The sequence below is a fragment of the Meles meles genome, chromosome 9 (genome assembly GCF_922984935.1).
Source record: "Meles meles chromosome 9, mMelMel3.1 paternal haplotype, whole genome shotgun sequence".
In the NCBI taxonomy this organism is placed as follows: Eukaryota; Metazoa; Chordata; class Mammalia; order Carnivora; family Mustelidae; genus Meles; species Meles meles.
This window is the reverse complement of record NC_060074.1, coordinates 1374896-1944099: the sequence shown is the minus strand read 5'-3', so window position 1 is coordinate 1944099 and position 569204 is coordinate 1374896. Positions and strand designations below refer to the sequence as shown.

General features: G+C 40.1%; 2 protein-coding genes and 1 pseudogene across 12 annotated transcripts; 2 read left to right on the top strand and 1 right to left on the bottom strand.

The window, feature by feature from the left end:
* Window positions 1-10155: 10155 nt before the first annotated feature.
* Window positions 10156-10256, top strand: LOC123951252 (annotated as a pseudogene).
* Window positions 10257-264325: 254069 nt separating this feature from the next.
* GULP1 (GULP PTB domain containing engulfment adaptor 1) lies at window positions 264326-524825 on the bottom strand. 11 transcript variants are annotated; one of them, XM_046018774.1, is made up of 15 exons: window positions 524626-524825; window positions 453074-453225; window positions 443409-443537; window positions 365056-365127; window positions 359008-359069; window positions 319087-319158; window positions 312452-312550; window positions 308042-308179; window positions 289713-289829; window positions 288942-289034; window positions 277642-277866; window positions 275896-276034; window positions 272284-272378; window positions 270518-270528; window positions 264326-266275 (listed from the first exon to the last, which is right to left on the bottom strand). In XM_046018774.1, the coding sequence occupies exons 4-15, from the start codon at window positions 365081-365083 to the stop codon at window positions 266254-266256; spliced, it is 1101 nt and encodes a 366-aa protein (XP_045874730.1). In that variant the 5' UTR covers window positions 365084-365127; window positions 443409-443537; window positions 453074-453225; window positions 524626-524825; the 3' UTR covers window positions 264326-266253. The 11 variants fall into 11 exon arrangements, with proteins under 11 accessions (XP_045874730.1, XP_045874725.1, XP_045874729.1 ...); XM_046018769.1 differs by lacking the exon at window positions 270518-270528; XM_046018773.1 differs by lacking the exon at window positions 270518-270528 and having other exon boundaries at window positions 288957-289034.
* Window positions 522995-526929, top strand: LOC123950890 (collagen alpha-1(I) chain-like). Its single transcript, XM_046019359.1, has 5 exons — window positions 522995-523767; window positions 523857-524269; window positions 524356-525050; window positions 525235-526019; window positions 526110-526929. The coding sequence occupies exons 1-5, from the start codon at window positions 522995-522997 to the stop codon at window positions 526927-526929; spliced, it is 3486 nt and encodes a 1161-aa protein (XP_045875315.1).
* Window positions 526930-569204: the final 42275 nt, after the last annotated feature.

The window sequence follows — 569204 nt, the reverse complement described above, 5'->3', positions numbered from 1 at the left end:
ATATTTATATTTACAGCTTTTTGTCACCAAATAAAACTATTGTAATTGAGTTGAGAACACTGGAAAAGGCAGAAGTCAAATTATTAATATATAAATGTTGAATTTTCTTCAAGTTCAAATGTTGTACCGGCTTGATTTGTAAATCACAGTGTCACAGTAGTTTGAAAAGATAAACACAGTAGGAAAACTTAAGGGGAGAATTAAATAGGAGACATAAGGAAGAGAGAGTAGCAATTTCTTGAGTATACCCTCTTATGGAACTTGACATTTAAAAGCTTGTAACATTCTACCTATTTTTAGATATAAATTAAGATAAATGGTAACTCAAAAACTGAAAGAACATGTGAACGAATGTCATAATTGTAATTCCATTGGCTACCATACAGGCACTATAGAGAAAGTAAGTGAAATAACAAACGAATCAAAGTAACTTATGAACACAGCATTTATATACCCTTAATCTTGAGCAGAGCAACACGTGAAGAGTCACAGACAAATCCCGAGGTGTTTGTAATAGGTTTGTTGATGTAATAGGTTTGTTGATGGTTTGTTGATGGTAGGTAAAACATTCTGAAACTATTTTAGATGCTTTAAATAGTTGAATAAATGGGTAAATGTTCTAATGTTGGGAACCAAAGGTTTCACTATGGAAAAACAATAGATACTGAGTGGGGAAAAGCCAATATAAGCCCAATAGGGATAGCTCAGAATTTGATGTACTAGTGTGAACTTGTGTTTTCTTAAATATGCTTATTAGTGTGCATGTGTGTGCATGTTTATGTATACACGTGCATACGTATGTGGATATCTATAGCTCAGATAAGTATATGTATATGTGTGTTTGTATATGCATGTTTTTCTTAGTTCTGTCCAAGGAAAGATCAAGAAGAAATGAAACTCCAGTAGCAACGAACCCACCTAATGCAACAACTTCTTCTCTGTTACCACTCTTCCTAAGACGAACAAAGGCACCTTCAAGAATCTGATAACAGGGCTGGGCATGTTAACAGCCTGGACACAACGGCTGGTCGTAACGGCCCTCATGCTTCCTGTTATGCCAGAAAATAAGGAACTATGAAAAAAAGAGTGACAGGAGCTTGTCATAAGGATACAATTGCTAGTTTGAAGGGGCACCTACTGGCCAAATCTGCGACAATTTTAGCGCCAAATTAATTATACACCTTAATGAATTATAATCCACTGAATGAATGGGAATTTTTGAGTCCTTATTGATAATAAATGGAGAAATGAATAATTAAAGAAAGGAGATATCTTCCTTATAGTAAATACAGATGACTAACTGATCAATGTGAAGGAAATTTTAAAGTTAGGAAATAATCATTTGATAAACAGTATGATCTACTTAGAATTAGGCAAAAAAAACTAATGTATGACAAATTCAGAAAGAATTTTTTATTAGTAGTAGGACATTTTCATTGTCTTACAGTGTCTCCCCACAGACTAATTATTAATTTCATGGGAGGAAAAACTCACAATTTTACAGTGAGGATTTCAGCACTATTCTAATGAGGTGATCAAAACTGACATCACCTGGGGCACCTGCGTAGCTCAGTGGGTTAAGCTGCTGCCTTCGGCTCAGGTCATGATCTCAGAGTCCTGGGATCAAGCCCCGCATCGGGCTCTTTGCTTGGCAGGGAGCCTGCTTCTCTCTCTCTCTCTCTCTCTCTCTGCCTACTTGTTGTGATCTTTCTCTGTCAAATAAATAAACAAAATCTTTAAAAAAAATTGACATCACCATTGAAGGACAGATGGATAAGATATGTTTCCAGATGTGATAACTTAGAAAGATACAGCACAGCTCTTCAGTTAGTATTCTAGCTGAGACTACATAACAGCTACCTACTCATGAGAAAACATTAGATAAACATAAGAGAGAACATGTGACTTAAAAGTGGGTCTTTATTCTTCAAAACATCAATGTCATAAAAGATAAAGAAAGACTTTTGGAGATATTCAAGATCAAAGGCAACTAAGGAGAGGTGGCAGATAGCACAATACCTGGCCTTAGACTGGATACTCTAATAGAGGGGGAAATAGTGGAAAAGACATTATTAGAACAACTGGACTATTGGAGCAATTGGAACTATTTTATGCTAAAATAGATATAAGTATTAAATCAATGTAAACTATAGAGTAGGTAATTGTACTGTGACTACATAAAAGAACATCTTTATTTTTCATACTCAGGGACAAAGGGCTAAGTAATTTATTCTTACACAGTTATGTGTATATATAAATTTACCCCTAAGATCTGCAAGAAGGCAAGAATATTCCACTCTCACCACTTCTATTCATCATGGTATGAGAGGCTCGAGATAGGTCAGTAAGGCAAGAAAAATAAATGAAAGCCATCCAGATTGGAAAATAAAAAAGTGGACTATTAAGTGAAGTTAACACGTTACAGAACAGCAGGTGAACATACCAAAATTAATTTTATTATATATACTAGCAACATAAAATTGGGAATTTAAATTTAAAGAAATAAAATTTATAATAGCATTAAAAGATAAGATACTTAACAAATCTGAAAAATATATACAAGCCCTATACGCTGAAAATTTTAAAACTCTGATGAAAGATTGCAAAGGAAGTTTAAATAAATGGAAAGATATACTTCATTTATGAAATGGAACACAAAAAAAAGGTTAAGATGTGAAATTGGACTATAAATTTTATGCAGTCTCGGTCAAAATCCTAGGAAGATTTTTTTTTTTTTTTGTAGAAATTGTCAAGCTCACTCTAAGGTTCATATAGAAATACAAATCACCCAAGGGGCACCTGGGTGGCTCATTCAGTTAAGTGACAAATTTTTGGTTTTCACTCAGTGATCTCAGGGTCATGATGTCAGGGCCATGAGATTGAGCCCCAAGTCAGGTTCCATGCCTAGCATGGAGTCTTCTTGAGATCCTCTCTCTTTCTCTGCTCCTCCTCCCACTTGTACATGCATGTGTGCTGTTTCTTTCTCTCTGAAATAAATAAATAAATCTTTAAAAAAAAAAGAAGAAATATAAATCCCCCAGAATAGACAAAAACAACTTGAAAATGAAGAATAAAGTTGGATGATTAATATTATCTCACTTTAAGACTTGTAAATTACAGTAGTCAATATGGTGTTATCATAGCATAAGGATAAACAAATTGACAGGACATAATAGAAATTACAGAAGTAGACATATATATATATATATATATATATATATATATATATATATAGTCAACTGATACTGAAAAAAGATGCAAAGTCAATTTCATGGAGAAAAAAGTAGAATTCTTACACTGTGCTAGAATAATTGAGTATCCATTTATTTTTTAAAAATCTTGATGAAGGAAGTATGTGCCATAGAAGCAGAGAGCAGGAAATGAAGCCAATCTGAGTCTTGAAGGAAATGGACACAAATAAAGGGGTGATAAATTATAGTATATGTGCTGCCGAAGCAAGCACTAAAGGGGTGATAAATTAGAAATCATGTTTTATTCTTCTTTGGTTTCTGAATTCTTTTAGATAAATTTCTACTTTCTTTGAGAAGTCTATATGTATCTACATATTAACCCATAATCTCTGCCCGATCAAAGGTAAAGATGTACTTTACTTTTTGAAAGCAACTGTATTGAGGTGTATTGATACACAAAGCACTGTCTGTATTCAAAGTACACAATTTGGGCAAAGATAGTGGAGGAGGAGGGGACCCTATTTCAACTGGTCCCCTGAATTGAGCTGGATATCTACCAGACCACTCTGAACACCCACAAAATCAGCCTGAGATGTAAGAATATATGTCTGGATCACTACAAACAGAAAATCTCTGGCAATTGGTTTTGAGGTATGAAGTGGGAAGCCGTGATTCTGTGGGCAGATACCAGAAGATAAACAGGAGGGGGATGGAGCCTCAGAGATCCCGTGCTACCAGAGTGCAAAAGTCTCCCACACTGGGGACCAGGCACAGACTTGCAGACTGGTAGTGGTGGGGAAAGGACATTAGGGCAGCCCCAGACTGAAACCTGGAGCTGCAGGGGCAGGCATACAACCAGGAGCAGCTGGCGGTTTTAGGCACAAAAAGCAGAGACATGCCTGGACCTGGAAGTGAGGGCTGGGGGTGCTGCTGTGGGCACACAACCTAGGATGTTGCGTTCTTTAGCAGCACAGACAAAAATGGAGTCAGCGAGGCCTGGCAGGCTTTCTGGAGAGCAGACTGTGATCTCTGTTCTGAGACAGAGGTTTGGATATGGTCACTTCTGCTCTGACTCTCAGAAGAGAAGCGGAAAGCTGTCTGAGAACAAAAGCCCCCCCAAACCAGTTTTCACTGAGCCCATCCCCCCCCCAACTAAAGGGTCAGCACAACTCTGCCCAAATAGGGTTGCCTGAGTACAGTGCAGCAGACCCTTCCCCAGAAGAAAGGCTGGAAGAACAAGAGGTCAACAAGTCTAAGGTCCCTATAAAACAGGTGCATCTTGCCTGGGTTGTGGTCAATAATTCGGAATCTGTACATTCCCTCATCTACCCCTCAACAGAATGATTAAAACGAGGAACCCCTACCATAGGAAAGATTTAGAGACTGTGACCTCTGCCACAAAACTAATGATATGGATACAAGCAAGATGTTGGAAATAGACTTCAAGGTAAGTTTTGAGGACAATAGCTAAGATGGAGAAAACCATTAATGGCAACATAGATTCTCTAAGGACAGAAATGAGAGCTGATCTAGGAGAACTTAAAAATGCTATCCATGAGATCCAATCTAATCTAGATACTCTCACAGCCAGAGTAAACAAGGCAAAAGAATGAATTAGTGATCTAAAAGACAAACTGATAGAAAAGAAGGAACAGGAGGAGGCCTGGAACAAACAGCTTAAAATCCAAGAAAACAGAATTAGAAAAATAAATGACAGGACATCTGGGTGGCTCAGTCGGTTAGGCTACTGTCTTTGGCGCAGGTCGTGATCCCAGGGTCCTGGAATTGAGTTCCACATTGGGCCCCTTGCTCCAGCAGGGAGTCTGCTTCTCTGTCTGCCTCTGCCTGTCACTCTGTTTGCTTATGCTCTCTCTTTCTGACAAATAAATAAATAAAATCTTGAAAAGAAAGAAACGATGCCATGAAACGTTCCAATGTCAGAATTATTGGAATCTCTGAGGGAGTGGAGAGAGAGAACTAGAAGATATATTTAAGCAAATTGTAGCTGAGAACTTCCCTAATCTGAGGAAAGAAGCAAGCATTCTTGTCCTAGAGGCAGAGAGGACCCCTCCCAAGATCAAGGAGAACAGACCAATGCTCCAGCGTGTAATAGTAAAACTCGCAAATCTTAGAACCAAGAAAACTATCTTAAGGCAGTTCCGGAGAAGAGATTCCTTAGGTACAGAGGGAGGAACATCAGAATAATGTCAGAACTATCTACAGAGACCTGACAAGCCAGAAAGAGCTGGCAAGACATATTCAGTGTATGAAATGAGAAGAACATGCAGCCAAGGATACTTTATCTGGCAAGGCTGTCATTTAGAATGGATGGGGAGATGAAGAGATTCCAGGACTGGCAGAAATTGAAAGAATATGTGACCACTAAGCCAGTACTGCAAGAAATATTAAGGGGTTTTATAAAAGAGGAAAGACCCCAAGAGTGATATAGAACCAAAATTTACAGAGACAATCTATAGAAACAAAGACTTCACAGGCAACATGATGACAATAAAATCATATCTTTCAATAATCACTCTCAAAATGGATGGCCTAAATGCTTCCATAAAATGGCACAGGGTTGCAGATTGGATAAAAAGACAGGACCATCCATATGCTGTCTACAAGAGACTCATTTTGAACCTAAAGATACATCCAGACTGAAAGTGAAGGGATGGAGAACTATCTTTCAGGCCTTAAAAGAAAGCTGGGGTAGCGATTGTCATATTAGATAAATTAGATTTTAAGCTAAAAACTGTAGTTAGAGCTAAAGAAGGACACTATATCATTCTTAAAGGGTCTATCCAACAATAAGATCTAACAATTGTAAGTATCTATGCCCCCAACATTTGGAGCAGCCAACTGCATAAGCCAACTGATAACCAAAATAAGGAGACATATTTTTAATAATGCGTTAATAGTAAAAGACTTCAACACTCCACTTTCAGCAATAGACAGATCATCTAAGCAGAAAATCAACAAAGAAACAAGAGTTTTGAATAACACACTTGATCAAATGGGCCTCATAGATTTATACAGAATATTCCACCCTCAAACAAATAATTCTTCTTGGGTGCACATGGAACTTTCTCCAGAATAGACCACATACTAGGTCACAAATCAGGTCTCAATGGATACCAAAAGATTGAGATTATTCCCTGCATATTCTCAGACCACAGTGCTTTGAAACTGGAACTCAATCACAAGAAAAAGAAATTCAAATAGTTGGAAGCTAAAGACCATCCTGCTCAAGAATATCTGGGTCAACCAGAAGAAGAAAGAACTTAAAGATGTTAAAGAAAAACTTAAAAAATAACTTAAAGGAGAACTTAAACAATTCATGGAAATCAATAAGAATGAAAACACATTTGTCCAAAGCCTATGGAGTATGGCAAAGGCAGTCCTAAGGGGAAAATACATAGCCATCCAAGGCCACTCAAAAAGAAAGAAAGAAAGAAAGAAAGAAAGAAAGAAAGAAAGAAAGAAAGATCCAAACTGGAGAATCAACAGCAAATTAAGCCTAACCCATGCATGAGAAGGGACATAATTAAGATTAGAGCAGAGATCAATAAATTAGAAACCAGAAATACAGTTGAACACATCAATAAAACTAGAAGCTGGTTCTTTAAGAGAATTAAAAAGATCAAAAAACAAATGGCAAGACTTAACTAAAAGAAAAGAGAAAGGACCCAAATTAGTAAAATTATGAATAAAAGTGGATAAATCACGAGAAACACCAAGGAAATAGAAACAATGATCAGAAATTATTATCAACAACTATATGCTAATAAGTTAAGCAAACTGGAGGAAATGGATGCATTTCTGGAAACCCATAAACTACTGAGTGTAAAACAGGAAGAAATTGATAACCTGAGTAGACCAATAACCAGTAACAAGATTGAAGCAGTGATCAAAAGCCTCCCAAAAAACAAGAGTCCTGGACCTGATGGATTCCCTGGGGAATTCTACCAAATATTCAAAGAATAAATAATACCTATTTTACTGAAGTTGTTTAAAGAATTAGAAGGAAAGCTTCCCAATTCATTCTATTAGGCCAGCATTACCTTGATCCCCAAACCAGGCAAAGAACCCATCAAAAAGGAGAATTTCAGACCAATATCCCTGATGAATGTGGATGCCAAAATTCTCAACAAGATCCTAGCTAATAGGATCCAACAGTACATTAAAAAGATTATCCACCATGACCAAATGGGATTTATCCCTGGAATGCAAGGGTGGCTTGACATTTGTAAATCAATGTGATAGAACACATTAGTAAGAGGAGAGGGGAAGAACCATTTGGTCCTCTCAATTGATGCAGAAAAGGCATTTGACAAAATACAGCATCCTTTCCTGATTAAAACTCTTCAGAATACAGGGATAGAGGGGACATTCCTCAGTTTAATAAAATCCATCTCAATGGGGGAAAAGATGAGAGCATTTCCCTTACGGTCAGGAACATGAAAAGGATGCCCACTCTTGCCACTATTGTTTAACATAGTACTAGAAGTCTTAGCAACAACAATCAGAAAACAAAAAGAAATAAAATGTATTCAGATTGGCAAAGAAGAAGTTAAACTCTCTCTCTTTGCAGATGACATGATACCTTATGTGGAAGACCCAAAAAGTCTCTACCTCCAAATTGCTAGAACTTATACAGCAATTCAGTAAGGTGGCAGGATACAAAATCAATGTACAGTAATCAGTTTCTTTCTTATATGCTAAGAATGTAGCTGTAGAAAGAGAAATAGAGAATCAATTGCATTTACAACAGCACCAAAAATTATAAGATAACTTGGAATAAACCTACCCAAAGAGTAAAAGATCTATACTCTAGGAACTACAGAACACTCATGAAAGAAACTTAAGAAGACACAAAAAGATGGAAAAACATTCCATGCTCATAGACCGGAAGAATAAACATTGTTAAAATGCCTATGCTGCCCAGAGCAATCTATACTTTCAATGCCATCCCAATCAAAATAGCAATGACATTTTTCAAATTGCTGGAACAATCAATCCTAAAATTTGTATGGAACCAGAAAAGACCCCGAATTGCAAGGAAATGTTGAAGAAAAACAAAGCTGGGGTATCAGGTTGCCTGATTTCAAGCTATATTACAAAGCTGTGATCACCAAGACAGCATGGTACTGGCACAAAAGTGGACACATAGACCAATGGAACAAAATAGAGAGCCCAGATATGGACCTTCAACTCTATCATCAACTAATCTTTGATAAAGCAGGAAAAAATATCCAATAGAAAAAAGACAATCTCTTCAATAAATGATGCTGGGGAAATTGGCCAGCTATGTGTAGAAGAATGAAACTCGGCCATTCTCTTACACCATAGACAAAGATAAACTCAAAATGGATGAAAGAACTCAATGTGAGACAGAAATCCATCAAAATCCTAGAGGAGAACATAGGCAGTAACCTCTTTAACATCAGCCACAGCAACTTCTTTCAAGAGATGCCTCCAAAGGCAAGGGAAACGAAAGTGAAAATGAATTTTTGGGACTTCATTAAGATAAAAAACCTTCTGCACAGCAAAGGAAGCAGTCAACAAAACAAAGGGGCAACCCACGGAATGGGAGAAGGTATTTGCAAATGACACTATAGACAAAGGGCTGATATCCAATATCCATAAAGAACTCAAATTCAACACCCAAAAAACAATCAAGTCAAAAAACAGGCAGAAGACATGAACAGACACTTCTCAAAAGAAGACATATAAATGGCTAACAGACAAATGAAAAAGTGTTCATCATCATTAGCCATCAGGGAAATTCAAATCAAAATTATAGTGAGATACAACCTTACACCAGTTAGAATGGAAAAAACTGACAAGGCAAGAAACAACAAATATTGGAGAGGCTGTGCAGAAAGGGGAACTCCCTTACAGTGCTGGTGGGAATGCAAGTTGTTACCACCACTTTGGAAAATAGTGTGGAGGCTTCTCAAAAAATTAAAGTAGAGCTATCCTATGACCCAGCAATTGCACTACTGGGTATTTACCCCAAAGATACAGATGTAAAGAAAAGAAGGGCCATATGCACCCCAATGTTTATAGCAGCAATGTCCACCATGGCCAAAGTGTGGAAAGAACCAAGATGTCCTTCAATGGATGAATGGGTAAAAAAGATGTGGTCCATATACACAATGGAGTATTATGCCTCCATCAGAAAGGATGAATACCCAACTTTTGCATCAACACGGACAGGACTGGAAGAGATTATGCTGAGTGAAATAAGTCAAGCAAAGAAAGTCAATTATCATATGGTTTCATTTATTTATGGATCAAAAGGAATAGCATAGAGGGCATTAGGAGAAGGAAAGGAAAAATGAAGCAGGGGGGGAATTGGAGGGGGAGTTGACCCATGAGAGACTATGAACTCCGAGAAACAAACTGAGCGTTTTAGAGGGGAGGGTATTGGGGGGATAGTGAGCCTCATGATAGGAATTAAGGAGGGCACGTGTTGCGTGGAGCACTGGCTGTTATATGCAAACAATGAATCATAGAACATTCCATTACAAACTAATCATGTACTGTACGGTGACTAACATAACATAATAAAAAAGAAATCTTGATTCATACTTTTCTCCATGTACAAAAATAAACTTGAGATAGTTCATAGACCTAAATGAAACACCAAAACCCATAAAACTACTAGAAGAAAATATGAGAGAAAATCTTTTTGAATTTGTGTTCAGTTTTTATAGATATAATGCCAAAATCACAATATATAATATATTGAAGAAATAATGATGAACATCATCAAAGTTAAGCAATTTGGCTCTTTGAACAGCATCATTAAAGAAATGAAAAGAGAAACCAAGCATGGGAAGAAACTATTTGTAAACCACACATCTAGTGGAGGACTTGTATTCAGAATACATAGAGAACTCTCAAAACTGAATAATGAAACAATGAACAACCAAACTAAAAAAAAAAAAAAAGAGTATTTGCTTTGGTAGGGCATATACTAAAATTGGAACAATACCAAGTAGATTAGCGTGGTTCCTGTAGAAGGATGACACACAAATTTGTGAAGCATTCCACATTAAAAACAAACAAACAAAAGGTTTGAATAGATACTTTATCAAAGAATGTGTGTGTATGTGTGTGTGTGTGTGGTAAGAAGTACATGAAAAAAATGGGATCATTAGCCACTGGAGAAATATAAATTAGAACAATCAGGTAACACTGCACAACTTTTAGTAAGTCTAAAATTAGAATGTTGATGAGGTGTTAAAATGTTGATGAGGATGTACAACAACTGAAACCTCTTACATTACTGGCACAAATGCAAAATGATACAACTGCTTTGAAAACCAGTTTTCGCTTCCTTAGGAAGTTCATATACGTCCACCACATGCCCCAGTCATTCTAGTCCCAGCCATTCACGCATACAAAGAAAGCATAAGCCTATACTTGTTCGGGAATGTTATTTGCAATAACTGGAAACTGGAAATGATCCCCATCTCCAGCAACAGGCCAACGGATAACTAATTGTAGAATCTGATGTACGATGGAATACTACTCAGTTATAAAAAGCAATGAACTGTGGAGTCAGTCACCAATCTTGATACATATGAAAATAATTATGCTGAATGAAAGAAACCAAACTTAAAAAAAAAGTATGGGGGCACCTGCGTGGCTTAGTGGGTTAAGCCTCTGCCTTCGGCTCAGGTCATGATCCCAGAGTCCTGGGATCAAGCCCTGCATTGGGCTCTCTGCTCAGCAGGGAGCCTGCTTCCTTCTCTCTCTCTCTCTCTCTCTGCCTGCCGCTCTGCGTACTTGTGATCTCTCTCTGTCAAATAAAAAAATAAGATCTTTAAAAAGAAAGGTATGTAATATGTGATTCTACTTCTATGAAATTCTATAAAATGAGAATTCATCTGTAATGACAGAAAGCACATAAATGGTTTTCTGGGATGATGGGATGTGTTAAGTATATGCATCACCTTTTGATATAAACATAAACACACAACTGCTTATACATTAGATGTGCTGTTCCAGTTTCAAAAATAAAGAACGTTGCATGCAATTAACTAATTAAAGTCCTCTCCTAATGCATATAAGAAAATATTTCAATAAGACAAATTTTTAAAGAAGAGAACTATAGATTTGAAAGATTCCTTACAAATCAGTCATTATTAAAGAATTACTTCCTTGAAACTATTGCTGAGATAAACATCATTTTTAAAATATGGAAATTTCATAACTTTTTATAAAAAGTTTTTAATTAATTTGTATGCTTGAGTATATTCCTAGCAAGTAACTCATTTAAGGAAAATGAATTTTTTTCAAAATTTTTTCTCCAAAGAAAGAAAATGTTACATATAATGAGAATATGGCCTTAGGAAAAGAGGCAGATGGTTTTAATTGCTGAGAAAGTTCATGGAAATATATTATTAACCACATGTTTCATATAAAAAAAATCATGTCCTTCAGATGCTCAATTCCTCAAACGTGTAAAGAATAGCTAGGTAGCAAAACAAACTCACCAAAGATGTGATAGTCCAATTCCTAGGACCTGTGAATAAGTTAAATTCCAGTGCAAAAGAAATTAAAGAAGCAGATGGAATTCACGTGACTAATCAGTGGGCTTTAAAATAGAGTGATTATCCCGGATCACCTGCATGGGCCCAAGGTAATCACAAGGTTTCTTAAATGCAGAAAAACAAGGCAGAAGGATTATTGTCAGAGTAATACAATGTGAAAAACATTCAACCAGCCATCGCTGACTTTGAAAATGAAAGGAAGCCACAAACAAGTCATGGGCAGCCTCTAGAAGCTAGAAAGGGCAAAGAAAGTCTCCTCCAGAGCCTCCAGAAAAGAATACAGCCCTGCCAACAGCCTGATTTTAGCTTGTAAAGACTCATTTTGGACTCCTGATCACCAGAATTGTGAGATAATAAATGTGTGCTGTTTTAAGCCACCGGGGGTGTAGCATTTTGTTATAGCAGCAGTAGATAACTAATACAACCGGTATAAAAGACAATGTCTCTGCGTCCCAGGAAATTACTATCCCAGGATTTACGTCACACGGACGAATGTATGGAAAGACAGTTTTCCTCAAGTTGCCTCATAAACTCAATATTCTCTGTGGTATCTGTTGAGATTAAACTTGTTTCCTCAAATTAAAATTTATGAGCTAAGAAAAAGAGGGGACAACAGTGAAAAGTAATCAATATTACTTCAAAAATCCTTTAATTTGTTAAACAGGAGATTTATACCTTGTCTCTTCTTTAATAGTTTTGATGGACTTGTCAACAGGTGCTCTAGTGAAGGTAGAAAGAAGTCTTGGATTTTAATGAAAATAAATCTTGCTGTCACCTCCCAAATGGGCAGAGATCTGCTGCTATGGCAAGTGCGATTTGTTTAGAACTTCCGCACATGATCCCTTGCCAAATATAACATCATTATTATTTTTATTCTTACGACTACCACTACTTTACCACTAATATTTTAATGCCTCAATTACCTATAGATAGCTGTAACTGTTTCCTTTGTAGATTTTGTATATCAAAATAAAGAGTGCCATTCAAATTTACAAAATTCTCTCATTATTTTATTAAAAACGATGTGGTTTATTTTGGCACAGTGTATAATATTTTTGAAACACTCTAAAAAAAAACCCGCAGCAAGAGAAAGAAAACTATACAAGGCGTACCCCACCCACTCATCATCACCACCAAAGACTGAGTTTTTAACTGACACTCTGAATGGAAATATATTAACTTCTCATTCTTTTATCCAGAAGTCATGTCTAACACTGCCAATGTGTAATACGTGTTCTGACCACCCTATTCTTGACCTCATATGGCACCTGTCCTCAAATGAAATGGAAGCATTTATACAGGAACTAGAAATGGTGTGTGTCATTAGGATATGACAGCCGAAGAGGGTTTTTTTGAAAAATATTGTTTATTCCAAAAAAGCATGCCCTTCACTATTGTAGAATTGTCCCTTGATGTTTTTCCACTAAAAAATGTACCAACCACTAAAAAGAAAGGGTAGTTATATACTATGATAGAGGTGCTAAATATCGCTACAGTGGCCATCATAGTATGGCAATATGTAAATGTATCAAATTAACATGTTGTGCACCTCAAATTATATAATGTTACATAGAGTATACATATTCAATAATTCTTTTATGTAAAAGATAGGACAAGTTTATATTGTCTCAATACTCATTGAACAGTTTATATATGGATCAATATTTACACATGAGTCCAAGGAAATCAACCATTTACCAATTCCTCAGGAGACTTGAGCCTCAAACAATGACTTTCCTAATGAAATATAGCTGAAAAATTTGGAATTTACTTTGTATGTAGAAAACCAGTTGGTCTAGGCAAACTAGACCTGGTGATTAACTTTTATTACACTTTTTTGTTTTTTAAAGATTTTATTTATTTATTCATTTTCAGAGAGAGCAAACAAGTAGGGGGAGCAGCAGGCAGAAGGAGCAGGAGGGTCCCCACTGAGCAGGGAGCCCAGTATGGGACCCAGTTCAGGACCTTGGGATCATGACCTGAGGCTTAGGCAGATCCTTAACCAACTGAGCCACCCAGATATCCCTAATTTTTATTCCACTTTTTCAAGGAGGTTGAGATGCAAGAACATTTACGTGTTTTCTCTTGATTTGATAATTATGGCTAGTGTTTGAAGCCTCTCATTACCATTCTCTTATCCTTTATTATCATATCTACTTGGTAGAAATATCAGTGTAACAAGATTTTAACGAGTTTGGTTAAACTTTCTCATTCTATTCTGACCAACATAACCATATTGAATTACAAATATAAAGTCACATTTAGTACCTTCTACATGTTGTAGACTCTAAGAGCTATAATAAAGAATTTTAAGATAAAATTAGATTGGAGAAAAGCAGACACTGTATAACTATAGTAATGTATATGAGAATAAATTAAATGCAATTATCCAAAAAGTTAAAAAAAAAAAAAGGTGTGGTATCAGAGGTTGATGTCTATGTTGAAAAGAAATAATATATAATATCAAATATCGACCACTTTCTCTACATTAATCAGTTTCTTCCCTGATATCTTCCCAAGATATTCATATATCTTGAACATACTGAAATTCATTCAATTTTTTTTCTTTTCTAGCTCTCATTTCGTTTTAGTGCTAGCTAGCTTCATATCTTTAAGTCTTCTGTAAGTAAAGGGGAAGACTAAAAGAAAGAGTTAACTTTAATTGGGGGATATTTCTGAAAGACTTGCAACCAATGGAAGATAATTCAGTTCAAAGTTAGAAAGGAAAATATAATAATCAAGTAACTGGCCGCCGTCCACAGGAAAAGATTGTTCATGAGCCGGCAGAACTGGAACACTTAAGAGAGGTGGAAGCTGCGGGTGGAAAGTCACTGCCTACATTAAATAAAGTGGGTTTTGGCATTGCTTTCAACTTGATGTCGAATTCTCTGTCTGAGCACTTTTGTCTTCCCAGACAGTCAGTCTCACTGAGGGCAGCAGCGTGGCAGTTGGGGCAGGGACACCAGTTGCAGCAATGTCCTTTGGCCTTGCCAGCTCCCTGGAGGGGATTGTTAGAGCCCAGCTGAGTCTCCTCACAGTCACGGAAAAAAGACCTCAGTCAATGGTCTGATCCTGGGAACATAGTCCTGAGAAAATCAAAATGGCTTCCACACTCACAGACTTGTTTTTTCACGTGTATTTTGTGTTAGGACACTTTATAGCTCTATAAATTCATACTCTTTTGTCATATTTATCAAAATCAATATGTTCTCCACTTAATGTTGAAAAAATACTGTTAACAAATGGGTATTTGTTGATTTCTTTAGTCACTGGAAATTAGTGTGTTAAACACTGAATTTCTTAAAACCAAAGGGAACTGGAAAATTTAGGCCTTATCTAGGTGTTAAACAAGTCCCGAGAAAATGGTTTACTGGATAATAATTACTAGCATCTTGGGAAATAGGAGAACTAGGACACAGTTCATAAAACATCTGCCTTTATTTCCTTTAACATTTAGTGAAAATTGTAAGTATGACGGGTAGGACACCTGCTGCTTATAATATATGAGATCCTGCATTATTACCATTTAGTTACATGTGTTTTCACTAACTAGAGCACCTGAACTTCCCTATTATCGTGAATCTTCAGACCAATGAACTTCTCTGATTTTAATTTTCAAGTTCTAAAATGGAATTTATTGTGATTCTTGTATGATAATAAATAAGACATCTTAAAAAGGGGATTTAAAAGAGCCTTAAATGAACACATCATCACATGTATTTTCCTGATATCATATCAAATTGTTGCATTTTACCTTAAAATTACTTTTTAAAGGCATAATAAGGGGAAAAAATAAAAAATGAATAGAAAAAAGGGAAAAAGGGGAGGAGAGAGAAGAGGGAAATTATGACTGAATACTGCTTCTAGTGTAGACATGTACAAACCTGTTCATTATTTTTCACATCCCATATCATTTTCTCCAAGCTTTCCAACCCAAATAATGGAGATAATTTGCACTAAACTCCAAATAGCACCACGTTTACATATTCTCGAAAACTATCATGCTCTGAGTTGTGTACAATTATGTATTTAGAGGTTGGGGTTGGTGAGTGGAGATTAAGGTTCTCTGGAGACTGAGTAGCCACAGAAAAAGGAAGTAGAAGGTTCAAAAAACAAACTTCACAAGGTTGTCTTTATCTAGTCTTTATTTGAATTTGTAATCTTATTCTTTTCATATGTTTATTATGACTACTGCATTTTACAAGGCTATAGAAACTTGACTAAAATTATGACATTTTTTCCTAAGAATTTCTTGCAGAACCTGAACTTTTTTATTCATCTACAGAGTTGTTGAGTTTTAGTACGTCCAAGTGTCAAGTGCTATTACGTAATTTACCTTGTGCAATAATCAGGATAGGTTACCTTGTGCTGCAAAACAAAGAATCCCCACATCTTAGTGGCATAAAGTAACAGAGATCTATTCTTCTTCATGGTAAATGTATAATCAGGTTGGAAAGGGCAATGTGCTCATTTAACGTTGCTCAGGAGACCACCTTGAGTGAAGCTCTGTTGCCATCTAAACATGGTTTGGTAGGATCGAAGAACTTAAAGTGCTTCTACTTGGTGCGACCCTTCACATTCATTCACATTTCATTGGCCAAAACAAGGACTATGGCTATGTACGACTTAGAGAATGAATGTTCCTGGAAGGCGAGGAGAATCAGAAATCTCTGGGAGCAATGTTAATATCCATCACAGTCTGCTTTTCTGATTATCAAGCACTCTATTCCCTCTCCTTCCCACACATAGAACACACCCATCACCACCTAAAAGTGACAACGTAAAAGTCCATTCCGGTCATGGTGTGGAATTTAGGATCCAGGATCTCTGAGGAATGTGCATTGGTTTATTCATCAGGTCTTAATGTGGCTTTCCTTGATCTGGAGAATAGGGAGCAAAATCGGGGAAAATGTGCTGCCTTCCCAACCAGATAGACACACAATATGCAATGGTGGGAAAGGAAAACAATAAACACTCCCATTGAAAAAGAGGAAGAAAGGGGAACTTTCTATAAACTCTGGTTCACAGCAATTCTAAAATTCCAATGGGAAGATATTATGAGGTTCCCTACCCTGGGGGTATGGAATGTTCCTTGGTTGTGCTTTGATTGTATCCACTGGGAGGAACTCCTCTGTTTTTCAAGTCACTAGCTACAGCCTCTGGGCATATTCCTTTTCCAATATATTTCTTGGCCACATCTTAAGTGGTCACTGGGGAATATGTACTTGCTTTCTTAAGTCATTTTCTGCCTATATAAGGTGGAGAGCCCAGATATCATTTAAAGTCTGGAAGAGGAAAAGAACAGACTCCTCGGATACTCAATGAGATTCTGATCTATGTGCTTTTAGTTGGCTCCTTGGACTAGTAACCAGATCAAACCTATTTTTTTGAGATATACTTCCCAGAACTGCTACATTTCCCTGTTTTATCTTCCACATTCTCTCTATCTCTCTCTCTCCTTGGTGTCAGGTACTTTGGTACCGTAGGATCTAATAAGAATGAATTCTTTTCCTAGTTGAAAGGACTTAAAAGTTTTCACCCCTAATTTACTCCCTTGTCCAAGTGTAATTTAATCAGTTGAAATGTTTTAGTAGATTTTGGTTCCACAAAGTATTTCTCAGTGAAAGATAAGACTTTCATTGTTTGGGAAGAAAAAGTAATGTCTGGGCTCATTCTATTTCCTTTCCCCTCTGCTTTGGAAACTGGCTAGTTCTTTCCAGAGTTCAGTTGTTTCTTGCCAAACTATCCAGTGGTTACCAAAACACATAACCAACATTTTGCTTTCCAACGTATTCCTTTAGAGCTACAAGTGCATTGGGAACATGATCTGCCTGTCATGTTATTACAGGCCTTAGCAAATGTTTCACGGAGCTGTAAAGCACAAACCTCTATCTTCTCAGTTTCCAGTATGATGCCCTACCACCAGCTATTAGATCCCAATGAAACGCATGTTTTGGATTTTTATTAGGGAATCGGCATGCTTTAGGCACAATTTCCATATTCATTAAGACAGTTGATTGGTAACAAAAACCCCCAAACTTCAAATGTTTAAAGTAGCAAAGACACAAGGCAGTTGCTTTCCTATTTATTAGCTATTAACAATTAGAATGTGAATTTTTTTGGAGCTATGAAAAAATTATTCTAAAATTTATATGGAAAGGTAAAGGGCCTAGAATAGCAAACATAATTATGAAAAACAGAATAAAGTCTGAGGATTCTCAATATTACATTTCAAGATTTATTATAAAACTACTGGAATCAAAACAGTCTGGTATGAGAAAAAAATGGAACCCAGATTAATGATACAGAATAGAGAGCCAAAAAGTAGACCCACACGGATACAGTTAATTCATTTTTGACAAAAATACAAAGGTAATTCCACGAAGATAAGATAGTCTTTTTAATAAATGGTGTTGAAATAATTAGATTTCCTTATGTAAAAACATGAACTCACACACAGATTTCACATCTTAACACCAAATCAATTCAAAATGGACCAAAGATAAATGTAAAGTGCAAAGCTACAAAACTTCTAGGAGAAAATTAGGAGGAAATCGGTCTGCATGGCATTGTGTTTGGTTATGACCTTTCAGACACAACAGCAAAAGTACCACCCATGAAAGGAAAACAAATGCACGTCATTAACACTAAGAACTTTCGCTCTGTGAGAGACACTAAGAGAACGAACAGACAAGCCACAGACTGGAGAAAATATTTGCAATTCACATATTTGATAAAAGACTTGCATACATATACAAAACAACATAAGTTTACTTTGTCCTGATGCTACCTGTAGTTGCGGATCAGTAGGGGTTTTGCTTGTCATGGTTACCCCGGGGACTCAAACTGAAAGAAGCTCTGTTATCATTTTTTTTTCTTTTTCTTTTTAAATTTTTTTAAAATTACTTTTCAGTGTACTAGAATTCATTGTTTATGCACCACACCCAGTGCTCCATGCAATACGTGCCCTCCTTAATACCCACCACCAGGCTGGCCCAACTTCCCACCCTGTGCCCCTTCAAAACCCTCAGTGTTTCCCAGAGTCCACAGTCTCTCATGGTTCGTCTCTCCCTCCGATTTCCCCCAACGCCCTTCTCTCCATCTCCCCATGTCCTCCATGTTATTCCTTATGCTCCACGAGTAATGAAACCATATGATACTTGACTCTCTCTGCTTGACTTATTTCACTCAGCATAATCTCTTCCAGTCCCGTCCATGTTGCTACAAAAGTTGGGTATTTATCCTTTCTGATGGAGGCATAATATTCCATCGTGTATATGGACCACATCTTCCTTATCCATTCGTCCGTCGAAGGGCATCTTGGTTCTTTCCACAGTTTGGCGACCGTGGCCATTGCTGCTATGAACATTGGGGTCATTTAGGGTTACCTTTATCAGCTGAAGAGATGATGGAGAATTGGGCAACTATCACCTGTTCTCGCTAGTAATTGACATAGCACCTCCGATTACCTTCCATGAGCTAAATAAAATAGTAAGACCTAAGTTGTGCTCTCAGGAGAAAATTTCTGGTATAAAAAAACTGAAAATTTTATTGAACACTAGTAAATATTCCACATCAGGTTACTCACATATGCCCAGACAGACGAGAGACCGTTTAGATGATATTAAACATTGCATATTTAGATCAAACTCCCCACCCTGACAAAAATGGTCATGTTGCAATAAAAATTGTGGCATATTAAAAAAAATTGCATATATAAAATTAGGGATTTCGTGGTATAGAAACCTAGTTACTTCCCATCCTTATGGGAGATTGAAAGGCAAAAGCATTAAAATATTCAATTTTTGTTTTAAGTGTTGGATTGTAGTTTAATTATTAGGTATCCATCTTAGAAAATTGTGAGATTTTTGAGAAAACAGAGAAAAGATAAGATAAATATGTCTTTTAAAAGTGCCTGTATACAGCCAAGATCATTAGAAACAAAATAACTTTAGAGGAATGTTTAATAGATTTATGTAAATCCTGGTGGCATCTTCTAAAGTTGCTGAATTCTTTCCTTGAGTTAGATCTCAAAAGTAAACTTTAAAACAATGAAAACATGAGAAAGCCACATGAAGGGTTCAAGTCAAAGGAAAACCGTCACATTCAGCTGGAGCTGTAGAAGTGTTTATGTTGAAAGGACACCCATTTGAGAAATGCAAATGAATTATTCAAATTTTACTCACTTCCATAGATATTTTAACATTAAAAAAAAAAACTTACTATCACAACCAACTATCATTTCAATAGGTCAAACCTCTAAGATTTTATGTAAGCTTTAGTGGTCTTACATCTTTGGGATTTTTCCACCCTTCAGTTAAATTCAGTATAGAAGTTTAATAATTAATTAATTCCAGTTAATTAATTAATTAATTTCAATCAATTAAATTTTAAAACTTTTCTTTCAGCGAAGAGTGTAAACCTATCATTGGAATAAGAAAAAAAGAGAGAGAGAGAGAGAAAGAAAGAAGGAAATGAAAGCTCAATGAATATTAGTAGCTACGCATAAATTCGGCGGGAAAAATCACTAATTGTTAATCAGTTTGACATTTCTTCTTCTACTTCAGTACATAAGAATCATAGGCAAACACCACATAAAGTGCTGTTTTGGTTTTGTTGTTGTTATTGCTTTTTACAATGATCAGCTTTTAAATTTTGTTTTCCTAGTTAGTACTATCACAAATTGTTGGCCTAAAAAGAACAAACCGACAAGAAGTTTCTATAGATCTCCGTTTTAAAAAACAGATCAAAGTAACCCCAGCTAAATTCTGAAAGAATATTCAAGTTTGTGGTCTCAGTGATGAATTGTGGGAAGTCGGAATAAATGGCAGCTCAGCGTCATAAACTATATGCTCTTTGAAATAAATGGCAAAATGAATATTACCTGAAATACCTCAGGGTTTTTAAAGGCTCACAAGCAAATTTATCCACAAAGAAATTGTTGTGAACGGAAATGAATTGTTAAAATAAATGAATATTCTTTTAGTTCACCAAGTTTGAGTTTGGCTCAATCCACATTTGATGGTTGCCATTTCCATCACACAAAGTGATGACGCGCAGTGACCTAAGCCCCGTCTCACAAACACACATGCCTGTGCTTTTCTGCACACCATCACCAATTTTCTAGACTCGCACAAAAGCAAAGAAAGCACATACTAGAAATCTAGGTAGGGTGGTAAATAGATATTAGCATTTTTACTTTCAAATTCTTCTTTTAGCTACCGGAACTTGGGCAAGTTGTTGAACCGCTTTTGCCTTAGATCCTTTAACTGTAAAATGAAGAAAACAATAGAATCTACGTCAAAGGATTTTTGTGAGAATTACATGAGTTCAAATGTATAAAGAACAAAACCTGGCATACAGTTAAGTAGAAGTTGGGTGTGTTAGTCACTATTATCAAGTGCATTTGTCTGGTATTCATGAAATTGCGATGACCAGTTTCTTTTACGTCTTTCTATCCAGATTCCTTCAAACTGACCACTTAACCTGGTACAAGTCAACTTCTAAAACACTTCTGAATGCTTTTCTCCAGGCCTTGCAATGATCTCAGATGGTATCATTCATTTTCATCATCGTCGTCCTTTTACTCCACCTATTATCCCCTCCGGCTGTGCGTTTCTCAACTCCTCTGCAGATATGCAGGAATTACTGGTCACCCAAAGGCAAGATCAATTGTACAGGTTGTTGTCAGCCATTTTAGAAAGAGACGATATCCCCCTTTTGAGTTTTTATGATATTTAATATGTTTTTAAAAATTTGGAACTGTAAAGCATCTGTCATTGTTGGCTAACCAGCACCAGAATGGCCATCTTTACGTAAGCTATGTCAAAATCAAAATTCGTGTCTATGGACAGATAGTTTTTGAAGGATTAAAGGGCACAATTTAATAGCTTAATTCTCCACTTAGTTCTGATTATCTGATGGTTTCAAATGAACTTTGCCTTTGTCTCTTTCTCATTTACTCGTATAGCTGTTTCGTTATAGTATAGCTATAGTAATGTACAACAACTTTTTTTTTTTGAGTAAAATATTCTATGGGAAGACCAGTTGCAATGTTATTTCTCAATTGCAAAGATTGTTCTTTTGTACTTAGGCCTCCTGCCGATTAAGGATGGTTTCCTCTTGTCTCAATAAGAAGAGATAAGGGAAAATTTCACCTTTTTAGTTTTCGAGTCAGAAAAAGAGAAAGAAGGTTAGGAGGCTTCTACTAGAGCTGATGATGATTGGGCAAAGTCTGGTCTGGGGGGTTGCTACGTCTCCTGCCTGCGCGGGCAGTCATGTTAGAGAATTTGTGACCTCCTCCTTCTCTTGCTTCAGCAGTCCAGTGGCTGCATCCTTAGGCTGGTTTCTGGCCTTAAACATGAAATGGTGGGATAAAGTGAGCTCATTCAATCAGATTCCTCCGTGCAAAATCTGAATCAGATGCATGAAAATAATTTACCAATTAGGGAAAAGGTCAGAACTTGAAAAATTACAATACGTAGTGAATATAGCAAATATACAGCACTTATATACATCAAACCAAAATTATGAGAAATGAAAGATTTCTTGTGAGAAATACCTTAAGAGAAAAGCCCCGTGGCTCCTGAGAGGAGAAGATGAGTGCTGAGACCTCCTGAGTGTGTACCGCTGCTCTGTCCTCGTTGCAGTCCTTCCCAGTCACCTCTAACAGCTTCAGGAAGTTTATTAATGTATTTTTATTTTTTTTAACTGCAACATATACAAATTTTATATAATGGCCAATATGTCTAGGTAGAAGCAATAGTATTATGAAGTCTGTTAATTTTCATTATCTGGAGGAAATGAGGACTAAGAACTACTTTCCTAATGATGAATTATTTGGCACTGAAATGCATCAGAAAAGGACTTTCTGGAATGGCTTAGAAATGAAACACTTTATCATTTGGTAGGATAAGTTATATTTATGTCTGCCAGAAGAAAATCTGAATAAATGCTATACCAAAGCCCTCCCATGAAAAATCGATTTGATTTATTTTTGAATGATTGTATTCTATGTGTCTGCGTCTATAACTATTAACTGTACATAAAGAAAATCGAGGCCAAGGTGGTATATATTAATTTTCTATTTCTTTCTTTTTTTTTAAGATTTTATTTATTTAATCATGAGGGGTGGAGGCAGAAAGAGCAGCGGGATCCCTGCAGAGCAGGGAGTCCGATGCTGGACTCGATCCCAGGACCCTGGGATCATGACCTGAGCCTAAGATGGATGCTTAACCGACTGAGCCACTCAAGGCCTTATTTTTCTATTTCTGTGTAACAATGACCACAAATGTAATGACTTAGAACAGTGTCCAATCATTGGTTCAGTTTTACTGGAAGGATAGAAGTCTGGTATGGTGTACCTGTATTCTCTGCTGTATTCTCACAAGGCTGAGATCAAGACATTGTGTGGTTGAGTTCTCCTCTGCAAGCTCAAAGAAGGTATTGCTTCCAAGTTTGTTCTCTGGTTCCTTGAAGATGCAGGCCTGAGGTCTTCATTCCTTGCGAGCTATCAGCAGACAGCTGCTCTCAGCTCTTGGAGACCACCAGTACATTCTGTGCCAAGTGCCCTCTTCTGTCTTCAAGCCAGCAATGGTATGTGAGGTCTTTCTTGTGTTTTGAATTTCTGAGTTCCTCTTCTGTAACAAGACCCAGAAAACTCAGCTTTTAAAGGATTATAGTGATTAGAATAGTCACTGAATAATCTGTCTATTTTAGATTTAATTGTGTTATATAACATAATTGAATCATGGGAGTAATATCTACTTTGTTCACAGTTCCAAAAATTAGGACAAGATACTTTGGGAGCCATCTTAGAATTCTGTCTACCACAGTGATTTTTTTTTTATACAGATGTTTAGGTACAGATAGACTTGTTAACACCTATAATATAAATTAGAATATTAAAATGTGTTTTCTACAGTTTTTTAAGTTGCTCAATATTAAATATTACTAGATCAAGAGAAATGAAATATAATTTAGCCAATATAGTGTACGTAAAGAAATAAAATACAAGTGGAAAGAAATCAGGTCTGTGGTAGTCATTTCTGGCAATTTAATCAAAGCCACAGAGAAAATATTTCAGTGCTTACTAATGATTTTGAAAAGCACAGTAAGACATGTAATTATTTCATCAAACATTTGCTGAGGGAACGATTGGTGACCTATACAATAGTCAGTGAAGAGAAAGACTATTAGCTGAAATCTGTACTAAATAGACAGAAAAAAATTAAAAGTGACAACCTGGTCAGTTTGAACACCATGTAGTGTGTGGGACTAAGGAGGTTACACGGAGACTGAAGAAGAGAGTACGAGGAAGTCTCTCCATGTCCCTTCACGGCTGAGGACACTGATTCAGAGAGACTGTGACTTGCCCAAGAAGATACGGATTTTGTTTTGCTTAATCTGAGATGTGATCTGGGTGGGATCTTCTCCAAACAAACAAGCAAGCGAACCAACCGACCAACCCCAGATGATTCCACAGCACGGCCACAGTGCAGGACCTCTGCGACCCAGCAGCGGTTTGAGGTGAGGGGTTGGCAGCGAGAATCTCAGTTACGGATAATGTGATTCTGGCATCTTTCTTCTGTACTTTGCGAGCTCTTTCCTTAATTAATCAGAACATTAAATAGCGAATTGGTGCACTTTGTTCCTATGGTTACAAACATTTTTAAAGTGCCTCCTTTAAGGCCAGATACTTTCTAAATGCCGGTAATAGAAGTGCAAGTAATCCACAGTCCCTGTCCTTAAGCAAACTCCTGTGGTGGCTGGGTCAGAGGAAGAGGCACTCATGTCACTGACAATTGTCAGGCACGGGAGGAGGGTTAAGACGAGGCCGATTTGCCCACTGGTATCATCCACCCACGGCAGCCGTGCGTAAAACACTGCTGTCTCCATGCGGATACGGTCTGTCTGGATGAAGATATTTTGTGATGAAGAGATAAAGGAAACAGTCTGTGCAAGAAGACAGTTGGTTTTCCAAATTCACTGAAATAACACGGATGAGGAACAGACATCCTGATTCCTCACGGCGCTGGAAGTGTGTGTAGTTCTGCGTGAGTCAGCTGGAACGGAAGCGCAGTCAGTGCAGCAGGAAAATACTTCTGCAGACCTGGGAGCACGCCCTGTCCATTCATGATCCGTCAGCAGCCCCAGTCGGTCTCTCCAGCAACACACCGCTGCACATTCCTGCCAACCGGTGGGTGCGACCTAGAAGGTGTATAAATAGTTATGAGGAACAGATGACAACATTCGCTTTTCTAAATGACTTAGAGGAGTTTAAAATAGGAAGTCTCTGCTACTGAAAGGAATTGAAAAACCAATTTCTCTCCGAAACATAATATCTATTTTATGTTTTTTTTTCTTTTTAAAATATTGTATTTATTTATTTAACAGAGAGAGAAATCACAAGTAGGTAGAGAGGGGGGAAGCAGGCTCCCCATTGAACAGAGAGCCTGATGCCAGGCTCGATCCCAGGACCCTGAGATCATGACCTGAGTCAAAGGCACAAGCTTAAACCACTGAGTCACCCAGGCACCCCTACTTTATGCTTTATTTTAGATACATATGAAATAAATATTTAAAAATACTTGAAAAAAAATGACAAAGCAACTATCAATAAATCAAATATTTATTTTGTCTATTTGGGGTATATGCTATGAAATAACTAACATGAACCTCAAATATTATTTGGGTATAATAATAATCATAATACAAGCTCAATGAATAAAGGTAAAAAATAAATCTCTAGGGACACCTGGGTGGCTCAGTTGGTTAAGCAGCTGCCTTCAGCTCAGGTCATGATCTCAGGGCCCTGGGTTCAAGTCCTACATCGGGCTCCTTGCTCACAGGGAGCCTGCTTCTCTCTCTGCCTCTGCCTGCCACTCTGTCTGCTTGTGCTCTCTCTCTCTCTCTCTCTCTGAGAAATAAATAAAATCTTTAAAAAAAATAAATAAATCTCTATATGATTGGATTTACCAAAAGTGAGATTAATATTAGAGAGAGAACTAAATTAAGCTCTCTGAGGTTAGAATTCTTTTTCACTCTTAGAAACTTCTTTTTTTACAAGTGTCATTTTTTCTTTTTATTGAGCTATAATTAAATGACAGATGACATCATATAAATTTCAGGGGTACAACACCTTGCTTTGATGCATCTATATTGCAGTATGACGGCCCCCGTAGCATTCGCGAACACCTCTGTGGTGCCACAAAATTATTGTTTCTTTTCTTAAAATGATATTATTTATTTGTTTATTTTCAAGAAACAGCATGAACAAGGGAACAGGCAGAGGGAGAAGGAGAGAAACTCAGGCAGATTTAAGCCTGACTCAGGGCTTGATTTCATGATCCTGAGATCATGACCTGAGCCAGATCAAGAGTCAGACACTTGACTGACTGAGCCACACAGGTCCCCCAATTATTATTTCTTCTAGTGGTAGGAACAAGTAAGGTCTGGTCTCTTAGCAAGTTTAATATGCGGCGTTATTCACAAAAGCCCAGATAATGGGAACTACCTAGCGTCGGTCAGTGGATGAATGTATAAAGATGTGGTGTGTATACATACGTACAACAGATTACTACTCAGCCATGAGATAAAAAGGAAATCCTACCATTTACAACAGCGTAGTCGGACCTTGAGAACATTATGCTCAGTGAGATAAGTCAGACAGAGAAATAAAAATACTACATGATGTATCATATTTGGAAATGAACTCCGAACAACAGCGAGTAGAATGGTGGTTACCGGGAACTGAGAAAGGGGACTGAGAGATGTTCACGATACGTTCTTGGAACTAGTAGATAGACAAGTCCTGGGATCTAATTCACAGGAACTATCTTAGCTACCAGGGCAGTATCTGGCGGACTTATTGGTTGAATGACTGAAGGGAAGGCTTTAGTTTGTAAGCTAAATGTGCATTTGTCATTTTCTCCTTTGAAAGCATTCTTAGCATTTCTTCCCATGAAGAAACTTTATAGCTTTTTTAAAAAAAGATAGTGTCATACATTTTGATTTGATGACACGAGCAGTAAAGCGGCACATAATTTATTCTATCACAGGCCATGTCCAGCTGAGAATTTTATGATCAACCATCTTAGAGTCAACGAACACCTAAAAACATTTTAAAATAAAAATATAAAATTAGGGGTGCCTGGGTGGCTCAGTGGGTTTGGCTCAGGTCATGATCTCAGGGTCCTGGGATCGAGCCCTGCATTGGGCTCTCTGCTCAGTGGGAAGCCTGCTTCCTCCTCTCTCTGCCTGCCTCTCTGTCTGCTTGTGATCTCTGTCTGTCAAATAAATAAATAAAATCTTTAAAAAATATATAAAATTAATTTTGCTATTTTGTGTGATAATTAAAATCACATTTATACCTTAATAGATATACAGATACATTGAATTTATACATTGATTTCCAAAGAATTGACCATGGTAGTATACTGAGTACAGAGCCTTGAAGATAAAGATTCTTTATCAGTGACCTGTAATTTTTTTCAGGGCTTGCAAATAGCTGAAAGGTGGCAGTTACTACCATAAATTATATAAACCACTGAAAACGATGCGTCTCCTTTTTTTCAGTGTGTCCCCAACATGGTGGCTGGTAAATCACGGACAGTGTTCAAGTCTTACCAACCGAAATTAAAATCAGATACTTTCGCAAAGGCACAGTCAAGCATTGCCCAGTTCCTCCTCTCTAGTCACATTAAGTCAAACATAAAGTACTATCACTTTTGAGCTTAGTAGTATTAAGATGTCAAAAATACCTCTTCCTAAATTTAGAAAAGAGCACTCTCAATCTAAATTTCACAGTGGGATATGGGGAAGGCCCAGCCCCCTGAAATATTTTATCATTATATATTATGATAAAAAATACATATACATATATACATATTATATATGTGTGTATGTATGTATATTGTATATACATGTGTATATTGTATATACATATGTGTGTGTAGATACATGCCAACTGTATGTTTCAAGTCATAGATACATAAGAGCCAGAAAATAGGGAAGTACAATACAAAGTTCTGTATCACTCTTGTTCTGTGGCTAACCAATCATTCAGAAACATTACTAAGAGGCACATGGGTAAGAAAATCAGCATTTCGTGAGTCAGTTTTACTTGATATGATGTGTCCATGGAGATTAAAGGTATAAAATTTTTAAAAAGATATTTAATTATTACTTTAAATAAAATTAATTTTCATCTTTCCAGAATTGGTTAATTTGGTTTTTCATACCATGAAAATGGTTTAAGCATCAGTATGATGTGACAGGTCCTGCGCTAGGCTCTCGGTGTGTAATTGTGACAAAATCGTCCTGGTGCCCACTGTCACAGAGTGGGAGTGTTACACAAATTGCTGTTTGGTGCAGAGCAATGCCTAGTGCGACAAAGCAGTACTGACAAATTGTGTTATCAGAGTCCGTAACAGGGATCCTTGACTGGTCTGCGGCGTTTGGGAATTATTCCCTGAGAAAATGAAATTTGACCAGAATGACAGGTATTCTTCAAAGTTGGAGAAATAACAGAGTCTTATAGGCTGAGAGGAGAGTTTTAGCAAAAGCTCCGTGATGACAGAGAGCAAGACATTTTGAGGGAGTAAGAAAATGTCGGTGGAGCTGGAACGAAAAGCAAGGGTAGATGGCGTGAGGCAGAGTCAGAACTGCAGGGAGGGACGAAACCATGGACGGCATCGCAAGGCATATGAAGGTATATATTTTTATTCTCAGTAGGCTGCAAAGCCATTAAGAATTTCTAAGCAAGGAAGAAAATGGTCATGAAATTTTAGCTTTCAAAGTATTACTTTTATGGCATTAGGAAGATAGGACTGGATTGGAGTAAGAATGGACATAAAGAGACCAATCATTAGGCAATTAAACAATCAAGCCTTGGGAAAATGGAGGCCAATATTAAAGTTGTGAGAGATGGTATGCAGAAAAGTATACACATTTGAGAAGTATGTAGGAATTGAAGTCTAAAGAATTAGGGCACCTGGGTGGCTCAGTGGGTTATGCCCCTGCCTTCGGCTCGGGTCATGATCTCAGGGTCCTGAGATCGAGGCCCACATCGGGCTCCCTGCTCAGCGGGGAGCCTGCTTCCCTCTCTCTCTCTCTGCCTGCCTCTCTGCCTATTTGTTTTCTCTCTGTGTCAAATAAATCGATAAAATCTTTAAAAGAAAAGAATTAATTAATATAGGAGTAAGTAAAATATTATTTTAAGTTTCTAGTTTGTACTAGAATTTATGCTAATTTAAACTAGAATATGGGTGATCATTTTGTTGAGATATGAAACACTGGATGAAAACCATGTAGATATTTTTGTGAAGAGGGATTTGCTGTGTTCTTTCATTTGTGTGGCTTTGTTTTGGTGGGGGAGAAAGCAGGAATTTGACTTTGGGCATGTTAACTTGGAGGTGCAGCTGAGATACCCGAGTGGAACTCTATAGTTCTATGTACCAGTTCCATATACAGGTTTAGAGCTCAGAGAAACTGGGGCACCTGGGGGCTCAGTGGGTTACGTGTCTGCCTTTGACTTGGGTCATGATCCCGGGGTCCTGGGATGGAGCCCTGCGTTGGGCTCTCTGCTCAGTGGGGAGCCTGCTTCTCCCTCTCCCTCTGCTCCTCCTCCTCTTTGTGTTCTCTCTCTCTGCTAAATAAATAAAACCTTAAAAAAAAAAGAAGTAGTACTCAGAGAGATTATCTGGAGGCTAAAGTGTAAATGTGGAATACAGTCACGTCTGGTCCCCAGTTGGCCAGACCCGTGACTGGCGCGTCGCATTAGATGACTAGAAGGAGAAGGATGCTCACACTGGAACCTGGAAGGACGCGGCCGTGTGGCTGGGGGCTGGTTGCCGAGCAGAGCCAGGAATAGAGCCAAGAGGTTGTTACTCCGTGAAGGAAAGGGAATGTTTGGAGAAGGAAGAGCCGACCAAACTGTTGAAAACAGCTGAGCCATTCTACTGGCGATGATTTCTGTTGAGGTTTAGTCTTATACAAAATCAGGTCACTAACTGATAAGTTAGGGGAAGACTTCTGAGTGGTGAATTTAGCAATGTAGCCATGGTGGGTGGTGAGATTTTTTTGTTTCTATTTTTGTTTTTTGTCGATGTTACTTTGGGACTTTAAAATGTTGATTTGAGGGATCCCTGTAAGAGGTGCCGTATGCGAGTATATGGGAACAGGCATGTGTGTGCCCTGGAATCTTGCTACGGATTCTGTGTTCTCTGTACTTTTCCGTTTCCTTTCCTGAGGAGAGAGCTGGGCCTTGGCAAACCCTTGCTTCAGGAGGTTGATTCTGCCTTCCAGAATCCTTTTTCCTGTGGTGTGTGCTCCTTGAGAGGATTATTTTATAAGGTAGGAAGCGCTCCCATGCTATCCTCCAATAGAGCATATGATCCCTTGATTTTGCAGTTGATGAATCTATAATAAGCTTATTTAACATTGGACCTTGAACTACACTTTGGATCAATCCAACATTCAGAACCTGATCATGATCTATATGTGATTATTGTCCTTGGACATTAACAGTGCAAATGTAGATTAATTTTATAGATAATACATGAAATTTTTGTTTCTATTCCCTATTACATACTTGCATAACTAGACTTCTTCATGACGGGCAATAATCTTGGAACTGTGTTTAATATTTATTTCCTCAGCAGTCTGCAGTTTCACTGTGGGCCAACATGTCCTAGTGAGCACAGTATTCACGGCGATTTGCACAGTGTCTGGAAAATAGCAAACCTCAATCTATATTTATTGAATGAATGAGTGGATAGATAGATGTATTTCCTATTTAAAACACTTTTCCCAATTCTCTGAAGAGTTAAGATATTTTCCAAATAAGTAGCTTCTGTTATTTTTAATTGAATTCTTTTTAAAAATTTTTATTTATTTATTTGACAGAGAGAGAGAGATCACAAGTAGGCAGAGAGACAGGCAGAGAGAGAGGGAGAACAGGCTCACTGCTGAGCAGAGAGCCCGATGCGGGGCTCGATCCCAGGACCCTGAGATCATGACCTGAGCCGAAGGCAGCGGCTTAACCCACTGAGCCCCAGGCGCCCCTGTTTTTAACTGAATTCTTATTCTTTTATTTATTCATTCATTTATTGTTTATTTAAAACCTGGTTTGTGCCAGGGGTAGTGCCGGGAGCCACTTTCACCGTCCGCAGCATAATACATATCCTCATCATACTTAGAAACCTACTGCATTGCCTGCCAAAGGAAAGTTCTGGACACGGAGGATGTTTGGCTGTGCAAACAGTGGCCTTCCTCCTTTCCATGTGTCCTAGAAAGAAATTCAGAGAAGGAAATGGCATAGCGATTCAACTGCAAATATGTTTTAGAGATTATATGTAGGGGAGCTACACTGGCCATGGCGCAGTTAAAAAGAGGGAGTCCTGGGAAAGGTTGGACAAGAACACATGCTTGGACCAGACAGCCGCGTTATGCAGAAGACAGATGGCTGGAAAGGTACCCAGACAGGAGATTCACTCACTAGTGGCTGCTGTTATTTGAGCAGTAATAGTCAAGGACTATGTTATTCCGTGGGATATTTATATCATGCCGGCTATTCATGGACACAGTTGGACTTTTCCTGGCCTTTTCAGGAGAAAGGCCACCCCGATGTGCTCACACACATGTATACGTGTTTTGCTGCTCTTAGCTGTTAGCTCCCAGAATAGGTAAATCAGAGGCCCTTGTAGGGTTTTATATATCTTCTCACATTTTAGCCTTTAAAAATTTCTACGCAGCAATTTGTAATAGTTCTGCATAAAGATGAGAAAATTGAAACTCAGAGGTTCTAATTCGCGTCAGTCACACAGCTGCTAAATCAGGAGGTCGGGATTTATTCCCGGTCGCTGGTCACTGGTAGTCAAAATTTCACATTTATCCTGTTATGCACACTGGTCAGATAGGCACATACTGTACCCGTCCTAGTCCTTAAAGAAAACTAGTGTATAACAACGTGAGTCCATCAGTATCTAAGATTCACTGCCTGAGCAGACCTATTTCAGGAATGCAAGGTGCTTCAGCATCAGCAAACCCACATACGCTCATTCATTCACGAAGGGACGCATATGCCACCATATCACCCCTTGCTCACGGAGGAGAACATTAAAGCTAGAAAGAAACCAGACTTTGCTTCCTGTTTTGAGGTTAACAAACTGGAGAGAAAGAAAAAACACTTGAGGGCTTGATACACGGGACAGATATATTTCAGAAAAGCTTCCCTAAGACACACGGACACGGTGGGGAAGAGCCTGAGGGGACTGGGGCAGCAGGGAACAGCCACGGTCATGCGGCAGCGGCAAGAGTACTAACAAGAGTGATTGCAGGCTTTGTCTTAGGAGTTGCCAGTTTCTACTGGGTACTGGCTTGGGCAGTTTTGAGGTTATGTTGAACCTATGAGGTGGTTCTCAGTCATATTAATGTTTGGATGTGCAACTGTGTCTAGGAAATTGTCAGAGTTAAGGATGTGCTCACAGTTCCGTGATGTGATCCTAAATGTTTAACCATCAGCTCTGTTGAAAAATAAATGTACGCATATATATTCACACAAACGTATTTAGTTAGAGGCAAATTCACGTATGTACGTGACATTATTATAATTTTTACCTATGTAAAAGATGTGTCACACACAATTTACAAATAATAAACTATAAAATACTCTGTTGTGTATTCCCCATGGCAAATTATGTCTCACAGAAACTCTCTTAGATTTTTGTTGAACTCTGTATCTGTCGCCAATCTATCATTGACGCCGATGGATAAATGTAATTCTGACATCAATGCTGTTTTACATTTTCATTTACATGAATGAATAAGAAAATGAGATAAAAAAGACACATCAGAAATTCACTCGTTGGCCAATGCCTCCATCAACGCTTCTACTGAATCTCATACTACCTTTTGAATACTGGAAGAGATTCTTTAGTTGTTTCTGTTCTATTCAAGATATAAAAGCTCCATGAATGACATACTTTTAAGTTTGATCTGGATTATTAACATGTCCTCGGTCATTTCCTTAAGTCTACCCAATCAACAGAACAGTAAATCAAACCCCAGTTCATGGATGGCATTGTCGATTTCCGTAGTCTAAATGCTCCCACCAACAGCCGGTGGAACCTGGTGTGAGCCAGTGTCAGCAATAATGGGGGAGAAAAGTTCATCCTGGCCTATTCACATGTTACTCTGATTTCAAGTAACATGCAGGGGCTTTTTGAATTTTAAAATTTTTGATATGCTCTCAAATTTGCAAGAATAGTACAAAGACCTCCCACACATCCCTCAGCAATTGTTTGATGTTTCTGCCAATTTGCTTTAATATTTCTGCCTGAATCCATCTCCTTCCTCCTTCTCTCTCTTTCTCTCTTTTCTTGATCAATCTTACAATTACTTATCAACTTCATTAATCTTTTCAAGGAACCAGACTTTGACTTTGTTAATTTTGTCTTTTTCCTCACACTGTATTACTGATGTTTGCCATTATTTTCTTTGTTCTATTTAATTTAAGTCTAAGTGGCACTTCTTTTCCAGCCTCTTAAGGGAAAAAGTTGAGAATAGATTTTAGACAATTCTTCTTTAATATAAACACCTAAAGCTACAAATTTCCCCTTATCACAAACTTAAATTTATGCAAAAATTGTTCCGGTGTATTTTCATTATCATTCTCTTTGAGATATTTTCTAATTTTCTTGCAATTTGTTTTGAGCTGTGAGTTACCGAGTAGTGTGTCAAACTTCAAAGTAATTGGGGTCCTAGAGACCTCATAGTTACTCATTTCTAGTTCAATCCTCTATTGCTTTTTCAGCTATGAACTGTTTACATTATTTTTTTACAGTTTAATTTATTTATTTTTCAGCATAACAGTATTCATTGTTTTTGCACAACACCCAGTGCTCCATGAAAAACGTGCCCTCCCTATTACCCACCACCTGTTCCCCCAACCTCCCACCCCTGACCCTTCAAAACCCTCAGGTTGTGTTTCAGAGTCCATAGTCTCTTATGGTTCGCCTCCCCTTCCAATTTTTTTTTATAAACATATAATGTATTTTTATCCCCAGGGGTACAGGTCTGTGAATCGCCAGGTTTACACACTTCACAGCACTCACGATAGCACATACCCTCCCCAATGTCCATAACCCCCTCCCCCTCTCCCAACCCCACCTCCCCCCAGCAACCCCCAGTTTGTTTTGTGAGATGAAGAGTCATTTATGGTTTGTCTCCCTCCCAATCCCATCTTGTTTCATTTAATCTTCTCCTATCCCCCAACACCCCATGTTGCATCTCCATGTCCTCATATCAGGGAGATCATATGATAGTTGTCTTTCTCCGATTGACTTATTTCACTAAGCATGATACCCTCTAGTTCCATCCACGTCATTGCAAATGGCAAGATTTCATTTCTTTTGATGGCTTCATAGTATTCCATTGTGTATATATACCACATCTTCTTTATCCATTCATCTGTTGATGGACAGCTAGGTTCTTTCCATAGTTTGGCTATTGTACACATTGCTGCTATAAACATTCGGGTGCACGTGCCCCTTTGGATCACTATGTTTGTATCTTTAGGGTAAATACCCAGTAGTGCAATTGCTGGGTCATAGGGTAGTTCTATTTTCAACTTTTTGAGGAACCTCCATGCTGTTTTCCAGAGTGGTTGCACCAGCCTGCATTCCCACCAACAGTGAAGGAGGGTTTCCCTTTCTCCACATCCTCGCCAGCATCTGTCATTTCCTGATTTGTTAATTTTAGCCATTCTGACTGGTGTGAGGTGATATCTCATTGTGGTTTTGATTTGTATTTCCCTGATGCCGAGTGATGTAGAGCACTTTTTCATGTGTCTGTTGGCCATCTGGATGTCTTCTTTGCAGAAATGTCTGTTCATGTCCTCTGCCCATTTCTTGATTGGATTGTTTGTTCTTTGGGTGTTGACTTTGCTAAGTTCCTTATAGATTTTGGATACTAGCCCTTTATCTGATGTGTCGTTTGCAAATATCTTCTCCCATTCTGTCAGTTGTCTTTTGGTTTTGTTAACTGTTTCCTTTGCTGTGCAAAAGCTTTTGATCTTGATGAAATCCCAATAGTTCATTTTTGCCCTTGCTTCCCTTGCCTTTGCCGTTGTTCCTAGGAAGATGTTGCTGCGGCTGAGTTCGAAGAGGTTGCTGCCTGCGTTCTCCTCAAGGATTTTGATGGATTCCTTTCTCACATTGAGGTCCTTCATCCATTTGGAGTCTATTTTCATGTTTGGTGTAAGGAAGTGGTCCAATTTCATTTTTCTGCATGTGGCTGTCCAATTTTCCCAGCACCATTTATTGAAGAGGCTGTCTTTTTTCCATTGGACATTCTTTCCTGCTTTGTCGAAGATGAGTTGACCATAGAGTTGAGGGTCTATTTCTGGGCTCTCTATTCTGTTCCACTGATCTATGTGTCTGTTTTTGTGCCAGTACCATGCTGTCTTGATGATGACAGCTTTGTAATAGAGCCTGAAGTCCGGAATTGTGATGCCACCAACTTTGGCTTTTTTTTTCAATATTCCTTTGGCTATTCGAGGTCTTTTCTGGTTCCATATAAATTTGAGGATTATTTGTTCCATTTCTTTGAAAAAAATGGATGGTATTCTGATAGGGATTGCATTAAATGTGTAGATTGCTTTAGGTAGCATAGACATTTTCACAATATTTATTCTTCCAATCCAGGAGCATGGAACATTTTTCCATTTCTTTGTGTCTTCCTGAATTTCGTTCATGAGTACTTTATAATTTTGTGTGTATAGATTCTTAGCCTCTTTGGTTAGGTTTATTCCTAGGTATCTTATAGTTTTGGGTGCAATTGTAAATGGGATTGACTCCTTAATTTCTCTTTCTTCTGTCTTGTTGTTGGTGTACAGAAATGCAACTGATTTCTGTGCATTGATTTTATATCCTGACACTTTACTGAATTCCTGTACCAGTTCTAGCAGTTTTGGAGTGGAGTCTTTTGGGTTTTCCACATATAGTATCATATCATCTGCGAAGAGTGATAGTTTGACTTCTTCTTTGCCAATTTGGATGCCTTTAATTTCTTTTTGTTGTCTGATTGCTGAGGCTAGGACTTCTAGTACTCTGTTGAATAGCAGTGGTGATACTGGACATCCTTGCCGTGTTCCTGACCTTAGCGGAAAAGCTTTCAGTTTTTCTCCATTGAGAATGATATTTGCGGTGGGTTTTTCATAGATGGCTTTGATAATATTGAGGTATGTGCCTTCTATCCCTACACTTTGAAGAGTTTTGATCAGGAAGGGATGCTGTACTTTGTCAAATGATTTTTCAGCATCTAAGGAGAGTATCATATGGTTCTTGTTCTTTCTTTTATTAATGTGTTCTATCACATTGATTGATTTGCGGATGTTGAACCAACCCTGCAGCCCTGGAATAAATCCCACTTGATCGTGGTGAATAATCCTTTTAATGTACTGTTGAATCCTATTGGCTAGTATTTTGGCGAGAATTTTTGCATCTGTGTTCATCAAGGATATTGGTCTGTAGTTCTCTTTTTTGGTGGGATCCTTGTCTGGTTTTGGGATCAAGGTGATGCTGGCCTCATAAAATGAGTTTGGAAGTTTTCCTTCCATTTCTAGAATAGGAATTAGTTCTTCTTTAAATGTTTGGTAGAATTCCCCTGGGAAGCCATCTGGCCCTGGACTTTTGTTTGTTTGGAGATTTTTGATGACTGTTTCAATCTTCTTACTGGTTATGGGCCTGTTCAGGTTTTCTATTTCTACCTGGTTCAGTTGTGGTAGTTATATGTCTCTAGGAATGCATCCATTTCTTCCAGATTGTCAAATTTGTTGGCGTAGAGTTGCTCATAGTATGTTCTTATAATTGTCTGTATTTCTTTGGTGTTGGTTGTGATCTCTCCTCTTTCATTCATGATTTTATTTATTTGGGTCCTTTCTCTTTTCTTTTTGATGAGTCTGGCCAGGGGTTTATCAATCTTATTGATTCTTTCAAAGAACCAGCTCCTAGTTTCATTGATTTTTTCTATTGTTTTTTTTTGGTTTCTATTTCATTGATTTCTGCTCTGATATTTATGATTTCTCTTCTCCTGCTGGGTTTAGGGTTTCTTTCTTGTTCTTTCTGCAGCTCCTTTAGGTGTAGGGTTAGGTTGTGTACTTGAGACCTTTCTTGTTTCTTGAGAAAGGCTTGTACCGCTATATATTTTCCTCTCAGGACTGCCTTTGCTGTGTCCCACAAATTTTGAACCATTTTGTTTTCATTATCATTTGTTTCCATGAATTTTTTCAGTTCTTCTTTAATTTCCTGGTTGACCCATTCATTCTTTAGAAGGATGCTGTTTAGTCTCCATGTATTTGGGTTCTTTCCAAAATTCCTCTTGTGATTGAGTTCTAGCTTCAGAGCATTATGGTCTGAAAATATGCAGGGAATGATCCTAATCTTTTGATACCGGTTGAGACCTGATTTGTGACCCAGGATGTGATCTATTCTGGAGAATGTTCCATGTGCACTAGAGAAGAATGTGTATTCTGTTGCTTTGGGATGAAATGTTCTGAATATATCTGTGATGTCCATCTGGTCCAGTGTGTCATTTAAGGCCTTTATTTCCTTGTTGATCTTTTGCTTGGATGATCTGTCCATTTCAGTGAGGGGATTGTTAAAGTCCCCTACTATTATTGTATTTTTATTGATGTGTTTCTTTGATTTTGTTATTAATTTGTTTATAGAGTTGGCTGCTCCCACGTTAGGGGCATAGATATTTAAAATTGTTAGATCTTCTTGTTGGACAGACCCTTTGAGTAGGATATAGTGTCCTTCCTCATCTCTTATTATAGTCTTTAGCTTAAAATCTAATTGATCTGATATAAGGATTGCCACCCCATCTTTCTCTGATGCCCACTAGCATGGTAAATTTTTTTCCACCCCCTCACTTTAAATCTGTAGGTATCTTCGCGTCTAAAATGAGTTTCTTGTAGGCAACATAATGATGGGTTTTGTTTTTTTATCCATTCTGATACCCTGTGTCTTTTGATTGGGGCATTTAGCCCATTAACATTCAGGGTAACTATTGAGAGATATGAATTTAGTGCCATTATTAGCCTGTAAGGTGACTGTTACTGTATATTGTCTCTGTCCCTTTCTGATCTACTACTTTTAGGCTCTCTCTTTGCTTAGAGGACCCCTTTCAATATTTCCTGTAGAGCTGGTTTGGTGTTTGCAAATTCTTTCAGTTTTTGTTTGTCCTGGAAGCTTTTGATCTCTCCTTCTATTTTCAATGATAGCCTAGCTGGATAGAGTATTCTTGGCTGCATGTTTTTCTCATTTAGTGCTCTGAATATATCATGCCAGCTCTTTCTGGCCTGCCAGGTCTCTGTGGATAAGTCTGCTGCCAATCTAATATTTTTACCATTGTATGTTATAGACTTCTTTTCCCGGGCTGCTTTCAGGATTTTCTCTTTGTCACTGAGACTTGTAAATTTTACTATTAGGTGACGGGGTGTGGACCTATTCTTGTTGACTTTGAGGGGGGTTCTCTGCATCTCCTGGATTTTGATGCTTGTTCCCTTTGCCATATTAGGGAAATTCTCTCCAATGATTCTCTCCAATAGACCTTCTGCTCCCCTCTCTGTTTCTTCTTCTTCTGGAATCCCAATTATTCTAATCTTGTTTCGTCTTATGGTGTCACTTATCTCTTGATTTCTCCCCTCATGGTCCAATAGCTGTTTGTCCCTCTTTTGCTCGGCTTCTTTATTCTCTGTCATTTGGTCTTCTAGATCACTAATTCTTTCTTCTGCCTCATTGATCCTAGCAGTGAGAGCCTCCATTTTTGATTGCACCTCAGTAATAGCTTTTTTGATTTCTACTTGGTTAGATTTTAGTTCTTTAATTTCTCCAGAAAGGGCTTTTATATCTCCAGAGAGGGTTTCTTTAATATCTTCCATGCCTTTTTCGAGCCCGGCTAGAACGTTCAGAATTGTCATTCTGAACTTTTGATCTGACATATTACCAATGTCAGTGTTGATTAGGTCCCTAGCCTTCGGTACTGTCTCTTGTTCTTTTGTTTGTGGTGATTTTTTCTGCCTTGTCATTTTGTCCAGATAAGAGGATATGAAGGATCAAATAAAATACTAAAAGGGTGGCAAAGACCCCAGAAAAATGTGCTGTAACCAAATCAGAAGAGACCCCAAATTGTGGCGGGGAGAAAGGGGATAAAAAGAGGTTCAGAAAAAAAAAGAAAAAAATTTAAAAAATAAAACAAATAAAGAAAAAATATAAAAAAGAAAGAAAAAATATATATATTTAGATAAACTAGTCAAAAAACGTTAAAAAAGAAAAGGGTAAATGTTTTTAAAAATTTAGCAGAAGAAGAAAAAAGAAAAAAAGAAAAAAATTTAAATAAGAAAAAAAAAATTGAATTAGCCGCAAGACTAAAGAATCATGGGGAGAAAGCCATGAGTTCCGTGCTTTGCTTTCTCCTCCTCTGGAATTGCGCTGCTGTTTTAGGAATTGAACCTGCTTTCCTTGATAGATGAACTTCGTCCTGGCTGGATATTTTGTTGATCTTCTGGGGGAGGGGCCTGTTGTAGTGACTCTCAAGTGTCTTTGCCTGAAGCGGGATTGCACCGCCCTTACCGGCGGCCGGACTAAGTAATCGGCTCGGGTTCACTTTTGGGAGCTTCTGTTCCTTGAACGCTTTCCGTAGAGTTCCGGAGGACGGGAATGAAAATGGCGGCCTCCCAGTCTCGGGCCCGGAGGAGCCGAGAGCCTGGGGCCCCACTCCTCAATGCGCCCCCAGAGGACAGCACCCAATCACTCCCATATCCCCAGCCTCTAGCCGCGCTCTGAGCTCACCCAGCCCGCGACCAGTTCAAGGTAACCCCGAGCTGAGAGTTCAGTCCTCGGCTCTGTCTCTGCAGCCGGCTTCTCCGTTCTAATACCTGCGAGCTCTGTGACACTCCGACACCCCCGATGCTTCTGTGACCCTGCGGGACCTGGGGCCACGCTGACCCCGTGTGGGCTTCACCCCGGTTTAGCCTCTGGAGCAATGTCCCTCAGTGGAACAGACTTTTAAAAGTCCTTATTTTGTGCTCCGTTGCTCCGCCGCTTGCCAGGAGCCGGCCCCTCCCCCACGGTCTATCTTCCCGTCATTTTAGATTCAGTTCTCCGCCAGTCCTACCTTTCAGAAAGTGGTTGATTTTCTGTTTCTAGAGTTGCTGTTCTTCTTCTCTTCGATCTCCCACTGGATTTGTAGGTGTTTGCAATGTTTAGATAAGCTATCGAGCTGATCTCCTGCTACCTGATGTAGTCTCAGCCTGCTACTTCTCTGCCATCTTGACTCCTCCTCCTGTTTACATTATTTTTAGTGGTTGTGCTAAGGATTGAGATATGCATTCTTTTAGAATTAATATTGTGCTTTATATAAGTGTAATAGCTTTGTGATAGCAAAGTTGCTTTCATCTGGTCACTGACATTGTCCTATATATTCCAGCTACTTCCTCACAGTCGAAACCTTACCACAGTGCTGCTGCATTCATTCAATCACATGCCTTCCAAGGAAGTTGTGATAAAATAGCCTTTTGTATTCTCTTATATGTATATTCTTTCTTGTGGAACAAAGGACTTATCTGGTTTCAATTCCCCTTAACCAAAAGAATTTTTTTAGCTTTTCTTTTATTGCAGATCTACTAGAAATACGTTTTTCCATTTAAATCTGAAAGCTCTTTATTTTCCTTTTGTATCTAAAGGATGTCTTTACTGGATACGTTACTGGTGGTCATGGATATTTCTGTTATTACTGTTGTTTGTTTCAGAATTTAAGGATACGATTCCATGGGGATAAAACTTAAGTTTTATTTTGTTTGTTAAAAAGAAGCCAACTTTTACTCACTGGTTTTTCCCTGAATATAATGTGTAATTTTTGTCTAGCTACTTTAAAATTTTTCTTTTCATTTTTGGTTTACCATCAGTTTGGTTATGATGGGCCTCAGTGTGGTTTTCTTTTGTATTTCTGTGGCATGTGGTTCATAGAGTTTCGTGGATTTGTGCGTTTGTGGGTGTTTGTATTTTACTGTGTTTGGTAATGTTTTGGCCATAGCTCTTCATTATCCATATATGTATCATCTATATCTAAATGCTGTCATAGAAGGGTAAGCCATATCGACATCTCGAGATAAAGCATTCCAGACAGAAGGGAGATCCATCCAAAAGGCCCTACGATGACGCATGTCTGCCATGTTTGTGGGATATGGAGGAAGCGTGGACAACCGAGCTGTGTGCAAAGGGGGAACGCAGTAGGAGAAGTTAAAGAACCCACATCATTAGGATTTTTCAGTCTTTTGAACAGAACTTTGGCTCATAAAATTTAGGTGGAGAACCACTGAGAGGGCTAGAATAGAGGAGTAATACTGCTTTCGTAAAGGTATGACTCTGGCTTTGATACTGAGAACGTATTCCGGTCGTGGGGGAGAGAGGAAATGGAAGCAGAAGCTACTTCAGTACCGCAGGTGAGATACACAGTAGAGTGCAGTGCTGAAGCCGGTGAGCAGCAAGGAGACTCGAGACGTTGTGAGGTGAGGCCCATCGGGCTTCTGGACAGTTTGAATCTACAGAGTAAGGCAAAGAAAGAAATCATAAATAATTTTAAAGTTCTTCTTCTTAAAACCCAAAGGAGAGCTTTGTTTTAGTTCAGAAAGCATAGACTTCAGGAGGATCAGTTTTGGGTAGGAGGAGGTCAAGAGCAGATTTTTGGACTTAACTTTGAGATAGACGTCTGTCAGATCGCTAAGACAACGGGGTATCAGGTAGATACTTGCACACACCACACATGTGCTGCAGAGGCCAGGGAGAGGTCTGGGTTGGAAACATCCATGTGAAAGACCTCCACTTATCAGTTTATATCCATGATTGGATAAACATCACCAAAGTAGTAAGTTTAAGCAGAGAAAAAGAATAGAAGCAAGAGCGGAGAGCAGGGCTGAGAACCAAAGTCAGTAAGAACCCGGTAAAATAATCTGAGGTTGGCAGTGAGGTAGGAAGTCAAGTGAAGAAAATATATTAAGGAGGACAGTGTGATTGGCTTTACTTGAGGCTCCGGATCAGCGATTTAAGGTGAGGGCTGTGAGCGTACAACTGGGTATGGCAAGGTAAAGGTCAGTACCAATCTTTTTTTTTTTTTTTAAGATTTTATTTATTTATTTGACAGACAGAGACCTCAAGTAGGCAGAGAGGCAGACAGAGAGAGAGGAGGAAGCAGGCTCCCCGCGGAGCAGAGAGCCTGATGTGGGGCTCGATCCCAGGACCCTGGGATCATGACCTGAGCCGAAGGCAGAGGCTTAACCCCACTGAGCCACCCAGGCGCCCCGGTCAGTACCAATCTTGATACAGCCAGCTCTGGTGGAGAAGCAGGAGTGAAAGCTTGATTGCAGTGACATTCAGAGTATAGTGGGGGGGGGGGGGGGGTTGAGTAACTTTTTTGACAGGTTGCTGTGAAGGACAGTAGATGAATGGATCTGTTGCTGGCAGGTCATAAAAAGGTTATTTTAGAAATTTAAAGTTTATTATGGTTAATTTTGCATCAGTTCGACGGGTCATGAAGTGCCCAGAGATCTGGCTAACTCTTATTGTGGGTGTGTCTATAAGGGGGTTTCTCCAGAAGATTAACATTGCCTTTAGTAGACTGAATAAAACAGATTGCCTTCACCAATGTGGGCAGACCTCATCCTATATATCGAAGGCTCAAATAGACCAAAAAAGCTAAGCAAGGGAGCATGTGATTTCTCTTCCTGTCTGTGAACTGGAACGTTGGTTTTATCCTGCCTTTGGATTCCGAATGGAATTTACATCATTGGGAGTACCATCTTGGTACTTGCCAATTACCAATCTTGGGACTTCGTGGCCTCCATAACTGCATACATCAATTCCTTGTAATACATTGATAGATACAGATATATAGATGGTACAGATACAGGTATCCTATCAGCTCTACTCCTCTGGAGAACCCAGACTAATATAAAGTGGGAGAAACTGTAGCGTGCTTGCCTGCTGATTGGAATGATACAGGAAAGAGAGGGAGAAAATTTGTGGGATTATGAGTTGTACTAGGAGAAAAGGAGTGAGATTTATTGTACAAATGAAGAGATTGGAAAGATTCATCTATAATGACAGTGACAAGGCACAGTGTATGGAAATAGATGATGGTAAATAGATTTGGATGTGGAATTTAAATAGATTTCATCTGCTTTCTTTTATTTTCTCAGTGTAGTAGGAAGCAATGGAACTAACAGTGAATATGGTAAGCAGGTGGTGTGAGGAGAATGAATGTGTAAAGTAGTCATTTGGAGGAGTGGGAGAGCAAGTGTACCACACGAATATATTAGGTTTGCTGCTGAAATAAATACATGCAAAAAACAATAAAATGGGGGGATAGCATTAGTCTAAAATTCTTTCCAATAGAGTATATCTGTCTTGTGCTTTGGCCCTTTCCTTGTCTTCTTTTCAACAGTATACTTTGGTACCTCTTTCCCCAAGTTAATAACCATCATGTGCCTAATACCACATATTCCTCACTTTGTCTCACAAGACTTTGCCTTTATTTTAATTTCTTTTCTATATATTTTTTATTTTTTTATTAACATATAATGCATTACTAGCCCCAGGGGTACAGATCTGTGAATCGCCAGGTTTACACACTTCACAGCACTCACCATAGCACACACCCTCCCCAATGTCCAGAACCCCACCACCCTCTCCCTCCCCCATCCCCCCAGCAACCCTCAGTTTGTTTTGTGAGATTAAGAGTCTTTCATAGTTTATCTCCCTCCCGATCCCATCTTGTTTCATTTATTCTTTTCCTACCCCCCAACCCCCGCCACATTGCCTCTCGACTTCCTCATATCAGGGAGAGCATATGATAACTGTCTTTCTCTGATTGACTTATTTCGCTCAGCATAATACCCTCTAGTTCCATCCATGTCGTCGCAAATGGCAAGATTTCATTTCTTTTGATGGCTGCATAGTATTCCATTGTGTATATATACCACATCTTCTTTATCCATTCATCTGTTGATGGACATCTAGGTTCTTTCCATAGTTTGGCTATTGTGGACATTGCTGCTATAAACATTCGGGTGCACGTGCCCCTTCAGATCACTACGTTTGTATCTACAAACCTTTGCTGTAAGATTGTTATAATTTTATCTCCTTGTACCACTATCCAATTTACTCCAAGTCTTTCCCAGTGTCCACCGCAGGTGACAGATCAACTCACACTGACTGAGCGATAAAGAAATTTGTTAGTTCATATCATGGGCCAGCTATGAATAAGTTTTCAGAATTAGTTGACCTAGAAATTAAATGATATAATCATGGGTCTAATTTATTTTGGTCTCTCCTTGCTGTTGTCCATTCTTCTAGCTTCATCTAAGTCAATATTTCTCAGCTAGAAGAGATTTTACCCCCAAGGGGACACTTGACTATATCTAGAACAGTTTTGATTTCCACAACAGGAAGTTTTCTACTAATACTTAGGTTGGAGAGGCCAGGGCTGCTGCTAAAAATCCTACGGTATGTCATAATAATGAATAATCTGGTCAGAGTAACCCTGCTATTTCATCGAATAATTGTTTCCATAGCAATAAGGGGTATATATCTCTTTATTCTTATCCAGTAGGGGAAAAAGAAAGGAAACTTTTTTCTGTCACTTGTTTTTGAGAGTGAAGAAACTTGAATAATTTCTCTCACATCCCATCAGACCAAGTTGATTAAGGGATTTTTTAAGCCAATCACTGGCAAAGGGGATGAGATAATCATGAGTGTGTTACAAAAATCAGGGTTCAAACTTGGTCACAAAACACAAAACAACTTGTGGGGCTAGGTGAACTAGATGTTGGAGAATCAATCACAGTCATTATTAACAGTTATATTTATAATTAATCTATACCATAAATACATGGATAAATATGGTCTTAAGGAGATAAAAGGTGATTCTGTTTATATGAATATTACTAGATATTCAATTCTCTATTTTTTTTAAGTATCTAAGAGCTGCTAAGTGGGCAAGACAGCCAAGAGATGAGAGAGTATTCTTCTCTCTATAAACCTAGTCAGTACTCTCAGGTTTGGGAAAGTGGATACATCACTTTAAGATAAAAAAGGTTAAGATGAAAAATAAAAATACTACAGAAGAACAAATTCCAGATGTCTTATGAAATCATTTTCCAGATACATGAAGTGTTGCTTACCAATGGGACTGCAGAAAACATTAAATTAGCAGTTGCCTGGCAACTAAAAAACCAACAGCAGGACCAACTCATGAAAAGTGTAAGGAGTCAGACCATTGTTTTTCTCTCTTTCTTTTAAAATCTTGGTGTTACAGTTGACTTAGTTTATTTAAACAGTTAAAAATAATATCCACATTAGTTAGAATTTTCCAGAGAAACAGAAGCAATAGATTATGAGAGGAGATTTACTAAGGAATTAGTTCATACAATTACAGAGGCTGAGAAGTCCCACCATCTATCCCTTGCAAGGCAGGAACCTAGGATAGTTAGTGGTATAATTGAGTCTGAGTACAAAGGTCTGAGAACCAGGGGAGCCAATAATGTATATCCCAGTCTGAGGACAGGAGAAGATGGAATGAAATGACTCACCTTCAGCAGGAAGGCAGAAAAATAGGGCTAAATTCCTCCTATATCTGCCTTTTGTTCTATCCAGACCCTCAATGGATTAAAGGATGCGCAACAACATTGGAGAGGATAATCTACTTTATTTGGCCCACTGACTGAAATACTAATCTCATCCAGAAACAGTCATAGACACACCCAGAAATAATGCTTTATCTGCACACCTTGTAGCCCACTCAAGCGGGAGCATAAAATTAACCATCACAAGTTCACCCCTCGTCAACTTGGCACCCACATGGATAATGCATATCTTTAAACTTATCTCAAATAAAGACAATAACAAGATCATAATTCCACTTAACATGATAAACCATGCCGCATACAACCCAAAACACAGTAACTCTCCCCCGAGAGGAAATAAAGTCCCTGAGAAGTGTTAACTCTTCTTGATATACTGTAACTTAAATACTATGTGGTAAAATTAGCAATACTTCAGTAGTATGGTATACAATCAATATACCTTGTGTTACATGATAAGGGAATTAGAGAGGGATGAAAACATGCATGCACATACACAAAAGTATTCATAACGAAACAAGAAAATACTCATGACAAATAGTGTCCTCATTTTTGTAACTGGTCACATGATCATAGGTGTCATTTAGCCAATTTATTCCATTACCCATTCCATATTCCCTTTGCTTTCAGCAAGCACCAAGGCTGGTCATGGTTCTTTACCTGGTTGGGTGACCTAAATCCTCATTCCTAAGAGGTCTGAGTTATTAATATTTCTCCCTAGATTGGGTTGATGCATTTTTTTATTGACCTTAGTTGCAGGACGTGTTAATACTAAGAGACACTTGAAGGACTCTCCTATATTCCAGACATATGCTTTCGTACCTCCTCTGTGGAATAGTCATCCAATCTCCCCTTGACAGTCAAAAGCAATCACTCCAGGCAACACTGTAACTCTTTTCTTTGCCTGTCCATTCAGAGGAGCCCAGAATGTGTGCGTGTAGGTCTCAGTTTCCAGCTCACTGGTTCATTGCTGTGTTCCATGGTGGAAGCGTCCCTCACTCTGAAACTAACGTCATTAAGCAGCAAGGCATAAAGTCATGAGAACAGGAAACAAAATTTTGCTAATGGGGGGTGCCTGGGTGGCTCAGCGGATTAAAGCCTCTGCCTTCAGCTCAGGTCATGATCCCAGGGTCCTGGGATCGAGTGCCGCATCAGGCTCTCTGCTTGGCTGGGAGCCTGCTTCCTCCTCTCTCTCTCTCTGCCTGCCTCTCTGCCTACTTGTAATCTCTATCTGTCAAATAAATAAATCTTAAACCCTTTCTTCTCTTTAAAAAAAAATTTGCTAATGGGTCACTAAAGGTAATAGTGAAGGATGCCACTGTCATTTTCACCCCTTGATTCCTGGACGCATGAATCCTGGTACTGGAGAACCAGCACCATTTATTGGACACTGATTGAAGGCATGTACAGCCTTCTGGAGAACCTTTCACCAGCTCTACAAGGTATTTCCATTTTACTGGTGCTGTGACCAAGTCTTCAAAAACCCATTCCACAATTCTGTCAAGCCAGCTGCTGCAGGATGATTAAAAACAGAGTAAAACCACTGAATTCCATGAGCATGGGGTGGTTGCAACATTTCTTCTGCTGTGAAGTGCCTTCCTGATTAAAAGCAATGCTGTGTGGAGTACCATGATGGTGGATACGCGGTTCTATAAATCCATTGGTGGTAGTTTTGGCAGAAGCATTGAAACGGGGAAAACAAATCTGTTTAATCATATCCTTTAAAGCTAGGACTTCAGACCTGTGGCATACTTATCAGAAGGCAGTCCAGAGCAGATGGAATCTGTGCATGTTTGTGTTCAACCCCATGTGCACGTCTCAAGTCAACCCAGGCATCAAGAGACTTGGCTTTTAGTCACTTTGTCATTTGCCAGCTGATTAGTGAAGCAGCAAGTCTCTGAACCATTCTTGGCCCATTTACCTCTGTTGTAAATGAGAGGATTAGCCTGACAATTTCTAATGACTCTGCTTTAACATTGTCACAGCCTGTGAACAAACCATTTACCTGCTTGTGTGTTGCTGAAGGCTTCTGAAAAAAGATTACTGCAAAGTTTTTAAATCCAGAAGAATTAAATTCAACTTAATTCAAAGAAGGCACCTGGATACTTTATCCCTCTTGTAGTGCTACCAATTAAAGTTCATCCAATTCAACAAACATTTTTGTGCAAAGATACTTGGTATAATAGGCACTAGGAAAATCATAATTATGTGACATAGACAGGCATAGCTTCAATTCTAATCATGTTATATTTTGTACACTTATTTGGCATTTCACAGTAGCTCTGGGGGAGGATATAAATGTAACATAGGCAGAGCATAATTTTACTACAGAAAGGATCAGAGCTATATATTTTAACCTGTTTGGATAAAATTTTCCAGCACAAAACTACACTATTATTAAAATGTTCAACATCATCATTAGTGCTCTATATTTTTATTTTCCATTAAATATTTTTTCAAGGACTATTAGCACTATTTTTTTATATCTTGAGGCATTAAGGCATGTTGATTAAGAACATGAATTTAGGTTATGGGTCTGAGTCCTGGCTTTGCTACTTGGTAGCAGTAATCTTGGGTGGGATATATAAAACTTCTGTATCTCATTTCCTTATGCACACAATCTGGATAAAAATACACCCGCTTTTGGGGGATGTTGTGAGAATTAAATGGATTATTCTATTTGGACTGTTGAGAACAATGGTAAGAGCTCAGGAACATTAACTATTATTATTTCCATCTTTTCTTCCCCTTATTTTGTAGAGAAAGGCAGTGGAGACATAGAATGCATCAACCTACTTGACTCTAAGCTAATTTTGTTGGATATACTAATTTTATCTAGAAATTTTTATAATATGTATATTATAATATATATCAGATATACATAAAAATGCTTTATATTGAGACTGATAAATGATTCTGCTCAGTGATGGATCATCGTATGCTGATGTGAGCACCTGTTTCCCTATGAAGGCCAAAACTTTTAATTATCTTATTTGTGTAAAAACTTGGCTCTTTGAAAGCAGAAAGGAATTTTCCGGAGATGCTGTGATTTACTTCACATCAGAGCAGGAAGGAGAACATGTAAACTATGATTTAATGATGCTCTTTGCAGCTGGGCAGCCTGACGTAGAGGGGGAATGAGGGACTTGTTGACTATCTAGAAGGGCAAGCAGGCCGTGGTGTAGGGAAAGAAAGGGGTAGCAGGTGTAAAAGGTGGATGGGAGCATTCTGGGAAGACCACAGCCAGAAGGGTGTTTTTTTTTGGGGGGGGGGGTGAGTGGTATTGAGATGAAGCGTGGTGAGCAGTTATTTCCAAATTCACACTTGCTGTTGAGACATGGCAGTACCAGAAAGTGCTGATGTGGGCATTTGGGGAAATTGTTTAGAAATAATTCATTTTGTTTAGACCCAGACACAGGATCAGAGCTGGAAGGGACCTAGAAATTCTGTCTCCAAAATCATCCAAAACAGATGATGATTGTCTATGCTAATTATAAAGCCTCCAAGGGAGACTTTCCACCATCTAATGAAACTTCAAATTATAAGCAACAGCCATCATCAACATATGTACATTTCAGTAGTTATTAAGGCAAATATGAAAACAATGGTATTTAAATTAACATTTGCGTCACACTAGACAGTCCTAGCATATCCTACTTTCTCCTGCTGAAATTTATTTCAGTCATCAATTTAAAATGAGAAGGATTTTCATTGCTTTGTTTTGAATTAGAGAATGTAGGAGGTTTGTGCCTGCCTCATTTGCCCTGCTGGCTTTGAAGTCCTGACTTTTGTTTTCAAAAAGCTCAATTTTAGTATTAGGCTCCTGGGCCAATTGCATCTGTCATTCTCTAGCCATGATAATTGTTAAGGGATGGAAAACCATAATGAAGTTAAGATGTTGCCTTGTCTTTCGCCTTGAATTATTCTCTTACACGATTTTGCAGAGGAGGTAGAGATGGAAAGAATAAATAACAAGTCAAAGGGCCAAATCAAAAAATCAACAAAGAAGAATCGGAACAAGGATATGCTGAAGTGTGTTTGAGGGAAGTTTTGTCCATGGAAATTTGGAGATCGTTTCTATAAAATTATTGTCACATTCAAATAACTTGTTTAGAAACTGAGCCATTCTTTTCTCTAGTGAAATTTATTGCTACCTTTGCTATGAAACTTAAGACTAAAACCTGGCCTTCTGGCTAATTTCCGCGTTTACTCTTCCCAAAATCCCTATGCATAGACTACAAAGATAGGTGGGCTATTGTATTACAGTTCACGAGAAGCCTTGAGAAGCAAGGAGAGCTCAGTCGCAAGGATATAAAAACACAGTGAAGTTCCTTTTCCTAGTGGTTAAAAACTGAGTAAGAGGCATGGTGGTTTCTCTTAGGAATACCCCTAATTTGCATTCCTATTCCCATTATTCTAATTTCTTCATCTGAAATGGGTTTCTTGCCACTGTACAGTTAACCCTTCACCTTGTTTTTCAGTCTGGACTGGCCAACCGGGTATATACTTGCTTCTCTACTCCACCCATAGATCCTGTTGAATGGCTCCAAAAATATAAAACATGAGTCTCTGAGAACACTGTAAACAAGAGAGGATTCCTCTAGCAAGCTAGAGATTTTACAAACTTTCGGAAATCTGAACTTGGAAGGGGTTATACTAATAGATAAAGCAGATGGGTGAAAATAAGTCACAGTTTGGAACAGATGCAGGAGTAAGAAGCTGCAGATGAGGGAGAAGCTCTTCCTAGCTGAGCTCCAGAGAAATTCTGAGCTTAGAGCTGGCAGACAAAAAAGAGCAGGGTTTCATAGAGTTGCCAAAATCCACATGGTCTAAGTTGGCTCCATATCTTCGGGGGCTGTTTTGGAGCAGCGTTCTAGGACATTTGTTCACAGATGGAAATGCAAGATTTACCTTCCAGACAGAGTAAGTGAGAGATTTGGGGATGGCTCAGTCATAGTCTGTGTAATAAGGTGAAGGAAGTAAGGAAGAACCTGAAAGGGCGCCATATGACCTCGATAGCATAAGAAGAGACAGTGCCTGTAAGAGTATATTGGGAAAAAGTCTACTTCCAGAGCAGCATTTACTTTACTTTGGCATTTGTGGAGTTCTTGAACTAAGCCTAGTTCTACTCCCAGGTAGGAACCATCAAGAGAAGCCTGATTTTTCAACAGGATCCATCAACTTACTTGAGGATCTCAGCCAGCCATTCCTGTTAAGGTTGACAGATACACAGTACTGAAAAGGAAAAGCCTATAAGAGTTTATGCTGAGTCAGTTTGAATTCTGTTTCATTAAACAAGGACTCTTAGACCTCTGAGGAATACTTAGCCTGCAGAAGAAAGATCGAGATGGGCAATCAGAAAACAAGATTCCAGATAGGGAAATAATGCAAGAAATAGCAGAGAATTAAAAAATTTAAGTATGTGTCCTTAGAAATATTCGAGGGACTATATCATTCATAAACCACAAACAAGATACTAGGGAATTAGGAGTAATCACAGGCCAAGAAAAACTCTTAAAATTTTTAAAAATACGCAGAAAACATTAAAATACCATCGATCTAATTAAAAAAAAAAAGACAGGAAATTGGAAACGAAGTAAAGCAAAATGATCAGACCTCAGCAGAAAGAGAAAAGAGATGGAAAGAGTTTATAGATATGGAAGGTGCAGAGAAACCGTACTCTAGTACATACGGCAGAAGGCACAGGTAGAGGGAGGGAGTGAAGAGAGGATAATCAAACAAACAACTGGTCAGAACCACAAGGAGAAGGGATATTTGAGCAAGAAGATGAGAGAATCCTGCCGGTGACTGTGGGATAAGGCATTCCAGGCAGAGAGGGCTGTCTCTGAGAAGACCCAAAAGTAAGAAAACGCCTGGCTTATTTGAGAACAGCAAGGAAGTTACTGCAAGTAGAGTTAAGTAACCAGCAGTGAGGGTAATTGGCCATGAGGTAAGAGAAGTAACGGGGCCAGAGTTTGTTGATCTTTTTTTACTCTTGCCAACTCCCCCTAAGGTGAATAGGGAGCAACTGGATGGTTAAAAAAAAAAAAAATGACATAATCTGACCTACTTTTTACAAGAATGACATTGGCTGTTCTTCTTGATTAAAGGACATTGTGAATAACTTTTTTATTTTCCACAAAGACTACGTGGGTTACACTCTGAGTTCTTGATGATTTGAAGCTTTCTATTGCTTGTATTGTATGAGTAATAACATCTTGTTTCCTAAACTTTTCACTTGAAAACTTACTAGATAAGCTAGTGTCTCCCAGCATTTACTGTGGTAGAGGAGAAAAATGAGATGATTCTCATTGTGTGTGTATGTAGACAACATTTTTTGTCTTTCATTTTTTCCATCTTTTTATAGCAGCCTCTGTTATTAGTAACCTTTGGACCTCCATAATTTCCCCAGTGAGAGCTAAGGAGTCACCATCTACCATTAACTTCATATGTGAACCCACATCACTCATAGTACTACCACATTGATTCGGCTCTTTAAAAAAAAAAGATGTTATTTGAGAGATCAAGAGAAGGAGTAGGAGCAGAAGCAGGAGAAGAGGGACAAGCAGACTCCGCAGTGAGCGGGGAGCCAGACAGGACACTGTGCTGCAGCTCAGGACCCCAAGATCATGACCCGAACCAAAGTCAGACACGTAATCAACTGAGCCAACCACACAGGCACCCCTTGATTTGACTCCTACCATGTGTAACTGTCTTACTTAATCCTCACAACAACCCAGTGAAGCAGCCACTGTTATTATCTCCATTTTACAGGTGAGGCAAGGGAAGCATAGAGAAACCCGCGTCTCCTTACAGCTCTCGACACAACGCACTGTGTGTTCGACACCATCCCCTTCTGGTGGGGTCTCCCTGAGCCTGGCACGTGTTGAATCTTGCATGTGTGAAACTTGTTCCACGGGGGAGGGGTTGTTCCAGAAGGACGGAAGCCAGCCTGACTGTGGGGAAAGCATGATCACTGTGGGGAAAGGAATGTTAAGAATGCCAGGGGCTTTCTTAGCATCAGCCCAGCTCCCTGGAGACCTGGAGAACACAGCAGCCCTCTGCTTGGGGGGGCGGGCATTGAGGCAGGGACAAAGACAGAGTGAACCCTTTTGATCTCTACATTCCAGCCTTTATTTAGCTCAGAACAGTTTTGTTTCTTAAAAATACCTGAATACGTTTCCATAAGACTATCTGATGTTATTTCCTGAAACGTATCTTATCCAAGACATGTTTGGTTGTGCGTGGTAATGGTTTAAGTACATATTGGATCAGGGGGATGGCTACTGTGGTAGACAGTCCTGACTGCCCACACCCACTCCAACCTTACTTTTCTGCTAACTGAAATCAAGTCTGTGTAAGCGGTGGACTGCGAAGTCTTGATCTCCAGGAAACAAGGCAGTCTGCCAAAACTGAGTTTACACCAGTCACATAACTTTATTCTCATTTGATAGAAACTCATTTTTCTAAACTTCTTGCAGATGGCAGTGACCGAATGATTAGAGGGAAATTCTCCTGAAGGAGGTTATTCTGGAAAAAAAAACAATTCCCTGACGAAAGAGACAAACAGCACTCCTCTTACATGAAACTCCTCTTTCCTTTTCTTCCGACTCTGAAGATGAACATGATAATGTCTTGAGCTATGGTAAGAACCTATCAGTCAGGAGACAAATAGGAAATACAACGGCAGAGAAGAAAGTGAGAAGGCGTCTGGATCCTTGATGACGTTCCTGAGCTGCTGGACCAATACTGAGAGAATCTTTGTTAAGTAAAAACCATTTTTATGGTTAAACAGTCAAGCGTTCTGTTATCTATAGTCAAAGATTTCCTAACCAACATAACCATTTAGAGAATTTGATGAGAATATTCTCAGAGAATGTAAGATATTTTGAACAAAAAAAAACACCAATTTCCTTATTAATAGGTATATTTTAGACACTCCGTTTTTAACTATTAGATACACAGACCATATAAAACAATAAACATGGAAATCTATCTATTTATTACGTTTGGACCACTATGCTTTTGAATTTGTCATTAATGACAGAAGTCAACTTTGGACACCCCCCTCAAAGGGTTGCTTCTTGTTGCTTGTGTTTGTTATAGATAATTACATAGCAGCGTCCACTGGAAAATCTAATTCCAGTTGGATTTGGAGCAATAGTTATAGGGTGATTCATCTTGCATATTTGATTCTGGAATATGCTTTTTCTATTGAAAATTTTTTTTCTATTTAATTATTTAAGTGAATTTAGATGCTTTTAGAATCTTTGTCATGGGTTGTGGCAATATTTTAAACCTCCCCATACGTAGAAGGCACATAGACATCAGATTGGTTATTAGTCAAAATCAAATGTAAATGTTTAGCTTCTTTGTTGGAGCTGGGGCCCAATGTCACACACATGGAGAGGGAACTATGTGCCACCAACACACGCACAGAACACTGCCAGAGATGGGTGAAATGATAAACTCAGGGTGATCACATCTCTCAGCCGGGTGTCATGCTTGTTATAGAAAGTAAGGTAATATGCAAAAGCTTTAAGAACCATAAAGAAATTCTTTAAACATATGTTCTTCAGGGTTGGCTAAGTCCTTTCAAGACTACTCTCCCTGCTTCTAATTCTACAACTTAAGAGGGGGAAAATGAGAAAAATTTCAGGGGTCATCCACAAGACTATTAATGAACTGGAAATAAAAGTGATGAGTAAAGCCTAAAGGATCTTTACTGTTTAGTCTTGATGAAACACTAAGAGATGAGCCTGACCTCGAGTACATGAAAGAGGAGTACACACAGGAAAGGAGCCAGCTGTTCTCCTTCCCTGGGGGCTGGAAGGGCAAAAATGGGCTTCCTTTGTGTTTATCTTGGGGACCTAGGCCTAGGCAAAATGTAATGTTTGCATAACTTGGGGATAATGTGCCACTCCTCTTTTCAAAAGGCTATTCTAGGATGTTTTGACCTTCGAAGAGAGCTTTCAACTCTATTTCATGATTCTAAAAGAGAACCAAGTTATGTTTAAATAAGATAAAAGAATAAGTCTGAGGGGAAAAAAGTTATCAGAATGTCAACAATAAAACACAGCCTCGGATTAGTCATTACTCTTTGTTCCTCTTTGAAAAATTTTATAAATCTAAAAGTAAAAAATAATGTTTGGTGGGAGGAGATCAGTTTAAAGATGAATAAGGTTTGCAGGTACTTACACATTATAAAATTACACCATCTCAAATATCCTATTACTAATATATGAGCTTAAGATGCTAAGACTAAATTGGAGATTTAACTATTGGCATACCTTCCCCTCCCCACTGAATGCGGATGAGAGCCTATCACTCACATATCTTAGAAACCTCTTCGAGGCAGTTCTGTCTGGCGTGGTGTTGGTCACATTCTAGGTAGGAAGCTACTCTCAGGTCACCTCACCCAGATGGGACAAAATCTTCACTGACGCATGTTTTGACAACTCATTTCTTTCACTTATCAAATGCTTCTGACGTGGCCGTTCCAGCCACCCCGCCCAGCTCCCCACAGGTTGGCTTAGATGTTTCTATCCTTGTCAAAAAGCTTTCATGGTCTAGCTGCAGTTGAGATTCAGGGCTGGGTCTAACATAACTTGATTTGTCAAACAGTCAAAGCTGGACAGAAAAAAAAAGTCATGCTCACAGGAATTCTGGCAGATTTATTTTCAGTTCTAGCCAAAAAACAGTCTTTCTCACATAATTTCAGTGTGTCCAGTTCAACCCAGGTCAGAAACCAGAAATATAAAACATTCACCAATGTTTCTGGACTTCCAGAAATCAGCCAGTGCTTGGGTGGCTGAGAATGTATTTACTTAAGCATGATCCTACTTTGAAACCATTCACCCTGCCTGCCTGTTAGGGACTGTGGAAAGTAGAGTGCCCACAGAGAATGACTCTAATGCAGTAATGCAAGTTCTTTTGTTTTCTATATATTTCCATGTCTTGTTTTGTTATCTGGAGAATTCCATTATATCATTAGACTTGAACTTCATATCTTACCAATTATTAGTCAAAAAAATTAATATTTAATTTCTCGATTCAATAAGCATATTGGAGAGAAAGGAGTATACATATGGTTTGAACAACAATGAAGAACTTTTTTCGTGGTGCTATATGTTTGACTCCAGAAATAATGAATACACAGTAAAAGATGTTGCAAAAGTTGTGCTTTTAATTGGTATCTAGTGCTTACCTGTCTTGTCAGATTTGGGCAATATTTATATAGACTAAACATTCAAAAATTCTTACCAAAAAATGTAGTGGTTTTTCCTCTCTCCACCAATGTATACAATGAATGACAATGAGCTCTGTTCTAAATACATAGCCAAACCCAGATTATAATATGAAGCCCAGAGAATGTGAAGCTCTCTATGTCAGAGTTTCTGAGAGTCTCTCCTGTCTCAGATACACCTTTTCCAGTCTCCCTCATGTTTGTGTAAGTTCCCTCTTTCCAATCAAGAACGGTAGTTTTTACTAATTATGTACTATGTGTGGAGTAGCGTATTCACACTCACACAAGCCGCTTGCTATAACTTTCCTCAAATGTTCAAGTAACAGAAACCCCTCGTCTAGTTTGAGTATAAAATGGAATTTATTGGACGTGTACTTAGACCTTTTACAGAAATTGAGCAAAAGTTGTATTGGGAGAGGGGGAGCGGGCTATGGACATTGGGGAGGGGAGGCGAACCATAAGAGACTATGGACTCTGAAAAACAACCTGAGGGTTTTGAAGGGTCAGGGGTGGGAGGCTGGGGCAACCTGAGGGTTTTGAAGGGTCAGGGGTGGGAGGTTGGGGGAACAGGTGGTGGGTAATGGGGAGGGCACGTTTTGCATGGAGCACTGGGTGTTGTGCAAAAAGAATGAATACTGTTACACTGAAAAAATAAATAAAATGGAAAAAAAAAGAATGTTAAAACTAGGGGACTTGTGTATATTTTACCAGAAGTCTAAAAAAAAAAAAAAAAAGAAAATACATTGAGGCATTTTACCGAATTTGAGCAAGAGTGGAATAGCCAGGAGGAAAGCCAGGGAGTATGGGGACGTGGGAGCCACGTGTTGCTACAGCGACGGAACAGGAAGGGTCGAGGGACACAAGCGGCCGTGATGCCTGCAAGGAGACGTGACAGTTTAAATGACATTCCTCCTAATGTTCCACCATCATTGTGACTCAGAGGCTGTTTTCTCTGACTCTTAGTTCAAAATCTTGAACAAAAGTATCTGGTCGATACTGGCTCAACAGACATGGAAGGAGTATGACCGTGGTACTCGCTTTAATTTACGACATGTGTGAACTTTACTCTTGTGTCATGAAGTAGATGTTTGACGTTAAAGAAGGAACAAGAACTTAGCAAGGTGTGATGTCAGCAAAAGTGGCAATGTTCAGCAGAGACCCACCTACTAAGAATTACAAAATGTTTATTATTTAAATTAATATCTCATTAGTTTTGATGCTGCACCCATGAGAAGGAAAACGAATCAGTTTATGGGGTCCTTTATTGTTAGTTGGGAGATTGGAAGTGGTAAGGAGAGGTGAGAATTATTAAGTTAATTCATTGGTTTAATAACACTGTGAAATCACTGGGCTAAGAAAATTACTTTCATTTTCTATTAAATTTCTGTATCATGTATGTGCTTTATAGAGATAGCATTATTTAAAGGTGGAAACACACTGAGTACATAGTGAAAGGTAACATCTCTGTTGAAAAATAACAAGGATTTGAAATTCCTTTTTTTCTTCCTTCTCTGCCTCTTCCTATATTTCCTCTTTTAAAAATAACTCTTTATAACTTATAAAGGAAATAAAACATTTTTAGCTAGGCTTTTGAGTTAAAGGAAACTCAACTATTATATAGAATATGCTACATACAGCAATCATTTAGTAAATATCCACTCATTCTCAAACATTTTTCTTGTAGCAACGAACTCTACAGCCCATGTAATATTTGGTAGAGAAAATGTGGAGAATATCTACTAGTACAGCTTTTTGTTGTTGCTGTTTGTTTGTTTGTTTACTAGTTAAAATGACTTATTGCTTTGTAAAGAACTCATATTTGCTTTTTAATATGCAAACATTGAAAATAATTTTCTTCTTTTTATTTTTATTTTTATTTTTTGACATCACAAGGCATTTTATTTTTTTAATTTAATTTTATTTTTTTCAGTGTTCCAAGATTCATTGTTTATGCACCACACCCAGTGCTCCCGCAGTATGTGCCCTCCTGAATACCCTCCAACAGGCCTTCCCAAACTCCCACCCCCTCTTTTGTTTCTGAGAGTCCACAGTCTCATAGTTCATGGTTTGTCTTCCCCTCTAATTTTCCCCAACGCAGTTCTCCTCTCTTTCCTATCAAAATCTTAGAGAGGAACATAGGAGAACTGCTTCAACATAGGCCACAGCTACTTCTTTCAAGACATGTCTCCCCAAGGCAAAGGAAACAAAAGCAAACATAATTGTCTTCTTACTTAAAAATTATTGGGGCACCTGGGTGGCTCGGTGAGTTAAGCCTCTGCCTTCAGCTCAGGTCATGGTCTCAGGGTCCTGGGATAGAGCCCAGGATCGGGCTCTCTGCTCAGCAGGGAGCCTGCTTCCTTCTCTCTCTCTGCCTGCCTTTCTGCCTCCTTGTGATCTCTCTGTCAAATAAATAAATAAAATCTTTAAAAAAAATTATTTGTCATGTGTGGATGAATTGAAGAATGGTTTCAAGTCTGTTTTAAGTATTAGTATCACTAGTCTTCTCCTTTACAAAACATTAGGTTTTCCTTTACTGGACAGATTAATTCTGAAATAAACCAATGTAGAAGAAAATCAGCCATGTCTGCATTAATTTACAATTATAAAAACAAATTTCATAGATTCTCAAGTATCTCAGAAATTTTAGTATGTACCACATTTTCTTTAAATAGTAATGTTAGTGACTTACAATTAATCGAGAAATGTTTTGTGATAATAATGACTAACAAAATGATATACATTAGCAAATTTAGTATTTTGAATTTTTTTTAAAGATTTTATTTATTTATTTGACAGACATAGATCGCAAGGCAGAGGCTTTAACCTGTTGAGCCATCCAGGTGCCCAAAATATGGGTTTTTCATTTAGATAAGCTTTCCATTTGATCAGTTTCACCAGACCGTTGATACTAAAAGTTGACCTTTCAGGAAGAATGAAGTTTAAAATACAAGGCTGTGTGTATTTTTTACTCAATTTTTAAACCTTTGATCTAAATTAAATCTACCCAGATTAAACCACCATCAACAAACGGGTGGGTTTTAAGGGGAAGAAGAAGTTCATCAAGTTCATTTGCTCTCACTCTTGAGCCCAGTTTGTGCTGGTAAGTGGACACACGTGCATAGATTTGCTGCTATTTACCTCGATAGGACGGAAGGACCGCTGGAGGAGCAGTCAGAGCAATGCATTTCTAGGGCCATCACGAACCGGCTGGGTAACTCCAAGTAAAGAGCAAAACCTCCCTTTTAATGTCAAAGTTCTTTGAAAGCACTAAAAATATAATAGCACAATTAATAGGTCATTGAGAGGGCAGTCCAAATTTTTCCACAAATCCAAGTATTTTCCAGAGTTAATTAACAAGTATATACTGCGCTACAGACTTACAGGACATGACCTTGCCTCAGGTAGTTCTTCATCTTCCAGAGACAACGCTGAGACAAGCAGCGGTCTAGGATGGATACTGTGTAAGGTCATTTGCAGTTTATATTTTCTTTGATGATTCAAGACCAACCTGGGTGCTTCGCCTGCGGGCACATTAGGACTTCAGAATCAGGAACATTAGCAGAAGGGCACAGTGCACACAGAGTTAATTGAAGGAAAATGAGCTAATGAACTCTAGGGAGGCAACCATATTGCAGTATAAAACGTTTTCTTGGCTTCCAAAGTAAGAATTGATTTACTATTGCAATAAATGAAGTAATATAAAAACAGACAGCCAATATCAGTCAAAACCTGCTCGCACACTGATGAACATGACTTGTTTTTTTAAAAAGCCATTGATGGGGGTGCCTAGATGGCTGAGTCTTTAAAGCAGCTGACTCTTGGTTTGGCTCATGTTGTGATCTCAGGGTTGGGAGATGGGCTCTGCATGGGGCTCTGCACTCAGCCGGGAATCCGCTGGAGATCCTCTTCTTCTTCCTCTGCCCCTCCTCCACTTGCATGATCTCTCTCTCTCAAGTAAATAAATCATTAAAAAATAAAAAATAATTTTTAATGTCAAAAGCCATTTATGTGGGCAATTAAGTACCACCACTACAAAATAAATGCATATGGAGATGTTTAAATTTAACAAGTAAATTTTAGGAACAAATTGCAATCTTTATTAAGAATGATTGGGATTTTTAGATAACTTGAAAACAGTCAGAAGTCCCGGTTGGTCTGTCATATTAAAAGTCTCGGTGGTCGCTGTGACTCTTGCTGTGGGTTACGCCCAGTATCACACTGTCAGTTACTCATGAAGCATCAAGATCAGGCTCAGATCAGTTAGGTCACTCAGAGGGGACCTGAGGAAGCTCTGAAGCCCATGCACTTGGCACAACATGAGACCTGAGCAAAGAAGGGGGGTAAGGCTGTGAGGAGCAGAGAAGGGAAAGGAAATAAAGTCTCTGATGATTCAACTGGAATTACTTGAATCCTTAGGGATTACCAACAAAAAGTCCTTTAGTCTTACTCAAATTAGATGGTTTTTGAATTCAGACATATGGGTATTAAATTAGAACAATGATGAAATCAGGTAGTATTGATACTAAACTTGCCCACTGCCTTTCCTCACCCCCAGCTCTTCTAAGGAAAAACAAAATAATGCTCTGGAGTTGAAAAACAACTCTTTATTGCACTGTACCAGTATGGCAAAATGGCTACGAAATTTTTATGTACTGAAGTACATATAAATACATTCTTCCTTTTTTTTACCTGAAGAAATAAGTTGAGTTTTATCATGTAAGATGTCAACAATATAATTGCTTTGCAACATTATAAATTCTTGGGGTGCCTGGGTGGCTCCGTGTGTTGAGCCTCTGCCTTCCGCTCAGGTCATGTTCCCAGGGTCCTGGGATTGAGTTCCGCATCGGGGTCTCTGTTCAGTGGGGAGCCTGCTTCCTCCTCTCTCTCTGTCTGCCTGTGATCTCTGTCTGTCAAATTAATAAATAAAATCTTAAAAAATATACTTTCAGTAAAGAAAATGTTAAATATTATCTCATTAATGAATTAAGAGTTAGAAAATATAGCCTCAACTAATATGCATTTGCCTAGGGCAACACAATCTTATTACTTGCTTATGCTTGTGGAAGCAATGCCTAGCAAACTCAGTTTTAGGCCTATTATCTCTTTTAGATAACGTTCTGTGTTGAGCAACAAGAATGCTTTCACTGCCTTTTTCCAGGAAATCTTTCCTCATTGAATTTAAGAGCAGGAACAAGGTTTAAAACCTTGTTTTAAGGTTTTAAAAGTTCATAACTTTATTTTCTCAAACAAGGAAGAACAGATGAGAATTACTTGTAATCAGAGAATCTTCGGGATGTGAGTGACACGGTTACAAAAGTTGCTTTTGCTTTTCTAGCCAACTTAGCAGTTGCTTGCATTCCCGTGTTTCTCTGTCTGAAAGGGAGGCTGCGTATGCTAGGCTCTCGGCTCTTCCAGCAGCCCTCACAAATATTTTCCTTTGCTGCAAACTAAACCCTTGACTCAGTGTCTCACCCAGTAGACATTATTCATTTTAAAACAACACAGCTGTAATTCATATTTTGTGTCTGATACCTTTCTCCATGAGTTAGATTACAAAAATAAGCCAAAATATAGGGAGAAGTACGTTTAATAAATTTCACTGAAAGAGAATCTGTCAATGCAATTAACTTTCAAATACCACGTAGGGGTATTTCTATTGTTAGTAGGAATTTTTTTTTAAGATACTGGTGACTCGATTAATTTTTCATCTTTATACATTTTATAAGATGTATAAACAATTAAATCAATGGATTGATTTTTCATCTATTTTCTTCACTACTCAGAAGCAAATGGTGAAGTGTCATGTCTGGAGATATGGAATTTGATGAAATAGTTTATGAAGCTGATAACATCATCGAAGAGGGGTCAACATGCAGAATGACATTTTGTCCGTGAGAGGGGTGCAATGTGTGGGCATACAACGTATCTGGTTATAGATGAGGCAAAGTGGAGTCAATGGGAAACATTTGGCATCCAGAGAGTAGGTTGAAATAGTCAGTACCAAAGAGGTTCAGAAAATGGCCGATAAAACACTGCAACAAAGATTTGTGTAGAAAACAACATGTAGAGATCAACATCTGCATCAACATGTTCTTTCCTAAACAAACATGACATTAGCCACAAAGTTTGAAGTAGAGACAGAATTTCAGCCATGAAACAGATTTGGAAAAGTAAGACCTTGAGACTATGCTGGAAAAATTTCCAGACTTTCTAGACATGATCTCTTACACAAAAAGGGGGGGAAAATGCCTACCAAGTTGAAGCCCAAGCTGAGGGTTTGTTCCCGATTCCATAAAGTCAAAAGATGATAGTCAGACTAAGAGCAATGCTGACTTGATGCTATTCTAGATTTTGCAAATGTACTTTAATTTGGGACAGGATTGATTCCAGCACAGACATGTAAGATAGTGGAAAGAACAGATGGAAGGAAAGGAAATTAAACAGAAAAACATAGCAGTATAATGAAAAGGCCTGGAAAAACTGTGAGACACTTCCTGTTTCTGATCACAATGGAATAGGTTGCTCAAATCATTCATCCTGCTGAAAGCAATTTAACACTTACATAAAAGATTTTTAAAAAATCTCTTTAAAACATTAAGAAAATGACGAGACGTTCAACAATTATCAATGGCAAAATAAAAGGAATGTTAGAAATCAAGCCCACAAACAAGCATAGTTAGTACTTTAGCATTTGTTGACCTAGAAAATTGTTAATTTCCTTTGATGAAGAAGACTGAATTTAAGGCTGAAGGTGTACATAAGAGTCTAACAGGAGACGGTCGCGTTATCTCAGACTCCGGATGAATATAAACAAGAGGAGAACTAGTTCTTGGCATGGAATTATAATCCAGGTGTCTATCCCTTCAGTGTTCCAAGGAATTTAAAACTGGCACGGTTGAAGGTGGACATGGACAGGTGGAATCCACAGTCATCTGTCAGAAAAGAACATAAATCTTGCCACAAAAGGAGAAACTTCCCATAAATTGAAATTCTAAAAACATACTTAGTCATAAAAGAGACTTGGTCACAAAGGAAATGACTGTAAACTAAAAGAAATAAGAGAAAAATAAGTACTTTGGGGGATGAGATTATTAGATGCAGACTAAGAAGTCATTATCCTATCAAGTAAAAATTGATAAATACAATTGATAAATACATTTTTATAAATATCAAATATAATTGATAAATACAACTGATAAATACAGAATACAAGACTGAAGATAACTACATTATTAAAACAGGAATCCGTTAGAGTGCCATACCATGATTGAAAAAGAATCATATTGAAATTATAGGGAAAAACCTCCATAGGTATTTTTAAAAGCAAGTTAAACAGTTATAGAGGGAACTGAAGATCTGTAATATAGGTTAGCAAAGCTATCTGAACATCACGGAATGATCAAAATATGGAAATTTTTATATGTGACTAAAAGAGAGTAAGCTGCAAAAGGGTTTAGCATATGTTTAATTGGAAGATAGAAAGAGAGACAGAGGCAAAAAGAAAAAAGAGAGAGAGAGATAAAACTTGGAATTTTTCAAAACTTGATGAACGATATTGCATTACCTAGAAACGTGCATCAATAATAGTGTAACAAGCGACCCCCACGTGTCAGTGGCCTATAGTAAAACAAATTTACTTTTGTTGTGCACAAGTCCTCAAATTGGTTGGGCATCGAGTTCGATATTGTTCTATATAACTCTCATTTGGGGACTAGCAGCTAATCTGAACATGCTTTCCTCATGGAGGTTGCCAACAGAATAAGAAGGACAAATGGAAACACGAGGTATTGGTAAAGCCTTGGCTAGGTACTGACGCACGCTCATCCCTCATACATTCACTGATCAAAGGAAATTATATGGAAATGCTCATTATCAGTGATACGTGGACATATATTCTGCTATTGTAAACCAAGGTATATTCAAGCAGGGAAGAAAGAATTGTGAGTATATAATAAAATATGTCACAGACACACATCCAGTGTTTCAGGAAGTTTAACCTCAGAAAAATGAATGAATGAATGAATATATAAACAAAGATCAAAGAAAAGGGGGAATTTAAGTGTAACTAGAGAAGACATATTCTCTCCAAAATAGTGGAAATTAGACAGTTGTCTTTTCAACACTTTTAGCAACAGCAACAATAATAATTTTTTTTAAATAAAGGTGGACTAAAAGTGTTCAAGTTAAAAGACAAAGATTGGGGGTGCCTGGGTGGCTCAGTGGGTTGGGCCTCTGCCTTCAGCTCAGCTCATGGTCCCCGGGTCCTGGGATCGAGCCCCACATCAGGCTCTCTGTTCTGCGGGGAGCCTGCTTCCCCCTCTCTCTGCCTGCCTCTCTGCCTGCTTGTGACCTCTCTCCCTCTGTCAAATAAATAAATAAAATATATATTTAAAAAAAGGCAAAGATCGTCAGACTAGATGAAAAACAATCTAATTATAAACTAGTTAAAGAGGTACATTTTTAACAAAGCACAAAGATAAATTGAAATTTGGAAGACAAAAAAGTGTATTTAAAAAGCGCTAGGTAAAAGCAATCTGTGTAACTTGACAACTCCCTTCTCAAGAAAATTTGTCCTAAATGGTGATGAACACATTAACCAGCCATGTGAAAATATCTTTCACGTACTACCTTCTTTCTTACTTCTGTGTCCTCTCCTTCCTTGGAACAAATATTCTGTGTGTTCAATAATTATCTGTGATTTTCAAAAAATGCAGTACCATTAAATGCTCATTTCGTGGTTATAAAAAGTCTTCTTTTCCTTGACCCATGAAGGCAAAATTATCCCATTTTGTAATTGGAAAAGTGTATCATCATTCTCAAGCATCTCTACTGTGTAATAGCTATTGCCACTAGAATATAACAATATATTGTGTGTCTTTACAGATTCAGACACACTTGAGTGCTTCTCACGACCCATTACCAATTGATATACTTTATTACATTTCATTTGTCTTTCTAATTGTGACAAGCCTAGAATACAAGAAACTCTCATATGCCAAATCATCTCTTCACCTACATAGACAAATTATTTTTACTAAAAACATTTCAGACACTAATCCTAGATTTTAGGTACATGTTAGCAAGTCTAAATATTAATGAAAAACAGAGATGAGGAGATTAGATTGGATTGCATGAGCTGAAATGTTTACACTCTTAGAAGTTGGAGGGACATTGTTTTTTTTTTAGATTTTATTCATCCTTGTTCTTGATTGTTTAAAAACATAAAATTGGACATATAAAAGGTGATGAAGTTTGAAAAGTTCCTCTGTGATTGTAATCAGAAAAGAAATGGACATGGAAGCAAGATACTTGAGTTCCAACCCTGATTCGGCCACTTATTGTTATGTGACCTTCGATAAGTCACTTTACTACTTGGAATCCTGGGCTTTTCACTGACCAAAAAGAAAAAGAAAAAAGAAAAAAAAGACTGAGCCAACTGCGCCACCCAGGTGCCCCAACATTTGTGTATTTTAAATAAAAATAAATGTTAATGGTATTACCCTTCAGTTCCTTTTGCCTATTTTTTTATTTATCATCTATCTATCTATCTATCTATCTATTTATTTTATCTGGAGATTTTATTTTTAAGTAATCTCTACACCAACATGGGGTTTGAATTCACAACCCTGAGATCAAAAGCCACATGTTCTCCTGACTGAGACAGCCAGGTGCCCTCCCCCTTCCCTTAATTTAAATGTCTTCTCCTATGCTTTGAATCTGTTTCAAATGGCCTAATATCTGTGTGCTTCAACTGTGAGCTCATAGCTCTACGCTCCATCTATATTCACTTTTACTAAGAATACCCATACACCAGACTTCCTTCCTCTTTTTTCACATACTATGTTTTCCAAGTTTATCTAGAACCAATTACCATATACCTAATAGTCATTATATACTAAATTACCAATATCTACCAACCTAATCTCTCTTGTGAAGAGTCTTTTGACAATGGGGTTCTCGGGTGGCCAGTTGTTAAGTGTCTTCCTTCAGCTCAGGTCATGATCCCAGAGTCCTGGGATCAACCCCTGCATTGGGCTCACTGCTCAGCGGGAAGCCTGCTTCACCCTCTCCCACTCCCTCTGCTTGGGTTCCCTCTCTAAATCTGTCTCTCTCTGTCAAATAAGTAAGTAAAATCTTTAAAAAAAACAAACAAAAACAGAGAGAGGTAGAGTCTTTTGACAAAAGTCATCAATCATTAATCAAAGACTTTTAGATGCATAGTAATCAATAATTATGTGTGTGCTTGAGGACAGAAAGTTCTGGGATAATGAAGAGATGTGAGCTCATTTTTTTACCCAACTTGTCTCTCTTCAATTTTGAAAAAAAAAAATCTTTTGAGGGATGAGAAATGAAAACAAATGATGCATAATTTTTGGTTGAAAAATTTCTCACTTTATACTATTTGTGCAGAAAAAAAAACCATACAATTTCCTTTTTTCCTAAAACTGATTTTACCTCTCTTATCACCTCATCCACTAAGTAGTTGCAGGGTGAGGGGTAGAGGAATTTAGATGCAGATAAATTTAGCTAAAAATTTAGAATACATGATAATTTGAAGAGTCTCTTTAGATCGAATTCCATTATTTAGTGTAGTAACTCAGAACTTTTTGATTCCTCCCCCGAGATGTGAGGGAGAGGCATTTATAGCCTTGGGGTGAGAGGAGAAAAGAGCCCTCTGGCTTTATGCCAGAGATTGGGTGTATGCTGGGGCTCTTTCGTGAAATATGAATGACCTGACTCGTCCAAGGTCCCTCTGTCGGTGGTTCACTTGTAGCCTGTTGACTCTTGGTTGTTAAGACCTGGGGTTTCCTTCTTTCCTGGCTTGCCTTCTCTTGGACTCCTGCTAGTGCTGTTCGCTCTCTGAGTCTGCCTCAGTCCCCAGTGTTCTCTGGTTTCTGAATCGCTCACTTCGCCACAGCATGCCAGAACTTATGACAGATAAGCTGGTTCTAAATCTGGCACCCACAATTTTTATAAAGTGAGTCCTAGATTCTTTCCTGGATTGACTACACCATGCCTCCCTCAGAGACATACTGGCAACAACTCTTTGTTGGCAGATGAATTGTTTCTCCAAAAACCTCACTTCTTTGGCATGCTCCTCAATTTACCTAACGCATTCATCACATTCCAGGCGAATTTCAGAGAGGGGAGACTTGAATCTGTGTATCTCACTCACCAGCTATCCCTCCCCCCTCGTTTGTTCTGCCATAGCTCCTCGGTGGGAAGCGTTTGGTTATTCTCCATGGATTTCCCTGATGCCTGAGTTGACGTCTCCTCTTCCAACTTCCCTGAAACTGAAATACGAGTTGAGGTAAGGTGAGAGAAAAACTTTTAATAAAGTAATCTAAGTTTGGGATCATTTTAAAAATACTGCTCTTGTTACATAAAGAAAAAAATATAAAAGGCACTTTGGTGAAAACTAGCCAATATCCTTCTTGCCCCTCTTCTCTGACATTACTCTTTCCTATTCTCCTATGGCCACGCCTCAGACTTTTAGGGGGTAGTTTTCTACTAGTCCATGAATGTTGGTGTTCCTTGTGTTTGTCATTAGCCACCTTCATATTTTCAGTCCTTAATCTTTCCCTAGATGATCTCAACCACTTCCACGGCTTCAAATAGCACATGTTGAATTCTGGTTCCCTGAGAAGAAAGGTATGCTTTAATTTCCTATTTTGTTAATAAAGTTACTAGCTATTGATGGGCTGTCAGTAAATAATTGTAAGTGAAATGACTGCATGTTCCACCATAGCTAAAAAATCCTTGAATGGAAACTAAATGCAAACAAAGTGAAACCTACACATATATTCAGTGGTTAGAGAGAAATTTTTTTTGACAACATAGAAAATTTCCATATGATAACAGGAGTTTTAGATGAAAAACTGAACTTCTCTTTATGGAATTTTGAACTTGACTCATTGTCCTTCAATTTGTAAAACTCAGTGATCCCTAGTCACACAAAGATAGATCACACATTGTTTCAAGTCATTTGGGAAAAATGAATCCAGTCCTTCCACATTTTACCATCTTACCTGAAGAAAGAATAGCAAGCAGCCAAATGCTAAAAAAGTTCTCATTTTTTTCACTTTCAGAGCTTCTTAAAGCTCAGAAATATTTAGATATTGAATTTAAACGAGCAAAATAAAATAACCACCTCCACCCAGCAATGATGTAGCACTAAAAATAAGCAAATTACAGAAGATATTTTCAAGATAATTGTTAACTGGGTGTCAGAAACTCTTTCACAGGAAGTGGGTATGTTGGGATCTACTTCTTAGACACTACTTCCTGTGCTTGGATAAGAGAATGAATTGATTAGCTATTGATTTAAGAAACCTAAAGTTAAAATACCTTAATTTCAAAGAAATGTCTTTAAACGTAGGTAGATATCATGTTCTCCTTTTCCTTGGTAACCAAATAGAACATTATTATCCAATTAGTTTAAAGATTGAAAGTTAATGGAATCTTACCCCTATTCATGAATATTAATGTTTTTAAATAACTTAGGTTGTTAATTTTCTTAACCATGAAATAAAAGTTAAAAATTTTCAATTACATTTTCTCAGCACAGAAAAAAGTCTGTATGTAGGCTAATAGTTGTGATTTAAATATTGATATATTAGTTCCTATTTTAGCTTTAACCCTCATCAATGCACAATGTGATTATGGTTATACTATGTATATACAAAGAATAAACAGCCAAGAAAAATGATTCAAATAAAATGTTTAAAATATTTGTGTATCTTCGTTTATGATTTCAATATTTTTTTCAAAGAAAACATCTGATAATAAAAGAAGATGTTTATTAAAGATATAGAAAGTATCCTTATAATAAAAGGAATACTTCCCACACTTTTAAGTGTTGGATTTGAAGCATGGTCCCAAATTGCTCTGATGACTTCCATTCAACAGTTCCTTGGTATAATTTCAAAAACTATGAATAGTGAATTAACACACATCCAATCATAAGAAAAACACAGATCATGTAAAGGAGACCATTTTCTTAGAGACTGACTTTTTTACTGATTGATTTTTCTTTGTCAGCAAAACAGCATTAAATTAGTATTCATATTCAGAGACTCAGTAGACAAATTTTACACCATTTTAAATGAAATCTATGTGGATCGCAATTCTTATATGAATCATTGGTTGGTGTTTATTAAATAACCTACAATAATTGATTTAATGCATCAGAACATTTAGTTGATAGGAAAACCTCCATAATATATTTCCAAAATTTTTTATTGTGTTTTCTTCAGACAAAGTCAACTCCATAAGGCTGTGACTCCTTTTGAAGAAAGTATATAGGTTCTAATTGGGGCTCTGCCAGTTTCTCTTACATACTGCCATAGTAACACTACATGTATTTTAAAGATTTTGTTTATTTTTATTTATTTGACAGAGAGAGATCACAAGAGGCAGAGAAGCAGGCAGAGAGAGTGAGAGGGAAGCAGGCTCCCTGCTGAGCAGAGAGCCCGATGCGGGACTCGATCCCAGGACCCTGAGATCATGACCTGAGCCGAAGGCAGCGGCTTAAACCACTGAGCCACCCAGGCGCCCTGTATTTTAAATTTTTATTATGAAAATGGAGCAAAGAAACCTTGTAAAATTGAATTTTGGTTTACTTGAAGTTAACTTGCAGATTCCTAATGTTGCAAAGATACTTTGAGTTCTTTGTGTGTTGGTGTTTGTGTGGGAGTGGAAGAGAATAATAAAATGATTAAAGATGGACATCTCTAGCTTTCTCCATTTTAGAAAACAGTATAGTCTATGTGTTTTTAGCTGCATATAACAAAAAGTTTTCTTTTTTCACTTGAATTGAGCATTTGTTTGTTTATCTTTTCTCAAGCAGCTTCTACAAACACAGAACTGCAGTGACCTAACATATTACAGAACCAGTCTTTGTTTATTTCCCCCTATTTGACCACCCACAAGTTGAGTCAGAGATATACTTTACATTTGCCTATAACCAAAACCACATGGAGGAAATACACTTCCGTGGGCCTCTTTAAAATCATGAAATTAAGCTCTTCTTGGATTCTGTCTCCAGCAAACAACAGATGATCTTCTGCTTGTGAATACATCTAAGTTATTAAGCACAATCCATGGAATGTTTTAGCTGATCTAGAAAATGGCAGCCCCAGAAAATGGCAGCCCCAGGAGACAGTCACAGATCTTAGAGCTGAAGATAGTCACCAGAGATAAATTAAAATCAAGCACTACTTGCTGGTGAGGAACTAAGACTCAGAAATGTTGAGCCAGTTGTTAACATAAGAACTGAAATGAGACTTGGTGAGTTAGTTTTTCAGTTACAGCTCATTCCAACAAACCGCCACATGTTACTGAACATATCACTAAACATTTAACCCAGGAAGGGATCCATTTGTTGAATTATACTTCTTCCCACTCCACGTCCTTAGTTGAATGTGTCAAGTAATATTTTATAATGGTCTTTTTTGTCTCTGGTTACCATTTTTGGTATAAAGGCTATTCTGTTCCATGCATGTATAGCTACCCTCTGCTCTTTTAGTTTATATTTGCACAGAGTATCTTTTTTAATCCCTTCATGTTGAGCTCATGTGTGTCCTTTGAGTCTTTCAGAGCCAGCATATATTTGATTTTTTTTTAAGATTTTATTTATTTATTTGACAGACAGAAAGAGATCCCAAGTAGACAGAGAGGCAGGCAGAGAGAGAGAGAGAAGCAGGCTACCTGTGGAGCAGAGAGCCCGATGTGGGACTCGATCCCAGGACCCTGAGATCATGACCTGAGCCAAAGGCAGAGGCTTAACCCACTGAGTCACCCAGGCATCCCTGATTTTTGTGTTTTTTTAAATTCATTGGTGCATGGGGGCGCCTGGGTGGCTCAGTGGTTTAGGCCACTGCCTTCGGCTCAGGTCATGATCTCAGGGTCCTGGGATCGAGTCCTGCATCGGGCTCTCTGCTTGGCAGGGAGCCTGCTTCCCTCTCACTCTCTCTGCTTGCCTCTCTGCCTACTTGTGATCTCTCTCTGTCAAATAAATAAATAAAATCTTTAAAAAAAATAAATAAATTAATTGGTGCACTCTATCTTTTGATATGTTCTTGAGGATTTAATCCATTTACATTTAGAGTAGTTATTGATAGGTAAGAACTTACTACTGCCATCTGGTTCATTGTTTTTTGTCTGTTTTTGTATCTCCCTTGTTCCTTTCTTCCTCTCTTGCTTCCTTTCTTTGTGGGTTGATCATTTTCTGTATTGGTATTTTTTATGGATACATTTTAAAGGTAATCTACCCTTTTACTCCTCTCCTTTTATGTTTTTGATGTTACAATTTACATCTTTTTATATTGTGTATTCATTAACAAATTATCGTGAACTGTGGCTCTTTTAAATAGCCATAGTTTTCTTTTAACCTTTATACTAGAGTTAAGTGTCTAACATCATCATATTACAGTGTTATTCTAAGTCTGACTATATACTTACTTTTAGCAGTGTGTTGTATATTTTCACATGCTTCATGTTACTAATTAAGATACTTTTGTTTTAGCTTGAAGACCCCTTTCAGCATTTCTTATAAGGTAGCTCTACTGGCAATATTCCTCAGCTTTTGTTTCTTAGGGAAAGTCTTTATCTTGTCTTCATTTCTGAAGGACAACTTTTCAGGGTAAAATATTCTTGGTTGGCAGCATCTTTCTTTCAGCACTTTGACTACATAATCCCATTCTTTTCTAGCCTTCAAGGTCTCAGCTTAGAAATTTACTAATAGATGGGATGCCTGGGTGGCTCAGTGGGTTGAAGCCTCTGCCTTCGGCTCAGGTCATGATCCCAGGGTTCTGGGATTGAGCCCTGCATCAGGCTCTCTGCTCTGTGGACAGCCTGCTTCCTCCTCTCTCTCTCTGCCTGCCTCTCTGCCTACTTGTGATCTCTGTCTGTCAAATAAATGAATAAAGTCTTAAAAAAAAAAAGAAATTTACTAATAGCCATAGGGGTCCCCTTGTATAAAAGAGTTTTTAAAAAATTTTCTTTGTCTTTGATTTTAGACAGTTTTAATATATGTCTCAGAGAAGATTGTTTTAGACTGAAATTTGGGAGGTACCTATTAGCTTCATAAATTTGAATGTACAAATATCTCCCCAGATTTGGGAAGTTCTCACCCACCATTTTTAAAAATAATTTCTCTACCCTTTTCTCCTTCTCTTTTCCTTTAGGGATTCCAGTAAAGCATGCCTAGGTCTTTTCATGTGTCTGTAAGTCCCATAATATTTTTTTTACACTTTTTTGTTCTTTTTCTTCTTCTTTGTTTCTCTCCCCATGATTGGGTAATTTCAGTTGATTTATTTTTGAGTTCATTGAGTCTCTTCTCCTTCACCAAGTCTGTCATTGACATTTTCTATTGAATTCTTTATTTCAATCATTGTACTCTTCAGCTCCAAAATTTGTTTGGTTCCTTCTATTTGTTGAACTTCCCATTTTTTTCTGGTATTGTTTTGTTGGTATTATTAAATTGTTTATCTGTATTCTCTTATAGGTATCTGAGCATCTATAGAACAATTATTTTGAATTCTTTGCTGGACAGTTCCTGGATTTACATTTCTTTGGTACCAGTTATGAGAGGTTTACTATATTCTTTTCATAGAATCATATTTCTCTGATTCTTTGTGATCCCTGTAGCCTTGTGTAGGTGTCTGCATATTTGAAGAAGTCATTTATAGACTTCATGCAATGGTTTTAGTAAATGAAGACTTTCAGTGGGTGATGGCATCCTGAAGTGTGCTGTGACCCTGGGTCTAGTGATGCTGAGCACCAAGAGCAAAAAGGTGCAGTGGTACCAGGTCCAAGGGAGCGTGATGTCTCTTTAGCTCAGGCCAACGTGGTCCCTGTGAGTGCTATGAGGAGTCCGCAGTGTCCCTCTAGGCCATTGGTGCTTTAGTGGCCCCTCCAGATCCAGTGGCTAGGGCCCAGGGGAGGCAGTGATGGTGCTGTAGCCAGTGGGGTGCACAGAGTTGACCGCAGAGGCCAGCTGCAGGTGCTTGTGCAGCAGGAGCCAGTGGTAGACAGGCACGTAATGGCGCAGCCAGAGTAGGCTGCAAGGGCTGGGGCCAACTGAGGTCTTACTGGAAGCTACAGGGGTTCTTGCTTCTGGTGTACAGGACTTTGTTGGATTTCTTCAGAGCTGAGGGCACGCAGGATCCAGCTGAAGGTGCTGAGCCCAGCATGCACAAGTGTGTGTCAGTTGTAGGAGTGTAAGCAGGCAGCTTCCACTCACAGTCATAGAGGCCTTCTGGGGCAGTTCCAGGCTCCAGTGGGGGCGGGTGGAGGGAAGAAGGGTGGGGACAGTGATCATCAGTGCATGCAAGTGTCTACAGGGCAAAAACTGGTAAAATGTGCAGAAGGCCTGCAGCGGCTCTTCTGACTACCCCTTTCTTTGGTGGCAAAAGATGCTGGGGTTTTTGCAGAGCAAGTTATCGGGAACGGTGATCACAACTGCTCCTGGCTGCTGTCGGTAACCCCACTTTCCTTCTCATTCCTCACTGTCTCTATAGGTCTCAGATTTGCTGGTCTGGGTAGGGTGAAACTGAGCAGGACCTCTGTGCAGGGCCCTCAAAGGCTGACACACTGATTGCTCACCCCACCCTTTTCTTCCTGGGAAAGGGAACTCTGTCTAGCTGGGGAACTCCCTCATGGTTCTGGCCAAGCTGGCTGGTCAAAAGGGATGATGCAGGCAAAATGAACTTGCCTTTCTTCTCTTTTTGTGTGGTTATTCTCGGGGTTTTTTTTTCAATGTGTTGCTTCTTAAAGGGACTCCAGAGCTCTCCCAGAGCTGCTTTTGTTGGTGGGCACTTGTCTGATGATTGGTCTTTGTGAGGAGGCAGAGGCTGAGGTCTCTTATGCCACCATTTTGGTGAGATCACGTTACACTCGCAGATCACCTCACACCCACCGATCACCTCACACCCGTACTGTTTGGATAGCACTAAGTCCTGTCTTAACTGGTACAAAGTAAGTTTAAATCAGAGTCAAAAGACATTTATCTTGAAAGCCAAGATGGTCCCTTGTTGTCTGAGGCTCTTGCAGACGAGGCCGCTCTCCTTTCTCCAAGTCCAGTGCGTATCTTGTGCCTTTACGTCCCTGTTCATCCAGCCTAACGTCCAGGAGGCACAGTTTGCTGCTGATGAGCGGAAACTCCGGGGCCTGTCACCGCGTTGTCTCGCCGGTCTGTTGGGCAGTGCTGCTGTGTGCAAACCCTTCGTCCTCTGCGGCTGCTCCCACGTAGCTAAAAACTGCGTAAAAGTTCGCGGAACAGAGCAGCCTGACTCTATGACAAGTTCACCATCCAGCCTTCCCGGGCACTGCCAGACAGTCCGGCCGCATCTCCCACTTCCCCCGCTCAGCACTGCCCCCCCCAGCCTTTCTGTTGTCCCCAAAGCCACCCCGTCCCCCCGTCGCCGACCGGCTTCGGTCCGGTTCAGAGGGAAGGAGAGTGATAAACGCGCGTCTGACGTTCCTGTGTGCGGGAACCGGTCTCTAAACTTCGCCCATTTTGAGTAACCGAACAAGTACGAGGACTGGGGAAACCGGTATTGGTCTCATCACGGTTCCACAGAAGGGAAACTGGGGCGAAGGACGCTCGTCACTTGCCCGTAGTCACACAGCGGGCACGTGGCCCGGTTCTCGCTCCAACTGGGGCTCCGTCCCGGACCAGCGTCCACGGCCCCGTCTAGACCGACCTACCAACCGCCCAGTCTCCAGCGAAGAAGCCGCCGGTCTTGCTGGGGCCCGTGCGTCCCCACACCTGCTGGGTCTCGGCTCTTCCTCCACGCCGCCGCCCGGGATTGGCCTTGGTGTGTGGGTTCACCGCCTTCTCCCCCTTCTTCGCACCTGCCCGCCCGCGCACACCGTCTCCGGGGGGTGAGTGCTCGTCCCTTCGTCCCCTCACCTGCGCTTGCCGGGTCAGCACGGCCCGCCCGCCCCGCTCACCGGGTTGCAGACTGCTCGGCGCCCCGACTCGGACTGGCCGGCCGGAGTCGGACCAGCATCCCACCCGCTCGTCCACCGCGTCTCTGCTCCGAAACACTCCCCCTGGGTTGGGCGGGGAACGTTTTCTCCTGCTCTCCTCCTTCCCCTGTTCCTGTGTGCGTTCCTTCCTCTGCCCTTCCCTCCTGGCTGAACACGATTTATTTCTAGGCTCGGGGTTGTTTAACTTTCCCCTCCCCACCTGTGAATCTCCTGCTTACCGATGGCTTTAATTATTACCTTAATCAGGTGATTCATAAATGTCCGTTTCCACCTCAGATCTCTTGGATTGAGACCCACTGCATGGACCAGAAGCGTTGACTCTCGCTTTGTCTCGGCTCTATTCTGGGTACATAGACTAGTACCCAGCACACATTAGTTAAATAAATATTTGTTTCACTAAACAAACAAACAAACAAAAACAAAACTGTATAAACTTGGACCTCTTTTAGGATTTCCCAGTGGTGTAAAGCACCGCGGTTCCTCCAGCTGAACAGCAAGAGTTATTGGCGTACCATTTCCTTCACCTTCCAGAGTGACCGTTGGGTGGGTCTGCTAAGGCTGCGGTAACACAGCTCAGACTATGTAGCTTCAGCAACATATTTTCTCACAGTTCTGGAGGCTAAACGTCCGACAACAAGATCGAGATGTCTGTAGGTTTGTTTTGTCCTGAGACGATTCTTCTTGGCTTGAAGTACTCTTCATCCAGCTACTGGACAAATGAACACATGTGTCTGTGTGTTCAAATTTCCTCTTCTTATAAGGACACCAGAGTGCACGGGGCCCACAGTAGTCGCTTCATGTTAACTTAATCACTCCTTTTAAAGGGCCTATCTCTGAATGCAATCGTGTTCTGAGGTGCTGGGTAAGGGCTCCAACACAGGAATTTTGGTAGGGACACAATTCAGCCCATAATAATACATCGCCAAATTCATTCGATTTGTTTTCCCGAAATAAATACTTCTTGAATACTCACACATCTCCATCCCTTCATAATCCAAGATACCACTGTCTCTTACTCACTATGATCTCCACCATCTGAGATGGCTCCCAAGGACCTCTGTCTCTGGGTAGGTACGTGCGCATATATTCTCTGACCCTTGAACTGGGCTGAATCTACTGACCAGACAGAAGTGGGATGGAATGTCTCTGCTGAGGTCAGGTTACACAATAACTTGGGCTTCCATCTTGTTCCTGTTCTCTGACTCTCTCGCTTGCCTGTGCTGATAAGAGCCAGATTCTGTACTGTGAGTTGGCCTGCACGGGCAGGGAGCGAGGGAAGACAGCTGGTTTAGAGCCCGCTGAGACCCTTATTGAAGATCCTATGAGGAACTGAGTTCCACCATCAACTACGTGAGTGGGCTTGGAAGTGGATCACCCTTCAGTGGAGCCTTGAGACAACTGTAGCTCTGGATACCTTGTTTGCCACATATAAGAGATCTAGAGGCACAAAACCCAAGTTTTTGTGCCTTCGGGCATGGAATCTGTGAGATAATAGGAGTTTATTATTTTAAGTCATGTTTGAGCAGCATTTGGTGCACAGCCATAAATAATGATATATCCAGTAACCATAGTAGCTTGTCTACCTATATCTGGTGTGGCTTCCTTCAGATCACTTCTTCCCATGTGATAGGGTGATCTTTTCATAACATAAATCAACTCATTGATACTCTTCAAAAGCTTCCCGTTCTTGTCAGCTAACTTGTTAACATGGTAAACGAAGAGAAGCACAGTCTGGCTCCCCTCCAGATCCCCTTCTCGTTTCACACTCCGCTCTGCTCTCTGCCCAACCATAAAGAAATTCTTTCAGTCTCTTTATATGCACTGGGTTGGATCCCACTACAGGCCATTTATATATGCAATTTCCTCAGCCTAACATGTTTGTCCATCTTTTGGTCACATAGTTAACTCCTACTTGTCCTTCATATTTCAGTGCAAAACCTATTTTCCACAAGGAGGCTAGATCAAATCTCTTTTTAAGTAGCATTTCCCAGAAAACATTGTCACATGTAATTCCATGATTCGTGCTTCGCCTTCCACGAGTGCAAGCTGCATGAGAGCAAGGGCCATGTCTACTTTTCTTTAACAATGTATCTATCATGCCTGGTCCAGGGTCTAGGACATAGAAGGTAAAGAGTAAAACATGTTAAACAAACAAAGAAATAAAATGTCAAATACCATTTGTTATCCCTTTTGCTTTTGTTTCTTCAGGCAACAGTTTTGCTTCTTGGAACTCTACAAGTTCAAAGTTACATGGTGCTACCGCCTCCTACGACTAGACGATTCTGCCAAGTATTTATGAGACCAAGTTATCTTTTTATAAGGCCTGTTAAGGGAAAGACTATGTAAAACCTTTCTTAATTTCTGATACACTGTAACCCTCTGGATTCATGGCAAAATCATAATGGATTGAAAGGATATGGTTTGGCATCTGATACGGAATTTGTTTGGCTCAAAACGTTTATCCGAAAAATTAATGTAGTTACGACTTCTTTACTTGAAAATAGCACCTCTTATTTTTAGCAAATCTGGATTGCGCAGCTGGGTAACAGATGTATATGTGTCATACCCTCATAGGGAAAGAATAGCACGTTGGCTGTGTGATCAGATTATTCTGAGCGGAAAGATTTTCACATGTCAGCATCATGCGTTCCCTCTGGATATTACGGCAAGCCAGCACTGCCTCTGTGTCACATTTCGTGTGTGCAACTCATGCGATGTCTTTTAACTAGACGGGGCATTGATTTGGTAATCTAATGACCCAGGATCTAGCGTTTCACTCAATAGATATTCACACACTGATGGGCTGGTACGAGGGTACGGTGCAGACTGAGATAAACTGGATAGTACATGACTACTTTAAAGGGAGGCAGAAACTGTTTTTATCTCACTCATTGTTGGGTGAATGTTGCTAGTGGGGTAAATGTTCTCTTAGAGAAATCAGAAATTCTAGATCTTATGTGAAATATCCTAATTTTAAAATAATCTTTTAAAACATTACAAAATCGTTCAAATAAATCTGTGGGTTTTATATGAGATAATATCCCCTTTTAGCTTTTTGGTATAGTGATAATATTGTATTGGGAAATCCATGGATTTTTAACAGAAACAGAGCAGAATTTGAATTCTGGTGCAGACAGTTCCTTTTTTGGTTGGACAGTTCCTTTAGCCCTTTTGAAATTCTGTGTCCTAATTATTTAAATGTTTTTAATGTGTGCAATATAAACACAAAATCAATGAGTGGCAGTTTCATTACCAAGCTCACTGTAACTATTCTAAACCTTCTCCCATTTCCTGCCTCCAATGTTTAATTATTTGCATGCAAGCTTCCTCCAATAACCCTAAAACAAAGTGACTACACAACCATAATTGTTCGTTTTGTCCTATGCATCCAGCCAAACATATTTTACATTGTGATAATGGCAAATAAGTTTAAGTTGAAAACTAACACAGATTCTCCACACAATGCATCTAGAAGATGATATCCTGGAGAAGATCATTTGCAAGTACTTCAGTTATTTTTATAGGGGAATGGTGACCAAATGTGCTTTATCCTCATTAAGGAATAATCCAGAGGAATGGATAAGCTGTGGCTCAAACAAATAAGATGTATGAGGAAGATCATCTTTTGAATCATTAAAGTATTGGTGTAATTATTGGTAGTATTAGAATTGATGGTTCCAAGCAATTCAAAATCAAAACCCAAACTTCTGTAGGAAGCCAGCTTGGCCATTTCATCCTCAAGTTCAACGAGGACATTCACAGGACCACTCAGTAAAATAAATCTTTCTGTAAACTAGATTCAAGCTTCTGATGTTTTATTCAAACGTCAACCAGCTCTTCAGAAGTTCCAAAATAGTTAAATAGTAGACAGAACAATCTGATTTACATATAAAATTTTTAATAATTTTTTATAAACATATAATGTATTATTAGCCGCAGGGGTACAGGTCTGTGAATTGCCAGTTGTACACACTTCACAGCACTCACCATAGCACATACCCTCCCCAATGCCCATTACATATGTAAATATTAATTGGGAACTAGATACAAACTGTCAGTTCAGATAATATATTGATTGGCCAGGCTTACGCCATGACACTTAAAGTGTCTGGTCACCTCGTCCAAAATGCAGTTCTCCCAGATGTTTGGTGTCATGAAGACAAAGCATCTGACTGGATAAATATTTTTATTAAATTGAATTAAAGTTTGACATTGCACAGACACATCCTAAAGGAATCATGTTGTCTGTAAAAAGTAAATCGCAAACTCAACAACCCCAGTGAAGAATTCTTGAACTAGAGTAAATTTTAGGACCTTTCTAGTAATCCCTTTGCTTTACACATGAGGGAATTGAGACCTAGAAAGATTAATGATATTCATAGAGGAGGATAGAGGATTAATGACAAAAAATTGTTCTCTCCGAAAGGAGTTGACTAAAGATATTGAAACATGGGGAAAAATAGAGGAGAGCAAAATGAATGAGTTGAAGGAGGGAGGAAAGTGAGGAGGAAAATGCAGAAACAATTATATAGAGTAAAGGGGATGATAAAGAGACAGGTTACCTGAAGTCATTCATTATGCTAGAGTCTCCAGCTCTACCGTAAGATGACTTGAATGCATCTTCTTTGTCAAAATACAGAACTATAATCAGGCAAACAGAGGCACTGAAATCCCAAGAGAGAATTTTTCTTAACTCACAGGTTAAGCAAGTACAATATTTCTTTAAGGTCATTAGAAACAACCAAACTGCATTTGCCATGTTAAAATGTAGACGTTTCAACTCAGGAAAAAATTCTTTTATTCATCCAGACATTTTTCCTACTTGGTGTCAAGCAAACTATTTGACAGAATTTCAGATCAAAGTGAACAGTGTTATAAAATCAGAATCTCATAGTTAGTGATTTTAAAAGGAAACCTTGTAGTCAGAATGCTTCAGTTGGAATCTTGGCTCAACACCTTCGGCAAATGGTTTAGACATTCTCTGGTTTTGTTGTTGTTGTTGTTGATTTTTTTTAATGGGACTAATAAGAGGACCCGCATCAGACTGTTGTGAGGAATGACTGAGATAGCTCGTGTAAAGAATTTGGGACCTTACCTAGCAGCACGCAGTGTTAGCTATTTGCTTCGTTATTTTTTTTAAGATTTTATTTATTTATTTATTTATTTGAGAGAAAGAGAGCGAGCAAGTAGCGGGAGAGAGCTGTAAAGGAACAAACACACTCCGAGCCAAGCACAGACCCCAAAGCAGAGCTGGAACTCAAGACCCTCGCTCAGATTATGGCCTGGGCAAAAATCAAGAGTCAACCACTTAACCAACTGAACCACTCAGACACACCTAATTGCTGTTATTATTATTATAAATTTTATGTAAGGACAAAGAACTAACAAATATAATATACCATTAGACCAAAATTTAAAGATGTATAACTCATATCTCCAAATTAATATACTGAGAACATAATTAACACACAATAATATTTAGACATACAGAAAAGGTTTATTATCTTTATTTGACCTATAATAACTATGGTCTTCCTTATGGTCTGCACACTTTTTGGTAGACAAGAGGCAAACAAAACTGACTTTCTAATTTTTAGTCCCATTGGCAAACTCAGTCCCAGTTGTTTTAAATAGTTTCCTTCATACTTCTATCCCCAACACAGCTCTTCTTTAAGCTAGAATTTGTCATGGGGACAAGAGACTTATGGCATGATGAGGCAGCGTCCTCAGATCTGCAGTGTCCTCTGGTTCTTCTAGTTTCTAAATGACACTGGGCTGTGTGACATTTACATGACCAAGGGACAATCTGGAGTAAATTGTATTTTGGTCTCTTTGCTTGAGACACAAAGACCTTCCTGATTCTGCTGCTCTACTGCAGAATTTGTCAGGCTGGGCTGTAACACTCCCTTGACTTCTTTCCCGTGATATACTTCATGCCCCCTGTCCACCTTGCTGAAGGCTTCCTCTGGCAATCTGCCTTCTAGGGAGTCCGCTGCCTCCTGCTCCCATCAACTCCATTCCGGAAGACTAACTACCATGGACTTTCCCATCCAACCACACACACCCCACCACCATGTTTGTCTTGACTGGCTGTCCAGTTGCACAGGAAGCAATGTTACTCCAGAGTCCTTTGCATGGAACACAGCAAAAGCATTCTTTCCTCAGTTTCCTCTAATTCATCTTGATATTTCTAAACACCCATCAATCCTGGGGTCAGCTCCAGAGAGGGTGAGATGAAATGTGACCTTTGCTTCTGCTTTCTCTGTTCCTGTCCTCATTCTTACCTCATGATTCCTTGGAGCAGGAATTTCTTTACCTGTATGAGCCTTCCTTGTGCACAGATCTGATTTCTTCAACCAAACTGTACACTTGAGATTCCAGAGTGAGGCGTAAGGCAGAAGGAGCATAGATGGAGAAGGAATGGAGAAAATCCTTTCTCTGTCAATGATGTTTTGCTGCAAAATTACTACTTTGAGGGGCGCCTGGGTGGCTCAGTGGTTTAAGCTGCTGCCTTCAGCTCAGGTCATGATCTCAGAGTCCTGGGATCGAGTCCCACATCGGGCTCTCTGCTCAGCAGGGAGCCTGTTTCCCTCTCACTCTCGCTGTCTGCCTCTCTGCCTACTTATGATCTCTCTCTGTCAAATAAATAAATAAAATCTTTAAAAAAAATTACTACTTTGAATATAAAAACATAGTAATACTATCTCTGCATTCTTGCTCTAAAAATCTTAAACATTTCAAAGGATAAGATCAGGTACACAAAAGTGAGAAGAGAAAGAAACATTAATGTCTCGCTATATTATCCCCTGCATTGAAAAGCTCACAAGTGCAAGTATGTCAGTTTACCAATGCCCAAGTGTGACGCAGCAGCTCAGTCATTTCTAAGAACGTAGAATTCTGGAAAACAACTGCCTCCGTTTAGGGGCAGTTCCTTTTCCAAGAGGAATCCTATTCTTTGTACCTGTGAAAACCAAGTGTCTGTATATAGCGATGCTCCCCTTGAGGCCAGATGCACTGAGAGTGCAATTTTTTAATTTCCAGGAAAAAACTAGTATGAATTATGTATAATCATTTATTGTATATTTTTTAATGGCATGAAAAGCAAAAGGGGAAAAAAAATCTCATTCAGTTAAGACTCCGTGAAAAAACTGGCTTGCAGTTTTTTAACTACCCCCCATGTAGTTAAGCTTCATGAATTTATGCTAGTTGAATGAACGGTTAGGCCATGACTTTGCGCTATATGGTGTTTCTTTACATAACAGAGTGCTTTATGAGAGACTTGCCAAGTGTATGATCAAATATACTTCGTGTAAAATGATTTATCATGGACTCAATTTTTAAATGAAAAATATAAAAACAGTGTTTTAGATCATGAGTTTATTTAGCATGAATACATATCAATATGAGTCACCCATAAGCATGTAGCATGCAAAAGGGTAAATGCAATGGCTTGTACAAAGCTTATATTAGATAGTCTGATATTATTTAAGTGGAATTTTAGATTCCTGGAACTTTCTTACATTATCTAACCCTGCTCTTATGTGTTTAATTTTTGTCAGAATGAGCTGATAAACTTTACGCACAGATACAGTTCAGTCCTGAGTACAAGGCTCTGAAGCATCCTTGAGGTTAAGTGGAACCGAGAGGCAATTATTCAGCACCAGACCTCTCGTCATCCTGTTATGCTGCTCTGATGCGTACATAGCCCCGTGCCAATCCCTGTCATTAATGTGACTAATTTAACAGGTGTGTAGAGGAACTCCACTGAACACAGAGTTACAAAGGATTAGTTGAAACAGGTAACTTTATTCATACACGCAAAGTCACCACAAGTGACATGTTTGTGGTTAATAATTTCTATCTTAGATCTCTGGTGCAAGCCTACGCTGTTTAGTACAGTTGGGGGTCCATACTGGGAGCAAATAAGTCAGTCATTGTGAGATTAAGACAGATCAGGTGAGACAATAGCACTTAAGGCTGGGAGAGGGCTCTATAGTAGGAACAAAACGCAGATGTAGAAGGACATGCTCTCCCAGGAAAGGAGAGTGGGGGAACAAAAGTGACGTGGGCAATTGAGGGTCCAGATACGAGACCACCAGCTCTGCACTCAGAATCGGAATCCGGGAAAGGTACTTATTTTCCCTAGAAAAATAGCAAAAGGAGCACAAGGGAAGCTGTTTCTGACCCGGCACTGAAAGAGTACCTCTCCGTATCCTCCTTGCCAGGGTCAGGGGGACAGCAGAGTGTGGGCGAATTGGATGGAACACTAAGGACAGTCATGGCTGGATATAATTTCTTACTGCTGGTGAATTAGATACAGTCACTTACTGCTGGTGAATTAGATACAATCTCTTACTGCTGGTGAATTAGATACAATCTCTTACTGCTGGTGAATTAGATACAGTCACTTACTGCTGGTGAATTAGATACAGTCACTTACTGCTGGTGAATTAGATACAATCTCTTACTGCTGGATTATGGCAGGGGACAGCGCATTTTTTTTCCACGTACTTGGAGGCTCTGACATGTGCCAGTATCTTCAGGTCACCTACCTCCGGTCTATTGCTGGGGAAGAGGCTGGTGTAATACTTGCTCTCATTCTATGCTGCCCTTTCTGATCTGCCCCACCTCAAGTCTCTCCTTTCTCTGCTGGTACCACCGGGATGTCCCCTAAACCATCAGCTCAAAGGTGTTTGCAGAACCCGGCAGTTTGGAGGTAATGAAAGGACAACGCTGCAAAATAACGTTGGAGTCCCCAAACCTACCTGGTTCTGAGTGCTTGGACAGAGCAGGTTACTTCCCGTGACCTCAGTGACTTTCTTGTGAGAGGAGAGACTCAGCGGTGCCCAGTTTTCTCTATCACGGACCCTCCATCTGGTTATCCGCCACATAATCATTTCTGTTTAAAAGGTCCACGAGAGGAGACCACAATAGAAACACCTACGATGGCCCCAGGCTTGACAGAGTCAACGTTAAAAAGAATTTTGCCTGTAAAAGCAAGGTTTAAAAAAAAATGCTAGCCTTATCCTGATGTTTATGAACTAGATTTGAGCAATCAGTGAACTGATTTAAAGGTTTAAAGAAAAATTGCAAATAAAGAGGCTATTAAATGGTTTTGTCATCAAAAATCACAGTCCATAATTCAGAGTTCTCTATGAGAAAAATAGTGTCACTTTAAAATGTCAGAAATATTTCATTTAGAAGTACAGCAAAAAGCAGTGCTGAAAATTACAAAATATTCAGTGCCCGGCTGAAAGGCACATGATGATTTTTCTGGTACATCTCCATATGGCCTACTGACCTAAGGAGAGAATCATGCCTCCACTTAAAAAAAATTTAGAAAACAACAGAATTTCTGTTCCATGCAAGGTCTACCAAGTCCTTTCTCTCTAAAAAGAGTCTTTTTCACTACTTCCAGATACACCCTTTGCCATTTTCTATCCTGAGGTTTGCCCACTCAAAGGCCCAGCGTGGTCAGAGGAGCAGCCAGCGGCGGTCAGCAGGCCGGGTGCAGATCATGTTGGAAAGTGGACACATGCCCTTGATAAAGGAAAGAGACTGTTTACCTCCAACCAGCTGTCACGTAGCAGAAACTGGCTGATTGCTCATAAGCCATTTCCTTTGCCTCCTGAGCACAGAGCTAACATATATTTTCCAGGCTTTATTGCCATCACGGGAAGTGTATGGCTGACTTCTGGCTCACGGATCACACATGAGATGGACAAACACCACATCTCGACATGGACCATGAAACCCACCCACGCGTGATGCTCTACTCTCTTTCTGCTGCTGAAAAGAGAGAACCCCGAAGATTGAGAGGAGGGAGAACCCTAACGTAAAACCAGTTCATGTCTTTAACATATCACTTGGCAGGGAGCCACCCAGAAAAAGCACCGGATCAGGAACACCTTTGTGGAGTCATTGCTTTGGGAATGAGTAAATATTTACCGCGCTAAGCTCGGGGACACTTGCATCATTTGCTGCGGAATTCAGCTGGACCCAAGGAAGTTCCCCTGCCGGGCTGGGGAACTTGCCCCGAGTTTCCACCGCAGTGTCTCAGGGCCAACCAGGACCCTGCAGGGTTGTGTGAAATCTCCCCATTATTAAATATTGACAAATAACACAAACCTTTTAAAAACACTTCTCTGAGTAAGCAGGCATGTTATAAACTAGGCCTGCTCTCCCGCTGTAGGGTGAGGCCTCCATGAGTTATCCAGGATCGCTCACCGCTTCCTGAACATTCCAGCAGTTCTCTGATTCACACCCGCCGTCACACTGTCCTTCAGCCCGCAACGCCCTTGCTCGTCTCCTTCTTCGGGGAGGACGTGCTCGATCCTTCAGTCCATTTGAGCAGAAAAGGCTTTATTGGGTACAGACATTGAATTTATTTGTCATAATATTAAATTTACTTGGTCTGTAAACTAAAGAGTCATGTACATAGGAAGCAAGAAACAACAGAGGAACAAATTCTCAGCAAGAAGAGATGTTTATACCTGAGGGGGTGTGTGAACCATAGAAAGACACGACGGAGGTTGATCAGGGAAGTTAGTGTTGAGGATAGTGTATCAACTCTCTTCCTATGCAAAATTGCTCAAAATTCAGTCCTTACTGCACAAAACATATCTGCTGCTTTTTTTTTTTTTTTTTAGATTTTATTTCTTATTTATTTGACAGAGAGAGAGCACATGCAGGGGGAGTGGCAGGCAGAGGGAGAGGGAGAAGCAGACTCCACACTGAGCAAGGAGTCCAATGCAGGGCTGGATCCCAGGACCCTGGGATCGTGACCTGTGCCAAAGGCTGTTGCTTAACCCACTGAGTCACCCAGGCGCCCCATATCTGCTGTTTTTTTAGGACTTATTTTTACAGTAGTTTTATGTTCATAGCAAAATGGGGAGGAAGACACAGGGATTTCCCGGACTCTCCTTGTCTGACACGTCCACGGCCCCCACTACTGGCATCCCACAGAGCCCTCCGTCTTTCTTAACTGAGGGGTAACAGGCACCCGCAGGCCACAGTTTACCTTGGTCTTGTACGTGCTATGGGTTTGGACAAATGCATAGCGATTCCGTCATTATAACGTACAGAGTATTTTCGCTGCACAAAAAAGTCTCTGCTCCAGTCATGTAACTTCTGTGAGTCAGGATTCCCTCACGCACCGAACAAATGACTCCTTGAAAGTGGGACCTCTGGGGTCTTCCAAGCTGAAAAGTTCTGATTTCATGGCTGGTGCTGAAACAAGCGCGTCATTCACTAGATATCGATGGATACTGCTGCGGCAGCCTTTTCCGAAGAATCGTCGTGTGTTGAGCTCAAGGGAGACGATCACGTTCTTCATTCGGTTGGCCCCTTGAAGAGGCCATCAGAAGTCACTCCAGAGGTGTACGGTTTTGGGAAAGACGCTAGGTGGGTTTAATAAGGGTATGAAAACTATATCTTACCTCATTTAAAATATACACAAAACTGTTAAAAGCCTGCATTTAATCACGATCTTTCTCACAACATTAAAATCTGTCTGTTCTACATGACAAAGATATTTCAGGGCTTAGAGAACTCAGTCGATTAGGAAATCCTCAACTGGCCATATGTGTGCTATTAAGCATTTTCATTTGGCTCTTCTCTGCTATTAGCATTCCAAAGGTCGTGCTGACTGGTTGTGGATACCATATGTTTGGCGTCAGTCCTTAAAGTCCTGCCACGGGTTCATTTCCACAGCACAAGCACAGTGGTGAAGGGAACCAAGAGAGTAACAGACATGTCAAATCGAGGCCCAAGCCCCGCAGCTTTAAATCAAGGAAGCGTAGAGACTGGGACGATTACGATTACTTGCCGGTTCACATTTGTTGAGTGTCCATCCTGTGCTCGAAGCCAACCTTCCAAACCGTGTCCAAGTCAAATAACGATGACACTTGGAATGAGCAAACTGCGCTTGTGGTGTTTCATTTGTTTAGAAAAAAATTAAGCCAAAGTTTTAATTTTACGTCGAATTGAAAGTTGGCAAGATAATCCTTGGGACCTTTAAGCCTCTCATGTCACGTGTTTATGGAAGCGGGCGTGTCGGGATACACTTTGGGGGTATAGAGCCAGCAGTTAAGTTCTTCACTGCGAAATCAAGAGAATCGGGTTTTAGTCTGTTTCCACTAAAGCAAAGGAACGTTGTCCTCAAAATGGCTTAGTGTCATAAAATAGCTCAAAGGATTTGCTGTCTTTGCTGTCCTTGTCTTTGGCTTTTATTTTTTTTTTTAATTTAATTTATGGTCCTGCCCTCACATGGGTGAGCAAGTAGGCTCGCCGCGAGGGAAGCCTGCCCCGGGATAAACGAGTCATCAGAACGATGAGACGTCCTCTAGGTGCAGGACAGGACCTACAAGAAGCATGGTTGCACCTGAAATGCTAAAATAGAGAATTTAAACAATCTTCCATCTTTTTATATTTTCAGCCACTTAATGGCAGCCTCTACGAGCGGGAGGCAAGGCCACAGTTCCCCGCTTCTGCACTCACAGACGGGAACGGGGACCCCCACTGCCTGGTGGCTGGGCGGGAGGGTCGCCCCGGACAGCACCGTGTTCTAGGACTAGAGTTTCAGATGAACCGACGTGCGGCAGGTGGCCCGCGAGCATCAGAAGTACGAAACCAGACACTCTCCGCACGGCCTCTGAGTCTGCAACGACTTCGAAAAGACAAGAGAATTAATACATCACGAACTTTTGTGGCCCGAGGCGGAGCTCAGAGAGCGGACATCCCCACCTCCCTTGCTTCTGGACTTGGTCGAGCGGTGGCCATTCATGTTCCTACGGGGGTCCAGGTTCCATCAGGATTACATGTTTCAGGTTCACCAGGAATTAGGTGCCAGACATGTTGTTTTCTTCGATTCTTTACTCATATGAAAATATTTTTAGTTACTTGCTAAGTCCCAGGCACTCTATTAGACAAAGGAGATTCCGGTGTTCAAGATGGTGATGATACCTGCCTTCTTGGAGCTTAAAGTCCAGAAATAGACAATTTACATGTCAACAGACAATGATACCACTTGGTATTTATTAAGAAAAACGTAATTTGAGGTGAAATTATCGTATTAGAAGCTATACATATTACTGGAGAGCCTAGGTAACGAGACCTAGGATTTGTGTGGCAAGTTTCCCTAAAAAAGGGACATTTATTTCACTTAAGGTCTGAAAGGTGAATAGGAATCAGCCAGAGGAGGAGTGGGGTAGGGGAGAGTGAGCGAGCCTGGCTAAGCACGGACTCTGGGACGAGGGGAAGTTACTTTCTCAGACTCATATCTAAACAAAGAATTCTGGACGCCAAACTACTATTTAGAAAAAAATGCATTTTGGAAATCCTTACCACTTTTAGTAACATGGACATAAACAAAGGGAAGATATTATCATTAGAAAATATTAAACTTGGAATAAATATATACATACAAAATAGTTTGAGAATTATAAAATGAAATTATGAATCATACCATAAAGCTCTCAGGAGCCAAATAAAACTACTCATATGAGCAACCTGACAGATTTTTGTTTCTCCACCGGTAAACAGTGCAAACTAATGGAAATTGAAGCTAATTTAGAAATGTTGCTGCTGAGACCCACGTGGAGAATTGAGAGCACTTCTCGGAGGTCCCGGCTGCAGCACCGTTAAGCCGGTCCTCTGTTGGCTGCGTAGGTCATCACTCCCTCTCGAGCAGGAGAGAGGAAATCGCGCCCAACGTGTTACTGGTGGTGTTCCGGGCAACCTTCCACACCCTCCTTGCCCCTTATTGCCAACGTTCCGAACAAACGCAGTTTTCAGCACTTTTCTCGGGCACGCAGTTGGGAGTCACCTGCTGAGAGCGCTGAGAATGTAATGCAGCCGAAAAGGAAATGTAGCAAAATAGAGTGCGTAGTGTGTAAATAATGGAGAGAGGAGAACAGTGTATTTTACTCCACGACATAGATCTTCCGGACCAATGCAGGAAATCCTTCCGCAGAATGACTGCACCAAAGTGTCCTGGCCCACGAAGCAGCGCGTGGTTCAGGGTGCCCTGCCGTCCTGCAGGCCCAGACCAGGGGGCAACCCCAGTCTCCCCGAAACTGTGGATCCCTGCTTCTCTGACGGTGCCACCGACCACCGGTCAGAGAGATCTGAGGGCACATCAAGAGAGTGTCGAGGACGTCAAAAGGTCAGTGTGACCCAGGGCACATGAGTCAGCCACGGTGAGGCTCCAGGAGGCTTCCCATCAGCTTGCTTCATCCATGTGTCTCCAAGCCCACGGTTGGAGCCATGAAGCGCAGCCGTGTGTTTGCCTTCTGGAAACCTCCAGGCTTTGGCATTTCGAAGCCAGCAAAGAAGGGTGGGGAGCACCGCCACGGTCTGGAAACGGGAGAGCCCGAAGAGCAGCGCTGACTAGGAAGGGAGCCAGGTTGTAAGGTCATGGGGAGAAAGAGCTGGAAGGGACTTAGAAGCAATGGAACGAGAGCCAGTCCTGCTCAGCAGATGGCCTTGGGTGCCCCCGGTAGCAGACAGCAGGAGAGGGCCCTCGGGTAGTCGGATACACTGAAACACAGAGATCGCCAGCGATGCCAAGGTCACAGGGTAAGCCTCCCCCTGCCTTTTTTCCTTTTTTTTCCCCTCTTTACTTCTACAACTACCCCAAACAGGAGATTGGGTCGCTTTCACAAGCCACTTCCACCCGGATCGGGCAGATGCTTTCCTTAGCTTCTAAAGTTTTAAGTATTCTCTACAGATTACAGTATTGGATCGATTCCAGAAGTTTCCAGGTCCAACAAAAAATACATTCAGTCTAAGTCAAGTGACTGATCCCGCACAGGGACATTGCCTTAGAAGTGCAGTCCCAGTAAGTTTGTAAAAACAGTAGCAGTAATAATACGCCTCACATTTACGTGTGCACTTTCTCAGGGCCGCTCCTTTTCCTCAGCTGCTCACCACCGCCCATGAGGGACGTGGGACAGAAGTTATTGCCCACATTTACGCAGGAGGAAACTGAGACCCACAGAGACTGATGAGCCCGAAGAAGTGCTGAGGGGTAATGCCGGGGCTGGGAGCCACGCTTCCCAATTCTGAGTTTGTGCACATTTCCATTACTCACCTGCCTCCTTCTCTGTCTTACAGGAGTCATCCAGGCTTATTTTTAATTTGAAAGGAAAAGGGGAAGATAAACATTTGAGAAATGGCTTTAACATCCCACGGAGAAAAAAAAAATAAACGCAGAAGCTAGAGAGGACCATCATATAAGGAAGTCGTGCTTGGCTCACCAACAGGTAAATTATGTCAGCTTAGGGCTGATTGAAACGGCGGAGACCTGGCGCACACTGACACAGTCAGTCCTTCAGCATACAGTTTGCAGCCTGAACGAATGCATCTTCTGCCCAAAATTGCTGTATTCATTCTGGTGCCCCAAAACTACATTGTGTGAAGCATTTCTTACAGTCAGACATCCACATCCCTTAATCATAGATCACAGCTCCCTCTTCTCATTTTAGCTTCAAAATATAACGTATAAGACAGATGTTTTTCAGATTATTTTTATTAACTTTTTTTTCTAGAGGAATAAAATATCTTGATAAATTAATCCATTCAACGCATATAAATATTAATTCCTTTTACTATTTCAAAGAGAACTCCGCAGTTAATAGTTAACGAAAAATAAGACAAAATAATTTGAGAAGACTGGATTACTCTGTCCCCAAAATAATGAAAGATACTCTTGTTAGAATTCATATTTTGGGAGCACCTGAGTGGCTCGGTCCCTTAAGCAGCTGACTGCTGATTTTGGCTCAGGTCCTAATCTCCGGGTCCTGGGACTGAGTCCTGTGTCGGGCACTGAGCTCGGCAGGGAGTCTGCTTCAGGATTTTCTCTCTCCCTCTTCCCCCTGCCCCACTTTCTTTCTCTCTAAAATAAATAAATAAACCTTTAAAAAAAGAATTCACAATTTGAATTAGAACTCAAGTTATTATTTATTAATGAAAGAATGCAATTTTTGTGTGAATACCTAAAAAAATCCTTTAATTAACATAAATTAGAACAGTTGCCTCTGTAATAGTTACCCATCAAAGAATCACTACATTTATTAAATTGTAATTTGACTTCTATACTTTCTTATTGCTTCGTGGACAAAAAAGAATGTCATCTCAGGGATAAAGAAGAATCAGGCTCTATTTGTGCATTAAGGTGAGGATCACTTGTGAGAGGAAACTTAAATCAGTTAAGCCAGCAACGTGAGGGTTCAGGCCCTGAGCTTACAATCAGCCGCGGAATCCAAGAACAGGAATCCCAGCTTCCTCCTCTGACACAGAGTGGAACATCAATAACCCTGAAAAGAAACTGAAAACCTAAAAAGAATTTTACAGAAAGATATTTTTCTAATACTGTAGAGGACACAGAGTGGTCATTCATTATTGAAACAGGAAACTTCCTCTATCACACACAGGAAATGACATCACTTCTTGGAATGTAAGTAGAACTTGGCAAAACGAACAACTGATTTTTTTCCTACTACAAACTAGGAGACGGTAAAGCAGCTCTTCAAGTATTTTAAGACCACATGAATGTCTTAGATGCAGAGAATAAGAGTACTTGGGTGGGAGGGAGCCCGAAGTCCTTGAACAGTAAGACCGTATTCTACACCATGAAATTCGGTACTTTATCTTCAATTCTTGTAATTAAGCTTTTTATTGAGATGAAGGATGACATGGAAAACATCTAAAATCAAAGTGTAGAGGTTGGTGAGTGGTCGCGAAAAGAAGGCATCCATGTGACCACCAACAACGTCTAGGAACAGACCATCACCAGCGTCTCGGAAATACCCTTTGAGCATCGCCCCTCGTCACTTCTTGCCCACGGGCAACTACTCTTCTGCCTTCTAACACCAGAAACTACAGTTGCCTTTTCTGAACTTTATAGGAAAGGAATCACACCCTTTGGATTATTTTGAGGTTGAGTCTCCTGTTCCGATTTTTGTGAGATTCGTTCACTTTGTTGCGTACTGAGTGTTTCTTCATTTTCAACGCTAGTTGTGTCCATTGCATTACGGCGCCATTTCTCAGTTAAGCTTTTACTGCTGAGGAGTATTTAGAGCATGTCCCTGTTTGGGCTGGTAAGAATAATTCTGTGGGGATTCTTGTACTTAAAACAATTTTTTGGTACATTACTGCTTGGCATATGCCTCAAGGAGGATGTCTTGGGTCATATCATATGCACATGGCCAGATAGGGTCAGTTTTCCAAAGTTATTTTACTGGTTTATACGCTCATCAGCATGCTCAACAGTGGGCTCCCACCTTCACCGCCTAGAATTGTCATTTTAAAAGTTTTACCTTTTAATTTGCATTTCCGTGGTAACTTTGTTGAGCAATTTATCACGTATTTATCAGCTGCTTGGAAATCCTTCCTTGGGAACTAATTACGGGTTTGAGGCTTCCCCACCACCTTTATAAAATTCAAATTGACTTGACTTTCTTTCTTTTTTAAGTGAGAGAGAGAGCGAACGGGCATGCTCGTGCATAGGGGTGTGGGCAGAGGGAGAGAATCTCAAACAGGATCCGCACCCAGCACTGAGCCTGAGGGGGGGCTCAACCCCAGGAGCCTGAGATCATGACCTGAGCTGAACGAAAGAGTGGGTCACTTAGCCGACTGAGCCACCAGGCACTGCTTCTTATTTTCTTATGAACATTCTTTAATTTCTCTTGTGACTCCTTTGACCCATGTTTTTTTTTTAAAGTATGCTGTTCAATTTCCAAATATTTAGGCCTTTTTCAACTATTTTTTTGTTATTGATTTCTAGTTTAATTCAGTTGTGGTCAGAGAACATTATTTGTATGAATTCTCGTCTTTTAAATGTGTTAAGGTGTGTTTTATATGAGCAGGTGTCCTATGGGAGCTTGAGAAGAGCATTACTCTGCTATTGCTGGGGGGAGGGTTGTCTAAATGTGTTGGAGAAGCCTATACACGGTGAGGTGTGAGTGAGTGGAACATTCTATACGCTCCCTAAATCCTCATTCTTTTTGTGGGTTTGTGTCTCAGTGCTGTGACTTTCACAAACTCTTTCTCCAGTGATGGATTTTTTTCCTTTCTATTCCTTACTCCCTTCTCTGGTTGTAGGATTCTCAATCTATTTCCTAGAAGCACTGATACCTGTGACTACGCTCTGTTCTCTCACAGAAACTAGAGAAGAGTCATAGACTAGGAGGAATTCCCTTCCCCCAGCTAGGATGAGGCTGAGAAAGGCACTTTTCTCAAGGGAAAAGTACCTTTTGTTGTAGAGAAGGCTCTGAAAGTATTTCATTATGATTCCTTTCCCCTCTCTTCCAGAACCAGGAGGGGACTTTCCTCAGATGCTCACAGTGAGAACTTGGTGGACTTCCTGGAGGAGCATGTATGGAAGAGTGGGGGCACGCAGGATTCTCTTGCTCTCACGCTAGACAACTCACCTCCAGCAACTCGCCACATTTATCATTTAAGCGCTCTTTCCTTCTGGCTCCTGGGGCTTCTACTCCAGGTAATCAAATCTTGACCTAGACCTTCTGGGTTTACCTCTCTCTCCGGATTGTGAGGTGATGGTTTTTCCTAAAGCCTTGGTTCTCTGATGAGTCCAGGAAAAGTTGTTGATCACCAGATTGTCCAGCTTTTTCTTTTAAGGGTAAGAGTGATCATTTCAAGTTCTTTACATGTGCATCTGGGCATTCTTTATATATTCTAATGTGTTTTCTTTGTATATTTTGTACATTAAAATTTTTTTTTCACTGTGGCTATGCTTTTGATTTTTTAAATAGTGTTCAGGATGAAAAGAAGCTTCTGATTTTAATGTCACACAATTAAGCTTTGTTAGCAGTATTTTTGTGCCTTATTCTACTGCTAAAAGTTACGAACATATTCTTGCATGATTTCATCTCTAGCCTATATTGTTTGACTTTCCATATAAAGGTCTACAATGCCCCTGTGCATGAGATAAGGTCAAGGTTGATTTTTTGATTGGCTGTGTAGTTGACTTGCCACCTTCATGGAAAACCACAATGCTGTTCCAACTGCTCTAATCCTAAATCACATGCCCTTTTAATTGTATATCTGTTTCTGAACTCTGTTTTCTGTTATGTTGGTTTGTCTGTGTCTATCACATAAAGCCAAACTCCTCATGTTATAAGGGTAGTTAACTACTTAACTATTTCAGAATGTCTTGATATTCAGTAAGATAAGTCCCCCAATTTTGCAAATTTGTTCTTCTCCTTTAAGTTTGTCTAGACCAAGAGCTGGCCAAGTTTTTCTATAAAGGGACAGAAAATAAATATTTCTCAAGCTGTGGGCCACAAAGTATCTGTCGTAACTAGTCAACTCTGTTGTTGTAACTCAAAAGCAACTAGAGACAGTATGTAAAAGGCCAGTTGTGGCTGTGTTCCAATAACAATTTATTTACAAAACATGTAAATTTGGCCACAGGCTAGAGTCTATACAACGCTGGCCAAGATTCTTTTTAATCCTTTTGGAATTTTAAATGTGATTTAAATAAAACCATAAGTAAATTTAAGAAGACATCACATCTTTACATTATTGAGTATTCTAATCCATTGATATGGGGTAGTTCTCGATATTTCAGTCTTCTTTAATTTGTCTCAAAAATATTTGTGGTTTACTGTGTAAAAATTTTGCACATCTTTTTTCTTTAATTTTTGCTATTTGAATAGTTATAAATTATTTTCTATAACTATAGATGATTATATGATTTTCCTTTAAATCACTGAATTATAATGATAATCAAAAATTAAATCAGTGTTTTATTTCTATAATAAAACCCATCTATATCCCTGTATTTTGTTTGCTTTTATTTGGTTAGATTTTTTTAATGTTTGACCTTAATTTTCTGCTCTTGGAATGCCTCTGTAAAATTTGATGTCAAGATTATGATGGTGTTATAAAAAAGGCTGAGAAACATTTGTGATTACATATATTTTGGGAGAATGCTATTTTTTTTCTTCAGCTTTAAGAAAGAATTTACCAGTGGGGTTTGGAAATTTCTTTGGGGGAAGATTTTTTAAATTATAGATTCAATTTGTCTAATAATTATAAAGCTATCCAAATTTTGTTTCTTTTTATAACTTTTTTTCTCTTTCTAGAAATCTATACCATCTAAACCGTCATTGTCCAATATGGGAGTAACTAGCTGTTTAAATTTAAATTAATTAAATGAATGTATTTTAAAAATTTTTTTCTTTAGTTATGCTAGTCACATTTCAAGTACTCATTGGCCACAGGTAGCCAGTGACTACTATACTGAAGAATGCAGATTATAAAAAATTTATTCATTGCAGATGTTTCTATTGGATGGCACTAATCTAAATGTTTGAATTCCAACATAAATTGGGAAAAAAATTCCATTTTTTTTAGATTTATTTATTTATTTGAGAGAGAGAGAGACAGAGACAGAGCATGAGCAGGGGGAGAGACAGAGGGAGAGACAGAGGGAGAAGAAGAGAGAGAGAATCTCCTGAAATCCTGTATTTTTACATCATGTTAAGACTAGATCTTAAAGGGTGCATGGGGGTCTCGATCAGTTAAGTGTCTGACTTCAGCTCAGGTCGGGGTCTCAGGATTCTGGACTGAGCCCCTCACAGAGCACCTGGAGCAGCAGGAGTCTGCTTGTCCCTCTGTCCCTCCCCCTGCTTGTGTCTGTGCAAGCACGTTCTCTCTCTCTAGTAAATAAGTAAAATATTTATTTTAGAAAGACTACATTTTAATTCAAAATGTAACTCTAATTATGGGAATTTCATATATAATTTTGTTAGTAAAGAGATGATTTTAGCATAATAATAGCTAACCATTGTAGGAGGAGGAAATGTGATTATTTTTGATTGTTAAATAAATACACTCCTCAGACCTAGTCACTGGTTGATATATTTGTTTACATATGCGTCTTACAAACATACTTCAAGTGAGTGATAATAATAAAGTTTTGCTTATATTCTTTTTTCCTTTTTTTTAAGATTTACTTATTTATTTTAAAGCAAGGGAGAGGGAGAGAGAGAGAGACAGGGAGAGGGAATCCCAAACAGACTCCATGTAGAGTGTGAAGCCTGACTCGGGGCTCTGTCGCACAACCACGAATCATGACCTGAGCAGGAACCAAGAGGTAGACACGTAAGCAACCCCAAATCTTGTTTGTATTCTTATTAAAACCAGACTGAATTTAATCAGATTTTATTACATCATAGTTATTGATAATTCCAGGAATAAACACTAGACATTTCATTAAAATTATGTGTTTTGGGTGCCTGGGTGGCTCAGTGGGTTGAGTCTCTGCCTTTGGCTTGCGTGATGATCTCAGGGTCCTGGGATCAAGCCCCTCATCAGACTCTCTGCTCAACAGGGAGCCTGCTTCCCCCTCTCTCTCTGCTTGCCTCTCTGCCTACTTGTGATCTCTCTCTGTCAAATAAATAAACAAAATTTTTTAAAAAATACATGCTTTGTTTTGCTCTCTAAACTAGTTATAGAGTTTGGACTTTTATATTCTAGAGGGGAGTGTTTGTTCAGTCCTAAGAGATTCTACAATCTGAGTTACCGCAGATTTTCCCATGCTTGATCCTTGTCGCCCCCTGACTTAGGAAATAATTTCCGAGATATTACCATTCAGCGTTAGGGTTTTCCATAGCTTTAGCTCTTCTAGATCCTCATGTGATGCCCCAAATACTTGATACTTTATAATATTCAGAGATAAAGTCAAGTCACTCTGTGTAATTTTTAATGCCATTGTGAGACTTTCATTGAAAGACTTGTACAGATGGGATTTCCATCACCACCTGACTTTATTGATTTCTCAGGAAAACAAACAAGCCTCAAGGCTGATATGGTCTATGAACACTAGACTTACTGAAATGTGTTCAGTGGTACAAATGCAGAAGAAATTGATTCCATGACTGCTCCACGGAGAAGGAAAATATACTTTGGCTTTCATACAAAGCACATAGTGAACACAGCCAATCTCTTTCTTGCCACCAAATGGATCCTCTCTAGAGGTAATGACTCAGCTTGGGCAGTTCGGGAAAGCTGGAGTGCCTTACGCATAGACGTTGGCTGTCATTGTCTTGCTGATATAGATGTAAGACCTAAAAGCATTTCATTCAAGCAATCAAAAATGTCACATTCTAACTTTCTTTGTAGCTTTAACCATAAAACTCATTCTGCCAACTGATCCTTAGAGATAAAATGCCAATCACAACCAGTTTCATTTGTGTTAATGATTTATACTATGAAAATGCCCATGTTCTCAGAGAGGCAGAATGTAAGATTTATATTCTGATTGAAAATTCACTACTGTAATGCCATTTCTCTGAGTACTTTCTTGAGTTGAGTATGATATGATATGACATCAAATCATATACATGATATCTGACAAATCATACATGGCAAGTATATGATATCAAATATGTATATGATATCATGATTTCAAATCATATACATGGCAAGAAAAAAATAAATGCAAGCATCCATAATAACAGACCAAGATAAACTTATTTTGTTTGAGATTTGTTATATAAACTAAGACTGAATTTTGTCCATTCAATTTGGTCAATTCAATATATGGCCACTAGTCTTAACTTTGGGGTGGGGAAAATGATATATGTCTATTTCCTTATTACAAACACTTCAATAAATTATTATATACAATACTTTTAGAAGGGGACACTATATAGAAGAACATCTTACACAGAAATTTCAGTGTATACTTTTGTACCAGTTCTGTGTTTTAATCAATATTCCTCTACTTTTGTGTGAAAGACTTTGTTTTTAAGACTCAGAAAAATCTAGAAATACTACACCTTTTCCTTCCTTGTGTGTGCATCTTATGACCACCTGGACACTCACAACCTTCACTAATAATTTTGGCACGGAGCTCACTTACTTCCTTTTCCTTCAAGTTCCTCCAGAGTCTTGGTGACTTGGACATCCACACATCTACTGTTGTAGCTTCAGAACGTTTCTAACTCCAATATGCCTCCCCTTCAGCGACCTCATCTCATAACTGTGTGCTGGATTTTGTCATTCCTTTAAACCACTTGATTCTGAAATAGTAAAATCAACTAAAATCTTACATATATGGGGAAGCCTGGGTAGCTCAGTCAGTTAAGTGTCTGCCTTCAGCTCAGGTCATGATCCCAGGGTCCAGGATGGAGTCGTGCGTCCGCTCCCTGCTCAGCGGGGTCCTGCTTCTCCCTCTGCCTGCTGCTCCCCCTGCTTGTGCTCTCTCTCCCTCTGACAAATAAATAAGATCTTTAAAAATTTAAAAAGATAAGATGGATTTATGCCGGGATAGGATAGAAGTATGGATATATCTGAGATTAATAACATCAAATAATCATGGAATCTAGGTAGTGAGGATATGGGGGTTCATTGTACAATTCTTGTAGCCTTCCTGAATAGTTGAATATTTTTTTTTGTCACTGCAGATTGTTAACTAAAACACAAAGCAATGGACAGTGTAAAACATTCTGATTTTTTTCCTTTTTGGTGGGAGTAGGCTGGGGCAGGTGAAGGGTAGGGACGGTTGGAGACAGCCCGGAAGGAAAGATGGCTCTATCCATGCCGACTGCTTTCCCGCACTGCCAGGTGCAAAGCCCTCAACCACATCTCACTGTGTGGCTGAGAAGGCATGTCGTGGCTCTAGACAGAGTTGGTCTGACCTCCGTGGGGAGAGGATGGGAATCCAGGAGCTACCAGGGCTACGAAGAACTTGACACTATTCTGCAGTACTTGGTACAGAATAGAGTAGTCAGGCCCCATCTAGAGTGAATAGTTGAATATTTTTATAATAAAACTTCAAAAAAAAACAAAAGATGCATAGTTAAATTGCTTTTCACATTATCTTACTTTCATCCAAGTTTATTCCTTCCTTTTGTGATCTGTGTTAGACATCTTCACACTCTGTCTTTTTTATTATTATTTAAACATGTTCAAGCTTCTCCAATTTTAAAGACAATATTAAAAAGAAATTTCCCAGAGTTTGACTACTGTACATACTTCATTTTTTCACTACCAAACTTTAGGAAAGACCCGCTGCCTCTCTTTTATCCCATATCATAATGGATCTGCAGTCTGGCCTCCACATCCAGCACTCCACCTAAAGTTCTTCGAGGGAGAAGGAATCCTATTGCTAATACCAAATGGCCACTCTCCTTCCTTAATTGACCTTTTGGCATCCTTTTCATGGTTACTGCCTGTATCCCCTGCTAGTTTGTAAAACGTGTCAGTATCTGAATAAGAAGACGTGCTCACCAGGACCGGAGCAATCACTCATTCAGCTCTCCTCCAACCCCACGACTTATCCAAACCTACCCATCTCTCAAGACCATTCTTAGGTGTTAGCCCACTCACAGCATTCTCCTTGAATTTGCCATGGGAATCATTATCTTCTAAATTCATTCAATAGTACTTTTAAAATAAATAACATTTGCTGAGCAGGTACTTGGCTCTGACCCATGTGCATGGGATAGATCTGTGCACAAAAAAGTGAGGATCTTTATACTTAGAGCTTCCCAAGCAAGTAAAGACAGACAATATAGAACATTGTCTTTATCATCCATTTAAAAATTACCCAAAATACCTTTGCTTGTCTTTGTTAAAAAAGGATGTTATCATAAGCTGCCTTACATATTCTTGCAAGCACGAGTTTTAAAATATTGAATTTTAATTCTTTCATATAATTTTCTTTTACTATTTTATTCATTTCTTTTTATGATGAAATACTTTGTATATTTTGTTTCTCCATTAGATTTCATAATTATTTCATGAAAGAACCAATATCAAAAGGCGTATAATTTCTCATACATAAAGTACTACATAAATGACAGACACTGAAAACATAAATACAAATAATAGTTAAGAGAACATATTTTGTATATTTAACTGGTTGGTAATACAGTTCGTGTGCTGCAGAATAGCAGGATTGGGGAGTAGCAAGTACTAAGTGTCTTTTGTGTATATCATGCTACATTAATTTCATTTAATCTTTGCAATCATCCAATTTGCAAATGAGGATACTGAAGTTTAGTGGAATTAGATGACCTGCCCAAGGTCCCACAAACAGAAGGTGTCAGAGTAAATCTTCAAAGACTGCTTGTTTTTCTCTCTCATGGTAGCTTCCTTGATGGATTCATACATGGTTATTGTAAATAAATAGGTAAGGTTCTCCCCTTCTTTCTCTAACCTCCTTTTCAAATTTAAGAAATAGGTATACATAGCAAATAGGTACTTGTGATAATAATTTTGATAACAGTGATTTCCTATAATGGTCTTCAACAAATTATATAAAAAATGCCAGAATGTTGTCAGAGAAAAACACTGATCTCACTTGATAAGATATAGAAAGAAAGAAAGAAGTAAGAAAACTTGATATAGATATCTTAGATCTTGTTAATTAATAATTAATAACTAGTGAGTATAGTACCTACACTTTCTTGAATTTCATGTTCTGAAAGTCATTTTCAATATCACATTTGACATGATATTTTTTAATTAATACTATTTATTAAGGCTAAATAACATCAAACTCCTCATATGACTGTCTTCTTTCTAATAGTAATGTTGAAAAACTTTGTGTTCCCAAGTAGGTTCTGAGCAAATATTCCTGTAATAGCCCAGATGACAAGCAACGTTGGAAAGCCCTAGATAGCTGCCAAGTTATTTTGTGGCAGATAAATGAAGCTTAGGTCAATATTAAATATTTTAGGTAATGTAAGAAAAAAAACTAAAATAAATTTCCAGCATTTGTTTTTATAGACATGAAATAAAAATTATTTGGGTTCTTGTTGAGTTAACATTGAACAGCTGTCAAATTACACATGTTTTAATTTTTCCATGTAACACAGTCTGAATGAATGTTGAGCCTTGGAGAAAGGGGCAGAGTTTCTATCTTCCTTATTTAGAAAGGAGTTAGGAAGGTGGTTGCCTGGGTGTTCACACCAGGCCATTCAGGCACTGGGAGCAGGGCGTGGGGTTCGTGGAGTTGCATAAGGGCAGAGCTGACGTAATAATCTGGGCTCTGCTCATCCGTGGTGTCTTCAGTATTGGATCTCGCATCCAATCCTTCCTTTTTTTCTTTTTTAGTAATTTGAATCACCCCACATGTCCCCTATAAGAATACACACAGCTCACGCTCTCAACATTACTAGAAGACGCCAAATTCCACAGACCTCAAATTACGTGGAAGAGTAATGTTGTCATCTTATAGAGGAAAAGCAATAGATAAAGTCAACACGTAAAAATGTTCTTTCAGAGTAGAAAGATAAAAAATAAATAACAAAATTCCAAAAACCTCCCTCTGCCTACTGCTGCAAGTCTATGAATGCAAAACGAGGGGAAGAAAAAGAACCAAAAGGTACAGAGGGCTTAGGAGAAGAATGTACCAACATTTTCGCAGAGTAAAAAAAGTCGTCACCAAGTGCCAACATCCTGAGCGCAGTTCGAGACTTGAAAGCTTGGGGAAAGGGGCTTAAAAATGAGCAGGACCATAGGTTGCAGGTTTGGAGAAGCGTTACTTCTGGAAAATTCATGTATAAGGAGTGATGATCTCCTTTGGTGGTGTGACAATGTGGAGAAAGAGGAAATTAGTTCTCTGGGGAAAAAAGAAATGAGAAACAAAACATGCAACCTCTCGGCCCCCAAAATTACCTTTTATGGAAATTGTATAAAAAAGGGAAAAACTAACACAGGAAGCTCTTTCCAAGGCAGGAGAATCCCCCCTCCCCCCAGTAAACATGAAACAGAAGAAAACCATCCCACTACATTCACAGCCCCAAGGAGGCTTTGGGAAAGCAGAGAAAATAGCTTGACTCAGAAGCCACAGGTGCTATCCTGCGTGAGCTGTGTGCTGGCTTCCCTCCTCGGTGCTTACATGATTGCTCCGCGTGGGTGCATAGCATAATACAAAGTTAGGCCCACAAGTCCACTGCTTGTTCCTCTGTTTTTAAGTTTTATGTATTATCTATTATCATTCTACTCTGGAGGATAATTATTAAGTTTTAGACTTAGTTACTGCTTTTCCTTTGTAAGATACAACACTTAATTATAAAAGTTCCTCCTTGGGAGGTCCTCAGGAAGGATGTATGTGTACACCTGAATGCTCACGGTAGCTCCAACAAAACCTAATTCTTTGCTCTAGTTTTTAAATTCGTTGGAATGTTCTTTTTCCTCATGTTAACCTGGTCAGCCCTACTCATTCTTCGAGACCTAGGTTTGATGCCGTTTTCTCCATAAAGATTTCCTGAATCCTCCCATGAGCTAGAATTAAAAGGTCTAATTGGCAATTTTTAGCACATTGTGCATATATACATAACATATATAAAATTACGCATTATAATATATATTATGTATATAATTATGCATATGTGTAATTATGCATTACTTACTATAATCTGCCTGTTGATTCCAAACCATCTAAGATTTAATTCAGGCATCACTTTCTCCTTGAGAAAGGAGATCCTTTTCTCAGTATTCTTTCCGCTCTCCCTTCTACTGCAGCTTGAGTACGTCGGATGCCCCTTCTGGTGCTCCCACAGCAGCCGGTGCGTACCTCTGTCATCCTAAGCATTTGGCTTTCATCCCAGTAGATGATAAACTTATGGAATACGAGAGTTATTGTTCTTAATATCTCTGTTTCTGGTGCTTAGTCCATGGCCTGGAATACAGCAAGGGCTTAATAAATCTCTAATAGAAAGAATAGATATTATTGTCATATAGTTATAACTACTGTTCTTGACTCTGCAAGTAAATGGTACTTGTCTTCAAGTCTTTAATGAGTCCTCATTTATTTTAGTCCAAGAACCAAAAAAAAAGCCTATGACATACCTGCCATTTGATAGTGATTTCTTTAAAAAAAAAAAAAAAAGACTTACTTTATTTATTTATTTATTTATTTATTTGTCAGAGAGAGAGAGAGAGGGAGCGCAAGCAGGAGGAGCAGCAGGCAGAGGAAGATGCAGGCTCCCCGCTGAGCAAGCAGCCTGACACAGGACTCTATTCCAGGGCCCTGGGATGGCAATCTGAGCTGAAGGCAGATGCTTAGTTGAGGGAGCCCCCCAGGTGCCCCGCTGCTAGTGATTTCTTATATGAAATAATGCTATGATATCTTTATTGCAAGTGTTAATCCAGCCAACCCCACCTAACATTAGCTGCAGCAAAAAATAAAATAAAACAAAAAAAAATAAGGTACTCTATCTGCACCGAATTGCCATTCATTTCTTGAACAAATTAAAACTTTGCTGCTAAAATTGAAGTCATAGCCCCTTTTTCCTGCAAAAACTAGAAAACAAGTGAATATATATCACATTATTTTCCTGATACAATCTCGAGATTTCTGAAGTGAAACTCTTCAGCACAATTTAGCAATATCAAAGCCATTAAATGCTACCTCTCTAGAGTGTAGACAATGTTTTCCTTCCCCTATAATCTAGAATTTGCTGGAATTAAAAAGTAGAGAAGGTAGGCATTCTATGGCTACTGAAATCAGAGTTAACTAGTACGTTTATAGCCAGAGGGACAACTTAGCTGGACAAAGTTATACTAATGAAGTTAAAGAGACAGAAAATGTGTCATAACATTTTAATATCAGCATTTGGGTTGATTTTTCAGGATGCGGTTCTTCGGGATGTAGTTCTTTGAGTAAATGGTTGTCTGATTGCCTGTTTTTGTGGCTAGCCACAAAAATATGACTTCTTCATGTAATCATCACATTTTTCAGTGAATAATCTCTGGGAAAATAGAAATTCCACAATTGCAAGCAGTAGATTCTTAATAAACTTTCTGAATACCAGAAAAAGTACATATATATAAGGTGTGTATGCATTTATATATCTACATATTATATATGTATATCTTAAAATAAGAAATAAAATCCAGCAATTAAAAACTAGAATTTGTCTGTACATGCAGAATTAAAACTTACAAGCAATTTCCATAACCACATAAAACAAAATAATCTAGAGCAGTATTGAGAAGATATTTGTGATTATATTTTGAATGTATGGAAGCCCACTAACGATTGATAATTTGGTCATAATTAGAAGTTATTCTATATAAAATATGAAAAGAAGGGACTGTAGAGATTATTTGATATCATGGTTATTACTCAAAATGTCAGAAGATGGAGATTTTTCAAACTATGTTTGTCAAGACACTGGTCTCCTCCTTTCCAGTTCACAAGGTTTGGGATCGGGTGTGTACGTGAGTATTTCTGTTCTACACCCCTGGTTCACATCAGCTAGCTATTCAACTTCCTCCCTTTATAGTGAGAGGAATTGAGTTCTAGAGAGACTAACTACCTGGCCATCTTGGCAGTGTTAATATAAAAAAGTCGCAACAGAGCGGAGTCATTGTATTAGGATGACACTTAATTACTTTATTGAAATGTGAAAGTATGCTGGTGGCTTAACGCCCCTGAATCCTATTGACAATAACTTTCTTGAAGATGTAATTTCTGGAGAGGAGAGAGTTAGTACGCTCATTGGAATGTGTATTAAAGATGCTATAAATTTTCTAAATTTTATTATCATTTCTTCTTTTCTGTGAGTGGCAGTGTTTCTTTTCACTTTGAATAGCCAATTTATTTTGCATCTTACTGATTAGAAGAGCTACCTTAAAAAATGCGAAAACTGTTTTCATTCAGGTAAAATTCACATAATATAAAATTAACCATATTGAAGTGAATAATCGAGTGATAACTTAGTACATTTGCAAAGTGGCAAACACCACCTCTGTCCATTTCCAAAATATTTTAGTAACTTCAAAAGGGAAAGCCTGTGCCAAGGAAACAGTCGTTCCATATTTCCCCCGACCTCTACCTCTGGCAATTTCCAATCTGTATTTGTCCTGTGGATTTACCTACTTTGGATATTTCCTATAGATGAAATCATATAATGTTACCTTTGGCATCTGGTTTCTTTCAACATGGCATTTTCGAGGTATATGTATTTGGGGGCATATATCAACAGTTCATTCCTCTTTATGGATGAATAATGTCCCATTGTATGTATACACAACAGTTTGTTTACCCATTTATCCCATGATGGACATTGGACGGTTTTCACCTTCTGGCTCTTGTGAACAGTGGTGCTATAAACATGTGTGTGTGTGTGTGTGTGTGTTTGTGTACCAGTGTTCAGTTCTGGGGGTTTATATAGAAGGACCACTTTTATGGTAAATGACATAAGAATTCCTGAATGAGGGGCACCTGGGTGGCTCAATGGGTTAAAGCCTCTGCCTTCGGCTCAGGTCATGATCCCAGGGTCCTGGGATCGAGCCTGCATCAGGCTCTCTGCTCAGCAGGGAGCCTGCTTCCTCCTCTCTCTCTGCCTGCTTCTCTGCCTACTTGTAATCTCTGTCTCTCTAGTAAATAAATAAAATCTTAAAAAAAAATTCCTGAATGAGTTTTCACAGATATAAAATGAGAAATGACAGAGTAAAAGAACTACTAAAGCAAAGACTTATCCTACCTCACAAGTGTAAGTGAGTAAATACAATGATGTTTCTTGCCTCCTACCTCTGGGTGCCTTCCAGCCGTCCTCACCTTCCACCCATAGCCATCACTGGCTCACACTGTATCTCATCTACGGAAATGAATGGGGTAAAATAGTCATGATTTATGTCATCAGTCCTCGGGGGAAATTTCAAATTTCTTTCAGACATTCAAGACACAGCATCTGTGATTTTATGGGACGTGGTCTTGCTTCTTTTGGCTAGACTACTCACAAAGCCTTAGAGCACCTTGCTGAAGAAATGGAAATGTGGACGAATGCTTTTAAAATATAGTAAGGGGTTTGTGTTCTATGGTCACCATGTAACAAGGCTAAGTTTTATCTAAACGAGATATAAAACCATGGATCTCTCTTCCTTTAATGGCTTATGTGATAGAAATAATTGGAATATGGCATGGCTGACTTGTTAAAAATTATATTTTGGACTTGACTACTTTGCAGAGACAATTGAAAATACTGAATCAGGGGTGCCTGGGTGGCCCAGTGGCTTAGGCGTCTGCCTTCCTCTCAGGTAATGAGCCCCGAGTCCTGGGATAGGGACTGGCATCGGGCTTCCTGCTCAGCAGGGAGTCTGCTTCTCCCTCTGCTCTTCACCCTGCTCATGTCCTTTCTCTCCTGCTCTCTCTCAAATAAATACATCAAATCTTTTAGATAAAAAAAGAAAACAAAAATACTGAATCAACTTTGTCAGATCTAATTACCGTAATAATGATCTCTGCAGAACATTTCAATGTTCATAGAACTAATACTGCTTCATTGGTTTGGAAATCTGAACTTTGAAGGAAGCCTGACCTGGAATGTTATTATTTTTTTTTTTCATAAACAAAGCGCTATGGAAAACAAAACAAATATTTCATATTTGAATGCATTACCCCCTTTATATTAGAAGAATTTAATGGTTATGTCTGTGATCTAAGTTTTCAATTCACTTCACTCTTCTGACTTACACTCACAGACTCTCAACAGGTAAAGGATTTAATAATTATATAAAATTCATGACTTACTTCATACAAAGTCATGTTGCATAAAGCTTCTTATCTCATTCACGAAACATACTTTTCCTGAGAAGTACACGTTCATAAGTAAAACTTTCTACTTCATTACGCCCTTAGTAAGTAATTCTCTTAGATTATAGAGACAACAAATTGCCATGATTTGCATTAGGCTTCCTTTGGGAGAAAGTTGTCTGGGATTTACCATCAAAGCACTTTTCCTTTCACCTTTTGTCAGTATCACTGCTTCTGTGTAATTTCTTTGATGTGGTCTCTCTTCCAATCTGCAACTCAGCAAAATGGGTAGGGTTGACTCTTTTAAAGATAGGACCCCTGATGGTAAATGGATTGTTAAAAACAAGTACTATTAAAGTTAAAGCAAACTACATTTCTCTAAACTTAATATTTTATTTACGTTTTTCTTTAAATATATATGCTAAGTACTAACTTGCCATAAATCATAAGAATATGGCAATTATGTTGTTTATGTACTATTTTATACGTGTCTGTTGTTAGATGTATATACTTCCCATGTGTATAATACATATGTACGTAATTCGATGTACAATAGCTCAGTTGAAATATTTTCAAGTCTGAGATTATACTAGTTTCTTTTTTTTTTCCTTTCAGCATTTTCCCTTCACTATTTCAATTTTAGTCTGGATTTTATTATAGAAAAAAAGTTTCTTTTCCTGACTTTTCTAGCCCGCCCCGTGTGATTAATGGTGCTCCCTTTCGTTATGATATCATTGCAGTCTCAAATTCAGAGACATGGCGCAGGTTGTAGACTTCTGCTTTTCTAATTACGAAAAGCCAAAATACACTAGGTAGTATTTAAACACAACTAAGGGGAGCATTCCTATTAGGTCAGAGAGCAGGAAAGAGAGGCTTAAAACTGAATTTACCAGTTGGAGCTATAAAGCCTCAAGTATGCTTTGTGATTTCTGCACGTCTTAGGCCCAACTAGGTCTGACAAAGCGCCATCGGAGGACATGTTTCCTGTTGAGTCAACGTTGGATCCGGCCCCAGAAGCTCACAGTGTTGCACAGACTCTTTCCAGACTCTGCTCAGGACTAAGCCTCCTCTCACCAACGCATTCCTAGCCTGACTCCCTCGCTTAGAAAAGCTGAAGGTGTCTGGTTTGTTCAATCTGTCTGAAATTTACTACCACAAGCGAGAACCAAGTTACCTGTCACCTCGGCCTGAATCACACAGAGACATATGGTCTAAATGCTGGGAACACTCAGTTTCAGAAAAACTTTGTTTTATGTAGTTCTGCAGAAACATTTGTTAAATATGAAATGTTTCTCTGGGAAAAATGGTTTTTTCAAAATCTTGCTATAAACATTCAAGCCAAATTGGAACTTAGTCATTGGGAACCAGGGAAGGCATTTCAACATTTAGGAAAATCCTCCACAGAAAATTACAACTCCCCACAGAGTTTTGGAAAAACACATGTTAGCCCCTTACTGGCCATGGTAAGAGGATCTCAGAGTTAATTTAATATCTTTAAAGAAACTAGTTAGAAAGTGAATAAGGAGATGCTTAGTCAAGACAACCACAGTTAGTCATCAAAATATTTTCCTGCCTATGACAGATCCATGTGGCTTAAAACTGTCCACCAACAGTTATATTTCTTTATACACATGGTTTTCATGAAACCCAGCAGAAGATTTTTATAACTTTCTTCATTCATAATGATATATAAGCTAGCATTAGAGATAACCAACATAGCACTAGTGAGAATTCAGTCCTCTCTTAGAATGCCTCAAAAAAAGAAAGAAAAAAGAAAGAAAGATACACACCGTTCGCTTCTTTGTTAAACAGCAACCCAAAGGCTCATCAACATACTTTTCTCCCGTAAAGCAGAAAGAGATCAATGGTGCTGGATTTCACCGGCAAGGGCTGCTGTGCTGTCCCGCAGTGCTCAGCGAGGAGGAAACGTTGGGGTCACAGCATCTGATTTATAAGACAGGGAAGGTAGACCCCTCCCTTTCCACAGTCGAAGGCCCTGCACAGCAGAGCTGCCGGTCGCGGAACATCCTCTCATTCAGGAGGGCTTCGCTGCAGCCCGTTAGGAAACGGAGAAGCCGAGAATTTCCCCTTTACCTGGGTCAGCCCTGCTCTTCTCCGTGGAGGATTCTCCACGACCTCCTGCGCACGGGGACTCCTTCAGGGTCCGTGGCAGACAGCAGGCCCGTGACCCGGGCGCTCCGTCGGGGTCGCGTTAAGCGCACGTGCACTTCAGAATGGGGGACGCAGGGACACGGCGACATGTCAAGCAAAGTGGATGGAGGCAAAGCGGTTCAGTTTTGCCGGGTGTCTTTTAACGAAATCACCAGTTCGTACAACAGTCGTGCATTCGAGCTGCTTTGCCAGCGGGACAACAGTCCGCCAGCCCGCCCAGGTGGAAGGCCGCACCGCGGTTGCGATGCGCTGCCCTTCGTCTGGGAGCAGGTAAAGGCAAATGGGGGGGTTAGAGAGGGGGTCTTCCCTGTCGATGCCCTGTCACTTGTCTTTTCCTGTCACACTGTCTTCATTCTCAGCAACAGTCTCTTTTTCCATCCACGTGCTGGTTCTTTCTTAGGGTGGTCTGTGCCCTCGCTCTAACGGCCGTGGATGTAAGACCAGTTATTTAGAGAAATTATAGACTGTCTCGTGGATCACATTTCAATATGAATGGGAAAAATAAAAGTAAGAAGAAAGAAAGTATGCATTATGTTTGATTAAAATCACATTAATCGTTGGTCCAATTGGTTTTTGTTATCTTTTAATACACCGTAACTAAAATTTGCCTTTTGATATTCTAGAATTTATCTTTGTCTCTGCTGTATTTTTTTTCTTTTTTTTTTTTTTTGGTAGCAAATCTATAACTCTTCCATAATTAGAACATAACTTTTCAAATTATCGAAGCTGAACTATAACTGATAGAAAGCTATCTGAACCAAACTTTAAATGTCTTTGAGATTTTAGATACCTGGGAAGAGAGGATGTAAATACATGAAAACTAAGATGGAGAAAATACATCTACCAGATTTTTGGATGGCTTTTTACTTTCAATGTTAGATTCCCTTTTATGGATAATTGGGAACCCAGAGTTTGTATCTGTGCTGGATTAATATGTCTCGAGAGCTGACTAAATAAAAGGAACCAGAAAGACTCCCTCATATGATAAAAAATGAAATTAAACTGATTCAGGGGCAAAACCAGTCTAGACATTCCTTCCAACCAGATCACCAATCAGAGAAATGCAGAACCAAAGAAATCAAGTATGAGGCCATGAGAGCAAGTGGGAGAAACAGAACAGGATTTGAGTCACCTAAAAACTAACCACGATTATTATTAATACAGTATCTTATCTCAGTGGCATAAATGAGCTCTTAAGATCACAGTCAGTAAGGACATTGTGCAACATAGTCGTGCATCAGAGTTCAGTTAATTTGCACACAAACCCGTTCTGAATATATTGGACTTCGGGTGCTACCATCAGACCTTCTACCACAGCTGATCAAAGGACTAATTCTGGCCGTTATCCATGGCCTCCTGAGATATGTTCCAGTCTTTGCATAACGACTTGCCAACAAGACTTGTAAGATGGGGAATTCCCACATAACTTGAAGGGGGGGTTAGAATATTAAGAAATTTTTGAAAAGGAAAAGAAAAAAGAATGGCAGATGTCTGGTTGAGCTCATATCGTTGAAGAAAACCATCCTTGCCACCATGAGCCCGTGGAGCTAAGGCTGAAGTGAGGGAAAGGGTGGGTTCATACCCACATAGCAGTTCTTCATTTCCATTCGGTTGTTAAAAACCTCATCCATAAAAGAAATGTTTTCAAATTCTAAGCCTATTTTGAAAGATCCATACATTTTCACAAATTGCTTCTTATTCATTCTTTAATTTTGTTCCTGTCCATTCACACACATATCATTAACAACTGTCAACAAATGAACACGGATCTTACCTTCAGCTCATTTCAGGCAAAATATAAAAGATATGGCACTCAAAATTTTGCCTAAGTCATGTTTTCTGGTTCCATTATCCTCTATATCCCACCTTGGTAGGGTGTTCTACCACAAAACGGCATTTCCAACTGCTAAACGCTTACAACATGGGACCCTAAGGTAGACTGAAGCACTTCTCTCTTTAGTCAGTTGGGTGTGAGAGTTTCCCGGGGGCCATTTGGGACATTGATTTAAATGGACAGGGCAATGGACTCGAAAGAACAGGCCCATCAGGAATGAGTCACCAGCTCCTGCGGATGACGTGTGCTCGCACAGCGCACTGGACAGAGTCCCATCGGTCGGGCTTCAGTTAAGAAGCACAGCAGACTTCACGGGTAGATGAGTCAGGCACATCCTTCAGGAGCTCAAGGAGCTCGATCACCTAATAGTCTCACAGCAAGGCATTCCGGTTTTTTTGTTTCTGACGTTTAGTTTTGGAAACTTTCAAGTATATATAAAAGAAAAGATGGTATAACAAATCCCCAGATACCTCGTCTCAAGCTATTCAGTAATTATCAACATGAAGGCATGTTCACTTATCTATGCCCAAACCACTCTCACCTCTGACTAGAATTTTTTAAAAACAAGTACCAGATATGTTATCATTCTAGCCATAAATAATACCTCTAAGGGTAAGAATTACATTTTAAAAAAATATAATGTTGCCATTAGCACACCTAAAAATTAACATTAATTCTTTATATCATTTAACATTCAGTTTCAAATTTCTCCTCTACTATATACATGTATTTTAAAAGTTAGTTTGATAAAACAGAATCCAAATAAATTGTACATATTTGGATGTATATATTTTTTTCTTAATCCATAATAGCCACTCTTTCTGTTCTGTTGTCATTTATTTGTGGAAGAAACCAGACCTTTTGCCTTGTGGAATTTCTTGTTTTCTGAATTGCCCCCTGCAGTGTTTTAAAACGTGCTTTCCATCTCCTGTATTCCCCATATACTGGAAGGGACTCAAATTCAGAGATAGTCTACAAAAACAATGGACATCTCAACTACACTTTTCAAAAATGCTAATATCATAAAAGACTGAAGAGCTGTTACGGGTTAAAGAATGCTAAAGAGGGCACCTGGGTGGTTCAGTGGGTTAAGCCTCTGCCTTCAGCTCAGGTCATGATCTCAGGGTCCTGGGATCGGGCCCCGAATCGGGCTCTCTGCTCAGCAGGGAGTCTGCTTCCCCTTCTCTCTGCCTGCCTCTCTGCCTACTTGTGATCTCTCTGTCAGATAAATAAATAAAATCTTTAAAAAAAATAATACTAAAGAACATGAAAACCAGAAGCTATGCATGCTGAGAGATTTTATTGTGCTATAAATGACATTATTTGGGACAAGTGACAAAATTTGATAAGGTCCGTAAATAGTTCATACTATTATGTTATCATTATCTCCTGATTTGATCATTATAAGAGAATGTCCTTGTTTTTAGAGATAACTGAAGTATTTAGGTGTAAAATGTCATATATATAACTATTTCTCAAATTGCTCAGAAAAATACATAGACGTGTGAATAAGTCCTCATAATATTCATACATACAGTCATGTATACAGAGAGAGAAACAAGGAAGGGGAGAAGGAGGAATAAAGAGGAAGTGAAACAAATGTGGCAAAATGTCCATATTTGTGGAAACCGGATGAAAAGTTTATGGAAATTCTTTGTACTATTCTTGCAACTTCTCTGAAATTCTATCAGCTGTAACAAAATAAAAGTGAAAACACACATGAGGGATTGGGACTTGACTAAATTCATGTTCAGCAATTTGGCAAGAGCATCTTATAGGTGGTGCCTCGAGCTTCGGATGGCATCACATCAGCGAGGACATTCATCCAGCTATCCGGCTGTCTGGCTGTCCGGCTGTTAAAGTGATGTTGAGACTGGTGAGTGGGTTTAGATGATCAGCCTTGTTCTGTTGTTCAAAAGACGTGTTAGCTTTTCACCTGGTTTTAGCAGCGATTGAAAATGGTGGCCTACCTTCACTATTTCCTTAGGGCTTACAAGATATTTATATTTTAATTTCACCATTCTTTGTGCATTTCTAAGCTAGAATTCTCCTGCAAAGGGTTTTCACTTATCCACTCTTTGGATAGCTTGCAATACATTTGGTAAAGAGAATATAGATGCTTTCTTTCTCTCTCTTTAACAGTTTTCAGGAAAATGAGATGTAGCCACAATAACTTGCAAAGGCCGAGAAGGCCTTTTTAGTTTTCACGTTGAACTCCTAGAATATAATATATTTAATGTATTTGAATTCATTGTTGACATTATTTTTCTTTATATCAAATTTTTTCATATCTAGCCAGTGGGAGCTCCTTCGAATTGATTCTTATGTATTATTTTTACTACTACTACTATTACTATTATTATTATTATTTGTGTGGGTTTTTTTTTTTTAAATAATGGAAGGCCATTTACTGGTCCTGCTACCAAAAGTGGCCATGACCAGGGGAAAGGGGAGAGGAACCAGGTGGTGAAAGGCAGGGTCATCTCTGCAACATACTCCATTTACTCATAGAACTAAACAGACAAGTGCGGAGTCACTATTGTGGTTAGAAGCTGGCAGCATGGGAAAAGTGAGGGACAGGTGAGGAGTTGGGGTGTAGTTAAGCCCTCCAAACTGGGGTGCCTGGGGGGAGCTTGGTCTGCTTGAAAGCCGCTGGAGTCTTTGAGGACTCTCTTTTTCTTTCTTTTTTTTTTTTTTAAAGATTTTATTTATGTATTTGACAGATAGAAATCACAAGTAGGGAGAGAGGCAGGCAGAGAGAGAGAGAGAGAGGAGGAAGCAGACTCCAGGCCAAGCAGAGAGCCCGATGCGGGGCTCGATCCCAGGACCCTGGGATCATGACCTGAGCGAAAGGCAGAGGCTTTAACCCACTGAGCCACCCAGGCGCCCCGAGGACTCTCTTTTTCTTGATCTAGTATATTTCTTGACCTAGAACTTAAACCAGTAATTCTTCAAGGATTCTTGGTTCTTCTTACTGAGAAGAGTCTTTAGGGTTTATACTAGTTTTCTATTTTTGTGTAACAAATTACCACAAACTAGTGACTTAAAACACACACACATGCATACATATATATACACCTTATATATATTATTTATCTATAAGCTGTTTGTATATGCACAAATAATGTATTAAAATACATAACATATAAATAAAATAATAAATTGCATTTTGTTACATATATATATAATGCATATATACAAAATTTTACAGTAGGTCAGAACTCGGCATGACTTACGTGCCTCTCCCGTTCCAGGCATCACGAGGATGAACTCAGGTATCTAGCAGAGATGCTTTCTTATCTGGGGGCTTAAGGGAAGAATTTGTGTTCAAACCCACTTCGGTTGCTGGCAGAATTCGTTTTCTCCGGACCATGTGACTAAGGCCCAGCTTCTTACTCCAGTCTTAGATGCCCCTGTGTTCCCTGACACACGGCCCGCCCCACAGGTACTTCGCACCACAGCAGCTGCTTCTCCAAGGTCACAGGAGAATTTCTGTCACGAATGTCTCCTGGCATGGAGTTTCATATAATGTAGGGTAATCATGAGACTCAGATCCCGTCTTCACTGTCTGTTCTGGTGGCGAGAAGCAAGTGACAGGTTCTGCGTGCACTCCAGGTGACATTACACAAGGGCGTGATTCAGGGAGGGATCTTCTAGGATTTGTCCACAACCTGAGTATTTGTGATATCCCTGCTTCTGAGTCTGTCACTGTTTTAGGCCCTTTTAACGGACTTCGATAGGAAATCCATCATGAGTTTATTAAAGGTGGTGTCTGTTTTAGTCTGTTAGGAGTGCTATAACCAAATGACCCAAAATGAGTGGCCTATAAACAACAGGAATTTGTTTGTCACCATTCTGGACACGGAACGTCCAAGATCAGGGTGCCAGCATTGTTGGTTCTGGTGAAAATCCTCTTTCGGCTTACAAACTGCCAACTTCTCACGGTGTCTTCATGTGGTAGAAGGGACAAAGGAACTCTCTCAGATCTCTTTAATAAGGACATTAATCTCCTTCTTTACTCACTCTGCCCTCATAACCTACTCACCTCCCAAATGCCTCACCTCCTCATACCATCACACTGAGCACCGAGACTTCAACGCATGAAGGCGGGGAGGGGACGACAAACATTCAGATCATTATGGTACTTAATTATTTTGATTTTAATTACCATCTCTCTATTCTTGTTATGAAAATCTTTATCCTAAGGACTCATCATAATCTAGTGACTTGCTTTGTTATAGACAAATATGTATGTATACACACACCTACCTGAGTGGGTATGTGGTGTAAAATAATAGTCTCATTGCAAACATACTTTCAAGATAGACACATTTACTTTCATTGATTTATGTCTTAGGTCTTTTTAATTTTATAACAGCATCTCTTAAATTTTTGTGCTCTCTATGTGTCAGAACTGTGGTATTGATGTCTAACAATGCCTCTCATTGTTAAATTGGATGATTTTATCTCTGTGGAGCCATTTAATAGGATCCTCTCTCCCCAGAAGTTCTTGTAAACTGCTATCAGAGGCCTGATGATATTCAAGTACAAATTCTTAACAAGAATACTTCATGTGGAACGCTTTTCATTTCCTGTTGTTTCATACTGGAAAGCACTAACTGCCTAGATATTCCCTGTTAGTGATGCGAGGATTCCTTGGTGGTTTCAGGTGTAGTTAGCCTAACTCTTTATACAGTTTTCCATCAACTTGTCCCTAATGATTTTAGCAGCCACTGATTATTGATGTATGGATCCATCATTTCCTTTGGTGTTTTAAAATAACTTTTTAATTCTGTAATTTTTTCCTGCTTTCATTAATTATGACTGTTCTAGAATACTTTCCCCCATTAACTATTTGGTTCACCTAAAATAACAACCCAAAAAAGAAAGAATAGACACTTGAGTCTTTTCTTTTATAGATCATTATTCAAAACAATGAATTGGGGCCACAGTTGGGGCAAACTCTAGAAATGTCCAACATTCTTTAACATTAATAGATTTTTATGTATTTAATATGCTTCAATGATCTCAGTCACTATCCTAATACTAAATTGTTCCATTTGAACAGTAAGAATCTCTTCAAGTTGGCATCCATTTAATCCAGAGATGACTCCACTAATATTTGACCATTTTCTTGCATTTAGCACAGAGATATTCCAGGCTCAAATTGGCCTGAAACATTAGTTGATGTTTTCTGTCCCAGATTTGTAGTCAACATTTTGCCCAAAGAATCCTTATTTGTTCTAGTAGAAAATGGTATTCAGAGAGCACAATCTGGAAGTATCCTTTAGCATTTTTTTAGCATTAGCCTTTAGAATATATTTTAGCAGTAAGTAGGATGGGTATGGAAAATAATAAAATAAGTAGAAATATATTGTGTGTATGTCAACTGTATGGTGAAATTACTCTGAATCTCATGAAAATGTACTTTAAATATACAACTTGGGAAAGGACTTTGTATTTATTTTAGATGGTTGATACACAGATGCCCAAGGCTCCCATTTTCTAGCACATAGTAGCTCCAGCTGTGTACATTACCCAGCTGCCCTCAGAATTTTCCACTTTCCATAGTACAACACAAAGCCAGGTGTTTCCAACAGTTTCAGTGTTCATGGCTCCCCAATGAATATACAAATATTCTGCAAATGATGTGACCTAGCACAGCGCAAACACATGATGAAACAGCCAGCCGAGGAGCTGCCTATATCCTGACTCACTGCGCATTAACAACTCATTGTCTGTGTTGAGTTTGAGGAGGTCTTTATAGATCCTGGATAGCAGCCCTTTGTCTGTACTGTCATTTGTGAGTATCTTCTCCCTTTCCGGAGTTGCCTCTTTGTTTTGTTGACTGTTTCCTTTGCTCTGCAGAAGCTTTTGATCTTGATGAAGTCCCCAAAGTTCATTTTTGCTTTAGTTTCCTTTGCCTTTGGAGACAAGTCTTGAAAGAAGTTGCTGTGGCCAGTGTTGAAGAGGTTACTGCCTATGTTCTCCTCTAGGATTTTGATAGATTCCTGCCTCATGTTGAGGTCTTTTATCAATTTCAGGTTTATCTTTGTGTATGGTGTAAGAGAACAGTCGAGTTTCATGCTTCCACACATAGCTGTCCAATTTACCCAGCACCATTTATTGAAGAGACTGTCTTTTTTCCACTGTATATTTTTTCCTGCTTTGTCGAAGATTATTTGACCATAGAGTTGTGGGTCCGTATCTGGGCTCTCTATTCAGATCCATTGGTCTATGTGTCTGTTTTTGTGCCAGTACAAACTCAACACACAAAATAAATAATCGTGTCAAAAGATGGGCAGAAGACACGAACAGACACTTCTCCAAAGAAGACATACAACTGGCTAACAGACACATGAAAAAATGTTCATCACCACTAACCATCAGGGAAATTCAAATCAAAACCACATTGAGATACCACCTGACACCAGTTAGAATGGTCAAAATCAGCGAGACAGGAAACAACAAGTGTTGGAGAGGTTGTGGAGAAAGGGGAGCCCTCTTACACTGTTGGTGGGAATGCAAGTTGGTACAGCCACTTTGGGAAGCAGTGTGGAGATTTCTTAAGAAATTAAAAATAGAGCTACCTTATGACCCTGCAATTGCACTGCTGGGTATTTACCCCAAAGATACAGATGTAGTGAAAAGAAGGGCTACCTGTACCTCAATTTTCATAGCAACAATGGCCACAGTCATGAAACTGTGGAAAGAACCAAGATGCCCTTCAATGGACGAAAGGATAAGGAAGATGTGGTCCATATACACGATGGAGTATTATGCCTCCATCAGAAAGGATGAATACCCAACTTTTGTATCAACATGGATGGGACTGGAAGAGATTATGCTGAGTGAAGTAAGTCAAGCAGAGAGAGTCAATTATCATAGGGTTTCACTTATTTGTGGAACACAAGGAATAACATGGAGGACATTGGGAGATGGAGAGGAGAAGTGAGTTGGGAGAAATTGGAGGGAGAGACAACCATGAGAGACTGTGGACTCTGAGAAATAAAAGTGGTTTTGGAGGGGAGGTGGAAGTAAGGGGTTGGGTGAGCCTGGTGGTGGGTATTAAGGACGGCATGTGTGCATGGAGCACTGGGTGTGGTGCATAAACAATGAATTTTGGAACACTGAAAAAATAAAATTAAATAAAATTTTTAAAAAATTCATTGTGCCAGACATGGATGAGCACATACATGAAAAGATATTATAATTACAGAGAGACACATCATTTAAATAAAACGTGTGGGAGAAGAGCAAATATTTCTAAGTATAATTAAAAGTGGTACATGCTTTAGGCTGAAATAGTTGAAGAAAATTAGCGATGTTTTGGAAATCGCATACCAATATCTTTATTTATTCATAATTATGAGTGCACATGGGAGTGTCGCAGGATTCTATCTGTAGGTGTCAACTTTTAAATTGAAAATAGCCTAAGACCAATCACATATTATTATTAGGTAATACGTTTGTTTTTCATCCACAGCCTGCAGGAATTAAGTGTACAGTTGTCTGCAGTGAGAAGCTGATGTAGGAGAGATACCTAGGAAGCTTCCTGGTTGCCAAGAAATGGGGAAATGGCATCAGGAGCAAATATAGTTGGGTTGTTAGAAAAGATAACAGTTGTATCTCATATTTATTGATTACTTACTACATGTTGTACTAAGTGCTAAGTAATTCTTGTGTATAAACTCATTTATCACACAAAATCCCTGAGGATAGGGGTGCCTTTATTCCAGTTTTATAGATAGGAGAACTGAGTTGCAGAGACTTGAGCATTTTGCCCAGTTACCAAAGGATAGAGCCGGGATTCAAATCCAGAAAGTGATTCCAGAACTAGTATCATTAGTCATTATGCTACAACTATCTTGAAGGGCACATTTGAAAGACTGTTGAAATTGGACGGTGATATTTCTTAGATTTACAGGACACAACCTCTTTTAAGAGTTTGTTGGATAAACTTACTCCAAGGAAGAAATATGACCTAGCTGAAGTAGTGTTTGTCTTTTTCATCAAGGAACAGAGGCAATGTGTAGGAATCTCTTAGGGAAGCACAGGAAATGATTTAAAGAGTTAAAAATGATCTTTCTCAGGATCGATCTGGTAGGGAATGTCTTAACTCATTTACTCAACGTACATTTATTTAGCATCTGCTTGTGCTGGGGATGGGGGATGGGGTGGTCAGATGTTAGGCTTGTCCTCTTGGAACTTATAACCTAGTAGACTTTTCCAAAAGAAGAAATCAACTGGAGGGATGTACATTGGCCTTTTTGTTTGTTTAAGAAATGTTAATTGAGCACCTGCTATATGCCTGACATCCTTATAATTTTGTATTTATCATGCTTGACACCATTCTGAAGTCTCAATATACTCATGGTTAGCTATTGTGAAAGTAGTATTTTATTGTTATTTTTGACAACCTGTAGTTTTATTACCAATTATGTGATGAGTAATCATTTTTCACTTATCTCGAAGCAGATCAAGTAAATTTTCCCATTATTTTTTTCCCTCACTTTGATGTAAATATCTTTTCAAAGACCTTTATTTTTTCATTTATTTCATGGCAATAGTATTTTATCAAGAACTTGTAGAGCATCTAAACAGACAATATTACTTGGCTAATGTTTCTGCCATTACTAACACCCAATTAGTCCAGAAATTCTTATATTTTATTTAATAACAACATTTTACAACATTATACAGCAGAGATGTTTCAGATCTAACACAGTATACGCAATTCTGAAAACTCTTGCATTGCATAATATTAAACATTATATATAAGTAAGCTTATGAGAAAAATAGAGTTGTGCAAAACACTTAAACCTATTGAAATTTGTATCTGTATCATTAACAAAACTGGGCTTTTCTATTTAAAATACCAGTAGTTTTAAAGATGTGAAATTACTAATAAGGAAAGAAAAATTATTGTAAACATAAAGTTTTACCTTTTTAAAAAGATGATGGATAAAAGATTGTGTAAGAAGGGCTTAGCCTGCTGAGGTACGAAGAGAAGTGTAAAATATAAATAATCAGAAAGAGCTGCACAATAAACACGTCACAACCTGATCACATGATGGAACTGTGCCAAGAGAAAGACTGAGGAATGAATGGTTTTCTGGACAGCACGCTATCGCTCTGTGGTCTGGCGCATTTAGCTGCACTAGTGTGCGCTGTGTTCAGCTGTGACTCAGTGACGGCATAAATTAATGCGCTGGGAAAACCTTCATCGAGACCTACATGAACTAGTGTTATACCAAATCACCTTCACTTCCCGACAGCACATGTTCTCGTCATCTGCTGAAGCACGTGTGTGTGTGTGTGTGTGTGTGTGTGTTTAATGCACACTGGGTTTAAATGTCCATATGTACTAACCATATGGACAGATTAATGCTTAAGCTCACCCTTTCCTTTGGTGAAAATGCTGCAGATATTATATTCATTTGTCAAAAATAAACATACGTATAAGTTTCATCTATGAGGAAATAATTTCCAAATGAGTATGTTCTTATAACGAGGTGTGAGTGTGATGTTATCCTTTGGGTAGTATATGTGGGACATTTTATGTGAAAGAGAGCTAGAATGTCTCTCTAGCCAGCCAAGCCAAGAAAATCCTCCAGCATTCCCCTGCCATATAATGAACTGCCTATTCTGTATTGAATAAACTTCTGTCGAGTGGGTTAATTAAAGAAGAGAACTCATTAATTAAAAACTCTGATATTATCAGCTCCCAGTTCATTACTCCAGATAGTTTCTTTTTTGTTTGTTTGTTTTTCTTTTTTATATATATTTTATTTATTTGACAGAGAGAAATCACAGCTAGGCAGAGAGGTAGGCAGAGAGAGAGGAGGAAGCAGGCTCCCCATGGAGCAGAGAGCCCGATGTGGGGCTCGATCCCAGGACACTGGGATCATGACCCGAGCCAAACGCAGAGGCTTTAACCCACTGAGCCACCCAGGCGCCCACAGATAGTTTCTTTTTAAATGATCATGTTTAAGGTGACAGTTCAAGATTGTTTCTTATAAAACTGAGGGAATGAGATTCTTGGTGATTTTTAATCAACTTTAATAAAAATCTTATATAAACTTTTATTAAAACATCAATATAATTATGTTAATTTCTTAATGGGAGAGTATAAACTGCTTATTATTAATTTGGTGAATTTAAAACCACAATAACTAAAAAGAAATAAAAAAAAACCCACAGGAAATACCTGGTGAAAAACATTTCTTCAGAAAGTTCAGGAACACTACAGTAGTAAACCATGTGAATGGGCCAGACAAGAATTACATAGAAGGCAAGAGAGAGATGAGAGTGCCAGAATGTAACAATGTTTCCTCCTAAATTGTGAGTGACAGAGAGGAAATCAAAACAAGAAGTAGGCTAGTGGATGACTTTTTAAGATCTGTATTTTTATTTTAATTTTTTTCAAATTTACTTGACAGAGAGAGATCACAAGTAGACAGAGAGGCAGGCAGAGGCAGAGGGGGAAGCAGGCTCTCCGCTGAGCAGAGAGCCCGATACGGGGCTCAATCCCAGGACCCTGGAATCATGACCTGAGCCAAGGGCAAAGGCTTAACCCACTGAGTCATCCAGGCGCTCCTTAAGATCTTATTAACACTAAATTTTTGCTTATCTTTTGAAAGAAATTAACTGGGAATACCAGAGAAGTCTCACTTAGTACAAACAAGAGTGTTAAAAACAAAACAAAACAAAAAGAATGTAGAAATTAAGGAGAACGTGGTAAGGAAAAGCAAAATTTCTGTCTTAAAATATGGCAGGTAGATTTAAATAATGTGCTAGATTATTTTATTTTTGTCATTTTATACGATTGAAACTTATTACCAACACCTCAAAACTGAAGAAGTATGACTTTAAACATTTGTCAAATGACATAATTTAAGATATTTACCATTAAACATGTGTATGAAAACTTTACTTCCCCAGAGACACTAAAAAACTATTTAAATTATTGTAGAGAACTCTGTGGAAGATGAAACAGATGAACTTTCTCTTCTCCAATTTTAGATATCCCCATTTATTTATTGGATTCCTCTCATTTCTCCTTAACATGGACTAGAAAGAAAAATTATGCAAAGATATAATATTCTTGAATTACATTAAATCATAAATAATTAGAAGGTAGAACACATTAGGTTAACTGTTAGTCTTTTTGTAAAGACAAGAGAATAGTTCTTGTGGTCACTGAACTGGCCCCATCTCTCTATCATCTATGTATGTATGCATCCATCTATCTATTGCTAGTCCATGTGCATTAGTCAGTATCTAAGAGCATTTAGAAATAGAAATTCAGGGGGCTCTTGAGTGGCTCTGTCAGTTAAGCATCTGCCTTTGGCTCACGTCATGGTCTCAGGGTCCTGGGATCAAGTTCTATGTCACTCTCTCTGCTTGGCAGAAAGCCTGATTCTCACTTTCCCTCAGCTTCTCCTCCTACTTGTACTCTCTTGTTTACCCTCTCCTTCTTTCTCTTTTTAAAAAATAGGGGTGCCTTGGGGCACCTGGGTGGCTCAGTGGGTTAAAGCCTCTGCATTCAGCTCAGGTCGTGATCCCAGGGTCCTGGGTTGAGTCCCGCATCGGGCTCTCTGCTCAGCGGGGAGCCTGCTTCCTCCTCTCTCTCTGCCTGCCTCTCTGGCTACTTGTGATCTCTGTCAAATAAATAAATAAAATCTTTTTAAAAATAAAATAAAATAAAAAATAGAAATATAGGGGCACCTAGGTGGCTGAGTTGGTTAAGCATCCAACTCTTGGTTTTATCTCAGGTCATGATAACAGGGTTGTGACATTGAGCCCCATGTCAGGCTCTACACTCAGCAGGGAGTCTGCTTGAGAGTCTCTCTCTCTCCCTCTCCTTCTTTTTTTTTTAAATTTGTTTATTTATTTTCAGCGTAACAGTACTCATTGTTTTTGCACCACACCCAGTGCTCCATGCAATATGTGCCCTCTCTATTACCCTCCACCTGGTTCCCTAACCTCCCACCCCCCACCCCTTCAAACCCCCCCGGTTGTTTTTCAGAGTCCATAGTCTCTCATGGTTCATCTCCCCTTCTAATTTCCCACAACTCCCTTCTCTTCTCCATCTCCCCATATCCTCCATGTTCTTTGTTATGCTCCATAAATAAGTGAAACCATATGATACTTGACTCTCTCTGCTTGACTTATTTCGCTCAGCATAATCTCTTCCAGTCCCGTCCATGCTGCTACAAAAGTTGGGTTTTCATCCTTTCTGATGGAGGCATAATACTCCATCGTGTATATGGACCACATCTTCTTTATCCATTCGTCCATTGAAGGGCATCTTGGTTCTTTCCACAGTTTGGCGACCGTGGCCATTGCTGCTATAAACATTGGGGTACAGATGGCCCTTCTTTTCACTACATCTGTATCTTTGGGGTAAATACCCAGCAGTGCAATTGCAGGGTCATAGGGAAGCTCTATTTTTAATTTCTTGAGGAATCTCCACACGTTCTCCAGAGGGGCTGCACCAACTTGCATTCCCACCAACAGTGTAAGAGGGTTCCCCTTTCTCCACAACCTCTCCAACACATGTTGTTTCCTGTCTTGCTAATTTTGGCAATTAATTCGAACTGGTGTAAGGTGGTATCTCCCTGTCCTTCTGCCCCTCTCCCTGCTTGCGCGCTCTCTCTCTCTCTTTCAAATAAATAAGTAAATAAAATCTTTTTGAAAAATAGAAATATGTAACATGAATAAAATAAATGATACATATATTATACATATATTCTCATAACTACGTTGATAAGTCCAATCTAACTATCTTTTCCCATGAGAATATGTTTCAGGACAAGTAAGTTGTGCCAAGTCGTAAGTGAATGTGATATACGCGTCCAAGGTGGCTCAAAGCCTTCTGCTAAGACACAGAAAGAGTATCAATGTTGAGGTTATCCAACTGACAAGGGCAGAGGTTAAGTTTCTAAAATACTGTGATAATCTACGAACAAATGTGGCATCCTCAGCAGACATCCAGTGTGCGAGGCCAAACCCCGGCAGCTCGTCTTCTTCCTACCCTCAGAAGTACAATTCCACCTCCTACAATAGGAAAGAGTGGATCGCAGACCAACTGCATGAAGCCCTTCGGTCCAGTGCTGGAGTCAGGGAGACAGGAAGGACCATTTCACACTTTATCTTTGATCATGGCCAACATTCTCCTGCCCTCAACTTGCTCTCACTTTCCACTTCTAAATACCTCCCAAGATATTTTCTTCCAACAAGCACAGTACCATAGTTAATAGAAATTCTGCAGTAGTTGTTAAAATAATATGTCTTACCCCTCACTCCACAGGCGTCGTTATTTACTGAATTTCCGAGCCGCAGGTGCACGTGACTAGGCCGGCCGACAAGCATGAGAAGCTCACCAAGACCTGTTGAGACAGTGGGCTGGCGAAGGCACCTATTCCTTAATCCTCAATCAGCCCAGAGAAGCCTTTTCTGTTAGCACAGCCTGAAGAAGTGCTCTTTCCTCTTACGATGGTGAGACCCATCACCAGTGGTGATAGACCCATTGTAAACTTGCTTAACAACTTTACTTTTAGTTTAACTATCCAGCCAACAATTGATTTCATTTCTTTAATTATTTTTAAATTTTTTATATCCAGCTACCAATTTAATTCAACTTTCTACGCATCGTAGGCAGAGGACACAATGAGAGACAATATCATTTATACTTACTTGCACAGGGAGGGATACGTTACCCGTGGGCAGTTCTGTGAAAATTTGCCCTTTGACATCGTTCTGTATCCACCAACTAACCTTCTCAAAGCTACAGTGCAGGTATTTCTGAGTTTGTTTATCAGATCGTGGAAGAGCTCATGCAATGCCACTCTTTTTTTGCCTGCATAGAAACCTCCATATTCCTATTTTTCTCTCAAAAGAATTCCAGGATTATCACGGAGTACTTTTCCTTTATTGTTCATCCCTCTTCATTGTCACCAGACCTTCACTCCTGATATGCATACACTGTTGCTTCTTCTCAGTGAGAGTGAGGTTTCCAGAGGGAATCACTTCCTTGAAGGAACTTGCTACATATTAAAATTTATTCAAGAAAGTTTTAATAGCACAAAACAATTTGCTTTTCCTTTAAGCAGTTTTCTTGGAAAAGCTTGCATCTTGCTTTTGCAGCTCTAAGCTATATAGATCTTTTAAATGAACAAACTTTTCTCCCTTTCTTTCTTTGTCCTTGTTACGAAATGCATTCTGTGCCTATCCAGCTGTGCTGGCCATGTGTCAGTAATGTGAGTCATGGCCTGATATTCTCTGTGCATGGACAGGAACTGGCACACAAAAAAAACCAGATACTGTTCTTCGATTTTGTTTACAGCCAAACATTAGGGAAGGAAGGCAATGGTGTGATTTTCAATGAGGTATGATTTACTATTTAACTATTTTTTTCTATTTGTCAATGGCATTGATATTTTTGGTTACTGTAGAAGATCAAAGAGATAGAATTAAGACAAGCAAAGAAATAGTCTTCCAAGATATCCCTTGATTATATCTTTGCTAGGAAATCCCTTGACAATGTTAGCAAGCATTTTGTTAAAAATGTCATGAAAACAAAGCATTACTGATAAAGTGTTAAGTAAATAAGAGTTTTTTCAAAGCCATAAAATCTTGCAATAACCAACTTATTGGTAACATAACGGTGTATTTCTTGCAATGTGTTGATGGAATTACAGTATTTGAGGCCTGGGAGAATCTTAGAAGTTACTCAGTGAAGTGTTTGAGAAACAGAACTCCTAATTTTTACAGATAACACAATCCAGTTCCTGCCACCTTAAAGGATATGCTCAGATTCATACAGATAGATTTTTGTCAGGATCTAGGTAGCCACTCGACTTCATGAACGAATCACGGTGATTTCCAGTAGACCCCCCCCCCCATTGCTTCCCCATTCTCTACTCTGGTATCAACAAAGAAAACAACTCCATGGTGTAAACCTGACATTGTCTAAATAATTTTAAAAAAATGGTGAGTTGACCATGTCCTCAGCCGGCGCTGGGCCTGAAATGGGTTAAACCATATGACGGGACTCAGAAGGTTCTAATTAAAGAGCAATCGTACTGCTCACTGCCAATCAGAAAAAAGCAGATTTGCAAACATATTCTCATGCCTCATAGATGAGAAACCTTTAATGGAGCCAGTTGGCCGAAACAGTACTTTCCCCCCTCCCTCCCTAAGGAGGGGAAGGGCGAGAGAGAGTCCAAGGGCAGAAGTGAATCTGTGGATGAAGATACGCCACGTAGCTCCCAGTGGGGGGGGGTGTGGGGGTGGTTTTAGTTCATAACATTCAGAAAAGTCAAAAGACTTAAATCCTACATTCTAAAAGGTCAAAAAGTTTGAGTTATCTCTCCAATGATCTCCAAACTATAAGTCAGGCTTCTTCGGTTCACTTTTATTACTTTATTAGCTTTTTTCTTAAAAAAAAAAAAGAAAGAAAGAATGAAAAAGAGCCTGTAATTCTGCCTTTTATAATGTGACCGTGTGAAGAATGGGGGCCAGAGTTCACTATGAGGACTATGTAGTTATGAAATTAAATATTTACATGATGCATACTTTGTGTGTCAATAAGTTTAATTCAATACAGAGTTCTCCTTTGAGAACTCTGTGTCCTGCAAGTGGCAAGGACCAAAAATCCTGTTACAAGCCCAGTTTTCCTGACCCTATTATGAACAGTTAAACGTCTGTCCTTTATCTCGTGGACCCAGATGGTTAAGTATTGTATAAATATTGTTGACCGAACCGAGTAACTACCACTATTTTTGTCTCTGACTCTTTGTAGGGCCCAAATGCTAACGCCATTTACTGAAGCCTCCTTGGTAAAGAGTTCTGGAAAGTTTCAAGAACATGAAATAAAAGACAGTGATAAATTGCCTTAGAAATGCAATTTTACAAAGTTGTCATGAAAACAGTAAACCTACTGGAGCCAGGAAAATGTTGCAAAGTGCCATAAAGATCTCCATCTTAGGGAAAAAGAGACAATGAGCACTTCATCCTGCCCTCGTACCCTCCTCTGCGCACCTGCTTCCCCCCAACATGAGGGGATGTGTAAGAAACAGAAGAGGGACAGTTTTCATGGGAGAAACGGAAAGAGACAAGAAGGAGAGCTCCCCACCCTGGGAGAACGTGTGCACACTCAGGGCTGGAAGAGAGGATTCTGGAGCCCAGATCCCCTTCCAGTGACTACAGCCCTTTGCCCTGGGTGGGAGGTGTCACCTTTGGTCTGGGGCTAATCCTGGCGGGGAATGCGGGAAGTGAAGTTGGCTCATGGAGACCCAGCAGATAGGTCATTGCCAAAGACTTATTTTCAACTGTTGGCTCGAAGGCAAAAGATTAATGAGCCTGTAGATATGTTCATATATTTGTTAGCTTAGTTTAAAAAAATACAAGGACTCAAACTCTCCCTCCCATGTGAAGCTGGAGTTTCCCTTGCATCATGTTTCAGAACTTTCTCCCAGCCAGGCCTGGGGGGCCTCATCCACGTGACTCCCTTCTGTTCCAGAGGGTTTGCTCGCTACTTGCCTTTCCCGGAGAACACAGGGTTGTTATTTCTTAGAAGTATTATTTGGAGGTATACTTCTCCCGGATGGAAAGTGAGATGGAGGTTTTACAAACAGAGAAAGGCAATGTCATGTGAAAGGAGAAGGGAACAAAAAATGTCGTTTAATAAGTCTCTGAGCCCGCCCATGTGATTCCTTACATCCTACGTGGTGACAAAATTCATTTCTTGGAAAGCTCTTAAGTAGGCTTTTCCGTTATAGGACATGAAGAATCTATAGGGAAAGGTTAAGAAAATACACACATTCCCTGTGTAGTGAAGTAACTGGCATTAATTTAAGAGAGAAAGTGGATTGGTTTTGTTTGATTTGTTGTACGTGGATTTATTTCCTAAGTTGTCGGTTAGTGGGATGGGAAGCAGAGGTGAGCTGTGAGCCTCTTCCAAACTGCCCTGGAGACAGTAGAGGTCTGTGCTGAAGGAAAGGGGCAAGCGCAAAAGAGAGTTCTTTTATAAGAATGGCTGGAAAATGTAAGAAACATGATATCCCTATCATTTTAAGTTATTTTTTGTCCTGCTTTGTGATTCTCCTCCATCATCTCCAGAGCCTAATGCACACACTAGCCGTGTGTTCCTGGGACCTCACAGTGACTAATGTCCACACTTGGGACCAACTTGTGCGGGGCAGGGACAGCAGCCATCATGAGCAGGGGGCAGTGAGGCAGTAGTGACTCAAGGAAGTCAGGAGTTCAGAACGGGAGACAAGAGTGACCAAGAAAACCATCTGTGCTCTGGTCATCTTCCACAGTATGGCAGAAGGCTCTGCACCTCATATGGTTATATTAGGGGAAAGACAGAGGATTTGGAGACATTTGGATTACCTAAAAAACAAAAACAAAAACAGGTTTTTTAAATTTTAATTAAAATTTTAATTTAATTATTTAAATAAATTATTTAATTATTATTTAATTTTAAATAAATTTTAAAATTTTCAAATTAGGATGTTGAGAAAACAAAACTAGGATGTCTAAATATCTATAAATTATGTCTATAAATAACATCCTTCTGTGGCTTAAAAAGCAAATCGTTATAATCAGAGAGGATCTGGAGGATGGAGGGAAGAGAGTGACAAAAAGAGAGGATGGGCTCCTGCCCATGTGAGGTAGACTTGATACAGATGAGTTTGCTGCTGTGGAGACAAGTGAGGGCTGGTTTATGTCCGCCTCTTTCCTGGCGTGTGTTTAGTCATCTCAGGGTGAACGGTCTGGACCGTCTTCAAGAGTATAATTAAAAGAGTCCACATTTTTGAAATTCATCTCCATATCTTTCAACTGCTTGTGGATAAACATACTTGGAGATGGGGAAAGATTAGAAATATGAATGTTTGGCCTTTAAGAAAGAGCCACAATCAGCAACTAAACTCTACGAAGCTTTAGCCATTAACAACAAAGGATGAAATACTATGTTATCTCTCTAGATCTGGTTTAAATGAGTAATTATGTTAACACAATTCCATGTAATGGGTTTGAATAGGCCGCACGTTCATTGAGGGTGACCATGTATCTGTTTTCCTGGCAGCCTAGAATGCCTTGTGTCTAATGGAAATAATCTGAGGAAAAAAATCTTAATATTTGAGTTACACAGGACATTTAAAGTATTATAAAATATTCAAAAAGATTTTTGGATTACTATAAGTTAATAATCAATGCAAAAATATAGATTCTTGGGTATGTATTTACATTTAATATATTGACTAATCACAGGTTTCAATAACATACACTTTTAAGAACTATCTTTAGAAGATTAGAAAAGAGATTTTTTTTTTGCTTCTATTATTCTGCACTAAAACCTGCCATATTAAAAAAAAAAAGTTCTAAATTCTTTGGGGGACAGAATTATGGCTCTTCTGGAGCACAAGCAACATTACTATCTTTAGTAACCTCTAGGGTTCCTTAAAGGTGTCAAAGAATATTTTTACATCTGACTTTTATTCTCTGATGATCTTAATCCCAAGGGAAGTAAAGCTCCCCAAAATTAGAGTCTGAGTCATGAGGGCTCATTTTCATGTCAGCTTTTTTGGTCAGAACCTAAAGGAGAGCACATCACATCTCCTATGCAGAAATCGGTTTTGTTTTCTGTAACAGTGGATACGTGAAGGCTACACCTAGAGACGTTGTGGTAGACTAAGACTCTCTGTCTTCCTTTACTGCGGGTTAATTTCAGATTGCAGGTTTGACTGAGACAGATATTACATTGTCAGGAAAACAGAATACTTTTTGTTTTCAGGTAGAGATTCCCTGAAAAACCAGAGTTTCCCTATTTAGCTCCATTTGCTTCTATAGATAATCTTTGCATGTTCTGAGCTAGAACTGCAGTCTATGAAAACTAACATAATCACGTGAGATGTTGACTTGGGGACTGAGTTCAGAACCTTATTATGTGACACAAAGATCGAAGTATCAGTAAGATCAAATGGAAATCCTTCCTATCAGTTGCTGCGTCTCATCCACAGCAGCTAAAGCATAACTGTAATTTATATATATTTTTAATCTTTTTCTTTCTATAATATCATATATGTTATGAAAGTATATAAAATATAGATTTTTTCAAATATGTCAATGAATAGGAAAGATGAATCTTATCAGAAGATTGATCTGTGGATGTGAAGTATCATTTTGAGAAGTATGAGATATAATGGATAGAGAAAAATATTTTTAACACATCTGTTTATAGTATTATATATTTATATAACTGTAATTTAATTATATATTATGTGATTATATATTTATATAATATGCATATTTATAAACACACATACCACCAAAAGAATTTTTTTTGAGAGAGAGAGAGGGAGCACCCTTGCAAGTGCACAGATCGTGGGGCAGAGGGAGAGAGAGAATCCTAAGCAGGCTCCACAGCCAGCATGAAGCCCAACACAGAGCTCCATCGCATGACCCTGAGGACCATGACCTGAGCAGAAATCGAGAGTTGGGCACTTAAGCAACTGAACCACACAGGCACCCCATCACCAAAATAATGAAATAACTAAATAACATTTCCAACATCAGGATCTCATGATGACAAAACATAAAGCAGAATTTTGTAAGTATTCTGTTATAAATGCTTTAAGAAAGCATTTATTTGATCTTTGGTGAGTCACACTTTGTTAATCAAAGGGTTCTTTGACAGAAAATAAAATATTATCCATGATAAGATTCACAAAATACTGGAGTGCCTGGGTGGCTCAGTGAGTTAAAGCCTCTGCCTCCAACTCAGGTCATGATCTCAGGGTCCTGGGATCGAGCCCCACATCGGGCTCTCTGCTCAGTGGGGATCCTGCGTCCCCCTCTGTCTCTGCCTGCCTCTCTGCCTACTTGTGATCTCTGTCTGCCAGATAAATAAATAAAATCTTTGAAAAAAACAAAAACGAAAACAAAATACTGAGAAGTAGAAGACACATTTTCCTTTTCTGATTCACCTCAGAATGGGTCAGAATTTAGTTTGAACTGAAGTCAATATAACTTGGAGTATAAAAATTGAAGTTTTTAAACACCAAGGAATATACTAAGAACAAATTTATAATATAACCTTGTTCTGGTGGGGGTGCCTGACTGGCTCAATCAGTAAGGTATGCAACTCTTGATATCAGGGTTGTGAGTTTGAGCCTTGTGTTGGGAATGGAGATTTCTTAAAAATAAATCTTAAAAAAAAAAAAGCCCTGCTCTAGTAAATTAATTATGCAAATTTACTACGAAGGTAAGCATTAGTGTAATTTAAAGGAGAGATGGGAATGGCAGAGTGTCTGATGGGGGAAGGGAAGAAAAGAACTCCTAGAGAAGGGTTACGTAATCAAATCGAGGACTGAGTATTGCTGAATTATGTAGCCTTTCTCTGCAATACCCCAGCCATATTGTTCCTTGCCACAGTTGGAGTGGCAATAATGACATCTGGAATATTCATTTTCATTGTCTAATGGTCTAAGAATGAGGATTTTAATAGACTCTCCTTACAGTTTCCAAAGTTTGACCCCAGTTTATGCTCCAGACTAAAACTAGATGTAGGAAAACAAATATATTATGTACATACCCAGGAAATAATGAGGTGTAGTTTAACAATCATTTTACTTTCCATGAAAAAAAGTTATTTTGGATATTAACAATGTAATAAATTTGGAAGTCACTCTGGGACCGAGGCATAACGCTCCAACTTTTATGCTATATAAACCGAAAATCTTTATTGCTCGTCAAACATTTTTAGACAAGAGAGCATGTGTAGAATGAGTGGAGTTGGGTGTGGACCAAAGGGATGAAAGAATCAAGTAAAGCTCTTTGTTGCTGAATCTGTAAGAAAATAACTTAAGGTTTTATTGTTATTATTATCATCATTGTTTTTAAAGGGGATGAAAAGAGATGAGCCTCAGCTCCTGTCCCCCCTCCCCAAGAACTGTGGGTTCTAGGAATCTAGTGCCCTTCGGACTTCCTGTTCTCGTGATGCTGGCCTTGGCGGCGGCCCTGGAGTTTCTTGTGTGGCACGGTCGTCAGGCAACATGCTGTGGTCTCAGGGTCCTGACTGCCCCACGAATGCAGGAAGCAGAAAAGAATATGAGAAAAAGGAGGTAGGAAAACAAAACCCTAGAAGTCAGATAAACTAAGTTTGAATTTCTTTTCACTCATTTAGTCATGTTACAACAGGGGAAAATCAACTCATACATTTGAACTCTCTTTTATATTTTGGCTGGTAAATGAGAAAAGTCATGGAAAATGCTTCACAGAGTCTAGCACATAAAAGCACTCATCCGTTGTTGTGGAGGAAATGATAAGTAAAGTCTTTACCACTTTTTGGTACTGTAATTATTATTTAGATATTCTCTCTAATCCTTCATCCAATGAAGCGATCTCTTCCACAATTTAACTTCCAGACGGTTATCCAATCTTTTTGCTTTTTATTTTTGAAAATTTATAGCACAATTGAGTCTGTCCAACTTACACTCTAGTTTGCCCACTCTTGCTCTATAAGACACACACGCACACACGCACACACACACACGCACACACATCTTCACATGTATCCATATATATCCATATCCATGTATATCCATATATATTTTTATCCTTTATCTTAAAACACATACACATACACACATTTATTTAGCACCATGAGTGTACTTGGGAATGAGCTGGATTCTAGGGTTACAAGAAATGAGAAAGACATGACATCCACAGGGGCTTGTAGAATAGTAGCCAGAAAAAATCTGTAAGTGTTATAAACACTAAGGCAGGGTACAACAGAAGGACAGATAGGGTACGATCCCCTATATGAGGTATGTAAAATAGTCGGACTCACAGAAGCCGAAATGCAGTAGTGGTTGCCAGGGACTGGGGGTGTGGGAAGTGAGGAGTTGCTGTTCGGTGGGTGTGAAGCATCGGTCACTCTACATGAACCATATCTAGAGAGCTACACTACTGTAGAAGCCTACACTATTGTGCACTTCAAATTTGTTAAGAGAGTAAATCTTATGTTAAGTGTTCTTACCACAGAAAAATAAATACAAATAAAGTCTCATCTTAAAAAAAAAAGATAAGAATTATCATTTAACCCAAAGTAGTTCTTAAAGCACATGAGGATTAAATTGCATCTTAAAAATAATAAGGATTAATAAACTGAGGGTTGCTGGGGGTGGGGGGGTAGGGAGAGGGTGGGGGGGTTATGGACATTGGGAGGGGTATGTGCTATTGTGAGTGCTGTGAAGTGTGTAAACCTGGTGATTCACAGACCTGTACCCCTGAAGCAAATAATACATTATATGTTTATAAAAAAATAACAGTTAGGATTACTCCAAGGATACCGAATCAAGAGTAAGGATTAGAACAGGATAAGGAGGGGTGCCTGGGTGGCTCAGTGGGTTAATGCCTCTGCCTTCGGCTCTGGTCATGATCGAGGCCCCCATCGGTCTCTCTGCTCGGCGGGGAGCCTGCTTCCTCCTCTCTCTCTGCCTGTCTCTCTGCCTACTTGTGATCTCTCTCTCTGTGTCAAATAAATAAATAAAACCTTTAAAAAATTAACTAATCTGGGTGTGATGCCAAAACAATGAACACTGTTATGCTGCAAATAAACAAATAAAAAAATTAAAAAATTAACTAATCTGTCCAATTCATTGGAAAACATCAGGTTCATTAGTAAAATTTGAGTAGTGTCTAATGTGTCAGAAAAGAAGAAATTTACGACCAAAAACTCGTAAGAGCATGAGATGTAATGTGGTGCCGACCAAATTCACGCTACGATGGCCCTTCCTGCCGTCCGATCTGTTCACCATAAAACGTGTTCTAGACCTGATATATGTAGAGAACAGATCAATTAGGATTTTAAAATCCAATGACCATAGTTTTTAAGTTATATACCCATGCTCAGTAACATATTTGAAAAAAATTTGAAAGCAAAGAACGGACATCTTTACAGCTTTCCAGCATTTCACGTTGTAGAGAACTGTGAAAGGAAGTGTGTCAGTTGGACGCATGACCAGCCTGCCGCATGGTTGGTTTTCATTTGAACGAGAAGCATCTAGCGGTTCTCATTAGAAGAACAATAGAGGGAAGGTTAGAAGTTGTTGTTTTTTGGCTCGCTGCCCCATTCACACCAGTCTCATAACCACATGTGCCCATCCTCCCAGCAAAAGGAGAAGTCGGATATTGGGACCTTAAAGATCATCAGACCCAACTGGCAGACCACCTCCTGGCATGGCCGTTGGTCTTGCCCACAGAGAGACTGACAGCAGGCAGCAATGTGGGGCACCAACCATGCTTTTGAAATGACTTGATTTTTGATATCTCAAAAATTGTGAAGTAGCTTCCACGGTGGAAATCAGAACATTTTGCAATTTCTTGCAATTGTTTTATAATTTAGATTTGTTTTCTTTTTTGTTTTTAAACCAAAGCGAGAAGCCATAATCTTTTCAGTGCTTAGGGTTTCAAAAAATCTTTTTAGCTCTGTTTCTTTTCCCTGTGATGCTATTTAAGTGATTAAAAAATGACTATTTTTGATTGCCATTTAAAATCACAAAGGGGCATATCAATTCCAAAATTATTTTCAGATTCTGGTAAGACCGATGCCCAGAATCTGAACTGAATATTCTTTCTATTTTGTGATTTTATGACCACCTATGAGGAAAATGTGTTTTTGACTTACCACTACTATTTTCTTTTGTCTAATCCTGGGTGACCTAATTATGACTTAATAGAGGTGTCTTTTTTCTCTGACTTAACCCTCTATTCATTCTTGTAGGTGGATTGATTATAATGGGCAGATTAACTTCTCTTGGAAATAGCAGCGCTTACTCTCCACAGACCTCTGTAAGGCCAAATTTCCTAGATACATATTATTCTACGGAGGTGCACACCACATAAACCTCCATTTCTCTCAGTGGGTTCTGTGTTTTGGTGGTGTTGATTATTACACTAAAATCAGAATTTGGGATAAAAATATATTTTACTTGCAAATAGTGGCATCATAGAGGCAAAGCTGTTATCAGCCTAGGAAATTCATAAATAGATGTCAAAATGATGGTTACGTATGTAAATGTATTCCTAGATCAATGTGATCTCCCAAAGGTTGAGAGAGACGAATAGAACAGAACCCAAGTCATAACAACACTTACCGGCAGGGATGCAAAGATGTGCCTGCTGTTATTATAATAACTCAGCCCTCAACTTCCTGCTAATGAGGTTTAATGCACAAGAAATAACATCAGAAATAGTATTTCAACTTTAAAATATTATTAAATAGATCTTCTAAATCTGAAATGAACCCAGTGAATTTTTTTTAATACATCTTTAAAATATCCTTCCACTTTGATGCTTCTGGTTTTAAAAAAAAGTCATATGGTACTAGAAAATTTATTTGGAAATGATAACATATGGGGAACGCATATAAATAAAGATTCTTGGGAAGATTAACTTTTTGGAACACCAATATTATCTCAGAACCTCGCTGTAAAACTGTAATTTCACTTTATAGAAGAAGTATAAAACTCTTCAATATTAAAGATTAGTAACAAATACACAAACTTCATAATCTCTAGCAGCTTGAGTTCTGCTACTGTTTATAACTTATAGATATCAAGCTAAATTCTCTATATTTCCATGCAACAAACGGATTTCTATGAGGCTGGGTTAAAGAAATCAGATGTATTCTGTGAGATGTGTTCTCTTATCGGATGAGCTGCCAAAGGGTAGGAGCCAGAGATGGAAACCAGCAGTGGACACTTTCCCAGCACTGGTGAATTTAAGTTAATTTTTAAGTGCATATATAAGGGATATGCTTTCTTTTAGGAACACTTATATTGTGAATCTCACTACCATAGTTGGAATTGTTTTTCCATTTTGGTGTCAAGAGTTTTTTATCCAGAAGTAAGGAAATGAACACTTATTCTCCAGTTTAAAAACCACCCACTACTTTTTTGTTAAAGATTGTATTTATTTATTTGAGAGAGAGAGCAGGCGCTGGGGGTAGAGGCAGGGGGTAGAGTGAGGAGGAGAACCAGGCTCCACTGAGCCAACGACATGGCTCCCCTTCTCAGAACCAGGACGCCAGGTTCGTGACCCAAGCAGAAGGCAGATGCTTAACCAACTGGGCCACCAAGGTGTCCCCACCCACTACTTTTTTAAAACTTAGAAAAAAAAATTTCTGTATTCTGTATTAGGTTTCCATGTTAGATTCCCCTGTGGTCTATCTACAACTTATGCTCACAGTCACGTTAATCCTAAAAAGTAGAGTCAGACACAAATAGTTTCTGATATTTACGTACACCTCACATAAGTGAGGCTCACAGTGAACTTGTCACTTCTTTGCCTAATGATGTTCACTCCGATTTTTCCCTGGATCTGAAGAGCATGACATGGACCCAACATCAGCAGATACACACTCTTGTCAACTGTGCTTAGGGCATTTCCCATGATACACCAGAGGATAGGCCATAAAGCAGCCTCAATAAATACATTTACAAGGACTGAAATCATACAAAACAGGTTCTCTAACCATGATGGAATAAAACTAGAAATCAATAAGAGAAAGAAATTTTGGAAATTCAAATATGTGAAAAATTTTAAAAGCTCCTAAAAAAATAATAGAGCAAAGGAGAAATCAGAGAGGAAACTAGAAAATACTTTGAGATGAATGAAAATGAAGACAAAACATATTAAAACTATGGAATGGAGCTACACATTACTTAGAGGGGATTTTGTAACTCTAATAAAAAGTGGCTCAGTGGGTTGGGCCGCTGCCTTCGGCTCAGGTCATGATCTCGGGGTCCTGGGATCGAGTCCCACGTCGGGCTCTCTGCTCGGCTGGGAGCCTGCTTCCCTCTCTCTCTCTCTGCCTGCCTCTCTGTCTACTTGTGGTCTCTCTCTGTCAAATAAATAAATAAAAAATCTTTAAAAAAATATTTATTGTTTTCTATTGCTGCTTTTAACAGGTTGATGCAGACAGAGTGGATTAAGTCAACACAAATACAGTTCTGTAGGTTGGACGTCTCAGTCAGCTGAAATCAAGGTGTCAGTGAACACCTTGAATTCTCTGGAAGGAGAGAATTTCTTTTTCTTTCCTTTTCCAGCCACTGAAGAAACCACATTCCATGGCTCATGACTCCATTTCTTCAACTAATGTTTGCCTGATAGACCCTTTTAGGTTAAAAAATGGAACCGAGAGTTTATACAACAAACCACCACAACGAAAATGTCAGGCAAAACATGAAGGATAAAAACTTGAATCTATAGAGTGGAATGAAGAACTGGAAATGGTATAAATACATAAAATTAATTTTCTTTTATACTTTTAATTGCTTTATTGACTGACTAACGCAGATTGCATTATAATCAGCTCGTGGCTGAATCCTGCCTCAGCCTGAAATGCAGACAGTTTGTGTGGTGTGTTATTATCCAAAGATTAATGCTGAAAATCAAATATTTATTATTTCCTTTAACATAGACTAATGTCTGAATGAACCCAATCAATAGGTGAATTGAATGATAATTCTCACCCCCTGTCCCTCATTATCAATGTTGGATAAGTTGATTCACAATCATTAATATAAAGTTATCAATTTTCTACTCCTTATCAAAAACATTATAAGGAAAATGTTGGGTGGGGAATGGAGATATAAGAATACGTCTGTCTCCTTGAAGCATGAAATTTACCTTTCTTCAAACACAAAGATTTGCTTATTTATTTACTAAAAAATATTTGAGTATAGTTGACACAGTGTTGCATTAGTTTCAAGTGTACAACATAGTGATTCCACTTGTCTACACTCCACACTGTGCTTGCAAGTGTAGCTCCCACCTGCTGCCGCACAGCCCTGTTATGGTGTCACTGACTCTGCTCCCTGGGTTCTGCCTTTTCTACCTGTGACTTACTGACTCTGTAACTGGAAGACTGTTTCCCGCTCCCCCCATCACCCGTTTTGCCCATCCCCACCCCTGTCTCTGGCAACCATCATTTTGTTTTCCGTACTTATAGGTCTGATTTTGCTTTTAAACACAGATAGATTTGATTAAATGTTTTTAATGAAATCACAGTGATGATTTCCTTGCCCCCTAAAAAGTCCGATATGAAGTAAGGTATACTTTTGATGATGTAAGAGCCAACATTTAACAACTAAAAACCTTAATATTCAAAGTCCGCAATGCAGAAACTAATACTGCTTTCCAACAGCCGTCCGTCATTAAATTCAGGTACAGAACAGAGTTCGGTAAGCAAGGTGAAACCCCTACTCAGTCCTCTCCCCAGAATTCTGCCAATGAAGAGCGAGGGAAAGAAGGTTGAAGGCTAATAAACGTGTGTCAGCAAAATGTTCCTGGAGTTGAATGACAGGCAGAATTCTGTCCCTTCCAGGTTATGAAAGGGCTCCACGATTCTGCATCATTTGGAGGCCAGTGCATAACTCCGACATGCAACATTATTGTAACCCTCAGAAAGAATGTTCTCAAGTGATAAAAATTTAACTTGTTGAACATTTAGTTGTTTTATTTCTCAGGCAAGTTATACTGGCAAGTTCACCTACGGGACACTATATGTCCTTCTTGATCATTGTTGATAGTTTTCAACAAGAAACAAAATACAAAACATACCACAGAGTAGTATACTTTGCAAAAACACAGAACTTTCCACTATATCCTATCAAAGGGATTGTATGGGATCCCTTAAGCAGAGCATCAGTAAAGCATGGAGGAAAATTGGACGTATGCTTCTTTCTACAAAATAAGGGAAAATAAAGCATTCTTAAGTATCATTAGGATGAGAAGCTTCTCCATCCAAAAAAGAGGCAACAGACATGTTAGGGGAAAATTGGCATAGAAAATAAAATAGCAAATATAACACTGAGTAGAAAAAAAATTTAGCTAATTACGTGCTTTCATCTCTGCTTACCAGAAGGGTAGAGCCTAATTTTTAAAGAAATGGAAAAGTTTTGTGAATGCCAAGAGTATTTTTTCATGCATTCTAGTTCTTTGGCATAGAATCCGTATGCATTTATCCAGATGTTGTGGATGGGAGTGATGGGATTTAATGGCAACTGGAAGTGCATTAGAAGTACAGAACAGTAATAAAATGAAAACAGATGAATATGTTCAAAAAAATTCTATTTTATTCTTAAAGGTATTTAAGAATTTATGAGTGCCAAAACACATTGGAGATAAAGACACAAACACGAAATTGCCTTTTTCCTGAAATTCATACTTGAAATAAAGTTACGGTAGAATGAAATTTCCTAAAAACAGTTTTGATGTGACCTATTTAATGGCCTCTGAGAGATACGTTTTGGTAACATATATAGTAAAAACCCACACTTTCTGACTGAGCTGGGTGAGTTTTCCTTCTGTGCGGGGCGACCGTGAAGTGAGGAGGACGTGGCGGGAGAGAGCATGACCTCTGGGTCCTCAGACAGGGGGTGCGACTCAGCCGGATCACGCGTGGTCCAAGTGATCCCCTTGGACACTGACAAAGCGGCCGCCTCATCTCTGGAAGGGAAGAGCCCCACCTGAAAGAATTCCTGTGAGGACTAGGGTCGATCAATGCAAGTGCCTGTGGTTGTTATTACCATGTGATTCGGTGCCGTTGAGTCAGTTAGTTATGATTATACTGACCATCAGTACTGACCACTGCTTTCTTTTTACTGGGACTCCGGAGTGGCCCGTCGGTGAAGTGTCTGCCTCCTGCTCCGGTCCTGATGCTGGGGTCCCCCGATGGAGCCCTGAGCAAGGAGCCTGCGTCTCCCTCTGCCTGCCACTTCCCTGCTTCTGCTCTTTCTCTCTCTGGCAAGTAAAGAAGTAAACAAACAGATTAATTAATAAATAAAATCTTTTTAAAAAGACCTTATTTACTCATTAGAGAGTGTGAGCGAGAAAGAGAGCACGGCGGGGGCAGGGGTGGGCACAGAGGAGAAGCCGGTTCCCCACTGAGCAGAGAGCCCGACTTGGGGTTTGATCCGAGCACCTGAGGACCATGACCGGGGCAGAAGGCAGACACTTAACCAACCGATTCACCCAGGCGCAACCACTCCTGATGCCAAGTGGGCCTGTTCTCCTCGTCTAATGAATGATGTCATCTCCAATGCTGCCTTAGGCTGTGTGAACCCTGCTGGGACCCCGTGAAGCCATCGCCCCGGCTGCTGGGGAAAGGAGGGGACACGGCACTGAAATTCACTTAGCACCTATGGTACAATGATAATTGTGTGTATTTGGATTAGAAACTTAAAAAACAGGGGGACATTTTGATCCTCTTTAAAATGCTATAGGAATTAAAATTTTAAAATATTTTATAAAGAAACTTAAAGTACAAATTACCTGATTAATTTTTGGAGATTTAAATTTTATTCAGGAAATATATTTGAAGAATGATTCAGTTGAATGAACTAATAAAAATGTAATATTATTTAAATAACTTCCAAGTAATTCATGATTTAGAATGAGTATTTTCTTTTTTTTTTTTATTTCTTTTCAGCGTAACAGTGTTCATTGTTTTTGCACCACACCCAGTGCTCCATGCAGTACGTGCCCTCTCTATTACCCACCACCTGGTTCCTCAACCTCCCACCCCCCTGCCCCTTCAAGACCCTCAGGTTGTTTTTCAGAGTCCATAGTCTCTCATGGTTCATCTCCCCTTCCAGTTTCCCTCAACTCCCTTCTCCTCTCCATCTCCCCATGTCCTCTATGTTATTTGTTATGCTCCACAAATAAGTGAAAAAATATGATACTTGACTCTCTCTGCTTGACTCATTTCACTCAGCATAATCTCTTCCAGTCCCGTCCATGTTGCTACAAAAGTTGGGTATTCACCCTTTCTGATGGAGGCATAATACTCCATCGTGTATATGGACCATATCTTCCTTATCCATTCGTCTGTTGAAGGGCATCTTGATTCTTTCCACAGTTTGACGACCGTAGCCATTGCTGCTATAAACATTGAGGTACAGATGGCCCTTCTTTTCACTACATCTGTATCTTTGGGGTAAATACCCAGCAGTGCAATTGCAGAGTCATAGGGAATCTCTATTTTTAATTTCTTGAGGAATCTCCACACTGTTCTACAAAGTGGCTGCACCAACTTGCATTCCCACCAACAGTGTAAGAATGAGTATTTTATTTCTTTTGCTTGTTTATCTTTTTGTTTTATATAATATTAGTATGAGGGGAAAAAGTCATTTAAAATTATGCAAGGATCACATTAATCCTTGATATTCTTTTAACAATTATATTATTCCGAAGCCTGATGTTCAGATGAAATGCACCAGTTCTCAGGAAGTAATCATAAAAATCAAGTTACCATTTTGCTCCTCCTAGAAGTCTCAGTGATTTTCCTGGAGCAAAACTCATGGTCCGTGTTCATCATTAACTCATCCAAGCACAGTTTCAGAGTTTGCAGTGATTAACAGTTGGGATCCAGAATTTGATAATAATCCCTAGATATAAAGAGTGAGGAGCATTTGCCGATGATCCACTCTTCTCTTCGCTGAAGCAGGGAAAGGAAAAATGACCCCCAGTTAAATAAAAAGAACCAGATGGGATGTGGAGTAACTTCGCTTCTGAGGCCCAGTTCTGTCATTATCTAATTTCAAGAATGATGTGTGAAAACTATTTAGTTGAGAAATTTTTAAAAAACACTACTACTAGTAGTAAGTAAAATAAAAATGTATTCCTTCGAAGCGAAGTTATTAAAGAATAAATGAGCACATGTGATATAAATCTAACTTTTGTTAAAAGGAAGTACAGTGGTGTTGTTAGCATTTCCAAGGAATCTTATCTCCTAGTTCTCATGAATCTCCCCGGGGGGGCCCATCGTGGATTCACTTATTTTGCATAATATGACTCCCAAGTGTAACGGGAAGGAACGCGCCAAGAAGAATGTGTCTGGTGGCCAAGGGAGCAGTTCCTTAGGACTCAGCCACGAGGAACAAAAGCCTCCGTTCCACCCCATGTCAAAGACTGGAAAGAAATCTCTACTTGGCTGGGAATGTCATAGGATAGTTGCAATTAGAACAAGCAGAAACGAGAAAGAGAAAGCAGTGGGGAAGAGAAAAACAGAGACAATAAGAGAAAACATCAGTGCCAGCATAGAACAGAGATCAAGTTGCTTAGTTCAGGGCCCCGCTCTACACACAGCGGAATCTACAGCTCTACGTACACAGCACAGCATAACGATGTAAGAAAACAGTGAAACAGTATTTATTTACAGACTAGTTCCACCCAGAAAGGTTTAAACAAACAAAAAATAACGTTAAGCTAACATCGCTTATTTTTCTGTGTTTCTATACAGCCGAAGTTTTAACTTTCTCTTTCAGGGACATAACATAAACTGTTGCACTTATGGGACATAACATAAACTGTTGCACTTATGGGACATAACATAAACTGTTGCACTTATTACTGTGATTTGATTTTTACTCATTTATGAAATTTTGGTTTCTTAGAACCATTTTTAAAAACTAGATTGTTTCCCTACTGGGATGTTATTAATCCTCAAAAAGTAGGAGAAAGTAAAAAAAAAAGGTAACGTGAAGTAAGTCCTCCATAATCCCCTGCTGATTTTATCTTCACTAACTCATAATCATGAAAGTATATTTACTTCTACTTCTACTTAACCTTTAATCCTTCAATATCCTAATTTCTTTAAATATTGATTTTAATGGCAATTTAAAATATATATTGTTAAACATAAACTACGTTGCTAACGCCTATTGAATTGTTAAAAATGATTAGATCTATGCCATTTTTGTAACATTATGCATGACTGTATTTGACTTCTAAATATTATCACTAACTTAGGTAATGACATTGACTGATACGTCCGCACCTTACGTGAGCTGGTGTTAGATGCCGCCAGTGTGGAGTTTTAGAAAGTCACCTAGTTCCCCTTCCCCAGTCTTGCTTCTCTCCTTGCTTCTTTTCCATTCCTGCTGCCAGCGCCATACGTCAGTTCTGATGACTTTAAGATTATGCAGTGATCTTCATGCCTACATTTTTACCCACTTTAGCTGTTCCTGTGTGTGTCTGAAAAATGAATGGTTCTAAAGCATTTATTTGACATGTCAGTATCCCATTAAGACACTCCACTGCCTTTCCTATGTAACAAAATCCACACTTCCAATCCCAGCCTTAAAGTGTCCCACAGTCTGGCCATAGTCTAGGTGTAGCCCGGGCTGTGTTTCAGCCATACTGAACCATGAACTTCTCTAACACCACCATGACCTGTGAGTATTTGACTCCATTTTCTCCGTCTAATGTGCCTCTCCTGGCATCTGTATTTCTTTGTGCTTGGAACATTCAGCCTCAGCCATGAGCTAATTACCTTTCTCACGGAGAACGGGCATTGGTGCCACACATTTAGCTTTAATCACTCTGTCATGGTTTTGCAAATAGGTCTTATGTTTACTTGTATTTTGTAAGTGACTATGTAATAAGCACTATTTTGTGTTCTTTGCCATCCCCTCTGCCCAGCACCGTGCCTTTCTCCTAGCAGACTCATTAACTGTTGAACTAAAATCTTTGCTGAAGCATCCATGGCCTTATTTATCTCTTTCATGATTTTCAAGCCTCCATGCTCAGAAGGGAAGACTAGATGTTCTGAAATTGACACGATTTAAAAAAGTATTTGAATTGATTTTACTGAGGTATCATTGCCATGTAATATTGTTTTCAGGTGTACAACATGATGATTTGGTATTTGTATACGTAGCAAAATAGATCGGCACTGTAAGATCTGGTTTCCCACCGTCACCATATAAACTTACAAGAGAAGCAATGCACTATTGTTGACCCCCATCACCAGGCCGTGCCTCACATCCCCATGACTTATTTAATGGAGGGAAGCTTGTATCTCCTGACCCCCTTCTCCCATTTCTCCCAATCTCCCTCCCTCTGGCAAGTGCCAACCTGTTCTCTGCATCTATGAGTTTTATTTTTTGCATGTCTGTTGTTTAGATGCAACATACACGTGAAAGTGTAAGGCTTGTCTTGCTCTGACTTATCTCACCGCATCATGCCTTCAAGAACCATCCGTGCTATGGCAAACAGCAAGACTCCGCTCTTTTTACGCCCAAGTAGCATTCCACTGAGTACAAGTATCCCACACCTTCTTTATGCATTCACTCATTGAAGGACACTTCGAATGTTTCCACATTTAGCTATTGTGACTAATGCTGCAACGAACATAGGGACCCGTATATCTTTTCAAGCTAGTGTTTTGTTTTCTTTAGATAAATGCCCAAAGTGGAATTGCTGAATGACATGGCAGTTCTAGTTTTAGCTTTTTTTAAACTGACTTTTTAATTTTATTTTCTTTTCAGTGTTCCAGAATTCATTGTTTATGCACCACACCCAGTGCTCCGTGCAATCCGTGCCCTCCACAATACCCACCACCAGGCTCACCCATCCCCCACCCCCCTTCCTTCCGAAACCCTCAGTTTGTTTCTCAGAGTCCACAGTCTCTCATGCTTCGTCTCCTCCTCCGATTTCCCCCAACTCACTTTTCCTTTCCTTCTCCTAATGTCCTCCGTGTTATTCCTTACGCTCCACAAGTAAGTGAGACCATATGATAATTGACTCTTTCTGCTTGACTTATTTCACTCAGCATAATCTCCAGTCCCGTCCATGTTGATATAAAAGTTTCAGCTTTTTGAGGAAATTCTGTTTTCCAGAATGGCTGCAGCAATCGACATTGGCAGCAACAGTGCAGAAGGTTCCGTTTTCTCCACAGCCTTGACGACACTGGTTATTTCCTGTCTTTTTGACAATAACCATTCAGACTGGTGCGAGGTGAGATCTCAGGTTTGACTGGCATTTCCCTAGTGATTAGTGACGTTGAGCATGATCTTTTCTTTTTTTTTAAGATTTTATTTATTTATTTGACAGACAGAGATCACAAGCAGGCAGACAGGCAGGCAGAGAGAGAGGAGGAAGCAGGCTGCCCACGGAGCAGAGAGCCTGATGCGGGGCTCGATCCCAGGACGCTGAGATCATGACCTGAGCCGAAGGCAGAGGCTTCACCCACTGAGCCCCCAGTCGCCCCGAGCGTGGTATTTTCACGTCTTTGGCCATGAGGTCAGGATCACAGGGCGGAAGAGTGCAGGGCCCGGGTTAGCCGTGCTGACAAGGTGCAGGGAAAATGCAAAAATGGTGCCCGACAATGCCTCCATCCCTGAGAGAGTTCTGACAGTCCTCTCTGGCAGGTGCTCCAAGGTTAGTCAGTGAAACTCCTTTACATGTGGTGTAGGTGCCCTTCCGCTGCTGCTTTGGGGCTGGGTTTCCAGGTAGGTAAGTCTGAACAGTCTAGCCAGAATGAAATAGAAGACCAGGTATACTGTGAAAGGTGATCTTTGAAAAATGTTTGGTTTGATTTGCATAATTCATTAACTCACTATACATGACCTTTTATATATCCTATGAGCTACTAAAACATTTGACATTTCTTATTTGTTAAGTTTAAATAATTCAGTGAATTTTCCATCCAATGGCAATTGTTTTTATCTAAATATCATTTTATTAGAACCAGAATTTATCCTGCATGTTGCTGTTTCACCCAGTGAACATTTGCATAATGCTAAACATTTGTTGCCCATGTTTTTTGTTCACACCCTTCAATTCTTTTAGCCTTCTTCCCTCTTACTCATCAGTTGGCCAAGCTGAAAAGGTTTAGCTCTTTCGTCTGCTCGAGTAAATCAGTACCATATTTTTAACAGAACCTTCCTGTTCTTCATGCGTTCTCCTTTGCATTCTTATCAGCTTCTAGAAGACTGATGTCAGTACGCCCAGAATAGTGCTCGAGGTGGTTTTAAAACAGAAACATAGAAACAATAATTATCACAACCTTAATTACTTAAGAACAAACACTGGCTTCTAATAAGTGTTCCATTATCAAGCTATGTGATCAAGACAAACCTGTTCTCTATTACTTCACAGGATTTGGCAGAGTAAGACTTTGAACTGTGAACTGAGGAAGAGAGGACAGAACCATGAGCAGATCGTTTACAGATGTGTTCACTGGGTTTTTGCGAGTGTTTGCTGAAGTCTGCAGAAAGTAACTTGCAGTCATTCGCTGAATTTCACATGCTGCTTCATGTCAGCATGCAAAAGGCTCCATTGACATAATTAATTTAGCACGAACTCCCGCCTTGCCAGTCTAGTTTGCCATTGGAACGAGCACAGCGTATTGATCGGTATCCATCCTTGGATATCCAGCCTCTTGGTAGATCACTGAGAGTAAGCACTAGGGACACAGAATTTCATGGCAGCCGGCGTGACTTACGTGTTATTGTTGATTCAAACTCGACATGAAGGTGGCCTTCACGTTCCCTCCCAAATAAGTTCTACGTGTTTGCAAAAGAGAAAACACTGGATGCTAAAGTTGTGGAAGCTTGCTCGTGTAACATGTATGAAGCTTAACATATAAGACAATCTTGAGAAATATTCACCATACATTATGTGAAAAATATTCTCAACACAATCATGTTAAGTGTTGTTTAACAATATTTAAAAATTATTTAGAACCACAAAATATGGATTTTATTATTTATAAAGACTTTTCTAGGCTAATTAGACCGAATTAGACACAAATAAGTAAACGGTCAATTGAAAATGAATCAAAATTCACCCATGTGAGCTTCTGTGTCTTCACTGCGCAAGGCTGCCGGCTTCGCCTCCTGCTGTGAAGATCATTTTGCCAATAAAATCAGTGCTCCTGATTCTACAACAAAGACAGATCTTTTTATTTAGAATACTGTTAAATTCTTAATAATCACTTTGGGAAAGAGGTCAAAGAGAGGTCATCTTACTCCTTGTGAAACTTCATCACGCCAGTGAATTAAGAGCTTCCCACCTTTACAGCCCAGAGAACATACTACTCAAAACTGAGACACAACTTCCATTAATTGCTTTATGCAACAATCATTTATTTCAAATCTTCTTTGTACTTGGCACTAAATTAAATGCTTAGAATATAGGGGAAAATAAAAACATAAATATTCTCACACACGTGCGTGCACACACACACACACACTCCACACGCGGTTTCTGTCCTGTGAGACTCTCTATTTAGTCAGGAATATGGACGTATAAACACATTATTCTAATACACACAGGGCCTTGCACACACACTAAAGATTTTGGACCATATTTTTAAGAAATGCAAAGTTACAGAATGATTTTAGTTGGGGAGTTAAGTGATTGTATGAAACGTGGGGAAGATAGCTTTGTAGCCCTAAGGAGGATGGATTGCAGCAGGAAAAAGAAGAGGCATTACTTTAATCTTACTGTCTTTACCTCTCTCTTTCTTTCATCTCAGAAGAGAAAAAAAAGACAAAGGGGTAAAGCAGCAAGGAGAGCTTCAGGGATGGCAAACCATGTGGGAGGACCGCATCGGAGAGACAGGTAATGGGGAGGAGGAAGACATGGGCATCGAGTTCTTGCTGCGCTGCAGGTACCCATGGCCGGGTTAAGGGGACAGCAAGCAGGGCACCCCGGCCACTTGTCTATTCGGGATTGCTAAAACATGACATGAATGGGGCAAAATTGTGGCGGCTGCTAGTTAGCTAAGGTGTTTCTTTATAACTTTTAAAGTATAAATTGAAATGATTTTCTCCCAAAGAAGGCAGCATTTTGACAAGAAATTAAAACGAACTAAATAAAACCCTCTTTACAGTCATCAGTCCTGCCCTTAATACATAATGTTAACTACGCCTTTAAACAATGGCAGTTTGCTGGGACAAAAAATTATTAGTTTCCCTGTTGTACCAAATGACAAACTTGGATGGGGCGACCCTAAGTCGCCGTCAATTCCTGAACATGCACTGAGATATTTTGTCCTTTCTACAGGAATGAAGATGGGAAAGTGGAGGCCAGAGAGGAGGAAGCTGTTTGGAGAAAAGAAACATTGGCTTTAGTCTAACCATATGTAAATACAAATGCATCCAATATAACGTTTAAAAAAGCTGACAGTCTTTATATATTTTGGAAACGAACCCTTTATCAGATATGTCATTTGCAAATGTCTTCTCCCATTCCATATTTTATCTTTCAGTTTTGTTATTTTCTTCCTGTGCAGAAGCTCTTTATTTGGATGCAGTCCCAAAAGTTTATTTTTGCTTTTGTTGCCCTCGCCTCAGGAGACATGTCTAGAAAGATGTTGTTACGGCTGATGTCAGAGAAATTACTGCCTGTGCTCTCTTCTAGGATTTTTATGGTTTCAAGTCTCACATTTAGTCCTTAATCCATTTTGAGTTTATTTTTGTGTGCGATGTAAGAAAGTGGTCTCGTTCCACTGTTTTCATGTACCTGTGCAGTTCCCCAGCACCATTTGTTGAAGAGACCATCTTTTTCCCGTTGCATGTTCTTGCCTCCTTTCTCAAAGATTAATTGACCATGTAATCTTGGTTTCATTTCTGTTTCATTTCTGTTCTGTTTCATTGACCTGTGTGGAGAGTTCTCAAAGAATTGAAAATAAAACTATCACATGACCAGTAATCACACTACTGGGTATTTCCCCAAGTTATACGAGAATGCTAATTTGAAAGGATATATGCACGCTTATGTTATTGCAGCATTATTTACAGTCGTCAAATTATGGAAGCAGCCCGTGTCCATCACCAGATGAATGGATAAAGATGTGATGTGTATATATACACAATGGAATATTATTCAGCCATAAAAAAGAATGGATCTTCCCATTTGTAGCAACATGGGGGAATCTAGAGTACAATACTAACTGAAATGAGTCCATCAGAGAAAGACAAATATCATATGATTTCACTCATATGTGGAATTTAAGACAAACCACAGGGGAAAAAAGAGACAAACCAAAAGTCAGACTCTTAACCATAGAGGACAAAGAGATGGTTACCAAAGGAGAAGTGGATTGGCTGGGGGGCGGTGGATGGATGAAATAGGTGAAGTAGATTAGGAGCACACATGTTATGATGAGCACTGAGTAATAATGGAATTCTTGAATCACTATATTGCCCACCTGAAACTAATATAACACTGTATGTTAACTATACGAGAGTTAAAATTAAAAACTTAATAATAAAAGAAGACAGAAGAAGCAGCATTATAGCACAATCCTTAAGATTCTGGAGCAAAACAATGCTTTCTCTAGCAAAGAACTACTTGATTTTTTAAAAAATAAACTATGGTTAAATACAACATATTTTCCTGTTTCTCTTTAGTTTTCTAAGTTATATTTGACAACAGAAGCCAAAATTATAACATTACCTAATGGGGGTATAAATGCACATAAAGGAAATAGTTAAGATACATAAAGAGGGATGAGTAAAGGGACATAAGGTTTCTACACTGTATTCTAACTGCTAAAATGATGTAACAGTAGACTGATTTTATGTATACATAATGCAATATCCAAAGTAACCACTAAAAAGCTCTACAAAAGACATACTCAAAAACAATATGAATCAAAATACAATTCTAAAAAGTTTCAAGTAGAACATAAGAAAGCAAGGGGGAAAAAAAGAAATAATATCAGAATAAGCAGAAGACAAATAATATGGCAGGGTGCCTGGAGGTGACTCAGTTAGTTAAGCATCTGACCTTGATTTCAGCTCAGCTCATGATCTCAGACTTGGGGATTGAGCTCCATGTCAGGCTCTGTGGTCAAGATGAAGTCTGCTTGAGATTCTTTCTCCCCTTCCTTCAACTTCTTCCCCCCCCACTATCTCTCTCTCTCTCTCAAAAAATTAATAAAGAAATAAGTGAAATCTTTAATAAATAATATGGCATTATTAAACTCTTAAATATTAATTGTTGCATTAAATATAAAGTGTCTCAAAGAACCAATTAAAAGACAGAGATTAGGGGTGTCTGGATGGCTCAGTCAGTTAAGTGACTGATGATTTCAGCTCAGGTCATGATCTCAGTGTTGTGAGATCAAGCCCTCGCTTGGGTTCTACACCAGGCATGGAGCCTGCTTGAGATTATCTCTCTCCCTCTTCCTCTGCCCCTCCCCAACTCTCTCTGTCTCTCTAAAAAACAAACAAAAAAAAAAATTAAAAATGAAAGACAGTGATTGGCCAGGAAGATGAGAAGAAAATATGATCCAAATACATGCTTCTTACAAAAAACTGATTTCAAATAAAACAGTAAAATCAGGCTGAAAAAAAAAACTCTGGAAAAGGGTCTATCAGGCAGAGTATGTAGTCCTTTTCACATCCCATCACTCTGACCTCCTCTTCGGATTTTCTCATGTTCCTGAAAGCTACAGGGTTTTCTGCCCTCCCTCAGTGGTCTGAGGCTCTTATTCAATAGTGGAGATAGGCAAAAATGATCTAGATGGGGATTGTGGCTTCCCCATCATGAGCACCTTTTTCACCAACACCTGATCAAGCAGAAGGCAATCTCTCATCTCCCCACCTGATCCAAATCTTTCTCACAAGCCCTTAGAGATGGGAACGAATAAAAACCTGAGAAGAAGTACAATCTTCCCTTCTGTCTATAGCTCCAAGGATTCTATACGATTAAACTAGCCAACACTCAACAGTTAGAAATTTGTTATTTAACAGTGTTTTTAAACAGTGTTCACATCTTGTTTCTCTATAGAGACACCTACATTTCCTTAGACTTGATACTCCTTGATTTTCCTGTACCTTGGTATTTTGTTGGATCTGAGAAAATTGATGAATTGAATTGATAAATTTTCCAACTTGTCACTGTTGGGGTGGGAGCGATTGCTCTCTCATGCTTTCTACGTTTTATGACAAAAAGGAAGCCCTTCTCAATTGATTGTGAAGATAGGACTTTTAGGATTAAGTATAAGTTACACTGATAATTTATTAAATGTAACTAGTAAATTTAAAGTTTAAAATTATTTGACACATTATTAATTAACATAAATTTTCCTTATCTATAACTCTCTGAAAGTTCTTAATTTTAAAAAGGGAAAAATTAATGGTTCAGAAAATATTGAATTATTATTTTTTTATTATTATTATTTTTTTATTTGTTTATTTACAGCATAACAGTGTTCATTGTTTTGGCATCACACCCAGTGCTCCATGCAGTACGTGCCCTCCCTATTACCCACCACCTGGTTCCTCAACCTCCCACCCCCCCCTCCTGCCGCCCCTTCATAACCCTCTGGTTGTTTTTCAGAGTCCATAGTCTCTCATGGTTCATCTCCCCTTCCAGTTTCCCTCAACTCCCTCTCCTCTCCATCTCCCCATGTCCTCCGTGCTCTTTGTTATGCTCCACAAGTAAGTGAATATTATTCCCCATAGGGAAGCAGCAGGAGCAGGAGGCCCTCTGCTTGTGCGTTAGTGGTAGATCTCAGAGATCTCAGGTACATTAGTGGATCTCAGTCTGGGCTGTGAATGAGCGCAGTGCTCCCCAAAGCAGGTTCCTGGCCATATATTCATGTATATCTATTATAATTTCTCTTGTTCATGAATTATTTTAAAAATATTCCTCCTTATAAAAGTGTTAGAAAATTTATTTATATTGTTCACATATTACGATCAGCAAAATATTATTTTCTTTAAATGTAAAATTTTGTTAAAATTGCACACACATTTTTATACTTTAGCATCTGTTGTTAATTATGACCTATATCCATCCTGACATATATCCTGCACGTAAAGTGACAGAATCAATGATGGATGTTTCTGTTCCTTACTGCTTGGGCATGTCTGAATCCACTTCTTCCAACTTGGCAAAGTTTTTTTTTTTTTTTTTAGTTCCAACATTAACTATTTTTAATTCATTAGTTTGGCACACCATGATAATAAGTAATATGGAACATATTCTATACCATAAGGACTAGTCATAAAAATACAGACAGAGTACATTTCTAAAACAGTCCCTATAAACTGTAAGCCAAATGTGACTCACCTGGACAAAGATTACCCATAGAAAGCTGGCTTTTCAATTTCTTTTCACCCTCCTTTCAGTATCTTATTTTATCAGCCAGTAAGATATAAATAAAAGTATACCTATGTATTTTTTTCATTTAGCTAACATTTTCCTGAAAAAAAGTATTTACTAATATAATTTTTAATTTAGTTTCTAAACTGAAAAAAGTTTGTTCTTTAAGGAAATCCAAGAGTAAATCTTTCAATGTTTAAAATCATAATGCTTGATTTATTCTTTTTAAATTTTTAAGTTGGTATATAATAGATTCTTTTTGAATATAGTATAACAAAGTAACATGATATGAATTTTTCATCCCATTCATGTTGACTGCTGTTGCAAATCTGTAACATTTTATTATATAGGTTACAGTGAGCCAAGATTTGATAGAATTTCTTAAACATAATTTGAAGGGAACATTAAGTAAGCATTTATCTCAAAATGTTATAGATTTATGAAACTTTCTTCTTAGGAATTTAGTTAATTACAGGACATAATCTGGTAGTTCTTCAACAATTAAACATAAAATTACCAAATGATTCAGCAATTCCACTCCTAGATGTGTACCCAAGAGATGAAAACATATCCACACAAAAAAATCCTGTGCACAAATGTTTATAGTAGCATCTTTTATAAAAGTTAAAAGGTAGAAACAATACAATCACTATCAACTGAAAAGCAAAAAATATATATATACATGTATATATATATATAGTATATTCACACAATGGGATATTATTTGGCCATAAAAAAGGAACAGAATACTAATACATGATAAAACATGGGGCAACCTTGAAAATATGCTGCTAACTGAAAGAAGCCAGTAACAAAGATGAAATATTATATGATTCCATTCCTGTGAATGTCCAGAGTGGCAAAATCTGTAGTGGTCTCCTAGGGCTGGGGGATGAGAGAGTAATAGATAAGGAGTACAGGGTTACTTTTGAGTTCATTAAAATGTTCTGAAATTGACCAATACTGGTGGTAATGATTATACATATCTAATATACTAAAAACTGTTGACTTGTATGTTTTTTTTTTTTTTTTAAATCAGACAGAGATCACAAGTAGGCAGAGAGGCAGGCAGAGAGAGAGGGGGAAGCAGACTCCCTGCCGAGCAGAGAGCCCGATGATCGCAGGACCCTGAGATCATGACCTGAGCCGGAGGCAGAGGCTTAACCCACTGAGCCACGCATGCGACCCGACTTGTATCCTTTAAATGAGTCAATTCACAGCAGGTAAATTATATCTCAGTAATGCTATATTTTAAATTTTAAAAAAATGAAAAAGGGAAAGGGAAGCTGACACTAGATAGGTCAAGACTGGTTGTCATTGGATCAGAACCTTCTGACCATCCACTCCTTACATGTAGTTTTGATCACAAGATCTCAGCATGACTCCTTCACCCTTGTCTCCTGACCACTTTCCAATGCAAAAAAGAAGCAAATAATGTACAGCACCTATAACAGGAAAGCAAAACCTTACTCAGAGACCTTCATTGTTTTGCCACTGGGGCAAGAAATAAGGACATTTTTCCACATCAAATAAAATCTGCAGAAATGTATGTTAGGGAGGGATTTACAGAATGTCATAAATCCATATGAATAAGAGATATATGAATTTACAAGTCTGTCCTTTTTTACCAGAGACTAAGATTCCAAGGATTTTCTTTAAAAATCAAGATTAAGGTTATAGAAGAATAGGAGGGTGTTTTTTTTTAATAAAAGAGACTTTATTTAACAATAGAATAATAAACAATGAATACTTCATTTATAATCATAAATTTTAGCCTATTATTATCCTTGTTCACAGAGAATCTTTTTAAATTATCAAAACCCACATAGGAGCACAAAGCTAACATTTGTTTCTATATTTTTTAATAAATTCACAAAATTAATGGATTTATTAGCTTATTAATCATTGACTGAAGATATCCTATTGGGGACACCTGGGTGGCTCAGTCGGTTGATCATCTGCCTTCAACTCAGGTCCTAATCCTAGGGTCCTGATTTATAAGAATTAATTTGCTCAAAACTTTGAAGAACTTCATTTTGTGCAAAAAGGCATACCTATCTCACTTTAAAAAATACCACAAGACCTAAAAAACAAATAGTTCAGTCAAGAAATGGGCAGAAGTGGGGGTGCCTGGGTGGCTCAGTGGGTTAAGCCTCTGCCTTCGGCTCAGGTCATATCTCAGGGTCCTGGGATCGAGCCCCGCATCGGGCTCTCTGCTCAGCGGGGAGCCTGCTTCCTTCTCTCTCTCTGCCTGTCTCTCTGCCTACTTGTGATCTCTGTCTGTCAAATAAATAAAATCTAAAAAATAAATAAATAAATTTTGTTCATATACATATTTTATTGTCTCATAAGAGACGACGTGTACGACAGAGACGGGGGCTTAAGCTGTAGCCCGTGCAGGCGCAGGGTCAGGAACAGTGAGCCAACGCTGAGGGAGAGGGCTGCTGAGAGTCCGTGTCTGACTTCAGCGTCACGTTACCGGGGAGGAAACCCGCACAGCAGCAGATGATTCTGCGAAAGCATCATCCGTGTGTGTCTGTGCACGTGTCTGTGCACATGCAAGACTGTGGTTGGGGTGTTGGGAAGAGAGACCATCCACCTGGCGGCAGAGCGCGTCCGCAGGAACCAGTCCCTCCGGGAACAGTGGTGGCAGCGCGGGAGCGAAGGCCTCAGGGCAGGAAACAGCTCACTGTGGCCGCGGCCCAGCGCTCAGGCACCGAGCAAGGCGCGGGGTCGGCGGGGGCGGGAGCCGGAGGCGCGCACTGCTCCAAGCGGTTCCATCTTCACAGCTGCCAACGCAAAAGTAGCAGCGCGGGAAGCAAAACGAGTAAAACATTTAACTCACTGTTGGCTGAACTCAACAGAGCACCTGGGGGCGTTCGACACTGATAGCAAAAAAGAGAAGAAATGACACACGTCCATAAGAGAATGTCATCTAAGATAAAAGCTTCTCAGCGTCAAAAACTGTTTGTCTTCACTAAACCCCTTAAAATAAACATTTGAAAGGACACGAAGCCCCCGAAGTTAAGGCTACATAGAGCAATCAGCCAAGTTTTGTCTAACCTGCGACGAAAGTGTCGTTTGACAAAATAAAGATGCTACTTTATCTGCGGGAACGGCCCGCAGAATAGCACATCAGGAGCAGAAACACCGGTCTGGGGCGGGCTCGGGTGTGTGTCGGGGCGGGGGCGTCCCCACTCCTGCCCAGCAGAGACGCGAAGCCGAGCGGTCGGGAAGCCGCATCCTTCCTGGACTCGGGGCGGCAGAGGCCGCAGGGCCGCCCTGCCTCAGCCCGCAGAGACGGGTGCGACGGGAGTCACAGCGCATCAGAGCAGGCCTGACCCCCACCTGCCGCAGGACCCAGGGCAGGACAACCAGAAGCGGAGCGGACGGACGGCGGGAGGCCCGGTGTGGAGTCCGAGCGGCCCAAACTCCGGGGACCCCGTCGGGGACCCCCACAGGGTTGTGAGATTTACCCCCGAGGGCTTGAGCAGGTCCCCACAATAGAATCTGAGGAAAGTCGCTCCATAGTCCAGCGAAAGGAAGAGAAAAGGACAATCGGAAACACACCCTCTGCTGCACAAGGGCCGCCATCCGGGGAACGAATGAGCCAGTCCCCGAGCTGTGGGTCACCATCAGAGCGTGACTGGCCTGCAGGAAGGGCTTCCCCACCTCTAGTCCACTCTACCCAGCCTGGCCCATCTAAGGAGGAGGAAAAAGACCAAAAACCCGAGAAACTCTTGTGAAGTCCACAGCCCAGACGCAGAGGCTTCCCAGAAGTGTCACGAAATGAAATAATCAGAGGATCTGGAGCCTTTCCGCTCCCTCCACACCTCACCACCAACCACTGGGACCGCCTGGCCACAGCTCCTTTTACCCAGCGCACCATGTCCAGCTAGCAAGAGTAACTATAATGCATACCAAAAGGCAAAAACAGAACAATACAAAACAAAACACGATTTAAAGACCCAGGAGAAAGCATCAGAACCAGCCATGGCAGGGACGTTGGAATTTTCAGTCCAGAAATTTAAAACAACTTTACTACTAAGGGCTCCGACGGATACAGTAGACAACATTCAAGAATAGAGGGGCCATGTCAGCAGAAAGATGGACATTTTAAGAAAGAACCAAAAGTAAATCCTGGACATAAAAAACAAACAACAAACACTGTAATAGAAATGAAAAATGCCTTGACGGGCCTACTGACAGGCTGCCATGGCCAGGGAAAGAGCCTCTAAACCAGAGAAGATTCAATAGAATCCCTGAAAATTAAGAAGCAAAGAGAGAAAAGACTGGGGAGAAAAATAGAACAGAATATCCAAGGACTGTAAAAAAATTGCAAAAAATATAACATATATATAATGGGAATACCAAAGGAGAAGAAAGAGAGACAGAAAGGAAGAGAAGAATTATTTGAAATGATGACTGAGAATTTCCCCAAACTCATGTCAGAAACCAAACCACCGTTCCAGAGAGCACTGAGAACACCAAGCAGGATAAATAACGCGCCCCCCCGCCAAAACCCCTACATCCAGGCATAGGACTTTCAAATTACAGAAGATCAAAGATAAAGAAAAAATTCCGACAGATGCCAGAAGAAAAGCACCACACCTATAGAAGAGCAAAGATAGCAATTATATTCAGTTTCTAAGCGATCATGCAAGCAAGAGGTGAATGAGGTCAAATAATTAAAATTTGAGGGGAAAAAAAACTACCCTAGATTTCTGTAGCCTAAAAGTTATCCTCTCAAGTGAAAGAGAAATAATTTCTCAGACAAACAAAAATTGGGGAATTTATTTATTGTGAATAGATAGGTCTTATAGAAAATGTTAAAAGAACTATTTAGAGAAAAAGAAAATAATATGGGTCAGAAACTTGGATCTATATAAACTAAGGAAGAGCATCAAAGAAAGAATAAACGACAGTAAAATAAACATTTTTCTTGCTTTCACCTGACAGATAACATCTTGCTCAAAATAACACCAACAATGTACTTGATTATTTATGCTTATATGTATAGAATATATATACATATATATATATCTCCTTATATATAAATGAACTTAATTACAGAAATGAGCCACCTGCGGAAGGGAGGGTTGAAATCATCGTGTTATTATAAAGCATTCACATCACCCATGAAGAGATACCGTGTCGTTTGAAAGTGGACTTGGATCCGCTACCGGCGAATATTGCAAACCCTATGGCAGCCACTGAGAAAACTTTAAAAGGAATAAAATCAACATGCCAAGAAAAGAGAGAAAAATTGAATTATGTAAAATGTCAGTTATAACCACAAAAAGCAGAAAAAAGTTTGGAAGACAAAAGTAAGAACAGAGAACGAGAGCAACCAATAGGAAACAGTAACAAATCTGGTGGCCCGTACTCCGACGACATCAACAGTCACTTTGAAGGCTGATGGTCTAAGTGCACCGGACGGAAGACAGACACTGTCAGAGTGGATCAAAGAACATGACCCAGTTACGTCTGGTCGATAAGAAATCCACTCGAAGTAAAGACACATAGAGATATGGGCGCCTGGGTGGCTCAGTGGGTTAAAGCCTCTGCCTTCGGCTTGGGTCATGATCTCAGGGTCCTGGGATCGAGCCCCGCATCGGGCTCTCTGCTCCTCAGGGAGCCTGCTTCCCTCTCTCTCTGCCTGCCTCTCTGCCTGCTTGTGATCTCTCTCTGTCAAATAAATAAATAAAGTCTTTAAAAAAAAAGACACATAGAGATAAAACTAAATTGAGGAGGACAATTTGCCATGCGGCCACTAATTGAAAGAGAAGCCAATCTTCGTAGACAGGAATGGTCATACCGTAGGAGATGGTGTCAGACACAGGTGGGGTTAACGCGTGAAGTAAAGAGCAGGTGCACAGTAGGGTTCATCAGAGCCTCATAATCATTAGGGGAGGAGAATTACATGAGATGTGTGCCTGGTTCTGGTAAGGTCATTAATCGTTAACTCGGCTTTTATTGTTTTGATTGTTACTCCATCTTGAGCCCTTCCATGAGTCAGACCGCGGAGAACACGTAAGATTCTGCCAGGATAAGGACTTTCTCCCAACAGGGTCCGAGTCAACTGCAGGTTTCTTTACTTTGCCAGTATGTCTCGGGCTCTCCGATTCCTTAGCTTCATTCTAGAAGTTTAGAGATTTCTCTGGCTCAACCCTCCACACTCACTCCTGAATTTTGTTGGTATTTGTTCTCTGGCCGTAGGCATACCTGATTCCACAGTCCTGACCTGCGGGAACCTGTAGGCTATTGCCAATTACATTCATTCTGCCTCTCAAATGTATTGACATGTAGGAATTACATATTCCATTTTCATTATTGGAAAGAGCCTCTGAAATATGTCAGTGTTGAGGTCAGTGACGCTCTTTCATTTTGCAGGTTAGTAACCTAACCAACTTCAATAAATTCTACATTCTTTTATAGATATGACACATAACTGCAGAGAGCTTTGTAAACACCAGCCTTATTAAAATCCAGCAGCTATATTTTAGCACACACTTAAATTCCAGCGAGGGCACTGGAAATAATTAGTTTTCCTCTCCATGATGACACAATCCTCAGTCACTACATGTGCTCTGAGTAACACGTACCAGCTACGGCAACAGTTCAAATTCTTGGTACACTTCTCTCAAAGGTATAATTAGGGCCAAAATATTACTAATTCATACCACACCCTAAAACAACCAGTGGTAAATTCCTTTGTACTTTGGGGGACTAGATTTATATTTTATAATAACAATGACTGGCATCAACTAAACATACTCCATATCCACAGCATGAAGTCTGAGTTCTTGGTTGTTTTAAAGCATGTGGCCAATTATGCAAATTCCCCATTGTCCGGAAGTAAACACCTTCAAGAGAAATGTGTGGGTTTATGCAGGACAGTGAACATCACTTTCTGCTTCATCTTCTTAAAAGACTTAAGCGCCTATAGTCTTAGGGTCCCAGGAAAGAATTCTCTTGTTTCTATTTTGATGTTTTTGAAATACTATGTAAATCTTTTATCGGTGACCTGGAGTAAGGCTTGAGCTGAATGATGACCATCAGCAAGGAGCGTAAGACTCTCCACTGGCCAGCGCAGTTGTGCAACTAATAAAGAATGCAATGAGCTAAACAAAATAAATAAGTACATTTAAAAATAAGTAGCTATGCATACACACAGTCATGTCAAATCCTCAGGAAACAATCCTCATCAGGTTGCAAATTTCTCGTGGAGTGCTCTGGACAAATAGCTGGGGAAAGCGTTAGCTTCCATTCCTCTGACACCAGGTGACGTGTAGTGACTTTTATTTGCAGAACTTGCTCTTAGCAACAGATTCCAGTCATTCCTTTTATCTGGTAGGTCAAATCTTCTGTAATGGGGTATTTTTTTTTTAATATATTGTAAATGGACGAGAACTGAATTCACAAATGCTGCGCTAGAGGCCCAGTTCTGTTGTATGAATTCGAGCGTTATGTATCATTCCTGCAACTTCCATTTTACTATCTGCTGAAGAGGATGTAAATAATCTGGTTCTGACTGTTGAGAACTTGAATAAAATAGCCTATATTGAACTGCTTGTAATTTCTTAAGTGATATGAAATTGTGGTTGTATAGCATATTTCTACAATGTTCCTGCAGTTGGGGCTGTGGGTCGTAAAGCTCTCTTCATCTTTGTATATCTGGGCGTGTCTTTTCAGAATTTTTTGCTATTTCTCCATATGTTCCGATACACCTTTCAAGCTCTCATGAAGGTAGAGTGACGAAACTATATATTTAGAAAGAGCTTAATAGATGTTTCTGGTCTATGGGGATCAATAAACTCTACAGTACTCCGTGGGGGAACAAAGAAGCTCTCTTTTTTTTAAAAAGATTTTATTTATTTATTTGACAGACAGAGATCACAAGTAGGCAGAGAGGCAGGCAGAGAGAGAGGAGGAAGCAGGCTCCCCGCTGAGCAGAGAACCCAATGTGGGGCTCGATCCCAGGACTCTGGGATCATGACCGGAGCTGAAGGCAGAGGCTTTATCCCACTAAGCCACCCAGCGCCCCCAAAGAAGCTGTCTTTACTTGACCTACTGTTTTTAGGTCATAGATTGAGTATCAGATTCCAGGTGGGTGGTTCTTCTGTTGATAATATGTTTTTCATTGTTGATCTTTCTTCTCTCATCATCTCTGATGTTCTGTTTCATAAAGAATTGACTTACTGATATTTCTTTATCATCTATACCTTGCTTTGCTCTTTCTTTTTTTTTTCCTTTAAAGATTTTATTTATTTATTTGACAAACAGATAAAGAGAGCCAGAGAGCACAAGCAGGGGGAATGGGCAAGATGGCCTCCGTGAGGGTCTCCATGCAGGGCTCGAACCCAGGCCTCTTGGATCATCACCTGAGCCAAAGGCAGATGCTTAACTGACTGAGCCCCCTTTGCTCTTTGCTTTGCTCTTTCAATGACCACTTTCAGCCTGAAATTACAGGTTTTCAGTTCTGCAAACATATCTCAACCATTTTCTTTTCAAACGTTTATTTTCTGCCCTTTCCCCTACTCTTTCCTTCTGGAACACCTCTCAGATCTGTGTTGATAGAGCGAAACTCACCCCCCATCTCTGCGTCTGTTGTCATATATTTAATGTCTTTCCGTCCTGCATGGTGGCGAGATTCTGCAGGACTACTCTGCAGCCACTCCTTAGTCTTGTGGCTACTTTTCAGTGGTTGTAGACTTCATTTCCAGGACTTCCAAGGATTCGTGCATCAGTTCTTCCTGCTTCTGTAATTTGCACTCTCTATACATTGCTGTTATCCACCTTTTTAGGAATCACAAATATGGGATTGTGCCCTATATTTGTGGGTTAAGCCTCTGCCTTCGGCTCAGGTCCTGGTCTCAGCGTCCTGGGATCGAGCCCCACATGGGGCTCTCTGCTCAGCGGGGAGCCTGCTTCCTCCTCTCTCTCTGCCTGCCTCTCTGCCTACTTGTGATCTCTGTCAAATAAACAAATAAAATCTTAAAAAAAAAAAAAAGATTCTCTCTCTCCCTTTAAAAAAAAAAGAATCACAAATATATTTCTCAACAAACTGGTTTTAGGTTCTTTTATTATTATTGTATTTGGAATAAACTTTTAAAAACATGATTTTGTTTGTTTATTCACATATATTGGGATTTTGTTTCATATAATAATACTTAATAGGAGAGTTTATTTCACTTGTTCTTTGACATTATTTCCTTGCAATCTCCATCCAGATCTCACAAATGAGGACCAGTTCTTGTAATGGTAGTTCAAATACCATGTTTTGTTAAAAAGTGTCAAAATTATTATTTTAATGATTGATATTAAAGATTTGCTTTTAGGTAGCAGCCTTACTCTACTTAAAGAAAATACCTTTTGTTGTAATAGATTGTCATGACATTTTTATCAGGTTTTTCATCAGGATTAAGCTTATAAAATGATTTAGAAAGTATTCTAATTTTTCATTTTTTAACTGGGATGTTTCTATATTTTCCTTTTTTTCCCCCTCTTGTTCGGTCTAGGTAGGTGTTTAAAATTTTATTAAACTTTCCAACAATTGGACGTTCATCTTTATTATTTCTTCTTGTTATTTGCCATATTTCTATTTCTTATCTCTATAATTAACGTTCTTATCCTTACTTTAAACTTAATTTTCTGTTCTGTTTCTACCATCTCAATGTGAAGAATTTGATCCTTAACATTAGAACTCTCCTCTCTATGTATAATTTTAACACTGATATTTTCATATTATTCAGTAAGTCCATGATTATAACAACATTTCTTAAAAACCTGGAAAGTATCTTTTTGAAGGTTTGTCTTGTATTTTTTAATTTAAAATTCCAAGTGTTTTGCATAATTCATAATTCAACTTTCCTTAATACATTGTAGAATAAACATTACTACCTCAATAAATGATACAATTAATGTTATTTATATTCGGGTTATATTTCAAACATCAAATACCACGTCCAAATTCATATTCATGGCTTCATTTCTCATTATTCCTAGGGTTTAAGTCTGCAGATTATACTCACAAAATCCTAACTTTTATATAAAAAGATGTTTTAGATATCCAGATGTTACTGCTAAGTGTTTCATTGAAATATAGTAAAAACAAACCCAGAAGTGTGATAAATAATTACATTAATTCTTGAAGGATATGTTGTTCCATATATGTTTCCTTCCCATCTCCTTCCTGGCCTCAACTTCCTCGCATACCGCAGTTTCTGAACTGGAGAGCACACTGCTAGCTAAGAAGGGAAGTATTTTCTCCGAACGTAATTTAGAAGTTTAGAAGGTTTGATATGTCCTAAAATATTTCAAAGGACAGGACTCAGATGAGTTTTCGGTGTTAGACAGTTCAACACATATCAAATTAACAAGTAATAAATAATTTTTAAAATAATACTTATAATTGTTTTCCTCCCAAGACAGCAGCTTTATATTGCTCTGCTTAAATTATAGAATAGATGATTTATTGCTTCGGATTGGTATGTTTTTAGTTGATTCTTGAGCAAATTCACCGTTGTCAAGCTTAGATTATAGTTTTAAAATCAGGTTTAAGCAGTCATTATTACACAAGATGGTATTTAGCATTTACTACCCACTAGGGTTTCTGATCCACTGATGTTCTTCCGCGAATAACGGGCTACATGTTGTTAACATAATGACATTCTATTTTGTGTCATTGGCAAGAAGCCCTGTCTGACTTCAAACTTACACAGTTAGACAGAGAGCCCTTTTATTACTTACTGTAAGAGAATTCGGAAAATATTTTATAAAATTAACAACCACATTTAAAAAACAATAACTGCATTGACCATATTCTTAGAAACAAAAGAATATTTTGCAATTAGGAATATTAAGAATGTAAGTTCAAAAGGTTACCATTTTTTTAATCGTGTGCTATCCAGCTGCTTATAATTTCCATAAATTTATGTCAATCATGAAAATGAAAAATGTGTCAGAAATGTATTATGTTTTCTGGGAGGCCTCTTAAAAGATTTTTTTCCTATTACACTGTCTTATTTACCAGGAATTAGAGAAGTATAGAAAAGGAGAAAAACTGAGACACAAAAATAAACACTATATTTCATATTAACGATAAACATCTATGTCAACGTTCCACATGCATGAGATTTAGTTAATGTTTAGTGAGTGCCTACCATGACTTTTGCACGCCTAACCATGTTTATGTAGGCCACACGGTAACACTGTGTGTACTCATACCATGTGGGTGTTGAGTACTGAAGAATTTAGGTAATTTGCACAGTGTCCCCAAAGAAACGGTGAAAAAGGATCATCGCACTCAGACAGATCGGCCTGCGGAGCTCAGATCATTGACCACGTCACCTCCCAGCACTAACTACCAGCCTCTCCTATGTAGAAAAACAAGAATGTTAAGCTACGTCAAGTCAGCTTTACCAATTGGAAAAGTTAGAATCAAAACCTTTCCCATCCTTCCCCATGTGGCCCACTCCAAGCCTTCATCTCCAACACGACACATGTGAGATGTCGTAGATGTAAGCCCTTCGAGAAGCTACTTTCCCCTTTCTTTTATCTCCAGCAGCCACCACGCACAGTACCCAGCGATAAAGACATTTTTCTGAACTGAACTGTTAGATTATAAATTTTGGAAATATACTGAGATGTTCCCATGGTTGTAAAAGTGACTGGACGCTATAAGAAAATCACAACTAATTTTAAAAATTAGGAAAATTTCAGTAAATTAAAGAAAATGTGAAATCACATATATGTTAACTAAAGGAATTCCAAAGACGTACCATTCATTTTATTTATATAATCTGCTTCAGAAGCAGGGTGCAGCACACATACGGCCCGTGATTTAATTTCTGGTCTAAATATACGCAAGTGATACCCTCTTTCACTGAAAGGAAAATTAGTAAGTATTCACTGAATGATTAAAGAGGTTCAATGTGTCTTTTTCCCTAACCTGAATTTAAAATTCATGAATTTCTAATTAATGATTTCAATGAATTAAGTGAATTTAAATGATTTAAGTGAATTTAAAAACCTGTATTAAAATGTAATTTTCAAAGAGAGATACCTGTACCCTTCCTGTGGACTCATGTAAAAGCAGTCGTCTGATTTGGGATATATGGACTAATTTCTGCAGTGAATCAGAATAGAAACTGGCCAGATTTTTTGTAAGGAAACTTGACTAAAAAGTGTATATTGAAAACATGGTTACCTAGAATGTAAATTGCTTGATTTGAGAGTCTAGATCTTGAATTTCTTGGCCATTATCTGCAGCTGATATTGTTTTACACACAGAGACTGGATTGAATTATTAACTCATATCTTCAATTATATGCCCGCATTTCTGGATTGAGGTATTACTCAAAAAAATTATTCAAAAATAATGTTCCCTTAGTCCATTTAGATGGCCATGAAAACTTTATTCTGGATAATGCGGCGTATGGATAGTTTTCCTTGTGCTTTTCTTCCTACTAAAGAAGAGAAAAACATTTGAAATACATTTGCTGATTGACTTAGAGATCAACTCCGAAAAACAGGATCTAGTTTTAATCGTTCCCAAAGTAACTGTTAAAACAGCGGCAGTTACGTGTTCTTTGTTCCGTAGCTAGACTCCCTCGATTTGTGTGTCTGCATTCCAGTATGTGCTTTGTCAGTCCCACGCTTGGACCAGCAAGGATTTATTGCACGTCCGGTACGCGCTGTATACCCCACTACGGATTGTAGAGAAAGAAAAAATAAACATGACGGTGTGAGTTTATCCTCGAAACACGGGCTGGAGGAAGAGACGCATCCACGACAAACAAGGCTACCGGGACAGTGGTGGTCGACACCGTAAGAGGTCAAACAATGCCCTGTGGAGGGAAGGAAGAAGAAAACGGATCCCAGCTCTGGAGGCGGAAAACCTGCCATTGAGGAGGGGCCGTTCTCTGTACATTACAGGAGACTGGCCCTGAAATTGTCAGTAAAATCGCATGATTTCTTTTTTGAAAAATGTTTTCCTTAAGATGTTTCAAGTAACAAAAATGTTGTAAGTCTCCAGAGGAGCTTATGATGTAATGGAATTCCTCAGTGACCCCATGACGCGGTGAATAATTGTTCCCTGGTACTCTTTTCTAGAAGTCCGAATTGCCAGACACTAGAGAATGAAACCCAGGCAGACACACATACCTGTATAGTACTCAGTTTGACGTTGAGTGGTATTACTCAGGCTTTGACGAGAAACTTAAAGACTCAATTTTGAAATTAAAGAAAACTTGTAAAAATTATTATGACATTTAGTGTTTTGCATATGTATTATATTATCATAGTAACTATGAAATGAAAGTTTGCATAAAGGATGAATTACTATTATTTTTCTGAAGATTTATTCCTTTATTTACGAGAGAGACAGAGGCAGGGAGGGGCAGAGGAGAGCGAGTGACAAGCAGACTTTGCTTTGCACGCGGAGCCTGACATAGGACTCGATCTCACGACCCTGAGATCATGACCCGAACCGAAGCCAAGAGGCTGACTTTCAGCTGACTGACCCACCCCGGGGCCCTGAATGGCTATTATTATGATGTATCTTATTCTGTTATTTGCACTTATTGACAATTTCCCGTGTTCTGTTCCTACATCTTCTTCATGCCTAAGTCCCTGACACCTAAAAAAGACAAAAATTTCATTTAACGGCGCAGGTGCTCGCCGCCTTTGTCTCGTGCCAACCCCTCACAGCGTCCCAGGCCCCTTCCATCCCTCTACTTTGCCATTTGTGAGTGCTCTCCAGCTGCTTTTCGAGATGTGTGCGCCCACTCTGCCCCGCCACAGACACCATATCCCCGCGTGCACTTGAGGAAATGTTGGCTTTTGTTTCCTGTTTTCTATTTTGAGTCAGGAAGAAGTCTGGGCCAGGAGGCTGTAAGTTGCCTGTTTGAAAAGGGACGCCACAGTCCCCTAGCGGAGGGAGGACAGGAGAAGCCGGAAAGTAGAGTGGTACAAAGTGGCACCAAGGAAGGAACAAAGGACCGTGACAACAGGCAGGGTAGTTCTCCGGCCTCCGGGAGAGGAAGAAAAGTGAGGCATGAAGCTGTCTGCCGCAGGGCCCTCCCACCGCCTCCTGCTCGGGAACCCACGACCTGTCCCTTGAGTCTCAGTGCAGTGCGGCCTCCTTCGCAGGGTCCCCATTGTGCCGGGAGTGCGTCAGCACTATTTGTTCTATTTAATTTTACACGGATTTCTGTAAAAGCTAATACCTTGTGTTACTAGCAAGAAAAGTGTGATTCTCTTCCCGAGAGAATGCAGCCCTGTCCCTAGCGGAGAGCTTGCTTCCCTGTAAGTTGCTGGAGTTACAGCCTGAGATGTCCCTAAGTTGAAGGAGTATTTCTCAAGACGGAGGGCAGCCAGGCCACGTTCTCACCGTTGTTGCACGGAGCCTGCAAGTGTGGAGCCCGTGCAGAGTTGCCCGAGACCATCAAAGCTGTTAGAGGGGAGGAAGGGAGAGAGCGGAGTAAGCGGGCAAAGAAAAGTAGAGAGACAATGAGCCCGGAAATTAAGACAGAACTCTCAGATTTTAAAGAAGTGATTCCAGAGAGAGAAAAAGAAAATGGATTACATTCCAAAGGACTTCCAAAGTGGCAGCTGCTTTGGTGGCGATGGTGAAAGGGCCGGTACCTGATGGTGTGTTGGCTTCAGCCTCCAAGTGGCGGTGGGTGAGGGACCAGCTTCCACGCGGCTCTGCAGCTGCACTGGTTTCTTTACAAACCATCTCCCCCCCGAGCAGAAGCCAACCACGGTAAGTACGTGTGTTTCTCTTCTTGGTATCACGAGGAACAGGGTGCACATACTGTTTGTGCAGTCGTGGTCGGATGGAGGAAAAGGAATGGTCCAAATTGCGCATCGGCACAGAACGAGACATTGAGTCAGGCTGAGTGCTGGTTCTAACGCGGCCCTTGGATCCGCCAGTTATGACTCTAGCGCTTCTGCCCCATCCCCCACCCGGTGCAAGGGGCAGCCTGCAGCAAGTGAGCCTTCGTTTCTGTTGCTCAGGAATGGAAGGAAGGAAGGAAGGAAGGAAGGAAGGAAGGAAGGAACAAAAGACAGGAAAGAAAGAAGGAGAGTGAAAGAGAGAGGAGGAGGGAGGGAGGGAGGAAGAAGAAAAGAAAACAGAACAGAGCAGGTGTATCGTTATTGCCTTGAGCTGTACAATAGCTCACTATTTTCTTTATTCCTTCCACCAAATGTTTGTCAGCCAATACCAAATAGAAACACCAGGCATTTTCCCCGCTATGATCTGTCCCCTGGCATGTCCATGTAGGGAAATGAAAGGCATAAGTTCCTATCATGTGTGTGCATAGGGAAAGTCCGTATTCTCTAGAATAAAAAAGGGAAATAGGAAGTCTGGCCTCTGTGTGGTGACGATCATGTCGGGATCTGTAGTGTTAGTGTTTCAGACTCTGGAGCTACTATGCAGAAGGCTTTTGGTGTCCTTGTCGTTAGAAAGCTCAGAGTAACAGTTACATATTACAGTAACATTTCAAAAGTTCAAGTTCTAAATGTAGTAAGCCTTGGAGATTTTCAGTCTAAAATCACACTGACGTGTTAAAAAATGGGCATTCCGTGTCTATGTTTCAAAGGACCACTATGTTTGGATAAAACAGAGGGAAAATATTTAAATATACCAATACAGAGATATTTAAAAATGAAACAATTCTAATTCATAGGTAAGATTCATTATAATATTTACTTCAGGTGTTGGGCTCTGAGAAGCTTGTTTCCTTTTCATTTCTCAAGAGTGGACCAACCATTATTAGCCTGTCTACGGAAGGGAAGTGGAAAGACTATTGCTTAATTTTCATAGACGAGAAAAGGAGTCAGTGTGCTAGATATTAGAAAATGAGAATGAATTTTGATGTGTAGTGGTTAGACCGGTTGAAGTTATCTGTGGCATTTTATACTAGTCAGCAGGTTATCACGCTTGCATATTTGAAATACCAGAGGAATGCACTTAACCACGGAATGCAGATCAAAGAAAAATATTGTTTATACAGTAGGAGGTGAGACTGTTTCTGTAAGTGGAAAGCCTCAAGATAGCTTTCCACTAGCCTGGTGGTAGCAGATCTCTTCGATTTTAATGTTTCCGGCCAGTACACACATGCTTGGTCTCAGATTGCTCACATTTAGCTATAATTACTGATCATTACTGGAGATAACAGTTTCCTTCAGACTTACTGGCTGCTTAGTCTGTTAAAGTTCATGTTCTAACACTTAAGAAATTAAGATATTTATTAGATTTTCAGTTTTTATCAAATAATTCAAGAAGGTTCTAGCAGGCAGTTAGAATGTGATTTCTGCAAAAATGGAATTCTTAAATGATTGCCTTTTTATTCTAGTCTCTACAATCTTCACTCTTACTTATAATTTGTTCAATAATATAGATGTACATCTTCCAACAGTTGTAATTTTTTTAAATGTGATTTCCTCCAATCTGTCTGGTAGCCTGCACGTGGACGGAGAGCCCGTGAGGATCAGAAGTCCCTGAGTAAACATGATGTCTGTACCCATCAGCTCGATCTATGGCCCCAGTCGTCCCCAACACTGGGAAGTCTCCAGATAAGAAGCGTCTTTCTAGTTCCCACGGCCAGGAATTCACCCAGACAGATGGTGCAGAATCCATACACCACGGGTTTATCCCCATTTAAGCTTTGGAAAGATCGACTGCTCAAACTATGGGATCCTTGCCTCTAGTAAACCATGTTAGCTTACTCTGAACTGCTTGAAATGTTCCAGAACAGAGAACTGTTCACCTCGAGATTAGGGCATCGGTGCTGGCAACCGATGCCTGACGAGGTGTGCGCACGCTCTCCGGTATTTATTTTGTTCCAGATGGTAGTTCATTTTGTATTTCAGGTACTTTATTAAAATTTTATATTTTCCTTATCTTTTTGACCTCTGTGTCAAACACTCTGCCTGGCACATGTAGTAGGAAGAGAAATCATGATAAATAAATCAAATCGGACGAGCTTGGCATTGTTCTTTTTCGTGAAGTCCTTGGGGAAAGATAAGCTTCCTTGAAGCATGAGTGCCGGGACTTTGAAAGGTTGCAGTTGAAATAATGTTTTGAAAGAAAACATCCCGCCCTGCAGCTTGGGCCAGCGTTCTCTCCGCCAGGTGGGCCTCGCGCTCAACTTCTCTGCCCACGTGACTGAGACTCACTGGCCTTGCCTCAAAGGAAATGAAAATACCTCTCACCTGTAGGACAAGTCCCAGCACTTACTTCCCAGGACGAACTGACCTGCTGTGTAAGGAGGCAGACACGGGGAGTGCAGTCTGGATAGCGATGTTGCAGGAGAATGTCAACCTCCATTCGCAGACTCTGGCACAGGAGCCCCTGAACAGGAGTGAGCAGTGTAAGGGCTTGTGGTCCCTCGACCTCCTGTAGGAAGCAAGTCACCAAAGAACTGCCCCCCCCACCCCATAAAAGGAGTGAAAATGTAATTGTGCTTAGTACATTCACTGCAGAATTCATGCAGATAAATTGCATATATAATGCAGGAAAAATTTTACTTATCTAGACTCCCCAGTTTCCTTTATGACTTCACGAGAGTGGAAAATGGTGCAGGGCAAACAGGGCTGAAGTAAGAGCATGGATCAGTCCAGCTCCTCTCCGTCCCTCTCCCACTCTATCTCGCTCTCCCCCTCCCCCTTTCCTCGTTTTAGCTGATTTCTTTCCTTGTCACAGATGTTACTAATGATGCAGAATGGCTGGAACCAATGTGGAAAATATTTCACAAAAGAAACACTATCCTTTCAGTTTTATTGCCAGATATAATTGATTCCATACAGTCTGGCCATCAGTCTTGTTGGTTCTGTTCCTTCCAGAGCAGAAATATATACTCTTACATCGACATTGGATGTTTTCGTTCTTCTCATCAGTTAATATGACATCAAGTCTTTGGAGGAGGGGGAGAGAGAGAGAGAGATAAAGGTTTACCTACCTCTTTGGATACATAAACATTTTTTTAAAAAGATAATTTAAGTGCTTTATTTATTTTGTTTCATTTTTACATTTATTTATATCTGAAGTCATTTTACATTGACCAACCATGATTTGACCTTTAAACCATAGTTTAAAAGTATATCTTGATAATTAACAGGGCATTAAATGTTCAGATGGTCTCTTAAAGAGGTATATTTATAGGACATTTACCTCAAAGTCCCCTGGTAAGCTGTCCCTAAATATTTAACCTTTGGATTACAAAGTGTTTTACAACTGACTTGATATTTCAACAAGACCTAAGCAATTACGTCTACTCCCTGAATGTTCTCATGCAATAGGGCTTTTCCTAGTGAGTTAGACGTGTGGGAACCTTACCTAAAAGCAAATTAATCATGCTTTCTAAATGGTTAATTTGACATTTTTATAGTGATGGGTGTTTTGATCAGGTTGAAACCAAGATAGAAATAGTAAGAGATAAGTTATCTGGTATCTGGTACCATCCATGTTTGTCTACTCGCTGTTTGATGTGTGGAGCAAGGCCACTGTGCTACCTACACATAGTTGAAGGGCGACTTCAGCGATCGGACAGATTTTTTTCTTCTTTATAGTATTCTATTCTCAAATGTCGCAGGTCGCATTTGAAGAGATATTGATTGGAATTTGGAATATGATGATGTTCAAAGCTTCCCTTCCCGTCCCAAAAGTATCTTTATTTTTCTTCACATGGTTTCAAAATGCTTATTAAAAAGGAACTTGAAAACACATAGAAACATAACAGAAATGTCACATACCCAAACTAATAGGGCACATCTTCTTAAATCAACATTTTTTAGACTGTGATGTTACGATCTGCTTATCTTTCGCTATTCCTGAGAAGTCAACACAAATGATCATTTAATACAAACTGCATTTCTCTGGATGTGAGCAGCATAATTTGATCTTATTTCATCCTGCTTTCTCTCTAGCAGTGGAACACTTCAAGACGTAGATGGGAGGCCTAGCCAGCACCCCAGGACATACCTGACTTTGTCTATAAGTTAAGTACAATAAAGTAGGTGATATTGCAAACTGGTTTTAAAATAATGTTGGAATTTAGCAGAAACAAAAGGTATAAAATGTATAGTTTTATGTTTTAGAAGCACCTAGAAGATAGACGATGTTCGGAGACACTCTGTGTTTCCCACTATTAGTTAAAAGGAGACGGACATCTAGCGTATACTGAAAGGGATTATTATGGCAGCATCTTCACTTTGAATCCATTAGTGATGACTTTAAATGCAAACTAATGATAAATGCTAGTAGCGAAAAGTTAGGAGAATGCGTTAGTGATCTTCCTAGTCGTTTGTAAGACATACTACAGTGACATCTCTGTTTTTCATAACAAAGTTCAGAGTAAAGGCAGTTAAGGCACCACATGCTGAGATGATGTGAAGACAATTAACCTGTAAGACAGGAAGAAAGTCGTATCGTAAAGATAATTGTGTTTTAATTGTTTTATTTCCAAGTGGATTTACTTTCTTCCAGACAGAAGGTTGCTCTCAAAAGAGAAGAGCAATACTGTTATGTTCTCTTGTTCTCATCACCGACCCGAGGAAAGGGAAGCCTGTGTCTGTCCGCACAGGTGACACCCGGACTTGGGCTTGCACTGGGTTCCGGATGGCTTCCTCGGGAGGGCATGTGAGTGACAAAGCCGGCAGTGTCCCTGGTTCCCATCTGAAGACTGAAGGCCACTGTCAGTCGGCAGCCAGCAGCTTCCTCCAGGGCCGAGCTAAAGGCTATCATCGCCAGAAGTTTACCTTTAAACATTAAGCTGGGGAAATAGAATTAAACTTATTTTTATGTCAAAATTCATGGTGGAAGAAAACAGCGAGTTCAAGGAAATGTACTATTAAGGAAGGACCTTTCTTCCGACTCATGTAATTGAATGTTCACGTGGAGTAAAAGGGCAGAAATAAACGCTCAAATTAGTTTTGCTGGGTGGGAAAAATGTGGCATTTCTCTCAGTTTGGGTTACAGATAGATCTTTTTCCCTTAAATCTCCTTTGATGGAGACATTCACATTCTCTGTTTATGTCCAGTCTCCCCAGCCAGACAAATGACCGCTCCGGTGGCTGTCGTGTCCGCTGGCTCTGTCGTCGTTGCCCCCACGTCCGCGGTGTTCGGAGACGCTCCCCGAAGCACTAACATACACTGATGGCGCCTCGCGGGCTGTCTTGGGGACAAGGACGACTCCTCGCACCCAGAACCGCGCTCTAGTCCGTACTTCTGGAAAGGCAGTAGGACGATCCTCTCTCTTCTGCGCTGTCCTGACCGACTGCCCTCGGCGGGAAACCAGAACCTCTCGCCCCGTCGCCCCGTTAGTGACTAAACCGTGTCGCCGCTGCCACCTGCCGTTGTCTGCTGTGCGTGGGACGGTCACCGCCACCGGCATGTCGTTTCCGCTGGACCGTGTCCCCGTCGGAGCCTCTTCGTCCCCGCTGTACCCGGTCTGTCCTGTCGGCGTGTTTACCCCGCGGGGACGCCCGAGTCGTCTCCCCGTCGGAAGCGCTGCCGTCTGCGTCCCCGACGCCGGAGTCCGAGCCCCCGCGGCCACTCTGTCCTCCTCGGGTCCGCTCCTCGCGTCCGTCCGTCCTGCACAAACGCCGCATACACGACGTCGTGTACCTGCAGCGTCGCGCGCGTCGGTGCCTCCCGCAGTGTGCGTCCCGCGGGCTCCCCGGAGGAGGTGGCGACTGGCCCTCCCGGCGCTCACGGCGGCTTCTGGGCTCGGGGCCGCCCGCTCCGCCGAGTGTCTGGTTCGGGCCCGGATCTGCGGGGCCGCAGAGATGCGCAGCTGCGGGTCCACAAACGCTTCCTCGCGCTCGGCCGCCCGCGCAGACACGCGCACGACGGTGACACGCAGACACGCGCACGACGGTGACACACAGACACGCGCACGACGGTGACACGCAGACACGATGGCGACACGCAGACACGCGCACGACGGCGACACGCACGACGGTGACACACAGACACGCGCACGACGGCGACACGCAGACACGCGCATGACGGTGACACGCAGACACGCGCACGACGGTGACACGCAGACACGCGCACGACGGCGACACGCAGACACATGCGCACGACGGTGACACGCAGACACGCGCATGACGGTGACACGCAGACACGCGCACGACGGCGACACGCAGACATGCCCGCGGTGTCCTGAAGGCCCGGAGGACGGAGCCGCCCGCGTCGGCCTCGATGTTACCGGTCAGACCCGGACTCACGCGTTCGACCCCTTGTCTGACTCGAAGACCGTCACCGCGGTGAGGGCGGAGGACAGGGACATCCAGAACGCACAGGTCCCGTGTGACGATCGTGTACCTCGTGCAAGACGTGCGGGCGTCGGAGACTTTCCCACGCCCCGTCGCGCTCACGTCGTCTGCACGGGGACCACTTGCTCCGCCGACGGGGACAGCGATCACTGACACGTCACACGGCCAGTCGGACACTTGGGACGCGCGGTCCACAGGAGGCTCCGAGCGCAGAGCTCTTCCCTCGCACGTCACCCAACACACGAATGAGGTTCACAGGCGCGTTTCTGGCGTCGGACACGTGGGGCCCGTGACGACCCGACGGTCATCGGGTGATGACCCCGTCGGACACGCGGCGCCGCAGACACGGACCGGATCTCTCGGGCGGTGACCCCAAGCTCAGAGGGCGACGGCCGCGCGGCGGAGCCCTGGACGGTGACTCGCATTGGTGAGGGGCACGTGGCCCGCTCGAAGGGGACTTTGGAGCAAACCTGTGGTCAGACGCAGCCACTGCGGACACTGCAGGCCTTTCCCCTTCCCGAGCTCAGAATGGCCCAGGGCGGCCCCGAAAGCACTTGGCCTCGGCTCAGAAGTTGAGACAAATCCTCAGGGAGCCGGGAGCAGGACGACTGTCCACTCGCTGACCTCGCAACGCTGGGAAGGTTTTCCTTAGACGCTGCGACACTGGGAGCGCCCACCGACGGGACCGAGCTCGACAGCGCTTCACCGGCTCTTGCAAATGATGAACAACAGACAAAGTGTTCAGGGGAACACAGACTTTCCCAAGAAACACTGGCCATTTTAAGGGCACCTGGGGGACTCCGCGGGTTGAGCCTCTGCCTTTGGCTCAGGTCATGATCTCAGGGTCCTGGGATAGAGTCTCTCATCAAGCTCTCTGCTCGGCAGGCAGTCTGCTTCCCTCTCACTCTCTCTGCCGGCCTCTCTGCCTACTTGTGATCTCTGTCAAATAAATAAATAAATCTTTAAAAAAAAAAAAAAAGAAACATTGGCCATTTTAGATTGTAGGAAAGAAATTGATGCTGAACGGTACCAAAGGTTTACATGTTTTAAAGCCTTGTTTCTAGAAGTGTGCTCCATCAAACCGTTCCTGTGGGCTGTGCAACTTCATGAATTTCTCTTCCTGGTCGAAGAAAACAGGTCGACCCTGTGTGAGGATTACGTTCAGACCATCTTCAGAATCTGAAAAAAACATTTCCTTATGAGTCACAGAATTCTATTTTAATGCCTCGTAAGCAAGTCTGTACATGACACATGACAGTGGAAAACAGCTGCACTCGAAACTTTATAAATGAGAATTTTCTTTAGTAATTTAGCAGTTTATAGAACGTGCAAGATGGCTTAGAATTATTGTTTTCAAATATGGCCAGAATCCTGTAAAGCAAATCTAATTTCGACAACAGAACTTAAAACATAACAATACTGTGTGCCCTTCCAAAGATTCCTAAATAAAAATGATTTGGAGTGTCATATAGTTAAGTATTGGATAAATTAAATAATAGGCTTGTGACTAGACAAAATTAGGTCTAAAAATCATGTTCAAGAATTAGACCTATTTTCAGCTATTGCTGAGTTTCCAGTTCGAGTACGGTATGGAATGATTATGCATAGTCTGTTGTAGTGAAGCTGAGCAGCGTTCCTCACTTCTGTGTCCAAACCCTGCGTCTCGTATCTCCGTCATGTTCCACTTACTCACACTGGTGTCTGTATCTTCCAGAAGCTCCTCGACAATGGTTCTGTAAGACATAAATGTTTAGAGTACCCTTGTGTCTCTGGTTGTATGGACTTCGCTTTTTCACATGATCGGTCATTCAGCTAATTTTAGTTTCTAGGTTGAAAAACTTCCTCTCCCCCACGATTTAGAAGACAAAATACATTGTCTTTCAGCTCCCAATGTGTCGTTGAATATTCTATTCCGTAATCATTCACGCCTGAGACTTTTTCCATGAGACGAAGAGAATTTGGATGTCACCATAAAAACCTTCTGTTCCTCCAGAAGTATCTTGGTCCTTTGGGGGTTTCTATGATAAAATACCATAGAGTGGGTAGCTTATAAACACAGGAATTTATTTCTTACCATTCTGGAGGCTGAAGGTCTGAGCACAGTTGAGTGGGGACCCTCCTCTGGGTTTCAGACTTCTCTGTTGTATCCGCACGTGGCAGAAGGCATGGGGGAGCATTGTGGGACCTTTTTCATAAAGCACAAATCCCAATTATAAGAGCTCCCTCATCATGACCTAATTACTTCCCAAAGGCCTCACCTCCTAACACTGTGACCACAGGCACTAGGTTTTCAATGTAGGAATTTTGGAAGGACACAGAAAGGCAAACCATAGAAACAAGTTTGCAGGATCCTCTCTTTTCCCTGCTCTTCTGAAGTTGTATAATAATGTAGCTTACCTTGGACCAATTTTTAATTCATTGTGTACGGAATTACTCTGGCCTCTTCAAATTCATGTCTCTGTGACCGGAGGTACTGAATGTGTTATTCTTCTCTTCTGTTAGTCACACCCATGAACTTCTGTTTCGTTCCTCATATTGCCATGGTTGAGAGCATTTAGTTCTTGCTTTGTAGATATATCAATTTTATCTAAAAGTACAAAGATAAAATTTATATTTTTCAGACTTTTATCTAAAAGATAAAAAGGTCATTTTTAAAAAGCCATCTTCTCCTTCCATGGGCCACCAGAAGTTTATTAAATAGCTCGATCACTGTTCTGCCCCTTTACTGCTTCAGGTGAAGAGAGAGAGTAAAATGTCGACGCTCGTGGGAGGAATTCTCTTCCCAGAGCGAAGCAGCAACTGAGTTTTTTCATCACTACAAAGCCTTGTTTTGTGCCAGTGAGGAGGAAATTGCACCGGCATCTTGTCTCTCCTTCTTAAGCTGCCTCTTTCATGTCTTTTTGAGGCTTAAATTTGTCATGACGTAAAGCCCGAACAGATATGAAAACCATTCCAGTCGACGTCCCCTATATTTTAAATGGTGTCTCCCCCAGAACCAGCATTAGCGTGTCTGTAAGTCCTTGTTTTGAAGGCATAACCTCATGATGGCATTTCAGCACAAAGTTCAGGGGCGACTTTTCCAGGGACAGCCGCTAGATGCCATTTGAAATAGATGTGCAGCTTTATGACTTGTGTAAAAATGTGTGAACAGATTTGTATTTGTAACAGATTATCAGAGTTAGAAAACAATAAGGAAATCCCTTTAATAAAGCTTATGGCCTAGACTGTGGGTAGAAACTAAGGTAGACTCTTTACCATCAATCTGTTCGAATCAAGCTGGTGTATCCTTGCTAGGTTTTTACAGATATGAGACAAATTTTAAAAATAACAAGATATGGCACTTTATGATATTGGTTTAGCTATCATTTTTCTCATTAAAAATTGTATTATCATACATGAAGTAAAATATTCCCCATTTCTGTTTCTTTTTCCCTCTCTCAATGTTGTCTTGATGTATTATATATGTTTTCAACATGAAGTAAGAACAGTTTCATTTCTCAATTAAAACTGATGGCCCCTTTGTTTCGCACCTGACATAACAAACCTAGAGGAAGCCATTGAAATTTCTTCTTAACTTTTGTTCGTGTTCTGGCCGCAGGTTGCATACTGTTTTGAATCTCTCTCATGCTGGTTCTTGCCTCACAAGTATAGAATCAGAAAGTCTCTTTCAGTAGAATCTGTATTTTTTTATAAGTATATTCAAAGCATGGGGTAAAGAAGGTAACAAGACTGTAAGAAACCGGAGAGAGAGAATCTTGCCCGATAACCCTCTCAACCTTCCACATTCATTCTGCTAATAAATTTGCTCAGCACTTAAAAAGGAAAATAAATCCATTGCTCGGCCTAAATATCCTGGGATATATTTGTTACTTGATTAAATTCTAAAATTAAAATGTAGCCAAGAATTACTTAGTCATGAATCATTTAAATCCAGAAAAATACATTTTTATAAGATTTTATTTATTTATTTGTCAGAGAGAGAGAGAGAGAGCACAAACAGGCAGAGAGGTAGGCAGAGGCAGAGAGAGAAGCAGGCTCCCCACTGATCAAGGAGCCTGATGCGGGACTTGATCCCAGGATCCTGGGATCATGACCTGAGCCAAAGGAAACCACTCAACTGACTGAGCTACCCGGGTACCCCAGAAAAATACATTTGAGATCAGGAAGTAGCTACTGTGTATTTCATGAGTGATTTAAATTCTTTTTAATTACTAATTTTTGATTATCAAGTCAATACATGTTGAACATAAAATCTGATGCATGTATAAACTTGTAAAATGTGAGAATGAGAGAAATGAAAACAAGACAGGCATAATTCATTAGATTCCCATTAACATTTTGGAATAGTTACCTTAGGAATATTTGCCTAATTTTAGGACTAACTGAAGCCTTCCTTCTGGTAATTTTATAATCTGCCTTAATCCCTTAATGTTATCTCTAAATGGACATTTACTCATGTCAAGAAAAGTCTTATAGTGGTTTCATAATTCTCTATGTGGATTATGATTTATTTCATCATTCCGCTATTTTCAGACATTTAAGTTTGTCGTAGTATTTGCTGTTATGAATACCACTATTATGGGATATTTGCATAAAATAGCAGTTTACCATAGCTATTCTGATCACATTTTTATATGGACTTATTTAATCCTTATAACAACTCTGTGGGTTAGAATAATCCTTATTTTGCTGATGAGCTACTGAGGCATGGAGAGGTTAATGTCATGTGGATACTCAACTGGCAGTTAACTGGTGCTCTACCATGCCATCATGTTTCAGTATGATTACCAGAATATCTCTCTCCTTAGGATAAATTCCTAGAAGTCAAATTTTTAGAACACATTTTAGGAAAAAATATTTTTAAAAGAATTGATTACACTGAAAACATTTTTTCCTAATATTGTTCTAATATTCAAACTTCTAGGAAAGCAGTGAAGATTGTCTTTCTCACCTCAGTCTTAAAACTTGTGAATTCTCACATTACAAGAGCCCAAATTATCAGAGTGAAATGAAGACTCCCATGTAGCCTTTACAAACAGATTGTTAGAGTGATTGACACTGTCCAGAGTGTTTTCAAATAATCAGTACCGTTACTATTTACTTCCTATAGTAAAGATATAATGCACATTAATATCTCTTGTTTTCCTCACTTCCTTGATTTGTGTTCACATGGTGACAGTCACACCTCCGTGCTAAAGGAGCAACGGCTCCAGCTGGTGCCAGTCACGTATTTGAAAGGACTCACTCCTCCCTTCTCTTTCCACCACTTCCAGGTCCTTGTAGAGTCCTCGGCTCTTGACACTGGTTGTCGTGGAATTATTCTGTTTGTTTGTCTGTCTGGCGTTGAACTTGCTGAAGTATTTAGACCCTGGTATCATCCCTCTGCTGCGGTTACACTGAATGAAAATTTACCCAAGAAAAAAATCTAGTGTCGTTTTTCTTTTCTCTCAAAATTTTTGGGCATCATTTATTGGTTAGACTGTCCTGCCTTTCTGGTAGCAGAAGCTGCTCCTTTCCATCTGGATGCCAGTTAGTAGTGGCGTGACACCCTCAAGGGAATGTCTAATTCACTTGTTTATTGTTAATAAACTTTTTTTTTAAAGATTTTTTATTTATTTGTTTGACAGAGAGAGATCACAAGTAGGCAGAGAGGCAGGCAGAGAGAGAGGAGGAAGCAGGCTCCCTGCGGAGCAGAGAGCCCGATGCGGGGTTCGAACCCAGGACCCTGGGATCATGACCTGAGCCAAAGGCAGCGGCTTAATCCTCTGAGCCACCCAGGCGCCCCCACTTGTTTATTGTTTAATGTTCATTGTTCTCTGTCCATTTTTTCTGGTCAATAGCATGCTTTATAAATCTACACATTCCAGTCCTTTTGTGTCATAATTCTCTCCTCTTATACATTTGAATAGATTTTGTATTTGATGCATTCTTTTCTCTTGAAAACCACTAGTGATGTGTGGCCCAGATGTCCTCTGTTACCATAATTTTAATTTTTTATAATCTTCTTTAATTAGTTGTCATTTTCTTTTTGTTGTGAGTTTTGACTCAAATCTATCCGCATATTTCTGACATTCTTTTCATTGTGTTCTGTCTTTTTTCTTTCTATATTACCTTCAGTATGTTTAATTTACTTCCACTTCTTTCCAGTGCTTTTTTCTCAAACTTTTCATTTGCACTGGTCTATGATCTTCTGATGTCTTACAACTTGTCTCTGATTCCTTTACTCCTTTAAAAAAGATTTTTTAAAAGATCACTACGGTTCATTTTCTTGAGATTTTAAAAGAGATTTCTAATATCTTCCTATATTTTGATGGAACGACTCTTCTTGAGGTCCTTGATATTTATCTTTTTATTATGAATGCATTCCTTGATGATGGCAGTATTTATGTATAGGAACTTTACTGGTTTATTTCCAGTTAAAACTCACCTTTGAATAGGCATTGGCCGCCAGAATAACAGAGTGTAAGAGATGCAGTTGGATAAGGAACAGAGCGTGCTTATTTTCCAGAACATACTCCCTTCTATTTTCTTTGTCTCTAACCACATTCTTTATTCTAGGGACACGGCTCCCCTCGAGTTTCGTCCAAGAGACTCATGGGCCTCACAGCAATTGCTGGTCAGGCTCAGGTCCTGAGTCTTGTGGTCTGGCGCTTCTTCTCTTCCTCTATTTCATTCTCTACAGTTTCCTGGAGCGGGAAACCAAATCCTAAATAAAATAAATCACTTATCAGCTTGATTTTTCTCCCTACCCAGTCATTCGAACTGGGCTTCTTTCTGGCTCCACATAAAACCTGTGACCAACACAGAGCTGGACCAAACCCTCTACTCAAACTCTAGTCATGTGTGCCTTTGGGAAGGTGGTACTTTTGGAGAGTGTGCTCTTTGCTCAAGTTGAAAGGCAATGGATGTCAACTCTCAGCACGTTCCTCCTCAGTCCTGGCTTTACAGTTTTGGCAAGTATGCCCCATGGTTTGTGGTTGGAGGTTATGGCTGTCTTTTTATATCACTGGTGAGGTATTCCCCCACTCTCTTTTTTATTATTATTGGTTTTTGTTGTTTTCAGTAAGCTTCAAAGGAGAAGTGAAGCAAGTGAGGTTTTCTTTTTCCTCTCGCTTTTAGATGTTTTGTTCTAATGTGATGTACAAATAAGCAACCATGTTTTTCATCATGAACAGACTTTTACTCAGACTTTTCCAGAGAAAAGTAGAAGAATAAAAGTAGAAGAATAAAGAAAAGAAGACAATAACAGTATTCTGTTAGTGGTGTCCTATTGAATGAAGCTTGCTTTCATTTCTCTACTGACTTTTTTTTTTATTTCAAGTTTTTATTTCAAGTTTTTATTTAAATTCTATTAAGCTAACAAATAGGGTAACATTGGTTTCAGGGGTAGAGTTTAGTGATTCATCACTTACTTATAACACCCAGTGCTCATCAGAACAAGAGCCTCCCTTAACACCCATCACCCATCTAGCTCAAACCTTACCCACCTCCCTCCTGCAATCCTGTTTGTTCTCTCTAGTTAAGAGTCTTTCACATCAAAAAACTGGCAGAAGACATGAACAGACACTTCTCCAAAGAAGACATACAAATGGCTAACAGACACATGAAAAAATGTTCATCATCATTAGCCATCAGGGAGAGTCAAATCAAAAATACATTGAGATATCACCTGACACCAGTTAGAATGGCCAAAATTAACAAGACAGTAAACAATATGTGAGAGTATGTGGAGAAAGGGGAACCTTCTTACACTGTTGGTGGGAATGCAAGTTGGTGCAGTCACTTGGGAGAACAGTGTGGAGATTCCTGAAGAAATTAAGAATAGAGCTTCCCTATGACCCTGCAATTGCACTGCTGGGTATTTACCCCAAAGATACAGATGTAGTGAAAAGAAGGGCCAACTGTACCCCAATGTTTATTGCAGCAATGGCTACGGTCGCCAAACTGTGGAAAGAGCCAAGATGCCCTTCAACAGACGAATGGATAAGGAAGATGTGGTCCATATACACAATGGAGTATTATGCCTCCATCAGAAAGGACGAATACCCAACTTTTGTAGCAACATGGACGGGACTGGAGGAGATTATGCTGAGTGAAATAAGTCAAGCAGAGAGAGTCAATTATCATATGGTTTCACTTACTTGTGGAGCATAAGGAATAACATGGAGGACATGGGGAGATGGAAAGGAGAAGGGAGCTGGGGGGAATTGGAGGGGGAGACGAACCATGAGAGATTATGGACTCTGAGAAACAAACTGAGGGTTTTGGAGCGGGGTATGGGGGGTGGGGTGAGCCAGGTGGTGGGTATTGTGGAGGGCACGTATTGCATGGACCACAGGGTGTGGTGCATAAAAAATGAATTATAGAACACTGAAAAGAAATTTTAAAAATATATATATAATAAAAATTTTTAAAAATTAAAAAAAAAGAGTCTCTCATGCTTTGCCTCCCTCCCTTCTTTTCCCCTTCCCCTATGGTCATCTGTTTTGTTTCTAAATTCCACATGTGAGAGATCATATGGTATTTGTCTTTCTCTGACTGACTTATCTACTGACATTTTAATGTTGAATCTCCTGTTTTTATAGGTCACTTATCTTTTTCGTAATACTTTTCTGTTCTACTTTGTTCCCTGATTTTATCAATTTTAGATTTCCAGCATTTTGGATACCTCCTCTTTAATATGGATAGTGGAGCCAGCACTGACTTTCTTTCTTCCTTCCCTTCTCAATTTTCAGTATAAATACTTGTCTAGTTAATTAAGTTAATTTAGTTAATTTAATTTGGCATTTTAGATCTAGATTATCACTGGCATTTTAAAAATAATATAGAAGTATTGAAGTTTTTGACATGTTCATGTTTAAAGTATCTGCAATTATTATATTATAAATATGATATAAATATAAATTATTATAAATGGTTATAAATAATTCTTTATCTTGTTTGACTAGAGTTAGTATTATCCTTTAGTTTTTAAAATTTTACTATTTTGGGATGCCTGGGTGGCTCAGTTGGTTGAGCAGCTATTTGCCTTCGGCTCAGGTCATAATCCCAGCATTCTGGGATCAAGTCCCACATCGGGCTCCTTGCTCAGGGGGGAGCCTGCTTCTCCCTCTGACTCTGCCTGCCACTCTGTCTGCCTGTGATCCCTCTCTCCCTCTCTCTCTCTGACAAATAAAAAAATAATAATAAAATAAAATTTTACTATTTTTCCTTTGTTATATTATTTAATTTTATCATGATCCCTATTTTTTGAATTCTACATTCAAATGATTTTTTGGCTTTCTGTTGCCTTCACTTATGAAAGAAAATCTGTCAAGATAGTCACATCTTCGGTGACAACTTTGCCTACACACTGTTAAATGGTTCTCCATTCTTTTTCCTAATTTGTGTGACACAGTCTAAGTCTAGTCTCTTTGCAAGTAATCAGAGAAGTGTGTGTGTGTGCGTGTGTTGTTTTGTTTCGATACTAAAAGAACATCCTCTTTGCCCTTGCATTTCAAGAATATTTATATGTGTTGCTCCGAAGCCAGTTTCCTTTGCCATCATATTTTTGAAGTGTTTTCCCACTACTATTTATTGCAGTTTTCTGACATTTGAGGTTGAGATAGTACGAAATATGTTACTTACAAGCACTCTTTGCCATCAGATTTTGCCTTGATTCCATGTTGTCCACAGTACTTTCCTCATGCAAACTCTGCATCTCAAAAAGCATCATACTGTTGCCAGGTCAATCCTATTTCTTTTCTGTTCATTTCAACATTTAGACTCTATTTCCAGAAAGGATTTCTCAGAGTTTATGGACTTATAAGCAAATAATCTATATTTTTATTTTCACTAGCCTCCAACTAAAATACAGCACTAACTTCAATTATAAACATAGCTTTAGACACAGCAGTAATAGATAACTGTGACCTTGCCACCAGAAGTTAGAGAAATATTCCTATGATATATCAGATGTTGTACGTTTTTCAAAATAGAATTTATTCTAAACACTATTTAGAAGTTATAGTAGACAATAAACTTTATGTTAACAATTTTATTTATGGCATTAATAAAAAGCATGTTACTTTTGTATCACTCAATTTTTAAAATATATTCATAAATATATTTCAATGTAATTGGTTTCCCTTGAAATCCGAGGTATTATATTTTATTCTATGAATTTAAAATCAGTTATTCTGAAACATAGTCTATAGTTTTCTTTAGATTGCCAAAGGCATCAGTGCTGGCCCGTGTGACCCAAGGTAAGTCAGGTGAAGATCTCCTGGTATGGAGGAAGTAGACAGAAGCAGTCCGAGGTCCAAGTAGCAGAGAGTAATGTTTGTGAAGAGCTAGTCTCTAGGAAGCATCTCAGCGTAGTACTTTTTAGAATTTGGTATCTTTGCAAAATACAAAATTGGGTAGATGCTGAGTGATTTTTCTTAATTCCTACAGACTTAGTTATTCATCTTTCTGTAAGACTCCTTTGTTCTTGTGGGTTTTAGTATTTCCCATGTCTCTAATGCAATCGGGAAAAAAATGGTGGCTCCATGTCTAAAGATGTTAATAGGATACTCACCATTTGAGTTAGAAATCATGGCCATGTTTCTGAAGTAGAGAAATTTTTATAGCTTAATAATGGTGTGTTTTTGTGATGAATTAAATTTTTTTGTGTGTCTAGGAAAACACCTTTCCCACATAGAAAACAGATTCATATGTGTGACTGTTTTCTTCTGACCCTTCAGTATTTTCAGTTTTATTTTGGAGGGATTATTTTATTATGTATATACATACATATATACATACACACACAGATATGTATACATATTTACATGCATACATACATACACATGGAATATTAGTCATCAAAGAAAATGAAATCTTGTTATTTGCAATGACATGGATAGAGCTAGAGTGTATTTGCTAAGCAAAACAAATCAGAGAAAGACAAATACCATATGATTTCACTCATATGTGGAATTTAAGAAAGAAAACAGATGACCATAGCAGAAAGGGAAGGATGGAAAGACAAGGGAAGAAAACCACAACTGACTCTTAACTATAGAGACCAAACTGCGGATTGCTGGAGGGGAGGTGGGTGGGGAATTGGTGTTGGGCTAATGGGTGATGAGCGTTAAGGAGGGCACTTGTGATGAGCACGGGGAATGATATATAAGTGATGAATCACTAAATTCTACTCTTGAAGCCAATATTACACTGTATGTTAGCTAAAAAGAATTTAAATTCAAATTTGAAAAAAAATGGAATGTAGTACTCATTTTGGAATATAGTGTGAACTGAGTATCTAAAAGTACTTTTTTGTTAAATAGCCCAAATGTGGACTCCTTCCCTAAATATACATTTTCTCTGTTATTTATGGTTAATTAGATCACTCATGTTCACTGATATATTCCAAATGTTTAAGACAGTGTGGAGCATAGAAGCTCTCAAATATATTTGAATTCATTAATAATATCTTCTCTCAAAAAATGATTTTTTTATGGTTCGCCTCCCCTTCCAAATTTTTTTTTATATTTATTTTTATTTGTTTATTTACAGCATAACAGTGTTCATTGTTTTGGCATCACACCCAGTGCTCCATGCAGTACGTGCCCTCCCTATTACCCACCACCTGGTTCCTCAACCTCCCACCCCCCCCACCCCCCTGCCACCCCTTCATAACCCTCTGGTTGTTTTTCAGAGTCCATAGTCTCTCATGGTTCATCTCCCCTTCCAGTTTCCCTCAACTCCCTCTCCTCTCCATCTCCCCATGTCCTCCATGTTATTTGTTATGCTCCACAAATAAGTGAGACCATATGATACTTGACTCTCTCTGCTTGACTTATTTCACTCAGCATAATTTCTTCCAGTCCCGTCCATGTTGCTACAAAAGTTGGGTATTCGTCCTTTCTGATGGAGGCATCATACTCCATTGTGTATATGGACCACATCTTCCTTATCCATTCATCTGTTGAAGGGCATCTTGGTTCTTTCCACAGGATACACAGGATACCACATCTTCCTTATCCATTCATCCGTTGAAGGGCATCTTGGTTCTTTCCACAGTTTGGCGACCGTAGCCATTGCTGCAATAAACATTGGGGTACAAATGGCCCTTCTTTTCACTACATCTGTATCTTTGGGGTAAATACCCAGCAGTGCAATTGCAGGGTCATAGGGAAGCTCTATTCTTAATTTCTTCAGGAATCTCCACACTGTTCTCCAAAGTGGCTGCACTAACTTGCATTCCCACCAACAGTGTAAGAGGGTTCCCCTTTCTCCACATCCTCTCCAACACACGTTGTTTCCTGTCTTGCTAATTTTGGCCATTCTAACTGGTGTCAGGTGGTATCTCAATGTGGTTTTAATTTGAATCTCCCTGATGGCTAGTGATGATGAACATTTTTTCATGTGTCTGATAGCCATTTGTGTGTCTTCATTGGAGAAGTGTCTGTTCATATCTTCTGCCCATTTTTTGATATGATTATCTGTTTTGTGTGTGTTGAGTTTGAGAAGTTCTTTATAGATCCTGGATATCAACCTTTTGTCTGTACTGTCATCTGCAAATATCTTCTCCCATTCCGTGGGTTGCCTCTTTGTTTTGTTGACTGTTTCCTTTGCTGTGCAGAAGCTTTTGATCTTGATGAAGTCCCAAAAGTTCATTTTTGCTTTTGTTTCCTTGGCCTTTGGAGACATATCTTGAAAGGAGTTGCTGTGGCTGATATCGAAGAGGTTACTGCCTATGTTCTCCTCTAGGATTCTGATAGATTCCTGTCTCACGTTGAGGTCTTTTATCCATTTCGAGTTTATCTTTGTGTACGGTGTAAGAGAATGGTCGAGTTTCATTCTTCTACATATCGCTGTCCAGTTTTCCCAGCACCATTTATTGAAGAGACTGTCTTTTTTCCATTGAATATTTTTTCCTGTTTTGTCGAAGATTATTTGACCATAGAGTTGAGGGTCCATATCTGGGCTCTCCACTCTGTTCCACTGGTCTATGTGTCTGTTTTTATGCCAGTACCACGCTGTCTTGGTGATCACAGCTTTGTAGTAAAGCTTGAAATCGGGTAACGTGATGCTGCCAGTTTTGTTTTTGTTTTTCAACATTTCCTTAGCAATTCGGGGTCTCTTCTGGCTCCATACAAATTTTAGGATTATTTGCTCCAGCTCTTTGAAAAATATCGGTGGAATTTTGATCGGAATGGCATTAAAAGTATAGATTGCTCTAGGCAGTATAGACATTTTAACAATGTTTATTCTTCCAATCCAAGAGCATGGAACAGTCTTCCATCTTTTTGTGTCTTCTTCAATTTCTTTCATGAGTGTTCTGTAGTTCCTCGAGTACAGGTCCTTTACTTCTTTGGTTAGGTTTATGCCCAGGTATCTTATGGTTCTTGGTGCTATAGTAAATGGAATCGATTCTCTAATTTCCCTTTCTGTATTTTCATTGTTGGTGTATAAGAAAGCCACTGATTTCTGTACATTGACTTTGTATCCTGCCACGTTACTGAATTGCTGTATGAGTTCTAGTAGTTTGGGGGTGGAGTCTTTGGGGTTTTCCATATAAAGAATCATGTCATCTGCGAAGAGAGAGAGTTTGACTTCTTCCTTGCCAATTTGGATACCTTTTATTTCTCTTTGTTGTCTGATTGCCGTTGCTAGAACTTCTAATACTATGTTGAACAAGAGTGGTGAGAGTGGGCATCCTTGTCGTGTTCCTGATCTCAACGGGAAGGCTGCAAGCTTTTTCCCATTGAAGATGATATTTGCTGTGGGTCTTTCATAGATAGATTTTATGAAGTTCAGGAATGTTCCCTCTATCCCTATACTCTGAAGCGTTTTCATCAGGAACGGATGCTGGATTTTGTCAAATGCTTTTTCTGCATCAATTGAGAGGACCATGTAGTTCTTCTCTCTTCTCTTATTGATGTGTTCTATCACACTGATTGATTTGCGAATGTTGAACCAACCTTGCAACCCAGGGATGAATCCCACCTGGTCATGGTGGATAATCTTTTTAATGTGCTGCTGGATCCTGTTTGCTAGGATCTTGTTGAGAATCTTTGCATCCATATTCATCAGTGATATTGGTCTGAAATTCTCCTTTTTGGTAGGGTCTTTGCCTGGTTTGGGGATCAGGGTAATGCTGGCTTCATAAAAAGAGTCTGGAAGTTTTCCTTCTGCTTCAATTTTTTGGAACAGCTTCAGGAGAACATGCAACCAAGAATACTCTATCCAGCAAGACTGACATTTAAAATGGATGGAGAGATAAAGAGTTTCCAAGACCGGCAAGGCTTAAAAGACTATGCAACCACCAAGCCGACACTGCAGGAAATATTAAGGGGGGTCCTATAAGAGAGGAAAAATCCTAAGAATATCATTGAACAGAAATACAGAAACAATCTATAGACAGAAAGACTTCAAAGGCAACACGATGTCAATAAAAACCTATCTCTCAATAATCACTCTCAATGTGAATGGCCTAAATGCGCCCATAAAACGACACAGGGTTGCAGATTGGATAAAACGACAGGACCCATCCATATGTTGTCTACAAGAGACCCATTTTGAACCTAAGGATACACCCAGACTGAAAGTGAAGGGATGGAGAAGCATCTTTCATGCCAATGGGCCTCAAAAGAAGGCCGGAGTAGCGATTCTCATATCAGATAAATTAGATTTTAAACTAAAGACTGTAGTCAGAGATACAGAAGGACACTACATAATTCTTAAAGGGACTATCCGACAAGACGATCTAACAATTGTGAATATCTATGCCCCCAATCTGGGAGCACCCAATTACATAAGAAAACTATTAATCAAGATAAAGAGTCATATTGATACGAATACAATAATAGTAGGAGACCTTAATACGCCTCTCTCAGAAATAGACAGATCACCGAAGCAGAAAATTAATAAAGAAATAAGAGCATTGAATGAAACATTGGACCAGATGGACCTCATCGACGTATACAGAACATTCCACCCTAAAACAACAGAATATTCATTCTTCTCAAGTGCACATGGAACCTTCTCCAGAATAGACCACATACTGGGTCACAAAGCAGGACTCAACCGATACCAAAAGACTGACATTATTCCCTGCATATTCTCCGATCACAATGCTTTGAAACTGGAGCTCAATCACAAGGAAAAGTTCAGAAGGAACTCAAACACCTGGAAGCTAAAGACCACCTTGCTTAAGAATGCTTGGATCAACCAGGAGATCAAAGACGAACTTAAACAATTCATGGAAACCAATGAGAATGAAGACACCTCGGTCCAAAACCTATGGGATACAGCAAAGGCGGTTCTAAGGGGGAAATACATAGCCATCCAAGCCTCCCTCAAAAACATTGAAAAATCCAGAATACACCAGCTGTCTCTACACCTTAAAGAACTGGAGAATCAACAACAAATCAAACCAACTCCACATGCAAGAAGGGAAATAATCAAGATTAGAGCAGAGATCAATGAGGTAGAAACGAGAGATACAGTAGAACGTATCAATGAAACTAGAAACTGGTTTTTTGAAAGAATCAATAAGATCGATAAACCATTGGCCACACTAATCCAAAAGAAAAGAGAGAAAGCCCAAATTAATAAAATGATGAATGAAAAGGGAGAGATCACAACTAACACCAAGGAAATAGAAACAATCATCAGAAATTATTACCAACAGTTATATGCCAATAAGCTAAGCAACCTAGATGAAATGGATGCATTCCTGGAAAGCTACAAACTCCCAAAATTGAACCAGGAAGAAATTGACAACCTGAATAGACCGATATCTAGTAATGAGATTGAAGCAGTGATCAAAAACCTCCCAAAAAACAAGAGCCCAGGACCTGACGGATTCCCTGGGGAATTCTACCAAACTTTCAAAGAAGAAATAACACCAAATTTTTTTTTAAATAAACATATAATGTATTTTTATCCCCAGGGGTACAGGTCTGTGAATCGCCAGGTTTACACACTTCACAGCACTCACGATAGCACTTACCCTCCCCAATGTCCATAGCCCCCTCCCCCTCTCCCAATCCCACCTCCCCCCAGCAACCCCCAGTTTGTTTTGTGAGATTAAGAGTCATTTATGGTTTGTCTCCCTCCCAATCCCATCTTGTTTCATTTATTCTTCTCCTATCCCCCTAACCCCCCATGTTGCTTCTCCATGTCCTCATATCAGGGAGATCATATGATAGTTGTCTTTCTCCGATTGACTTATTTCACTAAGCATGATACGCTCTAGTTCCATCCACATCGTCTCAAACAACCTGAGGGTTTTGAAGGGTCAGGAGTGGGAGGTTGGGGGAACAGGTGGTGGGTAATGGGGAGGGCACGTTTTGCATGGAGCACTGGGTGTTGTGCAAAAAGAATGAATACTGTTACGCTGAAAAAATAAATAAAATGGAAAAAAAATGATTTTTTTTTTGATAGTAAAGCTACTCACTGGCAAGGATTTCCCTGGCATTTTGTGAGAATACCTGCACGAAGAGGATAGAAGGTAAAATAAAGGGGCATCTGGGTGGCTCAGTCACTTAAGTGTCTGTCTTCAGCTCAGGTCATGATCTCAGGGTTGTGGGATGGAGCCCTGCATCAGGCTCCCTGCTCAGAAGAGAGTCTGCTTCTCCTTCTCTCTCTGACCCTCCTCCCCATTTGTTCTCTCCCTATCTTAAAAAAAAAGGAATTTCACATTTGCTGTATGTCAGTTGGATTCCTCAAGAAACAGATGGCAAGACAGGTTTTAAAATTAAGTTCTGGGCACTTGAGTGGCTCAGTCAGTTAAGTGGCTGGTCATGATCCCAGGGTCCTGGGATCAAGTCTGACATCTGGCTCCCTGCTCAGAAAGGAGTCTGCTTCTCCCTCTCCTTCTGCCTCTTCCAATGCTTGTGGTTCTGCTCACTGTCAAAAGAATGTGTAAAATCTTGAAAAAAATAGTGCAAGAACTTTACTGGGGTATTTCCCTGTGAAAGGATCAGGAGTAGGTAGAAAAACTTCAGGTCATGATATGGGTCTGAAACCTGTGAAAGGAGGGGAGTGAGGAAAGAAGGTTGGGTAGGAAGAGGCTCAGACCTCCGTGCAGCTGTGAGAAAGCACTGGCCATTCAAATGAGGAACTTTAGGCTGAAGACTGCAGAAATGGCCAGACCTAGTATTCCCATCATACTCTGTCATTGTATCTCTTGCCCTGTCTGCATGCTTTCTGGGAAATGTGTGACTTCAACTTGAAATCTCAAGATCGTGAGGACATTTACTTCACAGCTAGAGACCCTCACCTAACTATATTTTTCATGACGGTTTCCATCTTGAAGGGAGATCTGAGTAGCACATCTTTATAAAGGTCTGCCACAGCTACCGCTGACAAGCCAAGAGAAAATGAAAGGGAAAGAGACTCTATGCAAAGAATCCTCCTTTCTCAGACAGTAGATGGAACAATTATGAAACAAAGGGGCTCAATAATCATTAACACTGGAGACCATTTTGATATATATGAAATCTTATTATTACGTTAAAAAATCAACTAGCCTTATTTACTTAAGTTTATTCCCAGTTTACATGGCTTCACTTCCAGATGTGGAACCAACAGAGTCCTAGAAGGGAGAAAGTTGCAATTTTACATTTGGAATACACTGATACATGTCAACCAATTTTTCATTTAAAGTAATAGTCGTTTGAAATAAAAATATAGGAAATGAATAGATAAAACTGCGTTTAGGGCCCAATTTAGTATTATGAAGAGGGACACCTTTTTTCCTAGTTAATAATAGACATAGACACATCCACACATTCAGGCACACACACAATGTTTACAGGAAAGAGAGCACAGATTCAAAAGTGTATTTGTGATATGTTTGTTTGGAAAAAGTGAGGTTTCACACAACTATTGATATATGGTTGGATTGCATTTTTAGTAGTCATAGAAGTAATTTTACCTTTCAATATTCTATTTTCTTCTCAAAATGACTATTTTACATGTTTTCATCATTAAATAATAAACACATTTTTGATCAAACCAAAGCTTTCTCATAGACATGTTGTCAATATCACTACATGGTTATTCTGTCCTTTTCTATACTTTGAATATCTCTGATATTTATTTCATATTTATTTTAAAAAATACACCATCCTCTTAATATTCATAAAAATGGAAGTGAATTTCTCAAAATAAAGGCATCTCTGTCAGAGAGAAGCTCCGGATTATTCTCTGTAGTGAATAATCTCCCCACAGGCAATCGTCAAGTCCTGACAGCTCTGTTCTCCAGATAAGAAAAAACATACTCCTTCTTTCTATGGATTCTTCCAGCTGAGCTTGTGCTGGGTTGGCATGTGTTGATTTCAAGCAAACGGATTTACGGTAAGTGATAAGGTCCAGGAATCAAGTCTCATTCTTTATGTCCTGTATCTTATCTTCCTTCTAATACGATGAGTAATAGAAGAAAACATGGTCAGTAAAGCGTGCTCTTTGAAGTTGGACAGGAATGTGGGTATGTGTCTGACTTTTGAAAACTGTGTGACCTGGTAAAATTATTTGATATTTCTTTATCTTGTTTTTCTCTTTTGTAAGATGGAGGCATAATATCTAAATTATAGGTTTTCTGTGAGGAATAAGTTACACCATAAATGTAAAATCCTTACAATACCATCTGAAAATGCTACATATGCAATAAATATTAACTGTTATTAACTTTTAAAGTGAAGGTAGTTAAGAAAATCCTGTGACTTTTTCAGTTTTTGCCTTGAGGTTTTACTCTGGTTTATAGTCAAAGCCAATCATGGCTCTCCACTCTCCTTGTCAAAAACTGGTTCAAGCTTAAGTAAATTACCATCCTCCAGGAACTGAAACTACAATCCCATTCAGACTAATAAAACGTAAATGGAAATTCACTGAGTGCTGCTAAGTACAAACGTTTTCCTTCATTTGAAAGAAAAGCATTGTTCCTCCTCTGGGTGTCCTGGTGTCTGAATGTAAGGTGTGGGGCTCTCCCAGCCATGCTCCAGCAGCCTGAAGACAGGAGCCACACATCAAAGAGAAACCCCAGAGAATCAGAGAGAAGTTGAGTTGATTCTCTAGATGAAGTCAACCCCATAGCACACCACAGCTCTGCATACTTCCAAGTGTATGATCTGACGATATTTCTATTGTAAAAAGTTGCTTTTGGCTTCAGTTCTCTGTTATTTGCCATTGTATGAGACGTACCACAGATTTTCTTCTGAAACATAAATATCCAGAATGTGTGAATGTGTGTTTACATTCGCTATGATACTTTTAGTTGCAACAAACAGAAAATAGAAAACAGGTTTGAACCAAAAATTTGTTATGTTACATCATATAACCGAACGAGTCTGTGGCTATGTTGGTAATCTGCTGGCACTCTACAGAGGCTCTCTTCTCTTGGCTCTTTCCTCCTCCATGTGTCACCTTCATCTTCACTATAGCAGCCAGGGGGTTGTGGAAATTTCAGGCTTCTTACTCACACACAATCATGTCTGAAAGAACGTGAATAACCTTTCATTAACTTTATCTTTTTTTTTTTTTTTTTTTTTTTTTTTTTTAGTGAACATGTCTTTATTTAAAATTCTAATATTTTATCTGGTTTCATTTTGTTTTTTGTTTTTTTTTTTTATTTTTTCAGCGTAACAGTATTCATTCTTTTTGCACAACACCCAGTGCTCCATGCAAAACGTGCCCTCCCCATCACCCACCACCTGTTCCCCCAACCTCCCACCCCTGACCCTTCAAAACCCTCAGGTTGTTATTCAGAGTCCATAGTCTCTTATGGTTCGCCTCCCCTCCCCAATGTCCATAGCCCGCTCCCCCTCTCCCAATCCCACCTCCCCCCAGCAACCCCCAGTTTGTTTTGTGAGATTAAGAGTCATTTATGGTTTGTCTCCCTCCCAATCCCATCTTGTTTCATTGATTCTTCTCCTATCCCCCTACCCCCCCATGTTGCTTCTCCATGTCCTCATATCAGGGAGATCATATGATAGTTGTCTTTCTCCGATTGACTTATTTCACTAAGCATAATACGCTCTAGTTCCATCCACGTCGTCGCAAATGGCAAGATTTCATTTCTTTTGATGGCTGCATAGTATTCCATTGTGTATATATACCACATCTTCTTGATCCATTCATCTGTTGATGGACATCTAGGTTCTTTCCATAGTCTGGCTATTGTAGACATTGCTGCTATAAACATTCGGGTACACGTGCCCCTTCGGATCACTATGTTTGTATCTTTAGGGTAAATACCCAGTAGTGCAATTGCTGGGTCATAGGGTAGTTCTATTTTCAACATTTTGAGGAACCTCCATGCTGTTTTCCAGAGTGGTTGGACCAGCTTGCATTACCACCAACAGTGGAGGAGGGTTCCCCTTTCTCCACATCCTCTCCAGCATCTGTCATTTCCTGACTTGTTAATTTTAGCCATTCTGACTGGTGTGAGGTGATATCTCATTGTGGTTTTGATTTGTATTTCCCTGATGCCGAGTGACGTGGAGCACTTTTTCATGTGTCTGATGGCCATCTGGATGTCTTCTTTGCAGAAATGTCTGTTCATGTCCTCTGCCCATTTCTTGATTGGATTCTTTGTTCTTTGGGTGTTGAGTTTGCTAAGTTCCTTATAGATTTTGGATACTAGCCCTTTATCTGATATGTCGTTTGCAAATATCTTCTCCCATTCTGTCAGTTGTCTTTTGGTTTTGTTAACTGTTTCCTTTGCTGTGCAAAAGCTTTTGATCTTGATGAAATCCCAATAGTTCATTTTCGCCCTTGCTTCCCTTGCCTTTGCCCTTGTTCCTAGGAAGATGTTGCTGCGGCTGAGGTCGAAGAGGTTGCTGCCTGCATTCTCCTCAAGGATTTTGATGGATTCCTTTCTCACATTGAGGTCCTTCATCCATTTGGAGTCTATTTTCGTGTGTGGTGTAAGGAAGTGGTCCAATTTCATTTTTCTGCATGTGGCTGTCCAATTTTCCCAGCACCATTTATTGAAGAGGCAGTCTTTTTTCCATTGGACATTCTTTCCTGCTTTGTCGAAGATTAGTTGACCATAGAGTTGAGGGTCGATTTCTGGGCTCTCTATTCTGTTCCACTGGTCTATGTGTCTGTTTTTGTGCCAGTACCATGCTGTCTTGATGATGACAGCTTTGTAATAGAGCTTGAAGTCCGGAATTGTGATGCCACCAACTTTGGCTTTGTTCTTCAATATTCCTTTGGCTATTCGAGGTCTTTTCTGGTTCCATATAAATTTTAGGATTATTTGTTCCATTTCTTTGAAAAAAATGGATGGTATTTTGATAGGGATTGCATTAAATGTGTAGATTGCTTTAGGTAGCATAGACATTTTCACAATATTTATTCTTCCAATCCAGGAGCATGGAACATTTTTCCATTTTTTTGTGTCTTCCTCAATTTCTTTCATGAGTACTTTATAATTTTCTGTGTATAGATTCTTAGTCTCTTTGGTTAGGTTTATTCCTAGGTATCTTATAGTTTTGGGTACAATTGTGAATGGGATTGACTCCTTAATTTCTCTTTCTTCAGTCTTGTTGTTGGTGTACAGAAATGCAACTGATTTCTGTGCATTGATTTTATATCCTGACACTTTACTGAATTCCTGTACAAGTTCTAGTAGTTTTGGAGTGGAGTCTTTTGGGTTTTCCACATATAGTATCATATCATCTGCGAAGAGTGATAGTTTGACTTCTTCTTTACCAGGCCCATAACCAGTAAGGAGATTGAAACAGTCATCAAAAATCTCCAAACAAACAAAAGCCCAGGGCCAGACGGCTTCCCAGGGGAATTCTACCAAACATTTAAAGAAGAACTCATTCCTATTCTCCTGAAACTGTTCCAAAAAATAGAAATGGAAGGAAAACTTCCAAACTCATTCTATGAGGCCAGCATCACCTTGATCCCAAAACCAGACAAGGATCCCACCAAAAAAAAGAGAACTACAGACCAATATCCTTGATGAACACAGACGCAAAAATTCTCGCCAAAATACTAGCCAATAGGATTCAACAGTACATTAAAAGGATTATTCACCACGATCAAGTGGGATTTATTCCAGGGCTGCAGGGTTGGTTCAACATCCGCAAATCAATCAATGTGATAGAACACATTAATAAAAGAAAGAACAAGAACCATATGATACTCTCAATAGATGCTGAAAAAGCATTTGACAAAGTACAGCATCCCTTCCTGATCAAAACTCTTCAAAGTGTAGGGATAGAGGGCACATACCTCAATATTATCAAAGCCATCTATGAAAAACCCACCGCAAATATCATTCTCAATGGAGAAAAACTGAAAGCTTTTCCATTAAGGTCAGGAACACGGCAGGGATGTCCATTATCACCACTGCTATTCAACATAGTATTAGAAGTCCTAGCCTCAGCAATCAGACAACAAAAAGAAATTAAAGGCATCCAAATTCATTAACTTTATCTTAATATCAAGCAAGTACCCCTCAAAGATGACCCTTTCAACTTCCCTAGGTGTTTTAATAGACCCAGATGGAAAATTAAGGGAAGTACTATATGGTGGTTAACTTAAACTTCAATGGCCAAATGCTTAGACATGGCATGGAGAATGGAGTCATCTTTTGTCCAAATCCAACCAACCAATAAGAAGATGGGATCACCAGCAATTATACTAGCGGGTATTTACCCTGAAGATACAAATGTAATAATCCGAAGGAGTATGTGCACCCAAATGTTTATGGCAGCAATGTCCACAACAGCCAAACTGTGGAAAGAACCTAGATGTCCACCACAGATGAATGGATAAAGAAGAAGTGGTATAGATAGATAGATAGATAGATAGATAGATAGATAGATAGATATAGGAATACTATGCAGCCATAAAAAACAGAAATCTTTGCCATTTGTAACAACAGGGTGGAACTACGGGGTATTATGCTATTCAAAATAAGTCAATCAGAGAAAGACAATTATAATATGATCTCACAGAGGAATTTGAGAAACAAGACAGAGGATCATAGGGGAAGGGAGGGAAAAATGAAAATGATGAAACCAGAGAGGGCAACAAACCATAAGAGACTCTTAATTGTAGGAAACAAACTGAGGGCTGCTGGAGGGGAGGGGAGTGGGAGGTACAGGGTGGCTGAGTGATGGACATTGGGGAGGGAGTGTGCTATGGTGAGTGCTGTGAATTTTGTATGACTGATGAATCACAGACCTGTACCTCTGAAGCAAATAATACATTATATGTTAATAAAAAAAAAAGTGAACTGAAAATATAAACCCCCCCAAAAAGAAGGGGTCACATTGGTTCCAAGCATAATGGATGCCCACCTAGTTGAGGGTTGGATACCCAAAGAAAATAATGTTTTAATTAGAAAGGAGAAAATAAATTGTCCATCAACAGTGTTGACTAGTGTGTTTGTTTAAATTATTGTTTTATCTATGCTTTTCTAAAAAAATCATGGAATTTTGAATATATATAGCAGAGTCCAACCAACCAAGACAGTCCTCTTGCCATAAAAATAGTAGATAATTCCTACTCTTCAACTTTTGAGACATAAAACAGAACCCTGCCTATCACCACATCTTTATAAATATCATAATGCATTCCTTCAGATAGTAGTAAAAAAAGTAATTTCTAACGCTGCTTCCTATGTGCTAATCACTCTTCTGGGTTACACATATTAACTCATTTAATCCTCACAATCATCTATTACGTAGGTGTTATTTTTATTTCCATTAACACAGATGAGTTAACTAGGGCAAAGAGAAGTTAAGTGAATTGCTGATTCGCACATTTAGGAGTAATTGAGCCAAAATTTAGACCAATGTGGTCTGGTTTCAGAGAGCAATGAAGGATCTTTTGCCATCATGTATTATGAATCTCTGTATTGCTAGGCCATAAAATTCAATCCAATCATCTTTTCCCTTCTTTCCCTGGGCTCTGCCCATCGAAGTTTTTGACTAGATCTAATACATTCCTGAATACATGTACTACATGTATTGGGCATTTGAACAGATGAAAGAGGTAAATAAAGGAGAGATTTAATTATATATCGAGTTATGATTTAATAGAGACTTGAGTTTGAATTGCAATGGATTACGATTCAGGCAAAAAACATACTTGGAGATTTCTATTGTGAAATAGTGGCATCTTATTAGCTATAGCAATACACCTGTGTCTAACAAGCGGTTGCGTATTTTTCTCTACTGGTGGGCTAAGAAAGCAAATAACCAGAGAATTTTAGATTTTTATGTTTTTCATAACCAAGAAAATCAGGAGTCATTTAAAGAGAAATTAAAAGTTAAATGAAAATTAAAATATGCTTTTGTCTTAACTAGTCTAACTTTATTATTAATTTAGCAAATGATATCCTTGCAAGTTAGGTAGGTAGCAAGGGCTTATGATTAATTTTAAGTGTCAAATGCCCTATAAATGACAATTTTCACATAAAAATATTAATGTAACGAACATTCAAAGCACTAACCACCTTAAAATCACAATGCTAATTAAGATTTGGTTACTTGATAATTACGATGAGAGGAAATGTCTCAAATATAAAATATGACAAAATATAACACATTCAAGATTTAAAAAAAAAAAGCCCAGAAAGGTGTAATACAATAGCCACATTGTCAACAAGACATGAATCTATCAAAATCTTGGCATCAAATTTCTAGGGCAGTTTGATCAGAATAATTATGATTAAAATGGCATGACAGAATGGCTTCATCATCAAAGAGTTTGGCCACTGATGTTGAGGTGGTTTTAATTATGATTTGACTCTTCTGAACCATGCACATGTAAGGAAATACTTATCACCAGATGTACAACTAGCTGCCTGATTCAGTGAAATGCATTAAATACCTACTATGCTCCAGGCATATGAGTACCCAGCACTGAAGAAAACAGAATACTGCCATAATATCACAGAAGAGAACATTTCTGAAGAAACATCAAAACATAACCCAGCAGTGGGATGGAGCCAATGACTGCTGAAACAGATCCTTGGTAGAAAAAGTATCTGGCATGTAACAACAAAAACTGGGATAATTTCCTTTGAAAAGGGATTTTGAGAAGCACATGAGTCTGAGTCAGAGCTACAGAAATAATCCATCTAAGGCAAAACCATAGCCACACATCAAAGATATTTTTACATGTCTGAACATTAGTTTTTCACCATCCCAGTTGCTCTAAGAAGTTGCATTCTTACTTCCCCTCTCTACCCTTTCAAAAACCCCTTGCTGACAACTGTTTACTCACAAGGCCCTTGATGTAAATGCAGGAATTTGATATTTAAATACCAAACCTAAAGAGAGAGATAAATACATAAATGATTCTGGGTCAACAAGAGTTAAGAAGCCATCATTTATTTACCACTATGCATCTAAATTACTGGGTTCAGGCCCTGGTGGAATTATCTATCCCAACAATGACAGAGTGACTCAGATTGTTCATGTAGCCCCATAAATTAGCATGTTTTTTTCTGGGAGAATGACTAACAGTCTTTGTTTAGCCATGTAATTGTATAGTATAAGCAAAGGGGCCAGGGAGTTTTAATATTATCATCCAAATATTGGTGGGTTGAGCTTTCCAAGCTAAAGCACAGAGATCTTCATTCATATCTCAGACTTATTTCTTCCTCAAAAAGTTTTAATTTTTCTATTCCTTTGTTAATTAGAGATTGGGAAAATCCACAAAACTTTGGGAAATGTCTTATCTGAAGATGCCAGGAATTTTTTTAAAAAGAAAATACATGAGAGTGTTCCCTCTCTTGAGTAAATGCCTCCCTATTGTGACAATTAAGAGAGAGTAACCTGTATGCTTCTTCCTTATTCCTAAAGTGAAACTTCCCCATCGATATGCCCCACACATTTGCAAGGATTTCTCAAATTCAGATTAGAGGTCTTATCCAGAGATGGCCTGCAGAGAAAGCCTCCATCATTTACCTATATGGTCAACATAGCTTTCATTAATAAATATAAGTGAATAACCCAATATCACCAAATAGTTAAGATCAGAGCATATCTTGAAAGAAGTTGCAGTGGCCAGAGCAATGGAGCACAAAATCAGAACTTTTAAAAGTCTGTTCCACTGAGGGACATGGCTCCAGAGGCTAAACCAGGGTGAAGCCCATGTGGGAACAACATGGTCTCAGGTCCCACCGGGTCACAGAAAGATTGGGAGTGTTTGACTGAGCTCACAGGTATTAGAGTGGAGAAGGCGGCTACAGAGACGGAGCCCAGAAGTGAGCTCTCAACTCGGGGTTACCTTAAAATGTGATCCGTGGCACAGTCAGACCACTGCTCTGTGAGTGGGGACCCCACAAGATCTCGGGAGAACCCCTGGAAGAGTGCAGGGATATGCGGGGTTCAGAGACCCCAGGCGGGGCTGTGTGCCAGAGTCAGAGACACTTGGTCACAGGCTGGGTGAGCTCAGAGTGTGGCCAGAGGCCAAGGAGATGGGAGTGATTGAGTGCTTTTCTCTGAGGGTGCACTGAGGAGTGGGGCCCCGAGCTCTCAGCTCCTCCGGGCCAGAGATTAGGAAGCCGACATTTTCATTCCCGTTCTCCAGAACTCTACATAAAGTATTCAGGGTACAAAAGCTCCAATAGAGAACCCAAGAGGATTACTTAGCCTGGACCCTGGTAAGGGCGGTACAATTCTGCCTCGGGCAAAGACAATTGAGAATCACTACAATAGGCCCCTCCCCCAGAAGACCAACAAGAAATCCAGCCAAGACCAAGTTCACTCACCAAGGAGAACATCAGAATTCCAGAGGATGAGAAATAAAAGGATGGAATTCATGGCTTTCTCCCCATGATTCTTTAGTCTTGCTAAGTTAATTAATTTTTTTTATTTTATTTTTTAAACTAAAATTTTTATAACTTTTACTCTTTCCCCTTTTAACATTTTTTAACTACTTTATCTTAACAATAGTTTTCATAAAAAAATCTTTTTTGAACCTTCATTATTATGGTCATATTTTATCCTTCATTGTATTTAACTTTATTTTTTGTATTAACATACAATTTTTTCTTCTAGAAAAATTTGGGATAAAACTTATTCTAATAGATCAAAATATACCTTAAATCTAACACAGGGCTTTGTTCTAGTCTCCAGGTGAGAAAATTCTCTCCACTTTTTTTTTCTTTATTCTCCCAACCAACTTATCTTATCAACTCCTTTTTTAGAAATGTTTTAAAAAAATTTTCATCTTTATAGTCATATTCCATCCCTTCATCGTGTTTACCCTTATTTTGTGTGTGTGTGTGTGTGTGTGTGTGTGTGTGCGTGTGTATGTGTGTGTATATATATATATATATATATATATATATATATCATTCTTTAAAATTCTTGGGAGGTAGTTTCTTCTAAGAGACCAAAATACTCTAAAAATTAAGTGGGTGACTCTGTTCTATTCACCAGTCTAATATACATATTTTCTTTCTTATATTATTTCTTTAGTTTTTCTTTAAAAAAATTTTTTTTCTGAACTTCTTTTTACCCCCTTTCTTACCTCCACGATTTGGGGTCTCTTTTGATTTGGTTAACACACATTTTCCTGGGGTCTTTGCCACCCTTTTAAACTTTTATTTGCTCCTTCATATATCCTTATCTGGATAAAATGGCAAGGCGAAAAACTCACTGCAAAAAAAAAAAAAAAAAGAATAAGAGGCAGTACTGAAGGCTAGGGACCTAATCAATACAGACATTAATAATATGTCAGATCTAGAGTTCAGAATGACGATTCTCAAGGTGCTAGCTGGGCTCTAAAAAAGGCATGGAAGATATTAGAGAAACCCTGTCTGGAGAAGTAAAAGCCCTTTCTGGAGAAATAAAAGAACTAAAATCTAACCAAGCTGAAATCAAAAAAAGCTATTAATGAGATACAATAAAAAATGGAGGCTCTTTCTGCTAGGACGAATGAGGCAGAAGAGAGAATTAGTGATATAGAAGACCAAATGAGAGAGACTACAGAAGCTGAGCAAAAGAGGGACAAACAACTACTGGACCATGAGGGGAGAATTCGAGAGATAAGTCATACAATAAGATGAAACATTAGAATATTTGGAATTCCAGAAGAAGAAGAAAGAGAGAGGGGAGCAGAAAGTATATTGGAGAGAATTATTGGAGAGAATTTCCCTAATATGGCAAAGGGAACAAGCATCAAAATCCAGGAGGCACAGAGAACTGCCTCAAAATCAGTAAGAATAGGTCCACACTCCATCATCTAATAGCAAAATTTACAAGTCTGAGTGACAAAGAGAAAATCTTGAAAGCAGCCCGGGACAAGAAGTCTGTAAAATACAATGGTAAAAATATTAGATTGGCAGTGGACTTATCCACAGAGACCTGGCAGGCCAGAAAGAACTGGCATGATATATTCAGAGCACTAAACAAGAAAAACATGCAGCCAAGAATACTATATCCAGCTAGGCTGTCATTGAAAATAGAAGGAGAGATAAAAAGTTTCCAGGAAAAACAAAAAGCAAAAGAATTTGCAAACACCAAACCAGCCCTACAGGAAATATTGAAAGGGGTCCTCTAAACAAACAGAGAACCTAATAGTAGTAGACCAGAAAGGAACAGAGACAATATACAGTAACAGTCACCTTACAGGCAATACAATGGCACTAAATTCATAGCTCTCAATAGTTACCCTGAATGTAAATGGGCTAAATGTCCCAATCAAAAGACATAGGGTATCAGAATGGATAAAAAAAAAAAAAAAAAGAAAACAAAGCAAAACAAAAAACATCAATATGCTGTCTACAAGAAACTCATTTTAGACCCAAAGACACCTCCAGATTTAAAGTGAGGAGGTGGAAAACAATTTACTGTGCTAATGGACACCAAAAGAAAGCTGGGGTGGCAATCCTTAGATCAATTAGATTTTTTTAAGATTTTATTTATTTATTTGACAGACAGAGATCACAAGTAGGCAGAGAGGCAGGCAGAGAGAGAGGAGGAAGCAGGCTCCCTGGTGAGCAGAGAGTCCGATGTGGGGCTCGATCCCAGGATGCTGGGATCATGACCTGCGCCAAAGGCAGAGGCTTTAACCCACTGAGCCACCCAGGCGCCCCAGATCAATTAGATTTTAAGCCAAAGATTATAATAAGAGTTGAGGAAGGACACTATATTGTACTCAAAGGAGCTGTTCAACAAGAAGATCTAACAATTTTAAATATCTATGGCACTAACACGGGTGCAGCCGACTATATAAACCAATTAATAACAAAATCAAAGAAAGACATCGACAATAAAACAATAATAACAGGCAACCTTAACACCCCCTCACTGAAATGGACAGATCATCCAAGCAGAAGATCAACAGGGAAATAAAAGCCTTAAATGACACACTGGACCAGATGCATCTCACAGATATATTTAGAATATTCCATCCCAAAGCAGTAGAATACACATTCTTCTCTAGTGCACATGGAACTTTCTCCAGAATAGATCACATCCTGGGTCACAAATCAGGTCTCAACCAGGACCAAAAGATTGGGATCATTCCCTGCTTATTTTCACACCACAATGCTCTGAAGCTAGAACTCAATCACAAGAGGAATTTTGGAAAGAACCCAAATACATGGAGACTAAACAGCATCCTTCTAAAGAATGAATGGGTCAACCAAGAAATTAAAGAAGAATTGAAAAAATTCATGGAAACAAACGATAGTGAAAACATGATGGCTGAAAATCTGTGGGACACAGCAAAGGCAGTCCTGAGAGGAAAATATATAGTGGTATAAGCCTTTCTCAAGAAACAAGAAAGGTCTCAAGTACACAACTTAACCCTACACCTAAAGGAGCTAGAGAACAACAAAGAAAGCCTAAACCCAGCTGGAGAAGAAAAATCATAAAGATCAAGGCAGAAATCAATGAAATTGAAACAAACAAACAAAAAAAATAGAACAAATCAACAAAACTAAGAGCTGGTTCTGTGAAAGAATTAATAAGATTGATAAACCCCTGGCCAGACTTAATCAAAAATAAAAGAGAAAGGACCCAAATAAATAAAATCATGAATGAAAGAGGAGAGATCACAACCAACACCAAAGAAATACAAACAATTAGAAGAACATTTTATGAACAACTATATGTGAGAAAATTTGACAATCTGGAAGAAATGGATGCATTTCTAGAGACATATAAACTACCACAACTGAACCAGGAAGAAATAGAAAACCTGAACACACCCATAACCAGTAAGGAAATTGAAGCAGTCATCAAAAATCTCTTGACAAACAAGAGCCCAGGGCCAGATGGCTTTCCATGGAGTTCTACCAAACATTTAAAGAAGAATTAATTCCTATTCTCCTGAAACTGTTCTAAAAAATAGAAATGGAAGGAAAACTTCCAAACTCATTTTATGAAGCCAGCATTACCTTGATCCCCAAACCAGACAATAATCCCATCAAAAAAGAGAATTACAGACCAATATCCTTGATGATCACATATGCGAAAATTCTTTTTTTTTTTAATTTATTTATTTTCAGCGTTACAGTGCACAGCAAAGGAAGCAGTCAACAAAACAAAAAGGCAACCCACGGAATGGGAGAAGATATTTGCAAATGACAGTACAGACAAAAGGTTGATATCCAGGATCTATAAAGAACTCCTCAAACTCAACACACACAAAACAGATAATCATATCAAAAAATGGGCAGAAGATATAAACAGACACTTCTCCAATGAAGACATACAAATGGCTATCAGACACATGAAAAAATGCTCATCATCACTAGCCATCAGGGAGATTCAGATTAAAACCACATTGAGATATCACCCTACACCAGTTAGAATGGCCAAAATTACCAAGACAGGAAACAACGTGTGTTGGAGAGGTTGTGGAGAAAGGGGAACCCTCTTACACTGTTGGTGGGAATGCAAGTTGGTGCAGCCACTCTGGAGAACAGTGTGGAGATTCCTCAAGAAATTAAGAATAGAGCTTCCCTATGACCCTGCAATTGCACTGCTGGGTATTTACCCCAAAGATACAGATGTAGTGAAAAGAAAAGCCATCTGTACCCCAATGTTTATTGCAGCAATGGCCACGGTTGCCAAACTGTGGAAAGAATCAAGATGCCCTTCAACGGATGAATGGATAAGGAAGATGTGGTCCATGGAGTATTATGCCTCCATCAGAAAGGATGAATACCCAACATTTGTAGCAACATATGCAAAAATTCTTACCAAAATACTAATGTATTTTGTACTAATACAAAATACTAGTGTAATCCTATCCAATAGGATCCACCAGTACATTTAAAGGATTATTCACCATAACCAAGTGGGTTTTATTCCAGGGCTGCGAGTTTGGTTCAACATCCACAAATCAATCAATTGGATACAATACATTAATAAAAGAAAGAACAAGAACCATATGATACTCTCAAAAGATGCTGAATCTTCTATTGATTCATCTGTTACATCATTGATGTCAAAAATCATTTGACAAAGTACAGCATCCCTTCCTGATCAAAACTCTTCAAAGTGTAGGGATAGAGGGTATGTACCTCAATATCATCAAAGCCATCTATGAAAAACCCACGGCGAATATCATTCTCAATGGAGAAAAACTGATAGCTTTTCTGCTAAGGTCAGGAACATGGCAGGGATGTCCATTATCACCACTGCTATTTGACACAGTACTAGAAGTCCTAGCCTCAACAATCAGACAACAAAAAGAAATTAAAGGCATCCAAATCGGCAAAGAAGAAATCAAACTATCACTCTTTGCCAATGATATGACACTATATGTGTAAAACCAAAGAGACTCCACTTCAAATCTGCTATAACTTATACAGGAATTCAGTGAAGTGTCAGGATATAAAATCAATGCACAGAAATCAGTTGCATTTCTTTACACCAACAATACAACAGAAGAAAGAGAAATTAAGCAGTCAATCCCATTTACAATTGCACCCAAAACCATAAATACCTAGGAATAAACCTAACCAAAGAGGCAAAGTATCTATACTCAGAAAACTATAAAGTACTCATGAAAGAAACTGAGGAAGACACAAATAAATGGAAAAATGTTCCATGTTCATGGATTGGAAGAACAAATATTGTGAAAATGTCTATGCTACCTGAAGCAATCTACACATTTAATGCAATCCCTATCAAAAATCCCATCCATTTTTTTTTCAAAGAAATGGAAGAAATACTCCTAACATTTATATGGAAAAGACCTCAAATAGCCAGAGGAATATTGAAAAAGAAAGCCAAAGTTGTTGGCATCACAATTCCAGACTTCAAGCTCTATTACAAAGCTGTCATCATCAAGACAGTATGGTACTGTCACAAAAACAGACACATAGATCAATGGAACAGAATAGAGTGCCCAGAAATAGACCCTCAACTCTATGGTCAACTAATCTTTGACAAATCAGGGAAGAATGTCCAATGGAAAACGACAGCCTCTTCAACAAATGGTGCTGGGAAAATTGGACAGCCACATGCAGAAAAATGAAATTGGACCATTTCCTTACACCACACACGAAAATAGACTCAAAATGGATGAAGGACCTCAATGTGAGAAAGGAATCCATCAAAATCCTTGAGGAGAATACAGGCAGCAACCTATTCAACCTCAGATGCAGCAACTTCTTCCTAGGAACATCACCAAAGGCAAGGGAAGCAAGGGCAAAAATGAATATTGGGGCTTTATCAAGATCAAAAGCTTTTGCACAGCAAAGGAAACAGTCAACAAAACCAAAAGACAACTGACAGAATGGGAGAAGATATTTGCAAATGACGTATCAGATAAAGGGCTAGTATCCAAAATCTATAAAGACCTTAGCAAACTCAACACCCAAAGAACAAATAATCCAATCAAGAAATGGGCAGAGGACATGAACAGAGACATTCCTGCAAAGAAGACATCCACATGGCCAACAGACACATGAAAAAGTGCTCCATATCACTCGGCATCGGGGAAATACAAATCAAAACCACAATGAGATACCATGTCACACCAGTCAGAATGGCTAAAATTAACCAGTCAGGAAAGGACAGATGCTGGCGAGGATGTGGAGAAAGAGGAACCCTCCTCCACTGTTGGTGGGAATGCAAGCTCGTGCAGCCACTCTGGAAAACAGCATGGAGGTTCCTCAAAAATTTGAAAATAGAACTACCCTATGACCCAGCAATTGCACTACTGGGCATTTACCCTAAAGATACAAACGTAGTGATCCGAAGGGGCATATGTACCGGAATGTTTATAGCAGCAATGTCTACAATAGCCAAACTATGGAAAGAACCTAGATGTCATCAACAGATGAATGGATAAAGAAGATGTGGTGTATATACACAATGGAATACTATGCAGCAATCAAAAGAAATGAAATCTTGCCATTTGCAATGACATGGATGGAACTAGAGGGTATGATGCTTAGCAAAATAAGTCAATCAGAGAAAGATAATTATCATATGATCTCCCTGATTTGAGGAAGTTGAGAGGCAATGTGGGGGGCTTGGGGGATAGGAAAAGAATAAATGAAACAAGATGGGATCGGGAGGGAGACAAACCATAAGAGACTCTTAATCTCACAAAACAAACTGAGGGTTGCTGGGGGGAGAGGGTCGGAAGAAGGAGGTAGGGTTATGGACATTGGGGAGGGTATGTGCTATGGTGAGTGCTGTGAAGTGTGTAAACCTGGCAATTCATAGACCTGTACCCTGGGGCTAATAATACATTATATGTTAATAAAAAATAAGAAACTTTTAAAAAGTGTTCTTTTTCTGTTCATAATGAACTTCAATTGAAAAATTTTAAGTAGTTGCAGTAGTTCATTCATATGCTATCTGGAATACTGAAGTGACCACTATATGATCTTTCTTTCTAAAGTGGAGAGCATAGATGGGCTGGTGGTAAAATTCATAATAGTAATTAGTTTTCTTTTTTCTTAGTATTTTTTGGTGGGAAAAAAATTTGACAGTATCCAAAGACCTACTATTGGTTTGATCCCAATGATATATTTTTTTTTATATTTTATTTATTTATTTGACAGAGAGAGAAAGTGAGCACAGGGGGAAGGGAGAGGGAGAGTGGGGAGCCTGATGAAGGGGCTCCATCCCGGGACCCTGGGATCATGACCTGAGCTGAAGACATATGCTTAACTGACTGAGCCACCCAAGCACTCCTGATGCCAATTATATTTTAATAAATAATATTGTTTTTCTAAGAGGTTTTATATATATATATTCTATGTTTTCCAGAGCATTATATGCATGGAATCTTGATTATTACATTATTTTGCTTATAAATTTATTTTTATTCAGGGGAGCCAGAGTGGCTCAGTTGATTTAGCATCTGCCTTTGGCTCAGGTCATGATGCTGGGGTCTTGGGGTCCAGCCCAGAGTCAGGCTCCCTGCTCAGCAGGGGGTCTGCTTCTCCTGCCTCTGCCTCTGTCCCTCCCCCCTGCTAATGTTCTCTCTCTCTCTCTCAAATAAGTAAACGCAAACTTCGAGAAATATTTCGTTCAATTTACCCTAATTAGTACTCAAAAAGTAAACATAAACATAGATATTTCAAAATATTTTTAATATTATCAACAATTGATAACAGTGCTTTGCTTTGCATTTTTCCTCCAATTAAGTTTTTTTTCTGTTGACATCTTAATTCCATTTTATTTTTTCAGTGTTCCAAGATTCACTGTTTATGCACCACACCCAGTGCCTCATGCAGTACGTGCCCTCCTGAATACCCACCACCAGGCTCACCCAACGCCCACCCCCCGCCCCTTCAAAACCCTCAGTTTGTTTCTCACAGTCCATAGTCTCTCATGGTTCATCTCTCCTTCCAGTTTCCTCCACTCACTTTTCCTTCCCTTCTCCTAATGTCTTCTCTGTGTTATTACTTGTGCTTCACAGCTAAGTGAAACCATGATAATTGACTTCAAAGTCAATCATCCAATTAAGTTTTTAAGAGCTCAATGACATCAGTTCACATAGAGTACGATAATATTTTGAAAATGCAGTTCTCCAAAATTAGTTATCTTTTCTATGGGCTTGCTTTTAGGCTTAAATATGAATAGCCAATTTACATTTGACAAATTCATCTTATTCAAAAATTATTTTATTCATGGCACTGCAATAATTTTTTTATTTGGTATTATCTCCTGAATTATATGTGTATTATTTCCTATTGATGTTTGCAATCTGCATGTGTTTTTTTTTTATAACATTATTTGATTTTGCTATGGTTTCTAGCCTGAAGAAATTCTGATTTTCTTAATTTCATAGTATTTGGGGATGACATTCTATAATCTAGATATTGCCTTACCAAAATCTAAATAAATTATATTATGCATAGAATGGCATAACATTTTTCTCAGAGTCTCTAATCCTTTCAACTATGAGTTCTTATCAGTTATGAGTTTTTATCTTCAGAATCAAAAATTTATAGTAAACTACTGAACATTTTCAAATTTATCTACATACCTTCTTCCTTAGAGGTAGCACCCTGGGACAGTGCAGAACTTAAACAACCATACATTAGGGCTTATTCTTTAAGTCTCAATATGGAAAGATCTTAAGGATGTATTATTAAATGATAATTAAAGCTTTAAAATTTAATGCCTCATTTCATTGTTTCAAACCAAATAAGAAAATCGTCTGGAAGGATACAGAGAAAGTATTAATTGTCAGAAAGTGATAAGAACCTGGTTCTTGGCTATTTACCCTAAAGGCCTAGAGAAAAGTGCATTTTTCTGATTCTATCCTATATACTTCTATATATAGTTTTCCAACAGCTTAAAAGCTGGTTAATCAGTGTACTAGCTACAGATAAAATGGTATACACATACAAGGATACTATCTTATTCTGAAGAGTTCACTGCCTAGAAACCTGAATGATATAAAAAGGCCCACAGGTAATTGAGAACAGCCACAATTACATGTCTGTCTGAGTTACTACAAGAATTCCTTACAACGGGGTCTTCTTCATCGTTCTTTCTATAGTACTAACGTGTGCGGGATCTCCGTAGATGTCCAGTTAATGCTGAGTGAATTACTGGATGAATTCTTAGGTCTAGTTGATAGTGCAGAAATGCTATCTGTCAGAGAGTTACTTATTAGAAATTTCAAAGCACAAAATTTCAGGAAGATTTTCATTATTTTGCCTAAAAATGCCCTGGAGCCCAAAATTAAAACTACCAGATTAAAAAGCAAGTTTTTTACCTTATATTTAATTTTTTATTTATTAAATTATTGTGACTAGTTATAAACTTCATTGTTTTTGTTGCTGATCTATAATTACGATAGTGTCCACTTTTCAACTTCAATTTCCCCCCACCCTTCACAACTACTAGTCATTATTCTATACGTGCAGTAACGTGTTCATTCAACAAGCCCTGAACTCCTTTGGAAGCAGTGTGACTTATCACGGCACCGACTGGGACCCTGAGTTTCTGGTGGAAACCCTCGCTCACCACACCTTTACGTTCTTCGCAGCTAATGAAGCCTTCATGCAGACATACTGCTTCTCATGAAACTAAAATGGGATTTTTTTTTACCAGAGACTAAGTCAGAAAGTGACTTTAGATGCCTCCACAGCAACTCAGATGGAAACCTTAAACTTGGCCTTCACCTTTTAATCATTGATTTTTCTTTCAAATCCTGAGGTCATCCTCATCTTCTAGGTCATGTCTGATGGCCAGCAGCAAATGCAGTCGGTCATCTGGATATGACCAGCTATGCAATGGCACAATCCACTACTTGGAAATAATAGGATGACTGATGAGTGATATCTTTCTCCAAGATATTCAGTAAGTGTCCCGAAATGCTGGAGCCCTTTCCACGAGGAAGAAAATGGAGTGTTGAAGACCTGCTCTGCTTTCCAAATTTCCCGTGTGTATTGCGGACAGAGCACAGCCTAAAACAGGACAAGTCTGTAAGAGTTCCTAATGTCAGATGTGTGCTGGGGTTTTTCACATATTTAATGCTAAAAAATTTGCATCTATTTCACATATATTGTGATTGCGATTTTAATCTCTACAAGTTTCGCTTTTACTGTGAGGTTTTAATTCATACCCTTCAAGAATTAACCATAAATGTGCAGGTTTAAAAATAGTCACACGTGATTGAGTTAATCCCTTGGATTTGTGACATGAAAAGAATGTGGACGAATGATGCAGTACCCATTGAAACGTCTCCAACATTTTCACCCACTTATTCCATAAAGGGCATTGCTAGCGCTGAGACACTAAACAAATCAAATACTTGAAATACTCTGCAGCCTTTTTTTCCCCCTAGAAATATATCTACCCACATATTCAACTTATTTCTAAACTGACCTTAAAAATTAAGACACGCAGAGCTAACTTAAGATTATCTGCCAAATCTGTTCTGCAATAATATGTATAAGACTTATATAAAAAATATCATTGTTATGGCATATTAAGGAAAATGTACCTGTTCTTAATTAATTATACCTATAATGATGCATAATTCTTAACACAGGCTTGACAACAAATGCTGTTAACTAATAAATAATTCCCATTAGGACACACATTAGGGTACAATGGACAATGTTTACAATGGACACTTGTGACAAGATATGTTAACTGCATTAATATCAACAATAATATTATATTAATTTAATGGTGTGAAATGTGCTGAGAAGTTTTATGAATATGGTGTGGTTAAAAACAGGATGCATACAGGATTTGGTGTCCGATGGAACCTGAAGTTAGATTGCACTAAAATGACATGCTAGTGGGATGCCTGGGTGGCTCAGTCCGTTAAGTATCTGTCTGAGGCTCCGGTTATGATCTCAGGTCCTGGGATCAAGTTCAACATGGGGCTCCTTGCTCAGAGGGGAGCCTGCTTCTCCTTCTGCCTCCCAGTCTCTCTGCTTGTGCTGTCTCTCTCTTCCCCTCGCTCCATCTCTCTCTCTCTCTGAAAAATAAATAAATAAAATCTTTTAAAAAAAATAAATGACATGTTAGAAATTTTGGACTTGATTTTAAATGCAGAGAAGCCATTAAAATATTCTAGCTTTTAAAATCATCAGAGACTTGGAAAATTTTCCTGTAGTGGGTAGATTTCAAGTTAGAAAACAATTGGCTTGACAATTACGATAGTGAAAGGACTAATTGATATTGAAGGTAGGGTTGGTGAAAAAAAATGGAAACCATTGGTTATTATGATTTTCAAAAATGTATTTTGGTTGGTAGCAAGGGAAAACCATGAATTATTATTCCCCAAGCCATCCTTTGCAGTATCTTACCATTGTTGACCAGCTAACCTGGCAGCTCACCAGAGACATAAGAAATCTTAGCCACGCTCAGCAAGGCCTGACCCAGGTCAACATAACTGGTCAGCACCACCAAAATCTGTGACCTACAGAACCTGAGCTAAAAGACTGTTGTTTTAAGTACTGTGTTTTGGGATAGTTTTCTACATTGCGCAAATTAACTGACTCTAGATTGTGTACTCGTTATCATTGCATTAAACAGATGATTTATCATTCTTATGTGATGGCAAAATTTCTGTAAAACAGGCTGAACACAAGAACAATATTCACTGAGTCTTCACTGTTCATAGAGACCATGCTTGAGTTCTGGGATGCACCAGAAATCAAGAGAATTGTGTCACCTGCCAGCAAATGTTTATGCTTGTCATGTTCATGTGATCGGTTGCTGGAATAGTCCAGTCTATAGTCAAAGATTAACCTTTTCCAGTGACAAAAACTAACGATCATACATACAAACTTCAAAAAATTTACTTAATATGGCTCTAACCGAGATGAGCTAGAATGTTGATGACATTTTAGTTTTTTTTAGGAAATAGAGATCTTTGGGCTTTACTGCTTGCTTCTAAAATGAAGAATGATGCGGTGACCCACTCTTTTCTTTGGTGTTGCTTTTTGTGAGGCAGCTCGTTTCTCCATGCAGTGTTCACTGGCCTCATTTTCTTTTTTCCTGTGAGTCTGTTGCAAGTGGGAGCTGTAGGTATGTGGGACTCGAGCTTTTTCAAGAGAGCATTGGCTGACAGCCAGTCCTTTGAAACTTAGTTCTGCTCACTATGCTGTAATAGTTTCCATTTTGCTGGAATAGTTTCCATTTTGAGTCTCAGCTTCAACATTTTGCATCTTACAACTCTTTGCTGCTGGGTTACTTAAACTTATTTAAAATTTCATTAACTTATAAATAATAACACAGATATGTTCATAATAAAGGCCCCAAATCCTTCTTACCTATATATTCTTTTAGGTTAAAAATGGAGATAACCAAATGTTGTCAGCTAATAACTAATAAGTATTTTATTAAAATGTATATGATAAAATATATTGAAAATACTCTCTTTTTCTCATTTCCCAATCACACAGGTTCTCCACCACATTAACCAGAACTGAAATTTGCTGCATACTTCCTAAACCTTAAAATCCCTGCTGTTTCTGAAATGAAGAAAATAAGAAAAAGAAAACAGAGCATCTTGTCCATGATCATGAGTATGTTCAAAGTGACTAAAATTGTTTCCATGAAAATTGTTAAATTTAATATTAAACAAAAAGATATAATTATTCCTAAGTTCTTTTAATGCTTATTATCTCATGGCATCTGTCATACACAAAATAAAAGCTTAAGAGCTTTTTTAGTTGGAGAGGAAAATCAACATAACATCAACTTATAACTAGTAAGTTATAATTATAACTATGCTTCAAATGACATTAAAATGTCAAGGGCAGAATTTATCTTTGTTATGTGAACTACAGAAATAGTAGAAAATAAATTGTAAAACCTCAATTAGCACTTTTATTTGTATTCATTCAGAATACTATTAACAGAAGTCATCCAGTGTATGAGGTGAACATTATTTTCTAAGTCATCCCCCATATGGAGTAGTGCATGAATATAACATCTGTATAATTCTGCCATTTTCTCAACTCCTCCAAACACTAAGTGTCAGGCAACCAAGACTAGTGCTCAGACCATTAGTCACAGCTGCACAGACTGGAATCAAATCACTTCAACTGCCCTGTCTATATGTCAGTCATCTTGAGAAAATAGCCAAGAAAATCACCTCAACGTAAGAATTGATGAAGTATTCATGAGTTCAAGCATTTCAATTTTATGTCTTTTCCCTCCTTCTTTACACCTTAAAAATTTTAATATCTGTATGTTTCACTTCGGTTTATCATAAACAAAAACGGTCTAGGCTCTTAAGAGATGAATTCAGTCTGTTAAATTTTCTGTGGTAAAACAGCCAAAATTATTAAGTCTCATGCCTAAAATCTGAATGTTCATGTCATGTATATTGTTTCATATTCTAAACTTTTTGATTCAACGTGTTTTGGTGTAAAGGCGGCTCAGTGGGTTAAGCTCGGACTCTTGGTTTTGGCTCAGGTTGTGATCTCGGGTTGTGGGATTGGCCCCGTGTTCGGATTTCGGCTCCACGCTCAGTGGGGAGTCTGCTTGAGGTTCTCTCTCTCCCTGTCCCTCAGCCTCCCTCCCACACACACACCCTCTCTCCCTCTCTCAAATAAATAAATATTCTTAAAAATAAATGTTTTAGTTTAAAAAAAGTTTTGGTTTTACATTCCCATCTTGTTTTTAAAATAGAAATTCTAAGACAGAGGTCCACGGCTCCTGATACAGTATCCTTAAGGTAGTTCTCCAAACCATGGCCAGAAAAAGGGGAGTCCTTTCTAGGAAGAATAAACTGAGGAAAAATATGGGGATTTGGGGTAGTCGTAGAGAGGAAGAATGCATAGAGAAGGAGCCACAAAATCTGCATAAAAATTCCCTTCTGGCTTTTGGCTAACTCCTGAGCTGTGACCAGGGACAGCTACTGGGAAGCTGAGAGCTGAGCAGAAAATTCAGAGGTTGCATGATGCCAGAAAGACCTTGGAAATTGGGCATGGCCAGAATGAAGAGACTTACCTGAACACTCTAGGCATTCAGTTGAGGCAAAAAAGGTGCATTCTTACTCTAAGAATCATGCCCTAGCAGTAGGAGACATGCCTACAGGACAGATAAGGGCAAACCTGGAACAGACCAACCCAACAAAGTCTAAAAACAAGCTTGCAAAGGGTCAAGGTCATCTACCAGAAGGTCGAGTAACTACTTGCTAGAAAAGAACTCAACAATTTTGCTATGTATAACTTTCTAAAAATGTGTGTTTTACTAGTTGGGAATAAATAATTTCAAACTTGCAATATGTGATTGGAATTTTATTTACTGTTTTAGTTAAACAAGTTTGGCTTAAAAACCTCTTTTTCCGAATTTTTGAAAATACCTCTTCAGTGGTTCCAGCTAACCCTGCCTTCAACTTTCCCTCTTCCCCCCATAAACTGTTGATTGTGCACAATGGTGTTCTCTTTGTTTTTATGTATTCCTTTATTTTTCATGGATTCTAGGATGCCTATGTTTACATTTTAACATTTATATAATGGGGATGTGTCTTAAAATCAATGGCAGGTCATTAGTTACTTGGTAGCTTTTTCTCTTTCTGGTTCTTAAAATGGCATCACTGTAGTCCTAGAGTCAATGAACTATGGTAAATATGTAGAAATGCAATTGGTTATCTGATATTACGTGCATAACACAAAAACAAAGATGAAGAAATTGTTCTAGGGGACCCTAAGAGTTACCCACTGAAGAAAATACACCTGAAGGGTGCCATAGGGGCATCTCAAACATCTAGCTTTGAGTGAGGGGCGGCCGCTGTGGACCAGCTGCTACAGTTTGGATGGTTTATTTGCCGTTTCACAGTGTGGTCTCCTGGTCAGTGAAACTGTACGGACAACAGTAGCAGACACGCCTTCGATCTGTGAGAACTAAACACGAAACCATGGAAAAGACCTGCAGTGCTGCATAGAGTCCACTCAGTGCTTAGTGACCAGTAACCGTTTTTACTAGTGTAATGTCCTTACCAGTTTCTCATATAGATTGTCAAAAAAACGTACATTTTAATCTTTCATTCCTGTAAAAGCAAAAGATGAATGAAGATAGGAAGACCACAAGAAGATCAGGCAGGAAGGCAGGCGAGAGAGAGGAAAGAGAAGGAAGCAGAACCAAGAAGCTTCGACAGGAGCCACTGGCGGACAGAAAGGCTCCACCGCTCAGTCGTGAGTGAGCGTGGCACGAACTGCGGGGACCCTGGAGCTTCTGATCTGTAAAGACGTGTGGAACCACTAGCGTCTTCCTTCCCAGTCGACAGAAGTGAGCTCCACGAGGGTACAGACAGGCCTCTGTTGTTCTCAACGGCGAGCTCATACAGAGACCAGAGCTGCATGATGAGTAAAGGTCGTGCATTGCTGAATCCCAGTGCACTTGAGGAAGGAAAAAAACTCCTCATAAAACCTCTGTGTTACATAATTTAGTAATGAAGAAATATCTCTGATATGATAATATTCCACTGGTTCAGTTTTGGCTTCTGAGCAGTTTTCTGAAAAACTATTGAAAAAATTAATATAATATCTAATGCCCAGAGAAGGTATCACAAGGACTAGCGACATAAAGACGATGCACTGATTTCAGGCCCCAGATGACACCCATAATAACCCCTTAGGGTCCTCGTTCGTCTTCTCTGTGCTCTCGAAACACTAACACTGAGAGTAAGGGGACGACGAACTTGCAGACGCAGTAACTGAGAAGAAGACAAGAGTAAGTGCCAGGGAGAAAAGAGAAAGGAAAACTACACAAGAGGAAAAAAAATACATCAAGCCCATTAATCTCCAGTGGTCAGCCAGGCGGGCCCTGGGGGAGGCACACCCAGGCTGTCCTGGGTTCACATCTGGGTCCTCCTCCGATAACTGACCCGAGGCAGGATCTGCTCTTGGACATCTTCTCGGGGTTACAAGCTGTAACCCTTTTAGAGTGCTGGGCACAACCCCTGGCATAAAGAAGACCCCGTTCAGTGATACTTTAATTATCATTACTGCGTTGTTAAACGTGGCTAAAAACACCACTTAGAAAACCATACCTCGTTATCTTCAGTGTTTATTGTTTTATAAAACAAGGCACAATGATTTTAAAAAGATTTCAGCATCCAAGATGTTTAAAAGTGATGAAAACCTTTTGAGCTTGAAGGAGTACACTCTTCGGTGACTTGGAAAGTCCTTTCATTTGGAATAACACTTCTCCAAAGACACTGGAAAAACAAGGACAGACTCAATTCCAATAATGATACGTTGCCGTGAAAGAATATCTTAGGCCTTTGTAGTTCGTATTGTACTTGAAAGTGTTTCAATTTTGCCAATTTGTGTCAACAATATGGAAAAATATGGGGAGTCGTGCCACTTCTTAAGAGCCTCAATTGTCTTTATCCCAACGCTTCACTCTGCGAACTGGGGATCTGTGATGTGGCAAATTGGCTCAGAGAAGAGTGAAACCCGACCAAGAATGCGGACATTTCTCTCCTCGGTCTTCAGAAGGAAGGCTCCGTCCCTTACGTTCTCTCCCTTGAGCCGCCCAGTGACTTTGCAGCCACTCCCCTTGGCTCCGAACAACAAGAATATGTCATAACTCCCGAAGACACAGCTGCATTCGGTTACTGGGCTCTGGACATGCTCACATCTCCAGTCAACACCTAATTAAATACTAAAATCATTAAAAGAAATGTTCAACTCTGTGTGTTTTGGAAAAAAAAAACAAAAACAAAAGTAAAATGACCCCCATACATTCTATAGGCATAAAATGAGGAATTCCGAGGAAGGGCTGATTGAAAGGGAACAGATGTGAACATCTGTATGATGACTTTCTCAGACTCCTTCCTCCTGTAAGCTCCCAGCAGTACAACCTGTTCAATATTCTTCTCCGAAATGTTGTGAAATCTTTAGTGTGTTTTGTTTAAGATCCTCATGTCGCAAAGAGTTTCGATTTTGTATTGTCCTTTATTTTAAAAGTGACTTAATGTAAATACTTTGGCGTACTCTGGAAAAAAGAAACCAAAAAAGATACCTGACTTTTTTGCCTCACACTAGGTCATTGGTAAGTAGCTCAATGACAAAGGGGTGTACCATTTCTCAGCTATATTCTTCCATAAAGTTAAACTCAGTAAGCATCAGAATACACAAATAAATATATGTTCAAGACATTTTAATCTCTGTGATGTAACCAATGACCTATATTTGTATCTACTATCATTTTTGTGTGCTCCCCATTTTAATAAAGCCTCATTTGTTATTTGCTATTTACTCTGAATTACCTATCTTTTGTGTAATCTATCACTAATCCCCTTGCTCATTTTCATGCTCTTTTTTGAAGTATTTGTTTATAAAATCGAGGACAAGTCAAAATTTGTTTCTATTAGGTTTTCTATAATTCCACACGAGGTAATCGGGCAAAAAACCAAAAAGTTTAGGAAGGAGTGTGATTATAACTATCTCATGTTGAATCAGTAGGCTGAGAGCACTGTGTAGGGTATCTTTTTCCAGGGCATCAAGCAAAATTACCTTTACGGGCTCCAGATGTGTCAAATAAAAGCATCTCCAAAGGCCGTTTGATGCTTGTTTCCTCATGTCTCAGGCAGAGCAAAATTTGACCTCGCGTTATAGAAGATCTCTTCTTTCTGAAACCGTTAAAACCGTCAGTGCAGCTGCTCATTCTTGACTCCGTTTACTGAAGAGGTTCCACGGACAGGAAATGCACTGCCAGTAAAAACCCAAAGACTCCCCACGGGCAAGGATACAGACCCTGCAGGACACGCTCCTTAGGACCTACGAGTGCCGTGGTGCGAAGTTTAAGCTATCGTTAAATGGGGGGAGGTGCGCCCACTCTTTAGTTGTTCTTCTTCCATGTAGACAGAACCCGAATTGGAAGCATCCATTTGCTTAACACTCGTAATCCAATTATAGGACTCATGTATTTGTGTTGGTCCTTCTCTCTGATAGGTAAAAGCGTGTGTGTGTATACCCACTGAAGTAAGATAAATTTTAGATCTCTCAAGAAAAGAATGTAAACTATTTGCTGTTTTCCAAATATCAAAGTTTGGAAATTCAGATTTGTCTCATACATTTTGTGGGTTTGGTTTTTTGTTTGTTTGTTGTCACGTTGAGATTGTTGTGGTTTTATTTTCTTTTTTCCCCCAGTTTTTTTGAAGTATAATTATACCTAAATCCACTGTACGAGTTTCCGATACTTAGCATAAAGGTTAGGCTTACATAGGTTGTGAAAAGATTACTACCCCTCGTACTTATTTATCTTATAACTGGAAGTTCGTATTTTTGGTCGCCTTTCTACAATTCCCCTTTCCCTACGCCCCACCTCTGGGAACCACAAATCTTACCTACTCTTCTATGACTTCGGTAGTCTGGATTTTTTGTTTGTTTGTGTTTGTTTTAAATTCTACATATAAGTGAGATCACACAGTATTGGTCTTTCTCTGGCTGACTTATTTTACTTCACATAATGCCCTCGAGGTCCATTCATGTTGTCAGAAATTTCTCATTCTGTATGGCTGAGTAATGTTTCTCACCCGTTGATCTATCTGTGGACACTTAGGTTTTTTCCACATCTTGACTGTTGTAAATAATGCTGCTGTGACTAGTGGTGTGACTATCCTTTTGATTTTTTGTTTTCTTTTCCTTTGGATATATTCTAAGTATTGCTTCTGAAAATTGCACAGCAAATTTTATTGATACATGCAAGGTCTTCTATACGTTAGTAAAATATCATGCTGTCACCCTGTGTCTAAGTCACAGCAGTAAATCCAGAATCTGACTTGGAAACAACAGTAAGGTTGACATAGGTCAACTTTAAATGAAACTTCCATTCCCTGAGAACTTCAAAACACACGAAACGCCAAGTGAGAGATTTTAGGAAAAGAAGTAGAGGGATTCCGGAATGTAAACAGTTTTGGTATTTCAAATACGCCTGTGTCTGAATTCTTCAAAGAGCAGACCTTGTACAGTCTTCAACATGTGTTACCTAGTGAACTGGATCGCATTCGCAGCAGTGGGTTTTTAGGGTTTACGCGTGGCATACTCTCTGTTTCTAGCTTTGAAGGATGTTAAGGTCCAGTTTTCTGCCATAGACTGGTACGTGGGTGTCAGGGTGTGGTGGGATGGGGGACACAAAATGTCAAAAAAAGTCAGACGGATTCAGAAAAGTCTGCTGGAGACGCAGCCCCGGGTGCGGTACCTCGATATAAGAAAACTGGGGCACGGACAGGCTTAGACTTTCACATGGGTGGAAACTCCTTTCTTTTTTTTCAAGTTTTTCATTAAATTTTAGTTAGTTACCGTGTCTGGTAAAATTGGCGAGACTCTGTGTAGAATTGGGACTATTTCTCCTTAAGTCTTTGTTAGAATTAACCCTCTTAAAACCATCTGGGCTTAAAGTTTTCTTTCTTTTGGAAGAGTTGCTTACTAGAAATTAAATTTTTTAAAAATATGATGATTCAGATCATCTCTTTGTTAACTCCAATGCATTGGTCTACTTCATCTAAGTTGTCAGAGTTATATATATACAGTTGTTTGTAGTATAATTATCCTGTTCAGTGTCTGTTGGATCAGTAATATTTTCTCCTTCATATCTTGTTAGATAATTTATGTTTTCTCTTTCATTCTTGGTCAAAAAGCTTATCTATATTAGTTTGTTTTCCTGTTCTCCTTTGCTCTTCTTATATTCTTAGCATAAACTCACTTTCAGCTGACTAATCAAAGCGCGTATGTGCCCTGGTTTTAAGCAATCTGTAAAATGATAAAAACCTATATGATAAAAAATCTATATGATAAAAATCTATGTGCCCTGATTTTAAGCAATCTGTAAAATGATAAAAATCTATAAATAACTTTGGAAGAAGAATTCTGAATGAATGAAGCACAACAAAACCAAATAACTTGCATAAAAGAAAAGAAAAATACTTTGGATCAAATGACTCTGTCTCTCCTTGTCCTCTAAGCATAAAGAAAGATTGAATGTTTCTGGAATTATTTTCTGTAATAAAACAAAGGTGACAGTTGTTTTCTCACAGAATCCTGTGATCTCCAAGTGTGTACACATAAATCTTTGAAGTGGTACTTAGGAAACATAATTCTGTTTTCCCGGGTATTAAAAAGTCTATAATATTCCAAAATATATATTTGCCTACTCTCTATTATTTTCAGTAGAATCACTTGCACTTACCTATTAAACTTAAAAAAAAATTATCGATCCTGATATCGCTTCAACTTTGACTTCTTAATTATGCAAATTTCAGGTCTTTGCCTATATTTTTAGGAGATAATCTCTTTAGAATAAAGTCAGTCTGGTTAAAACATATTTATTAAAACAAATTAAACTAACCTTGTTTGGGGAGTGCTAAATTTCTCTTGAAATATTTGAAAAAATTCAGCAAGTCACAAAAATAGAAGATAGAAATGCCTTAATTGATAAAGAAACTATGTATCTGTAGTTCAATATAGATAATGGTCCAAGTTTGGAAAACAAACATTTATCCACTTAGTCTGGTAAACGGTTACATTCTATATTGATAATTCATTCCCCATTCACATCAAGTAACAAATGCAGTTTTTTAAAACCCTGTTCCATAATACCCTCTATACGTTTATGACATCTAAAAACATTTTAATCAAGGATATATTTTGTTCCTACGGTACTGTTCCTCTCACATGAAAGTATAACTTGACATGCATGGTGTCTGCTTTTAAAACATGTCCAAATCACTATGACTTCCACAGATCATATTAAAAATAACTGGTTTCCAAATACCTGTAGTTACATATATATACACATACATAACTTCTAATCTTTGCATGTCAGCATGCATGTGAATTTAAGGAACAGCTTTAAAAATATTTAATAATTGTAAACAAAGAAAATACAAAATGAAATGACTCTTTTTTTATTTAAACAAAACAAATACAAAGTTAGGCTGCTTGTTCAATTGTCTCTGAAATGCAGTGCAAATTGTACGCCTTCACTAACATTTCCAAAAGCTAAACGGAGTTATTTTCTGAAAACAATATGCATTTAAGTCTGGCATGAAACTATTCAGCTCCTCTTTGCTCCTGACAATAAAACAAATGAGTCTTATCAAAACCACAAAATGAGTCCAGTCAGTTATTTTTTTAAAAAAGCATAATTTCTTCTGTATATGGGAAAATTGATGACTTAGCTGAGGAGAGTGTGTAGCAGGGAGGATAAGGAAACATCCAGACTGGAGTCACGCAGACCTAAGTTCCTTCCCAGCTTGTCCCACAGCAGCTCTGTCATTCAAATGTATTCATAACCCTGTCTTCCCTTCTCGAAAATGGCAATTACATATATAAAAAAGTTTAAAAGCTAAAAAATTAGCGATAGTTGAATTTAAAGCAGCATTGAAAAACTCCCCTAACATTTGCTTTTTCTGTCTTATTCATTTACTATTTCCCACCTTATTGAGATACACTTGCATATAATATTGTGTAAGATTAAGGTATACAATGTGTTGATGTGATACACTCACATACTGTGAAACAGGCAATCACCACAGTAGCATTATAGAGGTTAACACATCTATAATTTCACTTAATTACCATTCCTTATTTGTGGTAAAAAAATTTAAGATCTATTCTCTTAGCAACTTTCAAGCATATAATCCAATATTGTTAGCCATAATGACCATGCTGCCCATCAGATACCCAGAAATTATCTTATAACTGGAAGTCTATACACTTTGACCAGCATCTTCCCGTTTCCTCCAGCCCCCAGCCCTGGAAATGGTTATCCAATCCCCTGTTTCTAGGAGTTCAGCTCTCTGGACTGCTCGTACAGGGAGGTGATCTACAACATTCGTGCTTTTCTGTCTGACTCATTTCTCTCAGCTTAATGCCCTCGAGGTCCATTCATGTGGTAGCAAAAGACAGGATTTCCTTCTTTCTCATGGATAAATATATTCCTTTGCACATATACAGCAGAATCACGTTTTTATCCATGCATCCATACATGGACATTTCAGTTTTTTTCCAGTTTGGTTATTGTAAATAATGCTGCAGTGAACAAGGGAGTTCAAGGTTCCAATTTCATTTCCTTAGGAGACACACCCGGAAGTCAGATCGCTAGATCATAGGGTAGTTGTGTTGTGAATTTTTTGAGGAAACCCCATACTGTTTCCCATAGCGTTTGTACTAATGTACATTCCCACCCCGCAGGTCACAAAGGTTGCCATTTCTCCACATCTTCACACACACTTGTTATCTCTTCAGGTTTGTGGGGGGGAGGGCATTTTGTTTTGTGTTGTTTTTTGTTGTTTTGGTGAAAACCATTCTGAAAGATATAAGTTGATATCTCATTGAGTTTTGACTTGCATTTCCCAGATGGTTAATGATTTTGAGAACATTCTCATGCAGCTGTTGGCCATTTGGACATCTTTGGGAAAATGTCTATTCAGTTCATCTGCCCATTTTTTATTCTGATTGTCTTTCCTACTGAATTGTATGAGTTCTGTATATATTTTGGGTGCCACCTTTTATCAGGAATAAGGCTTTAAACATTTTCTCCCATTCCGTAGATTACCTTTTCATTTTGTCGATGGTTTCCTTTACCGTTCCGAAGCTTTAAGTTTGATGTAGTCTCACTTGTTTATTTTTGCTTTCATCACTTTTGTTGTGGTGTCAAATCCAAAAATCATCACCAAGACGTATGCCAGGGAGATTGCTGCCTATGCCTTCTTTCAGGTCTTACATTCAAGTCTTAAATTCGTTTTTGAGTTAAATTTTGTGTATGGTATAGGAGAGTGGTCCGGTTTCATTCTTTTACGTGTGGCTTTCCAGTTTTCTTTCCCAACACCATTTTTTGAAGAGACTGTCCTTTCTCCATTGTATATTCTTGCCTCCGTCATCTTAAATTAACCGACCGTACACTCATGGGTTTATTTCGGGGCTGTCTATGTTGTTTTGTTGTGTTTGTTTTTATGCCAATACCGTTTTAGTTACTATTGCTTTGTAATATAGTTTCAAATCAGGAAGCATGATGTCTCTAGCTTTGTTCTTCTTTCTCAAGATTGCTTTGACTTTCAGTGTCTTTTCTGGTTCAATACGAATTTCAGGTTTGTTTTCTGTATTTGTGTGAAAAATCTCATTGGAATTTTGATAGAGATTCCATTGACTCTACTGATGGCTTTGGGCAGGACAGACATTTTAACCATTTTAACTTTTCCAATCCATTACCTCAGGATATCTTTCCATTTATTTGCATCATTTTTAATTTCTTTCATTAAAGTCTTACAGTTTTCTGTGTACAGATCTTTCACTTCCCTGTTTAAATTTATTCTTAAGTATTTTATTATTCTTTATGCTATTGTGAATGGGATTTTTTTTCAGATATTTTGTTCGTTTGCAGAAAAACAGCTGATTTGTGTATGTTGATTTTGTGTGCTGTGGCTTTACTGAATTTGTTGCTGATTTCTAACAGTTTTTGGTAGAGTATTTGGGATTTTCTGTATAGAAAATCATACCATCTGCAAACAAAGACAGTTTTACTTCTTCCATTCCAATTTGGATGTCTTTTATTTCTTTTTTTGCTTAAGGGTTCTGACTAGGACTTCCTGTGCTATGTTGAGTAAGAGTGGTGAAAACGGGTGCCTTCTATTATACCTAATCTTAGAGGGAAAACTTTACGACTTTCACCATTCATTTTAATGTTAGCTATGGGCTTGTCATATATGGTCTTTATTGTGTTGAGGTATGTTCCTTCTATACTGAATATGTTGCAATTTTTTATCATGAAAAGATGGGCTTCATCCCATTGTTTTTTGCATTTCTTAGGATGACCATATGGTTTTTATTTTTTATTCCACTGACGTGATGTACCGCATTGATTGAGCCGCATGTACTGAACCACACTTGCATCCCTGGAATTGGCCCCCCTCAACCATGCTGCGTGGTCCTCTCGGTGTGCTATGGAGTCAGTTTCTGATACTTTGTTGAAAAGTTTTTGCATCTGTGTTCACTAGGGATATTGGCCTATATTTCTCTTCTTTCTTATTAAGTCCTCTTCTTCAAAGCCTTTATCTGGCTTTGGTATCAAATAATACTGGCCTCATAAAAAGAGTTTGGGAGTGTTCTCTTCTCTTCAAAATTTTTGAAGAGTTTGAGAAGGATTGGCCTTAATTCCTAAATGTGTAATAGAATTCACCAGGGAAACCATCTGGTTCTGGGCTTTTCTTTGTTAGGAGATTTTGATGACTGATTTAAATGCCTTACTTATTACTGGTCTGTTAAGACTTTTCTACATTGTTGTGAGCCAGTCTTGATAGGGTGTATGTTTCTAGGAATTTGTTCATTTCTTCTGGATTACCCAGTTTGTTGGCATATTGTTCACAGTAGCCACTTACAGTCCCTAGTACTTCTGTGCGAACAGTTACGTTTCCTCTTCCATTTTGGTTTTATTTGCCCGAGTTTCCTCTTTTTTTTCTTTCTTGGTCTAACTAAAGATTTGTCAGTTTTTTTATCTTTTCTAAAAAAAAAAAGTGATTTGGACCAATTGGTCCTTTAGGAGTTGATTAATTTCCACTTATTGGTGAATTTTCCAGCCTCCTTTCTAGTACCGAATTCTAGTTTCATGCCATTGTGGTCATAAAAGATACCTGGTATGGTTTTAACCTGCCGGAATTTGCTAAGACTTGTTTCGTGACCTTCACATGACCACTCCTGGAGATCACATGCATACACACTCCATGCGAACTCGATGATGAGAACTCTTGCTGCTGAGTAGAAAGCTGTGTGTGTGTGTGTTAGGTACGTTTGGTCTAAACCATAGTTCTGGTTCAGTATTTTCCTACTGTTTTTTCATCTCTTATCTAGTCCTTGTTCTCCGTCTGCCCTTGGTCTAACTGCCTGGGGCCTGCTTCCCAGCCTGCTTCCATGGACGGAGCCTTACGGGACTCCATCCTGAGAGCAGTTCTCCTCGCAGGGTCTTCAGGCCGAGCTGGAACAGGACCTCCATTTTTTTGGAGGCAGAGAGAAAAGGTTAATCAATATCATTTCCAAATCCAGGAGGGAAAAAAGAAAGAGAGAGAGAGTTCCAGAGGAGCCGAAGAATCCTCAAATATACTGTGAAATCATGGAATTGCGTTATCTCTGAAACAGCTTTACTCATTCCATCACTCGTCTCACTGTTCAGACTATAATTTATTTTAGTCTCTTTTGCACCAGAAGAAAGATGCAGGGACTCCTGTGTGGCTCAGTTGGTTATGTGTCTGCCTTTGGCTCAGTTCACGATCCCAGTGTTCTGGGATCAAGTTCCACATCGGGCTCCCTGCTCTGTGGGGAGCCTGCTTCCTCCTTTCCCTCTGCCTGCCTCTCCCCCTGCTTGCGCATTCCTGCATTCTCTCTCTCCATGTGTGTTAAATAAATAAGTAAAGTCTCCTTTAAAAAAGATGCAAAGAGAAAGAAAATATGATATTTTAACTAAATTAAGGATACTGATAGCTGAGTGAAATTTTATTTTTCCTTATCTCTGGTAGTTTGAATTATTACTTTAGCCAATGAGATGTTACTGACGTGATGTGAAAAGAGACTTAGGATGTGTTTTCTGTCCTTCATTTCTGCTTTTTCATTATGAGACCCTGCCATGGGTAGCCACGGATCCAAAGTGGAGGAGATCCAAGGCCCAATCTGCAACTTGGAGTCAAGCTCAACTGAACGGGTCATTGATAAGCTAAGCCTCCACCAATCCAGAATCATTTAAACATATTGTTGTGAGGGCGCCTGGCTGGAACATGTGACTCCTGATCTCAGGGTTTTAAGTTCAAACCCTTCACTGGGTGCAGAGATTCCATAAAAAAATAATTATAATAAAATCTTTAAAAATAAATAAATATATCATTGTATCCTGCTGAGTTGCAGTTGGTTTGTTACGTGCATGGTTCTGGCAGTATCTAAGTGACATCCAGCCCTTGGAAGGACATGAGCTGGACAAGGGGATGGGAAATGTTGGAGAAAACACACTGGAAAAAAAAAAGGGTAAGCTATAAATGGAAGTCTCCTCTATTTCACTGTCCTGCCCTAGGCTGATTCTGTGAAAAAGGGGTAGTCAGTGAGGGAACCCCCTTTAAACTTGGAGGTCAAAGATGAAAGATGACCTGTGTAGGTCCTTTTCAGCAGGGTCTAGGAAGATGTCAAGTGTCACTCAGTGATCTCCGGCAACAGCACGGTGTGATTGCTGCAGGGGGAGAGGGCAGCGCTCTATTTCCGGGCACTAAAAGAACCAAACCAACACCCTCTCCTCACAGCAATAGTACAGAAAAGCATTTAAATGTCTCCTGCTCTCCCTTTTCCCTGCAGAAGGAAGTGGTCGTCTCTGGAAAAGTGAGATTTTAGAGTCTGGATAAGGAGATGGGAACTAGATATCTCACCAGGGAATTGATAAGTATTCCTGTGGATGCCAATAAGGGATAAAAATATACCAGAGGAGACGTCTTATGTGTCAAAGGATGCCGACGTGAAACTCAAGCCGCCATAGCATTCGCCTCTCCTCCTATAGTTGAGTATTATCCTCCGGAAAAGGTCTGAACTGGAAACCTCTTGGATCACAACACACTGAATTAATCATGGGATAGAAGATGTTACCAGGCCTTTAAGGCAACCTTAGCAAATATTCCTGATACTATAATTCCTGTCTCTTAGCCTGTTTCCCGGTAGTTAGTGATCAAGACCTCTCCTGATCTTCAGTCATTTCAGGGGGAAACAAAGAGTTCTTTCCCATTTTCTGTAGGCTCTATTTCTTTAGTGCAGCATATTATATTTGGAAAAGAGCCAAAAATCTAATACTAACATCATGAGGAAGCCAGAAACTGAGACTGTGTTGTACTAAATATGATAGCTTCCCCTCCTGAAGAGGTCTTAAGAGATTCACAAACTATATTACACTTAAAAATGCCTCAGCACAGGATCACCCACGTAGCAGAGCTGGAAAAGATTAAACTATTTGAAATACACACACAGAATTCATTTTGAAACTATTTTTCAATAACATACTGTGGGCAGACAGGGACACTTTCAGAGTGGGAGACATACCCAGGCTCCTGATACATCTTGTCCTTTACACGAGGAAGCCAAGGTTCTAAGAGAGCAGGACAACTGTCAAGATGATCCAGTTAATGAGGAGAAGAGGAAAAATTCTGACTCTGAATCATTGCCCTCGGCTGTCTATTCCTGCTATAGCTTTTGTATTTGTTTCACATTTTTTAAAAAACAGCATTTTTCACTTTAAGTCATTTACAACCACGTCATAAGCACAAGAAAACATAGCATCATTCAATAACGAGGTGAGCAACATTTCAAACGACACATGCTTTCATACTTGTATTAGATATGTTTACATGCATCATTTTTTTGTTAAACTACTTATTTTCTGTCATACCAGAGTCATTTCAGACAACGGTCATTCTTCGCTGGATTACGCTTCATACTAGCCGGAACCACTCCTGTACTGTTCCCTCCGCTCTACTCTTCCTCCTTCATTCCCTTCCAAACCCTTTTGACTTCCTAAAATTAGCACGGCTTGATGCCTCAGAAGACTCTCCTTCTGCTGAAGTAGTTGAAATCACTGAGGTGACTAAACTCATGACCATCCGAAGGAATATTTTTTTAGAAATGAAGCAAACATATTAGTAATCACCAGGTGACAACAGATAGACAATTCACTCTGCAGTGAAACTCTGAATTTATGTCTACTCGTGAAATCACTGACGTGGGAAACAGGCCTCGAAGTGAGTACATTCGTTAGAAATGGTGGAGCAGTGTTTCACACACCGGTGGTTGGGTCACTAAAAGTAGAAAAATCCAAGCCTGTTTAGGAAAAGTACAGAAGCTTAGGAGGACGGAGGCAGAGGCTCTGTGTCCACGGCAAGAGAAGACAGAGCAGCAGAGCCAGTATTTGTAGTCAGACATAGAGCACCGTGAACACCAGACTGAGGAATCTGACCTTAATTTGGTAGAGAGTGAGAGTCATGAGCGCTCCAGGAAAAGATGACAAAACAAAATATGATGAACCAAAGTTTAAATAGATTTCGTCTGGTCATGACCGTCGCTGGTGGATCTTGGGATGCAGCTGGAGGCTGGAGGCGAGGGCTCAGGTAGGGTGACGCACTCGGCCGAAGACTTGACCAGCACGGACTAGAGTAACCTAAGTTGATTCTGTAGTGCAGAGCAATATGAGAAACGTCTTCCATTTCTTTTCAGATTTTCACAGTTCACCTTAATCACCAATCCTTCATAATCAAATACACCTATTACCACTTCTACCAAGTACGTTTAATCAATACTCTTTTATGACACCTTCACATTATCAAATGTTCTCTGCATAGTCTCTAAAATGCCACATCTCTCATAGACCAGTTCCTCCTTCATAAAATTTCAGAAGGTCCCCTTGTTCTAATGTCGCTCAAACACACTGCCCCTATAATAAAGATTTATTTATTATTGAGCAGCATCCATTTGCTTGAGTTTTCATAATGCTAACAGAGTTATTTTATTCATTTATTCACCATTTCAGTGCTTGAGTTGTCATTTTTAGAAACTCTGCCCAAGAAGGCCCTGTATCAGCTGGAGCACTGACAGGAAGAGATACTGCTAAAGGAGACTGACTTTTTGATGAACAAATGGGAAAACAATACCCTGAGATCTATTCAATTCATTACTCAAAACTTTATGTCTTATGGGTTATGTACATGTTAACACTGAATCACTTGGGTTATATAATCATATAAACATATATGATTATATAAACATAGGGCTGTGTTCGTGCCTGTTTTACAGTAGCTATTTGTTACAGTTGATCAGAATATCCTCATAAATATGGCAACATTGATAAATGTGATTTTCCACTGACCAACCTATTCTAACCTCTTTATTTTAAAATTTTATTTTATAACTAATTGTGCTAAATTTTGTGTAATCATTTCCCCTGAAAATATGTTTATTTCCCTACAAACCAAGATTAACTGATGCATTGACATCTCCTTGTGTGTGTTCCCAGTAGGCCACTTGATGATTTTCTTGGTGGCTTTGCTTTATTTTCTTGCACACTAAAAGTTTTCTCTTGCAAATGGCTGTCTAATGTAACAATGTAATACAGACCGTTTCTCTGTCCCACCGTTTCTCTAGCATATGAGATCTTTCAAACAGATTTATTTTTCTAAGTCGTTTGTTAAGCTGACTTACCACATAAATTTGCTGGCAACCAATTCCTTCCTTTTCTCAAACAAATAACACAGTGATAGCATTTTTATAAGTACTAGTTTTAAAAGCAATCTCATAGTATTATAAGCTCTTCAAATTTCCTAGTGATCACTCTTTCCAAAAACTCAATTACAGTCAATGAATACACACTTTGCTTCTCAACATATGTATGGTTTTCCAAATTCATTTTCCTTTGTCTCAATTTGTAATAATTTTTACAAATAATTTTAATAAACAATGAATTCTGGAACACTGAAAAGAAATAAAATAAAGTGAAAAAGAAAAAACATAATTTTTTTATTCTTTTTTTTTAAGATTTCATTTATTTATTTGACAGACAGAGATCACAAGTAGGCAGAGAGGCAGGCAGAGAGAGAGGGAGAAGCAGGCTCCCCGCCGAGCAGAGAGCCAGATGCGGGGCTCGATCCCAGGACCCTGGGATCATGACCTGAGCCAAAGGAAGAGGCTTTAACCCACTGAGCCACCCAGGCGCCCCAGAAAAAAACATAATTTTAAGAGAACTTTATTCATCTGAATAGAGCAGCGGACAGCTATTAATGCAGAACTGGATTTTCCTTGATGGGATGAACAGTTAATCCTTCTGCTACATATTTTTTATTTTCATAATAAATTATTTTAAATACATAACATAATTTTGCATGATATACTAGTATCAAAATCTAGTGATTTGCCTCCTGCCATGGAATGTTTATTTTTGTTCGTATTGAATCTTGGTTTATTCCTCCACTCCTTACAGTGTAGAGATACCTGGTATCAGATTACTGTTTGAGAAGGATAGAGCCTACTCTGGCTGGAGGCGAGGGCTCAGGTAGGGTGACGCACTCGGCCGAAGACTTGACCAGCACGGACTAGAGTAACCTAAGTTGATTCTGTTACCAGTTGCCTACCAGAGTAGGCAACAAGACCAAGCATACAGGATATTGGGTAGAAGGTGTCCTGCTCCTCTGATCAAGAGAGCATCCCTGAGATGCTGAGAGTCCCAATCCAGAGATCCTTCTCAGGAACCCACAACTTCTCCCTCTCGATGCCATAAGGACCTTTTGTATCTTTTTTGGAAAACTCAGTCAAAGATGCTAAGTATTGTTGACTGTTTCCTTTGCTGTGCAGAAGCTTTTGATCTTGATGAAGTCCCAAAAGTTCATTTTCGCTTTTGTTTCATTGCCCTTTGGAGACATATCTTGAAAGAAGTTGTTGTTGTTGATATTGAAGAGGTTACTGCCTATGTTCTCCTCTAGGATTCTGATGGATTCCTGTCTCACGTTGAGGTCTTTTATCCATTTCGAGTTTATCTTTGTGTACGGTGTAAGAGAATGGTCGAGTTTCATTCTTCTACATATTGCTGTCCAGTTTTCCCAGCACCATTTATTGAAGAGACTGTCTTTTTTCCATTGAATATTTTTTCCTCTTTTGTCGAAGATTATTTCACCATAGAGTTGAGGGTCCATATCTGGGCTCTCCACTCTGTTCCACTGGTCTATGTGTCTGTTTTTATGCCAGTACCACGCTGTCTTGGTGATCACAGCTTTGTAGTAAAGCTTGAAATCGGGTAACGTGATGCCGCCAGTTTGGTTTTTGTTTTTCAACATTTCCTTAGCAATTCGGGGTCTCTTCTGATTCCATACAAATTTTAGGATTATTTGCTCCAGCTCTTTGAAAAATACCGGTGGAATTTTGATCGGAATGGCATTAAAAGTATAGATTGCTCTAGGCAGTTTAGACATTTTAACAATGGTTATTCTTCCAATCCAAGAGCATGGAACAGTCTTCCATCTTTTTGTGTCTTCTTTGATTTCTTTCATGAGTGTTCTGTAGTTCCTCGAGTACAGGTCCTTTACCTCGTTTATTCCCAGGTATCTTACGGTTCTTGGTGCTATAGTAAATGGAATCAATTCTCTAATTTCCCTTTCTGTATTTTCATTGTTAGTGTATAAGAAAGCCACTGATTTCTGTACATTGACTTTGTATCCTGCCACATTACTGAATTGCTGTATGAGTTCTAGTAGTTTGGGGGTGGAGTCTTTGGGGTTTTCCATATAAAGAATCATGTCATCTGCGAAGAGAGAGAGTTTGACTTCTTCCTTGCCAATTTGGATATCTTTTATTTCTCTTTGTTGTCTGATTGCCGTTGCTAGAACTTCTAATATTATGTTGAACAAGAGTGGTGAGAGTGGGCATCCTTGTTGTGTTCCTGATCTCAACGGGAAGGCTGCAAGCTTTTTCCCATTGAGGATGATATTTGCTGTGGGTCTTTCATAGCTAGATTTTATGAAGTTCAGGAATGTTCTCTCTATCCCTATACTTTGAGGCATTTTCATCAGGAACGGATGCTGGATTTTGTCAAATGCTTTTTCTGCATCAATTGAGAGGACCATGTGGTTCTTCTCTCTTCTCTTATTGATGTGTTCTATCACACTGATTGATTTGCAAATGTTGAACCAACCTTGTAACCCAGGGATGAATCCCACCTGGTCATGGTGGATAATCTTTTTAATGTGCTTCTGGATCCTGTTTGCTAGGATCTTGTTGAGAATCTTTGCATCCATATTCATCAGTGATATTGGTCTGAAATTCTCCTTTTTGGTAGGGTCTTTGCCTGGTTTGGCGATCAGGGTAATGCTGGCTTCATAAAAAGAGTCTGGAAGTTTTCCTTCTGCTTCAATTTTTTGAAACAGCTTCAGGAGAATTGGTGTTATTTCTTCTTTGAATGTTTGGTAGAATTCCCCAGGGAATCTGTCAGGTCCGGGGCTCTTGTTTTTTGGGAAGTTTTTGATCACTGCTTCAATATCATTACTAGATATTGGTCTATTCAGGTTGTCAATTTCTTCCTGGTTCAATTTTGGGAGTTTATAGTTTTCCAGGAATGCATCCACTTCATCTAGATCAAAAGCTTCTGCACAGCAAAGGAAACAGTCAACAAAACAAAAAGGCAACCCATGGAATGGGAGAATATATTTGCAAATGACAGTACAGACAAAAGGTTGATATCCAGGATCTATAAAGAACTCCTCAAACTCAGCACACACAAAACAGATAATCATATCAAAAAATGGGCAGAAGATATGAACAAACACTTCTCCAATGAAGACTTACAAATGGCTAACAGACACATGAAAAAATGTTCATCATCACTAGCCATCAGGGAGATTCAAATTAAAACTACATTGAGATACCACCTGACACCAGTTAGAATGGCCAAAATTAGCAAGACAGGAAACAACGTGTGTTGGAGAGGATGTGGAGAAAGGGGAACCCTCTTACACTGTTGGTGGGAATGCAAGTTAGTGCAGCCACTTTGGAGAACAGTGTGCAGATTCCTGAAGAAATTAAAAATAGAGCTTCCCTATGACCCTGCAATTGCACTGCTGGGTATTTACTCCAAAGATACAGATGTAGTGAAAAGAAGAACAATCTGTACCCCAATGTTTATTGCAGCAATGTCCACGGTCACCATATTGTGGAAAGAACCAAGATACCCTTCAACGGATGAATGGATAAGGAAGATGTGGTCCATATACACAATGGAGTATTATGCCTTCATCAGAAAGGATGAATACCCAACTTTTGTAGCAACATGGATGGGACTGGAAGAGATTATGCTGAGCAAAATAAGTCAAGCAGAGAGAGTCAAGTATCATATGGTCTCACTTATTTGTGGAGCATAACAAAGAGCACGGAGGACATGGGGAGATGGAGAGGAGAGGGAGTTGAGGGAAACTGGAAGGGGAGATGAACCATGAGAGACTATGGACTCTGAAAAACAACCAGAGGGTTTTGAAGGGGCGGTGGGGGTGGGAGGTTGAGGAACAAGGTGGTAGGTAATAGGGAGGGCACGGACTGCATGGAGCACTGGGTGTGGTGCAAAAACAATGAACACTGTTATGCTGAAAATAAATTAAAAAAAATACTGATGGTGGGGTGCCTAGGTGGTGGTTAAGCCTCTGCCTTTGGCTCAGGTCATGATCTCAGAGACCTGGAATCAAGACCCACATCAGTCTCTCTGCTCAGCACGGAGCCTGCTCCCCCCACCCACGCCTTCCTCTCTGCCTACTTGTGATCTCTGTCTGTCAAATAGACAAATAAATTCTTTAAAAAAAAAAAGATGCTAAGTATTGATGTTCATTTTTTTTTTTGCTAAGAAAGATTTTATTTATTTTTTTTATTTAAAGTCAATTAATTAACATGTAATGTATAATTGGTTTCAGAGGTAGAGGTCAGTGATTCACCAGTCTTATATGATACCCCATGCTCGTTACATCACACGCCCTCCTTAATGTTGTACTTATGTTTCTATATCAACAAAACACATAGTTATCTTCCCATGAAGATATGAAGATTATGATAGCCCTAAAAACTCCAAAATTCGTCTCCCTTCTCAGTCACTGGCAGCTCCTTCTCCGCCACCTGTACCGTGCTGTCCCTTTGATGTCAAACTCCTGTCCCCACCCTCAAAGTCTATGATCAGCACCGATACAGCTACGTTGGCTCAGAAAATAAGACACAGAGGAGTCAAGAGCAAAGAGGAAATGAACGTTGCAGTCACTTACACGTGCTCCGGTCCGCGAGATCACGCTCGCAACAGGCTCTGCTTCAGCTTAGGGGGCAACGTTCTTCAACCTGATCTCCAAACTGTCTTCAGCTTTTGCTGAAATGGCCCACTTGAGCCCTTCTGAACCAGAAACCAGTGTTTGACCAATGTTCAAACACTAGAATGAACTGTTTTCACTGTAACATTTATCAAGGTTTGTCAGTCATTTTCTTTATTTTCTAAATGTAGTATAATGAAAATTTTTTCATATTACTATAACTGGACTATTTGAGAAATTCAGTACTAACAGCTTTATCAAAACTTAAAATCTTTAGTAATGGACTTCCTGGAAGCAATATTTTTTTGCCAAGACAGTCCAAAATTATCTCAATGAACACAGCTGCGAAACTGCAAACTGACAACTTGTACTACAACTCCCCAAGGTTAAATATCTTGAAATACATATATTAAATACATGCATATTATGTTTTCTATTTACTATATAATGCATTATATATAAATATAAATATATATATATAAAATATATATAAATCATGTACTATATATAAATATAAAACATAATATATAATATAATATATTATATATATTTGTTTGCACTGTATATATGTTTAATTTTTATTATCATGAATCCTTTCCACTTAACATATCATATCCCACAAAAGAAAAAATATACCATAAAATCTTGAATTTCCAATCAAATGAAGGCAGTACTAGTATGTACTTGGTGTATTATAACATTTATTGTTTCTATAAAATCAACTCATTAATTTCATTCTTTATAATTATCTTATTACTCGAATGAGGAAATAAAGGCTCAGAATCAAGGTTAAGTACCTTCTGAGACTACCCAACAAATAATTGTGCATAAAAGTAGGACCTCGTTTTCCTGAGTTCAGTCCTCTTTCTGCTCAAGAATCCTATGAAAAACTGGAGAACAGGTACCGGACAAGACCATGGGTTTCAGAGCACTGGACAATGTTGTTTTACAAATCCTCCCTCAAAGCATCCCTGAATGTGTCGTTCTTATATACTGCTCTGTACTCTAAGATGATGGTTAGAATGCTGAAATGAATTTGCTCTCCAATATGGCCAAAGAAAGGCAAATGGGAAGGTATTTCCACACAGTAAAGGCTAAAGGAATGAGTAATCCAGAAAATACCTTAAAATACATGTCCATGATAAATGGTAGTACGATGTTAGTGATGAAACAAGTCCCCTTGTCTAGAGCGCGACTCTACCCGAAGAGATTTGTAAAGGGTATTATGTGGCCTTTTTAGGGTCTATAATACCCCGGGACCCCAGTTTCATTCCAAATGCAGAGCACTGACAGGTAGACCCGTACAACAGACATAATTTCACGTCGTCTGTTATCTCCAAAAATAACTTCTAATTCATTGCAGAGTTATATTTGATGTTTGTACTGGAAATCCTTTTCTTTACTTTCAGATACGGGTTTACATACAGCAAGGCTTGGTTCTGCCCTAACAACAGTCTAGCAGAGTGGAAATCTCCTAGTATCAGTCCGATAACAAGTGGGTCTGCTCCTAATTAGGAGCCCCACACACGTTCCAGAACCTCTGATGCCCGTGAGTCACCTGGGGGATCTCGTTAAAGTGTGGGTTGTCGAGAAGTCAGCCTGGGTGGGGCCCAAGACTGCATTTTTCCCGAGTTTGTGTGATGCTTGCTGGTTTTCAGGCCACCCTTGCAGCAGGAACACCCCAGCAAGATCCTAACAGTAAAGAATTTGGAAGGTCATTTTCCATAAACTTCTCACAGCACCGTGAATAGAAAGTGCTTGGAAAGCTCATTGATACTGGGAATTGGGAAATGTTTGCCACGGCAGCTGCAGGCAGCTCAAGTGTGTGCTCGGCACAGCTCATACCGCACGGCTGAGGCTACAGAAATGAGTGACCCAGAGATGATCCTAAAATATGGGATGATACATGTCAGCATTAGCGCCGGTGATAAAGCACATCTTTGTCTAGAGAATAGCTCCTTCCAAAAATTCTTAAAAAAAAAAAATTAGAGTCTGTTTCATTGTATGTTTGTCAAACCCAAACCAATGCAAAAATATCCTGCTAAGTTTAATTTCAGGGGAAAAGTCTTTGCATACACTATGTTTTAATTTGTTTAGATAATAAAACCTATATACTTTAACATAGTTTTTCTTCTTATAGTCACTCAGAAACTTGAGACATCTTTAAATGCTATCATAGGTATCAATTCTGAAAGAAGTGACAAATATAATTTAAACTTATTACTTCCTTTAATTTCTATTGTTCTATATCCCTAATACTCTTATTTTGCACTATATTTAACCTTATAAGTGTCTCCAAATAGTTGTGAATGTAATCAGGAAAATAAGAAAGGAAAGAGAAGATAAGAAAACTAAAAGGGAGAGGGCATTCAGGAAGAAGGGAAGAGAACGGAGAAGAGAAGGGAGGGGGAAGGGACAGAGGGAGAGGAAGGAAGCAAGGAAGGGGAGAAGAAAAGGAGGAAGGAGGAATGGAAGGAGTCAGTTTTTGACCTTAGAAGATGAGAAACATTTTCTTTTTTTTTTTTTCCTTTTTAAGACTTTATTTATTTAATTGACAGAGAGATGGAGACAGCAAGAGAGGGAACACAAGCAGGGGGAGAGGGAGAGAGAGAAGCAAGTCTCCCGCCAAGCGGGAGATGCGGGACTCTATCCCAGGACCCTGCAATGATGACCTGAGCCGAGGGCAGACACTTTATGAATGACTGGCTACCCAGGGGCCTTCTTTTCTTTTCTTTTCATTTTGATTCGTCTCTTTTTCTTTTCCTTCCTCTTTCCTTCTTTCTCTCTTTCTCCTTCCTTCCTCCCTCCTGTTTTCCCCTCCTTCCTTCCTTTCTTCCTTCCTTCCTTCTTCTTTCTTTTGCTTATGGATGCCTCATTGCTTTAGCTCCAGGTCATGAAAAGTCTCTTTTCCCCACGGAATACTTTTTCAATGTGCGTCCAAAATCTGTCGAGCATATTAGTGTGTTTCTTTCTCGGCCCTCCTGTACCGCACTGATCTCTCCCTCTGCCAATGCCACGAGCTTTTGAACTGTCGTCAAGACTCTATTCTAAGTCTTAAAAGGAGCATTCTTGCTACTTCAGCCTTTCTTTTCAAAGCTGTTCCAGCAATTCAAGTTCCTTTGCATTTTCCAACACACTTTAGAATAATCTTGTTTATATCTATAAAAACATATTTCTGGAATTTTGCTTCATAATGCGTGAAATCTGTATCTCATTTTTGGGAGAACTGATATCTTTACTATGTTGAGTCTTCCAATCAATCAACAAAGTATGTCTCTCCATTCATGTAGATTTCCTTTGTTTTCTTTCATCAGAGGCTTCTAGTTTTCAGCATAGATGATATATATGTTTTGTTAGATTTACACCTAAGTGTTTCATTTTGGGGGCAATTGCAAGTAGTATTGGAATTTCAATCTGGATGTCTGCTTGTTAGTTGGAAGCACATAGAAATGCCATTGGCTGTTGTAAGTTTACCTTCTGTCTTGTGAATAGGCTAAACTCAAACATTGTAGGTCTGTTTTTATGCATTTTCTTCGTAGACCGTCATGCCATATGCAAACATGGTCAGCTTTATTTATTCTTTTCTGTTGTATATGGCTTGTAAAATTTTACTTCTCTTATCTTTATCATTTTCTCCTTTCTGGCTGCATTGAGTTCATTTTGCTCTTTTCTGGGTTCTTGAGGTGGGACTGAGGTACTGATCTGAGACTTTTCTTCTTTTCTGAGCTGTGTTGTTAGCGCTCTGCTGTGTCTCACAAATGGTGATGTGTGGCATTTTCGATGTGTCTTGGTATTTCTCAATGTTACTAGATTTTTCTCTAGCAAAACGATTATTTAGAAACGCAGTACTCAGTTTCTAAGTGTTTGGAGAATTTTCTCGTATCTATTACTGTTTTCTGGTTTAATCCCATTGTAGTTGGTGAACAATTTGCACAATATTAATTCTTTTAAATTTGTTGAGGATTATTTCAGGGCCATGGATGAGGTGTATGTTGGAATATCTTCTGTGGTACTGGGAAAGAATGTGTTTTCTGCTGTTGCTGGAGGGAGTATACTGTAAAAGTTGCATTGGTGTGCTGAAACTTTCTAATTTGGGGTTGTTTCAAGTGTGTTTGTTATAGTTCACTGAAGCATTTGTATAGTGGCTTTTGAGAATGTTTGTCAGATAATTTTACCATCTCTGTCATCTCAGTTGTCTTTTTCTCTAGGTTAAGATCCTCCTGGTTCTTAGTATGACAAGTGATTTTTTTTGAAAGCTAAAGTTTGGGTATGATGTTCTGAGACTCCAGACCTTGTGTTCTAGCTTCTGACATTGTTCCGGCAGGAGGAAGTGTGGTGCGTCTTGTCGCTGCATGGGAGAGTAGAAGTCTGGCTTCTCCATTCCAGCTCCGTTGACACCTGAGTCAGATGTTCCTCATTACTGCTGAGTGGAGGGGAGCTCTGGGTTCCAGTGAGGCCTTCCCTGATACCCCCTCGGCTGTAAGAGAGAAGGTTGCCCCATGATTGCTCTTCACATGGCCTCTGCTGAAACCCGTGAGGAGTGTGACCTCGTTACCCGTGGGCAGTGGTGAAAGTCCTGACTCTCCACGAGGCCTCATCTGCCACTACCTTAGGGGACGTGCTGGGAGCCCTCATGACCATTAGGTGGAGGTCAAAGTCCAGGTTCCCACATTGGTTTGTCTTCACTGACTCCGTGGTGAGATCAGGGAACCTTTATGTCCGGCGGTGACAAGCAGCCTGTCTCTCTGCTAGGCCTCGGACACCACGCCAGCAGCAGGGGTGGGGTAACGTCACCGCAGCAGGGGAAGGTGGGAGGTTCTGGCTCACATGGGGAGAGGGGAAGTTGAGGCTCCCTGTCGACATTCATTGTTTTTGAAAAAGGCCTAGCCACAGGTTTCTCTGGGATGGAGGAGGCTCTTTGGCCAAACCACACCTTTCCCCGTACTTTGGCTCTGGGTTCCTCCTGCCTGCGCGTATGTGGTTTTCCCTGGTTTCCCCGGAAAACCTCTTCAGCTTCAGCCAAGAGCCTCTTCAGCTCTGAGTCTTGGACACGTTCGTGGAAAAGAAAACCAGAGGAATTCACCACCGCATCCTTCCTTGGGTCTGAACAACCTTCTTCTTTCACCCTTTCTGAGTCTTATGTTTGCTTTACATATGTAACATCCAGAGGGTTTGGTTGTACTTAGTGAGGCAAATTTGGTAAAATATGTCTATTCTAACTTCCCAGAAGCAAACACTTTTCTCTCAGTATGGTTTTAATTTGCCTTACTCTTGTAATATTTAAGGGCCTTTTTATTTATTTTTTTTGTGAGCTTTTTCACACTTTGATAACTAGAATTTTGTTATCTTCTCGGTTCCTGTCTCTTGCCCACTTTTAGAACTGGGCTTTTGTATTTTCCTCAGCTTGTAAGGATTCATTACATATAAAGAATCTTGACCTTTTGTCTGATATATATTAAAATATTTTCTTCCAGTTTTTTATATGTTTGTTGAATTTGGTGGTTATGGGAGGCAAGCTTACTTTTAAAACTCTTATGTAGTCGATATGTTAATTTTCCACTTCACCTGGATTGTGAGTTGTATATGTTTCCTATTGCTGCTGTAACAAATGACCATGACGCAAATTTACCGTGTTAGAGTTCTCGAAGTGAGAGGTCAGACACAGATACTCTAATCTATGAGAAAAATCGAGGGGCTCACAGGACAGCATCACCTTCTGGAGTCTTCATTCTATTCCCAGCTTCTGAAGGTTGCTCATATTCGTTAGCAATGGTCCCTACCTCCATCTGCAGAGCCCGAAGGTGAGGTAAAATTCTTGTCACACTTCTTCTTCCGTTGTTATCTCTGCCTGATGTATTGGGGAAAGGTTTTCTGCTTTTAAGAATTTATGTGATTATATTGAGTTTACCCAGATAATCCTGAAAAATCTCTCCATCTCAAAGACCTCTTCCTGATCACATCTGCAAATTCCCTTTTGCCATGTGAGGTAACATATTCAAAAATTTCTGAAATTAAGGATGAACGTTCTTGGCAGCCATTCTTTGCCTAACATGTGACTCATAGCTGAAAAGCCCTTTCCTATAACCAGGTTATAGAAGAATTCACCCTTTTCCCCTCTAATTTTTGTATTAATTTCCTATTGTGACGACAAAAAATTTAGTAACTTAAAACAATACATATTTATTCTCCTACAGTTTTCGAGGTTCAACATCCAGAATGAGTGCTATTGGGCTAGTCAAGGTAATTACTAAGTTTATTCCTAAGGATTTTATTTTTTTGCATTTGCCACTTGCATGGTTATCTCCTAGAATGAAAAAAGCTTACATCAGAGGAAGTTAGTTCCAGTGACATGAATGTTTAGAAAGGACAATAATAAACCAAGATGCTTGCTTTGAAACTGAACTTTGTTTTTTAAAAATATTAGAATTTTTGTTATCAATTTGCAAATTATCCCAAGCATGTTGTAAGCAAAATTAAGAAATAAACTGGCAAATTTAAACACTTGTAAAATAAACACAAAAAAGTATTACATGTCTAGAAATTTCGACTCAATGTAAAAGAGTTTTTTTCTATGTACATACAAGATATAAATGTACATTTAATCACTTACGTTAAAAATTCATTATTACTCATTAGCTACTTTGCCCATTTAGTCTCTAAATTATTTAAATGTGTATAATTTCATTAAAAATAATCCTCCAAAATAATAGGCATGACATTTTCCCATTTTCTAAAAGCATATTATACTTGGTTATGAAAACCTTCTGTAAGAAATTCTGCTTAGAACTACAGTATTTATACAAACTCTCAGATGTCTAAATTAAGCCAGGTATTATGAATTCAAACAACAGACATATGCAAGGGGACAATTAGTTAATTAAATGCTCCCTCTGAGCTGGTATCAGTTAATGTTTCAGTATTGTCAAGGTAGAAGGATAAAAAATAATGTACTTAAAAGTTTGTTAACAATCTATAACTTAAATATTTAACCTCATGGTATGTGGGCCTCTGTTTATACCCCTGTCCTGGCTTTGCAAATAACAAATGATAAGATAAAATGAAAGTGACCTCAGACAAAATTCTGCCATACATGCATTTATTTGCAAGCAGCAAAAACAAGTCATATAATCTGCTGTATAAACACAGTGAGTTCTGAAGCTCAGACATTCCAGAAAGTGCTTGCATGAAAAGTTCCCTGGGGAATTTTTAGAATCATTTCAGGGACAGGATTTTGCTAATCTTCTAATCAGAATCAGGGCAGAATCATCTGTATGTGGCTTTAGAGAACACCAAGCAAAATTCTTAGCTTAGGGTATCACTGACCAGAGTCTTTTTCCTGCTCGTACAGGCACGGAGCTGCCTGTCTGTTCTTTCTGGCCCCACCAGATGGGTTTCCACCAAGCCTTATGAAAAAGAGAGTCCTCTCTCCAAGGCAGATTAAAAGAGACTCATGTGAAACTCCTTTCTGTGCACTCCTGCTGGTGTGTGGATTCATAATTAAGAGTTTTTAAAATGTCAACTATTCATCCTGAATTATATACTTTTTACCAAGGTATTTGCCCTCGTATCCGTTAAAACGTCTGCACATTCTGTATACTGAAACACCGTCATGGAAGCTAAATATAACGGGCCACACTGTCACCAAGGGCTCGGCTGACCTCCCCACAGTCCTCAGCAGGACCGGGGCCCGGAAGCCTGGAGCTCCGGCCTGTCTTCTCCTCCCTCGCCCCGTGCGCGGCCGGCCGGGCCTGGAGCGGTGCGCGGGAGACCGGGCCGGAGTCCGGGCTGAAGTGGCTGTTCTGCCAGCACGGGCGGCTGGTGCGTGAGACCCGCCCGCTCCGCTTGCACCTGCTCCGGGCCACTCCGACCCCGAGAGGCCCGCGCGGCTGCGGCTCCTGCCCTCTGCCCGCCGGCGGCCGGGCCGATTGCGCCGTCGAGTGTCGGGGCAGAAGCTCTTCTCTCGATGCTTTTCTCTTCTTTTTCGTTTTTTCTCTCTTTCTCTCCTTCTTGGAGTCGGATTCCGGAGAAGCCGGGCTCTCCGTGGACGCGCGTGTTTCCGGCCGCCGCGGGAAGGCCGGGCGCGTCGGGGCACCGCCGGGGTCGGTGCGCAGCGCCTTCCTCCCAGGCCCGGGGTCACCCCGAGGGCTGCGGAGAGAAGGTCGACCCCGCGCTCCGCCGCAGCGTCGACGCCACGTTTCCGCGGAGCCGGGGCGGGGCGGGGCGGGGCGGCCGAGGCGGGGCGCGTGGACGCGGCGGGAAGAGTCGGTTTTTCCCGCGGGGACCGACCCGAGACGCCGCGAAGGAGAACCTCCTGGGACCCCGCGGCGCTCGGTCCCGCGGCTGCCAGCGCCAGATGTGGCCAGCGGTGCGCAGCGGCTCAGCCGGCGTCGCTCCAGGCCGCCCCGCGGGCGCCCGAGTCCTCGCCGCTCCGACCCCACGCCCGACGCGCTCCCGCCACGACTTCGCGTGGCCGCGGGCACCTGCCGCTCGACGGCGACCCCGACCCCGACCCCGAAGCCCTGCAGCGTCGTCTGCGGCACAACCGGCGGTCCCCGAGGCCGGCGGTCCCCGAGGTTGCGGTCCCCGAGGCCGGCGGTCCCCGAGGTTGCGGTCCCCGAGGCCGGCGGTCCCCGAGGTTGCGGTCCCCGAGGCTGGAGGTCCCCGAGGTTGCGGTCCCCGAGGCCAGCGGTCCCCGAGGCCGGCGGTCCCCGAGGCTGGAGGTCCCCGAGGTTGCGGTCCCCGAGGCCGGCGGTCCCCGAAGCTGGAGGTCCCCGAGGCCGGCGGCGGAATCGCTGATCGGGAGACCGCGGGCCGCGGCGGGGTCGTGGGCTCCGGTGACCAGGACGACTCGGCGGAAACGGGGAAGGGAGACGTTTACACCCTGAACTGCACAGCGTCAGAGACGGCGAGTCCCGGCGTGGGCTCTGGGGTGTCCTCGCCGTCGCCCGTGCGCGTCGCCGGGCCTGTCCGCGTCGCCGACCGCAGAGGGAACAGGCGCGGCTGCAGGGTCGTCGTCTCCCTCCGACCCAGGCCCGCGGGCTCCCGCGCCCGGACGCTACAGGCCTCTTGGCCCCGGAGGTCCAGTGTCCAAAACGGACGTCCCTGTCCCCACGGCAAACGGCCCCGACCGTCTCGGTGACGGTCCTGCCGAGGCCGCGGGGCTGCGGGCTCCGGAGACGATCGCCCGTTGCACGTTTACACGCGGTGCGCTGAGCCGCGGTGCGCGTCTGCCTGTCGCTGTGTCCGTCCGTGCAGCTCCCGACCCGACACCACGAGACGTTTGAGCGACTCGGACCCTTCGTGCCCTCGGGACCCGGAAGGTGCTTTTCGGGTCAAGGACTCTGTCTCTGTGCTGGACCTTACGCCCGACTGCAAAGGAACATGACAAGATTCTGTGCAGGCGCCCGTGAAGGGGACGAGGGCACTGCAGGGGCAAGGAAGGCGGGTCGGGCACGTCAGCAGGAGCCGGGAAAGGAGGAAAGAGCAGCCCGTGCTCAGCTCCAGACACGGTATCGAAGAAAGCGCAGAAGTTGCAGCCAAGACAAATGTCCGATGTGGGACGGAGTAAAGGATTCCTTCAAGGGACACTGTTGTCATCCTTGGTGTTCACTGAGTTTGAGTTTCCTTTTCCCGACTGTCTAGCCTCCATCCCAGCAGGGAACACGGAGCCACGTGCTCTGGAAGTCCTCAGAGCGGATCGTCTCACCTTCACTAATGGGTCCCTAACTCCCAGTCAGTGGCTTCGCAGAAGTAACACCTGTCTGTGCCCCAAAACTTCGTTCAGACTTAATACAGATAATCCCACAAAGCCCCGTGACATCCTTATTCATCAGCTGTGTAACTAGGACGATGGTGCCTTGACGCTGGGTTTGGAGGACAGAACTGAAGAAGCTGGAGGCGATCAGTCAGACGTGATTTGGGATGTTTCCACCGCACGGGTACAACCTAGGGATGTGTCTCCCTCTCTCTGAACCTCAGCTCCACAATCTGGCAATGAAACAACATCTGTGTCCTGATCACATAATCCAAAAAGATGCTCACTTTTTAAAAACCAAATCCTTAAAAGGTCTTAAGAACTATGTTCCTAACAGGCTTCATGAAAGTTATGGACTCAGAATCACCTTCAAAATGAACCATTAAAAATAATGTGATTTATTCTCCTAAAGGTCCAGCCTTCTGTTGCACAGGAGAGCAGGGCAGGAGGAGACATAACTGAGAGGTTGGCTTGGCGCTACGTTTCAGAAGGTGCCAGAGCCAGACAGAGATTGCAGCTGAGGGTACGGAAGGCTTGAGCAAGGGGATAAATTCTGTGAAGGAGAAGAGAGCAAAGCTTCCAGACTCAGAGACAGATTCAAGTGCAACCTCAAAGTAAAATTTAGAATATAAAGGAGTCAAACTTCAAAATCATTTGTTTTATTGAGAAAAACCTGAGACACCTTATAGTTTATTTCAGAATAACAAAAGCCCACGGGGAGAGTTTTGGAACAAAGAATATAATGATTAAGAAGAGAAATCAGGGCACATGACTCTAAGTATTATTAAAATTGGGACTAACCTGGAAAATTAATATGTGGTTATAGACAATGTAGTTCTAATTTCTCTGAAGAAAAGAGACACCTGGGGGATAAATACATTCATGACATTATGACTCCATTTTAATCCAAAATCCATTCCAATTTTATGTAAGAGACTATTACTATTATTGTTAATAAGAAGATACATAATATATAAAATTGCAAAAATTTGTGCAAAGTAGCTATCTTCTTTTCCTCTAGGTTCACTTACTACTTTTAAAGTTTTTAATCATTTAGCAATTGCAAGATTTTTTTTATTTTTTTAAGTAGGCGTCCTGACTAGTGAGGAGTCCGACAAGGGCTTGAACTCACAACCCTGACTTCAAGACTTGAGCTGCTATCGAGAGTCTGACTCTTAACTGACTGAGCCACGCAGGTACCAGACAGGAATTTTTTTTTTTTAATCAAAGAGAAAAATATTTACATTTCAAATAAAAAGGAAAATTTTGCCTGATTCTTGGTTGGTCTCTAAATCGCAAGAAGCTCCTCACCAGAGTAACCCACACGGACTGCAGGTGTGAGTGATGCTTAGTAAGCAGGCAACTCCTTGCAGGGGTCCTTCGATGACTCCCTCCGTTTGTTCTGTAAAAAGAAAGAAGCTTAGTTTATCCTTTGCATTCTTAAACTCTCTTAGCAGGAGCTCTGTTATCTGGAGGAAAGATGTTACTCTTGTCCTCCCGGGAAGGAAAATTCCGACACTGACCCACGAAGAGACAGAAGTGCAACTTACAGCGCCGTCACTTCAAGCCCTTACGGTTCAAATAATTTTTAAGATACATTTCTGTTCTTTAGAGGTCTCTTTGGTTCTCTGCATCAGAAAGTTGAGTCTACTGTTCCATCATTTTTCCTTCTCTAACAAGAAATTCAAAGGTAAATGGCTCAGGACTGGAATGAGGGGGGCACCACGTCATAGGAGAGGCTCCCATAGGTTTTCTCCATTTCTTAGTGTGAGTTTTAACCTGCGCGGGCAGACCAGCCCTTGCGCATCTAGACATCCTGTCTGTATCCCAAGATGGAGAAGAGGAAAGGCAGGAAGGTTATGCGACTGACTCTTTCCCTTTATCTCAAGGAATAATATAGATTTGACCCTAACTGTCATTTAATAGGGGCAAAGGAGTATGAGGAAGTAATTTCAGTTGGGCATGTTGTTAGAACAAAAACCTTCTCAGTAAGGGGAAGAGGAGAAAATGAATAGGTGGCGAGAAATGTTTTCCGTAACACTTCTGAATATTTTAATTGCTTAGAACTTTTGTTCGACTTTGGTTTGTGCTAAAAGCTTAAGGGGCTGTCTCCTGCACTGTTAACAAAAATCCCTTCGTGTATCTGTTTATTCATCACGGAGATGCAAGAATAAAAGGCAGGGCCTGTCCCCAATCAGATGCAGCCCGATGGGCGTTCGTGAGCTTATTGGGCTGAGTGAAGACAAGACAGGAAGAATGCAGACCCATTTCTATATAAATGACGCACGAGAACCGGATACTAAGTGTTACGAGGCTTGGGGGAGAGGCTGGGCTGGAGACAAGGAGAGCACGCGGCGAGGGGAGGCTTCCCGAAGGAGCGGACCGGCGGTCGTCGTCGTCTCTTGGGAACTGAGCTGATCTCCATAATGACACGAGGACTGACCAGGAGCAGAAAGGAAGTGGAACCAGGGGCCACTCGCAGTCGCTCTTCCTTAACAGAAAATCTGGTCTCGGAAAACTGGATGTCCACTACCTGCAGTTCATTAAATCTGCTTTTTGGAATTAATCTCAACCTACTCAACTTTTTTTTTAAGATTCATTTATGTATTGGGTGGGGAGGGCTGAGGGGGAAGGAGACAAAACTCCAAGCAGAGCCGACGCTGAGGGAGGGGCGCAGGCCTCAACCTCCCCACCCTGATATCGTGACCTGAGCCAAAACCAAAGGTCCGATGCTTGACTGCCCCCGCCGCCCTGTTAGCCCATCCAGCTGTGATATCGGATAAGGACAATATAAAATAAGTCATTTGATTAAATGTGAACCTGTGGGTATTTTTTTCATTGTTTAATTTTTAATCGATTAGATTTAAAAATCAGGCTACTAAGCCGTTTGAACAAGGTCAGTGATGTGGAGATACAGGAAGGAACAAACAAAAATCATAAAAACTACAGGCCATTACTTCCAGGAAAGCAAATATTAAATTAGAGGCTGTAAGGGAAAAATCTATTTCTTAATGAAAGGCTTTTTCATTTTTATGTCAGGCAGCCTATATTCCTTTCATATCAGGCATCTGGAAAAGCAGAGACTGATTGAGGCACGAAAATCACCCGATTCACTCCAATAAAACTTAACAGTTTTATAAGAAATAGACAGTTTGCAGATATTTTACGATAGCGCTTTCTGAGGCTTATAAACCACAGACAGAGGCTTAGATCAAAGCCACAAAACATGCTGAGGTTTAGCTTGTGTGTGAGTTTATCCAGAAACAACGGAAACAGGATATCATTTCACATCAGGGAAGAAGCCAAAGTGGAAACAGCACGATTTCGGTGACAGGTTCCGTCTGTGATCATGTCACGCAAGAAAAGAGGAGAAAAAAAAAATTGTCCTGATTAAAAAAAAAACAAAAAAATAAAAACTGTACTTCTCCTTGTGAAAAATTACCATCAAATTGTGATCCACACGTTATCATTAAATCGTGATCTGTATGACCAGAGAGAAATTACCAGAAAAAGAAGACCCGCTGTTGAATATGTTTTATGCAGTAAGCTGGAGGCCTGTTTCCCTTTTCTTTTTCTTCTCAAATCTCATCTTTTGATATGAGAGTCTCAGGTTTCGCGTCAGGCCGGCAAGTGTCGGCGATGATTCAGTGTGTGAGGCTTTAGTGTCTCCAGAAAACCAAAAGGACTGTTTTGATAATCAGCACATTTTCTCTCTCCCAACCAAAAAGGCAAAATCATTTCTCTTCTTCCAATGAATGACAATTACATTATTTTGTACACTTTTGAATTTTTCATACAGATTTTCATTTTACTCTCAACAAAATTCAGTGTTCATAAAGACCAGGTCCTGTTTATTACTGACATATTCTATTTAAATCCTCTTGATGCCTTTGGTACCCAAAGCCAATTCTTCTTATTCTGCATTCTTCACACTTTCAGGGCTTTATCATCCATTCCTCTACTCACTACTCATCATCATCTTCTCTCTTGACTAAATCAGCAGAGATTCACCATCCTTCTAGTAGGAAAAAGAAAGGCATGAAGAGATTAAGTAATGTTGCCAAATTAATGTTGGAGTTAGGACCAGGGGACCGTCTCCCTAACCAGACCCAGAAAAGAACTGAGGAAAATTTGTAAACTAGTCATGTACATTCTGTCCCAGGTACAGATAGCTGATCTGGGGTCGCCTGATCGATTAAACTACCCAGAACGTCCTAGAACATTTTTTTATTGAGTTGTACAAAGAGCATCAACAGTTTCTACCCAAATCAAAATTGAAAATGCTTAAGAGCTTCACTGAGAAATTCTGTGCTCCTCTATGGTGGTTGGACATGATATATAAATCAATAGTCAGGTCAAAGAATTTGTGCTTGTCTTCTTCTCTGTGTTTACAGTAACACAGATATTTCAGTTAAATATTTTTAGATACGCTGCACTTGACTACTTTAAAACTGTAAACTTTCAGTACAGTGACTAATACATCACTGTTCAACATTTACAAAACTGTATTAGACGAATTTGTCAACAAACCCCCTTCTCTCCTCTCCGTATGTCCTATCTTTTCCCCCTTCCATCTTATTTAATAGTTTCTTCCACTGGGGGAGTGATAGATAAATTCACTTCAATTAGGTGCTGAGAACTGCATTTTTATTTGTAGAACAGAATGATTGTACTTTAAAAAGATGCATTCTAGAGAAAGACGTGACTTGCCCACGGTAGAACATAAGGGTCAGCGGGTTACAACGAAGGACTCTCAAGTTCTGTTTACCTGAAGTTCACATAATTCGGTTTAAAAAAACACTCAGAGGTGGAAGCCTGGTTGAAAAGGTAAAATCCAGAAGTAATTCTGAAGCACCAGAAGGGACCATCGGGGAGCACCGGCTGAAGCACTGTGAGCGGGGACGGAGCCGTCAGCATGACCCGCGCTCGCCAGCGCGCTTACCGGTCCTCTCTCCTGTGCGCATCAGGCTCTATGTTCTACTGTTTCCCGCACTGGAGGACTGAAGTCTGACTTGCTGATGTCACTTGGAAATCAGGAACGAAGCTTGTTCCTCCAATCTAAAAATGTGGCACACTTCCAACATATTTGCAGGACGATTTTTATCATCCTTATTAAAACCAAATACTTGTTTGCTTTTAAGGTAATAAAAATTAAAATAAAAGTAATTGAATCCATTTTTATCGTGACAAAGGCCCTAGGAAGGAATGCATTTCATCATGACTGTATCACATTGAAAACTGAGGCGCACAGACTTTAAATAATCCCCTGCAACATACAGCTCACCAGTGGCAGAGACCGGGTTTCAACTCGGGGTTTAGATTCCTGGAGATTACTGCTGGAGATACTGTCCTATTACTTCTACCCTATCGTCATGTAATGTTATACCATCGCCTCTGATGATCAAGTTAATAACTGTGAGTTAAGAGATCGAATATTTTTTCTTAAACTCCTAGCTTTTTTTCTGGCGACAAATTTACTAAATTGGAAACTAGGAGACATTAGTTCTCTATTCTAATTCGGCTCTGAGACGTTGTGCCCTTAAATTCGTGTGCTTCACTTTCATTGTTTGTATAATGGAGTTTTAGAATAAATAATTTATAATTTATAATACTTCATAAAGCCCCTCCAGCCCTCAAAGCCAATTCCTCCTTTGAACCCCATTCTAAAGAGTGAATCCCTCCATTTCGGTAGCCACCTTGTCCTTGCAGTGGGAAAGCGGAGCTGGCATCAGTAGGGTAGTCGGGGAAGGAAGACTCAGAGTCATCCTCTGATCAGACTCTGGTCACGTTCCGAAGTAGGCTAAGAAGGCAGACTGGTTTACTCGGTTTCCTCAGGCACTTGAACGTATCTGCCGCGTCATGAATCAGAGCCTAGATGTACCTTAAAAGACAAAATGCAGATTCAATGCCCACAGCAGATGTCGACCTTGGATCCTGACGATGTGTCGGGTTTAGATAAGCAGAGTGGACGGGGAGCGGACTCCACAGGGAGGACAAGATCCTGGGAACGAACACAGACGCGGAAATGGGAACCATGTGTGTAGGGGCTGAAGGAGGGAAGCTGAAAGATACTGAACCATGTTTTCATTTTGGCTTATCTTGAGAAATACCGCTGGATAGATAAGTCAAGGTCGAGTTGCAGAATTTCTTAAATGTTGGTCATCAGTTATCGGGGGCTGCAGAAGAAAGCACCACAAATCTTGTGACTGGAAAGGACATGGACTTGTCGTCTCCGAGTCCGCAAGGTTAGTGTGAGGCATGGCTTAGTGTGCACAGGCTGTCAGTGGGACCTGCTGCCCTACCGCAGACTCAGGCTCCTTCCACGCTTACTGGGCTGTTGGGAGATTGCATCGCCTGGTGCTTGTATGTCCACGGCCCCAGTTTCCTGGCAGCTGCCAGCGGGCTTCTCTCTCACCACCCAGAGTCCCTCCTTTCCCAGGCCCCCTGAACTGCAGCGAGTTTGCCGCTTCTTAGCGGTCAGTTAGCGGAGTGTCTCTCAGATGCTTTGGCTTCTTTTATCGGGTTCGCCCGACTATGCCAGGCCCGCCGGAGATCTCTTCCTTTTGATTAACTCAAAGTCCATGGATTAGTAACGTAATCGTGGGAGCGATACCCCGTTATGTTCACTGGCCCTGCCCACGTCAAGGGGAGGGGATTGCACGGGGAGTGTGCACTGGAGGTTGGAAGCGTTGAGGACCCTCTTAAACACCTGCCGCCAGCTGGACACTGGAAACATTGTGTCGTAATAGGATGTTGTCAGAAGTTTGTTGCTGCGTGTGATAATTTTGTTATGCAAATCAGGCATCGAGAGGCATAGCATCATAAAGCGCTTGAGATTGATGCCGGATGTGCGGCCCTCCTCTCAGACGCACTCGTGGGGTTTGGGCATTCATTGTCACGCATGTTGGTAGTGTGGTCACAGCCGAGGAATCACTTTCTGCAAGGGCACGACCTCACCTAAGACTTCACCTTATCCTCCGGGAAGGCTATTTCCACTGGTGAATCCGAACAGGAAGTACAGAGTCTCCTAGATTCATTCAGACATTCTGGAAAAGCTCTTCCAGTGATAGAGTTCCATGGGATTATCTGAGGTCTTCGTTGCGATTGCCTCTCATTGCACTTCCGACCGCTGCCGGGTCTTACTTCCCTCATTCGCTCAGACACTGTTGTTGCAAATTTCCAGCATGTGCTGTTTCCTCATGAGAGGGACCCACGATAGCTGATACAGGTGATGGGCCTGGAAAGCAAACTCTAGCTGCAACTTGGAGGAAGATGTCTTCTGGCAAACCAGTCAGGACCAGTCACTGCGAATGGGCAGATGCGGCTTCGAGGGCAGAGCAGAGCGGCCGATGAGCCTGATCAAGTGGCAAGGGCACCTGTGTGAGGGAAGGCACGGTTCGACGCAACAGCAAGTGTGTAAGCGTTCAGAGAATGTAATACTTATAAGGACTATGGGATTAGATGTCTGTTGGTTGGGTATTGGATAGGTGGGGGGAAAACCCAAAAACAAGAGAAAACCATGGTGGACTAATGGTGATTGGTCAACAATTAAAGACAAACTCTGAAAGCCAGAATGTGTCGGCACAGTGTGAAGAGAATCGTCTCATTCTGGAGAGAAGAAAAAAAGAAAAAGAAAAAGAAAAAGAAACTGAGAATAAGATTCAGGATGCAAAGGGGAGGCTGGCTCCAGAAAAGGTTGGGTTCTCAAATCTGGGAGCCTGTTACCCAAAGTCAGGGCTCTGCCTGGAAATCAACAGGAATCTGAAACACGGGATTGGGTGCATGGATAGATGCATTCCCCAACTTGAGTGATCGGGTCACCTGAACCTTTCAAGCCTACAGAAAAGTCCCCATCTTCCCTGTTAAAGGTTTGTACTTTTCCTGTGTTTTTAGGAGCCATAGGAGTCTTAAACCGGCAAGACCAGCAATATATGTCCCTTCTTGGGGTGTGTGCACCCATCTATCCCCTGGACCACCAGACCCAACTAGAGTAAAGTCACAACATAATTTGGCGAAGGAAGTTCTGAGCTTGTAAGGTAGGAAAGGAACTACACCCCCAAGATGCTTCAGAAACTTGACCATCTTGGAATCGAAAGAAATGACAAATTTGGATAAGTGGTGACTTACTGACACGAGAGCCTTCTCCTGTGCTGTGGGTTTCGCAGCCTGGAAGGACGGTGCTGACATGCTGGTGAGGCGGTTTCTGAGATGAAAGTAACAAAACATCTTCTATGGAAGATGCTGAACTAAGTTTTTAAAAAAGACTCAGAGAAGCAGCGCTAGAGTAGACACCTGCATGAAGCTAGAAGACCCATCCGCTGCACCCCTCAAATCAGCAGAGTAGGCTCCATTTACCAGGGTGACAGGGACGGTACTTGTTGGTGGAGCACCAGCCCCGTGACAGGGTCAGCAGTGGCTGAACTCTAGGTTGATGACAGATGGTGTTCGTATAGAACGCAGCTCACAGACTGCAGTGGGTTGGAAAGATTCCCGATAGAGTTCAAGCGGAGGCACTTAACCATCGGAAGAAAGTATTGCGATTAGTATAACAAGCTACAAGTTTGGTCTGACAAGCAGAGCTCCTTGGCCTATAAGAAGCAATGGAGATGGTCGACAGAGTATGGCATCCGTACGGCAATGTAGATACTCAGATAGGAGTAATTCAGCCTATAGATATATGTCTGTGATCAGCTAAGAAAAATATTATTCAGCCTGCATTTCTAGATATGTAATGCTCCTCAAATTATAATAATACAAATTGAGAATGGGGCATCAGAAGACCAAGGCCAGGTATCCCCATAAAATTCCACAATCCTTTGTCAAATGTGGGAATTGAACAGGTTTTCAGAGCCAGAGACCATTGACGGAAGGAGAGATCAGATCTGCAGGAACAAGGATCCTCCCTACAACAGTACATCAAACATATATGGTAATGATACGCCTAGAATTTCCTCCAAAAGATCTACAGCTAGTTATTCGAGCCATTGTACAGTGAGGAAGGGAAATATTTTGAAGACATTGAAGACAGCTGGACACAAGATTTCATCATAGACCCTCCGTCAGGGTGAGAGTGTTTGCAGCTTGCTGATTAATGATTTCCTGGCCAAAGTTCAACTTGTAATGGGTCATTTGGGGTTTTGGTCAGTTCTCTGGTACATAAATTTATGATTTGAATGAATGTACTTGTTATTAGACGAGACACCACAATTTACTCTTTGGTCTGTAGGGTCAGAGATATTGCAGTGGAGTAAATGGCGTGGAATCCATTTAAACTATACCCTCCTCTTCTCCAGGCAAAATAGTAAATCAAAATAATAAATATGAAATTCCAAGAGAATGGAGGGTAGGAATGGCATCAATTCGTTCCATCCTCTGACCCAGCAGATGCAGGACTTTGATTTGAATCAAAGGAGGGTGATTATTGGAGCTGCTGCGCTAGAGCAGAGCAACCGAGTCCCAGGTCGATGGTGCACTTTCCGTCTGGAGAACAGATGCGTGTCCATTCTGCTGCCCAGCCGGACGGCTGTCATCCCTGACGGTCGCTGATCGGTCACGTACGGGAGCTGCGGCCGCGGAGCGTGACCCGCACAGGGGCCTGGTCGGGTCTGGCTCCAGGCGTCCGAGCTCTCGGGGCCCGTGGGCGGCGCGTGGACAGGGAGGCAGCGCGAGCCCCGGCCTGCGCCGTCTGTGCCGTCGGGTATCGCGTGGCTGCGCGTCTTCCAGCAAGGACAGGGGTCACTCTCCGGGCGGGGACAGGCGCCCTCCGCCGCCGGGGGCCCTAGTCCTGCGCCACGGGCCGGCGGTCCTGGGGCACCGCGAGGTCATTGCCTGTTGGGCCGTGGGACAGTGACCCGTGCTCCGCAGCGACCCGCGTGGACGGACGGATACGGGCGCAGTCCTCACTCCGGAGGCTGCGACGGGTCCTTGGGGCCCCAGGTCGCGGCTGGACGGCGGAGGTCACGGCGCGTCGCAGGTCAGCGCGGCCTCGGGCCCAGTCGGCTGCTCACTCCGGCCCGCGCCGCCGCCCGCAGCCACCGCGGGTCTTGTAGTGATTTCCGGGGTGCTGGCACCCAGTCCTGGCCAGACGGACCCGCTGTCCCCGGAGCCACCAGACGGAGCGAACGGGCGCTCGGCCGCAGGCCTCGAGTGAGGCGCTCACAGGAAACCGTTCTGCGACGGGACACCCAGACGACTGTCACGGAGTCGTGCGATGATACATAAAAGTTAAAGAAACACAAGGTTAAGCCCTTTTACAATAACTCCCGTGACGCTTTGTTGTACCTGAGACTTAGCGGAAGCGCGAGGCTCCCGTCGCCCTGTCGCGGGGTCCCCGCGGCATTCACTGCTGTCATTAAGTTCCCATCCGATTCCCTCACGCCCTCGTTTCGTGTTATTCCTGCCTCCACAGCGCTGCTTCACAGGTGAGCACCGGGCCGGGAGATACTCAGCGACGTCCCCGACCGGGCAGACTAGGAAGCATCAGCGGTGTCTGGTCAGTGTCCCGGGATGTACTGACCCTTGTCAACGTTTCCCTCCCGTTCGTCTCCCTCGCTCTGTCCCTTCCCGGGGAGCCGGGAGGAGGCCGTGCGCTTTCCACCAGGGAGGTGACAGGTGCTCGCTTCCGAGCACAGGGGACGTGGGCCGCCTTTTTGACATGTTGAGTTACATTGATTAAAAAAAAATTAGCCAGCAGCCATATAGGTTATCACCTCTCTCAAGGAGTTCTTCATGTTTTGTTAAATACACTTGTAAGTACAGAACACTTTTAGACTCACAGAAAACTCACCAAGATAGAACAGGAATTCGCACTTTCTGCACACCAATGTCCCCATGAGGAACGTGTTTTGGATTTGTTACAAATAAGGAATTAATACGGATGCGTTAGTATCAACCGAAGTCCACAAATCGCTCAGATTTCCTTCGTTCCTTTTTCTGTCTCAGGGTCCCATTGAAGGGTGTTTTGGTTGCTTCCAGTTTCCACCAACAGTGAATGAAGTTGCCACAAACATACAAATGCAGGTTTACATGCAGACGTAAGTTTTCAAATCAGTTGGATAAATTCCTATGAGAGTAGCTGCTGAATTCAGGGATAAGACTGTATTTAGTTTTGCAGAAAGGTGGAAAAGGTCTTCCAGAGGCGCTGCGCCGTTTCATGTTCTGACCAGCAACGACAGCGTTTCTGCCACGCTCCGTCCTTGCCTGCAACCCGTGTTTCCAGCATTCTGGATTCTAGCGACTAGTATTGTTTAATACGGAAATTCTAGTGAGGGAGACGCAGATGTCATCACAAATGGCCGAGTCTCTAGCTGTTTACAGTTTTTCCCTGAGAGTCATTAAGCAAGTCAAAGTCCGCTTCCCAGCCCTTCCGCATCAGGTATTTTGGGACAATGAACACACCATTAATGTTATCTTGATGCCTGAAGGTAATTGTTTCTATGAAAAGAACTTAGAACCCAAGTTGCAACTAACATTCTTTAAGACATGGTATCAATAAGTCAAAGAAAATTAAGAACATATTACTACACAATCCAAAAGTATATCACATGATTTGGTATTTGAGCCGTTTATTTCAAGAGCAGAATAGCTACAACTTGCGGCGTTTCCAGCATTCAACCCGCTTACTTTGTGACACTTTCACACCTCTCGGAACACAATTATTACCAGAGTAGGCAGCGTTTCTACAGATTGCTCACAGCCTGGCACGTGCACTGTGAGGACCTAGGTTAGAGCAGTTGACAATGACTGATCCTCTCACCATGCACCGGAACATGACTTCTGCTCTACAGAACCCAGTGGAAGGTACTGGATAAGGTTTCTCTCCACAGTGTCACGTGGAGAACTAAATTACAGAGGATCAAGAGAGCATCATTTATATACTAATTTAGAAAATATTCTGTAGAACAAATTGGCATTATGCAGGATTAGGAAAGGTATGTAACAATTAAGAAAGAGAAACTCATTTTGTGAATTTGTTTTACAAACTCTTGACCTAACAATGAGCATGTTTTATCAATGTATACAGCCTCATTATACTCTTCTGGTTGTTTTTGTTTGTTTGTTTGTTTGTTTTTGAAATTTGAAGTTCTTACAAAAGCTTAGCCATCGTGGGCCTGTCTGCCTCATCCTGAGTCTGTCTGGAATAGTGGAATATTAATGGAAATCACATCGTTTTATACTTATAATTGCCTTGGCTCTAATTTCTATTAATTCACAACTAGTGTGAAGTGTCAGGTAGCCAAAAATAACTAAAAAAAATCTGAATAATTATGTACTTTGAATGAGAAAAAAATGTTAACATGGTGGCCTGCATTCTATAGGAAAAAGACATATTTTGTGAGTCCAACTCATTTAGGCAGAATAGAGGTATTTAGATGCAAACCCCAGCTTGACTGAAGGTATAACAGACAGGGTTTGCGACTGTTCTTTAAGACACTGTATCTAAGAAAAGTAAAAGTCATTATGAAGTTGCCATTCAACACTGTCTGCTTTAGAACCACACTTCTGCAGTTTGCTAATAACTTCTCCATATTATGCTGATCTGCAATTTTTGAAACCGTAGTTTTAACCCACGTAGTTGGCATAATTTCTAAAGCAACTGCTTTATTCTGGGAAATCTGGCTGCCATGATTAGTGGTTTGACTAGAGTATTTCCATACAAGTAGGTTCCCACTGATGTACTTGTGGTTTCACATATACCAAAAAATATTCTGTGATGAGCGCTGGATGGAAAAGGCTGTGCATCTTTCAATAATTTCTGGCCACATAGACATACCACAATTTGTATCAGTGATCTTGACATTTTGGCAGGCATAAGTATACATGATTCTTGCCAATATATGTTCATTATTTATACCATTTTCTTTTGATGTTTTAGCCTTTAGGAAATGAAAGAAAAAGAAATATGTCTCTAAAACAGCTCCAAAATTTTTGTTGAATACCCCCAACGACTTAACAATGGCCTTAAACCAAATTCAGGATCACATTTCTAGAGACTTCAGTTCAGTATGTCTACGTGGATATGTATCTCTTGTGGAAAGGAAGCAGAGGGGGCGATGAAACCTGGTGCAGAGATTTCACTGGTTCCTTCAGAATCCGTGCAGTTATTGTAAGGATCAGTGAAGGACAGTAACTTGTTTTTTCCTTCCAGTCTGCATCCACCCCGGAGAACAGACTGCAGTCAGCACAGACAGACCTCATCAGAGGCCTCTGAACATAAGGCAGCTGTCTTAAGTATTAAGAATGTGACTTCAGGGGCGCCTGGGTGGCTCAGTGGTTTAGGCCGCTGCCTTCGGCTCGGGTCATGATCTCAGGGTCCTGGGATCGAGTCCCGCATCGGGCTCTCTGCTCGGCAGGGAGCCTGCTTCCCTCTCAGCCTCTCTGCCTGCTTGTATCTCTCTCTGTCAAATAAATAAATAAAATCTTTAAAAAAAAAAAAAAAAAAAAAAAAAAAAAAAAAAAAAAAAGAATGTGACTTCAGTCTTCCTCTTAAATACCATCCCAGCTGACCTTTCGAAACAGAAGTTTCTCTCTGCTTGAAATTGCTCATTCTCCTGAAGAACAATAATCAATTAATGCATTTATTTTAATCTTGCTTGGCCTTTCTTGAGAGCAAGCACATTCCAAAATAGTTCTGTCCCTTAAATCCTAGTTCCATTGTCTCATTTGACATCCAAAAACTGAACTAGCTGTCGTGAATTCCCTCATAGTTGTTGGACAGAAAGGTAAGTGGTGCTACATGCAATTTAATATTAAATATTATGTGAGAGGAGAAACACTTGAACATGGAAAATTCACAATGATAGAACACATTTCCATGTATTTCATTTTGTTAGTTGTCAGGCAATTTTCGTGCATTGCTTTTGGGGACATTTTTGTCTAATTTTCCTTTGACCTTCTAATTTTTAGTTGGGGAACAGTGCGGGAAACAATCTGGTTTTGATGGAATCCCAAAGTTTTGTGTGTGTGTGTTCTAAATAAGCTCAACTAGGTCATATGACTCATGCACTTTCCATGGTCTCGTTGACTTTTTTTTATGTCTACAAGCTTTCTAATTAATTTTATTTGGTCAGATAGACATTCTTGATTGCTTCTTTCTGAAAAAAAAATCAACTGTTTGCTAAGAAGGAGGTCCTGCTTTAGGGTTTTCAATAGAATTTCTTCCAAAGGTTTGTACAGATTCGATCAATTTGCACAGCAGGAACAAATCCTTGAGCCCCCTATGATTTTTAAGGACAGCTATTGTCTCTCATTTCAGCTCTGTGATTAAGGCTTAAGGAAGGGTACAGAGAGATGAGAAATACAATGGCTACCTTTGGAAGATTTAACAGGCATGCTGGGGATTTTTACATTTTCTGCATATTCTTTTCTTTATAGGTACAGGAAAACAACAACTACTACTTCACCAAAAAGCTACATAAAAGAGTATAGCTCTTTGGGTAAATCCCCAGCAGTGCAATTGCAGGGTCATAGGGAAGCTCTATTTTTAATTTCTTGAGGAATCTCCACACTGTTTTCCAAAGTGGCTGCACCAACTTGCATTCCCACCAACAGTGTAAGAGAGTTCCCCTTTCTCCACATCCTCTCCAACACACGTTGTTTCCTGTTTTCTAATTTTGGCCTTTCTGACTGGTGTTAAGAAGGGCCATCTGTACCCCAATGTTTATAGCAGCAATGGCCAAGGTTGCCAAACTGTGGAAAGAACCAAGATGCCCTTCAGCGGATGAATGGATAAGGAAGATGTGGTCCATATACACAATGGAGTATTATGCCTCCATCAGAAAGGATGAATACCCAACTTTTGTAGCAACATGGACGGGACTGGAAGAGATTATGCTGAGCGAAATAAGTCAAGCAGAGAGAGTCAAGTATCATATGGTCTCACTTATTTGTGGAGCATAACAAAGAACATGGTGGACATGGGGAGATGGAGAGGAGAGGGAGTTGAGGGAAATTGGAAGGGGAGATGAACCATGAGAGACTATGGACTCTGAAAAACAACCTGAGGGTCTTGAAGGGGTGGGGGGTGGGAGGTTGGGGGAACCAGGTGGTGGGTAATAGGGAGGGCACGTACTGCATGGAGCACTGGGTGTTGTGCAAAAACAATGACTTCTGTTATGCTGAAAAGAAATAAAAAAAAGAAAAAGCACAAATTGAAAATAAAAAAAGAGTATAGCTCATATGTCAAAAGCAAGTTTTATTTGAATATTTTTTTTTTTTTTTTTTTTTTTTAGTTTTTAGCAATTTTTATTTATTTTTTTTTTCAGCGTAACAGTATTCATTCTTTTTGCACAACACCCAGTGCTCCATGCAAAACGTGCCCTCCCCATCACCCACCACCTGTTCCCCCAACCTCCCACCCCTGACCCTTCAAAACCCTCAGGTTGTTTTTCAGAGTCCATAGTCTCTTATGGTTCGCCTCCCCTCCCCAATGTCCATAGCCCGCTCCCCCTCTCCCAATCCCACCTACCCCCAGCAACCCCCAGTTTGTTTTGTGAGATTAAGAGTCATTTATGGTTTGTCAAGATCAAAAGCTTTTGCACAGCAAAGGAAACAGTTAACAAAACCAAAAGACAGCTGACAGAATGGGAGAAGATATTTGCAAACAACATATCAGATAAAGGGCTAGTATCCAAAATCTATAAGGAACTTAGCAAACTCAACACCCAAAGAACAAACAATCCAATCAAGAAATGGGCAGAGGACATGAACAGACATTTCTGCAAAGAAGACATCCAGATGGCCAACAGACACATGAAAAAGTGCTCCACGTCACTCGGCATCAGGGAAATACAAATCAAAACCACAATGAGATATCACCTCACACCAGTCAGAATGGCTAAAATTAACAAGTCAGGAAATGACAGATGCTGGAGAGGATGTGGAGAAAGGGGAACCCTCCTCCACTGTTGGTGGGAATGCAAGCTGGTCCAACCACTCTGGAAAACAGCATGGAGGTTCCTCAAAATGTTGAAAATAGAACTACCCTATGACCCAGCAATTGCACTACTGGGTATTTACCCTAAAGATACAAACATAGTGATCCGAAGGGGCACGTGTACCCGAATGTTTATAGCAGCAATGTCTACAATAGCCAGACTATGGAAAGAACCTAGATGTCCATCAACAGATGAATGGAGAAGCAACATGGGGGGGTAGGGGGATAGGAGAAGAATAAATATTTTTCTTTTTTTAAATATTTTTATTTATTTTATAGAGAGAGAGACAGCAAGAGAGGGAACACAAGCAGGGGAAGTGGGAGAAACAGGTTTTCCAGCAGAGCAGGGAGCCTGATGTGGGGCTCAATCCCAAAATCCTGGGATTATGACCTGAGCCAAAGGCAGCCGCTTAACAACTGAGACACCCAGGTGTCCCTGAATATATTTCTAGAAAGTATTTTAATACTCACATTCTCACGTACAAAGCTTCATTATAAAACCCAAGCACATACAAGCAGGTTCCTATAAAATCCAGAGGAATAACAAATTCGCTGTGAATTTAAATGTTTCTCTTCATATAAACATATTTAAGAATACTTGTGTTTTGATATTTCAATATTGTACTATCTTATACATTTCAGCATTTCTTTGCCAGCGTTTTCAGAGTCTAGTGTTTACTTGGAAAGAGGAGAGTCCCCGAATTCCTTTGAGACATGCATCATCTATCCCGAAGTTATCCTGAAAATTTGGCAAGCCATTAATATTTTTGAAGAGAACCATAGGCCCATTTCCCAGGGTAACTATGCGCTGTGATCTGTGTCCCTGAGAGTAGGAGATGTTGACAAAGGAGATAATCTTAGAATCACACTTTTGCCTTGCATCCAACGTTATTAGAAGGACAGAATTTTGTATACAGATTTTGAGATTATAAACACATACAAAGGCTGGGACACTTTTGTGGTCTCTGCTGTCCCCTTCTACAAGACTGTTGCCAGCCAGATGCACTATTTACCTAGGAAACATTGCCTCAATATTTATTTCAGCTGGTATGTAAATAAAAAATGAAATATGTGGTTCCTGTGACATTTTTTGGTTAGTTTGGAGGACTTTGTTCCTTTTTTATGCCAAGAATAGCTAATGTCCACGAACTTCATGAACCCCATTACAGGACTCTCCCAAAATCAAAGTTCAGATCAGAGCTATAACCGTAACCACAGCATCAAAGTAGAAAGTTTAAAATCCTAGTCCAGGGCTTCCCTCCACATTGGTCTGAGATGCTCTAGAGCAGACGGTTTAAGTAATCTAATTGAAAACCAGTTAAACATCCAAATAAGCTATGGTTTAGAATCGAACTCAAGTGATTCTAAGCAGTACTTGCTAGTCTAACGGTCACATGATGAAACAATTGGCTTATTTTCAGGCCTTTTCCTTTAATTCCTTTTATGTCAAAAAGATGAAAACTATAGGCATTACCAGAGAACTAAAGGAAATTAAAGAGGAATCACTGCAGAAACAGCCTGTTGCATAAATGCATCATACGTTATCACTTTGGAGCCCACAAATGGTCCAAAGCATCTGAAGAACCCACACTTGGCCAAGTGTGGGTTCGCCAACATCTCCGTGTGTTTACGATGCTTCCTTCATCACCTGTCTCCTCCTGTTCCCTGTACCGTCTGGCACAACCCAAGCTGCTTTTTCTTTTTTCAATTAAAGCAGATACCAAGAATAAAATAAATGAATAACTGAATTGCTAAATGAAGCATGAGTGAGTCTTTGCGTTTGTCTGTAGAAGAACTCAGTTTTTGCTGAGCCTTTGCCAAAAATTTCCCAGCACACACTTTTTTTTTTTTTAAAGATTTATTTGACAGAGAGATCACAAGTAGGCAGAGGCAGGCAGAGAGAGAGGAGGAAGCAGGCTCCCTGCTGAGCAGAGAGCCTGATGTGGGGCTCCATCCCAGGACCCTGAGATCATGACCTCAGCCGAAGGCAGAGGCTTAACCCACTGAGCCACCCAGGCGCCCTGCCAGCACACACTTCTTATATACACTTAGCTACCTAATACCAATTATTTAATGATTTTAATCATAAACTGATTTTAAGAATTAGATAAAAAGGCAAAATGAAACAAAGCATGGAAAATAATAATTTTAAATTTGTCCCAGAGTTCTATTAATTTTTTTTCAGCTATTAGTAGATGAGTCATAAAATTCTTTTATTTTTTCCTTTCAAAATGTAGCCAAGAAACAAACATCTTTCTTTGCTTTCTTTGCAGGAAAGAACCAGTCCCTGGATTATTTCCAGGCCATCCAGACAGCTATTTCAACTGGAACAAGTGACCTTTGGAACAGACTAGAACTCAGCAGCCTGGCCAGACAGAGAGGAGGGAGTAGTCAACTGGGAAGGGCCCCAACATGTTCTTGTGAAATGTCATTTGAAGTAAGAGGACAATAAAAATTAAGGACAAATAAATGAGCTTGAAAATATTAAAACCACTGAAAACTGTGTGACGATACGGGATTCAGGGAAGGTGCAGCAGTTGACATACACACTCGGACATACAGTGCTCCGTTCCCTGCAGTGTGAGGAACGTCTCTCAGTTATGTAACGTTCGTCGTTAAATCTTCACAGCCTCTTTGAAAACTCTGTAATCGTTGGTGTTCCCTCACTGGCTGGGCCACATTCCCTTGGTCTATGATTCTATAGTGGTTGTAAATCGTCTCAGAGAATGGTCAAGATCTTTATTCAGCAAATTATTGCTGCAGTGAGAGAAAAGTTAAAACCATAGTAAAGTTTTCATCAGAGAGAACAAAGTATTATCTTCTAACATTTACTTGGAAGGCATGTGGTTCTTTTCTCTCCCAGAGAGCATAAGAAGTTTTAGCTCACATCATTAGCAAGAAGCATGTTGCTAAAGAAGCGTCCAACCTTTACTGCATGATTATGGACAAAATGTTGTGCTTGGCACTGAAGGATATAAAAATGTCAAAGCAAACTTTTCTTCAAGACTTTTGGAGAATAAATAGAGAAGTTTTAAAAAAAACTTTATTAAAATATTTTAAAAAGATTTTCCAAGACAGTATTTTATATATTTTTGCAGAATCTATTAATAATTCAATAAAGGACAAATTATAAAGAAAATGCTATGGGATATCGGAATGTCCTCTAATAAATTACTTAATTAGGTCCACTGGATACTGAAGAATCCTTTTAAGAAGGTAACTCCTACAGCTTCTAGCCAGGTTTTCTTTAATGATAACAGCACTATTTAAAAGCCTTAACGCATATTCCAAGATGCCTATAGATAGACTTGCACGTAAACTGGAAGTTTGACTCAAGGAATGTTGACTATGCATCTTAATGAATGCCAAAAATGTGGGTAAGGGAAATAAAGTAAATTTTTCCAAATTTTTGGTCATATAGTTATGGTGGTACTATTCTTTTTTAAGATTTTTATTTGTTTGACAGAAAAAAGAGACACAGCAAGACAGGGAACACAAGCAGTGGGAGGGTGGGTGAGGGAGAAGCTGGCTTCCCCTAGAGCAGGGAGCAGGATGAGGGTTGGCTCTCAAGACCCGGGGATCATGACCCGAGCCGAAGGCAGACGCTTATCCCACTGATGGAGCCACCCAGGCGCCACAATGGTGGTACTATTAACTGACACGAAACCCACTGTTAATGATACAGAAATTCCACTATTTCCATTTATCATATAATGTCAGAAAAATTTGAAACGAGACTTTAAACTCAACTTCTTAAGTATGCTGTGTTTTTCATATTATTTAAGTGTGGTTTAGGAAGTACTGCGTCTTAGAACCCATGAACGGAAATGGAAGGAAATGAATCCAGAGAAGCGTAATGTCTTCTGCTATTTAAATTATATCCATATTTCATAAAAATTTATTTGAAAGCAAGGACTTAGAAGATCGTAAGTTATTTTAGGTAGTCTCATTAGAGTAAGGAAATCCACTTTGGATGAATCCAGAGAAAATAAGTTTTCTATGAGGGGTTTCTAGAAGTGGGTTACATTTCGTCCTTAACAGCAGAAGATCAAGACATGGAATGAGTAGGGCTCCGGCCTCTTCCACACACCCCCACTTGTGTTCTCTCTCTCTCTCTCTGTCAAATAGATAAAATCTTAAAAAAAAAAAAAAAAGACGCAGAACAAGTATTGAAGAATTAAGATTTTGTCCCATTTGTGGGATGGACACTGGAGGAGGAGGTTCTTGAAAAATCTGTCTGAGCTCATCTAGGAAGGAGACGACAAAGTCAGGCTCTTCCCGCAGGAGATACGGGGATCTGCGCATAATACGGGCACACCCGTCTCAGCAGGGTGCTAGCCACTTAGAAAGGGTGTAGTTTAGGTGGAGTTCTGAGATTTCAAAATTGAGTCCAAGATTCTTCAACTAGTTTAACAGAGGTTGAAATCCAAAATCATGAATAAATATTGAATTTGGAACTATATATATGGAAACACTGAACAGAAAAATATTCGCAGCTAGTTTTTTCACGGTTAAGTAACATCAAAAAGAGTAAAAAAAAAATTCAGAAATGCAACAATGCAAAATCAGAAATTCTATCTGAAAATTAAATTCCCATAATGTGACCAAAATTTTTTGAAAAAAATTCAGATCCCAAATAAAAGAAGAAAAAATTATTGCCATTGGACTGTCTTGATAGTCTCACAGCGGGTACCCAACACCGCAGACACTAGCCAGTACTAGGTAACCCACATTTAAACATAAATGTCTTCTGGGAAGTTTTTGATTCACATGGTACTTCAGAACATACTGGTTTTCACCTATCAGTTCGTATAGTGCCTTACTTTTCCTTTATGACACTAAGCTAACCGAAGGCAGGAACCTGGTCATCTTCAACTTAACTGTTAATTAAGTAAGCAAACAGTTACTAGATGTTCTCTAACCCACATACGATATGTTATCACATAAAGTGAGTAATAAATGAGCTTTACTGAATGGGTTGGTGAGTTGTTCATTGGTGTGCAAAGAATGTACACATGAGTCCTGTGAATCTTTAATAATATTTTGTTTTCAAATTTTCAAGACTTCATGATATTCCAGTAAGCCACAGCTCAAATCACATTATCAAGTCCACCTCTTAAAGACTATCTACCAAGAAACCTTTTCTATTATTACTAGGCTGAAAAGGCTCTCAATTTTGAAAAGAGATGTTTACATAACACAGTTATTGCACCAGACACTTCCAGTGAAAGGAACCAAATTATAATGTCTCTCACCAGCAGAATTGAGGCCACTGTTTCATAACCGAATGATACTTGCTTATAAAGCTAAAATGTGTGTGGGCTGTAAGAAATGAAGTTAAAAGTAAAGTTCATTAATGCTTTTCCTTCTCTCCCCCCTTCCTTCCTTCCACTCTTAGGCCTCACCAGATGACCTAGAAACTTCGTCACGTAATTCTTCAGAATGTTTCTAACTTAACCAGAGATTATTTAATGAGTAAATATACAATTATTTATTTAAAATCATTTATTCTCAGCAAAATCAAACATATCATTGAGTTTACATAGAAATACAATTTTCAACCGGATCTTCATAAAAATGCACTGGAGAAATCAACGTTCATAATTAATGACCAATTGTGTACTATTTAGTCATGCCAGCAGCAGAACTGATTACCATTAAAAATGGTAAGGTAACGTATCTTACGTGTGCAAATACCATCTTAGTACTTTATGGTGTTACCATTGGTAATAAATGGCCACTAAATATATACCTATTACATAAAGCTTTTAAAGTACAATAAAAATACAAATTCTATCTGTTAAAAAAAGCCACTGATATGGCTTCTAAACATCCTCATTATACAAATTCCAAAATACTATATGACAAACAAACTTATAAAGATTCTTCTTTATGAAACATATGCCAACCTCTAACTAAGGTACAACTCAGCCGATAACAGAAACAAGTAAAGAGGCTTATGTCTACCATAGAACATTATGAAGATACGTACAAATACAATGTTGCATGAGCATTTTATGATTCTTCCCTAGTGAATATGTATCTTTAGCACTTGACAAAAATCCCCAGGAGTAAAAGAAAAAAATCTATTTTTGAGATCTATCCCTAATCTAAGCTCACATTTTCATTAATTTAATCTATTTTTCTTATGATGCAATGAGCCAAATTATAAATTTTAACCATAAATCCTTCTTGCACTGAATACCAATTAAAATCTGTTACATAATGGGCAAAGGTATAGAAAATTAACATTTTAAAAGGTTGGAGTTCATCAGCACATTATGAAAGAAAATTTCATTGTTCATGTTAACCCAAATTGAGAAGCCTCTTGATTTTTGTAAAAAATGAAATTTTGACTTCAACAAAAACAAATACTAATTAAAGTTGCTAAATAATACTGGTGATTCATAAAGAAAAATTGTTAGAGATTTTAAAGTATCAAAACTAATGGGGCATCACAAAATAACATTTGGTGAGAAAATGTTTATCAAAGAAGAAAATATGAAAATAATATTCAGTGAGAAAAAATATATTTGGTAAAGTAAATGTGGGTAATAGATTTTGCAACTGCAGACAACCGACATTCCATTTTTTTTAGAAAATATTAGATCAGATGATGTTTAGATGTTTAGCAATGTAACATATCTCATTAGAAATTAAATCTTAAGTGTTTTGTAATGAGCAAATTTTTGGCTTTTACCATTATCCTTACTTATGAAATAAATAAAAGACTTAGAGTATGACTGACTGTAATAGCTAACATTATTACTTTGCTTTTACTAATAAATAATTATTTGGCTTAATTATTATTGGAAATTATATTTTTGCTATTTTACCTGCTAAAAATGATCTGGCGGCATTATATTCAAAGTTTACATTTTGCCAATGATATGAAAAACATTTAATACATAAAATAACACCTGTCTAATGCATGGTAACATGCTTATTGGTCTGAATACAGAATATACTAAGTTTAGCACTGGTATATCTCAAGACTGAAAGTTATCATCAAGGTATGGCTTTTGGGAATGAATAATAAAGTAGCAGCCTGGAAAATGAACACAGATTTCAAGATGCTAATTATTCAGAACTCAGACACAAGGCAGATATTGGGATAATTTGTTCTTTGATTCTAAATTAATCTACAAGAGAAACAGAAAGGAACATGAAAGTATGATTTACTTTACAGTGACTTAATTTTAAAATAAACGTTATAGATCAATAGTGGAAGACATTTTACTAAAATAATTTGCAAAAAGTGAAGATCTTCAAAAACATATTGGACACAGACACTACCTGTCGTAAGGTACTAAGGAATGATCTATATGCATATAAAACAAATTTAACACAAATCTGGATCTCTTGTTCTTGACATCAGCACCTGCTGTCTAATGGGTCGAGACAAAATACTGTGCCTTCAAGGGTTAGTCCCATTTTGAACCCCTCCTGTAAAAGAGTAAAATCATTAAAATAAGAAATGCTCATGACAATAATAAAGATGATAATAATGACGATATTCATAAAGTATGAAGACTGAACAGTAGCTGAAATCTCTGTGCTCTCACCAGCTGAGGAATAAATCTTGGCTCATCCAATTTTTCTCAGTGTCTGTCTCAGGCATTTTAACTACAAATGTGTGAGGCTAGCATGCCCAAAAGACAAAAGAAAACAGAAATATAGGGAATTACGTGGTTGTAAGACCTAAATGTTTCTTTTTCAGTGAAGTCTATTCTGCCATTCTACCGTAGCTTAAATCTCCTCTAGTGGCTTTCAGGGCTAATACCCAGTTACATGTGAGTCAGACAGCGAGACCTCAGATGTGATGAAAAGTTCGAGAGCCCGAGGGTCTTTGCCTTCTCCTCCTGCTCAGCCCTGTCTAGGGCCTGGACAAAACTCCTAACAGTAAACCCGATGCGCCTCCCGTGGCGAACACAGAACCTCAGAGCACTTGGCCACAGAGAAAGCTTCCCCTACTGGGCCGGCTGTTGCTTGTAGCTGTAAGGTTGAGTCCCGCTCCCCCTGGCAGGGTTTAGAAGTTTCTGGAAGTTAAGCTGCCCCTGGTTTATTGAGAGCAAGCACACAAGCTTTTCCTCTTAAGATTTTTTTCCCTCCAACTTTTTGTTTCAGTTCCAGTGAGTTAAGGCCCATGTCGCATTCGTTTCCCGGGGCCCTGGTGATTCAGCACCCAGTGCTCATCCCAAGTGCGGAAGCCTTCCAGTTAAGAGCTGGTGGGAAAGTGTTCTGCTCTAAGTGGAGCTGCCTTCTGTTTTGCATTAGGTGAGGGCTCTCTCTGGCCTTAGCACCTCCTCCCTCCCCTCCCCCCCCCCAATGCAGGCCAGTGTGCAGAGTCAAAGCACCTGGAAGGCAGCCGGGGGAGCTGGGGGCTGCAGGCGGGCTCTCCCGGTAGAAGCACTGTGGCGCCTACCTTCATACTAAACGTCTCTCTCTCACTGACGGAACTGAAGTTTTGCTCAGGGAGGTCGTGCGTGGTGAGGGGCGGTCGGGGGACACATTAGGGGTGAGCGAGGAGTGAACAGCCTACTCCTGCCGGAAGTAAAATGTCCCCCAGAGAGGGGGCTGTGGTCCTCTGTCCTTTGAATCTTATTCCATTCCACTGGACCTACTCGTGTGCTAGCCAGCTGAGAATCCCTGTGCCTTCCCCCAAATCACAGGCACCTAAGGTCCTCATCACAAATCCAGCATCAACGTGATCGCAGAGAGGGAGGAAATACGACACTGCAAGCCAGGCCTGTTGGCTGTCAAAGCGCTCCTCCCTCGACCTACAGTGGGAGGACCCTGGGCCATGCCTCACCGCAAAGCTTGTTCAGAACTTCTTCCCAGAACTCAGAATACAAATTAGAGCCGGCTGAGTAAGAGTCAGAGTACCTACCTTTACTTTTTGAAAGCCTGTTCTTATCACCAGAAGAAATATTTTGTCATATCTATGCATATTATTTTAAACAGCTTTTAGAGAAGTCAATACTTAGAGCTAAAGATAGTGCAAATTAACTGTTTTGTATAAATATTTTATTTGGATATGTGAGGATCTGTGTGCTATGTCATCTGGCACAGTAGATAGATAGATAGGATATATATTGACTTGGAAAGCTTTGATACAGTGTTTAAACATTTTTCTCAGTTCATTCTGAAATGAAACCACAATCATTTCAACTGAAAACACTATCAGTGTGGTTTGTGTTTCAATGGCAGAATAGCAATCATAGTGAAATAGGGATCCATCACTATTTCAACAATAAAAAAAATGTAAATCATTTACAAGAATATCTCCATAATGATTTTTTTTTCCTCCATAGTGATTTTATAAGGATCCCTTTGGAGTCCCCTTTGATTAATTTAATTATCCGTATTAGTAGACACATAATATTATCTCGCTCCTTTTACTTTACTCCTAAGATAAAATTTCCCACCCAGTTTCTAACCTTTGCTCCTAGCTCTCATTTAGTAAATCACGACTTATTGATCAGTAAATCTTTCTTAGGTTTCCACACCTTGAATTTTAAAACTCTGGATGAAAATTAAGCTTTCTTTAACTTATATAGTGAAAGAAATTATTGTAAACTAGTATCATGCAAAACATAACTTTATTGTTAACAAAGTACTAATAATATGCTTTTTTAATGAAATATGTTGCCCACTGCACTGCCTTATTTTGAAATAGGGAGAAAAGCATGTCAAGGAAGGAAAAGTCAGTCTTCTGCAAGAATGTTCACATGTTGAGGTATGTCCTTTGATTCTCCTTTTTTTCTATCTCTAGGTTTTTTTTCAACAATTTTAATATTATTATAAAACCATATATATTATACACAAATTTCTTATGTATTTTAATGTGTCACATATATGTAATTTTCTTTATTCTTTTTAAAACTTAATGGAACAAACATTCCCTATTGGGTCCCCATAAAACTAATTTAATGATTACATAATCTATTAATTTCTTAAAAATTCAAGTATAGTTGATACACAATATTATATTAGTTTTGGGTGTATAACATAGTGACTCAATATTTATATACATTATGGTATGTCCCCACAGTAAGTGTAGTTACCACCTGTCACCATAAAAAGTTATCCTAATATCATTGACTATATTCCCTATACTTTTCATCCTTGTGATTTATTTACTTTGTAACTGGAAGTTTGTGCCTCTTAATATACTCTTTACTTCTCTTCCCTCTGGCAGCCACCAATCTATTATTTTTAATGTGATTTTAATGTTTTGAGTATTTTATAATTATGAATCAAGTTAACTAGAACCTTTTTCCCATAGAAATTTTCCCCATTTATAGCCATTTTCTTCTCTGAATAGATCGCATTAGAGTTTCTGATCTCAAAAAAAAAGTAAGTTTTATAATAATTACTCTCCATAGGAATGCTATGAACTGGCCCTGGCCCAGCAGTGAGTTAGAGGGCTTATCTCATCACACTTTCCCTTGCACTGGGGAAGAAAATAAAATAAATAAGTGAAATAAATAAAAAAAATTTAAAACTGAAATGTTTATTTTGCTTGATTAAAATAGCATATCCAGTTCCTTTGTATTTAATTTGCAGATTTCCTTTGCTTCGACTGAACATGTCCACAAGCATGTTAACAACTTGTGCTCTTTTGTGAGCTGCTGCTTTTTATATCTGATGGTTAAGTTTTCTAATTACTTGTCTACTTTATGTATATGTGATATATTTATATATTGTTAAAGAGAAAAGGAAAAAATTACAAAAAACTACAGATGATATAAAACTACATATTTTTTCTTTTCCTTACAGAAATTTCTTCCCAATTCAAAACTCTGATAAATATTAAATTGTACTGCAAACATTTTAAACTGATACTCTTTCTGAAATTTACTTGGATATTTGTTTTAAGTTACAGCTGTGCATTGATCTTCTACCAAAGTATTAACCAGCTGACTTAACACCCCTTTATGCAAAGTTCTTTCATCCTTCTTTCCACACTCTTTTTCAGATATATTAAATTATTATAACTTAGAAGGTCTACTTCTGGGCTGTCAATACTACTTTGCTGACTTGCCTGTCAGTGACATGTACCAGGAAGTTTAAATTATGTCAAGTTAAATAACCACATTATTGATTTCAAATAAATATTTAATTTTCTAACAGTTTATAATAAAATATGACTTCATATTTCTGCTTAAATCCTGACACACACAAGATACTTTTATAACTTCCTCTAAGTGAAAGAGAAAACCCAAATATCTCATTAGGCTCATTAACTCAATATTATTCCTACAACCCACTGTACTATACTGTTTTTACATTGTATACCAAGATAAACATAGTAGCCAGATATGTGCATTAGCTTAATTAGGCTAACAAGATTAATAACAAAAGTGGTCACGGACTTTAGATGAAGAAAATATTATTTTACTTTAGTTAAAGTGACCTTGCAAGTGAATCTTGAACTAAAAAAAAAAAAAAAAACAAAGCAAAACAAAATCAGACAAGCAATGAGGTGCACAATGCAATAGAGACTACACCACTGAAAAAACAACTTTAAAATACGGGTTATAAAACCTCTTTACACACAACATTCAGAAACATCCATATGAAACTGCTGTTTGAATATTTATTAAGTAAAGCATGCAAATATTAAGGGTTTAGCTTTACGGAGTTGTAAGTTGTTTAAAATTATTATGAAAATAATATACCAACCATCTCTGGCGCTACCCACCATGAAAGCAGAAAAGAATAAAAAAGACATTAAGAACATATTAGAAGTGGCAAAAACAAAAACAGAAGCAAAAATACCACAGCTTAACTTTATGTAACTAACACATCACTAAATCATTCCATAATAGCATCTCTCAAAGTTGGTTCCTACAAAAATCTGCAGATGTAGGTTTATTTTTAAAACTCTATTGAAAACTAAAAAACATTAATAGAAAAGCACTGTTCCTGATCTGCATAATGCTTGAGGACAAACAGCACCACATCCTTGCCCATGTTTCTGTTTGTTCTTATAAAAGCATTAGTCCCAAGTAGCACAAACCTAATTGGTAAAACTAATGAAAAAGAAAGGGGTTGACTTCATGTGAAATAAATAAAGTATTCTTGCCAAATATTCATCACTATCTGAGTGGAAGTTTTGTAATGTCTGAATACGGAAAAGAGGGAGAAAAATTGTACCAACAAACGGGTACCTGCTGAAATCAACAGAAGTTTGAATCACCCATCCTGCTGAAGTTCCCAGTTTGAATTTTAGTAGGTGTTGTAATTTTGCTTTTATTTAATTTATAATTTTTGAATTAATAGTTGAATAGAAGCTGTGAGGATAAGTTATTTATAACTTTCCAGTACATATTTAAGAAATGTTACAATTTAAGTCAATATAAAGGATTTAAAATAACTTTTTCATGTAAAAGAAAATTATCCATCACCCCACTTGAGAAATGCTGTTTTAACATATTCTTTGAAATCTTAAGGCATATGTTACTCAACTCTTAAGATGCACGCATTGTAATATCTGGAACAATAAGGAAATTCACATAATACCTAGAAAAGAAGACGACTGCTTCACAGCCGTGGTCCAAAATGAATGGAGGCGTATTTGTATTATCTTTCTAGGAAGGGGTGTCTCACCAGTGTTAGAAAGTCAGAATCACCATCACTTGTTTCGTCCGGGAAACGGAGCCCAGAGAATGAACCACCTAATAAACAGGAATGACTCCTTCTCCCCACTGCCTCTTCTCAATCAGCTTCCTATAATGGGTCTTTGCCTACATTCTACCATATAAATAGTCTTTTTGATAAAAATAGGATATAATAATTTCACCAACATGCAGAGGGCAAATATAAAGAGAAGGTTTCTTCCTGGTGCTTTTAAGACGACTTATTGATCAGGGCCCACTGTAAAAAGCTTTTAAAACCAGTATCTATAAACTCCCAGTACAAGTAAGAATTGAAAAACTGAAGAGGGAGAGAGAAGCGAAGACACAAGCGAGGACACTCCTGAAGAAGGTGTCGCTGGTGGCCGCTGTCCCAGACAGAGCCCGTGGGTTACCAACCACCGCTAATGCGCTTCTCTTCAAAGACACGGGTCTCACTCTCACAAAGGTCGCCCTTCATCTACCCAATCCCAATTTGAACTCCAGAGGCGAAACCTTGTAAACCTAGGACAACTGCCCTGTAATTGTTGGATTTCAAAGTCATGAACCATTAGAATCCATGTAATTTTGTATAATAAAAGAACCACCTTATTGCCTGGTAAATCGCACTATTAAACACAAAACACGATAAAAAACGTCCTTAGCATATGTAGGAATACTTTTAGGACTAAATGTATATTCCTATTTTCAAAGCAATTGTTTCAAGTAAGTTTTTATAGCGACGATAATTCAAGGAAAGGGAAATGCAGCATTTCCCGTGTCCCACACTAAAGAGAAAGAAACCACCCAGGGCCGATCTGTGGGAACAGTCACCTGCATCTCCTCCAGCTTCGACTGAATGTCCGGAGGGAAATCCCCCGCTCCGCAGTTAAACGGGTCAAACGGCTCTGCTCCAAACAGGTCCCGTTCTGAAAGCAGAGGACAGTTGGGTGAGTGGCCCCGCCGGCCGGAGCTGGGGCGAGGGCGGGCTCGGAAGCAGGACGCCAACCCCCCGGGGCCCCGCACACTCTCCACGAGGGCCGTTCCGAGCTCAGACGAGTCCAGCCCCGGCAAAGCAGCAAAGATCCATTTTGTGACCATATTCAGAAGCGGCCGGTGTCAAGCCATCGGTACCCAGACAGCTTTCTGCGCCCTTAAGACTTCTGCGGGCCACGCTCACTGCGGGCCAAGCTCACCTGAAGTGACCCCGCGAGGACGCCTGCCCGATCCCGAAGCAGTTAAGTCCTCCCCAGTGAGCGCGGCACTCACCGAGAGTGCCCAGTGCACGGCCCGAGCCTCCGCACCATGGTGGCCAGGGAAGCGACCGAGGGACCGAGGCGGACGGGTGACTACTTCCGCTCACGGACCGCTAACTTAACCCCACAATTACGTAGAGAAAACTTAAGGCACATTGTGTCATGTACTAAGAAACTGTATCACCTTCCTAAATAAACACAACGGGACAGGTTCTTTAAAAACATCTCCCATCCCAGAAACAAATTTCTTTTTAAAAATAGCAATAATGGATACATTATTGTATCCAATATATGTATCTGTCACATATATTCTCAAGTATTCATTTTTTGGTTAAGATACTAAAGAAGTATCAAAGTTAAAAATCGATGTTTGTAATTGATAAAACTACGGCCTATTATTTAAAAATTTAAAAATTATGAAATTCCATTCTTCTGAGTCAATTCCAATGCAGCCTTAATGGACACAATTTTTTAAAATTATATAGGTGTGTGAGAATTTATAATATATTAAGAAATACTATATCCTCAAAAGTCAATGCTATATAAGAGGTAATATTTATGTTCCTTGAGTTTTACCATATCCTCTAAACCAATCCCTGACCCTCATAATAAAAGACTCTTGCTTTTTTAGCCATAACTGTTTTTTTCCCAAATTCATGAATTAAATAAGCAAAAATTTTTTATAAGTTCCTGGTGCTGGTAAGTATTAAGTATTATATAAATGAGAGGGACATATACTTTATCATCTAAATAAAGACACTTTTAATTCTAAAAGGAATGCTACCAAGTTACACCAGGAAAAAAGGTATAAACCAGAACTGTCCTAAACAAGTGGGCATTTATTGTTACCTTATATAAAAATATTGATATCCACACGAATAGGTGTTGCCTATGGGTGTGGTATGGGTGTGGCTGTTGTTACTATTGTTGTTACTTTCCTCAGTCTCAGGCGGCTTGGGCAATAAACCAGAACTTGGAGAACAAAGGAACTTTCCTTTGGAAGGGTGCCTGGATTACCACTGTACCACAAGCCCAACCAACAATGTTTTACACACGATAGATGTTTGTGAAAAGAAATGAAATGATGAAATAAGTAAACAAACAAAGAGAAAGGAAGTAATGAAAAGGAAGTGGAGCTGATGCAGAGAAACAGAGATTTTCATTCCAGGCGTGTCTCAGCTCATTGTGCTTTGCTTTACAGTGCTTCACAGAGAGGTGGTGTTTTACAAATTAAAAAGGTTTGTGGCAATTCGGTATCAAGTCAGTCTGTCTGTACCATTTTTCCTACAGCATCTGCTATGAAGATAGATAGATACAGTGTAGGGGCATCTAGAATCCCATGTATCCATCCATCCATCCATCCATCCATCCATCCATATCTTTCATTATGTTTGTTAAGTTTTGGCACTCAGGGTCGTTAGATATTTAAAAATACAGCAAGGTGTTACTTCAGTTTCTCATTAAAAAATCTTTAAAACCACTGGAGCATCTTTGCCCAGATTTTCCAAAGGCAATCAAATTTATCAATTCTAAAACAGAATGCATTTTTCATCTTTTCTACTTCCAGTTTTCCCTGTTAACAACATTCAGTCTAAAATCCTGAATCATAATTGATTATGAACTCTCAATCGCCATCCTGATATACTATTCCTTCTAAATATTTTCGAATCGATTTGCTCTTCTCAATTTATATTTTGACTTGGATTAAAATCCTCTTTTGTAGCTACATCTCTGTAATTTATATTTCGAATTCCAGATTGTAATCCAGGTCTAGCACACACGCTATACAAATGCCCGTTGGATTAAATAATGAATGAGTAAACCGGTGGTCATCCAAGGAATTAAAAAAATAGTAAAGGAAGAGATGTGGGACACTCATAAAGACAAAGAAATGCCCCATTACGGTATCAGGATATTGGAAACATTTGCTAAAAATACACTATGGCATATATATTATAGATTATTTCCTGAAAAAAATATTTGCATTGGCAGAAAATTTATTCACAGGAATTTAAATATATATTTCAATTTATGTAAAAGTACAGACATATTTTTATAAACTGATTTTTAAAGTTTCTAATGTTACTACTTTGCATTTACAAATTAATTCTGTAAAATTTACTGAAGATCTAACATGTGTAATATCTTTTGGTAAGTTCCACAGAGGGAAACAAATAAAGACCCTGACATATTTTAAGTCCAAGCTAAAACTTCAGAGTTATATCGAAAACCTCTTAATGTGAACCAGAGAGAACGCAATAAAGCATAGTATGTAAAACTCTCTTTTCTTCAGTTTCCCTTTGGACATAATGACTGAGCACAGCCATCGGGAGCTATTCCTTACATTTCTGTGACGGGGCACAGACCAAATACAATCACGACATTGAAAATGAGCATCTGTTGGATGTTTTCTAATTCATCAGGAATAGAGTTTTATGTTCCTTCCAAACGTGCAGAAGGTAAAGCAGAGAAGTGATGGTGTGCATAGTATGAGAGATATCCAGAGAGAACACTTCCATGGGATTAATAAATAAACAAGTCATGGAATTCAGATCTTTATACATTTAAGAATATTCATATACTCTATGATAACAAAAAATTGATTGTTTTTTAAACGATAATGAAAAATTTAAACTGAGCTCTACTAAGCATGTCAAAATATTAAAATAATTACCACCAAGTTGTCTTTAACCATTAAAACATTTAAAAGTATTGGGGCGCCTGGGTGGCTCAGTGGGTTAAAGCCTCTGCCTTCGGCTCAGGTCATGATCCCAGAGTCCTGGGATCGAGCCCTGCATGGGGCTCTTTGCACCGCAGGGAGCCTGCTTCCTTCTCTCTCTGCCTGCCTCTCTGCCTAGTTGTAATTGCTGTCAAATAAATAAACGATTAAAAAAATTTTAAAAGTATAACCCAAATAAAATATGATTAAATGCTTTGTATTGAAATAAATAACCCTATACCAAAATATCATTTTTCATAAAACAGTTTCAAATGCTAAGTGATGTGATCAGTAGATACTCTGAATTATAAAGTTAAATATGATTAGCTGATCTGGCACAATGAAATATAATTCTTTGGTAATTAACATTTTGAGTGAAATTAAGATATGTAATTTTACATAAAGTGTCAATGAAACATCTAAAATGTACACAAATATAGCTAAGGAGATTGCTTTGGTTAGAAATCTTACTGATCTCAGTAGCTCTGCTGGGTACCGGTGGCGGCTGTGTGCCGTTGCGAGTAGGGGTTGAAGACGTGTGTGATACCGGAGAAAACGGTACCATGTCGAAGATGTCAGTGGAGGGGGACTTGGGTGTCCCGGTGCCTGCCTGCAAATGAAAATAATGTGAATTACGGCAGGGTTTCAGGTAAACACACTATAATGCTAAGTATTTCATACGCATAGAGAACACGTATAAACAACAACAAATTCAGTTGAATCATATGAACTTGCCATTTCCTAGATCAAACGCTGGCAATTCCATATGATTTAACCAGTCACACCACATGTCCATTGCAAGAAAGCACCAGAAAATTTCTGCGACGATGACCTTCAGGATGACGGCAAGTACGGTGACAGTACTACCGCAGGCGCAGACGCAAAAGATGTCGGACCTTTCTGTCCGTCTAGAAACAACTGCCATTGGTATCAGAGAAATGAAAATACTAGAAGCTATATAAAAACATGATTTCAGTAATACATTCTCCGTAAGCTGGAAACAGAAATAACTGAACAGAAGTAATGTACCTTCTTAACTATGACATTCAAATGCAATTGAGAGCAACTTAAAAATTTTGCGGAGTATAAGTTAATTTGTATTTATGACTACAATGACAGCCAACTATTGTATTCACTGCGGTGCCTTTTATTCGTGGGTAAGAGTTCATTCAGTTTTCTATGATAAATATCTACCTTGTGAAATAATCACTAAATATACCACCAAAATCGTTAAGTTATCTGGGTCAGAGTGGACCCAGATGTAACACAGGAATGAATCATCACTTTAATTGTCATTTGGGGAAAAATACACACTTGCACACATACAATCTAGAAAAGAAAGAGAATTCCCATTCTGGAGAGGAGTAGTAAGAAAAAACTTGCTTTTCCTCAGAGTACATGAACAGAGATGATCTCATGTGTTTCACAGTAAAATTAGACTTTTCAGAATACATTTATTTTTCTCATTCACAGATAATGGAAGTAATGAAAGAAAAATATGGCTGGCTGTGTGTGACGAGTGACAGACTTATTGTTCAGCTCATAGGACTGCTGGTACACTTTTCATGCAGGAAAACCGGGGTCACCTCCCTTTCTTTAACAACACGCTCACTTTATCAGTCACGAATACTGTCTAAAGACTTTGAGGGAACTTTATCCCTCAGCTATTTCCCTCCAAACCAGGGATATGGTTTTCCTGATCAACCCATCCCTCTATCTGCCTTGGCTTCCCTCTCTCTTCTTTCTCAGGATATAAAAATACTCAAATCTTGACTGTTCCTGAAAACAAAACAAAACAACCAAAAATGTCTTCCTCCTCTAACCTCACATCTCTTACTCTTTCCCTCAAGGCTAACTTCCTTGGAAGAGGTACTAACTCTTACCAATTGAAACTTTGCTCTTTTTGTGCCAAATGCCACTAAAACTGCTTTTACCAATATCACTGATGATCTCATTTCCCAGCTGCCATACCTGGGGCCCTTTGAAGCGACCTGTCCTAATTCGCCTTTCTGTGGATTTGTACCCCATCACCACTCTCTACTTGAAACTCTGTCAGGTAAAAGGGAAGCAAACATGGCGCACGATGTCACCAGGTCCCATCATCCTGATTCAAGACATACCTGATGTTTTTCATTATGACATAAATGGCACATTTTAATAGAGTTTTTAAAAAATTATGTGGGATAATAAAAAAGAATTTTCTGCTTAGCAAATTACATGAGGTCTTGGGATGTTGTTCTCACTGATGGGCTTGGGAAGGCCACATTTAGAAGGTGGTGGCATCAACAGTCCCAGTGACAGTCTGGAGCCGGGCGAGGTGACGGGAGTGACAGTAATGGAGGAACTATTTAGACAGGAAGGTGAGTCACCACTACTACGCCAGAAAGAAGGTGAGCATCTCTGAAACCCATGTTGCTCATGACCATAACTTTTGTGCAGCAGCTGTAACGGAATGACAGAGAAATACACTGAGGAGAAGAGAAAAGACATGGAGGAAAAAGGAAAAAAATATATGTGAAAATTTATTGGTGAAATGATATTATGTGAAAAGAATAATTTCAGAATAATTTCACTAAAATTTAAAAAATCATTTGAGTATTTTCCTATTGCAAGGCTCCTTAGAATCCAGAATGTTTAACTGACCATTTTTCACTGAAATATTACATTTTTAGATATTGAAATAAAATGTTGCATCATTAGGACTTAAGAGGAAGACGATCAACAGTGAAGCTTGAGTTATTTCAATGAGAGCTTCTGGGTAACGACATGGGAAAGGGAATCATAATAATAAGAAAAAACAGTCATTAAAGTTGGAGTAAAGTCTAATAAAAAGTAATGACTTTGTAGAAAAAGGGTTACAACAATCATTTTAGATTTAATCCTCAAAACATTTTTTGAGATATTCTTATTAGTAATGTCACATCATTATAATAAAGATATAGGAATCAAAGCCCATAGATTCTGTGATTTTTTCCTCTATGAGGTAAGAAGCAGAGACTAAATTTAAAATAATATGACTCCAATCATCACCTTTCTGTAGGCTGTGATTTCTAAATGGTAAGACTTCTCAGGGATGGGCAGAGGGGTTGTCAAGCATCTCAAATAAATGAGATAATAAGTGACTCAAGAATCAGTAAGCGGTACACTATTCTGGGTCCGCACGTCAGTTTCTGGATGACTTGCGTAAGTTATTACATTACAGTGCGGAAAGCTGCTGTCAACAGCTGAGACGGTAAGAGCTGAGCCATCGGAGTGGTCCGTTAAATCAAGTCAAAATGACAGCCTTTATTTACTCCCTGCTATGGTAAAAGCAAGAGGCCAGAAAGAAGGTACTGGTTTCATCAATGTCCCTTTTTCCCCCAGAAAATGGCACTGGGTGAAGGTTAGAAGTATCAGTGCAGGAGCAAGGCACTGTGTCTGCTGAGGGGAGGGGACCAGTCGGGGGAGGGAGAGGAGAAAGGGCAAGGGACAGAAAAGCACTGACCACTGAATCAGAGTGGAGAAAGGAGTGAGTCTTCAAGGCCCTCATAAGATGACCTTGACAGAGGCATTTTAAAAAGGTCGTGGCCAAGGGCCTCCAAAAAGGAGGTCTCCAAATATAGGCACCAGGGCTAGGGGTGCAGACACGTTATGTGGAGAGCACAGCTGGCTGAGGGTCAAGGGTTGAGTCCCGGACTGCAACTCCTCCATGGCAGGCTCTGTACCTGGTATGGGGAGGGCATTTCTCCGGCTCGCCAGGTGAAGCTTCTGGAATTGGCCTGGAGCGGGACTTCTCAACCACAGGTCACACTTCAGAGATTTTTAACACTAATAGGATTTTGAGGCAGCCAACACAAATATGGCTTTTGATAACCTCACAGTGAAAGGTTGGAACCAAAGTGATAGGAGAACCCACAAATCTGAAGGAAGTTTCTAAGCTGAGTCACGTCTTCACACAGTTCTCAAAGCTGAGGGGAGAATAAGGCAATGCTAAGTGAGAGATTTAAGTTGAGGGAAGGGTTCCATGTGGAAGCAAAATCTCTGATGGTCTGAGTTGTGTAACTGACCGCTCTATTAATATGCATATACAGGCATATAATTACTGTCTCCCCCATTGCCCTCTGCAGGGATCTGTATGGAGATATGTACACATGTACGCATGCATATATCTAATTTCAAACTCTGTTCTATAGTCTACGCAGTTTACTGTATAATTCTGTGATTGGGGGCCATCTCTTACTTACTTTTAAGTGAGAACTGTAAGCTCCTTGTGCACAAAATTTTTCTAAACTTTATCGAAAAGAAATATTTTCTAAAAGCTCTAACACATCAAAATACTAGACATATAATAAACTGACACGTTATATTTATTGCCTAATTTATACTACAGGAACTTTTAAACTTAATCTCTAAATTGGTAAGAATGTTTATAGTGAGTGAAACACCATATGACACTAAGTGGCATTAACTGTCCTTGGTACCATCTGGTTTATAACATAAATGAAAGTGCTCTGTGTTACTCTATGACTTGTATTAGCCAAAAAAATCTTATCCAGATGCCTCAAATCAAACTGCAGGCTAAAATAACCAACTTCTAAGTGCTCTAGTATTTTAGGACAGTGCTAATACTATGCTTCTACTTACTCTGGGAACATGGACTTATACAGATGAGGAATGTATGTAACATGAAAATAATCAAGTTTTTAACTACTCCAGAATGGTGGAGCTCGGGTATCTACAGAGAGCTGTAGCCGATTTGGTCAACGGACACGTGTTGCTCAGGTCACACAGATCTCTGATACACTGAATGGGCTGCTTGCAGGTAATGTTAAGACATTGCACATTAAAATCTGGAGCTTTTCTTGAGAAGTTACAAAATCTAGAAAGTGGGTCCACAGACTTGCATGCGAATGACCGACAGTAACTGCTGTGCCTTTTCCGCTGGGGATGGGCTCTCCCGCAATCCCCACCGCCACACAGGATTACGTACTTACGTCTCAGCCTGGGCTCTACTGATGTCTGAGTTCGTGATTCCTAACTGAGAAATGATTCAAATCAAGGAATTAAATATCACATCTGTTAAGCATTTCGAGTGGTGTTTCTAAATTTAGGGGGTCAGGAGCTAGTCTTTTTAAACTTTTTAAACTGTCATTTTTGATTGGTTGAGGATATTTATTTTTTTAAGAAATTAAATCCATAGTTTAGATGAAGACAGCTTGATATTTTTGTGTCTTCTGTCAACATTTTAACAGATGGCCAAAAACCAAAATTTTTGGACTCTCCTACAGAAATTCACGGCACCACTGTTTGGTCCTTTAGGCTCATACTTTCAAGTCCTTTAGTCTTTATGACGGTGCACAAGATCTGATCCCATTCTCAGGGATATTACACGTTACTTACACAGACATGGTAAGGTTCTTAAGGCCTGTTAGTAATGAGTGCCCAGGGGCACCTGGGGGGCTCAGTCGGTAAGCATCCAACTCTGAATTTCAGCTCAGGTCATGCTCTCAGGGTTGTGAGACTGAACCCTGTTTCAGGCTCTGTGCAGGCCGTGGAGCCTGCTTGGGATTCTCTCTCTCCCTCTGCCCCTCCTCTCTTCCTCTCTCTTAAAAAAAAAAAAAAATGAGCACCCATATTTGCAGTTCATGCTCATTGTTGTAGTTTTGTAGCTGGATCTTTGAGGAAGTGGTGGCTTGGGACATTCAGGCCCAAGTGAATACTTCAACCTCATTCTTGTCTAAATAGAACAGCGATGATGAAGTGTGGTAAAAGGGTCTGAATTCTCAGTGAAGGTCAAGTACATTTAAACAACAATAAAAAAATTGCATTACACAGTTCTTTGGCAATACCTAAGAAATAGTAGAATGATAACAAAATTTTATTTTATGCTGTTAATTCTTTTGCTAATATAAATACCCAAATATGGTTTTAAAATGTAAAACGAACAACTTTAAGATTAAAATATGATTTATCATTATTAAAATAACTCTACTTAGACTTTAATTTAGAAAGTAAATTATTTAATTATTTAAATTTGTATGTGAAATATGATGTCTACACTTCTCTAGTTGAGTAACTGGTAGACTGTAAAGATTATAAATGAAGCTACAGAAGAGAAAATACAACAGTGATGCCAAATATTCTGGCAAATTTCTATGCTGCCATGCTGATTCACACTCTCAAAGTTCACTGTTGTACTTCTGACATCACTTTTTAAGTAAGTTTTAAAAGTACCAACTTCCAGAGTGTAGGATTTATAGCATCACTAAATGTACTTTTTCAGATTTCTAGATTCACAGTTTGGTGATATTGGTCTCTTACTTGTAAGACCTATTATCTTATTTGTTCTTTCAAGAAGGCTACAAGTTGAGTGGCTAGGATTGTCTGCAGATCCCAGAGAGGAAAACTGCGACACGAAGTTAAATGATTTGATCAGGTACTCGTGGTCAGAATTGGAACAGAATGTATTTTTCTTTCCATTAGTTAAGAGTTTACTTCTTTAGGATCATCTTTTTTGCAAGTAACAATTATGAAAATGAAGCCGTGCACCAGTAATCATTTTTTGTGGGCAGCAAACGTTCTTGAATCAATGTCAGGCTTAAAATTTATGCCTTTGTTTAAAGATTCACATTGGGCTCGTTGTGTAACTGAGAGTTTTCACAATCTGCTCCTGTCCATGGTGACTTTAGTAACAGTCGAGCAAACACTAGAAGAAGATAAACAGGCACTTTTGTTTACCCACAAGGAAATACACACTTTAGGTTATAATTGTCCTATCAAGTCTAATCAGTGGCCACGCAGTTGATTATGTAAAGGTAGAATTTTATCCAGTAAGAAACACTTGGTTTAATTGAAATGGAGACATTTATTTTACTCAGCAATAGAAAGTCCAGTACTTCTAAGGACTACAATTTTATTCATTTAACTTTCTGGCAATCGTCTGATTTGGTTAAAAGCATCTATAGCCAGAAAAGTAAAATGTAAGCATCCAGACACAAGAATCATGAGGAACAATGTGATTTAACTTGCTATGCCCACATCTTATAATGGAACAATCTTCTGGGGGCATTCATGAGGCTAGGAGGGCAGAATAAACCCTTTTTTTCTGATATAAATACAGGCGGTACTGCCATGTGAATGTAATAAATGGAAATCAGATTGTTCCTAGATAATTAGTACCAAATGGTGGAAACCCAACCTCTAATCTATTGCCAAACCACTAAAACACAGCAAAGAGCAAACAGCACAGTCAAGTAACGGAAATTTCTCAGGGTATTTAAATGACTGTATAAAATAAGGACGTGATTTCTAAAACCAGTGAAAAGATCTCCACAACTTCAGAGTGACACAGAGGTATGTAATATGGGTGCTATCAAAGGCTATTTCATTTGCCTTAGAAAAGGAGCCCATGATTGAACAGAGTGGAATTTAGGAAACATGTAAGCATTCTGTTTGTTAAGAACAAATTAAAAGCCAGTCTGTCAATAATCCACGAGAAAATTGAAAGTAGGCGTGGCCCTCCATTCATCATGCATACGAGGAACTGGTTTTAAGTAAAAATGAATTTGGGTATCTACTGAACACATACATTGATTTGTAGTTAGAAATGTCTTTTAATACTGAGCAAGAAATAATCTCTATTTTGTTTCCCTTAGCTAGAACTAAACTACTCTAGAACCTCACACTGGTTTATTAACTAAATCAATAAACGATCGCCTAAATGGTAACAGAAAGAGAGCAAACTTTTTTCACTCATGTGCTCTCATCAGGAGCCCAGACCTCCTGCTTCAATTCCAGATTTGCATGTCCAACCACCGAATAAGCATCTCCAGCGGGCTGTGCAGTAGGCAGAGCTAAAGTGAGCCAAAGTGAAATATGACACCTTCGTCCTGCACCTTCCCTAACGCATGTCTATTTTGAAAAATGGCATCACTAAGCTGATGCTTAGGATAAAACCCTAAGGGACAATTCTGACCCCTCTTTTACTCTACAGCCCAACCAATCCATCAGTAAATCCTGCAAGCTCCGCTTCCAGAATGTATCAAGTTAGGGGCATCTGGGTGCTCAGTCCGTTAAGCATCTGCCTTCAGCTCAGGCCATGTACCCAGGGTTCTGGGATGGAGCCCCACACCTAGCTGGGTGCTCAGCCCGGAGTCTGCTTCTCCCTCTTCCTCTCCGTTTGCCCCTCCCCCCACTCATGCTCCCTCCCTCCCTCTCAGATAAATAAAGTGTTTTGTTTTGTTTTTTAAAAAGGGATAAAGTTACATGCACCACCTGAAATGACAGAATTCTAGACCGATTTACTCTTCTTCCTCTCCTAAATTACTGAAATAGTCTCCTAGACAGGCTTTCAGGCCTCATTTGACCTCTTTACAGACCACGGTACAGACGTCAGCCAGATGATCCCTGAGTCCCCTGTTTAAAACCTACCAGTAATTTCTCAGTCAAGAAAAAAAGAAAAAAAATAACAAAAAAACTCTACAGGGCCCTATAAAATCTAGTCCCCGATTCTCTCTCCAATGTCCTCTCCAACTCTTTTTGGCCCTTGGTCACTGTGCTCCAGGCACAAAGGTCTTGTCACTGTTTCCAGCCCTTTGCATTAAACAACTGCAGGTCTCAGTTCAGACGCTGCCTTCACAGAAAGGGCTTCCATGATCACCGTCTCTAGGTCCCCAGCCATTCGCTCCTATTCTGGTGTATTTTTTTTTGTTCCTACCATATATCAAATCTGAATTTTTAAACTTAGTTATTCATTTACCAATGGGTTGATTACCCATCTCCCTCTCTGTTCCCTATAACAGCTGAAATTCATAGGCTGCTCAAGCCCAACATCCTAGACATACGACTGCATTTGACATTCAATAAATATTTTACGTGCTGCCATAATAGATCACAACTGTATCTAATGCATGCAATGGGCAAATGTGAGAAAACAAAAATCAAAGTGATATGCACTGTAATACATAAGACATGTCACTAAGATACTATTCCAGAAAAGAAGTGATTACTTAGTAGAACTAGAAAAAATAAAAACAAAACTACAATTTACACAGTGAAACCCTGAAAGGACTTTTTAGAATTTCTTAAGAATTTCATTATAAGTTTGAACCAAGTGTGCCTGGGTGGCTCAGTGGGTTAAGCCGCTGCCTTCGTCTCAGGTCATGATCCCAGAGTCCTGGGACTGAGCTCCACATGGGGCTCCCTGCTCTGCCGGGAGCCTGCTTCTCCCTCTCCCTCTGGCTGCCACTCCCCCTACTTGTGCTCTCTCTCTCTCTGTCAAATAAATACTTAAAATCTTAAAAAAAAAAGTTTGAACCAAAATTACTTTGTTTGCATCCTCAAAACAAATCAGAATGACCAATTCATAATGATGTATATAACACAAGTGTGGATGGCCGGCCGCCGTCTAAGAAACGGCACCTTTCCACAGGGTGCCTTTGGGGAGTGCAGAGAAATGTATCTATGTTCTCTGTGGTGACTCAGCCTCATTCAAAGATTCTCAGTCTGGAACATTCTACTCAACAGAGCCCCATATTCTTCATTTTTTACTTTATATAGAATAAAAGATCAACATCTCTAAAACTGTAATTTCCCAGGAGAAGATCTGATTCCTCTGAACCATTGTTCTGTGCTACAGAAATTCAACTACGACTTTGGATCTCTCGCTAGGAAAAATGGCTTGCGATCTTTTAGTTATCTAATCAAAAATGTTTCTTATCTTTCTGATGCTTCCCATAATTGACTTTATCTGCTATTTCATCACACATTGATAAGAACAGCATCCAAACCAGTGATTTTGAATTATTTTCATTTTCTACATTACTTTTTATTTCACAATCCGTCCACAATTCCATTCCAACTTTTGTTTTCTTCTCTCCCTCTTCCCAAAGAGACTATTTTAAAGCTAATCTTTAATTTAGCTTTTAAAGCTAAATCTTTTCTTTTACTTTGACTAACACTTGATGTGGACTATATTGTGTTTGACTAGCAAATCCAGACATTTTAGGAAACTGTTGTTTTATGTGCTTATTTTTATGTTAAGTCATAATTAGTGTTACGTCATTTACAGAGAACCATTTCTGAGTTAGACTGTTGTATATGGCAGAAGGGTTACTTCCGTGTGACGTCGGAAAATTTGGCTTCCAGTAGGATCCACACTCCTCTTGGGCTGGTCACGGGAGAAGAGTCATCTGTCTTGGGGCTTCCTCTCACCACAGCACCCTGAAAGCTCGGGGAAAACCTGATGCCAAATTAATTTTCCATACCAAACCCACCTATATCGTAACTTTGATTTGCACAATGGGATTCATAATTCACTTCAGTACTTCCGTAATTCATGCATTAGTTGTTGCCTCTAATCCCTTAAACAAAGGCTAGTTTGGGAGCATTCTGTCCTTCAGTCCTCTGACAGCGAAGGAAACCAGCAAGGAAAGGAAAGCGGTGGAGTCTCATTGCCAGGTACCAGCCCAGTAGGCATCACTTGCACATTAACTGCGCTACACATGGGGGCACTCTGTGAAGCGCTTTGTGTCCTGGCTCTGTCCTGTAACACTGGCGGCCAAATTTCCTAAGAAAGGTTCTAACTTAACAGAAATTTGCTTCACTATAGACCCACTGCAAGCTATTAAACAAGTTACCTATACTTTAAATTTATATTTTAATTATTTACAATTTTCACTGCTTTCTAAATTCAAGTTTAATAGTTTGAATCATTAACAAACCTTCAACAGAGTGGGTATTTGTAAGCATGGCAATGTTTCATACTAAGTAAGATTCATAGTAAGATCATACTAAGTAAGATTCAGTTCATTTTTAGTATCAGAAAATTGGGAGATAATTTTAAGAAATGTGAAGTAAATAGAGCACTAAATGTTATATTAATGTATTCCACAGCTACATAACTGAAATCAAAAATGAAAGGCAAACACATTTGTTCATAATCTCTTCAAAAACTTTTAAAACATCAGATATCTTTTAGCAACTTAAAAATGTGAGTCTCCTTCCTTTAAAAATCAAGTAATTTAAAAAAAGATCAAGTAATTTCTATTTTTTATCTTAAAGATGTACATCATCCAGTATACCATCAACTTCAGAAATCATATAAGCTTTTAGGAACTGAAAAACCATAACACCAGTAATTTTGAGTTAAAGTAAAGAACAAATACTAAGTATTACTATGACAAAAGAATATAATTGAAAGTTGTAATTTGAGTTATTTGCATAATGATGGATGAAGCAACAAATTTTCTACACATATATATTAGGTTCAAAAAGTGGTTTAGAGAAAATGATTTCTCTTTTTTTAATTGAGCCTTTTAGCTACAGCCTCTGAAGCATTTTACTGAGACATATTCGGTAACGAGACGAGCACAATGTTTGTAATAATTATTAAATGACAACTTGTGGAGCTAATCCTTTCTAGTAACTGCCTATCTGAATAATTTTGTTGTTTTTTATGTAATGGACTCTACCAGTGAGGTTGCTGCATAATGAACATACAGACAGACTTCGCTTCATTTACATGCCAAGTGTCACGCTCACGCCCGTGATGGCCAGCTCAGCCAGAGGATCATGGGAACTGGGACAAGGGTCATCTCCTCATTCCTCCTGACCCTGGCCATTTCTGAAGCTGCCTTGGTGGCCATTTCAGATCGCCAGTGCACCTGCATAAGCCCCAACCTGACGCACCTTCTTCTGAGTTGCCCCAGTGCTGGTCCAGGGCAATGCCTCTTTCAGGAGATAAAAGAGGGGAGGACTGTTCCATCATTCATCAGCATGCCCCCAGACCCTCTGCTCTTCTAAACCTACCCTACCCCCCAACGTGGTGTCTTAGTTCTCCATCTAGAGACTGAGCTTTGGGTTTGTATCCAAAATGGTAATGGATCTTATTCCTTTACCAACACAAAGACTAGAGTAAAGCTATTATTCACATACAATAAATTTCAGAAATAACACTTTATTAAGATTGCTTAAAAACATAACTCCCTTCATTTATGTTTCTATTCCTAGTTTTTTCCCACAGGATGGTTTATAGTAAGATCTTCAGCAAGACCCAGAAGAGTTTTACTCCATTTTGGGACCAAAGTTTAAAGAAGGAGTTTGAGCTGATGCTCTGTTCCTTGTGACCAGAGAGGAAAGAAAAATATCATAATCTTGATGAGAAGCAAACAGTGTGGCAGTGAAGAGAAAAGCAAACAAACAAGAAGGATATTATGATAAACCAACCTCACTGTCCATAACAAAGGTAACATGGGAACACAAGACCCTCACTCCCAACCTCTCTTATCTGGGCCGTATCAACATCACTATCACACACCACATGCCAAGCAATGAAATGCAAAGTGCTTCAGTGAGAAAGATGGAAAGGGTGAGTTGAAAAGGAAGTTCTTTGACCCATTTCCAGGGCAACTGAGTCTGAAACTCTAAATGCAATTTCTTATAGGCACATTGTTTATGGTCATGAACTGCTGAAACATTCTAGAACTAGACAGCCACATACATATATAAATATACAACTAAGCCAAGCCACCCCTAGAGTACTGACCTTCACTGTAGATACTGGACTGTTAACAAGACTGACTTCAATTTCTTACACTGCATAGCAAGCCATCTATCTACCTATACATCTATATCTATCCATCTCTCTCTATATATAGATATGTAATTTTCATTGATTTAGTCTAGAAATTGAGCCAACATGAACTTGCAAATAAAAACTAGAAACAAAAACTCTTTTTAAACATTTGAAAATGCTATAATTGTGTTTGAGTTTATAGCATCATGGCATCATGCTGTACGTTATATAGTAAATATTTTTAAAATGCAAAATAAAATATATTGTTTACTGGAGAATATCAGTAGCAAAGATGATTCAAGAAGAAAAAAAGTTTTCTAAATATATTTTGCCAGAAAAAAATACTCTTTTCAATCCCATCTTCCTCTTCCAAAAGATTCCCTTAGCCAAAATCATGAAAGAATGGTATCATACATGGTATTGCCAAAAGGACTTTGAATCTATGATAAACCAAAAGCAAATAATGTAACTGTAAATATTTGAGTGCTGTCTGCAGAGACTACCACTCATTTTAGGGTCTGAAATTCAACCGTGTCCCTCCCAGTGGAAACCCTTGCCATACAATGCAGGGAACTGAAGTCGGTCCTATTAGCTGTCCAATGTCTATAATGAAGGTCAGTGCTCAGGGGTGTTGGCTTAGGTCATGAATCGAAGCTCAGTAAATGGTAACCAGTAAGAATGTGAGAAAGACTATGTCCCAAAGAGGAAAAGAACAAACTGGGGGATGGCTTCTTCTACAAAACAAGGGAAAGGAGCGACATGGAAAAGCAACTCTTGTCGGAGCCACGTGGGTAATTTTAATTCTGTGATTAGCATCTTTCACCTCGACCCATGTTTTAAGTTAGTGAGCCCAGAGTAGTATAGCCCTCACAGAGCTGACGGAACATCACAGATGACCCAGAGATGTTGTAGCACCCCGAAATCTCGTTTCTAAGAAGAACAGGCCCAGAGTCCATAAACTTACTGGAGATGTTGATACCTGGGTTGTTCTTAACTGGCTTTCCAAATCTTGTACTTTGTTTTTAAGTTCCATATTTTCGGTTTCTAAGTCTTGAATCTAAAAAGCAATAATTTTTGAATAACCTTCAGAAATGTATTCTTAGAAAACACTGGCTATCACATTGGCTACATTAATGAATAGGATTTCATATTATTCAAAATTTTAATGTACTCTTGTGCACAGGGGAGAAGGTTATTTGATAAAGGCTGGGAAATATCAGGAAACTGTAATCACTGGAAAGACATTTTATAAAGTTTAAGATGGGTTTTTCCACGTATGCAAATTCCATGTTGTAATACCTCATCTCTGTGTTTTTGGGTTGCACTGTGCAGCCTGTTACCCATACTCTTGGAGTATAACCGCAAGACAGTGAAACTTGCTCATGATGATTTTGAAGACAGTGGAGAAAGGGTGTAATTTAATTACAAAGGAGTCTGATCTGCGTGGGAAACCACTTACCCAGCATCTGCTGCTTCTGCTGCTCTGATCCCCATGAGAAGCATCAGGAAGTGAAGCAAAGTCACATGAGAACACTAAGTTCTTGTGGGAATTCAATATAAAATGGTTAAAACTGTGCAGGGGATCAGGAATGAAAACTTATAGGAACATAGTGAAAGCAGTTCCAGTCAGTGTGGGGGAAATTTAATGGCAGGACTTCTACATTTGTTTGATGGTATGCAAGTTTCCCTGTACTTACATCACGTAAATGTGAAACAAAGAGTTTAGTTTACTCACTCTTTTCTGCAATCCTGCAATCTGTTTTCTTGTTTCAACATCTTTTCCTCCAGATTCTAGAAATTTCCTGTATGCCAGGTCAAATGCTTGGCCGATTGTTAAAGTTATTTCTTCAGCCTTCGTAAAAATCAAAGATTGGATATGTTAGACTGCTCTTTGAATCAAGACAAACATTCACACGAGGCGCTTCAAAGGGGCAACGACTTCAGGTAGAGATGTGGTCAAGGAATCAAGTGGTCTGTGCTAAACTAATAACTCAATGCCTAGTCATGCACAAAATTTAAAAAAAAAGTTTTGGTCATTAAATGAATCGCTGTTGCAGTGGGAGCAGGAGTTCCGGCCACCTTCTCACCTACTTCATCACAGCATTTTTCCTAGCATGTTTTCCTTCTCGCCTCACAGGTTTGGGGCCTGTTACCCGAGAGCTCGGTGCCAAATGCAGTTCTCCTGGCTGCTATGCTCCTTGTTTCCTCTTCCCCAAGAGGAGGGCGGGTTAAACCTGGCAGGTAATTCGAACAAGGCTGAGTGGGTGGTGTCGTGGAAAACCTGAGGTATGCTCTCTCCAGGCGGAAAACTCGGTTCCAGTTAATGGTGGAAATGAACGATTCCAACCCAGAGTTGTCAGATTTTAAGTATGGGAGATGATGTCAGAAATCTGGATTTTTATAGAAAAGCTCCCAATTATAAGTGACATTATTGTACAACACAGTGCCTGCATTGAACAAAATACATCTGTCATGTGAATTTATTAGCCTCATAAACAACTCACAGTTTCCGGTTCGTCAATCAGAAACTGCCTCATACATCCTAAGTCCACCAGTTCGTTCCTTCCTCACTCATATCTTACCTGGTATCAGTGTCTTGCACAATGTAAACACTAAATAAAAATTTATTTAAACGTTTTATTTTAAAAGATTAGTAAAGGCATTAGTGATTTAATGCATCACAAACATGTCATGTTTAATTATAAGATTTCCAGATGACATGAAGACTGGTGGTATTATTAAATCCTGTAAACGCCGTTCTTTAATTTACTGCAAATCCGAAAGTTTTGTGACATGCTATGGACAATCTAAACTGAAAATATGCTTTTTAATAACAGATTTTTTTTAATGTTTCATGTTTTTATTTAAATTCTAGTTAGTTAGCATGTAGTATAATATTGGTTTCAGGAGTGGAATTAGTGACTCATCACTTCCACGCGACACCCAGTGCTCATCACAACAACTGCCCTCCTTCTTCCCCATCACCCTTCTGGCTCAGTCCTCGCCCACCTCCCTGTCAGCAATCCTGTTTGTTCTCTCTAGTTAGGAGTCTCTTTTATGAATAATGTGGATTTAATTAAGACATTGTCACTTTTGTAGTTCACTGTTTGGTTAGGGAAGGCTTTTAGTCATAAAATAAATATAGTTTAACACAGTTAACTAAAAAATATAAAATATATGCCTAAAATTATAGTAAGTACTATCTGTCTTACAACAAAATAGAAAATAGGGTAAAAGAGAAGCTACATTAAGGAATACTACAGAAATGAAAATGCCAGATAACCAACTAGGTGTGCTCAATGATTCAAATTGATGAAAAAGTATACATAAAGAAAATCAGTTGCATTGGTTGTTGGGATCACATATAATATTAAAACACAGTAAATGTGGTTATAACAGATTGTGCAACTGTCAATTCTTTAAAATCTCTAACTTCAGAACTTGAGGTAATGTGTTAGCAGTTGTCTTACAATAATAAGACATTTGTAAACTCTGGCTGTTTTTTCTACATTCTTAATTATGGGTTGTGTGTCCTACTAAGCCAATATGTTACCCTCAAACAATCAAGGTGTGCATTACAGAGAATTGCTTCGGTGGTAGCAAGACTGATTTATCATTAATAACACTGGACTTCAATATGATCATTTGTTTACAATAATAACCTTAAAAAAACATATTCTCTTATGAGAAGACATATCTTTCGTGATAAGACATCTTTTCTAAAACACAGCATTTCGCTCCCAGAAAACATTTTGCACATATCACCTTGCCTGATTCTCTCTCTTTTTTTTTTTTTTAAGATTTTTATTTATTTGAGAGAGAGACAGTGAGAGAGAGCATGAGAGGAGAGAAAGTCAGAGGGAGAAGCAGACTCTCCAAGGAGCAGGGAGCCCGATGCGGGACTCGATCCCAGGACTCTGGGATCACGACCTGAGCTGAAGGCAGTCGCCCAACCAACTGAGCCACCCAGGCACCCCAGACCTCGCCTGATTCTCAAAGCGAACCTGTGAGGCAGGGATTACTATCCCCCCACAATACCTATGCAGCTTCAGTTCCGTGAGTGGGGAAACTGGATTCAAGTCCAGAATACTGGACCCTACAAGCCCTCATGCTTTTTATGAATAGAATATACAGATCACATTTGTACAATCAGATGTCTTTTGTAAGTGTATATACCCATAGAAGCACCATACCATTAAAAATACAGACTATTTCTATCATCCCAGAAAATGCTCCCATGCCTTACAGTCAAATCACATTTCTTATAGGTAATCATTGCTAGAATTCCATCACCATAAATCGGTTTTGCCTGTCCTTGTATCCATAAAAATGAGCCATATCATATGTATACACACACACACACATATATATATATATACACACATATATATGTGTATATATATATGTATCTGAGTATCTGAGAAACTCCAAAAGAAGCCAGGAAAAAATTATATATATATATATAATAATATATATATAATATATATAATTATATATATATATCTATATATATCTATCTATATATATATAGATATATATATATCTATATATATAGATAGATATAGTGATCAATATATATATATTATATATATATATATATAATTATATATATATATATAATTTTTTCCTGGCTTCTTTTGGAGAAAGAATGTATATATATATATATATATATATATATATATATATATATAATTTTCTTCCTGGCTTCTTTTGGAGTTTCTCAGATGTTATATGTATCATTTGTTTTATTGCTGATTAGTGTTCTAATGAATAGACTATACAGATTATATATATATATATATTTGCTTATTAAGGAACACTTGCATTGTTTTCAATTCTTAGTTATAAATCAAACTGTTACAAACATTCTTCTAAAATATTTTTATGGACATGTTTTCAAAAATCTGGATGAACATCCATGGAAATGCTAAATCATAGAATAGCTCTATTTTAACACTACAAGAAACTGCCAAACTGTTTTGCAAAGGAATTGTACCATTTTTACATTCCCACCAAAAGTAAGAAAGTTCTAGTTGCTCCTCATTCTCACCAAAATCATATATTGACAGTCTTTTTCATGGGTCACCCCACCTGAATGAATGATAATATCTCAATGCGTTTTTAATTTGCATTTCCCTATTGAATAATTAAATTAGCCCAGTTCCATGGATGATCTAAGCTTACTTCCCCACAATCATTTAATGAAATATAAAGAGCAAGAAATATTTGTTCAATTCAAAAAAAATTATTTCAAAAACTTATTACATGGCAAACATGAAATATAACAAGAATATATAATAAATAGCTTACAAATAAATAAAGCTTGTGAAAAGACTGGGTCTAATGATTCTTCCAGTAATAACAGTATATGATTCTTTTGACACATGAACTCTTTTTTACAGTCAGTTCACAAGAGAGAAGTTTTAGGTTTTGCTTTATCTACATCTCACTTCACATAATTAAAGAAAAATATGCCAGAAGCTTTTCTCTCTTTTGGGGCAACTCTTTAAATTTTATCAAGTATAGAGGCTGCTGAGTGATGCAGTCAGTTAAGCCTCGGACGGTGATTTTGGCTCAGGTGATGATCTCAGGGTCATGAGGTCAAGCCCTGCACTGGGCTGTTTGCTCAGCACAGAGTCTGCCTGAGAATCTCTCTCTCTCTGCCCCTCCCCACGTGTGCTCTCTCTCTCTCTGTCTCTCTCTCTAATAAATCAATAAGTCTTTTAAAAAATATATCAAGTGTAACATCCAGTGAATAAAGTATATTATATTAATATTTGGAAAAAATTGGAAAAATGATGGCTAAGCAGTTTGATGGTGATTGCTTATATTAAATAAGATCATACCATCATGAATATCCATATTCCAATTTTACTTTTTAAACTTAATGAGATGACTACTGTAGTTGTATAAATATTAAATCTTAACACATGATACTAATAAAGGGAGTTCTAGCTTTACAGCATACTAGGATAGGCCCTCATCTAAATTTCAGACAAGCTCTTGGAAATCCGCAGAAGTACTGAATATATAAAATACAACGAATGAGCACGGGGACTCTGGAGCAGTCACAGTCATCAGAGTAATAGAACACGATGGAAGTATGTGAATGGGACTCCAGGGTCTTGCTCTGGGTTCTGATTCTGTCGCTGGCTTTCTGACTTTGAGGAAGGCACTCATCTCTCTGGCCTGATTTACTACGATAAGATCAAAGGGTTGGACCAAATGGCCAGTGTATTTTTCAGGTGATTTTCAGACTGATACAATACAGAGTGATCATGGGTACCCTTCATCCACTTCCTCCAATGGTAACATACTATAAAAACTCTTGTAGAAATCACACAACTAATACTGATATTAATAATACCAAGACACAGAATAATGCCATCACCACAAAACTGCTTTTATAGCCACGCCCTTGTCCAGTCTCCCCCTACCATTTCCTTAACCCCTGAGACACACTAATCTGTTCTCCATTTCTTTAATTTTGTCATTTCAAGATTACAAAAAATGGAGTCTTTTTTTTAAAGATTTTATTTATTTATGTGACAGACAGAGATCACAAGCAGGCAGAGAGAGAGGAGGAAGCAGGCTCCCTGCTGAGCAGAGAGCCCGATGTAGGGCTCAGTCCCAGGACCCTGAGATCATGACCTGAGCTAAAGGCAGAGGCTTTAACCCACTGAGCCGCCCAAGCACCCCTAGAAATGGAGTCTTATAGCATGTAAGCTTTTGGAATTGACTTTTTCACTCCATAATTATCTGGAGAGTTACCAAAGCTGTTGCATGTATTAATAGTTCTTTCCTTTTTCTTGCTGAGTAGTATTCCATGGTTTGGATGTATCGGAATCTGTTTAACCATTCACCCATTATCTGAGATATTTGTAGTTCGGCGCTATTATGAATAAGTTGCTATAAACATTCATTTGTAGGTTTTTGTATGAACACAAGTTTTTATTTCTCTGGGATGAAGTCCAAATAGGTCACATGATAGTTGCATGTTTAGTGTTTTACGAAACTGCCAAACTGTACACCCCAATATTTGTACCATTTTATATCCCAGTAGCTACGTACAAATGAACCACTTTTCCATATCCTTGCCTGCATCTGATATTGCCACTTTTGAGAATATTTAATTTCTTCTTACTTTAAAGATTTTATTTATTTGAGACAGACAGAGCGAGCACAAGCACAGGGGAGGGCAGGCGAGGGAGAAGCGGACTGACTCCCTACTGAGAAGGGAGCCCAATAAGGGGCTCAGCCCCAGGGCATTGAGCTCATGACCGGAGCCTAAGGCAGATGCTGAACCGACTGAGCCTCCAGGCCCCCCTGCTGTCACCGGTTTTTATGGCAGTTCTTGGGACAGTTGTGCAGTGACGACCTCACTTTAACTTGCACTCTCCTGACACACACCAACGTTGGCACCTCTTCACGGGCCAGCTGCCCTACGGCTATCCTTTCCAATAAAATGATCTTCCCGATCGGTTCCCCACTTTCCAATTTGGTAAATTATTTTTACGTTGTTGCGTTTTGGAAGTTCTTTGTCTGATACAAGCTTGCAAATACTTTCTCTCAGTTCTGGGTAGTCTTATCTCCTCCATAAGGCCTTTCACAGAAAAAATGTTTAATTTTGATAAAGCTCAATTTGCCATTTTTTCCCATTTATGGATCCTGTCTTGTGTGTCAGTCTAAGAACTCTGCCTATCCCTACACTCTCAATGTTCTCCACGTCTCTTTCTCTAAATTTGTTATAGTTGTGCTTTTTACATTTAAGTCCGTATTGCATTTTCAATTGACTTTTGTAGAAAGTGTGAGATTTAAGTAAACATGCATTTTATTTGTCCACAGAGATCTCATTTCACAAACACTATTTATTGAAAAGGGCATCTTTTGCATTTTTCATATGTTGCATTGTGTTTGTACCTTTGTCAAAAATCAGTGGGGTATGTTTGTAAGTTGATTTCTGTGTTCTCCATTCTGTTCCATTAATCTACTTATCTATCCTTCACCAAAACTACAGCCTCGATTACCCAAGTGTGTAGTAAGTCTGGAAATAGTGTTTTCTTCTATTTTACTGGTTTTTTTTTCAAAACTGTTTAAACAATTCTAGTTTCTTTGTCTTTTTATATAAATTTTAGAATCTTCTTCTCTGTATCTACAAAAAAAATTTTCCTATGATTTTGACAGGAATTGTGTTAAACCTGTACATTAATTTGGAAAGAACTGACGCATATACTAAATTGAGTCTTTCAGTCCATGAACATGGCATATACCTACATCCGTTTTTATTTCTTTCAGCAATTTATAATTTTCAGCATACAAGTCCTGTAGAAGTTTTACATCTTAGGTTACATGTACACCTATGTATTTTGATTTCCTTAAGTAACTGTGAATTTTGCCTCCCTGTGTTCATTGCTAGTACACAGCAATATAACTGATTTCTGTATGTTGATCGTGTATTCTGTCACCTTGCTGAACTCATTTATTAGAACCAAGTATTTTTTTTGTAGAATCCTTTGAATTTTCTACATAGACAATTATGATACCTGCAAATAAGTAGTATTTCTTCCTTTACAATCTCCATGCTTTTGATTTTCTTATTTTGCCTTATTGCAAAGTTTAGAACTTCCAAGACTGTGTTTAATAAGAGTGGTTAGAGTAGAAATCCTTGCCTAGTTCTCAATCTTAGAAGGAAAGCTTCCAGCTTTTCCACCATTAAGTAAAATTATATCTGTAGTTTTAAATGTTTTGTCAAGTTGAAAAGGTTTCTTTATATTCCAATTTTTCTGAGAGTTTCTAGCCCTGAATGGGTACTGATTTTTTTTTCAAATATTTCTTAAGCAATAACTGATAAGATCATATATTTTTTCTTCTATAGCCTGTTAATATGGTTGATTACATAGTTGGATTTTTGAATGTTGAACAAGATATATATCCTAGGAGCAAATTCCACTTGGTCTTGAGGTTTAATTCCTCTATATATTGCAGAATTATATTTGCTAATAATTTGTTAGAAATTTTTGCATCTATAGTTCTGGAGGCTATAGCTTGGTCTGAACTAATGTTTGATTGTTTTTCACTGTCTTTGTCTGGTTTGATATTAGGGGACACTAGTTTCATAAAATGAATTGAGGGGTGCTCTTACCTCTTCTGTTTTTTGGACTAAGTTGTGTAGAATAATGTTAATTCTTTAAGCATTTTTTAAAAATTTATTTCATAGACAAAGATTAGACAGAGAGGCAGGCAGAGAGAGAGGAAGGGAAGCAGGTTCCCTGCTGAACAGAGAGCCCAATGTGGGGCTCAATCCCGGGACCCTGGGATCATGACCTGAGCTGAAGGCAGGGACTTTAACCCACTGAGCCACCCAAGTGCCATTCTTTTTTTTTTAAATTCTTTTTTTTTTTTTTTAAAGATTTATTTATTTGACAGATAGAGATTACAAGTAGGCAGAGAGGCAGGCAGAGAGAGAGGAGGAAGCAGGCTCCCAGCTAAGCAAAGAGCCCGATGCGGGGCTCGATCCCAGCACCCCGGGATCATGACCTGAGCTGAAGGCAGAGGCTTTAACCCGCTGAGCCACCCAGGCGCCCCCCCAGGTGCTCTTCTTTAAGCTTTTTATAGATTCCTCCAGTGAAACCATCTAGGCATTAAGAGATCTCATTTAGGGCACCTGTGTGGCTCAGTTAAGCCACTGCTTTCAGCTCAGGTCATGATCCTGAAGTCCTGGGATCGAGTCCCACATTGGGCTTCCAGCTCTAAGGGAAATCTGCTTCTCCTTCTGACCTTCCCTTTTATTCTCTCTCTCACTGTCTCTGTCTGAAATAAATAAATAAAATCTTTTTTTTAATAAAAGTTCTCTTTTAATAAATTTTAAAATTATAAATTTGATTTCCTTTATAGCTACAGGGCTATTCAAAATTATGCATTTGATACAGAGTGATTTATGGTAGTATTTCTCTCTTAAATTGATTCATCTGTATTGTCGTGTGTGTGTGTGTGTGTGTGTGTGTGTGTATACCTTTATCTATAGTATCCTCTTAATCTTTTGCTATCTCAAGGGTCTGCAGTGAAATCTCCTGTTTCATTCCTGACATGGGTAACTTGTGTCTTTTCTTTTTCTTTTTTACTTTGCCAATTTCACTAAAATTTTGATACTTTTATGATCTTTCAAAGAACCAGCTCTTCCTTTCATTGGTTTTCTCTAATGGTTTTGTTTTCAATGTTGTTAATTTCTCCTTTATCAATTCCTATTTTCCTTGAGTTTATTTTGATGTTTTGTTTTCTAGGTACTTGAGGTAGGAGCTTAGATCACTGATTTGAGACATTCCTTTTCTTTAATGTGTTAATTTAGTTGTCATAAATTTCTCATTCAGCACTGTTTTTGCTATATCACTCAAATGTTGATAATGTTCTTTTTCATTTACATACATTTCACTGTATTTTAAAATTTGCCTTTGAGAAACATATGTAAGTAAGAGACATATGGAATACTTATATGTTTCATTTCCAGTTTGAAGAATTTTGTTATTAATTTTTAAATTAATTTCTGTTTTTCAATTCTATAAAATCTTTGAGATTTATTTATAGCCCAGGATATGGTTTTTTTGGGTACCTGTTCCACTGGCACTGGAAGACCATATGCATTCAGCTGTTGTTGAGTGGAGATCCCTACAGTGTTTAATCAGATCCCATTGGTTGACGATGTAATTGAGTAATGAGTAACTGTATATATTTTTTTGATATCTGATCTTTTTTCAAAAAATTTTTCAGTGTTTCAAGATTCATTGTTTATGCACCACACCCAGTGCTCCATGCAATACGTGCCCTCCTTAATACCTACCACCAGGCTCACCCAACCTGCCACCCCCTCCAAAACCCTCAATTTGTTTCTCAGAGTCCATGATCTCTCATGTTTTGTCTTCCTCTCTGATTTCCCCCAACTCACTTCTCCTCTTCAACTCCCAATGCCCTCCGTGTTATTCCTTATGCTCCACAAGTAAGTGAAACCATATGATAATTGACTCTCTCTGCTTGACTTATTTCACCCGGCATAACCTCCTCTATTCTTGTCCATGTTGATACAAAAGTTGGGTATTCATCCTTTCTGACCGAGGCATAATATTCCATTGTATGTATGGACCACATCTTCCTTATCCATCCATCGTTGAAGGGCATTTTGGCTCTCTCCACACTTTGGCAACCGTGGCCATTGCTGCTATGAATATTGGGGTACAGATGGCCCTTCTTTTCACTACATCTGTATCTTTGGGGTAAATACCCAGTAGTGCAATTGCAGGGTCATAGGGAAGCCCCATTTTTAATTTCTTAGGAATCTTCACACTGTTTTCCAAAGTGGCTGCACCAATGTGCATTCCCAACAACAGTGTAAGAGGGTTCTCCTTTCTCCACATCCTCGCCAACACTTCTTTCTTGACATGTTAATTTTGGCCATTCTAACTGGTGTAAGGTGTTATCTCAATGTGGTTTTGATTTGAATTTCCCTGATGGCTAATGATGATGAACATTTTTTCATGTGTCTGTTAGCCCTTTGTATGTCTTTTCTGGAGAAGTGTCTGTTCATGTCTTCTGCCAATTTTCTGACGTGATTACCTATTTGTGTGTGTTGAGTTTGAGGAGTTCTTTATAGATCTTGGATATCAGCCCTTTGTCTATAGTGTCATTTGCAAATATCTTCTCCCATTCTGTGGGTTGCCTCTTGGTTTTGTTGACTGTTTCCTTTGCTGTGCAGAAGCTTTTGATCTTGATGAAGTCCCGAAAGTTCATTTTCACTTTTGTTTCCTTTGCCTTTGGAGATGTGTCTTGAAAGAACTTGCTATGGCCGATGTCGAAGAGGCTACTGCCTATGTTCTCCTCTAGGATTTTGACAGATTCCTGCTTCACATTGAGGTCTTTTATCCATTTCGAATTTATCTTTGTGTATGGTGTAAGAGAATGGTCAAGTTTCATTCTTCTACACACAGCTGTCCAATTTTCCCAGACCATTTATTAAAGAGACTGTCATTTTTCCACTGAGTATCTTTTCCTGCTTGATTGAAGATTAGTTGACCATAGAGTTGCAGGTCCATATCTGGGCTCTCTGTTCCACTGGTCTGTGTGTCTCCTTTTGTGCCAGTGCCATGCTGTCTTGGTGATCACAGCTCTGTAGTTAAGCTTGAAATCAGGCAACATGATGCCCCCAGTTTTGTTTTTCTTTTTCAACATTTCCTTAGCAATTCGGGGTCTCTTCTCATTCCATAGAAATTTTATGATTGTTTGTTCCAGCTCTTTGAAAAATGCTGGTGGAATTTTGATCAGGATGGCATTGAAAGTATAGATGGCTCTAGGTGGTACAGACATTATAACAATGTTCATTCTCCCAATCCATGAGCATGGAATGTTTTCCATCTCTTTGTGTCTTCAATTTCTTTCATGAGTGTTCTGTAGTTCCTCGAGCACAGATCTTTTACCTCTTTGGTTAGGTTTATTCTCAGGTGTCTTATCGTTCTTGGTGCTATAGTAAATGGAATTGATTCTCTAATTTCCCTTTCTATATTTTTATTGTTAGTATAAAAGAAAGCAACTGATTTCTGTATATTGATTTTGTATCCTGCCACATTACTGAATTGCTGTATGAGTTCTAGTAGTTTGGGGTGGGATCTTTTGAATTCTATATTCTCGATCATTTCCTGTCTAGTTGCTCTATCAATTTTGGTAAGAAATTCTTCAACTATAATTGTGTATTTTCTATTTTTCCTGTGTTTCTTTTCAGAACTATCAGTTTTTACTTCACTTGCTTTATAGCTTTTTGTTTGGTTATACATATTTAGATGGCTCTCTTGGTGGTATGATCCTTATTTCTTTATATAATGCCCTCTCTGTCCCTGGTAATTTTATTTTGAAGTCTATTTTATCTGATCTTACTATACTTCTGCTTTAATTATGTTTGCATAATATATATTTTCTAGTCTTTCTTCTTTTCAATCTTCCTGTATGATCAGTATCACTATAGTTGCAAAAATTTTCTTATAGAAAATGTAAGTCTGGATAAGGTTTTTTTAATCCACTCTGATCATCTCTTTTATTTAGACCATTTATATTTAATGTGATTTTTGATACATTAAAGCTTGTTTGCCATTTAAATGTTTCTTTCCTGTCACCTGTTTTCTTTTTTTCTTTTTATTTATTTATTTCTTTATTTGACAGAGAGACACACAGTGAGAGAGGGAACACAAGCAGGGGGAGTGGGAGAGGGAGAAGCAGGCTTCCTGCTGAGCAAGAAGCCCAATGCGGGGCTCCATCCCAGGACCCTGGGATTATGACCTGAGCCAAAGGCAGACAGTTAACGACTGAGCTACCCAGGCTCCCCACTTGTTTTCTTTCTCTATTTTCTTTTTACTATATTGTTGCAAGTTTTTGAAATATTTTTATAATAAAGTTTTGATTTACCTATAGCATTTTAAATGTATCTCACTGTATAGTTTTTTTAATGATTGCTCTAGGATGCATATTATATTTATATAACTTATCACAGTCTACTAGTGTTGTCATTTCTCCAGTTCAAGTGAGATACAGAAAAAAGTTTTATGTTCCTTCAAGTCCTATTTATAATATGATCACCTTACATATTTCATATATATACATATATATATATGAATTTAGAATCACATCAGAAAGTTGTTTTTTTTATGTTTGTTTTTGTTTTTGTTTTTCTTTTTTTTTAACCTGACTCCCCTTACCCTCTGGTAACTACTGTTAGTTGTCCTTAGTTAAGAGTCTCTTTTTGGTTTGCCTCTCTCTCTTCTCCCCTTTGCTCATTTATTTTGTTTCTTAAATTCCACATATGAGTGAAATCATGTGGCTTTTTCTTTTTTTCTGACTGACTTACTTTGCTTAGCATAATACTCTGTAGTTCCATCCATGTCACTGCAAATATCAAGATTTCATTCTTTTCTATGGCTGTGTAATATTCATATATATTCATACACACACACACACACACATACATATACCATTTCTTCTTTATCCATTCATCAGTCAGTGGACACTTGGGCTATTTCCATAATTTGGCTATTGTAGATAAGGCTGCTACAAACAGCAGGGTGCATGTAACCCTCTGAATTAGTATTTTTGTATTCTTTGGGTAAATAACTAGTAGTACAATTGCTGGATCATAGGATAGTTCTATTCTTAAGTTTTTTGAGGAATCTCCATACTGCTTTCCACAGTTGCTGCATCAGTTTGTATTCCCGCTGACAGTGCAAGAAGGTTCCCCTTTCTCTTCAACCTTTCCAACACTTGTTTCTTGTGTTGTTGATTTTAGTAATTCAGACAGGTGTGAGGTGATATCTCATTGTAGTTTTGATTTGTATTTCCCTCATTCATCCCTGGTGAAAAGATGCTGAGCATCTCTTCATATGTCTATTGGCCATCTGGATGTCTTCTTTGGAAAAATGTCTATTCATGTGTTCTGCCCATGTTTTAGTTGGATTATTCACTTTTTGGATGTTAAGTTGTATAAAGTCTTTAAAATATTTTGGATACTAACCCTTTATCAGATATGTCATTTGCAAATGTCTTCTCCCATTCTGTAGGTTGCCTTTTAGTTTTGTAGATTGATTCCTTTGCTGTGCTTATTTTGAAGTCCCAATAGTTTATTTTTATTTTTGGTTCCTTTGCCTCAAGAGACATACCTAGAAACAAGCTGGTATAGCCCAAGTCAAAGGTTACAACCTGAGTTCTCCTCCAGGATTTTGATGGTTTCATCACATTTAGGTCTTTCATGCATTTTATGCATTTCTGTATGGCCTAAGAAAGTGATCCAATTTTGTTTCTGCATGCTGCTGTCCAGTTTTCCCATTCCATTTGTTGAAGAGTCTTTTTCTCACTGGATATTCTTTCCTGCTTTGTCAAAGATTAGTTGAAAATATAATTGTCACCTCAGTTCTAGGTTTTCTATTCTGTTCCACTAATCTATTTTTGTGCCAGTTCTGTGCTGTTATGATCACTATAGCTTTGTGATATGACTTGAAGTTCAGAATCGTGATGTCTCCAGTTTTGCTTTTCTTTTTCAAAGTTGCTGTGGCTATTCAGGGTCTTTTGTGATTCCAAACAAATTTTAAGACTGTTGGAAAATTCTAGTTCTATGAAAAATGCTGTTGGTATTTTCTATTTTCAATAATAATAGAAAAGGAAAGATTTACCCACATGGTTGCTTAGCCTGTTCTTTTATCTTTCCTCATGTTCCAAGGTGCCTTCTTTTATTGTTTCCTTTCTGTTTAGAGAACTCCCTTTAGCTGTTCTTTTGGGATAGGTCTAGTGACTCAAATTATCTTAGTTTTCTCTCATCTGATAATTTTTCAATTTCTCCTTAATTCCTGAAGTATGTATTATTTCTGGATATAGGATTCTGGACAGTTCTTCCCCCCCAACCCCACCCCAGCACTCAAAATATATTGTGCTATTTCCTTCTTGCCTTCATGGTTTCTAATGAGAAATAAATTGTATTTAAGATTGGTTTTCTGCTATAGGACTTATGTCCTGTGTCTTCAAGATTTTTCTTTGTCTTTAGTTTTCAGAAGTTTAAGTGTGATACATTTTGGCATGGAATTGTTTGGATTTATCCTCTTTGGAGTCCACTCAGTTTCTTGAATCTATAGGTTTATGGCTTTTATCAAAATTGGCAACTTTGTAGCTATTATTTCTTCAAGTGCTTTTTCAAGGCTGTCTTCTTTTTCTTCTTTCTTTCCAGGACTCTGATGACACATAAATGTTACCCATATTGTTACAGACTAAGAGATCCCTGAAGTCCTGTTTTCTTTTTATATTATTTGTGTGTGTGTATGTGTGTGCATGCATATGCCTATTATCTCTGTGTTGTTTAAATTGGACATTTTTGTAATCTTTCCTTTTTCCAGGTCACTAATTCTTTCCCCTGTCCTCTCCATTCTGCCACTGAGCTCGGATACTGAGTTTTTCAGTTGGTTATTGTAGTTTTTCAGTTCTAATACTCCTATTGGGTTTTTTTTTTTTTGCATCTTTTATTTCTTTGTTTAGATTTTCTATTTCTTTGATAAAATTCTGTACTTTTTAATGTGTCTCAAGAGTGCTTGTAATTATTTAAAATATTTTTATGATGGTTGTTTTAAAATCTTCAGTAATTCTACTATCTCTCTCATTTCAGTGTTGGAATCTACTGGTCATCTTTTTTTCATTTAGTTTAACATATTTTTGTTTCTTGATATGAGTGACTTTTAACCAAGTCTTGGGTATTTTTGGTATTATAAGACTCTAGAAATTAGTTAAGATTTGTATTTTAGTGGCTTACTCAGACACCATTCCAGTAGGAGAATGGGAATGGAGATCACTACCTCATTACCGCCTAATGGGGTAGAGGTTCAGCTGCCGCATTTGGCCTCTCTTCATTACTTCTTGGCAGGACTGGATACTCTAGGTCCCCATGTGATCCTCACTGTCACCATGGAAGGAGGGAGCTCACAAATACAACATAAAACTATTTACAACGTAGTGAATTTCAGTCTTGTGACATACTATGATTGGTTTTTATCTATCTTTCAAACATTCAACAATTTCACAGAAGTACTAAAAAAGATATAATGAGTAGACAAGATGAAGGCCCCAATAAGAGTGGATGGGCTCTGGAACCAGTCACAATTACAAAAGTAATACAGCATGATGGAAACCAACATTATAATGGTAATCTAAGATCTTACATTTTAATCCTGACTCTGTTACTACCCAGCTTTGTAAATTGCTAAACTCACTCAACTTCTCTGGCCTTGGTTTTGTAAAGAGGAAAGAGTTTTGCCAATTGGGCCATTATTTATTTTCCTGTTTTAATCTTCCATGATTAGCTAGTTAAAATGAGAATTAAAGAGGATGGCACGTCAAAAGTTCAACATATATATCAAATCAATTTTATAAATATAGTCATTATTACAATTAGAGCAAGTAAAACCTTGAGGTGATATAATGAAATTTTGAGGAAACATAGCCTCTTTGAGTTCACAAAAGTCATGCACACTTATAGCTGAAGAAATAACTTGGACCTCTTTTCAAAGCCCACAATTCCATCTACCTGTAGCAGAGATTTCCTGAGATCAACCCTCAATCAATAGGAACTTATTTTTTGAAGTGAAAACCAAAGAGCCCTCTTTTTTAATATTATATACACTAATAGTTATGAGCCACTGCTTTAGACTCCAAGAAATTATCTTCAACACTCAAGAAAAAAAAGTTAGTATGTTATATCCAAAGAGAATAATGGGTCAAGGAATTTAAATTCTTGAAATCAAATATAAACAATTATGATTGAGGTGAAACAGAGTTTATACTTTTGAAATAATATAACTACGCAGTTACTCTGGCAAGCTTATGTTTTTTTTTGTTTGTTTGTTTGTTTTTTTTTTAATTTATTTATTTGACAGAGAGAGATCACAAGTAGGCAGAGAGGCAGGCAGAGAGAGAGAGAGAAGGAAGCAGGCTCCCTGCTGAGCAGAGAGCCCGATGCGGGACTCGATCCCAGGACCCTGAGATCATGACCTGAGCCGAAGGCAGCGGCTTAACCCACTGAGCCACCCAGGTGCCCCTGGCAAGCTTATGTTTTAAATAATCCAATAAATTTGGATGGAGATCAAATAAAAACACGTGACACACAACTGTAAGAAGGCTAACATTTATAATGAATTCTAATTATGAGTATTTCAAAGGACCCCAAGGCCATTTATTTCTATGTGTAAAGCAAGAAAGAAGGACAACTGAGTTTACTGCCAGGTATAAGTGGTAAAAGGTTATTATATCTTACACATAGAAGATATTCAACAAATATCAACTTTCATCTTCTCAATAACAGAGAGAAAAACATCTGCAAATGATCATGGTAAAGAAACACTTGGAATATCAAATATAACCCACTCACTCAATACGAAAAATTTCAAAAACAACTTGAACTTTATATAAAATGCCTTATAGGGGCACCTGGGTGGTTCAGTCAGTTAAGCATCTGTCTTCAGCTCAGGTCATGATCCCAGGGTCCTGGGATAGAGCCCTGCATCGGGCTTCCTGCTCAGTGGGGAGCCTGCTTCCCCCTCTCCTTCTGCCCCTCCCCCTCCTCCTCTCTTGTTCACTCACTCTCTCTCAAATAAATAAAATCTTTAAAACAATAAACAAACCAATAAATAAATGCCTTGCTGTACCTATGATATTGTCATATGGGTGAGCATATATTTTTCTTAAATATTTAATTTTTTTTTTATTTGACAGAGAGAGAGATCACAAGTAGGCAGAGAAGCAGACAGAGAGAGAGGGAGGAAGCAGGCTTCCTGCTGAGCAGAGAGCCCGATGCAATGCGGGGATCGAGCCCAGGACCCTGAGACCATGACCTGAGCCAAAGGCAGAGGCTTAACCCACTGAGCCACCCAGGCGCCCGGAGCATATATTTTTCTGATGAGGTATTTCATAGTCATCAAATCCTCAAAAAAGTACTATGATGCCAAGAGCTTAGCACATTAGTTTGCATTTTTAGAGCATTATAGCTTAAAAGATACATAAAATAACTTACTCTACCTTTTGTAAATTTTTCTATATGGTCCTTTTTCTATAAGGAAAAATTCATTGAGTATCTTTTGTCCCTTAATGCAGGAGCTGCATGGACATATCTAAAGGTACTTGCTTTCAAGAAGCTCACATACTGGGGCCCCTGGCTGGCTCAATCAGCGAAGTGTCGGACTCTTGGTTTGGGTTCAGGTCAGGATCTCAGGGTGGTGAGATCAAGCCCCACGTCAGTCTCCAGGCTTACTGCAGAGTCTCTTCTCTCCCTCTCTGCATCTTTCTGCTCCCTCCCCTCCCACTCCCAGCTCACGCACTCTCTCTCTCTCTCTCTCTCTCAAATAAATAAGTAAATCTTTATTTAAAAAAAAAAAAAGAAGCTCACATACTGGAACCAGAGGAATAAATCATGTAAGAGTGATAATAATATTAATTCTTTGCTATTTTTGATAGCAGAAAAATAAGCAAATGAGCGAATTAAGTTCCTTCGTCTGTCTAAGCCTGTGATGTTGCCAAGGTTAGGTGCTCTTCCTTCATTAAGTCATTAATGGCTGCAACGTGTTTGGAATTCCTATCTTATGTTTTGTAATAGGATGTCAGACTAGATTACGATTAACATTAGCTTATGCTAATTATAATCAAGATGTATGGTTTTCTGAAGATTCCAGATGGTTAAAAGCACTATTACAGGACTTAACTCTAGGACTCCCTAACTGATCTCCCTTGCTGAGACCCGGAGGTCACATCTGCAAGCTGACACACGCATGCAGGCAACATTCATGCACATACGATTCTATTACCTTTCATTATAGTAAGTTTTCTGAATAATGAAAATCAAGAACCAGCTTTTCAAAGTATTGGAGATTTTTTTAAGTCTATTTTTTTTTTTAAGATTTTATTTATTTATTCGACAGAGAGAGAGATCACAAGTAGGCAGAGAGGCAGGCAGAGAGAGAGGAGGAAGCAGGCTCCCTGCAGAGCAGAGAGCCCGATGCGGGGCTAGATCCCAGGACCCTGAGATCATGACCTGAGCCGAAGGCAGCGGCTTAATCCACTGAGCCACCCAGGTGCCCCTGGAGATTTTTTTAAAGGAGCCATACAGATTTTATTTCCTGGAGTTTAAAATATTTATTTTTATCATTTCCATCGCATTCTAGAAAAAAAGAAACACTCTGCTCACCATTACTCTTTGCATCACGTGCCTATTGCTAAGTCATAGTTGAGATTAAAATTACCAATACATGATGATAAAAGAAATAAATGCATAACATAAGCAGGCATGATGTTCTATGGAAAGAAATTTGCATGCAAACTTGTGCCCATGAACATGAGAATTCAGTTAGGGATGAAACCCTGAAGCACATTCTCATGACAGGATGAATCTATTAGTGTAGTTAAGTATTTGCAGAACTTATTCATTTCCAAATACTTTACTAATGCCGGAAACAAGACAATTCCCGGCTTGTAAAACAGAACAAACCACCCTAAAACATCTGGCATACTTACACACTTTTCGCTGTCAAATACATAGCACAAATGTTTATTGGACTCAGAATCTTTGCATATGAAAGTGAATATCCTCTTGTCAGTTTTGTCATCTGCACAAAATGATATTCTATGAAGCTGGCAATTGTGTTGGACTTCCTGCAAACACAAACGGAAATAAACAGTTGAGATTTCTGCCCACTTTCTGAAATACCAGCTTGTGTTCATAACATACAACTCATGACTTTAAAAGTGAAACAATCATCTGTCCAAGTTCGGTTTATAATCACATACACCCAAACTTAAACAAATACGTGCAGGAGACGGGCCTCCCGATTCAGACTAAACCCCGGTGGATCTCAGCAGGACTTAGAGAAACACAAGCAGGATATGGAAGGGTCAGAGGTGTGCGCACTTTCTGATTGCAAGGGACCGTGAGAGACTACTTTAAACTCTGAGATTTCACTTAGAAGAACACCGAGGGCCTGAGAATTAAGATACTTGACAAGGTTACAGAATTAGCAGAACTCTTTTTTACCAGAATGTTTTCATTTTACCTTTACCTTCTCCTCACTAACGTTACAGTTTAAAACATAAATTCTTCTGCACATGATGTCCTATGAAACACACCACCATTTCAACCTTAGTTTTCACATTAAATTGTATTTTACATGTCCTCATGAGGAAGGTCTGCATATCAAGCAGCTTAATTACTGAATCAACCCTACTAATCAGAAATATATATATGGTTACAGTTTTATATTTTTCATATATGTACATACATATTATATATATATATATTACAGACATATAATATATACATTCTAACATCTGTCCAAGTTCAGGGTTTGAAACGTCCGTTTGATGAGATCTGATCTTTCACTCTGATTCTCATTACTGCTCATCAGACTTTAAATGAGTAAATAAGATATGGAAATAGACGTTAAGAGAATTTGTTTATATCACTATATTTTTCCCTGCATACAAACCAAATGGTAAGTCATCAAAGGCAAGCATGAACATTAGAATGAGGAAGCACACTAGACGAATGTAACATTTTTGTCATCACTGGATGGCTTGATGCATCCATTTCCACAGCAGGAAGGAACAATGCCAAAAAGAGGGGCTCAACTTACGTGGCATCTGATGAGGACATCTTCCCTTTCTTGGGGTTAGTGCTAACATGGACAATGGCCATATCTGCCTGAGACTCTCCTTCTATACTTTTTCTGATTGGCCAGTCTTTTTTTTTTGCAGACATATTTTTTATTTTAGTGTTAATACTGTCAATCAAACAATATTGAACCACCCTGCACCTTCCAAACATTGACAGGAGGCATACACCAGTTCGTAAATAGTATAATCATGTTAATGATAATGTAGAGGAAATATCATTACTATGTAACATAGAAAAACGACTGATATTTTTTTCCTACTTGTAGGAGAAACTACAAGTAACATGAAAACACACCATTCACGTGGGCTGGTGGAAAAGCATCCATAGGCCCAGTATGGTCACAGAAAGCCTTTGGTAATGCCAGTCGGGAATCATCTTAATTTTTGTTTAGATTGACAGAGCTATCTTCCTACAAAAGAAGACTTGGAAGCTAAAACTTGTAATTTTATTATTTTTGTGAATTTTTTGTTATGATGATAAATCTTTGTGAATTTTAAATGTAGCCCTAATTTTTGATGATATCAGACAGACTTGGAACACAGTTAAGCACAGTGAAAACACAATTACACTTTAACACTGACCATATTTTATTGGAGTCGGAACAAAGAGTAAGGAAATTCCCATTTCACTTACACCACCTCTTTCCACACTGCGTGATCTTCGTTTGAAGGATCAGGGAGAAAAGAAGAAAGGCAAAACACACAGAGAGAGACTGGAGCCAACTGAGATGGCTTTTCTCTTCTCTCTTCATTCAACCACATGGCATAGAAAAATAGTCTATTTTCTATGAAGTCCATTTTAGAATAATAAAGAATTTTTAACCCCTACCTCATACATGTACATTTTAATATAAATACGTTTATTTAACGAGCACAGTATTTTTTTCATTACCACTAAATGAAATAAACTGAAGCAGAAAGAAGGGCAGACCTTGTTCTGACTCACGTCGGTCTCCCCAGACGGCACTTCCTAAACTCGTGTCTGAGACAGGCTGTATCAGAGTGACACGGGGTCGTGCTGGGTCTGTTTTTTATGATATAGACGCGAAGTCTTTTCAGCAGATTCTGAACCTGAAAGTCCTGTGTGGATTCTAGCAATCAGGACTCCCAGGAATCTCCAAGGGGCCCTGATGCTCAGTGGAGCTGAGCATCCTAAAACCTAAAAAATAACCTTTTTTAGGTTATTTTCTTTTAGTGGATCCAAAAAATGGTACATTCTATGTATGGATGAAGAGTTCAGATACTCTACGTTCATATGGAATATATGGGTAGAGAGTCAGTTGCTCTGTCTTCAAATGTAGTATTATTGAATTTATAAGATATTTCCGAGATTTTAAAACTCCAAGACTGACTGCTTTGATTTGGTAGGGATGAAAAAAGAGATTTTTTTTTCCCTATTAAAAGCTTGGGAAAACATATGTTTTTAGGGGAAAATTCAATTGGGTTTCTTAATAATTAGTTATTAAGTCTAGGAAATTGAGACCTGGGGACAGAGAGGGAAAGCTTTTTTGTCAGTGATTTGAGTAAGGCAAAATATAATGCTCAAAACTCAATCGGTTCATCATGCTGAGTGGAATCCCACCGCACTGACGTTTGATAAACGGGATTTAGGATGGGGAGGAAGTTACATCTGCCAGCCCAAGTTCAGAGAACAGAGTGATACGGCTGACAGCTGTCAGTGCACAATCACTACTACGGGGGACTTGTTACCAGGACTTCAGAATCACCGGCTGGTGACACTGAGCCGCATTTGCATTCCCGTGATCCACCTCTCTGTCTCCTTCTCTCACGCGTGCGCGCGCGCACACACACACACACACACACACACCACACATTAGCACTGGTCATCTCGTAGAATTAAGTCTTTATATTTTATGCTCTTCCAGCGATCTGTCACTACTGTCAAGTGTAAACACTAACGAAGTTCTCTCTCTATACCGCGCGTTTAGCCGTATTTCCGTGTTGCCAACGGTCTCCTTCTCACTTGTCCTCACACGGCCTCTCCTCTGTGTTTGCACATCCCTGATGTCTCTTTCTTTGTCAGGACCCCACCACCTCCGCTAGATGAAGGCCTCATTAAGACCGCATGTAACCGTAATTACCTCAAAAGCTCTACCTCCAAGGAGTCACACTGGGGCTTAGGGCTTCAACATAGGTATTTTGGGTAAAAACAATGAAGTCCATAACAAATCCATATTAATAAATGTGAAGCCAGAATGGGTTATACTTAAATTTTTGTTCATTGGATTTGTAGGGGGAAAGGCTCTTAAATACAAGAACTTTAAGTTCACGATGTCTTATGGGGTGAATTATGTTCCCCCAAAATTCATACACGGAAGCCTTACCACCCATCCCATACCTCAGAATGTGACTGTATTTGAAGATAAGGTTTGAAAGCGATGATTGCATCAAAGTGAGCTCATTAGGATGGTCCCTTGTCCAGTCTGAATGGTGTCCTAACAAGAAAAGGAAACTGGACAGACACAGAGACACCCGGGGTGTGTGTGCACAGACGACTGTGTGAAGAGGCGAGCAAGAGGGCAGCCGTCTGCCAGCCAAGGAGAGAGGCCTCAGAGGAAACTGACACCACTGCCCTTGTTGTCTTTTTTTTTTTTTTTTAATTTTATTTATTTGACAGCGAGAAATCACAAGCAGGCAGAGAGGCAGGCAGAGAGAGGGGGGAAGCAGGCTCCCCGCAGAGCAGAGAGCCCGATGCGGTACTGGATCCCAGGACCCTGAGGTCATGACCTGAGCGGAAGGCAGAGGCTTAACCCACTGAGCTACCCACGTGCCCCTGCCCTTGTCTTAAGACTTCCAGCCTCCAGGACTGAGAAAATAAGTTTCTGTTTCTTTGAGTGACCATGTCTGTGGTATTATCATCACAGCGGCCCTAGCAAACTAATATGCACCGATTACGTCTACAGGTCCCAGGCAGTCCCAGATACTTCAACAAACAGCACAGCTTTGTCTCCTCTCACACTCAGGGAACCACCCTTCACCCATCTCTTCCACAGCACATGAAGAAAAATTCCTGAAAACAAAACCAAACACTATTAAATACACTTCAATCCCCAAAACAGGCCACTTTGGAAGCACTCCCAAAGTTGTTTTCGTCCTAAAAATTCAACAGGATCTTAAATTGTCATTAACTGAGAACTGGCCAGGTCCAGTTGGTTACCGATCTCACTGAAATAGGAACAGAACCTCAATTCATGGAAGATTAGAGTGCTTCTGACACGCAAAAGGAAGACTCACCTTTGTTTTCGGTTCCAGAATTTTTACCCCATATATTGATATTTGCAGCTCAACTTTAGGGATTTTCTGGCCTTCGGATTTCTTGATATGTCTTGCAAACTACAAATGAAAAGTTATTCAGAAAACTCTAATTATGTTTCCATGGAAAAAGAACACAAAACATATATGTAATATGTATTTGGAGATTGTATTCAGTGCTAGGCTTCTATTAAATAAATTATTACCCATTATAAAGTATTTTATAAACCCAAATAGCTTCAAAATATTTAGTCATCATGGTAATCTACCTTTATTAGCATTAAATTCTGAAATTCAGTAACCTTTAGAAAAATTTTTAATACTTCTCTCATTATATTTAAACAATTATATTCATACTAAGTAGTTAAGAAAATGAAAACTGTGGGAAGATAAGCAAAGATCAATTTATTTCTCTGTGGATCTTTTGTTTTTAATACCTTTAGAGAACTTACAGTTCACCGGCGCTGGCTATACCATTTTTGTCATTTTTAGATGCTTACCTCATTTGGTCTGTCACCCTACCCAACCAAATCAATGAGTGCAAGGAGAAAGGTCACCAAACTTCAACTGAAGTCAAGTGCCAAAGTAACCATCCCAGCTAAAAGAACCAGCCTCAGTCTAGCACATTGTGTCTTAAAACCTAAACACTTTCCAATGCTTTCATAGTAGTTTTTATTGTAACTTCCTTTTTTTAAGTTTTTTTATTTGCATGTAATTAAGTTTATCAGCCTTTTCACTTTTTTTAAAGGTTTTGTTTATCTGTCAGAGAGACAGAGGGAGGGAGAGAGAGAGACAGCAGGAGCGCACCAGCAGGGAGGAGGGTAGCGGGAGAGGGAGAAGCTCACTGCCCACTGAACCTGAAGCCTGACTCGGGACCTGATCCCAGGACCCTGAGATCCTGACTGAGCTGAAGGCAGACGCTCAACCAACTGAGCCACCCAGGTATCCCTTTATTGTAACTTCTTATTGAACTGGTAGGTGTATGCAAATGCTTGTTAGGTTATGTTATAAAATAAAAAAAGAGAATCTCGACATCCACGCACTTTGTAAATGGAGTTCCTGTCTCTCTCCCATCATTGCCAGATTTAGTGGTGGAAAAAATTCCAAGAGCCCAGTTAAATATGAATATTAAATGGTGACTTAAAAAAAAAAACTTTTATTTTAGAATACGCATCTACACTCCGTACGTATGTGTACACACATATAATGCATACATGCTATTTAGTGTAAGTATGTCCCATGCAATATTTGGGACACATACTTAACACTAAGAATATTACTCATTGTTTATCTCAAGTTCAAAGTTCACCGCGTGTCCTGACTTTGGCAGCGCTGCTCTTTCCCTACTTTACTTCTTCCTACCCTCCCCCACCTTTCTTTTTAAAAAAAAATGGGGGGGTGCTATGGAAAAAAACAGGATTTTCTACCCCTCTTCTAGGGCCTCAAAATGTTATTCCCTACTATTAAAACATTTTTTCAGCATATGGATCATCTCATTTGACTCAAAATAGACTCTATGTGAGGCAGGGTGTGGTTTCAGTCTTCTTTCGTGATCGTATTTATTTGCATTGTGCATTTCTCTCTAACGTAGGACAGATGTGAGTACACATGGTATAGTTCCGTTCTAAAGCACAGAGTGGTTAAAAGCCCTTTTGTCTTTTCATGGCTCTGCGCTGCCATCAGAGTGATGTAATTAATGCACACATGAATGCCTTCAAGTGTCTGTGGTGCTGTCCCGGGGAGGAGGAGAACCATTTGTTTCATTTCGTCCGGGGAGGTATAACTTTTTAGTGACCTGTCTGTCCTATTCTATGAAGGCAGGCAGCGCTCATTTTGCATCCAGAAGCCTTACAGTCCACACATGAACCGGACGAAATTGTGCCAGATAGTTTTGGCACATCTTCAAGAAACAAGTTTTGTTTTCAGATCTTAAAAAATTATTCCAGTGCTCTCCCAAAGAAAGCAGATTGCTTATTTTCCCTTCACAATCTCCTTCCTGTATCGGCATACTTAAAACAATTTGGGGGTTTTCACGTAGGAAGGCTCACAAAATGAACCAGTGGCTTCCACCTCTGTGAGGGCCTCCGAGTAAAGCCACTCCCATCTCGGGCTGCAGCCCCAGGCTAAGTGGGGCCTCCTGGATGCTGCTCTTTTCCAGAAACAAGACACTGAGCAGTGGCTCTTGTGGCCTTTTCCACATCTGAACACAACCACTCCTGCAACCTCTTTTAGTTTCCCAAAGTCTATCACAGAACAACCACTAATATGAAACCTCACTGAGGGACTTCCTTTCTGCCAGAAAAAGAAAAGAAGAAATAATGGAAGAAATGAAAAAAAGGAAAAAGTGGGGGCTACAGGTAGAAAAGAAAATAAAAAAATAGGAGAGGGAGGAGGGAGGAAAAAGAAAAAAGAATGAGATAAAGAAAAAGGAATAAAATATCCAATCTAAGGGCTTCTGAGATCTTTTTCTTTGCTTCTTATCAAGATGAAGTAATTGTGCTCAAAAAAGATTGACAGGTCACCCAATCCAGTACCTTGATCATAAAATGGGCTTATAGCAGTCAGGCTGAGAATCTAGTTTTGTAGCTACCCACAAAATAACTCTTTTCTTTTCACAACACATTTTCTACATTAAAAAAAAAAATAAACTTCCCAATTTTACTTCATGCGTATCAAGGCTTATGATGGTTATTGGCTTCACCTGCTCCATGTTGTTGCAAATAACGATGCCTAAGGTTGTGTTTGCTCAATCTGTAGGTTAAACAGAATATTCTCACTCCTGTCCATTTTTCTCCGAAATCGAAGATTACTGCATTAAGTTTGCATGCCCCCTCTAACTCAAAGCCTGACAGACCTCTTAACTGTGTTCCAGAATACTGCTAATGTACAGGCTGAAGACTGCTCGTCATTCTTACTTACATTATATTCTTTTGTCTCCCTATTTGCTACTTGAATGTTAATGCCTGGAGCCTTTTGTGAATTTCTTTCCATGTTTGCTTCAGTGGATTCATTCTTGGTAGTCTAGATAGTGATCTACCCAACAAAATTTGTATATAATAATCCAATAAAAATATTCAAAGGGGGTAAAGTCTAAGCATCTGGAGGATATCTGGATACGACAAACAAACACACAGAAACAATCCTTGACCACCATTAAAAGATGGGGAAAAAATGAAGTATTTTACTGGAAATTCATAGTTACTTAAGTATATGTCACTAGAAAGTAAACAGCTACAGAAAATTCCTTACAGGGAGCACCACTGAGTTTCAACAGCACAATCACGCAATTTCTATTTATTTCTCAAAGGACTTTAAAACAATGAAATCTAACTATACTGCTAAGGGACTATACATTATTAGGAAAGAAAACCAATGAATTTATTACTATGAGTCAAATATTCAGAGCTACTCTTCCTCTTTGTGGTTCTTATAAAGTGTTAACTTAATTAAGGATATTCCTAATAATCCTATAGGGAATCAGCTGTGTATGTATATATGTATAGCCCTAAACACTTTATTAATTAAATAACTGGTTATGAAAAAAAAAAAAACAGTGCTATGCTACATAGAGAGACTGAGGTTGGAAAAAAGACCAAGATTAGTAGAACTCAGCTGCAATTCCCAAAGCCTCCTTTGCTGAGGGAGCATCACATAATTTTAATCTAGCTGTATGGGGTGCGGGATCTTGCCTCTAACACTGGGGTCGAGGAATGCTGGCCCCCTCCTTATCTCCCAGAGAAACTAAGAAGCTTTGGACATATATATCAATATTCACCCACATGTAAACATCACGAGCAGACTGTTTATAAAATATATTCTGTCCTCTGACATTTGTCCTAGTTGTATTGATAAAAATAAATAAAACACTACTAAAAAAGAAATTCATTACAATAATAACACTATTAAATATACAGAAGTTGAGAGGGTTTTTAAATTATTACATTTTAGAAAATTTGTTATTTTCTTAAATCTTGGGCTAAAACAGGATTAAGAATTAGAAATGGTTGGCCATGACTGAGAAACAGAAAATATGTTGTTATGGCAAATATGAAATCTGAAGGTAAAAATTTTAACACTTTTATTGGGGCGCCTGGATGGCTCAGTGGGTTAAAGCCTCTGCCTTCAGCTCAGGTCATGACCTCAGGGTCCTGGTGGGATCCAGCCCTGCATCTGCCTCTCTGCTCAGCAGGGAGCCTGCTTCGCTCTCTCTCTCAGTCTGCCTCTCTGCCTACTTGTGATCTCTCTCTCCATCACATAAATAAATAAAAATCTTTAAAAAATTTTAACACTTATAAAATTATTTAAGAAAAAATTTATGAAGTATAAATTCTCTATAAAATAATAGAAAAGCTGTATGTAATAAAATAAAAATATAAAAATTTTTCTTGAAAAATAATCAGGCATCATTAAACATAGGAGCATAAAAAAAATACACTATTGAAAATATTCTAAGTATCCTGTCACCTTATATTAATCCTAAATTTTAAAATTCTTATCAGAAACCAGTACCTAAAGTATTACAAAGTTTTGAAAAACGAGCAAATACAAATAAATTATTAACTTATGTGGCAAGTAAAATTAAATACTGAACTGTAATGGATAAAAAGGCAATCAGAATACATATGTTTAAGAAAAATAAACAGGAAATTAAAATAGGGGACGTGTACACAAAACAGTCAATGAGCATTTTTTTTTTTTTGGTAGAACCACAGCACCACCTTCTGGCCATTCCCTCATGACAACAGAATTAAAGAGGAGCCAGAGTCTACATTTCTAAAATAAATGAAAATATTCTTGAAGGCTTTGAATTGTAGCTCTGACCTCTGACACCAAGATATATATAAAATAAAATTAAATAAAAAACATTGTTTTATTTATTTTAGCTTGTTTATGTATCATTACCCTTAAATACACTTTCCTGATCTATAAAATTTTTGCAATCAGCAGCATAAAGATTGCTTATTAGATAAACATTTATTCTGGAAGACAGGTGAAAAACAAAAATTATCAAGTGAACGTGCATTTTTTAAAAACTATACTGCATACTAACTACAAATCACATTCTTTTATTAGCGGGAATACATTCCCAAATATAAAATGACATAAGGACTGCAAAAAGTCTCCAGAAAATGTATGAAAAATAGCCACTGTTTAAAAGCATTTCATTTCAAATACCTCTACATGTCACCTGGTCATAATGTAATTTAATCCTTTTGGTTTGGGATCTGAGTTGACTGAATAAAGAACCTCCTAGACATAAAGACACATTAAGTATAAGTACCATTTTTCTTCTATAAAAAATTCTGATTGTAGTGAAGCTGGATTCCTTGCTGAGTTTGCAATATTTTGAATATTTGAATATTTTCTGGATTTTTGAATTTTTGAGTATTTGAATATTTTGAAGAGAATATTATTCTAAATGTTGTTCATAAACTGTGAGGTCTTTCTAATCTTCTGTTAGTACTTAAAAGTACCGATCAAACAAGGCCAAGTCTGAATTATTACCTAATGAGCAATGGAAAGAAATGACTGCCCAGTTCACTTTTTTCCCAAATGGGAGAGATATCATTTTGGAAACTTTCAGCATATTTACTTGGAAGCAGTAGTAAATGATTTACATGTAAAGTGCGTAGATAAACTTATTATCCATTTTACTTTCTTCCCCCAGAATACACAGCAGCCCCCGTCAACTGTTCTTCAGTTTACACATCAGCAGATCCCCTGATAAGACATTCTCAAGGCAGAAAGGCATGTTTTCATGTGGAGGACTTTGCCAGCCAAGACCAAAGGCCTCTCCCTCTTGTAAAATAACTGGATAATCTCTAAACTAAAGAAAGTTAGAGCAGGTTTGTTTCTGGGAAAAATCGTGAGAATACAGCAAATAACAGTGAATTGTATAAAAAAACAAAAAAGTTGTTGTTAGATTTTCTTAATGAGATAAAGATGAGAATTCTATTGAAGGAATTCCTCACATCTTCATGTCTCAGTGAGAACAGGGTCTTCTGGAATGGGGCACACTTAGAAAAATGTGCTAAGATACGTGGCATCTTACAGAGAATTTTCTCAGGAAATGTGATAATGAGTATGGATTTGCTTATTCAATGTCTCTGCTGCTCTCTTGTTCTCACCAGTCCCCACGTCTGCGCAGGGACACAGCCACATCCTCTGGGATTTGGCATTAGGACATCTTTAACACACGGTGTCACAAAATTCTGTTTTGGAACCCACTCTAACTCCACACTTCCCGCTAGCGGACGAGATCTCCTGTTAGAGCTGCTACGCCCTCACCAGCCTCTGAGTCAGGGCACGAGTCCCCCTTGTCCAAGCAAGTAAAGGCAAGCTCCTGAATGCCAACCCTGGGGAACACTGCCATTTTATGTTGTCGTTGAACAGGAGAAATTATGGACAAATAGGAAGAATGTGCCACGTTAAAAAAAAATCGTGGATTCATATTTATTATTAAATGTGTTTCCCTGATCTGGTGATATGGATTAACTTTTAATAGGACAAAGCTATTATCTGCCACAAAGCTATTCACACTTTGAATATGCATCGACCTACTGATGACTGAAGACAGGAGGAACACAAGCGGCTTGCCTCTGGAGGCCTTCCCCTACCTTGAGTTTTCTGACAGCATCTCTCACAACCTCTGTTCCTTTAGGCTGCTCCACTTCTGTACTGCCAAGAAACTGAAAAGGGCCGTTTGTCAGATGCAGGCTTTACCACATCGCACAACACTGTATCACTTTGAACTGCAACACGGCATAACCGCACACGCATGGGGGCGCCTGGGCGGTTCAGTCCCTTAAGCCTCTGCCTTTGGCTCGGGGGGATCCCGGGGTCCTGCGATGGGCTCCCACGCCGGGTTCCCTGCTCAGTGCGGAGTCTGCTTCTGCCTCTCCCTCTGCCCCTAACCACGCCCTCGTGCTCTCTCTCTCCCTCAAATAAATAAAATCTCTAAAATAACGACAACAGTATACCCATGTAATGATAATAATCCAAACCGAAATCCCACTTAAGCAGATTTAATTTGTTACTTTATATTATATGAAAATGTAAATATACTACTTAACCACAGAAAATTCCTATTATCCAAAGACTTCTTTTTCCTAAATATTTTATTTATTTTTATTTATTTTTAAAGATTTTATTTACTCATCTGAGAGAGCGAGCATGCGCACGAGTGGGTGGGAGGGGCAAAGGCAGAGCGGGAAGCAGACTCCGCCCAGCAGGGAGCCCAACGCTAGCTCAATCCCAGGACCCGGGGATCATGACCTGCGCCAAAGGCAGATGTTTAACCGAGCCACTGAGGCACCCCCTAAGAATTTTATTTGAAGGGTTTTACAGGAAAGGAAACTAAAGCTACTTTATGTTAGCAGGAAAGGAATAAAGGAGACCTCAAAATTTAAGATTTAAAACATTAATAATATATAAATTATTAATTTATCTGTAAATTCAAAGCATATAAATGATTTTTACTTGTTGCTTGATTTAAATGTCATAGTATATTTTATGATCTTAATATGCTTTAATATGGTTCATAATTGCAAATAAGCATTTTTGTTATTTTCCAATTAGGACACTTGTAGAGTACGTAAGCTTTTAAAATACAAACTTTTTAAAAACTACTCCATCTAAGAGCTATAAACTAAACAACATTAAAAAATAAAAGTTACATGGAACTACGATTTTACTAAATTTTAAAATATCCCTGAAGGTTTTTAGTTTGGATCTACCCCCCCACCCAAGAGACAAAGTTCGGTAATAATTACCACGCTGTAACAGAATCTCCATCCTGGAGGGATATAAGACCTCCTAAACAGAAGTCCAATCTCTTGAAATATGTAAGACCAGTCAGTATGGATATTTTATTCTATAAAATATTTCTATATATATAACAGCTAATAATCATTAAATACAGTAAGTGTGTATAATTTTCCCAGACTTTCTTGTCACACGGTGCCAATTATAACACCAGCATGAGTTATGAATTCATCAGTTCTTATTGTGTGTGTGTGTGTGTGTGTGTGTGTACACACTTTATATTAAGTAAGTAAGTAGAATCTTCTTATGTTAACTCACAGAATGGAAAGGAACAAAATTGCAATGTCAGAGTATCTTCTTAAAACACACTTTATTCCTTTCTTCATTCCTGGAAAAATAACAACAAAACAACTAAAGAAATGAGAGTTGTGGTTTTTCAGAATGGATTCTCTGTATTACCAGCGTCAGAATTCCCTGGGGGAATAGGCAACGCAGATGCCCTGGTCTAAAAAAATCAACATCTTTTAAGGTAGGGTTAAGGCAATTACATTTCTAAAAACATCACAGATTGGGGCACCTGGGTGGCTCAGTGGGTTAAAGCCTCTGCCTTCAGCTCAGGTCATGATCCCAGGGTCCTGGGATGGAGACCCACGCTGGGCTCTCTGCTCAGCAGGGAGCCTGCTTCCTCGTCTCTCTGCCTGCCTCTCTGCCTGCTTGTGGTCTCTGTCTGTCAAATGAATAAATAAAATCTTTTAAAAAAATAAATTAAATAAAAATAAATAAAAACACCACAGATGATTCCTTGTGCGGAAGTCTGAGAGACAGAGTGAGGAAACAGTACCAGGGCAGGGGACAGCGGCGCGGTGGGGTGGGGGGGCACACACAAAAGCTGACCTGCAAACACCAGCGCGAACCCCTGGACCACTTTCTCGGGAGCTCACGGAGGAGAAAGGGAGGCTCAGAAGCGTTAGGGCAGAAATGTTTCTGTTCGGATTCTGTAAGCGGCAAGAGCTCCTTTTTCTTGGGTGCTCAAACCATCCCAAACCGCTGCCACGGCCTACCTATGGGATCGTCAGGCACATTGTCTGTCCAGGCATGACCTCAAGTTGGCCAACCAGGCCTTTGAAAAAGACCGAAATAAGCAGAGAAATTCTCAGCTTAAAGAGACTTGAAAACCTGCTTCGGAGATGTGGGGCGCAGTCAAGTCTATTCTTGACACCAGCGGACCCATCACACAGCTTCCGCTCCGGGTCAGTGCATTCAGCCTCGGCTGTGTGCACCCCCCCCCCCCCCCCCCCCGCCAGGGCTTTCAGCAGACCAGCACCCACGAGTCTGATTTAACTGGTCTCAGGCAGAGCTAGGGCATCTGTGCATTTTAAACCTCCCCCGGTGACTTTAATGTGTCACCAGGTTTGAAAAGCACCGTTTTAGATCCCCAGAAGGTTAAAGGGTTCAAGCGACAGGAGGAGACTTAACGTCATTGGGGCTTTCTGGTTCTGAGTTAATCCGTGGGGCAAATTCTCGCTCTCCCTGTCTCTGAACTCATCACACACGGAGAGATTCTCCACCAGTGAGTGGTCTGGGGCTCACAAACACAGGGAAACAAAGGCAGACTCCTTCTTGGTAAGTGACTCTCGACCTAGAAGGAAGTGTGTGATGTGTCAAGAACAGACTGTAAGAGTTACTGGAAATATTTATGGAAGAATATTCATTCTTCGGCAGAAATGCCATGAGTCATAAGTATTATATGTGAGTAGGCCCCCATGGGAAAATTACGGAAGGACTCCAAGGACATTCTAAATGAATTAACCTCTTGCAGGGCTCCAGGAACCTTTTAATACATATATATTTTTTTCACACTGGCTTTAATTAAATCATCTGAAGAACGAAACACAGAGAGAAGCCTTGAATGACGGTAGGAATTAAACGGTGCAGACATCTAATACGGAGGCTGCCACTCAACCCAGTTTTCCTATGCAGTGTTACCCTCAATGGAAATGATTTTAAAAGCAAAAAGTACATCATTCTTTATAACATTCCCTGTATTTTTTAAATTATAAAAGTCATCGTGCTACTTACTCACGTTAAATAAATCATACTTCTATGCCTTCCATATGTCTATGTAAAATATTTATGTAACTCTTAAATACGATGCAGGCGGCATAAACTCTAGACTTACAATCTGAAGATGTTAGAAAAGGCACTTCATCTCTGACGTACTGGACTTTGAGAAATCAGGATGGCGATATTGCTCTTCTCTCCTTATGAAACTGTTCTAAAGATCAGTTACCTTGAGCTTCTAACACAACTCTGGAAAGTGCTTTATCATTATGAGGACCCCATTTCTCCCTCTAATGGCTGTATGGGGGAGGCACGAGGATGGACACTGTGAGTGCCTGCTCAACAGTCCTCTGAGGCATCCCCTTTATCGCCGCGGGGCCCATCCTCTAGCTTTGAGGCACTTTGCTGTAAGAGCTCACACTCCAGGGCGTCTGTGTGGCTCAGTCCTTAACCGTCTGCCTTCAGCTCAGGTCATGATCCCAGTCAGGGTCCTGGGATCCAGCCCCAGATTAGGGTCCTGGGATCCAGCCCCAGATTTGGCTCCCTGCTCAGCGGGGAGTCTACCTGTCCCTCTCCTTTTGTCCCTCCCCTCACTCTCTCAAATCAGTAACTAAAAACTTAATAACAAAAAAAGCTCCCACTCCAATCTTTCAGAGGATTCCCTTCGCGTAATGAGCCACCGACCAATACTGAGCTAGAAATGCCTGGGAGGTTTTTGCTTCCCGCCCCCTCCAATCACCCCATCTTTTTAGCCAGTGACTAGTATGAAGTACAAAGGCCCAGCTCCTCTGCGTAGACACAGAGTAAAGTCTATGATGTATTAATACAATGCCCAGGTTCCCTCAGAATCAGACAGAGGCCGGGACTTTACTTGATGCTGTTCTTATCCTCGAGCTCTCCTTGTCTGTGCGGCCTCCCCACACTTGCTGGGTGCTCCGGGGAGCACTCCCTTAATAAATCACCAGCTCCGGAATCTTTGTCTCAGGATCTTTCTCCCAGAATGGGAGAAACTGACCCAAGACACTAAAACACCTGACTGCTTACATTTGGAAACATATAGTCCAGCATACAAAGTCAGAAGCAGCAAGAGCTCTTGCTGCAAGTGCTAACAGAAGGCTTGTACGCAAATCATCTTTTTCCACTCTGCCTGGCGCCTGTAGGGGAAAAGAACAAAAGGAACTCAATCAAACCATTGAACTGTTAACTAGCTGGAGAAAAAAAGGGCCACTGGAGCTCGCTGAGGACAGAGGTGAGACTTCTCACCGAAAAACAAAGAAAATCAGCCAAAGTCCACACAGAGAATTTGCAGGCTGCTGGGGCCCTTTCCCATCCTGTCTCCCTTCCTAGTCTTCTAAGCTTCCAGGTGGGAGAATTCCTCCCTAGGGAGTGTGGCCCCAGGGGATAAAAGAGAAAATCTCTGTTTGACATGGTTGGTGTCTCCCAGGAAGCAGATGGCCCATCTGACCGCTCCCCAGGGACACACGCCCTGCTCAGGTACACAGAACTGCAGGTCAGCCTTTAGGGCCTCAGCCTTCAATATCAAAGCACCTAAGTCTGTGTCGTATCTGCGGAAAACCAGGCACATGAAAACCAGGAGAAAAAGAAACAGGAACAAAAGAGAACAGGGGAGAGAATCTGGGAGGAAGCAGGGACAAAAAGAGGACTAGAAATCTGAAGTCCAATAAATACATCGCCTCCAGCACAAAAACAGGACGGTGCCTAAAGCCACTCAGAGAACATAAAAGAACTTATGGAAGCTGAAAACACAATGCGGAGCAACTTAAAACGTAGTGAGAATACGAGAAGAGAAAGCTGAGGAAATTAATCAAGAAGTAATTACTGGGTGCTCGCTACTTCTCCAGTACTATTTTAGTTATCCAGTACGATTTTAGGAACCGGAGATACAGCAGGGAGCAAAGCAAAGCATATTCCCACTCTCACGAATCCCGAGCTCTAGTGCAGAGCCAAACATACACTGTATCAAGTACACACGCAAGTTACAACGCACCTCAGAAGTGCCAAGTGCAAGCGGAGACATGGCAGGGATCGGGGCAGAAGGGCCAAGTGTGAGTGTGCCATTGTGCCCTGAGTCGTACCATTTTAAAGACGTCGGGAGGAGGAGGCCTCACTGGTAAGTTGAAGTGCAAATTGATCAAAAACACAATGATCCATCCAGGTATCTGGGAGAAGGCAGGCCAGCCCAAGAGAACAGAAAGCCTAAAAACCAGATATTGTTGTTTGTTTGTTTGTTTTTAGAGATTATATTTATTTATTTGAGAGGAGAGAAGCAGCAGGCATACACACGAGCAGGGAGAAAAGCGGAGGGAGAGAGGCAGACTCCAGGCTGAGCCCAGAGCCTGACTCAGGGCTCCACCCCATGACCCTGAGACGATAACTCGAGCCGAAACCAAGAGGTAGAAGACGCCTAACCAACTGAGCCACCCACGTTCCCCAAAAGGCCAGATATTTTGAAAGAAGATTTTAAAAAATAGAACTATTAGCGAATTGGCCTAGGAATCTTTTTCCTTGGAAAAGTAGTATCAACACGATCTGAGAAGTTGTTACAAATGCCACATCTACTGAATTAGAAACTGTGGAGATGGTCCAGCAAGCCGCGATCTCCTCCAGTCATTCTGACGCATGCTTCGATGTGAACACCACTATGCTGGGAGACCCCAAATCAAACCAGATGGCTTTAGAAATGGAGAACAGGAAAACCTGAAGGAAAAAAAAATTGTAAAACACTTTCCCAGAAACAAAGGTATGAATTTCCAAAGTAGGACTCAAGATTACATTTCAGTGGGTGAAAACACATACAAGCACAACACACCAGGCTCACCATCGATACACTAGAAATAAAGAGAAGATCATAAAAGATCCCAGAGGGACACAACGATAACAAAAAATCCTCCAGGGTCAGGAATGTGAATGACGCTGAGACTTCATATCATCAATAATTGAAGAAAAACAACTTCAAATTCTGAGTAAAAATTGATTTAGAGCCAAGTTTGCAGGTTCTGAGAGAGAAAAATATACAGTGAACTATGGAAGGGTCCAAAAACTTTCTCTCCCATGCCCCAGTTCTCAGTACGAAAGGAAGGAAGTAAAATAAAACAAAGGAAGAAATGGAGGAACCCAGGAAACAAGGGTGAGGGGACAGGAGATGTTGATAAGTGCCACACGTATCACAAATCCAGGCACAGCCATGTGGCAGGTCACCAGAAGAAAATAACGAGAGGAACACAGAAGAATTCAAAGTGGCCGCTAGAGTGAGTGCGGCCTGGGAGAGCTGGGGAACATTTTACATAACTTTGGACGAACACTCGATTGTTTAAAGTGGACACAGATAACAGATAACAGAAATAAAAATTAAATCAAGCACCTAAATATTAATTTAACGTTCCACATACTCATTTATTCCTCTAAAAAATACAGCTGAGTATTGACTAGATGCTGGGAATAAAAGAGGGGAAAACCATGTCTGTTCTCGTCAAGTTTACATCCCAGTAAGTGTGTGTGTGTGTGTGTGTGAGAGAGAGAGAGAGAGAGAGAGATTTGTGTCTAATTTATGTCTAGATCACAGACAGATTTACAGTATGTTTTAGACGACATAAGACAACACAAATAAATGACAGACAGTCCCGACAAAGAGACGCTAATACTAAGACTGAGTGATCAGGAAAGTCCTCTCTAAAAAGGTGACGTTTTAACAGAGATGTGAACGAAGGATGAAATGAAGCATGCGCTCAAATATGCTGAATTCGAAGTGTCTCTGATGCGTCAGCTGAAGAAGCCCACTCAGGAGGGGTACGCACGGAGCTTGGGGAAGCAGGGCTCTGGGGAGAAGGTGTGAACCAGGTCGGCTTGGGCACTGAGGTGTCGCAGAAACTGGGAAATTGGGCTGAGTTCCAGAATCACGCAGCCCCAGGCCGCTGCCGTGGTTCGGAGGGAGGTTAAAGAGAATAATGCTGCCAATGGGAAGACGGTAAGTGTTCGGGGAAATGCCAGAGGAAGTCAGGAAATTATGATCATTAGTATTGCTAATTAGGGTTGTCAGATTAGCAAATACAATTGTAGATACTGATGTTGTGGGAATATGGTACAGCCACTCTGGACAATCATTTGGTAGCTTCTTTTAGAATGAAGCATTCAGGTATCATAGGATAAAACAGCTGCACTTTGGGGTACTTATCGCAAAGATGTGAAAATTTATGTTGATGTAAATACTTCATGCACGGCTGTTCAAGGTAGATCTGTTCATGATAGCCAAACACTGCAACAACCCAAATGTCCTTCAGTGACTTAACGGTTAAATGGTGATACATTCATACCCTGGAGTACTACTCCGCAGTAAAAACCAGGGAATTGTTGATACACAGAACAACTTGCTAGATCGCAAGGGAATTATGCTAAATGAAAAAAAAAAAATCAATCTCAAAAAGTTTTTTGTTAGGTATTTACCTAAGTGAAAAACACAGGAATTTTTTTAGCATTCTCTTAAAAAATGGGGCATTGACATGTTTAACATTTTAAACTGAGTAAAAATAATTGCTTTTATGATTTAACAACTTTATGTCTTAGCTCCTCCATGTGGCAGTAAAAAACAACAATGAGAAGAGAATATAACGTATCAGACTGTTTCTGTTTATACATGTAAGATTCTGAGTGTCATTTTTCAGTGTGGCAAAGAGCAAAGATAAAGATTATGTGTTCTGTGGCAAGTGTAATGGTTAGTGGCATTTTTTTCTCAATTTAAATATTTAAAATCTCATCAATTATTTTTCTTCATAGTCACAAATAGGCAACATCATTTCAGTACTTTTTTTTTTTAAGATCAGCAATTAGACCTTACGTAAGTACAGGTACCTCTCTTTCACAGTTGTATGCTTGTGCTTTGAAATGCTACAACAAAATGTTTCCATTTTATTATGAATAAACACTGATATTTTAATACTAATGCACATTCACTATTGGGGATTTAGAAACTACAGAAAAAGGTATCAATGAAAATAAGCATCAGCTTTTATCTCATAACCAAGAAGTAGCTATTATTGAAAATATCTTTTAAATGCATGTTACAATAAAAATAATCAACCGATGACAATACTGGAAAAACTTATGAAAACAAAAACCTCTTAAATTACTATAAACAAAGATTATTTCACCATAGAGTTGAGGGTCCATATCTGGGCTCTCCACTCGGTTCCACTGGTCTATGTGTCTGTTTTTATGCCAGTACCACTCTGTCTTGGTGATCACAGCTTTGTAGTAAAGCTTGAAATCGGGTAACATGATGCCGCCAGTTTTGTTTTTGTTTTTCAACATTTCCTTAGCAATTCAGGGTCTCTTCTGATTCCATACAAATTTTAGGATTATTTGCTCCAGCTCTTTGAAAAATACCCGTGGAATTTTGATCGGAATGGCATTAAAAGTATAGATTGCTCTAGGCAGTATAGACATTTTAACAATGTTTATTCTTCCAATCTAAGAGCATGGAACGGTCTTCCATCTTTTTGTGTCTTCTTCAATTTCTTTCATGAGTGTTCTGTAGTTCCTCGAGTACAGGTCCTTTACCTCTTTGGTTAGGTTTATTCCCAGGTATCTTATGGTTCTTGGTGCTATAGTAAATGGAATCGATTCTCTAATTTCCCTTTCTGTATTTTCATTGTTAGTGTATAAGAAAGCCACTGATTTCTGTACATTGACTTTGTATCCTGCCACGTTACTGAATTGCTGTATGAGTTCTAATAGTTTGGGGGTGGAGTCTTTGGGGTTTTCCATATAAAGAATCATGTCATCTGCGAAGAGAGAGAGTTTGACTTCTTCCTTGCCAATTTGGATACCTTTTATTTCTCTTTGTTGTCTGATTGCCGTTGCTAGAACTTCTAATACTATGTTGAACAAGAGTGGTGAGAGTGGGCATCCTTGTCGTGTTCCTGATCTCAACAGGAAGGCTGCAAGCTTTTTCCCATTGAGGATGATATTTGCTGTGGGTCTTTCATAGATAGATTTTATGACGTTCAGGAATGTTCCCTCCATCCCTATACTTTGAAGCGTTTTAATCAGGAACAGATGTGGACCCTCAGCTCTATGGTGAAATAATCTTCGACAAAACAGGAAAAAATATACAATGGAAAAAAGACAGTCTCTTCAATAAATGGTGCTGGGGAAACTGGACAGCGATATGTAGAAGAATGAAACTTGACCATTCTCTTACACCGTACACAAAGATAAACTTGAAATGGATAAAAGACCTCAACGTGAGACAGGAATCTATCAGAATCCTAGAGGAGAACATAGGCAGTAACGTCTTCGATATCAGCCACAGCAACTCCTTTCAAGATATGTCTCCAAAGGCCAAGGAAACAAAAGCGAAAATGAACTTTTCGGACTTCATCAAGATCAAAAGCTTCTGCACAGCAAAGGAAACAGTCAACAAAACAAAGAGGCAACCCACGGAATGGGAGAAGATATTTGCAAATGACAGTACAGACAAAAGGTTGATATCCAGGATCTATAAAGAACTTCTCAAACTCAACACACACAAAACAGATAATCATATCAAAAAATGGGCAGAAGATATGAACAGACACTTCTCCAACGAAGACACACAAATGGCTATCAGACACATGAAAAAATGTTCATCATCACTAGCCATCAGGGAGATTCAAATTAAAACCACATTGAGATACCACCTGACACCAGTCAGAATGGCCACAATTAGCAAGACAGGAAACAACGTGTGTTGGAGAGGATGTGGAGAAAGGGGAACCCTCTTACACTGTTGGTGGGAATGCAAGTTAGTGCAGCCACTTTGGAGAACAGTGTGCAGATTCCTCAAAAAATTAAGAATAGAGCTTCCCTATGACCCTGCAAGTGCACTGCTGGGTATTTACTCCAAAGATACAGATGGAGTGAAAAGAAGGGCCATCTGTACCCCAATGTTTATTGCAGCAATGGCTACGGTCACCAAACTGTGGAAAGAACCAAGATGCCCTTCAACGGATGAATGGATAAGGAGTATGATGCCTCCATCAGAAAGGATGAATACCCAACTTTTGTAGCAACATGGACGGGACTGGAAGAGATTATGCTGAGTGAAATAAGTCAAGCAGAGAGAGTCAAGTATCATATGGTCTCAATTATTTGTGGAGCATAACAAATAACATGGAGGACATGGGGAGATGGAGAGGAGAGGGAGTTGAGGGAAACTGGAAGGGGAGATGAATCATGAGAGACTATGGACTCTGAAAAACAATCAGAAGGTTTTGAAGGGGCGGGGGAGTGGGAGGTTGAGGAACCAGGTGGTGGGTAATAGGGAGGGCACGTACTGCATGGAGCACTGGGTGTGATGCCAAAACAATGAACACTGTTATGCTGTAAATAAACAAATAAAAAAAATTAAATTAAAAAACATTACTATAAACGACTGGTTTATTTATGGGGCATTATGGTATGCATGTGCATTTTTAAATTTTTACTACCACCGACTTGAGACTAAGACGTTAAATATGACCCCTAAGCAGTATGGACAGATAAAAAAGACATAAAAAACAAAAGGGGCATTTAGAGTATGATCGACTGTAGAGAGTCAGACAGTCTAAGAATCTTCTGTGTACGCTTAGTCTATGCATTGAAAGGTATGCCAACATGGCACATATCTTCCACAAACTTCCACAAACAAAAAATCTTTAAAAAATCCTCTATAAATACTTTGATAAATACAGAGAAAATCTTTGATAGCAGAACGCTGATTACTGTATTCCCTTCTAACTATGCCGCTCCCTGCTCAATGCCTTTGAGTACTCAGCAGATGTACCCGCAGCAGGTGTTTTAGAGGCTACGGTCTGTTGAAATGAAAAACGAAAATGTCCTCAAAATACATATAGACTTCTCAAATTAAAATGCTATTAAGACATTTCACATTTGGCTTAGTATTTTCCAAAACTTCCACCAACAATTTTTTAATTAATTAAAAGGATACAGACTTCTCTTTTCAAGTAATCTCAGGTAATGCCTGTATTCGTTTCTTCTAGTTCACTGGATGCCATCAGACCTCCAATAAACATTTTGCAAAAATGTGTGAAAGTTTGAGGATCCCATCTCCATTTTCAAGTGTTACTTGGGATTGGCCTTTTTCCTACAGTTTTACGACTTGCTTCTTTGACAGTAGAGGGCGGTGTCACACATCTCATGAATCCATTTAGAAACCCTCAGCCAGGCCCTGCCCCCCAGCTCACTTGCTTCCTCAAATGTTCTTAAGATCCTCTATGATTAACGCAGGCTTTTTTAAAATGCCAGATAAAAAACAATTAAAATAATTAACTAAAGAGTTATAAGTCTAATTGCTAGGAAATCTGACACTATTTAACATATGAAAGGGCTAATTTATGATGGAAATGTATATGAAATACAAGCTTTATGGATATCAAATTCAAAATATGCCAATTTTATGAAGATTTTCTTAATGCAATTATTTTAAAATATTAAAGGAAAATAATTTCCACTTTTCACAACATAAAAGATTCATCTAATGTTAAGGTTAGTAAATAATTGGCAGATAACGACCAACAGATATTCTAAATACAGGATAAAACAAATGGGGATGTCTCTGTCTTTATAACCAAGGTGGCAGAGCCTCAAGTAGGATAAGGCTAATTTTCTAGGCATTAACTTCATTGCATATGTGTAAAAAAAAAAAAAAAAAAAAGTATTCAAACCTTCTAGCTACTCAACTGCACCCAGGAGATAAGCCACAGAGGAGTCAGCCAATTTAATTTTATAGTCTTTATTTGGCTGACTTGCCATGTCACTGTGCCAAGCAATGCAGGAAGAAAACATTTTTTAAAGGCACATCATAACATTCAATTGCTAACAAAGGGTCAGAATCAATCAGATTTAAACCTATTACTTAATCATCAAAACCATAACCCTGAAAAGAAAATTAAAATAGATGCACCTAAAAGAAAGGTTATCCTTTAAACTAAATACTCTGAAGGTTATCCTTTAATGGAGGGCCAGGAAATTTTGATGGGGGAATAAAACAAATACTGGGCTCAGTATTTAAAAATCTACATTTTATACTTGATTTGATATTAGGTTTCTCATTTTACGACGGCAACTTTCTTTTCAATTATTTCTGTTCTACTTTTACATAGCTATTTAGTGTATCATTTTCATAGGCTCTTGTTTTCAAAAAGAGAGTTCTGAGTTTAAGCCAAAACAAACCTACTGGCTACCACAAGAAAGTGTGGTGATCAAGGTTCTCCAAAACTGAGTTCTCCATCCCATGGGCACGATAAGCCCCATCAGGTGTTTGTCCTGTCCGAGAGACACCTCCTTAGACTTTCTTCAAATCTGAGAAATGAGACAGGGAAAGGGAAGGACAAAGCACTCGCTCCTGGTGCTGTAATTACTATTACAAAAATAAACCAATCTATACAGAGAACCAAAACCATGGGCTCTGGACCCAAACGGACTTCACCATCTCTTCTACTAGAGAACCGCTCTAATGAGGACGGTGAAGACACTCTCACTCAACCCCCATTATTTTAGGGATGCAAAACGGAGCACCAGAAGTGTCTTCTCAAGGTCAGGAAGCTTGTTAGCAGCAGGGACAAGACTAGGAGTCCAGCCCTCCTAATTCTCAGACACATGCTCTTTACTGACCTTAAATAAAAGAGAAACACAATGAAAAATAACAGTACGCTGCGCATATATTACTCATTTATGCCACATCCATTTGGCTAATTAAAATTTATGTTGTATCTTCTCTCTATTGTGAAGTATGCTTAAAATGTAAAGGTGTCAAAAGAATATGTGGTTGGCTTTACAGTGAGGTAACCCGAATTTCCAGATACCATTTATTTACCGAGACTCAGAGACTCCATTTCATCATTCACAAGATGGGGATAAAGTAGCAGTGTTTGTGTGAAAATTAAATGAGAAAATGCAACCCGTGACTGACACAGAGTAAACATTCACTGCATTTAGGCCCAGAAATTAAAATAACAAAATGGCCACAACAAGCAAATAAAAAGTCAATCCACCCACAGTGGCTGTGAAGGAAGGATGAAAAAAAGTATTTTCAGGCACCAAAATTTTGGATTTTGGTTCTTGAACCAGCCTCAATTCTTACCAGCACAGAAACCGGTGTATCGGTTTTTCTCTACATGTGGGGGGTTATTTTCAAACATTTACGCTTCTTCATTCTCACTGTAACGTCACCGCAGTGTAACGAATCGCATGAGAGCCGAGGCGGGTGGGACTTCCGGGGCACACGCGACACGCCTGGCACGAGGCCTTACTCGCTCCTGCGAGGCCTTCATTGGCCCGCGGGACAGACGCGGCGCGAACCGGAGCCGGGGAGGAGCGGGAGGGGGAAGCAGGCCTCCCGCCGCGCAGGGAGCCCCAAGCCGCCTGGATCCCAGCGCCCGGACCAGGAGCCGAGCCCCCGGCGCCCTGCGGCTGCTTCATCAACTGTTCCCAGGAAGGCGTCTTTCTCGGCAGATCCACTCAGACCTGCTCTGTCGTTTGGGGCTTAAACAAGGTTTTTAAAATTCCACTGAGCACGAGTCACGGCGACTGGAGGGAACGCCCTGTCAGTCACGGAACTGTCTTCTCAAGACGCGACCATCGGCAGAAACGCAGTTCCGGCTCTTTCCTGCTGTTCCCGGTCACCGCGTCGTCTCCGCTTACAGGACGAGCAGCAACGGCGGGGCGAGTCCTCACTCGTCACTCCTCGTCGTCGCGGAGGGCCCTGGGCGTCGGCGGGACGTCACACGCCTGTGACTCCCGCGGGCTTCAGCCTGGACCGAGTAGCGGCCGCAAGCCTGTGTGTTCCTGGGCTCCTTCCGGAAAGAGCGTTTCTCTGGAGAAGCCCCGCTTCAAGAACCTGCCTCCTCGGCTAAATTTCTTTCTCTCCCTGTTGGAAAAGTCACTCTTTAAAGCTCTAGTCCGCGTCCTGCTTCAGGGAACGGGGTCGGGAACTTCCCTCCGAGAAACCGTATCGTTATTATCATCATCACCACATGTCCTAGCCCACTTCAGAAGTGTGTGTCGCGGTCAGGTCGCGTCAGGCCCCGTCCAGGCCGGGAGCGCAGCAGCACAAACACAACAGACCGAAGTCCCTGACGTACGGAAGCCGCCGCGGGCTGTCCCCTTGTTGGCAGTGACGGAGCGGCGCGGGCTGCCCAGAGGTCGTCTCACTCCACCCTTCTGGACCGTCGTCCTCCGGGCGCCACCAGAACAGACGCCACCGGCAACGCTCTGAGAACGCGGTGAGCGACCTGGTGAAGGGCTCGGCTCGGAGAGGAGGACGGGGGTCCCGCGGCTTCACTCACGGGCGGAGCAGGAGCCGCAGCACGAGCACAGCCTCCCGGAGGGCAGGGAGTCCGGAGCGGAGAGATCAGAGACGAGACCACGAGGACGCGGCCCGGAAACGCGCTGAGGGCTCCCTGGCAGCGCTGACGGGGCGAGGACGTCGCGGAGGGCGCTCCGGGGCGCGCACCGGGTGTTCTCCGGCGCCGACAAACCATCGGACATTACGTCAAAAACTGAAACATTTTTTAAAAGATACGTTGCCCAGTGAGTTTCCTAAATAAACAATTTTGAGTGAGAATCGGACACCGCGTCTTTAGCAGGTGATGGATACTCCGGAACATCCGTTTCTTCTGACTACTCTGCCACAATTCTGTCAGACTGGGTTTCCGGCGCTCGGGACGGTCTGTTCTACCGTCGTGCACCGCGCGGGGAGACCCCGTCGCCGGCTGTGAAGCTGCGCGCAGGACGTCGCCCTCACGCCGCAGCGTCGCGGAAAGTGACCACATTCCAAGATTCTGCGACTCCAAGTGCTGCCCTCGTTTCTGTGAAAAGGGAAGAAAATCTACTTTTCGGATCTGGACGGGCCGCGCACGGCTGTTGCGTGCGAACACGAGCCTGGGGTGACGACGCTCCTGACACGAACATTCCTCTTTCCCGCCCACGACGCACACCGCGCGGCTGACGGGGGCCCGCGGGCGCGAGCTTCCCCTCGGGCGCTCAGCGCGCAGGCGCAGACGGCGGGTCCCGCCCCGCGCTTCCTCTCCTCAGAGCCGAGCACGCGCGCAGGGAAGGAAACTGGCAACGAAACCGGGAGACCCGGGGCGGACGGAAACCGGTCACCGTGGGTGACTGCGAATGTCCCGTCTCCGCTCCGTCCGGCCCGCAGGAGCTCGAGCCAGAGGCCGCACCTTCCAGGGTCCCCAGCCATTCCCTGAAGACCTGCTGCGTGGCGGCGGCGCTCCAGACCTTGCACCCAGCGCGGCGCGGCGGAGGCGGGGCGGTCTCTGCGGATGCGGCTTCCCTGAGGGGCCTGTGCGTCAGGTGAGGACACGGGCTCGGAACTCCGGCTCTGCCCTCGGACGCGTCCGTGACCCCCACGGCCTCCAGCCGCGCAGCTCCGTCCGTGACGCCAGCGAACCCCGGACGGTGAGCGCCGGGAGCAGCGCGGGCCGCGCCGGACACACCTGCTGCCGCTCTGGGGGCTGCTCGGAGGCGCAGGCGTCGGCCGTCCGGTGCCTCGAGTCCCGCGGGGGAACCGGCGTTGGTGTCACGGGGCCCTGTCAGCGGGGTCGGGACTGCCCCTCACTTTACAGGTTCCACATCGCCCGCGGACGGGGCTGAACCACCCCTGCCCGGAGCCGCGGCCTGGATCGTCGCGTGCAGGACAGGGACACGCGGGGCAGTGGGCGAGGTGGGGCCGGAGCGTCCCCAGGAGCCGGGGAGGACGCGCACGGCAGGACGGACAGGACGGACAAGGCTGCGCAGCGCCAGCTACCAGCACCCCCCTCCCTGCCGAGTGCGGACACGAGCGGCCGCTCTGCCCACCCCGCCGCGACCGTGGGGCGGGTGCTGCGCTCCGACTTCGGTTCGGTAACTGTTTCAGTCCGTGTTTCCGTCCTAAAGACAACTTCATAGATACGTTCTCTGACACCTGAAGTCCATTACCCCATGGGCTCCGCGAGTCCTTGCCTGGAGCTGGCATGGCTGGGCTGACCGCCGCCCCGCACTGGCTTCCGTGATCGCCCTCGGCCTTTACCGAAATCGGTCCACGTGTCCCCACGCGGATGGGAGAGCGTTTCTGAGCCGCCCTTTGTCAGCGCTCACATCGCCACGGGACCGCTTCCGAAGATTTAACAGACTGATGACGACGATTCCAAATTACATAAAAAACTTCTCTTTACTTACACAGAATTATGTTGCACTATATTACTTTTATCAAAAACAATTTTACATTCCTATTCCTATGATGTATTTCGTTAACATGCCAAATCCTCAAATTTGCTGTTTTTAGACGGCAGAGCTGGTATTTCAGAGGAACCTTTACTCCATATGCATTTCATTATGAATGTGACTGAAGTTTAAAGTAACCTACTTATTTTTAACATATTTTTAAGCATTTTGTGACACGCCACTTCAATTCCTTGCCCATCAGGCTTCATGTAAAATACATATACTGCTCAGTCCTATGATTCATGTGTTTCCACTTAAAAGCAATATATGCTATTAAAAGGCACAGATGACTGAAGCGTGGGCAAAGACATGTAAGAATCATGACACTTATCTGCCTCCCATCTCAGGGCAAATCAAGTATAAATTTCAATATTAACCTACGTCCAGAGAAATTATGGATGCTGCTCTAAGTAGGAATTAGGACACAAATGGCATTCTCTCTTTGTTCCAAAATTTACTTTCTGTTACCAAATATTCAAGTTGGAACAGCTGTAAAAACCCAGGGCGTCTCACTCTATAAAGCCCCAGTAAACTCCATAATGAAACTGTACTAAAGACTGTGAGAACCACTGCCATGCTAACTGGTTAATTCTTTCTCCAAAGGGAGAGGCACTTCATGTGGCCGACAGCTTGGGGAAGGGCCTTCTCTAAGTCTTGGATGACACCTCATTGGAGCGAGAGGGGCTTCAGCCACCAGAACACCATCTGTCAAGCTTTGCCCTCAGGATTCCTGCCCGCCGCCTGCAGGAAGGAACGCAGAGCGAGCGGGTGGATGGTGCACAGAATGTCAGAATAAGAGACTCTGACTCTCTCAATAGTCTTGCTAGCCACTCCGCGTGGTAAGGTTGTTGGCTGCTCTAAGATCACTTCTGAAAGGAGACAGAAGTTGGGGATTGGATGGTTCTCCACTCAGACTCAATGAACAGTTTGTTATCAGGAGAGGACTTAGCAACTTGCCACACACACGATTTGTAAAACACAGATCCTCATGTACACACTGAAGTCAAGAGGCTTTGTTTCCACTAAGTCATTCTGTCTCCAAAGATCGGCGGCTTACTGAGTGACAAGGTCAAACTTTATTCTGCCGAGTGATAAAGTGCTCAAGAAGAGTATGTGTGCTCACGGAGATGAAGATTGTATCTGGGCTCTGCTACTACTAAGTGCTAAGTACAATGTACTTTACATCCCCAAATCTGTTACTCTTTATAAAAAAGTGGTGAGGACATTTCTATATAAAGTCATTCTGAAGACTGCTTAAGATAACGAGACAATACTGGTCAGGGCAGTGATTGTTACTTAATAAACTAATATTCAATAGATTGGTCTCACTTAATGAAGTGGAAAGCTAAAACTATTTTGTAATTAAAGCCAAAGAGTCTCTTTGAAATTAAATTGTTCCATATGATCCAAGTATATTATTATTATGGAAAATAGCAGTAATCCGTTTTTGGCTTTTTCCTCTACTTTGAAATTATAGAAATACAAGTGAAAAGGAAGTGGGATTTGCCATGCTATTTCCTCCAGTGATCTTAATGTTCCATTATAATTGTAGGCATTTAATAAGTGGGAATCAAATTAAAACGGGACTATGAAGTGTATATGTATATTAGCAATATACCCATGATACTCTACTTAGGGACAAAAGGAAAGATGTGGATAAAGAGGATACTGTCTATTAAATGTTAAAGATTCAAATTTGTAGGAAACATTGCATTAAAACTCCATTAGGTGCTAAGTGTATTGCATATGGCCTTTTCCCAGAAACTTCTTTCCTAAATTTAATAAAGTTAAAAATTTTGTTACTATAATTATACCTGTGTTATTAAATTAAGTACATTTTGTACACATGTGGGTGTGTGGTGATCTCATTAATGAGGTTGTGCAGCCAGTCAACCACATCGTACAACAAAAGTTAGTATGAGGTCACCACAGTAGCATACCGGCTCAGTGACTATAAGTTGGTCGAAGTCTGAAACCTACCCCGGTTAAATGATCGAGTTCATGATGGTCAAGACATAGCATTCAGGACATATTTCATACAAATGATTTCAATGTCTGTAATTCATATGTTCTAAGTTTAATATATACATAAATGTACTGATTTGGGGCCAAATATTTTCTGTGTGATCAGAATTATGATTTTCTGTGTGAATAGAATTGTGCGCTGCTAATTCCATTGCTAGTCTAGAATCGCACACCTGCATGCAATGGGCAGATCAGGGTTAGGCCACATCCAAAAATTTGGCATGCCTTGTCTATTTGTTTGAGAATATTTACTGACACAGAGATCACTACCTCCCAAGAGCATCTGCTCCTATGTGACCATTTTGTAAATGATAATATTCTTCCTTTTACAGAGTTATTTTGGGGACAATGACAATGAAGGAGGAGCTAGAATCTGGAAGGAATGGAGGAGTAATCTGAGTATTGTAAATGACTTCAACTAGGAGAAGATAACTGGCACAGTTTGATGACATGAGACTCAAAGCTAGGAGATTACAGGGAGAACACAAAGAGAACGCCAATCAATTCACCTGCCAGGCCAGGTGTTCTGGGGAGAGTTGTGTGGAGAAAACATCCACCATTTGCAGAAAGTGTTCAAGGATGGGAAGTGCAACTAGATTCAGTGTCTTCAGAACAGAGCTGGTTTTTCTTGGAGAAAGAAACAGCAAGGTTCAGAAGAGAGGTGGAGGACCAAGAGGACTTTGGTGATGACTGATCTTGGGTTCCTAGGGACCCAGGCACAGTTCCTTCCTCAAAAACAAAGAACAAAAAAAACCCAAAATCCACATCATTTTTTCATTTCACTGTTCATTCCACTATGTCCCCAAATGTATTTAAAGTGGCTTACGAAGAGTAACAAAACAGAGGAAGATAAAATAAAATAGAAAAATGAAGCAAACAAAATAAAACAAGAATACAGAGTAGAAATAGGTTTTTAGTCAAAAGCTATGTAATCCTATAAATTTGCTAGAGGTAAATCATAAACGAGGCTACGAGTTCCTTAGTCGCAGCACAAAGAAACACAACTTGTTAATGTATGAGTCACAGTTGACAAGATAAAATAAAAGTGTCTCCTATCCACGACGGGACTTTGATAATGCAACCGACTAATACGACTTCGCTAGCTGAAATGTTGGACACTTCATTAAATTTGAAATAGCCCACTAGATATTTGTTTTATTTTTATAGAAACTATAAATATGAAAATCACCTTCACAGTTATTATGGACTTTACTTCAACCCATCATATTCTTTGCTATTTTCAAGTACTTTGGAGAAATACCTATCACTCTCTATCAAAATGGGATAAAACACAATGTTTGCCTTTACATTCTGTCCAACACAGCCGCCTGTCTCAATCACTTTATAATTGTTATGTCAACATTTAATTTACTGAACCATGAAATAATTCTTGGGTATGAAATGCACTTCAAGGCACGGCAGGGTCCATGTAACATACAGGCAGCTCAAACCCGGCTCTAAAAATGATTCTCTTTAGTATAGTTCCCACCTCCAACAGATCCACCAAGCTTTTAAAAGTCCCAATGACTTTCTACAGTCAAGTTTTTCAAATTGAGAATACACGAATCCAGACATCTTATCGGTGGTATTTTTCAGACAGTGCATTCTTTTGAGAGCTGTCCTTATCTCCACATTGTTAACGTTGGAAGTTAAAAGTCGTAACATTCTCTTCTACAGTTACTATAGGTCGCTTCTATAGTGACAGCTGAACTATTTCCGCTACTCAGCTTTCTTAAGATGTTGTCAGCATTACTTCTGATATATTCCATGGTACCAAATCAAGAGTGGTAATTACCAGGACAAAAAATGTGTTGAGCCAATTATGATAAACATTTTTAAAAGACTTGTTAAGACTTTATTTTAATAAATATACGTTAACATAAAATTAAATGGAGAGAATTAGAATACAGGTAAACACAGATTTCTGAGAATTACTGTAAATGTGTATCTGTATTACTCAAACTTCATACAATATTGTCAAAAGAAACGTGACAATAGCATTACTAATTCCGGGATTCCTAAGGCATCAGCTAGGTAACTGTGCTCTCATCGCTCGTAGAAAGGACTCAGTGAATGGTTATATTCAAAGCCCACGGCAGTTGTGTTCGTGTCTAGTTATATTTACATGAAAAGGAGACTTTCTAGGAAAGCTCCATTAGAGCACCCCTTAAAAGCTTCTTTAAGTTATGCTCTACTGGCATTCTGAAATCCTCAGAGATTAAATTCTTGCAGATGGCTAAAAAGCAGAGAGAATGAACATGTATTTCTAACATGAATCAGCCTTCTTACTTACACGTCACACACTATGGCAATTATTTTCAAATATATCTCATTTAAGAGTTACAGAAATATCAGGAAACGTTTTTTAAGTTTGTAGATTAAAGGCAGACAATTTTTAACTTTGGTAAGATAATCTCCATTTCTATATAAATTAAAATTATAGACATTATCTTACGGACACAATTAGTAATTTCTTCTAGCATATTCATTTAGTACCAATGAAAAATATGTAATAGTATCTTCATTAAAACTGAGTCTATGTTCAAGAATGCATTCTGATAAATGTTCTAAAATGTATAGATAATCTTCCTTTAAAAATTGCCTTGCCAGCCGTAACAAACTAAATATCTCATTAACACCTTCTTCCATGGCCATCAGATGCATCTCCCTCCCCTCTCTCCCTCTTTTCACTGGAACTGGCCCAGTGCAGCAATCCACTCCCCCTTCCTAGCACCCTTTCCAACCAAAGCCTCCCCCAACTGTTTCTTACCACCAAGGCTTTCCTAAGTACTGAATTCTAATAAAGCATGAGTAGGCTGTCCGCGAAATCGGGGCAAATGAGTAACAAATGTACTTTCTGAACAAAATGAAATTTAAAAGTTGAGGGATAGAAAACAGAAAATATAACTTTGTGAAACCTGGTACACAAGAAATGGGGACACAGAGTGTTTAAGGTTGCAAATGGCGGCCTGCGAGAGGAAAAGAAACAGCCTTCTGGCAGGAATGTTCTGGAAGAAGGCAGTGACAATGGGCACTTGTCCTTTTCTATTCTGGCAATTTCCCAAAATAAATTGCTAGGAGCTTCTTATCAGAAGAGCAGGAGACTATTAAGTGAAAAGACACAGGCCCATCCTTTTTCTAACAGAACAAAATAAGACACAGAAAGGTCTTTTACAGGAAACATTCTCTTACAGCAAGACAAAGAGCTTAAAGTTCTAATACCCGACGGCATGCTGTAGTGATCAGAAGCTCATGCTCCAAAACGACGCTGTCTGAACTCGAGAAGTCTACTGATTATGAACCATAACACTGGGCAAGGTATTAAATTTCTCTAAATCTTAATCTCCTTATATGTAAGATGGAGGCGATGATACTCACCGAAGTAGGTAAGTATACAAAAGGTTGTTCTCACTCCATTTCCCAGCTCAGAGGACTGCCATGAGGAAAAGACAGAATATGTGCCCGATAAGCAGTGAACAGGCTGTCAGGTCACCATTACTGCTGGGTACAATGAGTGGAGCACTCTGCTCACCAACACTTACCCAGCTTGACAGAAAGCAGTGGTTAAAGGATGTGAATTTAAGAAAAGGGAAATTGGGAAAAACAGATGTGTCCCTGGAGGAAGGGTGGGACAGAAAATGGAGGAAAATAAGGAATTTCTAAGGCAAACTGCTGTATAATTTTGACTCCATCAAATCCTGAAAATCAAGATGGACATTCAGAAAATCTGCATGCTTACAGGTCTCTACTAGGCAAATATCCAAGAACAGATTCAGAGAAGTATCTCCCCATTGCATCGCGAAGTTATTCCTTACGGTAGTACAATTTTATTTTAAGATCTTTCTTCCCCAGAGATTTATTTACCCAGGTATCACCGGTCTGAAAGATTACTCAGATTCTGCAATTTTCTTTTTAGTCTCCTAAATCATCACCTTTGGATGATTCTGATGCTTATTAACACTGTCACAGCTGGTGTGTAAGGGCAGACGACGGAAAGGAAAGCCACTCAATTTTACCACTTGTCATTAGCTTGCTAGAAAGACTGGCAGGGAGTACCTTGCACAGGACTGATTAAAACAGACTTTATCTGTGTATTTCATTTGTTTTGCTGTTTGTCCCCTCCAGTACAAAGAAAAACGCTTATCTTTCCCATGCTTCTCAAGTACAAAGGCAGGTTTCTGGGCTCACTCTCGATTAACTAAAAAGAAAAAAAAATTAAATCAGAATAAGTGGACAGGGCATCTGCATTTTAAAAAAATGCACCAGTTTAAGAAAGACTGATCCATTCTAATTAAGCCCAAATAAGATTAATTCTGCACACTCAGTGAGGATGTTTCTTTGTGCCACAAATCATGTGGCTGCTCTTAATCTGACCAAGGATATGCATGTCCAACTTCCTAGAATGTCTATTTGCAATAGGGGAGCACAGAAAGGAAGTGCACAGTTTTGAAAAAGAGAAGAAAAAAGAATGGGCAGTAAGGCAGGCAGCAAGGAGCCGCATTTCCAAGGATCAAGAGCCCAGCACTCTCAGAAGCAGTTGTCTTTTCTATGTGCTTCTACACAGAAGGTTGCTTAATGTAAAATCCAAAACAGAAGTTGTTTATGTAATAAAATATTATCTTTATCTGTTTAAAAATACACGAGTAATTGGGCAATATATTCCCCTACTCTCACTTTTCTGAAAAGAGAGATAAGGCAGCTTAGGGAGGAAAAGAAATAGAATTCAAATAGGTTAGGACCTAAAAGAACATTATCTGCCCAGAAGCCCAGGTTTCATTCATTACGTGGTGTGACCTTAAGCAACTAATTTAAGCACTCTGAGGCTGTGCTTAGTCCTGCTTGTAAACTACAGTACCAGCTCTGACTACCTCACTGGAATGCAAAGGCAAGACAGAAGGCAGTAACACTTGGCAGAGCCATGGCAGTTTGCCAAGCACAGAAGCTACTACTCTAAACGACATGCAGAACTTCGCAGTTCATGGCAAATAGCTTTTTGTTTGTGGTCACTTTTTAGATATTTTATCATGTGGCAGGATGAGGTACACGTACGACATAGTACGGATGATCTGGGGGGCCTGGGGAGCCTGAGGGGGCACAGTCGGTTAAGCCTCCAACTGTTGGTTTCAGCTCAGGTCGTGCTCTCAGGGTCACGAGATCGAGCCCCATGTCAGGTTCCGTGCTCAGTGTGGAGTCTGCTTGAGAGTCCCTCTCCCTCTGCCCCTCCCTCCTGCTTGTTCTCTCTCAGATAAATAAATAAACCTTTAAAAACTACTAATGATCCTCACTATTTAGTACTTGAAAGAAATTGGCCCATCACTGAAAAGAAAAAAAATGCAGTTTTGTGTTTTTTCAGGTTTTAAGAACTTGCTTCTTTTGAAGGCACTATGCCAACATGAAAATAGCCAGATGGAAAAGCTGGTACCATTTGTCGTGTGATCTGCTAGATGTAATAAATTCAGAGTTCTTACAGGTGTGTGCATTTATGTGTCTCATACATGCATGTAAATTATGAGTATTTGTGTCCACACATGTACACGCATACACTTATCTTCAATTAATTGTGATTTTTAAAAGCCAATTAAAATCCTTGGATCAAAGAGAAAATGGGACAGAAAGAAAGGAATGTCTCCTTTGAATCCATACGGTGTAAAGGAGCCGTAATGGAACTGGTAAGGCAAACTTCTCCACAGGAAGCCAGCTTTCACCTGGTTTTCTGCAACTACGTTTGTTAACTGAGAAACTTTCCTCTGAAGGTGTTGTACCTTGGAAATAGTAGTCTGTTCTAACACAAATTCACAGCATGAGACAGATTTCGAAACAATTTTTTGTTTGTTTTCCTGTTTATAACAGGTCTGAGCACTCCTAAAATGCAAGATCACAGCGCTAGGCTTCTAGTTGTTCAGTGCTTACCGAGTGGTCTCAAAACACTGTGCTCTGTATTCTGGGCTTTTAATTATTTCTTGGATATCCCCAGATGAGGTGTTTCTAACTTGGTACCTCATTTTGCCTATGTTAAATTCAAGTCCATCACGACATGCTTGTCACTTAGGAATGCCAATGAGGAATTATCCTCGTGATTCTTTTCCTAGTTTACTTATTTATACTCTACATTCGGACCATATTGAACCCTTAGACTTCGTAAAATGTGCTATTTTCTGGAATGTCTCTGGGACGTTGTGCATGTGTTACCGTAATCGCCGCATCACTGTAATCACTGAAATCATTTCCATGGATTTTTAATCTCCATTAGAAAATCTTTCTTCAGCCTTCCCATGGATGCTCCTCAGTGTAATTCAAGGTGCCAGTGTGTAAGCTACTGAGCCGGCTCTGTGGGTATCTCTAGGGCATGTAGAAAAATGATAATTATTTTTGGCCAAGATAAGAACGAGGTCTTTTGAAGCCAAAATTCCTTCCACATGTGTTGGTGGTTCGTAATCTGGAAATGAGTCCTTTGTGGGTAACCACAGGTCATAGAGAGCCGTGCTGGAAGCTTCTTGGGCCCCTGATGCTGTCTTGTGTATTCTCTCTCTTGCTGTAACATCTTCACTGCCTTCATTAAAGTCTTACATGTGTAAAGAATGCATGAGACCCAAGGGGTCTTGTGTGTCCTTCCAATCATCCCACACTCTGCAGTCCTTGGACACTCTTCCGTAAGACCTGGAGTCTGGTGCCTCATACATGCTCAAAGGGAGGAGTCTGAACCAGTCCATAAACAACTACGACGTCAGTACTCCCGTCTTTTGTTGATCAGTTTTCTGAAATTATGAATTTGCCTCTTGGAACTAGATGAAAAAATTGTTAATTTATGCCCTAAAATCAAGTTTATTATGCATACAGTTATACACATCATCTCATCATGAGGTGATTCATGCTGAAACTAACAACAAAATCATTTAAATTTGTAATAGTCCCTTAACTACTTTTTTAACTATGAAGATTTCCATTTTCTGTTGGTGACCATTGAATGAGCTACTGTATTCACTTGGTTAATTAATGTCCTGTTATTTGGGTCATTCACTACAATGTCATGGGTATTTCCATTCTTTGCAAGTTTTACTACATTGGAAAACATATCGAAGGGTATTACTAAATTTACTAAATAAGTGTAAAAAGTAACATTCATTCATTAATTCATGATAAAAGTCTGAGCTAAAGTTATGCAAGTATCATTTACACAATACTCACAGATCTGTGTTCTGTACCTCTCTACTATAAATTTTCTGACTTACATTTCAAGAATAGATAATTCATTCATTATAATCCCCAATTTCCTTCTTTAACCTGCTATTGCCAGGCTCACGTGCAAACTTACAAAATTATCTGCAGAATTCTGGTTTCTTAAGTTTTTTAGCTGTGGTCTCCTCACTCTCTCAACACACATTGTAAAAACTGAATTTACTAACATGTTTCTCCTGACAATGCCTGAGCACATTCAGCCTCACTCCCTTGCCTTCAGCAGTTCCTGTAGCGTACTACAGGTCTGAATTCTTGCAAACGAAAATAGCTCTGTGCTTGCAAGACTTGCTTTGGTTTTATTCTGTCACTGCGGCAAATGTCTGTGTGAGCAAGTCTGGAGTGATACCATTCTAATGAGCAATTAGAAAAGACATGGAACCAAGTAAGGGGTGCAGTGTGGTGATCCTCAGAAATAAATGCAAAACCTGACGGAGCTGGAGATCTGCCTCTAATTATTTAGGGTTAGAACTGGGGATCAAGTGAAGGCAGATCAAGGCCCTTCAGTGCCTGCTAGAAGCCCAGGATACTCCCTCTTAAGCAAACCCGCACGGAATCTGGGATAGAGTGATGTACGCTCTCTGACTCTGACTCTCCTAGGAAGTAATTAACCATTGCTGCCTTGTCTGTCACCATTCCTGAGTTTTCCATCGGAGATAAAATCTGCCGGAGAGACCGGGTCCAGGTGGAGGGGAAGATGTGCAACTTGGTTCTACGATTTCCTAACACTCAGTCTTGGAACAGTGGTGTTATCCAAATACGCAAAGAAATCGGGGACTGACCTACTCCTGCATGGCCTGCATTCTAAAGACTGCAATCTGTCGGCTGGTTGTCTGAAAGTGTGGAAACTTCCCCCCATAATAACAGTGTCCTATCAAGTCTGTATTAAGTCTCGGTATAACTGAGAGAGAGACATGGGGACACTACCATTTAGGGAGCACCGACCACGCACCAGGCAATGTGCAGATGTTATCTTGTTTCACTGGCATAAAAGCTCGATAAGGGAAGTATTGTTTGCATCGCACAGATACGAAAGCAGTGACATACCAGCTTTCCATGTAGCTGTGGAGTCTGCCTTCCACTCGGTTCTGAGATTCGAAAGCACAGTGCTCTTCTGACAACAGCACACGGCTTTCCCAGATCTAAACTGTTGGTTCCGTGGTACCAGTAATAGCCCTTAGTCACCCCTGTGTGTTTCTTGGAGTAAGTGAGTTTGTTGTTGTGTTGCGAGGAACAGTGACCTCACCTTCTGCTCACTTCTCCCCCTTGGTGGCCTTCGCAACAGAGCTGAAGACTCCAGTTCCTGGTTGAGAGGCATTAGAGATGCTCGCTGAGACTTCAGTTCAGCCCATTTGCTGTTATTAAAATGCGATGATAAAGAACGAAGTCTCAGGCATCTATACAAAAAAAGGAGGACAACTTCAAGGGGGAACGTGAGATGGATTCAGATATTTACTCAACAGGAGAATGAGGGAAACCACACCGGGGACTAGTATCCTGAGGGAAGGACGATTTCAGATGACAGGCAGACATTCTCAAATAGGAAACATCTCATGAAAAACTGAAGTTACTGAGTCTTTTTTGAAACACTTTTAGAAGAGGAAAACCAAAATCACATCAAGAGCTCAGGAATAGAAAAGAAATGGTAAAAGGAGTGTTGGTGATCTGAATCCATTTCAGTATATAATTAGAACTAAACTACCAGGGGAATTATAGTTTCAGAACAAAATGTAAATGTTGCAAATCTTGGCAAGTAGAATTGAAATGAGCAGCAAATCCGGGGAGTGGAGGTGCTAGGAGGAGGAAGTAAGGAGGCTGTCCGCCTCATCATTCATACGCACACACTGTCAGAAACTGAAATGTGCTGTTCAGGAAAAACAGGAGGATGCCAGACAGTTAATGCCTTTCATAAATGTCTTCCTTTAACGCTGGAGCAATCTTCTAGGAATTAATATCCCTTGTGGCAAAGACACACATTTCTGATGTTCAGTAACTCCTTTAATTCACTTCAATTTCATCTTTTCTTTTTGTTAAATTCAAGTAAAGTTCAATGCTATTTATTGAAAAACAGCTTGCATATTTTAATTTCCTTCTTATAAAGCTGATTATTCCAAACTATCTCTTCATTCCCAGCCTCATTCTCCTTAACTATTCAACTATTTGCAGTTTAATGTTACAATTTTGCTGTTTAATGGAGGATATTAATAGCCTTCATCTCACTGGGCATTTGTGAAGATTAAGTGAGATGACAGACGTGAAACACACAGTTTCCCCCTTGAAGTTATCCTCCTTTTTTTTTCCACGAGAAAAACATAAAACAACATAGTTGTTGTATATGCACTGCTGAACGCTCTTGTTTTCAATCTGCCTATTCTCGTATTTGTATGATCCTGAGTCCAGGTTACCTGGACTTCTGGTAACCAAAGGGTAACACTGGGTTAGTTCTGCCCGAGATGGTTTTGAGCATTGTGTTGATTTCTATACTTCTTTTCTCTTCTACACGGCTTAACTTTTGGTAATTAGGATTTATCATGCTTACAAAACAATATATTCTTAGCAAACAATACAGCGCAGAACTAAAAAGTGAACAATTCTTCTTCCATGTTTTATCTGTGCTCTCTCTGCTTGGAGATGCATCTTTTCTCAGACTACGGGTTGCATAAATTACATCAGATCTCGAGCTCCCCAGGGCCTTTCTTTTTACTGCTTTGCTATCACAAATGCAAGTTACAGAAAAGGAGATGTTCCAGTACTGTCTGATACAAAGACGGAGACAGGACTCTACTTGTACTTTTCTGAACATAATTTTTAAAGGTTCAGAAAAAGGAACTGCTTATTCCGGCAGGAAGAAAAAAGAGAAGATAATAAACACTTTCTTGGAAACTGAAGAAACAGGCACACAACAGGAGACCATTCTTAAATGTAAAAATATGCATAATTGCTATGGAGATGAAATTCCCCATAGTTCATAAGATTAGAAAAAAGAGAAAAATGACTTTAGTTGATTTAAATATATGTATGCACATATTTTTTAAGAGACGAAAGATTACTTCTTCCAAACATCTCCTTAAGTGTAAGAACACGGCCGACTGGAATCCTGGTTTTGTCAGCAGCAGCTCCGTCTTGGAAGCGAACGGCTGCTTCTCTTATTTCGCGATACTGGAATCCAATGACAGAGAATTCTGGAGGCAACCTAGCATCTTTCCAGCGGTATTGGAACTGCAACCATGTAGCCACGAGCAATGCTGATTCAATGTTTAAATCTAAATCATCCCAGAACCCTGGTATTTCCTGCGGTGTTTTATCTCCCATTACAATTCCTTCTTCATTCCCATTTCTCATTTTTCATAGGCCCTTTGTTCAAAAAGGTTCACTTCTTTCCTAATTTTCTTATATTTAGTTTATGCCTATTTTAATTACTCACCAAAAAATGAATTTGATAAAAACTTTAATTTTATTTATTTATTTTCACATTTTCAAACACTCTTCCCCCCAAAACTACAATACTCCCTAGCTGTGCTTCTGACCCAGATCCCTAAATTTCATATTCCAGCCTTCAGAATGCCACTACCTGACCCCTATAAGACCAAATCAGACTTTTCCTTTTTCACATTCTTTCTTGTAATTTCACATAGTGCCACACAAATCCACGCAGAAGTATGAACTAAATGACAAATGTATCTAACATTCAGAGAATTCTCCATTTATGACTAGGTGCTCTCCAGCTGAAGTACTTGAAGATAACACTGTAGGCATTTTTCATTGGCGGATTATATTAATATTAATACCATTAAGCAAAGCAGAATAAGACAAATAAAATACTTTACAAAAGCTTAGACTTTGTGGCCTCCCTGGTAGGGAGGTAAATACACAGACTTCACTTACTCTCCTCTTGGTCCCATCTCTGCCAAACCCCTGGCTCGTTGTAAATGATATCCAAGGGACCAATGGACAGACAAGGCTGCACGGACAAACCAGCTTCACAACTAACGTAGATAAAGGGAATACAATACTCTATTTTGTCTTTGGATTCATTATCTGCTTGCTAAGTGGGTTTTCTCTTTAAAACGGGGAATAGTAGATTGCAATGGAAAGAAAAACGGCCATAGAACAGACTTGATTTCTAGACTGAATTTTGCTATTATCTTGTTGTGTAAGTTTGAGCCTCAATTTATTTTATCAAGAAAGTGATATAACTGGAAGAGTCTTGAAGTCCTTTCAAGACCAAAAGTCTGTGAGTCCTTAACACATAGAATGTCTTTTTTTTTTAAGAAAAAAAGACAATGTAGTCCATAGTGAAATGTTATAAGGAGTAATTAATATGGAGTTTTTAGTTTCTATTCAATAATTTCTAACAGCTGTGATAATTTTTAAGAGAATTCTCATATGTAACGTAAGTTTACAATGATGATCGCCTTCAAAATTGTGTTAATTAGACTTACTTGGTGACCATTTTACAATATACACAAATATCTAATCATTTTGTTGTATACCTGAAAGTAATATAATGTTGCATAAGTCAATATACCTCAATAAAAAAGGAATAATGAGTAAATAAAAATTTTTAAAAATAACTATTTCAGTTACCTGAGAAAACTTAGGGAGAAAAAAAAACCCACAAAAAAACAAGCATATGCTTTTCAGAAATTAAATTCGTTTTATAAGTTCATCTCCAGAATTGAGAAATTAGGCTATGTTGGGTGCTTACTGTCATTTCTCTTTTTCTATTTATCTTTGTATTTCCTAAGAACATACCAACTATAAAGTCATAATTCAACAAATTTCCCATTATTACTATATTCTTTTTCAGTTTAGGATGAAAGATTTATAGATTTCCATTCTAAAGGGAACAATGGAAAAATAACATACTAGAGCTTTCTATTTTTCTTTTAAAGCATGTGTCATAAAGGGACATTTCCAAAGAGTACAAATGCAGAATTATTACCAATATATATGATATAGCATATATCCCTTTTTTAATTGGGAAGAATGATAATTAATGTTCAATTTTTATGCTTACACTACAATTTTTAAATGTTTGGAATGATTATGTTATATACATATTAGCATTCTTAAAAATCAATACTAATGTCTAAGAAAACTTTTTTAAAAGACTCTACAAAAAAATTTTTTTGAAATGGTCCCTATGCTTTGAGATTAACTAAAATCCATTTTTTTTAAAGATTTTATTTATTTATTTGACAGACAGAGATCACAAGTAGGCAGAGAAGCAGGCAGAGAGAGAAGGGGGAAGCAGGCTCCCTGCTGAGCAGAGAGCCCAATGCAGGACTCGATCCCAGGACTCTAAGATCATGACCTGAGCCCAAGGCAGAGGCTTTAACCCATTGAGCCACCCAGGCACCCCCTAAAATCCATTTTTGAACAAATGACATGAATCACATGGAACAGAGTTGAGTGCTATGGCTTCTGCTTTGGCTTTATTTTGTTTACATCCCCCACCCCATCTACAACCAGCAAATTTGCAAATACTTGTGTTTGTCACTATTCTAAAGCTGCTCTAGACAATCTTAGGAATCTGTAATCCTAAATCCTTCCCTATGTATTAGCAATACATATCATCAACTATAAGGATGCATTTTTTGCCCAAGTTTTGGTGATTTCCACTGGGTTCCATTTGAATGTGTTCTTTGCTAATTTCCTTTTGTTTGGACACTATAGTAGATATTTATTTCTGTGACCCAAATTTTCTTCTGTTAAAAGTCATAAAGCAGGGGCGCCTGGGTGGCTCAGTGGATTAAGCCGCGGCCTTCGGCTCAGGTCATGATCTCAGGGTCCTGGGATCGAGCCCCGCATCGGGCTCTCTGCTCTGCAGGGAGCCTGCTTCCTCCTCTCTCTCTGCCTACCTCTCTGCCTACTTGTGATCTCTCTCTCTCTGTCAAATAAATAAAATAAAATCTTGAAAAAAATTTAAAAAAAAAGTCATAAAGCAGTATTAACATTTCACTGAAAGGTAGTTTATCATATAGTCACCAAAACTAATTTAAGAAATCATTAGTAAAATAATTTAGTTACAATAAAACTTTTCTTTAACATGACTCATTAGGCCACATAATGTTGCAATTTTTCTCTCTTCATTAACTTTTTACTTATAAAACTCCATAACAATTTTATAAGGTTTGCATGGACTTTCTCATCTTTCCATATTTGACTTTAAGGCCAAGATGATCTTTGGATTAACGTCCTGCTCTGGAATGCAATTGTGCAAAACTCAAGGTAACAGGAAAGTCTAAATATAATAGCATTTTTCTTTAACAATCCAAACCTTATCTTGTATATAAACCTACAAGGTCGGCACTGTTGGGTCTCCTATCATGCTCACAGGGAAACCCTTTAGTTCCAGGTTGAACTTTTTCTCAAGCTCACCACTGCAGGAGCATTGGCTGATCTCAGGGTTTCTGATGTAAAGGCCAAGGATACAACACTAAGAACTTTGTTCTGTTTTTCAGAGAATAATGCAAATGCAACATTATTCTCAAGAGATAGTAACAAGTAGTGAAACTCCAAAGTTAACAGAACACTGGCTATTGTAAAGATATTAATAACAAGCTTTTGATATACAAGACATTGATTAAAGAGGTTTTTAACATATTAACTAATTTAAGCCTCCTAGCAGAACAATGAAGTAGGTACAATTACTAATCTAAATGAGAAAACTCAAGAATAGAAAAGTCACATAATTCAGATACTAACTAAGAGAGCTGAACTTTGAACCCAGACACTTTGACTGAGAAGGGTCTGCTCCAACCCTTGAAAAAGGAAGCAGCAACTATGTAGCTATTCCAATAAATTCTAGAGCCATCAGTGGAATTGCTGGGATACAGCCTTGCCACTGTGGGGTACACCTGGGTTCTGACTTCTCTGTATCAGTGACCCTGAGCAGGAAGTTCCGGATGGAAGTGATAATGTGTGCAAGGGCAGAACCCTCAAGTGCTACCCACTTACTGTCGTATTTCAGATTATATCTGGTTTTCATGGGGGTTTGTTGTTGTTCTTTGTTGTTTTTTGTTTGTTTTTGGAAGCCAAGTAAGAGCTTTAAGAGGCTATAAATGTTGAGGATGATCATGCTGTGATGCTGAGAAAGGCTGGCAGGAAACCACAGGACTCCCTCAGTCAGGAAGACACCGAGGGTCAAACTCAGTCAAGCCTTGTCTCGCCAAATACACCTCCTAGCAAACGACATGTTTCACCTATGATACCTCTAGATATCCTTGAAATAGAACATGATCTTTCTTTTTAAACTTGTCCTTGGCATTCATATTTTATCTTTTTGGACACAATCTATTTAATTTTCCTCTAAAATTGTTTGTTTCCAGGGCCCTTTTCTCCCCAAGGGAAGTTGTAAGGTTTTAAGGTCAAGGTCCATGTTCCCCTTCGTTTCTGATTCCCTCACTTTGAAAACTTGGAACACACCACTGACAACCAGGGAATGCCGACTCTCTTTACTGCAGAACAGTGCGAAGTTGTATGAACGGTCATCTCGCTAGAAGCACATTCTTACATACTTTTAAAAAGCCAGGTATTCCATAAGATAAGTACACCAACCTTTTTTTGGGATAATGATACATTTGAGAATAAAATGTGGAGGCCGAGAAAAATTAAGGCCATCCCACCTCAGGTTTAGCCTTAGCGTAAGTACAGCCATCTCAGACCCCTGTGCCCAAGGGCCGAACTCTCCCCACCATGCTTTAGTAAGCCCCGCCCTGGTTTAGTAACAGGAACCCATAAATACCCCTGCCTTAACTAAGCTCGGGGTCTAAGTCCCTACTCCGCAGTACCGGTATTGGGCCCAATATTGGGCCCAAGCTTAAGCTTTGTCAGATAAACCCTTGTGTGATTGCATCAGTGTTGGCTCCCTGGTGGTCTCTCGGACGTGAAAACTCGAGCATAACGAAAACACTTACAACTAAGTGTTTTGGGGGGCGCCTGGGTGGCTCTGTCGATTAAGCCTCTGCCTTTGGCTCAGGTCATGGTCTCAGGGTCCTGGGATCGAGCCCCACATCGGGCTGTCTGCTCCACAGGGAGCCTGCTTCCTCCTCTCTCTCTGCCTGCCTCTCTACCTAGTTGTGATTTCTCTCTGTCAAATAAATAAAATACTTAAAAAAATTTTTTTAAGTGTTTTTGTATGAAATATCCTAATGCTTCATTTGAAAAACCACCATTTTGCACCAACAGAACAGTAAGTTTGCTAAAGTAAAAGGTTTCTAGTATTTCACCTTTACAGAAAAGATGGTTCAGCTCATCAAATGCCTGAAGGGATGGAAAATTCTATGTTCTTCCTTAAGGGTGATCAAAAAAAACCCAAAAAACAAAAACCAAAACACCAACCCTAAAATTTCCTTGTGAAGTTCTGATTACAGCAGAAGTAGAAAAGCCAATACACAGACCCCATCAGCAATACCTTCAAAATCTACCCAGAGGCCCACAGCCTTTCTCCTTCATTCCTCCTCAGACTCGAGCCACAGTCCCTTTCCCCTCCTGGGTCCCCGCACGGCACTCCTGAGTAAGTCCTCCTGCGTCTCCTTACGGTTAATTTAATCCTGTTAAAAACATGTCTCAGATCCTGTCAATTCTTTCTCTTAAAAATTCTGCAAACTGAAGGGGTCTACGAGGTCCTAAAAGAACTACAAGACGCCAGGGGTCACAGCAGCTCCACTTGATCTGAGTCTTTGGAACTTCCCCACGTCCCCCTGCATCCTACAGCGTTCCCACCAGCTGGCCCAGACCACCGTTCTCAGCCAGGCAGGGACGCCTGATGCATGCTAGCCACGTCCGGACCGCTGTCCTCTCCTGTAGTCACATGCTCACTCCCACAATTTCTTCAGGCTTCTGCCCTCCTCACAGATCTTCCCCGACCACTGTGTGTAATAGGGCAGCACCATCCCTCCCCCTTCTCCAGATTCCCAATATCCTGCTTTCTCTGCACCGCGAATTCGTGCAGCCTGGTATACTGAATTAATAGATATTACGTCAATATTATATACACTAACATACATACTTACCATATAATATATAAATACTAATGCTATATATCAGTAACAAATAATACAAATCAATGTAATAATCCATGTATTAACAAATTAAAACACAGTTTTCTTATCAGGTATTTCTGAAAAAGTAGTATTATTTTGTTTATTATATGTAAAGCCCAGGAAGGCAGGATTTTATCTATTTGGTTTACTGATCAATTCCCGGGTTTCTAGATCAGGACTTTGCCTCTATTAGGGGCTGCATTCCGATGGGTAGCACATGTGTGAATGAATGAGAGCACAAGTGAACCTAGGTTTTACTTTGTTTCTCTGTCGTTCCTAACATGCTTACGTGTGTATGCCGGAAACGACTTTAAGACGCTACATTCAACGACATGTGGTTGAACGTCCATGCGGATCATCTCTTCTACTGAGAATTTAATGGCTCTTTTAAGCAACTCCCCCTACTATTATTTCATGACTTAAATTGGTTAAATCTGGTGAAGTCTTTGGTACTCTTTAAAGGCAGGTCCCTGTTTAAACGCAGTGGCTTCCATATTCAATGACTATGAACCACAATTTTATGGAACAATTTGATGTTTACAATATGCATTCTATAAACGTCTTTTTTTTTTTTCTCTTCTATTCCATTTCATCTTTAAATACATGCCTCCCGTGACCCAATTTTTCTCATGGAGCATAACCTGCAGTTTGAAAACATCACTACAGAGTACAGGAAAACATGCAGATTTCCCAAAGAACTAGTATTAAAGCTGTCACTGCTCATTAAAAAAAAAAAAGGAATGAACCCCGTACAAAATAATACTTTTGAAAGAAACCATATTTTATATCCAGATAAGATCTGAAATAAGCATACTCTGAATATTAAATGTGAATTTCTGAAATTGAATTTTACAGAAAATGAAAGAATGTGGAACTAAAGTATGTTCTTAAAGAAATAACATGAGCAGACAACTACTATTTTACAAGTGAACACACCTAAATGTACACATTATTACATGCTTCCCCAGGGAGAATTATAGTTCTTGAATATTTCTGGTAACTTTATCAGGTTAATTTGTAACCAGTGGATCCAAAGTGAATGAAGTCGTGGAAATCTTGATAATAGTACGATCTTTCCCTCTTTTAGCCAGGATGAAAATAGCCATTTTTGTTCTGCACATAAACTATTCCTCTGTTGCACCAATTCCTCCCTCGCAGTATTTAGCACATCTTTATCTTCCACTGCGCGCTTACCTATGACCCTCTCTAAACACAGGACCACACACGTGGACGACCAATGTCAACTCCCTAAGAAGCTGACTGTCATCCTTCTCTCCTGACCCAAATCAACTTTCAGATCACTAAAGATTAATCTTCCTAAAACCCTACTTAATTAGTTCCCTACTCAAACTGCTTCTACGGCCATGCAAAGCCTTCCCGGCTTGTCTCTTTAGCTTTGCCCATCAGTAGTACCTGCGATGGTCAGTGCTACGCGGCAACATGGACAGCTTATGCTCTCCAGCGATTCAATCGAATTCTGACCCAGGTGTTGCCCCGAAGTTACTTTATAAATATGATTAACATCTAAATCAGTTGGCATTACGTAAAAAATAGTACGGGAGGGTTTGATATCAATTTCAAGGCCTTGAGAATGGAACTGCTATGTCCCTAAAGAACTTTTACCTGTGGTCAGCTCCTGCCCAAGAACGTCCAACCTGCCCTTCCTGATGGCCTGCCGTATGCTTTTCAGACCTGCCTAGCCAGTGCCAAAATTGTGTAACCCATTCCTTGAGATAAATGTGTGTGTGTGTGTGTGTGTGTGTGTGTGTACACATCCTCGCACCTGTTTCCCATACGCAACGCTGACTGATTAAATACTTCACCATCATTAGCACTCGATGCCCTAGCCCACCTCTCATCCTACTGTTTGTGCCTCAGACCTTGTGGACTCTACTCATCATCCTTCAGATATCTCTGCATGAAATGGTCACTTCTCCCTTGTTTCGACCTGGGAAATTCGAGCTCACTCCCACTTTCACAAAACGAGAGTCTCACCATTCTCCGAATCTCCTTAGCTTTCTGTTTAGTGACATCTGAATGACACAGAACATGATCTGACTTCTACACTGCTCATGTCTGTTTGGTATTTCCTTAGGACGGAAGGTCCATGAGCATGTAAGACACGTGTCATACAGCTCTGAAGCTTCACCAATATTCAGTGAAGTTTCTGGAACAGCACCTCACGCTATCAGCAACGCAGCAGATGAATGGCGAATTGAGTGTTACTCTCTGCACATGAACAATAGCCAATCTCTGAAGCCACACAGACCTCAGTTTCCCACTCTGGCTCCGTCTTACGGGGTCTGTGACGACAGACAGTTACTTAATCTTTCAGCCTTAATTTCTACTACGTAAAACATAAAGTTTTCTCTTATGTAAAGATCAATAATCACCATACTGAGTCATGGCAAATAATAAGTGAGATCATGTATCTGGTATGTATTAGGGCCCACTGAAATGTAACTGCTTTGTAATTACTTTGGAAATGTTATTATGCATTAATTCATCAAATACACACAGTCCATTTTTAAGTATTTATTTGATTATAAGTGGAGGGTCTTTTTCATATATTAATTAACCTCTTGTCTTTATCTTTCCTTGTTTTTTTTCTTTATCTTTTTTTTATTACTATTTTTTGTTGTGGATTTTTTAGGTAGATTTTACATCCAACATGGGGCTTGAACTCATGACCCTGAGGATCAAGAGTCACATAATGTACAGGCTGAGCCAGTCAGGCACCCCAAGAGTCTTTATTCTGTGTTGCTGCTGTTGTGCTAAGGTACATCCTGTGGCCACTGGTTTGGTGTTCAAGCGGCACGTACTCTAAAGAGATCTAGAAAATTTTCTTTTTTTTTTTTTTTTTAAAGATTTATTTATTTGACAGATAGAGATCACAAGTAGGCAGAGAGGCAGGCAGAGAGAGAGGAGGAAGCAGGCCCCCAGCCAAGCAAAGAGCCCGATGCAGGGCTCGATCCCAGCACCCCAGGATCACGACCCGAGCTGAAGGCAGAGGCTTTAACCCGCTGAGCCACCCAGGCGCCCCGATCTAGAAAATTTTCAAAAATAACTACTAATGATGAGTTCAAAATGTTCTGCAAAAAAAGGAATTCAGAAAAAAAAAAAATGTTCTTCAAACAGTTGCAACACTACTTGGTGCACCTGACATATTTATCGCTCAGGAGGCCGCATCAGAACGGACAAAACCAACTTGCTCTTCCGTAATTCACCGACCCCAGTAAACACCTGTGAAGGTGTCTGCGTGCCCTCTACTTCGTGCAGAATGACTGAGAGCAGCTCTGCACCTGTGAAGTAGCACAGACAACGATCTCCACTGTTCACACTAACCCAAGAGTCAGGGTCTTTCAATCCTTTATATCAGAAGGATTCAATCAGAATCTTTCAATCTGGTTTTTCAAAATGAGACATTTCAGTCATATATAAAAATATGGTATGATAGATAATATTATCAAAAACTGAGCATGCACTTTAAAATAATAGTGGTTTTCAAAATTAATTTTTTTCTAAAAAGTTTTCATACAATTTCTCAACAGCTAACATGGCGAGTATCTGCAGAAGAGAGAGATGATAGTGACTCAATTTTTCTCATGCAGCTGACTAAACTTTCACGCTAAGTCATGGCAATGAAACCTCATGTCACATTGAGGGAATGCCCTAACCGCTGCAGTGATTTCAAGCATATTAGCTTTTTTTTTTTTTTTAATGTTTTATGTTTTTATAAACATATAATGTATTATTAGCCGCAGGGGTACAGGTCTGTGAATCGCCAGGTTTACACACTTCACAGCACTCACCGTAGCACACACCCTCGCCAACGTCCATCACCAAACCACTCTCTGGACACCCTTCCCCGCAACCCTGTTTGTTTTGTGAGATTAAGAGTCTCCGATGGTTTGTCTCCCTCCCAATCCCATCTTGTTTCATTTATTCTTTTCCTACCCCCTAAACTCCCCACGTTGCCTCTCAGCTTCCTCATATCAGGGAGATCGTACGGTAGTTGTCTTTCTCCGATTGACTTATTTTGTCAAGCACATTAGCTTTACACCAAAAATATTTTAGAGTATTTCTTTGCTACGATGTCAGCAAGAAAAAAGGGAGGTGCCATACTCTACAAGTCGCACTGCTGAGCAACCAGTCTAGACGAATCTCCAGATGATCTTATAAATGTTTCTTCCTACTGATTCAGACTCAGACCAGCACTGAAAGAGATTCTCTGTTAAACAGCCTTGACTTTCTGTTCAATACATGTTTTTTTAAATTTTTTCTCAAATCATTCCTTATACCTCAACTCATTATATCCAGTATACCCAGTACAGAGTTTGCTAAGTTTTCTTTATAAAAACAATTTTTATCATTTTCTCTTTTTCCCATGCTGTGTCTAAAGGTCAGTTACTTAAGTCCGGCCCACCTGCACGCTCCCCAACACAACTTTCTCTCCTGTGTCTTCCAAGTGTATTCCAATCTATTTCAGATTTCATGCTCTCTAATTACACAGTAACACCTTTCTTTAAAGACGTTTTCTTTGAAGATATGGAGCATGGATTGCTTGCTTCTATTTATTAAAATGAAGAAAACTAAACACAAGAGTCAAAACATGTGCTTTTTTCTGTTTTCCTAATAGTTTAAGTTTTGTCTCTTTTTTTGAATGAAAATTGCCGTCATTAAAATTGTAGCTTATTTCTCTCCTGATCAGGTTAGTTTTTACATTCGTCTATGCAATGCAACATTAAAATGCTTTCAAAGGAAACTAATTTGTTGGTGGTTTTATTTCCTACAGGCCATGATATTGCAAATAATTTTAAAGATAGCTAAATTATTTGAAGAGAATACATGCATGACAGACCGAAATTATAAGGAATACTCTTCATAATTAAATAAAATAATTGCTTATTTGGAGTGATGGGGGAAAAAAAAAAGAATTACTTACTTGGTGGAAAAAAAATCACTCCCCATACTATATATTACAAAATTTCTTTTGCAAACTTTTTTTAGGAACCATCTACTAGGAAACGCCGATGCATAAACAATCTTTCTTAGCTCAATCATGAATTTAATAATAATAACATAACAAAATAAATTAAATAAGTTAAATAAATATCATAGAAGCCATTTTACCTTTGCATTATAGGGAATGTAATGTTTTGATAGAGCTTCGGGAGTATGCATCCATGTTTTGTCTGCAATGAAGAATATGCAAGGTTAAATTAAATTACATGTTCCGAGGGGGTCATATTCATTCATTAGCATAAGGAGTCTGATAGGGGTGGGAGCACTTCTAAATCGTGATTGTCTTACTAAACTAAGAAAGACTAACTAGTCAGATAGGAGAACAGTGTAGCTGTAAAGTGCTTAGAAGATTCTTTCCTTGATATAAAAGTCCCTAGCTTTTCCTTTAAAAAGTATTCAAATAATGAAGTGATACTAAGTTTCTAAAGAATATTAAAAAATAACAACTCAGTGGAAGACAACTGTACCAATTACATGATTATGTGACGTCTTTCTTCTTTCCGTTTATACTGTCATGGTTTATAGGGTTTTTTAAATTCCCTAAACAATAAATCTTAAATCTTTATAATTTTCTTAGATTAGTGTAATAGAATATTAAAAATAAATGTGACTAAAAGGATAGAAGATACTGAAAATAATTTGAATAATAGAATTATTGCTAGAAATAGAAAAAAATATTTTTCGTTCAACTTTGAATTTTATTTATATAGTCTACACATCTTCCGAAACATTTGTGGACTGTGTAAGTGGGGAAAAAGCAAAAAACGTTAAACAAATAAAATCTGACCATTTTTTGGAAATTGCATTTGTCTATAGTAAACTTTTGAAATCTTCAAAACCTACTGTCTCCTTTAGCAGAGTTTTGCGAATATTTTATTCCTCATGGAATTTAAAAATTTAGAATCAATACTATGAACAGAATACAATCAAAGACATATTTTACCATGAAAAGTAGTTAGTAAATAAGTACTGAACAGAAATAGATTGCTAACAAAATATTTTCAACATTCAATTCAGAACATTTGAAAACGTTTGCTATCATTAATATGTTCTCAGACTGGGGGAATAGGAAGACAAAAAGAAAAAGGCCTATGTTTCTGGAATGTCAATTATTTCATACCATTTGAAAATAACACACTATATTGATTTTAAACACATTTGTGGGGTACAATGCAATAATCATAAGAATTTCTAAAACAGAACATGAGGGACTGATAAAAATCCCAAGCTTATGGAGAATTTTAGTGCTATTTTCTGACTACTAAGTGAATATGTGCTGGTTGAACTTGAGTGCTGTACTCTGAGAAGCGACACATTCTAGGCTTCAAAAAGCAATATTCACATATCGCCGTCACCATTAATGTGTAAATTTTTTATTTCCTGTAAGGATTTTAAATTTAATACAGTTTTTTCTTTATGACTTCTACTGAATAGTGATATGATTAATTCAAGAAAAATTTGTACTTTAAATCTAAGATACAGTCTTGCCCTTGTATATTAAAAGAAATAAGTCACAATGCTATACACCAGAACAATAAAAATATCAAAACAATAAGACCAAAGACCTACCTTCAGGAAACCTTAAAAAAAAAAAAATCCAATTTCTGTTTTTAACCCCTTAACTCAATTCTTCTCATGTCTCCTTTTCCAAGATACACAACACTGTTCAGAAGGACATAAAGTTTAGTCTGAGGACGACGGCTCACTCCAACCCTGGCGAAGAGGGATAACTGCTTTCTCCTGCAGCCACCACACTGGAAAGCTGATGACATTACCAGTTACAGTCTTCCATTAAGGTGACCTAGAAAGCGGCCAGTTCTGTCCAGCTGGTACGGACGACAGATTAATCCCAGTATGAAATGACTAGTGGGTAAGCTGTAATCGCTACAATGACAAGAACTCGGTGTCCGCATGATCACGTACTGACGGTCTGGTGGACGTCCAGCACAGGCCGGACACTGAGAAAACCCGAAAGATCTCTAAAACACATCCTTACTGTCCTCTGATGTATACTCTGGCAAAAGAAAAAAACTGGCAGAGTAAAACTAAAGCTTTATATTAACTCCTATAGATGTGCCTGGCCTTGAAGAGCGAGTATAGACAATTGTCTCCAGCCACGACCTATGCCCACGAAAGCCATCAGATATAGGGACATGGTACAGACACAGGAACACAGACATCTGGAATGTGCCCCCTTCCTTGAAATTGAACTGATCGCTAACTCAAGAGTAAACAGCCATGTAAGGGGAAAGGCCAACATGTCACAATATTCGGCAAGTGTCAAACCACCCTGACTGTAACAAATCCAAGTGTTCAAACGCATTTAGATGAAGAGCTCATCAAGAATGATGCAGACCGGGCGCCTGGGTGGCTCAGTGGGCTAAGCCTCTGCCTTCAGCTCAGGTCGCGATCTCAGGGTCCTGGGATTGAGCCCCGAGTCAGGCTCTCTGCTCAGCAGGGAGCCTGCTTCCCCCTCTCTCTGCCTGCCTCTCTGCCTACTTGTGACCTCTCTGTCAAATAAATAAATAAAATCTTTAAAAAAAAAGAAAAGGAATAATGCAGAAATTTCATTATTATTGTTATCACCAGAGCTTAGCATACAGGAAGCACCTTCTCTGAATATATCAAATTTAAACCTAAATGTTGTTGGGTGAATAGATGCATAAGGGTTATAAAAAGGGAAATAATATTTAAATACTGAATCTTAAGCACTATGCACTGTGATTGTATCTATTCATCAGTAGGTCAACTGGTAAGTTAAAGTGTAATTAGTTGAATTATTTAATCACATTTACTCATGTTCAAAATTTTATGCTTTTTTACTAAATTATTCAGTTTTGATGTAATGAATAGAATATAGGATTTTAAGAATTCAAAGAGAAGGCTAACATAAGAAAAGGAGCCATACACTGGGTATTCTATAAGACTGATGAACCACTGAACTCTCCCTCTGAAACTGATAATAGACTGTATGTTAATTAATTGAATTTATATTAAAAAATTAAAAAGTAATCCAAAAAAAGAAAAGGAGCTACAGAACAAACACATTCATTAAAATTTACTTGATAAATATGAAATTAGACCAGTTTTTACAGATCTCTTCAAAATAGTCCAAATAATGAATTTCTAATACACTCAGTCCTTTTTAGACTCTGTACCGCATTAGAGCATTTGCAAAGAGATCAGTGAAGTCACTACCTAATTCAATCAAAGAATACCAGACCAAATACGAACGGCCAGCTTCTGAGGTCCAGGATGGTTTAGTAAGACTGCACGTGATGACCATGTAAACTGGACACTTTTTTTTTTTTAAACTGGACACTTTTGAAAGAAAAGAAAAGCTTCTACTGACTGAAGACCATCTTCTCTGTTTAGAGTAGAATATACAGTACATGCTGATACCAGCTACTGGAAACATGACTGAATTATATATTCTCCAGGGGTACAATTACAGCTCCCAATTGTCAAAATAAATGGGCTTCTGTCATAAAATTCCATTTTCTACCTCAAATTAAAATTCAACCGATTAGCGGTACTGGTTGAAGCCGGCAGCAGGGGCTCTGAGAGTTTGGGTTAGAAAGGGATTTCATGACCTCACTAAACGAGAGCCATAACTGACTGGCAGGTAGAACTTCCAGTATCAAGTTCTAACGTGAAATCAGAGTAAAATATTGATCAATCCTCTAATACTCTAATCTTCATAAGGATATTTAATCATTAGACTTGGGGGAAAATCACAAGAAATTTTTAAAGACAGTGAGGCAAAGCAGGAAAAGAACAAGTGTTCCCATGTCCTGCCTCTGAAAATACCCCAATCTTCCCCACAGCCGTCCTGCCTCTGTCGTCAAGTCGCGCAGATACACATTGCTGGTTACTTGGGATTTCTCAATGAAAAACTCCAACATTGTCTTCAGCTAAAGAGAAATTAGAAATTGGGAGTTTCAACTTTAAAACCTTGGGAGAAAGGAATTGTAAGCAAATAAAAAAAGAGTCTAGAAGTGTTTTTTAAAAATAAGATGATGAGACGCTGGGTGGTTCAGTCAGTTATGCAACTGGCTCTTGATTTTGGCTCAGGTCATGATCTCGGCTCAGGTCATGATCTCAAGGTCACCAGACTGAGCCCTGTGTTGGGCTCTGTGTTTAGCGTGGAGTCTGCTTGTCTCTCTCCCTCTGTTCCTCTGCTCTCTCTCTCAAATAAATAAATAAATAAATGCTATCTTTAAAAAAAATAAAAAATAATATGATTAAAGTGATGAGTTGTGATGTAAGATTTTTATTACTTCATTAAAAATACTTCTATGTCTCATAGGATTATTTCTAGATTCTTTTTCTACCAGTAAAAAGAAATTTAAAAAGAACACTATATTACTTTCAGAATGTGTCTTAAATAGGAACCAAACTACAAATGACAACAAATGTTATTTTTGCCCTCTCCTTATTGAGAAAAATAAATAAAATAATAAATTCCTAGTTTCCCGGGGTGGAAAAGTGCCAGAAAGCTCACATTACCTAAATCCCTACTGAATACGTCACTCCTCTGTACCACAGTCAAACGTTGAGGACTCCTCACTTCCATAACAAGAAAAGTTTGTGCTTCAAGAATTCCATTATGTGTGCACAACTTTGTTGGAATTTTTTCCTGCATTAAATCAACAACCTTGTAATTTATACCTATTTGACTTTTATCAAACTTAGTCCCATGACCACATGACAGTCCTCAAACACTGAAAGGCCACACCAAAGGTTCTCAGGTTCTCAGCCCCATTCCTGCTCCAGGTTGAAAGTCTGGACATCACCCCCGCCTCCCTCACCGGCTTGTTACAATGTGTGGATCAATCCTTTAAAGTGAGAACACGCCCTGCTGAACTCCATGGACTAGAACAGAACCTAGTTTGTGCTTCTGGACTATTCATTTCATATAGCAGAAAATGAACTAGAACCTTTGATAACCACACAGTTCAGACTTAGTTCTTCGGCCATTTTTCACCCACATGGCACTTAAGGTGCGCCTTCCAAACAATGACAGTTGAAATAAGAATCAAAGCATTAGATTGTCTGGATCCCTGTTCTTCGGTGCACAGTATCTTACTAAGTTTATGGTGCGGAATATGAGCTAACTGGTCATTTCTCCCCCACGGATCTGCTGATTCCACCATATCAGTTTATCTCTTCTTGCTTACGATCACCTACACAATTGAGTAGCATTGTTTAATTATCCTTTCCCACTTCACTGACGGCGTATTAAACAGGACAGAGCCCTGCGTCTGTCACTAAACAACTTCTTACAGAAAGATAAGGACAGGGCACCTGGGTGGCTCAGGCTGTTAAGCATCTGCCTTCAGTTCCTGTCATAATCCAGGGGTCCTGGGATCGAGTCCCACATCCAGCTCCCTGCTCATCGGGAAGCCTGCTCTTTCCTCTGCCTCTACACCTCCCCCAGCTCACTCTCTCTCAAATAAATAAAATATTTCAAAAACAAAGGGAGGCAAAAAAAGACAGACAAGGTACATTATTTTAACTTCACTGAACTACATAAAACTATCAAATTTTTCAATCTTTCCTATGAGTATATCATGAAATATTTGTCAAATGCCATGTTTTACTGCCCCTTAAAAAAATAACATTTAACTAGCTGTTTCTTTCATTCCTATGCTGATAATTATGCTATATTACATTTATATTTATTTTACGTCAAAATCCTCAAGTTATTTTGGCCTCGTTGCTATCAGCTTACTTATCACCAACCCTCACATATTACTCAGTCAACAGGGAAGCAGATGCACACACATACAAACATGATTTTAAATCAGGGTACCCTCAAACACGCCCACGAGTTGAGTATTCTATGACTACACGATCCATTAGGACTAGTTTCGGATCACTTTATTTTTTGCAGTTTCACACCACAGAATAAAACTGCCAGGAAACATACCGTCATAAACGTATGCCGAGTTAAATGTACTAAACAACTCCACTCTCATTAGGGTGATAACCAAAGGTTCATTAGCAATGTGTGCACATTTGTGTTGCTCTGGTCTAACTTCATTCCTGAACCATGTGGTTTGATAACAGGAAAAACTGAGTCCTTAGCCTCTCTGCCCGATTTTCACAGTGATATTGAACTGACCCCCAGGCCCTGTAAATGGGCACACTTACCTTTCTTCCTGCTGAAAGCACGGTTCATGATGATCAGCCAAACAGATGTTCAGTTCGATCACACTTTAAAGCCTATAAAAATGACAAAATATTAAAGCCTAAATAAAGAAATGTTGACCAACCTCTTTTGCACATTGCATTGCATAAAATGCAAATGCATTTTCCATCACAAAGCCTTTTAAAATGTGTCTTAAATATTTATAAAGAATATTCTGAAATGCCCCAAAAGACACGGGGTAAGAATAAACTAGAGTACTCAATATTACAAATGGCCGAAGAGATAAGAACAGTATCTCAAATAAATTTCCTCCAAAGTTCATTAATTTTCTGGTCTTTTTCTTGCTGTACATCTATCATTAATTACATTTATCTGCAAATTTTAGGAGAAAGAAGATTAATACTTTCAGCCAATAGTCAAGAGATGTGGCACAGCTCTGAGCAATGATTAACAGCAGTAAATAAACAGACGTTTTGATTATGAAGTGGCAGTCGTGTCCCTCTCCAGCCAGGCTCTGCCAGGCAGCCCTGTGCCCCATAATGCTCTGGGCAGCTGCTGCCTGAGCTGTTCAAACCGAGATGATGGCATCCTACTCTAGTTTGAAACAAAGGAGGCAGCCCTGATGATCTCTGAATTTGCCTTTGGGATCATTTATCCCTCATCTTGAAGAATAATGCATGCTCACAGCAAAATAACTATGTCCCAGTCCTATAGGATCTACGAAGCTCAAAAGCCTTCCTTCATTTCATGCCATTTCCATCCCCTTCAGTTGAAACTGGCCAAGGGCTGTTTGGCCACAACCTTAGTATTCTCTGCTACGTGAATGGGCTGAGAATATTCCAAATCCTCAAGTACTGTCTCTTTTTTATCTTTTTAAGATATTATTTATTTATTTTTGGGAGGGTGGGAAAGCACAAGCAAGGAGGAGGGGCAGAGAAGCAGACCCAGGTGCCTGTACCTCTCTCTTTTAAATAATTCCTTTTTCAGTTGTTTTTCTTCCACATTTTAGTATAATCAGTTAGAAGGCACCAAGCCACTCTTTCCACACCTGGCTAAGAAATTCTCTCAGCTAGGATGCCTGGGTGGCTCAGTCGGTGAAGCTTCTGCCTTCATCTCAGGGTCCTGGGACGGAGCCCTGTCTGGGGCTCCTTGCTCAGCGGGGAGCCTGCTTCTCTCTCTGCCTGCCCTCTCCCTGCTTGTGCGCTCACTCACGCAGGCTCTCTCTCTCGGACAAATAAATAAATATAATCTTTAAAAAAAAAAAAGTTCTCAGCCAAATACCAATTTCATTAATTGCAAGTTCTACCCTCCATAAAAATACTAGAACACAAACGCAATTCAGCCAACTTCTTTGCCCACTTCATAACAAGAAATACCTTTCCTCCAATGTCCAGTAACATGCTTTATCTATGTTTCTATCTGGAGATCCATCGGATTCCCATCTACACACCTACCAGCATTCTGCTTGTGATTATTTATGTATTCTTTAAGAAGCTGGAGGCTTTCTAGCTCTTCTTCTCTGTTCTTTCTGAACCCTCGCCAGAATTGCCTCGAGTAGTATCACAGCGATCACCTTCTTCTAGGAGCACCTCAAAATTCTTCCAACTTCCACCCATCACCCAGTCCCAAAGCCGTCTGCACACTTTTGGGTATTTGTTACAGCAGCACCCCACAGTCAGCTCGGACTGCCATACAAAGTACCGGAATGGCATGACGTAAACTACAGAAAGTTTTAACTTGCAGTGTTGGAGGCTGGAGGTTTGAGATCAGGTGCCAGCTAAGTGAGGTTCCAGTGAGGGCCCTCTTCATGGCTTGTGGGACACAGCTTCTGGCTATGATCTCACATGACAGGGACAACCTTCTCGCTTTTCCTCTTTTCATAAAGATACTACCCATCACGGGGTCGTCTCCTGATGACCTCATCTAAACCCAAGTACCTTCCAAAGACCCCATCCCCAAATACCACTCTGGGGTTCAGGATTTCAACATGTGAATTTTGGGGGTATACCAACATTAGTGCATAGTATTTACAAATCTATACAGCAGTAAAACAAGGAGTGAAATTAATCTTGATAATAAAATCATTTTTGCAGTCAAATTACTGGTATTTCTGTTCAGGCATTTCTGCTCCCAATGAAGAATTAAAACAGTTAAGAATTAGAACTCGGGCTCTCTGTCTCTCTCTCTCAAATAAATAAATAAAATAAATATAAGAAATTATAAGATATTATTACCAGGCACTGTTTTATAGACTCAGGAGAATGACACAATCATACCACTCCTCTACTAACCTCACGCTTCATTTACCTTCTCATGGTTATGCCATTAATACGAGAAAGGTAGAGAATAGATTTAAAAAACTAAAACACCAGAATGGTTATGTCATTTATACTAATGATATAATATGGTTTCTACTCTATAATATAAAAGATATAGAAGTAATGATTGAAATTACTGTATTTATTATAATGTATTCATTCATTCAGAAATCATTTTTAATCAACAGTGCCAACCACTCTATAAGGAATGAAGGGAATGCAATATAGACAAAATATATTTGTCTCGTCCCAAAAGTTACTTTTCATCTAGAACCTAACAGACATGGCTATTGATTGATCATATCCTGAAAAGAATAAGTGATGATAACAAACTAGCACAAAAGAAACATAATTATCCAAATGTAAGGTCCAACTTCTCCAGAAAAATAAAATTATCATGAAGCCTATCAATCAGCAGATCAAATTCACTGTGTCTCCGGTAGACATTTTCAACAAGAGTAGATTGTGAAATATAAAGATGGAGTTTAATACCACATAATTTTAAATCTCGTGAAATTGTGTGTATTTTAAAATTAACAATATAAACTCTTTGGGGCAAAAAGACAGAAAGAAAAAAAAAAACTTAACATAACTGTATAAAGTTCAGGAGGCCAAATAAATAAAGGATGTGAAATGACGCTACAATTCTATGACTCTGAAATCCCAGAAGGATTTTTCACCTGCTCATAAAGCACATAGATATAAATGTCAGTGGGTACTGGACAAGCTGTTCTTATCATAGAAACAAAAGCCATAATTTCACTTTCCAAACACTAGTTTTTAGCATATTTATTTGATCCAATGACACTCTACTCTTCCTTGAGAAACAGGTCATAATTCCCCACTAGAAAATAAGCAGACACTGGCTTTGCTCACTATGCCCATGTACAGAATACAGTGTGTAAACATAAGTCGTTATTCAATATACTGTTTACAGGTTTAATGCACTCATAACATGTTTTAATGTACTTAAAGCGGAGGTAATAAGATATATATTGTTATCAGCTTACTTTATGTTAAGTTTAAGAAATGTAAGTTCTGGGCGCCTGGGTGGCTCAGTGGGTTAAGCTGCTGCCTTCGGCTCAGGTCATGATCTCAGGGTCCTGGGATCAAGTCCCGCATCCGCTCTCTGCTCAGCAGGGAGCCTGCTTCCCTCTCTCTCTCTCTCTGCCTGCCTCTCTGCCTACTTGTGATCTCTGTCTGTCAAATAAATAAATAAAATCTTTAAAAAAAATGTAAGTTCTGTATAAACTTAATTTCAATTTATAGTATGATATAAAATCTTTTTGGATAAACTTTTGATAAATATTGTCTCAATGGTACTTATACGTGGACACATTATTTCCTTATCAGTAAAAAATTATTCCTAAATTCTCACTAAATAATATATAGAGAATATAACATAATCATCTTTTACTAATTTTCCATAAAATAGCATCCCAGAGTAAAAATCATACAAGGTTTAAAGTATTGCAATTTAGATTTTCTATTTTTTTAAATTAAACATAAAATGAGTTGTTCAATTAAAGAAAAACAAAAACAAAGTCTGGAACAATATACACGGCCATCAGTGATGTGTGAGACTCCCCATTTAACTCTACTCTCTGGGACTGAATATTGAAGAGTGTGTCTCTGCGTGGGTCTGTTCATGCTGTACTTACTATAATCCTTTTTTTATATACATGGAATCCCTTGGATAATAGCAGCATGTGGTACGACAGGAGCACTTACACTAACTTCCCGAACGGTATATGCGAAAAGTCCTATCACTCACAGACCAAGCCAACCTTCCCTCGGACATGTATGCTGCTATCTCTCACGGTACATAAAGCTGTACAGACCTATTCAGCCGCTCCTACTTCTAGTCATGGTGGAGTAACAGGCTATAGTTCTCTTACTCTCTGAAACACAAAAAATGAGACAAAATGATGGGCTGGTGCATGGACATGGAAGCAGACTCCAGCAACGTTCCTAAGCTGGGACATGCCTGAGATGTGGTGAAATGAAGGTGACTCGTGGTTACAGACCAGAGCACTGGAGAGGGCAGAGCTCCACAGAAATAACTGAACATACCTGCAAAAAGCCTTATAATTTAACTTCGTAATGAACACTTCGTGAGACCGAGTAAAGGGTCACCCACAAAGATCAGAGACACCAGCGCCTGCAACTCACATTGGAGGCAACAGCAAGGGAGAAAAGCCTGTAATTCACAGGACATCAGCTGGATTACTAAGACGCACCTAACCATGTACATGGGGAAAAATTAAAGCTAGAATAAATGCTGCTTTGGCCACACTTAAGTGATTTTAAAAACAAGACCCAAAAGAATTAACCCATTTCCGAGTAACTTCACTAAATCCTAAAGCTATGTTCAAAATATTTTAAGGAATATAAAAATACTCAACACCCAACATGGTGAAATGCAGTGTGTAGCATCCACTTAAAAAAAAAAAATCAGGCATGCAAAGAAGTAAAAAAAGACAACTCATAATGGGGGAAAATCAATCAAAACTCATCCAGAAATGTAGATGTCATTAGATAAATCGTTTTAATCTCAAGTTTTATTTCAAATCAGTAATATATTGATAATACACTGTGAGGTCACTTGCTATTAATTTACTCTATAACTTTAACCTTTTGTAGACTTATTTAGAAAAAGGGGAAAAAAAAGTTTGGAGCCAACAGTCATTTCTTTAAATAAATCCAGCATATCCTACCAAAGTAAATTCACTGATATTTATAAACTAGCTCAGAAGGTTAGAGAGACGTTAATGAATGGCGGTTTCCTGCCTTTCAACCTGCTTCTCAAGCTCTTATTTGATAAATAAATAGCATTGTTACAACTAAAGAAACTACATATGGCATAATATTAAAACCTATAAAACAGCTAGTTCTGAATTTCATTTTACCCTCATGAGTATATTTAAAATCAAATATTCCTGGAATTCTTTCAAGGTTAAAATTTTAAAGAACCAAAAAAAAAAAAACCTGATTAAAACACAGTTCACATTAAATAAATCATAAGTCACTAAAATCCTGCTGTTCATCATGAGATCAGAAATGATGTAAAATGGGGTGCCCGAATGGCTCAGTTGTTAAGCATCTGCCTTCGGCTCAGGTCATGATCCTAGGGTCCTGGGATGGAGCCCCGTATCGGGCGCCCTGCTCAGCGGGAAGCCTGCTTTCCTTTCTCCCTCTCTCTCTGCCTACTTGTGATCTCTCTCTGTCAAATAAATGAATAAAATCTTTTTAAAAAAGAAATAATGTAAAAAAATGAAATCCAATCATCAGTTTTAGTTCCAGGAAGGGAAATGAGGTAGAGTTAAAAAACAAACAAAAACCAATAGTTGCTTCTCCTGTAAATGTATTTTTTACTCTCTTTCACTGCTTTTTTTGAATATGTAATTCAGGAAGGTAATCAGGAGAGAATGTCAAGCAATTTTAGATCCTGCCTTAACTCCTCCAGGTTGCTGAATCCTCTACTGTGGCTAATTATTGGAATGTCTTTGCTTGCAACAGCTCATGTAGCTTCCAAAATCCCACTCAGAGAATTCAGCTCATTTTTGACTCTTCTTGATCTAATTAGTGTCTATTGTGAAGATTCTCTGGTTAAATCTAAATTTTTAAGACACCTTATGGTATTTTTCTTTATTTTATGACTGTAATTTGCAAAAACTTTGCTTTTTAAGAGCAATAAATACTACCTAAGTGTAGCCAAGAAAACTAACCAGTAGACAAATCTGGAAATTTTACATTACTAGGAGAAGCCACATGATGTGATATAGAGGATATATATATATATTTAAGATTTTATTTATTTATTTGAAAGAGAATTGAGACAGAGAGAGAGAGAGAGAGAGAAAGTGCGAGTGCAAGCACGAGGGGGGAGGGTCAGAGGGAGAAGCAGACCCCCCCGCTGAGTAGGGACCACCCACCTACCACGTGGGACTCCAGGATAATGACCTGAGCCAAAGGCAGTTGCTTAACCAACTGAGACACCAAGGGCAAAAAGAGGATATATATTTACCATTTGCTGAGAAATAGCAACATTACTGTTTTCTGAAATTTCCTGACTTGGGATATAAGTGCTTATTGTTATTTTGTACTTAATTTACCATATTGATCCATATCTCATAACACTCATTAAAAATTCTTTACTCTGTCAATAGATAGATTTTGAAACCACTTTATGTGACATTATAGAAGTGGAGAAGGGAAAATAAGTATGACATGGACCCTGCTTTCAAAGACCTAATCATCTTTGAGAGATAGGGGAGAATGGGGACAAGCCCTATCAAAGAGAGCGATGCCACAGAAAATTAAGAGGATGAAGCACAAACGACTATCTCTGTCTTGTTCAAGGTCAAAGTTTCAGAGTGGAGGTGAACAGTCATCTCCCAAATGGGCAAAGATCAAAGGTGAGACATGAAATAAGGTTGTAGGCAGAAAGGCAGACCGTGTGCAGTACATGTCTAGGAAGGGCTTGGGCTCCCTGCCGCGCCGCTAACAGCCTCAGGGAGCACTCTCAGGGAGCACTCGCTGGCCCTCACTGGGGCTTATCCAGGCTAGGGCACAACACCCTTGACTGGGAAGGGGAAGGTCTGAATGGAACATCTGAGCATCTGGTAATGGCCAGATGAGAAAGGCTTTATGCAAGAAAACCTTCATTTACAAGGTCCAGAACACAGGGCTGGGGAGGAAAATAAAATCTGAACTTCCTCTAATGCCAAAAGTGAAGTCAAAGTAAGGACTACAATGAATCAAAAAGAAAAACGGACACATACAGCCTACCCTTTCTGACAGCTAAAGCCACCAAATTTGAACCCTTTACTCTGATAATAGCACTTTCTACTTTAAGAGGATTTTCCACATTTCCATAGCTGTGGGCGTCCATGTATTGTCCACTAAGTAAGAGTCTGGGCAGTAACTAGGGCGACACCGTGACACCACAAAATTCCGTGCAGGGACTGCGTCGTGCAGAAACAGCCTTCCGCACCCTGTCGTGGGGCCACCTCTCAGCACCTCCAGAACCGGGGCAGCCCTGACCGCTCCTGGGACCAAAGGAGCAGAAGCTGCAAGGAGGGGTCTGCTGGGAGCGCCAACTGCCCCAGCAGCCACGGGGCAGGGCCTGGGCGCCCGGGGCAGTGCCTGCAGGGTCAGAGCCGCATTCCGCACCCGCACCCGCACCTGGCAGGCTTCTCACCATCCGTTTCAATAATCAGATTCCAAGAATTCTCCTTAAAACGTCCTTTGATGATCAGTTAACTATTCTTCTTGCTGGGCTTTCTTCATTATCTCCTGTCCTTAATGGGGGCTCTGGCTACCTCACTCCGAAATGAGGGAATCACGCAGTAAATAAACAAGGTCAAGAGAAATATTTTTTAAGACAATTAAAACTCTGCAATATTGAAACAAACATTTCTATTTACAAAACATATGACTTCCCGATGTGTAGACAGAAGTGTCCTGGGTTTAGTTTCCCTCTGAATACCAGGTTTTGAAGTAAACTGCAGAAGTCTTACTCAACTTTTTCTCCACTTTTTTATCCTAACAATGGACTTTCTTTCCTTCTTATTTTGACTGTACACTTAAGAACTCTATCCTCTTAGACCTGCTGTTTTGATAATTTCTCCAAACACTTCGATATCCATATCCTAACTGTGAGAGGGAACCTGTGGGATCCAATTCCTGAAGTAACATTATCTTTGGCAAAACTATCCAAATTCCTTTGAAAGACCAAAATAAAACAGCTTGACTGCAGAATGAATGCTATCAGAGTCTAAGACTCACAACTTTCTGGATTTTTAAAAGCAGAATTTGTAAAATACATACGTTTTAAGATTCAGTTGATCTCCACAAATAAAGCAACAATACAAACACTTATAGTTCAGCTTCTAATCTTCTGCTTTCTATTACAATATTTCACTTTCTTGAAAAGAAACAGACCCCAAATGGAGTCACTTTTGCTAAGTCCCACCAAGACTTAATGCCTAAACTAATTGTGATTTCAGCCTCTCCCAGGAGTGGAATTTTAAACCAATCAGTCTGGAATTTCCTGGCCAGCATTAGTGAGGTCATCTGCATGATGAGACCCCCTGCCCTTCCCCCTCAGGGTAGGTGACCTTGCCAGAACAATGCTTTCTTTTCTTTTGCTAATAGCCTCCTTGTCCTGCCCCTTGGCTGCCTATAAAATCCTTATGTTTTGTAGGGCTCCTTGGAACTCCCTCCTATCTGCTCAAGGGGATGCTGCCTAATGTATGAATTGTTGAATAAAGGCAATTTGATCTTTATGTTTACCTCAGTAGAATTTTTTTTAAGAATCCAAAAGGATTCTTTTCATTTAAGCCTTTTGTTTTAATGTCAGCTGTTTCTAGATCAGTATTTTTACAGTAAGCACAGTTTTTATCTTTACATTAAATTCTAACAAATTATAAATGTGCATAGGCTTACCATTTTCATCATTTTATAGAGTTTTAAGGAGAATTTTAAGAAAGTCAAAGAGAGATGATTTCTTTTACCAGCTTTTAAAGCAGCCCTCGAAAGAAACCTTTCTTTGCACCTGGTGTCCAGAGCATTTCACAAGGTCAGCGGTTTCCCCGGAAGAGAACTGATGCACAGGAAAGCTCATCCTTGAAAACAGCTTCCAAATATTGACACGGGGAGATCACACTTTCCTCACTGTGAGAGCCGCGGGAGAGTACCTCTACCCCACACAGTACTGCTTGGCCACAACTAAAAATAACATCCTCCCTCCTTCACTATAATCACACATATCCTATTTTTAACTTCAGTGGGACTACCATATTCTTAAATTCTCTGTCCTTCCTGTGGGTTTCCACCAGCCTTCTCACAGACAAGCCACCATAAAACTTATCCTCAGGAATCTCTTTATCTCCACCACCAGCCTGACAATGTTGAACTTTACCCCAGCCTGTGAGCCTAGAAAATAACAAAGGTTAAGGAAGTCCCCCACCCCTCTGTGTTTTGGAAATGTTTCACTGCAAAGAACCACCCTTCCCCCAAATGATTTAGATAAGATTCAGGGCACTCCCCATGTTTACTCAAGACAGAGCCAGACAAAGACCCTTCAAATGCTCATTCTTAGCCTCATAAATGATTAGCTAAACTATTCCTGCCACTGACCAATCTGGGCAAAATACCTGCTACTTGACCAGACCAGATCTTTAGCTAAACTTCCCTCTTTCCTCCAGGATCTTTAACTTTCATCCACCCTCAGTTTAACAGACTCAACCCTTCCTTCATATAATCTTTCCTAAAAATAGGCTGGCCTGGGGAGAGCATGTTCTGGTCTGTTGCCCCTAATCTCAAGACTCCCACTCATCTACCTTCCCACAGGGCAGTCTCTCTAGGCTGTTTACTCTTCCCTACAAAAGAAAGTCCTTTCCTGCATAGCCTTTGAGACGCCTGCAGATATAGGGCTGGCACATTCTCCCCATTACAACCTCCCTCCCTCCTCTACTGCAGTAATCTTTCCACACAAGGTCTCCTTGCATAAATCCAGATTTGTTTTTTATTTGATGCTTCATGTGATCAGATTAGAAAGATTTCTGGCAACGAACCCCAACCTAGTTCACTGAACTAATTGAACTAATTTGAAAAATTTTTCCTTTCAATATATCTACTCAAATGGAGCTAGACCTCTCATTTACTTTCAGTAATGAATGCATTCATTTCAGCATAAAAGGAATTACAAGAATGTCCTAGAAAAGTAAATGAATCTGGGTTTTAAAAATTGTTATCCTTGCATCCCTAGCGTCTAGTTCCTATCCACAGTAAATAACTGAACTACAAAGCAAATTAACAAACTCAGTTTTCTAAAACGACAGCATTTTCTTGTAATATAAACATACATCTCAGCTCCCCAAATCTGTTCAATCATGTAACAATTAAAATATCTTAATTTGAGACTCTTAATCTCAGGAGACAAACTGAGGGTTGCTGGGGGGTGGGGGAAGGATTGGGTGACTGGGTGATGGGCACTGGGAAGAGCATGTGCTATGGTGAGCGCTGTGAAATGTGTGAGCCTGACGACTCCTGGAGCAAATAAGACATTATGTGTTAATAATAAGTAAATAAACAAATAAAATATTTTAATCTGAAGGTATTTTCAAAATTAGGAAACTTTCTAAAGTTGTTCAGTAATCGAATAACAAAACTATACTCTTATCTTGTTATACATACTGCACACAAGTACAGTAAATTGTACACATAAAAACAATGTAACTTTTCATCAAAGAAAACATTATAAGCAAGCCAATAATGATAAAGGCCATGATCGTTTTCTGAATGAAATATTTCTCTTCTGTTGGACAGAAAAGGTCTATTGAAACAATATAAGTTAATGAACAATTTGATAAAGCCATGGGTATTTTCCGACAAAAGTTCCACTAAAGTCAAGTAAACACAGTAACTCTTCCAATGCCAGAAATGAAGAAAACATTTACACCAATAAGGAAAAGGCAATATTCTTCTTTATCTAGGTTAAACTTTCCAAAGTAGATAAATTCGAAGAATAGAAGAAAATGAAGATAGTATTTAGCTAAGGACAAAGGAAGAAATATTTGTAAATGAGAAAAGAATAAGAACTCATTAATAGGTGAACACAAAGGAAAATATTAGTATTATTCTCGAGCCCTGTATTCAACTATAGATCCCAACAGTTAAAACTGGAAATTGTAAGACCACTTAACTCATACTCTAAAACCCACGGGGCTCCTTTTTTTTTTTTTTTTTTTTTTGCACTTTCTTGAGGAATTGACAAAGGTGTTTTGCCAAGACTGGCACATTCTAACCGACAAACCAGAAAAGATGCAACAGCAAAGGGATGTACCTGACATTAATACATCGATACAACACCCCACGCATCCCCTTCCCCACCTGTGATCATGGGCTGACCACAGACCAACCCCCAACCCAGACCACATGCTCCTCACACGCCCTCTTGCATGTGCGCCCCGTGTATAGGCCTCTCCCTGTACAACACTCCGTGTGTCTTGTAGGCGGGGAGGCCAGTTGTCAAGGCTTGAGCCAGCCGCTTCCCCGAGTGCTGCCTTCTGAAATAAATTCCTCCCTTTCTCTTTTCCAAACCCTCATTTCTTGAGATACTGGCTTCTCCAATGATGAGTTTATCCAAGTTTGTTCAGCAACAGGGTTGGCAAACCCAGTCAGGAGCTAGGTTTTTGATTTGTCCAGACCCCTTGGTATTCCCTGGGATGGAGCCGGTGGCCACAGCAGCGCGCTGGGGCTCACCGGTGCATTTTTGAAGTTAGCGGCTATGACAGGTCAACATGCAATGGGACAACACTAGAATAGCTACAACTGTAAAAAACCACAATAAATGGGACTAAATTACAGATCGGTATAACTCACAGATGAATTACTGAGTTTGAAGATCAAATGGGGGAGAATCTCCTAGGTAACTACATAAAAAAAAAGATATATCAAAGAAATACCAAGAGGATAAATGATAGAAATAAAAGTGACAAAATCTAGATCCTGGGAATACCATAAAGAGGGAAAAAATTAAAGGAGAGAGCAAGGCAGAGCTTAAAAAAAATGTATTAGAGAATTTTCACAGAATTAAAACAAATTATGAAAAATGTCAAACTGAAAGTTTCAGATCTAGGCATGCTAAAATTAAGAACAGTAAAGGCAGACTGAAAATACACACTTCCAGGCAGAAAAAAATGGCCTTAAGAACAACAAGAAGCAAATTAACAATAAAATTCACAGTAGTGACATGGTATGCAGAGAAACAGGCAATGTCTCAAGGTCTTCTACAAGTAAAGAACTTTGAACCATGAGTGTTGTACGGAGTAAACACAGTGATGTGAGGGAGTAAAAATGACCTACGAAGCTTGGGCCACTTGGCTGGAGACTCTCTCGGGTTTCTAAGTTCAAGCTTCATGTTGACACAAAATGAAATTTGGTCACTGAAAAAGTATAGTACTTTTACTTTTTCATACTCTGAAGGTTAAAAAAAAATACTGAAGACAACCTAGGTAGCATTAATATAAGAGAAACAAGTCCAGCTTCTTTTGTAAAAGATAGAAGCACTATATAGCATTACCATAGATTTTACTAAGGTATTCTATCTTAAAAACAGTAATTATTGGGGCACCTGGGTGGCTCAGTGGGTTAGGGCCTCTGCCTTTGGCTCAGGTCATCTTCCCAGGGTCCTGGGATCAAGCCCCGCATCAGGCTCTCTGCTCAGCGGAGAGCCTGCTTATCTCTCTCTGCCTGCTTCTCTGTCTACTTGTGATCTCTGTCTGTCAAATAAATAAATAAAATCTTAAAAAAAACAACAACAGGGGTGCCTGGGTGGCTCAGTGGGTTAAAGCCTCTGCCTTCGGCTCAGGTCATGATCTCAGGGTCCTGGGATCGAGCCCCACATGAGGCTCTCTGCTCCGCGGGGAGCCTGCTTCCTCCTCTCTCTCTGCCTGCCTCTCTGCCTAGTTGTGATTTCTCTCTGTCAAAAAAAACAAACAAACAAACAAAAAAACAAAAAAACCCAGTAATTATTAATATAGGACTAAAAAAGGAAGGAAAAAAAAAGAAAACACATGCATAGAAAGATACATGGATAGATAAGTGTAAAGAAAGACACACACACACACGCACAGCTGTAACAATCCAGAACTGAAAATCTAAATAAACATTTTCTACATAATGAAGTGCAGAGGGGGGGAAAAAAAAAAACAAAAACCCAGACATGAAATGTAACTTAGTACTGACTTATTGTGAGAAGTTACAGACTTTGAAATTTAAGGAATTAATGTAGGAACATTAAGAAAGGAAATGTGTCTTAAGACCAATGACCATTAACTACAATATATACACTTTAAATCAGTCAAAAATAACTTTTATCTGACAATAGGAAATGAAAAAAGTTAAAAACAAAGCACAGTAAACAGAAAATATGCAATAAGATGGAAAAATACAAGTCTACCCCATTTTACATTTGGCTTTGGGATCCAAATTAATGAATACATTGCTGAATAAGAAACAAAAGCTATAAAATATAAGAAAATATAAGAAATAATATATGCATATTTTGACTTACCCAAAGGAAGAATTTTTTGAAAAATATGCAAAAATAAAAATCAATTTTATTACATTAAAATTAACGATTTCATTTCAGAAAAGGTCACCATAGAAAAGGTAATAGACAAATGACAAATCTGAGAAAAAATAGTTTTTCTCTCTAAATCTGATAAGAAGTAATATCTAAAGTATACAAAGGGGCACCTGGGAGGCTCAGTGGGTTAAACCTCTGCCTTTGGCTCAGGTCATGGTCTCAAGGTCCTGGGATCGAGCCCCGCATCGGGCTCTCCACTCAGCAAAGAGCCTCCTTCCCCCTCTCTCTCTGTGTGCCTCTCTGTCTACTTGTGACCTCTGTCTGTCCAATAAATAAATAAAATCTTTTAAAAAAATAAAAAAATTTTAGGGATGCCTGGGTGGCTCAGCGTTTAAGCCACTGCCTTCAGCTCAGGTCATGATCCCAGGGTCTGGGGATTAAGTCCCACATCGGGCTCCTTCTCCAGCAGGGAGCCTGCTTCTCTCTCTGCCTCTGCCTGCCACTCTGCCTACTTGTGCTCTCTCTCTCTGACAAATAAATAAATAAAATCTTAAAAACAAAATTAAAAAACTAAAAACAATTTTTAAAAGTATACAAAGATTTTTCTAAAGAGCAGTAAGAAAAGTAGGCAATAAAAAAGTCAATAACCCCAAAGGAAAAGGGAGAAACGATAACTGCCAATTCATAGAACAGACAGGCCAAAAGGCTAATAAGTATATAAACACATCTGCAAACTTATTAGGAATCACCGAAACACAAATTTAAACCATATTAGTTTATACTAATGGGACTGAAAAAGACAGAAAATTGTATAATCCCAAATACTGGTGATGATGTGAGGTTGTTAGCCATGGTTCTCACATTTACATACTCAATGGAATCACCCAGGAGAAATTAGAAACTATCAAAAATCCAAGATTCACTCAGTTCCTTGAATCAGAATAAACGGTCCTGGCTTCAGTATTTCTTAAGAACTCATCAGATAATTATTATTATTATTATTTTAATATTTTTATTTCTTATTTGACAGACAGAGATCACAAGCAGGCAGAGAGGCAGGCAGAGAGAGCGGAGGAAGCAGGCTCCCTGCCGAGCAGAAAGCCCGCATCGGGGCTCCATCCCAGCACCCCGATCATGACCTGAGCCGAAGGCAGAGGCTTTAACCCACTGAGCCCCCCAGGCGCCCCCTCTTCCGGTAATTCTAGTGTGCAAAGTTGAGGAAAACAAGGTTACTCTTCATTCGCTACTGGTGACAATATATAAACAGCATAACTCATGTGAACAAAATAATACTGATGAACAAATGGAATGTGCATGTGCCCCGTAACTCAGAAACACCATTCCTGAGCATACGCCCCAAAGGAGCTGTCACAGGTCTACAAAGTACTTCTGTGAGAAATCCCACTGTTGTATGTGGTGGCAAGAAGCTGCTCATGACCTTGTGGTCTGTCACCAGCAGAAGGGACAGTGAAAACGCAGGGGATGTCATCACGGGGCACTGACAGAGCGATCTACTGCAGACAACGACCCCACAGGCACCTACTGGCATGGAGGGTCGCAGAGACAACGCTGACCAAGACAACTGGGGGTGAGCCAGGTTGGCCTTGCGCCAGAAGGTGCCTGCACGTCAAACAGTAGCGATTTGAAAAGAACCAGTGGCCGGAGGGGGGCGGGGTGTAGGGGATGGATTGGCCTGGTCCTGGGCAGCACTGCTGGTCCCCGGGCCTGTACATCATGAGACTGTGCGCCGCAAGCGGGTACAGACCAGGAACAGCCACATGAAACTACTGGCTGTCGTGAGGAGGGGAAGGGATTGGGAATGGCACGAGAGGGAATAAAATAGAGGAAAGACAGTGGCTTTGAATAGCCCTAAAGCGTATGGTGATTTCAATGCTCCACCTGCCACCAACAGGTACACCGCGGCCAGGGCAGGCACTCGAGCCGCTCTTCTCCAAGAGCACCTGCACGCCTGCGCGCACCTGCACGCCTGCGCGCACCTGCACGCCTGCGCGCACCTGCACGCCTGCGCGCACCTGCACGCCTGCGCGCACCTGCACGCCTGCGCGCACCTGCACGCCTGCGCGCACCTGCACGCCTGCGCGCACCTGCACGCCTGCGCGCACCTGCACGCCTGCGCGCACCTGCACGCCTGCGCGCACCTGCACGCCTGCGCGCACCTGCACGCCTGCGCGCACCTGCACGCCTGCGCGCACCTGCGGGTGTGTCACAGTCCATCCTGAGCCCCGTCCATGAGCCAGGCAGAAAGCAGCGGCTCCTCAGAGACCGGGACAAGCACCGGCACAAGTGAGACGTCTACAGGGGTGCTCCTACCGTTCCTTCTACTTCTGGTCCTTTGATACCTCACGGCAGCTTCCCAGTATTTTTGACTCTTGTCAAGTCACATCCCAAGGAGAAAATCTTGCTTCTCACGTCCCTGAAGTGACCGCTGTCGGCCCTCCCGCATATGCTCCTTTTTCTCCCATCTCCACCTATCAGCTGGGCAGGGGCTGGCGGCCCTTCTCCGGGGTTACGTTCCCGGACTCCTGGCAGTATGATTCGATTTATATCTCAAAGGGAGAGCTGATTGGTCTAATTGATGGATGGATTTTGAGAGTAAAAATGAGAGCTCAAGGACAATGGCTCCTTTTTTTTTTTAACTGAGTAAATCACAGTTACATTTATTGAGACGGGGACACCTGGGGAAAGCCAAAGACTTCCTCTTCAGCTCTGCTAGTCTGAGATACCCATCGGACATCTAAGAAGAGATCCTGAGGGAGCGGCTGGATACAGGAATCTGTAAGAACAGATACGACGTGTGAAGTTTCCAGTTGATAGATGGTGAGGTCAGCCAGGAAACGGCTGTAAACAGAAATGATTACTGAGTCCAAAGGCACGCCCAGTTTTTTTTTAAAGATTTTATTTATTTATTTGACAGACAGAGATCACAAGTAGGCAGAGAGGCAGGCAGAGAGAAAGGGGGAAGCAGGCTCCCCGCCAAGCAGAGAGCCCGATGCAGGGCTCGATCCCAGGACCCTGAGATCATGACCTGAGCCAAAGACAGAGACTTAAACCCACTGAGCCACCCAGGCGCCCCATCACACCTGATTTTATAAATTACACAGAATAAGAAGATCAACTATGAGACAGTTAAGGAATAGCCACTGAAGTCAAATGAAAATGAAGAAAAGTGTGTAGTTTTGGCATCCAAATGAAGAATGTTTTCATTGAGAAGATTAAATAATACTAAAATGTCTACAAAGGGGAAGCCCGAGAAATGCCTATTAGTTTCACAACATGGAAATTATCGGTGACTTTTGCAATGTAGTTGCAGGGGTAAAGGGACTCAGACAGATTGGCTGGTGTTGGTTCATGAGAATATAGGTAAGGTAGTAGTGACAGGAAGTAGAGACACTCAGTAATTTTTCTATAAATGGAAGCAAGCAATAGGGCAGGACTGAAAGGTGACACAGACTCCAGGAGGAGACATTTTGTGGTACTACTGTGCATGCATTTACACAAATGGGAAAATTTTTTTTTAAGATTTTTATTTATTTATTTGACAGACAGAGATCACAGGCAGGCAGAGAGGTGGGGGAAGCAGGCTCCCCACAGAGCAGAGAGCCTGATGCTCGAACCCAGGACCCTGAGACCATGACCTGAGGAGAAGGCAGAGGCTTTAACCCACTGAGCCACCCGGGCGCCCCCAGATGGGAAAATTAACAGGAAAAAACTGGTGATATAGAAGAGAGGATAAATGCAACAAGAAATTCCCTGAACAAGCACAAAGAGGTGTGGTCAAGTCCAGGAGGGAGGTGACTGTCCTCAGATTGAAAAGAGGCAGTGTGCTCCTCACAATAGAAGGCAAGGCTGAGTCACTGGAACACTTGAAAATTCTTAGTATTCTGCAGATTTGGTGATGAGGAAATACAGAATTTCTCCTCCCTGTATTTTCTCTTTTAAATAAGAAGTAGGTCATTAGCACGAATGAGGAAGGTGAAGGGATGTAAGATCAGAGAGGAGAGGAGGAGGAGAAACAGAAGAGGAGACGGAAGACCGAAAACAGTCATCCTGAGTACCGCGCAAATGGAAGAGACCAGGTGGCTGATTTTCTGGATAATTTTAATGACCTGATGAGGACTGCAATGGAAACATAGAGTAAGGCTAGTCAACACGCTCACACGAGTTCGTGGGTGTATGCTTATGAGTTTAAACCCTCCGGCCACGTTACCTACTTATCGTCATCAACGGGAGTTAGGATTTTTCCAGGCAAGTAAGACAGAAAAAAGAGGTAAAGTGTCTTGGTAAATTACTGAAACAAGATCTATCTTTGACATTGGTCCAATCTTAGAAACTACATCAAATAACTATTTCCTTTTCTCATCATTTTCCTTTCTTGTAATCAACATGAATATTCAATTACAATTTACTGCTTTAGAAATATTTTTAAATTACCACAGTGTAAAAACTTGTCCACAATTTAGTAACCAGCAGGAAAAACATACACATACATATTCTCTCGCACATTATGCTTGTCGTACGAACATGGTTACACTCAAGAAATATTTCTCAGAGATTTTCTTACAAGGTGGCACAGGTAAGAGGCAGAAAAGAAAAATAAATTTTAGTATCTCAGAGCTCAGTGTCGACTTCAGCACAAAGGTGAGCCAGTGACTGACTTTACTGATAGCGTTATCATCGGGGCCACGACCTCCACACCTCCACGACCTCCACGGTCTGGACTGCCCTGCCCTTTTCGCAGGTAAGTCCTGTTCAGCCTGGTTTCAGTTAGACCTTTCTGACTCTGATCTACCAGAAAGAGTAAGCAGGTCTGCACTTCCCTTCTGGGGAAGCTGGGGTCTGGTGGGATGTGCAGCTACTGAAGGCAAAGAGAAAGGCCAAGGGCACTGGGGCATGTGTACCTATAACTAGCAAACCCCACATTTTTTTTTTTCAAAAGACTTTATTTGACAGAAATCACAAGCAGGCAGAGAGGCAGGCAGAGAGAGAGGAGGAAGCAGGCTCCCCGCTGAGCAGAGAGCCTGGTGTGGGGCTCCATCCCAGGACCCTGAGATCATGACCTGAGCCGAAGGCAGAGGCTTTAACCCACTGAGTCACCCAGGTACCCCAAACCCCACATTTCTAATCTAGAACATCTTTTCCTATTGGAAATCTTTCAACACTGACTTCTCTTTTTGTATTTTGGGCTTCCATCCCACTAATGGAGTAATTTACTTTATCCCCTTGGACTAGACATCGAATGGGGTAATATCAGATTAACTACGGTGGTCTTTTCCTTTGAGCAAGTTATTCAAAGAAAAAGACCACAGTCCATACCACATAAGGCTCTTACCCTGTGTCTTCAAACATGCAGATAATTGCTATCAATTAGCCTTTGCTTATTGCAAAACAAAAGGGACAATAAGAGCTTCCAGTACCCTCAGATTTGTGATCAGTATTTGTATCTTTGCTCAGCTCTGGTTTTGTTTTCAAATTTTTTTTTTAAATTTTTATTTATTTATTTGACAGAGAGAGATCACAAGTAGGCAGATAGGCAGGCAGAGAGAGAGGAGGAAGCAGGCTCCCTGCGGAGCAGAGAGCCGGATGCGGGGCTTGATCCCAGGACCCTGAGATCATGACCTGATCCGAAGGCAGCGGCTTAATCCACTGAGCCACCCAGGCACCCCTTGTTTTCAAATTCTTAAAAGATAGTGATTTTGAGTCATATCTACCAACCTCTATAGATGCCAGTTCCTCTAACAGCACAGATCTAAGAATATAAAAATATTCTTGTAAACATTTCCTAAAAGGGCCAAAGTTAGAAAGAAACTAAAATATCTTTTTAGGGTGAAATAATTTTTAGAGCAATAATAATTTTAATATTTATTAAGAATTTACAGTTGCAAAGCTATCAATATTCTTTTTTTAAAAAAGATTTTTATTAGACGGAGAGATACAGCAGGTGGAGAAGGAGAGGGAGAAGCAGACTCTCGGTGGAGCAAGGAGTCCCACGCGGGGCTCGACCCCAGCACTCTGGGATCACGACCTGCGCCAAAGGCAGTAATGACTGAGCCACCCAGGCACCCCAGGAAATGTATCAATATTCTTGAATTCCCCCCAAGTTATTAGTGTCCTGTATATGTATACTCACACACAGAATTTTAAAATAAAGTCAATATTTTGTGAGTTGTCTAATTTTAACACATAAACAAACATTTATTACGATAAGTAAATGCAAGACCGAAGTAGTAATTATATCTTGAAAATAAAAGCAAGTGCATCTTCGGATAAACGTGACCATTCAACGTTACTGTTTCACAGGCAATCCTGCACAAAGGAATATTTGGTGTTTCCACGGTGTCACGTACCACTTACTTCTGCAACCTTTAATATTCTTTAAAGATTTGTTTACTATTTTTGAAATAAACCATACCATTCCATTACTAAAACATTAACATTCTAACTCTAGAAACAAAAGTAACATGAAAAATAACAACGTAAATTACTTTGGACTGGAGAGGCTCAGGTGTGCAAAGGAGGGCACAGGCCACAGGGTCAGCAGGGGGGTGGGGCAGGGAACCTAACCTTTGTTGTTTTTGAAAAACACGTTAAAAGTACAGAATCTTCACCACAGAAAATTCAAGAAAGAAGCTCTAGGAAATCTTGGTTGGCAAGAACTGCAGAAGAGAAAGTGAGAAAAATACTTTTATGTAAGTGGGTTTGAAAAGTTCCCCCAACAGGTTGGGGAAAAACACAGTCTCTGTATAATTTTTGGCCTTTTTAATATTTAATAAGGAAACCTGCACCTTCTAATGTGTGTCCGTCTCACTTTGTATTTTTGTATCTTAAAACTGCCATCGTGCAACCTTGCAGGTGGGCTCCGCTCTTTGGCCGGCGACCTGCAGGGGGAAAGGCCTCCTGGTTCTGGAATTTCTCTGCCGAAACACACTTGTTGGAGCTGCTGCTTGCTTTCCTCTCACCACTCTTCACACATAAAAAGAGGAGCCACGGGGCGCCTGGGTGGCTCAGTGGGTTAAGCCTCTGCCTTCGGCTCAGGTCATGGTCTCAGGGTCCTGGGATTGAGCCCCACATCGGGCTCTCCGCTCAGCGGGGAGCCTGCTTCCTCCTCTCTCTCTGCCTGCTGTTCTGCCTCCTTGTGATCTCTCTCTCTCTCTGTCAAATAAATAAAAATTAAAAAAAAAAAAAAAAGGAGGAGTCACGAATGCCTGAGCTTCACTTGGACTCAGGGACTCCAGAGTATCAGGGAACAAGAAGACTGGCTGGTCCCTCCCCTCCTTTCATTTAGAAACCAAACTGCGCATGTTAGAAGATACTAATACCACAGAGTACACAGTACTTGCAATGACCCAATTATAAAAATACTCAAATGATGGGTGCCTGGATGGCTCGGTGGGTTGAGCCTCCACTTTCGGCTCAGGTCATGATTTCAGGGTCCTGGGATTGAACCCCACATCGGGCTCTCTGCCCAGCAGTGAGCCTGCTTCCTCCTCTCTCTCTGCCTGCCTCTCTGCCTACTTGTGATTTCTCTCTCTGTGTGTCAAATAAATAAATAAAATATTAAAAAAACAAAACTCAAATGACAAAACAACTCATCCTCATTCCCCATACCTTTATTTTTAAAATTTTATCTCATCAGAAAATACTGTATTTTATATTTTTTCCAAATGAGAGAAATATTTTAAACACAATATTTACTATCATAAATTGAGGTATATCTGTTTTGACCTTCTTTACAAAGTGCAGTGCCAAGAACACTCTATAAACATTGTGTTCAGTTATGGTGTTAATACTGAAAATAAGAATGACAAGAAGCCTAAGTGAAAATAAGAAAATAAGCATTTTTTCTAAATTATGGGAATATTAGCAAAGTGTAAATACATTTCAAGTGCTGGAAACTATCCACCTAACTAACCGAATCACAAGCAGATAGTCCTCCTTCAGTGATAAAATCTGCAGCGTACCCACCATGACAATGAAAGCCTGTCTTGTTGGAGGTGAAATCAAAACTTTCTTTGAAAGAGAAGCAAATTTGGAGTTTCCTCATGTTTCCCAATGCTTTTTTTTTTTTTTTTCCTATTAACATTCTGTTCTCATAATGCAAACCGTATGTGACAATAGGCAGCCCGGCTCATTCCTTAGACATGACGCAAGTGTGCTCGCTCAGCACTCCGCAAAAACACCCGGACCGTTGTGCACGTCCCGGGTCATTCCTCTGCCAGCCTTGGCCAGTGAAGTACAACAACACTGCGTCTCTCCCGTGAAATATTCGCGCCGTTTAGATCACAAATTGTAGGAAAAATTCAACAGAGAACTAGCTCTTTAGAAAATTCAAATTGAGACCATTAGTCAAAATACAGTGTTAACAGTTGAGACACCAGCACTGCTTTAAGCTACAACTAGTCACTAAAATTTGTGGTTAGATGAGTACACACGCTCCTCTGCTAGTGGAACAGCCTCCGACCAGGTAAAGGGAAGAAGCGGGGGACTGGGAGGGGCAGAGGCTGCTGAGGCGTAATGGTTTTCAGCTGTGAGACACATGGTGCCTCAGACCCAACTGAACCTTCTGCAGAGGAAAGCTGCCCTTCTTCCCTGGGCTCCCGCCTTCAGGCGACAGAACAGTAATTCCTTCCTGAAAATCAAGTAAGTCCAAATATCCCTACTAAGCAGAAAACATCTTTGGCATAGAAAAGAAATCATATGCCCTAATACATCTTCTATTTCTTCTATACTAAGTAAAACATTCTAAATTAAAGAGAATGAGAGAAAAAGGTGTAATTCATCTCGATCTACAGAATGTACTGATTTTAGCCCTTGAGGAAAGCCTGTAATTGCACTCACACACGTGATATTACATGTTTATACAGTGATGGTGAGAGCCCTGCTGTTTATACTACAGCAGTCTCTGCTCAAGCAGCCAACTAGTTTCCTCCATCTGGTTATCTGTCAGGGCACATCATTCCTCTAACTCAACATACGGACTAGAAATGGTTCAGAAGTACAACCCTGTGTGTGTATAAATTTACTGTATCATACACATTTAATGTTTCAACATTATTCATCATAAACAATAAAATTATTAAATATTTTAAATCTTAAGATAAAAAACAGTAATTAGACAAGAAACAAATGTGAATCTGAGAGAAAGTAGGGGCTTTCTCTACTGAAACAGAATTATTTTGTCCTATTCTATAAATACTAAATTACCTACCATGATATAGTGCAGAAACATAGTGCCCGATCACTAAAATGTCATTCTAAATGGTGTAGATGATTAAAATGTAATACATATTTTTGGCATCTTCTTGCATCATTACCTTATTATTATTTATATCTTATAATATTTTGGATAATCATCAATTTACATCTATTCATATACAAGCCATACATATTGCAACACTGTTTAGATTTACAGAAACTGAATTAGCTGAAATCTAAAGGTATATACCATTAGAAAAGGAGAAAGACACAAAAGATAATCAGAATGAATAAAATGTGAATGAGTTAAAAAGAAATTAAGAAATTCTAAAGAGGCCACTGAAACTACTCCTACCTTCTACCTTCTTTAAAGTTCAAGCAAAAGCAATTTCTCACTGAATTTGCCAATAATGTGGCAATAATTCATTTTTGGTCATAGTCTCCTACAACCCTTCCAATGCATCATTTCCAGGCATGGTTCCAAGACTCCGAATCCTAGAGAAGCCATGGGAATTGCTTTGCATTCCTTGGCCTTAGCAGAAATGTATTCTCGTTTGGAAAATCTAGGGCAGAAATATCTACTTCAACTTTCCAGCTCTATCGTTGTGCCGCAGGGCCCTTCGCCGCGCCCGCGGACCCATGGAACAGCACTGACCCGCAGAGCCCGCACCACCTGCATCGGGTGCTACGGCGTGTGCGGCTCCGTGGCTCCGTGACGAGCAGTACGTCTGCCTCCAACTGTACTCATTTTCTACAAGTCCTTCGGGAAGAAACGAACACAGACGTGTGAGGGAGGCAGGCCAAAGCCGAGGGTCAGAGAGACACACCCAGCTGGGGGAGGAGAGGAGCATAAAGAAGTTACAGATGAAGGAAGGAGGAAAGAGCGTGAAACAAATTTCCTACCTCTGAGGTTAGCTTTACTACTGACAAAACAAGCAGAGCTATTATAGGACTCACAGATTTTTGCCAGTCAAATACGCGGCTCTCTGCAAGGCCAGGGAAAACGGGGCGGGAGGAGGCAAACACTCAGGTGAGGGATAATGTGTGACTCGCACACATCTACCTGGCCTATTCAGCATCAGGCTCTGTGGGTCCAAGTGCTCTCACGCGTGTTCTCGCTGGATGCGCTGTTCGCTGAAGCGGACACCGTCACCTTTGGTGCTAAATGAGCATCGTGTGGTCTGGGTCACACTGTGGGTTACAAATATTCCCAAGACGAAACAGTGGGTAAGAGACACAGTAAGTCTCTAACCCCAGGTCTTCAGACAACAAGCTCAAGAGACCTTAACACCATCAGACAAACACATCTCAGGGTATGTTTCTAGAGCAAGATGAATCTGTCAAGTCAAACATTTGGGTTTTGTGTGTACGTGCTGTGATGTGGGAAACCGTTTTTTGGATAGCACAGTGGAACTAAAACCAAAGTTGCAAAAAATGAAAAGAACATGGTCCTGATTGATCATGACAGTTAAAGAGTAATTTAAATACTGGGGTGCCTGAGGCAGTCTGTTGAACCTCTGACTGTTGGTTTCAGCTCCGGCTGTGATCTCAGAGTCATGAGATTGAGCCCTGTGTCGGGCAATGTACACAGCGCAGTCTGCTTAAGACTCCTTCTCCCTCTCCCTCTGCCCTTCACCCACTAAAATAAATGAGTATTTTTTTTTAAGAGAGTTATTTAAATATTTCTTAAAACTAGGTAATGCTTTAACCCATGCTGTCCTTTATATAAACTTTCTATCACAGATCTTCTGGGATGCTTGTAATTTTTTCTTTGACCACTCCAAGAGGCTAATACCCACTATCTCAGAATTCAAAACATATCATTCTGACTTTTCTTGCCATTACTGGACCTGATATAAACTACATGCTCTCATATGTCAAATTATGTGTTCAATCTAGGTAAATGATTTTTGTTTTGACCAACATGAACTCTATATTCCTATAGTAATATCAATTAGTAATACTTTGTCTTACCCTGAAAAAAATGAATTTAAAATCCTTTCTCCCAGGGGCACCTGGGTGGCTCAGTTGGCTAAGCGTCTTGATAGGCTCAGGTCATGATCCCAGGGTCCTGGGATTAAGCTCTCTGCTCAGTGGGGAGCCTGCTTCTCCCTCCCTGCTTCTCATTTTGCCTGCCACTCTGCTTACTTGTGATCCTGCACTCGCTCTCTCTTTCTCTCTCTCTGTGTGTCAAATGAATAAATAAAACCTTTAAAATAAATAAATAATATGATATAATAAAATTCTTTCTCCCAAAGGATTTCTTATGATTATTGGTAAGAGAGTAAGAAACATTTAGAAGTTCATACAGTCTATAGGTGTGGAATAAAAAAACCAGCTGGCTAACAGTAACTACAATTCCCTGCCTCAGTCTGATTTTTAGGGAGCTCTGAAGAGTTGATATACCACATACGTGGCATCTGGTGTGTGCCTAGCAATAAAGCAATGCTTTGAACAGGGCATCTCATTTACTTCTCCAAATAATGTTCTCAGAGTGCTAGAAATTCAACATGGCCACATCTGGGCTGATGTAGCAAAATGAGAGACCCAAATCTACGTATCAGTCAGGTGGCACAGGCAGAATTTTACTGTGAGTTACTGTGACCCTAACGGACATTGAAACTTCCTACTTTATTGGTCTGGCTCATCTTGGATTCATTATTAAAAAGCAAATTCCTTCTGTAACACCACTGGGTACAGTGAGAGTTCCATAACAGCTTACTCTCAAATCTGTTAAACATCTAGCAAGAAATACCAACACATCATTAAGTAAAATCGCACTTTGTGCATACAAGTTGAAAAAAAAAAAAAGACTTTCTTTGTATATAAATTGAAATTTAATGTTTTAAGTTTTGTGTGGTTATCATGTAATGGGAGGAGAGGATCCCAGGGGACACAACACGCACAAAACTGAAGTGACTGAGACCAGACAAGTCGCTTGTGGCAGAGGACAGACAAGTAGCACACACCCAGTCAGAAGTGCAGAATCCAAACACAAAAATCCGGTTAGCAAGACGGAACTCAAAATCTAGGAAGTTAGAAGTGCTGTGTCCTACGCACATGGAGGCTCCCAGCGTACCGTGGCCAAACTCGGACTCAGCTTATCTTCTGAGGACGCTTTGGTGTGGCTACAGATTGACAGAAAGTGGTTTGCAGAACAGAGACTCATCATCACACAGTAAGGAATCCGAGGGCAAACGGTGTCCAGGCTGGCAAACACATACATCGCTGTCGTCAGGAACCGCAGGACTTTCTTCTGCTCTCCCAACCGCAGCAGGTTGGCTGTGACTCTAAGATATTCCTCACAGTCACAACTGGCTGTCCACATCTACCCAAACACTACATATGTTGCTAAAAGAGGATTTCATTTTACAAAAGGGGCAAACAGCAGCAACAGCAACAACAAAAACCTCACAAAACGTTCTAGAAGCTCTCAAGGAGAAATGGGACTTACAGGTGGACCATGAATGAAGCTGAGCATAGGAAAGTGAGTATGAGACATTTTAGCTTCGTTAAGGGGCTCACGGATAAGGAGAGGTAGGAGAGTGGTGGCAGGATATGCAGATGGACTACACGAAAACTTGTCATCATAAGCAAGTTTAAAGATCTTACATGTCCATTCCTTGCAAGAGAGGCTGAGGTTAAGTCTTAAAATTGCCTGACAATTTCTCAGGCAATTTTACTGAGAATGTTTTACTGCCTTTCTCCACCCACCTATAAAATTCATCAGGAAGTTAAAAGACGCGTTTCAACTTCTAGGATTACCAATGATGCAGAATGATGGCGGGAAAATTAGTGAAAGAATACAGCATAAATAAAATGAAAATATCCCTGGTAATGCCAAACCATACCAACCCAACTGTCCTAAAACTGAGCGACTTCTATTAAAAATGGTAGTTGTAAAAAACAAACAAACAAAACAAATGGTAGTTGTGCTAATACAGACCTGGAAACAAGTCTGGGTAGGAAGTTAAAAGAATTACGCAGAGGCCTAAAAGATGTCTTTTTAAATTGCTAATCCTGTCTTTCAAAAATATATTTTTTTTTACCAAAGTTAATGATTGCTACAGCGTTTGGTAGGCAGTCGTATTTTTAGTGGAGAAACGCAGCCCTTGCTCTAGTCACTCGTGCATTCAGCGTCTCGAGTCCCTCACATAACCATCTCTAATTACTCTCAGTCATTCACAATGAAACACACGCTCTACACTTCTGTCTTCCTTGTCTGCTTTTAGTGTTTTTAACACAGTTCTCTGTTCAGTGTTTTTGCTGTTGTTGTTACTGCTGTTTTCCGTTTTTAATTTCTATCCATCAAGGGACCTGGGTAGACGTCATGACAGAGAAGCCTGAGGAAGGGACATAAGACTGAAGGCAGAACAGAATGAATCTCAAGGTTCGTGTACCAGCCAAAGCAAGAAACGAGGTAGAGGCTGGGATCCATAAACTAGGACTATGAGAAGACTCAGAGTTACGGCTCTGCATGAGATGGAAACCCGATCCTCTTTGACAATTAGAAAGTTATATTTTATTACAAATTTGACAAAACAATGAGACTGTTAACATTAGAAAAATAGCAAGTGATTCAATCAGTCGGAATCTGCTTTGAAATTCTTTATATTCTTATAATTCTATATTCAAAATCCACTGTTCATTAGACAAGATTCTTAAAAGAAATATTTTGTAAGATAATGTCAGTTTTAGGTAAAAAGTTACAGAATATTTTTGTAGAGTCTTGCGACATTGATCAGAAGGCGGAGAACGGGATCATCTGAACAAAGAGCGTTCATAAGGCAGGGAGACCAGCTAAGGGCATTCTGCAGTGGTCTGGGCCAGAGGTAGTAAAGGCCTGAGTAGAATTAGAAAATGGGGGAAGATGGGGTGCCTGGGTGGCTCAGTGGGTTAAGCCTCTGCCTTCAGCTCAGGTCATGATCCCAGGATCCTGGGATCGAGCCCTGCATCAGGCTCTCTGCTCAGCAGGGAGCCTGCTTCCCCCCCCCCCCCACTCTCTCTGCCTGCTTGTGATCTCTGTCAAATAAATAAATAATATTTTAAAAAAAAAAGGAAAATGGGGGAAGATATCAGAAACTGCCTGTGGACATGAGGGGAGAAAATGAAATGCCACAGTTGACGTTTAAAAATCTTTCTAGAAGTATTTTCCAGAAAAAAAGAAAACAATTAACTTTTCCTTTCTAAGAAAAAGTAAATATGATTAGAATGATTACTAATATACTTTGAATTCATTCTCAGCTATAATTAGAATTAGAAATTCTCATTGTTCTTAGTTTATGCTATTTTACACAATCATTGATTATATTTGTATAATCAGTGATTATAAATTTTATGGATTTAGACAAACATTGATTCAAAAACCACTTAACTTCTACAAGGCGGCTGCCCTGTGTGGTTTCATTTCAGACGGTGAGCACTCCGCAGTCCTCAGGAATCAGGCAGTAAAATAAGCAGAAAAACCGTGCCGGCTAGGCGGGCAGTGGGGCTTCGGAGAGCCTGGGAGCACACATCCAGCATGAAGACATTTTGCCAATCCCTGTCCTAGCAGGGACGTCAGGATAGGATGGAATTCTTGCTCTAGCTAATTCTTTATTTCATTTCTCTGGATACTTGCTAATTCCTATTTCCCTGGTGTGTCTTCCCTCCAAGACCCCAGTCCATGTCACAACATGAGTAGTTCTAATCGTTAAAGCTCTGAATGGTGGATTTGTTGTTGTTTTCTATGCAGGGCGCCTGGACTCTCGGTCCTCAAAGACTGTTTACTCATCACAGATTCTGTTTCCTCAATGACTCCCCCTGATATAAAACTGAAAACAGGCTGCTTTCCAGAGAGTGACAGGGGGAAAAAAAAAAATCAGAATCTTATCTTTCAAATGAAATTTAGAACTTTAACAAAAATAATGAATTGAACAGTCCCATTATTTAATTAGCAAAGCACATAAAGGCTACTTTGATTCACCTCATCATATCATAAGACTTGTTACCAGCTACTAGATTTCACTATAATACAAGCACGTTGCATGTACTGTATGAGTATGACCTTCAATAACCCTCAGAATAACGCTCTCATGCAGGTCCTATCACCCATAAGAAAACAGAATGAGACTTGTCCATAGTCATTCAAACCGCAAAGTGGGAGACTCACACTCAGGCTGTCCAGTCTGTCTCAGCACCTACCTAGATATTAAACCAAAAGAAAAAGCATTTTAAAACTTTATATACTTTCACTGAAAATGAAATTTTCTTTGAAGTCCTTTATGTATTATTTTTGCAAATAAAATTTTTATTTAGAAGGCAAATTGGTCATACACCATTTTAACTTTATTGATTCCTTCACTCTTCATTTTATAAAATGTCCAGAATGTAACTAATAATTAATGTTAGTGACTTTCTATATGACCTAAGGACTCAAGTGCCTTACCTACATTTACCAAATGTGACTAAAAGCTATAACCAAAGCCCAAAATAACAATGAAAATAATCATATTACTTTACGGATAGAAAACTGTACAAGTGTATGAAGTCTCTATATTTTATTCACAAACATCAAAGAAAATTAATTTCTACATCTACTTATAAATTTTAAATGCTACCAACCACTGTTTTAATTCCAAACGTGTCCATTATTTTACTTTGCACACCAAGACTTTAACCTCTGTAACTATTAAAAGATCATTTCACTGGCATTCTAAAATTAAAAGAACATTTTTATTGGTTGACATTTGACATTTTTACCTAGTTTTCTAAAAGGCTATTTTTCATGTTTTTGGAAGCCAGTGATCTTAAACTGTCAACCCATCACTGTAAAGTCTAATTCAAAATGTTTGCTTGTTCAGTAAACAGAAGCCGTATTAGATCTGTTGCATCATTTCAAACTTACAAAGCTCTACCGGTCAAAACTTTTTAAAATCTAAATAAAAGAAAAATCAATTCTAGCTTCAACAAGAAAGGGAGGAACTTTATTGACTTACTTAACCGAAACACAGTAGACGGAAACACAGTAGTGGACACCCTGGGCTCAAGGTGCCAGGGAGCGTCAGGCCGTCACTTCTCCATCACTTGGCTTAACTTTAACATAGGTCACCAGGCCTTCCGGGCTCCCCGTTTCACACCTTCCGGCAGATTCACTAAGGTGGGCCACTGAGCCTGACTGCCCGGACCCGCCGCAGAGCTTCCCAGATGCCAGGTAATGGGGCCCAAGTCTGCGCGAGAGCACGGAGGATACCGCTACCGAACATTGGCAGGAGCACTCCCGGGTCTGGAGGGACGCAAAGCCTGGTTTCATTACCAGCAACAAAATTTAGAGTGATTTAAGCTAATATCAACCCTCCTCAGCCTCAGCTCCCCAAACTTTAAAGGTCATAAAACCCACGTACTTTCCAGTAAGGCTGAACGAAGAGCACGCGGCAGGCCTGTAGAGGTCTGACCCACAGCTACCAACCCTAGGAAACTAACCAAGGGAAATCCTGTGGCTTTTTCTAAAGACATGGATTCTGGGAAGATCAAACATTTGGGCAATGACTTGTAAACACTAAAGTGTGTGTAGATGCCAGTTACACTCTGTTCATCTCCAAACTTTGCTTTGTGGAATGCCAAGACGGTGTCCCACTTGTCCCAACGGGGCTTTCAGTGCTACCTGAATGCATCTGCTCTCTACACAAGAAACCAGGATAAGGGCACTTGTATCTCCCCTTCCCACCCCTCCGCCTTCAATTCCTAACACCACGCCAAGTCCCAACACACAACTGGGACAGATTAATAGGAATTATTCTATCATCCTGCCATTACTAGAAATGAAAATTCCCGATGATGGCATAAATGGAATCTCATCTTTTTTCTCTACCAAAAATAATCCTTACAGTAAAGTACTGAGTAACAAAGCACAAGATTATTTACGGTTCCACTTTCAAGTTGAAAGCAAACAATGGAGTCTGGATGTTCTGAATATCTCCTAGTTCTTGCAAAAATAATGCTAAAAGGTTAATGAACACTACTGTTAAATCAAAATTTGTACACATAACATACAATGTAATGTAAGTAATAAATTGCAGACAAGTTCTTACAAAGTTGAAATGCTAGAGCAACAGAAATTCTCGTTTGTGTGTGATTCTGCACAGCATACGTGAATGCCCATTTATCCTGGGGGACTGAGGTGTTGCACATCAGTAATTTTTCAGACAGTTTATATTTACATTCGGACAACCTAGCTTTTATCTTAATTTCAGTTTTTTTTTTTTAAGATTTTATTTATTTATTTGGCAGAGAGAGACCACAAGTAGGCAGAGAGGCAGGCAGAGAGAGAGAGGGAAGCAGGCTACCTGCTGAGCAGAGAGCCCGATACGGGACTCGATCCCAGGACCCTGAGATCATGACCTGAGCCGAAGGCAGCGGCTTAACCCACTGAGCCACCCAGGCGCCCCATATCTTAATTTCAGTTTTATCGTAACTTCAGTTAAGTCGGTAACTGAGACTTAAACGAAGCTTCAGCAGTCACCACTCTGCCCTCAGCTCAATGTGAAATGATTCCTACAGCTTCTCAACAGCAGACATACTTCTGTGTTAACAGACACTGTGAATTATGTCTCTTTATCTGTTCTGTTCTGCTCAGAATCGTAGAACCCATGCATGTTCATATAGTAGCTCACCTTATTTTTACTTATTTTGTTTAACTTGTTGACCTCTTCTATGTCATTTCTTTGTTTTTGAATTCTCTTAGATGTCATGGTTGCACCCTTCATTTTTGGAAAAATACAGGAAATGCATACATGATAAGGATATAAATCATTTCTCCTTCTTACCAGCTAAAACTGCTGAAACAGTCTTTTATGATTTTCCTGTATCACCTTACGCATAAACATTGCTCAATATAGCCTCTTTCTAGTATTTTACATTCTACTTCTTTATTGATTTTTTTTTTTCATAACAAAGGGCATATCTGTTGCAAATTTTTGAAAAACAGAGATAGGAAAGAAAAACAGAAGAACCCATCTTCCCAGGTACCTATTATTCCCTTTGTCTCTTCCTCCACTTGTCCCTCCCCTTGCGAACTGCTCCCAAGAGGTCACACTGACCAGTGATAACAAAGTGCTGTAGAATGTTACAGAATACACAGGACAGAGCGTCCGTGTGTGCACACACATGCGTGTACGTATTTACATACTTTTTCACTTGTCACATCTTTAAATGTCAATTATTGCCCTGACATCAATAAGATGGCACAATCGTCCCCCTCAGCAACAGTAATTGGGGTGCCGTCCGTAGACAAAAGTGCTTTTGTGGGAGCTTTGGGATCTCGTCACAGGCCAGGAAGAGTCCTCTTCTCCTAGGCAACTGCTAGGATTTACACCTGTCTGAGCCCCTGGAGGATGGCCCACCAGCCTCAGTCCTACCACAGATCCTGTAAATGCCCTATAACTTGGGTCTCGCTCCTTTCAGCCATTGTCTAGAAATGGTCCTGCCACCCAGAAACTGGGCAGAAGATATACCCATTGTCCCCGAGGCAAGTCGGCCAACCTCAGTCTTACTGCAGAAGCTGAACTGGCCCTGTAATTCAGTCCCTCTCAGTTGTGAGCCAAAGGCAGTCCCAGCCACCCAGGGACCTGCCAAAAGACACCTGTGTGCATCCCCAGTGGGCCCATCCATTTAGGCCCACTACCCTCAGTCTGTCCGGGGATCCTGAAGCAGCCCTTGAATTATTAAGGCTCTAGCTCCCTTTCAGTCACCTTACAGGAGTGGTTCTGCCTTCCTGGGGAACGAGAGGGATACAAGCCAGGTATGCTCCCACAGGTAGGCCCAAGGACCTCGGCCAAAGTCAGATTTGAAGCAGCCCTATCACCTCGCTCTAGCCCTGTTCCTCCCCAATCTGTGGGAACTCCTGTCACCCAGGAACCTGACAGGAATAATGTCCATCTGTGTCCCTAAAGCATCCCTGTGACTTAGTTCCAGGCCCTATCAACAAATCACAGAGACAGAGGGGAATAAAGGAACAAATGAACTTTTAAGGAGTCAGAAAACTATTCACAAAACGGCAAGTTATTACCTGTAAATAATTCCATTAAATGTAGAGGATTAAATTCTCCAAATGTTACAGAACAACTTAATGGCTTAAAAAGCAAAACCCACCAACAGACTATCTATAAGAAGAGACTCTTAGTTTTAAGGACACACATAAGATGAAAGTGAAAGGATAGAAAAAAAAATATCCATGGAACTGGAAAGCAAAAGAGTGTTAGTGGCTATCCATGTATCAGATAAACAGACTTTCCATCAAAATCTGTCAAACGAGACAAAGAAGGTCACCACATAATCACAGAGGTCAACTCATTAAGAAAACCTAATAATAGTAATACATTTATGTACCCAACATTGGAACACTTAAATTATGAATATTAACACACCTAAAAGGATAAAACAGACAGTAGTACAGTAATGGCTTTTCGATACTATTTTCCACAATGGATAGATCATCCAGACAGAAAATCAGTAAGAACCAGAGTCTGCATAACACTGTAAATCACCTGACTCTAACAGACATATACAGAACATTTCACACAACAGCAGCAGGATACACTTTCTTCTCAAGCACACACAGAACATTCCCCAGGATAGATCATGTTGAGCCATAAAACAAGCTTAAGAAATTGAAGACTGAAATCATATCAAATATCTTTTCTGACCACAATTGTATGAAACTAGAATCAATAACAAACAAAATAAAAGGTATTAAAGAAAACACAAATGAATGAAAAGATATCCTATGTTCATGGATTGGAACAAGTAATGTTAAAATGTCCATATTGCCCAAAGCAATCCATAGATTCGATGCAATCCTTGTGAGAATTCCAATGGCACTTTTAACAGAAATAGAAAAAAAGACCCTAAAACCTGTATGAAACAAAAAAAGTTCACAAATAAACAAAGCAACCTTAAGAAAGAAGAACAAAGTTGGAGGTATCACACTTCCTGAGTTCAAACTATATTACAAGGCTACATTAATCAAAACAGTGTGGAACTGACAAAAAAAAAATGACACATAGACAAAGGAGCAGAACAGAGCACCTAGAAATAAACCCACCCATATAGTATCATCTAATCTCTATACAAGGGTGCCAAATACAAAAATTTGGAAAAGATGGTGTCTGCAATAAGTGATGCAGGGAAAACTGGATAGCCACGTGAAAAAACCTTGAAATTAGACACTTACCTTACACTACTCACAAAATTAACTCAAAGACCTAAAATCATAACCCCCTAGGACACAGTAAAAAGGTGCCTGACATTGCTCAAGGATATTGCAGCAAAAGCGAAAGCACCAAAAATTAAAATAAACAGGTGGGACTACATCAAACCAGAAAGTGTATTCTTCTTCTTCTTCTTTTTTTTTTTAATAGTTATTTGTTTCTTAGAGGTGGGGAGGACCAAAGGGAGAAGCAGAGAAGATCAAGCAGACTCCATGCTGAGGGGAGAGTCCACACGAGGCTCAATCTCACAACCCTGAGATCAGGACCTGAAACCGAGAGTCGGACGTTTAACCTACTGCACGACCCAGGTGTCCCAAAAAGCTTCTTTTACAGCAAGAAAATAATGGAAAAAATGTAAGGGCAATCTATGGGTTGCCTTATTTGCCTATATTTGCAAACAATATATTTGATAGGAGATTAAGATCCAAAATATATAAAGAACTCGTAAAACTCAATAGCAACCAATCAACCAATTAAAAAAAAAATGCTCAAGGACGCCAACTGCATTTTTTTCAAAGACATATAAATGGCCAACACGTATATGAGAAGGTGCACAACATCACTAATAATCAAGAAAATGCAAGTCAAAACCACAATGAAATATCCTTCCCGCCTGTTAGGATGGCTACTATAAAAAAAGACAAGAGGTAAGTATGGAGGAAGGGTGTGAAAATAAGAGAACCTAACACCACTGGTAGGAATGTAAATCCTATGAAATAAAGTATGACAGTGTCAAAAAAAAAGTAAAAACAGAACTACCGTGTTATACAGCAAACCTACTGCTGAGTATAAACCGAAAAAAAATTTTTTTTCAATCAGGATCTCGATGAGTTCTCTGTACTCTCAAAGTTCGTTGCTGCATTACTCATGATGGTCAAGTTGTAGAAACCACTAAAGGTCCAGAAGAATGGTAACATATGAATGGATAAAGAAAATATGGTGTGTATATACAATAGGATATTACTCAGCCATAAAAAAGAAACCATGCCACTTGTAACAATGTGATGAAAATGGAGAATGTTATGGAAGTAAAATAAGCCAGACACAGAAAGACAAGTACCACAAGATCTCGCTCATATGGAGAATATAAAAATGTCAAACTCATAGAAACAGAAAGTAGAACACTGGTTGCCAGGGCTGCGTGGTGACAGAAACGGAGATGCTGGTCACAGGATACAGACCTTCAGTTATAAGATGAATAAGTTCTGAGAGTCTAATGTATGGTGTGCTGAGTAGTTATTAATACTGTATTGTAAACTTGAAATGTGTAAAAAGAGTAGTCTTATTTGCTCTTGCCATGCAAAAAAAGTGGTTACTATGTACTATGTGAGGTGATGAATGTGTTAATGTCACAATCATTTCAATGTATACATGTATTAAATCATCAAGCTGTACACACCAGACATTTGTCAATTATACCTCAGTAAAGATGGGGCGTCAGTTACCATTCCATGATACAGATTCACTAACATTTATTTAACCAAACTCCAATTATAATAGATATTTTCTAGTTTGGGTTTATAGAAAGAACACTGAAGACATGCTTATATGTATTTCTTTGTCGGCTAAGCATGTATCTTGAATAAACTCTTTTTCCCCTTCTAATCTTAATTTAATGACTCTAATTTGCTGGCAGACAGAAACTTAGCGAATCAAGCTACCCAGAAAGTCACGTAAAATTATGAATGTGCTGTGAGTGAAGGGCTAAGGACTCGTCCACTAGTAAAATCCAGGAGTGTTAGATCCTCTCCATGAAATCTGGCCTTTCCCAACCACGGAGGGTTTAACTTTTTCTGAATTTACTAATCCTCTGGAATATTAATATTATCAACTCCCTCTGTCTTCCAAACATGTATTGAACACCAACAGCTGGTGAGACCTGGGGGGGTGAAAAAGATTGGTATGTCTTTAAAGAACAGTGTATTTTTTTAATGATAATTTAGTTATAGTCCTAATCTGAGGAGATTAATTTGGAGAGTTCCCCCAAAAGAGAATCTCCCCCAAACTTTTAAACAGTTTAATTTCTGAACATTTGCAGAATAAATCTACCATATAAAAAGAAGCATTTTGTATTAGATTCTGTATATATACATGCAACAAGACGTATTATAGTGGCATAAAAACACGTATATAACATTAATTTATTTTCTGTTTATCTAATCCTTACTACTTACTACTAATCCTTTTTGTTTGTTTCCTCTCTGTCCTTTCCTATCTTACTGGACTCTCAAGATAGTTGAATGAATCACTATCCCCAGTCCTTCACTCTCTCTTTATGGTATTATATATACACACCCTGGCCATGACCTCATCATGGCTGGCTTTGGGCTTGGGCATGTGACTCCCATTAGTCAATGAAATATTTAAAGATGAAATGTCATCAGAGGCCTGAAATGTACTTGCACAGCTGTTTCCAAAATCTGGTTGGTCCTGGATAAGATTTTATGTTACTTTCAGACTGGACTTCGTGCACTAGCGGTGGTGTTAGAAACCCCCTCACTGCATTTTTAAGCCTGTTATTTCATCTCCTGGACGATGATGTTTCTCCTATCAAAGACCCTATACAGACAAAAGTGTCCACACTATTTGCCTGGGTACTGACACTTTTTTTTTATTGTTTGTTTGTTTTTTAAGCTCCCTGTCATACTGGGATCAACACTCAAGTTTTATGTATGCAGCTGGATGTCAGCTACCTTGTTCTAAGCAAGCCCAAGGCCATATTTTCTATCACAGCTTGACATTTCTGTTTCCTTTCTTTAGAATATGGCTGTGCCCTTAGACACTTTTTTGATATCTACAAAACATTTCTATCAATATGAAACAGAGGGAGGGTCAGTCCACATTAAATTAGCTTGCTATTTACCCAGAGTCACTCAAATAGTTTGGGCCCTTTCAGCTTACTTGAACATAGTGCAAGTAAAAATCACCAGAAGAAACTGAGCAGAAGGCAGGAAGAAGAAGATTACAGTTCGTTCTCACTTCTAGAACGCCCTCGCACCAACAACACACCTGGGCATCACTGAGTCGTGTCACCAGCTCATTAAACAATTACTTTTTTTTTTTTAATTTTATTTATTTGTCAGACAGAGATCACAAGTAGGCAGAGAGGCAGACAGATAGAGTGGGGGAAGCAGGCTCCCCGCTGAGAAGAGAGCCTGATGTGGGACTTGATCCCAGAACCCTGAGATCATGACCTGAGCCCAAGGCAGATGCTTATTCCACTGAGCCACCCAGGAATCCCTAAACAATTACTTATTAAGGTCTTATGATACTCTGAACTTTTCAAGGAGAAAAGAAATATTGAAGTTTTTATTCAGAATCCATTTTTAGTCTCCTACCTTTTGCTTTGTATTTTTAGGTATATTTAATAATGCATATACTTCAGTAAGTAGTATCTATATGAATTTTAAACTAAACGTAATGTGTTACATACATGCATGTAATACTTTGTATGTGTGTTTGGTCACAGGCTCAAACATTTTCTCATATATAGTCTTAGAAAGGAAACATCTGGAACCACACGTTTTATAATGAGGGACTGTGTATTTCTATCTCTGTATCCTTACACTTGGCATATGGGTAAGAGCAAAATTTCGCTTTTCTGCAATAAAACTTAACATGTCTTGTTACGTACTGGACCGCAGCATCGCTCAGTGTAGACGTTACGTGTTTTCAGATTCGCCATACCAGTTCTGTTGGGATGACTTTTCTAAGATGCCCTTGTTTTCAGTACGTGAAGACTATCGAGTTCCACCTTTCACGTTATGTGTTAGTACGTGTTAGCCGACAGGATGAGGATTATGAGGCAGTGTCCCTGAGTCTTTTGTAGAAACATGCTTTCCAGGTTCTATTTTGTTCTCTAGGAATGAAGAGCATTAAGAATTAAGCTTATTGAGTCCTTCTGAAAACGTTCTTCAGGCCTCTTTAAAATTCGGAGCCCACACAATCCCCTGGCAGTCGCACACCGAGTCAAAGCTAGCACTGGCCACCCGTGCTGTCGCCGGTCTGCTGTATTCAGAGGGGAAACCGCGTTCATGTTCCACTATGGCTTTCAGCAGGTGGCGGTCAGAGTGCTTGGGGCTCTAAGTAACATCAGCATAAAAGACCAAGGAGATTTTTTTTTTAACTGAGTCTTCAAAATCATCCTAGCAGTTCTGAGATCGAACAAAAATCAGTTACTAGTACGTTGTACCACGGCATCCAGACCCCGACGGGAATTCTCCAGAAGGTCACTGTCGCGAGTGCGTGGACGATGTGGTCAGGACGAGGTACTCTGTGACACAACTGAGGGCCCAAGCAGCTGAGCTCTGAGTGAACCACAAGGGCAACGACCCCGGGTGACCGGGTTGACCCAGTCGGAAAGCTCTGCGAAGGGGCGGGGCCTCTCTGAGGAGCGAGACCCTCTCCCGGGCCTTGGAGGAGCGAAAACTCGGGTCCTGCGCGGGGAGAACCCGGCTTTCCCCACACCCGAAGACTCCGGGCGCCGCCGACGTCGCCGCCCCCGAGCCGCCCCCGAGCCGCGCGCGACGACAGGGACGCGGACAGCGTGAGGAGCCTGGGCAGCAGGCGCCATCCGAGTGCAGCCCACGGAGGAGCCCGGCCAGCGGCCAGGAGAAGCCGGACGGGAGCGGGGAAGGGACGGCCCAGGGCGGGGCCCCGAGTCCTGGAGGGCGTGCGGACGGGCAAACAGCCGACCCCGCGCACAGCATGGCGGCTTCCCAGGCCTCGGCGGGACACACCCGGCGCCGCGGGCTGAGGAAGGCTCCCCTTGCCCTCCTCCCTCAGGGCAACCCGACGCTCACCGGGTTCCGATGGTGAACACGAGGAAGCACCGGCTTCCACAACAGCCCCGCCGGGGGCACAGCCGGTGCACTTGGAGGCCGAGAAAATGAAGCCACCGCACCTCAGGTTTGGCCTCAGCCCGGTGCAGCCATCTTCGCTCCGGCGGCCGCCGCAGACCCTGTGCCGCCCGCAGCCCCACCCTGCTCTGCCTCCCGCAGGGCCCCGCGTGAGTAGCAGGTTCCCGCAGGGCCCCGCGTGAGTACCAGGTTCCCGCAGGGCCCCGCGTGAGTAGCAGGAGCCCACATGCCCCCGCCCTCAGTAAGCTCGGCCCAAGGCCCTGCTCCGCTGCGCCGTACACTTGGGCCGAGGCTTAGGCTTGTCGGATAAACCCTCGAGGGATGGCATCGGTGGCTCCTTGGCGGTCTCGGACGCGAACACGCGGGCGCAGCAGCACACCCGGGGGGCAAGAACCGCCTGCCGGGCCCTTCCCAAATGCCTGGAAGCGGCCGCACGAGGGTCCGCCGCGCCGCCCGCCGGAGAGGCCCAGCGACCGTCAAACCCAAACCCACGGAGGCTGCTGGTTCCCCTCCCCGAACCCGCCCCACCCCGGCTGGATGCGCCCTGCGGCTTCGGTCCCCCGCGCTGCGCTGGCCGCGTCCTCCAGCCGCCCCTGTTCGAACGCGGGTCCCCAGTGACTGTCCTCGGGGAGTCCAAGGGCCCGAGACCCCCGGCACACAGGCTGGTCGTCAGCCCACTCCTCACTCCGGCCTTGGCGTTCCCGACGCGGCGAGGCCTGGGGGTTCCGACACGCAAACGCCGTGAGGTAACAAACGGCTGTGAGGAAGTCACGGTGTGAGGCAGTCACGGGGCGCGTCCGGGGCTCCGTCGCGGGAGCATCTCGACTTGGGCTCAGGTCATGATCTCGCTCGGAGACAGACCCCCGGGGAGGCGGGAGGCTCCGCACGCAGCAGGGAGTCTCCCCCTCGGCCCTCCCCCTGCTCTCCAGCTCTCTCTCAAACAAAGAAATCTTTTTTAAAGTCACGCATTTTATGCAGCTCAGAACTTGTTACACAGATGAAAATACCAAATAGCTCCAGCAATTCCATCATGCGGTTAAATGATAACCCCGGGCAGCCAGAGGCCGTCGTGCTATCAGCATCCGTGGAGACAAGAAAACAAACCCAAAGCCACGGAACACACGGAAATCGTCAAGGGTTCCCGGTGACAGCCACAGCGACGCGGAGGGCACTTTCTGCTCCCGCTCACTACAGGGTCTGTGCGAAGGTCCAACACGGTCAGAGCAACTCGGGCCCCACCAGTTTCCACAAGCGACACTCGGAATCTCCTACTGATGAATTCTGGCAACGGAAACAAACGGCGGTAAGTGGGAGTAACAGTGACTAAAGAAAAACTCCAGAAAAATTTCGGGGAGAAGAGAGGGCCAGGATAAACCTGCAGGATGAAGCTATGGTCTCTCAGGAAAAGCACAGAACCAGGAGTTGGAGAGCTGTGAAGCTAGAAAAGATAATGTAAGTCACTACTTCTCAAAATTTCAGCAAACCTCACCTCATAACAAAATTTAAAATGGGAAAGGAATTGTGTTTGTCTCATGTAAAGTTGCCATAAGAAAATAAAAGAAAATGTGGAAAGAATGAGCGCCCTTTAAAGCAACGAAAACTATGCCAATAAAGCCTGCCAACAAATTAGATTAAAACTCTAGCCTAATTTTCCAAAATGAGCCAAAAGAAATCAAGAAAATAATTGAAGATATGAAAAGACAACATCATTAAGAATTAGAAAGACTCAAGAGATTAGGTGATGGAACTCAGGAAATTTAGAAATAAATAATTTCAAAAAGGAAAAATAAACCAGAAAAAATGCAAACACAATGAGTAATGCTATAAAGATATGACAACTAAAAAGAGGAAGTATTAATGTAAAAAAAACAAAAGCACGTTCTTTTGGGGTTAAAAAAAAAAAACATATAAAAGACAGTAAAGAGAAAAGAGAAGGGTACCTGTGATGAAGGATAGGCAGGCACAGACCAGGGACCTCGCCCCCACGAGAAAACCACCCTTAAAAGGATTTTACACCACCAAGCAAGGAGCCCTCCATGCCTCCCCATGTGACAGAAAGGTGACAAAAACCTGACTGGACGACAGGCACAGGAAGGGGCAATCAGACTGAATAGCCCACTAACGAGGCCAGAAAACCCTGCAGGCTTAGAAACTCCCGTGGCAGCCCTCCCGGGTGCCCTCCCTCCTGCGGGGCTTCATACTGTCACTTTGCTGTCGTTCAGGGAATCGTGCTCGCTGCCCAGCACTGTGTCTGGTCAACTTCTTCACTTTCTGAAGGCGCGTGACCATGAGCCGCCCACACGGATGGAGGAAGAATCCTGTGACACCTGGGGGGCTCTGGCGGATGGCGCTAGACTCTCAGGCTCAGGTCAGGAGATCCTGCTCCACATCAAGCTCCCAGTCCTTTCTCCCTCTGCCCGCCCCCTCTCTCTAAATAAGTAAGTAAATAAATAAATAAGGATTGAGAGGAAGTCTCAAATGTAGAATGCAAAGAAATAACCCAACATATTATAGGAGCCCCTGAAGAAAAAAAATCCAGAACAATGGAACACATTAAAAAAAAAAAATTCACTAAAATGGAAAAAAAGATTTAAAAGTATGTATACATGAATATTACATTGTATACTTGGGCAAAGTTTCCAAAGTGATCAACAAAAACACATATTCCAGTCAAATTCTAGCAAAAGAAAATAAAAACACTTTGGGAATCCAGGTTAAAAGGAATAAAGTATTGATATATGCTGGTTATAACATGGTTGAACTTTGAAAACATTGTGCTAAGTGAAATAAATCAGACATAAAAGCCGAGATATATTATTTCGTTAATATAAAATATCTAGAAAGAGTAAATTTGTAACGATATGAAACAAATGGTGGTTGCCGGATATTAGGGGGAGGTAGAAATGAGAACTGAATGGTTAATAGGTGTGGGGTTTCCTCTTAGGGTGATGAAAATATTTTGGAATGAGATACAGATGATGGTTGAAAAATACTATGAATGCACGGAATATCACTGTTTTGCAAACTTTAAAATGGTGAAGTTTATATTGTAAATTTCACCTAAATTAAAAAATGAAACTTAACCAAGTTAAGGAAACGATCACCAGTACTGGGACCTATTCACTGAGAACGCGGCATGAGTTCTGTGGCATTCAAGGGGAGGAAAGAAAAAAAAAAAAAAAAGAGCATAACCTGAGGCTAATCATGAGGAAACATCAGACAAATGCATACTGAGAGACAGTCTACACAGTAGCCATATTCTTTAAAAATGTCAAGGTCATGAGAGAAAAGGGAAAACTGGGAAACGTTCCAAACAGAGATTAAAGAGACAACCAAATGTAATACGCAATCCTTGATTGTATCCTGTACCCATGAAGCAAGCTGTTGAAGCAAAGAGCAAGACATTGTAGAGTGCGTGGGCTGGAGGATGGAATTCAATGTTAATCTGGTGATGCTGATGGACATACTGTGGTCATAAAGAAGAACGTCCTTGTTTTTAGTAGAAAGTCACAGACGTAATAACGGGTAATGGGACCATCACATCTGCTACTTAATATCTAATGGTTCAGAAAAAAATTATGTATGTGTGTTATGTATTATATAGTGCATGCATAAATGTTATGTATTTGTGTATATAAGTATGTATGCATATGTGTGTAATATACACATAAATACACACATATTATATATGTAAGGGGGGGTGAGAGAAGAAATGATTTTCCCAAGGTAGTAAAATTTCAACAAATGAAAAGCCATGTGAAGATTCTGTGGAGTTCTTCGTACTACTCTTGAAACACTTCTGTACAACAGAAACTTAACTTCCTTTTTTTTTTTTGAAGAAAGGAAGATTATACCATAATTCCTGGACTCTACTCCTTAACCTATAACGAAAAGGGGATACAGGCAGGAGAGGACAAGGATCAAGGCCAGTTTTCTTTAGGTCTATACTGTTTTATAGAATCAATATTGAAAACAGGGAACTTTTTACTAAATTATAAAGAAAAACTAAATTCAAAAATGGCAATTTCTGAAAATTAAAAAAAAAAGATCCTAAATATGAATCCAGTTGGTACAACACCACAAGGCATGAGCCTTCCCATGTGATTCTGAAAGAGAGTAATTTGACCTAATCTCTCTGAAGGGACATGTCAGAAGGACAAAAGAAGTACAAGTACATTTCAGACTCACTTCAGTAATCATACAGGTGGGTGGCACCGCCCCAGCAAGTACAGAGGCGAGCACAGAATTGCGATTCTGAATCTGGGGTGTGAAGGGGTGTGTCAAGGAACACAGTGGTATTCTAATTCTGTTACCTTTGGTGCTGACAGCTGGGATTCTTAATGCAGGTAAAGGGAGATTTATCCGTAAAACAAATCATTAAGTAAAAACCACAGTCTGACTCTGACCTGGAACAAGGAGTACAAACTGCTAACAGAGCTTTATCTTAACAAACAAAAGAACTGTCTACTGAAACAACCAGTTCCCGCAACAATGCGCACCCCCAAGTTGTGGGTGAAAACACTATTTCCCACTGAGGAAGTAAAGTTCTTTGGACAAACGGCAGACTGAAGATCCGGGACAGGAAATAAACGGAGGGTAAGTAGAAGGCTGAGGTGCCCTAATGATTGATATGAAAAATTCACCATTGACTAGAATTAGTAACTGCCGCGGATTGAAACAATCTAATTCTATAAGCTAACAATAATAACTCATCACTCAACCTTAAAAAAGGCTAGAAAACAAATTCATTACTTTGAGAACCAGCAAATAAAGGGTAAAAATCAACCATTTATCTTAACTTTCTTATAAATGGTTTCACTAGTTAACCCAATAGTAGATGAAGGGCATTTTCCCTTAGAAGTACTATGCTAATAAACGTAAAAGTAATGACAGAATAGGAACATTCACTATCAATCCCTACAAGTTAACAATAGATAAGTTATCTATGTAAGGATAGATAGTTAACTATCAATCCCTACAAGTTAATCAAAGCATTGAGCATCAATGGCTACTAATATCAAACGAGAAACAAGCGAGAGCAACCTTAACTCCCGATGTCAGAATACTACAGCACTACAAAATCATACCTGATTCTGATTAAAGCTCGATGGTTGATTAATATTTCCCAGGAAATTCAGAAAACTGAGGAACATGTCAAGCTATTCCCCAGGGATGCTATCATGAAAACCCAGACTGTGGGACACTCTACAGTACCAAGGATCGGCTTTGTACAACACTGATTTGTTACACAGGAAGAAAGAGGGGAAGAGAATACTATAGGTTAATACAGACTGAAAAGACATGAAAAACTGCAAATTATGGCCCCATTGGGGAATACGGATTGTCTTTAACACAAGCAAATTGAAAACATTGTGAGGTTGACAAGACAACTGTTAATTTGAACTGGGCTACCTATTGACATTACTGGAGATTTATTATTAATTACTTTAATGTGATAATGGCATGTAATTGTATTTAACAGAGTTTTCTCTTACAGAGATTCACGCAGAATTATTTATGGATGAAATGATATGACGCTGGAGTCTGCATCAAAGTAACAAGAGGAGTGAGCTCAGGAATGAGCATATGGACGAACAGAACGGCCCTAAGTCATAGCGTGGATGTGGTGATGGATATATGAGGACACTATTCTGGGAACCTCGGCACGTGCTGGAAATTTTGTATAGTAAAAATTACAAGCGATTTACAACTATTATAATGAACTCAATTTAACTGCTCTTAGTGACAGTTTTGTATTATAAAATTTTACATGCATGATGTGAAAATACTAAGACGAGGAGAGCTGCAGCTTTCGGAGAGGCCCGTCCCATCGCTACTGCTTGGTAGTTTCCTTCTCATCAGTTCAAGGTACATTCTCAGCTACTCAGCTTTGCATCGACATTCTAATTTAACTGTGAGATTGTTATCACAGGTCCAGAGAGAGATTCCTCTAATAGCCACACACTTAAGATAGTTATTTTTAATGCCTCCAGTAAATGAAACAGCAGAGTTCTGAAGTGAGGCAAAGGTACGCTTGACATTAAAGGTTTATTTTAGGGAGTGAAACTCAATCACACACACACATATACGTATATATACACATACACAAACATCTTTAAAAATAGAAACAAGGGAAATCTGAAAATAGGATAGAAAGAAATAAAATTTTTTAAAAGATATATTTATTTATTTGACAGAAAAAGCACTAGCAGGGGGAAAAGAAGAGGGAGCTACAAAGTGAAAGGAAGAAGCAGACACCACATTGAACACAGAGCCTGATGAGGGACTTGATCTTAGGACCCTGGAATTGTGACCTGAGCTGAAGGCAGATGCCCAACCAACCGACTGAGTCATCCAGGCACTCCTTTATTTTTTTTTTACAGAAATAAATTTTAAAAGTGCTATTTTCAGTCCAACTCTATCCATTTTGAAATGCTAATTATGAACGTTCATATTTCTGTTAACTCATCAGAAAATGACTTTGATGTGTTAATTTTCACAATAAAATCTTTAACATTCAACTTATTAAAAATTTAAGAGGCTAGAAAATACTGATTAGCACAGAAATTTTGTTTTTACATCACATTTTTAAAATATAAAGCAATGCTTTCTTGAAATTTCTAAAGACTATGATTCAAAAGATACAGTATTCTTAAAATGCAATTAGGTCATACTGGAATCTTGGAATCTATTTTATTTAAAAGTGATGAAGAAGGCATATATGTGTTAACAGTATTGTGTGACTGGAAAAATACTACTTTAGGAATAGATAAAAATTCTAATTCTAAATTTCATTATCTATGAGGCCTACAGAAGGTCATGTATTGTCTGGAATACAATTTCTTTCATTAGGACCATAAATTGGGAATGAATTGTTTCTATACACACTTTCTATCATTTCAATTATTTCAATGAATAATTTCAAATGAATAAAAGATATTTCCTCACCTTTACAATGGGATGAGTAATACTTTACTGGGCTCTTTGAGTCTAGTGCTATAGAAAAGCTGGGTACAATTATTAGCACAGAGTTTCTCAAAAAGTCACCCTGTGCTGGTAGAACCTGACTCTTCTTTTATCCTTAGGAGCCGTAAATGAACTGGAAATAGCCAAGAACAAGAAGCTATCCTTGGATGACTTCTGAAGAACAGACTGTTTAGTTCTAAAGCTTAACCTCAGTATCTACCTGATTTGGGAACAACTCAGATTCCAGGTAGTGTTTCTCGGAAAGGAGGTCAAAGAGATATTTGAGAAGTCCGGAAATCTGGAAACTGAAGCAGCAGAGAAATAAATTGTGCCATACAGGGTCAGTGCTCCTAATTACTACAGGCACAGAATCTCCACCACTCTCACTGATGGCCACAAAGGAGGAAGAGAGTTTTATTATGTCCTATAACCTGTGAGTCCTAAAAAACACTTAAGGAAGAAGGTACTTTCAGTAATAGTTGCGAACATTTCTTTTTAGTGTGCTACATGAATTTTTAAATCAAAATTCCTACTTGAAGTTTAGTATTGATAAATATTGGGATGCCTGGGTGGCTCAGTGGGTTAAAGCCTCTGCCTTCAGTTCGGGTCATGATCCCAGGGTCCTGGATTAAGCCCTGCATTGGGCTCTCTACTCAGCGGGGAGTCTGCTTCTCCCCCTCTCTCTATCTGCCTGCCTCTCTGCCTACCCGTGATCTCTGTATATCAAATAAATAAATCTTTAAAAAAATATTGATAAATATTTTATTGAAACTGTCCATTTAATTTGAATATTAATTTATATATTGATATTTCTTTTTCACTTTCCTTTTGACCCACTTCACCCATTTCTCCCAAACCACAGCACCTGCCTTAGATGACTACGAGCTGATTTCTCCATGAGCTTGGCTTTTTAAAAAATTTATTTAAGATTCCACATATATAACAGATGATAGGGCATTTTTCTCTCTGACTTATTTCACTTAGCATAATGCTCTCAAGGTCCACTCATGTTGCCACAAATGGCAAAATTTCATTCCTTTTTATGGTTGAGTAATACTCCATTGTGTGTGTCTACACCTAACCCTATATATCACACCTTCTTTATCCGTTCATCCATCCACGGACATTTAAGTTGTTTCTCTATCTTGGCTATTGTAAGTTAGTGTTTTTATCTCCTTTGGATAAATAACCAGAAGTTGAATTGCTGGATCATTTCATAGCTCTATTTTTAATTTTTTGAGGAAACTTCATATTGTTTTCCGCAGTGGATATACCCATTTACATTCCCATCGACATGCACAGGGATCCCTTTCCTCCACATCCTTGCCAACCTGTGTTATTTCTATCTTTTTGATACTAGCTATTCTAATAGATACGAGGTGATAGTTCACTGTGGTTTTGAGTCATATTTCCCTACTAAAGATTAATGATGTAGACCATCTTTTCATGTACCTTTTGGCCATTTTTACGTCTTCCTTGAAAAAATGTCTGTTCAGATCTTCTGCCCAATTTTTAAACAGATTGTTTCTTCATTATTGAGTTGTATCAAGTTCTTTATGAATTTTGGATATTAACAGATATAGGATTATATATCAGATATATGATTTGAAATTTTTTCTCCCATTCTGTAGGTTGGCTTTTCATTTTGTTGATTTCCTTCATTGTGCAGAAGCTTTTTGCTTTGCTATAGTCCCACTTACTTATTTTGGCTTATGCTGCCTTAGGACTTCGTGTCAGATTCAAACATCACCACAAAATCTATGTCAAGGAGATTAATGCCTATATTTTCTTCTAACAATTTTATGGTTTCAGGTTTAATGTTCAAAGTCTTTAATCCATTTTGAGTAAATTTTTGCATATGGTACAGTTTCACTCTTTTGCGTGTGACTCTCCAGTTTTCCCATCACCATTTGTGGAAAAGACTGCCTTTTCCCCATTGCATATTCTTGGCTCCTCTGTCATAAATTAATTGACCATATTTGTGTGGGTTTATTTCTGGGCTCTCTATTCTGTTTCATTGATTTAAATGTCTCTTTTTTAGGCTAATATCATATATTTTTTTTATTTTACTTCTAATTTATTTATTTTTTTCGACGTAACAGTATTCATTGTTTTTGCACAACACCAGTACTAAATGCAATACATGCCCTCCCTATTACCCACCACCTGGTTCCCCCAAACTCCCACCCCCAACCCTTCAAAACCCTCAGGTTGTTTTTCAGAGTCCATAGTCTCTTATGGTTCGCCTCTCCTTCCAATTTTTTTTTTTAATAAACATATAATGTATTTTTATCCCCAGGGGTACAGGTCTATGAATCGCCAGGTTTACACACTCCACAGCACTCACGATAGCACATACCCTCCCCAATGTCCATAACCCCCTCCCCCTCTCCCAACCCCACCTCCCCCCAGCAACCCCCAGTTTGTTTTGTGAGATGAAGAGTCATTTATGGTTTGTCTCCCTCCCAATCCCATCTTGTTCCATTTATTCTTCTCCTATCCCCCTAACCCACAATGTTGCATCTCCATGTCCTCATATCAGGGAGATCATATGATAGTTGTCTTTCTCCGATTGACTTATTTCACTAAGCATGATACCCTCTAGTTAAATCCACGTCATCGCAAATGGCAAGATTTCATTTCTTTTGATGACTGCATAGTATTCCATTATGTATATATACCACTTCTTCTTTATCCATTCATCTGTTTATGGACATCTAAGTTCTTTCCATAGTTTGGCTATTGTAGACATTGCTGCTATAAACATTCGGGTACACGTGCCCCTTCGGATCACTATGTTTGTATCTTTAGGGTAAATACCCAGTAGTGCAATTGCTGGGTCATAGGGTAGTTCTATTTTCAACATTTTGAGGAACCTCCATGCTGTTTTCCAGAGTGGTTGCACCAGCTTGCATTCCCACCAACAGTGGAGGAGGGTTCCCCTTTCTCCGCATCCTCGCCAGCATCTGTCATTTCCTGACTTGTTAATTTTAGCCATTCTGACTGGTGTGAGGTGATATCTCATTGTGGTTTTGATTTGTATTTCCCTGATGCCGAGTGACGTGGAACACTTTTTCATGTGTCTGTTGGCCATCTGGATGTCTTCTTTGCAGAAATGTCTGTTCATGTCCTCTGCCCATTTCTTGATTGGATTGTTTGTTCTTTGGGTGTTGAGTTTGCTAAGTTCCTTATAGATTTTGCATACTAGCCCTTTATCTGATATGTCATTTGCAAATATCTTCTCCCATTCTGTCAGTTGTCTTTTGGTTTTGTTAACTGTTTCCTTTGCTGTTCAAAAGCTTTTGATCTTGATGAAATCCCAATAGTTCATTTTTGCCCTTGCTTCCCTTGCCTTTGCCGTTGTTCCTAGGAAGATGTTGCTACGGCTGAGGTCGAAGAGGTTGCTGCCTGCATTCTCCTCAAGGATTTTGATGGATTCCTTTCTCACACTGAGGTCCTTCATCCATTTGGAGTCTATTTTCGTGTGTGGTGTAAGGAAGTGGTCCCATTTCATTTTTCTGCATGTGGCTGTCCAATTCTCCCAGCACCATTTATTGAAGAGGCTGTCTTTTTTCCATTGGACATTCTTTCCTGCTTTGTCGAAGATTAGTGGACCATAGAGTTGAGGGTCGATTTCTGGGCTCTCTATTCTGTTCCACTGATCTATGTGTCTGTTTTTGTGCCAGTCCCATGCTGTCATGATGATGACAGCTTTGTAATAGAGCTTGAAGTCCGGAATTGTGAAGCCACCAACTTTGGCTTTCTTTTTCAATATTCCTTTGGCTATTGGAGGTCTTTTCTGGTTCCATATAAACTTTAGGATTATTTGTTCCATTTCTTTGAAAAAAATGGATGGTATTTTGATAGGGATTGCATTAAATGTGTAGATTGCTTTAGGTAGCATAGACATTTTCACAATATTTATTCTTCCAATTCAGGAGCATGGACATTTTTCCATTTCTTTGTGTCTTCCTCAATTTCTTTCATGAGTACTTTATAATTTTCTGCATTTGGAGCGGAGTGTTTTGGGTTTTCCACATATAGTATCATATCATCTACGAAGAGTGATAGTTTGACTTCTTCTTTGCCAATTTGGATGCATTTCTTTTTGCTGTCTGATTTCTGAGGCTAGGACTTCTAGTACTATGTTGAATAGCAGTGGTGATAATGGACATCCCTGCCGTGTTCCTGACCTTAGCGGAAAAGCTTTCAGTTTTTCTCCATTGAGAATGATATTTGTGGTTGGTTTTTCATAGATGGCTTTGATTATATTGAGGTATGTGCCCTCTATCCCTACACTTTGAAGAGTTTTGATCAGGAAAGGATGCTGTACTCTGTCAAATGCTTTTTCAGCATCTATTGAGAGTATCATAGGGTTCTTGTTCTTTCTTTTATTAATGTGTTCTATCACATTGATTGATTTGCGGATGTTGAACCAACCCTGCAGCCCTGGAATAAATCCCACTTGATCGTGGTGAATAATCCTTTTAATGTACTGTTGAATCCTATTGGCTAGTATTTTGGTGAGAATTTTTACGTCTGTGTTCATCAAGGATATTGGTCTGTAGTTCTCTTTTTTAGTGGGATCCTTGTCTGGTTTTGGGATCAAGGTGATGCCTCATAAAATGAGTTTGGAAGTTTTCCTTCCATTTCTATTTTTTGGAACAGTTTCAGGAGAATAGGAATTAGTTCTTCTTTAAATGTTTGGTAGAATTCCCCTGGGAAGTCTTCTGGCCCTGGGCTCTTGTTTGTTTGGAGATTTTGGATGACTGTTTCAATCTCCTTACTGGTTATGGGTAGGTTCAGGTTTTCTATTTCTTCCTGGTTCAGTTGTGGTAGTTTATATGTTTCTAGAAATGCATCCATTTCTTCCAGATTGTCAAATTTGTTGGCGTAGAGTTGCTCATAGTATGTTCTTATAATTGTCGGTATTTCTTTGATGTTAGTTGTGATCTCTCCTCTTTCATTCATGATTTTATTTATTTGGGTCCTTTCTCTTTTCTTTTTGATGAGTCTGGCCAGGGGTTTATCAATCTTATTGATTCTTTCAAAGAACCAGCTCCTAATTTCATTGATTTTTTTCTATTGTTTTTTTTTTTTTTTTTTTTTTTTTTGGTTTCTATTCCATTGATTTCTGCTCTGATCTTTATGATTTCTCTTCTCCTGCTGGGTTTAGGGTTTCTTTCTTGTTCTTTCTCCAGCTCCTTTAGGTGTAGGGTTAGGTTGTGTACTTGAGACCTTTCTTGTTTCTTGAGAAAGGCTTGTACCGCTATATATTTTCCTCTCAGGACTGCCTTTGCTGTGTCCCACAGATTTTGAACCATGGTGTTTTCATCATCATTTGTTTCCATGAATTTTTTTCAATTCTTTAATTTCCTGGTTAACCCATTCATTCTTTAGAAGGATGCTGTTTAGTCTCCATGTATTTCGGTTCTTTCCAGCTTTCCTCTTGTGATTGAGTTCTAGCTTCAGAGCACTGTGGTCTGAAAATATGCAGGGAATGATCCTAATCTTTTGATACCAGTTGAGACCTGTTTTGTGACCCAGGATGTGATCTATTCTGGAGAATGTTCCATGTGTACTAGAGAAGAATGTATATTCTGTTGCTTTGGGATGAAATGTTCTGAATATATCTGTGATGTCCATCTGGTCCAGTGTGTCATTTAAGGCCTTTATTTCCTTGTTGATCTTTTGCTTGGATGATCTGTCCATTTCAGGGAGGGGAGTGTTCAAGTCTCCTACTATTATTGTATTATTATTGATGTGTTTCTTTGATTTTGTTATTAATTGGTTGATAAAGTTGGCTGCTCCCGCGTTAGGGGCATAGATATTTAAAATTGTTAGATCTTCTTGTTGGACAGGCCCTTTGAGTATGATATACTGTCCTTCCTCATCTCTTATTATAGTCTTTGGCTTAAAATCTAATTGATCTGATATAAGGATTACAACCCCCGCTTTCTTCTGATGCCCATTATCATGGTAAATTGTTTTCCACCCCCTCACTTTAAATCTGGAGGTGTCTTCGCGTCTAAAATGAGTTTCTTCTAGGCAACATACTGATGGGTTTTGTTTTTTTTTATCCATTCTGATACCCTGTGTCTTTTGATTGGGGCATTTAGCCCATTAACATTCAGGGTAACTACTGAGAGATATGAATTTAGTGCCATTATTAGCCTGTAAGGTGACTGTTACTGTATATTGTCTCTGTACCTTTCTGATCTACTACTTTTAGGCTTTCTGCTTGCTTAGAAGACCCCTTTCAATATTTCCTGTAGAGCTGCTTTGGTGTTTGCAAATTCTTTCAATTTTTGTTTGTCCTGGAAGCTTTTGATCTCTCCTTCTATTTTCAATGATAGCCTAGCTGGATAGAGTATTCTTGGCTGCATGTTTTTCTCGTTTAGTGCTCTGAATATATCATGCCAGCTCTTTCTGGCCTGCCAGGTCTCTGTGGATAAGTCTGCTGCTAATCTAATATTTTTACCATTGTATGTTATAGACTTCTTTTCCCGGGCTGCTTTCAAGATTTTCTCTTTGTCACTAAGACTTGTAAATTTTCCTATTAGGTGATGGGGTGTGGACCTATTCTTGTTGAATTTGAGGGGGGTTCTCTGCATCTCCTGGATTTTGAGGCTTGTTCCCTTTGCCATATTAGGGAAATTCTCTCCAATAATTCTCTCCAATAGACCTTCTGCTCCCCTCTCTGTTTCTTCTTCTTCTGGAATCCCAATTATTCTAATGTTTCGTCTTATGGTGTCACTTATCTCTCGAATTCTCCCCTCATGGTCCAGTAGCTGTTTGTCCCTCTTTTGCTTGGCTTCTTTATTCTCTGTCATTTGGTCTTCTAGATCACTAATTCTTTCTTCTGCCTCATTTGTCCTAGCAGTGAGAGCCTCCATTTTTGATTGCACCTCATTAATAGCTTTTTTGATTTCTACTTGGTTGGATTTTAGTTCTTTAAGTTCTCCAGAAAGGGCTTTTATATCTCCAGAGAGGGTTTCTCTAATATCTTCCATGCCTTTTTTGAGCCCGGCTAGAACGTTCAGAATCATCATTCTGACCTCTTGATCTGACATATTACCAAAGTCTGTGTTGATTAGGTCCCTAGCCTTTGGTACTGCCTCTTGTTCTTTTATTTGTGGTGATTTTTTCCGCCTTGTCATTTTGTCCAGATAAGAGGATATGAAGGATCAAATAAAATACTAAAAGGGTGGCAAAGACCCCAGAAAAATGCGCTGTAACCAAATCAGAAGATACCCCAAATTGTGAGGGGGAGAAAGGGGATAAAAAGAGGTTCAGAAAAAAAAAAGAAAAAAATTTAAAAAATAAAACAAATAAAGAAAAAAATATAAAAAAGAAAGAAAAAATATATATATTTAGATCAACTAGTCAAAAAACGTTAAAAAAAGGGTAAAAATTTTAAAAAATTTAGAAGAGGAAGAAAAAAGAAAGAAAAAAAAATTGGAAAAAGAAAAAAAAAATTGAATTAACCGCAAGACTAAAGAATCATGGGGAGAAAGCCATGAGTTCCGTGCTTTGCTTTCTCTTCCTCTGGAATTCCGCTGCTGTCTTAGGAATTGGACCTGCTTTCCTTGATAGATGAACTTCGTCCTGGCCGGATATTTTGTTGATCTTCTGGAGGAGGGGCCTGTTGTAGTGACTCTCAAGTGTCTTTGCCTGAGGCTGGATTGCACCGCCCTTACCGGGGGCCGGACTAAGTAATCGGCTCGGGTTCGCTTTTGGGAGCTTCTGTTCCCTGAACACTTTCCGTAGAGTTCCGGAGGACGGGAATGAAAATCACGGCCTCCCAGTCTCCGGCCTGGAGGAGCCGAGAGCCCGGGGCCCCACTCCTCAGTGCGCCCCCGGAGGACAGCACCCCATCACTCCCGTATCCCCAGCCTCTAGCCTCGCTCCGAGCTCACCCAGCCCGCGACCAATTCAAGGTAACCCCGAGCTGAGAGTTCAGTCCTCGGCTCTGTCTCTGTAGCCAGCTTCTCTGTTCTAATACCTGTGAGCTCTGCGACACTGCGACATCCCCGATCCTTCTGTGACCCTGCGGGACCTGGGGCCACGCTGACCCCGCGTGGGCTTCACCCCGGTTTAGCCTCTGGAGCAATGTCTCTCAGTGCAACAGACTTTTAAAAGTCCTGATTTTGTGCTCCGTTGCTGTGCCGCTTGCCGGGAGCCGGCCCCTCCCCCTGCGGTCTATCTTCCCGTCGTTTTAGATTCACTTCTCCGCCAGTCCTACCTTTCAGAAAGTGGTTGATTTTCTGTTTCTAGAATTGCTGTTCTTCTTCTCTTCGATCTCCTGTTGGATTTGTAGGTGTTTAATATTTAGATAAGCTATTGAGCTGATCTCCTGCTATCTGATGTAGTCTCAGCCTGCTACTTCTCCGCCATCTTGACGCCTCCTAATATCATATTATTTTAATTACTATAGCTTGGTAATACGGCTTGAAATCAGTAACCACGATGCTTCCAGCTTTGTTTTTATCCTCAAGACTGCTTTGGCTAACCAAGATCTTTTTTTTTTTCCTATAAATTTTAAAATAGTTTTTTATACTTCTGTGAAGAACACCACTGGAATTTTTATAGAACTGCATTGAATCTATACTGCTTCATGCAGAATGGGCATTTTGACAATATTAATTCTTCCAATCCATGACATGGAATACCTTCCCATTTGTTTGCCTTCAATTTCTTTCATTACTGTCTTGCAGTTTTCAGTGTTATGTCTTTCACCTCCTTCATTAAACTGATTCCTAAGTATTTTATTCTTTTTGATGCAACAGTAAATGCAACTGTTTCCTTAATTTCTCTCATAGTTCATTACTGCCATATAGAAATGCAGTAGATTTTTGTGTATGATTTTGCATCCTGCAACTTTACTGAGTTTAGTACTTTTAACAGTTTTTTGATAAAGCTGTTAGGGTTCTCTGTAATGTCATGTAATCTGCAAATAGTGGCAGCTTTACTTCTTCCTTTCCAATATGGATGATTCCCCCCAATTGCTCTGGTGAGGATTTCCAATACTCTACGGAATACAAGTGGCAAGAGGGGGCATCTTTGTCTTTGTCTTTCAGCTTTTCAGCACTGAGTATGTTCCTGGTGGACTTGTCATACATGGCCTTTATTATATTCAGGCACGTTCCCTCTATACCTGCTTTGTTCAGAGATATTATCATAAGTGGATGTTGAATTCTGTCAGAAGCTTTTTCCGCCATCTATTGAGATAATCATATGATTTGTGTCCTTCATTTTGTTAACGTGGTATAACACACTGACTAATTTATGAGCGTTGAACCATCTTTGCAATCCTGGAATAAGCTCCACTTGACCATGTGCATGATCATTTTAATGTATTAATGAATTTGGTTTGCTAATATTTGTGGAATATTTTTGCATCTATGTTCATCAGGGATATTGGCCTATAAATTTCTTTTCTTGTAATAAATCCCCTTCTGGTTTGGGAATCAGGGTCATGCTGGCCTCATAAAATTAGTTTTGAAGAGTTCCCCCCTTTTCTGTTTTTTGGCAGAGGTTAAGAAGAATTGGTATCAATTCTCTGAATGTTTGGTAGAATTCACCAGTGAAGCCATCCGGTCCTGGACTTCAGTTTATTGAGGTTTCTTGATTACTCATTCAACGTCCTTACTAGAATCAGTCTGCTCAGTTGATAAGCATCTACTTTCAGCTCAGGTCACGATCCCAGGGTCCTGTGATGGAGTCCCGCATATGGCTCCTGGCTCAGCAGGGAGCTTGCTTCTCCCCCTGCTTGTGCTCACTTGCTCTCTTTGTCTCTCCGACAAATAAATGAATAAAATCTTAAAAAAATAAAAAAGATATCAGTCTGCTCACATTTCCTGTTTCTTCTTGATGCAGTTTTGGCTGGTCACATGTTTCTAGGAATGTAACCAACCATTTCTTCCAGGCTGTCCAATTTGTTGCATGTAACTGTTCATAGTAGCCTCTTACACTCCTTTGTGTTTCTGTAGTACCTATCTTAACAGTTCTCATTGTTTATTTTATTTATTTGAGTCCTCTCTGTTTCCTTCTTGGTAAGGCCAGTTAAAGGTCTATCAATTTTGTTTATCCTTTCTAATGAAACAACTTAGTTTCAGTGATTTTTTTTTTAAATAGATGTACACATATTTCAATTGAATTAATAAAGATATCAGTTTCATAACATAAAATGAAAAACAATTTGAAAATAAATCTCTATTACTAAATTTCATGCTTCCCAATAAACAAATAAAACATTAACAAATAAAACATCAAATTGACTAAGACAATTTTAATATAAGAGGAGACTGAAGGGAAGGCCTATCATTCAGTTCCAAGAATGAAATGAGATTATGAATATAAATTATATGTATGCATGTGGTATGTGTGTGGTATGAGAAGTATTACACATACGCGTATGTGTACATATAGACACATGAATTTGTTCAAGTGTAACAACTGTATTTGTTCTTAGAAATTAACCAATCACTATACGTAAGTTTAAGTTTTAAAAGGCCGCTGATGAGAACTAATTCCTAGTTATAATTATCACTAATTAGCATTTTAAATAAACCTGACAAATTCTATACTGAAGTATAAAAGGAATTTGGAGAAATTTGAGAGGAAGAAATACAATATTTAAAGGATATATAGCACACAGTAGATAAAAAAGGAAATTTTAAAAGAAATGAGAAGGTCAAGAAAATAACAGTATAGCCAGAGGTTATTCACTGTTTACCTACATTAGAAACAAATTATTTAAAATTTAATTTCTTGACATAGATGAAATATAAAAAATATAAAGAAGTTCAACACTTTTCTTTTGAATAAAAATAAAGAACAGTTACTTAGTATACTTAAGGTGTTTTCTGTCTGAAAGCAAAAAGGACCTAGGATTATATTTCTAAAAGTGAAGATTTGAATTTCCATTCTTTTACTTTGAGTTCATATTTCCATTCTTTGGCGCTGTTTGTCTCTCTGCCTTGAAACTTTTCTCCCATATTAAGCATGCATTTGAGAGCTTCCCTCTCACAGAAATGGTCACTGCCTGATGTCTGAGTCTCCATATATTCTCCATCACACTATTTAAAATTACTCACTTATACATGCTTTCATCCACTAAACCAAAAGTTCTCAAATGCAAAAAACTGTGCATAATACATGAATTTTAACCCCAAACGTGACACATACTGGGTACTCAGGAAATATTTAATTGGCTGATGAATGATGGAACGGATGCATGGAAGTACCAACAGTAAGGGTTGGCAATGATAGCCCTTCATCTTTTTTTTAAGATTGACTGATTGATTTGAGAGAGAGAGTGAGAGTGAGAGAGAGCACAAGCAGGGTGAGCAGCAGAAGGAGAAGGAAGCAGGCTCCCCACTGAGCAGGGAGCCTGATACAGGGCTTGATCCCAGGACCCTGAGATCATGACCTGAGCAGAAGGCAGACTATTAATCTAAGCCATGCAGGCGCCCCAACCCTTCATCATTTTCACCTGAAATTTTAGTAAAAAATGTTTCAATGCAAAGAAATCGATCTTGGTATATTAACATTATATCATTGTATTAATTCCTACAACACTCCACAACATGCACACAGTCACGCATGCATTCATACACACACACACACACACACACACACACATTCCAAGTTAAAATATAAACTCTGTTAGTTCGGACTCCACATATTTAAAATTTCATAGCTTTTACAGGAGTAGGGCTGACTTAAATTTATTACTGACTAATTCGAAATCTACAGATTGGGGAAATATAAGTTCCTCTTTCAAGGAATAAATCTATTCTTTGTCAATAAAGAGGGAGAACTAGACAATCAATAGGGATTTTTCTGAATTATTATTTTAAACAACTGTTTCCATAAGCCAAACTTCCATTAAGCCAAACTTTCATTAAGATTGGATTCACTTTTAAAAAAAGGATTTATCTTTTATAAGAGAATAGGGTTTTTAAATGAAGCAAAAATAATTTTTTAAGAAAGACAGCAAAAGTGAATATATGAACCAACTCCTTAGACATTATAATAGTGATGCATTTTTGTCTATTTTTAATTACTATATAGTTACCAGTAGGAAAAAACTTAAGATGTATCTCATCTTTCCTGCTAAGAAAGGTCAGCTGAGCTATTCCAATAATCTAGAGTGTGCAGGAAACTTCTGGCATCGGAACTAAGTGACAGACTATTTGGTAATTCCAACGTAACAAAACAGTTCTCCATATTCCACCGATCCATGCTTTAAAATTTCCAGTGCTCCTGGGAAGCACTCACAATCAATTAAAAAGCAACCCTTTGTGTCATAAGAGATAGGGGAAAAGGAATTTCCTGTCATAATGAGCGAGATGAGGCAGCAAAACCACAACAGCACTGCTTTGACAGAACAATAAAAAACAGAACAACCTTGTAATCGGGGGGAAAAGGAGAGAGAAGCAAACCACAAAACGGACTCTTAACTATGGAGAACAAAAGGATGGCTACTAGAGAGGGGGGTGGGGGGCGGGTTAGGTAGGTGATGGGGATGAAGGAGGGCACTTGTGATGAGCACAGGTGTTGTATAAAGTGTTGACCACTTCCTTGCACATCTGAAACTAATATTACACTGTATGTTAACTGGAATTCATTTTTTAATTTTTTTTATTTTTTGTCATTAAAAAAAAACCCACAAATATGCATTTGTGTAACACTACATGTAATCAGATCGCATGGATCCCCCTGTTCTGGTTTTACAGCGGAGCTTAACTGTTAAGGATCTTGAAGTTTCCTGATGTAGACAAAGACCATTTTCCAAACACCCAAAACTTTCTCATAAACGGAAATTATAATATTTTTTCAAAAACCCAATCTTTGCCATTGTGATCTGGCATTTACTTAAGATTGAATAAAGCCTACCAGATTTTAAAAAACCAACATTCAAATATATTTACCCAACTCTATCTGATTAAATGCAGAAAGTGTTTTGTGTGCTTTTTATTCACTTTTCAATCGAATACCGTATACTGTATATTCCAGCCCTCACTATCCCAAGGCTTGTCTTCATAAAGGGCAAATCCTGTCTCTGAACTGTCACTGCCGGTCTCCCTTCTCAGCATGTAGGACACAAAGCCCATGAACTGACGCAGGTGAACTAAAGCCGCGACTGATGCCAGTTTTCTGATTGTCAGTCCATCTCTTCCACCGCAAGACTGAAGCACAAGACTGTTCAGAACGGAAAGGCTACACCAGCTAAGTCCTCAAAGCCTCTGGCCTTGTGATTTGGCGTCATCAGTTTGAGATAAGACCAGGCTACTCTTCTTGTACTTCACTTATTCCAGCCCCCTTAGTTAACCTGAGGCTCGCATTCCATTTTTTTTAAAAACAGCCTACTTGATCTACAATTTAAATACCACAGAGTTCACTCACTTTAAAATATAAAATTCAATGTTTTTTCAAATAGTTACAAAGTTGCACAACCATTATCATCATCTAATTGTAGAACATTTTCATCACCCCAAAAGAGGCCTCTGACTCCCATCCTAAGGAAAGAAAGAAGAAAGAAGGGAAAGAGGGAAAGGGGAAGGGGAGAAGAAGGGAACGATGAAGGGAAGAATTCTGCACAGAAAGTGTTCCATCGTGAAAAGGAAAACGATGCTTGCAAAACGGAACAAAAAATGCTGGAAAGATACATGTAATGCAAATTTCATTTTTATTTATTTATTTACTTATTTGAGAGAGAGAGAGAGAGCATGGGGAAGGGCAGAGGGAGAGGATCCCAAGCAGACCCTACACTGAGCACGAAGCCCAAAGCAGGGTTGGATCGCACAATGCCGAGATCACAACCTGAGCTGAAATCAAGAGTCGGCTGCCTGAACAACAGAGCCACCCAGGCACCCTGCGAAACAAATTTTAAAGTGTATTTCTCACACTATTCTAAAGGATTATACTTTCCCTCCTTTTTCATTATTAACCATTATTAGTTATTAACTAGCACAGAATGGGTAGAAAATTCCTAATAAAGGGGGGGGAGGGCTCTGTAAATCAACAATGTTCCTGTAATACCGCTGTGGCACCTTAGTTTCCTTTTACCATTTTGCAAACTATGGAAATGACTTTTAACTGAGAGGGGCTGGACTTCTGCAAAAAAAGAGCAAGACTGGCAATCAGAAAACTGGCATCAGCGCTGCTTTAATGCACCTGTATGCACCCACGTCTTCTGTAAGGGCACAGTCCACGTTCTTCCATACTTCTCCAAATGCACACCTTCTTCTGAGCTGTTCCACACTGACAAAGGATTTGGACAGATGTCAACATTTCATCCAAACTTACTTCTCTTTGAAATTTGCTAGGACAGCAGAATAAGAGTCACATTCTATAGATTAGTACGGGACTCTTCAAAAAGCCAACTCCCAGGAATCATCATTAAACTTCTCAGGATCTGGGCTACATCTCACAGTCAGATATAAATAGCCCTACAGTCTTCTGAGATTAAGTTGCTTTACTACTTAGATGAAACGGATTTCATGAAACACCATTCTAGCTAGCCCTGAGATAGAGAAACCTCAGTAGGCACCACGCTTGAGTCTTAAAAAGAAGGGGGAAAAAAAGTCCCCCAAATGTGCCCTTTACTCCTGATTTCCTCAGGGTTATTGTTTACTCTATCAGAGGGGCCAGAGGACTAACTACATGGAGAAAAGGATCTCAGGATCATATTACTCTATAACAAGGAATTTTAGTTACTTATAGAGTAATTTCTGGGACTGCAAAATGAAACAAGGAAACTTTGTCTAAGGCTTTAAGTACTGCTAAAAGTCATCTTTAAACACCTCAATCAAACATAGTCTGATTAGTTACAATATTATTTCATAAAACCAGAAATTATAGTTTGTTACAAAGGAGTTGAAGGAGGCCCTCAGACACCACACGTTCACTGTTAGAATCCTTTCACAATTATAAAACAGTCATGCAAATAAATTCTACTTAAGAAATTATAAATTACACTAATTACATGAAGTTTGTTGTTTTTTTTTTTTAAGATTTTATTTATTTGACAGCAAGAGAGAGAGAGATCACAAGTAGGCAGAGAGGCAGGCAGAGAGAAAGAGTAAGGGAAGCAGGCTCCTGCCAAGTAGAGAGCAGAGAGCCTGATGTGGGACTCGATCCCAGGACCCCGAGACCATGACCTGAGCCGAAGGCAGCGGCTTAACCCACCGAGCCACCCAGGCGCCCCAGTTTGTTTTTTTTTTAAAGACCAGAACTTGTGCTCGCTTCAGCAGCACATATACTGAAAAGACCAGAACTATTTCTGTCATTGTGTGATTAAAAAATTGACATAGATTCAGTAACACAGAAACTGAAATCACCTTCCTGTCACAAATATTATTTTAGAATAGAACAAAATTAGAAGTCCCTGACATAAAAACTCCTTTTAATGATGAATAGTGTTGCGTTCTCAGAGGAATTGCCAAGCTACTGACACACTTAGCCTTTCCAGCTTCAGCGTTCTTTTGAACTCTCTGGGAGGGCAAGCATCTTATCTTTCCAATCCTCCATGTAGTTCTTGCTAAATTGAGCTCTAAAAAACACACAAATTACTATTTTTCCAAGGAAGCCTGCTGAAGTGTCATAATTTAGAATATGTGCCCACTGGCTAGAGTCATATTAGTAAGTCATAAAAATGATTTGTCTAATGGTAACACAGCTGCAGTCAATATTTCAATTAAAAATCTATACTTGTGCAGCTTCGTTGCAAAGAAAATGACAAAGATTTCAGTAGACATAACAAAAACTGGTTACCGCCTAGGAACCATATAAAAATCAATCAACAATTCAGTTTTCTTAGAAAACAACATTAACACAGTATTTATGTAATATAGCAAAATAAATTTCATGTTTTATAAGCGAACTGAAATAGGAACATCTCTCAACAAACACAATAACCCATTTATGTAATACCATTTATCTTCCCAGAGCTGATTTTAACTCTTAGTCACAATTAGTCCATATGGTGAAGGTAAGACTTCTAAATTGTGCATTTCTTTTATTTAGAGACAATGTCAGACAATTTGAAAGTCTGAAACATACATAAAAGGGATAAACTTGCTTCTCTCAAAAAATAACCTATCTTGAAAAGTAGCAACAAGGTTTCTTTCTTTCCTTCTTTTCTAAGTAGGCGTCTTGTCCAGCATGGAGCCCAACACAGGGCTTGAACTCATTACCCTGAGATCAAGATTCAGAAGCTTAACAGACTGAGCCAACCAGGTGCCCCAAGGTATCTTTCATTCGGTCCCTTATTTAACAATATTTATTTAGTAGGACGCCTGAGAGGCTTAGTTAAGTGTCCAACTCTTGATTTCGGCTCAGATCATGATCTTGGGGTCATAATCTCAGGGTTGTGAGATCAAGTCCAGAATAAGGCTTCGTGCTCAGCAGGGAGTCTGCTTCTCTCCTTCCCTCTCTCTCTCTCTCTCTTAAATAAATAATCTTTAAAAAAATGTACTTACTGAAAATTTATACTGCAGATGATATTATACCATATGCGTGAACAAGACAGAATTAACTTGTGCCCTGATGTTGCTTACACACTATCAGGGAAGACAGATATTGGGAAAAATATAACTGTATATATAATGAGTAATTTTTAAAAAATATTTTATTTATTTGAGAGAGAAAGGGAAAGAGAGAGAATGAGCAGGGGGAGGAGAGGGAGAAGCAGACTCCCCACTGCTCAGGGAACCCAATGTAGGGCTCAATCCTAGGACACTGGGATCATGACCTTAGCTGAGGGTAGATGCTTAAACGACTGAGCCTCTCTGGCACCCCATAATGAGAATTTTTTTTTAAAGATTATATTTATTTATTTGATGGACAGAGACCACAAGCAGGCAGAGAAGCAGGCAGAGACAGAAGGAAGCAGGCTCCCTGCTGAGCAGAGACCCTGATGTGGGGCTCGATCCCAGGACCCTGAGATCATGACCTGCGCTGAGGCAGAGGCTTTAACCCACTGAGCCACACAGGTGCCCTGAGAAAAAATTTTTTAAAGAGTGCTCTGGTGGCGTGTTATAAGAGAACTTTAACTCGTATAAAAAGTAAAGGGGACCTTTCCTAAGAAAATAATGTCTCAGCTACAACTTGAAGGTACGGTGGTTTACTGAGCAGAGGCAACACGGTGTGCGAAGGCTCGAAGGGTAGGACTGCCCGGCATGTGAAGAACTGAAAATAGACCCAAAAGGATGAGAAGCAGAGAAACAGAAGGAGGGACATCAGATGCAACTGAGGAAGAAATGAGACCCTGGAGAAACCTACTGGGCCAGGGGAGCCCTGCAACGGGAAGCAGCCAGCAGCGGCGGGGACGGCGACCGCGTGTAAACCGGCAGATGGAGACAGCGCCGGCCCGCAGCGGCACTAGAAGACAAGTTAACGGCTGCGGCTATGGGTGAGATGAGACGATGACGGGGACGAAGCTTGTCTCCGAGAGGGGAAGAAAGAGAATGAACTGTATTGAAAGGTCTCAGGGACAGGGCTGGTGTCCGAAGAGAAGGGGGCGGCGGGGAGGCAGACAAAAGAGTCGCAGGTTCCGGTTTGGGCAGCAGTGTGGCGCCCACGACGGTCTGGGAGAAGGGACAGAGTCTGGGAAACGATGACAGGTCTTCTAGCAAAGACAAGATCACTTCTCTGACCTGACAGAGTTTTAGACTGGCTGTTCAATCAAAGGTCCTGTTTAAGGAGCTCGAGTTTTCCTGAAAAGGGAAAGAGGACTGGAAACCTATCCGAAGGTCTCCAATGCCCGCTCAGAGGAGGGTGCGTCTGCATGTGAATGCAGAACCGGGTTAATCGTCCGTAAAACAGGGAACTGCTATAAAATATTTCCTAAAGATGAAAAGGAGTTAAAGAATAGTTCATTAGATTTTGCCAAATCATCACTTTCTTATAAAACTGACACAGCTCCTGTTCCGACAGCACAGAATGGTGCAGAGGAAGACAGGCGGCAGTCAGGAGCCCGAAGACAGCGCCCTGGGGAGCAGAGGTCCGTGCTCGAAGCCAGCGCACGTCCTTGATGCCGGGAGGTCGCGCCACACTGAGCAGGAAAGGACGTGTGCGGAGCTCTGAGGCGCAGGGGACCCCGATTCGGCATCTGAAGAAAGCGATGGAGTGGGCGGCGACTAGAGAGAAGGGCCTGGCGGTCCTCGTCTGGGGCAGACGTGAGGAGGTGACCGCGGTGGCCGCGGCACAGTTAGAGGCGGTCGCTTCCACACACGTGCAAGGACCCCTGTGTGGGTCTCTCTGGTCCTGAATGTACTCTCTTCGCCACGTGAGTGGGAATTTCACGCGAAAAAACGGCAGCGCTGCCTGAAAGCCAACAATTTCTACAGGTTGGTCAGATTTCCCTGAGAACAGGAATTGCCCAGTTACATAATGATTTCATTTTCCATTATGATTTTATTTTTAAAATAGGCAAAAACCTAAGGTGCCGGTTAACTGTCCACTTCTTCATTTTGGCGAGGTTGTGATCTCCCGGGACGCGAGATCGAGCCCCACACTGGGCTCCGTGCTCACTGTGGGGTCTGCTTGAGACATCCCTCCCTCTGCCTCAGCCCCTCCGCCCACGTGCACACACTCTCTCTCTTTTGAAATTGGAAAAAAAGAATCTAAAAAATTTTGTAAAAGGCTGATATCAAAGGTTCTATTTTTAAAGAAGTTCCTGAATTCTAGTTTGTGGAAACTGAGAAGGAAGAGGCTGTAAATAAATGCTCTCGCACTGGAAAGAAAGCCCCAGAAAGGCAGCGGGTTTTCTCTGTTTTGTTTCCTACTGAACTCAACGGCAGGCACAGGGTGTCTGCTCAGTGTCTGCAGAACAAACGAACGAACGCACAGGGGACACAGTCTCAGAGCGGGACGAGGAGCACAGGTGCTCATGGAAACCTGCAGGCCCAGGAACTCACAGCACTGCCGGGGGGGGGGGGGGGGGGGGGGCTGGAAGGACGCCCTCAGGGGCCACCAGCTATGGTCCAGTACGGGCTTGAACCAGGAGATTCAAGGCCAAGTGTAGGAAGCCAGATCATCAACTGTACTCTTAAGAATTCTGAAACTATCAGCAATACGTATTACTAATAATGTTTAAGAAATATCGTGAGGGGCGCCTGGGTGGCTCAGTGGGTTAAGCCGCTGCCTTCGGCTCAGGTCATGATCTCGGGGTCCTGGGATCGAGTCCCACATCGGGCTCTCTGCTCAGCGGGGAGCCTGCTTCCCTCTCTCTCTCTCTCTGCCTGCCTCTCTATCTACTTGTGATCTCTCTCTGTCAAATAAATAAAAAATAAAAATCTTTAATTTAAAAAAAAAAAAAAGAAATATCGTGAGAAAATGAATGCATGGCACAAACGGCCAACCTTCGGTCAGAAGGACCCGAGTCCTGAGCTGAACCGTGTCCTCAGTGCTGCGTTCCCGAACACCGGGGGGAAGCCCCTCAACCGTTCCAGCCTCCAGTTTCCTGATCTGCACCATGAGAAGGAAGGTCAAGTCTTTATAAATAAATATCCCGTCATTATAAAGCTGGATGAACCAGGGTGCCACTGGCTACTTTTTAAATTGGATTCAATTTATTTCTGAAATGAGAAGTGGGGTATAAATAAGAAGGTACATTCCTTACTACTTAGCCATTTTTTAACCCATTTTTTTGGATCTATTTGACAAGTAACATAAGTTTAAGATGTACACAAAAACTTTATTTTTTTATCAGGGTTTATTTTCTCAAAATTTATACTGACTTTCAGAAGTGAGAATAAATGGTGAAGTACTCAAGTTCTATACGGTTTTGTCCCAGCCATTAGCACTTTTGAGAAAATAACTTACTAAAACTTTGGTTTAATGCACCATTTGACACCTAACCTTTCCTACAATCTTAGTGTTTAAATATTTGGACATGTTATAATATAAAAATTAAACTAGTAATTTTGGAAAGAATTACACAAAATAAAATTTAAAAGAGCTTTCTCAAAAAGTTACTCGTTTTGTTTTAGAACTATATGACCTTTTTCTCCATCTTTATCCCTACTTGTGAACGCTACTTCTCACATTATTTTTTTTTTTTTTTGAGATTGTATTGATTTATTTGACAGAGACAGCAAGAGAGGGAACACAAGCAGGGGGAGTGGGAGAGGGAGAGGGAGAAGCAGACTGAGCGGGGAGCCCGATGCGGGGCTCGATCCTGGGACCCTAGGATCATGACCTGAGCCAAAGGTAGAGGCTCAATGACTGAGCCATCCGGGTGCCCCTATTTCTCACGTTTTAAGTATACAGTGGAATTTTAGGTTGAAATAGTTTTCATTTCGCTTCAGCCTAGTTGAAATATTAAAGGTCTATGATCAAGTTTTTTCATTCACTCGATTTCTGCTCGATTCTCCTCTACTCCAACAGTCTGTCTCCCACCCCCTGCTGTCCTACAGGACTCGCACTAGGGTTAGTGCACTGTTGTGGCAACGCCGTAGTCCCTTGTCAGTCGGGGGGCGGGGAGCGGTGGCACGCACTGAGGAATGGGCCGCTCTAAGAGCTGAGTCCCCCACTCTGCTCACCCACTTGCCACCTGCCCGCTCCACACGTCTTTCTCCAACCCACACCCACACCCTCACTGCCGGGCCCGGCAGACACAAGCGGGTCTGCACGTGTGAGCACCCAACTGGTCCCCCGCTGTATGTCAGCGAAGCAGCCAGCTGTGACCCCTGGACACATGGGGGCTCCCGCAGGACGTGGAACCTACCCCTTCCGGTGCGACACCACCCCCCGTCAGCCACCTCCACTGTGCACAGACTGACGGGCGGTTTTCAAATCTGACATGTCAGATAATCTCCCACCCTGAAAACTTACTACTGCTGTTTGCGTTAGGGTTAACCTACAGGACAAAACTATCTCAAAATGTTATTTTCGGGGCACCTGTGTGGCTCAGTGGGTTGAGGCCTCTGCCTTCGGCTCAGGTCATGATCCCAATGTCCTGGGATCAAGCCCCACATGGGGCTCTCTGCTCAGTGGGGAGCCTGCTTCCTCCTCTCTCTCTCTGCCCGCCTCTCTGCCTGCTTGTGATCTCTGTCTGTCAAATAAATAAAATATTTTTTTAAATGTTATTTTCGTACTTTCTAATTAAACAAAATAAGAGGCCTATTTGGGAAAATCTTTGTAACAACACATACTAGGAAACACGTAAACAAAACTACACAACTGAACCTCAGGTGGAAGAGGAGAGTTAAGGGATTTAAAATGATGCGGAGGGCGGGACAGAAACGCGGGGGACGGACTTCGAGCTGAGAGTCAGCCTGTCATGCAGGATGACAAGGGAATGCTGCCTGGGGGGGCTGGATATTTTTGGATTAAAATACTCTCTCTTATGTTAATACATGTCTTTTTCTTGCAGGAGAGTAGAGCGGACACAAGAAGGACTCTACTTGGATTCTAATCCCAACTCTGCCATTTGACTTTGGGCGAGTTTACTTTATCCCTCTGTGTCCAAGCTTTCCCTCGGCACCCTGACTTCTTTCCCTAGAAATTTCTGCGTGAGGAGTAAATGCACTCGGTGCACACACAGCTTACAACGGTGCCTGACACAGACTGCGCGTCTAACTGCTGCCCTTTACTGTGAATGCTGCCGAGGACCCTGCAGCAGGCTTTGATAATTCAGGAGTTTAGAAAACTCCATTTAAGAATGAAAACGGCCTCTAAATTCCAGCAGACATAGCGTGTCGTAGAATTCAAGGCCTATAGTATTATAGCATATAGAGTCAAATTTTTCATAGGAGAAATCACCTAAAATATTCTTGGGATAATCTAACTAAATAATATAAAAGATACAAATGTGCTTTTAAAAAGTCAAAATCCCACTGAAATGAATGAAATATGAGTTTATATTCCCTTTCTATTATAGTTATCTATATTTTCTCATAATTAACCAAGAAACATATCTAGTATATCTATTACAAAGTATATACAAACTATTTTTACTTTTTTATTTTTGTGGGGTTTTCCTGAATTTTCTTATTATTGACATATAATATACCATCTGCTTCAGGGTCAGGGTCTATGACTCGTCAGTCTGAGACAACACACAGCGCTCACCACCACACGCGCCCTCCCCAGGGCCCCTCACCCAGCTACCCCGCCCTCCAGGACTTCTCCCTGCCAGCAACCCTCACTTTGTTTTCTGAGTTTGAGTCTCAGATGGTTTGTCTCCATTTTTCCCCTATGATCCTCTGCCTTGTTTCTCAAATTTCACCCATCTTTGATCACACAATTGTCTTTCTCTGACTTATTTCACTTCAAAATTATTTGTAAAGAAAGAAGGTCTGCTTAATTTAGAGTCATCAGCAAGTCAAAGTATAATTGAATTCTGAACTGTCCTTAAACAGCAAAAATTTTTACATCTCATCCCAGGTTAGAATTAGTAAGTAATTGTACTGATGAGTCAAGGCAAACAATGCTACTTAAGCAATGATCAAAACTTGAAAAAAAAGAATACTTCCCACCTAAATGTCAAATAATTTTTCCTCTCTGTAGGTAGTAGCCAGCATTCGGCCTTTTATTAAAATTCTTATGCAACATTAAGTTATCTCTTGGTAACTCCAAAAAATTTAAATAGCCTAAAGATGGCTTGAGAGTTTTTTCTTTTCTTTTTTTTTTTTTAAAGATTTATTTATTTGACAGATAGAGATCACAACTAGGCAGAGAGGCAGGCAGAGAGAGAGGAGGAAGCAGGCTCCCAGCTAAGCAGAGAGCCCAATGCAGGGCTCGATCCCAGCACCCCGGGATCATGACCTGAGCTGAAGGCAGAGGCTTTAACCCGCTGAGCCACCCAGGTGCCCCTGGCTTGAGAGTTTTAATTGCTGCTTCATATCACCCAGGATGTGTTAATGGAATAGTTAATATTAATAATAATTAATATTCTAAAACTGGGTGGGAAAAAAAAGAAACATGCAAATATGTTCCATTCTCACAGCACGAACTTCGGATATAATAAAGCGGTTTTAATATTAAAGCTCTAACTTTGCATTCCAGAAATCTAAATACTACTTCAGGCTTACAAAAATTAGTAAAATCTGCACAGAAATGTTGTCTGATCACCTTCCGTGAGGTAACGTGGGATCACTGATGACAACTTGCATACAAGGATCTGCTCCTGTTTTATTAAATCGCTCTTCACTCATATGGCTCTCAAAATCAGGTGGCAAATGCTCTCAATGTGCGTTCTCTTCTACTTTTCGTTCAAAAGTAGTAATTCTTCCCGATTTATCAAATAACCACTCAACCAAGCTGAGGACAGACAATCTATATCCTCACATACATTGCAAGGTGTTTTATGGGTTACCTGGGCTCAGGTGGTGTAATACTTCACTCACTCACAACTCTTTTCCTCCAAAGTGAAAAGATCCTCAATCCTTGAACTCAATTACTTATTTTTAGAAACATTAATCCTATAAAATTTATATTTCAGGTACATTTTATGTGCTATAATTTACCCGAAAAACACATTTTTCCCTGATTATAAAAGCAGTATACGCTCATTAGGTGCACTATACTTTAAAAATAAGTTTAAAATTAAAAAAAAAAATTAAAGTCAGCAAGAGAGAGCGACCGCTGACTTGGAAAACCATTTACTTTGAGTATTCCCTATTAAAGGCTGTAGATGTAGCGTGTTGAGATCTGATCGATACAGCTGTGTGTCCCAGTTTTATCCTTTTCACTTCTGTTCTGTTTGCATTTTATAATGGCTTTTTCCTATGTCATTATTCTTTTTTTAACGGAAATACAAGGCAATGCTCTATTACTTTCAGGTGTACAACCTAGCGCTCTGACATTTATGTACATAATGAAAGGCTGGCCGTGATAGTAAGTGCAGTCCTCATCCATCACCACACAGTTACTACGGTACTGTTGACTATATTCCCTATTCTGTCTTTACGTCTCTGTGCTTTATTTTTTTATAACTGAAGTTTGTACTTCTTAACCCCCTTCACTTATTTGCCCACCACTCACAGGGCCCTCGCTTCTAGAAACAGCCAGTTCGTTCTCTGTGTTTATGCATCTGTTTGTTTTGTTTTGTTTATTCATTTATTTTGCTTTTTATATTCCACATACAAAGGAAACCCTAAGGTATTCTGTCTTTCCCTGTCTTATTTCACTAAACGTTAATACCCTCCAGGTCCATCCAAGTTGTCACAAACAGCAAATAAATATTACTTCTAAATGTCATTATTTCACTCTGCATAATATTCTTTGTTGGATACAGTAATAATAGAAAAAATTCTTTTCCAAAATATACTCAACAATTTCAGGTACCATTTATGTGCTCGTATTTCCCTACTTGACAGCACCGGTCCCGGACAGAAAACTGCTTCTTGAACATACTCATGGAGAAGCACCAGAGCAATCAAAACTGAAAATACACAATCTGAATCCACTATTTTGTTTCCAGGTCTCTCTCTCTGTGTCCATCTGTCTCTGTCTCTGTCTCTGTCTCTCTGTCTCTCGCTCACATTCTCAATCTCAGCACCTACAGCCCTCGTCCAGACTCAGAAACCATCGCCCTGCGCCGTTGTATTGACTCCTCTTGTCTGTAATTCACATGAGATCAGTTCCCCCTTTCGGCCTGCTGAACTAAGCTGCTTCCCTTCACTCCCATCAGCATCTCCCTCGCCAAGCCTCTACTACATCAAACCCGGGTAACCTCACCGGCGCCTGGCGAGCTTCTCTTTCTCCAGCACCGGTCCCCCATCTCTCACCTCTATGCCACACCCAAACAGTTTCCATAACACAGAAATGTGCTGTGGACGTTCACTCGCTTCATGCCTTCTGGTGGCCCCCACTGATACTCAGGACAACGTCAGAGTCCTTACAAGCTCACCTCTCATGTGTCTCATTAGCCTCCTCACCGTCATCTCTCCTCTCCACACCACGTCCACCCCGCAGTACCTGCTGCTGCAGGGGGACCGGACTGCTGTCAGGTCTTCTAGTGAACTACGCGTCTTCATAAATGCTTGCAGGGTCCACCCAATGGTCACCCTTAATCCTTTAAGTAGCCCTCTCCAGCACACCCCAAGAACAGGCTCAGGGACTCCGCCAGGAATAGTGTCCTGTGCCCTCCTAGAGTGGGTAAAATAGCGAGTCTACAAAATTCTCGTTCGCTCAGAACTTCAGCATTGAGCTTATTTGGAAATAGGATCTTTACAGATATAATCAGAGATAAAATCATTCTGGATCTAGGACGGACCTAAATCCAATGACTGGTACATTAATAAGAAGAGGAGAGGACAAACCTAGGGACACATGGCGAGCAAGGCCATATGAAGAAGATGGAGCTAGAATGTATTCATGCTGTCCCAAGGCCAGGGATACCAGCAGCCATGGGAAGCTAGAAGAAACAAAGAAGGATCCTCCTCTAGATTCTACGACCCTAAGGACACCTTGACCTGAGAGGTCTAGTCTCTGGAAGTTTTCTTGTTTCAAGCTGCCCAGTTTGTGGTTCTGTTATAGCAGCCCTAGAAACTCGTCCACTGTGTATCTTGAAATTACTGCAATATACAAGTCGCTGTATTTCCGTTCTTGCTAGACCCGAAACTCCATAAAAACCAAGGACTAGTTCTTCCAGGTCCATGTTCACTGCTAAGTACAGCAACTGACGCATGACAGGCGATTAATAAACATACACACAGGACGCCTGGGAGGCTCAGTCGGTTAGGCCGCTGCCTTCAGCTCGGATCATGATCCCGGGGTCCTAGGATGGAGTCCCACGTCAGGCTCCTTGCTCAGCGGGGAGCCTGCTTCTCCCTCCGCCTGCTGCTCGCTCCCCTGCTTGTGCTCACTCGCTCTCCCTCACAAATAAGTAAATAAATCTTAAAAAAATGCATAAAAGAATAAATTTCTCATAATAGCAGGTATCTACTGAAACCTGAGTAACAATATTACTTAATCTATGTTAATTTTCCTTGCAAAATCTTTATCGAGGTATCACTGCCGTCAGAGTTCGGTGGCTTTCAAATGACAGCTCTGAAGAAGGCTTTTAAGACACGTCTATTGTTTTTACTGCCCCACATCTATTCCCCATCCTGGTCTCAAAACTTTGACGTTCCTTTTGGGAATCCAACCTCTTCATGAGTACACAGTCTCCAGAGAATTGTTAATCAAGTCCCTGTTGCTGGCAGAGGGCAAATGATTCAAACTTAGCCATGCAGACTCCCTCTGTGCACGTGGGAGGAACAGCGCTGCCATGCAGGCCTGGGCCGGAGTGAGCTGCATGGCGTCCCCTTCGGTCTCCCCCACCTCCTGGAGGAGCTATGACTCCTCTCTTCCCTGAGAGCTGTAGTGGCCGATGACCTTCCTTCCGATTAACCCAACTAACTCCTATCCTCTCAGCAGACTGCTTTTCTTGCTTAAACTACCAAGAACGAGTTTCTGTTACTTGCCATCTAAGAACAATAACAGCCGGCCAGACTCTTCAAAGGCAGACGTGACTACTAGAAGGACAGACTGCTGTACACACCACGGTTCTTTCGCAGACAGTCACCTGACCAAAACGGCGCCAGCCTGGATCGCACGGCCCTCTGACGGACGAACCACGCAATTTGTAACTTGTGGCTGCCAGTTTCCTTCTCTGACACAGCCACTTCCATTCCTTCACGTTCTGCACGTATTAAGGTAAAACCTTCTGCTTCACTTATTTCTATCTCTACAGATAAAAATTATCCTTTGAAAAATCTTTATTTTCACTGACCTAGAGTTTCTCAATGTAAATCATGCTCTAAAAAGCAAATTAAAATATTTTATAAAAAAACATTATCTAGGGGCACCTGGGTGGCTCAGTGGGTTAAGGCCTCTGCCTTCGGCTCAGGTCATGGTCTCAGGGTCCTGGGATCGAGCCCCACATCGGGTTCTCTGCTCAGCAGGAAGCCTGCTTCCTCCTCTCTCTGCCTGCCTCTCTGACTACTTGTGATCTCTGTCTGTCAAATAAATAAAATCTTCAAAAAAAATGTTACCTCTAAACAAATAAAGGCTTTGGTATAATATACGAAACCCTTGAGACAGGAATTATTAGTTTACATTAAAAGGCCCATAGTTCACCACTTTGCAACATAAAGACCAACGTATCTGATAACCACTTTGCTAGGTTTTATTATGTCATTCAAATAACAATTAATTTACAGTCATTCACTACAATTATGTATTACATAATACATGTAGGATTCCTTTAAATCTTCTCATTAAATGAAAACTAATGTTCCTATATGGATAGAGATTATTCTGAACATCATTAATTATTGGAGAAACATCATTTATGTATATAGATACACTGAGCATAAATTTTAAATGTACAGCCAAAGGTCAGTGATAACAAAATGGTTTTCTTCAATTTCTTGAATGGCTTAAAGGTTATTTTCTTTTGTATTTAAATTCCGATAAAGCATAATACATCTCCTGAATGGGATCTGAGTTCGCGCTCCACTGAAGATCTCCCTAGAGACTCTTCAGACAGACAGCTTTAGTCTTATCACAACAGAAAGGGGCAAAAGAAATTATACTTCTAGTTCTTTTCTGCTCTCTTAACATTGCAGTACATTTCTGTCATCTCTATTCTACACCTCCCTGTCCTGAATGACTACATTCTATTCCTCACACTCTCTGCCTAATAGATCGAAATGTCCATGAGGATGTATCTTTTCATACTCTTAAAAACTTAAAACCACATTATACTCAGAATTGAATCTAAACTTCATTTATGATCTCAGTCACTAAACTTTCTCTCTCTGTCACACATTCTTGACTTTTTACTTCTGCACATCTACACCGCACAGGCATTTGCCCTTACCTACCCCTAAATTTCCTGGTCTTGCCACATGGTGAGTCAATCATTTCCTTTTCTCTTTCATTTGTTTCCATCTTAGGCTAATCGGCAAGGTTAGCCATTTTATTGATGTCAGGCCTCTTCTGTCTTCAACTCTTTGTTCTGTAACATTAGTTTACACAGATGAAAACCTACTCTGTGCTGCTCATGATATCAGACATTCTGCTCAGTGCAAAAATAAACAAACAAAACTTGTGTGATTACTGAATAAAGAGAACCCCAGACAAAGGTGAGCAAAAATGAAAGAAAACAATTTTATATAATTTCATTGATCTACATTAAGGAATGATTAAAGATAAAACTTGAATTGTATGAAGTCAAGACCCAAATAGCAAGGGTCTTCTATTTCCTGAGAATGTTACATAACGGAGCGGCGTAATCCTATTTTGGTTTTCAAAAGCCTCTTTTCGGGGAAAGGTCTGACGGGGAAAAGCTCAGAAACAGTCTGACAGCTTAGCAGCTATCTGGTTAGTTTTTTAGAAGCAACAGAAGCCAGTAGTCAGCAGAAGAGAGACAGCAAAGACAGACAAGGGAGAAAAATTTAAGGAACAGGGTGAAAAAGACTGGTTAACCTATTACAGGTTATGGGTATTAATAAAAAAAAGGAAGGGGCGCCTGGGTGGCTCAGTGGTTTAAGCCGCTGCCTTCGGCTCAGGTCATGATCTCAGGGTCCTGGGATCGAGCCCCGCATCGGGATCTCTGCTCGGCAGGGGGCCTGCTTCCCTCTCACTCTCTCTGCCTGCCTCTCTGCCTACTTGTGATCTCTCTCTGTCAAATAAATAAAATCTTTAAAAAAAAAAATAAAAAATAAAATAAAGGAATTCAGATTGACTCTAAGTTTCCCAAACTGACTCTCCAAATGGAAAGTAATTCTAATCAGAGAGGTAGGATACTTTGAAGAACATGAGATGGTTGTGATCTCTGACCTGTAGGGCTGGGTCCATCTACAAGACACACCGGAGGAAGGGAGGCATCTAGACATCTGAGGGAACAGGCGGCCTCCAAGATGGCTTCCAGTAACGCTGCTCCTGGCACTGATGCCCTTCCGTGATTCTCCTGCCCCTGAACGTGGCTGGAGCTGAAACTCACGTCTACGGTCCTGAAGATGGCAGAAGTGGCGGTACTTCAGGTGATACGTCAGTTTCCTGTGGCTGCCCTAACAAATAACCACAAACGGGGTGACTTAAAGCAACAGAAATCTATTCTGTCATAGTTGTGGAGGCCAGAAGTGAAAGCAAGTTGTCAGGAAGGCCACACGACCTGTACAGGCTCGTAAGGAGGTTTTGTTCTTGCCTCTTCCAGCTTCTGGCGGCTCCGGGTGGTCCTTGACTTGTGAGGGCATCACCCGAGTCCTTGCCTCTGTCTTCACAGGGCCTTCTCCTCTCTTAAGGACACAAGCCACTGGATTATTGGGCCTCATCCGGTCCATCCAGGATGTCGGCACTCAAGATCTTCAGTTGAGCTAACCCTCCAAAGACTCTTTCCAAATGTCACATCCACAAGTACCACAGGTTAGGACTTGAACATGTGTTTTCGGGGCCATCACGAAACTCACTACACACGGAATGACACTTCCTACATTCGGCTGGAAAGGGGTGTTGTTTCCACAGACGTGCTCACTTTCGCTCCCTCTTAGACTGCTTGTCCCAGGGAAAACTAACTCCCTACGGAGAGAGCCCCTGCCCCCACGGCTGAGTCTGGACGTGGACTTTTCGGCACCAGATGAGCTCTGAAATGACTACAGCTCCAGCTGACGGCATGACAGCAACGTCACGGGAGACCCCGAGCCAGAGGCACCAGTTAAACAAACTGTGAGATACTCCGTAAGCACTGTTTCAGCCTGGTAAGTTCTGAAGTGATTTACCACACAGCAGCAGAACACTAACATGAGCTCACACAAATGTCAAGGCCAGGTCACCAATAATTCAGACAAGCCACAGAAATAATTCAGTTCAGCATTTAAGAAATATTACAGAGTATCCTCTATAAAACTAAAGTTTGTGTCTGTAATGATAAATGATAAGCCAACCCTCAAGAATCTTAGAGCCTCGGGAAGTGTAGACAAGACCACAGCGCGTGGTATGATGGAGGAATGTAAACCGCGTCATGGTACAGCGCACACAGAAGGGGATCTGGTCCAGATTCCAAAAGTCAGAGAAGACTTCCTGGAGAAGTTGAATTCTTCCCTTCCCCAAACTGGCCTACCTATAACTATATATTATCAAAGTTCCCTTCCTTGCAAAATTTAAGACTCCTCTAAGTAGTAAGCTCACTTTTCCTGTCCGTTGCACTAAGACTCCTGTAATCAATTTACCTAAGCTTTTAGGGCAAGAACATATATCCACTTCTGCCACCGAAAAGGCTGAAGCTAAGTTATATACACAGGGATTACTAATCTTTACTTTGTATTTCATGGTTTGTTTGCTGTAACTTGTTTTTAGCCTTATTGTACTTTTACTTTCATTTTAAGGAAACTCAATCACTTTTAATAGTAAATAAATGAATCCTCAATTACATAAGGAATTGCAATGAAATCTACAAACAGAACACAGTGAGAGAGGACAGAAAAGTCCTCAGTGTTCAAAACCGAACCTATAATTTTATCAACAAAATAATCTCACTTTTGCCATATTTTCCCCATTTTTGTTAATTCCATCGACTTGCCCCTCTTGCCTAATGTAGAAGACCCTCCCCTTGACCTCCCGGCACTTAAACCACTGCCTGGTTTTTACTTACATTAATCTCACCCTAGATAAAATTTCCATTGTTTCTTCTTTGAATTTTTCCAATGTTTAGAAACATTGCTTCCTTGGTAACCCTCATCAGACTTGATGTCTCTGAGAAAACCCCACCAGCTGATAATCTAGTACTTTCATCTCAACATAAGCAGTTACCAACTAGTTTGTTTAAAAATGTGGTTCAATTGGGGGCGCCTGGGAGGCTCAGTTGGTTAAGTGTCTGCCTTCAGCTCAGGTCATGATCTCAGGGTCCTGGGATCCCTGCTCAAGAGGAAGTCTACGTCTCCCTGTCCCTCTGGCCCTCCCCTCCTCAAATAAATAAATCTTTTTTAAAAATGCGGTTCAATTCTTACGCTATCATGTCATATTACATTGATTTGTGGGTCATGCGTGCCTCATCCCCCGCACTACACGCTCCTCAGGAATGAAGATTACATCTTCATCTTTTTTCCTACAGTTTCTCAAGTTCTTCAAGTACGTGGCAAACAGCAAGAGTTTAACAAATGCTGATGAAATGAAAGGCAAAGTCTGTAAATCATCTCCCTTCCTTTCAGTCTGCTCCCCCTTCCGTAGTCTAACACACATACGGCTTCTTAAAGGACTCCACGACCATCTCACTCCCCTGCAGCCATTCCTTCACTGTATGATGATGGAATACAAATGCCTAAGTACAGAAATCCAGATCCACAACATACTTCCCATCACTCCACTGTATCTGCCTTATCCTTCCCATGTCCTGAACACCCCTTACTTTCTCAGCTACGCACCTCGCTCCAAGTTGGCCCTCCATGTATATGTCCGCCCGTCAAAGTTCTACCTACTCTGAAAAGCACAACTCAACTGGTCTCTCTCATTTTTGAAGTGTTCTTGGCACCTAGCGCGTTCTACTTTTACCTAAGGAACTGAAATATATTTCTTATCTTGACACATTTTATTGAAAATTAAGAGATAAGAAAATACTTCTATACCTTCCTGTCCTTAATGTCCACCATCACCACCACCCTCAATGATAATCAAATAATCATAGTGCTTACTTAGGCTTAGTACAAGAATAAATTTCCACTAATACTAATTAAATAAATATATTTGTTATCATTTATAAATAATGTATTTTTAGACAGTGTAGAAAGATTATGGATACATAATATTTGCTTTTCTTTTATATTTAGTTATGTAAGAGATACATTGGTTGAATATATGTGAGTAGACGATGCTACTACTTACAAGTAAAATTTAGAAGGTTAATCTAATTTTGAAATTTTTTCTTCAACACAAACTAGGTTTTGTTTGGGTATTTCTTTGAAAGAAAACATTTTAAGTCATGGATCAACATTTTCAAAAACGGCTAACAAAAACTGTAGCTATAACTCATTACTACTTTCTGGAGGTAAATTCAGAAATAATAAAAAGTCTTTGAAATTTTATAGCCATTGAGCCAGTGATGCTAATTTTAGTAACTCTACCAAAGCAAAATGAGTGATGTACACACCAATCTATGTATAAAGATATTATGAATAAGAAACACAATCTCAAAAATATTTTAAAATCATTTATGTTTATCTTAACAGATACAAAGAAAAATAAGAAACATTAATTTATACTGTCAGAGCAAAATAGATTTGTTACAAAAATAATAAAGAAATTCAGCAAAGAAACATCCCAACTTTGTTTAAAGCAGAAAACCAATAAAACCTTAAATGATATAGAACAAAAGGATAACAGAAGGTTTTTGGTTTTATTTATTTATTTTTTTAAGTAGGCTCCATGACCAGTGTGAAGCCCAACTCTGGGCTTGAACTCTTGACCCCTGAGATCAAGACCTGAGCTGAAATCAAGAGTCTGACAATCGACTGAACCACACAGGCGTCCCAAGAAGTTATTTTTGGAAATACATGCTCATTTGTGATTTTAATTTTATTTTGGTTTTGCTTTTATGTATTTCAACATATTCTGCAATAAAACTATCTCTTTAAATATTTAGTACAAAAAAAATGTTTATAGTTTCAAATCTTTTTTCAAAATGGTGTAAGTATATAAACAACCACTTATTCTTACCTGGGCGAGCTTGACTATCGTTGAAAGAATATGCAGACTCGTAACTTCAAATAGTTTCAATCATACAGTTGTCATCTGAGTTCTTCAACCACTTTCTCTCCCATGTATATCAGAAGGAATCACATATAACTAAAAATAAAATTAAAATTGGATGGAATAGAAGTAACAAATAATTACACTTATGTGTATTTTAATTCAGAACCTATGGTACATACTCTAAAATTCTAAGTATGCTTCTTGTGAAAGTTCAAGAAAGTGACTTAATGGGGCACCTGGGTGGCTCAGTGGGTTAAATAAACCCTCTGCCTTCGGCTCAGGTCATGATCCCATGTGGGATCGAGCCCCACATCGGGCTCTCTGCTTCTCAGGGAGCCTGCTTCCTCCTCTCTCTCTGCCTGCCTCTCTGCCTAGTTGTGATTTCTGTCAAATAAATAAAATAAAATAAAGTTACTTAATAAAAAACAAAGCAAAACAGGGGTAAAACATGTAATTTTTTTGAAAAGCTAGAGTAACAGATTGCTAGATAAGGTCAAATAGCAAAATTGCTAGATAATAAGTTAAGTGTTTTAACTCATGGACACGTTACTATGAAGGCACAGTGATGACGGCTGACAGTCGTCCCCCGGCCCGTCCCCCCCGTCCCCCCCCCCCCCACAGCGGGCTGAGCAGCTAGCCTCAGCTATCTCCCTCCAATATCACTAATTAAACCAACCAAGCGCATACTCTGTCCCTGATTAAGACGATGAAACAGAATTTTAGAAAGCACTGATCTATTTTAACTTTCATTCCACTTCCACTGCTGTGGAGAAGCATTCAGGTAACTTATCCTTCTATTCATTTTCATGCTACATGAGAAGAGACATAGAGGCTGATTAAGATTTTTACATTTTTTATTCCAACAGATGAAAGGAAAAAGTCTTTCCAGATGCAACATAAATTATGACTTCCCTCAATTTGGTCATTTCAAATGTACCTGTGATATAAATTTCAAATACTAGCAAAAATGTTCACAGTATAGTATCTCTTCTTGCCAAAATAGCTGTTGTTTTCTGTTTTGTTTTCGAAAAAATACAAAAATGTATCTCACTCTTTTGTTCTGCATCCTTACATAATTTTGATACAGACCATTGGTAAAGCCAAATCCAAGAGTTTGACTTTCTCAAATTATAGACCAGAAACACAATTCAAATATTTTATTTCTGCCTCTTTGTATCTAAGCCATCTGAATATTCTGAAAACTATGTTTTTCCTTCTCATCCACAATTTTCTTTAGAAGTCTGTTTGTCTATTTGCTCACACTATTCCTGTTCTTTTTCTAACAAAACTTGAGAAAGAAAGGATCTTCATTTGGATGGCCCCAGAGGCAAACTCTGAGGTAATAATTCAAGTAAGTTTGTTTGGAAGACACTGAAGGAAAGGGTTTATAAAGATCATCCACAACATCTACCACAATAGACAAAGACTATAAAATTTGAATTAAAATATGAGCGTGGTTTATTTTAAGGCCATATGTGAAAAAAAGTTTATCTACCCAGTGATGCTATTATTGACTAAATCACATAGTACTCTCTTAGTGTTTACTAAATCTTAGGGTATATACATGATACAATCCATTTTCTCTTTCCTCAAAATGTAAAGGCTCCATGACCACAGAGCTCCAGCTGTAGAACTCAAACATGACACAGCTAAAAGGTAACCACGAAACTATGTCATCATTTCCAAAGTGACTAGATAATTTTTCTTTTTTGTCTTGGGGAGAAGGGAGAAAAGGGAACACAAAACTAGTTCTTTTTTAGCATAATGATGACTTCTCCATTTTGTGCAAATATTGGTCTCATGAAAATAAGTAAGAAAGAAATCACCCAAGATAACATAAGTAACCAGATTGTTCCAAAAAATCTGATTCCAAAATATTATAGGAAAGTAAATATTTCCTTAAGGTGGTTAATGCAATTTATCATCCCCACAGTTTTTATTTCTATTGACTGAAATCCAGTCTTCCTGAGGTAGTGTTTTCAGACAGGATTATTTAATGCAATGTGACAGAATGAAGACGAGCACTGAGACTCCCACATCAAAGAACAACAACGAACTTGTGCTTCCATCTTTTTCCTGCGAGAGAGTGACTTGCACTCTGAGGGGGGACTGTTGTTCCATGTCTGATACGATTGCATTTGTGCACAGGAAGAGCATTTTCGAACAGTCTTGAGAAAAAATAAATGTTCGTAGGTTGTTCTTTTGAATACATATTTTAAAATATAAAATCCTGTTTCCAATTTGAATGATTCTTAAAATTTCAGTATGACCCGGGGCGCCTGGGTAGCTCAGTGGGTTAAGCCGCTGCCTTCGGCTCAGGTCATGATCTCGGGGTCCTGGGATCGAGTCCCGCATCGGGCTCTCTGCTCAGCAGGGAGCCTGCTTCCCCTTCTCTCTCTCTCTCTCTCTCTCTCTGCCTGCCTCTATCTACTTGTGATCTCTCTCTCTGTCAAATAAATAAATAAATAAATTTAAAAAAAAAATGAGTATGACCCTAATACATTCAATTTCATCTTATTTTGCCACCACTTATTACAGATTGATATGAAACTTGAAGATGTGCACGAAATTAAGTGAAGAATCATGTCTGTACCAGAAGCTTCATTTTCCCAGCAGTACTAAAGAAACTAACATGGTTAACACTGTGATATGACTAGATGCTTCAATCTGTTAGTGCAACACGGCACCTTTAAGTACTTCATACACAGTAAAACCAATTAAAACAAACAAGTCAGGTTAAGACATATTTCTACTTGTCATCAAATGAAACAGAAACCAGCATTATCAGGATCTTAAAACTTTCTCAAAATCATTTTGCTGCTTATTTTTCTCTTTGTAGCTAGCCCCAAGAATTTAGCAATATCTCAAACTATTAAACAAAATGTTGCAAAAAAAAAGAGTTCCTAGATACTCATCTTTTATTCTCGATGGGATTCTAAATTCAAATATATAAAATCAGATCTTTGGCCTGTGATTTTCTTTTTCCTTTTTTTTCTTGTCTTGTGATTTTAATTAATACTAAAATTTCTGTTCTACTTATTCAAGCAGAAACCTGGCATTATCATAATCCTTCATTTCCTTTGCCCATCATCATAAAGTTAAATCAGAATAAATTCAATTCTACTTAATACAAAAGACGCCATTTTGTTTCTTCTCCCAGTGACATCCTCACCAACGCATCAGCAGTCAGCTGCGAGCGGTCTAACAAGTAAGCTGGTCACATCACCCTCCGGACAAAGTCCAAACGACTTAGTATGCATTAGCATCCTAGTCCAAATGCCTTAGAATCTCTTCCTAATGATGTCTTGTCAAAGATTTTCACTCTAATGCCCGAAAAGGGTATAAACTGTCATGGTGGCTTGGGGCAGTCATTTCCTGTTTGCGTTCATCTTCTCACTGAGGCAGCGGCACACCTACAGTCATAACTACACCCACGCTCTAAGGAATGTGAAGCTGGAAAATTAATTCAGTTCATCGGACAAATATCCATTGAGCACGTACTGAACACCCAACTGCACTGGTCATCAGGGAGAAGAAAAGAAGTCCAAGTCCTCCTTCGCATTTGTCAGTTGATAAGGACTATGTCAACCGCAAAGTCGAGTGCTAAAGAAACACAGACAATGTTTAGGAAAGTCCTACTAAAAAGGATGGAATCTGTGAACCTTCGGTTTAGAAGTCATCTAGTGAAGAAAATGGGAAAGGCCACCACCGGCAGGGGGAACAGCAACAGCGAAGGCACACGACTGAGAAACAACGTGCCACCCTCGAGGACAGGCAAGCAGTTTGGTAGACGCGATTTGAAACGAGAACACTTACAGGATTGTTTTATAAGAAATCTGAACACTAAGATAAGGCCATTATCAGAAAGGCTCTTTAGCACCAGACTGTAAAATTTGGATTTTTACCCTAAAGATGATGGGAGTATGATAAAACAGGGAAGGGGTGCAATAAAGTATGTATTTCAGGAAGATCGTATGGCAAATGTGCTCTCAGGAGACCATGGAAGAGAGAAGCTGAGGTAAGGAAACTGCTTCTTAGAAATCTATGTATATTTGTTAAGTGGTAAAATAGAAATATAGACTCTAGGCCTTCGTATTCATAAGATGTAAAGCTGGAATGGTGCTTGGGATTTAATTTACATAAGAACAGAGCAAGACCAAGACAGCTCTGGCCCTGGGCTTTCCTATTCTCAGAGATGTCAGTCTGGACCGAGAATTCATATCGTCTGTTGTCATTCATGTGCATTTTAAGTTCCCTTTCCTCGGCTCTCATTATGGAAAGAAAAAAGTGACAGAGGATGACACATGACAAACTATTTCAGAATTAATAACACTTTTAAATTCGCCAATTTAAAAACAAATTCAACCTAGTTCTTTCCTCTGCATTTGACACAAAACTTTTAGAGATGCTTTGAAGCTGTCACCAGCAGGAATTTTCCTAATTAGAAGAAGTAGGAGAACAATTATCAAGTCATTCACCCTTTCTGGTAAAATCGGTGGAAAACACAAGTCACTTTCTGTGAAACTTTTGGTTATTATATTTTTCAGCCTGACTGGGTTAAGGCAGAACCTTCGTTCTTTTTTACCATTAACTCTTCACCAACTTTGGTTTCTCAAATATGAAGAACCATTTAAGGAAAAACACAGCCAAGGCAATGAGATGGATCCGAAACACTGACGACAGGCCATAGGTGAAAAATGGGGGATGCCTGGGTGGCTCAGTCGTTAGGTGTCTGCGTTCGGCTCAGGTCCTGGGACTGAGTCCCACATGGGGCTCCCTGGTCAGCGGGGAGTCTGCTTCTCCCTCTCCCTCTGCCTGGTGCTCCCTCTGCGTGCGCTCTTCTATCTCAAATAAACAAATAAAATCTTTAAAAAAATTCATGATGGGTTAATGAATGACATAGGACAGAGTGAAAATCATACTAGGGTAAAGAAACTTTTTTAATGCAGTAGGAATTTGAAGATTAAAATATTGGGCTAGGAAAAGGGATGGAAATCTTAGCGATGTTTGGAGGAACGAGGAAGAAAGAAGACCAAGAGAGCAACAGCAGAGAAAGCTATTCTCCCGCAATCAGTCATCAAAAGTCTGAGAGTCACTCTGTTTGAGCTGGGAAGGTGACACTGGGAACACAGAGGCACTGATTTGCCTCAGCCAACGAGGCACCTTCCTGGACATGCAGATAGTCGGTTCTCCTCAATCACACGGCTGCTGCACACGGTAAAAGGGCTCCTGCCACAGAAGACCAGCGCATCATAAACACCGTGGCAGGGAAATTAACAAACGAACACTATACATCATAAGAATTTAGAGAGAAATACATGAGATATTCCATCCATAGCAGCCATCCTGTGCCTGGCACATAGAAACATGACTTAGTAACTCACATCGCTTTACTGCTTCCCCTATCGTCCCCCTTCCGCATTACAGAGAAACTGCAGTGCGCGTCTCAGCACACGAACCTTTGTGTTCATCTCAAAAGATGCTTTATTGTGCTCTCCTGGAACTGAAATTACTAGTTCCAAAGTAGTTGATCTTTCAGGCATTTTCATACACATCACCAATGTGTCTTCTAGAAAGATCTACCAACCAAGGCTTCCATCAACAGCAGGTGATAATGCTAACTGCGACCACCCTCACCAGCAAGGATTTTTTTTCTTACTCTTTTGACAATTTGATTGTTCAAAAACATGTCTTTTTCTAAAGTGTGTATTTCTTTAACTACAAGTAAGGCACAGCTTTTATGTGTTAGACTTATTAAATATTTTATAATTTTTATTTTCCTGTTGGCATACTGTTCTTATATTTTAATGAGGTTTTTGGAGATTTTGATACAAATATATTCCTCAGGGCCTTTGAACCTTTTATTCTCTCTGCCTTCATTGCTCTTCTTCTAGGTAACCACACTCACCACTCAACTCCGTCATTAGGTAAGGAAAGGTCGGTTTTCAGTTTCCCTTAATGTCTACAAGACAACGTAAGCTGCTAGTCCTTACTTTGAGATCTTAGCTATGAGCTGATATAAAGGCATTCAAGCAGCTAAATCATTATCAAAGGTGTCGAAGAATTTCATTTAATGGTTATATCTAATATATTTTATAAATTTAATTAGTTTTAATTTTTTGAGTAATCATCTTACTTAGTTCTAATATGCTAGGATTATTTCTAAAACACTGAAAATACGGATTTCAACACCACAGTCTTTAAAAACGGAATTTTGTTCAAATATTCTCAGTACTTTGAGCTCCTTCCTTCTGTCCTTCCTTCCTTCGTCCCTCCTGTCCTCCTTCTTACTTTCTCTGCGCTCTTCTTTACTTCCTTCCTTTATCTCAGAAAACAAAATCATAAGTTACTATTCAGGAAACCAAAAAAAAAAAATTTACAAAATACCTAAGCTAAAAGCCACCCTTAATTTTTAAAAAACTTTATTAAAAAAGTTGTAAAACCATATACATATATTTAATGTTTGAGGAAAGGAGCACCTACTCAATAAAGGCTCTTAGGAAGCATTTTTGTAAACAGCCACACAACAGAGATTGCTCAAATAAAGGAAATCAAGAAACTACGGTTGATTCCTTAATAAAAAATTGGGGCAGAAAACATTCATAAACTTGGGTTACGTAAAAAGTCTTTAGTTTAATTTTTCAAGTCCTGTGGAGTTTAATTTTCCTCATGTTAATGTCTACGAAGTATGTAACGTATTTAAAGGCAAATTTCAGTGAGCTGCAATTCCGTGTTCCAATTTCCCACAGTACAGGTGGGGGTGGGGAGGAGACTTTTATTCTTCTTTGTTTCTATTCTAAAATAATTACAATAACACCATAATGGGATAAAATTAAATTATACAAACACTGCTCAATAAAACCTAGAAAACCTTGTGTATCAATGTAATTCAGCACATGAAAAGTATATACACACATCCACTAATAACCAAACAGTTACTATCTTATGGATGAAGAAACAGCCTTTTGAGATGCTATCATCTCAAGTATGGTTATGTTTCAAGGCCTTTTTTCAGTAATCAAACATTTTCAGTATCAAGACTTTGCCATCTTCCGTTGTAAATCTGCTATGAAATATCAGTGTACCATTTTAACTGGCTGTTGTTTTGCACAATGGTTTTTTCACCTAACAGCACACATTTCACTTTTCATTTAATTTAGTATATACATACACTGGCCTTTCCTGCCACCTGTGACACCCCCATGGGGGAAAAAAAAAATAAAAAGGTAAACAAAAAAACCAAAAACAAAATAAAACCAAAAACTACATTCTCATAACTGCCCCTGGATTTCCTTTGCAGACCTGTAGTTCTTCCCTTCTCCCTGATGTGTTAGGTTTGACTGAGGGAGGCTCTGGTGCAAATTCCAACACTGGCCAATAAGAGTATGAGGACCCTAGCCCTCCCTTATTTTTCAGGAATTTGGAAATGTGCACTATGTTAAAGTAAGGAAAATCAAATCAGCACCTTTTTCTAAAACTATTTATAAAGAAACCATCCTTTTCATATGAGTTGATTAAACTGAGGACTGAAAGAATGATGGCCATTTTGTCCTCAGGCCTGGATTCGGCCTTGTCTGAAGCATCATCTAGAACTTTAAATTATAATAACCAACATGTATTTTTTAACTGAGTTTTAATTGGTTTTCTGTCAAGTTCAAGCAAATGATCACTCTGGAATATATGCTATTTACTAATGTATAATATATAATTTATTGAATTTTCATTTTACTTTCTCCAAATTGAACTAACAATATAAAATGAGCCAAATAATTGAAAGATATATTCAAAAAAAAATAAAATTTTCTACAAAACTGTTATTCAGCTACTTTTTTGGTATTCTAAAGACATCTGAAGAAAAGGACATGGTAGGTCACACAAGTCTTCTGCAGCCTTTTAAAAATTAAGATGGGAGAGGGGCACCTGGATGGCTCAGTCCGTTAGGCTACCAAGTCTTGATTTCAGCTTGGACTGCAGTCTCAGGGTCCTGAGGTCAAACCCCGCCCAGGGTTCTGTGTTCAGCAGACTCTGCTTAAAAGTCTCTCTCCCTCTTCCCCTGCCCCTTTGCCCCTTCCCTCTCAAATAAATAAATGAATAAATATTTTCTTAGTTTTTTAGTTTTTTATTTGTTTTAAGATTCTATTTACTTATTTATTTATCTGACAGAGAGATAGCGAGAGAGCACGAGGGGAGAGGAGGGGCAGAGGGAGAGGGGGCAGTGGGCAGAGAGAGATGCAGGGCTGGATCCAAGGACCTTGGGATCATGACCTGAGCCAAAGGCAGATGCCTAACCAACTGAGCCACCCAGGTGTCCCATAAATATCTTAAAAAAAAAAAAAGAATTAAGAGGGCAGAACTTACATACTTTAAAATGTTTCCCTTTTTTTTTTTTTGTTTTTGAAAACGTGTGTGTTTTCTTAAGAAATGATACAATATAGGGGGCGCCTGGGTGGCTCAGTGGGTTAAGCATCTGCCTTCAGTTCAGGTCATGATCCCAGGGTCCTGGGATCGAGCCCTGCATGGGGCTCCCTGTTCAGCGCAGAGCCTGCTTCTGCTTCTCCCCCTGCCCATCCCCCTGCTTGTGCTTACTTGCTTCTCTCTTTCTCTCAAATAAATAAACAAAATCTTACAAAAAAAGATACAGTATGGGCTTTCATGAACTCTAGACTGGAGCACTGCATTAATCACATACTCTGTTGAAGACAGTGTAAATGTGATTGATGTATACAACTGGTAAACAAAGTCAGGATGGATATGAACACCTTTATAAATCCGATATGCAACAGGAGATGCACATCATTTTATTAATTAAACAAACTACACAAGATGAATAATATCCCTTCATTCCTGAAGAAGTAATGTTATGTTTTGTATAAAAGCAAATAAAGACCTTATTGGCAGCTGAACAGAATTACTCCTACCCGATTCTACTTTCATTTTCTTTGGAGCTTCTCACAAAGACAACACCTAAGCGAACACTGTGCCTTACCAGCTGGTCATAGAAGCTTCCGGGTAGTTACTGAAGTTGACACCTGAACCTTTCATAGCTCTTCCCTATCTGATAAGGGTTTGATATCTATTATGTAGCACCCCAATGGCCTATCAAAAATAAAGACTTGAACTATCAGTATCAGCCAGAAAAATGCATCCAACTTTATTTTGTAAGAGATTTAATAAAGCTGTATCAGATAACTGGTGTACAATTTCACCATTCTTGAAGACTCAGTGCACAAAATATCATTAGCACCCCAAGAAGTCCTCCCCAAATAAATGTCAGCTATAAAGAAAGAAAAGTTTAGCTTCGCTTTTCTTCATTGTTCCCGTTTAAAATAATAATAATAATAATAATAATAATAATAATAATAATAACCATTTTCCTTTTATCTTAAGTAGGTTCAAATGTAAAATGATATCTAAATAAGCCTTGTTCTCCAGGGTACCTGATCCTTCCCCAGAATTCTCTTCTCCCCTTGCTAGCCCCATCTCAAACAGAACTCAGTGAACCATCATCACTGAAGAAAGAGGTCATAGATTATAACCATATGTGTGAAACACTCCTCCCCCGACCCCAGGATAGAGTCTAAGGTAATAAATGAATATAGAAAATACTTATAATGAACACGCATATTTACCCAAGCTACGAAGTTCTTTCTCTCCAGCCTCCTCTGTCACACATTTTCTTCATCAGGAGGGGGTGCTTTCTATCCTCACCAAACATCAACGAGATCTCTAGTTTTTCAGTTATTCTTCAATCACTTTGTGATAAATGAAGATAGTTTCCTATCTGTGAGCAAAGAAGATTACAATCATCTCATTTGAACCTAATCTCCCCAAGTTCCAGAACCCAATGATATGGTTTAACACAGAGCAGGCCTTTTCTTTGTTCACAGATTTACCAAAAAGGGATAAAGTGTGGAAATGTCATCATAACTGGGTCAAGTCTAATTTCATTGCACAAATGTTCTGCATGTGAGTTAGGTCAAAGTCCGCTACAGAGCTCTCGCCCCGGATGCTAATAACACTTGTGCCTCCTCTCCCGGGGCTTCGGCTCAAAGGAGCTGCCTACCCATAAAAGCGCTTTCAGAAGTGTAAAGTACTGTGCAAATACGAGGTCTTGTCACTAGCAAAAAGGACACATTCCAGGAAAAGTTACACCCTGTGCTGAGAAAACAGACTGTGCAAGCAAAGTCCCCTTTCCCAGCAAGCGATATCAGAGCCCGCACTAGCCAGGAAAGTCTCCGCGAGGACGTCCTGCGAGAATCCAGTACTGAGAATCCAGTACTGAGCCGCAGAGAATAGGAGAGCCTGCCGCACACCAAGCACAGCTGATTTCCACGCTCTCAGTAGTTAAAAGAAGTCAATGACCAAAAAGTGGTATTCCAAACGCTCTAGATCTATTTTGAGGTGGAAAGTATGACTGTTAGCCATAGCAGGTCCCTCCTCTGGAAAACCCCCGACTAGGCAATGCAAGGCAGACCAGCTTTCCTCTCTTCGCATTGCATGAAAACACTTAAGATCCACTCAGGACAGTGCATTTTTTCAAACAATGAAAACTTCATTTCGCTCAGTTACTTAAGATCCTACTACCAAGAGCACACCTTTGCTCTAAGTGGTTAGAGCAAAAAAAGCAAAATGAAAGAAACAAAAAGCCTCCCCACATTACAGACTAAAGCAGAGGGAAACAATGACCCCCTCTTCAAAATGTAACTGAAACCTGGAGCGCCAGTTGGTAACAACTGGTGACATCACGAATCTGCTCCTTCCCCGTGTCTGCCAGTTTTACTCACCCAGGGAACCTTCCTGAACACCTGCCCAGCGCCGTACACTGGGGACACGACGAAATCACGAAGCTTCTCATCTCGCAAAGGAGTCGGGCACACATACGAACTAGACCTTGTTGTCGTAAACGCTGAACTAGAGGTCATGCTATTTGCATCCTAGCACTGCAGCTGACTCCGTTCTCAATGTCTGAACAATCTATTCAAACTCGTTCAGTGCTGACGGTGATGAACGTGCAAGTTCAACTTTCCGGAACATTTCACTGTTATAATAACATCTTATTTTCAAAACAACGCTGTCTTCGACGAAGGGTCCGTCTTTTACAGGGAATGAAAATCAATACTTGATGAGTTACGAGCATCAGAGCCAAGACCACAACCCAGGAGTTCCAACTCTTCGTTTCCTTTTCACAACTGGAGGACAGCCCTCTGGTCTGCATGCTAAAATCCTCTGTACTATTTACCATCTTACCTCACTTTTTTTTTTTCAAACTATGACTATTGATAATATGGTTAAAGAAAAATCTTCACCTATTATAGCTAAAGCAAGCTCATGGGAGAAAACTATCCTACGCTATGATTTTACTGCCAAATGAAATAATGAAGTTTATTTTTTTTTCTATTAGTACCTGCCAGGAAAATCTACTACAGAAGAAAACAGACACAGTGGGAAGCCTGAGAAACATATCAGGTGCTCGTACACCAGTGAAAATTGCCACCTCATCACGGCAACCGTTCTGTTCAAGCTGCTCCCATCTTGCCGGCTGATTTGTAAGTAGAGCAATCACGGGCGCACCGTCTCCCTGAATCACGTAAGAACCGCATCACTCTCTCGTGCCGGCACAATAAACGCTCAAGAGAGATCTGGGAAGGAGCTGGTGGGGAGAAGCAAAGGTGCACTAGAGGAGAGAGAACTCTTAGGTCATCAAGATCCACCTTGCCAAAAATCAAACAAACCAGAACAACAAGAAAACACACACACACACACACAGTTAAACGGGAGCAGCACACACATTTAAAAGCAACATGTCTCACTTTTCAAAATCTCTAACTCTGCTTCTTGCCAGTGTCACCTCTAGTCTTCGAGTCCCTGCTCGGGACTTCACGGAGAAGGGACACATTCAAGACAGCAGCAACACCCCGAGATGCCGTCTTCACACTTTCTAAAACGGAAAGAGCCTCACACACGTGAGATGTCACCATGACCACGTCAGCTGAACTCCCCGCACAAGTTACTCACGCATCTTCAAGTCCCGCCCAGAGATGAAAACAACCACGAAGCAGTAAATGAAAATTCAGCTGGAAGGGAAATCTGTGAAGTCACCGAGGGAGGTGACGAATAAACGTGCGACGACATCCCGGAGACCGAGCAAGGAGCAGTCATTTCTCACTCGCTCTTCGCTTTCCCGAGGCAGAAACACGGAAGGCCCAGGAGGCTGGCAGGGGCAGCGGGGCCGGGACACCGCACTCCGGGCCGTCCTCAAGCTGCCATCCCTGGGTCCCCAGCGCCCCCAGCGCCTGCAGACCCCACCCACAGGGCGCCCGCCTGGTCCTCCCGCTGCAGGAAGAACCTGTCAAGGCGCTCGGGTAACGCTTGCCCTCGGATGGCCCTGGGCTGGGCACCGAGCTACGTGGAGACCCGGGGCGAAGACTCCACCTGAGGAAGCAGCCGTGGTTCGTCCCCACCGGAACCCGCTCTGTGCTCCAAAGCCCGGTGGGGAAGACAACTGGGCTAGCGGGACTGGGAGAAGGTGCTTCACAGATGTCCCCAGGCAGGAGAAGTCAGGAGTAAGGACGCCGGGTGACCAGACACTGAGTCAGAAGAAGAGATACTCCGTGGGACAGAGAGACTACTGGTAGCAGACGAGGCAGACAGAAGGGAGTGACCTCACCCCAACGGCCAAGAGTCAACTCCCTCCAGCAGGGGATAAGGAGGGCATCAGCTCCCAGCTGCCCCCCTGACGTCCTGTATCTTTTTTTTTTTTTAAGATTTTATTTATTTATTTGACAGGCAGAGATCACAAGTAGGCAGAGAGGCAGAGAGAGAGGGAAGCAGGCTCCCTGCTGAGCAGTGAGCCCGATGCGGGGCTCGATCTCAGGACCCTGGGATCATGACCTGAGCCTAAGGCAGAGGCTTTAACCCACTGAGCCAACCAGGCGCCCCCTGACATCCTGTTTCTGAATCTCCGTCCATTTTCCTTGGGCCCCCTTATAGACTAGACGAGTGGCTGGGATTCAGGTCTTCTTCATGCCGCAAACTTACTGAGATACAACTCAAAAGTGAATCTTCCTGCCTGCGTCAAAGGAACCTAACATCGCCTCTTCTGTCCGGTCTCAACAGCCACCTACGGTACCAGTTTTAAAACTGCAAAGGAACAAAACATCGCATACAACACTGTGAAAATAATATTTCTTTACTCTCTTTAATACACTCTTGAAGAATCAGACCAACCCAGTGAAAAGGAAAGGAAAGAAAGGCCACACAAATTCCTTAGGCATCTCAACTCACTGGAAAAAGGGAACTCTCCAAAAATGCTCTCCATTTGGAGATACCTGTTCCCCTCCAGCTAATTCCAAAGCAAAAACAAACAAACCTGTGCTATGATTTTTCTCTTTCTTCACAAGAACAATGAAGCACACATAATGTGCCTACAGCTTCTGTATTTTCTTTATTGTGCTTAAGACATTTTGTGGGGGTTTTTGTAGCTTGAGGCTAGGTTAAATATATTCATAGGCTCAATCAACAGAGCAGAAAAAAATACACTTTTCCATCTTACGGATCCCTCGCCGCCAGGAAAGCCCAGCCACCTCTTCTTAGGTGATACGCAGTTACACATCAGAACTCATCCTCCTGTACTAAAAAACACTAGGAACAGAGCTTCTACGGCACTTACAAAACCACACCCACAGCTGGGAGGAAGAAGAGCGAGGAATGGGGAAAGAGAAGCGTGAAAGAGAGAAGAGGGAAGGACAGGCTACAGGAAGGATGGCAGGGCAAGGCTACACCGAGCAGGAGAAAGGAGGAGGACACTAAAAGCTACCGGTGCACCACGGTCCTCCACCGTGTCCTCAGTCCAGGGCTCAGACCGGATCCTCACCCGCCCCACAGCCGAAGCACCCAGGCTTTTCCACTGTGCATGCAGCTATCTAGGTCACTCTTCTGACTGGCCTCCTCCCACCTCAAGCCACTATTCTGGGAGAAGGATGTAGATGCCCATGTTTCTAACTGTGCCTCCCTCCTGTGCACTTCAGTGCGGACCCGCTGCTGTCCTGGCACCCGTTTCTGAGTTTCCAGGATAACACCATCCCTTTGTGTCACTTCCCTCCATAGCTGGAACTTGACAAAGAAATCCCACTCACTGGCACGGGTAGGCCCAGAATGCGCAGGGACACCTGTGAAAGCCCCAGGTGTCTACATATTAAACACCATCTGCTTCTCCGTGGCTAGGCACAAGCTAAAGCTCCCATTGCTCCATCCTGAATCCTGGAGCTACTATGTGTCCTCATATTGGTCTGGAGGGAGTCGAAAGCAACCTGGGGCACGACGCGTCTGTCCACCCAGTGGAGCTCAACTGTGTGACCTACAGCTAAGGCAACTTCCCTGCACCTGCCGTCTCCTCCATCCGCCATAGCCCATCCCCACAGACATGGGCAACTGCTAACAGAAAAACTGGAAATACTGTTCCAGGAACGATAGTCCATTCAGGCAACCAGTATGGATTGCGTACTGGGCTTCTGTCCAGACAGTACTGACACAGCGATGAGCAAGACAGATTCTTCACCTTCGAGGAATCTGTGTTCTATTTACCTGCACAAATAAACTAAAATTTATAATTACACATAAAGGTAAAATCATTGTCCATTTGTTACTACAACAACAACAAAAAAAACATGTAATCTCATTCTATACTTCCTGGGGATAAAAATTCAGATTAGCTGGGCTTCATTAGAACACAAATGCAATGCTGAAGGCATCATACAATGAACCCAGTACTCTGAACGTGCTCTTTGGAATGTAAAATCTTTAGTGTCTACCGTGAATTCTCCCCATAGATACTTCTGTCTTAGTAAGTAACCCAGGTAATCCCGGGGACCAGGAAGTGGTCTCAAGGGGCGCTTTTCAGTGGGTGCCGAGAAACCCAGTGTTCTCAGTGTAACCATGGTTCCCTCCATGCAACAGAACGCTGAACCCCCACACAGAAAACCAACAAGGCTCTCCCTGGGACTTGCAAGCACTGAATTGCAAAAGGGTTTCCTACTACTTGAGTGCTGTGAGCACTACAACTGCATAGGAAACAAGGGTTTACTTTTTTACTGTAGTAAATGATGGTCCTGAGCAACGCAGAGGGCAGTCGGCTAGATCTAGAAACAGAGGATAAAGCAGCAACAGCATACATCAAGCCCACTGTAAGTAAACTGAAGATTTTAGTAAAATCTACTAAAAAGATTTTTAGTAAAAACTGCAATGTTAGACTTGGTATGTTTAATAGGACACAGTCTATAAAATTCAACAGAACACACACGTATGAAGTATGACAAGCAAGTCACTGTCACTGGTCAGCACCCAAAAGTGTCACAAATCAGGCACGTCTGAGGAAGCCCTCATCTTCACGACCACCAAAGCTGCTCTGCTACCCAATTTCTCACTAGGAAAATGCTGACCAGTCTCCAACTTCCATCACCCTTCTTCCCTTTCCTCGACTCTACACCCTGTCACCCCATCTTGGGCATTTCCCTTTTCCAAACGAGCTCTAGAATCTACTGCATCTTCTCCATCCACTGCCAGACACTAGTAAGTTGGCCTTGATAAGCAAACTGACTGTCCTTCCTTACACTGCCTCTGCCTCTCCCTTCTGCAGCTGTAGTTGGGGAATGCTCATCTTGATTCTGCCACCCACCTGTTAGCCATCTGTCAACGCTTCCTCGCAATTCTCAGGGTAAGTTTTATACTCCTCCAGAATTCAGTCCCTGAGACACCCTAAACTCAACTCTAGGTCAACCGTTTCCTGATGGGCATCCATGGCTTTTGATAGTTCCGGTCCACCGGACTCAACTCCCCAAGCGACCACAGAGCTACTGCACAGCACCCACAAATCCACAGGTCACTGCGCGTCTTCTGTGACTAGAACTGTCACACACAGGGACATACTATCGTTGTCCAAAGGTATTACGATGGACATTGGAACGTACAATTAAATGTTTTATAATTATGAATTCTTACAACAAAATGGACAAAAACAATGTTTTCTAAGGGAAAAAAGCAGGCAATTATATTAATAGAAAAAATGTAATGCTTCCATAGCTCCTGGGAAATTAAGAGAGGGAAGGGCTTTCTGATAACTTGATGAACAGCTAGTTCATCACCTGTCTTTACAGGCCATGTTTTTTTAAGTATTATTATTATTATTAGAACCCTTCTCCTACCAAGTTTTGGTTTCCTTTTCTGAATTCTATTCCCTTTAACTGGATAGAAGTAACTGCTGATAGTTCTCCACAGGCTTCAAGTTTCATATATTTGGCGGGAAAAGCCACTGTGCAAACAATGATCATACTCTCTTGGCCAGTATTACCTACGGGCCTTCTACATCAGAAAATAGAGGAAGAAATACACAAAAAGGTCCATGCTCCTTAATGTTCAGGGGCTTATGAAAGAAACACAACCATTTACTATCTTGACACACGGTGAGAAGGCCTTAAGTTACTCTTCTTGTGAAGAGCCTGAAGTCATCGATGAATTAAATTTAAGATTCTACAAGAACAAGCAACAAATGATTAACAGGTTTATTTGTAAGTCCCGTAGGCACTAATATGGGAATAAACTTCACATCTGTTCAGTGTCAGAAAGAATCGTTAAGTCTTCCACTGTTTTGCTTTGGTTATAAACATGTGGGGATAAGCAGAGCAACATCAATAAAAACATCTGCAAAAATAAAAGTCAGCTATATATGCGGGAACCATGATTCTCAAAATGAATTCTGAGAAACATTATTCTATGAAATGTGAATTTTTACACACACACACACACACAAGGACTCTATACTCAAATATGTTTAGAAAACATTTAGATAAATAGATTTAAACAATGTTTTTACTCTGGTATTTTCTTGTGTTTTAAATATATTATTACGTATTTTGAAGCTCCCAAAGTATATCATGATTCTTCATTTCATTTCATCAAGAAAACACTTTGCCATGAGGTATCTCCACATTATTTTTCATAATAGGCTCGAAAAATGAAGAGATAGAGATGGCTTCATGATTAACAATTTTATTTCCAGAAAATGAGTCAATTATTACTACTAAATTGTTAGCTGAAATGCAGAAGGATCTGACAACTAGGCGTGAGCTTATAAAATAAGGTTCATAAAGAAGCTATGAAATAATTTTTATTTTTTTAAATTGAGCTGTGTATGTCAGTATTCATATTGAATATTTTGTCATTAAGAAGGAAATAGAATTAAATTCGGAAAGGCAGGCAATCATGTTGGGAACTAGGTTTTGTTCAAAGTCCCTTCGAATTAAGAAAAAATTTTATTGAACATAAATGACATGTACATTTTCCTAAAAGAAATGTGGCTCCTCCCCATTAGAAGAGGATAATTATCACCATATACATACATCAAAGGCACGATAAGCACCAAGTTGCTTTTTAGCGTCAATTTGTCCCAATAAGCTTTTCTTCTCATACAATTAATCTGCAAAAAAGAATTACATTGATTTGCTTTAGGTGTGAATGTCTGACAATCATAACGAATATCAAATGTGCAATGCCCAAGAATATCCTCCATATTTTTTCTTAATGATACTAGTGATAAAGTTATAATGATCTTCTCAAAATACAGATAAGATCAAATCATTTGACGGCTTCTTCTCACAGACATACAGACTCTACGTGGGACAGCCATGCTTTCTCCCGCTCTCTCCGTCTCTATCATCCATCTTCTCCTCCTCATTCCTTCCTCCTCCTTCCATCCACCGCAGTCCTCTTGCCCTGCTTCAAACAACCCATTACACTCCTTTCTGAGGGTCTCTACGGAGCCTCTCGCCCACAGCTGCACATAGCTCGTGCGCCTTTCCATCCTTTAACCTTCTACTCCACTGTCACATCTAAGAGCTGTTCATTCCTTGGTTGCCGTTTTGTAATAATTCCGCACTGCCATGCCTTCTTCCCTTACCCTGTTTTATTTTCCTTTCTAGCATTTCTCGGTAGCTTAAATTTTCATCAGTTTTTATTGCTTGTTCTCATCAATAAAATAAGAAATGAGGCCTTATTTTTTTCTAAAAAACATGGTTTTCAAACCTAGTTGTATATTAGAAACACCCTGAGATCTTTGAAAATGTACAAATGCCTGGGTTTTCTGCATTTCTCATTTAAATGGCCTGAGATCAGGCACAGGCATCAGAGTCTCTTGAAAATAACTGGACAGAAAGATGCCTGGGACATGACAGGCAAATAGAGGAGTGAATGATTCACACAGATGAAGACACCTGCTTCCTGTCAGATACACTTACGGAGCAGACACACTCGGAGTTGTTGCGCACGGCATTCAGCCATTCGTACTAACGGTCACGGTGTCTGTAAATGTCATCTGCTTAATATTTCACAGTGCAGTGACACTTGAAACTCTTTCAATTGCTAATTTTAGGGGGGAAATACTTAAGTGTTCAGGTTTATGCCACCACAGGAGAGGAGCGATATTCTAGACTGTGTTGAAGGGTAACAGTCTTCAGTTGTATGGTGAATTAAACTACTGTGATGTATTAAACCCCAACTGTTACTTTAGCTACTTACCTTTCCACTTCTATAATCAGATAGTAAAATGAAAATCAGTTTCCACAATAAAATCTCTAGAAGGTGGCTGGTGGTTTATTGCCCTGCATTCAAGTCCGTAGCCACGACTTCCTGTCCTGCCCCAAGCAGCAGCCGAACGGTTGCTTTCATCTCCTCCTCTAGCATCCGAGGGATAAAAGCACCGTCGAGGGCTCTAGGATCAAACGCTATGCACACCCTGACCTGACCAAAAAACAAAAGCTCACCATGGACTTAGTCAACATTAATAATTCAATCAGTCTTGCTTTTAAGAAATCAGAATAAAGGCTTCACAGGTGGAAGCAGCTCTTATTGCCAAAGGGCTACCCACTACTTGAGACATACAAGACTTGGTGCCAGAAAAAAGTGATAAAAGCCTTGGAATGCTTCTAGTAGTTTTCAGCTAGTAGTGGAAATTGTCACTGCTTGAAAATCAGGGCTCAAGAAGGCATACAGTTGTCTATGATGCTCAATCAAGATTCTTTAAAAGCTATGCTAAGTAGACATGGGCTTTTAAGGCTGTGATTGAAGATCTTTCTGCTTGAAAATTATTCGCGGTTCAGAGAATCCTGGCCAGGATACATTCTTTCTAGTCATGAGTCACACTGTTTATAAGATCCTAAGCAGAGAACCTGCGAATGAACTGGGTAAAATCATCAAAGGGCACCAGTGAGGCGCTAACCACAGGACATCAGTCAAAGAGAATGGGAGATCAAAAGGGAGCAGAGCTCATTGCCAATGGGGAGACAACATTCTCCAACAACCAGGAGTTCACATTCTCATTACAAAATGTCAACAAGTCTGCATATTTATGATGTTTTTAAAGCAACCTGGTCACAGAATATGGAACAATCACAAAGTACACAGTGGAAAAAAACCTCTACGGTTAGCTGGCCTCCAATTTTTTTCCTATTTACTTACTGATTTTTTCCTCCCTGTGATGAGTCTGGTATATCCCCTTGTACAATTCCTCAAGCTTACTGTTGTGTAAGCAACATCTCAAACTGAGTTCACTTCTTTAGGTCATGTGGAAAATCAAAATGGTTCCTTTTAAAACTACAGAAAAAAGAACAGTTGACTCTTTCAGGTTTGTCACGTTCTTCTCTTCAGGAAGTTAAAGTTACTGGTAAATGAACATCATTTTTTAATTCATCCTGCTCTTACATCTGATAGCGGCTAAGTGACCACTTTTACTAAAAAAAAAAAAAAAAAAAAATTACAATAACACAGCTTCTTCCATGAGATGCATTTGATCCCAGCCCAATTAAAGGCTTTGATTCTGCAGGTTGTAGAAGCATGAAGCAAACATGACAAAAGGAAATGCATTTATTAATCTACTAACAGAAAAAAGCATTCCAAAAGTTTGGCTTAGTTATATAGGTACTTTGAGTTAGTAGATAATAACTTATTGCAGTGTTCTGTCATTTTAAGGACTAAAACACACAATCATAGCACAGTTCCTTTCTCTTTCATGGCATGTATCACTCTAGAGAGTCTAATGAGCCTAATGAGTTACCATGACTAACTGCTTGGGTCATCGTTCTCTCTCCAACGTGGAGATACATATGGCACAGTGCCTGATATAAAACTGTAACTCAATACTATCTGTTAAAGAATAAATTAATGTTAAAATTAGATGAGGGGCGCCTGGGTGGCTCAGTGGGTTAAGCCGCTGCCTTCGGCTCAGGTCATGATCTCAGGGTCCTGGGATCGAGTCCCGCATCGAGCTCTCTGCTCAGCAGGGGGCCTGCTTCCTCCTCTCTCTCTGCCTGCCTCTCTGCCTGCTTGTGATCTCTCAATGTCAAATAAATAAATAAAATCTTTAAAGAAAAATTAGATGAGGAAGTGAGAACAGGATGGTAGCATATCAGTTTACAGATACTTGGAAATACATATCTGATATGTTACGTATTTCTTTGTCACCCAAATCCAATTTAAAATACTAAATTTATCTGTGAAGAAAATTGTAATTGATAAACCTTTCAATACTCCTATATAATTGTCTTATAATATCTTAGCATTTTTTTAAAGATTTTATTTATTTATTTGACAGGCAGAGATCACAAGCAGGCAGAGAGGCAAGCAGAGAGAGAGAGAGGAGGAAGCAGGTTCCCCGCTGAGCAGAGAGCCTGATGTGGGGCTCGATCCCAGGACCCTGGGATGACCTGAGCCGAAGGCAGAGGTTTTAACCCACTGAGCCACCCAGGTGCCCCTCTTAGCATTTTTTTTTAAATCAAAAGGAATTTTGGTTTTCTTCTCAAAATAAAAAGAATCTAGAAGCTAAAAGAATACAGTTGGTGCTGCCACCCACTATACAAGTAAGATGCTATACTGATTACATATTTTCTTAATGTGTCGGTTACTTAATTTTTTTCTGACTAGAAATGGCCAATTATTTGTGCTTTTATTTTTTTTTAAGATTTTATTTATTTCTTTGACAGAGAGAGAGAGAGATCACAAGTAGGCAGAGAGGGAGAGGGAAGCAGGCTCCCCACCGAGCAGAGAGCCCAATGTAGGGCTTGATGCCAGGACCCTGGGATCATGAGGGGCCTTGCAAGTTAACTGATCTCCGTATTGCATCTTCTTCATCTGTAAAGTTAAAGCAAGAACGTCATGGCAGTTAGTGTATGTTAAGCACCTCAGAACAGTCCCTGGCATACGGTGAGGGCTTGGTGAAGGAAACGTTGGCTTTCATTTTTTATGTAGCGTGTGCTATCACTGACCACGGTTCTTCTCATCCCCATCGAGTCCTTTCCTAAAGCAATTTATGTCAAAGACCTAATAAAGCATTTCCACCCAGTGAACAAGGGATGCTCGACGCTGCACTCCTACTCATTTATCAGCCCATGGATTCTGCCAGGCTAATAGCTTATTACAAGTCTTTGCACACAAAAGTAACTTGTCTCACCTTTCTACTAAAATCTCAGCAATCAACTGATGTGGTATAAAAGATTTTATTTCATTGGTTTTATTTAAAGTAGAAATATATGCCCTAAGTGCTACATCAGTGTTCTATTTTTCTATTCTGTGGATTACCAAATCTCTTCACCTCTATTTTAGATTGTTTCTTGAAAATTCAATCTATAATCACTGTAGAATTTTGGTACTCATATACTTAACATTTTCCTATTTCAGCTCCTCCACAGTGAAGCTGAAGATGAAAGATACACATTCAAACTGAAATTTTACTGCAACATGAATTTGAATGTATTACATGTACTGTGGCCGTGTCATTTACTATTGAAACTGCGACACTTCGGAGAGTGGAGAGAGAGCTAACTAGATGGAGGACCAGGACAACTGGCTCAGACTCGGGCTGTCTACGGCCAGCAGGGATGCAGCATTAGTCCAACCGAAAGGGTGGGGGTCGTAGAGGAAAATTCAGCTAGCAGAAAAAGCAGACTGCCTTCTTCTCTTCCCAACGCCTTAATTTCTCCCGCAGCGTGAAATACAGTCCCTTGTTGGATAAAGAAATGAATACACGATGTGCGTACAGGAATTCTCTCGTTAGACACCGAGGAGCGCGAGGTATCCGTCACACTTTGCTCCTGTGGTGAGATTACCCTTGGGAGTGAAAACCGGTGTGACAAGGTCACATGACGCTACCGGAAACAGCGGTTGCTTGTTATGAATTAGAACACATTCGTGTGAATTGTTAATATAAATACTCGATCTTTTTCCCCTGACTAATCATGAATACCTTCAGAATTAGCTTATCCTCCTCTACTGTAAAGTACATTTCACCAAAGAACGTAAAACCTTCTACTTGGGAACATGGGTTGGATTATGCTACTGAAGATTTGGGGAATGTAATAAAGGCTACAGCCCTCCACAGTTACCCCTAAAATGCAGCGTGGTATAAAGAACACAAGGTTTGGGGGTCAAAAGGTTTGTATTTTAAACTCTAGCTCTGCCCTTCATGGCTTTGGGACCTTGAGCAGTTCACAGGCCCTCTTCTCATATTTTTAGCTGGAAACACCAGTAATTTTTACCGTTCCTTCCCCATCCTCCTGCCATCATCAATCTCTTACTAAGCCTTATTTTTGGTCCCTCGGAAGTTCTCTCCTTCTCACCTTTCTCTCCTACTTTTATTAAAATCACCTTTTTCACTTTATATCTACCTTACTTATATACATCTTATTAGTCTTGGTTGTTAGTCTTCCTCAAACTATAGTCCAGCATCTTCATGATCGGTTTTTTAGACTTAAATATAACTTTTCCAAAAACTGTCTCTACACTCTGACTTTACCCACAGCAGTCTCTGTGTAAAACAACTTCCCCGCGATTCACTGCCCGTGTTCAATCCCCTCCAGAGTCTTGCGACTCACCTCCGTGAGCAGTACGGTGTCGTTTGCTACTATCCATGGAATTTACGGTGAGTGCCACATTTCCTCTGGAGGTATTTCAAGCATACTGAAACTTGGCTTCTCATGAAATTAAGTTCATACACAGAGCTCATTTGTTTAGGACCTCCACAATGCCTAGTACATTCCTGGGAGTGATGTTACACTCAATAAATGTTTGCTGACAACCGTGTCAACAAAATGAGGACAGTTTGCTTTCCAGGTCTGCCCACTGCTGAACTGAAAATATAGACTGAAGCAGATGTCCAAATATATATTGTTGTGATTTTTAAAAGCCTGTTCCAAGGAAATGTTATTAAATGTATTATATGTTAAAGATAACATTTTCAAAATGCTAAAGTTAAAGTTAAAGAAGTAAAAGGCATCCAGATTGAGAAGTGTTTCAGACTGAATATTTGTTTCTCCCCCAAATTCACATGTGGAAGCCCTTACCCCCCACCGTGATGGCATTGTGAGGCAGGGGCCTTCGGGAGATAACTGGTTGAGATGAGGTCATGGGGTAAAGCCCATGTCTCTATAAGAAGGGCCCGATCTAGCTCCACCGTGTGAAGACACAGCAAAAAGGCAGCCAAATGCAAGACGGGAAGAGGGCTTGCTTCAGAGACCATATTTGCTAACATCTTGATCTTGGATTTTCTAGCTTCCATAACTGTGAAAAACTAATGTCTGTTGTTTAAGTCAACCAATCTGTGGTACTTTGATATAGTGGCTTGAGCGACTAATACAGAGAGGAAGAAGTGTAACCATCTCTGTTCAGAAGACAAGATCGTGTATATAGAAAATCCAATGGAAACAACCAAAAACCTTTGAGAACTAATAAGCAGTTTCATTAAAGTAAATATACAAAAATCAGATCTGCCTAATGGAAAGATACGCCATATGTCTATACTGGAACTCCCAAAATGAGCTACAAATTTAACGAAATTCCAGCTGCCTTTTTTGAAGAAATTCAGAAGCTGATATCATAATTCATACAGAAATATAAGAATCCCAGAATAGCCAAAATAATTTTGCAAAAGAAAAAAAAAAGTTAAGAAGACTCACATTTTCCAATTCCAAATTTTACTACAAAGCGACAGTAATTAAGACAGTGTGGTGACATGCGGCTAGACACACCGATCGATGGAGTAAAACAAAGCCCAGAAATAAATCCTCTCCTTAGAGTCAACCGATCTTCTGCAAGGGTGCCAAGACAGATAAATGCGCAAAGAAGGGTCTTCTCAACAAATAGGGCTGGCAAAACTGGCTATCTCTTTGCAAGAGTAGCTTATAGACTTTAATATAGTACCTAAAACTATAAAACCATTAGAAGAAAACACAGAAGTAAATTTTTGTGACCTTAATTTAGACAACAGTTTCTTAGATATGACACCAAAAGTGAAAGCAATAAAACACACACACACACACACACACACACACATTGGTTTTCATCAAAATTAAAAACTCTTAGGCTTCAAAGGACAACATCAAGAAAGTGAAAAGACATCCTACAAAAATGGCAGAAAATATCTGCAAAAATTACATATGATAAGAGAACTCAATTTAAAATCTGGGCAAGGATCTGAATAGACACCTCTCCAAAGAAGATACACAAATTATCAATAAACACTTAAAAAGATGCTTGACATCATTAGGCATCAGAGAAATGCCAATCAGAGCCACGAAGAGATGCCACCGCACACCCACTAGACTGGCAAAAATACAGACATTATGAAGTATCTGCAAACAGGAAGAGAAACTGCAACCCGAGAAATGGCTGTAAATTGGTGCAGAACCTTTGGGAAAAGTCTGCCAAGTCCTCAAAATATTAAACATAGATTTACCATATGACCCAGTAATTCCACTCTAAGCTACATGGCCCCCAAAATTCAAAACACAAAAAAGTCCACAAAAAAAGTCTGAACACAAATGTTCATGGTGGCATTCTTCAAATAGCCCAAAAAAGTGGAACAACCTAAATGCTCATCGACAGACAAAAGCACAAACGGACTGTGTCGCAGTAGAATGATGCATATGGAGAGTCTTCGCTTCTTTCAAATGTGGAAGTTTCCAAAAAAACACTAAATTTGGAACGCATTCTGCATTAATTTACTTTTTAAGAAGAAATGTAAATAAGTTTTCTTTTTTAACAGATTTTAAAACTTGTCTTTTTGGTTTATCAGAAAGCTTTGGCAATTTTCATCTACTATTGACAAAAATGTATTAATTTTCAGTATTTGCACAACTGGTTCACACTTCGGCAACCATTGCTTCAGATTATTTACTGTTACATGACCACTGAGGAGGGTGATGGGTATATGGTACTTCTCTCTATTTTTGCAACTCTTTATGATGCTATAAGTATTTTCAAAATAAAATTTTGAAAAAAAAAGTGACTCCTCTTTTTCACTCTCAAGTATTCTGATGTTCTGCTTGCTTGCTTCAGATGTGGCTGGGCAACAAATTCAAGACTAGGCTTTTATCTAAAACTTCCTCCTTTTACCCACCTTAATGGGATCAATGGTAAATGAATATTTAACCTTAACCACTTTAACATTAACCACCGAATAACACCAGCAACAGGCTACATCCAGTCATGACAGCAAGACTCAGGGCACACTCCAGCAATCACTGAGTGGATTCCATGTCTCCTGGGGGCTGTTACTTAATAAGGGCGGCATTTGGCTTAGTGCTTGCTACAAGAGTTACACATTTATTAGGCCACTAGGTTGGCTCAGTCGGTGGAACGTGAAACTCTTGATCTCAGGGTTGTGAGTCTGAGCCCCACATTGGGTCCAGAGTTATTTAAAAATAAAATCTTAAAAAAAAATTACGTGTTTAATCAGACAACTTTGTGTCATTGTGGGTATAAAACATTAAGTATTAAAAGCAGATTACTGCCTGATATTGTGGTTAGCACTTTTCTGAGGCACACCTAAAAATAATGGAAAACAGTTATAGGACATTGATATATCAATGAATAGTTTCACTAAAATAAGCATCCTGAAGAATGTTTGTCGATTATTCTAGAAATTCATCATGCATTAGTCAAACATTTCATGACAAATCACTTCTCTATTGAATTTTGCTTCCTTTGATACTTACTGTGTCTAGACTATTTCCAGAGAAAAAACGTGCACCGGCTCCAGCTGATAGTAAGTTCTGAAATTCATTTCAACAGATAATGTCTGATAAACAGTGGATAATATCTGTTCTCATGCGCTAATAAGACGAGCCCTCTGAGAAGAACCAATCACAGACCAGACACTGAAACCCCACGTGTGGCAGCTCTAAACACGGACATATCACATCCGTCCACGAGCTCTTCTGAGGGCATCTGCACAACCATATAATGTAATGCATTATTTCGGACTGTGAAATTAATTAAAAAGAAGGTGATTAGATGACAGCAGTTCTAATCCTCTGGCAGCCTACCTCAGCAGACCAAAGGCCAGGCCTGTACAGGCCTCAACACAAGGAAATCAAAAGGCTAAGGACAAGGGGGCGTTAAGCCACAGCCAATCACTATCAGTCATTTCCCTACTTTGTTTCTGCCTTTGTTTCTATACAAGTGTCTCCCTGGCTCCTGATGAGGACTCCTAATCGCTTTTTTAAAAAGATTTATTTATTTATTTGTGGGGGGAGGGACAGAAGGAGGGAACAAAGCTGCAAAGCATCACACAGACCGTCCTTGTGTCAGTCCACCTGGGTTTGGGCTGTGACTCTGGTCACTTACCAATCCTGTACACTTGGATAAGTTACTTAACCTCTTTTCAATTTTATCGACCATAAACTCTGAGTAAATGTAACCTTTACAGCATAGGATAATAGTGGAGATAAAATTTTTTAAAAAACCTAAATGTAAATTTCTTAAGGCTGCATCTGGTTCATGATAAGCCCTCAATATGTCAGCTATTATTCCGAACTTTCCTGAGCCTGTTTCCAGTTTACATCCCACTAGCCCAATAACACCTGCCCCACCCACAGATCAGCTACATTGTGACTCAAGAGCACTGACACCTACAGATTCTGTGACCGTGAGGAAGATGCCCTCCAAAAATGTCAAACAGTCTTTAATATCATGATTTATCAAATACTCACTATGGAATTTAAAGCTTACTGTTTAAAAAAAAAAAAAAAAACCCTCCATAAACCTATTCTTCTGCAGGGTTTTTTTTTTAGACTCTAATAATTGCCCTCATTAGAATTTTGTATATACCTGAGTCTAACAGCTACTAAATGACCACTCTGATAAGCATTTGGAGGCATTAACTGACTCATCAGGAAGTCCCTTTCACCTGGAGATTTCTGCAATGACTTTGAAAGTTCTTTCTGGGCTCAAGCCAACCATTCCATTTTAACTCAACCAATCATTACGTGGACTTACCTGGACCCCAGCTCGAGCCACCATCCTAAACAACGGAAGCCTGATAAAACACCACTAGCACTAGAGCCTATAAAATAGGGGTTATTCCTGCTTTCAGTGTCCAGGTTAAAAAGAAGTTCCGCTCTACATGATTCACATAGATCGCTGTATTAAATCATGGCTCTCGAAACAACAGGCCCCATTAAAATCTGCTAAAGAACGCGCTCAAAGTAGGAATGGATCCTTATTCATGTCACGTGCTATATGGTTTTAGTCCATAAATTTCAAAGAGCAAGAGTAAGACCTCATCGTTTTCTTCATATAATATCCGACAAGTGACACAGTCAATACATTCAAGTAGTATTGGGTGTTGCTATTACTAAGCGTTTGGAAGAATAAGGAGGAAGACTATTTCAGGAAGAAGGAAGAGGATGAAGATACATCAATGTTTTTGTCTTCTTCTAGAACTTCTACCTCCCTTACTGGCTTCTTCCTCTTTCACAGTAAATAAAATCTTATCTCCACCCAACCCCTTTCCATTCATAGCTCACCTTCTTGAAACTTCTACCTACAATACTTGGATTTCCTCACTTCCCAAGGCTGCTGAAACCTCAGCAACTCATCTTACCTCCCTGAGGTCTCCCCGCTTCTTTTCCTCTTGAGATAGTTCAGCCTCTCAGCCTCTCCTCTGAGATCAAATAAATCCACTGCGGGGTGCTGAAGTTTCTTGGGGGGATCTGAGAACATCAGCGAAATAAAAAGGATCTTGAAAACCATTCTGCACCATTCTGCTGTGACAGCAGGGACCACAGCAAATAGTGCGCCCTGCTCCGGAGAGTGGTGTGATGCCAACAACTTGGGAAAATCGTCTTGCATAACTGAACGGAAAGGAGGAGGTACATCTGCTTCACAGCCAGCGCTACAAACAGCTCATGGAAACAATAAAGAAGACAATTTTTCAAAACCCTACTCAGTAAGCCAAGAGTGTACTTTGGGCAGAGCCTCAAGTACATAATCTGAGGTTTTAAAGAAAGCAGGTATTTATACACATTGCTCCGAGTTTTGGCATCAAGTTTATTATTCATGAAAATAAGATCCTCATTGTTTTTTATAATGACAAAGTTAGACTGTTTAAAAAAGTGTCTCACCTAACTTTGCAAGCTGTATCTATTCAAGGAAACTGACCTTAAACTAAACGTGCGCATGTATACAAGTACAAATGATTTCATGCAGTAATGCACCGCTTCAAACCTTCCAAGAATGTCGCATCTCCATTTCTGCTCTGACTCACCAAGCTCAAACGAGACGTGGACGGCCACCCAGGAACAGACCACCCAAGAACAGCGACACAAGGATGTGACCCAGTCACAGAAATGATCGCTCTCAACCTGAAATCAAGGCTGGAAATTTCTCTGCCCCTATCTCTCGGCCTGTGATACACAAATGCTAGGACTCAACGATTTCTCGACCCCACGAAACAAACAGGCGCGCGCTGTATCATGAACCCTTCCACCATTTCGTCCTTCAAAGGTGACTCAAATATAATTTTCTCTGTCGATCCTTTCCCCTCGAATCTTAGTTGAGCCTTTGCAGCATTTTTAAACCTCCATTCAACAAACAGGGGTTTTCCAAAACAGAATCCTACCTAACCCGTTCACCACTCACCAGACCAACCAACAGTCCCGTTGAAGTGTACGGCAGGCACCCAGGGCTCGCTGAGAGCTCGCAGCGCTAGAACCTGCCCCACACGTATTTTTTAGCGGTTCTGTTCCCACCAATTCTCTTGCGCGCTCACTGCAATGAGAATGTTGGCTACCTAACAGGCACCCATTCCTCGTTCTCCCTAACAAAACCACAGTTCAGTCAAGCAGTCACTCTCACACTGTCACATTATGGACGACAACAGGGCTATAAAAGATTGAGATGAAGTTATTCCAGTCTGGAAAAAAATTGCACCCACGTGGCATCTAGATGTCCCTACATTCTCCCTCCCATCTGACACATACCGGGACGACCTGTATTATTTATCAAAGAAAGTCTTTGGCAGATTCATACTCAAAGGAAAGGCTTTACATTAAAAAGTTTGACAAATCAATACATTTGCATAAACTTTTTTTTTTTTTAAGATTTTATTTATTTGAGAGTGAAAGCGAGAGAGATCACAAAAGCAGACTTGCCACTGAGCAGAGAGCCGGATGTGGGGCTCGATCCCAGGACCCTGGTATCATGACCTGAGCCAAAGGCAAAGGCTTAACCCACTGAGCCACGCAGGTGCCCCCAATTGTATAAGCTTTAGGTGTGAACAGTCTCTGTGCACAAGCATCTTTTTTGAGCGGCGCTACGCTAGGCGGCCTTCCCGACCGCTCACCGACAGCGCTGCCCCTTACCGTCCAGTCAGCACCTCCTCAGTAAGCCATTGAAGTGTCCAGAACAAATCTATTACTTCTAAGTTCCTGTCAAAAATACAGGATTGCTTTAAAAGTGTACACATCACGTCTCATCCTTTATGCCCTCCTTTTTTATCTCTGAAAGTGTGCTCGAAATTTGGTGTCCACGTATCTTCCTGAAGCACCCTGCCCCCACCTAGAGCCCCTAACCATCTTCATGCAGCGGTCATCTCCACTTCTCTAGAAGTTTTCTTTCTTTTCTGTTCTGCTCTGCAAAGATGCAGAACGTAGCAAATGCTGAGAATAGAATCCAGATCCCTTAATGCCCGTTTTAGTGTATTTTTGGCTTTTCTCTCTCAGCTGCCCCCGATTCTGGCCAATCATCAAAGACCACGGTATCTTCTTCACTGTGTCCATCTTTCAAATTCGTTATCTCCTCTTGAATCTAGTGCTAACATTATGGTCTTGATGGTAAGTGCTTCGGAAGGAGAATCAGGAGATCTCACTGAAATATTAAATGTTTTCTTACCATTTAAAACCTCTTAGAAGTAATTTCACATGTCAAAGTTTTAAGTAATGAGTAACTAAATATGCATATGCCACAGTATATCCTGGGGTAACTGAAAGATGATGATCAACACAGAGTTTGACTAGTGAGCTAGTAAAGGAAAAATGAAATTTTAGTCTAAAATCTGCATGAAGATAGCTTTTATTTTAGGTGATATATATAAAATAACATTCGTATATAAAATACACTTAAAATGAAGTAATCTGTGAACTAAAATGGACTGAAACCAAAGTCTGTACTGTTCTTGCACCATTTGACCTGTTTCTTTAATACGAAGTTCAAAACACATCGCGAGTCAAACAGTGGCCCCCAAAAACATATGTCCAGATCCTAGCCTCTAGTACCTGTGAATGAGATTATTAACAGGTCTTTGTAGATATAATTAGTTAAGTTAAAAATCTCAGATGAGATCATGCTGGATATAGGGCGGGCCCTCAAGCCCATGACCAGCGTCATCACACAAGAAAGGAAGGAGATCTAATAGCAGATGGACGCGGGTGAAAGCCATGTGAACGGGAGGCACAGACTACAAGCCAAGGATTGCCAGCCGCCACCAAAGCTCGGAAAGAAACATGAAATCATTTCCCCTTAGACCTTCTAGAAGGAATACACCCTGCCAACGCACTGATTTTGGACTTCGGGCCAAGAGGAGTATGAGAAAATAAATTTCTGTTGTTTAAGCCACCAAGTGTGTGGTATTTGTTATGGCAGCCCCGGGAAACACAATATAGGACTATTTTTATGCATTTATGCATTTTCATTTAAATCCTTTCCACTTCCAAAAGTGGACTTTTTTGGACTATTATAATAAAAACCTCATGTGTAGGGCGCCTGGGTGGCTCAGTGGATTAAGCCGCTGCCTTCGGCTCAGGTCATGATCTCAGGGTCCTGGGATCGAGCCCCACATCGGGCTCTCTGCTCCGCAGGGAGCCTGCTTCCTCCTCTCTCTGCCTGCCTGTCTGTCTACTTGTGATCTCTTTCTCTGTCAAATAAATAAATAAAATCTTTAAAAAAAAAAAAAAAAAACCTCATGTGTATCTGCTCATATAGCTGAATAAAACTGCATACAGAAAGAAGTATAAACAAAAAAAAAAGTTTTAAAAAAAGCCTGACTTGAAATAATTGCTGAGGTCCTAGAGTTAGGCAATTTCTATTCTTAGTTCTATCTTTTTTTTTAGTCATATGAACCTGGCCAAGATATTCAACCTCTGAGCCAAATGACCTATCTCATCTGTATAACAAAAGATAATGGTTTTCTTTAGTTATGTGGTTGTCAACAAGAAATTTATGATAAAAATTTTGCACATTTCTAGGCATATGGTAAACTCTGATTTTGTTCCACTTCCCAAGGGACTACCTTCTAAAGGCAACCCATCTTCTCTCTTGGCCTCAATGACCCTAAATGATCCTGATACAAAAAGCAATTATGCAAATCTGTCCAGTCTTTCTAGGTTAAGCAATCTTGAGTGACACTTGCAAAAAATCCTTCTATAATTAATACTCAACATGTGAACAGTATTTCAGAGTACAGTCCACACTAGAACACTGGAGCATTCATTTCCGGATCAAATCCTAATCCTACAAATGAAGCATTTATTCTTTTTTTATGTTTCCTTTTATAGATAAGGACACTTGGGTTCAGAGAAGCCTAGTGAACTGCCTAAGTCATAACGCTGAATTAATCCAATATACAATGGTGTTTTTTTCAGATTTTCATTATGAAAAAAAATCAAACATGTATAAGTAAACAGAATAATAAACCACCATGTACCCATTGCGTGGCTAAAATGTTTCTTTAGAAGATTTACTTTCAATTTCTCATAATGTCCCTAATGAGACAACAAAGGACACCTCCAGCCACACTATGACTTATAATGTGCATCATGCCTTAAGAAAGAAGAGGGAAAAGTGACAATCAGAAAAGATATTCCATAATGAGAATCTTTCGCCCAAAGCATTGTTTCTAAACTATATCCCTAGGTGGTAACATTCAAGTTACCAGAAACTTATCACCAAGAATGTATTGACAAAGCATGAACTAAACAGGGAATCTCTGAAAATTCACTGGCAAAAGTGAAGCCTAATATGCACAAGCCTAATGGTTATAACTGACAGAAAGATGTTTTAAGTCAAAAATCTACTTTTTAACTGATATTCAAAGTAAACTACTCTTACTAGTGTCTACTGGTATCACAGAAGGTAAGATCTTTAAATAAGAAAAAAATGGGGTGCTTCATTCTCTCCTCTGCGTAACAATGAACAATTTCATTAAAGTAAACAACTGGAATTATTTCCGAGAATCAATCACCACTTTCACCTACGAACATTCTGGAAGAGGGACTTACTTGCTAGCAGTCATCATGAAGAGGGTTGCATCCAACTGACTTGACAATAAAAAAGGAAAACAAATTCAGTTATAACTATAAGAATAACTTCTAACAAGCAAACTGGCAGGAGTTGGTAAAGACACAGAACTTCAACACAGAGTGGAGAGATGGCCAGAGGCAGAAAATGGAAAGCCATTTTAGAGAAGTAGCTACATTTTTAACAACTCTTCCAAGACCAGCTTGGCACGCATATAGAACAGATGCGCGTGGTGATCACGGCAAGCGTATTTTCACCTTACTTTTGTACAGCAGTTAAGAACCGTTTAAAATTTAGAAGCCCTTTCTCAAATGTAGCACCACAGACCTCAAAAACGGCTAGCTACATGCTTTATTGAAAGAATCAGTACTGAACAGACAATATAAATGCATGTATGTTAGGATTGTTAATGTTATGTAAATGTTATGTTAATATTATGTTAATCACTGAATACTTGGTTAGCTTTACTGACAAGGGGGCTCTTGTGGAGAGAAGTTGACCAGGGCAATGTAATCCTTATCAATGATGTATCTGGGAGCCTGGAGAGATCCAAAGTTTGGTCAAGAAGGTAGTATTTTGGGGAATGCATGGGTGGCTCCGTGGGTTAAGCATATGCCTTTGGCTCAGGTCATGATGCCAGGGTCCTGGGATCAGTCCCACATCAGGCTCCCTGCTCAGCAGGAATCCTGCTTCTCCCTCCCCCTGCTTGTACGTTCTATCTCTGACAAATAAATAAATAAAATCTTAAAAAAAAAATAAAGGTAGTATCTTTGTACTAGATCCTGCTCTTAAAGTTAAGGAGGGACCAATAAAAGGTTTCTAGAAGAATATAATGGAATAATTACTCCAACTTCCCATAAGTGCATAGAATAAAATAGTAGGCTTCTCTAACAGAGACAAATTGACAGATACTAATTTTACAAATAAAAATATTGAAAACAGGGTTATAAAATAAGCAGTGTTTATTTTCTCCAGGTCATTTCTGGCCACTAATTAGCTCAAGAATTGAGAGTTGGAATGAATCTCATTGATCTACTGCTTCTCAGACATAGGTAGTAAATCTCCATGACCCTTACCTTACTTTCAAGTTCAGGGCATCGGCAAAGCATTCTTAACTGCAAACAGCAAAATGCGCTCTAGTGAATTTAAATAAAAAGAAATGTCTAGGAGGATATTAGAGATTCACAGAAACCCACAGTGGCCAGGGAACGAAGCTGTGCACAGCAACAGCACGAAAGTAATCGCGCAGGACTAGTCCCGTGTGCTCCGGCTGCCACCAGCACCAGGCACTCGCCAAAGGCCCTTTGGCTAACCAGGATAGGCCACCAGCCGCGGTACTGGAAACCGCGCCGTGGCTGCCCTGAAGAAGAAATGTACCAGCCACCACCACTGCCAGAGCGATTCCACGGTGCAGTTTCTTGTCACTAGGTTCCCAGGGGGAAGACTCACCTGCGTGGATCTGACAGAGCCTGGCTCCTCCGCGTGGTCCTTGATGCAAGAGAATGAAGAAATGAGTGTCTGGCCTCTATTCTGGGACATTACTAAGAAGGAACGATTTTCCCAAATACATGAAAAGTAGCAAAGATGTTAGAAGGAAACATCAAAGATGTCAAAGGTACCAAAGAGTTGAGATACCATCATGGATTTCCCTGGAGTATCTGTACCCTGGAGTTTGAGAAAGTGTCTACCACTTACCAACATCACGAACTAGACCTGCCGGCCTCTCCTCTCCTCCCCTTCCACTCTTCCCAGCAGCCACATGGGTCTTAGTGGTCTTCCAACATCAGAGCTTCCGCAGCTTTGGGATTTCTGGCCTGGAGCCTCCCTCTGCCTAGCACTCTCCACCCCCAAAATTATTCCTGGGTGGTTCCTGCTTTCATGTACATCAACTCAAATGCCACTTCCTGAGGAAAGACTTCTCAGACCACCCTCCACGGACGGCCTCACACCCACCCGGTCTTCCTCATCACCTGTTCTGTTTGCTTCGGGGCACCGATCACTATTGGATTGTTTTACTTGTTTATTTTCTACCTCAGTCACCATAATGTGAGCTCTGTGGGCCTGTGGATCTTTTAAGATTTTATTTGTTTATTTATTTGAGAGAGAGAGAGAGAGAAAGCAAGCCGGGCAAGGAACACTACTTTGAGTGCACAGACCGACAAGGGGCTCGATCTCAGAACTCTGAGATCATAACCTGAGCTGAAAGCAAGAGTTGGACGTTTAACTGACTGAGCCTCCCAGATGCCCCAGGACTGTGGGTCTTGTCCTTTTTGCTCCTATCGTCTTCAGCACCTCCATTAGCCTTCCGAATCTCTGTCGCATGATGAATGAATCCCCAATGTAGCTTAATAGGTCTATTTTATAAATGTGGAGACTGAAGAGAAGTTCAGGGCTTTATACATGATCACACAGCAAACCCGTGATCAAAGGCCCAATCTTTGATTCCTAGTCTTAAAATTTCCACCAGGAGAAAGGTAGGAGCTACTTCTTAAAGAAAGGGAGGCAGCACGGAAGGCCAGAAAGAACACCGTCCTGAGTCCAAATCTGTTCTACAAACCTAACACAAGCCCCATAAGTTTTTCAGAGAATGAAATGTGACCACATATGCATATCACACATATACGTTATTTCTGTGAAACCTGACACACAGAGGCATTTAACAACTGGAAGCTAAAAAATTAGAGCCCATTTATGAGTAATGATCCATGTCTGAGTTCACATTATCTTAATAATACGCTAAGAGAGACTATCCTCAACGTAATCTAAATCAGAGTCTTCATGTACAAGACGAGAATGTTCCTTCTTTCAAGCAACTAAAACGCGTCGGCAATCTGCTATTTGCCAGACACCAGTTACGCACAGGTGAAGTCTCTAAATTTCTTCCTAGCTGTTAATGCGGAGTAACCCAAACTCTGATTGCCATCTCCAAATACCACCTTGTCACTGTAAACGAAGGGCAAAAACAGGCTATTGTTTCCATGTCTTTCATTTATTTCAAAGCGTTTAATGAATCAAACGTTACTGAAAAATAACCCTTGCCTTCAAGGCACTGTTTCACGGGAGAAGCAAACAAAAAGAAAATTAACAAGAACATGAACACAGGATGCTATGTGAATCCAGAAGAATGGTAACTAACCTAGACTGTAAATTAGAAAAGGCTTTTTAGAAGAAGTGATTCTGAGCAGAATCCTAGCTAATGGATGGTAGGAATTCACCAGGAGTAGAAGAAAGGATCAGACGTGCCCAGCAGAGAAAGCAGCACCCTCCAAGTGCCCAGGAGAAATGAAGCACGGCACCTCTAAGAACCTGAAACGTTAAGTCAGAGGAGGGTCTCAACAGTCCCCAGAACAGAGAATTTCAAGAAAGGTTCTATCCCCCACGCCTTCAAGAGTGCTAATGCTACGGGGCGCCTGGGTGGCTCAGTGGGTTAAAGCCTCTGCCTTCGGCTCAGGTCACGATTCCAGGATACTGGGATCGAGCCCCGCTTCGGGCTCTCTGCTTGGCGGGGAGCCTGCTTCCTCCTCTCTCTCTGCCTGCCTCTCTACCTACTTGAAATCTCTGTCTGTCAAATAGATAAATAAAATCTTAAAAAAAAAATCCTTTCTAAAAAAAAAAAAGAGTGCTAATGCTACAAACGACGGTTTCCCTTAATTACTTTGCTTTTCTCAAAGAAGAGAAAAACTATCCATAATTGTTATCTCCTTCATCTGGCATTGATCTTTAGTTTTGGATTAGGATTTATAATATTTAAATAAATACATTCATAAGTACTAAAGAGAATATTTTCATCAAAGCTCAGTTTCATGTTTCTTTCTTTCTTTTTTTTTTTTTAAATTTTCCCTTTATTAGCAACCCTTCTTAAAGGTATTGTCCTTTATGGTCTGGAATGCCTCCAAGTCATTGGCAATTTCCACTTAATTCCTGTAAGCAGCATTTTTCATTTCCTCCCATAAAGTGACAGCACTTTATACACTTCTTCCATTATAGCTCTTAGCAAATTGCCTTTTAATAAGTTTCTCTCTCAAGACTGAGCTTCTGGAGGGAAGGTTTTGATCTCTGTATCCCAAACATGATCTTTTTTTTTTTTTTTTCTAATAAGCGTTTTTAATTTTAGAAGAGCCTTCGCTCTATAGAGGAGTTGCAAAGGCAGTACAAATAGTTCCCTAGGGATCTTTTTTAAATTCAGATTCCGTACAGTAGGTCTGGGAAAATCCTGATATTCTGGATTTCTAACAAGCTTCCACCTCATGAAAATGCAGCTGGTGCAGGGACCATGATTTGATAAGGGATGAGTGTCAAATAAATTAGGACAAAGATTCTCAGCCCTGGTTTCAAATGGAATCACTTGGGAAAGGTTTTTGTTTTAAAATACCAACGCCAGGCGCCTGGGTGGCTCAGTTGGTTAAGTGACTGCCTTTGGTTCTGGTCATGGTCTCAGAGTCCGGGGATCCAGTCCGGCTCCCAGCTCTGTGGGGAGTCGCTTCTCCCTCTGACCTTCTCAGCTCTCATGCTCTCTCTCTCACTCTCTCTCAAATAAACAAATAAAATCGTTATAAATAAATAATTAAAACATGCCAATGTCAGAGCCCACCCCCAGCTACTCTAATCTATTTTGTCTGCATAAACCCGGGAATCCGCACACTGAAAAAGCTTTCCGAGTGATGCCAAGATGCTGCCGGAGTGGGAAACCACGTGCCCTCCCAGGAGGCTGTCACACACTCCTATCCCAGCAGACTCCCCACTTCCTTCTCTGTGAAACAGAAATAATTGTGAGTATTTGGTTTGGGGCAAAATGAAACAGTGAGGGTCAGCATCAAATTCAGCGCTTGCTAAATTTTAGGTCCTTAAAAAAAGTAGTTATAATTCCGACTGGCAAAAGGACACGTAAATCCACATTTCTCATCAGTAAACCTGGGAGAACATTCTTCCGAGGGTTAGACTGCTCTCAGATCCCCAGCTGTCCGAAGAACATTTAAAAGGGCAAGAGTTCACAGCGTTAGGGTCGAAGCGCTACAGAAATCTGCTGGTCTTGGGGGGATGTGGTCTAAGTGTGCTTTGATCAATTCAGCAGACCCCACAGCTGAGCCTGGAGAACAGCAAGTCCTTGCCTGTGTGGGACAGAAACATCTTTGTGAGGGAGAGTCCGCAGGGCGCCTAGTTGGGTGGAAGCTTCTTATGCCGGGACAATGAGCGGTCGGTCATTCCAGAGTGCAGCTGGTCTTCAGGAGAGATCTCGGGGAATTATCTGGTTGCAAACTGCTGCTCACAGGCTAGAGGGCCAAGCACCTCAGAGAATTCGGAGTGACAGTGCAGTCATATAAATCCAACCCATAGGACGCTGGTGGCTGTAAAGTGGATGTCACGGACACTGGCTTCTAACATACAACCCTCCCCACTCCTGCGGAGCACAAAAGTGACTCTACTTTCAACAGGAGGTTAAAGAGGCATCTCTCCATGTTCCTCAACCAGTTGTTCTTATTGGACCAAGCCACGGCTAGTAGGTTCCTCGGATGATCAGAAAAGAATCTCTAGACAGAGTTTACAGATTAAGAGATGCCACACACGGTTCCTATTCCCTGTGAGTTAGATAAAAAATCACAAAGAGAATTAATCCCTGGCTTGACCTAAACCAGCTGCTAATTATTTAGGAACAGATAAGCATTGTTGCCCCAAATATTGTCACCTGCTTGAAGAGCTAGACTAGCACCGATTATCACAATTTAAATTACATGATACTTTCCATGGCTGTTATCTCTATTATCATATCGCAAAACCTCTGAATGCTACACTTCAAGAAATAATGAGCAGGCATTTATACAGACACATATAAACATGGAAGGATACTCATCAACCCATAGTAAAGGAAAGTAAGCAGACTTCTACATTTTACTTCCATTTCCATACCTTGGTTTTTTTTATAAGAGCATATGTTACTTTTAGAAATATACAATAAATCTACTTTAAAGATACAGGGCATCTGTCCGCATCTGTTTCTTAGTCTAGGTACAAAAATAATGACTTTTTCAAATCAACAGAGTAGATACATTTCATTAACAGCTACCACTAACACATGGGAAAATCGTTTCAGCTCATTTAGAGTCTATTCCTTCATGTAAAATTATCTAAATCAAATTCTGAATTGCAGAACGTCCCATTGAGATCACAGGCATATCATGCTCTTGTCTGGGACATACGCACGGATTCTAGCCCTCCAGATACAACAGCTGACTAGACACTGCCACTTAATTTAAATTATCTGCTATCACTGAATAGCCAACAACTCATGAAACTTATCCTTGCTCTCTGACATCCCTCCCCTTCCCAAACGGTTCATTCTTGGCTTGACTTTCTGATTTTCCTATAGGCATTATCTCCCTCACAGTCACCTCTAGATTTACACAGACAAAGGGGGAAATAGCATCCAAATGAAAAATTACGAAACCACATATACTAAAGACTTTCCAGGGCACGGCAATCTTCTGAGACCTAGAAATGTTGAAATTAAATATAGAGATGGGCACACGGAAAACAAGTGTCCAGATGGCGAATTCAGACATCTTATTGCCTACTCTATACGCCATGTACTTTTTGCTCCTTCTTTCTTTTTCTTTTTTCTTGAAGATTTTATTTATTATTGTCAGAGAGAGAGAGAAAATAAGAGCGAGCACAAGCAGGGAGATCAGCAGGCAGAGGCAGAAGCAGGCTCCCTGCCAAGCAAGGAGCCCAATGTGGGACTCGATCCCAGGACCCTGGGATTCTGATCTTAGCCGAAGTCAGATGTTTAACCAACTGAGCCACCCAGGCGCCCCAACTTTTTGCTCCTTCTATACAATGAAGGAGCAGGAATATTTTATACTGAAAACAACCATTAGAAGCCTCTTCTCGGCTGTCCTGCCCGCCACTCCTTTGCGTGCATTCAATAAATTTCTATCTCCTTTTAAAAAAAGAGGAAGAAGGAGGAAATTAAGAAAACAACCTTCAGGACTGATATCCTCCTGTCTCCTGCCCTGCAAACACGGTGCTGGGATCCAGTCCGCCCAGCAACCTTCTAGGAAATACTAGGAGTCAGGCCAGACCCCTCCCTCTTACTCAGAACCCCACGCAGTCAGTCGGGACGTCCGGCTAATTCCAGCCCTTAACAAATTGTCTCCAACACTGTTTCTTGGTACTAGAATAGCTTTCAACTGGTCTCACCACCTCCAGCCAGCCCCTCCAATCTATCTGCCACACACACTGTTACAGCGAAAATAAAGCTAATCAAGCTATTCGCCAGAATTCCAGAATTCCTTAAAACGGCATGGCAGGTGCTGCGAGATGGGACCCCACTCACTACCCAGATGTTCCCCTTGCAGTGCTCTCGGGGCGGCCAGTCTCTGGCCGTATCAGCTTCCGAGCGCCCCGTTTATGACAGACTGGCTCACACTTCTGTGGCTCTCCATGTGCTTCTCAAGGGAGCACCGCCCACCGCCGCCCAGGACTGCATCTGCTTGGATGGGACCGTCCCTCACTCTTCACGGCTCGCTGCACTGGGCAAGTCCTCAGCACGGCCGCTCTGCGGGCTGAGGGCAGGCAGCTCTTCCCTGGGTGGCCGCGGCTCCCGGGGAGCGCTTTGCTGCGGGAGCTCAGCTGTAGGGCCCCGGCGAGTGGCACGGAGCCTAGAGCACAAGGGCTAGTTGAGAAAAATGAATGACTCACGAAGTCCGGACGGGGCAATGCTCTACCTACCAGTGCCACCACCACTGTCCCACGGGAGGTCACAGGAGTCAGGATGCCCCACAAAGGCCCTGTCCGTCCCGCGACGAGCCCTGAGCGAGCCGGGAGCAGTCAGGATGTGGGCAGGCTGGGAGGGCTCCTTCATGCTCGCAAGTCCCCGTGTTCTATCAAAACCACCTTTACGGCAACAAGTGGAGCTGGTAATTACTCACTAATATTTATTATTTGGGGGGGTGCCCGGGTGGCACTCACGCACTCACTCACTCTCGCTCAAGTTAATAAATAAAATCTTCACTGACTTGAGAGAGAGAGAACACAGGCAGGAAGAGGGGCAGGGTGGGGGGGTAGATCTCAAACAGACTCGAAGCTGAGCGTGGAGCCCAACTCGGGGCTCAATCTCACGGCCCTGAAATCACAGACTGAGCCCAAACCAGGAGCTGGATGCTTAACTGGCTGTGCCACCCAGGTGCCCCTAAAATGTGCTGTTTTCAGTGATAAAAGTACTATACAGTCTTTGTGAAAATATGAGAACATAAAAAGAAGTAAAAGTATAAACTGGTCACAATCCCAATGACCACAAACAATCCACCATGGATACCGTTTTTGTGGAATATCCTCCTAAATTGATGTTTTCTTTAAGATGTATTCATTCACTTTTGGGGCACCTGGGTGGCTCAGTGGGTTAAGCCTCTGCTTTCGGCTCAGGTCATGATCCCAGAGTCCTGGGATCGAGCCCCGCATCGGGCTTGCTGCTCAGCGGGGAGTCTGCTTCCTTCCCCCCTCCCTCTGCCTGCCTCTCTGCCTACTTGTGATCTCTGTCTGTCAAATAAATAAATAAAATCTTTAAAAAATAAAAATAAAAGATTTATTCATTCACTTTAGAGAGAGAGAGAGAATCCTGAAGAAGACACCACTGAGCATGGAGCCCCTCACAGGCTCAAGCCCAGGAACCTGAGGTCATGACCTGAGACAAAACCAAGAGTCAAAGCTTAACCAACTGAACCACCCAGGTGCCCCTCAACTGAGTTTTTTCACACCAAGATTATACTGCATGCCAAAACAGAATCGTATTACACAAAGTATTTTATAACTGAATTTACCATTTCATAATATTCTTTGTTGAATTATAACAATAATCTAGAATTATAATCACATGAAATGATTATTAAAAATGTAGATTGCTGGGCTTCATCTCTTCATCTGTTGAAACAACTTTGTACAGAGAATCCTGGGATATTCAACTTAACCCTCTAAGTGATTCTTGTGTACAGTAAACTTTGAGAGCCACCAACCACAGATAGTGTTTTCAAATCACTATGGTAAGATGACAGAAAAATGAAGGTTTCAAAGGTATTTATTTTGGCAGCACATAAGAAAGAACACAAGCTGCTACAGAATGGGATCGGTTACCCTCCGAGCTGATGATCCCACAGCACTCTGCAAATAGATTTTGAATAACTAGTCTCAGGGAAGTGTGGTCATTCTGTATCAGGAAAGAGGATGAAAGAGGCAATTTCTACGTTCTGTCTCAACTGTAAGATCCTAAGACTGTAATTAAAGAACGTTAAGGCTAAATTAGACTTCGGAGGCAAAAAAGCATAGTTACCTGCGTAGACAGTTATGGGACGGGCTGGGTATGTGGTTTGGGCAGTGGTTTAGAGGTAAGACAGCTCTCAAAGCTGACAAAAACTTTGCACATCATTATTTGAAAAAATTTTTTCCTAGAAAAGATGAAAAACTGTTTTTAAAAGACTTTTAAACTGGTGCTCCTGTGGCTCAAAAACGTCTTCCTTGGGAACACTAACACAGAGCAAGTAAAAGCTAAAGGCCCTGGCTGAAACAGTGGAAGACAGGGGCACCTGGCTGGCTGAGTCGGTAGAGCACGTGACTCTTGATCATGATGTCATGAGTTCAAGTCCCATATTGGAGATTACATTAAAATAGTAGTAATAATAATAAAATCTTTTTAAAAAAAAGAACAACAAACAGTGAAGGATCCAGGCATTTTTGGTATACCTGGCCCATTGCTACCAGTCTGGAGGGGGCATCTAGAACTATGGTAATACCAGTAATCTAATTTAATCATCTCATTTTCAAGCAAAAAACCTACAGGAGTTAAGTCTATAGAAGTTAGACCTAGAAGGTGTAAGTATTATAAACTGACATGGCTCGTTGGTGACAAAGTAACCGCCCTGGAAAACCACTCTTCGACTCCTGCTCTGGGGTTCTGGGTATCAGAGATTTCTTTACCACTACAAACGCCTTGTATTCAAAATCCTAAAACGTTAGAGAAAAACCACAGAGGGCCAAGTGTTTGAAATTTTTACATATAGAGTTGCCATACTGTAAACAAATGGCCTAAAATCATTGCATTTTAAAAGCAGACTGACATTTCAAGGATAGTTGCAGTAACGTTCCTTATGTTCACTTCTCAGAGTTACAATTTAGTTCCCCGCTTGGCAGGAAAATCAGTGACTACTCTCACTTTCTGACATTTAAAAAAAAAAATGCCTTCCAAAAAGACAAGTAGTATTTTCAAACATAGTCTTTGTGTTACACACACTTTATATGTCTACCTATGAGTTTACATACACACATCAGTATTTCGTGGTTACACATGTTTATAGGTGTTTATGTTGTATATACATTAATTATAGAATATACCTATTCTTTATTTTTTATAAAATATCTTTCTAATCTTAATACTACTGCTTTACAGATGAACATATGGGATGGGGGAAGAAAAGAGAGAGGGAAACAAACTGTTAAGAGATTCTTAAAGACAGAACTAATGGAGGGGTGATGGGGGCAAGTGGGTGGGGATGGGCTAGATGGGGGATGGGCGCTAAGGAGGACACTTGCTATGATGAGCAGCGGGTGTTATATGTAAGTGAGGAATCACTGAACTCTACTGCTGAAACCAATATTGCACTGTATGTTAACTAAACAGAATTTAAATAAAAATTAGAAAAAAATACAGCATTGTTTTTAGAGGTCAACCGGGCTGACCCAAGCACTATATATTTACAATGAAAACTGTCTTCACAAATACCCAACTAAGGAATTTGAGAGTCAACAGCCCAGGCAATTTCAGTAAGTCTCAACTTCAAATACCATCGATACGTCAATGGCTCCTAAGTTTGTATCTCTAGCCTAGACATTTCCTACGATGTGCCCAGTCAAACTTAACAGATTCAAAATCAAATTCCTAATCTTCCTCTCTAAATTCTTCCTCTAATGGACATCCTTGTATCAGAAATGATAGGTCCATAAAAATAATTTTTTAAAAAGGGTGGGGGGCACCTGGCTGGCTCAGTCGGTAGAGCACGCAACTCTTGATCTTAGAGTTCAAGCCCCATCTTGGGGGTAGAGACTACTTTATAAAATAAATAAAAACTTGGGAAAAAATTTTTAAAAAAAAATTAAAGAAAGGATAGGTCCATCCATCCAGTTCCTAAACTTTGGCATGATTATGAACTTCTCTTGTAGCAACCTACATCCAACACCAAATCCTGTCCTTGTATTCCAAAACACATCTAGAAGCCCAGCATTTTTCACTGCCTTTGCCACTACGATCACCATTGCCTGTCTCAGGAGTCTCCTGTCCTTCCTGCTTCTACATTTGACCCCACACAGTCAATTCTCCAAACAGTAGCCAGAGTGACACATTATAAGCCTTTCTTCACCTCCAATGACTTCCAATCTCACAATGGAAATAGGCCCTATAAAGCACTCTGTGGTCTTCCCACCACCTCATTCTACTATCCCTCTGACCTAGTCTCCTACTGTTCTCCCACTCGCTTACTTCAGTCCAACCCCCCCGTCCACCCTGCTGTCCATTCAACATTCCAAGAAGAGTTTTTCTATGCAGAAGGTTCTTTCCCTACCCATCTTCCATGGCATTTTCCTCATGTCCTTCCTATGTCATTGAAAATGTCAAAGCAGCAGAGTTGATTTCTTGACTAGCATCGGTATCAACCAGGATCCGAGAAAGAAATGTGTACGACACTAAAAGAATACACAAGCTGAACTCACACTTCTCCCTCCCTCAGCATGCTTTCCAGGGGGCCCATTAGTCTGGTCTATATTGATTTGTCTCCCAGGGCTGATGGGTAGAAAACAGACGTGGAGGAGACACCAAACGACCACTTGGTTCCGTTTCTCTCCGGCACTCAAATATTTGTTGAATGGATTAATATGATGCCGTGGGGGCTGACCACTGAATTGGCTGTAAACATGCTATACAAACTGTATTTCCTTAAAACAAAAAATTCCTCCGATTGTAAGTCAGAAGGAGTCAGGAGATACTAAAGTCATCCCAAAGCAGAGACTTGGGAGGCTTTCATGAACTCGATACGGTGAGTAAATTGTGAGGCATCCTGCAGGCTCAGATTCTGCCTTATGGAACTGAAGGTTATTTATCACACTTACCAAGATAGAGAAATATAGAGACAAAAGTTAAGATCGGGGACTACACTGATGGTCCCCTCTCCTGACATCCTAATGCCTTACAGCTGATTTATGATGAGCTGAATCATGATGCTTGATGTGTATCACAGATGTTTCTAATAAAAGAGACAATGAAACAAGAAGTCATACCTATGCTATATTCCAAAAGGTAAGAGAGTATTAAATGTTTACTACCCATCCTACATACTGGAATCCACCATGAATAAATCAAGCAAGGCTTCTCATGAGACAGTTCACTCTCATGAGAGATGGGTTCATTAAAGAAAAGCTGAGATGATAAAGATGAGGCAAGGGTTCATTAAAGAAAAGCTCTTTGAGGAACAAACATTAGTAGAACCTCTGACTTCCTGGTTTTCTGAATTATTTGTGACATCTGGGCACTTGTGTGGAACAATAAGAAAAGCATTACTTCTTTTGTTAGAGTTTTCCAGACTCCCCAAAGATGGTGCAATTAGAGGGTAAGATAAGGCAATGGGAGAGAGCAACATCTGTTTTACATCTAAAAACTGAAGAATTCATGTTGGTGGAGAACTTAACAAGTTATACATTTGCTGATTCTAGGAGCACCACCCTGTCCACTCCCAAAGAAAAGGAAAGACAAACAATCAGGGTAACATATCATTAAGATTAACAGAGTGAAAAATACGAGAGGATACCATTAAAAAAGATCCTTCATACCTGCTCCCAGTTTCATTAAGAGAAGAATCTCACTCACTGATGACTCCTATCTGTCTTCACCTTCCTGAAAGGAAAGATGGTGCTAAACAAGGTTGATGGAAGATAGAAATAGACTGGGTTGCTATGGTTTCTGAAATGTACTCTAATCCTAACCCCAGAAACATAATCTTATATACTTGAGTATCACTCTTACCATCTATTTTCATCCAGTAATATCCCTTTTTCCCCTGAAAGGAAATCGGTTATGTTACTATAATAGACCTCTACTTTAAGAACTTATAAAAATAATTTCTGAAAAGGATCTTTGGGTTCCTGGGGAAAACCTGTTTGCTATTCGGCCCCCATTCCATATGCTTCCCATTAAGGGTCAGATCCAAGTATTATAAACTTTGAAGCTTATATAATGGGGGTAGGGGAACACTTTAAGAAAATAAAGTTTCAAGGGCATCCGGGTGGCTCAGCTGCTTAAGCATCTGACTCTTGATTTTGGCTCCGGTCATTATCTCAAGGTCATGGGATGGAACCTGGGACTTCTTGCTAAGTGTCGAACTGGCTTGAGATTCTTTCTCTCTCAAAAAGTGCATAAATAGATACTAAATTTCAAAATGCTGCAAATAATTGGACAGTTATCATAAAAATGATAAAATCCAGAAAAACTGACTGTTTTCAAATAATTACCAGATATGGTTTGACCTGTTTTTTGTATACCTTTTATACTTCTTTTGTTTTGCTTTGACTCATACATTTGTTTGCTTCTTCATATTTCACAGATCTTATCATATTTTCCAAGGAGAGACTAGAAAGATAATTCAATCTTTCCTCTATCAGGGTCAACCAAAGTTTTAGGACACACGCATATCACAAAATGACCTCCGTCCGTGTACTTCCATCCAGCACACTGGGTACACAGACTCAGTTAGCAGTGGGAAGATTCCTGGACGACATTTCTTTACCAGGACAGTAGAAATAAATTATATGCTGAGGAACTTCGAACCACATATGACCATATGAAATGGCCAATGTTCAGTCATCTTCCACCTCCAAAATGACAATTTCACATGGCTCACGCAAATATATCCCACTATGCGCAAAATAAATGTACCTCCAGCTCAGCATCCAGTTAGACTCCAAAATTGCCAGTAGCCCCTCTAACACACTCTGCACGAGGGAAAATATGACAGAGGGGCAGGAGAGGGCAAAAAGACCCCAATCTTAGCTGATTAGTTTAAATCAACTGCAAATTTCACATGCTATCATGTGAATAAGGCCCAGGATTTTGGACAGAGCATGGGAACACAAAGGGGCCCTGAAGCATAAGGTCCATTAACTTCACAGGAAATCACCTCTGTAATCCCAGTTCTACCCCTGAAAGTGCTGTCATCTGAGCACTTCCAGGGAAACCTACAAGGCACATCAGAAAAGCAAACACACCTCTCTCTTGAAGAGTTCCCACATGTCACATAGAAGGGGTTCCCCTTTCACAGGCACAAGCAGAGCAGCCCTTCTACATCTATTACTGGAGTCAAACAATCCTGCCCAAAATGATAAAAATTTCTGTGAAACAGAGAGTCCTTTGTTGGCACAGGCCTCTCATCTCCCTATCGTGACTCCCTGGGGCATTCGCCAAATGCATGTTCTGTACACCAGGCATCCTGCCCTCGTGTGAGCACTTGTAAAACACAGAACTCTCTGATAAAAACGGTCCGACGCAAAATGTAAACTTGGGATTTATCTGGAATCTGACACCAGCTATCTGCTCACTGGCCTTCTGCTGAAACAGTGCTCAGGCCATCTGCTTGTCAAATCTGATGCAAATGCCACACAGAGTCCAGAGCTCAGTCCAAGCTCTCAGCCCACTTTAACGAGAATCACTGTGCGTGCGCGTGTGTCAGTCTCTCCACCGCAGGCCAGTGCCGTGTGCAGGCTGAGTCTTCTGAGACAGCAGTGCAGCTCAGTGCAGTCTGGGGAGCCAACATCAATCTGCATACCAGCCCCTTCTGGTGCAGAGCTTCGAGGAACAGGGTCGTCGGCATGAAGCACAGCGTCAACCGTCATAATGAAAGCACTGCTCGGGACGTAGGGCCAGTGACCAAAGCGCTCCAAGTCACTGACACCTGGCTTCCCTGCAATGACTGAGAGCACAGATACATGACGCAGGGTCAAGCATCACTCGTGTGTACTTCAGAAGACAGCAAACACAGTCCATACCGTGTGCAGGTCCAGATCAGGCCGGCCCCTGGCCACGCCCCCGAGCTGAGACACTGGCAATGATGAGAGTAATGAAACAGTCATTTATCAAGGGGCTACTATGTGCCAGCATCTGCGTGGGCTGCTGCAGACATGGTGCCTTAATTCTCCCATTTCCCCAAGAAGGAAGATATCATTACCTAAAAGGCAAATTATTTTAACTCTCTAAGCTTCATTTTTCTATTCCGTAAAACAGTGATAAGTTCACTTACTTTGTAAGATTTTAGTAAAAATTAAAGATAAGAGAGGTAAAGCATTGAGGATTCAATAGTAGACGTAAAACATCTGTTATTAAAATGTTATGAACTCCTATAGTTTTTACAGATTATAAATATATAAATATTAGCTCTAGACTCAAGACGTGTAACACAAAGTACAGAACACTTCAAGCACCCCATCAGGTGACCAGGGCCCCACCCTGCTGAGTCCACAGATTTAAAGCAGAAGCGGACAAGAACAGCAAGAACAGCAGCTGTGTGGGCACCGCATTTACACGGTCAGCATGTATGAAAAGCCTTCTCTCGTGCAGCAAAAACTGTTGAGCGCGTGTTCGCACCGTCCTCCCAGAACTGCATTTGCAGGACACAGAGGCCATCCAGGCATTGGGAGGGCACAGGGGAAGAGTGGTGACATGAGTGGCAAGACAAAGCATCAGTCTAAACACTTGAAAATCAAGGATCTCTGACGAGTAAGAACGGAGAAATATCTGTTACTCAGTATGTAATTTTCGGACTAAAAAGTCTACATTTAAAACGCAAGTAATGACCGCGTGCTAAGGGACAAGGTCAGCCGGTTATTCTGTTCCAACTTGTGAACGTTACGCTGTGGAGAGCTGTCACCGTCCTCTCAAGGAACCACCCCTTGCTTCACCCCCTGCTCTGCGACTACAGGCCAGAACCTCCAAGGGAGGGAGGAGAGAAAGCACATGCCGGCTCCACCGTTCCACAGTTTCCCCCGTGGCCCGTGAAAGATTTTTAGCAAGAATAAAAATTACTAGCAACGGAAAAGCAAATTTATTAGAAAGCTGTCTGAGTGCCACCACGTAAATCAGACCAAAGTGTCTTACTGAAATCATGAACGTGGACATTCCACAATGAAGGAGACAGAAAAGCTTACTGAGAAAATAAGAGAAAGCCTCATGCTCAAACGGAGCACAGTCACAGATGTGCGGACACGCCACGGGCACACGAAGACGCGGAGGCGACCCGATGACCACAGAAACAAGATCTCAACAATGGGCTAACGCAGGTGAAAGAAATCCCTTCAACTATTCTCACAAATTTATTCTAGCTTTGAAATTACTTCCAAATTAAGAATTATAGGGGCGCCTGGGTGTCTCAGTGGGTTAAAGCCTCTGCCTTCGGTTCAGGTCGTGATCGCAGTGTCCTGGGATCGAGTCCCGCATCCGGCTCTCTGCTCGGCAGGGAGCCTGCTTCTCCCTTGCCCGCTCCCCCGCTTGTGTTCGCTCTCGCTGTCTGTCAAAATAAATAAAATCTAAAAAAAAAAAAAAAAAAGAATTATAAAAAGAAAGCTAGAAAAAAAAATCACCATAAAATAAAATGAAAGTGAAATTTCAAACTAGTTACTACTTCGTCTTAAAATTCAAGACAGACCACTCCAGGGGGATCATTACTCGCCCGAGGGATCGCTCGAGAACTTGGGGGGTTACGGCCTATCGGAACATACTGGTTCAGGACGAAAACCACGGATTTCTTCCTGACATACTTTAAGTACAGCATGAACCTCACGGAAACAACAAACCAACCAGACTTAGAAAAACTACACTGACCAGACACGAGGACGGCCGAGGCCTGAAGGAACAAGCGCCGCACACGAATACCCGGTTTCCTTGCAGTATTTCCTCGCACGCGGAGCTACAACCCGGAAGTCGCCGCTACCGCCCGGCCTCACGTGTTTCCGGCAAGGGCGGGCGCCAGTGTCCCCGGCCGGTGGCGCCGCACGACCGCGGGCGCACGTGTCAGCACACGCGTGTCGGCAAGTCCGGACCAGGAGCCCCGGCGCGCAGCTGCGTGTGGCGCCGCACACGGGCCGCCGATTCTGATGCGACCCGAGACAAAGCCTCTAAAGGAAACCGGTTTCGAGCGCGTAAAGTCATGAGGCTGAGGCTCAAGCTTGGAGGCTCCTAAGCTGCTCCGTGAATAAAACTCAGCAGCCAGGCGACGAGGGACGTTCCAAAGGAGCTTCCCGGGAATCCTCCCTGAGGAGCCGGCGCCGCAGTGCCTGTCGGGACTTCGAGTGTCCGCGAGGCACGAGCCGCGACGGGCTCCGCTCGGAACGCGCCGGCGATGACTCCGGGCCTTGGAGCCTCCGCAACCCAGGCAGGAAACGGCGCGACAGCCGGGCCATCGGTCCCGCGCAGACGGAACAGCGCTCGGAGGGACGGCGGGCGCCGCGGTGCGTCCGTGGCGCGAGGGTTCGGACTTACTTTTGCGAAGATTTTATGAGAACCAGCGCCAGCGGGGAGGAGAGCGGAAGACGCCCGCTGAGCCGGCCCCGGTGCGGGGCTGGACCGCGGGAGCCCCGGGGTCACGACCTGAGCCCAAGACAGACGCTTCAGCGAGGACGGAGCCTCGCAGGCGCCCGGAGGGTTCAGACTTGTTGAGGCATTAGAATGTCTTAACAATTAAATCCCTTTTCTGGTTCTTGTCATCTGTCACCAGGAGCCTCGCCTCATGACTCAGTCATTAGAGTATCATCAAGTCAGTCACTGGGTGTCCGCCGTCCAGCACGCCCGGCTTCCCGGACGCCACTCGCCGCTCACAGGATGAGGGACCGTGACGTCCCAGCATCTCCCGACGCGGCGTCAAGACAGTTTCCCTTGTAATGACCGGAAACTCGCGTTACGGATCTTCAGTGACCTTGGAGGAGCCCGACGGCCCGGGAGGTCCCTGCGTTGCGTGGGCGGACGGACTGGAGAACAGGAAAGCAACGGCGGTGGAAGATGACTTCTCAGTCCCCGCACGCACGCGCGCACGCACGCAGTCTTCGTGTGCACTGTCCGCAGAGTCCCACACAGGGCTCCTCCACGGCGTGCACTTGACGGGGAAGGAAAGCATCTGTGCTGGCGGCAGAGACAAGGACGCCAGGACGTCGTTTGAAGGGACAGTGACGAACCCTCTCTGAGTAGGTGGTTCTTCGCGCGGCCAACACGTATCGCCGCCGGCCAGCTGCAGCGCGGCGGACGCAGCCCCTGGAACGCGGAGGAGTAACAGCCCCGCGCGGTCCCCGCTCGCGGCAGCGACACAGGGGACAGAGCAGCGTCCGGGTCTAAAATTCATGCTTTTCCTAAAGCTAAATGAAAAGTAAAACAAAACGCAAGCCTGTCCCGTGCGCGGAGACCGCCTCCGGCTGTCAGACCAGAGGAGGGAAGCGGCAGAGCGAGGCCTTTGGCGGAGGGGACGGCGTCACGTCGCGCTGGCGTGGGGACACGGAGGTCCCGCGGGACCCGGACAGACTGACAGACGCGTGAGCTTATTCTGCTCTTCGGAAACGGTCGGCGACGGAGAAGGGACCACAGAAGCGGGGAAACGTCGCGAGCCCCTGGCGGGCGGCACCAGCAGAAAGGAGACGCGACCGCCTCGGCCCCGGTCCGGGAGGACAGTGCGGTCGGGGGAGACGCCAGCCTCAGGAGAGGCGTCTCGCGGGCGTCTGGGACCGCGCGGCGCGGGGCGGCGGGAGCACATGGCTGACGGACCGCGGCCACGACGTCGGCGGTTCACAGAGACGCGAGCACCGCCGCCAAGAGCCAAGCGAGGACGCGCAAGGGCTGCAGTCCGGGGCCGCGTGCGGGGCGAACCCGCGAGGCGGACGCAGTCCCGACACTGGGGGACGTGTGCCGCGCCACGCGGACCCCGAACCCAGCTCGACTCCGTCCTTCGCTCTGAGGTGCTATAAAGTTCACGTCCTGCCAACGCCACAGGGGGCCACAAAGGTACTTGTCACCATCCCCCCCCCCTGCCCCCGGGCGATGGCCGCCCCCTCCTGACACTTGTAGGACACAAACGTATGAAACTCCACTGTGCTCTGCTGTGGCTAGTGTTCTGTGCAGATCACCCTACAAAAAAACGTTAAATAATGAACCCGGAGAATTGCTGGTCACGTTCTGGAAAATTCCTATCATCTGAAAACTCTGCAAATCAAAGCCTAACTTTTATAATTCACAAATTACTGCCCTCAAATCAGCCTTTCCCAGAGTGCGGCAGGTGATAGAGTAGAAGACGTTAAGTGACCCCTGAGTAACCCTTCCTGCAACCCTTTTTGTCTCACTACGTATTTTAGTACACACTGAAACACGACAGACCACGGCACGATACTTCCCTTTTAAATACATTTAAGTTTTTTAAAAAGTTTATTTGTATGAAAATATTAAAGGCTACACAAATGATATTCAAATATTTCCAGTGATACAATAAACAAAAACATAAAAAGCTGTTTTAGCAGGAGATTGCACAGATTTTAATATCCAATAAACACAGTGACATTTTTAACAGAATTATTACTTTTTAAGGGGCACCTAGGTGGCTCGGTGCTTTAAGCTGCTGTCGTCAGCTCAGGTCATGATCTCAGGGTGCTGGGATCGAATCCCACATCCGGCTCTCTGCTCAGCAGGGAGCCTGCTTCCCCCTCTCTCTCTGCCTGCCTCTCTGCCTACTTGTGATCTCTCTGTCAAATAAATAAAATCTTTTTTAAAAATTTAAAAAAAGAATTATTACTTTTTAATAACTTTTACTTGATCTCAAGTTTATGGAGAATCAGGTCTATTTAGTCAGAATCAGTATTAAATAGAATGCTGATATCTAGAATGTGATTTATACTAGCTTGAAAATAAAATATGTCATCTTTCTATTGGATCTTTCATTTTCAGATCTTTAAAACTGATTAAGAAAAATAGAAATTGTAAAAGCAGAATCAGAAACTAGATTTCTATAACAGATGTATTGAAAACAGCAAAATAAACTGGTACTTTAAATTAATACAATGCTTGGATTTCACATTCAAATTTTTTTTAAGATGTTATTTATTTATTTGACAGAGATCACAGGTAGGCAGAGAGGCAGGCAGAGAGAGAGGAAGGGAAGCAGGCTCCCTGCTGAGCAGAGAGCCCCATGAGGGGCTCGATCCCAGGACCCTGGGACCATGACCTGGGCCTAAGGCAGAGGCTTTAACCCACTGAGCCACCCAGGTGCCCCTCACATTCAAATTTTTACTTCAAAAAACGTTAAGTATTGTTCTTGTAAAGGAAGTGAATTAAACACATGTTGGGAAAAGCTAGAAATAAATAGTTCTTGTAAAATAGCCCATAGGGGCACCTGGGTGGCTCAGTGGGTTAAAGCCTCTGCCTTTGGCTCAGGTCATGATCTCAGGGTCTTGGGGTGGAGCCCCACAAGGGGCTCTCTGCTCAGCGGGGAGCCTGCTTCCCCCTCTCCCTCTGCCTGCCTCTCTGCCTACTTGTGATCTCTCTGTCAAATAAATAAATAAAATCTTTTTAAAAAAATAGCCTATAGTATGAATTCATTTTAAATTCAACAGGAAATTAATTAAGAATATATACCAAGGGTGGAAATTAGACCATTAGGTCTAAAGATACAGGAAAGACTGTTTAAAGTAGACTGAATTTCACTGTGAAGGTCAGTGTTTTTGCTCTTGGCCCATTTTTGGGAGAGGTACCAAATGTTAAGTTTCAAAGATAAATGTGTCTGAAAACAGTCTGAGATACTACATAGGATAGTTTTATTAAAACACTTTCGCTAAGCTTTGCAAATTTTAGATAAAACATTAAAATCTTAGTTTACGTTATCTCCATTTAAACTGAATATTACGCTCACACATTTGAAGATAAATTGTTAAGAGGTTTCACGTGAGCAAAGTCCGTGTGTATCCAGATCTAATGAGATCTGAGAATCTATTCTGGAAGCTGGTTTTGTTTCATTCAACACCTCCAAAAACACGTTCATACATGGCACTGCACTAGCCCAAATGCATTTCTTTTTAAAGTACAAAGAAGTAAAGTGGTAAATAAACTTTCATCATGACATAAGAAAGGTCTGATTTCAGATTTCTGAATTAATAGGTGAGGAAGGGCACTTCTTTCAAATTGGAGAGGCCTCTTCATCAGCAAGTATTTCCACATTTTTTCCTAATACACAACATACATATAAACCATGAAGTGAGTTAAAGTCAATTATACATACATGGAGCGAAAGTTTAACAGTGCTGTGTTTACCACAACTCTAATGACTTCAAAACACGTTATGGACTGGTTTAGGGTTAGAAAGAGACCAGGGATGCTGCTAAACATGCTACAATGCAAAACCCTCTTCCCCTACTGGATGACAAAAAATGATCTGGTCCTTAATGTCAAAACTGCCAAGGTTGAGAAATTCTGTCCTAAATAAATCACCACGAAACATCCTTTTCTAAAATGTTAGGGTCAAAACAGGAGAAAAACACAGAAGGTCAAATAAGAGAGAAGATATAATAGAAAGATCGGAATCCATTAAAAATATAAGGTATTTTTAACATTTACATACAGCTAATATGAGAAATGCAAATATAGGGCCAAACTAGTAATGAGTAGAAACATAAAAAAGGAGAACAAACCTGACAAGCATTTTTTTTTTAATTTTTTATTTATTTGAGAGAAAAAGCAAGCAAGCACAAGGAGGGGAGGGGCAGAAGGAGGTGCAGACTCCCCACTGAGCGTGGAGCCTGCCGGGGTTCATCCCACAGATGAGAGGAGGCCCTGTGTTTAACTGACTGAGCCTGCCAGGAGCCCTTGACAAGCACTTTTAAAAGGAAAAAGGATGCCTATTTCTTAAACCACATTTCTGGCTTGTTGATGAGTAACCTGACTTTCATACAATTGTTTTACTCTCTCATGAACACATTTCCCATTCCTCATAGATGTCAGACCAAGAAAATGCTAGAATAACTAGGGGAGACTTGTACTGTGCAGCAGAGTCTACTCAGACAGACTGTCCAAAAAACAGCAACCCTGAATTCACAAACCAAATCTCTTTAATTCTAAAGATGTTAATCTCTTCCAACACAAGTTAAAAGAATATATATTATGATCCCATTTTTTACTTTTTAATGAGGTGTTTGTAAATAGATAGAATTTGTGTTGTAATAATGCAACTAAACTATTAACAGTTTTTACCTTGGAGGGGCACAGATATAAGGGGGGCAAGAATATAAATAGTCATATTTTGCTCTCTAGATCTTGGCAGTATTTGAATCTTTTACAATAGGAATGTATTCATGTATAATTACATTTTTTAAAGAATGAATTTCCCCAAAAGCAAAATGCAAAAATTGTTCTATAGTTTGCAAATATTTAATATAAAACCTTACTTTACAAGAGATACAAACTGTTTAAAAGTTGCAGGAACAGCTTTAATCATACTCTTATAAAGGAATCTGCTAAAGAAATCCTAGAGTTTATTTCATAGGTTTAAAAACTTTTTAGAAAACAAATATCACTTATAAATTATGTGATATATTGAGTTAAATTTCCATATATGGAGTTTACTGAAAGAAAAGAAAAACTGAATGCCATCAGCACACCATCTTTACTACTGGGAATTTAAACTGACACTTTTATGTTGATACCTATCTAGAAACTAACCAACAGATAACATCAGCACATTTTTAAGAACTTAGATATTCTCCTAACAATTATTAAAATTTAAAAAACAAAACAAGACAAAATTTATTGGGGCACCCAGGTGACTTAGTCAGTTAAACATCCAACTTTGGACTTCTGGTCTCATGAGTTCAAGTCCCGCATTGGCGCTCAGTGGGGAGTTTGCTTGGGATTCTCTCTTTCCCTCTCCCTCTGCCCCCACCCAAAATAAGTAAATAAATATATATTAAAAAAATAAAAGTTTACCATCACTGAAATGGATTCCAAGCATGTTTCACAACTTTTCTGAGGGTTACTCATCTTCATTTTAGCTGTATATATAAAGCAACAGTCAATGAGCAGTTAAAGAAATAATTTGAATTTTCTCTATCCTGTTTTCTTTAATTATGAGCAAAAATGACTGTACTTTCTATTTTATGACTGATTTTTCTCATTTATTAACATACCATTTTAGGGACAAAATACAAATTAGGAGAAAATTGTAATTATTTCACCCCCTAAAATTTGGCAGATATCACAAACTTTTCTCACTCACCAATTAGGGTAATTATAATAGACAAGTGACATTTTGGCTGATGATGAAGATTAGCTTGCCAAGGTACAAAAAAATGAACAATGAGAAAGTGGAAATGAAAACACTGTGATCATAAAATCAATCTCCTTATGGAACTATAATTTCATTTACAAAAAAAAACATTTCTTATTCCATCCAATATAATTTTCTAAGTGATATAACACAATACAAAAATAATACTTCTAATAGTTTATAGAATATTTTAAAATACATTATAAATAGGTTTTTATAAAAACATACTGCATGGTTTAGTCATATACTTGCATAATTTGGTATATTATTATTAAGTTATAAATAAAATCCGTATCCTCAACTATTCAAGTAGAGTTATCCATTACTATGGCATCAACTAATAAATCAAAAACAAATTCCTTTTTATCATTAAGGGGCACTTTTCAATATATAAACATTTTTACAGCTTGCACCCAAATATGCAGAAATAAACGTGAAATAATGCAAAAGATATAAAAATAAATCCATGTAATTATTTCAACAAACACATGCAAACCAAGTTACTATTAAATTTGGCTAAATACATTTCTTTTCAGTTATCATCGCTTCTTAGAATTTGTTTCCTAAATCGCCACCTGAAATACCAGATGAATAGTGTCATCTACATTTTGCTTCCAGAATAGTTTTTAAAAGTACAAACTCTATTTCATTCAATCTCAGAATATTCCAGTTCAACCTGAGAAGAAACGTTTTCTTAAAGACTGAAGTCTTCATGTGGGTATAATCATGTTTAGAATCTTATATAACCAGAAAAAGTAGGCCATGAAAAATCTCGTTCCTTCACATGCGGTGTGAGGAGGTAGGAGATGGCCAAGGCAAAATTTCACAGAGCTACACAGCTCATGGCACAGACTGGAATGTTTCTGTGAACGTCTCTTACTACCGGCCCTCAAGTAAGAGACAGGCTAAGGGTCAGTGTGCAGCTGTGTCCCTGCCCCAGTTCGTTGGCCAACATCTGCAGCTTTCTGAGAGCTCTTCCCAAGGCCGCGCTTCAGTACACGCATGTTGGATGAGGCATACTTTCTCTTAAGGAAACCGGATCTTGAATTCCTTCTTTCTCCATTTACTCATCAAGTATTTGAATGCCGTCTGTGCCAGACACTGGGATAGATTCTGGGTCCCTGGGAATAAGCGAGTGCACAGCCATTCCCACTCCTGCAGGGCTTCTGTTGCAATGAGCAAGAAATAAAAGTAGCTTAACACTCAAATACACTATGATTCCTCATTCCTCCCTTTCCATTTGCAGAAAGAGACAAATAACTTGATCAGTTAGTACCAAGAATCTAGTAGAAAAGTCAAGGGTCTACAAGTAAAAATACACAAAAAATGCCTCTACGGAAAGCACTACAAGATTTCATCTCAGTACTATACCCAAGAACAGAGTCTTACCATGTTAATTTATAAAGATCTTTTATAATGAGTTCTGTCTTCTTTATTTTCTTTTTTATGAAAAATTTTTTGAAAGAAAAAGAAAATGCCTTTGGGTATGTTTTACAGTTCTGATGAAATACTTGTGACATAAAGAGAGTAACAAATACAGGTATGCTGTTTTTGAATGACACTGATGAAACGAAAAAGACCAAAATAGAAGTAGGGTTTGAAGTCTCCTTCAATGATCTTTTCCTCAAATCTGTATTCTTCTGGCAGAATTAGTTTATAAAAATCAAGTCTGATTTAAGAAAATTAAAATGTTTAATAATATAACTAAATTCAATACACAGATTCAGGTTTATAATGTTTGTCATGAAATGCCTCTCTAATAATATCAATATAACTGCCTAGTAACTAGGTTTCATTAATGTAGAAAAATTCATTTTGTCAAAATTGGTTCCATCTACTGACAGTTACTACTAGGTGCTCCTACTTCAACCACTGGTCAAATTCAAGATGGGGTGAGACTCAGAAAAGCCCAAAATGGAGTCACAAACCACAAGGACTCCACAATACAGCTGTGGTCACGTTTAAGCACGGCTTTGTGAAAACGAACTGCAGAGATGCTCCTTGGAGAATTCAGGATAACCTAGTGAGGTCTATAATATCTTGTCTTTGACCAAAGGTTGAAGTTCACTTTGCCCAGACTATGAAATCCTTATTCTGCTTCTGGAATGGAACCATGTGAACACAGAAGCCCTGGTCAGCTAAACCAGCCCATTCTAGAATTGTCTTAGCTTGTCTTAGATTAGGTGCATTTTGGTCTTCTTGGTCCTTAGTAACACAAAATAGTTCTTCCGAAATATCTGGCAAGCCAGTCCTTTCTATTCTACCCCCTGTATAATGATTTAGATCTCTATTACTTACTCCTGGGAGGGAAGGTTTAACTTTGGAATGGAGACTCTGGATTCATATTTGGGTTCTCCTCAGTCTGTTTTGTTGCCTTTTCATTTTCTGATTCCTGTTTACTACCAATGCTGTCAAAGGTCAGACCCAATGGCACTAACAATCACTTATGCCACCAACTTTCAAGTATGCACCCACGGGGCGCCTGGGTGGCTCAGTGGATTAAGCCGCTGCCTTTGGCTCAGGTCATGATCTCAGGGTCCTGGGATCAAGCCCTGCATCGGGCTCTCTGCTCCGCAGGGAGCCTGCTTCCACCTCTCTCTCTGCCTGCCTCTCTGCCTACTTGTGATCTCTCTCTGTCAAATAAATAAATAAAATCTTTAAAAAAAAAAAAAGTATGCACCCACATCCCAGGACTTACCCTTCTTTCCAAAAAGCATATCCAATTTACTGTAGTGCATTTCCCCCAAACGGTCCCCAATCACTTCAAACTCAGAAAATCCAAACTGGAATTCTTAGTCTTTCCCGCCAATCACATTCTTTGTCCCCTATGTCCTTGTCTTGATGGAAAGTAGCACCATCTAGTCAGTCAATCAAAGTCTGCACGTGACCCTCTTTATTCCTTCTTCTTGAAATGCTCACACCTGATCAGCCAACATTCTACAAATGAAACATCATGCCTGTCCATCATTCTCCAACCCCACCGTTCCCTGCAACATATGGGCCTTCATCATCTCTCATCTAGACCATTTAACATTTCCTAAGTTAGTTCCGCACAGCTACTTCTCACTTCTTCATTCCATCTTGCCCAAAAGCTGTGAGGTTTTGTAAGTGCAAAGCTTGTCAGATTCCTTACCTCCTTTTTTCTTTGCTCTCTTCTATCTGAAAACCTTGAAGGACTCACACAGCTCCCGGTGGTGACAGCACTTTGACAGAGGCACATGCATACTCAGGGAAACAAAGTATCACCCAATGGGTAAACAAAGTCACAGGATTAATAGCCCATAATCCTGGAGGACTGGTATTGCCTCATTATAATTCAAATCCGTTAGTTTTATTTAAAACAAAGTTTATGGAGTAGAAGGTCAGATTCAAAGGAATCTGAGACTTGTACTTGCCACCGCATTCCACTTCAGTCAACACTTCTTGGACATGGGAATGCTTTGGAGGAATCTAACACAGTAGCGGGCACGGAAGAATAGTTTGAAAACTGTTTTGAATAAATGAAGGTCTGTATGATTAAATGGAAAAACCTCTAGCTTTAAGCCACTTAGCACAAAATTACTGGCTCTCCCTTATTTTATAAATATTATTCCAGGAGACTGATCACACCATTGAAACTTCAATTATTAGCATGGTTGGACCTTATAAATCTTCTTATGCAATGTCTCAAGCTACAAAATAATAATGTGCTGATAGGAACTTTAATTATTTATTGATTCTCAGAGCCCTGGTAATTTCTTAAAAAGGAGACTAAGGAAACCCAATGCTGACTGCTCTCCAAACCCAACACATGGGGTGAATTCAAAATCTTGGGGCCCCAGGAGGAGGTACACAAGAGAGAGATACATAAGAATCTGCTGGTGTCACGAAAGATGTTGGCTTTTATACTGCTCTGTGATATATAGGAGATTCATATTATCTTCAATTTACATTCAAGCACATAATCTCCCCAGGATCCCTAAACCAGGAAATGACGGATCCACAGACAGGACTACACACAACAAGAAAACGTATAGTGAGGGGCCAGGTTTACCTGTATCTCGGGAAGTCAATAATTTATTGGGGTCTTCTTCCATAACGTCCCACAGACTTCACACTTCACTTCATCTTTCCTTGCAAAAGTCCAATACTTTAGATGTACCGAGGAGGGCATAATACATAAGTAAAAGCCAAATAAAGCCTCGGTACATTTTTGTTTTGTGGGTTTGTTCTTTTTTTTTTTTTTCCTTCTTTCTTTGTTTTCAAAATTTTAACAGGAGATATTTCTTTAAAAAGTATTAGGGGGAAAAATGTTCAAAAGCTGATTTTTGTAAGGTTTTAATTTTAATACCTTGAGAGTTTATATCTTAAAGACTTTTCCTGTGGTAACTGTTTTCACGTGCAAAGTTACAAAACAAAACATAGCATGCTCTTAGCCCTTCAAGGAAATGATGCATTTTAAACAGCACACCTGAAAAATAGATTCTATCCTTGAGATCCAAGCGACTTTAATGCCTATGCAGACATCAAGAAGAGCCTCATAGACAGACCCTCTTCTCAGACCCAAAGTAAGTTGAGTCCAGGCACGTGTGGGTGCTAATGTGTATCCAGAAAACAGTGCAGAAAATAAGACCTAAATGATCCAACTTGTAGGCCTCTAGTCACTGTTGACACAGTTAACTTGTTCAAAACGAGCCAAATCTTGGGAGTGCTAAGAAAGATAAAGCAAAAGGGCCCAGATGGGTGCAAATCCGTTTATAATACACTCATCCTTTCTCAGTCATCTGTCTCCTGGAGAAAAATTATGACTCTGCCAGAAACCACTGCCAAATGATTTATGTTTCTCTGATTACTTATTTTCTGTTCAGACGTCAACAATCTGCAGTGTTCCACACTCACCTTTAACACTAACATGATCTGAAACGATGAAATTACACCTCAGGGTTCTCCTTCAAGTTCCTCCTGCCTCCATCCTAGTACATTACCTAATCGATTACTGTACATCTGCATATTATATGAAAAAAGTCAAATTACAAACTAGTGTGTTGTAAGTGATCCCAACTGTAATTTAAAAAAAAATTTTTTTTAAAGATTTTATTTATTTATTTGACAGAAATCACAAGCAGGCAGAGAGGCAGGCAGAGAGAGAGGAAGGGAAGCAGGCTCCCTGCTAAGCAGAGAGCCTGACGCGAGGCTCGATCCCAGGACCCTGAGACCATGACCCGAGCCGAAGGCATCGGCTTAACCCACTGAGCCACCCAGGCGCCCCTGTAATTTTAAAATTAAGAAAAATGTCACTAAAATGGACAGATCATTTTTGTTCTTTTCTACTCTTCAGCCCTCTTAAACTTGTTTTGATAGCATGTACTAATTGTGCAAGTGTTGATCTATATATGCCAAAAATGGTAACAAGAGTTTTCTCCTATGTAATTTTAGGATTAAGGATTTCTCATGTGGTTCACATTAATATTTTATATTACAAATTTCTCCCATGACATTTCATTTGTGTATAAAAAAGAACAAAAATTATTCTACAAAAGATAATCTCAGTTCAAATTACAGAATGTTTTAAACTAGCGTGCGTTCTCTTTCTTTCTTTTTCCGGAAAATACACAACTTTTTGACAGAGAGGTAGTCAAACATAGACACTCTGCACCTCTCCAGTCTTAATCTTTTCTAAGTCTCAAATAACACACCACATTGAAATTATTTCATTTGCACTTATAGTTTAGAATACATTCATTTAAATAAATTAGCATCTGTTAATCAGAATTTTTTATATGTTATATATTTTACATATCTTACATGTTTTAATGTTACATTTTACCATTCAATTAAATACAACAGCATGAAACTACACTTTTTCTGCATAATAATGCCAGCTGCCATTTACCGACCGCCTACTAAGTGACGGCCAGCGTACTTCATGGAACAGCTGTGTTTCATTCTCTCAAGAAACTGTGTGAGATTTACGCAGCACCTTACAGGTTGGAGGAGAAGACCTATGCGATTAGATCATCTGCTGAAGAGCATCCAGACTGTAAATACCGAATCCTATCTCCAAAGAAGTCAAAGCTCAGGCTTTTTCTATAATACAGAAATTCCTGCAACGTGTTATACTGATCATGCAAAATGGTATAAGCACCGTGCCCATGTGTTTGAAGCATCGCACACTCTAAACGTGAAGTGCTAACTCAGTAGCACACAGTATACAAAAGCAGGCTTACAGCAAAGGATCAGAACAGTATCAGCTATCCATCAACCTACTTTCGCAATAAAGTCTCATCATTCTCTCAAAGAAACTCAGTGTATTTCTGGGTGCTATTAAATGAATTGTATCCCCACCCCCAAGATCCCTACCTTAAAGACCTAACTCCCAATGCGATGTTATCTGAAAATGGGACCTTTGGGCATAATTAAGTTTAAGAGTCCTAAAGGGCGGAAAAATCATAAAGCTGTAATAAATACAATAGTAAGTCTCCAGTGGTCCTCGATATTCTTTGGGATCCTAACACGCTATCCTAGTCTGCACATCTTTTTTTTTTTTTTTTAAGATTTCATTTATTTATTTGACAGATAGAGACCACAAGTAGGCAGAGAGGCAGAGAGAGAGGAAGAAGCAGGCTCCCTGCGGAGCAGAGAGGCCTATGTGGAGCTCAATCCCAGGACCCTGAGATCATGACCTGAGCGGAAGGCAGAGGCTTTAACCCACTGAGCCACCCAGGCACCCTGCACATATTCTTATTCTCCACAACCACGGATGTGACAAGGAGTCTACGTTCTCACTATCTACCCTTGCAAAGAGCTGAGGCGGGACTACCCCGCCAGGGGCTGTGCACTCTCAGTTCAGCACAGCACCAACCACCCGGCACAACTTCATCATACAGATACTTGCTGGTCTCTCCAGACACTATTTGCCAAAACTGCTTTAAGTATAAGAAAATCTCTCTTGGAAGAATTAGTATCATTAAAATATCCATACTTCTCAAAGCAACTTATAGGCTCAGTGCAAATCCTATCAAAACAAGAATGAGGGGTGCTGAGGCAGCTTAGTTGGTAGGACGTCTGCCTTCAGCTCAGGTCATGGTCTCAGGATCGTGGGATCAAGCCCCATGTTGGCCTCCCTGCTCAAAGGAGAGTCAGCTTCTCCCCCACCCTCTCCCTACTCTCTCTTTCTTTAAAAACAAAACCAAACACCCATGACATTTTCCACAGAAGAAAAAATAGATAATCCCACAATTTGTAGGGAACCATTAAAAAATCCCAAACAGTCAAAGCAGTCTTAAGAAAGAACGAAACTGGAGGCATCATCATACTCCCTCATTTCAAACTCCGTTACAAATCTGCAGTAATTAAAACAGCATTGTACTAGTATAAAAACAGACATAGAGGCGCCTGGGTGGCTCAGTGGGTTAAAACCTCTGCCTTCAGCTCAGGTCATGATCCCAGGGTGCTGGGATTGAGCCCTGCATCAGGCTCTCTGCTCAGCAGGGAGCCTGCTTCCCCCTCTCTCTGCCTGCCTCTCTGCCTACCAGTGATCTGTCTGTCAAATAAATAAATATTTTTTAAAAATAAAATAAATAAAAACAGACATATACATCAACAGAACAGAAAGCCCAGAAATAAATCCACACATATATGGTCAATTAATTTAGAACAAAGGTGCCGATAATACACAACGGGGAGGGAGAGCTTTGGCACAGCAAAGGAAACCATCAACAAAATGAAAAGGCATTGAACAGAAGAAAATATTTGCAAATTATGTATCTGTAAGGGGCTAGTGGCAAAAATATATTTTATAAAACTCCTAAGACGCCATAGCAAAAACCAAAAACCAAATCTATGAAAAACGTGCAGAAAATCTGAAAGACATTTTTTTCTTTAGGAAGACATACAGATGGCCAACAGGTACGGGACAAGATGCCCGACACGACTGATCATCAAGTAAACACAAATCCAGACCACAGTGAGATACTGCCTCACATCGGTCAGAACGGGGATTAGATAAGGTAAGAAATATCAAGTGTTGGTGGAGGTCTCGAGAGAAGGAAACCCTCATGGACTATTATGGGAACATAAATGGTGCAGCCACTTGTGGAAAGCAGTATGGAGGTTCCTCAAAAATATTAAAAACAGAAATACCACATGACCCAGGACTCCCACTTCTGGATATTCACCAACGACAACAAAAACACTAACCTGACAAGGTAGCAGGCACCCCATGTTCGCTGCAGCACTATTTACAACAGGGGAGCTATGGGGAAAATCTACATATCCACCGATAAATGTGGTATTTATACTCAATGGAGTACTATTTCGCCATAAAAAAGAATGGAATCTTGCCGTTGTAACAACAAAGAGGGACTTTGATGGCATTTTGCTAAGTAAGTCAGACAGAGAAAGACAAATGCCATCCGATCTCTCACGTGTAGAATCTAAAACTAAATCACGAAGCTCACACTTGCAGAAAACAGACTGGTGATTGCCCGAGATGGTGGGGTGGGGGAGTGGAGAAACTGACAAGATGTTCTTGTGGCTTATTTTTTAATTTAAATAAATTTAATTTTTAAAAAAAGTATAATGAAGTAGCTCCCATCTTAAAGAAACCCTTTCTGTAGGAGAACCCAAGTCCCTTTTCAGTTTCTGTACTATCTCTCCGAGTCTACTGGGAGGGAACAAAATACATGAGCCCCAAATATGCCACTTTGGCACTTGGGTTATTCTCAGCTGAAAGCAATGAAGACCCAGCAGACTCAAGACAAACTTTTACTTCTCCCTTAACCACCTAAAAGAATTTTTAAGGGCGTTTGGCCCCAAAAGAGGGCTCTTATCAGAGGTAAGTTTTTATCTGAAAGACCTTTCTGTATGGCAGAGTGAGCATCTAATTGCCAAACCTCTGTTCCTCTTACTGTCCTGTGAATAACCCTCCTCCCCTGTGAAGCCCCACGTCCCCATCCCATTCGTAAGCTTAGCATGGCATATAAACCTCAACCAACTGACACGTCCTTAGGTCTCATAATTTTTTATGAGGTGCCTATTAACTTACATAATTACCTTTTTCTCCTATTAAATCGTTTTATGTCAATTTAGTTAACAGACTACCCAAAAGAACCAAAAAGGGTAGAGTAATAAAATTGCCCTCTCCTACACCACAGATTTGTGCCGTGAAAGAATTGTCTTCCGGTTCTATTTTAAATGCTCTACTTCACAACTAACTCACCAAACACGTGATTCTATCAACGTGGTTCTCACCATAATCACCAATAACCTTTATATCAAGTACATCAGACACTTTAAGTGTCTGCTGACACTTTAATCTGTGTATTTATTGATTTTCTATACCATTTAACACTATTGATCATCCCCTTCTCAAATCTTTTTTGTTTTTAATCTTGGCTTTTATAACATCATATCTCCTGGGTTTTCTTCCTTCTCCCTGATAATTCCTTCTTCGTGTTGTTTGTAGGCGTTGCTTTTTCCACACAGATTAAAATACTAGTGTTCCTTGGAGCCATGTCATAAACTTCCCTCCCACTATATAAACTTTTGTTTTTATGTCCCTAAGCTAAAAACTCATAATCTGAAATCTGGTAACTTGTGTGTGTGCATATATATATACAGATATATAGATATACAATCAAGGAGCAAGAATTCCTGTCCCCTTCAAAGGTCCTTCTAGCTGGACTAAAAATCAAAATCAAATTGATATAAGACAGATTAACAGGAGAAAAATCAAATATAATAGCATATGTAGGGGGAATCCATACAGACATATAAATTCCAAAAATAATCAGGTAGAATGAGGTATCTAGGTCACCTGAACTAAGGAGATCTGGGTGGGGAGCTGGGACTTCAAAGGAAGGGTGATAAGAAGAGCAGATATTTGATAATAAGATGCTTGTCCTTCCATACACATGGGTCATTCAGGCGAATTTACCTCTGGGTTGTTATCTCTCAATAACAACCCATATTCTAGAAAAGATCGTCAATTTAGATTCTTCTGTGTAATTAAGAGAGGGCAAAATTTCTCTTCAGCCCATAAAGTTCAGCTGTCTGCAGCTCAGAATAATCTTCATGCCAAAGTGGCCATCTTGGGGTGGCCCCAACAATACATAGATACACACATATATCACGAGCCCACACCAAACTTCTTCGCTACAGGTATGTAGGGGTGTGTGTGTATGTGACTGTATGACTACTGGACATCTGTAACAAGATGATTCAGACACATCAAAATGTGTCCTAAATAGAAAATCATTATTTTTCTTCAATAATTCTATTTCTACCTGGAAGTTGAAGAAAAAGTTAAGAAGTTAAACACCCAGGTTGCCAAACAAGAAATCTTAGAATTGAAGGGGAGCAGAATTTGCCACCCCAAAATATACCTTTGGCATAAGGATTATCTTGAGTTGGCTATTTTTAAGAAACAGCAGATGTGGGAAAGCTCTGAAAACCGAACAGAAGGAACTCCTTTGTAAGGGACATTTATAAGGACATACTCCATTAGTAAAAAGGTGTGTCCCTCTCACAGCAGGAAGAGAAGGATGAACAAATCTCTAGAAACTCATCAGTGGAGAAGACATTGACTTAAATCTGTTTAACAGCCACACCCTTGTTAACTGTGTTTTCTTAGAAACCTCCTGCAACCGGACTTCCACCCTCCCAACATCTTCCTGTCTTCAGATGGAGATGGTATTTAAGGTGATGGCCTGGGTCATCTGGAGGAGTCACTCAGCTTTTCTGGGTATCTCCCATGTATAAAGGAAGCATACATGTTATTAAACTTTTTTCTCTTGTTGATCTGCTTTTTTTTCTCATTAATCAGTGTCACCCAAGAACCTAGAAAGGTAGAAATAAAATTTTACTCCTGTACAGAATCAGCATTTACACCATCCACATGCCTACCTTCCACAATTGTTAACAAATCATCAAAATGTACACATTTTTTTCTCTTGAGTAACTATAAACTCATTTCTCATCACCATCTACCATCTTCTCTTGCCTAGGCTTACTGGCAGACCATCTATTCAAACATAAAATGAAGACGACATCTTCTCATCACACTGTTAGAATCTTGCAGGATTTTTCATTGTTCTTTGAATGAAGCACAAAGTTTGGATTAGAAAGGCCCCCAGATCCGACCTCTGACTCCCTTGCTTCACCCCCAGCAATTTTAGTCCTTCTTTCCCTTCCACTCTGTTCTCCAGCTGTATTTCCAGGCTTCTAGTTCCACTCACTCCTTGTCTACAATTTCCTACATACTTGAAACACTCTCTCCACTCTCACTGCCTCCTACACAGATGTCTTTCCCCTAACATGTATATGTCAAAGTTCCTGTGTGTGATTCCAAGCATTCAAGAGAACCTTGTAATAATACCCAAGTTATAAAATACCACGACAGGTCAAAGGTCTAACAATTTATGTCAAAATATTTGAAAAAAAAATCAAATATTAAAATAGGAAAACTTTGAATATGATATTTTGATTAAGAAATTTTGGGGGGTGCTGGGTGGCTCAGTTAAGCATCCAACTCTTGGTTTCGGCTCAGGTCATGATCCCAGGGTCCTAAAATAGAGCCTCACTTCAGGCTCCTCACTCAGTGGGGAGTCTGCTTTAAGATTCTCTCTCTCTCCCCCTCTGTCCCTCCCCCTATTTGTGGGCCTGCGCTCTCTCTCTAAAATAAATAAATAAAATCTTCAAAAAAATAAGAAAAAAATTTTTAATTATTTAAAAATAAAACTTAGCGGTGCCTAGGTGGCTCAGTGGATTAAGCCTCTGCCTTCGGCTCAGGTCATGATCTCAGGGTCCTGGGATCGAGCCCCGCATCAGGCCCTCTGCTCGGCAGGGAGCAATCAATCAATCGATAGATAAATAGAAAAATAAATAAACTTAGACTACCTGAAGGCCTGAAACATTCTCAGAGGTTGTCTAGTCCTTCCTTTCAGTGAAGGAAAATGTTGTCAAATACCTAAGTGAAAAGTATTTGTGGTGCTATCAGAAACTATTAATATTAATGATTTTACATCTTGTGCTTCATTTACTCAAACCTTATCATTTTGACAAAACCAGGAGAAAAATGGGATTAAGAAAATGTCAGATTTTCTCACTCAATATGTTAACCCTCCAGACAAATCAAATCAAGCAAAAGCCAAAGCAATATGCAGACACAATTTAGTCAATTGGTTAATTTTTATGCTTTAACTCAGTAGGATAAAATGAACAAATGCCTTGTCACACAGGAGTTCCAAGATGCCACGTCTTAGAGTGGAGAGGAGCAGCTCATCAATCCAGAAAAAACGGGGGAATCAAGCATCACCCAGGTGTGTAGCCAGTGAGGTTATTTTTGTACTAGTAAAAAGATCTACCCAGGCTGACCTAATCCTCCAGGATGACTGTTGATGTCAACTGCACACTCTCTCAGCTGGTATAATAACTAAAGCACTTCCCATCCAACTATCTTCCCTGGTCTAAGTTGTGGAACCTAAGACAAGTTTCATAAACATTTATAAATTATAAAAAAAATAGCACAATGCTTAATAGTAAGCACTCTATAAATGCTATTTATAGAGGAGAAGAAATATCTTTTTCCTTCACCTCTCTTGGCTCTTGTCTGGGACTCTCTGTAGCAAAAGAGAGATTCACAAGAGAAAAACATACATACCTAGTTAACATGACATGGGGCCTTCTTAAGGAAAGGAAGACCTGAAGAAATGGTTAAACTTGACTGTTTTCATGCTAGGTTTGAAGAAGGGTTACAGTCTTGGGGCGCCTGGGTGGCTCAGTGGGTTGAAGCTTCTGCCTTCGGCTCAGGTCATGGTCTCAGGGTCCTGGGATCTGGCCCCGCATCCGGCTCTCTGCTCAGCGGGGAGCCTGCTTCCCTCTCTCTCTGCCTGCCTCTCTGCCTACTTGTAATCTCGTCTATCAAATAAGTAAATAAAATCTTAAAAAAAAAAGGGTTACGGTCTTGGAAAGACACAATAGAAGAAAGATTATGAGCTTAGTACATATAGAGTAACCTGGGGAACTTAGCCAGACCATTCAGATTCCTCCCCGCGTCCCTGTGCTTTCAGAGATAAGGATGTTCCTTCCTCCCAGGATACAGAGATACCTGCTTCAGAGGAAGGTCAGAAAGCCCTTCCCCCACATGCCACTATCTCAAATTCCTTCCCCTTGAAATAGGAGATAGTTCAAGGAGCCATATTTTGAGGTAGCATACCCAGAGCCCTGTCTTATTGTTATCGGTTCTCTCTTATTCAAAAAACTCACTTTTGGTGTGGATTCATAGGTACAATGGGTTAAGAAAAGAGTGCAGGTTCCTCAAAGATCCAATTAGACAGAGATGATTTAAGGGGTGGCAAACTGTTTTCACCTATCTGGTTAATTTACAAATGAAGTTGGAATATGAATTATCTGGATACTTACCCACTTCCTCAATTAATATCTGCTGTAAATCAAGCTGTATTTTCCACAAAAATTCCCAAAAGAAATAAGCAGAGTCCCTTTATATTCATTGCCATACCAAGAATAATTCATTCACATTCAAAGACACAAGAATGGGGGCACCTGGGTGGCTCAGTGGGTTAAACCTCTGCCTTAGGCTCAGGTCATGATCCCAGGGCCCTGGGATAGAGCCCTGCATCGGGGGGTCTCTGCTCAGCGGGGAGCCTGCTTCCCCCTCTCTCTCTCTGTCTGCCTCTCAGCCTACTTGTGATCTTTGTCAAAAAAAAAAAAAAAAGACCCAAGAATGTGGTTCCCTTTTAAGCCAGGAAAAGGTCAGAGGCCTCCTATTCCCTAGCAAAGGGATGCCCCCAGGACAAGCCCTGAACAGCAGCTTCAGCAAGAACAAAAATCCTCTGAGAATTGCAGCACTTTGTAGGATGGGGTCTCTCTGGCCTAGCTTTGCAAGAAGGTCATGATCTCATACAGGAAGCATCTCAGGCATGTTTACTGCATTTTTATGCAAAAAACTAACATGCGCATCTGGATTACAGTAATGTTGACCCCTCCATCAGCAACCACTCTTCTGAAGTCTGTCTTCTTTTCCTTCCCTGTTCAAGTTACTGGCTATGTTCCTCCCTCCCAACCCAACACTGTACCTGAGCTTCCAACATCCACAATCCACACGGAGAGCGCTCTCAGACAGCAGCCTGTTCTTGCAGCAATGACCCGGCGGCCACTCTGCTCTAATGCAGGCTCTCGACAAATGGCTTCACCAGCTGCTCGGCTTCACGTGCTCTGCCCGCACAACCTTTAGCTTCCTCACTCCAACCAAGCTGCCCACCGTGACACTTATTCTTTGACAGTTCGATGATTCCTGGGTTTGCTTGCTTAAACCACTGGTTAACAATCATTTTCGCTAAGGGCAGCATCAGTGCTCTAAAATATATTACACTCCCGCTTTTATCAATTCTCAGCTTTGGGTAATTCCTACCATCTTTACAGCAAAAGGGCCAAGACTCAGATCGCCATACCCTGATGCGGCATATTACAAAACCAATATGCATAGTGTTAAATCATCAAAAAAGAAAGAAAACTAACTCAGGAACAAGGTGGCAGGAAATAATTAAATTGCTAATGGTGTCAGTGAACTGCAGTTTTACAAAACTAGTTTCTACTTAAAAGGGTATTGTATGTCTGCATTTTGTATACCTCTGTGCATGGATCTGCACTTCACAATTTTCTTTAATTCTACTCCTACCTGCTTTATTTTTTTATATTTAAATACTTATGTTAGTCCTAACAGGACTCCAAGCTTAAATTATTTAGATGAGGTGCGAGATTCTTTCATTGATTCTTAATGTACATTTAATGTTTCCAAGACACCAAAGCTGCCAATCGAAGTGGTGTCATGTTATGAGATGACTGGGTTGTAAGTTTCTATTTCGAATTTATTTTGTTGAATAATGTATTTCTGAGATATATGTAGAATTTGCTTATCTCAGAATATACTTAAGATGAATAATAACATTTGGTGATTTAAGTAATAAAATATTTTTATACAGTAATAGCAATAATCATATCCAATGTTTACAAAATTCAAGTGGTCTACACATTTTAATAACCTAAATTATTACTTCTAAATTGTTTATTTCAAATTAAGATACCACCTAATAACTGTTCTAATTAAGATAGTTTCTCATTTAAGTAACTGAAAAGTCCAGTTCAAATTCATTTGAAAAATTAAGAACTTCATTATTTCACACAGTAGTAAACCCAGAATTACCGAAGGTTGATTTACGGACCCAATAATGTCCGCAAACACCTACATTCTTTACATTTTTTTCTGCTATCATTAATGCATTTGTTTTGCCCTCAAGCTGGATTGCCTAGTGGATAAAGGATGACTCCCTGTAGCAATTTCAAAACACCTATTCCAGAAAGACCCGGTATCAAGAGCTGACACATGCCTTCTCATCCAAGGTGCCTTTGCTACGCGTAAAAACACATCTCTCCTGAGGATGACCGTGGTAAGGAAACGGGTCCCCTCAATAATGAATCACTAACAAAGGGAACAGAAGTACCATGATTATTAACTTAGGCTAACTGAAATTTCACTTTTTTAGGAATGAACTGCCTTTCCTGGAGTCATGTGAGGTAGAGTGGACATGTGAATTAACACCAGAGTTCTATGAACAAAATGGAATAAGTAAATTACTTGAGTGACCAATCAATAGTGTCTGCCACAACAAGGAAAGGGATAGGACTCTCGGAAGTGAAAACACGCTCATGAATCAATGGGCAGGAAACAGAAAGGAGAATTAACTTCAGGTAAAGGATCACACCTGGCTTAAACTAATCATTGTCACTCCAGTGGACCTGAAGATCCCAACGTGGGAGTGCCGTAAAGAAGTGATAATTTCATGCTTACCATTAGAGAAGATACAAAGTGGAGCCAAAAACAAGAAACAGACTGAAAGACAGTCAACTCTCCTTGTGATCTTGAAGTTACTGTCAGTTTTCAAATACAAAAAATTACATTGCACCCGCCCCTTTTAGTTTTAAGGTGATCCAGACCTACCAAAATTGGACTTATGAATGTGAAGCTCTATACAGCAATTATCTAAAATTAATAAGTTTAAAGGTATTATTTTTGTCATTTATTTCCAAAAAACTGAATCATCAGATTCAAATAAATATCAATACAAGAGACTAATTTCATAAATGGAGGTATCTCAAGAGAAATGTCAAACCAAGCAAGAAGAAAGGAAATAGAGTGCAATAAATTCATCACATATGCTTCAATTGTAGTTCCCTTTCATAATACAGGAATTTGCTATACTTTTATGTAGTCTACACTTGTATTTTCCAAAATCTACTGGCATACATTTACATTTTTCACCAAAAGTAGTTATGAATAATACACATCACATAACTAAATACATAATGTTAAGTAACTCAGTGACTGATGCATAGAAAAAAATCACTTCTATATATACATAAAATTAGTATTTTTTTTCCTTAGTATTCACAGGAGACTACTAATACTGGCATAGTTCCTACCAAGCAGAAGATACAAATAACTGTTCAACATATCTGTTCTCTCTCTTTTAAAAAAGCTTTATTTCTTTGACAGAGAAATAGAAAGAGCCAGAGAGTACAAGCAGGGGGCATGTCAGGGGGGAGGGAGAAGCAGACTCCCTGATGATCAGGGAGCTTGACACTGGCCGGGATCTCAGGACCCCAGGATCATGACTTGAGCCTAAGGCAGCTGCTTAACAGACTGAGCTACCCATGCGCCCCATATATTTATTCTCTCTTGTAAAACTAACCTATTCTCTCCTGGAACTTAAAATGTACTGGAGGAGACAAAACATTTATATGTGAAAAATAAACCAGCACCACAAGGCAAAATTCCCAGCTCAATCATAACCATTCCAAATATAGTTAATGCTATAAAGTGAAAAAGATAAATCTGCTTTTTAAATTTACTTGTTCTGAAATGAAACATAAATCCTTTTTGGCTGAACTGTCACTAAGCAAGATAACCAAAAACTGCACAACTTTCATGAATAAAGCAAGTAATCTAGAAAATAAGCATTATTTATTAGATTTACTTCCAAAAATATTTGGGATATCTCTGTATAACACATAAAATTGAGTTAAATAACTTTAATTTCTTTTAACCTGATTAAATGACAGCAAAACCAGGCACCTGGGTGGCTCAGCAGGTTAAGCCTCTGCCTTCCGCTCAGGTCATGATCTCAGGGTCCTGGGATCGAGTCCCACATCAGGCTCTCTGGTCAGCAGGGAGCTCGCTCTACTTGTGATCCCTGTCTGTCAAATAAATAAATAAAATCTTTAAAAAAAAAAAAAAAAAGAGAGAGCAAAGCCAAATGGCACCTCTGAAAAAAATCAGTATAAATGTCCCGGAGTTCTTCATTTGTTTTGTGCCATAAATCCATTTGGCAGTCTAGTAAAGTCTATGAACCTTTCTCAAGTGCTTTTAAATGCATAAAATATAAATTATGTAAAAGAAACAGACTTAAAATTCCATTGAAACAACTGAAAACATAGCTACATGCCTATAAACACACCTACATATGAAAAAAGAATCCCTAAAAGCAGATGTAATTATTATGGCTATTTCAAACTAGTCATAAGCATAAAAACATTCCCATATATGTGCGGCCAAGGCAATCAGACATGATGATAAATGGCTGCAACTTCTGGAAAGCTACAGGTACTGTTAAGATGTGTGTCTGTGTGCGTGTGTGTGTGAGAGAGAAAGCCAGGTGTTCACGAGAGTAATGATGTCGTTGTTTCCTATTCAAGTTCACAGACACCATGGAATGTGAAATGCAGAGCATGCTCAGTTCTCTGTGACTCCAATTACACATTAGTTAGATCTGGAGAGATGGGAAAAGAAATAAAAATAAGATAGCAGTTTTTTAAGATAAGTCACCCTGTTAAAGTTCTTAAACTTCTATATGTAGTTACTAATGATTAAATCATCAACATGAAGCCAGAAAGAAGAAATATCTCTACAGTTCCAAACTCCGCAAGGTGCTCTATTAAACCACTTACATGGTCCTACACCTCCTGCCTTTGGCACTTGGTCTGTCTTAAACTGCCTGTAACTCCTTCCTTAACTGGCAACTCATCTTCATCCTCTGCCCAACAATTATCACCACACTTTGTTACCAGACACTGGTGTGCCTAATCTGATGAAGAACTCCGCTCCTACTCCATCCTCTCCAGTGTGGCACAGAATTTAGAGAAATAACAAGTTCTATATAGATCTATTAAAGTTAGTTTGAGATACATCACTGTCATTTACTACTAAAACTTAGGAGAGAACTACAAAAAATTTTGGAAAGTGGTGTTCAGTAAATATTTATTAAATTCAACTGGATTGGGGTGTCTGGGTGGCTCAGTCAGTCAAGATCTGCCTTCAACTCAGGTTATGATTCCACGGTCCTGGAATGGAGTCCCACGATGAGTCCCACGCCCGGCTTCCTGCAGGGAGCCTGCTTCTCCCTCTCCCTCTGCACCTTCCACCACTCGTTCTCTCTCTCTCTCTCTCTCAAATAAATAAAATCTTTTAAAAAATGCAAATGGATCATATCAGAATCACCTTATTTGTCAATTCATAATTTAAACAGTTACATTTTCCAGAATGAGAAGAGGGGCTTATATAAAAAGGTTGCAGATTTTTATGAAAACGTAAAAGAAAATCAGTATCTCATTGAATAAGGAAGTCCCAAAGAAATACTTATTATATGATGTCACAAAACTGTTCTTTAAAGCCTTCTCTGCACCACTCTAAGAAATTTCCTTTTTCCAAGTCGATCATAAATTTCCTAGTCCACTTAATCTAAGCAATGAAGCTTAAGACAATTCAGATGTTTTAAACTTAGTGGTTTAAGCCATTCTCCTATACATGAGGCACAATGAGGCATTAAAACAGAAATAACAATTCACAAAATTTCAAAACAGTATCTACTCTCATAAAGAAGTGCTACTTTGTAGATCTGAAACAGACTTTTACCATTTCAGATGTCATTAGATAATTTCAAATACAACTCATGTATTCAAATACGACTCCTTAACCATTCTCCTCACTGTGTTTTGCTAGCCTTCACTTCAAAAGCATGTGTCCTCTGAGTAATTATAATCAATTACTAAGTACAGCATAGAGTTAAATCACTTAGGAATTCAGTTATATAACTGTTCTTTACAATAAGCCAAATTTTTTATTTTTGTTACTAGCAATGATCAGTATTTCTATTGGAGGACACGTTTATGGTTTTAATAGTGCACATCCTCGAGGAGGTACCAGGAGAGTTCCACCATCGACCAAATTTACTAGGGAGTATTTACCAGGGAGTTGCACAAAGACAAACAAAAATTAAATAGATTACAGAGAATAACATTCATGTTGACCTTTAAAAATATGTCACTAAGTACTCTTCCTAAATAAAACTCTTTTCAGTACTTACCACACTATGTTTTAACTCACACAAGTGGAAATCTGAGTAAATTAACCTATTTGCTATTAAAATTTTACTTTAAAATATAGGGCCCTCTTAGTGGTTGTAAACAGCTATGAGAGAAATTGAGAGGCTAAAATCAAGTTCATTCTCTTGTATCAAATTTTAATTACTTCAAACTTGGAGATTTGCTACCACAGCAGAGATGGTTCTGTTTGCTTTTCAGCTAAAGTGCTGTGTGAGATCAATATTACCTCATTTACAAACTGAGAAAGAGAGCTTAGTTATCATCTCATGAAATATTATATAACATGTGACAATGTTAGCCAAATCCTTAATGATTCAGTGAGTAGGTTACTCATGCTCCGTAGTTTCTTCTATCAAAGCTCCCAACAAGCTGCTTTCAGCCAGTTAAAGAACTGTCATCATCCCCCAGGACAGCAGATTAAGGACTGCACCAGTCATTCCACCTGCTCTCTGCTGGGAGCTCTGGTGCAGCTCATGAAGTTCTCTGAAATCCTTAGAGGACTTGGGGTCGAAGTTTCAGGAAACAAGCCAAGTGTAACATCTGATAGTCGTGAAAGAAAACGCTATACAATCCCAGGAAAACACTACCTGTACACCCAGTTCTCACTTCACTGTACCTTCTAAACACACCAAGAAGAGCTACCTTCCGAGCAGTGAATTCACCTCAGCCGCACACCTGCCTGTGTTCTCCTTCCGGAGAGCAGAGAGGCCTCCACGATTCCGTCACCATCAGAGCCACTGCCCAAGACCGTGGGACTGTGGGTAGCAGATCTTTGCCACTGTTTTTCTCTACATTTACAGGCATAAATAAAAGCCTGAATGGTCCTTTAGAAGGGGGGGAGGGGGGACTCAAGAATCTCTAGCAACAGTTATCTAAAAAGGATTTTAAATTGATGGTTTAAATTGGCCTAGAAATATCAATTAACTGAATACTTTTCCCATAAAAATATACCAAGCATAATAGAGAAACATCAAAGGATATACATAACTCAAAATTATATGTACATATACTTTACAGAGATATAAATACTATATAGAGATAAATCTATATATAGAGAAAGAGGCATTAGTCACCTAAGTCTTAGAAATTTCTAGGATATATTCTGAACTTCCTCTTCAGAAGGTACATGATAAAACCAATATGTAGATATATTTATATAATGTTAATAGCAAAAACGAATATGAAGTAAAAGCAGCTATTATTATCTAGATATGCTTTCTTAGGTGTACCATCTAAAACACAGTGTTATTCAGAACTCCTTTAAAAGTCATATTAAATCTTTGGATCACAATTGTTATATTAACTCATTCATTCATACTACGTGACCTGCCTTTTCAACACTACCCGTAAGTATCCAAATATCGAAAGATGAAATGAATTCCAAATTCACCATAACTATACCGTTACAGTGAGAGCAGAAAATTGGCATTTATACCTTTGTGCAATATTGTGTCAATTAACTGTCTTCCGGTGAAAATAATCATGAACTGTAAGTATCACAGAGTGGCTGAAAATATTCTCTTAGCATAAAACATATACAAGACTAGCAAATAACAGTCTTTAAAAACAGTTTTACATAATACCTTTTAGCCATTATCTTTAAAGTAAAGGCCTGATTCCAATTTCATACCTCCATTGCTTGAAAGCAAAGAGATTTCTTTGCTCAAAATTTATACCATTTTTCCTCTTCCGATGTGAACAAGTTTAAGTTTCTTGATCTCTAAATGTGGTAAGTCAAGCACTATTAGACCCACCGGCCTCTGACAGGACAGGCCTCAGGTAACCACACGGCTGACTCCTGAAGTAACCACTTCTGAATTTATTGTACTCAAATAAAATAGCATTGTTTTTGTCTTTTAGAGGTTTTAGAAAACTACGATTTTATAGAATGAATCACAAACTGCTCTGCTAAGTGAAATTTAAATAATAACCATCTAATATTCAGCAATGGAGATTAAAGATTTTAAGATTTTTAATTTAAAATCAAAAGCAAAATTGGATATTTTACATTACATTTACTATCCTTGAATATATCCTTGAAAGTTCACTTGTCCTCTGATTTCTCAAAAAAAAGGGCCTATTTTGTTACTATAACCATAAATTCTACTATTATAACCCATATACTACTTTTTTTTATACATTCACTATTAATAAGGTAGTCTAACAGGGCACCTAGATGATTCAGTCAGTTAAGCGTTAAGACTCTTGTTCTGGTCTCAGGTCCTGATCTCAGGGTTGTGAGAATGAGTTCCATGCTCAGCAGGGAGTCTGCTTAAGATCCTTTCCCTCTCCCTCTGCCCCCCCTCCCAATGTATGCTCACCCGCCTGTGCTCTCTCTCAGATAAAATAAATAAGATCTTAAAGAAATTTTTTCAAACAGAAAAAGGTTATGATGAAGTATTTTGCCAAAGATTTTATTAAACAATTTTTTTAAGATTTTATTTATTTGACAGAGAGAGAGATCACAAGCAGGCAGAGAGGCAGGCAGAGAGAAGGAGGAAGCAGGCTCCCTGCTGAGCAGAAGGCCCCATGTGGAGCTCAATCCCAGGACCCTGGGATCATGACCTGAGCTGAAGGCAGAGGCTTTAACTCACTGAGCCACCCAGGAGCCCCTTTATTAAACAATTTATCCATGCTTACTATTTTCTTTTTCTAGTACATTGACCTGTTCACCTGAAAAATAAACATCCATGTATACAATACAGTACATTAATCTATAAAAATAGGTAGTTCATTTTGCTGACATGTCAAACTAAAAATGAAATATTCACAATTACCATGTGTGAAACAAGTTCATACATTACAGACAGCAGACAGACAATAAATTAAATGTTGGTAAAAAGTAAAATAAACAAGATCTCAATGCTAAGTTGTTCAGAGATAGGATTTGATTTCAGGACTGCTGTTACCTTGGACATAAAAGATATGCAACAAACACTGGTTGAATCATTTCTTGAAAGGCTCCTACATCTACCTTCTAAACTCTTAAAAGGAAACTGTTGTGGCCTCTGGGAAAAGAAAGTTTGTTTGTACACCATAAATGTAATTTTAGTCCCTCAAGTGTTATTTCCGAGAAGGAAGCCAAATTCTGCAAATATATTTGGTAACTTCTCATAAAGGCAAAATTGAGCTGGACTTAAAATATAACTGGTCCTAACTATTAATACAAAGCAAAAGAAAAACATATTAATTTGTTGACTGTATTTTTCTGAATGACTCAGCTTTAACCATAACAAAATCTCACCCAATACAAAGATTAAAATTTGATTAAAGCTATGATTCAAATGCAAAAATAGTCATTGTTTTACATTAAATAGATAAGTCACTGTAACACGTGTATACTAGATATAAATATTACTATTTTACCCCATAATCTTAATTGAATCAACCGAGTAAGAAACTCTATGACCTTTCTATTTCTAAAAACCTATTAACCTAACTTTATCTCTTCAACGCTCACAGTAAACTTGTAATTATGGAAAGAAAAGTTTCTTTACTTTGCAAGTGGAAAAACTGAAATCACAGGGAAAACACTTCGCCAAGGGTGATTCATGATGTCAGTCTCAGAGGGCAGCCTGATACTCACGATGTCAAACTCATCAGCCCAGGGAAATAAACCCGTATTAGCGCACTGTACCGTCCAGCCTCCGAACTCACAACGGCAAACCGACCTCCCTGGAAAGGAGGGAAGGAAAGAAAGAAGAAGGGACGGAAGGAAGGACACAAGTCTAACACAGAGAAGGAGGTCTGAGTTGCAGATAAGCCTCCGAGTTCCCGGCTCATCTGAACTTGGACGCAGCAGGGCCTCCAGAACTGGGCAAATACTGTGTGAGACCCTGAGATCACCCCTAGTTCTACTCTCGCAGCGCAATGGGCAAGACCGACTCATGGGGGCCACTTGTGGCGGACACGTTTTCCAGTTTAAGTGCATGACCCGGACCTGTGCCACCCGAGAACGCCGAACTGAAGTGTTCAGCGCAGGTGGGAAAGCGTCCGCTCCCCGCCCCAGTCCCGCATTCTTACCGCCACGGAAACAAGGAAGGTCAAGGTCAGGGGACTGAAGCGCAGCAGGCAGAGCCCAGGATGAGGAGACCGACCTCAACAAAATGCGAACTTGAACACGTGGGACCCGCACAGGCGATGTCAGGCCGGGCCACCGCACTGACCCCCAGCGGCCCTGGCCCCACCTCCTGCCTCTGGGCTCGGTTTGTTCCGTTTGCCCAGAGGGCTGACCCGAGTCACCCGCACAAGAAACCCCGGTTCAAACCCGCGTGCCAGCGGCTCCTTCCCCGCCACCCCGCACTCCCGTCTCCCCGTGCCCGCAGCTGCGCCCGGCCCGCTCTGGCCGCCGGCCAGGCCCCTCTCGCGTCCGCGTCGGTCGTGAGGACTCGAACACGCTCCCGCACGGCTCAAGGAGGCCCTCAGTCCCGCGGGGGGCACCTCGGCCACGCGCGCTCACTACAGGGCGAGGAGTCGCGGGTGCCCGCCCGACGCCGGGTTTTCCGGCCGGGCTGCGGGCTCGTGCGGGGGAAGGGGCACTGCCGGCGGGGAAGGGGCGATCCGCGAGTCCCGACCTCCCCGCCCCGCACGCTCCCTGCCGTCCGCGCCTCCTTCAGCACCGGGGCGCGCGCTCGGTGTCGCCGCCGGAGGTCGGCGCGGCGGTGTCCCCGCGCTCGGGAGCCAGCGGGACACCCACGACCAGAACTTTCTCTCGCGCGCGGACGCGGCGTCTCCCCGCACAGCGGTCGCGGAGGGTACCACGCAGGGCTCCGGGGGACGGCGCTGCGGTCCACCGACCTGCACACCGCGGGCGCACGCGGAGTGCCCGAAAGTAGAGCGAGTCCCGCTGGGAACACTGCGGGGACGCGGGAGGAGCACCGCGCCGGCGTCCCGCACGCTAAGCACCCCCGCAAGTCCCACAGCCGCGCTGTCCCTGCTCCACCCGCACCGCGTCCAGCTTCCTGCCCGGGCCCCGCTAAATCGTCCACACGCTCCGGGACAGCCGGCCCCGAGCCCTCACCCCGCACCCGGGGAACCTGCGCGGGCCTCAGGGACCACAGGCACACCCGGCCGCCCCGGGATCTGCTCCGGGCGCCGAGCCGCCCGCGGGCAGTGGACCCGGAGGGGAGTGGACCCGGCGGCGAGCCCGGCGGCTGACCGAGAGCCCGGGTCCCCTCGCCCCGCCGCGCCGCGCCCCTAACTCGGCGCCCCCACGGGGAACCGCTGGACCCACGCAGCGGGGACTCTCGGCGCGGGCGCCGCCCCGGACTGGGCCCCCCGGCCCCGGCTTTGAGGACCCCCGAGGCCGCCCTCCCCGCCCCCACGCCCACTCCGCCCGGCGCCAACAAAGGGGGGTCGCGCCGCGCCAAGTTTCGCTCCGGGGTCGTGTCGCTGGGACCCGGCGACGACTTGCGGGTCAGTCCCGTCGCGCCCGCGCCCCCTCGGCGGCGCCGGTCCCCCCGCCCCCCGCCCCTGCCCCCCGGCCGGACACGCGCCCCAAGTTACCACAAAGGGCCGGGGAGGGGGTCCTGGAGCCGCGCGCCGGCCCGTCCCGCCCTCGCCGGGCTCCGCGTCCTCCCGGCAGCCGCGCCACCGCCGTCAACAGGTCTTCGCCGCCTCCGGGCGGGAGGAGGACCCCGCGCTCGCGCCGCCCTCCCCCTGCAACCTGCCCGCCGGCGCCCGGCGCCCCCCTGCCCGGCGCCCTTGCCGCGCGCCCCGGCCGGACTGGGCTCCCGCCCGCCGAGGCCCGGCACCGAGCGGCCGCTCCTTACCTCACGCGCCGCCGCAGTCGGCCGCGCTGCGCGTCCTCGGGGCCCGCCGGCTCCGCCCCCGCACGGAAAGTTGCCGGACGTCGGCGCGGACTCAGCACCCCCGGCCGCGGCCCGCCCGCCCCCCGCGCTGCCCGCCCCGCCGCTTCCCGCCGCCTCCCGCCGCCTCCCGCGCGGCCGGAGCGCTCACTGGCGCGGCAGGGCTGCGGGCGCCGGCCTCGGGCGGGGCCGGCGGGACGCGGCGCGCCCCCTGTCGGCCGGCGGGAGCGCTGGTAGCGGAGCGGGACCCCCGAGAGCGGGATGGGCTGCGGGCGCTGACGGGCTTCCGGGCCCGGGCTGGCGCGGGCGGAGGGACCGAGGGGCAGAGGGGGACGCGGGAGAACCGGCCCGGACAGCGGAGGCCTTTCTCGACCGGCGCCGGGACGGAAGCGAAACCACGCCCCCCCCCCCGCGCCTCGCCCCCCCCACCTTCCCTGGAACCCCCCCGGCCCCCCGCGGGGCTGTGCCCTCCCCGTGCGCGCGGGTCCCGCCCCGCCGTGAGACACGCGCCCCGCGAGAGAAGCGCCAGGAGCAGACACGCCCGTACGACCCTTCCCGCGGACCTCGGCCCAGTCCCCGCGGCCGGACGGCACCTGCCCCGCATCGCCCACGCGGCCCGCTTCCAGCTCTGCGCCCCGACCGCCTCCCTGCGCGTGGGAGCCGCCGGCACGGGCACGTGCGCTTCGGAGCCCAGAACTGCGCGCGGGGCGTGCGGGAGACACCGCCAGCGGCCTCCCCGCGCGGGCGGACCCTGGTGCGAGCACCGGGAAGGCAGGTCGGTCCCTTGACGAGCACCTGAAGCTCGGGGGCCTCGACGTGTGTCCAAGACGCCCGGGACGGAGGCTGCGAGGATTGCGTTCGGGGGTGCGCGTAGACGGTCCAGGGACAGCGCCTTGTGAGGCGCGGGGCCTGCAGTCGGACAAGCAGACCCTCCCAGACCCCGACGCTCCGCTCCGCGCCTGCGACGCCCCGCACGATCATAGCTGCGAGGGGACTCGGCGGTCAGACGGACAGAAGCGCGGCCGCAGCGGCGGGGACAGAGCAGGGTCAGCGCAGTCGGCGTCCGCGCGCCCGGCGTCCGGTTCTTCCACCGCACTTCACGGTCCGGTCCGGGGAACGCGGTGGTTCGGGGACCAACCCCCCTTGACGGAAGCAGTTTTCTTCCCGCCGGAGAAGACGCGGCCTGCGGTTTCCGGAGCGGACGCTCACCCGAGGGAGCACGCGGCCCTCGTCGACGTGACCGCAGTCCTGGACCCCAGCGGACCCACCTCAGACCCAGTGAGTGAGGAGAGCCGGAGCCACGACCGGACTGAGGCGTCTGCGGACGTGGTCTTCCCTGTTAGCGCACCGGCCGAGCGGTGAGATCCCTGAGTAACAAAGTCCGAGGACCGCGTTAACTGCTTTTTCTGTAAATAACCTGAAGTCGATTTCTTCCTACCAGCGGCCAGGAAGCCAGGGGCGCTGTGGACGGTGAGGACCGGGGCAGGCCGTCCGCGCCAGCCCGCCCCGGGCCGCGAGGCGGCGGCTTCCCTCACGGCGTCACGCACGACCGCGCTCTGCTCGCGCTGTGGGGCTCTGCGCTCTGCCCGAGAACCCCGGGTCCCCGAGACCGTCCGTGAACCCCCGGAGCGTGCGGCCCACGTCGTGAGGAGTGCGAGACCCGTGTCGACCTGTCGCGGCTCCACCGGACGCGTGCGGGCCGCGAGGCAACTCGGGCTGCGGAGATCACGCGCCGTCGGTGCTTCCCCACCAGGTGAGGCCGAAACCCCGCAACAGGCGCGTCTTGCCTGCTTCCGGCCTGGACGAGCGGCTCTTCCGGGCGCTTCCGGCGTTGAGCCCACGTGGACCTTCGCTCGGCCGGGGTTCCCCGAGGTCAGACTCTCCCTCCGAGCGGGATCCGCGGCTCCCGCTTCCCCTCCGTTCCCCAATGAAGTCCTTTCTGGAGGACGCCGGACGCCGTGCCTGTGCGCCTGTCCGCGGGACTTGGAAGCTGCCCGGAAAGAAACACTAGACGCCTGTGACGCGCCTGTCATGGCCGACGGAGGGGGACGAAACCCCACAGCGCCCTTCCCGGTCCCGGCGCCGTCCCCGTCACCGCACGCGGTGCTAAACATGACTCGTTTTTATATTTTCTCCCCGTGTTTAAACTCTCCGACCGGCGACCGCTGTGTCACTTCTGTAACCCGTGACACGAGCTGCTCCATGAGGCGGCGCAGAGGGACAGACGCAAGGACGGCAATGACCGGGTTTCCAGAAAGGCCGCACTGAGCAGGCGCTGAGCAGGCCGAGGCGCGCGGCCGGAGCAGTTCGGGAAGAGCCGTGCACGGAGGGCTCCGGAGGCCCCGCGGGCGCTGGCGCTGCAGTGCGCCTGACCCACCCGCTGGACGCACTCGGATTTCTAGTCGAAAATTCTTCACATTCATCACTGTGTGTAGAGATTCGGCACCTTTAAAATATTTTTAAATATTCTGGCTCAAGCCTGTTGGAAGTTTCTCTTACTTGAACTGAAGAACCTTGACAAGGAAAGAAAAAAGCTAATGGTGAGAAGAACAATTTCATTGTTGGTGATTATGAAAATACAAACAGGGTGCCTGGGTGACACCGTCGGTTAAGCACCCGAATTTTGGGTTTTGCTCAGGTCGCGATCTCGGGTTCCTGACGTGGAGTCTGCTTCAGATTCTCCTCCCCTCCCCCAGCAGAACCCCCATTTGTGCGCTTCTCTCTAAGATAAGTACATCTTTTTTATACACAGAGACATGCTGGATTTTTAGCTCTGTATTACCACAAACCCGTATTTTAGAGCATTAGACAAAAAAATTTTTTAAAGAAAAAAACCAAGATGTAATTCAAAATCTCAGTTGTGTGAATTGAAATTGAAAAGGGAGCATATTTCTTTTTATTATGTGAAACAGCGGCCAAATTTTATTCACTGAGTTCCTAGGGGATCTGGGTTCCAAAATTAATGTGTTATTTACTTTAGCATTTCCATCCTTTTATCTCTTATTCTGTTTTTGTCCTCCTGATTAAGAATATGAAACTCATTGGCGGGGGAGGGGAGGACAACTATGAATAAGGCCAGTACAAAAAAGAAATAAATATCACCTGCATTTTCACCACCAGGAGTGCCCATTGCTAACCTTTGCTCTGTGTCCTCGAAGGATTATTGAGGTCCCTGAGAGACTCTCCAATAAATAACATCCCTTCTGGATGTCCAGGCTGGGAAAAAATTGAGAAATAAAACAAAAGTTCAAAACGGAAGCTAAAATAATGCCTGTATTATTGACAGAGACTTGGTTTGAGTTGATAGATCTAAAAATGAACAAAATAGTAGTTTCAGTCACATCATTCCTGGTCTCCCTACTTAGGAGATATTTTTGAAAAAGAAGCTGTTCCTGATATCTATGAGAGAGAAAGAGAGATTAAAAGAGAGATATAGAGGCAAAGGCAGAGAGAGAGAGATAAGGGTGTATCTAAACCCAGCACACCCAGAAATTCCTTCCAAGTTCATTCCTAAATGTATTTATCAAATACCTTGCAACACCACTCCAAGAGCAAATGAGTGAAGACTCAGAAAAAAATATTTTAGCAAAGAAATCAAGAGCTGAGAAAAGACGTTACCCAATATCTATAGCCACTTCTTTCTTTTTCTCACAGGAAAGGAAATGGTACATATTTACAACTAGTAATAATTTAATAATATATCAAAATCTTACTCCCCATCTGTGTTTATTAATATATATATTTTTTTTGCCATTATAAGCAAACTGTAGCCAACTGGACATATATTTGTGTTAGACTCGGGTTATAAATCTGTGGGTAAAATACAGAAGTGTAATACTATATTCTCTTTATTCTGTCATATTGCATCTCATTTTGACGTGTCCCATTAGGGATCGTCTTCACTTTAGGTGATGGTCCCTGTCAGGCATCTCTTCTGTAACCTTCATCTCTTTCCCTTTGTAATTAGCAGGTATTTTCTGAAGAGGTACTTTGAAACTATGTACATTAATCATTCCTTATCAAGCTTTCAGTTCATTTACTTATATTAGTATAGATCATTGTTTGCTATTTTATTCAAATAATTATAATCTATTATTTTCGTGATTTATTTTGAGATTCAGTTTGTATCAGATTTGGCTAAAGTGAGTCCTTTCAGGCTGACGTCTGTGTCCCATGGCCCTGTCTCCAGCATCTAGGAGCACTTCCTCACTTCAGGACACAAAAAGGTATTAAGGCCTCCCACAGGGCCCCAGCTCTGGAATGAGCCTCTGCTTGGAAGAAGCCTGCCCCCTTCCCGAGAATGGTATTTAGAGTCTGACCTCCAGGCGCTGTGTCATTGCCATTGGGCTTTTTGCTTTCCTGAGTCCCTTTCAGTCACCAAAACCAGGGAATACATGTGTGTATTTACAGATTTTATTCCCTCTCCCTCTGTATCTTTCATGTTGAAAATCGTGAGCTTGTACACGTACCTCTAATTCCAAATTTCGTATTTGTAAGTCCCTTCTCCTCCAGCGAAAATCTAGTTCTGCTCCCATTATCCTAATATATTTTCTTATTTAGTCAGTGTCCTTGTCTATAACCGATTTCCCACGGCTGTCACCGTCCCCCCCGTGTGTGGCCAGGCCACATCTCCGCAGGAATATCTTTACCATCTTGCTCAGGGCAACAATTCAGGACAGACTCTCCCATCGGCACACACCCAGGGCTGCAGCACATGGCCAGGCTGCCTTCTGTGTGACTCCTTCTCCATCTCTCTTGGGCTCCAACTTGTTACACGAGGCTGCTCCTCCACGAGGCCACCGTTTTCACCACTCTTGGGCTTCCTGAGCCTGCTGGGGCCACTGCGATCCCCCCATCCCTGTCCCAGTGCAGATGTTTACCCCATTTGGCCACTCCTAACAGACGAAATTTGCATTGCCCAACTCATTCTGGAAGGTTAATGGACATGCGCACTCTTAGGAGCGGCGTGCGTGTAAGGGAGTATCACTTCTCCTCCGTGCAGCACTCGTGTTTTCCTTCTCACCTGTGTTACCTGGTTAGTGAGGAAGCGGGTACAGGTGGCTGTGTGAGGCGTGCTTCTCCGTGTCCTGGACAACGTCCTGCCAGTGCCCACAGTCCCCTCTTGATTTTGTTTCATGATGCGCTTTAATATCTCCATTTTCTCCATTCGCTAACCCAATTCCAGCACTCATTCTAATGTATCTTAACGTGTACTTTTAAAAATTTTGCATGTATTCTTACAAAATTCTTACTGTTTATGATTTTTGATGTATGTAAGTGTTGCTGTGTAAACTACTCCATCTTGGTTGTTACTTTCTTCTCCAAACACCTTTAAGTTTTCAAGTTTAACTTTCAACTTCAGTTCATCTTTTAGGTTTTCAACACTTTTAAGTGAAAATTTAGCTCAATTATTCTTTGAATTCTTGTTTTATTGTTTAACTTTCATATTAATAAAGTTGAATATGTTTCCATATAGTTAGTAAGCATCTGTATTTTCTTTTACAAACTGGCTATTTGAATATTTTATTCATTTTTCTCTTTTCCCAATGGATTTATATATTTTCTTTTTCTTACAGGTTTTTAAGCATTCATTATTATGTGTATTAGTCTCTAGCAAAAAATAAGGTGTTTCCTTAAACTTAATTTAAATAATTAAATCAGGGGCGCCTGGGTGGCTCAGTGGGTTAAGCCTCTGCCTTCAGCACAAGTTATGATCTCAGGGTCCTGGGATCAAGTCCCACATGGGGCTCTCTGCTCAGCGGGGAGCCTGCTCCCCCCCCCACACACCCCCTGCCTGCCTCTCTGCCTACTTGTGATCTCTCTCTCTGTCAAATAAATAAAAATCTTTAAATCAACCAATCATTTTGTTGATTCATTTGGACTATATACAATTTCTTTAAATGTAGTCTTTTGTGATTTCTGGGGTTTTTTTGGTAATGCTTATAAAGACCTTCCACCCAAACTAATCATCTGTATTTTCTTCTTGTGTTTTATTTTAGTTTTTCCTTCTGTTTTTGGCCCCAATTTAGTTTGGTGTGAAATCTAAGATAAGTCTTTTTGTTCTTCCCTGCCCCACCCCAGGATAATTACCTAGGTGTCTAACACTGTTTAATGAGTGAGTCATTCTTTTTCCCATGATTTTAGAAGTAATCCTTATTGTATATTAATTTAAAAATGAAACAGTGTCTGTCCGTGAAGAACTTCCAGGTGTAATCAAACTATGCAAATGCAGTAGAAGCCCAAAAAAGGCACGGTACAGAGTGAGAGTCCCCCAAGTTCCTCTGCCAGCCAAGCCAGTGCAGCCCACAAGCCTAGAGAAAGGAGCATCTTTTCTAACTACAGAGACATGCTCAGGTTCTGACCAAGCACATACAGAGCTTCCTCGGAAATCAGCAGAGGCCTTCTCTAATTGACACAAAGGCCCCGTACAGGCTCGCGGCGGCACCTTCCCATTTATCTTCTGCTGTATTTCTGCAATACATCAGTATTAGTTACCTCAGCCTGTAACTGTTCAAACGTCTGTTTAGGCAAGTTCTTCGTTATTTTCCCTTTAAAAATTTTACCAGTATCTTCTCAAGTTTATTTTTCCACTTGAACTTTGGAAACATTCTGTTCAATTTCCTCATCACATCTTTTTCTTCCCTACTTTTGACCATGACACTTTTCTGTTAGAAGCACTTTAAATATATATATCCATTTACTTGAATCACTTCTTTATCCATATTTCTTCTTCTGATCCTGAAATAGAAGATACACTTCCAACTTGAAAAGACTTCTGCACCCATTCATGTTATATCTTTACCCTCCAGCCCTTACACGGCCCCTGTTAGTTTCCTGGCTTCAGCTAAGAGTGAAAGAATCATTATTCCACAAAACCACAGAATACAAATAACACTTAGAATGCAACAGCCCTGCTTTCCAGCAGAAATGAGGGAAAACGCAGACTTCAATGCAGGTCAGGTTTCCACTTCCAGTTCCATTTCATAAGCACTGTAGACGGTAATGAGTGTTAGGTGAAAGCCCGTCATGACCAAGAGAGCAAACCTTGGACATGTTTCATGGAAAGGTCTGGCCTAATGACCAGAGTGGTCTCCTGAGATGTGCTCTCCCGCCCCAGTGTTTGCAGGCCTGGAAAGTTTGCTCAAAGCAGTTTTATTGCACGAAAAACTGCTGAGTTCAGAAAATATTTTGCCCGCTTGAAGACTCACGTACTTAAAATACAAAAATAGAACAAACAGAATTTTGTTGCAAATAGAAGAATGTTTTTATTTTTCTCAATAAGACTGGAAACAAATGATACATTCTAGGTTGTCTAAAAAATATTTTCTGGCAAAAGAAATCTTTATTTGAAAATTATGATTTGCTATCTTTCACTAGAATATTAAGTTCCCCTCAAAATCCTATATCAGAATTTGCCCAGACCTAATGACAGAGCCTGACAGAAAAGCAAAGCAAAGCAAAGGAAGGCACCTATATGCTTGGGTCTGACATAACGTGATTTGGGAAAGTGTCATGCTTTAAAATGCAAAGGAGGGGGGGCGCATGGGTGGCTCAGTGGGTTAAGCCTCTGCCTTCAGCTCAGGTCATGATCTCAGGGTCCTGGGATCAAGCCCCGCATCAGTCTCTCTGCTCATCAGGGAGTCTGCTTTGCTCTCTGCCTGCCTCTCTGCCTACTTGTGATCTCTGTCAAGTAAATAAATGAAATAAAATGCAAAGGGGACATTGGCTCCTATCACAGTCTAACAACAAAAGACCTTCTCTCAGTCTCTTTTTCATTGCACGGGTGAAATAATTCTAGCAGTGACTCTTCTGCAAAAGACAACCTATGGCAGGAATTGCTAGAACAGAGACTTGTCATGTTGGCTCTGCGTCAACAGTCTCTATTCCAAGAACCTGAGAATACACACAGATGAATTACTATCAGTGCAACGGAAATCGGCTGGTTCGCCAAGGGTATGACTGCACAAGCCCATTGTTCAATTAAAAATTGAAACCCTCTAGAAGCCATTTCAAAATTACACAAATCTTTCACAAACACTGATAGTGCAGGTAAGGTTCATCCATTTTCCACATAAAAATAAATTGTTAAAGACTTAAATGAAAACCACTATCTATACAATGTTTGTTTGAAAATCTACATAGTGTACAAGTGAAGAATGTAATAAAGTAATTTATAAAACTAAATTGTTTTCATTAAATATTGTTTGTTCTGTGTCATGAGTTTGGGGGGAGAATTAATGAAGGGTAGGTGAATGATTGCATTGACCTTAACGTTTAGAGAAAACTGTCATAGCTTAAATTTTTATTTACTGAATTAAGTTTCAGATATTTTTTATAAATGTAAATTTGGGCTGTTGGTTTTTGAAGGCAGCATCACAGCTTAAAACTGCCTAGAGTTTTAAGACATGGACTTGGAGTCATAAAATCATGGGTTCAAATTTGTGCTCTGCCACTTACTGGTTGTGGAATCCTGGGCAAGTAACTTCTCCTCCTTTAATAAAAGTTTCCTCATTTCTGAAACAGAGTTGTCAATATTACTAGTTAGTAAATTAGTTATTTAGCATGGTGTCACAAATAACTTTAAAACAAATAATGGTTGTCCAAGTAAATGGGTAAAACTGTTCAAACTTTTGATATATTAATGAGGGCTTGTCTTAAAACTAAATCAATGTGGGCCAAAATAAAAGGAAAACAATAGTTTTGGCTAAAAATCAAACTAGAAGTGTGGATTTTTCTTTGGAGAAGTAAAATATATTCCTGGCATTTTTGGTCAAGAGAAAAAAAGATTTTATTTATGTATTTATAAATGTTTTTACTTATATATAACTGAGATACAACATTATATTAGTTTCAGGTGTACAATACAATGATATGTACAAATATGACATATGATATATGATAACAGATCACTGAAGTAAGTCTCATTAACATCCACCACCACATGTAGTTATAAGTTCTCTTATTTGTGATGGCACAACTTTCAAGTTCTACGCTCTTAGGAACTTTCGCTTATACAAAACAGTGTTATTAACTATAGTCAATAATGCTGAACATCATATCCCAAGTACTTATTTATTTTATAACTGGAAGTTTATATTTTTTTCCAAGGATTTTTTTTTTTAATTTATTTGTGAGAGACTGAGTGTGCATGAGAGAGAGAGCACAAGCGGGGTGGGGGGAAAGGGGGAGGTGGAGAAGGGAAGAGGGAGAGGGAGAAGCAGACTCCACTTGAGCAGGGTTCCATCCCAGGACCCCAGGATCATGACACCAGCCAAAGGCAGACACCTAACTGACTGAGCCACCCAGGCGCTCTTATAACTGGAAGTTTAAACCAGAGGTTAAAAGGTACCAACTTCCAACAAATATTGTGAAGATGTCTATGCTACCTAAAGCAGTTTTCATGTTTAATGCAATCCCTATCAAAATACCACCCATTTTTTCCCAAGAAATGGAAGAAATAATCCTAAAATTTATATGGAACCAGAAAAGACCCTGAATAGCCAGAGGAATGTTGAAAAAGAAAGCCAAAATTGGTAGCATCACAATTCCAGACTTCAAGCTCTATTACAAAGCTGTCATCATCAAGACAGCATGGTACTGGCACAAAAACAGACACATAGATCAATGGAACAGAATAGAGAGCCCAGAAACAGACCCTCAATTCTATGGTCAACTAATCTTCGACAAGACAGGAAAGAATGTCCTGTGGAAAAAAGACAGCCTCTTCAATGAATGGCGTTGGGAAAATTGGACAGCCACATGCAGAAAAATGAAACTGGACCATTTCATTATACCACACACGAAAATAGACTCGAAATGGAGGAAGGACCTCGATGTGAGAAAGGAATCCATCAAAATCCTTGAGGAGAACACAGGCAGTGACCTCTTTTACCTCAGCCGCAGCAACTTCTTCCTAGGAACATCCCAAAAGGCAAGGACAAAAATGAACTATTGGGACTTCATCAAGATCAAAAGATTCTGCACAGCAAAGGAAACAGTCAACAAAACCAAAAGACAACTGACAGAATGGGAGAAGATATTTGCAAATGACATATCAGATAAAGGGCTAGTATCCAAAATCTATAAAGAACTTATCAAACTCAACACCCAAGAACAAATAATCCAATCGAGAAATGGGCAGAGGACATGAACAGACATTTCTGCAAAGAAGACATCCAGATGGCCAACAGTCACATGAAAAAGTGCTCCACATCACTCGGCATCAGGGAAATACAGATCCAAACCACAACGAGATATCACCTCATACCAGTCAGAATGGCTAAAATTAACAAGTCAGGAAATGACAGATGCTGGTGAGGATGCTGAGAAAGGGCAACCCTTCTACACTGTTTGTGGGAATGAAAGCTGGTCTGGAAAACGGCATGGAGGTTCCTCAAAAAGTTGAAAATAGAGCTACCCCACGACCCAGCATCACACTACTGGGTATTTACCCTAAAGATACAAACGTAGTGATCCAAAGGGGCACATGCACCCGAATGTTTACAGCAGCAATGCCCACAATAACCAAACTATGGAAAGAACCTAGATGTCCATCAACAGATGAATGGATAAAGAAGAGATGGTTCATACATACAATGGAATACTATGCAGCCATTAAAACCCTGAAATCTTGCCATTTGCAATGACGTGGATGGAACTAGAGGTTATTACGCTGAATGAAATAAGTCAATCAGAGAAAGACAATTATCATATGCTCTCCCTGAGTGGGGGGGTTGTGGGGGGTAGGGAAGGGAAAAAATGAAACAAGATGGGATTGGGAGGGAGACAAACCATAAGAGACTCTTAATCTCACAAAACAAACTGAGGGCTGCAGGGGGTCAGGGGGGAGGGAGAAGGAGGTGGGTTTATGGACATTGGGGAAGGTATGTGCTATGGTGAGTGGTATGAAGTGTGTAAGCCTGAAGATTCACAGACCTGTACCCCTGGGACTAACAATACATTATATGTTAATTTTTAAAAAAGTAATAAAAAGAAGATACCAACTTCCAGTTACGTGTTTATTTCTATCTCTTAACTAATCTATGAAATTTATTCAGATATTGTCAGCTTTTTCTATCAGTGTTATCTTTTCTGTTCCAGAATTCTACATAATGTTTCTGTTTCCTTTGTCTCCTCTTATCTATGACAGTTCCTTGGTCTTTCCTTAGACTTCATATCATTGACTATTTTTGAAGAGTAAAGGTTGAATATTTTGTAAAATGTCCCTCAAATCAAGTTTGTCTGTTATTTACTCATGGTTATACTGAGGTCGTGAATGACTGCAGGAGAGACCACAGAGGTGAGGTTTCCTCGTTGCATCATACTGGAGGTATGTGATCTTGACATGAGTTCTTATTGGTGATGTCAATTTGGTTAAGGTGTTGCCTGCCAGGTTTTCCCACTTTAAAACTACCATTTTTCTCTTTGTAATTGAAAAATATTTGGAAAGAGATACTTTGAGACTATACACATATCCGGTTTCTCCCTAGACTTCTGCCTAATAATTTTAACACGCATTGATAGATACTGTCTATAGCTTTATACTGTAGTGTTCTAATGGTGACTTTTCTCTTGCCCTCACAACTTTTACAGTTATTAATTGGGATTCTTATGTAAGGCAGAGCACTTCTTATGCCTCACCTAACATCACCTTTTAACTGGGTTCAGTCCAAATCTGAAAATGCTGTCTACTCAGAGAACCAGAATAAGGATACTGCTAGGGAACAGGAATGATGGAGATCAGACCTGCTCTGGGAGCCCATCGTCATTCATATACCGTTCAGAGTACATCTGATGCGGGTCACTGAGCTGGTGTGGCGGAAATCACAATGAATAAGCACAGCCTTTGCCCTAAGGAATTCACAGTCCCACAGAGGATAATAAACAAATGCAGCCTAGACACTAAAATAAAAATATAGTCCTTAGCGTTGGGGGCAGGGTGTGCTAACAATTTAGAAACCAGGCGTGTTGTCACAATTTGAGCTGAGTTTTGGAGGCTTACTGGGTGTGCGGCAGACAAAGTGGAGAAAGGCATTTCTGGGAGAGAGAATGTCATGTTCAAAGGCTGAGAAGCTTGAAATAGATCAATACAGAGCAGTTTAAAGAGCTTGGTGTGTTGGTTGAGTATTCAGTGAGAGTCCTGAACTTACATTGTAAATCTTTGTTACAGGAGTTATCAAAGTCTTAGAATGAGACAATTTTGTTTTAGAAAATATACTCTGGTGACCATTTAGAGAAGATATTGAAGTTGTGTGAAATTGGAAGTAGGGACACCAATTAAGGGACTTGGATTCCCTTTATATCGAGCTTAATATTATTGGCTTTCTGAGAAGCTAAATAAAGAGGGTATAGAAATGACAAATTTTAGAGTGATGTAATTGTTGATTGCATTGGGGAAAGGTACCTGTCATACGGTCTTACAGCTTTGATTTATCTGAGTAAATCTTTGATAGCGTACAGGAAATAAAATGATGTCAGTGCCTCCAGGGATGGACAGATCGATTGTTTGTTTGTTTGTTGTTTGTTTGTTTGTTTTAAAAGGCAGACTGCCACATGCAACACCTCATTTGAATGTGTCTGGAGTCTTGGAGGCTTGGCTACACTATGATCTCCTACAAATAGTCCTTGAGCGTTTCTTTGGAAGTTCTAGCAAGAAAGCATAGCTACTGCTATGCCCTTGACAGAAGAACGGCTCTCCTCTTTCCCAGAATGTCGTCCTCTTGAACACAGCACTCAGCTTCAGGAGGGAGTGGTAAGTGAGGAAGGGAACACCTGCCTCGCCAGCCAGACGAGCCAAATCAACCCTGGTGATCAATGAAGTGACAGATGTCACCGCCAGATCACCCACACCTCCCAGGGACCTATTTAATATGTATTCCTAAAGAGACCTTTACATTATTTTAGTTATTATTTTAATGATTTTAAGTTCATATTTGAGCTCAGCTGTTGAGAAATTTAAAGTCATGGAAATAAATTCAAGTGAGGGAATTTCAGAAAACTTAAGAGTAAGAAGCTCATGAGGGAAGGTAAACAGTAAAACAATATTCTAATTATTACTGAACAATGTGGAAGCCAGATAATACAATAGATGCTGATGAGATATTCAAGAGAAATGCATAGTCAATGGCAATTCAGGCTACATGCTGTTTGACAAACTAGCAATGGGTTGACCTTTGAGTTTACATAAAGATTCCATGAGTACCAAAACCATTAGCCTATATACCTATTTTAAAAAGTTCTGTGGGAAACTGTATGTATTAGTCAGAGTCCTGGAAGGAAACAAATAGCTCATTCAAACCAGATAATTTGAGAAAAGTTTAATAAAGAGACTCTAAAAGTGTGGGTAGGGTTTAAGAAATAGCACCGCTCAGGGCACCTAGCCGGCTTACTCGATGGACCACGCAGCTCTTGATCTTGGAGCTAGGAGTTTGAGCCTCACACTTTACACTGGGTGTAAACATGACTAGAAAATAAGATCTTCAGGAAAGAGGGAAGGAAGGAATGAAGGAAGATAGGAAGGGAGGGAAGGAGAGAGGGAGAGTGTTGCCCTCACATACTTTGGGAATACTTTGGGAAGCTGTTACTACCCCTAGACATAAAGAGGTAAGAGGAAGGAAAGGGGAAGTTACTAGAACCTAGAGAGGATAACTATATGGAGAAGATGGCTAATAGAAGTTATACCTTCAGTAGAAGGGAAGAGCCAAATGGAAACAGGGCAGGAAGAGAAAAAGGGGAATAAATGTGCCATATCGCTTTCCTCCCACACACCCATCTGCTGGTGCTGCCCAGTGCCCCGCTGAAGACATCAGAGCGACTGCAAGAAGCCCCAGCTGGGGCAGAGAGGATGAAAAGAAGATGGAGAGTAAATCCAGGGGGTTAGAATGAACACATTCAAGACATTTATTTGTTTTTTATTATTGTAAAAGATTTTATTTATTTTTTGGCAGAAAGAGAGCACAAGCAGGGAGAGCAGCAGGCAGAGGGAGAGGGAAAAGCAGACTCCCCACCAAGCAGGAGCCTGATGCTGGGCCCGACCCCACGATCATGACCTGGGCTGAAGGCAGACGTCTAACCAACTGAGCCACCCAGGAACACCTATTCAAGACTAAACTAATATTTTGTAAGATGCCAAAAAAGTTATCTTTATTTACATTGGACTTTATTTGAAACTCTTTATTTGTAACTCTACTAATAGAGAAGGTCTAGTCTATATGAGTATTTTTGGTTTGGGATTTATTAAATTCAGGGCAGCATAGAATTTAGCATGTGGGAATATTCTTTAACATTTCCGAATACACTTTACAGTCACTGGAAACAGAAGGAACATGAGAAAATATAGAAAAATCACACATGTACTTGAGAACATGTTTGTATGTGTCAAATTTATGTGATGGAAGAATGAAATAAAGTACAAAATGGGCATAGTTTATAAGCTTAAAAACTTCTGTTGCCTAGTGGGTATCATGAAATCCATTTTGATATTAAAATAAATATGAAAATCCACAAAAGATATTTAGAAAAATCATTTACATAATGCCCAAACATCAGAAACTACTCAAATGCCTTTAGGCAAAGCATAATATGTTTATGATACTAACACTTAAAATGTCTTCTGCAAGCAAAGTATATCATGATGGAATCCAGATTTTTGTGGGTGTCTGTTAGCACAATGCTTGAATTTTCACATGAATAATTGAAACAAAACTGTCTCATCATCTACTTCAAATAATGTTTAAAAGTTCAAGTAGATTATGATTTTAGTTAAGTCAAGAGTATTATCATTTATTTCAACTAGTAAGAAAAAATTCTTTTTTTCACAGATCTTAAAACAAGATTATATTTAAATACTTAAAAATAAAGTCTTAAAGTAAGTTATTTTTACTAATTTGGTGGGGTTTTTTTAATAATACTTTATTTTGTATTATTTTAAATATCAGTGTCTATTAGCCAGGTCCTGGTCAAAAGTTTCTTACAGCTTTTGGAGCACCTGGGTGGCTCAGTGGTTCAGCATCCAACTCTTGATTTCGGCTCAGGTCGTGAATCAGGGCCATGAGTTCAAGCCCTGTGTCAGGTTCTGTGTTCAGCAAAGAGTCTGCTTGAGATTCTCCTTTTCCCTTTCCCTCTGCCCCTCCCCATCCTCTCTGTCTCTCTCTCTCATAAACAAATCTTAAAAAAAAAATCTTTACATCTTTAAGGGAAACTCTCGTCTCATTTTTTACTCCTCTCTTTTCCTTTCTTATTCTCTTTTTTCTCTTTCTATACCTCTTTTTTCTTTACCTCTTATTTACTCTACTTTAAAAATATTTGTCCTGTCTGGATTAGAATAAGTTTGTCAATAACATGAAAAACAGTTTTATCATCCTGTTATCCTTTATCTTTCTTTCCTCTTTTTCTGGAACTCCTTTTTTTAAATTTTTGCTTTTATATTAGGCTTTTCCTACTTAAAAAGTTTCTTATGTATTCAGCATTCTCCGTCATTTAATTAACTAATTATCTGTTATCTCTCTGTGTCTTAGCTGGCTATTTAACAATACAACTAATTTTAAAGAGCAATTTCTGTATTTTTCACTTCAGAGTTTTACTTTTTTTTTCAAATCTACTCTTTTCTTTCTTTCTTTTTTAAAAAGATTTTATTTATTTATTTGAGAGGGAGCGAATGAGGGTGATCACAAGAGGGGGAAAGTCAGAGTTAGGAGAAGCAGACTCCCCGTGAGCAGGGAGTCTGACGTGCGACTCCATCCCGGGACTTCAGGATCATGACCTGAGCCGAAGGCAGTCACTTAACCAACTGAGACACTCAGGTGCCCCAAATCTACTCTTTTCTGTTCATAGTTCTTGGTTCTTCGATTGTGTTTTATATTTCTTGTTATTTTGCATTTTCACTTACTGGAATTAAAGGTTCCTTTCATGGAGAGACCCAGTTGTATTTTGCCAGCTTCCTCTGAACTAAGATACTCCTTATTCCTTATCAGTAACAAACCCAAAACTCACACTGGTTGGGGCGGATATCCAGGTCGTGTATTTTTCTGATCCTGCTGGGATACCTGTCACTTCCCATACTGCATTTGATGTCTCTATTTCCGGTAATTGGACTAAGAGCTTCCTAAGTAAAAGTATCACATTTCTGTTAATTCTTTCGTGATCCTTCGAATATAATTATTTGGATTTCTGACTGTACCCACAGTGACCAGCAAAACATCCCATTTAACCTCTCCAATCTCATCCTTGGCTAAGCTCTTCTCCTGACCCTGTAGGGACTGCAGGATGCCCTGGAGCCAAGCGCAAGGTCTCCAGTGCTATGATACACCACAGTGTTTTCAAAATACTCGGACGAGTCTGATTCGTTGCATTCTCAGCTGAAATAGATACTTTATTTCAATTATACAACACAGTGTTTAGAATCAGTGTGAACTCTAGTAACTTTAGAAAAATGCCACTGAAGGTGCCCCTCAGTTTCTCAGTCATTTAAGTGTCTGCCTTCGGCTCAGGTCATGATCCCAGAGTCCTGGGTTCAAGTTCCGGATGGGGCTCCCTGCTCAGTGGGGGGTCGGCTTCGTCCCATCCCCCACCTCTACCCCTGCTCTTGCTCTCTCTCACTTGCTCTCTCAAATAAATAAATAAAATCTTAAAAAAAGGAAAAATACCACTTAAAATACAATTTTAATTGATAAAAGCTACATACTGTTTTCATAAATAATTTGACAAAGATTTTACTACTTCAATTGTCCTCGGTACTTTAAATACCAAACATCTTGGTGTATATGTTAATTCTGTATGTATGATAAAACAGGTAAGTAAGTATCAACATTAGAGAGTACTAATTACAATAATAATGTAAGATAATTTAGTCTTTTCCAAATGAAAATAAACACTGCAATTTTTTATAAGAAAACATATTTGTAATTATCAAAATATTTAAACTCATGTTTTCATTCCTCCTACTATATGTTTCCCTGTGGCTTCAATTTAACACATTTTTTTTAAACTTGACAATAAATTTTCCTGTTAGATTAATTAATCCCAAATTAAGAAATGTGAGACTAAACCCATGAAAAATATATAACATGTTTGAGAAAAATGATATTAGTACTTAGAGGATATCTGATCATTTTAAAATATTTTGGACATAAGTTCATTTTTTTGTGTAGATGTATTAGTGTAAAGCACATAGAGATTAGTAGTAAATTCTTTGTTAATTCAAATACTATTCTAGTAACACTGAATATTCATTTTCTTCTTGGTCTTAATATTTCCCGGGGCAAATAGTTCGTTGCTAATATTATTTTGTGTACATATACATATATATATAATCTGTTCTTTATTAATATTATTATATAATGTTTCCTACATTGTGGTTTAAATAAAAATCTTTCTGCCTTGTTATATACTTAAAATCATTTTCAAAACAGTATATGATAGAAAGCTTACTATAAATATGAGCCTATTATGAATCTGAATCAAACCATGAGAACTAAAGCTGTTAGAAATGCCCTCCTTAGGGGTTGTCTGGGTGGTGCAATCAGCTGGGCATCTGCCTTCGGCTCAGGTCATGATCCCAGGGCCCTGGGATGAAGCCCTGCTTCTTAATCTCCCTCTGCCTGCTGCTTCCCTTGCTTGTGCTCTCTCTCTGTCAAATGAATAAATAGAATCTTAAAAAAAAAAATGCCTTCTTAGGAAATGGAAAATTGCCTATTAAAGGTGTCAGAAATAACATAAAAACCACTTCAAAAATAATGTGAAAATCTCCATATGTAAATGAAAAGATGCTAACATCAATGTCAGGAAACCACTGGATACCTAGGTGGCTTAGTCAGTTAAGCAACCAACTCTTGATTTCTGCTCAGGTCATAATCAAGGTTGTGAGATCCAGCCCTGCATTGGCTCCTCACTGGACATGAAGCATGTTTAAGATTCTCTCTCTTCCTGTCCCTCTGACACTCCCCTCTTCCCCCAGCTCTGGCTTGTGCTCTCTCTCTCTTTACAAAAGAAAAATAAGTCAGTAAACTGTTTGAGTAGGAAACTCCAGATCTAAGAAATCTCCAGCAGCAGAGAAATTGAGAACACACACACACACACACACACACACACACACACACACACACATGCATTTAGCAGATGTTTTATGGTAGGTTAAATTGTGTTTCCAGAAAAAAATAAAATCTTTTTAAAAATATAAAAAAATGGCAAGTCAGCAAATTAGACTGTGTCTTTGAAGTCCTTAGTTTTTTGAGCAGACATTAAAACAACATATTTATAGAAAATGCTATTTGGGGGTGCCTCGGTGACTTAGTCAGTTAAGTGTCTGCCTTCAGCTTGGGTCATGGTTCCAGGGTCCTGGGACTGAGCCCCACACTGTGCACTCTCTGCGTGGAAAGTCTGCATCTCCCTCCCTCTCTGCCTGCTGCTCCACCTGCTTGTGCTCTCTCTCTGTCAAATAAATAAAAGCTTTTTTAAAAAAAGAAAAAGTGTTATTTGAGAAATTGATTCTTTTCTTTCAAAATGGATTTTTTGAAAAAGGCTGGACTCAGAAAAAGTCATCTTGGATATTTAGCTAAAGTACATGTTATAGTATAGATGTACAAAAACATAATTAAGAAAGTCATCTTTTCTTGGTGGTGATCAAATTCTACCTCTACTATTCACTAGCACTGGAACTTTATGAGAGGAGTGAGAAGTCAATGTTTGAAGCAATAATGGCTGATGCTTTTTTAAAACTGATTTGAGAAGCTTGCTGAACTAAATCAGAACAAATTCAAAGAAAGCACATTTATACAATTTTATTAACATTAATGAAAAACAAATACCAAGATAAATCTTAAAATGAGTTAGAAAAGAAAGCACATAACCTTTAAAAGAGCAGTGGAAAGACTTACAGATGATTTTGTTACAGAAATTATGAAAACCAGCATGAAATGGAATGACTTTTTTAAATTTTATTTTTTTTTTCAGTGTTCCAAAATTCATTGTTTATGTCCCACACTCAGTGCACATGCAATGCATGCCCTCCTTAATACCCACCACCAGGTTCACTCATGCCCCCATCTCCCTCCCCTCCAAAACCTCAGTTTGTTTCTCAGAGGCCACAGTCTCTCATGGTTCGCCTCCCCTCTAATATCCCCCAAATTACTTCTCCTCTCCATCTCCCCATGTTCTCCATGTTATTCCTTATGCTCCACAATTAAGTGAAGCCATATGATAATTGACTCTCTCTGCTTGATTTATTTCACTCAGCATAATCTCCTGTACTCCCATCCATGTTGATACAAAAGTTGGGTATTCATCCTTTCTGATGGAGGCATAATACTCTGTTTTATATATGGACCATATCTTCTTTATCCATTCGTCTGTTGAAGGGCATCTTGGTTCTTTCCACAGTTTGGCGACTGTGACCATTGCTTCTATGAACATTGGGGTACAGGTGGCCCTTCTTTTCACTACATCTGTATCTTTGGGGTAAATACCCAGTAGAACAATTTCAGGATCATAGGGAAGCTCTATTTTTATTTTCTTTTTTCTTTTTTCTTTTTTTAAAGATTTTATGTATTTATTTGACAGACAGAGATTTCAAGTAGGCAGAGAGGCAGGCAGAGAGAGAGAGGAGGAAGCAGGCTCCCTGCTGAGCAGAGAACCCGATGCGGGGCTCGATCCCAGGACCCTGGGATCATGACCTGAGCCGAAGGCAGAGGCTTTAACCCACTGAGCCACCCAGGCTCCCCTCTATTTTTATTTTCTTAAGGAATCTCCACATTGTTTTCCAAAGTGGCTGCACCAACTTGCTTTCCCACCAACAGTGTAAGAGAGTTCTCCTTTCTCCACATCCTCTCCAACACAGGTTATTTACTGTCTTGTTAATTTTGGTCATTCTAACTGGTTTAAGGTGGTATCTCAATGTGGTTTTGATTTGAATTTCCCTGATGGTTAGTGATGATGAACATTTTTTCATGTGTCTGATAGCCAGTTGTATGTCTTCTTTGGAGAAGTGTCTGTTCATGTCTTCTGCCCATTTTTTGACATGATTATCTGTTTTGTGTGTGTTGAGTTTGAGAAGTTCTTTATAGATCTTGGATATCAGCCCTTTGTCTGAAGTGTTATTTGTGAATATCTTCTCCCATTCTGTGGGTTGCCTCTTAGTTTTGTTGACTGTTTTCTTTGCTGTGCAGAAGCTTTTGATCTTGATTAAGTCCCAAAAGTTCATTTTCACTTTTGTTTTACAGTTTCCTATGCACATCAGGCAGTTAGCCTTTGAATGACTTTGTGTTTTTTGCTTACCTAACATGCTTTCCTTCTGGGAATGACACCCCAAATTTTCTTACGAAACACTCCCATAGAGCACTGGCTTTGACACATTGTGAAAATGAGCACTTTGATTAATACTCCAGCTTTTTCAGAAGTTAGATTTTTATATCTATAGGCTCAAAGAATATAAACACAGCAAAGGATAATGTAAGCTATCAGCCAAGTGGCTTTTCAGAGAGCATGGCTTCACAGGGATCCCTGGTTTCCCCACCACTGATTATATTCTTGCCAAGGCAATTGTATCTCCATTGTCTCTAAGTCCTACATGGTCATAGGAAGCCATAGGAGGCAGCTGGCCAGTCCTCTTAAGTGTCTTAGCACATCACCTTGATCTCCAACAATTTTCAAAAAATGATTTTATTTATTTATTTGAGTGAATGATTGAGAGAGAGAGCACAAGTAGGGGAGTGGCAGGCAGAGGGAGAAACAGATTCCCCACTGAGCAGGGAGACCAACTCAGGGCTCCATCCCAAGGCAGACACTTAACTGACTGAACCACCCAGGCGCCCTGAATCTCCAGCAGTTTTATGATTGTTAAATACTGCCTTTAATAAATGTCACCTGGATCTAGTATCCAGATTCTTTTTCTAATGCTAGCCCCAATATTTCCAAGACATAAAAAATAAATTTCCTTTTTATATTGAGCTTATGTGTTAAGAGTTTCTGTTGCTTAAAACCAGGAGAATGCTGATGCAAAAAGAAAGTAATGATTCAAGGACCTTCCTTCTTGAACATATCTTATCTTCTCTTATCTTGAACTTGCTTTATCATCCTTCCCTCTGTTTTTGTCTAGCAACAGAAAATCACTTGCATTGCCCAGACATGTTGTTTGGGCGCTTCACATATTTATACCCTTTCTATTAAAATATGTCAAGATCAGCACAAAGATCACAGCTATGTTTTCTCTGGAGGTTTCAGTGATGACATATATCTCTATCTCCTTACCTCCTGCATGCAAACATCATTGTTTCTTTCTGTACCACTTGGCCTCTTACATGCCATCTTTCCACATATAATACTGCATTGCAATTATTTCTTAATATCTGCTCATTTCCAAGATTGAGGACTTCCTGAGGTTGTGATTCTTTCTAATTTACCTTTCTGCCTGCCAGCACCTAACACGGTGAAAGCAAATGAAAGTAAAACACAACCTGAATGCATAAAAATACCAGAAAAGAAGAAAAAATAAACTGAACACAGCACAGCATTGGGCATGATGACCCCAACAGTATTTTCATAAGTAAATACCTATGTCTTGAGGGACTATTACTTTTATTGTTTTGGGTTTTCCCTCATCCAATTGTATATAATGAAATCTGAAAATTTAGAGGCACTCTAAAGCATTCCCACATCAGAAGCTTTCTTTATTGCAATAGAGTATTAAAACAAAGTGCAAGCTTTGTCAAATATCTACTCTAAGCTATCACATTGTCTTGGTTTTTGAAATTTACACAAGAGGATCAAAAAATGAAGTGAATATGCAGTGGGGAAAAATACACAATAACAGTGTCATAAACAAATAATCAAATAGACAATATTCAAAGCTGAAAACTGTGAACTTTGTTTAAAATCCAACCTGGTGAAGTAGTCTGCGTGCCTGGCCAGAGCAGTCAATACGCTACAGAATGTAAAAACAACAACAAAACCCATCAACACTCAAACAAGCAAAAACAACGAATTACAAAAAATAAACTTTTTTGGGACAAATATATGTAATTATCTTTGGGTTACTCTAACAGCTCTAAATTGACCTGTATCTGGCTTTGAGGTCCTACACTACCTACTCAATGAATGGACTAGAGGTTATTCTAATAAAGGAACAAGAATGCCATTGCACTTGGGTCAAGATAATCAGAAGGTTCGAATGCTTATAAGTAATCTGGAGCTCTCTCCTAAACCAACAAGTGTGGGAATTTAAGCTTACTTTTAGTGAAACAAGCTTTTGATCATCTACTGAAATATATTATGTTAAATGAGAATTTCTTACTGGAAAATGAAAAATTCTAGCTATTTTACTCCAATTAGGAAAGGGTAGGCCGAATTTGGAATCCTCTTAAAATATACATATTTTTGCTAAACTTCAATGGAGTAGCATGTTTGGGCTGCCATAATAAAATACCATGGACTGGGTGGCTTAAACAGCAGAACTTTATTTCTTCTAATTCTGATGGCTGGGAAGTCCAAGATCAAGATGCCATCCCACTCAGTTCCCAGTAAGAGCTCTCTTCCTGGTCTGCAGAGCACCTTCTTGCTATTTGTTCACAGCCCTGTCCTGGTGATTACATTAAAATAAAGAGAGAAGAGGGAAGGGGGGGTAGGAGGGGAGAGAGAGAGAGAGAGGTGTCTTTTTTTCTCCCTCTTGTTTTAAGACTACTAATCCTATCAGGAGACTACCATCCTGAAGGCCTAATCTAACCCTAATTACCTTGCAAAGGCGGGTCTCCAAGTACAACCCCGTGGGGAGTGGGTGGGGCTTCAACAAGAGTTTTGAAGGGATATAAGCACTTCGTCTGTAACTGGTAGCTACTGATAATTTTACTTCATTAATTTCACAACCGAACAAGAATTATCTTATCTCACTTTTTATAGTATCTCAGAAGATTTACACTGTAAGTTCCCGGGAAGTGGTAATGTTGTTCTGTTCACTGCTACCAGGATTTATGGACAAGGAAGATGCTCATTAAATATTTTGCTGAATGAACAGATAAGTGAAGAAAAAAATTAAGTACAGTGATGTATGAGTGCAGCTAAATCTGATGTATAAAGGCATATAATGAACTGGGAATGTCCCTCCCTGCCTTGAATTGAGTAAAAACTCCCAAAGAAAGAGTTTTGTCTCACAGTGTCCCTATGTGTTGTACTCGTGGCTTGTAGCGGCTCTAACAGCAGCAATGCACATTGGATTGTTCTTGTTTTTGTTTTTGACAATACTGATGTATCAGAAAGAGTCAAGTCAGGAAAACAGAAAGTTTCTGGCTATCAGAGATGGCTTAACCGGGAATACTTACAAGGTGAAAACAGAGGTGCCAAGCAAATAAGAGATGGTGAGACAACCCAGGAAGCGGAGCACGAGAAATAGCCGTCCTCGGTAGGCGGGAAGGACAAAGCAGGAAAGCTGGATCCCAGAAGCCGGAGCCACATGCTAGAAGCTGGGCGTGCAGTGGGCCTAGCAGAAGCTGGAATAGAGCGAGACCCCAACCCATCCCCGGGGCGGGGGCGGGGTGGGGACTGTTCGGTGGCTAATGGTCATAGCGAAAACTCAGCCCTGGCTGGAGATGCCAGGAAAGGTCAACCCTTGTGGAAAGGGGGTGTGGGGTAAAGTACCCTGAATTTTCACTTCATCTTGTTTTCCAGGCTCTTGCTGATGGAGCCCACCGGCTAGAGTCAGGGGCAAGGGGTTCTAGGAAATGTGGTTTCCTCGGACACAAAACAGGAGGAGGAAAGGAAAACAGTAACTGAGAACCTGCAAACGGTTCGCACTGTGATTTTATTTTTTATTTTTATCTTTTTTTAAAGATTTTATTTATTTATTTGACAGAGAGAGATCACAAGTAGGCAGAGAGGCAGGCAGAGAGAGAGGAGGAAGCAGGCTTCCCACTGAGCAGAGAGCCCGAGGCGGGACTCGATCCCAGAACCCTGAGATCATGACCTGAGCTGAAGGCAGAGGCTTTAACCCACTGAGCCACCCAGGCCCCCATGCATGGTGATTTTAAAGAGAATAATGTTCATGTTTAATTCTTTATGTTGATGTATTCCATTTAAAGACAGAGTAAGGGGCGCCTGGGTGGCTCAGTGGGTTAAGCCACTGCCTTCGGCTCGGGTCATGGTCTCAGGGTCCTGGGATCGAGCCCCACATCGGGTCTCTGCTCCGCCGGGAGCCTGCTTCCCCCTCTCTCTGTGCCTGCTGCTCTACTTGTGATCTCTCTCTCTCTGTGTCAAATAAATAAAATAAAAAAAACGAAAGCAATTCTTTCTACATTAAAAAAAAAAAAGAGTCAGATATTGTATTTTGTCCGAGTTCATTTATAAATATTTTTATAAAATGCAAAACTGTTTGGGGCATCATTAAACTTTTTCTTAAAGATGAAATGACAAATCCAGTGTTTGAAAGACAAAAACGGTGTCAGGTACTACATTTTCTTCAAAATAATCTATTTTTGCTTGCTGCTTAGAATAACTCAAAACAACATAAACAGTGTTTCATGGCGCAAAAGCCATATGATTTAATATTTAAATATAGTGAGAATATTTTAATTAACGGGAAGTACCTATCTTCTAGATTTTAAACATGTTCATTTTTTGTCACATTTGTTTCAGATTCTGATGAAAGAAAGAAAGAGAGAGAAAGAGAGAGAAAGGACGGAAGGAAGGAAGGCAGGCCGGGCCCATTTCCGCAACCAATCCCTGCATCTTTCTTACTGGAGACACCTATCCGTTAACATATATTTATTTATACTATTATTTATCCTGATCTTAAATTTACATAGATAATACCAGGTGTGAATAAACCTTTAGAATTTGCTTTTTTCCTTTAACATGTTCAGATATATATCCCTCATGATATGTTTAAAACTTGTTCATTTTTTCATTTAAATTGTGCATAAGAAAGCAATTGTGTAGGTTTTAATATTTGATCAGTCATTTTGCAAATATTTTCCTCCAGTATGTGTTTTGGTTTTGGATAAAAAGTATTAGAGGAAAAAAAAACCCCTTCTTCTTACATATTATTTTATCTGTATTTAGGAAGAAAGAAAAAATCTGGAACAGTAGACAATGCTTCTAAAACTATTTTTATAAGCTAAATTGGTGATTTTGCATGTATACATCTTCCCATTCACAGACATGGCACAATGAAAAATCTTGGAAAAATGCTTTAATTTGCATGTATTACACACTTTCTTTTTTAGTGCTTGATTAATGACTGTAAAAAAACCTGAACTCATTTTATGTAGAGAACATTGGTAAAGAGAAAAGACAAAAGATATTCTGAAAAAGAAGTACCTTAAAATGGAGATTCCAAGAGTAAATTTTTTCAAAAAAGCTGTTTTTCTTTCCTGTGGTATTTTTAGTTGGGAGTTCAATATGTGCATTTTATTATTCATCTGCTCATTCACTCAATCTTTTTATCTGATTACTTATTTAGTAAAATTTATCAATGAGAGTTGAGATTCGAGGTGAAAACTTTTTTGAGTTGAGTGGAGAGGAATACGTTTTGTAACTGAATGGGAAAAAAAAATAATTTGTAGCTGTTTATATTTTTTTTTGAAGTCTGCTAGGTTTTTTTTCCCTTATGCAGTTCTATTCTCTTTCTTATGGAATTGGCGATTATTATATTAAGTATTGGCAAATGTCATATCAAAAGTCATTTAAATTCTGGCAAACTGTGACACCGGTCCCACTTCTTATGACAAGTATAGATTTCAAGATCATCTAGTGAAGGCTCCTGTGCCTGGATTATTTTTACATCGATGTAACTTCCTTTTACATTATTCTATATTAGTGTTCTGCAAACACACATCACTCAGTGATGATTTCTCATTCACTTATATATATTTACTTAATATCTTGTCCCTTAATTAAAATCTGAGATACATGAGATAGAACCTTTGTGGGTTTTGTTCAGTGTTGTGTTCCCAAGGCACAGAACAGTGTGTAACTTGTAAATTATATCCTGTTTATATTTACTGAATGAATATTTCCAGAGTAATTAGAGCCACGAATGCCAGATGGTTAAGTGACTTCTCCAAATAATATTGTCTATTAAAGGTAGTGAGACTACCATGACTCTGGTCTTCAACAGACTAGCTACGACTGCTTCATACTGTTGGACATAGATTTTACTTAATCTAATATCAAATATATAATATTTTAGAAACTGAGAGTTGATGCTTTATTATAATAATAAATATAGCTATCTAACTGAGTTGATGATAATACAAACAGAAATGTTAATAATCTTTGTGGTTTTAATTGATTCAAATATAAAATCTATCTTCAAAAGATAGATTCGTGTATTTATGCTCATTTTTGATTAATTGATTTTAACAAGAAACCATATAAAATTCAATAACTTTTCTTTGAGAGAGAGAAAGAGAGAGGAGAGAGCATGGTGGGGAGGGGCAAAAGAAGAGGGAGAGAGATAATCTTAAGCAGAATCCATCCATGTCCAGCGCAGAGCCTGATCTCATGACCCTGAGATCATGACCTGAGCCAAAATCAAGAGTCAGACACTTAACTGGGCCACCCAGGTGCCCCTAAAATTCAATAATTAAGATATTTTTTTTTGCAGTTTGATAAAAAAGAAATGTTTCTTTTTGTTAGTAGTAATGTTTATCACTTCAGAGCAATGTGTTACTAAGTCATGATAGGTCCCTTCTAGAAAATATTAGACTATCTATTAAGTTTATCTATTAAGTTTAAACAGACTAACTTTTAAAGAAAACCATGTGTGATATATTTCCACTTATAAAATTATAATAAATGTCTATCACTTCACAAAATATGCTATCATTTCTCTATCTGTGAGTTAATATATTATATTATATATATTATTTTGTATATGAATTCAACCAGAAAATCAGAATCAGTCGGATATATATATGGACTCGTTACAAGAAATTGCACATGCAGCTGTAGGGGCTATGAAGCAAGTACAGGGTCTGTAGGGAAGGCCTCCAGGAGGTCATGAGCAGCCTGGGACCCCAAAGGCACAGCTGGAGCTCTTGTTCACGGGCAGGAATCTCTTCTCTCTCTACAGAAATTCTCGGCCTGTCTTTCATGGCCTTCTGACTGATGAAGTAAGGCCTACGACGATAACCTCCCTTACCTACAGCTGATTGATTAGAAACTTGAATTGTGTCTATAAAGTACCTTCACAGCAACATCCAGATTGTAGTTTGATGGAATAATGGGGGACTGCAGCCCAACCAAACTGACAAATCATTATATTATATATTATATAATATATATATAATATCATTATATGTTATAGTATATATATTATGTCATATATTATATTTACTGTATTAGAGATCTCTGTATCCTGTCAAAAACACTCCCTTTGTTATTTTGCTAATACCACTAGTACCACTATTCCTACTATGATTTCCATGGTTTCTAGGGGAGACACTTCATACTCCCACCATGTCTTTGTACAATTTTCTCCTTTCTTATATGTGCATTTATATACATATATGAAGTTTTGGTTTATTGTTTGATTTTTAAAAATTTCACTCCTTCTCATGTAATTTCATTTATTATTTATTTGTCCCTGCTACTTCATTATTTTGGATTTCAATTTCTTAGTGTCTCAAATTCCTTAACTCAATCTCATAGGTAAGTAGCAATCTACATAATATAAAAAAAAAAGATACAAACTTAAGTCTTCTGTGACAACCAGTTTTTCCCACCTTCCCCTATACTCTCCAGTCTAATAACGTGGTGTTTGGAACCTCTTCCATCCCATCCCCCAATTCTGTTTGGACATTCACCACCGTATTGCCCTTTCCTTCTCGGCTTTTAATTAAGACAGTCAAATATTTTAGTTTTCACAAGCTGTATAGTTTCTCTTGGAATATAGCTTTTTTGTTTTAATGTGTTTTTTTTTTAAAGAAAGTTACTATTTTATTTTATTTTTTAAAAGATTTTATTTATTTATTTGACAGACAGAGATCACAAGTAGGCAGAGAGGCAGGCAGAGAGAGAGAGGAGGAAGCAGGCTCCCCACAGAGCAGAGAGCCCGATGCAGGGCTCCATCCCAGGACCCAGGGATCATGACCTGAGCCGAAGGCAGAGGCTTTAACCCACTGAGCCACCAAGGCGCCCCCCTTTTTTTTTAAACGGAGACTAAAGAGATCATACATGCTTTAAGGGGGAGAGGGGAAGAGAGAGAGAAAGAATTATTTTATTTTATTTTATTTTATTTTATTTTATTTAGGGGTGCCTGGGTGGCTCAGTCAGTTAAGCATCTGCTTTCAGCTCAGATCATGATCCCGGGGTCCTGGGATTGAGCCCCCTCTTTGGAGTCCCTGCTCGGTGGGGAGCCTGTTTCTCCCTCTCCTTCTGCCCCTCCCCCCACCTGTTGTGCTCTCTCTCTCTCAAATAAAGAAATTTGAGAGAGAAAGAGAGAGAATGTGGTGGGGGAAGGGTAGAGAAGAGGGAGAGATAGTTCTAAGTAGAGTCCACACTGAACACAGAGCCTGATGCAGGGCTCCATGTCACCACCCTGAGATCATGACCTGAGCCGAAATCAAGAGTCTGATGCTTAACCAACGGAGATACCCAGGCGTGCCTCTGTTTTAAGATTTTTTTAAATTAAAAACTTATATTCAACATTCCTAGATAGTCTATAATTATCCATTTATTTGGCTATTACTAACCCTTGCTTTCTTTTTATTTTTTATCTTGAATTTTGTGCCTTAATCATTATATTTTTCTTAAACATTTTTCTCAGATAACGAATGTAGATGATAAACTCCCTGAATCCTTAGGTATCCACTTGTATCCTTCTCTCTGCCAGGAGAATGATATCTGCTCTTTCCAGTATCACCCTTTTCCTCATAGTCTGAAGTATTAACCCAATGTTTTCTAGCAGATAAGAAGATGGATATACATGATTTTTTGAAAGTGAGTTGTTCTTTTTATCTAGAAGCTTATAGAACTTTCTTATAATTTTTTGAGTTTAACAATTTCTACTAGGATATACCATGGTATAAATCTTTTGTTATCCGTTCTACTTGGAATTTGATGAAGAATTTTAATCCAACAACCTTAAATGTTCATTTAGCTAGGACAAAATTTCTTTTACTGTTTGTTTCATCATTGCCTTTCTCTTGGTATTTTTTTCTCTTCTGCAACTGTTATTTTTTAAATGTTATATAAGCTGCCTCCATTTGTCTTTCAAGTCTCTTATCCTCACTTATGTTTTCCATTTGTTAGTGTTTTTGTGTTGTGTTATGTCTCTTTCCCTAGACAGTGCCCGTACTCCGATTTATTTGCAGATATTCTCAGCGCACAGTCGCACAGTATCTCCAGAAGTTCTTTTGTGCACGTGCGTCCTCAGAGTAGAGTTTCTTCCTCCAAAGACTGCACTGCGGGAAAGGAGACTGCCCCAAGTTTTGCTGCTCTTCCTTATACAGTACCCCACAGGTCAGCAGTTGCCTTAGGTCTTCTCACTCTATTTCAGGTACTATTGCCAGGGGACTGTCATGGGTTGGGCTTCCCTGGAATAGGAACTGGTGTACAGGACCCTCATTATGGAGTGCTCTTCGGATCAACAACCAACGAAGAAAGGGAAAGGAAACAGAATTGGGTAGAGGAAAATGTTGAGCTACTACTACAGTCCCAACAAAGGCTTTTGTTTCAGGCCAGACACTCTGGAGTAGAGATAACCCATTCCGAGTGGAGGTAAGGGAGCTGAGTCTCTTGCATTGATTAGTAACTGGGGAAGCTGCTGCCAAGGGAAGGACAACTTCATGTTTGGCAAATGCCAATGCCTCACCTTTTCACCACTGATCTCCCTTAACTTGCTGTACTATTTTATCGTAATTGTTTTAATCGTGAGCCTCCCATAGTGTAAGTTAACAAGGTTAGGAAGATTTATTTTTTTTTCACTGATGCCACTCATGCATTGACAAGTGTCTAACCTCTGATTTATAGTTTAAGTTAAAATAAATACTGACCCCTATGAATACATGCATGAATCAATAAATGAATATAGAGAAGCTTGGGTAATTTCAGGCTGCTATCTTCCTAGAGCCTCTGATCTTTCATGTTTTGTACAAATTTTCTCTCATCTTTACAATGATCCTGGTACACACAGTTTAAAAATCCAAGGGTCAGCTGATGAGCAGAACATACAAGATTCAAATTCAAGTTTCTCTGGCTCCAAGCTTATATGCTGTTTGTTCTTCAGTTTCTGTTTTCCCATGAACAGCCCTTCTGAACAGAAAATCACTGTCTGGGCAAGACAGTTCTACGAAAGATAGTTTCTCCTATGAGCAGTTGAGTTCCTGTCCTACTGAAGATTAATCTCACAACTGGGGTAAGGAAGACAGGGAATTTCCTTTTATTTATAATATTTTAAAGTCCTTAATTCCTGTCCCTCCTCCTTGGCTGGGAAACATTCATTATCTTGCCCTTTAAAAATGTGTGTGCAGTAGAGTTACTGGAAGAAATCTTCTGAGTCCTTTGCTCTTTGAGAGTCTCTCTGCATCATTCTCTTTACATACACTGGAATCAGCACAGTAGAATCCCGATGCTGAGGCAAAATTTATCATTAATAGTACCAATTTCTCTCATGAAAGACTTTGCCAGCAGCCTGAAAGTAAAGTACTTTCACAAAATACTTTCCACAAGTGACAACAAGTGACATATATTAACACATAATTAAAAATGTATTAATATTTGTTACTTGTGACAAGACTATCCTTAATTTTTTAAAAATCTTGTCTTCAATTCTTCCAGAAGAGAACTTTTTCACCATAAATCACATTTTTATATTACATATCATTATTGCTATAATATACTATATATTAATAACATATATTTATGTTATCTTTTATATTGTGGGAATTACATGTGATTTTGTTTGGGTACTTTAAAAAATAGCTTTTTGAAGCATAATTGAGATAAAATAAACTGCATAAAGTATACAAATTGCTAAGCTGATGACATGTATACAATTGCAAAACCGTCAACGTCAAGATAATAAACATATCCATCATCCACAGAATGTATATGTCTTTTCAGTCTTTCCTTCTATTTCTGTCTTCCCCCATCTTCAAGGAACCACTGAGTTGTTTTCTGTCACTATAGAATAGTTTCATCTTCTAGAATGTAAAATAAATGAAATCATATGTTACCATTTTCTTCTGGCTTCTTTCACTCAGTCTGCTTATTTTCAAATCTGTGTTACTCTGAATAGCAATGGGCCATTCCTTTTAATAACCAACTAGGATCCCATTGTTTAGATATACCACAAATTGATTATTCATTCAACTATTGGTGGAATATTTGTTTTTCAGCTTTTGGCTACTGAATAAAGCTGTTATGAACATCTACACACTAGAATTTGTATGGATACAAGCTTTCTTTTCTCATGGGTAAATACCTAGCGATGGGATGACTGGATCATAAGGCATGTGGATATTTGCCCTTTTAAGAACCTGCCAAATGTTTTCTAAAGTGGTTGTAGCATTTTGCATTCTTATCAGCAGAGTATGAGGGTTCTCGTTGTTCCACTTTCTTGCCAACACTTGGTATGCTCAGTCTCTGATTTTAGCTCCTGATTGGTTTGTAGTTACATATCCCTGAGGTTTTAATTTGCACTTTACTAATGACTAATAATACTGAACCTTTCCATAGTCTTAATTTCCACTCATATATCTTCTTTGGCAAAGTGTCCAAATATTTTGCTTGTTATTTTTATGAGATGGTTTGTTTTCTCATTATAAATTTAGAATGTCCTTCATATGTTCTGATTTTTGTCTTTTCAATATTCCTAGCTCTACTTAACATGTTCAGTTCTCCCCTTAGCTTCTTGTATGTATGGAATGCTGTTATAATAATTATTTTCAGGTACTTGACTGCTATCTCCATCATCCATCATTTCTGGATCAATTTCCATTGGTTGATTTGTTCATTATAGGTGAGATTTTCATGTCTCTCTGCATGCCAGATTGGATGCCCAACACACATTTTACCTTCTTGGGTGGTAGGTACTTATTTGCTCCTTGTAAGTATTCTTGAACCCTGTTCTGGGAAGCATTATTTAGGAACCATTTGGTCACTTGAGTCTTGTTTTTAAGTATTGCTAACTTTTACAAAATAACATGTAGTCTGGTGGATTTTGCTTTGCCAAAGAGATAGAACCCTTTTGAGGGATGTAGCCATTTTACCAGGGATTACGAGGTTTTTCCGTTGTAGCTTGAGAAAAGGAACTACTACGGGCTTTGTGAGAGCTCCCAGGGATTATTCCTTCTAATTTTTTAGACTGTTGTTGCAGTGGCTTTAGATGGTTTTCTCACAGCATGTGTTGATCAGCGAGTGCTCCTCTGAAACTGAACTGGGTGATTCTGCAAGGCTCTGAAGCTTTCTCTCCGGGAAGATTGCTCCTTCTGTCCCCAGCCCTAAGATGTCCAGCCACCTTTACCTCCCTGGACTTCCAACTCAGCTCTGCTCACACCAGGGAGATCGATAAGTCTTTCCAGAGTTTCCACTCCTAGAATCAAGGTCCAGCAAGTCTTTCCACGTAGGAAGGTAGGGCCATTACAAGCCTCATCTTACTTGTGTCCTATCGTCAGAGATCACTGTCCTTAGTTGCTGGATTTCCAATGTTTTAAAAAGCTAAGTTTTTAAAATGATTTTTAAAGTTTTCTTTTCAGTGAAGAGGATACATTTCATTCATGTCACTTCATTTTAGTTAAAAGCTGAAGTGTAGTTATTGCCTCTGATTTGTACTTACTGCTTCCAAATCCAAACATAAATTTCAAAGAGTACTACCAAATTGTTCAAGAAAACACACAACAAAACATACATTCCCCTAGAAAGTTCAAAATTCTTGCTTCTGTTAAGAACATCTCCTTCCTTTTTAGAAGATCACTGTAGTTGACTTTGATGATAAAGGCCAAGAGTTCTTGTTTATCCTGTATGGTTGGTCAGGACTCATTTACAGATGCACTGGATTTTGGAGTTTTGCTTTTACTTTGACACTTCTGTTAGAGATGTGAAGAGAAAAAACGTGGAAAAGCTCTGTGCTGCAAAGCTTCTCACTTTCCAGCCTTGTGAAGTCAGCAACAATTTAAAGTATCCAATCAGTCCCAGGTTGCATTTATAATCAATGAAACTTGCAAATATTTTAATGATTATAGTTGGAAAGCACGATTCTTTTTTTTTTTTTAAGATTTTATTTTTAGGTATTCTCTACACCCAACGTGGGGCTCGAACTCACAACAGGGAGAACAAGAGTGGCATACTCCACCAACTGAGACAGCCAGGCACCCCAGGAAACTGCTATTCTTTTTTTATCTCAGGGTCCTGGGATCGAGCCCCCCATCAGGCTCTCTGCTCAGCAGAGAGCCTGCTTCCTCCTCTCTCTCTGCCTGCCTCTCGGCCCCCTTGTGATCTCTGTCAAAATGAATAAATAAAATCTTAAATAAATAAATAAAAGAGGTGGTTTTTATTGTGGTAAAAAAAAACAAAACACATTTTAACAGGAATTTAAAACTTTAAGTGGAATGAATTCTGCTTCTTCAGCTCAATTTGAGGCATCAGTGAGCAGGTGGGAGATTTAAATCTTACTCTCTTCTCCACTTTGCTTATGTCTAAATCTAAAGACATTCTATTACTAACGTCTATTTCTTTTCACATAATTAATTCAAATTTCTTCACCTCAAAATATATCATTTTACCTAAATATTTATTTTTATATAGAAAGTAAGTATCCAATATTTGTCTGTTGTAATAATTTTTAAAAATCTCTTCATCTCTTTTCACAATACTGTTAAAAATGCAAAATAGTAATGATTTAATATGCACTTACACAATCTCATGGAAACTATTCTTTTTCTCCCTGTCTTTCTGTATTCAGATAGGATGTCAAGATGTAAAATAATATTGTTTACTATTATCATGTTTTTGTGAAATATAATTTAACCTAATATTTTTTAAAACAAATTTTACTTACTTTTCAGTGTACTAGAATTCATTGTTTGTGCACCACACTCAGTGCTTCATACAATACGTGCCCTCCACAATACCTACCACCAGGCTGGCCCAACTTCCCACCCTCCGGCCCCTTCAAAACCCTCAGATTGTTTTTCAGAGTCCATAGTCTCTCATGGTTCATCTCCCCCTACAATTTCCCTCAAATCCCTTCTCCTCTCCATCTCCCCATGTCCTCCATGTTATTCCTTATGTTCTACAAATAAGTAAAACCATATGATAATTGACTCTCTCTGCTTGACTTATTTCACTCAGCATTATCTCTTCCAGTCCTGTCCATGTTGCTACAGAAGTTGGGTATTCATCCTTTCTGATGAAGGCATAATACTTCATAGTGTATATGGACCACACCTTCCTTATCCATTCGTCCATTGGAGGGCATCTTGGTTCTTTCCACAGTTTGGCAACCGTGGCCATTGCTGCTATGCACATTGGGGTACAGATGGCCCTTCTTTTCACTACATCTGGATCTTTGCGGTAAATATCCAGTAGTGCAATTGCAGGGTCATAGGGAAGCTCTATTTTTATTTTCTTAAGGAATCTCCACACTGTTCTCCAAAGTGGCTGCACCAACTTGTATTCCCACCAACAGCGTAAGAGGGTTCCCCTTTCTCCACATCCTCTCCAACACATGTTGTTTCTTGTCTTGTTAATTTTGGCCATTCTGACTGGTGTAAGGTGGTATCTCAATGTGGTTTTGATTTGAATCTCCCTGATGGCTAGTGATGATGAACATTTTTTCATGTGTCTGTTAGCCATTTGTATGTCTTCATTGGAGAAGTGTCTGTTCATGTCTTCTGCCCATTTCTTGACATGATTATCTGTTTTGTGTGTGTCGAGCTTGAGAAGCTCTTTATAGATATCAGCCTTTTGTTTGTAGTGTCATTTGCAAATATCTTCTCCCATTCTGTGGATTGCCTCTTAGTTTTATTGACTGTTTCCTTTGCTGTGCGGAAGCTTTTGATCTTGATGAAGTCCACAAAGTTCATTTTCGCTTTTGTTTCCTTTGCCTTTGGAGACAGGTCTCTGCCCTAAACTTAATTATTTCCCTTCTTGTGCATAAGGTTGGCTTAATTTGTTGTTGATTTGTTGTGTTGATTTTCCAGTGGTGTAAAGAGAGTCGGTGTATTAGGGTTTTTTCAATTTTTTTGAGTGTGGCTTGGATGGCTATGTATTTCCCTCTAAGGACTGCCTTTGCTGTATCCCATAGGTTTTGGACCAATGTACCTCCATGAATTGTTTATGTTTTTCTTTGTTTTCATGGTTGATCCAAACATTCTTGAGCAGGATGGTCTTTAGCTTCCAAGTGTTTAAATTCCCTCCCAACTTTTTCTTGTGGTTCAGTTCCAGTTTTAAAGCATTCTGGTCTGAGAATTCACAGGGAATAACCTCAATCTTTTGGTGTTAGTTGAGCCCTGATTTGTGACCCAGTATGTGGTCTATTCTAGAGAAAGTTCTATGTGCGTTCAACAGGACGGATATTCTGTTATTTTAGGGTGGAATGTTCTGTATATATCTAAGAGGTCTATCTGGTCCAACGTGTCATTCAAAGCTCTTGTTTCTTTGTTGATTTTTCTGCTTAGATGATCTGTCTGTTGGTCAGAGTGATGTGTTCAGATCCCTTATATGTAACGTATTCATATCAATATGACTCTTTGTTTTGTTTAACAGTTGGCTTATGAAGTTGGCTGCTCCCATGTTGGGGGGATAAATATTTACAATTGTTAGATCTTCTTGGTGGATAGACCCTTTAAGGATGATGTAGTGTCCTTCTGTATCTCTGACTATAGTCTTTAGATTAAAATCTAATTTATCCGATATAAGAATCGCTACCCCAGCGATGAAAGATGGTTCTCTATCTCTTCACTTTCAGTCTAGGTGTATCTTTAGGTTCAAAATATGTCTCTTGTAGACAGCATATGGATGGGTCCTGTCGTTTTATCCAGTTTGCAACCCTGTGCCTTTTTATGGGAGCATTTAGGCCAGTCACATTGAGAATGGATATTGAAAGATGAGTTTTTACTGACATCATGTTGCCTGTGAAGTCCTTGTTTTTATACATTTTCTCTGTAAGTTGCTGTTCTATGTCACTCTTGGGTTCTTTCTTCTTTTATATAACTTCCCTTAGTGTTTCTTGTAGTGCCGACTTGGTGGTTATATAATCTTTTAGACCTTGCCAGTCTCGGAAGCCCTTTATCTCTCCATCCATTTTGAATGTCAGCCTTGCTGGATAAAGTATTCTTGGCTGCATGTTCTTCTCATTTAGTGCCCTGAATATGTCTTGCCATCCCTTTCTGTCTTGCTAGCTTTCTGTGGATGGGTCTGATGTTATTCTGATGGTCCTTCCTCTGTATGTAAGGAATGTCTCCCCCCTAGCTGCCCTTAGGACCTCTTGCCTGAAATTATGATTTGTGAATTTCACAATCAAGTGTCTGGATGTCTTTCTAGACTCAGTGATCTTGGGGCATGTCCTTTCTGCCTCTAGAACACGAGCATTGTTTCCATTCCACAGATTAGGAAAATTTTCATCCAGTGTTTGTTCTAGTCTTCTTTCTTTCTCCACTCCCTCAGGATCCCAATAATTCTGACACTGGGACATTTCATGGTGTCCCTTAGTTCCCTAATTCTGTTTTAATGGCTTCTAAGCTGTTTGTTCCAGGCCTCCTCTTGGTCCTGTTTTTCTATCAGTTTGCCTTTTAGATCACTAATTCGATCTTCTGCCTCAGTTACCCTAGGTGTTAGAATATTTAGATTAGATTGGATATCATTAATAGAATTTTTTACTTCTACCAAATTGGCTTTCACTTCCACCCTTAGAGATTCTATTTTGCCATTAATGCTCTTCTCCCACCTAGGCAATGCCTGGACAATTTTTATCCTGAATTCCATTTCTGACATATTGTTTATGTCCATATCCAATAGTTCTGTGGCAGAGGTCGCAGATTCTGAATTTTTCCTCTGTTGGGTGTCCTCCTCCTAGTCATTTTGGTGAGGGGTGGTTGAGGGGATGTATAGCTGAATATATCAACCTCAATCCAGTCAAAGTGCCCCTCTCCACTGATGTCTTCTGCTCCCATAGAGATCCAGAAGTGTATAATCTTATATCTCAGGCTGATTTCATGGGTGTTCAGAGTGTTCTGGTAGATATTTAGCTCACTTCAGGGGACTGGTTGAAGCAGGGTCTCCTATTTCTCCACCATCTTTAACCTCCTCTTCATTTTTCCTCCAAAAGTACCAAAGGAGATTATTCAGTTCCTAGAGACTTTTGGAGGCTCTCCAAATCATGATACAACAGAAAGAATTCACTGCAGTATGGGTAGAACCACTGTTCCTGAAGTATGAAAAAAGTCCAAACCTCAGCATGCCAGGTCCCAAAGCTCAATGTTTATTATTCTTGTGTATATATTACCACTATTACACATACATATCCATAAAAATAAAATGTGTTTTATATATTGTAAAATGGCATATAAGTGATACTGAATTGACATATTTATTTGTAAATTTTTAGTTCATGATTATGATTTAACTTATACCCATGTTAATAGATGAAGCTAATGTAAACTTTTCTATTTTATGGCTATGCTTATTTATTCTCTTATTGATGGACATTAGGTTGTTTCTAAATATTTCCCTTTAGGCTTTTGAGAGAGTATAACATATAGGTCAGGATGATGGAATCTGGGGCTCGAGTAGATCTTTGATTTTTGGCTTTTTGTTTTTGTTTTAATTTTATTAATTCATTTGAGAGAGAGAGAGCACGAGCAGGGGTTGAGGCACAGGGAGAAGCAGATCCCCTGCTGAGCTGGGAGCCCAATGTGGGGCTCAATCCCAGGACCTGGAGATCATGACCTTAGCCAAAGGCAGATGTTCAACCATCTGAACCACCCAGGCATCCCTGGAGTAGCTCTTTGAAAATCCTTGTTCCACCATTTATCAGCTATATGAACTTGGTGAACTCCTTAATCTTTGTATGTGGATACAATTAGCATCTACCTCAGAAGGTTTTTGTGAAACCTAAAAAGAGTTAAAAAAAGATAAATTATTTAGTAGAGTAAGATGCTGCATAATAATGTTACCTATTGTTATTATAAAATGATTTAAAAAATTTTTCTTCTACAGGTTTCTTGTACATAAATGAGCAAGTTTCTCTAGGATCTATCCCCAGGAGTGAACGTGCTCAGTCTTAGATCGCATAAACCTCTCATTTTACAATATAAACCTCTCATTTTACAATATACTAACTTTACAAGATCCCTCCTGCAAAATTACTTTTAGAAGAAATTTTACAAATTTATACTTTCCTCAGCAATGGGTGAGAATTTCTCTATCTCTGCTTCCTCTCCAATACTAGGCATTTAGAAAATATTTCCCAATTGTTGACTGTGAAATGGCATCTTATTGGGGTCTTATTTTTTAATTCTTTGATTACTAGAGAGATGAACAGCTGTTCGTCTGTTTATTGACTATTTGGGTTTCTCCTTCTGTGGCTTGCCTGTTCCTAACCATTGTTATTGTTGCTTTAGTTTTAATTAGAGTGCTTTTCTTTATCTTTTTTGGTTTGTAGGTGACCTCAATATTTCTAAATATTAATAATGGCTAGACTTTTCACATTTTACGAAATTATTTATTGCGTTAACATTTTAAATATCAGTATAGTTCAAGTTATCAATTTTTCTGGAGATTATACATTTCATGTCTGTTCAATAAATTCATTTTTATCTGGGTCATAAATACAGGGTATTACCCTTACTTCTAGACATGATACAAGTTGTTTTTTATCTTAAGGTATTTACTCACCTGAAATGTGACTGTTTAGTATATGAGATGATACAGAAATAGAGCATTATTTTGTTCCATACAGATTACAAATTTTTCTAGCACTGTTTATAAAATTATCCATCTTTTTACTTTTACTGAAATTCTATTTATCAAGTATCTTTATCCTGTTTCATTATTTGTCTAACTCTGCAATAAAAACCACACAACCTCAAATACTAAGGTTTAAAATAACCTTATTTTCTGGTTGAGTTCATTCTTCCACTCTTTGCTCTTCTTAAACTTCTTCCTTGCTTTTCATGGCTTTTCTGCTCTTCAACATATTTTGGATCATTCCTTATTGAAAGCCCTGTTGAGGGGCGCCTGGGTGGCTCAGTGGATTAGGCCGCTGCCTTCGGCTCAGGTCGTGATCTCGGGGTCCTGGGATCAAGCCCCGCATCGGGCTCTCTGCTCCGCAGGGAGCCTGCTTCCTCCTCTCTCTCTGCCTGCCTCTCTGCCTACTTGCGATCTCTCTCTCTGTCAAATAAATAAATAAAATCTTTAAAAAAAAAAAAAGAAAATCTAATTGGCTTTATTAAATGACTCATAAATCACAAAGCTCCACTCAGTTTCTTTTCTGAGCAAAATAAAGGCTTTGAAAGTCAGAGAGGAGGCAAAAAAACAAAAACAAAAACAAAAAACCAGGGATTTATTAGCAAGAAATGCATTGTTTATCCAAGGTTGCCCTCCAAAGGGGCACACAAGGGATCTATCAGAAAACTTCTACTATTGACCAGAAATGCCTTGTTGATTGGTTAAAGGCTACATTCCCAAGCTCTTGAAACTGCAGTTAGGTTAGGTATTCGGTCTTGGTTTACTGACTTGAGATTTTAACCTAAGGGATACTTTTTTTTCCTTTTTTTTGGCCTGTGGTTTTCTTGTTAACAGTCCCTAATTAGGGGTGCCTGGGTGGCTCAGTGGATTAAGCTGCTGCCTTCGGCTCAGGTCATGATCTCAGGGTCCTGGGATCGAGCCCTGCATCAGGCTCCCTGCTCCGCAGGGAGCCTGCTTCCTCCTCTCTCTCTGCCTGCCTCTCTGCCTACTTGTGATCTCTCTCTCTGTCAAATAAATAAATAAAATCTTTTAAAAAAAAGTCCCTAATTAACATATAAATAAAGACATTTATTTAGACCTTATTTTTTGTTTAATATGATCCTAAGTATCTCATCATGTTTGTTGCTAGCATAAATATATTTTCAAAAATTGCACTCCTAAATGTTTGTCAGCGGCATAGAACACAATTCATTTTTATAGTAACCTTGTTGAACCATTCTATGAGTTCTTTCATTTATTTATTCATTCATTCAACAAATCCACAGGGAATACCTACTCCATTCCAGGCAGTGTTACAGATACTGGGAGTACGGCATGGGAAAAATCAGAGAAAAACCATTGCTTTTATGGAGCTTAATATTCTCGTGTTTGAATGAAAAATACGGAACATTAAGTAGTGATACATGCTAAAGAGAAATAAAATACAGCAAGACAAAAAATGATGATGTGAAGTATGTCTGGAGTGGTGTCTAGATTCATCAAGGAAGGTTTTATTATTAAGAAGTTTACTACAGAGTGATTGTAATGCTTTTTATGTTTTCTTGAATTTTCTTTGTAATGAATCTCTGTTCTGGTTCTGCATGTAAGGAGCTTGGAAGTTACCACTCTGTCCTAACAAGCAAAAAGCTGAACAGATTGAAAAATCAACAACTCTTCCTGGATCTGCAATAGAGCGGGGGGTTCCAAGACAAACCCCAGGGCTGAAGATGCAGACAGCCCATCTCAGCTTACCAGACCAGAGACTCACCAGTTGAATTTACCACAGACACCCGTGACAGGAGAGGAAAACCTGGACTGTAATTAGTGAATCTCTGGTGGCTCTGTGTGGACAACTTCAAGAGAGAAAAGCTTCAGAGGGACCCAGTCATGGAGAAGGGTGGTCACAATATTGTGAGATTTACCACCAGGATCTCACCAGGTTACCAGACAGAAATCCCCTCCTGGGTACTGCAGGGGAAGGGGAAAGGAAGCATTTTGAAATAAACCGGAGTAGTCTGTTCTTAACAGTTTGTCCTAAGGGAAAACTACTTAACCAGAGTTGAAACTGTGGGGCTATTAGTGGAGTCTAACTGACCTACAGAAAGGGAAACGCCCACTCCAGCCTAATCTAGACACTTTGTTCCACCTAAGGAGATGGAGGTGAGGGGAGACTGAGAGACTTTTATGAAGTTCACAGTCCAAAGGCATAGGATCATTAAAAGACCAAGACCTCAGCATAGCACCATAGAATTCTTCTCCTCCCACACTTTACCATATTACTAAAGGCCTATTTACAGCAGTTCCCTTTATCCAGTACAACATGACCTGCTGTCAAGACAAAATGACAAGGTACACCAAAAGACAAAAAACACATCTGAAGAGCCAGAGCAAGCATCAGACCCAGAGATGGGAGGAATCTTGGAATTATCAGACTGGGAATTTAAAACATTAAAGAAGAAATAATACCAGTTCTTTATAATTTCTACTGGAAAGTAGAAGAAAAGAGTATACTTCTCAACTCATTCTATGAGGCCAACATTACCCTAATACCAAAATTATGTAGAAATTACAGAAAATAAAACTATATAGTATATCTCTCAGGAATACAGATGCAAAAATCCTCAAGAAAATATTAATAAATAAAATCCAATAATGTTTAAAAGAATTGTACACCATGACCAAATGAAATTTATCCCATTCATACAAGGCTGGTTTAATAGTCAAAGATCAGTCAATGTAATACATCACATCAATAGGCCAAAACCAAAGAATCATCTAATCATATTAATAGATGCAGAAAAAGCATTTGACAAAGCCTAACATGCATTCATGACAATAAGTTTCACTAAATTAGAAATAGATGAGACTTTCTCAACTTGGTAATGAATATCTACAAGAAAGCTACAGCTAACATTATATCAACACTTAGACAACATCATAGTTAACATTCATAGGCAACAAAATATTGAAGGAGAAGAACAAAGATGGAAGACTGACATTATCCAACTTTAAGACTTAATGTAATTTGCGGTAATCAAGATAGTGTGGTCGTGGAAAATAGACCAATGGTACAAAATAGAAAGGCCAGAAATGGCCCCCCACAAATATGGTTAATTGTTCTTTGACAAAGGAGCAAAGGTAATACAATGAAGCAAAAATAGTCTTTTCAGCAAATGGTGCTGGAACTACGGGACATCTACTTGCAAAAAAAAAAAAAAAAAAAAGGAAAGGAAGAAAGAAAAAAGAAGAAATAAATAGACTTCACAGTTTTCACAAAAATGAACCCCATGTGGATCATATGGATCATAGACCTAAGTATAAAATGCAGAAGTACGAAACTAGAAGGTAACATAGGAGTAAACCTTAGATGGCTTTAAATACGGTGGTGACTTTTTAGAAAGACACGGTCTATGAAAAAATAATTGATAAGCAGAACTTCCTCACAGTTAAATCTTCTGCTTTGTGAAAGTCAATGTCAAGAGAATGAGATACCACAAAGTGGGAAAACATATTTCCTAAAGACACATCTGATAAAGGATTGTTGTCCAAAATATACAAAGACCTCTTAAAACCCTATAACAAGAAAACAATCAAATTAAAATATGGTCCAAAGATCTTAACAGACACATTACCGAAGAAGATACACAGGTGGTAAATAACCAAAATGAAGAGATGCTGCCCATCACGTGTCAGTGGGAAATGAAGATGAAAACAATAATGAGATGCCACTACATACTGTTAGAATAGCCCGAATCTGGAACACTTACAACATCAAACACTAGTGAGGACGCGGGACAGCAGCAGCTCCCATACCCTGCCATGGGAGTGCAGAGACAGTTTGTTGGTTTCTTACAAAACTAAGCATATCTTACTACGTGATCCAGAAACAGTGTTTGTTGGCATTTACCTAAAATAATTAAAACCTACGTTCACACCAAAACCTGCACACGGATGTTTATAGCAGCTTTACTCATAGTGGCTAAAACCGGGAAGCAACGAAGATGTCCTCTGGTAGGAGGAAGGATGAAGAGTCTGTGGTATGTGCAGACACCGGAGCATTTTGTAAAGTTCCTTTATAATGTTAAAGAAATCCTATTCCCTTTTTGATAGGAAATTTACTTGTTTCTTTTAGGAAAGAAACATGTTTCTTGAGTTTATTAAAATTTTAATCTAACTCCTTTATTCTGACTCAAAACATGATTTTTTTTCTCTTAACCGTTAAAGAAAAAAAGTATATTTATGTATTTTCTGAAATTCATATATTTTTGCATCCTGGAGATGAAATAAAACTTGACCATTTAATTCTGTTTCCATTGCATGATTTTGATCGCTAATATTTTATTCTTAAAAACATAAGCTATGTTTATAGATAAACTGGCCTTCTTGTTTTCTTAGTCAAATCTGGCATTAAGGTCATTGTCACCTCATAAAATGAGTTGGGGGCCATTCTTTTTTTTTGCACTTCCTAACATTTAGCCACAGATTGGAATATGATTTGCCTGAAACACTGACTATACCTGGTATTTTTGTTTATTTTGGTACTAGGTAAAATTCTAATTTCATTAATGGATGAATTTCTCTTTAGCTTTCATATTTCTTATTTTGTTTGTACCTTCTTTCCATTGTGTTGGCAATAATTCAAAAATGGCAACTAAAATGAAGGCTTCTCCACCCCTGACTAATTTTTCCAATCCTTTCCCTCCAGAATGTTGGAAGAAAGAATATTCCCTTTAAAATGAAACTGAGTAAACCCCTAAAATTCTTGAATAATTCTGGGCAGAGGTAAAATTAAAAAAAAAGTTTTGGAGCTTCTTGTTAATTTTTCCATTTAGGAGATGAGTTTTTATTACAGAAAATGATTTTACTTGTACCCAAGGCGAGTGAATGGGTCATGTGTTACTTCCATACCTATCCTTATTTCTATCTCATTATTCATTATCTCTTTCTTTCTATCTTTAGGGCTCTTTTTTTCTCATAGGGTACATTTCTCATAGTATCCTACATATAACAGTATGTGTAATAATAGTTACTCTATTTTTTATGCCTGGTGGGGTGGTCAAAGTAATGGCCACTGAAAGATACCCAGTACCTGTGAATATGTTAGTTTACATGGCAATGAGAAATTAAAGTTGAGGAATGCCTGGGTGGCTCAGTAGGTTAGGCATCTGCCTTTGGCTGAGGTCATGATTCCAGGGTCCTGGGATTAAGTCCTGCATTGAGCTCCTTGCTCAGTGGGGAACCTGCTTCCCCCTCTGCCTGCCACTCCCCCTGCTTGTGCATGCTCTCTCTCTGACAAATAAATAAATACAATCTTAAAAAAAAAGAAATTAAAGTTGAAGATGGGATTGTGTTTGCTAATCAATTGACTTTGACATTGGAAAATTACTCTCGATTATTTCAAGGGGCCCAGTATAATCCCAAGGATTTTTACCAATGGAAGAGACATACAGAAGAGAAACAGACAGATGGTAGCATGAGAGACACTTGACCCAGCATTGCTGGCTCTAAAAACACGACAAGTAGAGTCACGAGTTAAAGAAGCTGGTGATCTTTAGAAGTTAATAAATGCAAGGAAAGAGATTCCAGTGTAGGCCTCCATAAGGAATGCAGTCCTGCTGACATCTCACAACCCTAGTGAAATCCGTTTCAGAGTTTGGAACTCCAGAGCTGTAAAA

Coding starts and splice junctions, on each gene's coding strand:
- GULP1 (XM_046018769.1), bottom strand. CDS start 365,083: ATGAACCGTGCTTTCAGCAGGAAGAAAG. Junction 319,159..359,007: donor ACATTCCCTATAATGCAAAG/GTAAAATGGCTT, acceptor GGCCCTTTTCAG/TTTCTTGGCAGTACAGAAGT. Junction 312,551..319,086: donor ATGCTGTCAGAAAACTCAAG/GTAGGGGAAGGC, acceptor TTTCATTTGTAG/TTTGCAAGACATATCAAGAA.
- LOC123950890 (XM_046019359.1), top strand. CDS start 522,995: ATGTCAGGCCGGGCCACCGCACTGACCCCCAGCGGCCCTGGCCCCACC. Junction 523,768..523,856: donor CACGCTAAGCACCCCCGCAA/GTCCCACAGCCG, acceptor GCTCCGGGACAG/CCGGCCCCGAGCCCTCACCC. Junction 524,270..524,355: donor GACCCGGCGACGACTTGCGG/GTCAGTCCCGTC, acceptor ACGCGCCCCAAG/TTACCACAAAGGGCCGGGGA.